Source organism: Mustela putorius, unplaced genomic scaffold, assembly GCF_011764305.1.
Source record: "Mustela putorius furo isolate JIRA1106 unplaced genomic scaffold, ASM1176430v1.1 tig00003909_pilon_pilon_pilon, whole genome shotgun sequence".
NCBI classification, from domain to species: Eukaryota; Metazoa; Chordata; class Mammalia; order Carnivora; family Mustelidae; genus Mustela; species Mustela putorius.
Window position 1 is genome coordinate 27,714,248 of NW_025422057.1, and position 477,857 is coordinate 28,192,104.

Genomic DNA, 477,857 nt, shown 5'->3' on the forward strand with positions numbered 1-477,857 from the left:
ACAAGGGGCCCGAAGGATGTAGATAGAGCTCCGAGCTCTGGAGCACTGAGAACTGGGAGCACGCCCCGGGGAATCTAGGGTTCTGCCACCCGAGACAAGGAGGGACTGGAGCTGGTGGCTTGGGGCACAACCACACTGTTTAACCTCTATGCTTCAGGCCCATCCCAACCAGTATTTACAGAGCCATTTCCGGCATGGGGCTCTGTCTTCCTCCTTAAAATGGGGGCTTCCCAAGGCTAGGATCGTGTTGTTTCACTGGACTAGGCAGGTTTGCCAATGGGGCTTAGCTGATCCACTGTGTGGCCACCTAACCTAGGCCAGGGTTCTGATCTGAGGTGTGAGCTTCTATTCAGCAGGACCTCCCCATCTAGAAGACACAAATCTAGGTCCCCTCTCCCTTTCCTGGCCCCCTCCCACCTGTGCCCCTGCAGACTGAGAGGACGAAGGAGAGGAGGAGAAAAAGGCCTTCCCAGTCTAGGCATAGACCTGCCCAGGTGTGTGGGGGGGACCAGCTCACCATCTCATTAATGTGGAATTGTTTTTAGGTTAATAATCTTGCGTTAATTTTCCCTTAAAATATTGTCTTTGACCGTTAAATGCTCACACTGTTATAAAAAGAACGTAATAAATGATCTTGAAGCAAATTCTCCTGCCAAATGTCATAATTTATTTGCATAATTAGCTCTTAATTTTAATTCAATATGCAAATCCATGCTTCCTTTCCATTGCAGCCGCCTGTTTCCCAGCCGGGCGGCCATGAATTTACTGTGTAGCTCTCTCCAGGGCTGTCAGAGGCGGGGGTGGGGAGGCAGGCGCCTTTCGGGGGGCTGGTGCCTGCAGGAGGGGCTCAGACATACAGACTTAGACGGACAGGACCATGGGACCCTGGCACAGAGATGCAAGCTCTCACCAATGGACCTGTGTGGACACCAGAATACCAACATGTAGATGGACGTGCGTAGAAATGTACCAACACTTCTCCCAGGCAGAGACCCAGAGGTGAAGGCATAGGAGCCCAGACTCACAAGCTGACACATTAAGAAATCCATGGGTACCCACTGAGATACATTACACCGGCAGACACAACGTCATGCGAGAACACGTGAACACAGACTCCTAGGAAGTTCCATGGCCTCGCAGGTCCAGACAGATGCACTGACATCCAGAGACCTGGGCACAACCTGATATGCTTACAAACACAAACACACAGGGAGCCAGCCAGGGAGCAGAAGTTCATGGGCACAGACAACACTCACCATTGACAGACCCATAGATCTAGAGACAGACGTGCAGAGTCGGACTCACAAAGATACACAGAGCTGTGAGACCACAAATCTTCATGTGCATACATGTAACAAGACACACTCTCACACACAGAAATGTGATGGCCCTACAGAAAAGCCAAGATGTTATGCGGATACCCCCACACATGTAGGATTTGACCTTTTAATCTCCCTAGCAAGATTTCTGAAGCATTGTTGGGCCTGTGGAAGGAGCCCTGATCTTAGGGTCAAGGGACCACAAGCTCCCAGTGCCACCTCCCACATCCTGCAAGACCCTATGTAAGTCACATTGCTTTTTAAACATAATAGCTTTATTGAGATGTAATTTACATACCATGCAATTCATCTATTTATAAAGTGTACAAGCCAGTGGTTTTTTGTTTTGTTTTGTTTTGTTTTTGGAAAGAACCTGAGCCAGCGCCAGGTAGGTAAAGGGGCAGAGGGAGAGAGAACCCTAAGCAGATTCCATACAGCGTGGAGCCCACCACAGGGCTCAATCCCACAACCCTGAGATCATGACCTGAGCAGAAATCAAAAGTCAGACACTCACCCGACTGAGTCACCCACGTGCCCCATAAGTCAATCATTTTCAGTAGATCTCCAGGGTTGTGCAACCATCACCATGAGACATTTTAGAACATTTGCACCATCTGCCTACCCCCAGCCCCATTCTCATTAGCAGTCTCTCCTTTCCCCCAAATACCCACCACCCCCAGCCCTAAGCAACCCCCCCTTTTTAAAAAGATTTTACTTATTTGAGAGAGAGAGAGGGAGAGAGCAAGAGAGGGAAAACAAACAGGGGGAGCGGGAGAGGGAGGAGCAGGCTCCCCGCTGAGCAGGGAGCCTGATGCAGGGGCTCCATCCCAGGACCCTGGGATCATGACCTGAGCCAAAGGCAGACGGTTAACAACTGAGGCACCCAGGCAGCAGCACCCCCCAACCCACCAGGCAACTCTTAATTGCTTTTCTTTTTCTGTATATTTGCTGATTCTGGATGTTTCATTAAAAAGGGACTGAAAGAATGCATGTTTTATTGTGATTGGTTTCTTTCACTCAACACGGAGTCTTCAATATCTATCCGTGTTGTAACATGAATCACTACTTCCTTACTTTTCATGGTCAAATAATACCTCACTGTCTGCACAGACTACATTCTATTCATGTATTCACCAGTTGATGCACATTTGGATTATTTCCACTTTTTGACCATTATGAAAAAGGCCGCCATGACCATTGTTGCGCAAATTTCTGTGGGGGGGGCCATGTTTGCATTTCTCTTGAGTAGAACTTCACCTTGACAGAGTTTGGGTCTCCCACCTGTGAAACGAGAAGGAGTTCCTCCCAACCGGATCTCACAGGCCTGTCCAGTTGCACTCATTGATGATGAACATGGTGTTCTCCTCACGCTAATTCCCCCCCTCACCCCCCCAACACTCACACACACAATTACCAACACAGCCACCAGACACGTGACATAGCCACACAGGCACAGGTCCCCAAGGCAGTCTCAACCCCTTCAGGGAGCTGGTCCTGAGTTTGGGGCCTAGAGAAAAAAAAAAAAAAGAAAGAAAGAAATGAAGTCAGAGAGACTGTGATAGCTACAGGGAAGGTCATCTTGACTCAGGGAGGGTCCTCTCATGGCCAAGGGGGTGAAGTCTGGCACTGGAGAGGCCAGGGGTCAGCCAACAAGATGGGTGAAAAGGCGGAGTGAGAGGGTGAGGTGAGCGATGGGGGCTTGAGTCAGGGTTCGGTCTGAACACCAGGACGCTTGGGTACCACTCCTCTGGCTGTTTCTGCCTTTTCTTCCCCCACCCAGCCTACCCTTGGGTCTCCCTGCTCCTACTCCCTGGAGGAAACATGACTCCTCCCCCTCCCCAACAAGCTCAGGAGACAAAAGGGATCCTTTTCCAGGATAATTAAGGTTCAAAGTCAGCAGCTCCTCCCAGGAAACTGATCAGGTTTGCCCTGTGAGAGCCCTTTAGTAAGAGAGGGAGGGAGGTGAAGGGAGGGAAACCCGCACAGACAGGACCAGGAGACGAGAAAGTGAGTGTGGACACCCCCGAGCTGACACGGATTTTTATGATCATGTATTGCCTGTCAGCGAGGTTTGATCTTTAATCCTCCTTTTTAGGAGAGGGGTTTATGAAGTCGGGGCCTGATGAACTCAAGACCCCATACACTGTCTCCCCACTATCAACAGAAGTCCTGGGTATGGATGAGTGGAAAACGTCTGAGTGTGTGTGTGTGTGCGCGCGTGGATGTGTGGATACCCGCTGATGTTATGGATGTGTATTTACCGTGCTGTTGTGTATCAGTATGTAAGTGTGTGAGTGCGTGTCTGTCCCCAACCTTCTCGTCCCCCACCCCCACCCATGCCCCCTGCAGAAGGCTCTCTGTGCGGCCTCAGCGGAGTTTCTAACCTGGAGTGATCGCTTTCCTGATTTGCCACTTTAGTACTCTTGTTAATGAATTTTTAATCTTCTTAATGACATTAAACACGGAAAGTAATTAAGGAAAACAAGTTTGAAACTGCTGACTTCAACCCTTTATTCACAACTATTTAATGTAGAATTAATTTGATTTTGCCCATTATTCAAATGAACGCGCTACCTTCTCCTCGGCCCCAGGCCTGTCCCCTTGCCCCCGCCCCACATGCCTGGGGACCCCCTGTCTCGTCACCCAGTTATCACTGACCTGAGTGGGTGACGGTTTCTGTGTGACATGTCTGTGCCAGGGGCCTGGGCGTGATCTGCACCAGGCTCCTGGAGGGTCATGACCAAAGGAAGACTTCTGTCTGTTGGGAGAGAGAATGAGGAAGCAAGACAGGGGTAGGGCTGAAGAGCTGGACTGGTGCAGACTCCCTTCCATCTCAGATTTCCAACCTAGACACTCAATCATCAGCCCTCCATGTTCTAAGTCAGCCACTCAAATGCTTGGCTCTTGGGGACATTCAGCTCCTAGATATTTGGTATTAGCATATTTAAATCTGTAGACCTCAAGAGGGTCAGGTATCTGGGGGTTCAAGTGCTGAGATCCCATGAAGTCCAGTTTCAGACCAGTTTTCAAAATTTCATTTTTCAGAATTTCAGAGAAAGAAGCTCCTCCCGAGCCTTGAACCCCTATCTGAGTAAGGCTAAGGTGAGCCGTCAGAGCTGTTTGGAAACCGATCCTGGGAGCAGAAACCGGCCCCAAGCTCTCAGCCAGTCTGAGCCTCAGTGCATTTTGGCCTCTACTTTTTAGAAGAGGTCCTTGATGGGTCTCCAACTCTTGGATGAGAGGGAAGACAGAGTTTGTTTGAGCCCTGGGGACCCTCAGGTCTTGGGCCTCAAAGTCCTCCCAGCTGAGGGTAGCTCAGAGAAGGCTGCTGTAGGTCACCCCCAGCCTCTTGACTCCTGGCTCCCAAAGCCCTCCCCACTTCACTCTTGGGTCCCAGATCTTGTTTTGTGTGTGTGTGTGTGGTACCTGTGCGGTGGTGAGGACAGGAGGGTAGGGGTGGCCACTACCCTAGGAGGCAGCAGAGGGGAGTAGGGACTCTCCGTGTGTGCCCTCAGGCAGCTGGGATTTCATTCCAGGCTCTGGACCTCCACCTGACTTTGGGCCAGCTCTGACCTCTCCTTTGCTCCTCTCTGAAGTGGGGAGACCAACTCTCAGCTCGAGCTGTTATGAAGATTAAGTGGGATGTCACAGGGCCCTTCCCACCAGTTCCTGGCAGTTCCAAGAAATGTGCCAGAGAAGGAAAACTGAGGGCTTCTGGAGCTCAGGATCGAAAAAGGGGTCTCAGGAAGCCATGGATTTGCCCAGATGCAGTGAGGGTGGGGAGGCGAGCTAGCATCACAGAGCTTCCTCCTTCTTACCCTTTGAACATCCCTGAACATTTTCCTTGGCCTCCTTCCTCTGAGTTGCATCGCCAGGAGGGGTTTTCTCTCTTCCTCCTGCTCCCTTACCCCTTCCTCTTGCCTCTTCTCTCCAAACAAACCTCCCCCAAGCTACTTCACTCATCTCAGCTCTTGGGAGCAACCAGCTCTCCCCCCCCACCCCCCCCATCACTCTGCACTGAGCCATGACTGGGCCTGAGCTGATGCAGGAGTCTCGCGCCCCTTCCTCCCATTCCAGGGACTTTATGGGCTGAGACGCCGCTAGCTCGCTCACTTCTCCTCTCTCTCATGCCTCTCTCCATCATTCTCCATGTTTCTTTCCCCCTCTTTTTTTTCCTCCCTTGCTGTGACCTGCCTTGCTCTAGTCTGTCTGTCTCTCCCTATCTGTGTGTGGTCCTCCACCTGTCTCGGCTCTCTTTCTTGAGAGACCAGGGATTCTAGAACATTTCCAGCTATAACTGTCCAGGGCACACTCTTAAGAAAGGAAAACTGGCAGGGTGTCCTGGAAGGACCCCACCTTAAGGATGCCCCACTTCCCCTTCTTGCTGACATCCTAAGGAAGGACCAGGGGGAAGGGGACTGGGTCAGTTTAGCATACGGGCACCTCCCTCCCCAGCTCCTCCCCCACCCGGGGCTCTCTCACACTCAAAACCCTCTCACAAAGACACACACTCTCTCTCACACACGCCCCCACGTGCCAGACAAACTTGCACCTCACACGCAGATATGAGCGTGCGCAGGCACAGACACACACAGACGCAGATGCACACTCACACACAGATGCGTACGCACACACACATACACACGCAGAGATCCCACAGGCGCCCAAAAGCACAGGGCAATGATTAATGTCCCCTCAGAAAAAGAAATTATATCGAATAAATTAAACTACTGTGGCAGCAAATTGAAAAATAAGGATGTAAATGAGGTTTGAATACTTAATATCGAAGACAAGGCGGGGAACAAAAAGGGATCGCTGGGTCCCCTGAGAAGGGAGAGGATGTTCCCTCCTGCTCCCCAATTCAACTCTGGCTCCTGTCCAGACACGTCAGAGCTGGGGGCTGTGGTAGTATGGGGGGCTTCAGTCAGCACAGGAGATCCTCTCTCTAGTGGCCATCACAGAGAAGGTCCCAGAGCCTCTAGAAAGACTCAGAGATGGAGGATGAAGAGGAGGAGGTTTAACCGTCTGGCAGCATCTCAGAACTCACCCCTGACAGGCCCCAGCACACATGTGGGTACTTGCTTCCAGATCCAACACATGCCCCTCTGAAGGCTCATCCTGGCTTATATGAGCCCACTGTCCCTCTCCCAAAACCCCTGCCCACCCCAAGATACCCAGATACATTTGATCACATACGCCTTGCTCAGCCTTCAACTCAACCCCAAAGCCCTACACATTCTCAGATCTCACCTGCCTCCTCATCCCCCCAATATGTCCTAACCGTTCCCCCTACACCCTGACCACACCACAGACATTCTTCCTGCCAACACCCCAGTATTCAATGGGCACAGTCCTACCCACGCCAAACACCCCAAACATACACCAGCACACACACGGGTTCACACACACAAACACAGACTCTTTTCCCTTGGAGCACATCGTGACACACCCCTGTCACACACACATCTCTCTCTCACACACGCACACACGGATGGTAGTCCCATCCCCGGGCCTCTTCAGTCCTCTCGGAAATTGGGGGAAGGAAAGGAGGCAGGTTTGGAAGAGACTTTTCTTTCTCTCTAGGCTTTAAAGGAGTCCTCCCTACATACACTACATACACACACACACACACACACACACACACACACACACACACACCCCCCACCGCACACCACACACACCACACACACCACACACCACAGCACTTCCAGCCAGCCTCCGTCTTTCGGTTTCTCTCTGCCTCCCCCTCTGGTGCTGTCTCAGTTTCCCTCATTTCGCCTGTCAGTTGCTTTCTCCCTGTCGCCTTTGTCTCGGACACCCCAACATATCCCTGCCCCCTCCTCCCCGCCGCTCGCCGGGCCCTGCCCCCCCCCCACCCTGCGGCGCCCCGCCCCTCCCCCTCCTCCGCGGCTCTCGCTGTCGTCTCTGTTCATATATATTTAGTATTTATTTACAAGGCTGGGTTTTTTCCCTGGGCGGGAAGCCAGCCGTGCACAGAAATCCTTAAGATGCTATAAAGCTGGTGAGGTATAAAATGGAAAGTGGTTAGTGCGCTGTTTGGAGATATCTCACCGGCGGCCGGGGGCCCGCGCCGCCCAGCCGCCCGCTGTAAATCTCCCGGAGTTTAGCGCGCTTGTTTGGATCCGGGAGGGGAGGGACCGGCCGCGAGGGCGGGGGGGCCGGCGGGACGGGGCGCCCCGCCGGCCCCCCGCCCCGGCCGGCCGGGGACCCCTCAACAGCGGCCGTCACTCCCCCCTGAAATGGACGTGGGGGTGAGGGGGTCTGGGAAGACGCCTTTTGGGAAACAGAGCACCTCGGCTGTGTCTCTTCTGAACTTCGCCTAATTCCCAAGAGGGACCGAAAGAAAAGGAGTGAAAATCAAGAGCCCAGGGGGCTCCCATCCGTGCGCAGGGACAGAGACCTTACAGTACTCCCCACGTGTGAACCTTCCTCCTCGCAAGTCCCCAAGCGCTGGTGGTCTCCGGAGGGAGCAGGCGCGCCCCCCTACCCCCGCTCCCAGAGTTTAGGGCAGGGACCCAGGGTTCCTCCCAGCGGGGCTGGAGGCTCTCACACAAGTTACTTCACTCCCCGGAGCTGCAGGGGCCTCTCCCTGGTGGGATCATAACAGCTCGTACTCCAAGGGCTGAGCGAGTAGTAAATCAGTGAGTGCCGGTGAAGGATTGAGCACAGTGCCTGGTACACAGGAGATGCTCAGCGCGGGCTGACTCTGTGCCAATCTGCCCAGCACTTTGTTCACCCATGTGTTTCGTTAGTTGCTCATTTACTCGTTTATTTTGTCAACTATTCCCGGCATCCATCCACTCAACCATTCAGCAGCTTTAAGCTGTGTGGTTCTCAGCTCTGCAGTGAGGAATTCTGCAGAAGGCAACTGACCTCCCAGGGGAGCTCCAGTCTGGAGGGGGCGCTAAGATCTAAACCAAGAGGGCAAAAGAACCACTTCTGGATTAAGTGGCATTTCAGCTCAGCTTTGCAGGACAGGCCTTACCCCAGCCATTAGCATGACATCCCTGTCCACAGTCAGCAGTCCCCAGGGGAGCCCTTTGACTTCCTGTGGTCTGAGTTAAAGGAGTGAAGGAGCAACTAGGCTGTGACTCCCCAGAGGGCAGACCTCATCCCCCACTCATCCCGGGCCCCCCAACCCCAGCAGAGCCTGGAGCCAGCTTTAAGGAGCGTTCTGTCAGTTAAGTGCCCTTTGATTGATGAGTTGGGGAGGCTGAACTCTGCCACACTCCCCTCTCGCTTTGGAGGGATGACACACCTGTCATGCAGCCTGCACACACATGTCCCAGCTCACCGGGACACATGTCAGGAGGGCCGGGAGTAATGGCAGAGAATTCTTAGGTGGTCACTGCCCAGAACTGGAGGCTCAGAGGAGCCAGATTTGTGTCACATAGCCATGCCCAAGCTGCTTCTTCCGTATTGGTTCATTCATTCACTCGTTCATTCATTTATTCAACAAGTGGTAAAGAGAGCATCTCCTGGGCCATGGGTTGAGGATGACTAGAATGAACATGACTAAGTCCTGGCTCTCAAGAGGTTTGTAGGTCAGGACAGCTGTAGGGCAAACATACTAGAAATGACAGTATCAAGAAAATTATGCCAAGAGCCGGGAAAGCTGTAGAAGGGACTGGAAGTTTCCCAGGGCAGAGCCGGGAAAGCTGTAGAAGGGACTGGAAGTTTCCCAGGGAAGAGAAATCACTGCTGCTGGTGGTGAATAACAATGATAATAATAATAAGAAGAACAGAATCTAGCAGGCACCTTGCTAAGCATTTTACAGGAAGCATTCAGACGACTTTACTTGGATCGGGTCTTACAGAAGATTAAGGCATTGATGGGCAGAGATGAGCTGGGTGTTGGGCAGTGCTGCCATTTCAGAAGGATAGCATCGCAGACAGAAGAAGAGTATGACCAGGGCACAGAGGTGGGGAGTTGCTTGGTGGGGAGTGTGCAGGGCAAGCACCCAGAGGCCAATCTGGCTGGTAAGTTATGGGCATGAAGGAGAGGACTGCAAAGTCTTGGCGAGAGGGGTAGGAAGGGGCCAGATCACAATGGGCCATGAATATCAGAGTCAGGAGTTGGTACTTTATTTAGTAGGCAGTAGGGGAGCCATTGAGGGTTTTTGAGCAGGGGGCGACATGATTAGAGCTGTGCATTAGGAAAATGAATCTGGCAGCGGTGTGTAGAACAACCAGAGACGTGGGACTTAAGAGAGCTGTGCAGGGAGGCAGATGCCGCACCTGGTGACTGGCATGGCGTGGGTCTTGTTGGGTGAACTGGAGAGGCCTGGGGGAGCTGTGATAAGGGCCTTCCCAGGGGACAGCGGTGATGGTGAGGCAAAGATGGGTGCCAAAGAAATCAGGAAACGTCTGTGAACGGGTACACTAACTGAGGGTAAAGATGAGGACGGGGAAGGGCTGGAGGCTCCAAGGTCTCTGCGAGGTTGAATGGGTGGGTGACATGGCAGTCATCGAAGCAGGGACTCACAGGTTGTTGCCGGCTTCAGGAGAGACACGAGAGTCTGCTTGTCCAAGTGTCAGGCTTGTGCTGCTGGGGTTGTGGGCTTGGATCTCAAGAGAAGCTTGGAATTAGAGATCAGTGCTTCCATTGCCTGCAGGGAGGTGACGGCTGAAAGTTCCGAGTGGTAGAGGACTCCCGAGAGCCTGGAGAGAACAGGGGAGAGCTGGAGTTGGAGCTTTGTGCTGTGGCTACATTTAGGGGAGAGCGTAGGGGACAAAAGAGACAGAGAAGGAGGGTTAGAGACACTGTGGGTGGGGGGTGGGGGGTGCAGTGGGCAAGGCAGCCAAGAGATGTGAGAATTTCCCTCACCGGCCCACTGCTCAAACCAAGGCCCCAGACTTGAGGTTTCCCCGGAGGCCCTCTTACTCCTCTTCCGGATGGAGCAGACAGAAGTGGGAATCAATGCAGGGGAAAGCAGGAGCCGATAAGAACAATTGCTCTCTGCCTTGGGATTCCTGAGACCCTCAGCTCTCAGCACACTCAGGGGCTATTAGGTTCGGGCTGATGATTTGGCTACAAACCACCCTGCCAGGCTCCTCTTTCTGAGGTAGGTGGCACCCTTGTCTTGTCATCCCCTGGACAGGTTTGACCATCCTCTTCCTCGGCACTGGAGATCACCCTGGTCCGCAGCTGGCTCCCTCTGTCTTGGGCCCTGCTCCAGCCCCTGGGCTGGTGACGCCCAGGACCCCCAGCATCCCCAGAACTGTGGGGTTTAGGAAGTAGGGGGGATAGGACCCAGAACCTCGTTTCCCATTGAGGAGGAGCAAGGCGTGGGAGGTGGTGCAGGCCCCCACCCTCCCGGAGGGGACCCGCAGTCCTAAATGCCCCCGCGCCTTCTCCATATTGTGGGAAAAGCTGCTGCATCCATCACTGTCAGGCGCCGAGTTTGAATAAATTTGAATGCACTGAGCCGTGGGCTGCAGTTTCTATAATATCACTTTCCAGTTTGAATATTTCACTTACTTTTTTTTTTTTGAATTTCTTTTTATCCAACAGTTTCTCCTCCTTTTCATCTCCCCCCACTGCAGCCACTGGATGTAGAAAGGACAGTGTCTTGAGAGTGTCTGAGATGGGAAGAAACCAGGCCTTTGGCACCTTTGGCATCTCTGTCCTCCCTCCCGCCACCCCCACCCAGCACATGTGCTCCCTGGGCTGGGAGCTCCATCTCCCCACCGTCTGTGTAGATGGGGATTCAGCACTTGGAGAATAAGCCACCCTGAAACTCCAACCCTTGCATATGGGCAGACCACGTATGCCAGGGTCCTGCTTCTTTCCTACGGGGGACTGAGGCCCTCACCTACGGACACTCATCACACACACACGCACACACACACACACGCACGCGCGCGCACACACACACCCCTTCTGATATAGTAACTTGTACCTAAATGTTAATGGCAGATTGCAATTTCCCACTAGGAAGCTAGCTCCTAAGTCCCTCCAGCCACTGTCCTGCCCTCCCCCATAAATGCGGACTCCCAATTACAGATGCCCTCTCCATCTTCCTGTACCTCTTCACTCTCCATCCATCAGTATGGTATCAATACCGCCAGCTTTCTGGACACGGGTTGCTGGGAGGGAGCACTCCAGAGAACCACCCCTGGCTCCTGGCCAGAAGCCCCATGATTTTCTAGACTATGGTTAGTGCCATCCCCACTTCTCACCCAGAGCTCAGGGATCAGGAGGGACTGGGGTGCACACAGGGAAAGCGAGCATCCTGGAACAAAATGACTCAGAACTGCATTGGAGAATGGATCCAAATAGGGATGGGGAGGTGAGCAGGTTGAGAAGGGTTCTGGGGACCCTCTGAGTCTGTATTTTTCTTTAGTGGCATCTGGTCACACTGTCCTTTGGACCATATATAAGGTACCCCTGCTACATAGATAATCTCGAGAGGGCAGTGACCATTCAGGAGGCTCGGTGATACTGACATCGATGAGGACATTCTGCTTTATGGGGCACACTAATTGGCTCGAGGGCCACTGAGTGCCCCAATCATCTAAAAAGGACCCACACTGACCATATGTGGATCCCTGCACCTCCAAGGAGTCATCCAGACCATCTCCCAAGGAGACATTATTCACAGAGCACATGCCACTCGTCCCTGCCAGAAAGGGTAGACTTCCTTTGGCTCCTTCTCCTCCCCCAACAATGCCCACATCTGCCACACAGTAGGTATGTATGGGGGTAGGGTGTGAGGGGAAGCAGGAAGCATAAAGTCTCAGTGAATCTGTGACTTTTAGAGGTGATGCCGCAGAACCCCACTCTGTGTCTGGTCTTATGTGCTCATAGTTAGTGAGACAAGGCAGGAGACAGGAAGAAATGGTTGGATTTGGGGGACTCAGTATGTGATTGGGGAAGTGAAATTGTCGTTAAGAGTAATATTTATTTCTACTTCACACCATGCAATGGTCAAAAGGGCTTTGAGCAGATTTAGGACACGCACATACACACACACACACGCAGGGATCAAAACAGTTTCCAAAAATAAAGGATAATCAGAAACCATTTAAAGGCAGGAGAAAGATAAACGGATGAAGACTCTGGCCAGGGGAGTGTCTGCAGTTAGCGTGGCCAGCACAGGATGAGGGCCCAGGCTGTAATTGTCCACCTGTCAAGAGGCTCACCTGTATGGGTTCAGGTAGTCAGGGAAGGCTTTCTGGAGGAGGTGGAACCAGTCCGGGGACTTGACAGATGGCAGAACAAACCGGACGGTATTCCAGCGGTGGGACTGGAGTGAGGAAAGTCAAAGAAAAGAAGCTGAACGCGTAGCAAATGTTGGGTGAGGGAGGGGTTGGCAATGAAAGTGGTGAGTTTGAGGAACAGTGAGCAGGTGGCAGAGAGACAATATGTCCGGGGACAGTAAAGAGATGAGAGTCCCTTTGGGCCATTGATAGAGAGGGGATGGGGTGGTCACTGTGCTGGGAACACTTAGGAGGTACCCCAGACTAGCTTGGCCTCACCCCAATATCTCCTAATTCTAATACAAGCCCCTCAGCACCCTCTTCCTGCAGCCCCTCTTCCCCTTCTGCCCCCCATGAGCTCAAACTCAGCACCCAGCAAAGACAGCCCTCACCAGGGGAGGGTTAGCCACACCAAACAGGCCTCCCCCTAAGAAGGAGGCACATACCCCTACAAGGGCAGAAGCCTCCCCCCTCCCCCAGTGTGCCCTGGCTGGCCCTGTGGCGGGAGGGGTGCGGTGTGAAGGGAAAGGCTCTCCTGCTGCACCATGACAGATGATTGACTCGAAACAATATCTAAGGCGATCAGGATAAAGTGCTGGCCATTTCAAGGCTCAGCAGAATTCAGATTCTAATTAGACTTCTCACCACATTCCAAATAAAAATGGTTCCCCTGGTATCCTCTTTGCCTATCAGGTGTCTCTCCCTGATCGCTGGAACAAAACGCATAAAGAAAGTGATTAAAGCCATAACAAAGGCATAAAATTGGAATTATCGCTGCCACCACATCTGGGAGCATGGAGTGTCACCACACCGCCCCCTCCTCCCCAAACCTGCACACACAGAGAAATGCTGTCCCACCCCAGCTCCTGGCTGGGCACCCTGCACTGACTGCCAGCACATGGGTGAAGAGGTAGGGGGATGAGGGTTCAGGGGGAGGGATAGGACTGATGGGGGGGCGGGAGGTCCGAGGAACCGGGGATTGGAGATCAGAAGGCAAGTAAAGTGGGCAAATGAGGGGCTCCAGGCCTGGGGAGAAAGGGGTGTGTGGTCTAAGGAGTGAGGGATGGGCAGACAATGGCCACTGTCTCTAGTGTCTAAATACTTGTCAGTAGGGTAGGTCCTCTGGGCTCTTGCCTTGATGACCTCCCCACCTCCAGGACATACATGCTCGTTGGCACACACATGTAATCAGGGCTTACAAGCTGCTGTAAATTGTTTCATGCCCTCCATGTAGTGTCCATCTCTCTTGGGAGACACCGCAAGTCCCCCCACTGCCCCACTGCCCAGGCCGCCAGACCCAGGGCCGGTTTTCAGTTCCCTTTCCCTGCCTGCTTCCAACAGGGGGCACTCGCCTAGAGAGACCAGTAGGCCCCCATCCATCCCTAACATGTGTGTGCATGGCCAGCACCCAATCCAGAGACCCCAGTCCCCTGGACTGCACATTTGCACACATGCACACACACGCGTGTGTCCCATGCCTATAACAATCCCCTCCCACAGTGCCCCCTATGCTGGGAATACAGCTGAGGCGCCCCATCTCGGCGGGGCTCTGGCCTCTCTGGCTCTTTTGCCTCCCCTGCTGCCGCCCCCGTGTGCCCCTCACAGCTAGCCTGGTACCTGGTAGTACCGGGCAGCCTTGTTCCCTGCGTGGGGTGGGTAGGCAGGCGGGAGGTCCAGAGGAGGGTGAGGGAGTGGGAGCGGGGCTCTGAGCGGGGACGATATAAAATTAAAAGGTAAAAAGCAGGAACGCAAATGGAGGGTGCTTTCAGCTTTCACATTATTAATGACTCTTCAAAAAATCGGCGAGTTTTCCAATCTTCTCTGAGAAGCGCTTGAAGGAGCTCACAGATGAAACTGACCTTCAAAATGTTCTTTGGTCTTTAGTTAAGAAATTCGCTCGCCATTATGGCATCATTAGGGAAACAAGGATAAAATTACTCCATGGTTAATGACCTATAGTATCTCCCCACCAAAATTTGTTTCAGATCTAATAAAACTGTGCTTAACACACTCGGATGAGTTATGAGGACTGTTCTGCAGGGTATTAAAATGTGGAAAATAGATTTTCCGAAGCTGGGGGGACTGGACTTTTTGAATCAGATAGCAGAATGGAATTTTCTGGGCAATAAATTCTTCCATGTCTCAATTTCATCTCGCGCTCTCTCTCTCCTGCCTGCCTCTGCCCCTCTCTCTCCCTCACTCTCTCTCTCTCTCTCCCCCACTCTCTCTCTCTGTCTCCCTCTCTCTGTCTTTCATCTTTCCCTAAAATACTGAAGCAACACAGAAACGCTTCAAATTTGAAGCCTACGTAAACTTTGAAAAAAGCAGAGTGACAGAGGCCGTCTGTGTGGGGCAGGGGGAGCCCGCATGTGTGTGTTTGTGGCTATGTTTGTGGCTCCTGCCTGCCCCACAAGAGTGGAAGCAACTCTCCATCACTGCACCCAGGGCCCCTGTACACACCCAAGGTGGGGGTGACACCCTCCGTTTCTCTCTCGCCAGCCAAGCTGCCAGATCTCACCCCCTGCACCAAAATCACAGGGCACACCCATGCTACTAACCCTTCCTAGCATCGCCCCGACCTGGGGCCACCGTACACACCAATGCCAGGAGTCTGCCTATGAGAACACACCTGCCCTGTCCACTCCAGACCTCTTGGTGATGGGAAAGGGGTTGCATGGGCCTCATGAAGGGTCAAAACTGCCCTTTTTTTGCACATGTGCGTGCACATCAGCACATGCTAGCCCTCTTCATGGGACACACCCAGATGCCCCAGCCAGGCAGGCTGGCGGCTGAGACCCGAACCCCAGCCCAAGCACTGGCCGAAGGTTTTCGGGGGCTGGATACTGCCGCGGAGAGAGGTGGCTGGCGAGGTAATGGCATTTTGCTCTCTTTAAACTTTAATCTTTCCTATTAATTCCCTGCAACTGGAGAATGTGTGAGAGTTAATGTTCCGTGAACGTGTTTCGCACTCGGCAGTCTCTTCGAGCTAATTACCTTCAGGTGCTAAATGGAGGGAAATTGCAATCCATTTGGATGTGAAAAAATTTCGCCTTCCCGTCCCCTGTGAGACATCCTTTTTCCTGAGTGCTGCAGAAAGAATGCTCTCTGGGTGGGAGTTTTTTTCCTAATGTTTTTTTTCTTCGGCCCTCTCCCCCGCCCCCTTTCTCCAAGAGTCTGGGTTGTGCGGGACGGAGGAGGTTGGAGCCTGGAGGAGGCCTGGGCCTGGGCACAAGGTCTAAGTCTGGGATGGAGGCCAGGCGGGGAGAGACTTACAAGCAGGGGAGATGCCCAGGTTGGGAAACCGTCCCCTGCACCTTGGAGGCCTTGGAGTGGAAGCGTATTTACACGCTTAATAACACGCTTATTACCAGTGTTTCTCAGCTGCTAGGTTTTGAATACAGATATAATAGAATTTTACAAGCCACATAAAAGCTGTCCTTCTCCTGGACCCTGAACTGGGGTGTCTGGTAGGGCGGAGGACAGGGAATGGCGAATGGAGACAAGAAGGGAGCTCGAGGAGGGAGAGAATGTAAATGGGTCAGAGAACGGGACAGAGAAAAAAGGGAAACGGAGTGGGAAGGAGATGGGTCTCCAGATCCGGCTGCGCAAGGGCCAGTGAGGAGAGATGGGCGGGACCTCCATCTGCGTCCCAGAGAACTGGCACCCACGATAAAGGCATGAAGGCCTCGAAGGTCGGGCCAGGAAAGTGAGCTCTTGACCCTGCCCACGTTAGTGACACACCCATCCCGCCAGCCCCACCCTGATCTCTGATCTCAGACCTCCAGTGCATCCAGGCCTCACAAAAAGGACACATCTAATTACACGTCCTCCCTCTACCCTGATCCCAACCCACCAGCCTTTGCAAACCCCATTCCTTAGCCCAGGTTGGACCAGGCAGCGGCCCAGATGTAATCTTTTGCTTCCACCTGACAGGGAACAGTTTGATTTGAAACACAAAGGACAGAGTCCCTACCCCCAAGTGAGTGGCACTCCACTTGAAAGAGGATGTGGACCCCCATGAAGGGCCTGGGTTTTACCCTCCATCTGGAATTCTCTCTCAGACCTCACCTGCGTTTGACTTGTGAGGGAAAAGCTGTTCTTTCTAACACTGAAGAGCCTTCTTGGCGACAATATATTGGGAAAATACTGGAATGGCTTGGGTTTACTTATTTGACAAGAGTTTATTCTGAGAGAGTTTCAAATATATATATTTTTAAATCCATATACCTATTAGCTGGTTTCAACAACTAAATACATAGAGCCGATCCTATTTCTTCCATCCGCCAGGACTGTTGGGACACAGACATCAAATCAGCTCACCCGCAAATATTTTAATATGCATTTCTAAAAGCTAAGGACTCTTTTAACATTACCCCAGTAGCATCGTCTCACTTAAATAAAAAATGAGCTATAATTCCTTCCTCTCACCAGAGTAAGGAATAATTGAATAAGGAATAATTCCTTATTCAAATTTCCCTGAATTGGTTTCTAATCCAGGCCCACACACTGGATGTGGTCAATGTGGCTTTTAGTCTTCTTTTATTCCATAGGTTACACTTTCTTCCCCTTTCTTGCAATTTGTTGAAGAAATTGTGGGCCATTTGTCCTACAGAACTGCCCTCCTCATTCCAGGATTTTGCTGAGGGCACCCCTGTGGTATCATTTAACATGTTTCTCTGTCCTTTGAAATTGGTAGATTCCAGAATCACTTGGTTTCAGCTTTGATTTTTTGGCAAGAATATTTCAGGGGTGGCATGAAATTCCTATTACATCACATCAGGACCACATAATTTCTCATCGCTTCTCTTTTTATAATATTAAGATTAATCAGCAGGTTTGGTTGCTGTTGGCCGGATCTATCCATTACAAAGTTCTCCTTCAGCTTTTTTCCCTCCATCAGCTTTTCACTTAATGGTTTTAACAGCCATTTACTATCATTGACTAGATCCATTATTTCATTAGGTGCCTCTGTATTTGTTTTGAAACTGTTTCTTTTCTTCCAGCTTTTTATTTTGAGGTACCTTAAACTGTCCAGCCAAGTTCACTGTTGCAATGAATGCTCATATACTCTGACCCAGAAGAGCAATTGGTAACTGTTTCCACACTGGGTTAAACCATCTCTCCCTTCTCTTTCTGAAACCCTTGTGTGTTAGCGGCTGACCTGAATGGCACTTCATCCCAAAAGACTTCCGCAGTTATCTTTAAGACCAGGGATATCCGTCTGTACTGAACAGTGTGACGATCACTTTCAGGTACTTTTAAATTTTGCCTCATTTATGAGTTCATATGCAAAACCCTTCAATTGTCTCAGTCATGCTCTTTGTAACTGCCCCTCCCTCACCCCAGGCTTCCTGTCATCTGATCCACTAAAGGTTATATATCAAACCCTCCACTTTGGCCTCAAATCCTAGATCCCCTTGGGTCCCTCCCACTTACAGAATGAGTTGGAGAGAAATCCCAAGGGCGTATCAGTGGTATTTGGTATTTTTTTTTTTTTTTTTTAAGATTTTATTTATTTATTTGACAGAGAGAAATCACAAGTAGATGGAGAGGCAGGCAGAGAGAGAGAGGGAAGCAGGCTCTCTGCTGAGCAGAGAGCCCGATGCGGGACTCGATCCCAGGACTCTGATATCATGACCTGAGCCGAAGGCAGTGGCTTAACCCACTGAGCCACCCAGGCGCCCCTATTTGGTATTTTTGTATCTTGTGGAGGACTTAGCTCTTTGCCAGCCTGGTGGTGTTGGTACCCCTGCCTGGTTTTGGGGAATTCTGGTTAACAGTTTCTTCTCACCCCCGAAACTTACAAAATCCAAATACTAAAAGTTTATAATAAACAAGTACCTAAATCATGCAACAATTATAAGCTGTACCTAAGAAAAACATCTTTTCCTAGCAGTGCCCTGTGTTGTTCTACTGTCCCCAGCCCAGGCAGGTGCAAGACAAAGCAATGCAGCCAGACCAGGGAGCTGCCCCTCCACTCCTCACGACTGAGGAGCCTCTCTTGGGTGGACCCGCCTGGACAGGATCAGGCAGGACTGCCCCAGCCAGCTGATAAGTAAATCTCCTTGTTGGATTTTTCCTTTTATCAATAAGTAATATCCCACTTTATCCTTCAACCTCTCTGTGTTGAATGTAAGAGCTTTTTCTCTTACACTCTTGTTTGATATCAATGTTGCTAGCCCACATTCCTTCTGGTTAATATTTGCCTAGCACATCTTGTTTTATATCTTCATTTTCAATCTTTCTCTGTGACCTTATATTTTAGGCAAGTCTTTTGTGAACATCCTATGCCTGGATTTTTTAAAAACCCAAATTGAAAGTCTCTTTTAATGGGAAAATTTGATATGTCTACCTTCATTATGATTAATGCATTTGGACTTCTACCATCTCTGTGTTTTCTGTTTTGATTTTTTCTTTTTTTTTGCGTTCCCTCTTCTATACCTTCTATAATATTGATGAGTTTTCTTTATTCTGTTTTTTTTTTTTAATTTTCTTTTTTACTGGTTTGGAAGTTAAGCATTCTATTTCCAGACAAATAGAGTTATCCTTAATTTTTAAAACATGCGTATGTTACTTAAAGACTAATGTTAATGTGTATTTCTGTTCTCTTGTTAAACAAAAGAAGGATCTTAAAATGTTAAATCAATCTCTTCCATTTCTCGTGTAATTTATTGATTAGTATTTTAGTTCCACCATATTTTTGTACTCTTTCAAAAAGTTATTAATATGAATTATTGTTGTTAAGATTTACCTACATATTTACCAATTTCTTTGCTCGCAATGGTTTCTGTTAGCCTAATTCTTCCTTTTGGGTTCAATTTCCTTCTCACTGAAGTCTTTTAGAAATTCTTCTAGCAAGGATCTATGAATGGTAACCTCTTTCATTTTTATCTGAAATTGTCTCTGTGTGTTGAATGATAATTACCTGGGGTATAGTTTTCTAAGTTGACAGTTATTTCCTTTAGCATTCTGAGGCTATAATTATTTCTCTTCTGGTTCCTATCACTCCTAATGAGAAGCCTGCTGCCTGTCTGATTGTCTTTATGCTGGTAGCTTTTAAGATTTTTTATCTTTGATGTTCTGCAGAATCACTAATGTTTTTAGGTGTAAATTTTCATTTATTCTGCTGGAAATCCAGCTGTGTTCCTTCTTATTGGGAATTTTTTTTTTCATTCAATACTGGTCAATTTGCCACCTTTGAATCTTTATATATCGCTACTCTCCTTTTTCTCTCTGTTTTCTTCTTCTGGAATTTCTAGTATCTCTATTGGGACTTCTCATTTTATTTCTCACTTCTTAACTTCTCCTTCATATTTTCCATTACTTTTTTTTTTAAGATTTTATTTATTTATTTGAGAGAGAATGAGCGAGAGAGAGCATGAGAGAGGAGAAGGTTGGAGAGAGAAGCAGATTCCCCAAGGAGCTGGGGGCTCAATGCAGGACTTGATCCTGGAGGTCCGGGATCATGACCTGAGCCGAAGGCAGTAGCTCAACCAACTGAGCTACCCAGGTGCCCCAATATTTTCCATTACTTTAACTTTCGGAGGGTACTTTCCAATTTGCCTTCCAATTCACTAATTCTCTCTTTAGCAGTGTTATCAACTGTTCAACCACTCCACTGAGTTGTTTTTATTTCAATATTTTATTTCTACAAATTTTATTTCGTTCTTCTTAAATTTTACTTTTCTTTTCCATTATGCCTTATTCTTGTCTTTTGGATTTTATTCTTTCCTTTTTAAAGGGAATATTTTAAATATACTTATTTAAAAGTATTTTCCATATTATTTTGTTACCTATAGAGTTATTTGAATTTGCCAGTGTATTGTATGTGCTGGTTCTCTTTTTGGTAGTGGTTCATTTTTTTTTTTTAAGATTTTATTTATTTATTTGACAGAGAGAGAGAAAGAGAGAGAGAGAGAGAGAGATACAAGTAGGCAGAGAAGCAGGCAGAGAGAGAGGAGGAAGCAAGCTCCCTGCTGAGCAGAGAGCTGGATGTGGGCCTCGATCCCAGGACCCTGAGACCATGACCTGAGCTGAAGGCAGAGGCTTAACCCACTGAGCCACCCAGGTGCCCACATTTTTTTTTTTTAAGATTTTGTGTATTTATTTGACAGAGAGAACTAGAGAGCACAAGTAGGGGGTGCAGCAGAGGGAGAGGGAGAAGCAGGATCTCTGCTGGGTAGGAAGCCTGGTGCAGGGCTCGATTCCAGGACCCTGGGATCATGACCTGAGCTGAAGGCAGACACTTAACTGACTGAGCCACCCAGGCACCCCTGTAGTGATTCATTTCTTCTTGTGGTTCAAAGTTCTTTACTGCGAACTCACTTCCAGTAGAACTTGGTTTCTGTAAGACACTTACATGCCCTTGGCCGTATAAGAGTCATTGTGTCAGGTAGTTTGGCCTCTGCTGGGACTCTATGGGTGTCACTATTTTTGGACATTTTATTTGTTATTTTCTTGAGTTTCCTACACCTTGCAAGTAGTGCAAATTTACACTGCACATCTATGTTCAGCACAGACTTGGGTTTCTAATTTCTCTTAGAATAATCTTTATTCCACTCTCAGCCACAGAAAAATGACAAGCTTCTCTAATGAGTCCTCATCCTGAGTGGAGTTTTCTCGTTCCTGTTTCATGGATAAGTAATACTTCATGGCTCCTAAGTTTATGAAGGAAACTCAGCTCCAGTCTGCCAAAATGCAGTGGCCTGGGGATCACCCTTTTTTTTTTTAAGATTTTTTTTTATTTATTTGACAGAGATGGACAGAGAGAGAGAAGGAACACAAGCAGAGGGAGTGAGAAGGAGAAGCACGCTTCTTGCTGAGCAGGGAGCCCTATGCAGGGCTCAATCCCAGGACCCTGAGATTATAACCTGAGCCAGAGGCAGATGCTATCTGCTGAACCACCCAGGTGCCCCTGAAACTCATTCTACTATCCTCATCACTGTTAAACTTTAGCTTTTCTGACATAGTACTGGACTCAAGGCCTCTGTAAGTTCCCCATGGCCATTTTGGTTCTGAGTTTTCTTTTCATTCCTGGCACTTAGAAACTTCCATTTACTGTTTTAAAATGTGGTTATATACTTTTCAGTTGTTATATTTTGTATGTTTTTAAATTTATCATAAGCAATTATGAAGTTTATATTTCTTTTTTTAAAAGATTTTATTTATTTATTTGACAGAGAGAGAGCACAAGCAGAGGGAGTGGCAGGCAAAGAGAGAGGGAGAAGCAAGCTCCTTGCTGAGCAGAGAGCCTGATGTGGGGCTTGATCCCAGGACTCTGGGATCAAGACCTGAGCTCAAGGCAGACACCTAACCAACTGAGCTACCCTAAAGTTTATATTTCTTATATTTTTATATATCTTATATATTTATACTTAGGCACCCCTAAAGTTTATATTTCTAGTGACAAACATCTTCCTATATGAACTCAGTCTGATATGTTGTTCTGAAATCTCCTCATATTCTTGTGTTTATGATCCAGTTCATCTTTTCCACTAGGTTATGAACACATGTAAGTAGAGAGAGTATTTACTATTTATATTTTTATCCCACTCAAGTACCTAGCCCAGTTTTCTGCACTGAGTAGGTCCTTAGTAAGTGTTGATATTTCTCTTGTTATTTTACCATCTCTAATCTCGATGTTCAGAAGGGACAGAAAACCAGATTCTGGATCTGCTATGAGCATTTAAAGTATACAGGCAGTCTGTTCAGCCCTTGAATCATCTGAATTTCATTATTCATGGATAACATCTTCCTCAATCACCTTCAAGGACAAGTCATCATCTATAAGACCAATGTTTCTCAAAGTGCAGGGTCATTAGCAGGGTCATGAAATCAATTTAATGAAATAGAATAAAATAGAAAATAAAATACCAAGGTGCATCACATATGTAAGTATAGGTACTGCTTACTGAAATTTTGTTTCAGAGCTGTGTGTGTGTGTGTGTGTGTGTGTTTATGAGAGAGAGAGAGAATGCTGGGTGACCATGCAAAATGTATTTCAGGCTGTGAGTTAGGGTAAAAATGTTTGAGAGTCACTGATTAGACTTTTCTCTGAGATCCCACTCAAACTTTCACCCATTTCTGGCAGGCCCATCTTCAAGAGCAAAGATTAATTACAAAGCTAGGAAAACTCAAGGCCTATCTTTTTCCTTATAAAATTCTTAGAGTACATCATACCCCAGGGAGGAGGGCAGCTTCCATAAAGGTCTATGCTGTCCTAAATTAGAAGCTCCACAAATGGTCAAGGATACTCAGTAACTCGCAGATATTCCCTGTGCCCCAGGCCTTTGTACTTCACCTTAATATGCCTGCCAACTCTCTGGAAAGGCCTTTCAGCTGATGTTTAGCAGGACTCTGAAACTGTTGAGACCTGTTTCTCTGGGGTCTTGACCTCTATACAGCTCCTTGAATGTGGTTCTCAAGGCCATCACTAAATATCCACCTGGGAGAACACCCGGGCAATTACTCCCCTGCACTTAGCTCCCAGGGAAATTATCATCTATAGAAATCTCCTATACAGTATAGAAGGTAGACGCGCCAGCTGCAAAGACTTCAAGCATCAACATTGTTCTTGAGAAGGGCCCCAGAACCTCTTCCTCCTCTGTACTATCTTGAATGTCTGCATATCACACAGGGATTCAACCCATTTCATCTACAATGAACCCCGGTATGAAGGGATTTTAGTGTCATTTAAGTTCCACATTCAGTATATCCCAAGGTTCCAAAATAAAGAGTCAGTTAGTTCTCTAAAAAATCAAACTGATGTTGGGGCACCTGGGTGGCTTAGTTGGTTAGGCGATTGCCTTTGGCTCAGGTAGTGATTCTGGAGTCCTGAAATCAAGTCCTGCATCGGGCTCCCTGCTCAGCAGGGAGTCTACTTCTCCCGCTGACCTCTCTCCTCTCATGTTCTCTCTCTTTCTCAAAGAAATAAATTTTTTAAAAAGATTTTATTTATTTATTTGACAGACAGAGATCACAAGTAGGCAGAGAGGCAGACAGAGAGAAGGAAGCAGGCTCCCTGCTGAGCAGAGAGCCTGATGTGGGGCTCCATCCCAGAATCCCAGGATCATGACATGAGCCGAAGGCAGAGGCATGGAGCCACCCAGCTGCCCCTCAAATAAATACATTTTAAAAAATCTTTAAAAAAAGTCAAACTGATATCTATTGAGCTCCTACTAAGTTTCAGACATTTTTATCCTTTTCATTGTCTCATTTAATCTTTATAGCAATCCTATGAGGTCAGTATGATTACCCCCAGTTTACAAATAAGGAGTGTGAGGGTCACCGTGGTTAATGAACTTGCTAGAGGATACCTAGCTAGTAAGGGGCTGCTGAGCTGGAATTTGATCTTCAGTTTGGCAGACATTTGGCCTGAGCACTTAACCATGATGCCCACTATATAGCCCTCAGTAAAAGGCCTCCCTGCCAGTAAGGACACAGATTCCAAGACCAACTCATGTAAAGCCAGTCCTTCCTCTGCATGTCTGGCCTAAGAAGTAATATGACCAGGATGTGGATGTCTTCTCCCTGCCTTGGTCACTGGACACATTGCTTACATCTCTGAGCCTCACATTCCCATCCATACTAATACTAGTATTATTTCCTTCAGAGTAAAGGAAGGCATAAGATAAATAATGTGACAGTATTTTGTAAAGTATAATGTGTTATGCCAATGAAATACTCTAAAGAGCCATACAAATAATTAGTTGAATGTGTCTGCATTTTTCCTGTTGGATTGGGAGCCCTTTCATTGGCTCCCACTGCTCTCAGAATAAAACTCAAAATGCCCACTTGGCCAGCGAGGCCTGCATCATATGGCCCTTTGTTCAACTCCCTTTCTCAGCGTGTTCCAAATTTACTGACCTCTGTGTTCCTATCTCAGGGCCTTTAAACATGCTGTTTTTCTTTGCCTGATACATTTCCCACCTCTACCCACAACCTCTACTCTCCACCCTCACGTTACCTGACTAAATAGAAGATTAATTTCCTTGAGGCAGCCTTAAGTGACTAGGTAAGGTCCCTCTATTATGCACTCTCATAGCATACCCGTAAGGTCCCTCTATTACGCACTCTCATAGCATACCCTGTGCCTTTCTTCCATAGCACTTTGGAACATACTTACTTTGTGTGCGGAGTGACGGTGGCTGTTAGTGGTTTAGTATGTGTCTTCCCCATTGGAAGGGAAGCTTGATGAGAGCAAGGACCATATACATTTTGCAAGTCCTATATGCCCAGCACCTGGCAGAGTGCTCCACTTGGCACAAAGTAAGGACTCCACAGATATTTGAACACATTTTCAACATCAATACATCTGAAGAGAGACTGCTTTACTCATATTTTATCACCTATCAGAAGTGCCACAGAAATCTGTTAGGCTTCAACATCTTCAGACTGGCATTTCTGAGCATGAGGCCTGTAGGCTAGAAATAGGTGTTATATGAGGGAAAGAGTTTTAAGGTCAAATAATTTGAGAAACGGAAGGTTAAACACACATAAACAGGATTAAACTTTTTTTTAACCTCAAGACTTTTATTTATTTATTTTTTTAAGGAGGCTCCATGCTGGGCTGCATGATATAGCCCTTGAACTCACAACCCTGAGATCAAGACCTGAGGTGAGATCGAGAGTCAGATGCTTAAGCAACTGAGCCACCCAGGTACCCCTAACCACTAGATTTCTTAGAGCCAGGCCTGAGCCAGTTCTTGAGAACTGTCAGTGGAAAGCAGAGCCCCCAGCCCAACCATGGTGCACATATAGTGTGAAGGAGAAATAAACCTTCCTTATCTTAAACCTCTGATAGGGGGTTGGTACAGCTACAAACCCAGTCGACATTGACTAATAATACATTGTCCATATACAGTATTTTTGATATTGGAAAATCTATAGATAGAAGGTCAGAGTGTTTCTGGGAACCTGGATGGGTCCATCAAGGAGGTGAGAGACTGGGTAAACTCATTCACTAGAGTCTTTCTGCCTCCACACGTGACCAGGGAGACAGAACTAGCTTTATATAGCAGATGAAAGTTGATGGGTTTTACACCTGAAGGGGTTTGATCCTCGATTGATTAATAAGCTAAAAAACCAACATTCATTGAGCACCTACCACATGACCAACACTGTTAGGTGCTGGGACACACTGGTGAACACGATACAGGGCTCAGAGCCCACAGTGGGAGACATACAAGTAAAGAGTCTATTTCGGTATAGCGCTTTAAGAGCCAAAAAGGCACCCAACACACATGTGGGATTGGAGGAGCTTCTTAGAGGAGGTGACATCTAAGCTGTGATCCAGAGGATAAATAAAATGTAGCCAAATAAGAAAGGACAGAAGGGCATTCCAAAAAAAAAAAAAAAGAACAATTTGCAGGAAGTGTGGAATCTGCTCCAGGCCATGGGAAGTATCCAGCAGGAGACAGAGAAATGCTAGGGAGTATAATGCCTTCTCCAAGGCACAAGGCCAAGGAGAGACTAGACCCCAGTACCAGCTGGGAACCTGAGTGGGGAAGAAAAGTAGCCTAAATCTCAGCCAGTCTTTGTGCTTCGGTAACAGGATTTCACAGGGCAGGGAAAAATGGGCCTGAGAGTGGGAGCAGGGCCTCCTCATCTAAGGGTAAGAGTCACCCAGGGAGCAGGAGATGTGGGGCTGGATAAGGGCAAGGAGGGCTTAAAATCCAACATAGGAAGAGCCAGACCTTGACTGTTTTTCCTCACTGGGAGACCAGGACCCCTGGGCCGAGGCAGCTCTGAGGTACAGATGTGTGCAGCTGGTTAGAGGACAGATGCTCACAGAGGGCCGCTAAGAAGGAGGTCTGGGGAAGACCTGAACCCCCCCCCCCACAGGTCCAGCTATGGTGCCAGCCTGAATTTATCATGCCTCTTCAACCCAGGGCTGAGATGAGACAGTGAAATGGGGAGGTGATTGGCCCATGAGCCTTGGCACCCAAGCTGCCCGGCGCTTGAGCGGCTAACATGTTTGGGGTCATGAGTCCAGGCACTGAGAGTGTAGCTTTGTTGTTTCCCTTCCATTCTGTAATTCAGTTTAAAGATTCCAGCCAACTGAAAGAAAAGGAGGCAGGACAGAACTAAATGGAGGCCGCTGCTGATGGTGGTCAGAAGTCTGGAATAGATACAGGAGATGGGACCAACCTGTCCCAGGATCGGGTCTAGGCTTCTTCCATCACTCTCGGGGGGCCTCCTCCCCACTCCCAACCTCTCTAAGAACATCCAGCCCTCTCCTTAGGAATCCCTCTCATCTCAGGAAACTGCCAAGAATGAGCCAGTTGCTCTTCAAGGGACATTTTCACAACTGTGGGAAAAGGTTTCCCCACTCCCAGCCTCTTCCTGTCCTCTACATACTTGCCTGCAGTCCTTCATTTAGCCACAAGACAAATAATAATGTAGTGTGGCACATAAAAGCGGCCCTTGGATTCTGGAGTAGAACAGAAACTCAGCTCTACCACCCAACAGCTGGGAGAACTTGGGAGAGTTGAGCTTCTGTTTCCTTATCTATAAAATGGGGATGATAATACTTTCTTCAGGTAATGATTAATTGAGATATGTATAGAAGCATTTAGTGTGATGCCTGGCACTTATTAGGCACTCGGTAAGTTATTATTACTGATACTATTAAAATAGATCTTGAAACAACCTGTACTTACCTGGCTCACTGGCTTAAGTGACACCATCAATTCTTTTGTAAAACATACTGACTTACACTCATGGCTCATCAAACCTTCATGGCTAGGATGCCGTGCACTTGCGCTCCCCCATTTGGTTGAATTGCCTGCTTACCAAGAGTCATTTGTTTTTAACTCAGCCTGTTTATGCCAGCTGTGCATATTATTCTTATTATATAATTTAACTAAATGTTACATAAACCAATAAAATATGAGTACTAAACTAATGTTGCTGTTTGGAAAGACTCTGTAACAGCAAGTTGCTTAAAAATTTTATGCAATTATTTATTAGTGAGACAACTGAAAAAGAATGGGGAAAATCATTTAAAAAAAAATCTAGGATTCTCCACTCAGATAGTTTTCCAAATACTTTTCAGTTTCTAATCCATGTTAAAGAAATCAAAACTGAAAATGCCAATCAAAGCATTCTGGGTATAGTTCATGAAAGAAAAATGTTGGTGAAATGCCAATCAGTACACCCATACACAGAGAGAGTTCTTGGCCATACATTTTAAAAAAATGAGAGTATATAGTCTTTTATTTGTTTTAACCTAAAAATAAAACATTTAAGGTATGGAGAGGCAAGCTGTGACATGATCCAAGACCTCAAGAAATGTATGGTGTAGGAGGGAGACCGAAAAGTAAGCTGTTGACCATAGTAGATTATAATGAAGGGTAATAGAACAGAGGGAAGGGGATCCTTAATTTGAGCAACAGTGCAGAGGATTCCTGCAGGAGGTGGTTCCTGAGCTTGTTCTGTCCTCCCTCACATCTGTCCCTTGACTCTTTATAATCTTCCTGCAATATAAACCTGGGACTCGCCCTCCAGCTTTGCCCAATGGTTCCCTTATTTTTAGGTTCCAGTATTGACAAAATCCCAAAGAATTTTAGAGGGGACATGGCTGCTCTGACAATAAGAACCCCATAAATCATAGAATGTATTAAGAACTCATCCTACATTTATCTATCTATCTATCTATCCATCTATGTATCTAGATATCTATCTATTAAGATTTCACTTTTTTGTCACAGAGAAAGAGAGAGAGAGAGAGAGAGCAAGTGAGAGCACAAGCAGGGGGAGCACAGGCAGAGGGAGAAGCAGGCTCCCAGATGATCAGGGAGCCAGATGCAGAACTCAATTCCAGGATCCTGGAATGACAACCTGAGCCAAAGGCAGATGCCCAACCAACAGAGCCACCCCGACATACCATACATGCATTTATTTAGGGCTTCTGTGATTCTACATATATTTTCAGGATGCTCTCTCTGCCAGGATGAGGTCTATGAGGAGCTTATGCAAAGCAACTTTCATTTGATCATTAAAAAATTTTTTTTAAAGATTTTATTTGACAGATAGAGATCACAAGTAGGAAGAGAAGCTGGCAGAGAGAGAGAGAGAGAAGCAGGCTCCATGCTGAGCAGAGAGCCCGATATGGGGCTCAATTCTGGGATCCTGATATCATGACCTGAGTCGAAGGCAGAGGCTTAGCCCACTGAGCCACCCAGGTGCCCCACATTTGATCATTTTAAATGATTTTTTGATCATTCTTAAAAATTAACCTTTAATGGATGATTCAGATGCAGTTGTAAGAAATAATAGAATACTCTTTACCCAGTTTTGGCCAATGATAGTATCCTACAAAACTAGAGCACAGTATCACAACCAGGATATTGACATTGATACAGGGAAGGTACAGGATGTCTCTAATTACCACAAGGATCTCTCATGTTGCCCTTTCATAGCCACACCTACTTCCCTTCAGCCCTTACTCCTTCCCTAACACCTGGCAGCCACCAATCTTTTCCCCAATTAAATAATTTCATCATTTCAAGAATATTATACAAATGGAATCATACAATATATAATCTTTGGGCACTGGGTTTTTAAAGCTCAACAGAATTCTCTGGAAAGTCTTTCAGGTTGTGGTGTCTATCAGTAGCTCATTCCTTTTTATTGTTGAGTAGAATTCTATAGTGTGAATGTACCAGAACTTATTTCCTCATTTTATTTTTTTTTTAAGATTTTATTTATTTATTTATTCATTTATTTATCAGAGAGAGAGAGAGAAAGTACACAAGCAGGTAGAGTGGCAGGCAGAGGCGGAGGAGAAGCAGGCTCTCCGCCGAGCAAGAAGCTGGATGTGGGACTCGATTCCAGTACCCTGGGATTATGACCCAAGCCGAAGGTAGCAGCTCAACCAACTGAGCCACCCAGGCATCACTATGTCCTCATTTTCTATATGTTTTGTAATTTTATATTTTACATTTGAATCTGTAATTCATTTTGAATTAATCTTTAACTGATGGACACCCACTTGGTCTAGCACTATTTGTTGAAAAGACTATCTTTCCTCCATTGAATTGCCATTGTCAAAACTCGGTTGAGCATATTTGTGTGGTCTATTTCTGGATTCTCTATTCTGTTCCATTTGTTTTAAAGACTTTTTTGTTTGAGAGAGAGACAGAGAGTGAGTGTGCACGTGTATGAGTGGCTGGAGGGGCAGAGGGAGAGAATCTTCCCTCTGAGAGGGAAGCTGACTCCCCACTATGGGGCTTGATCTCACAACACATGAGATCATGACCAGAGCTGAAACAAGAGTCAGACACTTAACCGACTGAGCCACCCAGGCAACTCTCTGTTCCATTGATCTATGTGTCTATACTTCTATCAATACCACATAGTTTGGGTTATTGTGGCTATATATATATATATATATATATATATATATATATATAATAAGACTTAAAACTGCATAGATGCATTCCTCCCACTTTATTCTTTTTGAGAATGTTTTAGCTATTCTTGCTTCTCTGCCTTTCCATACTACTTTAGAATAATCTTGCCTGTATTTACCGAAAAAAGTCTTGCTGGGATCTTCCTAAGAACTGTGTTAAACCTGTATATCAATTTGAGGAGAACTGACGTCTTTACTACATTGTCTTCCAATTTGTGAATATGATTTGTCTCTCCATTTCTTTCATCAGCATTTTGTAGTTCTCAGCATACCATTCCTGCCCATGATTTGTTAGATTGATACCTGAGTATTTTATTTTTGAACAATTATAAATTATATTTTACTTTTAATTTCAGTGGCCATATATGCATTGTTAATATATATAAATACAACTGATTTTTGTATATTTATTTATATTCTTCAACTTTGCTAATTTCAAGCATTAGTTTTAAAAGTTGTTTTTCTTTTTTAAGATTCCTTGGGATTTCCTAAGTAGACAGTAATGTCTTCCTTTCTGATATGTATAACTTTTATTTCCTTTTCTTATCTTATTGCCCTGTCTAAAACCTCAAGCTCCACGTCAAACTGGAATGGTGAAAGGGAACATCCTCACCTTTATCCTGGTCTTGGGGGAAAACATTCAGTCTTTCACCACTAAGCATAATGTTACCTCTAGGATTTTTATGCATGCTCTTTATCAAATTGAGGAAGTTCCCTTATATCCCTATTTTTTGGAGTTTTTGTTGTTATTGTTTCCCTCCATCCCTCCTCCTATTTTTCAGTTTTTATCATGAATTGGGTCTTGAATCCTGTCAAATGCTTTTTCTGCATTAACTAATACATTCACACAATTGTTCTTTAGTTTGTGCATAGGGTAGAAGGAACTGATTTTTAAATATTGAACAAGCTTTTCATGACTGGAATAAATTCCACTTGGTCATGGTGTATAATTCTTTTTACCTATTGCAGGATTTCTGGTCTGCTAGGTTTTGTTGTTGTTGTTTTTTGTTTTTGTTTTTGTTTTTTTAGAGAGGGAAAGAGAGTGCAGGGGAGGGCTAAAAGGAGAAGGGAGAGAGAGAATCTTAAGCAGGCTCTATGCCCAGTGTGGAGCCTCAGACAGGGCTGGATCTCATGACCCTGAGATCATGACTTGAGCCAAAATCAAGAGTTGAACAATTAACCGACTAAGCCACCCAGGTGCCCCTGGTTTGCTAGTATTTTGTTACGGACTTTTGCACCTATATTCATGAGGAATATTGGAGTGTAATTTTCTCTCTCTTTTTGGTACTGTCTTTGTCTGGTGATATCCAGCTAAAATTAACTTCATGAAATTAATTACAAAGTGTTACCTCCTCTTCTATTTTCTGGAAGAGATTGTGTGCCTTTGTTGTTCTTTTTCTTTAAATATTTTGTAGTATTAGCATTCTCCAGTAAAACTGTTTGGGTCTGGAAATTTCCTTTATAAGAACTTTAAAATGATTAATTCAACTTTTTAAATAGAAAATTATTAAAACGATCTATTTCACATTGGGTGAGTTGTGATAGTTTGTGTTTTTCAGTGTGTGTAGAGTTGTTCATACTATTCTCTTATCCAGCTGATGTTTGCAGGGTCTGTAGCGATATTTCCTGTTTCACTCCTGAAACTGGTAAACTCTGTCTTCTTTTTTTTTGTCAGTCTTGCTAAAGCCTTATCAATTGTATTTTTTATTCTTTAAATTAAGTAGTCTCCACACCCAATGTGGGACTTGAACTCACAACCTTGATATCAAGAGACACATGCCCTACCAACTGAGCCAGCCAGGAGCCCAAGACTCTTCCTCTTTTCTTTCTTTTTTTCCTTTTTAAAAAAGATTTATTTATTTATTGGAGGAGGGGGAGAGGGAGAGGAAGAGAGAATCTCAAGCAGACTCCACACTTGAGTGCAGAGCCTGACATGGGGCTCAGTCTCATGATGATGAGATCATGATCTGAGCTGAAATCAAGAGTTGGGCACTTAACTGACTGAACAACCTAGGTGCCCTGACTTTAGTATATATATATTTCCTATCAACACTGCTTTAATTGTGGCCCACAAATTTTTATATGTTGTATTTTCATTTTCATTAAGTTTAACAAAATTTTTTTTAATTTCCCTTGAAATTTCCACTTTTACTCATGGATTATTTGCAAGGGTCTTGTTTTGTTCCACGTGCCCCAAGAGTTTGTTATCTTTATGTTATAAATTCTTTAAAAAAATTGTATTGAATGAACATACCATATATGATTTTAGTTCTTTTAAATTTGTTGGGGTTTGTTTTATGGTCCAGAATATGGTCTAGTTGGTGTATGTCCCATATAAACTTGAAAATAATATGCATTCTACTGTTGTCGTAGAGTTCTGAAAATGTCAGTCAGATTCTGTTGGTTGATGGTGGTTTGAGTTCTGTCTAGTTCTCCTGTCAGTTATTGAGAGGGGGGTTTTGAAGTTTTCAACGATAATTGTGTATTTGTCTGCTTCTCCTTTTAGTTCTATCAGTTTTTGTTTCACATATTCTGCAGTTCTGTTGCTTAATCGTTGTATTAAGAATTGTATGTCTATATAAGAATTGTATATCTTCTTGATGAGTTGACCTTTTAGCCATTATATCATATCCCTCTCTGTCTCTGGTAATTTTATTTTCTCTGAAGTCTACTTTATCTCATACTAATATCGTATAAGGACTGATATACATATGGACTTCTGCTTTGTTTTGATAATGTTTTCATGATATATCTTTTTTCATCCTTTTGCTTTCCTTCTCTCTCCATCTCTCTCTCTCTCTACACACACACACACACACACACACACACACACACACACATATGTAGTTAGGTCATGATTTTTACTCATTCTGCTAATCTGTCTTTTAATTTGTGTATTTATGCCATTTACATTAAATGTATTTATTGATCTATTAGAGCCTAAGTCTGACCTTTTACGTTTTCTTTTTGTTCCCTACTTCATTTCCATTTCTTTCCCCTTCTTGTGGACTACTAAAACATTTTTTAGAATTCTTTTATTTCTCTATGGTATTTTTGAGTGCATCTCTTTTTTTAAATGGTTTCTTTAGGTATTACATTATATATGCAAAACTTACCACAGTCTACTAGTGTCATCATTTTACTAGTTCAGGTGACGTGTAGACATTTTACCTCATTTTACATCCCTTTAACCTTCCCCCATTTATAGTATCTAAAATATTTCCTTTATATGCATCAGTGTTGTAATTTTTGTTTCAACAGCCAAACATATTTTAGAAAACTCAAGAAGGGAAGGAAAATCTACTGTTGCTTACCATGTTTTTTCTTCCTTTTTGGTGTTTCAAGGTATCTTCTTTTATCAATTCCTTTGTGTTTGGAGAATTTTCTTCAGCCATTCTTTTAGAGTAGGTCTGCTAGTGACACATTCTCTTAGTTTTCCTTTATTTGACAATGTCTTCATCTTCCTTTCATTTCTAAAGGATATTTTCACTAGATACTCTGGGTTGACAGTTTTCTTTTTTCTCAAAAAAGTTGTGTCACTTCTTTCTTGTCTTTATGGTTTTTGATGAAAAATTCACTGCATTTGAATGGGTATTCCCTTTATGTAAGGTGTCCTTTTTCATTACGTTCAAGAGCTTTCTTTGTCTTCAGTGTTTAGAATTTTGACTATGATGTATCATGGTGTGGACTTCTTTAGGTTTATCCTATTTTGAATTCACTCAACTGCTTGAATCTGTAGGTCTACATATTTTGCCAAATTCAGGGGAGTTTCTGCTGTTTTTGAATACTTGTTCAGCCCTATTCTATAGTCTCCCTCTGGGACTCCCATGATAAAAATGTTAGATTTTGTGTTATAGTCCTGCAGTCTATTTTCAGTATCTTTTTCCTCTTTGTTGTTCAGACTGGGTAATTTGTACTGTTTTATCTTATAGTGTACTCATTCTTTTCTCTGTTTTCTCCATTCTGCTTTCAAGCCCAAGAACTGAGGTCTTTAATTTCATTATGGTATTTTTGAATTCTAAAATTCATTTGATTCTTTATATTTTTATTTCTTTGTTAAGACTTTCGATAACTTTGCTGAGACTTTTTTTTTTCATTTGTTTCAAGTATGTTCATATTTGTTCATTAAAGCATTTTTTGCAGTGGTTGCTTTAAAATCTTTGTTAGATAATTCTAACACTTTTGACAACTCGGTTTTGGCATTTATTTATTTATTTATTTCCATTCAGTTTGAGATCTTCTTTGTTCCAGGTATGATAAGTGACTTTTTATTGAAATTTGGAATGTGGGATATTACAAGACTCTTGATTTTATTTCAACCTTCTATTTTATCTGGCTTCCTCTGACACCCCACTAGCAGAGGAATGGGAAGAGAATTTCTTTGTTATTGTAAGGTGGGGTAGAGGTCTAGGTTCCCCACTTGGCCCTCTCCTTACTACTGCTGGGTGGAGGTGAAAGTTTCAGCTCTCCAGTAGGCCTTCTCTGATATCTCCCTGGCTGAGAGGGGTTAGGAGAGCTTTGTTACTGCTACCCATGTAGCTTTCATTAACATCATGGAAGGAATAAAAGTCCTTAAGCTGTACTAGGCTTCCTCCAACACCATCCCAATGTGGAGGAGAAGGATCACCTCATAACAGCTGGGTGGAGGTCTAAGTCCAGGATCCCCATGTGGTCTCCATTGATACTATGGGGTGATATAGGGAGCTTGTTACCTCTGGAAAGTACAAGTTTCCAGAATCCCTAGTTGGCCTTCTCTAACACCATCCTGCAAGTGGTTGTGATACCTCATTAAAGCCTACTGAGAATAGAAGTCTAGACTTAGCCTTCACCATTGTTTGCATGGGTTGGAATGCAATTCTGCGGAATTTGGCTGAAGTAGATCAGTTCTTGCCTAAAAGCTGTCTTTCTAGGTTGTCCCTTTCCTGTTCGTTTGACTAGAGAGAGCAGCTTTCATTGGATTTGATTTTTTTTTTTAATCTACATTGATTGGTATTTCTGGGTTGTCAGCTTCTTCAGCTCCAGGTCTGAGAAAAATGAGGTGAGACAAAAGAAAATCCAAGGAACTCAGTATGTCATTCCTTGAATTCCAAGGTCCCTAACTGATCTGCCTTCTTCTCTCCACCTTTCAGAGTCTCTTATGCTTGGCTGTCCAGGAATTTTAGTTGTACTTAATGGAAGGAATGGGGAAAGTATGGCTAGTCTACCTATCCTTTCTAGGGTATCTTTCTAGGATAGAAACTTCTTGATGATTTTGATACCAAGCCATTTTCTAGGCCTTCAGGGCATAGCAGACACTATGTAGGCACTTCAGGATGAGCATAATATACAGATTATAGCTCCTATATGCCAGTACCTCACCATTAGGTGGAATAGACAGCTATGTCTCCTATAGTCTGGTTTATTGTTAAGAACATGGCTTAGAATCAACTGAGTCCCAGCTCCAGCTGTGCCACTGCCAACCTTTGTGACCCTGGATAAGTGAGTTAACCTCTCTGATTCTCAGTCTCCTTACTTGTAAAACAGGGGAAAAATAAGTACCAATATCACAGGCTTTAGATAGATTAAACAAAATAGTGCATGTAAATCAGTTTGCATGATGTCATCACATAGCAAGTGCTTAGTAAATATTAGTTGTTGTTGTTGTTGTTGTTGTTATAAGGCAGGCTGGGCCAGGTAGAGTAATTCTCCCTTAGCCTTGTTCTCTCCAGTCAGAGAAGGTCTTTTGACCACTCTGTACCCACTGCATCTCTCTCTCTCACTCTCTCTAAGACCTTATTTATTTATATGAGAGAGAATGAGCGAGAAAGCAGACCAGGGGTAGGGGCAGAGGCAGAGGGAGAGGAAGCAGACTCCTTGCTGAGTGGGGAGTCTACTGTGGGGCTCCATCCCAGGACCCCGGGATCAGGACCTGAGCCAAAGGCAGATGCTTAACTGACTGAGCCACCCAGGTGCCCTTGCCTCTCTCTTCTTATCAGTTGTGGGAAACTTTTTAACTTCACACAGTCTCTTTGAAAGTTTTGGGATGGATGTTACATGGGAGAGTGGGAACAATGTTTACTATTTGTTTTCAATCATTCATCCCCTTCTTTATTCATAATTCCTTCGGCAAATATTTGTTGAGCAATGACCCTGTGCTTGGAAACATGAAGGGAGCTTACAATCAAGCAGGATAGGTATCTAAGTAATGATAATTTGAGGCAGACTCCATGTGCCAAGAAGGATATGATCAGAATACTCTAAGAGCTCAGACAGAGAGAGAGAGAGAGAGAGATCACATTTATATTGAAGAATCAGGGAAGAATTCGTTAGATGTGCACACCTGAACTTGACTTCAATAAACATGGAGGAAGTGCAAGAGATGAGCAAAGAAAAAGAGAAAAGAAGGTAGGTACAAACTGTCCGTAGAAAACAGAAAGTAGTATGGTTTGGCTAGAACACAGTGTATTTGTATGTCTGGGTAAGGTAGAGTGAGAAGAGACTGGACAGTATGGGGCTAATATTTAGAGAGCTTTAAATATCAGGTGTATCAGTCAGGGCTAGGATTGACTGTAACCATCCAAGTTACAGTAGCTTAAACACATAAGGGTTTATTTTTCTCTAAGTAAAATTAACTTCAGACTTTGGTGATCTGAGGTTGGTATGGCAGCTCTACATCACCAGAGACCCAGGCTCCTTGTATTCTTAGCAAGTGCTTCCATCTTTAAAGTTGTGCTAGTCCAAGATAGCTGCTGGAACTCCAGCATTCCTGACATGGAAAGGAAAGGAAGACAGGCAATCTGTCCAGCTATCTGCCTTCTTTATAGAATCTTTATGGAGCCTTCAGGAAGCAGCACACAACAAGTTGCATTAACATCTTATTGGAAAAAAAATTACTAGCCAGAACTTAGTCACATGGCCATTTATCTGCAAGAGAAAAATATATTTATTTGCTGAGAGAAATAAACTTTTAAAAATCTGAGCATATCATGCTCCTGGATACAATACAAGTTATATTACTAAAGATGAAAGGATACTAAGTAGGCAACTAAAGTCTGTGTATCACCAGAGTATAGGGTTTAGACTTAATTAATCTGGCAGTGAGAGCCCTGTGGGGGATTGTTTAGCAAGAGACTGGCACAATCCAAGTTGCTAACTAGAAAGATTCGTCTGGAACTGTGAAGACCAGGTTTTAGTAGATAGAAACTAAAGGAAGAGAAATTAATTAGTAGGTGATTTCACTGGTCAAGGAGGAAAGTGATGAAGAATGAGAAGGAAAGTCAAGGGGACAGAGGGAAGACATATTTTAGTAGTATATTATCAGGATGGGAGTTGATTGGATGCAAGGTGTTAAAATAAACCAAAGATTGATTTTGCAAATGGGAAATTCAGAGAGTTGACTAATGAATATAAACTGGATGATGGGGCCATTTCTGGAAAGAGGGAAGTCTGAAGAAGAAGTATTGGGCCACACAATGAGTTTGGTTTGAAACAGGAGATTCAGGCAGGACACTTACGCTAACGATTCTTAAAGTGTGTGCCCCAAACAGCATCAGCATCACCTGGGAACTTATTAGAAATGAAAATTCTGGGACCACATACCAGATCTACTGAATCAGAAACTGTAGGTTTGGGGCTTAACTATCTGCTTTAATAAACATATATTGTATTTTTATATACTAGCAATAAATAATAGGAAATACAAATTTTAAAAACATTCCATATGCAATAGCATCAAAATATATTAAACACTTTCAGATTAGTTTGACCCAAGATACATAAAACTTCTAATCTGAAAGCTAAAAAGCATTGCTGAGAGAAATTAAAGAAAACCCAAATAAATGAAGAAATATTATGCCCATGCATTGTAAGATTTAATATTGTTAAGATGTCAATACTCCCCAAATTGATCTCTAGGTTAAATGCAATCTCAAAATTCCAGCAGGCTGTTTATTCTTAGACACTGACAAATGGATTCTAAAATACATATGGAAATACAATAAAATAGCCAAAACAATTTTGAAAAAGAACAAAGTTGGAAGGTTTATGCTATCTGATTTTAAGACTTATAAAGATACAGTAATACAGTGTGACACTGACATAAATATAGACAAACAAATCAGTGGAGCAGAATACAGAGTCCAGAAATAAACCCATGCATAAATGATCAATTGGTTTTTGATGAAAGTACCACAGCAATTAAATGGGGAAAGGAAAATCTTTTCAACAAATGATGCTGTAATAATTGAATAGTCATATGCAGAAAAAAGGGAAACTTAATCCCTACCTCACACCATATACAAAAAATTAACTTGAAAAGGACCATAGACCTAACATGAGAACCAAAACCACAAAACTTCTACAAGAAAACATAGGAGAAAATCTTAGTGACCTTGAGTTTGGTAAAGATTTCTTAAATATGGGGTGCCTGGGTGCCTAAGCATCTGCCATCAGTTCAGGTCATGATCCCAGGGTCCTGGGATTGAGTCCCACATCAGGCTCCTTGCCAAGCAGGGAGCCTGCTTCTCCCTCTCCCACTCTCCCTGCTTGTGTTTCCTCTCTCCCTGTATCTCTCTCTGTCAAATAAATTAATAAAATCTTTAAAAATTTTTCTTAAATATGACCCCCAAAATGCAAACTATTAAAAAAAAATCAAGAGGTGCCTAGCTGGCTGAGTTGGAAGAGCATGCAACTCTTGATCTTGGGGTTATGAGTTCAAGCCCCACATTGGGTATAGAGATTACTTTAAATAAAGAAAGAAACAAATAAATAATCAATAAATTTGACTTCATCACGTTAAAATGTTTGCTCTTCAAAAGATATTGTTTAAAAAGTAAGCAATATACTAGAAGAAATTATTTGCAAAGCAAATCTGTCTTAGAATACATTTTAAAAATACAGTGCAATAGTAAAAAGACAATAAAATTTTTAAAATAAGCAAAAGATTTAAACAGACACTAAACCCAAGAAGATATTTGGATAGCAAATAAACACCTGAAAAGCTGCCCAACATCATCATTACTAAGGAAATACAAATTAAAAGCACTACATACCACCACCACAACATTACATACCCCCCGCATACCCAATGGAATGGCTAAGATCAAAAAGACTGATCCTACCAGATACTGGCAATGATGTGGAGCAGTTGGAATTCTCAGACATTGCTGGTAGCTGTGTAAAATAGCACAACCAATCTGAAAAACAATCTGGCAGTTCCTTAAAAAGTTAAACACACATTTACTATATGACCTATCCATTCTACTTCCAGGAGAAATAAGAGCACAACGAATTTTACACAAATGTTCTCAGTACCTTTATTCATAATAGCCCCAAACTGGAAACCCAAATGTCACTCAGCTAGTGAATGGAGAAACAAACTACTGTATCTTCATACGATGGACTACTACTTGGTAATACAAAGGAATGAACTATTGATACAGCAACAACATGGATGAATTGCAAAATAATTATGTAAGTGAAACAAATTAGAAATAATAAAAAGTACCTTTTCTTGATTCCATTTACATAAAATTCCAGGAAATGCAAACTAACCTATAGTGACACAAGTTAAAGTTTATCTGGGAATGGGGAAGGCCTTGAGGGGAGGGGAAGAAGGATTATAAAAGAAGCAAGGAGACTTTGGGGGGTAGGATGTTCATTATCTTGATTGTGGTGCTGCTTTCATGAGTGTATTCATGTCAAAACTTACCAAATTATTCACTTTAAATATGTGCAGTTTATTATATGTCAATTATGCCTTGTATAATGCTGTAAAAAATATTATTTGGCTCCACTCCAGGCCTACTGAAACTGAAACTATAGGAATGCGGCCCAGGACCCCATTACCAAACAAACACTCCAGGTGATTCTGATGCACAATAAAGTCCGAGACCACTGATTTAGGTGACAAACTTCCAGCAGATGGTTGAAATAAGGCTCTAGACCGGGGTACAGATTTGAGAGTCATCTGCTTGGAGGTCATAGCTGAGGTTATAGCATGAGGGGATGAGAGGAAAGAACAGAAAGCAAGAGGTGGGACTAGAGAAAACCCACCTCAGGAGACAAAGAAAAAGAGGAGCAGTTGACAGAAGAAGCAAGGAAGAAGGGTCGGAGGTTCGGGGAAGGAAGGACAAATGCCAAAGAAAGAGATTTTAAGATATGAGGTGATCAACAATGCTGATACCAACGTAGTATTTGCATAGATGCTGTCCAGTTTTCAAATCTTTTTCATGCATGCTGGTGCATTTACCATGCCAGGGGTGGCCAAACAGGTATTGGTCACATTATGCCTGGTCGGCGGCACCATCTACAGGAGAGTCCAGGATTTGGACCTGGGCAGACCTGGGTGAAATCTAGCTCCTTCACCTACTTGTGTGTATGTCTGGTCAAATTTCTTGTTTTCCTGTTTTCCAAATGGGGATCATTCTACCCACTAAGAAGGTGGAAGACTGGTGGTATGTAAAACACCTGTGCCAGACGACTCATAAAGTTGTGTTTCTTACACGTTCTACCTTCATCTCATGATTCCTCATCTTACAGATAAAGAAACTGAGGACCAGGGTGGGCACATGATGTACCACAGGTCACAGGACTGGTAAATACTTCATTCTGGAAGTGCATTCTTGACTTGGAATCCATGGACCACTAAGCAGGTCCATCGATGGGCCTCAGGAGTCTGTGAAACTGCTGAAGTCATATGCAGACTGGACATGAATGTGTGAGATGTGTTTTTCCTGGAGCAAGTATTCATTATTTACAGTGGCATTTCTCCATGGGATCCAGAATTGAAAATGGTTAAGAACTTCCCCTCAAAGGTCAGTTGTATTTAGGAGTACCTGGCTGGCTCAGTCAGTAGAGCACGTGACTCTTGATCTTGGGGTTGTGAGTTCCAGCCCCACATTGGGGGCAGAATTTACTTAAATTAAAAAAATAATCAGTTGTATTAATTTTTCTCTAGTGCCTTGATTCACACCCCATAATCCTCAGCCATCCTTTTTTCCATCACACATCTTCTTCCAGAACATAGTTTCACTACTTTCTGGCTGACTGAGTATTTGGCAAACCAGGAAACTTAGTTCACGGTCCCATCTCAGATCATTTATTCACTTCATAAGCAGCTGCTCATCACTTGCAGGTCCAATGGGACCATCTCTGATTCCAGGAAGGAACCAAACATGAATGAAGATCCCACCATGAAGGAGCTCATGGTCTGGTAGGGGAGGCAGGCACGGATGGAGATAACTATGATTTATTCAGTGTATGATGGGAAACGTGGGAGAAGGGGCACAAATAAAGGTCTGGAGAGATGGCATTTGGACTGGCCCAGCACTGACCCCAGCAATCTCTCCCTCTGCATGTTTGTCCATTCAGAGATGTACAACCCACAGCTTTATCTTTATTCCTCAAGCCATTACAACCTGCCTCCCACCCACCACTTTGAGGAAATGCTCTCCTCAAGGTCAACCACCACGAACCCCCTGGCCTCTTCAGCAGATGCTGCTGTCTCTCTGACACTGAGCCGTCTTGGCTGGGGCCCTTTTGGGTCTCCTTCCTCCCTGGCTTTTGCGACAGCAGCATCTCCTTGTTCGCCACCGACCTCAACCCCATTTCTCTGGGATCTCTTTTGTCTTCCTTTTACACTCCCTCTGTGGGTGGTGTTCACCACAGTTCCATCTGCAGCCCACAGCTCTTCCCTTTATGCACTCACTCGGTGGCCTCACCCAGGTCCATGGCTCCACTGACCTTTACACAGACGATCCCCACACGTTTGCTTCCCATCCAGCCTTTCTCAGAGCTCAGCTCTGAACAACTGACTAGAGCCTCCAGCTGGATTCCTCAAGAATCTCTGTTTCGATGCATCCACAATGAACTTGTCCCCTCCTGTGCCCCAAATCCATGTGTGTGTTCCCAGTAGTCACTCAAACCAGAAACCTGGGAGTCATTGTGAATGCCATCTTTTTCATCACGTCTTTCATCCAAGCTATCACTAAGCCCTATGAATTTGACCTCTTAAAAGCCTTTAATCTGGACTCTTCCTTCCCACCTCCGCTGCCTCTGTCTTAGTTATATGCCCTTACCATAGGTTTCTTGACTACCTGCAGACACTGTCACGCAACACCTTCCGCTGCTCTCTTCCCAGTCCAGGCCAGCCTGTAACAGCTAATAACAATAGCCCGCCTTCACTGAGGCTTGCCTCATGTCAGCTTTACCCATACTATCTCATTCATTCTTAATAACCACCCTAACAGGCAGGGACTATCCTTATCATCATCTTATAGACAAGGGAATTGAGGCACAGAGACATTAAATCACTTGTTAGTAACACAGCTAGTAGGTGGTAGTGCTAAGATTATTCTAAAATGCAAATAAATCTTAATTATATCACACATTGCCCTAAAATCCTTAAGGACTCCCAGCCCCTTAATACAAAACCTCAAATTCTTTATCATAGCAGTGCAGACCTTCAGATCTGAGCTCTGCCTACCTCTGGATCCGCTTTGCCTCTGGGGTTTAGTAATACTCTTCTTGCTACCAGAAACTCCTCTTTTCCCTACACACCACCCTCTTGGCTTTTTTTTTTTTTTCCTTATTCTTCTAAAAAGCTCATGCATTGCCCCATACAGGAAGCCTTCCTTGAATGACCCGCCCTCCCCAGTTGGGTAGGCACCCATAGTGGACACTGTCATGTACCACCCAGACCCCCCCCTTTTTTTTTAAAGAATTTATTTATTTGACAGAGAGAGACAAAGTGAGAGAGAGAACACAAGCAGGAGGAGTGGGAGAGGGAGAAGCAGGCCTCCCGCCGAGCAGGGAGCCCAACATGGGGCTTGATGTGGGGCTCAATCCCAGGACCCCGGGATCACGATCCGAGCTGAAGGCAGACGCTTAAGGACTGAGCCACCCAGGCGCCCCGACCCAGACCCCTTTTGATGAGGGCCTTAGCCCAGTGGCTGGGAGTGCTACCAGACAGTCCTGTCAGTTCCTGCTAGAGAATGGCTTCAGCTAAAGACAGCTACCTAACCCAAGGTTATGCCTGCTTTCTGGGGTTACCCACACTATGACTCATCAGTGCAGGAGTGGGGTGCATAAGAGGTGAGCCCTCTGGCCCCAACTTGGGAAAAAGTTGAAGGGCCATTCTAGCTCCAGAATGCCCCAAAAGGTTGGCCCTGCCCAATCCTGATTCCTTTCTCGCCTCCCACAGATTTTGATCCCAAAAGCTTCCTGACAGCACCTTGCACATTAACCTCCATCTCAGAATCTGCTTCTTGGGGAAGCCCTCAGTGCTTCTGACTCTTCAGCTAGGCTCCAAGCTCCCTAAGGATTCAGTGATCCAGGGCTGGAGCACTATAGGAGAAAGACCACAGTCCCCACAAACCTCAGCCCCAGTGGCACAGCTCTTTAAATGTGGGGACAATAAGTGACAAACTCTCTGTCTCCATTGATCTACCTGGTCATGGCTTCTTAACCAGATAATTTATTTCCAGGTAGCCCTAGACTTCCTGACCCCAGGAAGCACTCACTGTCCTCCAGCACTCACCTGACCACCACCCCCTGAAATCTCCCAAGCCATACTCTGAAGGTAGAGCATTGATTTCAGAAGGGAGAAAGATGTATGCAAGGAGGTTGCAGTCCTCCCTCAGATACTGTGACCACTCTGAAAATGGGTTACTTGTACTTAAACTGCTCCTGGCCAAGATAATATGGACCTCCAAAGCACCAGCATTCTCAGATCTCATATCCTTTTTTTTTTTTTTAAGATTTTATTTATTTATTTGACAGAGAGAGAGAGAGATCACAAGTAGGCAGAGGCAGGCAGAGAGAGAGGAAGAAGCAGGCTCCCCGCTGAGCAGAGAGCCTGACGCGGGGCTCGATCCCAGGACCCTGAGATCATGACCTGAGCTGAAGGCAGAGGCTTTAACCCACTGAGCCACCCAGGCACCCCTCAGATCTCATATCCTTGATTATTTGATTACTCCAATTCCTAACTTGCTGATCCTCCAAGCAAACAAACAGCATGGTGTTTTGGAAAATGCTTTGGAGTCAACTAAATCTGAATTCAACTCCTAAATCTTCTCTGTGTTGGCTGTGAGACCTTGGGCGAGTCACTTCAGCTACCTAAAGCTTCATTTCCCTGTCCATGGAATAGATGTGGTGATAATCCTTTCTAACAAGTATTTTTATTTTTTATTTTTTTAATTGAGACACCACAGGGCGCTTGGGCGGCTCAGTCGGTTAAGCATCTGCCTTCGGCTTGAGTCATGATCTCAGGGTCCTGGGATTGAGCCCCATGTCTGGCTCCCTGCTCAGTGGGGAGCCTGCTTCTTCTCTCTCTGCCTGCTGCTCCCCCTGCTTATGCTTGCTTATTCTCTCTCAAATAAATAAATAAATAAGACACCACATGTAAGACCCTTCACACACAGGGGCCACTTGGTACCTGACAGTTCTCTTCCTCTAAACTTGAAAAATCTGTATCCTCAGTGCCAAAATATAATAGAGTAAGTCTCACATCTATAGTATTGACTATGTGCCAGGGTCTGTTCTAAGCATGCTACTTCTACCAATTCAATTCTTTCAACAATTCTGTGAGGTAGGTATCATTATTAACCTCATTTTGCACATAAGGAAATAGGACACAGAGAAGTTAAGTAATTTGCCTGAGATCACACAGCTAGGAAGAGGTGGAGGTAGAATTAGAACCCAGGTAGTCTGGCTACAGATCTGTGCCCTGGGGACCGGGGTGGGAAGAGAATACTCAGCACACAGCAGGCTCTCAAGGAAGCTTATTGATGTTAAGAAGGAAGTAGGAGGGGAAGACAGTGAGGCGAGGAAGAAAGAATGACCATCTGGGCAAGTAATGAGGAAGGATGGGGGAACAGGTAACCCAAAGAAAATACAACGGCCTGCCAGGTGAGAGTGGAACCAAGAATATGAAAGGTCTTGGGGATGAGCTGTCCATAGGCCTGGAAAAACCTGGACTCTGAGCAAAGCCAGGCAGGAAGTACATACAAGACATGGCAGTGGAACTTCTTGGTGTTGGTGTCAACATTTGTAATTGGAGGTCAGTGTATACATATATAAGGGCATATTTGGTACATGTGGGTCTGAATTGGACCCTCTTGTAGGGGCAATCAAGGAAGGTTTCCAGGAACAGGTGACATTAGAGTGTGGCTTTAAAAGATATGGAATGTGCTTGGTGGAGAAGAAGGCAACCACAGGCCTGGCAAGGAAGGTGACCAGTCCTGAAGAGCTTGTGGGGGTGAGTGGATTGGAAGGGGTAAGCCGGGCCTGTAGTGGAGAGCTCTGAATGGCACACTGACTCATCTTCAACAGTGGCACCTGCTCAGAGTAATGCTGCAGAAAGAATAACTAGGCAGCAAGGGATGAAGGGCAATGACGAGGAAGGGGGCACCGACAGCCAGCAGGAACACCCCAGGGGCCACCCACTGCCTGCATCTGCGCAAAGTCACCTCTACCACTCCCCTGGTCCCCTGACAGGCTGGCTACCTCTGGGGAAAGGAGGAGGGGACAGCGACAGAGTCATCAATCTCCCGGGTCTTCAGTACTTGGGAAGTGCCTGCTGCACCTGCTACAGCCTAAATGGGAACTGGAGACAGAGGGTGGGTGGGAATGGCAGATAGTGGCTACTTTATGATTGGTTTTTGACCCACTGACTAAGAGAAAGACAGAGATACCCAAAGAGAGATACACATAACGGGAAGAAGAAAATGAGAAGCCTCCAGGAGAGGGACTTGTCTTCCTGTTTGTCCCCTGGTATACCACAGGACCTCAGGAAGCACTTGTTGAATTAAGAGACTCAGTGGAGATTCAGAAAGTGACCAATAACTGAGATGGACAAAAAAGATGGAGAGAACCAAGGTTTTGGGTTGCGCTTGGTGGACCTCTCTTCCCTTGCTGCCATCTGTATTTGCTACCATTTCCATGCCCCTTAACAAAAAAGCAAGCCCTGAGCCTGCTCCCCTCCCTCAAGCCTAGAAAGTGATCAGATCTCAGAGAAAAACTTCAAAGGCCCAATCTCAGCTTCTTGGAATCTCTGGCATGGAGGATGAGGGGAGGGGTGGTTAGGAAGAATCCTAGGCCAGGACTTCGTTGCTGGATTCGGGGGAAAGACTGTGCTGTGGTTGCCAAGGGTGGGGATGGGGGTGAGAGATGTTCTCCATCCTCCCATGGGTCTCATGTTCCTTCACCATCCTAAATCCAGGCCTTGCTCAGAGGCAGCCTCTGTCACACAAATACATGCCTTATGAGGGGCAGAGGGTCATCTGTGGGTATAACAGAAACAGGCAAGGAGTTGGGAAGAAGACAGAGAGGGAGGGCATGGAAGAAGGAAAGGAAGAAGAAAGGAAAAGAAGAGGAAGAGAAGAAGAGCAAGAGGAGGTGAGATACAGTGTGAGAGGGAGAGAGGGAGGGTAGGGATGGAGACAGGGACAGAGAGAATTTTTCCCAGGTAAGAAAATTACATAATAGACATAATTATCTACCAAGGGATAAACATAAACATTAGGGTCAGGGAGTTTGTCTTTCCAGCTGCCAGCTCTCCAGTTTATCTGGTTATCTCTATCTCTCCATCCATCCAAGCATTCATCCATCCATGCATCCATTTCTTTTTGCTTTTTGTCTAGCCAGATATCTGTATGTCCTACATTTGACAACCTGTCTTTGTCTACCTGCATATTTGTGTTTCTACCCGTTTCTTTTTAAAAAGATTTTTATTTATTTCTTGAGAGAGAGCGAGCGAGCGAGGGAACACAAGCAGGGGGAGAGGAAGAGGAAGACGCAGGCTCCCACTGAGCAGGGACCTTGGGATCATGACCAGGGCTAAAGGCAGACACTTAATGACTGAGCCACCCAGGCACCCCTTTCTACTTGTTTTTGATCTAACCATCTGACTGACTATCCATCCATCATATACCTGCCTGCCTATTCGTGATCTATTCATCCATATTCTAATTTTCAGACTCTCTGTCTCCTTCCTTCCCTCTCTCACACACATGTCTGTTTGTGTATTTATCTGGCCATTATGTTTCTCTGTTCATCTGTCTATTGGTATTTACATGAACATACTATCTGCCTCTTTGATGGTCTATCCAACCTGCTTGCCAAATTGTCTATTTATTTCCATTTACCTATTGGTACAACTTTTTGTCCATCTTATTCTCCCTCTCTCCTTCTCTCCCCCCCTCCTCTTCTGTCCTTCCTTCGATCCATCCATCACCCCCCATCTATAGCTGTTCATTCAGTCATTCATTTGATAAATAAATATTGATTGAATACTTACTGTGTGCTTAGCTCTGTGCCAGTCTGGGGATATTAAAGGTGGGTAAGGAACTTGTGACCTGGAACTTACCATGGAGAGTGATGAGGAAACCAATTTCACCACACAGTGGGTGAGGGCTGATATGGTATTGTATATAGGTGGCCATGGGAACACTCAGAAGGAAAATTCAAATCAGACTGGGGCCAGAGAGGGTTTCCTGGAGGTGTCAGTAGTCTGTTTGTCTATATACGTCTCCATCTGCCAGTCCTTCCATTTATCCCTCCATGGTTCAGTTCCTATTTCCATTTGTCTAATTCACCTCTGTCCATTTGTCTGTTTGCTTCATATTCATCGACAAATCATCTGCCTATTTCTTTGTCAGTTTGAAGAATCTGTTTATTGTCTGACTGCTGATCTATTGGTCATCTATCTGTGTGAGTCTTGCTGTCTATTGGTTGGTCTCTCCACTCATGTAATCTCTTCAGTCCTCCATTATTTGTCTACTGATTTGTCAGTTGATTGGTGTAGCAATCAGGATACATTTGGCTGCAAGTAACAGAGGGCCCTACCAAAAGTGGCTCAGATGGTAAGAAAAACATTATCTTACATAACAAGAAGTTTGGGGGCAAGGGGATTCCTAAATTGATTAATGTGGCCCAGTGGCATCATTTAACACCCAAATTCTTTTCACATCTCTCCTCTGCCATTCTTTTCATGTCAGCTTTTGACTCAGGAGGAACCTCAAGGTTTTATAAAAGGCTGCAACAGCTCAGCATACTAAATTTTTATATAGTGAAGTCCAAAATCTAGAAAGAGAAAAGGGGTACATAGCTCTTCCCTGGGCCCTTTTATGAGTATGAGATAGAATTTCTCCAAAGTCTCCTTAACAGATTTCTTCCCACATTTCAGTGTTAAGAATTGTAACACGTCATTCCTAAATCAATCCCCAGCAAGTTGGATGGAATTACCATGACTTTCCTGGACCAACTAGGATTCACCTCTGGGATAAGGGAGGGGGCTCAACCCCTCCCCTACAAAGCACTTGGTGTCTAAATACCAAACAAAAACATTGGTTCTATTAGTAAGGAAGGAAGATGGAATATGAGGCATGGCTATAGGCCCATTCTGGATGCTGAGCTATACATCCATCTTCTCTGTGCAATCAGCTATTCATCTGTCTATTGATTGGCCTGCCTGTCTGTTGGTCTGTCAGTCACTCCTAGAGACTGTCGGCCCACCTGGCTATTCACATCAGTCTGTGTGCCTACCTGTACATCTATTTATCTGTGTCTCCATTCGTCTTTTGGTTTGTCTATAAATAAATCTATTAATCAGTTTGTGTGTTTAGTCAGTATGTCTATCTATCTCTGTCCATCCATCCATCTTGAGTTTCTGTCCACTACTGCTCTTCTATCCCTCACCTGTCTCATATTTAACAAGTGGATAGCTCGTTTCCTTTTTTCACCACAGAATAGTCTAAAACTCTTGAAACTCATCACTCTGGACAAAGTGCAGACCTCAGGACCCACATCTTCTGGCAAGAGAGAGGGCAGCAGGGTAAGATCACCATAATTCTCATCCTACCACCCCATGGTACACCATCTCCCCTCTTTCCAGGTCCTGCCCAGAGGCTGGACTGTTCATGATCTCTACCAGTGGTAGGCAGGCCCTCCCTAAGCTACCTGAGTTCCCAGAACAATTTTGTTCATTCATCATTCTTGAATAATATTTACTGATTACCTACTATTTGCCAAGCCCTCTTTTTGGTGATTGGATATAAGGGGGATACATAGTTCCTGCCTCTGCAGGGCTTATGACCTATCCATAGACATGTCCACACAGCCACATTTATACACCATGAGAGATGCTCCCATGTGTGCACACACTGGTTCTCAAATACATATTTACAGACATACACAGCCACACTCAGGCTCTGCAAACATTTGTTGAGCCTAATACATGTATGGCACTTTGGGGCGCCTGGGTGGCTCAGTAGATTAAGCCTCTGCCTTCTGCTCAGGTCATGATCCCAGGACCCTGGGATCGAGCCCCGTATCGGGCTCTCTGCTCAGCGGGGAGCCTGCTTCCTCCTCTCTCTCTATCTGCCTCTCTGCCTATGTCTGATCTCTCTGTCAAATAACTAAATTAAAAAAAAATACATGTATGGCACTTAAATTAGTGCTGTTCAAAAGCTTATCTTTCTTTTAAAAGCACACATGTCCACATACTTACAGAGTTTTTACTACCCTGGAACCCCAAAAGCAGGGCACAGGCAAGTGGCAAAGGGATCTTATTTCTGATCCCATGTCCAGTTTGGACTCCCTGCATGACCTTGACTCATCAGTTTTGACCACATGGTATCCCCTTGTACAACAGGGGCAATGTCTGGCCCAGGGATGTTCCACCCTTTCTCATTCTCTGAACTACTCTACTCACGCTCCTCTGTGGTGGAAAAGTCGCTTGCAATCTCTCACTGGAAACATGTCTCTGTCCTTCTTCCCCTCTCAGCCTGTCTGGCTTCCTGTCTACAGAGGGTCCTCCTGACAATGCTCCTGCTTTTGTGTTTCCCTTTAGAATGTAACAGTGTCTGGGGTTGGGTCTCTGTCTTTGTGTGCAATTTGCATAGGACAGTGTTTGAGTTCATGTTTGAGTATACACTTGAGCTGTTGTGTATTCCTATGTGTGTCTGCTGTGGGTCTCTGTGTGTTTTTATCAAAGTGTGTATATGTGCACACACACACACACACACAGGCGCGCACTTGGCTCCCCTAATATGCTGAACGGACCATTACGCCTCTTGCATGTGGGGCTGGGGGTGGCTGGGGAGGAGGGGGACAGAGGGAGGCAGCAGGATTCTGTAAGAACATTAAATCCCAAATAAAGTAGAAAATATTTTTTAAAATTACCGACTTCCCGTTTTCTCCGAAATGGAGTGAAACGAGGCTGGTCCCGAGGCGGGGGCTCCGCGGGGCCAGCCACTGGAAAGGGGCAGCGCTTTATTTTTTATTTTTGTAATAAGAGGAACTGAATTAGAAAAAACGGGGAAGGAAGAGCAGAGTCAGATTGTTAAAGGATTCAATGAGCTGTGGCCAATGTATTCGAAAGGTGCTTAAGGCAGCAGAGCCGCTCACCAAACACACACTCGCACGCGCAGATACACACACACATACACACGCACACACACACACCAAGGCACCACATCCTGCCATCACACTCACACGACCAAGACAAAGGCACATTCAAGCACACTCGCACTGGGACAAATACCCAGAGACACACACAAGGCACATGGACACACTAAAGCCACCCCCCCTCCCCAGCCAGCATGCTCTCCATGTCTATCTCAGGGGCCAGGGCAACTCAGACGTACCCAAGACACAAAATCAGCCGTGGCAAACAGACCCACACAATGACACAGACACCCACAGACACACTCAGAGTCACACAAAGACACCCATCCTCACTGCTCTTGGATCGTATAGATGTTTTCATACATTTCACTATGACGACCATGTACACATCTAACACCTATATACTCACTCACTCCTGCAACAAACTCATCACAAACAGAGTTCACGCTCACTAACGTTCTGTTCTCTCACCCAGACACCCGCTGTGACTGATAGGCACAGACATCCAGGGCCCCAGACACACCCACACCATCACACACAGTCACCCAACACGCCCCACATGCAGTTATTAACAATGATACTGCACGTTTATAAAGAGATTTACAGTTGACCATTTATTTCAGTCTATTTAAGCCCCCACGATCATCCTGTGGAACAGGTCCCCTCATCCTCACTTCGGAGCTGAAGCAGCCAAGTTCAGGAAGGGTGAATGAGCTGCCCAGAGCCAAGCACCGGCAACAGGCCAACGCCAGGAAGCAAGCCTCCTATTTTAAGATTCAAATTCCCACATGCAGCGAGCTGAACACACACACACACACACACACACACACACACGCACACGGTCCTGCTCACTCTCTCATGACCCCAGCCTCACGCTCATCTGTTGACGCAGGTTCACAGTCACACCCGGACAGTCACCTGCATGCGGGCGCACAGTCTCAGCCACCCCCTTCTGCTCCCTTTCAGTTTTCTGTTTCTCCAGTTACTTGCCATCCTGCCTCCCTGGAGAGCTGGAGCTAAGGCGGCAGACAGGACGGAGGAGGCTGGGACTCTTGCTCTCAGTTACCCCTAGAACCACATTCCTCCCACCCAGGCTCCTGGTTGCCCCAGCCCCTCCTTCAGGGCCTGGGAAAGGTGAGCTCCAGCTTCCCTCACCCCACTCCTCCCACACATTCTAACCAAGGGGACATTAAAAAGTGCTGACAGGGCAGGGGAGAGGCCACCTGCCTGCCTGCCAGTTGGGCCACTTTCATCTCAGCCGCCTCCTGCCAAAGCCGCCTGCCCTGGCCTGCCCTCTCCCAGGTCCCACTTTATTAATCCGGCCCCGTCTGGCCAGCCAGGCCTGCCTACAGGCCCTCACCTCCCCTTTGCCTCCAGCGCCCGCAGGGGAGGCTCCACTCCCTGCACTGATCCTTCCAGGGGCTATGGAGAGCGCCTCCAACAGTCCCAGGAAGCTCTTTCTCTGCTGGATTTACTGCAGGAGATAAGGTCTCCCGCCCCTGCCAGGACACACAGACACCACAGCCCTACATTCACATGACTTGACAACACACACAGCCCACCTTAGCCACACCTGCTGTTGTTTTTACATGAAGTTAGACAGAACACCCACAATGACAGGCATACATGATGGCACCTAGAGGAGCCTGACACAGTTACCCACAGTGGCCACCATTCAGAGCACACGGTTAACACATTTACACACAAGCACTCGCCTATGACACAATGCACCAACATCACACACACTATCACCTATCATGGTGACTTGCACATCGTGGTAACTGAACAGTAGCCCGCTCACTGCAACACTTAATAACTTCATATTTATTGAATGAATGATACAGTCACAACAGACTCACACACCAAACACACACATATGTCTCAGAGCCTAAATGCATATGCCACAAAGAGTGGCAACCAGACCTGCCGAGAGCACCCCAAGCAGTGTGTGACAGAAGTCAGAAAAGGAGATGGCAAATGAAATGAAAGGAACTCAGCTGAGACAGGGTTGGGGACAGGGCATTCAGGTACCTTCTACAACTGGAGACATCTCTTCAAAACACAAATCTAATGCTCAGATGAAGCCCGTGTGGCCCTGCGGCGTGCACGGCCACAGCCCCTGCCTGGATGTGCTCTGGCTTCCTGCTCTCCAGCCTCTCTAGCCTGGCATGTTCCATCTACCTTGCTTGCTCGCACTTGCCACGGGGCTTTGCATATGCCTTTCCTTCCACCTGCGACACTTCTGTCCTCTCTCCTCCTCTATTGACCTTTAGGTCTGGGCTCTAGGTCACTTCCTAACTAGGTTAAATCCCTCATGCTAAAAACGGAATGTTTGTGTCCCCCTCAAATTCATATGTAGAAACCTAACCCCCAATGTGATGGTAGTGTTTGGGATGGGGCCTTTAGGAAGTGATTCGGTCATGAGGGTAGAGCCCTCCTCAATGGGATTAGTACCCTTATAAAAGGGACTTCAGAGAGCTCCCTCACTCCTTCCACCCAGTGAGGACACTGAGAGGATGGTCCTCTGTAACCCAGGAAGTGTGTCCTCATCATACACCAAGTTTGTCAGTCCCTTGATCTTAGATTTCCTAGCCTCCAGAACTGTGAGAAATTAAATTTCTGTTGTTTCTAAGTCACCCACTCTATGGTATTTCTGTTCCAGCAGCGCAACTGGCCTGATACCCACTTGTAACTCCTTACCACACCATGCTCCCCTTCATGGTACTGGCCACAGATGTAGTTTTTCTGCCCCCACCACTACACTGAAAGCCCCATGAGGACAGACAGTGGCTGTTTTTGCTTCCACTAACTCCCAGGATTGGTACCTAATAGTCCTGGGTGCCTACTGTGTACTCAATGCATAGCAGGTGCTCAGTAACAGCCGCTAAGTAAATGAATGACAAACACAAAGCACATGAAAGAACACTAGAGGCATAGCTCAGCTAGAAGTTATTAATTCCTAGAATGCTAGGACTGGGAGTGATCCTAGGAAATCCTGAGTTTTTGCTTTTGCTGTGTGACCTTGGGCAAGTCCCTTCATCTCAGTTTTTTCATCTATAAATGAAGGCATCAGACTTTCAAAATATGCGCCGTGGGGCTCTAAGGGTCCTCAGAAGCATCCAAGGCTGCTATGGGCAAAGGCTGGAGCAAGGGTAAGGAAGCTTGCTGATAAAAGCCACTTCTACTTTTAGCTCGCTCGCTGTGTGTGTGTGTGTGTGTGTGTTTTCAGAATTGAACAGAAGATTCTAAAGTTTAAAATATTCCTTGAAATCTCTGGACTAGGTGGTCTCTACTTCCCTTCCAGAATATTACAATGCAACAGAAGCAAAATAGTTCCAAACCAGTAAGATAACAGAGCACGTACTGCTTTTTATCCGCCAAGTTCTCTAAGCGGACCCCCCCACCTTATGCAGAATCAACAGAGGAAAGGAGCAGTAAGAAGTGACTGAGCCCAGGGGCGCCTGGGTGGCTCAGTGGTTTAAGCCTCTGCCTTCAGCTCAGGTCATGATCTCAGGGTACTGGGATCGAGCCCCACATCGGGCTCTCTGCTCAGCGGGGAGCCTGCTTCCCCCTGCCTCTCTGCCTACTTGTGATCTCTATCAAATAAATAAATAAAAATCTTAAAAAAAAAAAAAAAAAGAAGTGACTGAGCCCAACTGGAGGAGGAGTCCTAGAGGAGAGGAGAGTTTTCAACATCTTGGGCTGATCCAACATCTTGGGCTGATTCCTAACTCTGGTGACAGACTTGAAGAGATCAGGGAGCGGATGGGGAAGGGATCGGGGCGTCACTTCCCAGGAGGAACGGTGATCAAAGTGATGGCCAAAAACGGGCAAGTCTGGCCTGAATGGGAGTAGCAAAAGACTATGGGGGGGAGGGAGAGAAGGGCACAGGGTGGTCCACAAGCTTCCTGAAGAAGTTTATGTGCAGTGAGGATGTCAAACAGGAAGAAACTCTATGGTCAGATCACTTCACGGGAGTGAATTTTATCCTGGGAAGGGAAGGATGAAGCGCAGGAATCAAGAGTCTGGAAGGCAGGGTAGGAAAGCCAGATAAATCAGACACAGGCTATCTGTTCTTTTTTGGAAGAGCAGAGGAAATAGCCTAAACTGGGGGTTAAGTGGTGCAGAGAAAGGCCACAGAATTGAGTCTGGAGAAATCCATTGTACCTAAGGCGAGGACAGCTCCTTGGGAACCCTTAGGTCAGAGAACCTCCTCTCTCGCTTCTTCCCCTCCACCAGCCTCACTGCTTCCTCACGTGTACACTCTCTTCAGCCTGCCTGCAGAACCCTAGCTCTGTCCCTCTCTCCTTGAACTCCAAAACCTCCAGCTCACCAGCCATCCTCACTCACTGCCTCCTTCCTTCAGTGGCTCCACTGTCACTGTCCTGAAGCTACTTTCTGCAGAAGCAGTCAGCCCCTGGGCATTTTCTCTGTGGTGTGTGATGTGGTGTGTGATGCTGGTGAGGCCCTCTAGGAAGCTCTTGGCCTCCTCCTAGTATCATGGCCTGACCCTCCCTTACATGCAGAGGCCCAGGCTATCTGAAGGCTTCAGTGCTTCCCTTCCACTCTCTCATGACCAATGTATCTGCAAGTGGGACTTCAAACTCAACCAGCAATCCCACAGGTACGGCCCTCAAAGGGGCCCTATTTCATATGTGTATGGGCACTCAACAGATGTGGATTACTCCCAAATCTGTACTTCAGTTCTGACTTCGGCTAGCATCTCTGGCTCCTCACCGACATGTTTTCTGACTCCTTATTAAATTCCCTTAAACTTTCTGACTCCCTATTAAATTCCCTTAAATTCACCATGATCACCATGTCCCAAACACCAGACGTGGGTCCCAACCCAGTCCACTTCTCCCAGAATTCCCTCCCAGGTCAGTGCCTGCCAGAACCAGGCCAGCCCACTGCCATTCATACATCTCTCCACTGGGAGTTTCCTTCGTGTTTCCACTTATCTGCTCACTCCAACTCCAAACTCAGCCCAGCTCATGTGCCTTTCCTGCCAGGGCTTGGCCCCACATCCCTGGTGAGTCTCCACATTCTCCTCCTCTCAACCAACCTCTTTTCTGACTGCACAAGTATCTTCCTAAATACAACATGCCCTCCTCCAGAATCCCACAGCTCTCCAGCTCAGTGTCCAGACCCCTCAGCCTGGCCTTCTGGGGGTTGGTCTCAGTCTACCTTTGTGGCCCCTCCCTGCCATTCCCTCCAGGGAGCCTTGTCTCCATCTGGGTCTGATTCTTCCCAGGTCCCTACAGACCTGTAAGTTCATTCCAAACACCCAGCACTTGTTCAATCTGCTCTAATGTCCAGAACTGCTACTTCTCTGAGGAGTTAAATTTCAAGTATCCTTTCCACTATTTCTCCTGCACATTTTAAACTAGATTGTGACTGCCCACTGTTAACACTCCTGGCTCCTGACTACCAAAACCCAGGCCACGGTGATAACATGTCCCCAGCTGAGAACCACTGGCTGGAATCTTTTCTCTCCCCTTTCCCATTATCTGACCCTCTCTAAATGACCAATATGCCCCAGGACCTTCATTCACTTTCCTCAAAGTCCTCAGCTTCTGGTAAGAGGCTAGAAGAAATAGAAACAGTAATAAAATAATGGCAACAATTAATGACATCCCCTTAAGTAGCATTTTCTATGTACTAGACATTGTTTTAAGGCCTTTACATATATTCATTTGTTTAAACCTCACAACTTATCCCACTTTTCAGATGACGAAAGTGAGGGGGAAATTAAGTAATTCACTCAAGGTCACCCACCTGTTAAGTAGCTAATAAAAAGAAACAGCAGAAAACACAAACTTTGGAGTCAGAAAAACCTTTCAAATACAAATTCTGCCACCAACTTGCTATGAGACCTTGGCCAAGGTACTCTCCCTCTCTGAACTTCAATTTCCTCATTTGTGAAATAGTATTCATGGCAGGAGAGAGGGAGTGGCTCTTGTGAGGATTCAATTTGTTAATATAGACAGTGTCTGGCACAAAGCAATGCTCCCTCTCTGCATCCCCTCATGTTCTCTCCACTCAGAGCCCACCTAAAAACGGTTAACAACAGTAGTTCCTCACATTTGAATCTAGACTCGACCCCCCAACTGCATGGCTGCCCACACTGTTCCATCAAGCCCTCACAGGTTGGGCTCTGAGAGTTGTGCCTTTCCCCTCAGCAAGGCCCCTCACTGCCCTCATTATGTCCTGGTCTCTAGGCTCCTGCCACTGCTGTAACCTGGTCATACTGTGGCTCGCTTGCTCCATCCTGCTCTCAGAGGCACAGCATCAGACCCGGCCCCACCGGACAACATGTCAGACATTCAACTGTTCCTTTGATTCCACTGTGGCCTTCCTCTATGTTCTACAGACCAGTCCCACCCCAGCTACCTTTACTTGAAGAACCTGACCTCAATCAGGACTCCTGTTTTTAGACCAAAGCCTGGGTCCAACTGGAGTCTCTCACTTCACCCTATTCTCCCCCATCTGAGACTCTGACATTTTCTAGGCTGTTTCCATTATTCTTCCTTTTCTCTTCTAGAACTTTTCTTCCCAGTGTCTAGTCCTTCTGGTGACATCAATCTCTTCCCCTCTAATGGCTCCTTCTCCTCTGTCTTCTGACCACAAATTTGCTTCTCTACCTCTGGCTAACAAAGCTTTGTGCAGCTTTTCAAAATTTGGGCCTGTGGCCAGCCCTCCATGTATTAATTCCCAAATAGCCTATAGTTGTCTATACTTGCTGCTCCTATCTCTTCTCCAACTCTTTAACCCTCACCATTCTGACTTCTTAATCACAGAACCTGATGACCTTCCTTCCTCACTCCCACCCTCTACACCCAACTCGAGTTCAAGCTTGTGACCACCCCTTTTGTGTCCTCCCCCCACCCTAATGACCCCCTCTCTTTTGGCTCTATTCCTGATGCCCTATGAAGTGCTTCTTTGGTACGTTCACAACTGCCCCTTTACCTCTCTTCTCTTCTCACACTGTCTCCTTGGCTGCTCTCATTTGCTTTGCTTTTTTTTTTAAAGATCACAAGTAGGCAGAGAAAGAGGAAGAAGCAGGCTCCCTGCTGAGCAGAGAGCCTGATGCGGGGCTCGATCCCAGGACCCCGGGATTATGACCTGAGCCGAAAGCAGAGGCTTTAACCCACTGAGCCACCCAGGTGCCCCTCTCATTTGCTTTTCTAGCCTCAATCTTCAGTGTCCCCACTATGAGCCCAAGCTGGCCTCCAGCCTCAGAATACCTCCTACTGCAGCCATACCTTTCTGCCCTTCTCTCTCACTCTGCCAGCAGAGGTCCCCACCCACCCTCTATAATCAAACCTTTGTCCCCCCAAACCTCAGATTGTTCCAGGCCTCTGAGGCTTTGCTCCCCTGTACCAGACCAACATGCCCCACCCTCTCATCCAGTATTTTTTATTTCATTTTTCATAAAATCATTGAAAAAAAAAACTAAAAACAAACCCTATCCATTTTAAGGTACAGGTCTCACTGTCCCATTTGAGGAAGCCTTCTTTATAGCTATTCATTCACCCAGCAGAACCCGCAACCCTACTCTACTGAGTGTCCCTGTTTGCTAGGTAATGGGTGACACTTGTTTCCCACACCAGGTTCTAGGGTCCCCAAAAGCCTGGAAAGTAAGTGTCCACACAAGGTGTCTTTCCCCCAGGACCAAGCGGAGGGAGACTGCATGAGATGGTATGTAAGCTCTTCCAGCTCCAGTGTTCGAGGCTTTGAAATTTGAGGATTCTTTCTAGAATGTTCCTGTGAGAAGGTCTTCAGAGTTTCCGGAAGGTGTTTTCAGTTGGCAGACATCCACATGCTCATGAGCAGCTGACAAGAGTGCCCCCTTTTGGGGAACGGAGCCCCATGAGAAATCAGGCAGGTCAAATGTTACTGTGTGTGTGGAGGTAGAGAAGAGTGTGTCCTGGAGACTGACTCCTCTCAAGTCAATCATGAAATCCAAGAAGGGTCTTTTCAAAAACCTCATTACATAAGCTAACCTCCTATACACACGTGAGCGCGCGCGTGCACACACACATGCGCGCGCGCGCACACACACATACACACCCCTATGCCCTCTTGGGGCAGGAAAGTTCCCCCAGAAGCTCTTAAGGAGCATCCTCCTCCCCTCTTATTAAAAAAAAAAAAAAAAAGAAAGAAAGAAAAAGAATAGAAGCCTGGGTTCAATGCCACATCACAAATCACAAATCACGGCTGCCCCCACGGGGCTTCAATGAGCATCGCAATCCCCATCGCTAGATCTTCTTGGCCCAGTGATGATATAACAAACCTCCATCTCCAGTCCCCTAAGAAAATGCAAATGCTCCCTACGGCATCCTCTTAGCTCCCTCCCCTCCAGGTGCACTCTGACCCCCCCATTCCCTTCAACAATATGTTATACCCAACACTCCAATACAGCAACACACCCTGATACCCCACCAAGTGTCCCCCAGTGCTGGTGCCAGCACTCCCCAGTCCTCAATGGCCCTCAGTATATCCAATCTTGTCAGGTCTCAAACATCCATTCTGAGCTTTAGTATCATGTCCCCATCTCCAGATCTACCTTCCTTCTTCATCAAGGCTACAGTCACCTGGAGAGTAAGCTGATACACTTGTTAGCCCAGCCCCATGATCCCCGCGGTCTCTCCCACAGGCTCTGAGAAAGAACTAATGCATACTCAACTAGGTCACCTTGCATGTCCTAGGTCAGTTTCTCAAAATGTGGTCAGAGAACCATGGACATCAGAATCACCTGGGGAGCTGGTTAGACAGACATGTTCCTGGACTCCACCCAGAACTATTAAATGACTGGTGGTGGGGCCAGAAATTGTGTTTTCAACAAGCTTCTCTGGTGATTCTTATACCAGTTTGGAATCACTGCCCTAGATGCCTGACTCATTCAATCCTAACAACTCCATGAACTTGGCAGTGTTATTCTACTTCAGTTAAGGAACCCAAGACATACAGAGCTTAGGTAAATTGGTGGCAGTAATACAGCCAGTCACTGTAAGGGGGTTCAGGCTCATTCCTCACCCCACAGCGATGGAGCTCTTGGTGCCCCAGAATTCCTCCTGCCATAGGAGTAGCCCTCTGTACCGCAGGCTCCACGCTAGGGCAGACAAGAGGCACGTGTAGAGTGGCTCAGGTAGGAATACATGGTCCTAATGGGGTCACATCTGGATCCACGTGTGCCTGTGCCGTGGGCGAGCTTTTCCACACCTCAGTTGTTTTTTTGTTTTGTTTTGTTTTACCTCAGTTGTTTTCTTGCCACACAGAAGTCCCTAGTCAGGAGCGACTAAGTGGAGCGGCCCCTCGGGCTCCCCATAGCGGGGAGTGCGGGAAGTGCAGCAGCAGCCTGGCTGCCTACTCCGCATCCACCATTGGCTCAGCATCCGTGTGGAGCGAGGGCGCCACGGTGTGACCAAAGTGGGGACTGCAGATCCCGGGGGAGGGTGGAGAAGGATGGAAAGGTGACGGAAAGGTGGTGTTCGGAGGCACAGATTTGCAGGTTACTTCACACTTTACTAACCCGTTCTCTTTACTTTCCCACTGATCCCCATTCTGGACTCCTCCTAAGTAACCCTTAGTCATCTGACTTCAGAAAGGCCTGGGATGAAACTCACAGGCCAATGCTTCCAGGTATCCCAAGGAAGTGGAAAAAACCAGAGCCCACCCCCCACTTTTCACCCCACCTCCAGAAGTACTCTATAGATTCAACTGTTTGCTGGGGTCAGATCATACATCCCTGCCCTTCATCCCAGAACCATGGCACCATAGTTTCTACCAAGTTTCTGGCAGTATTCAGGCCCAATGCCACGCTGGCTGCTTGTCAAAATGTTCCTATTTGTCACTGACCTTTAAAAAAAGAACCTCAGAGTTGGACAGAGTATTCCAGAGGTGGCCTGACAATCTGAGAAAGCAGCAGGGTAATGGCCTCCCTTGATCTGGCTGCTCCTTTTTGGTTTATGCAATTCGTGATTGTATTAGAGGTTTCAGCAGTCACATCACATGGTTGACTCATATTGAGCTTGCAGTCAACTAAACCCCCCAGGTCTTTTCTTCATGAACTGCTGTCAAGCTGGGCCCACCCCCCGCCTAGTACTTATGTCATTGATTTTGTTTTAACCTAAGTGCAGGGCTCTACATTTATCCCTGTTAAATTTAATCTTGTTGGTTCCAGCCCAGTGTTCCAGCCTGTTGAAATCATTTTGAATCCTGACTCTTTCATGCAAAGTATTAGCTGCCCCTCCTAGCTCTATCACCTGCAAACTTGATGAGCCTGCTGCCTTGGTCAGTTGTCAATAAAAATGTCAGACAGGACACAGGCCCAGATTGAGCCCTACAGCATTCTGCTGGAGACTTCCCTCTGGTCTAGGATGACATGGATCCATAAATCAACCCTCGCTGGGTCTGGCTCTTCACCAAGCAACATGACCATTTGGTTCAGATGTTTCTACTACATCTACAGATATTGTGAGCGTCTCGCCCCAGGCCATAACCCCAACATCATGACCAGGCCCCTCTTTCCAAAGTATATAGTGTCATTTATTTAACTAGAACGGTCGGGGATTACAGACTCCCAGTGGTGCTCCCTCCTGCATGTCTTGCCTCTGTGGATATTTCTGAGCTTTAGAATCCCCGAGTAAAAGCAACTACTGCCATTTCCTAGCTTATCATCCTGTGTCTTGTCTGAGACCTTTTTCTCACATTTAAATTCTCTCCTACTGTCTTCTCCTCTGCCTTCAAATACGTGCAGTGATTTCCCTCCCCTAAAGAGCCTTCTACTAGCTGCCTCTCTAAACTGTGGTTGGCCTCTGCCTCCTTCTCTGGAAAATCCAAACACTTCCAACCTCATCTCCCATGTTTCCTGAACCCTCAGCAATCTTCCACCCCTCAGCCGTGTAACCACACTGCCCAGACAGTGAGCAGTGATGGTGGAGATGGGGTCAGGGTTTGGGAGTCTGAGTCAGAAGATCCACAACCAGGCCAGAGAGATCAGGTAGTATAAGCTAAAACAGAGAGCCTGGTGATCCTCATGCAACAGAGTGAGGCAGTGGTCAAATTACAAAGGTAACCATCAGAAGTGCACAGGAATTGAGACACGAGGGGAGAGCCTAGGCAAACTGTCGGTGCAAGAAAAGACCTGGAGCTGCTCTGGTCACAGAAAAAAGCAGCAAACACAGGGAAGTCTGAACCCGGGAAGTTCTTACATACTCCCTATAGGGGTTGAAAAACCCAGTCCTGGGGCCAAGTCAGATGGGCAGACAGTGGAGTTGGGAGTGCATACACTGAGGACAGAGAGAAGGGTGGGGCCTACATTTTTCCTGAGCCCTTACCCCAGACTATGCATCAGCTGTTAGGAACCTCAGAACCTCTAGTTCAGGGGTCACACAACTCAAAAAATCTATGTGGGCACAGAAATTAAACAAACCAGGAATAAGGTACCAAAATGAGAAGCAGTGACTATAGCAAACTAGAAGGAACACCCCTCTCCACCCCCCAATGGAGGGTAGGTGCCGCTACTCAGCTCTAGCCAACTGTTGTCATATAGAAAATGCAATTTTATTGTCCGATCTTTTGATTTTCCAGAGAAGCCAAAATCTGGCTTTTTAGATCGGAGTTTATCTTAAATGCTGCGAAAGAATTTTAAAAGCTTTCAAAAAACATGTCTGTAGCTCTGATTTGACTCATGCTGGCCATCTTGTCAGCTGGTACTTGGAGAGACTAAAGACTTGGTTTTGTGATAATACTACAGTCCCTGAGTTTTTTGATACCCACAAGGGTGACTTTTGTGTACAGAAATAATTAACCAGAGATTATTTTAAAAAGCTATATTCAGTTTCAAAGTTACATACTCAAAATCCCAATTCTTGTCTAAGCTTTTAAGTTCAGCTTACAAACCTTATTATTTTGCTTATAAAACAAAGGGGTATGATTTCATGGAAGGTTATGTATTTGATTTCCTCAAGTATTTCATTTATCTGACTGAAGCAAACCTTCCGAAGTACTTAACTGTTATATCGCCAATAAATTAAGTTTATAAAAACAGCAAATCTTAAATCATTTAAAATGCTCCAAAACTGTACACTCGGGAAGATTTCAATGTAAAATTCAAGTCTAAATAAATTACTCAACACTCTTTAGTTGGTATTACAAAGTAAACCTATTAAACCGAGGCAAACTCTCTTCCATGTGTCAAGGACTGAAAATACCAACGGCATAGGTTCCTTACAGCACATGTAGTAATGCTGTGGCTCTCACGTTCTTAAATACGTCTGGTTCTTCATTCTAAGTCCTCCAGCATGAAAAGATACAGACCTATCAAGGAAGCAACTGATGCTGCCCTGAAGAGTTTCAAGGTTGCCTTCTCAGAGCGCTGAAGGTGTGAAACAACTGGAAACACTGGCTGGACCAGTGACTGGATTCTGAGGGACAGAGAAAGTCCTACTTGCAGCCTCTGAAAGCTTGAAGGACCTCCATTACTTACAGAGGTGGTTACCCAGCTCAGATTCCAGAAGTCTATGCTCTTTAGGACCTAACTACATTTTCTTATAGAAGTCTAGAACCCCAACTGGACTACCATATGCCCTCATTGGATGATGCAAATCCTTGGCTCTGAAAACACTTAGAAAGTTTTTCCATCTTGGTGTATCTGGCTGGCTCAGCTGGTAGAGCATGCAACTTTTGCTCTCAGGGTCGTTGAGTTTGAGCCCATGTTGGGCATAAAGATTACTTAAAAAAAAAAAAAAAACCAGAGTCTTTCCATCTTGAGGATTCCTGCTTTCTTTTTATATTCTTTCTTTCTGGGAAGATCGCAATCCTTACAGGTATTAAAATGATAGCTGGCAAAATACAAGACTTCTTCACAACTTTGACATTAATCACAATTCCCAAGGTTTTCCTGGTAGAATTTTGGTCTTCGGGCACTTAGTTCACTGTCTGTCCTCCACTCCATACTCTACTCCAAACCCCTTGCTCAACTAGCTTTCCCTCTAGCACTGAGCACCTACCATCTTTCTTGAAATTCTCACCTCTCGATATCACCCTTTGTTCATTCACCTGCCCCTATGCTGACCAGATAACCAGAGTATCTGTACTCCATCCCCCCCCAATATTGTGGTGTTCTGGCTCCTTCACCTCAAATCGCCCCTACTCACACTCACACTTCTTTAAGGCAACCAATCTCGCCCTAGAAAAGAAGGAGAAGATCAGATATTACTTGTTGATACTAAGGCATAGATAAGCGAGACCTTTTATGCTGGGTAAATGGATGCTTCCTAAGGGGAAAAGAAATGAAAGAAAGGAAGGGAATGAACATTTCCTGGGCTGACTAGGTAGGCACTGGGCACTGAGCTGTTCCACTTGAGGTGTCTCCTTTATTCCCAGTGACCACATGAAGGGGACTATTAAGAAACCGAAGCTGAGATACCATAAGTGATCTGACCAACTCAATTCTGGGAACGGTGAAAATAAGATTTAAACACAGTCCATGCAACTCCAAAACCTGTCCTTTCTCACTACACTGCTTTTGCTTCTTGAGTCAAAATCCTTCCTAGTCAAATGGTGGCAGACTAAAAGAACGCCGTCTTACCATTTCTGCTGCAGGGGGGCGGCGGGGTGGGGGGGGGGGAATCTGGGAACTCTTAAAAATTCTGTAACCCATCCACTCTGGAGAAGCTCTCCTAAACCACAACGAACACACAGTGCTTGGTTTAGACAGCACTTTCACATGTATTGTCCCATCTATTCTGTAAGCGAGGTAGCAGCAGTTACTAGCCAGTTTTAAAGGTGAGGGGACTGAAGCTTAGAGACAATCAAGTTCAAAGTCGCCCAGTCTCTGAAAAGTACACCTAAGATTCACACGTTGGTTCACTATCCCTGAAACTTGTGTTCTTTCTACTTAGCCAGTGTCCTCCACAGACACTCTCCTGCTCCATTTCCTTTATTCCTCTGGGGGTTACATGGTAAACTAGAGTCTAGCTCTTTGCTTCTGTTCCTCAAGACCCCATCCTGGCAAAACAATCTTTGTCCTCAGCCCTGCCTTTCACAGACATTCATGCTCTTACAAAGCCTTATGACCTTTTCCATTTTGCTCCCCCAGCAAGCCATGTCTTCGGAGATTCTGCTTTGAGCACTGTATCCTGAGAAAGTAGGATCCAAAAAGCCCTGCTGTCACAGTTTCCTTCTCTCCAAGCCTAACTGAACACTGTTCACAGACACTCGGATCTTCATAATAAACTATCTCCTAAGCACCCACACTGAACTGAATATTTCTGGAACATTTCCACATACACTGAAAACAATAATGCAAGCCATGTGCTATTTCCCACCTATTTCCCACAGGTGAAGTGGCCAAGACCAAGAGCTCTCCCATCCGCCCCCAAGAGCTCTTAAACTCACCTAAGTATAGAGTTAGGAAGCAGCAAATAGGGATTTCAAACCCAGGAGGCAAATCGAATGCCTCTACTCCTATCAAGACATCACACAAACTTTTGTGAAAACAATGACCACAGTGACAGTAAAATGCGTAGGATTTTGCTGAAACAACATAGTCAAAAACTCACTATTTGAAAACTCAGAGGGAACCTTCTTAAGCCCAAGGTCTTGCTGCCTCTGGACTAGCATGGTGGCCTCTGCACCAAGCTCCATCTCTCCCGCATTTCCAGCCTGCACACACCTTCAGTGACTCCCACTCCCTCAGTAGCAGTTCTGAGGTTTTCTACTGTCATTGACATTGTGTTTTGGGGATTTTTAATATTACAGAAAAGAGATTTTGGAAGATCATTCCCCAGTGATAGTAGTGTGAGAGGGTCCTTGCAAATCAGGTCACTGAGAAGGGGTAGAGACAGGAATGAGCAAAAGAGTTTATGCTCATACCTCTGCCCTCCCTGCTCACAAGTCAACGACTAGACTTGCCCTGAGACCAGAAGCAGGACCTTCACTGGAAAGTTAGATGGGGAAGAGAGGTGAGAGCCTTGAAAGACAGAAGGGCTGGGCCTTGCTCTGGAACTGTCTCTCTGCTAAGACTTTCTTTACAAACCTTATTTCACACAGCCCTGACATGGTAGGCAATGTTGTCCCCATACATATGGAGTTACAAGCAGTCTGTCATTTGCCCTACGTCATACAGAATAACAGATTTAGGATTCAAAGCCAGGTATGCAAAGCCCTCATTCTCAACCACTACCCTATGTTGCACTGTACACTATATACTAGAAAGATAATAAAAACCTAGCCCAAATATAGCTTAGATTTTGGGTTAAGGAGCAGAGCTTCCCTTAAGGGCAGAACTGACCTCAATGACCGAGTAGGTTTTAAGCAAACAGAATACAACACAGCAACATTTTCTGGGCCCAAGGAGAAGTCTTCCAAGGCCCACAGCCAAAGAAATCTAGAAGCAACGAGGTGAATGAATACAAGGTGACTACAGGATGACCTACAGTCCAGAAATGACTTGGCATAAGCTAGAGAGGAGTTGTCTTCACACATGAGTCTGGGGACCAAGGTTGCAGGAAAGAGGCTGTACATGGCTACAGAGGGGCTTGGCTCAGCTCACCGTGGGGAGGAGGGGAGTGGGTGGGGGTGTAGAAGAAGCTGAGAATTCCAGGCAGCCAGAATATACCTCAGGGTGATGTCTGAGTGACTGTATTCAGAAATCTCTTCCAAGTAGGGTGGCAGAGTGGCTCCAGAGGCCAGAATGCAGACAGACCTCTGAGAAAGAGGACAGGAGAAAGGCTACAAAGGAGCGAGTCCAATCCCTCTGCACTCCAGGACAAACCTGGCCCAGCAACCAAACCAGAATGATTTCCAAAGATTTCTATGGCTAACCAAAGGGTTTTCTTCCTTTGGGGTCCATCACCCAGTTCCTTCCTAGGAGTTATTAATAGAACCCTTAAACACAGAGGAGGACAGTGTTTGGGAACTGGGAAATACGCCAGAGGAGAAATGTATGCTCTTCACTACTCCCCAGTCCCCAGTTATCTTCCAGATACCAGCTTATCAATACCCTTCTGCCCTAGAACCTCTTAACACACATACAATTTGAATACACTAAAGCTCACAGAATAAAACTGAACGAACAGGGCCCCACTTGACTGCGTTGGTATCTAATGACGTAAAGTTGGCATAGCTTCTCCAAGGGTGATGGGAACCCATTCAGCTGCCCTCACCTCTCCAATGGTGTAAGGAGAGCTTACGCCAGATGGCTTCTCACCCTCACCCTGGGACTGTCGTGGAGAGTGGTCATGTCTGACTGACCCAGGCAAAAGGTATCAGACAATTCCCTGTTTCCCTCCCTCTAGGACAGTTTTGGGTACCAGGGCCCTTTTGTCTGCCCAACTCAATATGGGCATCTCCAGGGCATTTTCCTTGTTTTCCCCTATGGTTTTCTTTCTTTCTTTTTTTTTTTTTTTTTTTTTTAAGATTTTATTTATTTATTTGTCAGAGACAGAGGCAGGCAGAGGCAGAGGGAGAAGCAGGCTCCCTGCCGAGCAAGGAACCCGATGTGGGACTCGATCCCAGGACCCTGGGATCATGACCTGAGCCGAAGGCAGTTGCTTAACCAACTGAGCCACCCAGGCATCCCTCCCTATGGTTTTCTTTAGAGAAAAGAAATCACTGGACATCTATCTGCTCACAAATCACGGAAATCAAGTTTCTGAAAAAGCCACATCATAAACCACCACCACCACTACAGCCATTTAGTAAGTGCTTGCCAGGCACCTTGCTCAAGCTTTACATTGTTTCAGTTATCTGACAACACTGAGGTAGGTATTTTCAACACTACCCCCCACCCCAGTAAGTACCATTAGAGTTGAGAGGAAACAGGCTCAGAAAGAAGAAATCAATCAACAAGGTCAAACCAGCTGGTAAGTAGCAAAGCTACAAAAGTGAACCAAAGACATCGGACTCCAAAATCCATTCTTTAAAACACTATGCTAGATTGCTTCTCACTGGAAGTTAAAGGGCATATATTCCTTCCCCAAACACCATCTGAAACCCAGACTTCAGGGGGGGAAAAAGGCGAGGCCTCATTTTTTCACTTCTTTAATCAGTTTTTATACTTAAACACTTGGAGGAATGAAGACAGCCCGGGTAAGCTGACCAACGAGTCCCTCTCACCTGCTACCCCAGCTTCCATGGCTTTTCTCATCTAAGACCTCCGATCCTTACATAAAACTACCAGTACGCTGTTTCCCTTCTAGCAAACACTGGAATGCAGAGGTCACCAAACTTGGTGACTTGAGGCATGGCCAAAGACACCCAAGAGAAGCTAGGAGACATTCACAAGATGCCCACCATCCCTGAACTGCTTGCTGGGCCGTAAGGCACACAGGAGGCATTCAGGTGGAAGCACAAAACTGCTTGTTCCATCCTGGCTTGCCAGGCCTGGCCCCATCCTGGGATTCTCCTACCCAGTTCCTCCTCACTGGCTCTCCACTGTCCAAGACTTTAGGTACCCTCCCCTCGCCCACCTCTGGAGGCCCCAAGGCCCATTGGTCCCTGGGCCTCAAGGCTGCCAGTGTCTAAGGCCTCATCCCCCAGAAGCGTGCCAAAAGCACTCAGCTTGGCTCCACTGAGGATCCTAAGACCGATGATGATTAAACAGAGACGGCTGAAGACTTGCAGAAGGGCCACCAGAGTTAGAAAAGCAAAGCAGGCTGCACAGAATTAACAAAGGAACACTAAGAGGGCAGAGCAGACACAGAATAAATGGACTAATCACAGGTCGAAAAAGGACGATAACGCAAAGATGCTCTAGGGGGAGAGATCCTAGAGAAAGTCTATCCAAACACCTGCAGCCATGGGGCTTCTGAAGAAAGCTCAATCGTTTAGGGAAAAGGCACTTGCCTGAGAGAGACTCGACAGAAGGAAGTTGAGTGGGAGAGCGAGAAACAGGGGGAGCCCTGAAAAAGGAAGATGGAATAGCTCTTCAATGCAAGGAGCTTGAGAGGACATCAGAAGTTGGCATGGACCGGAGGACAAGCACTGCAGGTTTCAGAGGACGAGGAAAGCAGGGCTGAAAGGTCAGAGCTTCTGGAACCCCAAGAAGCCACTTCCAGATGCAACCCAGCATCCAACCTGTTTGGGTAAAACTAGTCACTGAGGGCTATTCCCTGTCACCCTACTAAACTCCGCACCCGATCTGAAAGGGTAGAAGCCTCAGAGGTAGGGAGTTTACCATGGGAGAAACACAGTCCTATCTCTGGGAAGTTCACGTTCTGATACCCTAAGGAACCTACCACACACAAGTCACGAAACTGAGGAACAAATACCACCAACTAGTGCAAATTAATATAGTCCTTGAAGTGTGAAGACAGAAGAATGAATAATAATGTGCAACAGGGACCCAGGAAAATCCAAGTTGGGACTCTCTACACCTTAAGACTCAGCCCACTTGAAGTTTTCTCATCACCTGTTCACATGCCCAGATGGGGTCGTCAGTGCCCCTTAGCTCCTGCACTGCAGCTGCAATGACTCGGGAAAACCAGCATGCTGGGAGGCCTGGAAGGAAGAGTCCCTCCCAGGAGAGCCCAGGAACTCAGAGGATCCTGGGGGCAGAGCTTGCTCTCTACTGATCTTCCTCCTCTCAACAATCTCTCATCTTGTCCTCACAAGGTTCAAGATTCATGGCTTCACAACCTCTATTTTGTGTGGTTCCTCTTCAACTAAGAAGAACCTAGAGGATAAAAACCGGGATTTCTCTACATCCTGCAGTGTTGGAATGTAACAGACACTTGTCACAGGCTGGGTACCTGGAGTGTTGATTAAAAGAACTTTTCCACGAACAGCAAATGCGTCAAAACTTTTCCATTGGTATTCTTTGCCCTGTCACTTGCATTTGACACCCATCTCTCTCTCTCTCTGATGTCCCACTCCTATACCCACCCACCCGTATCTACCTCAGGTTGGGGAATGGGCCTACCCAGGCTTTGTAAAGAAACATCAGCTCAGCCCACATGTGGGAACAACGGAAGGGTATGTGGCTTGAGAGTCTCTGGTGGGGGCAGAAGGAGGTCTCCCCACACCGGACTGGCCCACTGATAAGGATCCTTCCCTTCTCTGTCTCCTAACAGATTCAGATTAATGATCGCTCATTCCTAATTGTCAAATTTCTTTTCCTTCATCCTGTGTCTAATCACCAGTGACAGAAACCATTACGCAAATGAGAGCAGACGACTTCCCCCAACTGTTCGCGTTGGTAAAAACCTTGTAATTTAGAGCTCTGATTTGTAGGGGAAGCTGGTCTCCCCCAGGCATCCTGGGCATCTGCTCAACTGATGCCCAGAACAGCCCTTCCTTCCTCCCCTGAACTCCAACTCCCCAACAAATATTTGACTTCACAAAAGAACAGTTTCCTATATACCTGCTGATGTAAAAACGGGAGCCTATAATATGGCTGACCTCCTTTCAGGTCCAAAGCCCCACCTTCCCTTGGAGTGTGGCCTGCACACTGCTGGTCAGCAGAGGAGTAAGCAACAGAGCAGATATGTTTCCTTAGCTGCAAGTAGAATCTGAGCTTAAAAAGCCCTTACTTAGCCCTAAGGGAAGGGAGGAGACTAGCTCTCTTCCTTGGGGGAAAGGGAGGCAGCAGAACATCAATCGATGTTCTTAGTTATTATCTAGAACTGGATCTTCAATCTTAAAGGTACAAAAGCAAGCTGGGAGAAGTTATGGTACCCATTAAAGGACAAATAATGCACTGGGATCTAGAACTCAGTTTCCCCACAACTACTTCCAGCAGTCTTAACTCAGAACAAGGCTTCCTGACAGTTTTCACAAGAGGTCTTTAGCTGGAGCCCAAAAGAGCTTTTACCCTAAGCTGTAGCCTGTGCACCCTCTTGGGCAATGCCCAGTGTGGTGAGATCTGAGGACAGCCTGTAGGACAAGATAGGCAGCAAGGCAGGAGAAACAAGTGTATGGTGGAAAAGGAGCAGCAGGGACTCCGTAGTCAAATTAATAGTAGGTTCAAATCCTGATTGCCACTCATCACTGAAACCCCTCTGAGCCCGTTTCTTTAGCTGTGAAATGGAAATACCTACCTTGCAGGATAGTGAGGAACAAAAATGAGAGCACTAGGCAGAAACTGAGTATCTAATAATCAGGGTCACTACTGTATTACCCAAGGGTCAGCACCAATCCTGTAAAGGACCCTCCCCCCACACCCAGTTGCCTTAGGTCAGATCTGTGCCAGCCCAGCACCAGCCAGGAGCAACGGAGGGCCACATGCCTCCCTGCTGCACATCGCCCACATCTCTGAAGGCTGCAGGGGCACAGCAGACCTCCTAAAGAGAACAAAAATAATCTGCTATCTTTCAAAGTTTGCTTGGGCTGAAGTTTATCCTGTCTGCCTTGTTTTCTTTGCTGCACTCCTCTTTCCCAAGAGATGGAGGGATGGAGATCACTGCAATCATATTTTCCAGCATTGGCTATATTTGAAAGAACTACACTTGAGAAGGTACCGTGTTTGCACACCCACGCTGCATCAGAGAACCCCAGGATGGGGTACTAAAAATAAACACCCTTATCCCAATACCCAAACAGGTGCACACATGCACACACATACATCCTCTCAGTCCATCAGTGCGCTGTAACTGTAACTGTAAACTGAGCTTTGGGGGTTAGAGCCACAGCTCAGAAGCTGACAGTAAACCTTTGGCAAAAAATAAAACAAAACAAACAAACAAAAAAACCCAGAGTTTTCCAACTCCTCTTTCCTTCCAGAGAGAAGTGGCATGGAGATGGGAGTAGAGGTGAGAAGACACAGGACTACAGGGCCACCATACTGCCCAATTCCAGCGGCACCAGTTCCACTGAATCATGTGACCGATGGCCCTCTGGGTTGTGCAGTACCCAGCTCCAAGCTGCAGCCCTAAGAGGGGTTCCCACAAGTAACAATGAACAGAAAAAGAAATTCCACTTCTGTGCTCCATCATCAGCTGCCCTGACTTTCAAGGGTGTTTGTGGAACATTACTGAGGGGTCTGGCAGAGGTGCTGGCTTTAAGAGGCAAGGTTATATTTTTGTCCTTGCCCTGAGGTGGATGACAGGTGGCAAGCTGGCTGCCTAGGTTTGACCCCATTTCATTTACTTGGCCAGGAAGCTCCGCAGGAGTGGAGGACGTGGCCTGGGCAGGGAGGGTCACAGGACCTGGAGGCTCTCACCACTCAGCCTCAGGTAGGTTGCAGTGAGACCTGACCAGCGTCCAATGGCTAAAACTGAGTTTAAAAGCTTTAGGCTAGGTCAGGCAGTACTTCCCTGGGGCTTACACTGTGTGTCCCACTGGACAAGGTTAAGCAGTGGAGAAACTCAGTAAGCCAAGAGGCAGGCCAGTGTGGACACGGACACAGATGTACGTGTGTGTGTGCACACATATCACACACACATCCACACAGAGGCTCATACCCCTAGAACCTAGAGAAGCCACTACTAAGAGAACTCCCCTGGTATTCAGCACAGGGAGCCGGAGCTGGTGCTGTTAAGAGAGAAGCTGTATGTGTCTGCAATTTGGAACTTAGGTATAATCCTTGGCTCTCATGTCCTGAGGGTTTTTTTTTTATGTATGGCTTGAGCTGAAAGGTCCAAGTTGGAACTCTGATAGGAAGGCTATCTAGGCTCTCAGAGTCAAGTCCCCCTCTCACTCTTCCCATGAAGAGTCCCAGTAACCATTCCCACCCAGCCTAGAGCCTGACTGTGAAAACTGGAAGGAGGCAGATTGACCTGGTGGTCAGGAGTGCTCTGGCCCCGCAGCCCAGACATAGTGGGCATCCGAGACCATCTCCTCTCTCTCAGGCTGAGGCACTGAGGCTGCAGGAGACAGGCCCAAGAGCCAGCAGTGGCATCCTGACTCAGAAGGAGAAAGCAAGGAACAGATACACACGCGCGTGTGCATGCACACACACGCACACACATCCCAAGGGTGACAGACTGACGCACATAGACGTGATGACAACCAGAAGCTGGGACTCCACACACTGAATGCAGGCCTTAGTGGGGGCAGAGAGGGAAGATGCTGGGGCACAGAGGCAAGGGCAAGAAGTCCCTCCAAATGGGAGTGGAGCGCCAACCACCCTGCCTTGCCCCAAACACCTGCCTCCAGGGCCATGGCAGGAGTCCAGTCCATTAAGTGCAGCGTGCAATACTAGCGCTTGGAGTCTCCTGTCCTCATCAATGAAGCGGTGTGGACGGGCTAGCAGTCACCTGGCAGGAGGCCTCGACTCCTGGCAGGCTAGTTGTATCGACCCTTGATCATTGTGTTCAACAAGGGCCCCACCTGTGAAGAGACATGAGGAGCCAGTCAGAACTGTCTGTCCCCTGGCCCTGGAGCCAGACGTGGTGTGTCTGGAAGCATTCTATGTCCACCAAGGGCAGGGACAAGGCTTTTGTTCAATCCTATAAACACACTAACCTACTCTCTTCCTGGAAAATATTCCAGGACATGACATTCTCATCTGGGTCCCTCTTGTATGTTACCTTCTCTCTCACAATACCCTATAAATAGCACCAAACTGACATAAGGTCAGAGGAGCCAATAATCCCCCCAAACCCAAGAGTGCCTGCATGTTTCTTAAATGAGCTTTAAGAAGGTTAAATGCCTCTGTATCCTGAAATGGTCACCCGCAATTGGGGCTGGTGCCACTTTCCAATCCCACAGGTCCTCTGGATGCTGAGGCTATCCATGGGAAGAAGGCAAGAGCATTACAAATACCTCCCTTGGGTCCCCAGTGGGCCACTGGCACACCTGTGTGGGAAGCAGGTCTCAACATTACCTAGAGCAGCCTTGGCACAGCTGGGAGAGCGTGAGGAGATGCTTTACCGCTCACTTCCCATTCCAGAAGAATCCCCCCAGGGGTCCCCAGCTGGCACACAAGCCCCATGGGGAACATTACCACTAGCATGGAACAGATTATAATTGATCCACCAGTCAAGCCCAACTCTCACCAGAAAACAAAGATTTTCTGAACACGCCCATAACCTCTATGGAGAGAAAGGACACTGGATACTGAAACAGAGCTATGGAGAATGTGACATCAATCCTGACTTTCCCTGGTCACTCTGCCCACTGGGCCACAGGAGTGCCACCTTGGGGTAGCCACATACCTCTTGTGGGTTCCCCAAGGCCTCTCCAAGCATCTTCTCAATGTTTCTCATTATGGCCACTTTCTGATGGGCTTTGAGAGGATATTCAATTCTCTTAGGGGTGGGGGCCCCCTGCAAAGGAAGCAGCAGCTCAGGAAAATGCCTTTAGCAGCAGGCTTCAGTGTAACCCACCGTTCTAGCACCTTTACCCCTTCTAAGAAACTCAGTTCAATCCCACCCCTCTTCATCTCTCCAAAGACCTGGGAATCACTTTCAGAGAAAGCCAACCTCCCCACCCTGCCCCCAAATTATTACACCTACCTCACCCCAATCCCATCTAGGGAGGAAAAAAAAAAACCCATATTCACCTTATACCAGAAGTTCACAGTGATGGTAATCCCCCCATTTAGTAATGACTCTATGTGATGCCACCTGCAAGAAAATAAACATGCTCCTGTTTGCCACCAATATTGCTTAGAGAGAGAGAGAAAACTAGGTAAAGTCCGGCTACAGCAAATGACAAGCACATTATCTTTACATTCATCCTGCCAAACACCCTGGGACCAGAGGCAGTGGGTGTTCAGCTCAGTCTCCAACTACAGAAGAGCCAAGAACAGTTTCTTCAGCCTCAAACCTCTGGGATCTCTTTGGACCTGAGGAATTGTCATCTTGTCCTACAGACTGTGTTGTCATTTCTCCCATGTTCAGTATGGTCACATCTGGATATGCTGTCCTTTCTGTAGATCACATAAAACCAATCCTGCCACAACTTGAAAGGGACACAAATACAGTTTTCCGGGGAATGGGAAAGAAAGCTCCCAAAAAGCCCCCAGTCCTAACCCCCTCCTCACCAGTACATTGGGATGTAAAGAACATCACCAGGGCCAACCACTGTTTCATAACCAACCACGTTCTGGAAATTGGGGAACCTCTCGTAGTCAGGATTGTCAAAGTCCACCTGAGAGGTTCAAGAGAAAGAAAAAAAAAAATCAGTCAATTGCCAAATCTTTATTAATATAAACTGCGATGTGCTAGTTTGGTAGTGATTCTTTAAAAAGATGGCTTTAAGAATAAAAGATGTGTTTAGAATTTACATCCGGCAGAAGATACCACACACATTAAACATATACACTCTCTCAGAGAGCGGTATAAGACAAGCCAGGCTTGAGGATTAAGTGTTAAAGAATACTGGGCCTCAGTACTCCTGAGGTCAGAAGCCAATCATCACAGCTCACAGGTCAGAAAACCTAGTCATGGCCTGCAGACATGAGAAATGAGGATGCACCCTTCAGCCAAATCTTCTGAAACTTTCTCCCACACACATATTCCTGTCAGCAAAAACTTCTACATGAAGTGGCTAGGCAGTTCTCTCAAGAAAGCAGAGGCCCTCCCTGGTTGGCCATAAAGTCAACCACATACTTCTTTTAGATCCAGGAAAGACAGTAAATGACATATGACAATTCTGTTCACCCTTCTCCTTATCAAAAAGTAGCAGCATCCATGACAACAGAAAGCAATTATTAAACCCAATGGAGACATACACATTCAAACAGAGTGACCAGAGTCCAACAGCATCAGTGATGGTCTGCCCTCCAGAATTACCTCGACAGAACTGTTTATCCTTATGCACATCTAAAGAGAACCACCACAAGGGCCTGGAATACGTGAGCTACACTGTGAAATTATCCTGAGTTTATCCACAAAGAAGGGGAAAGACATGCCAACCTTGGATCCCAAAGGAGTGCTACACCCTCCTCAGACCACACAAGCTCACCTGGCTCTGTCTGTCACATGGGTGATGAACAGGATATGGGTACAGGCACTCAAACTGATCCGGAGGGAATAAAATGCATCGCTTGTAGCCTTTTATCTGAGCAAAGAAGTTCTGCTGCTCATCATAGTGAGCAGGTGTCACATTTCCTGTAGGAGGAAAGACATTTTCTTATTCAGAGCGGTGGCTTGACTGCAGAGGCTAGAACACAAGGCCCAATGCTGGAGAGAAACCCAGCCTGCCCTCTCAGCTAAGGGTTTCTAATTAAAACTTAAAGCACAACTGGGGCGACTGCAATTACAACTCTCAGCAAATTGTTAAACTTTCAGTGGGCAATAAGTTGTTCAGAAACCATCGCTAGCTAAGGGTTCACCATCAATTGGAGTAAAGCAAACTTTCATAAATGATGCTTCTGCCCTTACTGGAAGCAGTAGCACATCGAGATGATATTCACAAGTCTGGCAAAGTAATACACCATGCATACTTGTATGCGTCTTGACTATGGCACGAATCAAAGGGCAAATAAAACAGGAGTAACAAACAACTGAAGTGACTGGTATCAACAATGCATGTGTAACCGTCTTTGATGGAGTTAATCAGTCACTTGAAGTTGTATGAATAAGTACTTGCTTTGAGTAGCTCTTCTGGAGCTCAAAGATTCTCAACCTTTGTTCTCACTTCAACACATCTGTGGGATGCAATACTTCTTAGAGCAACACGGAGGCTGTTAATTGTCGTGGGGGCATGAGGAGAGCATATCAGATTCCTGATGTATAATTTGAGTAAGGCGAATTATTTTAAATGCCAACTTGAATTGGTTCTGCACTAGTGTGTATTTGCTCCATCTACTCTTTGTAACTGGGACCTTATCTGTTGTTTATCCTTTGTACAATCCCTGAGAGCTGAGTGCCCTGTGCAGAGCACGGAGTTCAGAAAACATTCCCTGGCCTGCCTGAGTGTGCCAAGACAGCCGCTTTCGTAAATGCGGAGTCCATGTGCATCCTCAGAGGAGATCTGCTCTCTCATCTCTACCTGAGGGATCCGCTTCAGTGCACGCTACCAAAGGACAGGAAGGCAAAAGAAAAACTTAGAGCTAAGTAGGTCAGAACTAGCTCCTGGCAGGTTAATGAAGAGCTGGTTTCAAAGGGACAGGTTGGAGGTGCAATCCATAAGCTGCACTGCTAGAAATCTTTATGAATACTGGCAGCAAAGGATCCAAAACTGAAGAAAGAACAAAGGAGAGACTTCAGAACCCAGTGGTGAATGACAACAAATAACTACTCTGCTTCCTTGTTTAATCCAATTTATTCACCATTTACTAGGTACCTATTACAGGCCTTGGCCTGGGCTAGTGCCAGAAATAAAACCAAGAATAAGACAACGACCCTGGCCAGTAAGCAGCTCTACTTCTTTTGTACTGGAAGCCTCTTATTCCTTTGAACTGGAGTTCAAAGGCCTCTCCTCTCATTCTATTAGAAAAAGAATGAACATACTCACATATTTGCTTGTGTATACATAAAATCCTCTAGCAGTATACACAAGCAACTAACATGTGGTACCTCCAAGGAGAGTTAGCGGGAGGCTGGGAAATAGAGGAGTGGAAGAGAGATTTATCATTACACACCTATTTATACCTTTTGAATTTAACTCCATAAATATATTAACATTCAAAAGATAAGGTTCAATTTATACTGAAAAAGTAAGCTTTCCTCTTCGACTGGAATAAAAAATCTTCTGAATACAAGCAGATCCAATAGATAAGGACAGTTTTTCAGGAAGACCCCTCATATCTGAGTATACACGCTCATGCGGCAACTGAGGAAGGGAAAAGAGAACTAATTTTCTTTTCAAAGTGCGGGAAACTAGCCTAATCATTTTACATACATTATCTCTTTAATCTTCATAGTGATTTATAAGCTATTCCTTTCACAGAAGAGGAGACTGAGATTTTAAAAAGTGAGATGACTTGTTCAGAGTCATAAAGCAAACGAGTGAAGACAAGCTTGGAAATCAGGTTTGAATGACTCCAAGTTATGCTGCTTTCTGAAAGATTTCTTACCTTCCATGCCAATGAGCAGTAGGTTGGATGTCAGTTGTCCCCAGCCACGCTTTCCCTGTTGCTTATTAATCCAGTTCCAGTTAAAACCCAAGAAGTCCATGACGATCTTCCTGCCCACAGTGTCATTGAGCGTTTGCTGCAGATACAACCTATGTTTCCAGAGAATAAAATCCCATTAGTGCACATACACAGTCCCTTGGCATGGCCTCCCCACATCTGGAAATCCAAATCCACACCAGCACCTCCCACAGAGACCAGCTGCAGCCATGCAAGTGTCAACCAAGACAGATTCTCACAGAACTGAATTCTTGCCCGTCCTATGAGCTCTGTTCAACACCAAACTTGCTATTTTAAAGAAAAGATCCCCCCCCCTTTTTTTAAACATAAACTCTATACCAAATGTGAGGTCTGAAGATGTAGATCAAGATCTTGATCAAGATCTAGACCAAGATCAAGAGTTGCATGCTCTACCAACTGAGCCAGGCAGGTGCCCCTAAAAGAAATTATTCTTAACCTTTTCTGGGTCACAGCATAAATCAAAGAATCCAAGGAATGTTTCCATAAAAATGTACATACACATGGAACTTTCATACAATTTCAGATTCCTCAACACCTATTCAGAGTCTAAAATGATTATTCAGCCTTTCTCTAGAAACTCTCAGAGCCTCAGACATCCCCTTTGGTCCTCAATGGCCTTTATGATAGATTGTATTACTGTTCACCAAGATCTAGTTCCCTCCCTGTGGGAGAGTTAATTCTCCTATATCCCCTTGAAGCCAAACTTCCTTATTCAACTTGCTTTAACCAATGATATGTCCACAAATATGACTTATGTTGCTGCCAAACTGTAATTTGAAGAAGCAGTACTCACTGCTACCATATCTCTCTCCCTCTGCTAATCAACTGCAAGGTTTCAGATGGTAGCTCCTGGGTCCCAAAATAAGGAAGATGACATAAGAGTAGAGCCTCCATGTGACGTTCGATGGACATGGATGGACATGTAGCACGACTGTTGTTGTTGTTATAAACCTTCATTGTTTCAAGTCACTGCCTCTGGCCTGAAACCTAGTTTATCTTAACTAATTCAGCCACCTTCCACAGCTGAAAGACTCATCAGGCTTTCTGTAGACCCAATCACGGAGGAACATCAGAAATTACCTAAGGGATGTGAAAACCCAGACACGTGCTCAAGTCCCATAAGGGACATAATAAAAGGGCAAACATGAAGACAAAAAACAAAAGCAGTCCTGTTCTAGTCCCGAGAATGTTACCTCAAATGGCTCAAAAGTATCTCAGTGCCTAGAATCAGGATGTTTAAGGCAATATTAACTAGAAATCTTGGTAAGTTGTAAACACTAGCTACCTTTTGGGGGACAAAGAATCCTCAAGACTCAAATACAACCTTTCTTTAGAAATTATAAAATATATCATACAAAAATTTTGTCAAGTAACTTTAAAAGAGGCAGAACACTCACCAAACATGAATCCAAACAACTCCTATTACATCAGAACAGTAAATGGTCAAAAGAGCTCAAAGAGAAATTATAGAACTCCTTGAATCCTAACAATTCCAAAGTGGAATTGGTTGGTGGTAAGGTAAGCTGGTCAGGCAAAACTCGTGCATAGGAAAACATTTTCCTTGAATCACTCATAAAAACTACACTCATAACTTGTACTTAGTAAGGCAAACTGCTCTCCCTATAGGAGGTAAGAAACTTGAAGCGACTGAGGAACCAGGACTCAGGTGTCTCATCTCATGCTCCTTCCAGTACAAATGTTCATGCAATGGAATTACACTCCACCAGCACCATTTAAATTGACCCCTATCTCGCAACCCTGGGGATGTGTGGATGTGTGCACATACACATGTACATGCTATGTTCAATTTGAGGAAACTTAAGCAGAAGATGACTTATACTAGTCTTTGTAAGACATAAAGAACTGATCAATCACAGCTGTAACCCTGGAAACTCTTTTTGGTCAAAGTTCTAGCACTATGATAACGGCTAAGTGTCAGAAAGACATAAAAACACAAAAAAAGATATTTCAAATCCATTCATGCAGCCATAGGCTGCTAACAGAGTCAGGAAAAGAACTGAGGCAGGAGACTAAAAGAAGCCCAGGGCTGGGCACCAAGTGTGAGATGGAGATGGTCATTCACCATAAAGTACTCAGTGAAAGCAATTCCCCAGAAGCAATGTTACAGTGTGGAACTGAATGCTGTCTGGGACCTACCGAGGAGGCTGGCCTCGCATATAAAGATGAAAGCACAGAAAAAGAATCACTTCTGAGTGCGTCTTGTGTTTGCCATCTCTAGTATAATGTGCAACTCTGTTATCAACCGAATCTGATCTCCCTCATCTAGGGGACCCTGACACCCTTCAGCCAAGAATCACAACAATCTATAAAAATTTTTTAGCTTTCATTGTCCCCAGCCAGCCCAATATTTTAGGACACGGGGTACAAACTGGCAATCTCAGGCTAAATCCAATGACAGCTGGTTTTGTTTGGCACCCCACAGCTTTTTTAAAAATTTGAGTTAGCTGTCGAGGTTAAAAAAAATTTTAAATAAAAATCCCAATTTCTGGGGCTCTTGGGTGGCTCAGTGGATTAAAGTCTCTGCCTTCGGCTCAGGTCATGATCCCAGGGTTCTGGGATCGAGCCCCAAATCAGGCTCTCTGCTCTGCGGAGAGCATGCTTCCTCCTCTCTCTCTGTCTCCCCACCTACTTGTGATCCCTGTCTGTCAAATAAATAAATAAAATCTTAAAAAAAAACAAAATCCTAATTTCTGGCTTCTCTTGAAAATGAAAGTATCTGGCAACCCAGGGACCGCACTCCTAACTGGAAACAAGAATCAAGTAACGACTTCTCACTCCGAACATGGCACATGCTTTCAGCTTCATTGTCGTTTTCACCCAGACAACGTCTCTCATATTACTCACCTACTTAACCCTTCTAGGCAGCTGTGACTGTCACTTTGTGAAGACAACAAAGAATGACAGAGTGACAATTCAAGTCTAATCATTCTCTCATCTCTCAAACTAGGGAGCTCACCCAACTCCTCCATATGCTCAAACAATTACAAGACAGGAAAAAGGATGCCCTAGATTCAATGGGATGCCACAATCTGGGGACTTACCTCTCTTCCCCTCCTTGCTGCTGTATATCCTGCAGTTTCTCAACAAACTCGTGAAATTTCATTTCCTCCCTGTTGGACCTGGGCTTAAAGTTCTGGAAATTGGCCATCTTCTTCTCATCATAGTACAAGAACTTGTGGGTGCTGGCACTGTACACAGAGAAGTCTCCGTTGCCAATGTTCTCCTGCAGGTATTCGAGGTCCCATTTCAGAGCAGGATACACAAGATTTGTGTCTGTCAGCACCACAGGCTCCTAAATGAAAACAACAAGTGAAAAAAACAAATGAAGTCATCCCAAGAAGCCGGTGGATTCTTGTCCCATGACTCCAACCACTTCCCTACTTCTGAATACTTTCTCTTGTGAACAAGCACAAACTCCTTTAAGTTCCATTTCTCCTCGTCTCCCTCTCCACTCTCCCTTAGGCCCTAGTCCACAGCCCTGACAGTCCCCCACTTGTATCCTCATTCGCCTTTGACCTCTCCTCTCAACCTGGACCCTTCCCCCTCCCCTTCAGACCGGGCCCCGCCTCCTACCTCATTCTCGATAAGCTCCTCCGCCCGGGGGTCGCTCTGACTCAGACGGGGGATGGGCCGAGTCGGAAAGCTATAACTACGCAGCTGGGACTCATCCCAGGCGAGGCCCGGAGCTTCGGCCTCTTCTCGGGGTTCTCCAGAGCCGGAGGCCACAGCCTCCGCCGCCGTCGCCGCCGCCGCCATCTCCGTCGCTACAGCCGCCCCCACCGGAACCGGAAACTCCTCCTATTCCGGACAAAACACAACGGAAACCATAGAGATGCACGCGCGCGAGAGTGGTCCAGAGACACAAAGAACGCGGAACCGGGACGTGGGGGAGCGCCTCCTCATGGTGACCTACAGCTTTACACCCTAAGCTCGGCCTGTGAAGTCCTGGGGCGCAGAGGTTAGACCCACTGATCACCTGGTTAACCAATACACCAAGTATTATTGCTGCGTCAGTATGCTCAGGTCTACACAAGAAGCAGAGAAAGGAGGCCAGTTTAGCGGGGCATTAAACTGTACAGTCGTGGATGGGGAGAGAAGCAAACTCTTGACCTGCCTAAGAAATCAAAAGGAAAAGCAATTGTCAGACTGATGGATGTTGGGGAAAGGTTGCTCTGAAGGCCTAGACAAAAAATTTAATCCTTAGAATGGGAGAAAATATTTACAAAGTATATAGCTGATAAGTGACTTGTATCTAGATTATATAAAGAATTCTTACAACTAAACAACAGAAAACCAAACCAATTCAGATGAAAGACTTGAGTAGACAATTCTCCAAAGAAGATACCATGGTCAATAAGCACATTTGAAAAGAGGTTCAACATCTTTAGTCATCAAGGTAATGCAAATCAAAACCACAATGAGATACCACTCACAGTCACGAGAATGCAGAAAAACTGGAAAGCTCGTATGCTGCTGGTGGGAATGTAAAATGGTGCAGCTTCTTTGAAAAAGTTTTATAGTTCTGCAGAAAGTTAAACATAGAGTTATCCTATGATCCAGCAATTCTTCCTCTTCTTCCTTTTTTCTTTTCTTTCTCTATCTTTCCTTTCCTTTCTCTTTTTTTCTTCCTCCCTTCCTCCCTCTTTTTTCTTTCTCTCTTTGTTTCTTGATCCAGCTATTCTACTGTTAGCAATATACTGAAGAGAATTGAAAACATACATCCACACAAAAAGTTGTGTAAGAATGTTCACAGCAACATTATTTATGATAGCCCCAAACTAGAAATAACTAATGTCCATCAACTGATGAGTGTATGAACAGAAAGTTGTATGTCAATATAATAGAATATTATTTCGTCATACAAAGGAATGAAAACTGACACATGCTACAACACGGACAAACCTTAAAAATATTATGCTAAGATAAGTAAGTCGGACACAAAAGGTTACATATCGTATGAAACTGTTTATATGAAATGTCCAGAATGGGCAAATCCATACAGACAGTAGATTAGTGATTGCCAGGGTCTAGGGGTAAGGGAAATACACTAATAGGGACGGGGGTTCTTTCAGGGGTAGTGAAAACTATTTAGAATTAGTGGAGATAATTACACAACTTTGTAAATATGCTAAAAATCACCTTATTGTAAACTTTAAAGTGATGATTTTTATGGTATGTGAATTCTATCTTGATAATAGTAAGTAAATTAGGCCAACACTGTTTCTTAATCCAAATTAGATCAGGGCTTGCTATTGATCGAATGCAGATATTGTACAATTATTTTTAACATGAACTAGTGATGTTCATTTACAAGAGGGCAAGTTGTTGTGAGGTAGTCTTCCTCCAAATTTATTTATTTTTTTTAAAGATCTTGGAGATAACTTGGGGTTTTTTTGTTTGCTTGTTTTTTAAGATTTTACTTATTTATTTATTTATTTGTCAGAGAGAGAGAGAGAGCAAATGCAGGCAGAGGGGCAGGGAGAGGCAGAGAGAGAAGCCAACTTCCCACTGAGCAAGGAGCCCGATGTGGGGCTTGATCCCAGGATCCTGGGATCATGACAGGAGCTGAAGGCAGCAGCTTAACTCACTGAGCCACCCAGGCATCCCTTCCTCCAAATTTATATGCCAAGTAGTATACATAATTTTTATTGGTCTAATATATATTTGAGAATGTCTGTAATAATAGATTCTGCACCAAAACAGTCATCACCCTAAAAGTCGCTGGAAATATGTGTACATTTATATTGTGTAAATTATGCAAACGCTCTTTATGTAAAAATGAAAATAGATTCATATGTAAACCTGATAATATACCCCACTCTTCTTTAAGCTAGTTTTGTTAACTGTGGTCCAGCTTGAAATCTTTACAAGTCCTCGCCAATCTGAGGCTTTAGCCAGTCTGGGAAGAGCTGCTTTAGGTGCTAGGATTGATTTTACATTTGTTGAGTTGAGGTAACTGGGATATTCAAATATAAATATGGAGTAAAACTGAGAAGAGAATTTGGGGCGATTGGTGTGTTGCATCATTCCTCTACGTGAAGGAGATCAACCAATTTGCAAAACAAGAGCAAGAAAGACCAGGGGCTGAATTTGAAGAATGATCACGTTTGGGGATGAAAGGAGGAACTGCCAGTGAAAGAGAGGAAACAGACAAGCAGTCAAAGAAAGTAAGACAGGCTGGTTTGATTTGTACTGCACCTGCGGGAGGTAAGTTAGCTGTCCACCTGAGATGCTCCCGTTCTGTGTCCCCATTATCCTTGGAAGTATCTAAGTCAGCTGACGGAGAAAGGGATAAAACAATATGAAATGTCAAAGTAGTCACCTGTTTGATTTTCTCTCCTTTCCACTTTCCCTCTCTGCCTCTATCCAGCCTCTCCTGTTCCCTGCGGCTTCCCAAAGCGACTTAAGCCCCGCCCTTATGGGAGCCCAAAGACCTTCCTTCGCTCTCGGCTTCCCTCGTAGCGTTTGGCCCGGCTCAGCCGCCGTGCTTAGGCCTATGCGCATGTGCAGGGTCAACTGAGAGGAAGGTGAAGATGGCGACGGCCAGGGCGCGGGTCCTGGGAGTCCGATGGCTGCAAAGGGCTACCCGGACCGTGGTGCCCTTGGGTGCACGGACAGGTCCGTGAGAACGGGCGAGGCTTGAATGCAGGGATGCCTGAGGTTTGGTGTGTCGAGAGTTGGGCATTGGGTATTGCGGGTACTGCGGTGGCCATGTCCGGCGACGGGGCGGAGGTGGATGGTGTTAGTATACCCAGAAAAGGGGGTCAAGGATCTTACTGGTCCTTTGAAGCCCGGGCCGCCGCAGCCACCGCAGCTTGAAGCCTTCGGGGCGGCAGGAAGGACAGGGTCTTTCCTGACCCGCCCTTTTCTGCTCTCTAGCTTCGCACATTACGAAGGACATGCTCCCGGGACCCTATCCCAAAACCCCGGAAGAACGGGCCGCTGCCGCCAAGAAATATAATATGCGGGTAGAAGACTACGAACCATACCCTGATGATGGCATGGGGTGAGATGCAAAGTTTGCTTGCAGCTGGGTAGTGATGTGACATGGCCAGCTGGGTTGGGTGGCTCGACTCTGACTGTTTTCCCTGAACCTTCTCGTGACCCCTCAGAGTCAATGGTGTGAATGCCTTTCTCAGTGGAGGGAGGTGGGAGGTGATGGGTGAGCAGCTGCAGCCTAGAGGACTTCAATTTTCTCCTTGGCTCAGGCTGTTTCCTCAAATGAGGAAGCCGAGATTTTAATAGCTCCCTTGAGGACCCCTGAATAGCAGGAACTTTCCTTGGCTTCAACCAGAGTGCGAGGTTTCATTTAGATTGAGCATCTGCTGGGCTCAGGTGCTGTCATCCAGGCACGTGATCACGCTGGAGCTGGACTCCAGTCTTGAGAGCCTTATTTGTAGATAGGATACTCTGTGTTCGTGTATATATCTTTCTTTTAAAAAAAAAAATTTCTTTGCTGTTAGGGCTGTGGAGTTGAAGTAACTGTCAAGCAGATTAAACAGCCAACTTCCCTACTCCAGTTGATGTTACCCATCCCCCCCTTACATAACATCCTTGCAATTAATTATCTGAAGTGATTACGGTCACCCTCGTTTTCTTTCCTAGCATCACTCTTTCAGTAGTGGTTTTAGCAGCTCCTATTCTTCTTCTTGTTTTCCAATCATTTTCTGTGACACATGACTAGTTGTCATCATTTCCTATGTCTCTTTGTTGTGGACAATAGTAGCCTTGGTAGGAGTCTATAAAAGTTGAAACTGGATTTGTTGGGGGAAAACTCAGCTTATCAGGAAGTCCCATGAGATGTTTGAAACATGGAGATGTATGTTAACTCCGTGGTTGGGGGGCACATTTGCTATGAAGAGAATGCTTTCCTAATCTGAACCCCTTTTGTTTGTATACCAATTAGCTAGATGACCTTGGGTTCAAACTAAACTTCAGTTTCATTTTCTGTCTAATGAGGGAATCTAAGTGATTGATTGCTAAATTCCCTTCCGGCTCTAACATTATAACATTGCATGACTGTTGTTGAAAGAAGGTAAGAAGAGCATGTATGTTATAATGTATGTTACAGTGTTTGAGAGTTTGACATGACCTTTGACTTACAAGTTGGACTTCTGTGATTAGTTCTGTACTTAGTGACTATAAATTGAGATCTTAATTTGAAAGTGGGTTTCTCTGTCCTTAGGTGAGGCAGTTGTGTGACACTTGGTTGCTCATCTCTTAACATGAGGGTACTTTGAATTGCCTGAGTGATGCTGCTCAAAGCCCCTTCCAGAAGTTTTTCTGTCTCTCAGGTATGGCGACTACCCAAAGCTCCCTGACCGCTCACAGCAGGAGAGGGATCCATGGTATAACTGGGACCACTCAGACCTGAGGTTGAACTGGGGTGAACCGGTAAGAGATGCATATCTCATTTGACCTTTCTTCCTTCTCCCTAATATCTTCGTGAGGATTCTTTCTTTAGCTTAAATGGTATTTTGCCGTCTAAGCAACATTAAGGTTTTATGCCTAAGAAAGCAAGATCCGGTGATCCGAGGTCTGAGGGTCCATGTGTGGTTCACGGAATGAGACTTCTGTAAATAATCAGAGCTCTGTACTTTGAAAATTATGAACTGCCATGCAGTCTTTGGTCAGCAGAACCTCGGCTTAAGCCAGCGCCTAGACCTCTGTAGTAGAGTAGCTCACACTTGATTTGCAGAATATTGTCCTGGGGCAGTAGAGTACCTTTATTGAACCTTGTATCAGGCTCTGAACACCTTTTTGCAGGAAGAGCAGAATTTGACATTGAACTCTTTTTCTGCCTCAGATACACTGGGACCTTGACATGTATATCAGGAACCGTGTGGACACATCCCCCACGCCTGTTTCCTGGAATGTCATGTGTAAGCACCTCTTCGGCTTCGTGGCCTTCATGGTGTTCATGTTTTGGGTTGGGGAGACTTACTCCACCTACCAGCCTGTGGTGAGTATCTGAGAAGTGCTCTGGTAGGTACGTTTACTTAGTGCTGTTTCCTGAGGGAATGAAGTCTCTGGAGTAGGGATCCAGCCAATACCACGCTTGGCTTCCTGTTAAGGCCTGTAGAAGGCCTCACCCATTGACCTGGCACAGGCCTCAGAGCACTGCTCCATGCCTACTTCTTGGGTCAGTCTGAGTGAGAAGAAACAGTTTAGGACTAGATGAGAAATGAGAATGTGTAAGTCAACTAGTCTTCTACAGTTGCCATTTGGGGACTTTACTTACCAATTATATTTTGGCAAGTGATCTTTCAAGGTAGAGTCAAGGAATCTGGAGCTGAAACCTTATTCTTTGCTGGAGGTGTGAAGGACACTAGGTCCTACAAGGTATGGAAGCAGTTGGTTTACTCTGAGCACAGACAGTTTTATCCTGGAGAGCGTAAAGGACGTGGAAAATATATTGTCTAGGTTTAAGGAAGTTTGATTTGGATAACAAGAAGATATAGATAAATGACACAACGAACAACATTTGAATGGAGATACAAGAATGTGGTGGCAGTTTTATGTATGTAGTGAACCTGTGTATTAAGGGGTATGTGGTCCTGTTGAAAAGAAGGATCATGCTAGATACTAAAAATATGTATAGAATTTGGATGGTGGGCAGAAGCTGGAGGGAACATTTGGAGCAAGAGAAAATAGAATGAAGGAAGGAGAAGGAGAGTTAGTTAGCTGGAATGGAATAGAGACATACAATATTCCTAGATAACTAGTTATATTGGTTACCTGGAGAGCTGTAAAAATTCAGACTCCTGGTTCAGTAGCTCCATGGTGGGGTTCTAGCATCAGTATTTAACAAGTTCCCAGGTAATTTTCATGTTCTGGGAAATTAGGTGGGGAAATTGCCATGTTAAAAAAAAATATTGTGAGGTGAGTTGGTCATTTAGGTTGGGATGCTTTGACTGTGAAGTTAGGGATTTGGACTCAGAGTAAGACATTCATTCAAATATTTATGAAGACCAACTATATATCAGATACAGATTGTGCTGGGGGTTGGGGATCCAGTGATGACTGGGTCTGCCTCTAGGCAGAAGGGAACTATGTTGAATTTTTTTTTTTTTAATTTTTATTTATTTATTTGACAGACATAGATCACAAGCAGGCAGAGAGGCAGGCAGAGAGAGAGGGGGAAGCAGGCTCCCTGCTGAGCAGGGAGCCCGATGCGGGGCTCAATCCCAGGACCCTGGGATCGTGACCCGAGCTGAAGGCAGAGGCTTAACCCACTGAGCCACCCAGGCTGCCCCGGAACTATGTTGAATTTTTGAACAGAAATGACATGATGAAGGTTAGGATTTTAGGATGATTAATCTGGGAGTCATCTACAGGGTAGATGGTACTGGAAGGAACTGAAAGCAGGAAGACTGTTGTGTTTTCAGTTGGCTGCTCAGTGCTACCTCTGCAGAGATAATCAGTGTCCTGATGGTAGCTGGCATGTCGGTGTGCACTGACACGAGCCTTCCTACCAAGCCCCAGGGGCTCCAGGCTGGAGAGTGCACATAGGGCTGGTGTGAGCACTAACTTCACTTCAGGAGAGCAAGAAACACAGTGTGGCTCTTCCGTTTTTCAGTTCTGTAAGCACATCACCCTTTTCTCCTCCCCTTAAGCTGTGTTCTCTGACAGCTGTTTGTTGGTAAAGCCAGCAGCCCCTAAAGCACGTCCCAGCCGTGTCTCCTCTGTGCTTTCCCCCACCGCTGCTCCTGCACGCCTCATTTGCTGGGCCACTTTAGTGGTGGAACCATTAGAGGCTGAGTGACTTAAAGGAGATTGAGTCTGTCTAGACCCCAGGAGAGAGTGGGATGGATGGATGCATCGTCTCATTTAGAAAGCACTTACCCTCCCTCCCTCCTTTTCTCTCTCCTTTTCTCTCTCTCTCGCTCTCTCTCACACACACACACACTCTCACGCACGCGCACAGTGTAGGCACCATTTCTCTTACAATCTAGGCTTTCTCTCTGCCTTGGGCTGATTAGGGAAGAGGAGTGCAGTTCCTGCTGTTCCAGCCCAGCTGGGTCCGACCAAAGGCTACCTTGTACCCATTTGCCATGTGTGATTGTTAACTCAGAGTGGGGTGTAGCCAGGTATTGACTGGGATGTATGCTATCTTGCTGACCTGTGTTTTTTCCTTAGGGGCCAAAGCAGTATCCTTATAATAATCTGTACCTGGAACGAGGCGGCGATCCCGCCAAAGAGCCTGAGCCAGTGGTTCATTATGAGATCTGAGGTGGCTTCATCAACTTTGTGCCCCTGAACTGACTCCCTCATTTCTAGAGGTTTAACCTTAATGAAATCCCTAATAAAACTTAGTGCTTGGTATCTGTGTCTCATTTCTGCAGGAATAGCACTACCATGAGGACCTCATCCTTTTCCTTTTTTTTTTTTTTTTTTTTTTTGTCTGCAGTCCATTCCCAACCCCTACCCTCTCTGAGATTAGAAAGGTAGGAGGTGGGGGGAGTTAAGCACAAGAAAATGGTAATTTGATAATTTGTTAATTTTGCTGGGGCCATGAGGGTATTTGAGAGTTCAAGTTGTGCAGCAGGTGGTAAGGGAGCTCCTTTTCCCTTTTACAGGGTTGAAGAAGAAGGAAAATTGTTCCTCAGTTCCCAAGTTGGAACAAAAAGAATTTCCAATTAAAAAAAACACCTTTTTATAGTGGCTAGTTTTTTAAAAAATTATACTTCAACATGTGTCAAGTATACTCCAGGATAAATAGTTGTTTTTGGACTCAACCTGGGGCTGTGACAGTCTCTAATTTGTTTTGTGTTGTAAGAGTGTGGCTTCCATGAATCCACTTCTGAATCCTACATTTATGTATCCTGAATCCTACATTTATGAATTAGAGGACAGTTCAGTGAGTTATTCTGAACCTGTGCAGGGCTTTTGCTCCTGTTTTTGAGGACTTATCTTAATGCTAAGTAAACCAACTCATTTTCTTTTTGTCCTTTGTCCCTTTGGGAACTTTTTTTAAGATTTTTTAATTTATTTGACAGATCACAAGTAGGCAGAGAGGCAGGCAGAGAGAGAGAGGAGGAGGCAGGCTCCCTGCTGAACAGAAAGCCCTATGCTGGGCTCAATCCCAGGACTCTGGGATCATGACCCTGAACGGAAGGTAGAGGCTTTAACCCACTAAGCCATCCAGGGGCCCGCCCTTTGGGGACATTTTCTTAAAGTAACAGTCATGCTGCCTGAAAACCTGTCCCATAAAAAAAGCACACATTCAGTATGACCTATGGAAGCAGGACCATCCAAGTTTGTTTTTGTTCAGGCACTGAAAGGGACTTTTTTATGAGATCGGGGGTGGGTACTAATACCAAAATGCCTCTACTTCAGTGTCTCCACTTGCTTTTTATCTGTCTTCATTTTCTGTCCTCAGTCACATTTGATAATATATTTAACAAACAGACATCTGTGTACCTAATATATATAATACTGTGTGATTTTATATATACATATAAAATCAGACACTGATAGGTCCTGGGGATATAAAATTGGACAGGACAAAAAGCCTTTAAGTACTTACGTAGAAGCTGAAACTGGCAGTTAACAAAATAAAGTGAAAGAATTAAGAGATGTGTAAACAGAAGAGTGTATTTTTTTTTTTTTTTTTTTGTCAGAGACAGCACAGGCATGGGGAGTGGAAGGCAGAGGGAGAAGCAGGCTACCCGCTAAGCAAGGAGACCGATGTGGGACTCGATCCCAGGACCCTGGGATCATGACCTGAGCCAAAAGAAGACACTTAACCGACTAAGCCACCCAGGTGTCCCTAATTTTAATTTTTAAAAAAATTTTTTAAATTTATTTTTTGGGCGAGCAGAGGAAGAGGGAGAGAGAATCTTTTTTTTTTTTTTTTTGGATTATTTATTTATCAGAGATCACAAGTAGGCAGAGAGGTAGACTAGACATTGAGAGGAGGAAGCAGTCTCCCTGCGGAGAAGAGAGTGCACTGTGGGACTGGATCCCAGGACCCTCGGATCATGACCTAAGCCGAAGGCAGAAGCTTTAAGCCACTGAGCCACTCAGGTGCCCCAAGAATCTTAAGGAAGTTCTACACCCAGTGTGGAGCCAGACAAGGGGTTCGATCTCACATCCCGAGATCATGACCTGAGCCAAAATCAAGAGTTGAAGGCTTAACTGAGCCACCCAGGAATGCCTGTACTTTTCATTTTTTAAATCCTGTCCTGCTTGGAACTGCCTTATACTTTTGGTCCAGATTTCTTCCAGAGTGCTCCCATCAGTGACATTTCTGCCTCATTCCCTAATTTGAGGTATATTCTAAGATTCCATTTTCCACCCTGTTTACTTGCCCTCCCATCTCATCCACTGTTGTGCTAAGATGCTCCAGAAATGCTTGGTAAGTACTTAATACACAGGAAGAGTGTGAATGGTCTGTCTTGACTTCAAAACCCTTCAGTCCACCCAAAAAGGAAATCTAGGTTTGTGTCACAGTGATTTGGGGCTCAGTCATAAAATAACAACCAATTCACCATCTTTGGAGGTGTAGTCAGCAAAAACATGGTGGAACTTCCACATTAAACCAAAGTTTTGAATCACAGATAACAGGTCTAAGTTCTTTAGCTGCTGGCAGAACTTTTTTTTTTTTTTTGAGATTTTATTTATTTATTTGACAGAGATCACAAGCAGGCAGAGAGAGAGGAAGAGAAGCAGGTTCCCTGCTGAGCAGAGAGCCCGATGCGGGGCTCTGTCCCAGGACCCTGAGATCATGATCTGAGCTGAAGGCAGAGGCTTTAACCCACTGAGCCACCCAGGTGCCCCGGCAGAACATTTTTTTTTTTTTTTGAAGATGTTATTTATTTATTTGACAGAGATCACAAGTAGGCAGAGAGAGAGGAGGAAGCACGCTCCCCACTGAACAGAGAGCCCGATGTGGGGCTCGATCCCAGGACCCTGGGATCATGACCTGAGCCAAAGGCAGAGGCTTTAAACCCACTGAGCCACCCAGGCGCACCGCCCCCCCCACCCCCGGCAGAACATTTTTATTTGAAAATGCTGTAATTCCCTCAGTCAACATACAAAAATCCATCTGAGGAGCGCCTGGGTGGCTCAGGTCATGATCTCAGGGTCCGGGAATCGAGTCCCGCGTCGGGCTCTCTGCTCAGCGGGGAGCCTGCTTCCTCCTCTCTCTCTCTCTGCCTGCCTCTCTGCCTACTTGTGATCTCTCTCTGTCAAATAAATAAATAAAATCTTAAAAAAAAAATCCATCTGATATTTTTTTCACCTCCCTCTTCAATTGTTAACCTTCATCAGTCACAAGAGTCTGTCCAGTTTTCCTTTATAGTCACTGCCGCTATATTAATCCAGGCTGTCATCACCTGATACCTGGACTGTTAGTCACCTAATTGGAGTCCTTGCCTCCAGCTCTGGTTTCTCTCAAGGGAATCCATATTACTTGTCTCAAAATAACAATCCTCATCTTACTGCATCCCTACTCATAATTCTCTGTAACTACCGATTACCCCCAGAGTTGAACTCGTATTCCCAACCTGTATCCGGCCTCTTTAGTTCATGGTAACGGAAATGCCAAGGGGCCCACTAGCTCGTTGGGCCGTTCCTTCTCTATGAGATATCACCTACGTTGCTGCTGCAACGTATGACCACCTGTCTCATGTTCCTGAAGCCCTCCAGGAAGCCCCTGGTCTACAATGCCAACCCCCCTGCATGCCTGTACCTTTTCATTAGTCAAAAAACAATTCACAAAGCCAACAGCTATTGGCTACCAGTTGGTGCTGGGCTATAGTGCGTTGCTGTTATTTATGGCCTCGATTGCTATTTACCTTTTCAATTAGGATTCCACTGAGAGCTTCTGGAACTAGTACCAGGTCTTCTCCACTTCAACAAATAATGAATTAGTATTTTCCCTTTTCGCGGGGTAGGGGGGCTGTTCCCGGAACCTGGCTCAAATCGAGTAGGTCAGAATTGGTCGTCGCAGGATCTGACCCACCGCCGCAGAACTGCGCAACCACAGGACAGGTGAGGGAGCCCGGAGCAAAAGCGAGAATCCTATGACCTCCTCCGCGGGTCAGCCAGCTCCTCGACCCCGCGTTCTGCGCGCGCCAAGCCCTGACAGGACTACTTTTGGCCTTCGGCAGCCGCCGTCCGCAGCGCCCACTTGAGCCCATAGGCCCTCGGAGGAGACCGGCTCTGGCTGCGCCGCGCTACCCTGACCGGGGCTCCCCGTGCAGGTGGGTCTTGCCCACCTCTTTGGGGGTGGGGGCGCCCGGGAGTGCCTCCCCTCCTTCGGGAGAGAGTCGCGGGGGAGCTTGCCCTCAGCGGAGACCCCGGCCCGCGCCTCTCAGGGCCCCACCGCGCCCGCCCTCGGGCTGGACCCGGCTCGGCTCCCTCGCGGCGGTGCTGCGGCCGGACGAGGGTCTCCCTTGAGCGCCGCCCTCGCGCCTTCCCGTGCGTCCCGGGCGTGGGCCTGGCCGGGTCGCTGCCGCCCGCCCTCCATCACTGCAGGAGTCCGTTCGGCTCTTGGTTGAAAGTAGTTTAAAAGCCCATCTTCCCAGTTTCCAGATCGTCGGGGATTTAACACCTCATGTGCGGTTGAGTTTAGTTTGAACCAGTATAATGGTTAAAAGCACTGGGCTGTGGGGGCTGTTGTGGGTTCACGTCTCGGCCCGGCCAGTTTTCTTCCCCGTAAAAATGGGGATCATATAGTACTTGCCACGGAGAGCCATTGGGAGACTTGAGATTTGCACGTTAAATGAGTAGTGCTAAACACAGCTTCTACTTTTGTTAAGGGCTTTCCCCGGAAACGTGAAAATGGCTTTGACCAGCAGGTGGCGGTGGTGACTATATGATGTGTTGTGCCGCAAGTCCGTACGTGATTGCGTTGCCTCAAGTGTTTAGAGGCCCACTGAGAATCTTGACTGAATTGGCAGCCTCAGACTTTCTTCAGGCTGGAAAGTACATTACAGATTGAGTAGTACTACCTACTATTTTTCTAGGTTGAGACTAACCTGATGGTGGCTTCCTTAAGCAGGTCACAGCAGGTCCCAAGTCTCCTCCCTCAAGTTCAGTGTTACATTACAAACAAAACACTTTCCTGCCACTTTGCCAGCCTGTTGGGATCGCACGTTGAATATGCGTTAGAATTGGATTGGAAACCACAGAATTAAAATGGATGTCTACCTTCATTCGACAGATAAGGTTAGCAAGGGGAAACAGATTGAGTCTGATTTTCATTGGATGGCTCACCTCTTGGAGGGGGTGAGAAGATGAGCCCAGAAAGGTGTGATAAGGAACCAGTATGCAGAGAATGAAAGGAAGAATGTTCAAAGTATGGAAAACAATTTACAAAAGTTCTGAGGGGGGCGCCCGGGTGGCTCAGTGGGTTACAGCGTCTCCCTTCAGCTCAGGTCATGATCCCAGGGTACTGGGATTGAGCCGCACATCAGGCTCTCTGCTCAGCAGGGAGCCTGCTTCCTCCTCTCTCTGTGCCTGCCTCTCTGCCTACTTGTGATCTCTGTCTGGCAAATAAATAAATAATATCTTAAAAAAAAAAAAAAAGGCTTTGAGTAAGTATAAAGCCAGGAAAGGAAAAAAGGCTAATGTGGGGGCGCCTGGGTGGCTCAGTGGGTTAAGCCGCTGCCTTCGGCTCAGGTCATGATCTCAGGGTCCTGGGATCGAGTCCCGGGATCGAGTCCCATATCGGGCTCTCTGCTCAGCAGGGGAGCCTGCTTCCTCTTCTCCTCTCTCTGCCTGCCTCTCTGCCTACTTGTGATCTCTCTCTCTGTCAAATAAATAAAATAAATAAATAATCTTAAAAAAAAAAAGGCTAATGTGGCTGCAGCACAATGAATAAGAGGGGAAAGTAGCAAGAGATGAGGTTAAAGGGGTAGGCTGGAGCCTTTGAGCAGGGTCATAAAGGGGTTTGAATGCAATTTTATTCTGAGTGCAGTAGAAGTCATTGAAAGATTTTAAGCATGGAGGGGCACCTGGGTGGCTCAGTGGGTTAAAGCCTCTGCTTTCAGCTCAGGTCATGATCCCAGGGTCCTGGGATCAAGCCCCGCATTGGGCTCTCTGCTCAGCAGGGAGCCTGCTTTCCTTCCTGCCTCTCTGCCTACTAGTGATCTCTGTCTGTCAAATAAATTTAAAAATATATATATTTTAAGCATGGAATGCCAATCCTCTTTGATTTTAAAGATTTTATTTTATTTGACAGAGACAGTAAGAGAGGGAACACAAGCAGCATGAGAGGGAAAGGGAACAACAGACTCCCCGTGGAGCAGGGAACCTGATGTGGGGCTCAGTCCCAGGACTCTGGGATCACTGCCGGAGTGGAAGGCAAATGCTTAATGACTGAGGCACCCAGGGCTCCCCCCTTTTTTATTTTAAAAGTTCACTTCCACTGCTGTGTAGAGAATTAATTGGGTGATGGTAGAGTGAAGATGGCTGGTTGGAGGATTATTGCAGTAACCCAGGTGAGAGATGATAGTATATTCAAAGAGTGTGGTGGTGATGGAGATGGAGAGAAGTAAACAGATTAAGATATAATTTTGGAAGTGAAATCAGAAAGACTTAATGATGAATTAGAAGGGAATAAGGGGGTAAGGAGGAATTGGGGATTTTCAGGTTTTCTGGTTGCGCAATTGGGTGGAGAGTGGTACCAGTTACTGAGATGAAGAAAACTGGAGGAAGAACAGATTTGGCGAGAGGAGATGGTGGAATAGAGAAATCTGTTTTAGACAGACTAATTTAGGTATCATTGCTATATCCAAATGGAAATGTTTGATTAACAACTTATATATAAGAACTTGGAGCTCAGAAGAGAAATTTGTGTTGGTGGTACAAATTTGGGGGTCATCAGCATATGGATGGTATATAAAGCCAAGGGAGTAGATGAGGTCACTGAGATATTATCTGATCTGATAATTATCATCACCATTGGGCTTGTGGCAGCCACTATGTTTGGATATCTTTTGGGGGTATATATGCATTAGATTTCCGTAATTGGGTAAGTGAACTGTCCTTGCAGAGCTACAGATCATTATGTGTGTGTTACCCCTTATTTTCCCGAAATCCCCATTCCATGGTGGGGAGAGAGAAACAAGATTTCATGTCTGCAGGTACTCCTTGAATCTGACCCTTAAGTTTGCAGGTTTCTATTTTCAGTGGACTGAGGGCCATGCCAGTTTTCTGCCCCACACAGGACTGACCATGAAGCTAAAGGAACTTGAACGGCCAGCTGTCCAAGCGTGGAGCCCAGCCAGCCAGTACCCTGTATATCTGGCCACAGGTATGATTATATTGTGGACTACGATCTGCTGAAAGTATAAGTCAAGGGGAGACTTAATATCCAGAATTCCTTACTGAGCTTCAGAGAAAGCTTTAGAGTCATGGAACGGTGGGGTTTGCTCGAAGCATAAGCAAAGGGACATTAAGTGTTTGGAGTACCTCAGGGCAGCCTTGAACTATGGCTCAAGCCTGAGCACCTCCTGTTTTCTTCCTTTCCTTGGAATTACCATTTGGAAAAGGGTATTCACAGTCCTCTCCTGTTCTTCTGCCTCTCCACTCCCCAACCATTTATACCCCAAACCCATGCATGTACTTTTGCTTATATGCTGCCTTTTCCTAACTTTTCTTGTGCCTAGGAACATCTGCCCAGCAGCTAGATGCCTCCTTTAGCACAAATGGCACATTGGAAATCTTTGAGGTTGATTTCAGGGACCCCTCTTTGGACTTGAAACACAAGGGAGTCCTTTCTGCCTCAAGCAGGTACTATATCTTAATTGTTGATGGGTGTGTGGGACAGATCCTGATATAGACCCTGTTGAGGAATCTTGGTAGTAATGTGTACTTCTCAGAGCTCATGAGGAGATACGTGAGGGGAGAAGTTAACCCTGGGTTTATTTTGCAAGAGGATTTTTTAAAACACCCACTTGCACCTTTTTGGTCAGCAGCAGCGGCAGTGTTGGGCAGAATCAGGTGATAGAGGGCACCTGGCTTAGATGGTTGAGTGTCTGCCTTCCGCTCAGGTCATGATCCCAGGGTCCTGGGATCGAATCCTGCATTGGGCTTCCTGCTCGGCGGGGAGCCTGCTTCTCCCTCTTCCTCTACTGCTCCCCCTGCTTATGCTCTTTCTCTCTCTCTCTCTCTCTCTCTCTCTCTCTCTCAAATAAATGAATTAAATCTTAAAAAAAAATAAATAATCAGGTGATAGAGACACCTCACACAGAGCTGAACCCGTAAGTACCTGATCTCTCTCTGACCCAGAGATGTTGGCTCCTTCCTCCCTCAGCTCTTGCGAAGATAACCTTACACAATATCTCCTTTTCTGCCAGTGGAAGGAGAATGAGTGAGCCTCTCCTCATCGTGGTTAGGCACTGATTGGGTACTCGTGGATTTCATGGCCTCTGGTGGGCTTTCAGGGCTGAGTACTAGCATTCACAGAGGGTATGTATACAGACCAGACACTAGCTCTGTATATTTATTCATCCCTCAAAATGGGCCTAAGCCATAAATACCATTATTCCCATTTTACATAGGAGGACACTGAAACCCTGAGAAGCCAGGATTTACCTCTAGGCCTAACTCTAAAATCTACCTTCTTTCTATTATTCTATTATTCAACCTTTATAGGTTTTGTAAAGATGTGGCTTACAGCAGTGGTCTCCAGATTTTCATACCACCAGGAAGAATGTGAATATTCACTATACTTGATACACACACACACACACACACACACTTATATACTTATATGGGGAATATAAGTAATATATTACTCTACTATTAAGAATGCAGTTTCTATAATTTTATACATTAAAAAGTAAGTCTTTTTCCCACAGCTCAGAAAATTACCTTGCTCATCCCACTTTAGAGATCACTGATCAAAATGCAACTTTGCATTCTCTTGTGCGTTTTTTGGTTCATCTGAGAGATTAATTAAGTTATTTAAACAGAAGTACCCTTTTTTTTTCCTTTCATGGTTTAACCTAATAAAGGTTAGTTATTGTTCTGCTTTCCTGGAGCCCCTCTGTCACTTTCCGGCAGTATCCCTTATTTTATAGTTTTTTTGCATATCTTTGTATTTCCAGTACCTTCCCTTTTGAAGAGCAGCTACTGGAGGGTTTACCAATAATCATGGAATATTCTTAGCATCTAAGCAAGGGCCCCCAAAAGGGGTGAACTAATGCAATAACATTCGTACTCCTGGAGTTAAGAAGAGGGGCATGGGCAAGGACCCTTCTCCTCAGCCAGCAAAGTAGCAGCCTTAGCATAGCAGTGGCTCCTTAGGGCAAAGAGTTCCTAATAGAGGCAATATAATTGCTTAAGAAATCTTGTATCATGCTTGTGTATGCCTGTGCATACACAATAAATATATATAAAATATATATATATAATCAATTACTTAATTTATATATAAATATATAAAATCTTTTTAAAAATTCTTGTTTTTTAAAAAGAAGGTGCCTGGGTGGCTCATTCAGTTAAGCATCTGCCTTCAGCTCAGGTCATGATCCCAGGGGTCTGGGATCAAGCCTCTCATCGGGCTCCCTGCTCAGGGGGGAGCCTGCTTCTCCCTCTCCCTCTGCCTGCAGCTCCCCTTGCTTGTGCACGTGCTCTCTCTCTCTCTCTCTTTCTCTGTCAAATGAGTAAATAAAATCTTTTAAAAAAAGAAATCTTGAAATTGAATCCTAAGATCCCTGTGGGCAGAGATTTTGTCTGTTTTAGTCATTGCTGTATCTCTGGCTCCTAAAACAGTGCCTGTTGTTAGATGCTTAATAAAATCCGTTAAATGAACAAGTGACATTAGAAATGTCTGGATTACCAAAGCGAGCATTGGTATCTGCAATTTCAGTTTGTTATAGTTATTCTTCAGTTAATCTTAATGCCTGGAGAGCTTTTCAGGGGTGATGAGTGGTAGGTTTTGCAGCCAACTAGGTTGAAGGGACCCTTTTTGAAATGTAGGTACCCAATAAAGGAATCATAAACTTCACTTCATACCCTGTTCCATCCTGCAAGGATTGGGGACTATAACCAAAATAAATGGTACAGTTAACCCTATTGATAGTATTTCATCTCTACTTTCTTCTCCACCTCCATTATTGTATCCAAATATTGATTCGCATTTTCAAAGAACTAAAGAATTACCTTTAGACCTGGATCTATTAGAGTTGTGGTTTTGTTTGTTTGTTTGTTTTATTTTAAAGATTTTTATTTATTCAACAGAGAGATAAAGAGCACAAGTAGGCAGAGCGGCAGGGAGAGCGAGAAGCAGGCTCTCCACTGAGCAAGGAGCCTGATTCGGGGCTCGATCCCAGGACCCTGGAACCATGACCCTAGTGGAAGGCAGCTGCTTAACTGATTGAGTCACGCAGGCACCCCAATCTGTTGAGTTTTGTTGAAGAAATTATCTTAGACACTCCAGAGTCTAAGACACCCTCTTTTGGCTCAGCCTGGGTTCAGTCACTCACTCAGAAACCCACATTTCAAACTATTGACCAAGTTGATCAGGTAGGTAGAGAGCTGCCCATTCTTTGCTTTATGCTTTCCTCTTTTCTGTGTCATCTTTGGCATGGTTTAGTGGAAAGTACAATTGTATTGCATCCTTCGCTAAAGGTCCATGACTGCGCAGGTTGTATTCTGACAGTGTTCTTCAGTTTCCTTACTTATGTATAAAGAAGAGGTTGTGCAAGATGGCTGCTAAGAACCTACTAGGCTCTAGATTCGGGTCTAATGTTCAGTCTTCCTTCCCTTTCTTTTTTTATAGCAAAAAAAGCAGCAGCTAAGTACTCAGTTCACAAGTCAACACACAAGTCATGTATTTGCTTTTTTCTTCTTTTTTTCTTTTCCTTTTATCCCCTAAAGATTTATTCATTTATTTATTTATTTGAAAGAGAGAGAGAGAGAGCGGAGGGAGCAGCAGGAGAGGGAGAGACGCAGACTCCCCATTGAGCGTGGAGCCTGACTCAGGGCCCAATCTCAGGACCCAGAGATCATGACCTGAGCCAAAATCATGAGTTGAATGTTTAACCAACTGAGCCACCCAGGTACTCCCCACTTTTTTAAAAAAGAAACCTTCCTTGTGTCTCTCTTCATTGTTACCTAAACATACACTTTTCAAAACCTTTCCCCTTCCTTTGCCTGTCCTTTTTATGGCTCAACCACATTTGAATCCTGAAGACCTCTTTATCCTTAATCCATGATGCATTAGAGAAATGTTACATATTTAGAAATACCTGACTGAAAGAGAACTGCTCTGAAACACTGGGTACAAGTGCAGACAAGGAGCTGCCTCAGGCTATAAGTAGACTGAGAGTGCGTGCGTAAATGCATCAGAATCAATACGGATTTCAACATCCTTCCCCTATTGGTCTAGGCTGGTATTAGTCTGATGTATCTAGTACAGGGGTTCTCAACCTGGTTGCTTGTTAGAATCACCTGGGGGTTCATGTTAAAAATGTGAATTATGTAGGTATGTAAAGAATCTGTATTTACTTTAGGCGCCACCCATCATTCCTGATGCTCTGTGGTGCTCATTGTTGCCACCTGCATGGGAACCTCTTCAGCAGAGAATTCTACCGGTATTCTCATGTTTTGAAGTTCCCATTTTTCTATATAAACTCTTTCGATACCTTCTCCTTAAATCTCTCTTCTTCTAATGTCTGAAAAATCCCATTTTTAAGCCAAAGGCCAACTTGTTTTTTTTTTTTTAAGTTTTTATTTTTAAACCATTCAAACATAGAAAAGTTGTAGACTAGTACAATGAGTAATCGTATACCTTTCCTTAGATTTGTCAGTTATTCATTTTTGGTTGCATTTGCCTGCATGCTTCTGAGCTCTCTCTCTGCATCCAAACACATGCGTACACCCACCCATCTACCCCCGCCCCTGCAACATGCGATTCCCTGTCCTTTTGCAGAGCAGAGATGATTGACAGTCCTTGAGCCCACTGAAGGGTCATGTACTGTTTGGGCTCCTGCTTCATCCTCGCCAGTGAAATGGTTTTCCGTAGGACTGTACTTCCTGTAGGCTTAGAGAAAGGAAGTCATTTTGTCACGCGCTGTGATCTGCATTTTGGTCTCTCAAAACTGGATTTATTTTCCAGCCCTTTGGTGACTCCCCCTTGAGGTGTCACGTGCCTTTGTCTTCGGTCTGGAGGTCATGAGTTGTGCCCATACTGTAGCATCCTCCACCATCTGTGTGTGAGTTTTTCTCTGGCCACACTCTCTGACTTCTGTGAGACCTATTCTGGGCTTCTGTAGCTGCTCTGATGACTTACCCTCTGCCCACACTGACCTCTAGCCCCAGGGGGACATGGCAGCCTCTCGAACCAGGGTGGCACACATTCTTCTGCCCTATTAAGATCAGGGCGACCTTAGAACACATTGCCATTTGGACAGTAGCTCTGGAGCCACCGTTTGTGTCAGCTCTGCTGTTTTATCTCAGTTGCTGACCTGGTCTCAACCAGTGTTCAGCTCTTTACTTCTAACAGGCGGTTGCTGCTCTCATGACTAGCCGAACAGGTTCCTGCCTGGTCACCCCACTCAGTTCCCAGGGTGTGGGAACATTTCATTTCCAGGTTGGGATCTTATGGTATCATTTGATGTGAAATCTAGCTTCTCTGAAGGGCTGTGGAAATAGCCTTGGCTGGCAACTGTGAATGAAGGACAAGCTACCTGGGAGGCTTTGAGGATTTCACATGCTTTCCCTGGGGGCTTTGCAGAGGAACCATCTTTGTCTGCAGGAGCCCAGGGTCCATCTTTTTCTTTTGTGCAAGACACTGGCAGAGTCTCATTAGAAGCATCATTAGAAAGCCAAAAGTGTTTCCCAAGAGGTATGTTTATTCTTTACGCTTCTCTGTTGGTAGGGCTGGCCCAGGGCAGTCACATGGAAGACACACAGGGTGGAGAGGTCTGTGGGTCTTTTCTTCCCTCCAGTTTGAGAGGGAAGAGGGGACAGCAACTGTTTGTGTAGGGAAACTGCTTCATAGTCAGGTATAAAAGAGTCTGGATCTTCCTCTAAGCAGAATACACTATTTTATGATAGTTAAGAGCTTGGGCTCTAAAATAAGATGGACCAAGGCACCTGGGTGGCTTAGTCGGTTGAACATCTGACTGTTGATTCTGGCTAAGGTCATGATCTCAGGGTCATGAGATCAAGCCCCACGTCGGGCTCCATGCTGAGTGTGGAGTCTGCTTAAGATTCTCTCTCTCACTCTCGCTCTACAAAAATAAATAAATAAAATAGGATGGGCCAGGCTTTAAACCTTGATTCTGCCACTTCCTAGCTGTCCAAAAGGGATAAAATTACTAGCTGTGTATACAGAAGTTTCATTAAATTCTCTCTGCCTCAGTTTCCTCAATTAAAAATGGAGTCCATAATAATACTTCATAGGGTTATTGAATACTAAATCAGCTAATACATGTGAAGCACTTAAAACAGTGCCGGGCATATAGGAAGTATCTAGTAAGTGTTAGTTGTTGTTGTCATTTGAGTTGTGAGGATTAAGTAATCTATTTGAAATATGTATCCCTGGGTCTATGTAACCCCAGTAATGTTAATTAAGGGGGAAAAAAAAAAGCATGCCACACAGCTCTGAGGCAGTGTTCTCCTGCCTTCTGGTGTAACAAAGATAGAATCTTTCTTTTTTATTTTATTTTATTTATTATTATTATTATTTTTTAAATTTTTTTAAATTTTTTAAATTTTTAAAATTTTTAAATTTTTTTTTATTTTTTTATTTTTTATTTTTATTTTTTTTATTTATTTTTTTTATTTTACAAAGATAGAATCTTTTTTCAGAGAAAGGGCATGACCAAGCAAGCAAACCTGTGTTGTGTGTCTGGTAAGTGAGGGAGACAGGCAGACTCCATCTTGGTGGGGATGCCTATGTATTGACAGAGGCTGACAGAAATGCCTCCTCTCTGCCTACTGACATGAATCTGAGCTGGTGCTGATGCTGGTTCCTCCTCTTTGTAGGTTTTACAAGCTGATCTGGGGGAGCTTTGGCAGTGGGCTTCCAGAAGGCTCCGGGATCATTGCAGGCGGTGGGGACAATGGCCTGCTTACTCTATACAATGTGACCCACATCCTGTCTTCGGGGAAGGAGCCTGTGATTGCCCAGAGACAGAAGCACACGGGACCTGTCAGAGCCCTTGACTTTAATCCTTTCCAGGTATTGCATTTCATTTGGTCTAACATGGCCAAGCCGTGGAGCCACTTGTGACCTTTAGTCTGTAATTCTGAGCCCTTCTCACACTGTTATGGGGGAGGTTTTGGAAGCCCCAAATGTGGGTTTCTTTCCCCCTTTCCTGGGATGGTGTATCTCCAAAGGCCTTTTCTTCATACAGGCCAACCTCCTGGCCTCGGGGGCCAGTGATTCTGAAATCTTTATTTGGGATTTGAATAACCTCAATGTGCCAATGACCCCAGGATCCAAGTCACAGGTAAGGAGACTCCCAGGGCTGCTGATTAGAGTGTGCAGCTGATTTGCCCAGGAAAGTCTTGAATTCTTGAGGCACCCAGAGCCCCGGAGACTTTGGACTTCACCACTGGAGGGCAGTAAAGCGCCACAGACTAACACGTTACCAGCCAACCCATAGCAGGGATGGAGGGGAAGGGTGGTGCTTTGTGGTCATTAACTGTCCTAGGGTTTCTGGAACAAAGATGAAGAAAGGCAGTAAAAGACATTGAGAAAAGGAGTGAGAATACTATTTATCAGAGTAGAGCTTAGGCAGAGTAGAGTAAGACCCTGGGCTCTGGAGTGGGGCCAGATACATCCTTGTCCTTTTGTGGGGTGGGTCATCTTTGCCTCTATATCTGGTTCTCCCATGCGGTTGGGCATCTTGTGTATGTCTGTCTCTGAGTATACCTACCTGTCAGTCTGTAACTGGGCCCGTCTTTTTGCTTCCTGGCTCTTCTCTATCTTGTGCTTACAGTATCCTGAGGTAAGTTAAGTATAAATTTGATAGCACCTTGTGCCCTAAAAATAGCAATGGCTTGTCTTTCTGCCTTATTCTTTCTGGATGTCTTACATGTCTTTATTATCCTCCCTTCCTCCTTCTCTGCCACTCTCTTTGTCATAGATAAGAGGGCTGATTTAAATCTTGACTCCATCCTCTCAGGAACACCTTGGGATAGGAGTAAATTCCAAGTCTGCCTGCCATTCTCTCACCTTCTACACCAGTCCCCTAACGGATCCTCTCTGGAAAATTCAGCTCCCACACCCTGACACTGTTTGGGTTTGGGAAGCCCCATCTCGACTCTTGGGCTTTCTGCGGGGAGGTTGGGAACAGTGGAAGAGCAAATGGCTCTTGGTCCAAGGGATGACAAGTTGTCCCCTTCCCCCTCCCCACTTCCTGCCTCAGCAGCCTCCAGAAGACATCAAGGCACTCGCTTGGAACCGGCAGGTTCAACACATTCTGTCTTCTGCTCACCCCAGCGGCAAGGTGGCTGTGTGGGATCTCAGGAAGAATGAACCTATCATCAAAGTCAGCGATCACAGCAACAGGGTGAGTCGTGAAGGCAGAATACAGGCTCGCGCTCTGGCTTCTTTCTTGTGCCTAGACTTCAGAGCTGCTCTTCCCCAGGCCAGTGTTCTGCTCCCAGCTTGCACTTGCAGGTCCAGCCTCTTAGCAGATTTCCAGTTGAGAGTGAATGCTTAGGGAAGCTAAACAGCTGACACCAAAGGCTAATGTTCCTTACTTACTCATGGTCATCACTTATCACTGAGAAAAGACATAAAACCAACCCTCAGAAATCCTATTCCAACTAGGCAGAAAAGGTTCATAACCAGAAGTTTCAGATTACGTCACCTGTTGCGGTCTGCTTTGTTCACAGATGCACAGCTCAGGCCTGGCCTGGCACCCAGACATAGCCACCCAGTTGGTGCTGTGTTCAGAAGATGATCGTTTCCCGGTGATTCAGCTATGGGATTTGCGCTTTGCCTCCTCGCCCCTGAAGGTGCTGGAGAGCCACAGCAGGTAAAGTCTTAAATTCTGTCTACATCCTTGGTGGATGGTGGGGCATAACTGACCTGGGTAGGAGGCAATGAATGGCTCACTTTAGTTACCAGTCATCTTTCCTGTCTTCAAAGCAATTCCCAGTGAACACACAGTCTCTAAGTCCTAGCTGTAGCTCCAATAAAGAGGAGCTCCTTGAGATCCTGAGGTCGTGGAAAAGAACCTGAGATTCCATTTAACTTCCAGAAAGGGCGTATAGATGGGATCATGAGAAATATTTGGAGACAATGTTTAGTGCCTCTGGGAGAATCTTCAGGCTCTGATTCAAGGATAATGTTCTTTCTTTAAGTGGTGAGGTTACTTCATCCAAGACCTCCTTAATAAGAGAACCTTGGCTCCTGTCTGTCCTCTGAACAGGCTTTCCCCTGAAGCTGTAGCTCTTGGGCCCATAGCAGAAAAAGCAGCCCCACACTGTTCTTTCTTACTAAAGGGCTGTATTGCTTTTATACCTTCTTGGGGACTTTGAAGAGTTGAGTCCTCACTACCCTTCTTTTTAAAACAAGCACCCATATGGTTGAGTGTGTGTCTGATTCTTGCTGTTCATAGTCCCTACTCTGCAGCTGGGGAAAGAAGCAGGCCGTTCTGCAGGAACCTATGGGAGACAGAGTAATAGAGTGTGTAGTGCACAGGCTCTGGGATTTGACTTGGGTTCTGGTTGTGTGACTGCCGAAGGTTCCTCAAATTTTCAAAGCCTCATTTTCCTTATTTGTAAAATGAAATCAGACTGCTCATTTTACAGGGGTGAAATTTATCCAAGATATATAAGGTACCCTACTCAGAGTAGGCATTCGACAAATGTTAGCTGCTCTTTCCTTTTTAGGGGGATCTTATCCATGTCGTGGAGCCAGGCTGATGCTGAGCTCCTGCTCAGTAGTGCCAAGGACAACCAGATCTTGTGCTGGAACCTGGGGAGCAGTGAGGTAGGCTGGCCGTTCTCTGGGAGAAGAAATAAGCTATGTTCTGGCTTACCTTCCTTTTAGTCAGGGTTTCCCTAATGGTGGGGTTCCCTCACAGGTAGTATATAAGCTACCCACACAGAGCAGCTGGTGCTTTGATGTGCAGTGGTGCCCCCGGGACCCTCCAGTGTTCTCTGCTGCCTCCTTCGACGGCTGGATCAGTTTGTACTCCGTGATGGGTAGGAGCTGGGAGGTCCAGCAGATGAGACAGGCTGACAAGGTTTGAAAGGCTTGGTGGAGAATGCTGGAGGGAATGCTGTCTCTATGTGGGGGGAGAGAAAAGGACGAATGGCCTGGGAGGAAAGGGGAACTATTGGAGACTGGGAGGCCCTGGGATGGGAGGGCTGCACTTTTGGTGTAGTGCCCATCTTCCTGGGACGGTGTCGTTCCTGCTACAATACGAAACAGACCTTCATGTTGACTCTTTCTCTTGGATGTTCCCTGTAGTATTTCGGGGACACTGGATCTCCATGCCAGGACCATTATTTTGGAAATACGAACTGTCTCATCTCCTTCTCTCCTGTAGATCCATTCTGTGTCTATATTCCACTGTAGGCCATGGATGCAGTAGGCTTTCCAAGAGCTTCCTGCATGGGAGTTCTACCCTCACTACCAGTTCCCTAGAATACGGGAGTCCAGCCTTTGTCCAGATTGGGTATCTCCAGGATTCCTCCCAGAATAAAGTTTATAGATGCGGCCCCATGTGGGGTTGGTGATACAGGTGTCCTTTTGCCTTCAGATCTCTTCTTCTTTCAGCAAAGGCCAGCCTCTCCCACCATTGCAGGTACCAGAGCAAGTGGCCCAAGCATCGTTGATACCTCCTCTAAAGAAACCCCCCAAATGGATGAGAAGGCCAGCAGGTGTTTCATTTGCTGTAAGTGCACAGTTGTGCATGTGTGTTTGTGAAGCCTCACGTATGCCCAACACATAGCTGTGTTCTGTGGGACATTTATTCCTACTGCCTGTGCTCACATCAGGGCCCATTTTTGGGCTCAAGCAGAGTCACTATTGCTCTCTTCTCTATCCCTTCACCTTGCTTACTCTGCCAGTGCAGTCTGAAAAGTATTGGTTGCTGTAGGCTGTTTGGTTATAGAGAACTGCCTGAGGGCTCCATCTGATTTTTCTCTAACCCCTACATGTCTGGACTGGGACTGAGTGCAGACATGGAAGGGTTAGAAACACAAAGCAGGAAAGAAAAAAATTTGTAAGTCCATCCTGTCACTCCTCTGCTCAAAACCTTTGACCTCTATTCCGTTATGAACTCAAGGCCAAATGTACACAGGGCTCTGCTTACCTTTCCAGTTTTTTTTTTTTTAAGATTTTATTTATTTATTTATTTGATAGAGATTGCAAGAAGGCAGAGAGGCAGGCAGAGAGAGAGAGATGGGGGGAAGCAGGCTCACTGCTGAGCAGAGAGCCCGATGTGGTTCTCGATCCCAGGACACCGAGATCATGACCTGAGCCAAAGGCAGAGGCTTAACCCACTGAGCCACCCAGGCGCCCCACCTTTCCAGTTTTTATTCCCAACTTTTCCTTATGTGTTCCCTGGGTTCCAGTTCCATACGACTCTTTTCTGTTCTATAGATAACTCCTCAACTTTGCTGCTTCTGCCTGTACCCTTCCCTTTAGCTTCCCTCCTGAGCCACTGAATCCTCCTATGGTCTTTTATGATCCCTTGCTTAAATACCACCACCTCCACAATGCCTGTCTTTAAACCCTTGTCAAACTTCACTTCCACTTGTTAAGCATCTGCCTTCGGCTCAAGTCTTGGTCCCAGGGTCCTGGGATCAAGCCCCACATCAGGCTCCCTGCTCAGCAGGAAGCCCCCTTCTCCCTCTCCCTCTGTCTGCCACTCCTCTTGCTTGTGTTCCCTCTCTCGCTGTCTCTCTCTCTCTCTTTCTATGTCAAGTAAATAAATAAAATATTTAAAATATATATATATAAATAAATAAATTTAGGTTTGAATTGAAAACAGATGTATCAAAGATGTGGTTCTTGTGTTCTGAGCCACCAGTTTTATTGTGGAGGTAAGGCTGACATACTCAGGAGCCAGGGAGGTGAAGAATTCTGATGTTGAGAGAGGTACATTCTGTTGTTTATTTGTTTGTTTCAGGAGGTAATTCTCTGTTTAATTTTTTGAGGAATCACCATACCATTTTCCACAGCAGTTGCACAGTATTTCCAACGGCAATGCCTAAGAGTTTCATTTTCTCTACATCAGCTCTAATCATTATTTTCTGCCTTTTTTAATTGAAGTGTAATTGACATACAATGTTACATTCAGTTTCAGGTGTACAACTTAGTGATTTGACAAGTCTGTACATTAGGCAATGCTCCCCACACACGTGGCTACCAGCTGTCAGCTTGCAGCGCTATTACAGTACCGTTGCCTATATTCCCTATGCTGTTCCTCTCATCCCTATGGCATATACATTCCATAACTAGAGGCCTCTACCTTCCACTCTTCTTCACCCATTTTGCCCATCCTCCCACTCCCCAACCCTCTGGCAACCACCAACTTGTTCTCTGTATTTATGGGTCTGTCTGGAGAGGCCTGCATTACTTTTTTTTTTTTTTAAGATTTATTTATTTATTTATTTATCTGAAAGAGAGAATGCCCATGGATGGGTTGGAGGAGATGGGCAGAGAGAGGAGAGAGAGAATCTCAGGCAGACTTCCCACCAAGCATGGAGCCCAACACAAAGCTCTATCCTGGGATCCTGAGATCACCACCTGAGCTGAAATCCAAAGTCAGACCCTCAACAGACTGAGCCACCCAGGTGCCCGAGGCCTGCATTCTTGTTATAGCTCTGTCACTTATCAGCTGATGACCTTGGGCAGATCGCTTAACTCAGGACTATCTGTAAAACAGGGATAGTGATACCTGGTCAGCTTATGTTAGTGAATTGACATGAACCTCAAGAATATACATAAGCACTTTGTAAGACTAGCAAATATTAACAGATCAAAAGTTAAGTTTGTTTTGTTTAGTGCTGATCTGTAGTGTAGGTTTGTGCTGTAGGAATCCAGTGAAGAATTCCAACTCGGAAAGTTCATTAAGGAGGAGGTCTCCGGAAGGGAAATAGTGAAAGGTTGGGGAGTAGGCAGTAGCTGTCAACCATGGCTACAACCTGAAGACCTTTCATATATACTGAGCCTAATCCCCGGGCCCTTCCCCGCCCCCATGTCCCAGATTCGGACTCTATTGTCCAGAGTACAGCCTGATGACTCGGGATAGCTGTGGTGTTGTGTTAATGTGGGGCTGCGATGGAAACCTGCTGGAGTCAAGGGACTTTAATAAGCTCTGCTTGGTGACAGATGCTTTAGGTAGGGTCCCTGTTTTGGTGAGAAGGACGCTCAGGTAGGGCTGTTTTTGTGGGTGAAGGCTCAGAAGCAGGAATGGACTGGGCACTTTGGGGATGTGGAGTGGTCACATAAATAAACAGGGAGACAAAGGCTAGAGAGTCTGGCCCTGACTTTGGGGGATTTTGTACACCACGGGCAGAGAAGTTTAAGCTTTCTTCTGTGGCCTTCTGAAACCATAACACATTCCTAAGCAGCTGTAGGTATAGAGTGATGGTCTGAGGCTTGGACTGGAGGAGGAAAACCCAGAGGCTAGCAGCTTATTCCAATAACCGAGGTGTGCTAGCCCTGGAAATGTGACAGAGGGGCCCTGCACGAGAAACACTGCACAAGAAGAGGTGAGACTGCTGTTTCGTGGCTGTGGCTGTGTGGGTATAAAGACTGTGATAATGCCAAGGCGTTTAGTCCAGGTAACTGGGAGAAGATTGTTATTAGCACAGCTGAGAAGATGAACTATGTGCCGGAGTCTGAAGCTGATGGGGCTAAAAATGCAGAGGTGGTTTTCGTATATGGGGGCGCATTTGCTGCTCCTTTCCTGATCCTGTTCAACCCCCAGGAGTTCTTACTATTGTTTTTCTATCCTAGGGCCAACCAGTTAAATAGCCTTCCCTGTAATGTAGACTTGGTGTTAATTTTTAGCCTGAAGAGATGAACTTTACCCTTGTTTTTTCTTACCAGTTTGGGGGGAAGCTGGTTACCTTTGGCCTCCCCAGCACTCCTGCCCACCAGGTGCCACAGCCTTGCCTCCGCCTAGTCTTCGTCAGTCAAGTCATCATAGAATCTGAATTCCTGAGGCGGTCAGCTGAGCTGTGGGAGGCCCTGGAATCAGGAAATCTCCTGAATTATTGTCAGGACAAGATCGAACAAACATCGCTGCAAAGCGAAAAGATGCTCTGGCAATTCCTGAAGGTAAGAAGCATGAAGGTTGGCTGCTCTGAAGTATTTCCCCCAAAGCTGGAAACTCTAGGACATGAACAACCACACTGTGACCTAGATTACAGAGGCCCTGACCTCTCAGGCTTTTTCCTACACCACACCACCCTCTGGACACAGACTCTTCACCTTTTACCAGTGGCTCAGAGACCTTTTGCAGCTAAGGAAGCTGAGAGGTACAAGTGATACTTGCCTTTTTTGCTTCTATTGCTGATGTCCTAGATACTTTATCAAAGCCACAGTGAAGGCTTTTATGCCATGCCAAAAGGCAGATAAGGTGATGGGAAGAGAGAAGAGAAGGGAAGGGAAGGAAAGAGGATTGGCTGGAAGGGGACATCATCATGAGAAGGCTTTGAGCTTGTTTCAGGTAACCCAAGGCAAGTTATTGTGATGGGACTCAGGGCTTAAGTCCCAATTTATTTTGGAGGCGTGGATCAAGTTCCAGTGCTAATGAAATTTCAAGTTGTGCATGACATCAGAAGGAGTGCTCCACCTATTAAGGAAATTGAGCAGATAGGAGGAGAGAACTAAAGGGAGAAAGAGAACCTACTGGACAGACAGTGAGAAGATTATTCAAAGCTTTGGGATCATAGTAAACAATAAAAAAGGACAGAGCCTGTCCCTGGGGGTCTAAGAAAGACTTGGGGTCGGTGCTTCAGACACAGTAGAACTTCATGAACATAGACACCAGGAATCCGGGAAGGAGACAAGATTTGAGAAAGATCATCAACTGCTGAGTGAAGCTAGAAAAAGGTGTGGGAAGAAAAGAATAAGAAATGATGCTTTTGTTGTAAGCAGAACTCTACTGCTCCAGGAATGGTGGAATGGGAAAGAGAATAGAGGTCACCATCAGGAGTTGAGCCTTTATTCTTCTGAACAAAGGAGGCAGCAGTACCTAAGGACAGAGGGGAGTCTGGTCAAAAACCTCCCCAAGAGCTGTCCATCATGATGGTCCTGAAGCTGAACGTGGTTGAACATTTCCAAAGGATGAATATGGGAGAAGGCGGGAGCCCTGAGAGACTATGAGAAAGGAGTAGTCAGAATTCATGGTTCTGAGTAGGACAAATGAAGGGCTCAGCTCCCTAACCCTGATTAGGGTAGGGCTTCAGGAAGGTTTTTGCCCTCAGTATCTGGCACGCTGCCTGGGTAAGCTGACTTGGTTTATATCTGGGCAGCTTCCCCCATGAACTATGATTTCACCTAGATATTTTAGACTTACAAGACTCTGTAGGTTCTCTTGGCATCAGTCTGCCCAGAAGGATGTGGGACAGGAGCCACAGCTTGTCGGCCGGGCAGTGGGAGGTGGCGCTCTTCTGTAGGGATTCTTGGAACAGCCCATGCAGGAGTTCAGAGTCCTCCTCAACACCCCAGAAGACAGCTTAGGTGCAAGGAGATGAGATGCACACAAGGCAGGCATGTAGGTGGCCCCGGCAGAGAAGCCTCATGCCTACAAGAGCTAATGTCTCTTGTACCCACTTCAAAAACGTTTCTAGAGTCCCTGCAAAAGATCTGTTCAGTTACAAGAGTCCTTGCAATGAGGGCAGCCTGGGGTGTGGTGCCCACAGAGGCTATTTATTGTTTGTTTAGTTCCAGTTCAGATGCAGTTTATCCATTGCAAGCAGTGTTGCCTGGAAACATAGCTGACATTTGACTCTTACCAGGTAACCAGGCTAATAGATCTAGTAAGTCAACAGAAGGTCTAGTTCTCACGTAGAAGTGGGCAAGGGTTTTGTTAACACCCATGCCTCTAGCCCAGCAGAATCAAATCTGGGGAGAGAAAGGGGAGAGATGGTGTTGGCCTCAGTAGGACCCTTCTGGTAGCACGAAGAATTCTGTTAGAGGGTACACTGGCACAGACGTTGGACTTATGCAAGAGAGGATCATTCACATTGATTTAATGGAGACTTGTGTGTTCTGTGGTTCCTTAGGTGACCTTAGAGGAAGACTCCAGAATGAAATTTCTAAAACTATTAGGATACAGTAAAGATGAGCTTCAGAAGAAGGTAAGCTGCTTTTACATCAGAAGCACATACTTGAAGCAGAGAAGAAGAGAAGGCCTTCAGTGGAAACTGTCTCAGTGACCTCTTTCTGGGCTTCCCTAATGCATATATAAACATTGTACCTCCTGGAGGTAGGCTTCTCCCCAGGTAAATAGGCCAGGATCTTAGAGAGTCCAGTCAGTGTGGTGTGAAGGTGGGAAGGAAGCATATTAGATGTTTGACCTTATGCTGGGAAGAGGATACTCACAGGTCTCTCCTTGCAGGTGGCCACGTGTTTGAAGAGTGACGTGGGGCTGGGTGAGAGCCCTCAGTCCAAGGGAGACGATCTCCACAGTAACAGACAGCAGGTCTTCTGCAGCCAGGTGTGGTGGGAGCCCAGAAAGCTGGACCTGGGGTAGCACAGGAGACCTGTCTTTAGGGCATCTGCCCCTTCCTGGCTCTTTGTTTCGCTCTCATAAAGTGCTTGGCTTCCATAGATGTCTTCAGACTCCTCGTTTCTTGGAACCACAGTGAGACACAGAGTGCATAAACTTTTGGGCTGGAGTGGAGCTCTGTTTTAACCATGGACTAGAGCCCTTCCTAGACCTTATCTGGTTATTTTTTATCTGTATCATTATGGGCCAGATAGTAAAGCTCCCAGAGAGAGCTACTACGCCAGCTCTCTATCTGTTTTCAATTCATTTCCAAAATAGCCACCTCCATCCTTTCTTGCACAGACCTCCAAACACCTCACAGAGGAAGCCTCTGCCTCCTCATCCTTCTTTGATGAGCTGGTCCCTCAGAATATGACTCCATTGGAGATCCCCATCACAGAAGGTACTCTGATCCTGAGGGAGAGAAATGCTCTGTGTGGGAGTAGGTGGGCTCAGAGTTCTTGGACTTGAGAACATCTTCTTGTCCCCTGCCTCCTGCCTCCCTCCCACCATCACAAGTGCTGGGTGGTTCTGTTAGTGATTAGAGCCCTCCTTGGATTTTTATGGATACATCTTTGCTGTGGAAGGCCTTCTAGCAAGATATTTTCTCTCCTACTGTTTTCTTAAAAGACTGCGACCCTGTTCTTGCTGAGCAAGCACACACTGTCCCTCTGGTATTGCCATGTGAGGCCCTCCCTCATGTCGAGCCCTGTCCTTAGAGTCCTGGGTCTGGTACTCGGGGATAGTGTGCTACATTTTGTTGCTGAGGAACGAAACTTGGGAGTTTCATTTGGGGCAAGGGAGATACAGAGATAGAAGGGGTCTACTGTGGGCCCTGTAGGGGACCGGAGGCTAGGATCTGAGGGCAGGCTGACATGGAGGGGATGCCTCCGCTTGCAGACACGGATGGACTCCTGAGCCAGGCTCTCCTGCTTGGAGCACTGCGCCCTGCTGTGGAACTGTGTCTGAAGGAAGAGCGCTTTGCTGATGCCATCATCCTGGCCCAGGCTGGAGGCGCAGATCTGCTAAGGCGAACACAGGAGTGCTACTGGGCCAAGAAGAAAACCAGAATCTCTTCGGTAACTGCCCACTGTGCAGGAGGGGAGGGGATTACTTGGACTTTGTCAGGTGGATGCCTACACCTCGGGGTTTAGAAGCTCTGCCAGGCTCTCTCTCTCCCCGCTCCAACCAGCCCTCCCTCACCTGCAACCCCTAGTCAGTGGTCTAACAAGAAGCCTGCTCACCAGTGGCCTTTCTTAGCATGTCCCTGTGTGTGACTCCGACTGCCTGTTCTGGATGGATGGCTGATGACCTCCTTCTCTCTCTGCCCATTATAGCTGATAGCCTGTGTTGTGCGGAAGAATTGGGAGGATATGGTGCACACCTGTAACCTGCAGAACTGGAAGGAGGCACTGGCCTTACTACTGACATACTCCGGGCCAGAAAAATTCCCTGAGCTCTGTGGTAGGTAGCCCTAGGTTTCAGACAGAGTGGTGTGACTCTGGCATGCAGTTAACAGACACAATTGAGGGAGGAGGCAGAGGAGCAGCCTGAGCTCTGGGAGGCCAGGCCGTGTTGTCAAGGCCAAGGTCTGGGTCAGCTGGGAGGCTAGGACTACAGTAGTGATCACATATTGTCCTGTTTTACTTTTTCTCATTACATCTCTATGCAAGAACTCTGCCCTTCACTGTAGAGCAAAACTGGCCTCAGTATTGTCCAAAGACATTGCGGTTACTTGTCCCACAGCTCATGGTCCTCTGCCTATTTTCAAATAGGAGAATGAGAAGAAGCACAGGAAAGCTATGCCATTAAAGAACTTTCCATCTCTCTGCAGACATGCTGGGTACTCGCATGGAGCAGGAGGGTGGCGGAGCACTAATTTCCGAAGCCAGACTCTGTTATGTGTGCTCAGGGAGTGTGGAGCTGCTGGTGGAGTGTTGGGCAAAGTGCCACCAGGCTTCGTACCCCCTGGCTCTGCAGGTACTCTCCGTGTGCAGGGCCCTGGTCACTCCACACCAGGCTCGTTGGAGAGGCTGTTGACGGGGATGTGCAGGGGCATCAGAGGCGAGGCTTCCGGGTCCCCAGGCTGTGACCAGTCTATTAGGAAGTAGAAAAGGGCCTTCAGTGTCTGGGATGAGCTAGCACCTTCCTCTCTCCTCAGTCAGAGGAGACTGAGCAAGAGCTGCTTAGGCATTAACTTTCACAATTTTTTCCCACTTTAGGTTTGGTTTTACAAGTTTATTCTTTGTTTGAATAATTGTGAACCTGGGTCTCTTAGCTGCTATGAAAAGTTCTGTGTATTTAAATTGTGAAAGACATTCCACAGGTAACTAGAGAAGACTCACAGGAAGACAAAGCCACAGATGAAACGATAGTGTAACAACATGAAGTTGATGCTGTACTAGCAGGGTAAAGGGTAGAGAAAGCAAAAAAAGAGGCAGAGATGTAGGAGAGTCTAAGAGCCAGATGGACTCAGTTGGAGCAATGCTAACAGCTTGGGAGGTGAGGCCAAGTGGCTTTTCTCTAACTGTCACATCTTCTACAAATCATCACCTGCTGCTTGTACCTGGCCATGGCCAGATACCCTCAGACCTATAGTGGGAAGTCCCTGGGTGAACTGCCTGGCCTGAGAGAGCAGGATGTGCTTGGAAGACACCTGACTGCCCTTATCCCTGTTCCTGTAGGACCTGATGGAGAAGGTGATGGTCCTTAATAGGAGCTTGGAGCTACTGCGGGATCCTGACAGGGTGAGCTCAGGCCCTGCCACAACCTTCAGGGTCACTCAGTATGCCAGCCTCCTGGCAGCCCAGGGCAGCCTGGCCACTGCCATGAGCTATCTACCCAGGGACTGTACTCAGGTGAGTGGGACCATGGAGAGGGAGCAAACCATTTCAGTCATCTAACACTGGCTGAGCACGTCCATGTTCCAGGCACTCCGCAGATGCTGAAATTCTAGAATAAATGAGATCTAGTCCCTCAGGAAGTTCACCATCCCTTGGGGGAAATCAGATGTCAGTAACTTACAGTGTTATAACAGAAGCTTATACTAGGTGCTATGAGACTCCAGGAAAGGGGCTGGTTTTGCATAGAGTAGTCATCAAGGAAGGCTTTCCAGTGGTTAAAACAGTTGAGCTGGACCTTCACAGAGAAGCAGCTTCCCAGCAGATGTAAGGCATTCTAGGTAGAAGGAACGCCAAGGAGGGAGGCTTGGCAGGGTTTAGGACCTTTGAGTCACCTAAGGTGGCTGAAATGTAGAGGGTCAACTGAAGTTTGAATGCTATATGAGGCCAGGCTTATAAGAACGGATGTTTACTCATTTAAATTTTAATTAACACAGTTTTTCATTATTATAACTTTTGTAGGCACCAGTTCAGCAGCTGAGAGACCGACTTTTTCACGCTCAGGGTTCTGGTGTCTTGGGCCAACAGTGTCCTCCTTTCCCCTTCGCTCGGGTTGTGGTGGGAGCTACCCCCCACTCTAAAGAAACATCCTCTTACAGATTGGGATTCCAGCCTTCTCACCAGGTAGGGCCTGGTTTGGTTTGTTCACTCATTTGCTCATTCATTCAAAAATACCTATTTAATGTCTGCCAGGTACCAAACATGGTTCTAGGCACTTGGAATATATTAGTGAATAAAAATGATGAAAATTCCCAACTTTGTAGAATATAGATTCAGGTTTTTTGTTTTTTTATTCCTTAATAACTGCTTGTCAAACAACTGCTAGGTTCTTAGAACAGAAATGTGGCCTAACCATGATTCATGTCCTTCATTAGCTCATAGTCTCATGGAAAGACAGATATGTAAAAGATTAGTACAGTAAAATTCATAAATGCCGTGATTGGGGTACGATACGGTACCATGGGATCACACAGAAAAAAGTAACTTGGTCTTTGGGGGAGCAGGAGAAGCTTAGGACTTATTTTAGAATGAGTATGATGTTTGATCTGAGTATTGAAATTTAAGTTATTTAGGCAAAGGAAGGAATAGGTAAAGGTTATTTCAAGCAGTGGGAACAGCATGTAAAAAAGCACTGAAGGGAGTGTAAATAAAGCCCACTTGAGGAACTACTGATATTTCAGTGGGGCTACAAAACAGGTGTTTGTTGTAGGGGAGTGAGATTAGATGAAGCTGGAGTAAGAGGTGGGCGATAGAGCAGGAAGGACCTGGAATTCTGTGCTGAAGACCTTAGACTTGACCCTGAAATTGAATGGTCTTCTGCAGGGGAATGATTAGCTATGTGTTTAGGAAGGGCAAGGCTGGAGGCAACTAAAAGGCAATAGCAAGAGATGTGAGGGCATAGAATGACTGACCTAAGGCTAGAGAATGAGGTTAGATTTAAGATACTTAATAAGTAGAATGGACAGAAATCGGTGATGGCTTAGAGGAGTCTGCAAAGTGGGGGGACGGACCCCCCAGGTACCAACCAGTGCCCAGATGGTTAGGGTGCTATTAACTTAGGATACCTGCCTGGATGCTGCTGGAGGGACTGGGGAACAAAATCCAGCAAGATGGTAAATAGAGCTATCAGACAGAAGCTCTGACGGTTCATCCTGTCCCACCTTTAGTTCTCACCCTAATGTTTTTTCTTCTTTCCCCCTGCTTACCCCTCCCTCCTCTTCCTTCTCCTTGTCCCCTCTCTCTCTCTTTCTGTCTCTCTGCCTCTCCCTCTCTCCTTTCTGTTTTGAAATAATTATAGATTCATAGGAAGTTGTACTGGGGGGGGGTCTCATGCATCACATTCCCCCACCCCATTTCATGCCAGTGTCCCACACAACCATAGTATAACGTTAAAACCAAGCAACTGATACTAGTACAATCTGTAGATTCAGATCTCATGAGTGTGTGTGTGTGTAACTATGTAAGAATTTATCTTCTCATCTCTTAAACAGGGTCCTTCACAAAGCAAAAATTGTTAATTTTATAAGGTCCAATTTATAGTTTTCTTTCTATGGATCACACGTTTTAGGTCTTTGCAAGTCTACACTCCCCTAAAGTTTTCCTGTGTTCTTTCTAAAAGTTTTATAGTTTTTGTTTTTCAGTTATGCTATGTTCTGTTTTGAGTTAATTATTGCATATGGTGTGAAGCTTAGGCCAAGCTCCTTCTTTTCTTGGCCAGTGGATATCCATAATTGAAAAGGCTGTCTTGGGCGCTTGGGTGGCTGAGTGGTTAAGCGTCTGCCTTTGTCTCAGGTCATGATCCCAGGGTCCTGGGATCGAGCCCCACATGGGGCTCCCTGCTTGGCAGGAAGCCTGCTTCTCCCTCTCCCACCCCTCCTGCTTGTATTCCCTCTCATTCTGTCTCTCTCTGTGTCAAATAAATAAATAAAATCTTTAAAGAAAAATAAAGAAAAAAGAATAAGCTGTCTTGGGATGCCTGGGTGGCTCAGTCAGTTAAACATCAGCCTTCAGGGGCACCTGGGTGGCTCAGTGGTTTGGGCTGCTGCCTTCGGCTCGGGTCATGATCTCAGGGTCCTGGGATCAAGCCCCGCATCGGGCTCCCTGCTCCGCAGGAAGCCTGCTTCCCTCTCTCTCTCTCTCTCTCTCTCTGCCTGCCTCTCTGCCTACTTGTGATCTCTGTCTGTCAAATAAATAAATAAAATCTTTTACAAAAAAAATAAAAAATAAAAAAATTAAAAAAATAAACATCAGCCTTCAACTCAGGCTGTGATCCCAGGGTCCTGGAATGGATTCCCGCATCCAGCTCCTTGCTCAGAAGGGAGCCTGCTTCTCTCTCTGCCTGCTGTTCTCCCTGTGTGTGCACCCGTGCGCACGCTTTCTTTCTCTCTGACACATAAATAAATAAAATCTTTAAAAAAAAAAAAAAGAAAGAAAAGGCTGTCTGTCCTCCATTGAATTGATTTTGCTCCTTTATTAAAAAATAACTGGGCATATTTGTATGGATTTATTTCTCAGATCTCTGTTCTATTATGTTGATCTGTGTGTCTTCTCTGACAGTACCACTTTTTCTTGAATACTACCTCTATGTAGTAAGTCTTGACATGAGGATGAATAATTCCTCCCACTCTGTTTTTCCTTTTTTTTTTTTTATGATATAATTTATTTGAGAGAGAAAGAGTGAATGAGAGAGAGATAGAACAAGCAGGGGGAGGGGCAGAGGGAGTAGGAGAAGCAGACTCCCCACCAAGCGGGGAGCCAGACACAGGGATCCTGGGACTTCAGGATCATGACCTGACCCAAAGGCAGACGCTTAACAGACCTGAGCCACCCAGATGCCCCTCTTTGTCACTTTCTATAGAGACATAGTTTCTGTTGATTTTTAAGAACTAGCTTTTTGTTCCATATTCTTTATTGTTCTTTTATTTTCAATTACTTACCCTTCTTTTCCTTTCCAGGTGCTGACCCTTTTTTCTCTTCACAGGTTCCAACTCCATCTCCAAGGCCAAGGATTTTCACACCTCAGTCATCACTAGTGACACCCTTGATATCTTCCCATCCTGGCCCTTATCAAAGCTCCCAAACACAGAATATCAGTGCCTACAGGGCACCTGAGCTCCAGGCAGCCCAGCCTTTGCCCTTGGCCCCTAGTGTAAGGCCTGGTGAGTGAGTGAGTCAAGATGTATCTGGGCAGAGCACAGAGGATAACAGTTGGCATGGCCAGCATGGATTTGGGGGGCATTATGTCTACTGTATAGTGAGAGAACCTTGGAATTTGTAGTCTGAATCCCTGGTACTATGACTTACTGGCTTTGTATCTGTGGGCAACAGACTTAGCCACTGTTTCTTTTGAAAAGTGAGAATAGCTATTATATTGGTCATTTCAACCCCACAGGATTGTTTTCAGAGTCAAATGAGGAATAGTTAAAAGTACTCTGTAAATGGTTGGTCTCCATACACACATACTCATCTTTCATTATCATTATTAGGGATGTTTGTTTGTATTTTATTGCTGCCTTATTCTTCCCTGATAAGCTCTGAGTCTCTCCCAAATTGAAGTTTGGTGGCAAATGACCTGTTTCTGTTCCTTTTCAGCTTTTTTTGAGCCACCTCTATTAAGTGGGCAAAAAGCCCAAATTTCTAACCCCTTGGGGTTCCCTGGAGCATGGCCTCTTCCTGGTCCACCTCCACCTGTGGTATCCTCAGACGCCATACAGCCTAGCTCTACCTCTCTGGCTGAGACGACTCGACTGTTCCCTCCACTTCCCGTGAGACTCCCAGGTGTCAGTCCTGCAAGCTTCGGGTCCCTAGCCCCTCCTGTCAACTTTTCTACGACACACCCTCCAGGAGGGCCAGGTGCTGCCTGCTCTAGTGCCCTCCCGATCACTGGCCCCTCGACTGCTCACCCAGGTCAGTCTTCTTTCCATGGCTTCTGTCTTCTGGGTCATTGCCTCCTTCCCTTCCCCCCTCCACTACCATCTTTCCTCACAGCAGTGATGTGGGGGCCATTGGGTTGAAGAATGTCAGCTGAGCCTGTCTGGTTTGGCAGAGGGAGGTGTGATCGACTCCAGCTCAAATAATTCTGCTGGCCTTCAGGCTGAATTTCCAGGGTTCCTGACTGTGCCCCTAAATATCTCTATCTTTGTGCTGTGCAGGACCTCAAGACTCCTTGAAAAATGCCCCAATGCCCAGGGCAAACCTCCAGAGGAAAAAGGTCAGTTCATGCCACCTACCCCCATACATACACCAATGACCCATATTCTATTTTCTTCCAGAATTCAGCCCATCTGCTTGTCAGCACACACACTGTCCTGTCCCTTTCCTCACTCTTTCTTCTCCTCTCAGCCAGCTTCTCTTTCCTTCTTGTATGCATATATCAATCTCCCTGTCTCCTGGTTCCCTACTTGCTACTCTGTTCCCTTGCTCACTCAAAACTTTTGTTGCTCTCTCAAAGCAGGGCCTAGGAAGTCTCTCAGCTTAGACTCATATGCTGTTCTTTCTCTGTGTCTAGTTGTCAGAGATATTTATGCCCCCAGCACCTATCACTGCTCCAGTGATGAGCCTCACCCCTGAGCCACGAGGGGTCCTTTCCTCACAGCCTTCTGTCCTTGGGATGGGCCATGCTCCCCCAGGAGCTCCAGGAGAATTCAGCCTGCAGGTGAGGGGAACAGTGCATTAACCTTCCTCTTGGAAACTGCAACTCCCCCTGGGTATAGAAAAGCAGAGAGCATGGGAGATGGGTCTCAGGCATCGAGGGGCAGGCAGATTTTGCACTGGGGAACTGGTGTGGGCAGGTCCCAAATGTCCTTACTCCAGAGAAGAGGGAGTACCCCTTTCCCCAACTGTGCTTTAGTGGGAGCAGTGTGACACTGAGTCACGGAGGACTAGTCTGTAGGGAAGCTGTGAGAAGGACAGCTTGCCAGTCTCCCCTGTCTCCCTGCTCCTTCCTCAGCAACTTCAGCAGCGGCCCCCTGAGAAGGTGGAAAGGAAAGAGCTGCCTCCAGAGCATCAGTCCTTGAAGACCAGCTTTGAGAAGCTTCTACAACGCTGTTCCCTGTCTGCCACTGATTTAGTAAGTCTGAGCCTTCCCCACAGTGTCCGCCTCACAGCACTGGCTTGTTCCCAGCGTTCCTGAGCTGTAGATCAGTTCCTTGTGTGCCTCTTTTCTCAGGGTCCCTGAGCCGCTGTCTGTGTCTTGTACCTACTAGATATCTCCATGTGGGACAAGAATGGGGGCTCGTCTGGTCTGAGTCTAGCACCTAGGAAGCAGGGCCTAGCAGCACCAAGGCTTAACTCTTGGCAAGGCAGCACGGGGCACCGGAGGGAGGGTGCAGCTAGGAGTAAGGAGACCTGCCGTTCGTGCACTGGCCGTGTCAGCTTACGCAAGTCACTTACCCTCTTTGGGCCTCCATTTCGTCTCCTGTGAAATGAAAGCAGTAGCATGAAGGCCTTCCAGCTCTGACATACTGTGATTCTTTATAGTCCTGTGTAGTGTTAGTCTCGGGGCTGGGGTCAGAATCCATTTCCCTCCCTGCAGAAGACAAAACGGAAGCTGGAAAAGGCAGCCCAACGTCTAGAATGCCTATATGATAAGCTCTGCCAGGGCACAGTAAGTACATTTAGTGATGCTCCTCTGTCCCCTGCCCTACACCGTCAGCTGTGACCAGAGGGACCCCTGTCCTTTTCCATAGGTCTCAGTGACCTGGGTTCCCCACAAAATATACACATAGACCTCTTGCCTGACCCTGGGCTTCAGAACTTAAATCCTCTCTTACTGTTCCACGCTCCCAGGGCAGGGGCTGGGTTGGGCTCCCTTGACCTAAGCGTCCGTCCGCCCACAGCTCTCACCCCATGTCCTGGCTGGGCTTCATGAGGTAGCCCAATGTGTGGATGCGGGAGACTTCGAGCAGGGCCTGGCAGTGCATGCCCAGGTGGTGGCCTGCAGCAGCTTCAGCGAGGTCTCCAGCTTTATGCTCGTCCTGAAGGCCGTCCTCACCATTGCGCAGAAGCTACACATGTAAACCAGGGAGCCTCCCTTGCCAGGAGCTACTTCTGCTGTGACTTAACTTCTCCCTGCAGAAAAGGGGGAATTTTGGAATGGGTTTTGTTTGTTTTCCCCCACCCTCTTCCCTTGCTGCCAGGTATATGATGCAGTGGGCTTGCCTCAAAGCTAGCAGAGTGCCTGCTTTCCACCCCTTTATGCCTGGCCTTCTAGAATCTGCCGAAGGCTCTCAGCCTCTGAGGCAGAGAGAGCCAGTTCTTCCCTTTCCCTGATGCTGGGCTCTGACAGGACCCGGAGCAGGGCATCTTCTCCCCCAGGGGGATTCTGTGTAAGTGTGGCTTCGGAGGGGCTGAGTGGGATCATTACCTCCAAGTCTACCTCTGCTGTACGCATCTTGTGGGGATTTGTTTTCCCCTTCTGTGGGTTATGAGCCTGACCTTACCTTCTCCTTGCCTCTGACTTCATATTTCCGGGTCCTTTAATTTCTGAGCCCCAGAGACTGGGCTAGAATTGACTTGTTGTTCATCTTTTGAACAAGTGATGGACATGGGGGGTGGGTGCTGGGCGGAACCAAGAGGAGGAACTTTGGCCCGTTTTACAAGACCTTCTCTTCTGCCAGTATCATAGGGATGGGCTGGGTTAGGCGGAAAGTAGAAGGCGCACAGCCTTTTGCTGGGAGCTACCCTAGGCTGTGAGACAGGAGCAGAGGGACCACTGCCTGCGGGGACCTGACCTGATTTGACCTGCCCAGACCCTGGCCCAAGGCCCTCGGCCATTCATTCTGTGATCATCAACCCCATTCTGCAACAGGAGCCATATTAACAAAAGACTTTTCTGGCACTGCTCCTCAAGGGTTGGAGGCCCTTCTCCTCAGCCCTCACATGTCTCAGGGCTGCCTTCTCTGGCTGCACTTTTCATGGTTGAACTTTGCATTTGAAGCACTGATGTACTTAGTGGGCAATAAAGCTGCTTTGATTTGGTTTCCTCAGTCATCTCCCAATTATTGTCTCCTCTGGGTCCTATTTTGCCCTGACCTCTCTTCCTATTCTCTTTGTTCCTGCTCCCTGCACCCCAGTAAGGTAGGAGAGAGGCTTGAAGACCCATGGGGAGTCTAGAGAGTTGAAGAAAGGAGGGGGTGCGAGGAGGAGGCCTTGCAGCATCTGTGGCCACTCTGGTGTGTGTGTGTGTGTGTGTATGTGTCTGTCCGTGCCTGACGTTCAGCTCTAGGGTTTTCCCCACACCACTTCAGGGCTGAGCTCAGCAGCACAAAGGGGCTGGGTGTGAAGCCGGGGGTACTATCTCTAATCCTGTTGTAGATCCCATCATGTCTGTGGGCTAGATGTGTGTGTTTGGAAGGAAGGGATTGTTAGGCAGTATTTGTTTGTAAAGCCACTTGCTCTTCAGATAATACTTGCACTAACTTCTATTGAGGAAGCAGTGTGAGCCCCTGCAAAGTCCTTTCCCAAAGTGTCTTTGAAGCCAAGAGCCCATTGAAGGGAAGAAAGGCAGGGAGAGGGGATTAGTTTGTTCAGCAGCTGTGAATTTCAGTGGGAGGTTGATGAACTCTGAAGTCTTTGTTTAAATTAAAGGGGGGGAGAAAAAAGCCGCTGCTGGAGCGAGAGCCCCACTTGGGGCCCTGAACTAACACAAGGAGAAGTCTGAGCTGCAGGGAGCTGTGTACTGACTGTGGAGACTTTTCCCAAACACTTTCGGGAAAGGTGTTGTGAGAAGAGAAGGGGCGGAGTGGGGGATTAGCATGTGAAATGAAGTTTTCATGGACTCCAGTGGGGGTAGAAGGCTATTTTAATGGCATTTTGTTCTCTTATTTTCTCTCCTTGAGCTCTTTAGAGATATTGTTTTGCTAAGGCAGGCTTTCTTCCCCCTTTTTTCCAGTCTGCGGATTGCCTCTATGGGAGCCAACATAAATATTTCTCCTCCAGGAATGCGGGTTAATTAAAAGGAAATGAATGAGTGGAAGCATCCAATCCAGACCCACAATAGGCGGGTGCCCTGGCCTGCCCTCCCCTCCCACCACCGCCAGCACCACCAGGGCTGAGCACGACCCTGGCTCTGTCTTTGCCCTAACCTGCTGCTAAGGCCAGTTGAAGCTGGGATTCTTTTCAAGAAAAGAAAGCCCTGCCTGTGTGTAGGCCCACAGGCCAGCAACAGGAAGGAGAGTGTTTTGCGCCCCCCCCTTCCCCCCACGCCGTGTCCTTGTCACTTCTCAGGATCTCCCTCTGCTTCTCTCTGGTGGAGACGCATGGGCCTTAAAGGGTATGCAAGAGGAAGGAAAGGAGGGTTCCAGGATGTACCCCACAGTAACTTACTAGTTGGCTGAACAAGACAGACCTCTTTTTCAGCATCGGTTTTAATCTATAAAACAAAAGGTTTGACTGGTTGACCTCCAAGGTGTCCTACCAAGCAGCTGTTCTGGACTCATCCATGTTTTGCAAAGGGGAGCACAACCCTGGTGATTGAGCGTAAGAGAGAACTTAAACTCCATGAACGCAAGGAGGTCTCTGTGTTGTTTGTTCACCACTGTATTTGTTCACCCGTGGTTTGCTGACTGACCAGAGGAATGCGTGGATAATGCAAGAGAGGAAAGAAAGCAATACAGATCTGCGTTAGCTCAATAATGTTTTCTTTATAGAACTCAGATGAATCTGCTTATCAATCATATCCATTTGGCAATACAAAACAACAACCTATGAAAGAACTTTCCGGCAGCAATGATGGGTTTCAAGTACCGGCCTGGGATTATCAAATATGAAGCACAATAATTGTCCTGCTTTCATGCTGAGAGACTTGGAGAATGCAGTTTTCCCTTACAGCCCCGTTCCTTTATATTTTCTAGTGGCCTTGCCAGATTTTCTTATGGTACACTATCAAGTAATTCTGCCAAGTAGGACAGCCAGGTTAGCATATGCTGCTACTTGATTAGGGAAGAAGGACAAGTTGGGAGATTCACGAGGCCCAGATCAAAGCTGAGGGAAGGAGCAAAAAAGGGCTTTTGCTGATAGAGCTGGAAATGAAGCCTTAGGAGATCCTGAAGGGAAGTGTGTCCCCCATGGGGAAGGGCAGGCAGCCTCTCCCCTCAGTAAGTGTTAGTTGACCAGAGGATGTACAGGGATGAGGCTAGGGGTTTGGAGTCTGACCTGGCCACTGTCCCAGTTTGGAATAGACAAGGAGCCTTTCCACTCTCCTGGGTTGGCCTCGAAAGCCTTAGCCCATTACCTACTTGGAGCCACATCTCTGTGCCCTTTCCTACTCTGGGAGGTAGGATGAGGTGGGCTGGCATCTGACCAGTTCTAAAGAGCTGTCCCGTGTCCAGACCCATGACCAGCTTAGGAGGAGGGAGACGGCTGGGAAGCTCCGTGGGCTACAGAGAATCTGTCAGGGATTGACTCTTCCCTTTCCAGAGCCCTCTTTCAGAAGCAAGTTCCTGCTGTACTGCTTTTCTCTCAAGCAGCGAGCTCACAAGCAGTGAGCTCTTAGCTTCTGAGTGAATGTACTGAGGGAAGGTTTGTGTGAATGATTCACTAATTGTTGGCAGGCTAGCCTCAGTCAGCCCAGCGTTAACTACGGAGGCCATCGAGAAAGTGAGGCTTGAGGGAGGATAGTGTTCTAGCAACGCGGGGAAGGAAGAGAGGGCCTAGAAGTTCTGTCTTCCACCCACCCTCCCCAATGTCCCCAAGAATAAGTTCAATACCTAGACAAGAAGGCACATATCACAGGGACTTCAATAAATTAAAGTTCAAGGTGCTGAGCTTCCAACTGGAAAGTTTCATCGCAGGAAGTTTACCTATTGAAGGCAAATATCCAATGCCCTGAATCCTGCCTATTTGAGATCCAGGTTTGCGAAAAGGAAAGGTCCCAGCTTCTCCTTCCTCATGACCTGCTTTTAGAGGTACAGAGTGGGGTCTGAATGGGAAATGTTCTTTATTTCATTCAGTCTTGGCTCAGAGAAACAAGGATCCTTTGAGGAAGGAGGAGAGGTAAAGTCGGTTGCTAGGAAGGAATAGGTTAGGAGCAGGGAGAAGTTTCAGGGGCAGGGAGTAGCTGGTCGTCTGCCCTTACATAGTTCCCAGACATTGTGGGTATGCCTGGGGCACCTCGGGTGATTGTCTGAAGGTCACTAGGTCATGGCCTGACGGGTGGAGTCAATATCACATGGTTGAGTAGTACCCTTGGTTTCCAGCAAGTCACCCTGCTAGGGTTCCCATTTCTTCCATCCTCAGGCCCTGCCTTTGGGAAACAAGCCCCAAACACATGCTTTTTCCAGGGTCAGTTTTGTCAGTTTTTCTTCAGGGAACGGGAACAAGAGAAAGCATTAGAGATTGCTGGGGTGTCTGCCAGCGGTTAGCAGGGAATCAGAAGCACGGAAGGAGCTCTGAAGAAAGAAAAGATGTGGCTGTGGTAGAGACCTGGCAGCAGAAGAATAGGGGGAGGGGTGCAAGAAAATGGGTGAAAGGGAAAAGCATGGCTTTCCCGGGCCAGGCCCTGTGAATCTGGGCTGTGCTCTTCCACAGGCTCCATCAGCCAGGCCAGGCCAGGCCTTAGGGCAGCAGGGAAGGGGAGGAGACGCGCCTGTTCTCACCCTAGTCCAGGGAAGATCAGGAGCTCAAAATCTCAGGACTGGGAGTTCTCACACCTAAGTGTGGCGGGTGAGGATGATGGGGACAGAGTTGGAGGAGAGCACAGAAGAATTGGGGGAAAGGGTGGGATAAAGGGTTGGAAACTGGAGAGATGGTGGTGTCTCTCCCTCCTGGGATCCCTGGGCAGGGGGATGCTGGGGCGGGGGCATTCCCTAGGTTCCTCTATCACTGGGGTCTCTCTAAAAGAAGCCTAGGACAGAAGGGGATAGGAGGGGGCCAAGGAGCCCTTCAGGGTTTTCGCCCGGGTTTGTGCGCGGCGCCCCCCCGCGGCCGTGCGGCGCGGCTGCAGAAGTATTTGGTGACCCGGCGGCGGCACTGCTCGCAGCGGACCGCGCAGCACCAGTGGAACTTGCAGTTGCAGCTGGACACGGTCTCGGCGCGGCGCTCCTCCACCGCCAGCCCGCAGTCCCCGCAGAGCCGGCGGCAGCTGCGGCGCTCCCAGCGGCCCAGGGCCCGTCCGCGCCGCAGGCACTCTCGGCCTTCTGTCCCCAGCAGCCCCAGCGTCTTGTTCTCCAGGCAGTAGTCCGGAGAGTCCTCCAAGTGCACCAGCTCCCGCGTGGAGATGGAGCGGAAGGTGTCGGCGATGGCGCCTCGGCCGGCGGCACTGTTGCCGGCCCCCTGCAGCAGGTCCACCTTGAGAGCCGCGTGGTACTTCTCCTTCAGGTGCGCGCCCACCTCGCGGAACTCGGGCAGCTGCAGCCAGCAGGTCTGCGTGGTGCAGCTGCCGGACACTCCGTGGCACTTACACGTGCGTTTCATGGTGCCCTTCACCGCCTGGGGAGAGAGCTAGGAGTGAGCTGGCCAGGGAGTAAGCGGCGGGGGAGTTGGCCGCTGGGGGATTGCGAGGCGGCTAGCTAGTCCATGTAGCTGGCGGGCCTGGACCCTCGCTTTTCCAATCTGTTTAATGAACTGAAGAGGGGTCCGCACCTAGGGCTGGTGGGGGTGGAGCCAGCTGCCTCACCCCAGGGGCTGTAGGACTCACCTTGCGGCCAGCCTCATTGTTGTGCAGGTTCATGGCTGCCCGAGCATCCTGTCCTGTCTCTAGGGCATCGACAAACTGCTTGGATATTGCCTCTCCGAAGCCCACGTTGTCACTGCAGCCTCCCCACAGCCAGCCTTGGCCCCCTGGAAGGGTACGAGGGGAGGAAAGGTCGTTGAGCAGGCAAGCATGAGCTCCTAGGCTACTGTTTCTAACTGCGTTTGGCGTTGGGCAAGTATCCTCTCCAGATCAGTTTCATCCTAGATTTGTTTAGGCCTCATTTCCGCTTCCACTTCCAGCCTCAGCCAGTTCCCTGCTCTGGGCTCCATGACCTAAGTCCTTGAGGAGTGGATTCTCTGCAAGGCGCCTGCAGCTTGGCCCTCTACACGCAGTCTCTGGTCTTTGGGCAGAGTGTGTTCGTGCCTGGTGAGCGATTGACAATGGCCCGAAAAAGGAGAGGAAAGCACCAGCTTGGGGGGGCAGGGGCACAATAGAAATAATATGGATCAACCAAGTTGAAAGTTGAATTGGAGATCAGAGAGGATTCCAGAGGACAGCAGAGGTAAAGCGTAGAAAGGAAATGGGTAGGCATGTCCCCCAATACGGGGACATGGAATGATGTTCCTTCTGTTCTGAGAGAGTAGCAGGATTGAATCCACAGGGAGTGTTCCTTGGTTGTGTAAACTAAGGAAACCCCCCACTTGGAGAAGGAGGGCCCCGAGCTACATTGAGCCTGGTTTGTCACTTCTAGGGTTTTGGCTTAAACTGGGAGGCCCTGATTTCCCCAGATTTAGAAGAATACCACTGTCCTCCACCCACCAAACTACCCACCGAACTTTTCTTGACTTCACTGGCCTGCCCTGGCCACCCACCGTACCTCTACTCACCCAGCTGCCCGTTGCGGGAGTCGTCACAGCCGCAGTTGTCAAAGTCGCCGAGGCTGCAGTTCCTAGTCAGAGTGTACATGACCCCAGCAGAGCTGATGGCGTGTACAAATGCTGTCTCCCGGTTAGCTGGCAGGAACAGAAATGGGGGAGTCAGAGCAGGGGGTTACAACTCAGAGAGTGCCAGTCGTGCTGTCTCCCTTGAGTGCCATCACTGTGCTCTCGTCCCCAGCTCCAACCTGTTTCCCCACCTTTACAATGTACCTTACTCTCTTCCACGGTCTGCTTCAGCCTCCGTCTGAGCGCTATGCTTCTCCCCTCCCATCTTTTCAGGTCACACATTATGACTAGGTGGCTAGATGACTGTTGACCTATAGGATTCTTAAGGATTTAGGTGGCAAAGAGCCAGAGGAAGAAATGGGGAAGGAGATGAATCTGAAGGCCAGGCTGTAAAGAACTCATGCCCTTTCCTTCCTGAAATACTGAAGTCTAAGAGGCATGGGCCAGCTAGTCCTGGAAGAAACCTCGCTTAGCAGCTATTTCATTGACTGGTCTGGCCACTCTTTATCTTCTTGGGAATCTGGTGTCCAAGTTAGTCCCCACTTATCCTGTACCTCTCTGCTGAGCTGCTGAAAGAAGGGGCTAAGTGGCATGAAGAATTAATACTCCTGCCTACCTCCTGATGCTAGTGTGAGGAAGCCCTTAGCCAACTGGGAGGCCAAGGATGTTATAGACTAGGGGTGAGGCAAGGTCTATGCATTGAGCAGTGAGGGTGTTGTGAAGAGAGAGAGAGAGAAAAAAAAAAAAGCTTTGTAAGAAGGAGGAGATGGAAAAGGGACAGAGAAAAGATCCCAGAGACAGGATCACCTGAGAATAGAGACCAGGTGAGGCCTAGGATGCTGATGTAGAAGCAGCAGGAGGCCATCCCTGAAGAACAGGGCTCTAACCTATGGCCAGGGAGTCAAGGGAGCTGTGGCCGAGGCTTTCCTTACCACTGCGAAGGCCACTATGGCTGGACAGCTGCAGGGCTCTCTCGGGGCAGTTCCATCGGTCCCAGGCAAACTGATACTTGCATTCTTCAATACCACTCTGGGCACCAGCTGCAACACTGCTGGAATAGATCAGGTAGGCCTACAGAAACACAAGGGTCAAAATTCAGACTCCCAGCTGAACTTGGGAGGCATTTGCACTGAAATGGCCATGCAGCTCTTTTCCTGCCCACTCTCCTCTCCTTCTAAAATAATGACAGGGACGCCTGGGTGGCTCAATCGGTATAACATCTACCTTTGGCTCAGGTCATGATCCCAGGGTCCTGGGAATGAGTTCAGCTCCTTGCTCAGTGAGGACCCTGCTTCTCCTTCTCCCTCTGCCTGCTGCTCCCCCTGCTTGTGCTCTCTCTCTGACAAATAAATAAAATCTTTTTTAAAAAATAAAATAATGACAGAGTAAGCATTTAAATTAAATATGCTATTCCATTTAACATCACAAATAACCTTGTGAAATAGGTACTATTTTTATAGCTTAGGAACCTGAGGCCCAGAAAGGTGAAGTAAAGCAGTTTGTTCAAGGTCCCACAGCTAGCATGGTAACAGTAGGAATGAAATTCAATGTTACCAGATCTAGACCTCACTAGCCTTTTTTTTTTTTTTTTTTTAAGATTTTATTGATTTGACAGAGAGACCATGGGAGAGAAAACACAAGCAGGGGGAGGGGCAGAGGGAGAAACAGGCTTCCTGTTGAGTAGGGAGCCCCATGTGGGACTCAGTCCCAGGACCCTGGGATCATGACCTAAACCAGAGGCAGACACTTAACAACTGAGCCACCCAGGTGCCCCTAGACCTCGCTAGCCTTTGTTCACTATACTATTCTGCCTCTCCAAAATGAGTCCAAATTACATAATTCATGAATTTTCGGCTGTTCTCATCCCATTACTGTCTTAGAAAAGAACATTTGGCAGCTGGAACTGTCCTTAGAGATCATGGAGTACAAAGTCAGCATTTTAAAGATGGAGAGCTGTGTCCTACCACTGCACTGAGAAGGATGTGTGGCTGCAACCTGACACTGGGAAAGGCCATTGACTTTTGTGGTTCTGGAACTTCTGGCCATAAATTCAGAATCAGTTCTCCTGAGTTCTTGCTTTGGTCTTGACAGTAGTTTGCTGTGTTCTTTTGGGTGCATCCCTAACCCTCTCTATGCCACGTCTTTGCTTCTGTAATATACACAGCTAATACAAAATGTGGATATCATGAAAAGAAATTGACGTGTATAGTCTTCACTTAAGATCAGTGAAATCCAAATAAATCAAAGGCCATTCTTTCTTACCTTTGGACCCGTCATCAGGAAATTGTTCACTGACCTAGAAGAGACAAAAACCACAGAGCATAATGGGGATATACCAACTCATTTCTGTTGCCAAGCATTATAGGGATTACCTCAGCAAACATAATTGATAGGAAGAAATGAAAATGGTTTTTCCTAGGAAAAATTATGCAGAAGGGAGCTATTAAAGATAAATTTATCTAATAGAATATGCACAAAAGGAGCTAACATCAGGGCGCCTAGATGTCTCAGTCAGTTAAACATCTGACTTTTGATCTCAGCTCAGGTTCTGATCGCAGCATTGTGGTTTCAGTCCCTGTCCCTGCACTAGGCTCCATGCTGGGTGTGGAAGCTGCTTAAAAAGAAGAAGAAGGAGGAGGAGGAGGAGGAGGAGAACTAACATACTTTCTTTTGATTTTTAAAACGTCAAATAACAAAAATGTTGCAAGTAATATTTGATTATTATTTTTGCCATGGAGTGGGAAGAGAGAGCTTGAACTTAGTACTGTGTACCAGCACTCTACTGTGAGTATTTTACATGCCGATCTTGTGGTTCGGCACAACCACGGCTTGTGCCGTTAATGTTCCTATTTTTTAAATAGAGAATATGAGACACAAAAAAGGTAAATATCTTGTTCAGTCTCACCCATCTAATAAGTGATTAAAGCAGGATTAAATCCAAGGCCATCAGACTCCGTAGGACTCTGAGAAGGATAGTTCTTTAATCAGAAAGAAGTAAATAGGGGAGCCTGGGTGGCTCATTTGGTTAAGTGTCTGCTTCAGCTCAGGTCACAATCCCAATGTCCTGGGATCAAGCCCCACACTGGGCTCCCTGCTAAGCAGGGAGGCTGCTTCTCCCTGTCCCTCTGCCTGCCATTCCCTCTGCTTGCACACGCACTCTCTCTCTCTCAATAAAATCTTAAAAAAAGAAAGAAAGAAGTAATAGAGTGTCTTTCTAGGAACTGAGTCATAATTAAATTCCAAAAATAAATAATCTGACTCTGGAAAGTAGTTTGGCCATTTCTTTCAAAACCGAAATAAATGGACTTGCCATTCATCTTAGCAGTTCTGCTCTTGGGTAGTTAGCCCAGAGAAATGAAGATTTGTCTTTACTCAGGAACTTGTACATGGATGTATATGGATGATACTCCAAAACTGGAAGCTATTCAAATACCTTTCCCAGGATAAGTGGATAAAATAACTGTGGTTCATCCATGCCACAGAGCATTACTGGGTGGTAAAAGGAATAAACTAATTGATACCTTCAATAACACGGATGATCAAAGTGATCAAAGCCAATCTCAAAATGATACATACATTGGGGCATCTGATTGGCTCTGTTGGTTAAGCATCTGACTTGATTTCTGCTCCGGTCACAATCTCAAGGTCGTGAGACAGAGCCCCGTATCAGGCTCCCCGCTGGGCATGGAGCCTGCTTAGGATTCTCTCTCTTCCTCTACTCCACTCATGTTCTATCTTCATGATTTCTACATACTTCATGATTTCACTTATGCAACAATCATGAAATAGGTAATCATAGAGCTGGAGAATAGATTAGTGATTTTCAGGGGTTAGGGATTGGGGATGGATGTGGCTACAACGGGGTAACACTGGAGAGTCTTGCTCTGGCTCATAGAGGCGATCTTTATGTTAGTCATAATTTGCAAAGGCTTTTGGACATTACCAGGCCAGATAGAGGCTAGTTCCCATTCAGAGGATAGACAGTATCAGGAAAGAAAACAGCAACAAAACAAAAATCAAGTCGTAGAGAAAAGAGAAAGCTTTGCCATGAGCCTGGGTTGTGAGAGGATACTAATTTGGGATCACAGAGAGCCATGGTGGGGGATAGTAGAGGATTCTTTACTCAAGATCCTACAATATGAAAAAAAAAAAAGATCCTACAATATGTAAAGATCTGTATGATGAGCTGTTTGAGCCAAAATGATTAATCAGTTACATTTAATTGAACACCTGCCATGGGACAAGACTGTAGGCTTTGTGTGGACATTTCCATTAATTAATGTTTGTCAACCCCAGAGTTATTAGCAGACATATGTGAACCATGGCTGGCTTCCTCATATCCAGACCATCCAATATTAAGAAAAGACTCGGGATTGTTAGCTAGACTTCTTGTAATGGTCATTTTGCAGTATGTACATATAATGAAATCATCCTGTTGTATACTTGAAACTAATATAATGTTATGTGTTGACTATATCTCAATTTAAAAAAAGGTAGTGTGTCCTTGTGAACACCAAAGGAGGATGATCTTGTTCTTAATTAATGAGACAATGGCAAGATATTTTATTGGGGAGTAAAATACAATATGGATTACAGATAGCATAGTTAGTGTGTGATGTTAGAAAGTGCAAAGAGAGCGAAAAAGGAAGGAATTTAAGTGTTTTTATGGATATTTCCCAGGGACAATTATGTGATTGGAGGCAAGATGCTAATAAACAGTAGAAGATCCAAAATTTGTTTACCAAGCGGAGACAGCTCTATAGAACACGGTATAATCACCATGCTCCTAGACGAAGTACAAGCTTCCCATACCCCATATGGACTGTTGCTGAAGATACCACCCAGATGGAATGTCATTCAGAAGGTTTGTGCCTTACCCTCCTAACAATTCTCAGACCTTTTCTTGAACTCCAGACTTGCATGTTCCACTTCAGTGTTTAATGGGCATCTCAAACTTAATCCATCCAAAATTTAACTCCTGATCTTTGCTGCCATCATCCCAAACCTGCTCCTTCTGTAGTCTTACCCACTGGAGTAAAGGACACTTCCTCCTCTAGTTGTCAGACAAAAATCTTGGAATCATCTTTGGCTCCTTTCTTTCTCTCATATCCCATATTCATATTCATTCTGTCATCAAATCCTGCCAACTCTGGTTCAAATTATATCCAGACTCTAATCAGTTCTTAGCACCTTCACCGCTGTCCCTGGTTCCAAGCTATCATTGTCTCCTGCCTGGATAAACTAATTGATACCTTCAATAACACGGATGATCATTTTGTTTTTAAGGTTTTTCTTTTAAGCAATCTCTACACCCAATGTGGGGCTTGAACTCACAACCCCTGGGATCAAGAGTCACATGCTCTATCAGTTGAGCCAGCCAGGAGCTCCATTGCCTGGATTATTGTTAAAGCCTCCTGACTGAACTCCTTGTTTCCACCCCTTATTCTCCCACATTTTATTCTCAAAATGATTGGTCTATTTAAAGATCAGTCCCTTGAAAATATAGATCAGGGGCACCTAGGTACCTCAGTCAGTTGAACATCCAATTCTTGGTTTTGACTCCAGTCATGATCCCATGTGGAATGAGACTGAGCCCCATGTCAGGCTCCACGTTCAGTGGGGAGTCTGCTTGAAGATTCTTTCTCTGCCCCGCCCTCCACCCCCTCTCAAGCAAATAAATAAATAAATAAATAAATAAATCTTTAGAAAAATAAAATGTAAATCAAATTTTGCTACTTTCGTATCATGCTTAGCGAAATAAGTCAAGCAGAGAAAGATAGCTATCATATGATCTCCCTGATATGAGGAAGTAGTGATGCAACATGGGGGCTTAAGTGGGTAGGAGAAGAATCAATGAAACAAGATGGGATTGGGAGGGAGACAAACCACAAGTGACTCTTAATCTCACAAAACAAACTGAGGGTTGCTGGGGGGAGAGGGGTTGGGAGAAGGGGGATGGGGTTATGGACATTGGGGAGGGTATGTGCTTTGGTGAGTGCTGTGAAGTGTGTAAATCTGGCAATTCACAGACCTGTACCCCTGGGGATAAAAATATATGTTTATAAAAAATAAAAAATTTAATAAATAAATAAATAAAATTTAAAAAAAATTTTGCTACTTTCTGTTCAAAGTTTTCCAATGATTTTCTTTTTGAAAAAATCTATTCTTTAAAAAAAAAGATTTTATTTATTTATTTGACAGACAGAGATCACAAGTAGGCAGAGAGGCAGGTGGGGGTGAGGAAGCAGGCTCCCTGCAGAGCAGAGAGCCCGATGTGGGGCTCGATCCCAGGACCCTGAGATCATGACCTGAGCCAAAGGCAGAGGCTTAACCCACTGAGCCACCCAGGTGCCCTGATTTCCTCTTTCACACAGAGCAGAAAGCCAAACCTTATCATGGTTTATAAAATCCTGTGCAGTCTGGCCCCCATTAACACCACACTGGTCTCCTTGTTGTTCCTCCAGCACACCAGGCACTCTTCATTCAGCCTCTGGGCCATCACATTGGCTGTTCTTTCTGCCCAGAATGCTTTTTACTCAGATCTCCACATAGTTTGTTCCTTCACCTGCATTCAGCCTTTAAATCCTGTGTGTCATTCTCCCTAAATCTTTTCTTGGTCATCCTATTTAAAACGGCAACTCCCCCACCCTTCTCTGCTTCATAAATTGTATGATTCTCTTTATACAAAATGTCCAGAGTAGTCAATTCCATATAACAATTTTACTTACTCTTAATATCTAGTTCAAAAGCCACAACCAGCATTTCCTGAAGATTCATAGTAACTTTCTTCTGCCTCGTATTAAGATTTCCTTTTATTCCCTAATATTTGACTTGTCTCCCCTCCAACTCCTATTCCAGTACCTTGAACAGAGTAAGTGCTCCTTAAAAATGGATTGAATTAAAGGGTTTTGAAAAAAGGATGGAAAGATCATCAGAACGAACAGAAAATTTTAGGATAATAGGATCACTGGAAAAGATCCAAGGGAGGATATGGACAAGGAAGACTGGCAAGCCAGTGCTCCCACTAATTTTCTAACATTGAGAGCAGACGACCATCCCCATTAGCAGATGATCATACCACAAGAGCATCAGACAGTTAACACTAAGCATATGTACACAGAGGTTGGTGTTATAATCAAAAGTTTTAGCAAAGTCAATCTGACACACTTAATGTTATGTATAATTGTTATTGTGCTTCATAGTAATTAGACATAAGTGGTAAGTGATTTACATAAATAACTGGTTAGTTTTGTTTTTATGCTGCCAAATAAAAATGGTGTAATTGTTTCTTCTCCTTTTGACAGTCTTCCAGTATATATACTGATGCCATTTAAAATTTAACCTCCATCACACAATAATAGCTGACATTTATGGAGTGTGTCTCTTCTAAACCAGTGCTTCACCTGTATCATCATTTTTAATTTCCATGGCAACCCTATGGGGTAGGTACTATGCTATATACTGAATGTTTATCCTGTGCACAGAAAACACTTTAAGTGCTTTCTTTGCACGTTTTCAGCTCGTATCATTGTCACAACCATTGAATAAGGTAGAAACTATAATGTCTTCCATTTTACAGAACCAGAAACTGAAGCATACAGCGGTTAGCCAGCATCCCACAGCTGGGTAAGTGGTGAAGCCAGGATGGGAACCTAGTCAGGGTGATCCCGGAGCATGTATTCCTTCGCTGCTATGCTTTTCCGCAACCCGTGTTTCTCTTGCTCATATTCCCACCTGCTAATTCAGGACTTCTGATCCCCAAAAAGTTCTTGGTAACTACTTCTTGAAGGTCTTAGTGATGTTTTGCACACACTGATAAACAAGCACGGTTAACTATCACATTGTCTTTGCTGCTTTTCTATTCTTCCATTGCTCCAAGCCTCCCTCTGTGTGTATGTCCACCAGGCACCCATATCTGCCAGGCCTGGCCTCTGCTTTATCTGGGCACCACCATATTCCCTGGGCACATCGTAGGGAGGACTGTTTCTGCTTAGACTGAGTTCAATGCATAAAAAAAGTAGCAATGTACCACACTAATTTGGGATGTTAATAATGGGGAAACTGTGCGGGGAGGAAGGCGAGTATTTACAGGAACTCTGTACTTTCTGTCAAGCTCTCTGTGAACCTAAAACTTCTCTTAGAGGAATCAGAGATTTTTTTTTTAAATACAGGGACAGATGTCTTTTAATCCATTTTAGAGCTTTGCTTTTCCACTTAGGTATCAAAACTGCCATTTGTGTGCATGGTCTTAGAAGGTTTCGGTAAAATAATTCTTCAGGTTTGGCCTGTAACATGGCCTCCTCATCACCCACCAGCCTTCTTCATTGGACCAAAGCTGAGGGGCTTGCTAACATGTTCCAGCGACTAGCTTCCTAGCTGGGATCTTCTTGATTCCCTATCTTGCTATCCCTATCCCATGCTATCCTGGGAAAACCCCATAGCCACTCATTTAGATAAATTTCTAAAGCCATCAGCCCTGCCAGTACTCCTGACCTGCCCATATACCCAGACTGCAAGTGGTGGGCCCAGCCTGGAGCACCTTTAAAAGGTGCCATCCTCACAAAGAAATGGGCAATGAAGAGAAGTAGCAACTAGACTTTCTCTCGTGTTTTGTTGAGACCCTTCCTGGGCTCAGCTTTCAGTGACCTCCTGCTCAAAGTGCCTTTGTCCACCCAGGAGCCATATCCTTGGCCTTGGCACACCGGCTATTACTGATTCACCCACACTGGACCTCCTCCATCCCTAGGACGACTCCCTCAAGAATAAGCACCAGTGCAGTTTCTGATTTAGGTGAGACTCTTTATTATGCTGGGAGCTGGCAGTGTCCATTGGCTTAAAAGCAGATAGATGGGGCTCTCCTGCCAGATAAGCAGGATAATTCTTCAATGAGACTCTGCCTGAAACTAGCCCTGCCCCTTTCCCCAGATGCCAAAGAAGGTGGCTTTGGTGAGAGCATCCCCCCAGACCTGCTCCTGGCCCTCCTGTGAGTCCCAGCGGTGAAGTGTGTAAGCAACAGCCACACTCCACCAATTCCCTTTAACTGTCAGGTGGCCATAGTGCCTGACCTAGGCAGGACTGCAGTCTTCTACCTCCTGTCTCCTGGTGTTAGTCTTGCTTCAGCTTTTTGTTTTGTTTTGTTTTGTTTTGTTTTGTTTGAAGGGTTCCAGTCTAGGGCAATGGAGTGTAAACTTTAGTGTTGTATGTAAAACTGAGAAGTCTGAGTAAGCTTTATGGAAGAGATACTATGGTTATAAGATCTTAACGCTGGGGAAGGCTGGGGAAAGGGTACATAGGACTTTCCGGTACAGTTCTTTGCAAACTTCTATAAATCTGTAAAATGTCACTTATATAAAAATAAGTTGATAGGGGTGCCTGGGTGTTTCAGTCGATTAAGCGTCTGTCTTCAGCTAAGGTGGATTGAGCCCCATGTCGGGCACCCTGCTCTGTGGGGAGCCTGCTTCTTCCTCCCCCTCCGCCTGCCTCTCCCCCTGCTTGTGCTCTCTTTCCTGCTCTGTCAAATAAGTAAATAAATCTTTAAAAAATACATTTATAATTTAAATATATAAAGTATAAAAATATATAAAAATTAAATGTTACATACATATATACATACGTACGTACATGGTCTGGAATGCCAAGAGATTTGGAGAATAGACTTCAGTGTAGGCATTTGAAAATTAATCCACATGGATTAGCTGGTACAGTCCATAAGAATCCTCTGGGGAGTTTATTAAACATGAAGATTCTTGGGTCCCAGTTCCAGAGACTCCTGTTGAGTGGTGGTAATGGGGGGAATAGATGGTAGGAATCTGTGTATACCACATTCCTAAGATGATCCTCAGAGTCCACTTCGAGAAACACTGGTCCAGAGGGAGAACAGGCCTCTAATGCCTAAGTAATAATTTGAGGGCTTGGAAAGTTTAAATTTTTGCTTCAGTCTTCTAGACAATTGCTGCTCCAACTGTAACAGTAGCAATGGATGGACATTGTCTTGTTTTGTTTCTGGATAGAGTACCTTCTGGTTTTGGTAGCTCTCATAGCTCTCTCTGGTCACTGCCTTGAGGGGCTGGGTCTCTGGCTGCACTGATCATTAAAATCATGGGGATTTCTTTCCTTCCCTGCGGTTTTTCTTGGTACGGTAGTTTTCCCCCCTAGCAGTTATAACTGACTTGTTCATGTTTACCTTTGTCATACCAGGAATAAACTATTTGGGGGGGGGTAGGTGGAATGTGCCCACAAGGATTCTGAGTGTTTGTCTAAGGGCCATCTGTCCTCTAGGAAACTTGCTGACTACCTCCGTTCATGGAAGTCTTCAATGCCATAGCTATGATTTTATATTCTTAGACCATATTCTTGTGATCAATCCACTGTCATCAATGACTCTAACTCAGTCCTCGGTTTGTACTTTTTCCTACAAGCTTCTGATGCCATCTCATCCTTCTCCCAAGTTCATTTACCAACAGTAAGAATTTGGGAGAGTAGTAATTTCTCTCTCTCTCTGTTTCCCTCTTTTTCCATCATTCCTTCTCAGCTCTTACAATAATGTTTCACCATACCCTCTGCTGTCCCTTACCCCCATCTAGGCTGGTTAGCTAAATCATGCCCTCTTGTCCCATTTTCTCTGCCCTCTGCCTAGCTCCTTGACTGTCAACATTTATCAGTTCTTTCCCCTTCATTTCAATGTGTGTCCAAGTCTTTACTATTCCTAATTACTAAATATTTTTTTCAGTTCTTGTTAAACAACCATCTAGATACAGATGCATTTGTAGTTTTGAAGCTATGGGTCATGCTAGAGGAGAGTCCTGTGCACTTTCCATCTTTTTCCCATTTCTTCTCTGCCCTATGGATCTCCTAGCCTTGCAACACCTCAGTGGCTATATTCAGCCACGATCTGACCCCAACTGAAAATTCTTTGATCTCCAGGACTGTAAACCACCAAACACCCACAGCTCAGTATTATGCAGCTTCTCTCATGAGTCATTTTGCCTCCTGAGTTGCCTATTTCATAATCAGCCTGGTCACCAGCAAAAATTTTTCCCAGAGAGCTGCTACAGGAGGGAAGGGACATTGGACAACCCAAATACAAATGCCATAGCTTCTCTTTTAGCTCTTGGAAAGTCTCCAAGTTTCTTTTGTTCCTTTGTGTTTCCTTACCTCACATTTATGATCCATAGATCCAAACACCCTACTTTCAAAGCTCCTCTTCATTTGATACCATTTGACGTAATTTATTTTACCACCTTAGGAAGTTCACAGAAAATTGGAAGTTCCCATTCTCTGGTAGTTATGTCTAATTATGGATGAGCAGTTTAAACCACTATCCTATTAGTTTCAACAATTTCTTCCTGTTTGGGGGCATTTTCCAAAGTAGCGTAGCCCATGAGGCTGTAGCACATAGCAGTTTGGCAGCTGTGGTGAGAACACATGGCTGATTCTATATGATCTGGGGCACAGATGGACACAGGACCAGTTGTACCAAATACCATCCTGTCTTCAGACTTACTTCTTCCTTTGCATGACTAGGCCCTTATTATGGGTCAAATTCATGTGCTGGACTCCATCTCCCCTGAGTATGAGAGTCCTTTCCCAGGGAAGAACTCAGTGCCATGCAGCAAACTTCTCATGGGTGAGCACTATCTGGCCAAGTGTGCCCTGATTCATTTGAATCCCAGTGGTTAACGTAGGGGCTTAGATTTAAATTAGGATCCCCTTTTTGCCTTCCCCACACCTATGTATAGTTTTTTTTTTTTTTTTAAAGATTTTATTTACTTATCTGGGAGAGAGAACACAAGCAGGGGTTACAGGCAGAGGGAGAAGCAGGCTTCCTGCTGAGCAAGGAGCCTGATGCAGAGCTTGATCCCAGGACCCTGAGATCACAACCCGAGCTGAAGGCAGACGCTTAACCGATTGAGCCACCCAGGTGCCTCCCGCTCCCCCACATATTTTTAAAAAGCAAAATTCTGAATGTGAATCTCCAGAATTTAGTGTTTTCCTCTCAGGGCCCCAAACTTTCATCTCAATGCACTCTGACACCTTGTTGGTTTGGCAACAACCCCCCCGCCCCACACCTTCACTTTCCTCACAAATTTTGAATAATAGGTTTGGCTTCTCCCTACCCTTTAATCTCGTCTTTCGAGGTCCATAAAAAGTCTCTGGGTCCTGAAGCTCTAGCTGGCCTACTTCGGAAGGGACCATCTGATTACAGCTTGGGGTGAGGGGAAACAGAGAAGTGGCCGTAAACAAACGCAGGTGCGGATCTCTGTGTGGCGGCGATCTAGCACAGAGAGAGAACAGGAAAGGAGCGAACGGCTGTGGGGAGGATCCTGAGGAGAGTTGCTGCCTGGAGCTGTAGCTACAAGGTGCCCCAGTGAAGCAACTTCTCTTAGAAGGAATGTGTAACAGCCGGCTTTTCACCTCCTAGAACTCACAGGATGTCTCTGGCCAGGGAGAGCCCAAAGATAGCTCTTTCTGAGCGAGTTTCCTTGTGATTCTCTCCATCCTCTACAGCACTGGGCCCGCAGAACACAGGCGCATCAGCACACATGGAGCTGGGCGCACACACAATGACATAGAAGGCAAGTTGTACGAATGGCTGTGAAATAATATCCCATTGGTCCGAAGTTTTTCACTACCCCCTCTGACAATACCCAAGGATATTTAAGCTAGGAGCAATTCCCTGTACAATTGGAATGCATTAAAGTTAAGATGCAAAAAAAAATTTTAAGGAGTGAACAGCGTGGCTAGTTCTTATTCACTGAGAAGTCCAAATAATTGAAATCAGGCTCTTTCCCATTTAGCTAGGGGAAGGGATTAGAAAACAGAAGGCACAGATCTCCGAAGTCTTGAAGGGAAGAGAAATACCCAGAATTTCAAAGACACGTTGCCTCCTACTTAAAAATTTGCCCAGAAGGGACAGAGGTGATAGCAGCGGAGAGATCTATTTTCAGTAGAGCAAAGGAACTGAAGCGAGGTTATAGCAAATGAGCAGTTATGAAATGAAAGCCGTCAGTGTAGACTCACCGAGGGAGGATGGCCTTGAAAGTAAAGACAGGCATGATTTCAGTGCAGACTGGGGCCCAGTGAAGGTTTTTTCCCTAAGGTAAGTATTAAAAAAATGAAAGAATGTGTAGTTTTCATCCTATTCCCATATCTATGTCTCTTTCTTCCAAGGGAATTCAGGCCTATAAATAATTCTCAAACTGTTTTTTTGGTAAATGTGAATTTTCCATATTATAATGCAGTGCCCTAAAATCAACAAAAAAGAAAAGTCTTATAAACCACTTAGCTAAAAAAAAAAGTTTAACAGGGGCGCCTGGGTGGCTCAGTGGGTTAAAGCCTCTGCCTTCGGCTCGGGTCATGATCTCAGGGTCCTGGGATCGAGCCCGGCATCGGGATCTCTGCTCAGCGGGGAGCCTGCTTCCTCCTCTCTCTCTGCCTGCCTCTCTGTCTACTTGTGCTCTGTCAAGTAAATAAATAAAATCTTAAAAAAAAAAAAAAAAACAGATGCATCTGTTTTAGTAGAAATCATATTAAAATTTATAATAAATTCCCATAATATCTCAAATCCAGCCTGTGCCCAATAATTCTTGGCAAAGACCATATAAGAGCTGATGGGACAATTGTGTATTCTAGGTCTCTGAAAAACAATCCCAGGCCGATTCTTTCCCGAGCAAATCACAAATGTTGAAGGGACAGTCTTTTCCTCTGAAACTAAAATGCCATGTGTATTCCAGGATGTTTTATCAATCGACAGGCTGTCTTTCCTTGTCCTCATTTCCTTCCTTCTCTGTGTATTGTAGCAAACTCTGCTGAGAAACGCTGAGCTACCGAAAAGCACTTCAACACTTAGCATTTAAATGAGGACTCTAACTGGGAATAAGCTGTATTCTTTCTCTGTTCTGTGCCCTCTAAGCAAAAAGCTGCTAAGGAACAGCCCAAGCCACTGTTCCCAGAAAGCCTGGGACTACAGGAACCTCTTCCGGGATCATAATGGAGGCAGAAGATTTTGTTTTGTTTGTTGATTTTGTTATTCTGGTCCCTGTAGTATAGACCTTAGAAAATACTTATGTTCTCAACTGCATTGTTGGATACAATATCAGGTTATTTCAGGATCAGGAAGGTGGGTGTATACGGTAACTCTGAGAATTAGCCTACAAATCAACTAGCTGTACAGTTCAAGGTGAGAAAATTGACAGGTTATGACACTTTAGTATCATTTTTTACTATTTAATGGAACGAAATCCAATTTAAAGGAACTATTTAATGGAACTAAATCCAATCCAACGCTCCACTTCTGTTGCCTTTGCTGATCAGCCGCAGCTCAAACAGAAATAAACTAAATGTATTTGAATGAATTTTCTCTTTTTACTAATTTTTATTCTTCATTTTTCTCCCCAAGGGCGGCTGGTCTTATCTATACGTTCTCCAAGATTCACTTTACTCACTGACTCTAGATCTCTCAGACACAATAGGAGCTTTCTTTTCCTATTGCTCTTCTTCCAGTTTTAAACCATGGTAGTATTTAGAAGATTTAGACAAAGAGAAATATATGCAGTTGAAAATGTGAGAGAAGATGAAGCAAGATGAGCTAGCAGAGGCCAGCTGTTGAAGCAGAGTTGTGGGGGTCCATTATACACTGTTCTCTCTCTCTTTGTTGAAAAATGAATTTTTCCATAACACAGAATTAAACAATATGCTGCTTCTGAACCAATCATGTATGCAGCGTGGGCTCCACCGGGCACCTTGGATTAACGTGAAGAAATGTTAGGATAATATGGTTCGCTATTTATTATCCTGGCTACTTGTGTAGAATGGAATCTTTCAGTTCAACTATGGTGAGCCTGAAGAGCTTGAGTCAAGGAAAAGGACTGTGATTTATGGTAGCAAAAGAGAATTAGTTTTGAATGAAGAGGAAATTTCTCACAAGGCAGGATGGTTTAAGCTTGGCCTAGAAAACCTAAGAATTTCATCTACGGAGTTGTACAGAAAGACTGAACTACTGGTCCACTTACAGGGCCTTATGAAGATGACTGGAACACAGCCTCATGGTGTGTTGGGTCCAAAAGGATGCTGAAGTTGGGGAAACAACCAAAAATGAATTTGGACTGGTTGGGTAATGGTGAATTTAAGCGATCCCCTTATGGTCTGATTGCTCTTGGCTTAGAGATAACTTTGACCTAAGAAGCGTACAGATCAATAACCAGTGCCTACAAAAAAAAAAAAAAAAAATTGAGAAAAACAAGCTATTGGCTTATAAAGAGACTAGAGAATCTGTCCAGAGTGAATGGTAGTTTCTTTTGAGAGGTCCTCTGAATGTAGACGTATTTCAATGGGAGGCAACGGGGAATGTTACTTCTGTGAAAAGAGCTCAGCTTCCTCCAGGCTAGTCTTTGATTTAGTATAAAAAATCTGCTTTCTGCAAAGTCAGGGCTTATCCTAAGAAAAATTATATTGACCTCTCTCTCCAAGCCCTGTGAATTCTCCTCTGCCTTTCTGAAGGAGATAGAACAGAGATCTTTCCTTTCCTTTCTTTCTTTCTTTTTAAAGATTTCATTTGTTTATTTGAGAGAGACTGTGCACACAAGCATAGAGGGAGAGGCTCGGAGAGGCAGGCTCCCCGCTGAGCAGAGAACCCGACTCGGGCTCAGGACCCTGAGATCATGACCTGAGCTGAAGGCAGAGGCTTTAACCCACTGAGCCACCCAGGTGCCCCTTTTTCTTTCTTTCTTTCTTTCTTTCTTTCTTTCTCCTCCCTCCCTTCCTTCCTCCCTCCTTCTCTCTCTCACTCTCTCTCTCTCTCTTTCTTGACCAACACTGTACCTTTATTCACTATATCTCCTTATCACATGCTCGAATTAGGGATCTTGGGGAATTTGTTTTTGCCTCTGCCTTTTACTTTGAATGTAAGGGGAATCAAAAGACAAAAGAGCTCTAAAGATTCTAAGTGTCTTTTTAAAAGCTGTGACATGAAAAATAATGAAATGGAGGACACTACAATAATTCTCCGGCTCCTGCAGACCCTAAGATGTGCTACAAAAAATGGGTCTTTATCCTTAGGAAAATATCCTCAGAACTAGCTCTCTTATACTACACATAAAACCTTAACCATCAGAAGCAGTACAGATAGTACAGATACTTTTTGAGTGATCTACGAACAAACACAGGTCCACCACATTGAAAAGAACAGGTAACTTGAGGTTTTGGGTGACAGTACACATGTAATCCAAATCAGCCTGCAGACAGTTTTCGGTGAGATGAAAGGAATGAAATAACAGTACGAAAAAATATAAATTTGTTGGATAAATAAGTGTAAGATAATTTAAATAAGCTAACAGAACTAATTTTTTTAATATAAAAATATTAATCAGGCACAAGCTTTTGTTTCTTAATGCCAGACTTCTAAATGTGTATGAGACTACTGTTAACATTATTAAACATTCCCAGAAGAATTAGAGTATCAGACAGAGAAAGAAGGATGGCCACAACAGGAAGGACCATGGTCCAGTGTTCTGGCTCTTGGCTATGAATGTGGGCAGGGAAAACAAAGCAAGGTCCTATCTGAAGTGGAAAGGCTTATTGGAGAGAAGCCTTGAGTGCTGTGGGTTCAAATTCTGTCTCACCAGTGACAATTTTTGTGTCTTTGGCCAGTTACTTAGTGAACATGTACTAAGCGTTGGTTCACATTATCATTCTTTCTTTTTTTTTTTTTTTAAAGATTTTATTTATTTATTTGACAGAGATCAGAAGTAGGCGGAGAGGCAGGCAGAAAGGAAGGGAAGCAGGCTCCCTGCTGAGCAGAGAGCCTGATGCGGGGCTTGATCCCAGAACCCTGGGATCATGACCCAAGCCGAGTGCAGAAGCTTTAACCCACTGAGGCACCCAGGTGCCCCCACATTATCATTATTTCTGAGATAGATTTTGCCCCAGGTTATGGGGCAGGGCCAAAGCTAATCTTAAATTATCCTTTTTCAGAAGACTATAGCAATACAAGAGTAAGGACTTAAGTAAACCATGGAGTCTTCTACCTTTAAACTAGAAAATATGAAGATGCTCTACTTCTGAGAACTGATACCTACTTCTAGGAGTTTCTGAACTTAAGAAAAGATTAAGTTTAAATTAAGGTTAAGGTTTCCTGTCATGGTTCTTCCCTTATGTAAAATGGTTTACATGCAAAGGTCAGTTCAAAACACATTCATCATCATCGTGATTCAGCATGAAGCCTCAAGAACCAAGTCTTCTGGGTTCAAGTTCCATCTGGATCATTACAAGTTAGGTGACCTTGCCAAGTTATTTAAGATCTCTGGGCCTCCTGCATCAGGCTCTCTGCTCAACAGGAAGCCTGCTTCCCCCCACCCTCTGCCTGCCCCAAGATCTACTTAGAATCTCTGTCTGTCAAATAAATAAATAAAATCCTAAAAAAAAAAAAAAAATCTCTGGGCCTCAGCTCCCTCACCTGTAAGATGTAGATGACCATAGTATCTAATTCGAAGGATTAATAGAAGGATTGGTAAAGCACTTACAACAGTATCTGCCTACACAGTAAGTTACCCATTATTACAATTGTGGTTAATTTCCGCATAAGAGACATGATGATAAATAAGGCAAGGTGTCTGATTCTAGAGGAGTTTCTGGGCTAGTGAAGAAGATAGATTCAAAAGCAGGATTCAGTAAGAGGTACCAAGTGCCACGATGGCTTAACCTGCCACTGGCTATAATGGGGACAGAGAGAAGAGGTAGCTAATTTAACTGTGAAGAATTCCGGGAGGAGGGAATACCTAAACTAAGTCTTCAAAAATGAGTAGATGGCAAAGGTCTAATGGAATCTTTGGAATCTTTTAGCCAAAAAATATTTCACCCAAAATATGAACAAATAAAATCCTTTCTAAATGTCCTAACTGATTTTATTAAGATTTTTTTTTTTTATTTGACACAGAGAGAGAGAGAGATCACAAGTAGACAGAGAGGCAGGCAAAGAGAGAGGGGGAAGCAGGCTCCCTGCCGAGCAGAGAGCCCAATGCGGGGCTCGATCCCAAGACCCTGAGATCATGACCCGAGCCGAAGGCAGAGGCTTTAACCCACTGAACCACCCAGGCGCCCCTATTTTAATAATAGCAAACATCCAGCAGATTAAGAGAACTTGATCATATCAGTTGGAAAAGAAAAAATCTAAGAGTAGTTGGAGCCCAGGAAAAGGGATTTATATTTATAGTCCCAAGAGAGAATAGCATTCCCTAAGATACAGCATTAAAGCAAGTGTCCCAGCTGGGAAAAAGAGAAAAAAGTAAACTCTTTCCATGGAAGAGAGAGGGTTTGGATTGAAACTCCTTCTGATCCTTTTTTAATATCCCTGCTTATATAATATCACAAAAAGGAGATGCTTCTTTGTGTCATATTATCATCCACACACATAAAATAAACATGTATTATGGAGCATCTGCCTTATTTATACAAACTGGTTTTGTAAGAGAAGTTGTAATGAAGTGTCTCTTCCCAGGACCTCTTAGACTTTGTAAATGATGATGATGATGGTACTAATAAATATCATTAACTAATTAATTATTATTAGCTAACTTATTTTTATTCATGGCAGGAAGTATTGAGACTCTGAAAGCAAAAATGTAGGGCTCAAATTGTTGACAAATCAATGATAAAACTGGGAATTCAACTTCGGTGATTGTGTCTCAAGCCTTTAGTAGGACCTTCAACATTGTAGCTACTGACCTAATCCCCTCAGAGTTACCCTGTAAATCCCAAGTTTTTTCATGGGTTATGAATTTTTTGTTGATCAGGGGAGCTATTGGTATGTGACTCTTTGGTTTTGGCATATTATTTTCCAGATTCCAAAGCAATTTTCACTTACCTTTTACTTCCCTAACTTCAGAGATTCCCAGCCTCTCTGAGGATGAGAATTTCTTTTTATGGTAGCAAAGTTTAGTGCATCCTGTTCTTTTTTGTATCTTTTAGTGGAAAAACTTAACAGAAACTTAACCACAAATTATCATGAATTCAGTACTTTTAAGTATGTATTTTTATTATTCATAATACATATTTGAAAAATAGTAGCACATGTATGTGGAGAATAATTTTTGCTATAGATGATGCTTGGAGAGAGTATGAATGCAAGACAGCCCCCCTACACTCACTGAAGCCCTTGCTGATCAGGGGTTCTGCAATCATCATCAGATTAAATTTCATAGAAATTCATAGAAAGTTCATAAAAAGGTTACTTTAAATACATAAATGTAGCAAACCAAGGAATGGTGTATTTCAAAAGCTGTCTTAAAACCCAAAGATTTTCGATAAATTCTTGCTGTACTGCAGAAAAGAAATTGACCCCCTTTAAAGCCTTTGGAAAGAATGAGAGCAGAGCCATAGTTAACCTCTGTGTTCCAGTGCACCTTTTTGATTTGGTCATCAAGTTGGGCAGGTGGAGGGGAGAGAGAGAGAAAGGAGAAATGGGCAGAACTGGGCAAAACCTAGGATCATTATGAGACATCATTTGAAGTAAAATGAAGGCAACAATTAAGGAAAAACATGTTGTAGGCCCATTCATGCCAGATGAGTAAGAGTAATGGAAACAAAAATTCAAATTGGCTCATCTCTGGCCGCCATTGTAACCATCACTCTCTGCTTAGCTGTATCACGCATTCCCATTCTCTTTTTTTGGGAGCCATTTGGATTAAGGAAAACAGATTCAAAGAAAAGATTTTTCTCAAGTTACCAAGCGATAATTCTCAGAATTGTCCCGACAAGAAGAAATGGTAGAGAATGCTTTTTTAAAAAGTTTCCAGTCCTCTTGCCTTGAGAACCCTAGTTAAACTGCACGCTGTAAGTCAGTGTCATCTTTATTTCCTCCTTTCAAACCCAAGAGCTTCTGTTGATGGACTTTTTTGACAGTAATTTCAGGCAAGCCTACAATTGAACAGCCAAGCAGAAATTGTGGTTCTCTATTTGTTAAATGCTTTTGAGGTCCTTACATAAAAGGTTGGTAATGAAGTATTAAGAGAAATATCTGAAAGGCTGTGGTTGGTCAAATTTCTCTGCATGGCACAAAGGGGAAGGTGACCTTATGCAGAACCCTGATAGTTCCATTATAAGAATAATCAAGATTTAATGTTAAATTTAAAAATCACTCTTCAAATGCTACCAAAAACAGACTCTTGGCAAAGTGTAAGTGTTTAATTCAAATTAGAGCTTATAGAGAAAAAGCAATTAAAATCTAATTACATTATACAGGAGATTTGTACATTTTCTCCTCAAAGTCAGGCAAGGCGAGGAGGGGTTCTTAAACCCTGTTTTTAAATTAGAACTTTCTTTCACATCTCTTTTTTCTTTTTTCTTTTTGAATCCAGACACTTGAATTTGGACAGACAAGCAACCCAGCCACCTTTCAGTGTGGCTGTGTCAGTATCGGAATGAAATGAACATGACCCCCTCCAGCAGGGAAGGAACACACAGTAAAGGTATTTTTTATAGAACAATTCTTCACACTGCCCTGGTGACTGGGGAAAGGAATCTCGTGTTTCTCTTTTGCTGATACTGAATCAGCTGAAGAATAAATACCATGAACATCAGTAGAAATGCTCTGAAATAGTCTCTGCTCCCTTTTGTCTTTTTGTTCTCATGAGGGGAAAAAGAGAGAGACTTTTTTTTTTTTTTTTGAATGTGAAATATTTAATTAAAATGCCAGTTAGAAATGAACCAATTATTTGGTGGTTCACTTTGTAACTGGAAGTGTTGCAAATGACTGCGTTAACTTGCAAATCATTGTATAAATTGGGCATATTTCTTACCAACTCTGTAATAAAGATGGCTATACTCATTTATGATAAGAATACCTTCTTGGCACAGGAAGCTGATTACAGCAAAGAAATGCCTACCCTTGCTTCCTCAACAGTTTATGCAGCAGTTGGATTCAGACCTTGGTTAAACAGATGGTCAAAATGCAAACCGATAAAGAGGCTGAGCTTATGTATCTCAATTGGGGAGAAACTCCAAACACTCTAGCGACATGCACTTCCCAGGTCTTTCTTTTGTATCCCATTGCGTAGTTACTTGTTAACATTTCCATGTATAGATACTTCATGTGATTCCCAAGAGCTACATGAAACTGACAATAACATCACCTATCCTTGGTGAGGTGGTTTATAATTTCCAAAGCACTTTCGCCAACATTGCCTCATTTTCAGAGCAACGTAGAAGTGTGTGTAAATTGCATACATTAAATAAATTTGTAGAAAGTTTAGATTTCTAGAATATTTCATTTCATTTATTCACCCAATACCAACTCAACAGCTCAAGCTAATTTTTATCTCTAAGACATGATGACATAGTTACTTGGAATATTCTGAAAAAAGTGAAGTTAAGTCAGAAAGTGCAAAGTAAGAGCCCATTGCATTTTATCTCCAGCCTTCACCTCAAAGATCAGATTCAAACACAGTAGAACTTGCTTTGAACCACCTTCCTTTTCTCCACAATGCTGACATCAGGATTTGGTTAAAAAGGGGAGGGGGGGGACTGCTGTCCATTTCCCCCAAAACCACTTAGAATATTTGTAGTATAGCAATTTATTAATCTACTTTTAAATCTATTACTTAATTAGTCAGGGTCCTAAAGATTTACTGAAATCAGCCATAAATTTAGGAAGAGCCCCTACTCCATAGAACAGTTTTTCCTAGGAAAGATCCCAAATCTTCCCACACTTCAGGAAATGAAAAAGAGCTCTCTCCCTTACATACATTTACTTAGTCCTGTTCCAGGTAGGAGTCCAGGTTACTTACCAGGTGTAGCTGAGTCGGAGGATACAGGTGAAAAGGAAGATGCACACAGAAGGCTTCGTAAGCAACATAATCCTCTGGAGCAACAGAGATAGAAAATTCTAAAAACGTGGGAGCCAGACAAGGTGGGGAAATATACTCCTCAGTGGGAGTGGGGTGGAATTCTCCTCAAGTCCCAACTTTCGTGGTGTGTAAGCGATCCCAAACAGAGTTAAGGGGAGGTGAAATGGAGCTGCCAAACTTCCAAAGAAGAGATTATCTACTTAATTAAAGTTTTTTTCCCCCCTTCTAAGTCCTTCAGCCAATCAGAACTCAAGTGCCAGAGAAAGATTGAGTCGATCAAAAGAACACTCCAGGATCCTCCCCGACAAATGCAGAAGAAGGAGACAAGGAAAAGGGGACAAAGAGAGGAACACGGAGAAAGAGGACAAAGAAAGAAGGGGGGGAGGAACAGAGACATAGCAAATCCCCTCCACATAATCAGCGCTTGGGGTTTCTCTCCTCCCTCTTGCCTCTGCCCTCCCGCCCCACCCCTACCTCCCCCACCCATGCACGCTCACCCGCAGACGGAGACACACAGAGAGGATAGCCTGGTCCCCAAGGGGATTTAGAAGAGACTGTGCTTTCCCGGTTGTCCTTTGTAGGGCTTTGAGCCTTAATCTGCATGCAGAGTAGCTTTCTTCAGAGAAAAATATACCATGTACTGGGTGAGCCTCAGCCCTCTGATTTGCAAATGTGGGGATTCAACCCAACCACCTCCATAAGTTAGAAAGAAGCTTGGGCTACTTTAGGGTACCTGTGGGTTTCTTCCTTTCAACTTTTCCAGGGAACACTTACTTGTTGAACGCCTGTTACATGCTCAACCCCACGCTAGGCAGCGTGGACATTTTAAAAAGACAAAACATGATTTCTGCCCTAGAGACACTTACAGCCCAGTATGGTGGTAAGATAAGAATGTAATTTAATAAGGTATTAACTTGTTTCAAAGTGCCTGTAAATCACATAGGCTTATTTAGGGAAGGTTTTCTACAGAAGGTAGAATCCGAACTTCAAAGACGGGTTGAGATTTCAATAAGTAACCAAAACCCTAACTTCTTAAGACTCTGGTGGTGAAGCAAGTAGGGCACTGAGATTCTTGCTCACACATCTGAGTTGCTGCCCCTTTTGTCCGCTAGAGAGGAAGGGTCACCTCAGCCATAGTGTTGGGGATCCTCAAAGGGCCCCCAACTGACTTCCACATGGCCACATCTCCTGCTTTGGCATCTGCACCTCCTTTCCTGAGGACTCCCCAGAGGCAATGGTCTGTCTTTCATCCTTGTTGCTCACTCTTCAGAACCCTTTCCAGCCAGATCTACACTGTCAAACTCAACTGACAAATAAAGAATTAGCAGATTAATTCATTATCAAATTATTCAGGCGGGATGATTGAGGGCTCTTGACCTAAATATTTTGACTATCTTTGTCATCCACCCGGAATCTTCCAGACCAGGTCGTTATTTGGGATTCCTAACTCTGTGATATAAGCTTGGTGGGTTTTGACTCCCACTCAACTTTAGGTCCTCTGTTCTCTCTTCTTTTCCCCCTCAGCTTTATTGAGGTTGAATGACACATAAAAATTGTATAAATTTAAGGTGTACAATGTGATATTTTGACAAATGTATATATTATATTGTGAAATGGTTGCCACAATCAAGTTAATTCACACATCTATCACCTTACATGGTGTGTGTGTGTGTGATGAGAAAATTTAAGATCCGCTCTCTTAGCAGATTTCAAGTATTATATACAGTAATACAAGTATTATTAACTATAGTCACTGTGCTGTACATTTGATCCCCAAAACTTACTCATCTTACAACTAAAAGTTTATACCCTCCTAGATCTTTCTGTCTTTTATCATTCAGAAAGGAAGCAGCTGGGGGCACCTGGGTGGCTCACTCGGTGAAGGTTAAGTGGTTGACGCCTCAGATTCTTGGTTTGAGCTCAAGCCTCTGACTCCACTTAGGCTCAGGTTATGATCTTGGATTCCTGGGATGGAGACTGGCATTTCTTGGCTCAGCAGGGGGTCTCCTTCCCCTCTTCCTCTGCCTACCTCCCCTTGTTCTCTCTCTCTCTCAAATAAATCTTTAAGAATAAGAAAGAAAGAAAGAAAGAAAGAAAGAAAGAAAGGGAAAGAAGCCAAGTCTTTAAGACCTAGTGTCAAATCCTAGGAAGGTCAAGAGTAATGACTCCTGAATTTCAATCTTGACTTCTTCCCTGACAACAATAGGAACAAAGTTCTTTCTGTGTACTTGACTAGGGAATTAATTCCCAGGGGATAGAAAAAACTTCTAGGAGGTAGAACAGGCTTGGGCGATTTTTTTGTGAAAAAAGAGTAAATTTAAAACAAGTTTCTTGATGCACTCCACCACCACCTCAGAATTTTTTCCCACAAAGGGAAAATTTAATACCCTTATCTTTTGTAAAAAAAATTAATGCATTCTCATTGTAAAAACGTAAATGTGACAAAATGCATAAAGAGTACAAATTCTCTTTGACTACCCACTTCCTACTGTGCCCTCCAGAGTCTGATGCTTAACCAACTGAGCCCCCCAGGCACCTAAGTGGTAAATTCGTTTAAATGATTATCAATGTCTAACACTCTGCTCTATTTTTTAATCCCTATTTAAAACTTTGATAGTGTCGCATTTGCTTTGTTGTACTTTTTCCTGAGAAAACCTAGAAATGTTCATTTGTCTCTGTATTTAATTGGCAAAAACTTAATGGTCTATGATGTCTCAAGCCCTGGGTAAGACCATGAATTAAAATGAATAGAGAAGTCTGTCACCACATTGACAGTCCGGAAGAAACAGATCAGTACACTCAGAAGTGGTAAGGGAAAGAAATGCATGAAGACGCTATGAAAGCATAACGGCTGGGTACCTAAAGAAATAGGAGGGGGAGCCTGGCTGGCTCACTTGGTTAAGCATCCGACTCTTGATTTTGGCTTAGGTCATGATCTCTGGGTTGTGGGATCAAGCCCTGAGTTGGGCTCCCTGCTCAACAGGAAGCCTGCTTCTTCCTCTCCCTCTCCCCCGCTTCTATTTCCTCTCTGTGTCTCTCTCTGTCAAATACATAAATAAAATCTTAACAAAAAAAAAAACAAAAAACCAAGAAACCGGAGAGAGCAGATAGGCTTCTGAGCATATGTAAAGAGTGGGGGAGCATCCAAAAAATAAATAAGAGTTCATCAATAGTCACAAGGAGGAAGGGCATTCCACACAGAAGGAATAACGAATCTGTGAAGCATTGGGGTACCTGTGGAGAACTGCGGGCAGCTCTCTGTGGCTGTAGTGTGGGTGATATGGAGATGGAAGGCCGGAGAATTAGGTAGAATGCAGTGGGGGTGGAGGGTGGGGAAGGACCTTGTGCTGAGGAGTTTGGATTTTATCCTGAAGGCAACTAGAAGCCACCAAAGGGTGATGAGCAGCTGTGTGACATAAAATTTGTATACCTGATGGATTATTTTTTGGCAATGATGGAAGATGGCCTAGATGAGACTAGAGGCAGAGACAATTTAGGGCCAGTGGCAGAAATCCAAGTGACGAGTCTAGAAGACCTGTACAAGTGAATACGGATCCATGTTAAGTGAATGAAAGAGGATGGAATTAGCTCTTTAGCACAACGGAGGCCACTGTGGTTGAATATATGCTTGACACTTCATGCTTACTAAGTTTTCAGTACTTATTATTAATATTTTAATCTATTGTTTTCCAGAGTATTAAAAAAAATCTATTCTTAAATTTGATCTGCACACAGGAGCACCTGGCTGGCTTCATTGAGTAAGTGTCTGACTCTTGATTTTGGCTCAGGTCATGACCTCAGGGTTATGAGACAGAGCCCCAAGTTGGACTCCGTGCTGGCTGTGGAGCCTGCTTAAGATTCTCTCTCTCCCTTTGCTCCCCCTACCTGCCATCTCTCTTTCTCTCTCTCCCTCTCTAACACACACACACACACACACACACACACACTGATCTGAGGGCAATGTTTAGGCAACAGTATCCTTTTTAGATTGAACCAGGCATCCAAAAAACAAGCAAACAAACACCTCTTCAAAAACAAAATAAAAAGACTAATAGAAATAGAAATATTTTCAACATCTATGTTGCTCTTATACAAACTATTAGGATTGAAAAAAAAAAAAAACCAGCCCTATTTATATGGGTAAACTCTTCAAAAGTTAAGAAATAAAAAATCCAAAATGCAGATGAAAAAATTTAGCTTCGCTGGTTTTGAGAAAAGACAGATTAAAACAATGAGATACCACCTTGATTTATCAAACTGGCAAAGGTTTTTGTTTGTTTGTTTTTGTTTTTTTTTTAATGGGACCTGGGGCACCTGGGTGGTTTAGTCAGTTGAGTGTCTGCTCTTGGTTTCAGCTCAGGTCATGATCTCACAGTTGTGGGCTTGAGCCCCACAGTGGGCTCTGTGCTCAGCATGGAGTCTACTTCAGATTTTCTCTCCCTCTCCTTCCCACTCACTCTCTCTCTCAAATAAATAAAATCTCTAAAAAAAAAAAAAATGAGGCCCAATATTGACAAGAGTATTGTGTTTTGTCAAATGGTCGCTTTACACACTGAGGAGTGTGAATTAATCCAATGCTTTGCAGTGCAATTTGATAATATGAATTTAAAATTTCTTTTTTTTTTTAAGATTTTATTTATTTATTTGACAGACAGAGACTACAAGTAGGCAGAGAGGCAGGCAAAGAGAGAGGAGGAAGCAGCTGTCCGAGGAGCAGAGAGCCCGATGTGGGGCTCAATCCCAGGACCCTGAGATCATGACCTGAGCCAAAGGCAGAGGCTTTAACCCACTGAGCCACCCAGGTGCCCCTGAATTTAAAATTTCAATCAAAATAATTAACAGTAAATAAATAAAATTTCAATCACGTTAATACATTTGATCCAATAATTCCACCTTTACAACTTTTGTCCTACGAAAGCAATCAAACGATGTTTTTCGGGACATGTATATGAGGGTATTCATTGAATTAGTATAAATAACATCTTCCGTAGAACATTTTTTGAGCATCCACCCAGCTCATAATGACTGCTTTTATGGGCTACTCTACCTCCAGTTGGGGACCTTCAGGAGCGACTTTGTGCCACAGAGCCACCTCCACCATCCGTAACACAAATGGTTATAAGCTGGTATCACCCAGCTAAGCCGGTCAAGTTTCCTTCCCTGAGAATTTGGATGACAGGAGAAATGACGGAGGAGAAATGGTGTCTCTGCCAAGCTGAGCTTCTCAGGGTCTTTGAGATATATTCATTCAATGCATTTTTTTTTTCAAAGAAGAAGAATGCTGATGGTAGAGATAGAAGTATAAAATAGCAAAATGCATCCTGAAACAGATGACTGAGTGAGTCCAGAAGACCTGTACGAGTGAGTGGAAAGAGCCAAGGCTGAGCGTAAGCTTTTGTACAACCAAAAAGTATAGCAGCAACCGGTTTAAGTTGATACCTGCCTGAGACAGTTTAATGCTGAATAATGTGACTTCTGGCAGTGATCCTCTTTCACAGTAAATGACCTCTACTTAGAATTCCTAGTCTTTATATAGAAATAGGCAGAAAGCAATCAGTAACCCAGGGATCCTGGTTAATCCACTCCTTTTTACTTTACTGTGCCATTTCCACTCAATGCCAAGATTGGAAGACATATGCCAAGACTGAGAAAGAAAAATTGATAGGGAAAACTAATTTTTTTAAAGCATCCCTTTGCTGTTCACATATTTTATTCCTAAACAATACTGTTTGGCTTGGTTTTTTGAACGATATTAGTGAAATTGTACCATACGTAAGCTTCTGCAGTTTGCTTTTTTTCATTTAACATTACATTCCTGAGATTATCCTTGCTGTTATGTGTAGCTGTAATGAATTTATTTACAGTGGCATATGGAGTATTCAATTGTATGGATTTATCCATTTTATTGTTGGTAGTATTAGGGTTGTGTCAGACCTTTTGCTAGTATTTAACAGTGGTGCTGTGAATATTCTTATACATGTTTTTGAGAACACGTATCCCAACAGTTTCTTTAGTGTAATGTATCCCAACAGTTTCTTTAATGTAATGTATCCCAACAGTTTCTTTAGTGTAACGTATCCCAAAAGTTTCTTTAGTGTATATTCCTTAAGTGGAATTTGTGATCATAGGGTTAGCACATCTGTTTTACAAGATAATGTTAAATTGTGTTCCAAAGCAGTTGCTACAATTTACACTGCAACCAGCATTTCACACCCCTTCAGGCACTTTATGTTGGGTACATTTAAGTCTTTCACCTACTTTTTCTATTAGATTATTTGTCTTTCCTATATTAATGATGTATATAAATTCTTTATATACCCTGGACATTCAGCTTTTGTCAACTGTATGCATAGCAAATGTCTGCTCCAAATTTGTGGTATGTTTTCTCACTTTCTTGATAGTGTCTTTTGATTAATAGAACTTAATTTTATTTTTTTTTACAATTTTTAAAAAAGATTTTATTTATTTATTTGACAGAGAGGTAGACAGTGAGCACAAGTAGGCAGAACGGCAGGCACCGGGAGGAGAAGCAGGCTCTTGCGTCGAACTTAACAAATAAGTAATTACACGTGAAGTTCATAGAACAGTACTTGGCACATGAAAGCAGATTAGCTATTTTTAAAAGGATTTATTTATTTACTTACTTATTTAAAGGGAGAGAGGACAAGTGGGAGGTGCAGAGGGAGAGTGAGAGAGAGAATCTCACGCTGACTCTGCGCACCAAGCGCATAGCCTGATGTGGGGCTTGATCACACGACCATGAGGTTATGACCTAAACTGAAACCGAGAGTCTGACGCTCAAACAACTGCACCAGCCAAGCACCCTAAAAGGAAAGTAGCCATTATTGATATTATCGTGTCTCATCAATTCACAGATGCATATTTTTTCACATTTACCATCTGTGGTAGGTTGAACAGTGTCCTCCAAAGACATTCACATCCGAAACCCTGAACCTGAGACATTTACCTTAACATTACTAACGTTACTTTGCCAGCGTGATTGAATGAAGGATTCTGAGATGGAGAGATTATCCTGGGTTATATGGGAGGACCCTCAAATGTAATTGCCAGTGTCCTTATAAGGAAGAGGCAGAGGGAAGTTTGATTGCAGTGACAGAAGGGAGAAGGTGTGATAGGACGTGGCAGTACAGGGAGATTTGAAGGTGTTTCGCAGGGAGAAAGAGGCTATGAGCTAAGGAATGCAGCTGTAGAAAATGGAAGAGGCAAGAAAATAGGCTCTCACCTAGAGCCTCTGGAGGGAACATGGCCCGGCCCACACCTGCTTTTGGCCTGCTGAAACTGATTGCAGACTTTTAGCTTCCAGCTGTGTTTGAAGTCCCACTGCTGTGGTCATTTGTGATGGGAGCCACAGGGAACTAACACAGCAGCTCTTAAAATTGATGGGTCTGGGCACCTGGGTGGCTCAGTTGGTTGAGCGACTGCCTTGGGCTCAGGTTATGATCCCGGACTTCCAGGATCGAGTCCCGCATCAGGCTCCCGGCTCCTTGGGGAGTCTGCTTCTCCCTCTGACCTTCTCTTCGCTCATGCTCTCTCTCACTCATTCTCTCTCAAATAAATAAAATCTTTAAAAAAAAAAAAAAAAAAAAAAAAAGAAAATTGATGGGTCTTCCATGCTCACCAGCCAGGCAACAAGTCACAATTTAATTGTGCTTACCTGCTCTTCCAGGGACCTGGTTGTGACTCCTGATCTCATACTGGACGACAGCAATTCATTGAGCTCTCAAAGAACAGACTTTTAAAAAAATTTTTTTTATTTAATTTTAATTTTTTTTTAAGATTTTATTTATGTATTTGACAGAGATCACAAGTAGGCAGAGAGGCAGGCAGAGAGAGAGAGGAGGAAGCAGGCTCCCCACTGAGCAGAGAGCCCCATGCGGGGCTCCATCCCAGGATCCTGGGATCATGACCTGAGCCCAAAGCAGAGGCTTTAGGCTTTAACCCGCTGAGCCACCCAGGTGCCAAGACATTTTTTTTTTTAGAGAGGGAGAGAAAGAGGGAGAGGGGGGAGTGGCAGAGGGAAAGGGAGAGAGAATTTTCAGCAGGCTCCATGCCCAGAGGGCTGCCCAACACATGACGAACCCTCCACAGTTAATCACAGAGACAAGTCCACATTGAAAACAGATCTTATTAAATAAATATCCAATCTCATAGCAAAATACTCAATTGAAAAAAAAAGAAGCAGCAGCAACAGCAGTCATCACCAGGGTTCCTGATGGTAGAGGGTGCTGCTCTGTGGAAAACACAGCTGTCAAGAACGGAATCAAAAACTATTTTTAAAACTCAGGCTCTGAATATGAAAACATTTTAGGAACATTTTGACTAGTTTATTTCCCTCAAATTTTCTTTCTTATGCATGCATTTAAAATCTTAAAAAATAAGTTTATAATCGTGTAACTTAAAGAATTCTAAGTAGTGAGAAAACATTGTCCTACAATTTTAATAGCAATGTTTTTCCTTTCTTAATATAAGGGTGCATTGTAGAATTGTTGGCATCTGAGATTCGAACACATTTATTATTATTATTAACGTATGCCTTTGTGTCTTGTTTAAGAAATCCTTTCCTACCCATCAGTTGTACAGACAGTCTTTGATGTTGTGTTCTAAAAATGTCATAGTTTACTCTTTACATTACCTTCCAGGATCGCTTAGAATGGATTTTTGTGTATGGGGTAAGGTAGTTATTTAGTTATTTTTCATCTGTAACCAAGTACCATTTATCAAAAAAGCTATCATCTTTTTCATGGTTCTTTACTATCAGCTCTATCATAAGCCAAGGTTCCATTTATGCACGGGCCATTTTATTTCATTAGTTACATTGTCTCTAAATCAGTAAGATCCTTTTTAATTACTAGGAATTTATAATAATTCCTTATATTTTGTATAGCAAGTGCCTCCGTCTAGTTCTTTAGAATCGCCTTGTCAGTTCTTCCCTCCTCCCAAAATACTTTCAGGATTTTGATTGGAATTTGTCAGATCTGCACATCAATTTGGGGAGAACTGGCATTTTCTCAACACTGAGTCTTCCAGTCCAAAACTATGATAAAGCCCTCCATTTAGTCAGGTCTTCTATAATGTTTTTCAGTGAAGTTCCGTAATATTTTCCATCAAGGTCATAGAAGTATTTTGTTAGGTTTACCCCTAAGTACTTCATATTTTTTATGCCACTGTAACTGAAATCATTTTTTAAAGTTTCATTTTCTAACTGATTGTTGCTGATACATAAAAATTCAGCTGATTTTTATGCATTGGCTTTGTATCCTGAACCATTATTCACCTTAATTCCCGTGTTTTGTGGGATATATATATATATATAATTTTTTTTGCTTTTTTCTATGTTGACACATCTATAGGATCTGAAAATAGTGACTCTTTTTAACTTTTGTTTCTTTTTCTTGTTTTTCTGTGTCAGCTAAGTCCTCTAGTCCAATGCTGAATAGAAGTGTGGTAGTGGCAACCTTTCTATTCTTCATGAAACTGAAAGGGATAATTTGAATGTTTCACCATAAACTAAGATACTCAGCTTGGCATTGTGATAACCCGTCCCCAAGATTGCCCCCAAACAATCTTTGTCTAACCCTGAACAGGGCTGACCTGTGTCATAGGATCCTCAGGAAATGGCGGTTTGACCTCTGAGACTAGGTGATAATAGATGCTGCGTTTTCCCTTTGCTCTTTTTCTGGAAGCCAGAAGCTGTGTCGGAAGCATCCTGATGCAGCCTTCCGTGGGGTCAATGCAGCAGAGAAGCCTTCGGCCAGCATCCACCATCAATTCTCCAGCTCTGTGAGTAAGCCACCCCAGAAGTGGTTCCTCCAACCCCTGTCCTGCCTTCAGACACCTGCATACTAACCAGTAATCTTGGGGTTTCCTCAGAAACTCTGAGCTAGAGCCAAACCTCTCCTAATTTCTGACCCACAGAAAGTGTGTGAGAACACAAATGTTTGTTACTGTGTGAAGCCATTAAGGTTTGGGGTAATCTGTCACTCAGTGATGGATCCCTGATACGGGGAATTTTTTTAGAGGCTTTATCAGAGAAGGTTCCCACTTATTCCTAGTTTTATAAGAGATTTTTAAGAGTTATGAAGGATGTTGAATTTTATCCTATACATTCTCTCCATCTAGTGAAGAAACATGTTCTCTTTCTTTATCATAAAAAAAATACATGAATTATATTGGTTGATTTCCTTTTTCTTTCCTGTTTTGTTAAGTTTTCATTTAAATTCCAGTTAACACCTGTAGGATTAATGTCAGGGGTATGATATAGTGATTCAACACTTGCATACAACACCTAGAGCTCATCACAACAAGTGTGCTCCTTAATTCTATGACCTGTTTTGCCCATCTCCCCCACCACCCACCCCTACCTCCCCTCTGATCACCACTGGTTTGTTTTTTGTAGTGAAGAGTCTGTTTCTTGGTTGCCTCTGTCTTTTTTGCCTCCTGTATTCCTCTTCTTTTTTCTTAAATGCCAAATGAGTGAAAATACGTAGTATTTGTATTTCTCTGACTGACTTATATCACTTAGCAGAACACTCTCTAGCTCCAACCACATTGCAAATGGCAAGATTTCGTTCTTTTTGATGGCGGAGTAATATTCCATTATATTTATGTACCATCTCTTCTTTATCCATTCATTCATTAGTCGATGGACACTTGGGCTGCTTCCATAATTTGGCTATTGTAAATAATGCTGCTCTAAACATGTGCCCCTTTGAATGAGGATTTTTGTGTCCTTTCCTTTCAGGTAAATACCTACTAGTGTAATTGCTGAGTCACAGGGTAGTTTTATTTTTAACTTTTCGAGGAATTTCCATACTGTTTTCCGGAGTGACTGCCCAAGTTTGCACTCTTATCAGCAGTGCAAGATGGTTCCCCTTTCTCCACATCCTCACCAATACCTGTTATTTCTTGTGTTTTTGCTTTTAACCATTCTGACAACTGTGAGGTGATATCTCATTGTAGTTTTACACTTGATCTTAGCCAAAAGGCCAAGAAGTGATTTTCATTGTAGTTTTGATTTGCATTCCCCTGATGATAAATGATGTTGAGCATCTTTTCATGTGTCTGTTGGAAAAATGTCTATTCTTATCTTCTGCCCATTTTTAATTGAATTATTTGGCTTTTTTGGGTGTTGAGTTTTGTAAGTTCTTTATATATTTTGGTACTGATCCTTTATCAGATATGTCTTTGGCAAATATCATCTCCCATTCCATAGGTTTGCGGATTGTTTCCTTCACGTAACAAAGCTTTTCATTTTGATGTGGTCCCAGTAGTTTATTTTTTTATTTTGTTTCCCTTGCCTGAGGAGACATACCTAGAAAGAAGTTGTATACTACCCAAAGCAATCTACACATTTAATGCACCTATTAAAACACCACCAAAATTTTTCACAGAGCTAGAACAAACAATCCTAAAATTTATATGGAACAACAAAAAAAACCAAATAGCCAAAGCAACCATGAAAAAGAACAAAGCTGGGGGCACCACAATTCCCGACTTCAAGCCTATTACAAAGCTGTAGTCATCAAAACAGTATGATACCGGCACAAAAATAGACACAGAGATCAATGGAACAGAACTGAAAACCCAGGGCGCCTGGGTGGCTCAGATGGCTAAGCTCAGGTCATGATCCCAGGGTCCTTGGATCGAGTCCCACGTTGGGCTCCCTGCTCAGGAGAGGGGCGGGGGGGGGTGCTGCTTCTCCCTCTTCCTCTGCTCCTCTCCCTGCTTGTGCTCTCTCACTCTCTCTGTCAAATAAATAAATAAAATCTTAAAAAAAAAAAAAAAAGAACTGAAAACCTAGAAATGAACCCACAATTATATGGTCAATTAATCTTTGACAAAGCAGGAAAGAATATCCAATGGGAAAAAGAATGTCCAATGGGAAAAACAAATGGTGTTGGGAGAACTGGAGAGCAACAGGCAGAAGAATGAAACTGGAGCACTTTCTTACGCCATACCCAGAAATCAATTCAAAATGGATGAAAGACCTAACTATAAGGCTGAAAGCATAAAATGCCTAGAAGAGAACACAGGCAATGACTTCTTTGACATCAGTCCTGTCCTCCTCTCCTTCCTTCCTTCCTTCTTTGTTGTCTTTCTGTCTTTCTGTCTTTCATTAATTTGATGAAGTCTTCTTGGGGTATGCATTTGGAAAGATATCCTAAACTTGTTCTGTGGGGGAGAGGCCCTTATTATCTTGTTTAATAAGTAGTTGTTTATCAAAGAGATTTTTAAAATAAATAAATAAATAGTTTTGTTTTTAAAGATTTTTAAAATTTATTTGACCGAGAGAGAGATCACAAGTAGGCAGAGAGGCAGGGGGAAGCAGGCTCCCTGCTGAGCAGAAAGCCCGATGCCACCCCTTTTAAAAATTTCAGACTTGATGGGGCACCTAGGTGGCTCAGTGGGTTGAGCCTCTGCCTTCAGCTCAGGTCATGATCTCAGGGTCCTGGGATCAAGCCCCACATTGGGCTCTCTGCTCAGCGGGGAGCCTGCTTTCTCCTCTCTCTCTGCTTGCCTCTCTGCCTACTTGTGATCTCTGTCTGTCAAATACATAAATGAAAATCTTTAAAAAAAAAAAAAATTCAGACTTGCACCTTGTGTGGGTGGCTGAAGCACAGGTGGGCCAGCCATGTTGAGGAAGCTTTCCTAGGATCTATACACTCTAGCTATTTTGCAACTTCTCATTTGTACCTGCAGATTCTTGAGAAGGTCCAAGCATCCAGGCGTCCTTATGAATTCACATGCACAACCTGTAGAAAAAGAGATCAGGAAAGAAGTGAGATGATGTACAGACTGCTCTTTTTAAGTTGAGGTTTCGTACCTAGCACGTTTGAGCAGCAGTAGTTACATTCAGTGCTGGACTCACAAATGAAGCTTGAAACAGAGAACTCTGACAAGGACAGAAAAGAACAGTGTTCGAAGGTGTGAGAAGTAGCACTAGTGTTAAGAAGGCCAATAACAAATTTATTACTGACTATAAAAAGGCAATTTAATGATTCCGTTGAGGACCAAATGAGAAGAGACAGCAATTGCCTTAGGAAGGATTTAGGTTGGATATTAAGAGGACCTTTATGACAATGAAAAGTTATTGGATGCTGGAATTCATTTTTCAGAAAATGGTGGAATCTTCTCTGGAGGTATTTAAGAAGAGAACAGGCTACACCACTTTCAGATTCCTTGAAGGTAGTTCATTCATTCATTCAATACGTATTTAATGAGCATCTGTGTTGTGCTAGAAATTGCCTAGGGACTGGAATGCAGCTGTGAAGAAAACAAAGACCAACTCATGTCCTGGAACTTACAGAAGTGGGAGAGGAGATAGATACTGAACAAATGACAAAATAATTCCAGATGATAGGTGCTATGAAACAAGGTAATTAATAGGAAATGACCACAGGCCTTTTATTCATTGAGATTTATTTATTTATTTATTGAGATCTATCTATTTATTTATTTATTTGAGAGTGAGAGAGAGAGCGAGAGAACGCACGTGTGTGTATTGCACATGATAGATGGGGGAAGGGCAGAGGGAGAGAGAGAATCTCAAGGAGTCTCCCTCCTGAGCACAGAGCCCTACTTGGGACTTGGTTCCAGGACCCTGAGATCATGACCTGAGCCAAAACCAAGAGTTGGATGCTTAACCAACAGAGCCACCCAGGCACCCCAAACTTCTTTTTAGGTTGTGTGATCATAGAAGACATTTCAGAGGAGGCCATTTTTGAAGTGAAACCTGAAAGATAAGAAGGAGCCACCCGGCCTAGATTCAGGGAAGAGCATTCCAATGAAGGAGTCAATATAAAGGGCCAAAGGCAGGAACAAGCTAGGCAGGTGTGCAGAGCACAAGGAATACCTGCATGGCTGGTGTACAGCAAGCGAAGGGGGGAGATTGGTGTAAGGTAAGTTCAAAGAGGTAGCACAAACTAGATCAGAAAGAGCTTTCTGAGTGTTTGGATTTCATTGAAAGGACAACCGGAAGCTAGGGGAGTATCATGTATGGCTTATACTATGGGAAAATGTATTCTGGCCCTTGTATGAAGGATGGATTAGAAGGGTGTAGAATAGAAGCAGGGAGAACAATTTAGGAGGCTCCTGTGGTAGTCCGGATGAGAGATGGTGGGGCTTGGCCAGGGGTGGTAGCAGTGGACAGACCTGCAGAGTTTTTCTCAGGACTTTGGTTCCATGATTGTCCAGAGGAGTTATATTTCTATTATTTCCAACAGAAAAATAATACAAGGAGCATGAACATTCAAGGAGCATGAACAATTTACTTTTATTGCCTGAGATTTCACAAAGGTGTGTACTCTCACATCGTTCGGAGATAGGAAAGGCATTCTTGAAATGAGAGCACTAATGAAATCAGTGTCACAGTAGTGTTACGGCACGGTCTTTTTGGAGAGGCATTCTTTGCTTTGGACATCGAAAATGGCTCTTCTTGCTAATCTCCTGAAATCGTGCCATGCTTATTGGAGATGAGGCTAAAAAGATAAGGTATAGCATCTTAAACATAACCTGGTTTGATAAGCTAAGGACACCATGTTTTATTTTGTAGGGGGAGTCACTGAAGTTTTTTCTGAACAAAGGAGTAACATAATTAAAAACTTTTAAAAATTGTTAGTTTGCTTTTAAAAATGTCTCTGGTGAGAGATCCTAGAGATAAGAGAATCACTTATAAAACTCTTGCCATTATTACCTTGGAAAGGAAGGGACTGATGAGATGAGAACCATCTTGGAGGCCGGCTCAATCAACAGAACTTACCAGATGGAACTGATTGGAGTCAGTAAGTAAAATAGAAGTCGTCAGAGGTTATTGGTTATTGCTGAGATTTTTGAATCTGAATGATGAGGATGCTGTTAAGAGAAAGAGTACAAAAAAGGAGGTAGTCTGGGGCAAGAGGAAAGAGAATAGATCTATTTCACAACAATGTGAATATACTTAACACTGGATCTGAACTGGATCCTCAAAAATAGTTAAGATGAGGGCTCCTGGGCGGTTCAGTTGGTTGAGCATCTGCCTTTGGCTCAGGTCATGATCCCGGGTAGTCCTGGAGAGACCAGCCCCACGCTGGGCTTTCTGCTCCCTTTGCCCCCCATGCATGCTCACTCTCTCTATCTCAAATAACTAAATAAAATCTTTTTTAAAAAGTTAAGATGGTAAATACTGTATTAGGTGTTTTTTCCCCCACCAAAAAAAAAAAAAGGATAAAGTTAAAAATTAAGGCAAACTATGTTGTGTCGACAACAGCAACCTGCTCTAAAAGACATTCTGTAAAAGGCAAAACTACGGAGACTAATATCAATGATTGCCAGGGAGTGGTGGGGAGGGATGAACAGGTGGAGCACAGAGGATCTGGGGGACGGTGAAACTATTCTGCATGATACTGTGGTAATAGATATGTGTCATTATACATTTGTGCAAATCTATAGAATGTCCCACCCCCAGAGTAAATCTGAATGTGTCAGTGTAGGTTCTTGATTATAACAATCTCTGGCCAGAGACGTTGATAGTGGAAGGGGCTGTAGATGTGTGGGGACAGAAGTTGATGGAAAATCTCTGTACTTTGCTGGTAATTTTGCTGTGAAATGGCCCTGGAAAAATGAAGTATTTAAAAAAAAAAAAAGTAAAAAAGCTAGAGGACAGCCTATTCTGGTATTAGAAGTAGGCATGGCCAGAGGTAGACTTCCCACACTTTATTAAGGCCCCTTGAACTGCCATGTTGTTGTAAAATCTACAAAAATAAGGCATTTTTTGGTATTCTTTTTCTTAAAGAGGGCTCCCCATATTGCATGGGATCATGACCTGAGCCATGTTGCATAAGGACCCATAAAATCTGGATCAGTCCAAGATGTAAGGGATCCTGACCCATTTCACTCTCTTCACCTGAATGTTCATTTTTGTAACTAGCTAGAGGATACTTTCCTAGAAAAGGGGGTTTGAATTCTAATTAGCAAAACAACTTCAATAGCACTGAACGAACTTTTAATCTATTTTAGTTTAAGCTGAATTAAAAAGTTAAACATTTCTAAACATTTATGTTCCCAATATAGCTGGAATCTCTCCCAATGGTAAGAGTATCAATATCCCATTATCCCTACACTGGATGTTCTTATTTTATCTTTGGTATTTGTCACTTTCTCTTGTTTTTTTTTTTTTTTTTTTTTTTTTTAATGAACCCAATGCAGGCTCAAACTCATGAGCCTGAGATCAAAACCTGAGCTGAGATCAAGAGTCAGACACTTAACTGACTGAGCCACCCAAGTGCCCCAATTTCTTTTTGGTTTTTAAATTTCCCTCCTTTTCACCTTTTATTTATCTTAAAGCACCATCTTTGGTATCTTTTTGCTGTGATGTTCCTCATCATTTAATCTTTATTTCTGAATTTTCTCTTTTTTTTCTAATTCTTCCATTGAGTTTTTTAACTTTATTTCTGAATTTTTCTATTTCAGTTTCTACTATTCTTTTATGTCTTGTATTATTTGTAAATGGCTTTCTGTTTGTTTTGAAGCAGAGTAAAGTAGTGGTAGTCTTTCTGGTGTGCTTAGATTATCTGTAGAAATGTTATTCTGCTTCTTATTTTCCTTTTCAGGATAATGACTTCTTTTATCGATTTAACCTTGATACTTTTCTGGGCTTTTTTAAAAATTTTATTTATTTATTTGACAGACAGAGATCACAAGTAGGCAGAGAGGCAGGCAGAGAGAGAGAGAGGAGGAAGCAGGCTCCCCGCTGAGCAGAGAGCCCGATGCGGGGCTCCATCCCAGGACCCTGGGATCATGACCTGAGCCGAAGGCAGAGGCTTTAACCCACTGAGCCACCCACGTGCCCCTCTGTTGTTTATTTTTTTAAAGATTGGTTTGTTTATTTTCAAATAGAGTATATGCGTGCGGGCATGTGAGCTGGGGAAGGGCAGGGACAGAAGAAGAGAGAATCTTGAGCACACCCCCCACTTTGCGTGGAGCCTGATGGGGTCTTGATTTCACAAACCTGGGACCTGAGACCGGGACATGAACTGAAATCAAGATCAGAGACTTAATGAACTGAGTGACCCAGGTGCTCCTCTGTTGTTTATTTTTATGTGCTATTGGTTTTCCTAAAATTTTAGGAGATACAAGTATAGTTTAGATGGATGGTAGCTTGCTGACTGAAGCTTCCCAACATTGTTCCCTCCCCCACGTGATCTGGATCTTCTCTTTCCTTGATTCTGCTATCCCAGCTCTGCTGAATTTTGATTCTCTCAGTGTGTGGTCATATCCCGGAATGGAGCCCTGGGCTGGTGAATGTCAAGAGTTGCTAAGGGGTTAGATTGCTCTAAGATGCAGATTTGAACCAGGGGCCCCATGCCCTCAGCCACTAATAGGATTAGGCCAAACTCTCAGTTTAATCTCATGTTCTCAAGTTGACTCGCCTTCCTTTCCTTGACTGTTTTGGGGTTTTTCAGTTTGGGGGGGTCTGTCAGAGGTCTTGTTGCTTTCTGGCACAGATGCTGAAATTATGCAAACGTGTGGCTGTTGCTGATTCGCTCTCCCCTGCTTGGCATTCGTGGAGATACCCTGTCACCCAGCTTTGCAAAATGTGGTCCACAGATTTTTGGTTTGCTTTCTGTTGCTCTCTCACTTTCTATGTGGGGATTTAGAGAGATTAAAAAACTGTGGTGTCATCACTGCCATTTATCTACTATCTGTATTTGATTTTTTAAAAAAGATTTTATTTATTTATTTGACAGACAGAGATCACAAGTGGGCAGAGAGGCAGGCACAGAGAGGAGGAAGCAGCCTCCCTGCTGAGCAGAGAGCCCGATGTGGGACTCGATCCCAGGACCCTGAGATCATGACCTGAGCCGAAGGCAGAGGCTTTAACCCACTGAGCCACCCAGGCGCCCCTGTATTTGATTTTTTAAAAAATATTTTATTTATTTATTTGCCAGAGAAAGAGAGCAAGAGTGTGAACACAAGCAGGGGAAGCAGCAGGCAGAGGGGGAAGCGGGGTTCCCTGCTGAGCAAGGAGCCAGATGCGGGACTGTATTTGATTTTTGAGATGTATAAACTGAGACTTTCTAATTGTTTTTTTAAAAATTTAGAGATACACAAAATAAAAAGGGAATGCTCTCCTCTCTGCAGGCCCATTCTCTGGAGGTATTTACTGTTAAGAGGAAGATATTCTTCTAAACATTTTTCTGTCCCTTCACTACACACACACACACACACACACACACACGCACACGTATGTATATATGTGTTTTTCCCTACTGCTCACAGTCTACATTTTTATTGCAATTTGGTTTTTCCCCTTAATGATATGTTGGGGATATCTTTAAGGACTAATATAGTCTGATAGTTTTGCTATTGATCACCATTACCAGGTGGATAGTTCCCTCAAGAAGGATACAAACTGTTTTGGGTTGCTTTGAAAATAAACATTTAAAGAGTGTTAAGATCTATCACAAAATAATTGGTAGTATTGGTCTGTAGTCTGGGAAAGCTTTGGCACTTGGGGCCGCGGCGCAAGGCCTCCATGACCTCTCACTGCTTTTCTCGAAGAAAATTCTGTTTGGTGGCATATTCCAGGCTGGAGTAATCCTCCCAGGTGGACTTTCCTGATGCTATTTTTCCTTTTCTCCCACAGGGTATGAGATTTAGTGGGCCAAAGAAGGAGACTATTGAGTCCCCTTGTGAAATTATATGGCCTGGTGACCAGGGTATTCAGAAAGTGAGGCTCTGGGCCCACCTCTACCACTACTTAAGTAGCATTGAGCAAGTCCTTTTACCTTTCTGGACTGAAAGACAAATTTTATTTGTCTAGAAAATTATTTCAGTTTGTCCATTATCACTTAATTTCTAAAAGGAAAGAAAGACATATACTTTCCAGTTCTATTTGGTAAGCATCACACCTTTTTTGCCTTACATTCTGCCCCTTCAACCATGTGCATGATCTGCTTGACCCCTGGGAACTTTTCAGCTTGCTACCCTGGGACTCCACAATTCTTTGTCCTCCCCTCTCCCAGTCTATTACTGAAATAGACTTGATATATAACATTGTATATGCATAAGATGTACCACATGCTGATTTGATACATATATATATATATTGAAATGATCACCACGCTAAGTTTTGTTCATATCCATCACCTGGGACTACATAGTTCTTAAAGCCCTGGGTCTCAAAGTGTGAGCTGGAGGTTCAAGTGGAGAACCCTGTGCCCCCCTCCTGGTTCACTTAATCAGAATCCTGCTGAGTGGCCTCGGAAACCACACTTTTTATATGTGATCCTGATTATTCTATTGCTCACCAGAGTCTGAAAACTCATGCTCAGGTAAATTCCAACTATATCATTCTAACATTACAGGGGTGGGGGTGTGGGAAAGGGAATTAAGATGGATAAATATAGTTATTGTATCTTTATTGTATCTACCCATGCCAACTCTGGGGAGGGAAGCACTCTTTCCCTGCTTTACTTTCTTCCCAAGTGATGAGAGGGCAGGCCAGCTGTTCTCAAAACAGGCCATTGGTACGTGGAAAAACTGTGAACACAGAGAGTCATTAGATGACACAGGTGCTTGAGTTAAGTTCTAGAGATCAAGGGAGCCGGCTACTATTACTATGAATAAATGACATTTATTAAGCAGCGTGTACCAGGCAGATGGCTAAGGATTTTAAATGATCTCATTTGAATCTTATAACAGACTTCAGAGGCAGGTATGACTAATTCCTATTATAAATAAAGGCAGAAAGGCTAGGTAACTTTTTTAATGTCTTGTAGTGGATTGACTTGTTAAATTAAGATTCAAATTCAGTTCTGAATGATGCCAATGATAGCCAGATCACCCTTGTTCCCTAACTGGGATGATTGGTACATAAAAGGGAGACAGGGACGTCTGGTACTAGGGAATTACAAATCTGTTGTGTCACAGAGTTTTTGCCAGAAACGGGCAAGAGAAAACACCAGAGGTCTACTTAGTAAGCTCCTAAAAGATATAGATGAGTTTACTTACTCATAAATAAACTTACTCAATAAATTGTGTTCTTATTTCTTAGAGGACTCACTAGCAACAGAATAGATTCTCACTGCATTTGCTGTTATTGAGTTGAAAAATAGAAGCCCTGTTTGCAGAGCCCTACAAGGACTGCTTCCTCTCAAATTATTGTTTCCCTTCCAAATCTTGTGTAGTCGAACCTCCAGTGATCTTCAGGAGCACTCTCTAAAGACAGATGACTGGGCCCCTCCTCAAATTTATGAATCAGAGTTTCTTGGGGTGAACTTGAACCTGGGAATTGGTATCTTTAGAAGTGTCCTCCTGGTGATTCTGGTGAGCAGCCAGGTTTGAGAACCACTAGGTTAAATGATCCAAAATGAATTACTTGGATTAGGGAATGCCTTTACTTACTGCAGTGGATCTGATTTGAGGAGCCAGGGACAATCTATCTGGCAGAAAGAACTGGCTTGCTTTCTTAACCTCTCCGGCTTCCTAAGCCCTTGTGCCCCCACCCTGGGCTTCCCCATCTCTGTCCCAAGTCTTTCTACCTAAGCTGGCTGAAAAATGACATTGAGAACAGCAGTGCCACATTGTGGAGAGAAGAAATCTAGTGCTATAAAATGAGCAGGTCGCTGTCCTAAAAACAAAAACCAAAAACCAAACCAAACCAAAACAACCCCACTAGGGCTGCAATTGCCACTTTGTCCAGCAGGGTGCACCACGTCCTTATGTTTTTAGGTGAGGCAGTTTCTTTTCCTTACCTATGGGTTAATCTCCGTAAACATCCCCTAGAAGTCATGGGGTGGAACATCCTTGCCAGATCAGAAATCCAAAACCTCCACGCTGTGAAACTGGAATGAACTGGGAAGAGGCTCTGCCCAGGCATGCACTGGCCTTCTGCTGAGGTTAAAAGTCAATTGCTGAGACCGTCTTGATTAGAGTGAAACTGTGGTAATCCCCAAGTCAATGTGTGACTTTATAAAAACATGTCTGTGTGGCCCAGTACCTGCCGTAAGATATGTCTTGTTAGTTATATTTTTATTTGGTACACATAAATCAGGCATTAGGTAATAGATCTAGCCTCTTGTCTGGTGCTATTTCCACCCAAAGACATCCGGGTTTATATCAGTGGAACAGGCTGGATCACTGATCATTCATCTTTCAGTTGACACTGACCAGGCTAAATCTCTCTCTGTATCTCTCTGAATCTCTGTCTCTGTCTCTCTCTCTCTCACACACACACACTCACACTTTTCTGATACTTATACCTGGATATGTTTTTCCAAGGCTTCATCATGTTTGGTGACATCCAGCTAAATTACTACAATTAGAAAGGAGATGTGTGAAAGTTTATAGAAATCTGCCAGTCTAGCTGGTTGCACTCTCTGCGTGTTTTCTAATAGCCGTACGTAGGCTCCAAAGCTCAGGTAGCCTGAGAAGGCTTCGCACCTCTGCAGATTTGCGTAAGATTTCCTGGCAGATGACGGCATGTTTTTTTCTTTGTTTTTCTATGTCTGTGTCTTCTACTGCTTGGTTTTCTCAACCAAGAGTTTCTAAAGTTATACCGGTGAGCCAGGATGGCAGGGCTTAGTGTAATGATTTCCTCATGGTTTTGTTTGCTCTGACATGTTTGCTGTCCTCCCACCTAGACTGTAAGTCTTTGACTGCGGCTCCAAGCCCAGATCTCTGACATCCCTCGAATTCTCGCTTCTCACATTGTTAGATGTGCACTACTTGCTCAATTCAAATGTTTAGGTTGAATGATGAGGAAAGGTATGTTGACAGAGTGAGAAGTCAAGGAGAACCAGGAGAGACAGAAAGAGAAAGTAGTGTTTCCAGAAGACGGGCTTAACAGGGGCACCTGGGTGGCTCAGTTGGTTAAAGTGGCTGACTCTTGATTTCCACTCAGGTCATGATCTTGGTGGGGAATCTGCTTGTCCCTCTGCCCCTCCCCCTGCTTGGGCTCTCTTTCTCCCTCTCTCAAATAAATAAATACAATCTTAAAGAAAAGAAAAAAGAAAAAAATTTGAGCCAGGTTAGTGTCCACTAAAAGTTCAAAGAATTCTGCATTAGTTTTAGCTTCTTAAATATAGTGAATAAAGAGAAATAACCTTGGGGCACCTGGTGGCTCAGTCAGTAGAGCAAGCAACTCTGGATCTTGGGGTCACAAAGCTTCTTTAAGAAAAGAAAAGAAAAACACACAAGCTCAAAAGACAAGTAGTCTTGCTTATACTCTCATCAGTGAGTTACATTGTCCAGAGAACCTTATTTAGCATGTTTGAAAACCTATAGGTATTTGGAATTTAGAAAGGATTAAGATTTATTGAAATATAAGCATACTTGGAAAATAGTTGCTTTATTTCTTCCCCTCCCCCCGCCTTTCTAATTGCACATAACTTGGAGCACATCTGGAGTGTTCTAAAGCAGAACTCGGAATTTTATCATTTCACTCATATCTATTTCTTGTTTAAAGAATTACTTTTTCTGTCTCTGAAGTGATTATTCTGGTAGCTTTTTATATTGTTTGAGGGGGAAATAATCCATTGATTTTAGAGGTATAAATGTGGGGCAACTGAGATCTGGATCAGTGATTTGGTCTTGGTTGTAAAGAAGAATAAATAAGTCTAAAAACAGTAAAATCTTGGAATAGAGCATACTGGTTAATTGGGTTTCTGATTAACTATAGGTTAACGAGAAGACACTTTGTTTGAAATACCCTTAAATTGCCTTAGGGTATTTTCTTGCTTTAATAAGTAGTCTAATGAACATAATTAAATCTTCTCTTACTGAGTCAGCATCCTGCAATTCCCCGGGATCATTACTCTGAACATAATATATAATTCTGTACTGTAGCTACAGAAGGAATAAAAGTTTAAGATGACTCCTAGATATTGCTATACTTAAAAAAAAAAATCTCTACAATCTGTGCAAATCATTTACCTTAAGCAAGTAAGTAAATGCATGTTACCTGTAATGGAATAATAGACTATTCAACCCAGAAGAGACTTTGGAGATTATGAAATTCGATGCCATTATTTAAGAAATGAGAAGGCTAAGACCCAGAAAATAATGAAGAGGATTAGGACAGCTAGACTACAATCATGTCTCCTGATTGCAAATCCAGTGGCCCTCTGACTCCACATGCTGCAACTTTCACATGATCTGGGATTCCTGTCATTTGTCTCCCTCGCCCCTAGAAGTGTAGAGTCCATTCTCAAAACTGATTATTTGGGAGTTTTGGTTCAATGATTGCCAACTGCACTAACATCCTCAGGGGCAGGGAATTTTCTCTGTTTCCTCACTTATGTATCCTCACACCTCCCACAGAACCTGCTCTTTAGAAGGCCTTCAGTAAATGTTCGTTGAATGAAGGAATGAACTGAAATTGCCGCAATTTATTCTACGCAAGATAACTTGATGGCGAGTTCTGTGGTCATTGACTCCGCATTCACCAAGACTGGCAGTAGAAAGATTTCAGATTAATTACCGAGTTCATAAGGAGAAAAGGAAAGGAAAAGGATGAATATTGTTAAATTGTCGTGGCATGACGTCCTACACTTCTGTCTCACTTTGACCGTATCTCAGTTTCATGCACCAAGCGTTTGAAGTCAGGAGCCGGATGTTAAATTGTAAAAACACTTCTGAGGTTAAAAGTGGTTAAAAAAAAAAAGAGGTTAAAAATCAAATTAGTTAACAAAGTAGAAGATGTCCTAGCTGTGGAAAGCTGTTTGTCAAATAGGAGTGCTATGTAATAATTAAACATGTCTCTCAAGGCAAACAAAGCCATCAAAACTAGGGAGAAGAGTCCTTTTCCTCAGGCATCTGAGCGATGCTGCGAGGGTAGCAGCCGCTCTCCAAGTTTCGCCAGGCGGCCCAAGGACAAGAAGAAGAGAGAGGCCGGAAAGTCAGCCAAGACAGACAAAGTCCTAGTGTCCAGAATTGTGGTCACTAAGAAGTGGTCCAAAAGTGACGAAGAAGAAGTAGTCCCAAGGCAAAGTTCGAGACGAGCTCAACAAATGTTTGATCAAGCAACGTACAGACAAACTTTGTAAGGAGGTTACCAACTCCAAGGTTACAACCCTGGCTGTTGTCTCAGAGCCTGGAGATACGCAAGCACCCCTCCCGCTGCCCTGGCCAGGGCTGCCCTTCAGAAGCTCTTCAATAAAGGACTTATTCAACGGGTTTCAAAGCATGGAGCCAAATCATTTAGGGCAGAGACACGGGCTGGAGTTATCCTAGCTGCTGGTGAAGAGGCACGAACAGATAGATCCCTTACCATCCACACATATCGAACAATAAAACTTTGCTAAAAAAAATTTTTTTAAAAGAAACTAAGGAAAAGAGAATATTCGTGAACAAACCCTGTGCTTATTAACACATATGCCCTTTGACTCTTAAAACTGGTGGGTATGCTTAAGTCTTCTGATAAGTGCGTCAGTATTAAGAAATACCTCAGAAACAAACCCCAGAATGAATGAATTGCAAAAGCCCTCTGCTTAAGGACCGGTTTAAAATTTAACAGTGTAAACATGTAAGGTTATATGAATACACAGGTGTATTTAGACTTGAAGTCATGGTTTCAGTAATACAAAATCAGAAAATGTACTTAGCTATAAAGTAGATCAGGTGTTATTGCCTTTAAGTGCCAGAATCTGCTTTAGGTCGCCAGAAATCTTCTGATTTCTTTTTTCCTGGTTCACCACTAAACCATAAATTCCTTGAAGCTGAGGATCAATTCTAATTCACAATTGTAGCCGCAGCCTTTGGCACAATGGTGAAAAACAAAAGAAACTTAAGTCTTTGTTGAATGAATGAATTTTAAGGACAGACTTAAGGGCCCTTTTCTAAATTATCATGAGAGATGGAAACAATACTAGGAAGGAGTTTATGGTATCCGAATACACTTCACTGGAGAAAAAGAGATGCGTAAAGATGACAGGAAATGAAGACTTGTCTTTTTGGAGTTCCTATCTTGGGTATTTTGGAGTTTGCTTCTAAGCCCCTTAATCCTCATTGTCACTAGCAGCCCCTGGGGAGAAATACACACAAAAACACGTTTGCCTTTACCAAAGTACATTGAAAGGACAGCTTTCCTATAACTTCTTTATTCCCAATTTTGCCTAATTTCTGAATTAGAAATTTTATTACTAAGGCTCTTCCATGGAGATGTTGCTTTTGTAGAAATTCGACTTCCTAAACTTTCTGCCCTCAGATTTCTTTTCTTTTTCTTTCTTTCTGTTTTTTTTTTTTTTTAAAGATTTACTTATTTATTTGAGAGAGAGAGAGTGTGTGTATGTGTGTGTGTGTGTGTGTGTGTGAGTACATGTGTGAGATGGGGGAGCGGGGTTAGGGGATGCTGAGGGAGAGGGAGAGAGACAATCCCAGACAATCCAAGCTGAGTACAGAGCCCAACACTGGCAGATCCCACGACCCTGAGATCATGACCTGAGCTGAAATCAAGAGTTGGATCCTTAACCCACTGAGCCACCCAGGCGCCCCTCTTCACTCATTTTCTATTCAAATCAACTTTAACCTCTTCTGAACAAGAAGTTCTATGGTAAGAGAGATTACAAGGTGGTGAAAATGATTGGACATAGAGAAGGCAGGAAAGACGAGACTCTTCCCGACCCCTTAAGCTGGGAAGATAAGGCCTTTACAAAGCAGAGAGCTGAGACCTGGCTGGCCAGGCCAAGCAGGTGGGATGTACAGCCTCCTAACTGGGGTGCTGCAAGGAATCCAAGGCCACTAGGGGATCCACCGAGGTGAGGGGTATGGTGAGGGTCTGGTTTTCTGTACTTAAGGATTGGAAAGGCATTTTTTCATGCCAACTTTCCCTGACCTTATAATCCTAGAAGTTTCCAAATCAGAGACAGAATCTGTAGTTTATCTTTCCATTTTTCTAGTTAGCAATTGGATGGAATGTGTAACCCTCCGGTAACAAATGGCACTTGAGGTTAATGTTTAATTTATAAACCCTTAGGAAAGGAAGTATCACCTTGTATTTTTATCACTGACTTTGTTTAAGCATCTCACACAAATGGTTTTATGAGTTCAGTTAACATCCCTATAATGAGATAAAGGGCAAGAATGATGATACGCGACAAATCAAATCCTTGAACCATAAGTTAACTAAATATTAACCCCAGGTTCTCAGCTAAGAGAGGCTTTGTTGTTGCTGTTTCTTAAATGTTCTTTGCTCTCCACTGGATAGCTTCTTTGCAGGGAAAATGTTGAAAAGCTTGGAGACTTGTCCTAAAAAGTTTCTCAACAGAACTTTATCTTCTAGCTATTTGGGTGAGGGTCTTAGCAAAATCTGTCGGGTGAGAGGTGGCCTTCCATTGGCTAACTAAGTCCTGACAGTAAATCCTTTGACATTCTTTGAAGGTGAGGATTAGGGTTGACCCAAGGCAAAATGATGAAATAATCTGTTATCTATCCTATTCTCGTCCTCTTACAGGCACTCACCCTGCGGACCTCTTGTTCGCCTGAACCTCCCGCAATTGCCTCATCGAGGACTTGAGTTGACTCAGGTTCCACACTGCCTTTTTAAAAAAACTCAAGTCCTTCTTTTCATTCTCTTGGGAGTATAATGGTTTTGAAAGATGACAACTAACCTGAGAAATGAATTACAGGATTGGTTGCATTGGCTAAATCTGTTTTCCCTCCCCTTTCCCACCTTAAATCACTCTGGCTTTTGCCCACCTCTAGAGAGAAGCGGGTTATCGGGTTATCGAGTACCTCCTGTGTTTGAGTTCTTAAAGACATTAGACACCCTGACTCCTTCTTTCTTAAATATTCTTCCCTTAAGCCTCAGACTCCATTTTCTCCTGGGTTTCCTCCTACCTCCAACCACCCCTCAGTCATCTTTGTAGGCTCCTCCTCAACACAGTCCTTAATATACTCAATCCTCAGAGGGCTCTCCTGTGGTCTCTTTTCTTATTCCAAACTTGCTAATTAGGCTATCTCCTATACTCCCTGGCTTCAACTGCTTTCCCTACACTGCTTTCCCCACGCTCACCCCTCCCACATCCGTCCAGCCCATCCCTCTCTCCTGAGGGTTAAACTCCCTATTTCCAACTGCTCACAGGCCATTTCCGCGTGGGTGTTTCCCAGGTAGCTGAAACTCTGCAGGGCCAAAACTCATTTCTCTAAACTTCTTCCTCCTCCATGTCTCTGACTCATCAATTGATACCACCAGAAACCCATCTGCTTATCAAAAAAGTATAATTTAACCAATAAATAGCTTTTAAACACAGTTACGTGCCACATACCATGCAGAGCATGGACACAAGGGAAGAAGGTGTTCAGTGTGGTTGGTCCCTGTCCTCGGGTTGCTTATAACCCAGTGAGGAAGACAGAGATTGAATAAACAATTGCACAAATGATGACTTTGTCATAAATTAAATCAATATAAACACTACCATGGAAAAGACAAAGAATCATCTTTGACTCTTCCTCCTTCACACGTTGTGTGAATTCCATCAGTTCTGTCTATCCCACCAATTCTAACTACTAAACTTTTCTTCGTTTTGTCCTCCTCTCTCTCTGTGCCGCCACCGCTTGTATCTTGGAGTATGGAAATAGCTTCTGAACAGGTTTCCTGTGTCTTATCCTTACGCCTGAAGTCCATTCACTACACTATATCCATAGTGGTCTTTCAGATGTGCAAATCTGCACGTCATTTCCCTGTTTAAAAACTTTCACTGGGGGAGCACCTGGGCGGCTCAGTCAGTGAAGCGTCTGCCTTTGGCTCAGGTCATGATCCAGGGGGTCCTGGGATGGAGCCCCACATTGGGCTCCCTGCTCAGCAGAGAGCCTGCTTCTCCCTTGCCTCTGCCTCTGCTCCTTCCCCTGCTTGTACTCCTTCTCTCCCCCCCTCTCTCTCTCTCAAATAAATAAATAAAATCTTAGAAAAAAGATTAACATAGAATAAAATAAAGACCTTCAATGGGCTAAAGTCAATACATCTTACCATGGCCCTCTGTGCCTGGTCCTTCCTCCCTGCTTAGAAATTTACCTTATCTCTGGCCACCCTTCCTCCTTGCTCTCTTCTCTACTTTTTGAGCATTAACACGTTTCTTTCTGTCTACATGGAGCACTCCGCTGCCCCTTTTCCCACTAACATTTCATCTATCTAGTTCCTATTTTCTTCAAGTTGCTAGAAAGTTTATCCAGGTCAGCTCTTCATGCTGGGCGCTCTCCAAGCTCCCTGTGGCTTCTGCTTTTGTGACATTCATCATATTTGCACTGTGATGTTCCATGAGGACATGGACCGGGTCTGTCTCATTTTGTTGCCAAATCCATTATCCGTCCCTGGCCCGAGAGGTAGCTTCAGTAGTATTTGTTGAGCTACACTTGTGACATACACCACAAATAGAGGATGTATAAAGGACTCTTGCTTTAAAACCTGTTGTCTTTCAGGCAAAAAATGTCCATTTAAATAAAGACTTCCTGAAGGCTGTATCCCAATCTTTTTTTTTTTTTTTTTAACCTCCCAAACTGTGTGACAAAACGTGTGAATTTCAGAGTACATAGAAAAGGAGAATGGCGATATGACAGATCAGTGGGGAATACTCTTTTCCAGTGGCCATTTGGGACCTCGCAGTAGTCCTTGAGACACGGCATATAGGCATTAACTCTACCTAGACTTTCTAAACAAAAGGCAGGAGCTAGCCAGGTGAAATCATACAGATGAGATGGTGATACACTTGGCCCTACAGATTTTTTATCCTAGCTTAGCAAATCATTTGCCATATGACCTAGAGATATCTATCTCTTTCTCAGTTTTTCCATTTAGAGGAATATCACACTATGACCTAGAACCCCAGCATTTCTTGCCCAAATACCCCAAACCCCCTTTTAGAAGAGCCTGTCCCCTTGCCTGTGTCTTTCCTCTAAGGGTGGACTGTCACTCCTGTGCATACATTGCCAGACCTCACGGGTGGCTGCCTGAAGGCTGTGTGCCTGGAACTAGATCGTGGGAGTGACAGGGTTCACCTGAAGGAGCGTAAGGGCCCTCCCAGTGGGGGACAGGGATAGGGAGGGTTGGGAAGAGAAGGGTGCTAGCGGCTGGGGGCTGGCTCTTCCCATCCCATCACTTCCTCATGTGGAACTTCAAAAAGCGTTGGAGAAGTATAAACCCAAACCTCGTCTTCTAGGGCATGAAGGCGTGTGTCAAGGTAAAAGGAAAGAATATCCCTTTATCCAATTTTACTGAAGTTTGCTAGCTTGGTTTATACATTTTAGCTGTTTAAGGATAGTATGTGGGCCCTCATTTGTTGTCTCACGGGTAGTTCTGCAAATGTTAGAGGCAAACCTGTTGAAAGTCCTCCTGGTAACCTTTGTTTCTACCTATCATTTAAAAAATGAAGAAGAAGAAGAAGGAGAGAAGAAGAAAGAAAAGAAATTAGGAAAGTGTGATTTAAAATCCCTCTGAACCTGTCTGTGCCTTTCATCACAATATTGTAAACTGCTTATAAATATTTCATAAGCCAAGTTGGCAGAGGAGTCGTTTAGCTATGGGAAAAGCCAGCGCATGCCAAGAAGTCACTCTAGAGAACAGGGAGGTCAGTGACTGCAGGTGGCACGACCTGGTTAGACGAGCCACAACTCCCTCTGACGTTTTCGGAGGAGCATGTCTCTGTCTCATTGAACCTGGCTGCTCTTGCTATATGTGACCTTCCAAATGATTTACCTTACTCGACAAAAACAAAGCTATTGTGTCTACCTTAGTGCAGGCTCCTATTTTCAAACTGGCCCAAGTTTGTATTTTTGTAAAAAATTGATGTCTGAAATTGCTCTGGTTCTCCCCTTTCCTTCCTTCTTTCCTTCTGTCTTTTCTTCTCCTACTGTCTCTCGTGATGCTCTTTTTCCCTCTCCTAACACTATGATAACATTTCACATTGTTAGTCATTTCCTGCCTGTTCATCCCATTGGACCACGAGCTCTGCGAAAGCAGGAACTGTACTGTACGGGATGGGTACGCAGGGCCTGCCATTATAACAAGCGTCAGTAAGGAATAACATTTTTTTAAAAAGATTTTATTTATTTATTTGACAGAGATTACAAGTAGGCAGAGAGGCAGGCAGAGTGAGAGGGAAGCAGGCTCCCTGCTGAGCAGAGAGCCCGATGTGGGACTCGATCCCAGGACCCTGAGATCATGACCTGAGCCGAAGGCAGCGGCTTAACCCACTGAGCCACCCAGGCGCCCAGGAATAACATTTTTTGATTTAAAAGAAAGAGGAAGGGATTTTTTTTTTTTCCCTGTCCTGGAAACTAGATAAGCATTTTTGTAGGGAAGAAAGCAACTTAACCAGAGTCCAAGACTTTTGACTTTTCTTCTCATTTCTAAGTGGATCCCTTCATCATATGCTCTTAAGCAAATTCTATAATTTTTCATGCATCTTTTGCTTCATCTCCGGCAACACAGAGCCAATACCTCTCTCCTACTGCCCAGGAGGAAGTGGCTATCTGCATTGACTGAATAAGGGAAGAAAAGTACAAAATGTCATGTGAATATGTTTTATTCATGAGCAACAGTATGAAAGCAGAATACAGTGAAGAAAGAACTCTTGGTCCCAGTGGGTATTTTTTTTCCAGCCGCACCCACATACTGACAACAATCTCGGCCAGTTGTGTTTTCTCTGATTACAAAGAGGTAACAGACAAAAAACTCTGGTTCACCAGAGTCCTACTTCACATAAAGGGACATTTTTGGAGGCAAGACTCATGGGTTCCAAGACGGAGGGGTAATCACAAGGACAAAGGTCCCATCCAGTTCTAAGATTCTAGAATTTTAATTTTCTTGAGAGTTTGGGAGCAGGGATGCCTAGCTGAACCAGAGAAGCATTCCACTTTTCTATGTTAGTATCAAAATTCTGGCCTCGCTTGGTCTGTCCAAGGTTGAATTTGACACTTTATCTTAATCGGGCTTAAATCAGTTGTAGCCTCACAGGATTACAAATACAGGATTTTTAAAAATTTATTGGCTTTGCTGGGTGAATACAAAAGATAAGAAGGTATACCTTTTCCTGGCATCCAAAATAGCCTGACCAATTCCTTTTCCTTTTATTGAATCACTCATTTAATTACCAGCTTGGGGAGAAAGAAGTATTGATTTCTAAAGCCAGAGATAATTGAAAATAAACCCTTCACTGTTATATTAAGAACAGAGCTGTGAGGGGCGGGTGTCTGTTTCTTCCAGGCAGAGGGCAGAGTGCGCTGAATATCCTGAACACAGCCAGGAAAGTGTATGCTCACAAAATGGAAAGGAAGAAGTGTTGACAGAAGGAGCAGAGGCAGCTCGCATGCATTCCTTCCCTAAGCATTCCTACCCTTGGCCAGCACCACTCTGTCCCCACTGAATCTTAAAGCCCATACCTGGCTGGAAAGACTCCCCATCCTCTTTATCTCATGCTACATCTTTATAAGGGCCCTTATTGAGCAGTTATGAAGGGATTCACTTTCTTCATAGAAGTCTAGTAACTGATAGAAGTATTATAATCATCTTGAAGTTCGGAAACATTCAGAGATGGTTTATTATACTGGTCCCCCAACACCAGAGTGAAACCAGTGGGTTCCCGTGTGTTTCCTCCCAAATCCTGTGGTAACTAAATCTTTTCAATAATAGCCTTTTCTGTAAAATGTTTTACGAGCATAAAAAGTGTTGTGCTTGTTATTGAAAAATCCGCCCCCCCCCCGGCCCCCAGGATCTCCTATCTTGGTTTTAAGACAAGATGCAAAAGGCACGGGGCGCCTGGGTGGCTCAGTGGGTTGAAGCCTCTGCCTTCAACTGAGATCATGATCCCAGGGTGCTGGGATCGAACCCCGCATCGGGCTCTCTGCTCAGCAGGGAGCCTGCTTCCCTCTCTCTCTCTCTGCCTGCCTCTCTGCCTACTTGTGATCTTTCTCTCTGTCAAATAAATAAAATCTTAAAAAAAAAAAAAGATGCAAAAGGCATTTCCTTCATGAAGGAAATCTAAAGATTCTCACTATGATATGCAAATATTTTCCTCTTATCTTCCTTAACGAAAGAGCTCCCATTGCCATTCTTTGTAAGGGTAGAGCTGTTAGGAGATTTTGATTCCAAGCCTGGTTTCCACAGATATGTCCAAGCGACAAGCGTAACTCAGGTGGCAAAGAGAATCTGAGGGACATCTTTGATGTTTGCTCTTTGGTGTCTCTCTGTCAACCTAAATCCTCAAAAGTTGGAGGTTAGTTTTTGTTGTTATTGTTATTTTCAATTTTCATTATGGCATAATTAACATACAGTGTTATATTAGTTTCAGGTGTACAATATAGTGATTCAACAATTCTGTATATCACTCTGCAGGTTGCTTTTTAACAAAGAGGATTTATAAGCCAGTATAATTTTTCTCCTATCCACAAATATTTTCATCTGTTTTCATAGCGTTCTTGTTTTATCTATATAAATAGTATCATTAAGTAGACGTGTATAAAAAGCTGTGGGGGAGGGGCACCTGGGTGGCTCAGTGGATTAAAGCCTCTGCCTTCCGCTCAGGTCTTGATCCCAAGGGTCCTGGGATCAAGCCCCGAACCCGCATCTCATCGGGCTCTCTGCTCAGCAGGGAGCCTGCTTCCTCCTCTCTCTCTGCCTGCTTCTCTGCCTGCTTGTGATCTCCATCTGTCAAATTAAAAAAAAAAAAAAAAAAGCTGTGGGGGAAAAACTATTTTATACAGGTTGTTAGGTTATAGCTTATATATTTCTCACAAAATCCTGGAGCACAATCAAATTCCCTATTTCAATATGGAGTGGGAAAACAGTTTGGAAAAGAAAGAAGACGCCTCATAATACAGAGAATAGAAAAGCCAGCAGCTTCCAACTCCTGAATTGCTTCTGACCTCTTTTCCCTTGCTATACCAAAGAGATATGCAAATATTTTTCATTCTACTGATGGGTACAGTGGTAATGAATTAGTGTTGGCAATATCTTTTGAAAGGAGAATGTAGAGTTTATTAAGGAAGCAAGAAACAGAAAACTAGAGAAAGCCTTCTTCATTGGCCAGATTTTATAATGTTACATAACATGTTTTCTGCACCAAGGAATAGGGCAGATGACCTTAAAAAGAATTTGTTCGTTTGTTTGGTGGTTTTGAAGTCTTCCTGTTACTTCGACAATAGCAAAAGGCGGTCTGATTTAGCAATTACTTCAAATGTTTAAAGGGTCCAGTATCTGGGAGAATGGGAGCCAAATGATGTAGCCTCTACTCCTTTGTTTCAGTCCTTCACTCAGCAGGCATTCACTGAACACAGAATGTGTGCCAGCAATATTCTAGGCTGTATGGGAGATACCTAGATGCCTAAGGGGTCCATACCTTCTGCTAATGAATTTATCATTTAGCAGAGGAGATAAGCTATACATGTACGATTATCTATACCTCAAGACAATGTAATGTTTGGGACATTTGGTAGAGAGCTGGCCTTTGAGCTGGCCATGTACAAGATGAGATTTTCTAGGCAGAGGTAGGCCTTGTTAAAAATTACCTCCTCTGTACCCCTACCCCAAACAAAGGTAGATTTGTGTGCTCGTTCTGCCTGACTGCATGCTGTAATTTGTACCGACTTTCATTGTGACAATTATATTCTAATTGTTGTTTACAAGTCTGTCTGTCCAGGAAACAATAAAGTCCTTTAGAGCAGGAACCAATGTCTTTTCAAAATGAAAGGAAGTGGGGTGCCTGGGTGGCTCAGTGGGTTAAAGCCTCTGCCTTCAGCTCAGGTCATGATCTCGGGGTCCTGGGATTGAGCCCCACAGTAGGCTCTCTGCTGAGTGGGGAGCCTGCTTCCTCCTCTCTCTCTCGCTGCCTGGCTCTCTGCCTACTTGTGATCTTTGTCTGTCAAATAGATAAATAAAATCTTAAAAAAAAAAAAAAAAACCACACACACACACACAAAATGTCAGGAAGAGATCAGGATTATTCTCAGCCCCACTAACCTGGTCCCATGTGCCCTTAGTAGATATTTATGTTTTTGCCCGTTAATTTTTCCAAACCATTAAAAACATGTATCAAGAACACAATATTCAACAAATACATCAATGCAACAAAAAAGTACTTACACCATGTATTAAAAGACCATTTACATTTCTTTTCCCATAGCTTCTCTTAGAGAGATGAATTTTCTAAATTTATTACCTTTTGTCATAGCTAATTTTGCATCAACTTGGTTGAGCCACAGGGCACCCAGATATATGGTTCAACATTATTCTGGATGTCTCTGTGAGGATTTTTTTTAAATGAGATTAACATTTGACTCAGTAGACTAAAAAAGAATGCTCTCTCCAGGGCGGATGGGCCTCCATCCAATCTGCAGAAAGCCTGAAGAGACTAAAACGGTGAGTAAAAAAGAATTGTTTTTCTCTTCCTGACAGTCTTTAAGCCGGGGCATAGGTCTTCTCCCTTCTCTAGACTCTGACTTAGACTGGCACTCTACCACCAGCTCTCCTAGGTCTCTAGCTTCCTGATTGCAGGTCTTGACTTTTGTATATCTTGGCTATTCAGCCTCCATAACCGTGTGTGCCAATTCCTTCTAGTAAATCTATCTATATATTGACAGAGAGAGAAAGAAAGAAGCTAAGGATGGATATTCCATTTATTCTTTCTGTGGAGAACCCATACTGTAATACCTGCTAAATAAAATGGGATTTTATTTATTTTTATAAGCTTAGTTTGCTCTCATTTCAAAAACTCTTCAATTTAGCATTTGATTAATCATGAAACGTTCTGAAATGCAATTCTGGGAGTCGGTTCTAAGAGGCAGTGTGGTGTATAGAAAGGGCTTATGCTTGGGGACTGACACCGGTTGAATTCTGGTTGTACCACGTATGAGCAGTTTGACTTTAGACAAGTTATTTAGTCTTCTGAGGTTCATGTTCCTTATTTGAAAATAGGACTTGGGGCACAGAGGTGGCTCAGTTGGTTAAGTGTCTGACTCATGATCTCACCTCAGCTCAGCTCTTAATCTCAGGGTGAAGAGTTCAAGCCCCACACTGGGCTCCATGCTGGGTATGGAGCCTACTTAAAAAAAGAAGAAGAAGGGGCGCCTGGGTGGCTCGGTGGGTTAAAGCCTCTGCCTTCGGTTCAGGTCATGATCTCAGGGCCCTGGGATTGAGCCCCCGCATCGAGCCCTGCATCGGGTTCTCTGCTCAGTGGGGGGCCTGCTTCCCCTCCTTCTCTCTCTGCCTGCCTCTCTGCCTACTTGTGACCTCTGTCTGTCAAATAAATAAATAAAAATCTTAAAAAAAGAAAGAAGAAGAAAAGAAAGACAATAGAGCTAGTAACTTATGTCTCATCAGGCTATTATGAATGTCAACAGCACCAGCAGAGTGCCAGGCATGTAAATAACTTACTTAAAGTTAGTTCCTTATATTGTGACCCTGAACAGAAGAACATTACTTGGCCATCTGATCATGAAGCTAGCCCGTAAGAATGTGGGTTGGGGCTTGTGGGTGGTTGGATGGGAATAGTAAAGTCAGACCAGCTTACCTCACTATTACTCAACGTAAATCTAATCTAATGCCCAGGATAATCTGAATATTTTCTCCCTGTCAGGAAAATGTGGGCTGTGTCAATCATCTGTCATTAAAATGTCATTATAATACCTCTATTTTCATTGTATGTTTCCTTTACCAATCTTTGAAGCTCATGGATACTAGCTTCCAGGAAGAGAATGAGGTCCAGCGGCTTATGATTATTCCACATACAAATAAAGATGCTGAGATTCAGATGGTGTCTTACCTAAAAGAATATGGCAGGTCAGCCCCTAAGTTCAAATATCTCTCCAGGCACTTAGGCAGCCAGCATTGTCAGGTCCTTTGTAAAATTATGTGCCAGGTGCAGTGAGGGTACACAATAAAAAGATATCGGTCTATCTTCGGACTAAGAATAAAGAGAGGATAAATCTTGTGGAAAATATGTAGAAACACATCCTATTAGGAAGATACATGTTTATAAATGTAATTCCCTCAAGTCTTTGCTCAAATTATACTTTCTCAGTGCCACCTACCTTGATCACTCTAAATTCTGCAGCTTTCCCCCTGCCCATTACTTTAAATTCTCCATTTCTTGCTCCACTTTTTACCTTACCTATACAATACCTGTTATGTAATGTATATACTTAGGTTTAATTTTTATTATCTCTCCCTCCACACACACAGTAGAATGTAAACTCCACAAGTGCAAGGATATTCTGTTTCGTTCATTGATGTTTCCCAAGTGTTTCAACCGTACCTAATATATATGAGGCACTCAATACATATGTGTGAAGATAGACAGGTTCTGAGAAACTACACGAAAGTTTTAAGACAAGGAAGAAGTTGTGAACACATGCCATTGCTCCCTCTCCAAACCCTAGTAAAACAATAGTAAGGGGATTTTTTTTAAAGGCATAATTGCAGAAGATCAAAAATAACAGGGAAAAGGTCCATGGTAAGACTTGGGATGCTGGAAAACAGGTGGATGAGGGATTAACTGTCTTGGTAGAACCTACAAAGCTGAAGCTTAAGCAGGCAGTGGGGAACACCTTGGGTTTACACTAAAAGGTTCAAGATTTGGTGTACCTGCTCCCTTGGGAAGTGGGGGTGGGGCGGGGAATGGTGTGAAAGTATGCCCAAGGACAGGGTAATTGTTCTGTTGGGAAGAGATTCCTCCCCTGACTCCACGTAAAACACCAGAAACCTCCAAACCTCCTTATTCATTGGTAGGGTTGTAATCAAGGATCTCTTGACTGGGGAACACCAAATTCTTCTAAGGGCAGAGTTACTAGCCCAGATCCAAGCAGGGGACAAAAACAACATAGTATTATACAAAAAAAGTGGGGATTAAGTAGAATATATACTGAATCTTACACTGCTCAGTCGCTTCTCTTTTTTCAGCTTCTAAAATGCTGGCAGCCAGGTGAATCTCTTTGCAGACTCTGACAGCCTACAGAAAAAACTTATGACATAGTACTGGGAATGATGCAAAGAAACAGTCCAGTCAGGAACACAAAGATCTGCTTGCATCAAATGTGCACTATCACATGCTCAGAGCCTCTGATTGACCTTTTGGTGCCTCACTAAATACATGAATAGACAGCCAAGGACCATCAGTTATCTGCAGAAACAGATTTGCTAAAACAAAAAAACAGGAACAAAAAATTTGGAGGACAAGAGACTATGTAGTGAGAAGAAAAATATTCCCTCAAATTATTATTAATAATCTCAAAGGAAAAAAAGAAAATATTGCATCCATGGAACAAGGCAATATGCAATAAAAAGGAAAATTCCAAAAGAACTATTGCCAATTGAAGTATGATGGCAGAGCTTTAAAACTCAATACAAGGTTTATAAGATGAAATTGAGGAAACTTCCTAGAAAACCAAGCAAAAGAAAAAGGGGAAATAAAAGAGAAAGATTTAAAAAAAAAATAGAAAATCAATTCTGGAGATGAGAGAGGGGGAGGAAAAAAAAGGGAGGAAATAATAAAAAAAATTGGGGGGAATGGAAGGACAAGTATTTCCAGATTGAAAGAGTCCACCACGGCCTTGATACCAAATGGAAATAGATCCATAGCAAGGCACATCATCATGACATTTTGGAAAATGAAAGACAGAGAATATCTTAAGAACACTCTTTTTCATGAGACTAATTGAGAAGGAGCCTCTCCAAAATAAGAAGAAACCAAGAAAGAGAAACACAAAGGATCCAGGAGCAGGTAATCCAAAGTAGGAGAGAAGAAAATGACTCTCTAGAGTGATGCTGAAGAGAACGGGCAGAATAAGACATCGTCAGCAGGTTTGGAGAGCAGCCAGTCTGGACAAGAGCAGGTGAGAAGACTCCAAGAGAGATTTCTTTAAGAAGATGAGATTGATTAGGACACCCAACATAACCAAGTGTATTAAGAACAAGATACAGACCGCTGGTAGGGAGTTTGGGTTGAATTAATGATAAGTGCCTAGAAAACCCAAAGAAAAAAAGATAACCATTAGGCTCAGAGAAAACAAAGAGTTAGTTGTACAGGAGAGAAATCATGGGTATGTTATATGGCTAATGCGTGAATAATATGTACATAGTCATGGTAATAGCAACACTGAATATTGATATAACCAAACTTAAAACACAACAGTACGGGAAGGACAGGGAAAGTGAAACATGGACATGCCCATGTGCGTGAGTGGAACGTGGCAGTGGGGGAGGTGGTGATGGTGAAGAAAGTGAAGGTCTCATCTTCCATGGTGGGAGACAATAAATGATGCATAAAAACATTTTAAATGCATAAGTAGCCACAGAAGCCATGGCAAGGAGTGGTGAATGAGGTATTGCTATTTTCAAAATAAGCCTTATAAAATGGTTTGGCCCTTTCACCTATGTGTACGTGTAACTTATATATAATATCAAAGCAAAATGCAGAGACTATAAGAGACTTTTCGAGTGAACAGAGCCCATTGGGACATCCCCCCTACCACCCCCAGACTGTACGATCCCGACATTGTCTTATCTTCTAACTCACCAACCGCCCCCCAGTATGGCCGCCACTTCAACACCCAAACCAGGGCACCAAGAGAGGAAAGGGAGACACTAATTGAGTCTGCGATCTGTTCTGTCGGGATCTTGTTGGAAGCCCTGGGTCACCTTTAACCTATTATTAGTATACAGCTCTAGGCAATCTAAAGGTTTTCTACTAAAATCACAAACATCAAAACTAGATCGTCTCTCCTCATGTGTTTCATCCTCCTTACATTTCACTGAGTGTCTTTATTTCAAAACCCTTGATTCGAAATGCACCTTCTCCTTTCTCTAGGTTCTAGAGGCAGGAATGGCCTCAAGGTCTACCCGCTTTGGGCAAACACCCACACCTGCCAAGTCTTCAACACTTGGGTAACACATTGTTACCCTTTCACCTCACTGTGTTGCCTTCATGGATGAGAGGCAGGCACTGTTAGCCTTGGTTATTGTTTAGTACAGAATATTACTCTTAACCTACTATATTCTCAAATATTTTCCCTTTCTCTTTCACTGACTATTCTATTGGCGCCGATTCTGAGGCTAGTCTATGACATAAATAGGGAACTGGTCGGAGGACACAGAGTGAACCTGGTAGATCAGGTGAGCTCGTCCATTCATTGCACAGTACTCAGGAGAGAAGAATGTCTCATTTTTGATGAGTGGAAAGCAAAACAAAACTTCTCATGCTATCCTTGGCTCTGACCTAGACAGCCCTCTTATTTGAGATAGGGAAAGTGTGCTTATCCAACTTTCAAATAAACAAAGCTAGAACAGATATTTAATACCTCAGAAGAAAGAATTAGGATTCCAAAAGCCTCAATAGGTTCCAAGTTTAGGATTAGCAAGTAAGTGAAACTTACTAGAAATAATTTTAAAGTCCCATACTTCTATTAAGAAAACATCTGTTCAGGGGCGCCTGAGTGGCTCAGTGGGTTAAACATCTGCCTTTGGCTCAGGTCATGATCCCAGGGTCCTGGGATTGAGCCCCACATCAGTCTCCCAGCTCAGTGGGAGCCTGCTTCTCCCTCTGCCTCCCCTCCCTACTTGTGCTCATGCTCTCTCTCTCTCTCTCTCAAACAAAGAAATAAAATCTTTAAAAACAAAAACAAAAGTCATGCTATATCAGTCAGTTTACCAGTAAATATTTACCAAGGATCTGCTATGTGTCTAGTATGAGGAAGTGCGGTGACAGGTGGAGAACAAGAGGAAGGGCTCAAGGATCTTTGACAGAAAGATTGGTTGACAGAAAACAATATGTAAGAAATGATGGCAGTTGGGCGCCTGGGTGGCTCAGTGGGTTAAGCCGCTGCCTTCGGCTCAGGTCATGATCTCAGAGTCCTGGGATCCAGTCCCGCATTGGGCTCTCTGCTCAGCAGGGAGCCTGCTTCCCTCTCTCTCTCTCTGCCTGCCTCTCCATCTACTTGTGATTTCTCTTTTAAAAAAAAAAAAAAAGAAAGAAAGAAAGAAAGAAAGAAATGATGGCAGTAATGCTGGCGCTTATACTTAAAGAGTGCTTAAGTTTATCATGTACAACCATTTCTTTTTTTTTTAAGATTTTATTTATTTATTTGACAGAGATCACAAGTAGGCAGAGAGGCAGGCAGAGAGAGAGGAGGAAGCAGGCTCCCCGCTGAGCAGAGAGCCTGATGTGGGGCTCAATCCCAGGACCCTGGGATCACGACCTGAGCCAAAGGCAGACACTTAATGACTGAGCCACCCAGGTGCCCCATGTACAACCATTTCTATCATAGCTCAGACTCCGCGCTGAGCAAGCCCCTCACAGGAACTGATCCCACGACCCTAAAATCACGACCTGAGCTGAAACTGAGTTGGACGCTTAACCAACTGTGTCACCCAGGCGTCCCGACACAGAATTTTTAAAAGACATGTTCTCAGTGGCCAGGATTTAATACCATTTATAATTTTTACTCCTTTATCAAAAACACTTTTTAATGAAACCAACCTCTCTCCAAGTGCATGGCCGTGGAGAATCCAATGACCGTTAGTATGGTACGGAGCCACTGCCTTGATTCCCGTCAAGGTGCAAAGAGTTCACCCACCATTATTTGGATACAGATGTTAACATGATGGTGAAAAAAGGCAAATAAGGGCTTAATATTATTACGAGAATCTTTTTTTTAAAAAAGATTTTATTTATTTATTTGACAGACAGAGATCACAAATAGGCAGAGAGGCAGGCAGAGAGAGAGGAGGAAGCAGGCTCCCCGCCGAGCAGAGAGCCCGATGCGGGGCTCGATCCCAGGATCCTGAGATCATGACCTGAGCTGAAGGCAGAGGCTTTAACCCACTGAGCCACGCAGGCGCCCCACGAGAATCATTCTGATCTCACAAATCCACTGAAAGTGTCCTGGGAGACCTTCAGGGGTCTGGGGATCACATGTTGAGAACCTCTGTGTCAAAATGTCTCTTCCGGGTTACACATCTAGTTAAGTAGTGAAACCACTGCGTGAAACCAGGGTCAACAGACTCCTCATCTGAGTTTCCTCACTGTACCACAGAATACTAGAATGAGGGGCACCCAGACGAAGTCAAATGTGAACTCATAGAACAAAGAGAGTCGATCAAATACAGTTATAACCAAACACAGTTGGCTCTTGGGAAAACACAGCTTAGAACTGCCCGGGTGCACTTATGTGCAGGATTTTGGTTTTTCCTTTTGTTTTGAAAGATTATTTATTTATTTGTCCAAGAAAGAGAGGGAGAGCACAAGCAGGAGGAGCAGCAGGCAGAGGAGGCAGGGAAGGCAGAGGAGGTAGAGGGAGAAGCAGGCTCCCTACTGAGGAAGGACCCCCCCCCCGCCAATGTAGGATTTGATCCCAGGATTCTGGGATCATGACCTGAGCCAAAGGCAGCTGCTTCACTGACTGAGCCACCCAGGCACCCCAGATTTGTTTGTTTGTTTTTGATAAATACAGTACTGTTATAAATATATGTTCTCTTGTGATTTTCAGAGAACATTTTCTTTTTCCTAGCTTACTTTATTATAAGAATACAGTATAGAATTCATATAACATGCCAAATATGTGTGAATCAACAGTTTATGTTATCTTTAAGGCTTCTGATGAACAGTAGTCTGTAATTAGTTAAGTTTTGGGAGAGTCAGAAGTTATAGCAGATTTTCTACTGCATGGGGGTCGGTACCCCTAACCCCTACTTGGTTCAAGAGCCAACTTTAATTAAATTGCTAGCAGAGGTCTAGTTAAAAATGCAATTAGTGGTTATCAGCTACATATGATCATTTTAAGCTCATTAAGCCTGGGTCATTAAAGGTCACTTAAATAGATGTGCTTAAAAGCATGAAGAGACGGGATATTACTAGACAGTCTAAAGAGACAAGGTTGGCATCCATTCCATGGGCTGAAAATAACGGAACTTAAATCCTATCACCTTTGGAAAGGGTTTCATGTACTTAAAATCAAGGAGTCAAAAACTAGGTGAAATGAAGAGGTCATCCACGAGGAAAACTCTGGGCTTCTCTGACAGGTCAAACCAATCTGGTAAGGAGTGGCTTCCTTCTCCCTAGACCTCATAAGAGTCCAAGTTACCTTAACTTAAAGGTGGCTCGACTCCCGGACTCCACAAGCCACACTCTCATTCCCCCGCTAGTTTCCCTCCTTTATCCTACCCTCCAGAGCAATAAGCATTATGTCTTTCTCCTCTTCTGTGGCATATATTAAGCCAGCACAAAGGCCCCTCATCTATACCAAGTCCCAGCTTCCTTTTCTTCAGTCTAAAAGTACTTCTAAGAGCACTCCATTTCTTCCACTTTCTTTTTTGTCTGGACCTAGTCTAGGGTGTATGTGTGTGTTTATTGGGGGTTTTGTGTCGTAGGGCCACGTGTAGTCTCATCCTTGCGAGCCTTGTGTCCAGTGTCTCCTCCTCCATGCCATGATCCTGGGTTACCCTTCTTTTTTCTCCTGATTGAGCTCTTCTTGTATTCCAGGCACTGTGCCATTTAATTCTCAGAACAACCCTGTCCGTAGTCTCCACCCCAAACCCTTTTAAAGGCATTACAATTTGAGGATTTTGGTAATTGTATACAGCTGTGTAACCACACACACACACACATGCACGCACACATCCAGGGGATTAGGATCTAGAACAGTTCCTTCACCCTAAAAGTGTCCTTACACCCCTTTGCAGTCACATATGTATTTTTTTAATGGGATAATTTTGTATATACTATTTTGTAACTTGAATGTTTCTCTTAACAAGATGCTAAACATCTTCTGGTGGCAATTCGTATAGTTTCACAACATAACTTTAATGTTTGTATCAGAGTCCATTAAACGAATGTTTCATAATTTACTTAACCAAAGTCCTTTAGTCAGGTATCTACCTTTTTTTTTTTTTTAAACAATGTCCTACTCCCTCTTCCGAGAATTATGTTGTTTTTAAAAAAATTTTTATTCTACTAGTCTAGTTTGGTTTTATTCATATCTGATATTTCTTTGTTTTGGTAACTCTGTGTCCCCTTACTACCTGTTAAATGTTGGTACTTCCCAAGATTCTGTCGTTGAATCTTATCTGTATCCCTTCCTAGGTTACCAATTTCCTTTCTAGTTTCATTAGACACTCTTTGGCTCTCCTCTTTCATTTCTGAAGACCAAGATCCTTATTCCCTACTGTCTGCTGGGTATTCTTTCCAGGTCGATATTCTTCTGATAACTCAGACTTCCCGGGTCAAAACTTGAACTCCTATTCCTTTTCCAAAATCTGCTTCTTTTTCTCTCTTTCCTTCTCTCCTGGACTCCCCCTGTTGCTCCCCCTCCTTCTGCCCCAACAACCACGTTTCATGGAGTACGTGTTAACCCTTGCAGTCACCGAGAGGAATCTGAAAGTCCTCTTGAAGTCCTCTCTCATCTCACATTGCCCATTAAGTGCTATTGATTTCGACTCAGCCTGTGCCCTTCCTATCCATTTCTACTGTAACTCTCCTGGTTTTTAGGTTCCATGATCTGCTAACTAATCTTCCAGCCCCCTAATCTAGTCGTCCTTTGATCTGTTCTTAAGGCTAGCGCCAGTGAACTTTCGGAAACACGGAGATTATTTTCTTCTACCGCTTATAGAAGCAAGCCTAGACTCTCGGGGCCAGACTTCTGGTCCTCCTTTCCACCCTTCCTTCCCACTCTCCCACTCCTCCTTTCTGTTCGGGCCACATCAGCCATGAACTGTTCTCCCGCGCATCCGTGTTTCCGCTTTACCCTGTGACTAGCCAGTCTTCCGTCTGTTTTGCGGAGTCTTTGCTCCCTGCTTGGTACAGGGCAGGTGTCGGCGCTATAGCAGCCGAGATCACAACTAGCGCTGCCTATCGGCCTGTCCTGGTTAGCGAAGGCTCACACCACCTCAAAGGCAAGCCCTGGATTTCAGAGCCCATAAGGGTGAAGTAGGGGCTGGCAGCGAGGAGGTTAAGTTAAAAATCTCCCTTTACGTCTCTTTGCAGCAGAGAAGCGCTGGTTCTGCGCGGGTAAGGAACAGCGTTCGCCGTTCCTACGTTTCTGTAGTGCAAGACGTCTTGCCAACGGAAGGGCATTTTGGTATCTTCCCCATTCCTGAGAAGGGTAGACTGAGGTCTAGAAGAGCAGAGCTCTGAGTCAGGGTCCCCTCCCTCAAAGAGGCGACAGCCGGCCTGCGATTCAAAGAGAGAGAGGCTGTAAGGATAGCACCTCCTGATTGGTGCCGGCGGAGTCAGACAAGCTTGGGGGCTGCTGATTGGTCGCGGCTTGATCAGGCGCTGTTGGGCTGTTGTAAATGTAAATAGCTCTGTGACCGGCAGTAACCCCGGTGGGCGGGGGTGGAGCGGGAAGCTCTCCCTCTCCATTCAAGTCTGCTACCAGCCAGGCCCAGACAGGCAGGCTCTTTCGAGAGGGGGCTGGGCAGGAGGAGGCCAGGGGCTGTCATTGGAGATCTTCAGCTGGAGCTGAGAGTTGAGACCAGCCGCGGGGTCTGAGCCAGGGCTGGCAGCTTCCACACAGAGATGCTTCCTTTCTGCACTCAGCTTTGACTGTTTAAGAGGATTTAATGGAATGTTCTGTGTGAAGATGGAGGCGTTGCAGGGCACAGAAGGGTGGTTTATGGGGTAACCGAAATGGCCGGAGTGGGTGTGTCTCAGGGAGATGGGAGCTTGTCCTTGCCTGTCCCTGGTCACAGCGTCCTGTTTTTGGAAAAGACAAGAGTAGGGACGTAGCTTCAGGCAAGGGAGGTCCCTTGTTGCTCAGTGTTCCCTGATGATGGCCTTTCCACTAGAGGTGTGGCCTTTCTCCCACCCAGTCTAGGGGAAATGGAAGTCTGTGGGGGACTGGCTTTGTGGAAAGTAGAGAAGAGAGGAACAGATGGGTACATGTTAAGGATAAGGGCTGACGCTCACACATTGCTCGTGGAAATGTCAACCGCTGCAGCCCCTGTGGAAAACAGTTTGGTGCTCCCACAAAAAGTTAAACACAGAATTGCCCTATGGCCCAACTCCGTTCCTAAGTATATGCACAAATGAATGGAAAGCAGGTGCTCCAGTATAGAACAGCCAAAATGTGGAAACAACTCAAATGTTCATCAGCCGATGAATAGAGAAACCAATTGTACTGTTTATGTACAATGGAATATTACTTGGCAGTAAAGAGGGATGAGGCTACAGTGTGCATGAACCCGGAAAGCATTATGCTAAGAAAAGGAAGCCAGACACACAAGGTCCCTTTGGCAGGATTCCTTTTATATGAAATATCCTGCATAGGTAAAGTAATAAGAAAGCAGATTGGTGGCTGCCAGGGGTTGGGGGTGGAGGGAAGGGAGGGGATGGAGAGTGACCAGTTAACAAGTACAGAATCTTCTTTTGCGATGATGAACATGTTTGGAACTCGTTAGAGTGGTAGTTGCACAACACAGTGAATGCGCTAAATACCACCAAATTGTTTCCTTTAAAACGTTAATTTCATGGCATGTGAATTTGACTTCAATTTAAAAAGATCTACCTATAAAGCCAACAAACCAAAAGACAACAGGGTGAATCCTTACTGCTGTCCAGAATTCCCCAAGAAAGGAATGGAACTTTCAGGAGCCATTCAGCACCCTCCCCCACCTTTCACTTTCACTTTCCTCTCCGTGGTGCTCATTTCCTCTGGTTGGTCACACAGTTTTTTTTTAAAGCTTCACATGGTCCTGGCTGCTCACCGATCAGGTGGGAAATGGCCCGGAGGGAGCCGAGGGAGAGGGCCCCCGGCCCCCCCGCCCCAAACTGTTGTAGCCTGGACGGGGAGCCGCTGTGAGTCAGCACAGCAGACACTTGGCCTTTGTGAGCTCTCTGTGGCCTGGGCGTAGCAGGCTGGCAGCGAGGACCAGGCCCTGTCCTGAAAAATGGGGGTGGGGGGGGCGGGGCTCTGCCTCCAGCAACCCCAGTATAGAATCTCCGCTCCCTGGAGCCTGCAATTAAAGCCTGTGGTATTTGCCCTAAAGTTGGTATACAAGAATCAGCACTTTGCCTGTCCGCCCACAGCACACAAAGTTAACTACAGGTCACAGAATACGGCTCCTGCTCCCTGTGACATGTCCACAGTTGGTGGCAGCAGGCAGAATTTAATACAAGACATGTGATGTTTTAGTAATTTTATCAACCACCAACTGTTTACGGGCAGGAGATACTCTAAAAGAAGATGCCCTTGGGGTGCCTGGGTGGTTCAGTGGGTTAAAACCTCTGCCTTCGGCTCAGGTCATGATCTCAGGGTCCTGGGATTGAGCCCCACATCAGGTTCTCTGCTCAGCAGAGAGCCTGCCTCTCCCCCACCCCCCTGCTTGCCTCTCTGCCTACTTGTGATCTCATCCTGTCAAATAAATAAATTTTTAAAAAAGAGAAGATTCCCTTAAGGATCTCAAAACCTGGCAGGAGGGTGGAGTATGGTTTAGAAAAGCATAGAGGAAATGTCACAGATGTTTCTACCATTTGAGAAGCAAGCTTCACTCAGGTGTGGTTGAAATGGGTCAGGAGGTAGAGTGATTTGGGTTCTTCTGGAACAGAAGACTCATCTGCAGTTTGACTTTGCAAAAATTGAGCTCCCTGCCCTTACATCCTGGCTTGTCTGAGTATAACTGACTACCACAGGGCGTATACTAGAATATATGGGACTCACACTCTTGGGCTTTGGCTTGTCATCTACTCTTCACCCAACAGAGTCACGAATGACCACAATTCTGGAGCTGAATCACAGCACCATCAATCGCTCTCTCATAGCCTGACTTCTCTCCAAGTGAATTCAAAGACGTTATCAGTAAAGTTGGGGTAATCATTAGTACCTACTTCCACCGGGCTGTGTGGTAAATGTTGTTGTATCGTTGTGTACCTAGGTTGGGTGGATGCAGACTTTGGATTTCCTGCACCAAAAGGCTGTTAGATTTGCATGACATGCTCAACCCCTTTAACTAATGTAGAATATGGTATATGGTATATGGATTCTTCCAAGACTTTGGTTTGGCAAGAATATCATCCTAGACTTTTTTTTTTTTAAATTTTAAAAGATTTTATTTATTTATTTGACAGACAGAGAGAGATCCTAAGTAGACAGAGAGGCAGGCAGAGAGAGAGAGAGGTGGAAGCAGGCTCCCTGCTGACGAGGGAGCCCAATGTGGGGCTCAATCCCAGGACCCCGGTATCATGACACGAGCCGAAGGCAGAGGCTTTTACCCACTGAGCCACCCAGGCGCCCCTCACTCTAGACTCTTTTTAGCTTTGCAGCATGTGCCTTTTCTCATGTGACTGGTGTCTCTTGTCTCCTTGCAGTTTGAGAACAGAGACCACATCACTATATAATTACGAAAATACTGAGTGCTTCTTTTGATTATACATGAGTTTGAATCTCAGCTATTTACAATTAATGGTAAAACCATTAAAACTGAGGATTTTTTCTCCTACTTTTTTTATTGAGATATAAACCAGAGACCATAAAAGTTGCCCTTTAAGTGTATGATTCAGTGTTTTTTAGCATATTCACAGAGTTGTGCAACCACCATCACAATCTAACTTTAGATCATTTCATCATTCCCTCCCCCCTCAACAAAATCCGTGCCTCATTTCAACCCCTAGCCCCTGCCAACCACCAGTCTGTTTTTGTCTCTGGATTTGCCTGTGCTGCATTTCACATAAATGGAACCATATAGAACATGGTCTTTTGTGTCTGGCTTCTTTCCCTTAGAATAATGTTTTCAAAGTTTACCCATGTTGTAAAGGCATCTGTAAGTTGTGTGTGTGTGTGTGTGTGTGTATGTGGCTGAATACCATCCCATAATATGGCTATACCACCTTGTGCTCATGCATCACTTGGTGAAACTTGGGGTTGTTTCTAGCTATTGTATGGTAAATAATGCTGCCGTGAACTTTCATGTACAAGTTTATGCGTGGGCATGTGTTCAGTTCTCTTGGGTATGTACCTAAGTATAAAACTGCTGGATCATATGGTAACTATGTTTTATTTAACCTTTTGAGGAACTGCCAAACTGTTTTTCAAAGTGGCCACATAATTTTAGATTCCCGCCAGCAATACATGAGGGTTCCAGTTTCTCTACATTCTCATCGACACTTGTTATTAACTGTCTTTTCATTAGAGTCATCCTAGTGAGCTGTGAATGGTTTCTCACTGTGGTTCTGACTAGCATTTCCTTGAGAGCTATACTGAACATCTTTTCATGTGCTTATTGGTCATTTGTGTATCTTATTTGGAGAGATGGTGGTTCAAACATTTTGCTTACCTTTTTTTAAAAGATTGTATTTATTTATTTGACAGAGAAAAAGAGATCACAAGTAGGCAGAGAGTCAGGCAGAGAGAAAGGAGGAAGCAGGCTCCTTGCTGAGCAGAGAGCCTAATGCGGGGCTCCATTTCAGGACCCTGAGATCATGACCCGAGCCAAAGGCAGCGGCTTAATCCACTGAGCCACCCAGGCGCCCCCATTTTGCTTATTTTAAAACTGGGTTGTCTTTTTTTTATCATTAAGATGTTCCTTTTTTCTTTTTCTTTTTTCTTTCTTTTTTTTTTTTTTTTTAAGTAAGTTCTACACCATATTTGAGGCTTGAACTCACAACCTGGAAATCAAGAGTCACATGTTCTTCTGATTGGGCCAGCCAGGTGCCCCTGTGAAATCTCCTTGTGTATTCTGGGTGCCAGTTTTTTTTTTTTTTTTAATCAGATATAGGTTTACAAATATTTCTTCTCATTCTGTGGGTTGTCTTTTTACTTCCTTTTCTTTTTTTTTTTTTTTTTTTAAAGATTTTATTTGTTTATTTGGGAGAGAGAGCACAAGCGAGGGAGAAGCAGGGTCCCCACTGAGCAGGGAGCTCACAGTGGAGCTCCAACCCATTACCCTAGGATCATGATCTGGGTTGAAGGCAGACGCCTAACTGAGTTAGCCATCCACGTGCCCTGTCTTTTTACTTTCTTGAGAGTATCTTTTGAAACACAAATTTTTACATTTTGATAAAGTCCAATTTATCAATTGGATAAGTTGCTTAGGCTTTTGATATATCATATCTAAGAAACCATTACCTAAACCAAGGTTATAGAGATTTATACCTTTGTTTTTCTCTTATAGTCTTATAGTTTTAGCTGACCCATTCTGAGTTAATATTTATATATGATGTGAGGTAGTAAGCCAACCACATTCTTTTGCATGTGGATATCCCAAGTGTCCCAACACCATTTGTTGAAAAAAACTATTTTCATCATTGAATTGTCTAAGCATTTTTGTCAAAAGTCAGTTGACTATAAATGTATGGGTTTACTTCTATATTCTCAATTCTGCTCTATTGATTATATAACTGTCCTTATACTGGTACTCTACTGTCTTGGTTACTGGGCCTTTGAAGTAATTTTGAAGTGAGCAAATGAGTCCTCCAATGTGTGCTTCTTTTTCAGGTTTGTTTTTCAGGTTTAACTATTCTGGGTCATTTCAATTTCCGTATGAATTTTAGGATCAGCTTGCCAATTTCCATTAAAAAAGGCAATTGGAAAAAAAAATATGATTGAGCAGTGAGGATCTGATCAGTTATTTTCCTTCTTTTTTGTCTTCTGAAATGTCTTCAATAAAAACCTACCATAGTATTATTTGAAGCATAAAAAAAAAAGGCAATTGGAATTTTGATAAGAATTGCATTGAATCTGTAGATAAATTTGGGGTATATTACTAATTTCCATCTTCCAGTTCATGAACATGAGATTTCTTTCCATTTATTTATGTCTTCTTTAATTTCTTTCTGTCTTTTTAAAGATTTTATTTATTTATTATTACTTTTAGAGATTTTATTTATTTATTTGAGAGAGAGAGAGCGAGCTAGACAAAGCATAAGCGGGCAGAAGGAGAAGCAGGCTCCCCATTGAACAATCCCTGCCCCAACCATGGATGACTAGATCCCAGGAGCCCAGGATCATGACCGGAGCTGAAGGCAGTGGCTAACCAACTGAGCCCCCTAAGCACTCCTAAGAGGTTTTTTTTTTTTTAATAAAATCTTTTTTTTAAAGATTTTATTTATTTATTTATTTGACAGAGAGAGAGAGATCACAAGTAGGCAGAGAGGCAGGCAGAGAGAGAGAGGGGAGAAGCAGGCTCCCTGCTGAGCAGAGAGCCCGATGTGGGGCTCCATCCCAGGACCCTCGGATCATGACCTGAGCCAAAGGCAGAGGCTTTAAACCACTGAGCCACCCAGGTGCCCCCCTAAGAATTTATTTTTAAGTAATCTCTAAACCCAGCATGGGGCTTGAACTCACAACCTCGAGATTAAGAGTTACATGCTTTACTAACTAAACCAGCCAGGGACCCCTTCTTTAATTTCTTTCAGTGACATTTTGTGTTAACTATGTACCATTTTTTTTTCTTTTAAGATTTTATTTATTTATTTGACACAGAGAGAGAGAGCTCACAAGTAGGCAGAGAGGCAGGCAGAGAGAGAGGGAGAAACTGGTTCCCCACTGAGCAGAGAGCCCGATGCGGGGCTTGATTCCAGGACCCAGAGACCATGACCCGAGCTGAAGGCAGAGACAAACTCTGAGTGATCCAGACGCCCCAACTATGTACCATTCTTATGGGCTTCTACTGCTAGGTTTATTTCTACTTATCCTATTCTTTTTGATGCTGTTACAAGTGGAAGTCTTTTCTTAATTTCATTTGTATATTATTTATTGCCAGTTTATAGAAATACAATTGATTTGTTTTTGTGTTTTGATCTTGTATTCCTGCACCTTGGTGAATTTATTAGCTCTAATAGTTTTTTCCGCGTGGATTCTTTTGGATTTTCTTATATATATAATCATGTCATTTACATACAGAGATGGATTTACTTCTTACTTTCCAATCTGGATGCCTTTTCTTTCTTTTTCTGCCCCGGCAGATACTTCTAGGGACTATCTTGGTTCTTCCTTTAGGGAAGAGGGAGAAAATTGGTGGCAATTGGGCATCAGAAATCTCATTTCTATGCTCTTCTTTATTATTATTTTGAATTATTTTATCCTTGTCCCATGGTTAAACCTTGGTTATTAAGTAGAGCCTTAACCTATTTCTACCTCCACACACAAAACACATCAAGAAGAGTTCATTATCTTGCCCCCTTGGGAGCTCTTTTTGTCCAACTCAGCCTTACAGGGAGTTCATTATGTATTCCTTTTCTCTCTTAATCTTGAATTCAACTGAACATTCTGGTCAAGCTCTAGCTCTCCCTTTTCTTTCCCCTTCTTGGAACTTTTGCAGACAGGAATCGGGAAATTACCACAGGGTTAAACAGCAAATGTACAGAATACAGACTGCCTGGAGGAAGCAGAGAAGCCAGTACCATCAGGACAACCAGGCAGCAAAGAGGAGGAAAGGAAAAGAAAGTAGCAGAGCTTTAGTGAGAACAAATTTTATCAACTGGATGCCAGTTAATGAGAAACAAAGCTGATACTTGGAAGGAAGGGTGCAGTTTCCGAGCGTGGGAAATAGTCCAGCCTGAACATTTTATTTATTTATTAATTAAAGATTTTATTTACTTATTTGAGAGAGATTTATTGAGAGACCACAAGGAGGCAGAGAGAGAGGAGGAAGCAGGCTCCCTGCCGAGCAGAGAGCAGGATGTGGGGCTCGATCCCAGGACTCCAAGTTCATGACCTGAGCCAAAGGCAGCGGCTTAACCCGCTGAGCTATTGGGGCGCCTGGGTGGCTCAGTGGGTTAAAGCCGCTGCCTTCAGCTCAGGTCATGATCTCAGGGTCCTGGGATCAAGCCGAGAGCATCGGGCTCTCTGCTCAGCGGGGAGCCTGCTTCCCTTCCTCTCTCTCTGCCTGCCTCTCTGCCTACTTTTGATCTGTCAAATAAATAAATAAAATATTTTAAAAATATATTTCAAAAATATATTTTAAAAATATTTTATTTATTTATTTGAAAGAAATCACAAGCAGGAGGAAAAGTAGGCAGAGAGAGGGTGGGTGGGGAAGCAGGCTCCCTGCTGAGCAGAGGGCAGGATGCGGGGCTTGATCCCAGGAGTCTGGGATGGTGACCTGAGCGGAAGGCAGAGGCTTTAACCCACTGAGCCACCCAGGTGCCCCCAGCCTGAACATTTTAAACAAAACAGAGAGAAAGGAGTGGAAAGGCAGATACTGGTAAAGAGAATGCCACTACCCACTCAGGTTATTAAGGCCTGACGAGGCCTCCATGAATAAAGACTTGATTTTGCATGCTCGGAATTACTCTGAAACAATCTTGCTTCTCATCCAAGGTGAGGGCAACCTGTATCAGCGAGCAAGGAGAGCTGGTTTTGGGGAACTCAGAAGCCTAGGCATTGTGAAGGCGGCTCCTACCGGAAGACGGAGCTTCTTCAAACTGTAAAAAGTCTACATTCTCTTTTCTATGTTCTAATGAGGATTCTCAGGTAAGTGGTAAAGGCTAAGGCTTTTCCACCTTAAGATCATGCAGGGCTCTTTATCTTGGGAGCTTACAAACCTTCCCTTGGATTGTTTTTCTTTTCTTCCTGCTGTGGTTCATCAGCATTTTCAGGAAGCCACTGAATTCCCAGGAGGGACCACATTTCTTCATGTTTCTTTGGATGATTGACCTAGACTGCCCAGCCTGGGCCACTCCTGCTGTTCTCTTCCTCTCTGTCTCTTGTCTTGGGCCCATGTGACCATGTGACACACCAGACACCTGGCATTTCCCCAGGGCTGAAGCGCCAACTGGTGTAAATGTGTTTGACTTCATGGCAGCAGACTCCTGGTTTCCTGCTGCCAAGGCTGCATTTAACCTAAAGTTACCCTTAGGCAGGGCAGCGGGTTACCAGGGTATGAGTCAGCCGGTGTAGCATCTGACTTCTTTTTTACTCTTAAAGGTACCTGGAACAGGGACAGTCAGCGTGGTAGACCATAGAGATAAGTTCCAGGAAACTTTGAATCGCAGCCAAAAATCACCCAGACACAATGCAATCAGATTCACTTCACTTTTATTATGAACAAACACAATTTCAGATCAGTACAACTAAGCTTCAGAGTTGATATTAATAGAAATTATTCCAAAATTATCCTTAGGTCACAAATAACTACTATCCCACATAAAAGGGGAAAAAAATCCCACCCAATCAAGGAAAAGGTATCCTGTGTATCGTTTCCATGGCAATAAGTTTATGCATTCTCAAATTTTGTCTGGCTAGTTATCCACCACTAATCCAATGGATTTATCCAATCTCTCAGAGAGAATCATATCGATTAATGATAGCATCCGGGACACACGGTTCATGGTGGACACAAGTTCACGGTGGATACTGCTACTATAAAAATACTCAGTACTTAAAAGAATTCCTCTGCTGAAGGATCCCAAAATGCTTTATAAAAAGCATTAGTCACGCCTCAAAACTGCCCTGTGAGGTAGGTCAGTATTATTATCCCATTTTAACAGAAGGAAAACTGAGGCACATTATAGTTAAGTGACTTGCCCAGGGTCACACAGCAAGTCAGTGGCACAGTGGTAGGAAAGGCGCTGGCCTTAACCACCCGCGTCATGTGGACACCTTGCTTTCTTTGACCTTCCACGCTGACCCATTTGAGCTATACTCACAGAGAATACACTCAGGATACTAGCAAACCAAGGAGAAAAAGTTTCCATTTTAAATGCTACAACCATCTTTTAATCTAAAAAATATCGTAAATCAAATACATTCAGATTACTTCCACCCTCCATCAAATTTGGGCACTTAATAAAAACAGCCCTAAGAAAAGTTTCCAAAATGAAGCCCAGAAGGGAATCCTGTGAACAGCTACACTGATCATTCTCCAGCCAGGCCCCCTCTTCTACCAGCCACTTCTGCAGGGTCTCAGGTGCAAAGGAACTCCACGGAGGGAGGGAGGAGGGAGTGAGAGCAGGCTCATATGCAACACTGATTAGAAAAGATGTAAGGCACCCAAATAAGTTGTCGGCACACCCACAAAGCAAGGACTGTTAGAATTTCAGACTTGAGTTTCTGGATCATTAATGTGTCAACTGAACTCAGCTTTAAAATCTTGAAGACAAGTTTTCCTTACTTAGCAGACACCCCTCTACCTCCACACTCTCCTATACGGAGGGGCCCTCGGCCTGAGGACCCTGTCCAACCTTGTGTAGGGTCATGGTACAGACCAGATCCCTGGGACAGGATTAGAACAGAAAGATAGACTTGGTTTTGGTCCAAAATTATAAAGCAGGCATCTGATAACCTGTTGAACTGAAACTACCCAACAGGCATTTCCAAGGGCTAAGTCCACAAGCCAGCAGATCTGAACTACAGTGATGTTCCATTAGACTCTTTTCTACTGAGAGGAACAGCTCTAAAGGTGTGGATGCCTTTAGTCCACTTGTAGCCTCTGGCTATTCAATACATACAGGAGGAAAGGCCCTCTTCCCTTCCACTACTGGGGCTCCACAGTACAGAGAGCATTTGGTATTATACATTTCCAATCTTTCAGAGAGTAAAGCCAGGCTTTTGCATTGATGACTGAGATACAGGGACGGGGTAGTCCAAGGTTCTCAAAATACTGATGCTTTTCTTCAGACCTCTTCTACACTACCCTGGCTGTGGCCCTAGGCTGTTGGTGGGGAATGCTGGTTAGCTTGCCAAACAGAAATGCTGTTCAGCAAAGTTCATGGCATTTCAGATCCCAAGTCTCAGGCTTTGCAATACACCCTGACTCCAGGGAACAGGGCCTCCTTTTGCATGAGGCACTTTGGAACTTTCCTTTGCTTCTTGTGCTTCGCAGTGAAGACTAGGCTCCCTCCTACTTCTACAGGCATTGCACTGTCCGCTGGGAGCACAGACTCGGGCTGGGCAGGCGTACCGAGCGGGACAGAGGAGGCTAAAAAACAAACCCTTTTCTTGCTCCATGGCTGCCTCACTGGCACAATCCAAGCCTCTGGCCTGGTTGTGCCTCATGAGAGTGCCTGAGCCAGGGATGTTTCTAGTAAGGTTTGCCAGCCTCCTCTTGAGTCATCAGTGTGGCAGGGGAGCTCAAGGGTGTAGGTGGAGGGCCTCTGGAGGCCAAGTGAAAGTGGTAGCTAACTTTATAAAGAGAAACAGTGGTGCAGTGACCCTGAGCGTTCTGTCTGCAGGAGAGGGAGCTGCCTGGTGAGCAAGAACCATCACTACCTCCGAGTACACACAGAGGAGGCTTCCTGTCCAGAGAGAGAAGAAGACATCAGGGAGAAGACAGAACCAGGGAGGGGAGGGATGCACAGATAGGGTAGAGCCAGGAATCAAACCCCACAGTAATTAATAAGAGATTCCTACCTCGCCCCCCAGGCAGTCCTACACTTGACGCTAAAAGTTAACTGAGAAGGACTGGGAGAAATGGTTCAGCACTGCAGGGAAAAGCCTTCTAGTTTGTACTCATTCCAAGGAGAAACTAGAATGAATGAATGAACGTAACATTTAATTTGTTTGTATAACCAGCTTCTAAATCAGGACACCCAATGACTTACTCAGCAGTAACCTTCTGAATCCCCTGGCAATGTGTTCTCGGAGCCCTTCCTTTGTAAAGTCATCTCTTAGGAACTGCCAACAGACCTAGCCCTGAACCTCTCCATCTCCTGTCCAGCAGTGAGAGGAGAGTAGACAACCCACCTCATTTCTCCTCTCCTTCAAAGCACCCCTCTTTCAGAGGGAAATTCCCTAAGTGAATTACTTGAACGTTCCAAGCAGAGTGTGTATGTATATATATTTTGATGTTGAACCCAACTCCACCGCTTAGAAGCCTTCCTTTTTTGGAAGACTGCTACGCTCACCACTATGCCACAAACACGTTCCTTTTTTGGATGTCTGGAAATGCTTCAGACACCTTATTACCATGATGGGAGATGACCGATGGCCCGAGGATGGCAGAGCAGAAAGATGAAAGAATTTTGATGATTCTGTGATCTGCTAGATTCTCCCAATTCTGGAAACAACCAACCTCAAGATTTCTCATCATATGGAGTAAGAAATCTTCCTGTTATTCAAGGAAAAAAAAAAAATCCTTCCCCAGGAGAGACCACTTTTACTACAAACTAAATGCTGCTTCTTTATCTCCAACCTAAACTACACTGGGACATTGAGATTTGCTTTTGTGTTCTAGCATTGCTGGGCTCTATGGCCATTCCCTATTCAGAGTGAGGAGAGAAAGGAGGCATGCCGTCTGGTGCGGCTCCAGGTCCTCACTAGGCAAGCAACCGTGTGTATCCAATCCCAGCAGGAGCTCCCTGCCTTGTTTCCCACCTCACCCCATCTTTACCTCTCAATCATACCATGCACGCGAACTCTCTCCCCTGCCGGTTTACCTGCTTTAGAAGCTTTGTGCCAAATAAAGTTATTTTCCATTGCAACTCACAAAAGCCTGAGCTGAAGATAATTAACATGGGCCTTCCCAGAAGGTATGTTCTCATACCTCTAGCATGAGCCACCTACCCTAAAGCTCAGGACAGCTCAAGGAAAGAGTTATGTGGGGCAAAGACCACTGATTCTGGACTACAGAGAGGTTGTCTAGGCTGTGGAAGCTGGACACCCACCCACGAATGACCAGCTGCTTGCCTGGGAGGCAATGAGCAAGGACAGAAAGGAAGGTGGTTAAGAACCAAACAGAGAAAAGGACAATGGGACTAGAAGAGAGAGAGGATAAGAGAGAACTAAGAATCTCGGCTTAGCATCATGAAGGCAGAGTTGTTGGCTTTCAATTTTAAAAGAATACTGTATTGGAACGGGTTAACATCATCATCTTTAGCATCCTGGTAGCATTATTCAGTAGTTAATAAACAGAACATTAAACCTGTGCCTGGCTGGCTTTTGGAAAAGGAACCCGAGGGACCCCAAACTCAGCCACTCTTGTAGCTTCCGTCTCCAGTTCTTTTAATCCTGGCCAAGACAGCAGCCTTGGATACTCTCTTCCGGTCATAAGCAAGACCAAGGGCAGCCATGCAATCAATAAAGAAGGTGGTGAGGTTGATGTGCCAGCGGTACTCGCTGGCAGAGTAGTCGTAGGGGAAGGAGTGGTGGTAGTTGTGGAAGCCCTCCCCTGGAACAAAAGCAAAGACAAGCGTTATGGAGCCGCACAGCACAATGTGGTGGTCTTCTTGGTCTTCTCGGTCTCTGCAGGCGGGGTGTCCAGCAGCCGACCTCCAATCTAGCAGAAACTTGCTGTTGCTGAACAGACAAGCAAGTCCAGTCTCTTCGGCTCTGAACCAGACTGATCGCCTCAGAGGCATCTTAAGAAATAACTGGGGAGACCTGGCCACCAAGTCTTTCTAGGAGCCTGTGTCAGAGCAGGACCAGGGATTCCTCTCAGAGGAGAAGCTGACTAGAGAGAAAGGGCTCGGTGCCGGGAAGGGATTTTAGGTGGGAAAGTTCCTTAAGTACTGGTCTGAGACCCCCAGAGGCTCTTGGGGTACAGAAGCACGTGTCAGGGTGGGGAGAGCAGAGGGTCCCGAATGAAGGACTTTGGCCGCGCTTCTTCCAACCACCTCTACGTGGGAACAAGGGGGGACAGTACAGACGGAACTAGGCAGTTAATAGCCCAATGTCAGGAGGAAAGGGGCCCAGTGCAGGGCCCCGTGTTTCCTCAGCTTCTACCAGTTTGGAATGAACTGCTCCGGCTTCTAGTTCTTTGAGCTTCCACCCTGGGGTGTGTTGGGTGGGCGGGGAGAGTCTAATAAAACAGAATTTCTCTGAGGGAGTAAGAATGAAAATGCTTAGATACTCCCTCTAACCTCTGAGGTTCTGAGAGGAGCGGCTCACTTTGCTGGGTTGAGGGAAAACAAAGACATTCTGGTGTCGGAGAATTTCAGGAAGAGGTAAAGCTCTGGCAACTCCACAAACTCAATCAAGAAGGTGGTGAGGTTGATGTTGCCAGCGGTACTCGCTGGCAGAGTAGTCGTAGGGGAAGGAGTGGTGGTAGTTGTGGAAGCCCTCCACAGGGCTTTCTTTTCCACGGAAAGCAAGTTCTCCAACCCTTGGCAGAACTCTTCTTTTGCATGGTATTCAACAATTAACAATACGGACCCTCCTAAAGCTGGGGGAAAGCTGGGTCAAGAACAGCTAGTAAAAGAGCACAGTGAGCTCTTTGAAGATAAAAGAACCCTGGGAGAGTAGTAATATTAATAACAAGCAAGTGAAGGAAGTCCTACAGAGTAAATGACACCATCCAGGGCAAGTCAAGGTCTGTCCTCTCCGTGTGACACCTGATTATTCAGTGTGAACTGAGGAGGAGGCTGGGATAACCACTGGGCCAAAGGTACTGACAGGATTACTAATTTTCATAAGTGGCTTTGTACCAGGGCTCCGTGAAAGCTCGATACAGACCTCTACTTATCAGATTTAAAACGGAATCAGATCCACACCCAGCAGAGAGACAGAAAAGAGGAAGGTCCACAGATAGAACAAAGGACAAGACTTTGCAACTGGGGCAGCAAGATACCTCGGGAGAAAAGCTCCAGGGAGGAGGTCAGCTTTGACTTCGAGCAAATGAGCATGTGACTGCATGGCAGGTCACTCAAGAGGAACAGATTAGACTGGCAGATAAAAGCTAGTGCCAGCAGAACAAAGGTGCAGGTGATTAAGGGCAGAGACAGGGAGCAGAGCCGCCATTCTGAACCCAATGCTCATAGAGAGGCTGGAGTTGGGGAAGCTCAGTGTAGACCCTGGGGTGACGTGGGACAAATCTCATTCTAGAAACTTCTATTTCTAGGAAAATCTCAGACTTACATAGCCGAAGTGATTGATTTCAAACATGGGCCAAAGGAAGAACAGGCACAAGGGTAGAAAGTGAGATGTATGAGAAGGCAGAAGACTGGAAAGAATGCCTCAGTCCACACAGGAGAGAGAGCTGGGGTTGAGAATCTAAAGGAAGATTTTCTAAAGAGAGAAAGCAAAGGCGAGGCTGTGGTGTGCAGAAACGTGTGCACCAGTGAGGCTGCCTAGATATACTGTACGACCAGTGATGGCACCTGATTGCTGGTGAGGAAGAGGCCACAGGGGTCTGCTTAAGGAAAATAAATTCCAGGCCTTGGTCAAGGTCTATATTTAGTTGCCAGCAGTGACAAAGAACGGAGACAGATGGCAGAAGCCCGTTGTCTTAGGCTCTGCCTAGTGGGACTGGAACAACAGAAAGAAATTCACGAATAGTCAGCATTAGCTCCGCCAGCAGGCACTTGTGAGCAAACCAACTACTTGAGTGGTGGTTCCTGAAGCCACGTTGTGGGTAAGGTTGCTCCCAAGCCGGAGAAAAAGACCGGACAAGAGATAAGACTGATAGGAGGTCATTAACCGCCATAAACAAGTGCTTTGATATCCTTCATACTGGCACCAGCAAGCCCTACAACACAGCATACACTTCAAATACGACCTACTCTACTCGAGTATAGCAAGAGAAAACAGAAGCTGATTAAATGTAATGACAAGGAGTTATTCTACATTTTATAGAGCCTATTTCTTTTTTTTAAGAGTTAAGATTTACTTAATTTTTTTGAGAGACAGAGTGTAGTGGGGAAGGGCAGAGGCAGAGGGAGAGAGAATCCCAAGCAGATTCCTCCGTGAGCTCAGAGCCCAACATGGGGCTTGATCTCACAACCCCAAGATCACAACCCGAGGCGAAACCAAGAGTGGAGTCGGATGCCTGACTGACTGCAGCACCCAAGGGCTCCTATACTATGTATGAATATAAGACACAAGGCTCGCGGCCTATCCAGATGATCCTGTTGTTCCATTTATGCATTCCCTGCCCCAAGCAAGACTTGGGAGTCCGGCCCCAAAGGTGACTGGGAAAAGGAACACCCAAAGGGGCTGATCAAACATAGTGTTTGTGAAGGTTCTAGAACCTGAAATCAAAGGCACTGTTGCTTTTTACCCTTTCCTTTTTACATGAGACCTGCAGCGCAACTCCAAAAAGAGTCTTCTCATATACTGTCCTTTAGTGGAAAACTAGCCAGAAAGAAGTCCTAGAACAGGTTCGTCTGGTTTTTCTGGCTCTTCGTCTAATACCCGAATCAGTGGCCCTCTAGCAAGGGTCTTGCTGTGGACAGTGGACTTACCTACAGCTCCCAGGGACACCAGGATGTTCTCTCGGGGGCTAATGTTCTTGTCGTAAGGGCGGTATCCGTACAGGTGGGCAGCGCTGTTCACCAGCCACGTGGCGTTGAGCACGATGGCGTAACGCAACAGAGTGGCGACGAACAAGCTGTTTCGAAAGGTCTCGCCCCAGCAATAGTAGGGCACCAAGGTGGGCAGGATAAAGCACATCAGCAGAATGCCGGATTTGTAGTACCTACAGTGAGAGACCAGACGCTGGGTGAGAGGGCAGAGGACGGCTCCTGGTCCCACCTGATTTTCCTCTGTAGCTGCTGGGACCGTCTCTTCCCCTCTACTTGAGTACCATGTAGCCAGAGGCACAGCAAGAGGGGATGGGGTGGGGCAATCTTTTGAGAACATCCCAGTTTTTAGAAAATGAGGTAATGAGGGGTTATATGACTTTTCTAGCATCACACCAGTAGGAACCGGTGGAACAAGGATTGGAAGGCTTGTCTCCAGCCTCTGAATCCACTGTTCTTTCTGACTGTAGCAGCACACCATCTTGGTGAAACAGGTGAGGTCCAGGTTACCAGCTCATAAACTTGAGTTCTCCTTCCCAGGCTGTTTTTCCATTCTGCCTTTAGGCTCCTTTCTCTTTTCTGTCCATGTTTTCTGCAGAGTCTAGGGTTTGTGTCTTGCCTCCAGGTCCTACTAGCCACCTCAAAATCGTGCCTCTTCCTCCTCAGGCAGTCACTGTCCTTCAGGTACCCAAGCCCTCTGGAGGCCCCACGCCATTCTTCACTGTCTCAAATGTGGACCACGCCATTGACATTCCCAGGGAACGGATTTCCTGCTTCTCTTCAGCACTCAAGTCTTACACTCTTGTGTCATTAGTATTCCCTGCATCAGACTTTTGTTCTTGCCACTGCTTCTGCAGCACAGATCCCCATTAGCTCCGAACTCCTGGCCCTGCTTCTCACCTCTCTGACTTGGTGTTTTTCTTTTATTCAACCCTCCTGAGAGTAACCTTTCTAAAGCATACCTCCAGTTACACCACATTCCCGCTCAAAAAACCTGTAATGGGTTCTCACTGCCTATCGAATTAAATCCTAAATCTGCTTTTAAGGCTCTACAAGAATAGCATCAGCTTCTTTCTGGTCTTTCTTCGACCACACCCTACACTTCAAGCAGAAGGCCTTTGTTGCTGGAACATGCTTTCATGTTCTTTCTTTCTGTACTCTCCCTCCTGGCACACACCTGTGAAAATCTCTACCCATCAGTGGATTCCAAAGCTCTCTTCTTTATAAACCTTTCCCCAATGACCCCCACCCACTACACTATCTCCCTTTCCTTTGCGCCTCTCATTGGTAAAGAAAATATCTCACCACGAATCCTAGTTATGCAGACCCTCGGTTTTCTCTCTGCTTCCCAACAGGCTACAAGCTCCTTAAAGGTAAGAACTGTGACACATTCGTCTTTGTATCGTGACCATCCTCGGTCACTAAGTATTTGCTGAATCTAAGTGGTTTACTTAAGAGAACTCTGAGAGGAAGTACGACAGTCCACGGCCGTGAGCCTGTGGGCTATGAACTATTAGGGTTTTAAATTTAATTTGGAACATGCAAACCCAGTGTATTTCTCAGGTTAAGTTTATAAGCTCTCAGAGAAAAAAGGGGGTTCCCCAAACACCAGATGCCCAGCTCTGTTACTGTTTCACTTACCTTCTCTGGAACATCACCAGCTTCTCAGCCTTGAGGTCAGACAAGTCTAGCAAACCACCCTTCTCCTTGACAGCTGGGTGTTTGCGCACAAGCAGCCAACCCACGTGAGAGAAGAAAAAACCACGCCGGGAATTGTGAGGATCGGCATGCGTTTCTGAAAACTTGTGGTGGGCACGGTGATCTCGGGCCCATTCATACACGTCGTTCTGGAGGGACAGAGAAGAGGAATGTAGGCCTGGCCAGAGATTCCCTCTGCGGAGAATTCCAAGGGAGAGGCAACTCTAAGAGCCCTTGGCTCTCAAGCCCACCCTCACAGAATACCCAGGAGTCGGGGTACCTGAGGAGTCCTGCAGCGGGCCTCCTCTGCTCCCCCAACTTGCCACTGAAGCTTAAGTGGAAAAGCAATTTGAAGTCCCAGGACAGGTACCTGAGTAGGACTAGCCTCTTGAGGGTTACGGAGTGGGTAGAATGGGGAAGGAGATCGTACAGAGCTCGGTTTCATTAGAAAAGCATATGGCAATTCTTTAAGCAAGAAAAAAGCATCAGAGAAGGTCCTCATGGGGTGCCAAACCCCTGGGCATGGAGAGCCCGGGGCAGGCAGCCTGCCTCCCAGGTCCCGGTCGGTGGGTGAAGCTTCCGGGAGCTCCAGTCTCATGCCACACACATCATGGCACAGAAATCAGTCTGGACCGCATTTCCAAATGACCTCTGCGCTCCTCCGGGATTCTTTCAATGCCTTAAAGGATGTGCTAAATCTCCTCCTTTGCCCCACAAAGACAACATCAGGGCCTTCAAGGCATGAAGTGCTGTGACCCAGAGGATTAACTGACTGTGGCGAGTACCTGGGACACTGCCATGAAGAAAGGGATCAGTTCAGTTTCTTTCCTTTTTCCTCTCGCTCCCAACTAAGCCTCATACCCCTGGCCATCTTTTGTCCCTGGCTCCCCATTACCAACCAGGAGTTCCCTTCTCCCACTCCTCTGCATTCTGTCTCTGCTCCTCACCTTCTGCCTCAACAAACCTCAATTCTGGACTCAGCCAGGCTGGCAGCCTGACACAGGACCGTGATGTCGGTCCGCCTAACTTCTCAGTGACCCCAGTTCCTTGTCTGTAAAATGCGGGTCAGTACCTCCCTTCTAAGACTGTTGTGAGGATTTAATGAGCTAATTTATGCCAAGGGCTTAGAATAGTCAGGCACATGGGGCTACGGAAGTATTTGCTCTTACACCTGAGGACACAGAGTTCAAGAGTCTATGAAACATCAACCTACACCCTGTTGTGGAGGAATCGTAAGCTTTTTACCTCGAATCGTGAATTTATTGTTCAGCGCCTGCCCAGGAAACCAGGGTCAGTTCCTGGCTTAGGCACAGTAAGCCCTTATGATAAAGGACTACAGTGGCCCAGACTACGTGATAACAGAGGGACCTGAGGATCAAACTACCACCCCGTGACACTGAGACTATTACCTGTGTATCTCCTACTTCCCTCTTCCAGTGTGGACTTAGGGACTGGAACTGCGCTTAAGGTGACCGTAAGGGGAGAGGACAGCCAAGTGCTGTCTGCGTGTGGCTCCTCTCTAGGTGCTGAGCTTCTCCATTCTGCCCCGGGACCATCAGAAGAGCAGAGAGAAAAGAGCTGAGCAAAAAGGCAGCTTCTCACCTGGAAGGCCATCGTGTTGGCAATAATCAGGAAGACCCTCAGGGGCAGCCGAGCTTTGTAAGTCCGGTGACTCCACAGGCGATGAGCTCCTGCCGTTATGCCCAGAGCACTGAGCAAATAGTAGAGGTATCCTACACCAGGGAAAGTCAACGTGGTCAGTCACTCATCTGGGAAGGCATTCACACGGTGGCTCCCGTCCAAGTCTGTGTGTTCTTTAGGCTTTGAGTGAGGATTTGTTTCACCTTGAACTCCGGGGATGCCCTGGTCTCCTCTGTCCCTTACTTTTACCCCTTGAAAAATACCATCACTGCCCATCCTCTGGAATTAGCTGAGTCCCAGACACTTGAGAAAGGCCAGGCAGAGAAGCAGGCTCTTACCACCACCCAGCTGGCTACTTGTCATTCTCCGTGGTGAGGGACACTGTCCCTGGTCCTATCTCCTTTGACCTTCAGCTAACCTTTTCCAAAGTTGTAAGTACCATAGACGACTCCTGCAAAGTTCACAACACATAAGCACAGGTGGTATTTAGCTACTTGAAAGCTAGGATGGTCTGAGCGCTGGCCAATTCAAGGGACCCTGAGCTCTCAGGGACACTCACAGGGCTCTGAATGATGGCTATGTACTAACTAGGGTTAAAGCATTTCAATATTCTAGCAGGCAGTGCAGTCCTATCAGGGGAAAAATCTGCCCTGTCTTAAGCTTTGCTAAGGACTTGATCTTCTCTGAGTCACTGAATACCTTGAATGGGGTTTAACATCCTCACGTTGCGGTGGAAGGAAGGAATACACGCTGAGAAGTGAAGTGTTTATCTAGGGTCAAATGGCTGGTGAGAAATGGAGGCATGGTTGGAGACCAGGTTTTCTGTCAACAAGCACTCTTTGTTCCTGCTGTCCTGTCCACCTCCCCAAGATACCCACATGGTTTCTCTGTCTCTCCTTTGCCATGTGCCTTGGTAAGCCCATACTCCCTCTGGCAAGGCTGATACTAGATGGCAGCAGGAAATCCTCCAAGTGTTGCTGAAACACCCCAGCACCGTCCGGCCACACCTTTCCTGGAGGCCTGCAGGATCTAATCTCTGCATGATATAGAGATACAGTCTCTAACTGGGAACTGGGTTCCTGGGTATACCCGTCCCCCTCTGTTGGCTCTAGCAGGCAGGGGCTGAGGCCTTGATAGAGCAGTGACTGTTGACAATGTTTCATTCCTGGGGAAGCAGCTAGAAACAATGGATCTTTAGTGGCCACAGAACTCAGTCGCAGTCAGAGACACTGAACAGTGTCAACAATTGTCCCGTGTTCTTCTCCAGCCATAGATACCAGTTTCCTAAACAACCCCCGTCCCCCTCCTCCCCTAATCCTATCTCCCTCCATGCTCTCCTATCCCTCCTCCAGGATCTGGAGGACAACCATGGAGCCAGAGTCTGTCCCAGCACAAGTTCTACCCACTGTCCCAAACTCTGGGCTGACATAAGGGCCTCCGGCAACTTGCTGGCCTCAGCCATGTGCTGACTCCGGGCACCTGGAAAAGTGAGAGTTGAGCCACAGCCCACCAAACATCAAGGAGGAAGAAAAATGGATTCGGGCCTGAAAGCAGAAGCACTCAGAAGCTCTGAGGTCCTCCGAGGTCTTCCACTGAGGACCCTGGCAAGTCGACTTAGAAAGTGCCTAAGATCGTAGTAGCATTACCAGGTCCTTGGGAAAAGAGCCCATACACTCCAGTGCCTTTTCCTACCAATCTTGAAAGCCTGTCTAACAGAAGACCGACCATAAGCCAGTGGGAGAGTCGTGTCTCTACTACCGTCCAGACTGCCGGCCTGAGTCAGGTCTCCTCATTTTGGTTCCAAGAAAGAGACCTGAGAAGTTTTACCCCTAGGCCCTCAGTGTTCCCAGAGATCGCTCTTTAGTCCTCCCCCTAAGGGCTCTTCAGAGAGGCGCTCAAAATTGCTCAGAGTCATGAGAAATACTGGAATCACAACCCGTCGCTAATTTAACACTGTCCTTAGGGATAAAACAAGAAAAGGTGAAGCCAAGCTCCTCAACTCTGAAGGTGGGGCCTCTGACCCTCCCATGCTCCTCCTATTCTGATTTCCCTTCCACCAGCTGGTCGTCTGCCTAAGTCATCCAGCATAGGGTCCAGAACAGGAAAAGAAAGTCCCCATCCAGTCCGTTTCTCTGTCCAAAGGCACGGTACACATCAGGGGCAAGACACCAAAAAGCTAGTGGGTGCAGCCTGGGCTTGGGGATCATCCTCTGCCTGCCCCTCCCCCCGCCCCAGCAGCCACGGGTGAGGAGCAATGAGCAGCTGTCTGGCCACACTCTGGGCTTCCAGGTGATAAAAACTACTTGTGAAGACTCCTCTACTGGGGAGAAAGGGTGGAGAGGGGAAGCCACAGTCTTCCCGGGAGACCCTCACTCCTGCTCGTGACCTCTCCCGCTACAGCTGAAGTTCTTCCCCTGCCTTCTCTGAGGGGCAGAGAACATGCATCCCCTGCTCTTTCCAGATAGAAGAGCCCCTCCTGGCCTGCAGATGAACTGATTCTCTGAGCCTGGCCGGCCCCAGCAATGACCCACATTGATCATCTAAGGAGAACTACCTTCCTAATCCTAAAAAAGCACTGTTGTCCCAGTTGTACCTGGAAAATCAGAAATCCCAGAGAGCGATCTACCCAGCTGTACTTCTGTCTCTGGCACTCAAGAGGACTTCCCAAGACAACTACCTTTAGGAAAAAGAGGTCCTGGGGGAAGCAGCTACACCTGGGCGGTTCCACACACCATCCTCCAAGAGTGCAGCTGTTGGCAAGCACCCCATACCCAGGACTGTGCTGGAACCCCTCAAGCAGTCTTCTGGAAGGCAATCCTGAATCACCATTCTCAGAGAGGGCCAAGGCGGAGCCCCTGGGACACTGGGGCTCTCTGCTCCCACTTCCCCCTTCCCAAGTCTGGCTCTGGATAGCAGAGGGGAAAATGCCTGCAAAGCACATGTGTGTGTCCAGGGGGCAGGGCCCTGCATCAGCTCATAGCCAGGCATCCCGGAAAGAGCTGAGCTAAGGGCAGGTTAGAGACAAACTGGGAACTGTCTCCCTCACTGCCACAGCCTCGAGGCTGGGGCTGCTCAGGGCTCTCTTCTCTGGCCTGGGTGCCCCAGGCAAGGGGCTGGAGGGGGGCGGTGGTAGGGGGCACTTCATGACATTAGGAGACAAGAGCTGGAGCAGGCTAGATGGGAACTGGAAATGTTTCCTCGACCTCATTTCATTCCCAGAACACGTTCATTTGGTGGCATGTATAGCTCCCTGGAGACTTACATGGAGTCAGAACAGCACATCTGTGTAACCGGGCTTATTCAGGAGCCTTCCTCGGCTGTCTGTTTAACAAAGCAGCCTGGCTGGGCCAAGGGCCAGGGCAAAAGAATTTTGTGGGTAACCTCTTCTCTTCCTCCCCCTTCTGCTAACTCTTGTCCTGAGCAGTTTCTCTTGCTGTGCTCTGAGTGTGCTCCGCACATGCCCCGTAGAGCTGCTGCTCTAGTCCCATGTTCCCATGCCTCCCAGGTCGTGGCCTTGGCAGGGCTGGGCCAGGCAGCCAAGCAAATGACCTGAAAACAGGGAAAGCTGACTCTCTGGCACAGGTCTACTCACGTCAAGGCCTGAAGCACGTGGTCTCAGGGCTCCCTGCCCAGCACCCACACTGAAGGACCCCCAGAATTGTCACTCCTGCATCCCGATCCCCCCAGGCCGCATTCGTGGCCCACCACTGTCGGTTCACCAAGAGACAGGGCAGGGAAAACCTGGGCCTGGAAGGGCTGTCGCCTCTGTATGCAAGATCCTACTTTCTTAAAGGAGTAGGGAGAAGCGGGGGTACTGGGTCGAAGCACAAGAGAATCTCTTACCCCAGAGCAAGGTGTAGGTCTTGCAGCTGGGAACCAGCGTGATCCCGTACAGGGCTCCCACGTGCAGCAGAAACATAAGGATGATGTTTCTCCAAACATACTCAACCTTGGGCTTTGGGCCCTCTGGATCTTTGTAGCTTGGGTCATAGATGTCGTCTTTAATTTCAGGGCGGATGTCTCCTTCCAAGTACAGAGAAGGCTTCTCCAATTTGCCGCCTCCATTCTGCAGGATCCTGGAGGGAGGTGCTGTGATGGTGGTGGTGGTAGTGTAGGAGCTAGAGATCTGGAAGGGGAGAGGAACCAGAGTCAGGAGAGTAGAGGACACGTGCAGTAGCCCCCGCCACTTCACTCCCTCAGCAAGCTGGGGGAAGGGTGGAGTACAGACACAGACCCTGCCCCCAAAGCCCGCGTTAACCACCGAGAGCCCGGTTTACCCCCTGATGGGAGAGAGGGAAGTCCCCAGGAACTGTGCCGATAGGTTGGGGAGGGTCGTGGAACCTCAAGGTGAAGGTACAGGGGAAAGGAGGAGTAATAAAACACTCACATCCCTAAAAAAACACAAAGGAAAACCCGCATGCACACAGACACGAAAGTACAACCGGGTTTTTCTTTAAAGCTTAAGAAACAAAAGTTGGGGAACAAAGTCCTCAAATTACATTCCCCGTTCCCGACAAACTGAAAGCAGTACAACTCGCAAAAGATGGCTAAGAGTCCGCGGGGATCTCAACGCGCTCGTCCACCCAGCGCCCGCGGTCTGGGGCAATCACCCGGAGCTCACCTCCTCTTGCAGCAAGTGGGCCGGCATCTGGGCTCTCTGATGCTGGGAGCACTTGCCCGCGGCTGAGACGGCAGAGCGCGGCTCCGGACAGCCCGCACACCGGGCGGAATTCGGTTACCGAACCGGCCTGTGCGCGGTGACCCGCGGCGCTGCTCACGGAACGCGGGATCCGTGTCGGGCTCCGAGCCGCTGTGCGTGGATCTTCCCGGGCCGGGGATTTAAAGGCTAGAGCTGGCAGTGGGTGACCGACACCCCTATTTCCTAAGACCCCTTTTATTCGCTGCCAACAAGGGGCAAAGTGCGCAGAGTTTGCTCGCCGTGGGAGAGCCGCCTGGGCGGGAGAGGGGAGGAGACAGAGCTGAGGCGCGCTGCGGGCTGGAGACGCGCAAACAGGATGCCGCAGACACACCGCGGCTCCGCAGCCGCAGCCCCAGCCCCTGCCCTGCCCCTGGGGAAATGCTAATGGGCTTCTGTAGAATCCGGCGCGTCATTGGCCGAAGGGAATTTGGTGCCACCTCGTCCAGCCGTTGCCATTGGCTCGGCGCAATCTGCTGTTCCCTCTGCCGCGAGCTACTCGCTCCCCCTCCCCTCTCTTTCTCCTTCTCGGCTGTGCTTCCACCGGCCGCTGGGCCTGTGCCCGGCATCCCGCGGCCTCGGAGGCGCTCGGGAGCCTTCCCTCGGCTCGCGGGAGAGGACCGGGGCCGGGAGTCGGGGGTGGGCACCCGCCCGGGACCGGCCCCTCTCTCCCCTCCCCCGCACTCCGCGGCCGGACCGGACCCGGGGAGGTCTCCCCCGCAGCAGCGGGGCAGCCCCAGGCCCGAGCAGCGCGCGCCGCTCGCTCCCGCCTTCCGGCTCGCAGGGACGCGTGGGAGGGCAGACGTGGCTCCGAGCTGGGGGGCCGGAGCCCAAGAGGCCCGCGGGGTCCCGCCTGACTCCCCGGCGGGTGCGGGCCCGCGGTTCGCTGCGGAATAATGGCCCCGCTCCGGGCCCCCAGACCCGCCGCGCGAACCCGAGCCCTCGGAACGCGCGGGTCGCACGCACGCACATCCACGTGTGCGCGTGTGTAGACCTGCATGCGCGCACGGTGTGCCGCCGCTGGGACAGTCCCCGCCAGGCACCGCGCTGCGGGAGGAGGGGGGCTCCCATCCCTCTGCCCGAGCGTCTGGGACGTGCCGGGACGTTCTGGGGAGTCTTGAGGCTGCCAGGCGGTCATTTGGGGATCGTCGTCAAGCAAAAAGGCAGGGAGCGCAGGCACGTGCTTTCACACAGACGCAGGCCAGAGGACTGACCCGTGCGTGCAGCACAACTAACTGACAGATAATCGCGTTAGGACCAGGAGCTGGTTCGCAAGGATCGGTTTATTTCATCCCCACTGCGACCCCAGGAGGTGGGTGGTCTGCTCTAACCCTTTAAAGATGAGAAAGTGAGATTCGGAGCGGTTAGGGCGCTTGTCTCTGGTCACAGCAGCCAGGAACTGGGCCCAAAGTCTCAGTCCCTTGCCAGAATCCCGGGTTCCTGAGATGCTCTGACCTCAGTGACCTGTGCCTCATGTCCCCTGTCTTTCTGGGCGGGTGGTACCTTCCCGTGCGAGTAAGGTTTAAACCAGACGGGGCATGCGTTCTCCCAGCCTCCTTCCACACCGAGTCCTCCCCCAATACTCTCCCAGGATCCCTTCTCTGAGAAGAGGGGAGAGGGAGGAGTTTTGGGCTAAGGATTGGCTTCTCAGCAAGAGAGGCACCTGGGATTGCCAGAGGGGAGGACTGAGAAGCTCCCTTGTTGGCCACCGGTCTCAGAGTCACCTCCATTCTGCTCCTGGCTCCCTGGCCAGTGCAAAGGTCTTTTTTTTTTTTTTTTTTTTTTTTTTAAGGTTTTGTTTATTTATTTGACAGAGAGAGCTCACGCAGGGGAAGTGGCAGACAGACGGAGAGGGAGAGGCAGGCTCCCATCTGAGCAAGGAGCCTGATGTGAGGCTTGATCCCAGAAGCTGGAATCATGACCTGAGCCCAAGGCAGATGCTTAACCAACTGAGCCACCCACGCGCCGCCCCCCTCCCCCGCACCCCTACCACCAGTGCAGAAATCTTGAATGAGACTAGGTGTTTCTCTTAAGGACAGCTGGTCTTGTCATAGCTCAGAAGTGCTGGGCGTGGAGCAGAGAAGTCTGTGTACATGCTCCTCCTCTTCAGGCTAGCTCTGCCTAGTCTCTTGACTTAATGCCTCTGCCAGCACAGGGTTACTCCTCAAGGGAGAGATCCAGAGTTTCTCGAGGGCTGTGCCCTTAACTGTGCACGAAGGTGGCTCTCTACCTTGGAGACCAGCTTTCCTTCTCCTTAACTGCCTAAGTATATTTGACCTTGTTTCATGCAGACCCTAGACCTCTGCTGGCATTATTACTTAGGCCAGGAGCTAGATCCTGCATTTTCTGCCAGAGACAGAAAGGGAAGGCCTGCCAAGACAAAATGAAGAACTGGACTATCGTATTTCTCTCCAAAGACAAAATGCTGCCCTGTGGGGAAGCTTTGGCAATCTAGGGAAGGTCTGGGTTATGGAGAGAGTTTCAGGGAGAAATGGTCAGAGCCCATGTCATTATTGATAATATGATAGAAAGGTGACCTCTGGTTGTCTAGCTGGGGCTTCCTCCCTGAAGTTTATCCAGGACATATCACATGGAACTGACTGTGGAACTTTAATCCAGGACGTTAAAACTCTCAGTAGCTTTGGGGGTGCCTGGGTGGTGCATTTGGTTAAATGTTGACTCTTGGTTTCAGCTCAGGTCCTGATCTCAGGTTGTGAGACTGAACTCCATGTTGAGCTCAGCTTGGAGTCTGCTTGAGATTCTCTCTCCCTCTGCCCCTCCCACTCAGGCTCTCTCTCTCTCAAATAAATAAATACAAGATAAATAAATGACAAGATAAATTTTTTTTTTTTTTTAAACTGGGGCAGCGGGGTGGCTCAGTCGGTTAAGCATCTGCCTTTGACTCAGGTCATTTTCTCATGGTCCTGGGATGGCATGCTCTTAGGGTCCTGAGATGGATCCCTGCATGGGACTTCCTGCTCTGGAGGGAGCCTGCTTGACCCTCCGCCTGTCCATCCCCCTCACTCATCCTCATGCTCTCTCTCTCCTCTCAAGTAAATAAATAAAATCTTAAAAACACACACAGAAAACACAACAGGAAGTCACAGATAATGGTCTCTCTGTTCTTCAGCCTTTCTCAAGTGTTCTTGCATCTGGTTTCTATAGGAACAGAACTGTTCATATTCAGGACCCAAGTGGGAATGCAATCTGTGCTTGCAAAAGTCCTTGATTCCCTCCCATTTCTCTGGGTATCCTGGTACTCTGAGCCTGGAAATCCTGAGGTTCTCCTAACCAGCATAGTCTAGTAATATAGGGATCCAGAGAAGGTTTTTGTTTTTGTTTTTGTTTTAAGATGTATTTATTAGAGAAAGAGTGAGTGTGAGCAAGGAGAGAGGCAGAGAGAGGAGAGAATCCTCAAGTAGACTCCCCACTGAGCAGGGAGCCTGACATGGGGCTCAATCCCAGAACCCTGGGATCATGACCTGAGCCACCCAGGCATCCTTGTAAAACAGTATTTGAGAAAGGAGGATAAAAATGTTAGGCTAAGGTCCTGGTTCAGAAATTTACTGAGACACCTGGTAACTTTGGACTGTTTACTTTGTCCTGTGAGCTTCAATTTCCTTATTTGTAAGAGGGTGATTATTTTTGTTTAGCAAAATTGTTGTGAATATGAAGTAATTTATTAAGGTGATTCATACCCTATGGAATACATAGTAAGTTGCAATTATTTCATTTACATCTCAGCTCCCTAATTTTAGCTATTTAAAGTGCTGCATGATTTAACCCTGACCTTCCTGTTCTGGCCTTAATTCTCACTACCTGTTCAGTGTATGTTCCACCTTCCTCAAACTGCACTTGCTGGTTTCTTTTTTTTTCTTTTTTTAAAGATTTTATTTATTTGACAGACAGAGATCACAAATAGGCAGAGAGGCAGATAGAGAGAGAGGGAAGCAGGCTCCCCGCTGAGTGGAGAGCCCGATGCGGGGCTCGATCCCAGGACCCTGGGACCATGACCTGAGCTGAAAGCAGAGGCTTTAACCCACTGAGCCACCCAGGTGCCCCCACTTGCTGGTTTCTAAACATGCTTTATCTTCCTGATATTTTCTTCCCCTCTGCTCTCCCTGTCCAAATATTAGTCATTTTTTCAAGGCAAATTCAAGCTCTATCCCTTTCCTAATGTTTTCCCTGGTCTTACCATTGCTCTCTTTCTCTTTTACTTGGGGCCTTCAGAGGGCTTCATCATATTTGGCCCTTCCTCCACAGACTTAAGAGTGATTACCTGCATGTAGCTTCTCTCTCCTATCAAAGTCCAAGCTCGTCCAGACAAAGCTCCCACTGCGCTCTTTCATTGGGCCTCAAAGAAGGAAGTGAATAGAAACTCTAAGTACTGAGGAGCACTTACTTAAATACGGGAGTTAACTGTGATTTGAGGGTCATACTGTTGTGTCAGAAAGAAGCACCAAGAGGGCTCAGTACTGTTGTTAAAGCCTGGGTGTAGGGGTAGGAGGGTGGGAGTAAAATCTCTCAGATCCAAAATAAAATCTTTTGGAAAACTAAGAAAAGAAGGAAATCTCCCTAACCTGATAAAGACTATCCACAAAAGCCTACAGCTAATATTATACTTCATGGTGAAATATTAAAGCCCTTTTCTCTAAGATTGGGGAACAGGCAAACATGTCAACTCTCACCACTTCTATTCAATATTGTGCTTAAAATCCTAGCTAGTACAATAGGCAAGAAAAATAAATTAAAAGGCAAAATATAGAAAAAGAAGTACCTGGCTGGCTCAGTTGGTGGGGCATGTGACTCTGGAGCCCCATGTTGGTCATGGCAATTACTTATTAAAAAAAAAAATGTGAAATTGTCATTATTTGCAGAAAACATAATTGTGCATGTGAAAAACCCAATGGGATACACAGATACACACACACAAGCCAAAAGTGGTAAGAGAATTCAGCAAGGCCAAAGATACAAAGTCAATATAAAAAAATAATTCCAGGGACGCCTGGGTGGCTCAGTTGGTTGGACGACTGCCTTTGGCTCAGGTCATGATCCTGGATTCCTGGGATCGAGTCCCGCATCAGGCTCCCAGCTCCATGGGGAGTCTGCTTCTCTCTCTGACCTTCTCCTCGCTCATGCTCTCTCTCACTGTCTCTCTCTCAAATAAATAAATAAAATATTTTAAAAAAATAATAATAATAATTCCATTCCATATACTATTAAAAAACAACTGGAGAATAAAATTTAAAAGATATGCTTTGAAATAGCATAAAAATATTACATACAAAGGAATAAGTAAATAAAGGATCCAGCAAAATATTTGCAGGATCTCTACACAGCAAATTAAAAAAATATTTATGAGAGAAATTTAAAAATTCCTAAAGAACTGGAGAAAAAAAAGAAATGAATATATACTATGTCCATGGATGGGAAGTCTCAATGTTGTTCTATGAATTAACTTGATCCCAATAAAAATCCAACAGAATTTTTTTTTTGAAGATTTATTTATTTGAGACAGAGACCACAAATGAGAGTGGCAGAGAGAGAGGGAGGAGGAGAATCCCAAGCAGACTCCACACTCAGGCAGAGCCACACGCAGTCTCCATCACTAGACCCTGACATCATGACCTCAACCAAAACCAAGAGATGGATGCTCAACCTACTGTGTCAACCTGGCGCCCCCAACAGCTTTCTTTGAGGAAACAGTACAATGGGTCTAGAATAGCTAAAAACAATTTTGAAAAAGAAGAAAGTTGGAAGAATTGAGTTATTTCAGGACTCACTGTAAAGCTAGAGTAGTCAAGACAATGTGGTATCAGCAAAAGTAGACACAAATAGATCGATGAAACAAACTAGAAATTTCAGAAATAACACCAATACATACATGGTTAATGGATTTTTTTTTTTTTTTTAACCAAGCTCCCAGGTCAATACAGCGTGGAATGGAAAGTCTCTAATGAATATTGCTGCAGGGTGCCTGGGTAGCTCAGCCAGTTAAGCAGCAACCCTTGCTTTCAGCTAGGTCAGATCATGACCGCAGGGTCCTGAGAACAAGCCCTGAGTCAGGTTTCCAGCCAAGTGTGAGGTCTGCTTAAAGATTCGCTTCCTCTCTCCATGGCCCCCTGACCCCCACCATGCCCATTCTCTCATTCTCTTTCTCTCTTAAAAAAAAAAAAAAATTGCTGCAACAACTATGTATCCATGCAGAATGAGTGAACCACAAACTCACTTTATGCCCCCAAATTAATTTGATCATAGTGCTAAATATAAAACCCACAACCGTAAAGCTTGTACATAAGGTCACAGGACAGCTTTGTGACTCTCTGGTAGAAAAAGACTTTTTGGGCAGAACACTAAAAGCAATTATCACAGGGGAAAAAATGAATACATTAGATCTCATGAAAGTTAAAATTTTCTGGAATCAAAAAAATATTAAGAAAACAAATAGATAACAAGAGAATGGGGACATATATCACAGCACATAAGAAGGTAAACAACTCAATGAGAAAAATGGCCAAAAATTTGAATAAACACTTCACAAAAGAAGATACAAAAATGAACCAAAAGTACATCAAAATTGCTCAACATCACTAGTCTCAGATGTTACACCTAAGGAAAAGGAAAAAATAGATAATTTGGACTTTGTCAAGATTAAAAGCTTTTGTGCTTCAGGGGATATCAAGAGAAAGAAAAGACAGCCCACAGAATGGGAGAGAATGTTTGCTTATCACATATCTGAAAAGGGACTTCTGCATAGAACACACAAAGAACTCTTGCAAATCCACATAAGAAGACAAATGACTCAAGGAAAAATTGAATAGGCACTTTTCCAATGAAGACTCACAAATGGTCTCTAACCACAAGAAAAGATGCCCACTCTCCCTTATCTGCATTAGGGAAATGCAAGTTGAAACCATCATGAGACACTTTACACCCATTAGGATGGCTTCTTTAAAAAGACAGATAATAACAAGTGTTGGCAAGGATATGGGAAAACTGGAACCCTCGTACACTGCTGGTGAGAATGTAAAATGATACAACCACTTTTTTTTTTAATGATTATGTTATGTTAGTCATTGTACAGTACATCATTAGTTTTTTTCATCATTAGTTTTTTATGTGTACCATGATTCATTGTTTGCAGATAACACCCGTCTTCCATTCAATATGTGCCCTCCTTAATACCTGTCACCAGGCTCACCCATCCTCCCATCCCCCCTCCCCTCTAAAACCCCCAGTTTGTTTCTCAGAATTTATAGTCTCTCATGGTTTATCTCCGCCTCCAATCCCCCCCTTCATTTTCCCCTTCTTCTCCTTTTTTTCTTTTTTTTAAAAAAAGATTTTATTTATTTATTTGACAGAAAGAGAGATCACAAGGAGGCAGAGAGGCCAGCGGTGGGAGGGGAAGCAGGCTCCCCGCTGAGCAGAGAGCCTGATGTGGGGTTCGATCCCAGACCCTGAGATCATGACCTGAGCTGAAGGCAGAGGCTTTCACCCACTGAGCCACCCAGGCACCCCATCCCCTTCTTCTCCTAATGTCCTCCATGCTGTTCCTTAGGTACCACAAATAAGTGAAACCATGTGATAATTGACTTCTGTACTTGACTTATTTCACTTAGCATAATCTCCTCCAGTCCCATCCATGTAAAAGCTGGGTATTCATCCTTTCTAATTTTTAAGTAATATTCCATTGTGTATATGGACCATATCTTCCTTTTCCATTCATCTGTTGAAGGGCATTTCAGCTCTTTCCAGTTTGACTATTGTGGACATTGCTCCTATGCACATTGGGGTGCATGTGGCCCTTCTTTTCATTACAACTGTATCTTTGGGATAAGCACGCAGTAGTACAATTGCTAATTGTTGGATAGTTCTATTTTTAACTTTTTGAGGAACCTCCACACTGGTTTCCAAAGTGGCTGCACCAGCTTACATTCCCACCAACAGTGTAAGAGGGTTCCCCTTTTTCCACAGCCTCTCCAACATTTGTAGTTTCTTGCCTTGTTGGTTTTTGCCATTCTAACTGGTATAAGGTGGTATCTCAGTGTGGTTTTGATTTGAATTTCCCTGATGGCTAATGAGGGTGAATATTTTGTCATATATCTGTTAACCATTTGTATGTCTTCTTTGGGGATGTGTCTCTTCATCTCTTCTGCCCATTCCTTGACTAGATTTTTTGTTCTTTGGGTGTAGAGTTTGAGTTACTTATAGATCTTGGATATCAGCCCTTTCTCTGTAGTGTCATTTGCAAATATCTTCTCCCATGCCATGGGTTGCCTCTTTGTTTTGTTGCACTGTTTCCTTTGGGCACAGCCACTTTTGAAAACATTTGGCAGCTTCTTAAAGGCTAGACCTGGAGTCACGATCTGATTCAGCAATTCCACTCTGGTATATACCCAAGAGAAATGAAAACATATGTCCCCACAGAAACTTACACACAAATATTCATCCAGCAGTATTCATAATAGAAAAAGTGGAGACAACCCAAATGTCCATCAAATAAGTAGTAGATGAATAAGATGTGGTAGGTTTTTACAAAAGCTAGTATTCAGCAATAATAATAATCAAGTGCTGGTATGCGCCACAATGTATATGAGCTTCAAAAATACAATGCTAAGTGAGAGAAACCTATCACAAAAGACCACACAGTGTCTTATTCTTATCCCATTTACAGAAAATGTCCAGGTTGGGGAAATCCATAAAAATGGAGTAGACTAAGGGTGGCCTAAGGCTTGGGGAGAGTAAGGAGGGTGGCTGAAGAAGGCAGCTGAAGGCTAAGGAGTGCATTACCCTTCCTGGGCTAATGAAAGTGTTCTGAAATTGATGGTGCTGTTGGACGCACCACATCGTGACTGTAGTTAAAGCCACCGATTCGACAACTTATGTGGGTAAATGGAAGGGGATGTAAATTATATCTTAATAATAGTATTTCTGGAAGAAAAGCTGCTCACTGGAATGACTGGGTTTAAAAGACTGAGAACAGTAAATGTTGGTGAGCATGTGGAAGAACTAGAAGACTCATCCATTGCTGGTGGAAGCAGGGCGCACCACAACCACTTGGGAAAACAAGTTGGCAGTATTTTGTTTTGTTTTGTTTTTAATAACATTAAACATTCATCTATCCTAAGAATCAGTAAATCCACTCCTAGGAATTTCCTCAAGTGCAAAGAAAACCCATGTCCATGAGAAGGCTTGTACAGGAAAAACCATTGCAGTTCCATTCATTATTGCCCCAAAGGGGAAACGTGCCCAAAGCTTGCCAGTGGGAGACCAGACACACAATCGGTGGACCATTCATCCAGCACAGACACTCTGAATGGAAGAGAATGGACAGCAGGGACATGTAGCAACAGGGATGATTCTCAAAACCATGCACTGCAAAGAAGTTAGCCACTGAAAGCACATAATGGCTGGTTCCCTTTCTATGAAGTCTGGTGGCAAGAAGAGCTAATCTCCAGTGAGAGAAGTCAGAATGTGGTTGCCCAGGACAGGGGTGCTGGATTTGGAAATGGGCCCGAGGGAAGACTTTGGTCATGGAAATGTTCCATATCCTGTTTTGGGTGCTGGTTATCCAAATATATTCAATAGTCAAGATCACACAACTGAACGCTTATGAGATGCACGTTTCAGCGTCTGGTCATCTTACCTCAGCTTAGCTAGAAAGGGTTGGGAGCCAGAGTGTGTACCCAGGAAAGGGAGTCCTAAATGTTGCTTGCCTTGTTCATTCATCCAGAATACAATACATACCTATTGAGCCCCTACTAAACAGGCAGGCCCTGTTCTGGAAGCTGGTATCACTGCTGAGTTAGCTCTATGTTCTTGCCCTCATGGAGCTTACATTCCAGTGGGAGAGAGAACTAACAAAATCAACACATAAGGTCAGGTGCAGTGGGGAGAAAGGATGAGGGGATTTGAAGGAATAGTTCTACTAAATGCAGGAACTTTGCGGATTCTGGGCATCACCTTTGCCCTACAGGAACCCACAGGTCCCTCCCTCCCCTGTCTGTCCTCTACTCTCTTCCCTTCATCCTTCCTTTTTCTTTCTCTCTCTCTCCCTTCCTTCTTTCCTTCCTTGCTTCCTTCCTTTCTCTTGCTACCCTCCTGACCTATAAGCCTGGTGCTTCAGTGTTTGGGCCTTATAAATTTCCTAGCTGAGTTCTCACTAGCCTATGATTTTTCTGGCTCCCCTCTGAGGAACAAATATTGTAATCAAAATTCACCCTCATGGATGTGCTCAGAGCCTGGCCCAGAGTGGGCAGAACCTCCATCAGGTGACATTGATTTATGGATTGCTCACAGTTGCAGGGGACAGCCTGAGGGCAGAGCTCTGCAGAGCAGCCTGAGTCTCTCCACCTGACCTCCCAACTTTCCTGGTCTCTATCAGGGATAAGATCTTTCTGAGGAATTCTGTGCACTAACTCTGACTTGCTTTTGCTTCCCATCAGAATCCCAGTAGCTGAAAGACACCCAGCACTTGCATTGCTGCATTTATTTGATCTTTGTCTCATAGGGACACCTGATGGAAGGGTGGGCAGTCAGAGGACTCTTCTGCCTCTTCCCACCACTGGGAGGGCAGAGATGTTGATTGTCCTGTCAAAATTCCTCTCCCTGACAAAGGAAGGATATGACCCCAAGCAGGTCACTTTCAGAGGAGATGAGAGAGACTTCTCTGTCTCCCAAACGTGCCGGCACTTCTCAGTGGCATCAGCCTCCCTTTCATGACCTCATGGCCCCAAGTGTGGCTTTGGGCTCCCTGGTGTAAGCAGCCCCATGTGAGGGGGAAGAAAATCCATGATCTCCCTGGAAGGGGAGCCTCCCAGGCCTGCGGTGTAGGGGGGAAGTGCAGCCTCCCAGAGCTTTCATGGGCTTTGAAGAAGCAGCAGCCTTGCTGCTTCTCCCTGTCTCACCTCCCATGGCTGTGAGTCACTCTTTGCTGCAAGCTCAGCTGTCATGTCTGTCAAGTCAGTCCCTCTGGTGACTCTGACACGGCCTGGCCGTGGGTTCTGAAATGTCTGGGCTCCAGCTTCCTGGCCTCATGTGGAAGACCCCAAGTCCTGGGCATCATGGTACTGGCCCTGTGTTGCATTGTCGCCATCCAAATCACACCTTTGAAGGTTTCAGTCTCTTTCGCTAGGCCACAGTTAGGAAGGGGGTGATCCTGGAGTCATAAGCTGCCCCTTGGGAGGAGGGAGACTAGCAAGATTCCAGAGTCTTTTCTGTCTTCCACCTCTACTCCCAGATTTGTTCTCTCAATGCTTTGTCCTTCGGTTTCTCTTCTGTGAAATGGGGGCAAGCAGACTTGGATCATTATGTGCTTCCCTCCTGGTGGGCAGGGGAGTCCGTCTCCCTGGTGTTTGGGGACAGGATGAGGGCCTCTGTGAAAGGCTTTCTGAACATGAGTGACCTTCAACCCAGGACACCTTGTGATTCTCATGAATGCTGCCCCATGACATGGACGGGCCCCAGGCCTAGGGACAGTTTTGGCCTCCTTTTTCTCTTGTCTCGACCCCTTCAGTTAGAGGGAACTTGGGGACACATCCATGGACTCATGACACATTAGGTTGCAGAAAGGAAGAGCAAGATGGAACTGAGGCTTAGTGATGGGTCTGGTCCTTGTGGAACGCCTACCTTGTGGGTCTGTGAGTGTCCCTAGCCAGATGTCAAATGGCGGTTGGGGGTGCTGAGGGGAGGTATGCTCCCAGATCTTCATGCATCCTGGACAGCCCACTTGACATCCCCTTCGTTTTGTCCTTCTGGGCTCCTTGCAAGGAGAGACCAGCAACATCCATAAGGCTCTGCGCCTGGGGAGGGAAGGCCCCAGGAAGAGTGTCTGTGAGCCCCAGAGGCACTCAGGCAACTTACTACTGTCCCCTGGCCCAGCTGCCCTCTAGCTCTGGCTTTCTTACCTTCTCTTTCCTCACACTTTGACACTTCAAAGACAGATCTAAGTCAACTCTGGGTGTACATAAGTAAAGATAATACATTCCCTTGACCTAAGTTCCTACCCCATGAGTCACAAAGCATAGGCCCATCTCCTCCCCCGTGACCTATAGGTGCTAGATCCAAGCCTTCTCCCAGCTGCTGTGGCTTCAGCCCTTCCACATCCCAAGATTACGGTGTCTGCTTGCTCAAATAAACAAGCACACTCAGACAAGTTGTGATCCAACCAGCCCCACGTCTTTGTCCATCCACACTGCCCATGGCATCGTGACAGCTGGGCAAGAGGCCAGCGCTGTACACAATGTCCCCACGACTGTGACCTCGGGCTTTCCCATGGGATATGGTCAGTGTGGAGAGGGGAAGGAAGCCAGCTCCTGCATCTGGCCCAGTGTTTGCCCTGCCAGTTCTCTGTGTGGAGAGTCGGGGGAAGGACCCTCCTGGGCTTTGGAGTCTTCCCTGTCCCTTGATCCAAGCTGAGTCCCAGGTAGCAGACAACCAGAGAACCAGGGGAGTGGACTCCTCTCTTCCTTCCCTGAGGAGAAGGGCAAGACTGGTCTGTCCTTCTGGATCCCATCCTGGCACCATTTGCTTGTGGACGTGCTTGCGTGCAATAGGGGATGGGGCCCCCACACCTCCATGACTATGTTGGCTCACCCCTTCGGTGAACGTTTATGGAATATCACAAGGTCCTAGGCATAGTGCTAAGTGCTGAGGTCATAAGGGGCGCCTGACCTTGGGCAATCGCCATAGTGGAGGAGAGCCTTAAGACTGGATGTCGGAGCTTAGCAGAGTGAGGAGAGGCACACAGCAGAGCAGGTTGGAGGAGCCTAGAGGAGATGGTGGTGCTAAATACCATGGGTGCCATTAATGGTAAACATGGACAGGTACCTGGATGTCTCATTTGGTTAAGCATCTGTCTTTGGCTCAGGTCATGAACCAGGGGCCCTTGTTTGGAGAACTGTGTCAGGTTACCTGCCAGAAGGGAGCCTGCTTCTCCCTCTCTCTCACCACCCCCCTTCTCATGCTTGCTCTCTCTCAAATAACAAATTCTTTTTAAAAAAAGAAAATGGAGGGGCACCTGGGTGCTTCCGTGGGTCAAGCCTCTGCCTTTAGCTCAGGTCGTTGTCTCAGGGTCCTGGGATCCAGCGCTGTCTGGCTCTCTGCTCAACCGGGAGCCTGCTTCTCCCCATCTCATCCTGCCTCTCTGCCTACTTATCATCTGTCTTTCCATCAAATAAATAAATAAAATCTTAAAAAAGAAAAGAAAAGAAAAAAGTGTAAACATGGAAAGGGCCCTGTATGAGTTTACAGACAGAGGGAAGTCTCTGAAGTGACACTTTGCTCAGTAGGATTCTACATGGTGGTGCCTCCTGGACTCCAAGCCAGACAGATGGTGCCCCAGGTCCGCAGCTGAGTGACCCCGGTGTTGAGGGGGCAGTGTACTTCCCTGGCCTTGTGTCCATAGCCCCTGTAGAGCCCGACTTATTCCCTGCAGCCCTTCTCCTGGAGGTTCTCCCCGGAAAGCCCAGGGCGGCAGGAGTGTGAGTGTGTGTGTGTGTGTGTGTGTGTGTGCAGTTGCTTACCAGGATAGGTTCCTCTAACATGTTATTTTGTCTCCAGGGTATGTCTGCAGATCACACAGTGTGGCCAGGGACAGGTAATGTCTCTGGGCAGAGTGCATGACCAGGGAGGGGACTGACAGGGTGGGTGACATCTAGACAGAAAGGTCTTAGGACTAGGGCCAGGGCTAAAGATTTCACTGACTGCTTGCTAGGTAAGACCTGAGGACAAAGATCACAGGACAAAGACCTGGGCAGGAGATTCCCCAGCCCTTGCCATTGGCTCGGCCCAATCTGCTGTTCCCTCTGCCGCGAGCTACTCGCTCCTCCTCCCCTCTCTTTCTCCTTCTCCGCTCCGTTTCCGCCGGCCGCTGGGCCTGTGCCCAGCATCCCGCGGCCTCAGCGGCGCTCGGGAGCCTTCCCTCGGCTCGCGGGAGAGGACCGGGGCCGGGAGTCGGGGGTGGGCACCCGCCCGGGACCGGCCCCTCTCTCACCTCCCCCGCACTCCGCGGCCGGACCGGACCCGGGGAGGTCTCCCCCGCAGCAGCGGGGCAGCCCCAGGCCCGAGCAGCGCGCGCCGCTCGCTCCCGCCTTCCGGCTCGCAGGGACGCGTGGGAGGGCAGACGTGGCTCCGAGCTGGGGGGCCGGAGCCCAAGAGGCCCGCGGGGTCCCGCCTGACTCCCCGGCGGGTGCGGGCCCGCGGTTCGCTGCGAAATAATGGCCCCGCTCCGGGCCCCCAGACCCGCCGCGCGAACCCGAGCCCTCGGAACGCGCGGGTCGCACGCACGCACGCACATCCACGTGTGCGTGTGTGTAGACCTGCACGCGCGCACGGTGTGCCGCCCCTGGGACAGTCCCCGCCAGGCACCGCGCTGCGGGAGGAGGGGGGCTCCCATCCCTCTGCCCGAGCGTCTGGGACGTGCCGGGACGTTCTGGGGAGTCTTGAGGCTGCCAGGCGGTCATTTGGGGATCGTCGTCAAGCAAAAAGGCAGGGAGCGCAGGCACGTGCTTTCACACAGACGCAGGCCAGAGGACTGACCCGTGCGTGCAGCACAACTAACTGACAGATAATCGCGTTAGGACCAGGAGCTGGTTCGCAAGGATCGGTTTATTTCATCCCCACTGCGACCCCAGGAGGTGGGTGGTCTGCTCTAACCCTTTAAAGATGAGAAAGTGAGATTCGGAGCGGTTAGGGCGCTTGTCTCTGGTCACAGCAGCCAGGAACTGGGCCCAAAGTCTCAGTCCCTTACCAGAATCCCGGGTTCCTGAGATGCTCTGACCTCAGTGACCTGTGCCTCATGTCCCCTGTCTTTCTGGGCGGGTGGTACCTTCCCGTGCGAGTAAGGTCCAAACCAGACGGGGCATGCGTTCTCCCAGCCTCCTTCCACACGGAGTCCTCTCCCAATACTCTCCCGGGATCCCTCCTCTGAGAAGAGGGGAGAGGGAGGAGTTTTGGGCTAAGGATTGGCTTCTCAGCAAGAGAGGCACCTGGGATTGCCAGAGGGGAGGACTGAGAAGCTCCCTTGTTGGCCACTGGTCTCAGAGTTGGGCCAACTCCCTGGCCAGTCACAGCACCTCCATTCTGCTCCTGGCTCCCTGGCCAGTGCAAAGGTCTTTTTTTTTTTTTTTTTTTTTTTTTTAAGATTTTGTTTATTTATTTGACAGAGAGAGAGAGAGAGAGCTCACGCAGGGGAAGTGGCAGATAGACGGAGAGGGAGTGGCAGGCTCCCATCTGAGCAAGGAGCCTGATGTGAGGCTTGATCCCAGAAGCTGGAATCATGACCTGAGCCCAAGGCAGATGCTTAACCAACTGAGCCACCCACGCGCTGCCCCCCCTCCCGCGCACCCCCACTACCAGTGCAGAAATCTTGAATGAGACTAGGTGTTTCAGCTAAGGACAGCTGGTCTTGTCATAGCTCAGAAGTGCTGGGCATGGAGCAGAGAAGTCTGTGAACGTGCTGCTCCTCTTCAGACCAGCTCTGCTGAGTCTCTTGACTTAATTCCTCTGCCAGCCACAGGGTTACTCCTCAAGGGAGAAGATCCAGAGTTTCTCGAGGGCTGTGCCCTTAACTGCACGAAGGTGGCTCTCTACCTTGGAGCCATCCAACATGTTCCATCTTCCCACCTTTTTCTTCCCCTCTACTCTGCCTGTCCAAACATTAGTTATTATTCAAGGCAAATTCAACTCCATCCATTTCTTAAAGCTTTCCCTCAACTTCACCACTGCTGGGCATTTTATCCTTCTTACTGGGTCCCTCAGAGATTTTACCACATCGTTTTTTGGCCCTTTTTACTCAGATTTAAGAATAATTACCTGCAGGGCGCCTGGGTGGCTCAGTGGGTTAAGCTGCTGCCTTCGGCTCAGGTCATGATCTCAGGGTCCTGGGATCGAGTCCCACATCGGGCTCTCTGCTCAGCAGGGAGCCTGCTTCCTCCTCTCTCTCTCTCTGCCTGTGTCTCTGCCTACTTGTGATCTCTCTCTGTCAAATAAATAAATAAAATCTTTAAAAAAAAAAAAAAGAATAATTACCTGCATGTGTCTTATCTCTCCTATCAAACTCCAAGCTTCTAGAGACAAGGCCCTGCAGCCATCTTTCATCTGTTTCCTTGGGCCTAGTAAGAGAAATGTATAGCAAACTTTGGTGACAGAGCAGGTTGCTGAGAATAAGGAAGTAACTGTGCATTTGGGTCATACTGATTGTGGCAGAAGGAAACAATAAGACAGCTTAGTACTGTTGTTAAAACTGAGGGTAGGATTCAAAATAGGAATCTCTTAGAAAACTAGAAATAGAAGGAAACTTCCTTCACTTGATAAAGAACATCTACAAAAAGCCTGCAGCTAATATTATACATAATGGTGAAATATTAGATCCTTTTTTTCCTAAGATAAGGGAACAGGCAAGCATGTCTGCTCTTACCTCTTCCATTTAACATTGCACTTAAAATCCTAGCTAGTATAATCCCAAGAAAAAGAAATGAAATGCATAAAAATATGAAAAGAAAAACTGTTATTATTTGCAGAAGACATAATTGTGCATATGAAAAACTCTATAAATTCAACCCCAAATTGCCAATATTGGTAAAAGAATTTATAAAGATCAAGGATACAAAGTCAAGATAAAAAAAAAAGTTCCTTCTTTATATTATTAAAGAACAATTGGAAAACAATATGTTTTAAATATATCTTTGAAATAGCATCACAAATATTATATAGGAAGGAATAAATCTAAAAAAAAATATTTGAAGGATGTCTCCACTGAAAACAACAAAGCATTTTTTTTTTTAAATATTTTATTTATTTATTTGACAGAGAGAAATCATAAGTAGATGGAGAGGCAGGCAGAGAGAGAGGGAAGCAGGCTCTCTGCTGAGCAGAGAGCCCGATGCGGGACTAGATCCCAGGACTCTGAGATCATGACCTGAGCTGAAGGCAGCAGCTTAACCCACTGAGCCATCCAGGCGCCCCACAACAAAGCATTTTTGATAGAAATTTTAAAGTTCTTAAAGAACTAGAGGTAATAAGAAAGCAATATATACTATATTCATGGATGGGAAGACTCAGAGTTGTTCTGTAGATTAATTTAGTCTCTATATATAAATTCAACATTTTTTTAAAGAAATAGATTAGTTGATTCTAAAATGTAAGTGGAAATACAAACTTCCTATAAAGGCAAAAACAATCTTGAAAAAGAAGAACAAAGTTGGAGGAATGAAACTTTTATTTCAGGACTAACTATAGTTATAGTAGTAAGGACAGGGTGGTATTAGCAACAGTGGAGACAAATAGATCAGTGAAATGAACCAGAAATTTCAGAAATACACCAGCACATATATGGTTAACTTCTCTTTTTTACCAAACTCCTTCATCAATACAACATGGAAGGGAAAGTGTCTTTAACAAATATTACTGCAACAACTGTATATCCATACAGAATAAATGAATCTCAACCTCAACTGAATTCATGCACAAAATTTAATTTGATCATAGTGCTAAATGTAAAACCCACAACCATAAAGCTTTTATATAAGGCCACAGGACAGCATCTTTGTGACTCTTTGGTAGAAAAAGATTTTTTGGACACAACACTAAATGCAATAATCATAGGGGAAAAAATGGATAAATTAAACCTCATGAAAGCCAAAATTTTCTGATATCAAAAAATATTAAGAAAACAAATAGATAAGCCAGAGAATGAGGACATATATCACAGCACATAAGAAGATATGTGCGCCTGGGTGGCTCAGTGGGTTCAAGCCTCTGCCTTCGGCTCGGGTCATGATCTCAGGGTCCTGGGATCGAGCCCCACATCAGGCTTTCTGCTCATCCAGGGAGCCTGCTTCCTCCTCTCTCTCTCTGTCTGCCTCTCTGCCTACTTGTGATCTCTATCTGCTAAAGAAATAAATAAAATATTTTTTAAAAAATGAAGATAAACAACTCAATAAGAAAAATGGCCAAACATGTGAATAAACACTTCACAAAAGAAGGTACAAAAATGAACCAAAAGTACATCAAAATTGCTCAACGTCACTCGTCACAGATGTTACACCTAAGGAAAAGGAAAAAAATAGATAATTTGGACTTTGTCAAGATTAAAAGCTTTTGTGCTTCAGGGGATATTATCAAGAAAGAGAAAAGACAGCCCACAGAATGGGAGAGAATGTTTGCTTATCACATATCTGAAAAGGGACTTCTGCATAGAACAAAGAACTCCTGCAACTCCACAATAAGAAGACAAATGACTCAAGGAAAAATTGAATAGGCACTTTTCCAATGAAGACTCACAAATGGTCTCTAACCACAAGAAAAGATGCCCACTCTCCCTTATCTGCATTAGGGAAATGCAAGTTGAAACCATCATGAGACACTTTACACCCATTAAGATGGATTCATTAAAAAGACAGATAGTAACAAGTATTGGCAAGGATGTGAGGAAACTGGAACCCTTATACACTGCTGGTGAGAATGTGAAATGGTACAACAACTTTTTTTTTTTTTTAATGTGTTATTTGTTTCAGGGGCACAGGTCATGATTCATCAGTCTTACACAAAACACAGCACTCATCATAGCACCTACCCTCCCTAATGTCCATCACCCAGGCACCACACTGCTCCCACTCTCCTCCAGTCCAGCAACCCTCAGTTTGTTCCTGAGATTAAGAGTCACTTATGGTTTCTCTCCCTCTCTATTTTGGTCTTGTTTCATTTTTCCCTTCCTTCCCCTGTGATCCTTTGCCTTGTTTCTCAAATTCCACGTATCAGTTAGATCATATGATAATTGTCTTTCTCTCTGATTGACTTATTTTGCTTAGCATAATAGCCTCTAGTTCCATTCATGTCATTGCAGATGGCAAGATTTTGTGCTTTTTGGTAGCTGCATTATATATATATATATATATATATATATATATATATATATACACACACACACACCACATTGTCTTTATCCATGGACATTTGGGCTCTTTCCATAGTTTGGCTGTTGTGGACACTGCAGCCATAAATGTTGGGGTACAGGTCTCCCTTTAGATCACTACATTTGTACCTTTGCAGTAAATACCTAATAGTGCAATTGCAGTACAGTCACTTTTGAAAACATTTTTGCAGCTTCTCAAAGCCTAGACCTGGAGTCACAATCTGATTCAGCAATTCCACTCTGGTGTATAACCAAGAGAAATGAAAACATATGTCCCCACAGAAACTTACACACAAATATTCATCCAGCAGTATTCATAATAGAAAAAGTGGAGACAACCCAAATGTCCATCAAATGAGTAAAGATGAATAAGATGTGGTAGGTTTTTACAAAAGCTAGCATTCAGCAATAATAATAATCAAGTGCTGGTATGCGCCACAATGTATATGAACTTCAAAAATACAATGCTAAGTGAGAGAAACCTATCACAAAAGACCACACACTGTCTTATTCTTATCCCATTTACAGAAAATGTCCAGGTTGGGGAAATCCATAAAAATGGAGTAGACTGAGGGTGGCCTAAGGCTTGGGGAGAGTAAGGAGACTGAAGAAGGCAGCTGAAGGCTAAGGAGTGCATTACCCTTCCTGGGCTAATGAAAGTGTTCTGAAATTGATGGTGCTGTTGGACGCACCACATCGTGACTGTAGTTAAAGCCACCGATTCGACAACTTATGTGGGTAAATGGAAGGGGATGTAAATTATATCTTAATAATAGTATTTCTGGAAGAAAAGCTGCTCACTGGAATGACTGGGTTTAAAAGACTGAGAACAGTAAATGTTGGTGAGCATGTGGAAGAACTAGAAGACTCATCCATTGCTGGTGGAAGCAGGGGGCACCACAACCACTTGGGAAAACAAGTTGGCAGTGTTTTGTTTTGTTTTGTTTTTAATAACATTAAACATTCATCTATCCTAAGAATCAGTAAATCCACTCCTAGGAATTTCCTCAAGTGCAAAGAAAACCCATGTCCATGAGAAGGCTTGTACAGGAAAAACCATTGCAGTTCCATTCATTATTGCCCCAAAGGGGAAACGTGCCCAAAGCTTGCCAGTGGGAGACCAGACACACAATCGATGGACCATTCATCCAGCACAGACACTCTGAATGGAAGAGAATGGACAGCAGGGACATGTAGCAACAGGGATGATTCTCAAAACCATGCACTGCAAAGAAGTTAGCCACTGAAAGCACATAATGGCTGGTTCCCTTTCTATGAAGTCTGGTGGCAAGAAGAACTAATCTCCAGTGAGAGAAGTCCGAATGTGGTTGCCCAGGACAGGGGTGCTGGATTTGGAAATGGGCCAGAGGGAAGACTTTGGTCATGGAAATGTTCCATATCCTGTTTTGGGTGCTGGTTATCCAAATATATTCAATAGTCAAGATCACACAACAAAACGCTTATGAGATGCACGTTTCAGCGTCTGGTCATCTTACCTCAGCTTAGCTAGAAAGGGTTGGGAGCCAGAGTGTGTACCCAGGAAAGGGAGTCCTAAATGTTGCTTGCCTTGTTCATTCATCCAGAATACAATACATACCTATTGAGCCCCTACTAAACAGGCAGGCCCTGTTCTGGAAGCTGGTATCACTGCTGAGTTAGCTCTATGTTCTTGCCCTCATGGAGCTTACATTCCAGTGGGAGAGAGAACTAACAAAATCAACACATAAGGTCAGGTGCAGTGGGGAGAAAGGATGAGGGGATTTGAAGGAATAGTTCTACTAAATGCAGGAACTTTGCGGATTCTGGGCATCACCTTTGCCCTACAGGAACCCACAGGTCCCTCCCTCCCCTGTCTGTCCTCTACTCTCTTCCCTTCATCCTTCCTTTTTCTTTCTCTCTCTCTCCCTTCCTTCTTTCCTTCCTTGCTTCCTTTCTTTCTCTTGCTACCCTCCTGACCTATAAGCCTGGTGCTTCAGTGTTTGGGCCTTATAAATTTCCTAGCTGAGTTCTCACTAGCCTATGATTTTTCTGGCTCCCCTCTGAGGAACAAATATTGTAATCAAAATTCACCCTCGTGGGTGTGCTCAGAGCCTGTCCCAGAGTGGGCAGAACCTCCATCAGGTGACATTGATTTATGGATTGCTCACAGTTGCAGGGGACAGCCTGAGGGCAGAGCTCTCCAGAGCAGCCTGAGTCTCTCCACCTGACCTCCCAACTTTCCCAACTTTCCTGGTCTCTATCAGGGATAAGATCTTTCTGAGGAATTCTGTGCACTAACTCTGACTTGCTTTTGCTTCCCATCAGAATCCCAGTAGCTGAAAGACACCCAGCACTTGCATTGCTGCATTTATTTGATCTTTGTCTCATAGGGACACCTGATGGAAGGGTGGGCAGTCAGAGGACTCTTCTGCCTCTTCCCACCACTGGGAGGGCAGAGATGTTGATTGTCCTGTCAAAATTCCTCTCCCTACAAAGGAAGGACATGACCCCAAGCAGGTCACTTTCAGAGGAGATGAGAGAGGCTTCTCTGTCTCCCGAACGTGCCGGCACTTCTCAGTGGCATCAGCCTCCCTTTCATGACCTCATGGCCCCAAGTGTGGCTTTGGGCTCCCTGGTGTAAGCAGCCCCATGTGAGGGGGAAGAAAATCCATGATCTCCCTGGAAGGGGAGCCTCCCAGGCCTGTGGTGTAGGGGGGAAGTGCAGCCTCCCAGAGCTTTCATGGGCTTTGAAGAAGCAGCAGCCTTGCTGCTTCTCCCTGTCTCACCTCCCATGGCTGTGAGTCACTCTTTGCTGCAAGCTCAGCTGTCATGTCTGTCAAGTCAGTCCCTCTGGTGACTCTGACACGGCCTGGCCATGGGTTCTGAAATGTCTGGGCTCCAGCTTTCTGGCCTCATGTGGAAGACCCCAAGTCCTGGGCATCATGGTACTGGCCCTGTGTTGCATTGTCGCCATCCAAATCACACCTTTGAAGGTTTCAGTCTCTTTCGCTAGGCCACAGTTAGGAAGGGGGTGATCCTGGAGTCATAAGCTGCCCCTTGGGAGGAGGGAGACTAGCAAGATTCCAGAGTCTTTTCTATCTTCCACCTCTACTCCCAGATTTGTTCTTTCAATGCTTTGTCCTTCGGTTTCTCTTCTGTGAAATGGGGGCAAGCAGACTTGGATCATTATGTGCTTCCCTCCCGGTGGGCGGGGGAGTCTGTCTCCCTGGTGTTTGGGGACAGGATGAGGGCCTCTGTGAAAGGCTTTCTGAACATGAGTGACCTTCAACCCAGGACACCTTGTGATTCTCATGAATGCTGCCCCATGACATGGACGGGCCCCAGGCCTAGGGACAGTTTTGGCCTCCTTTTTCTCTTGTCTCGACCCCTTCAGTTAGAGGGAACTTGGGGACACATCCATGGACTCATGACACATTAGGTTGCAGAAAGGAAGAGCAAGATGGAGCTGAGGCTCAGTGATGGGTCTGGTCCTTGTGGAACGCCTACCTTGTGGGTCTGTGAGTGTCCCTAGCCAGATGTCAAATGGCGGTTGGGGGTGCTGAGGGGAGGTATGCTCCCAGATCTTCATGCAACCTGGACAGCCCACTTGACATCCCCTTCGTTTTGTCCTTCTGGGCTCCTTGCAAGGAGAGACCAGCAACATCCATAAGGCTCTGCGCCTGGGGAGGGAAGGCCCCAGGAAGAGTGTCTGTGAGCCCCAGAGGCACTCAGGCAACTTACTACTGTCCCCTGGCCCAGCTGCCCTCTAGCTCTGGCTTTCTTACCTTCTCTTTCCTCACACTTTGACACTTCAAAGACAGATCTAAGTCAACTCTGGGTGTACATAAGTAAAGATAATACATTCCCTTGACCTAAGTTCCTACCCCATGAGTCACAAAGCATAGGCCCATCTCCTCCCCCGTGACCTATAGGTGCTGGATCCAAGCCTTCTCCCAGCTGCTGTGGCTTCAGCCCTTCCACATCCCAAGATTACGGTGTCTGCTTGCTCAAATAAACAAGCACACTCAGACAAGCTGTGATCCAACCAGCCCCACGTCTTTGTCCATCCACACTGCCCATGGCATCGTGACAGCTGGGCAAGAGGCCAGCGCTGTACACAATGTCCCCACGACTGTGACCTCGGGCTTTCCCATGGGATATGGTCAGTGTGGAGAGGGGAGGGAAGCCAGCTCCTGCATCTGGCCCAGTGTTTGCCCTGCCAGTTCTCTGTGTGGAGAGTCGGGGGAAGGACCCTCCTGGGCTTTGGAGTCTTCCCTGTCCCTTGATCCAAGCTGAGTCCCAGGTAGCAGACAACCAGTAGAACCAGGGGAGTGGACTCCTCTCTTCCTTCCCCGAGGAGAAGGGCAAGGCTGGTCTGTCCTTCTGGATCCCATCCTGGCACCATTTGCTTGTGGACGTGCTTGCGTGCAATAGGGGATGGGGCCCCCACACCTCCATGACTATGTTGGCTCACCCCTTCGGTGAACGTTTATGGAATATCACAAGGTCTTATGCATAGTGCTAAGTGCTGAGGTTATAAGGGGCGCCTGACCTTGGGCAATCGCCATAGTGGAGGAGAGCCTTAAGACTGGATGTCGGAGCTTAGCAGAGTGAGGAGAGGCACACAGCAGAGCAGGTTGGGAGAATCAGGGAAGACTTCCTGGAGGTGATGGTGATGCTAAATACCGTAGGTGCTTTTAAAGGTGAAAGTCTAAATGGGTAGGTGATATGTCGCTGTGCCTGGAAGAAGGATAGAGACTCTAAAATGCCACCCCACTGACTAGATCCCTTGAGCATGTCTTCTGGGCTTGTGGTTACTTGTGCAATTGTGCATACCCAGCGTGGGGCCTATACCAGGCCTACTATCTATCCCCAGGACTTTGGAGTATGTGTCCAGATGAGATAGTGTGATTTGGAACATTAACATCTTGGGGCATAATATTTGACCGAGGGAGTGACAGCCTGGGTGGATGAGACCTGGGGGACAAGATCACAGGAACAGACCAGGCTGGAGGTTTCTGTGCTGGCCTGACTTGCTACAAGGCATCTGTCCCCATTCTGGGATGGCAACCCCACGTTTCAGGATTCCATACAGATGGACAGCATAGGACACAGGACAGAGACAGGCCCAGCAGCCCCCACAACGTATGAGCTGAAGGAAAGTCTTTTTCGCCTTGATTCTAATCTGAGCCAAAGTCGGAAGAGAAGAAGGGTGCCCCGGCCTTTCTTGTGTTGTCAGAGAGAAGTTTCTCCAATTTGTTTGCCCTAGTTGCTAAGAGTACACTGAGGGCATCACCACCGGTTTTCAAGATTTCCAAACTAGTGCCTCCCTCCCACAGGTGAAAGGGCCAGCACCCAGCCATTGCTAGCCATTCCCCCTCACTCTTGTTTCTCTCCTCTGCTTTTCCTCCCTTCCTGAGCTCCCCGCAGGCCCCCGTGAGAACTGGCCCCCAGCCCCACAACCTTTCCCCCTTCCATCCCATGCCAGGGAGCACAGAGGGTTTTATCTTTCATGGCCTTCCCTTTGCCTCATAGTAACCTCTTCCATAGCTGATGTCACCTCTGCTTTGCACTGACACAGCAGCTGAGCGGGGCACACAGGGCCACGAGGTCCCGAGCCAAGCTTTCCTCTGTGTCCTCTCCCCTAGCCTTTTCCAGCCAAGAATCTGCTGCTCACCCATGCTGTCCCTCTGAACCAATGTGTCCACCTGGGGTTGAGTGTTGACTGAGTGCCCAGCGGAAAGTCAGAGCTGTGCTTTACAGTTGGGGGAATGGAGCCAGAGTTTTGTCCCGCCCCTGGGGAGCTCACAAATTTCTAAGAGAAACAGGACAAGGACACCTGGGTGGCTCAGTTGGTTAAGCAGCTGCCTTTGGCTCAGGTCAAGTCCCACATCAGACTCCTTGCTCAGTGGGGAGCCTGCTTCTCCCCCTCTCTCTGCCTGCCGCTCCTCCCTGCTTGTGCTCTCCCTTTCTGATAAATAAATAAATACATAAATAAAATCTTAAAAAAAGAGAGAGAGAAACAGGACAAAGCACAATAGTCATCTGGACAAGATAGTGTCTGATCATGGCATCTTGTAAACATATTACTTAGAGTACATGGGGCCCCTCCTACTAGAGGTGCCCTAGAACTGGTCAGGGGGAGACGATAGGCTTGAAACAGACTCACTTGGGATTCTTTCAGTGTCTATTGACGTTCACCATGCTAAGTACTTCGACAGTCTATTAACATTTACCCCTATATTTAACCTTACTTTGCAAGGCTCAGGGAAGTTGTGCCAGCTCAGGGCTTGGGGTGGGGGAAGGGCGTGATGTGGTAGGAGGAGTACACCTGCTGGGTGTGTGGTACACACTTCATGGATTGTCTAGCAAGGAGTTCTTTCTAAGCACAGAACAAACATGCTAAGCAGAGAGTGGGTAGGAGACTTGATGGGTCCCATCTCTTTTCTGCTCTGCCACCACCCACCCCTGTCCCCATGGTCTCAGCCAGGCTTCATAAACCCTGGAACGTAGGGTCTGGCCACTGGGTAAATTACAGTCCCAAGGCCCCCTGGTCACTCAGAGGCATTTTCCTTCTACTCTGTTCCCTGCTCCACCCTTCTTCTCCACTCTCCCTGCCCAAAAGGGAAAAGGGAAAATCCCATGCTTGCTTTCTGCCTCGCCTTTGACATTTAAGGTGCAAAATTATGTAATCCTGGTGAATTTCCAGGCTATGTCTCTGCTGCTCCCACATCAGGATTTGGCTGGATTCCCCATCCCCACCCTCTTTTTAAAAAGATTTTATTTATTTATTTGAGAGAGAGAAAGGGAGAGACAGAGCATGAGCAGAGAGGGAGGGGCAGATAGAGGGGGACAGACAGAGGGAAAAGGAGAAGCAGACTCCTCACAGAGCAGGGAGCCTGACATGGGGCTCAATCCCAGGACCCTGGGATCATGACCTGAGCCAAAGGCAGACGCCTAACTGACTGAGCCACCCAGGCACCCCTGGCTGGATTCCCTTTTAAAGCCTGGAATTATTGCCTTTTATTTATCTTGGCGACTCAGGATTTGCAAAGTCATCTGCCCCAAACATGCTCTTCAGAATTGTTGGTTTCCCCATGCCCTCCTTTCAAGCAGCAGCCCAGAGGGCCAGCTGTATTCATCCTATCCCTCCCAAGCCTGTGTTTTAGTTGAGAACCAGCCAAGGGGAGAGAGGAGCCAAACCCAGAGCTCCATACGCAGCAGGCCCCTCAGCCCCAAGAGCACTCAGGGAAGCCCCCAGGAGCCATTGACCCAGTCAGTCCCTGTCATGCTGGATACCCAGTACTCTTCTCCCCTAACACCCTCCTTACCAAACTTATGCTTTCCCTGCGTTTCATCCTGATCCCCCAAGAACTACCTTGCCCTTAGGACCACCCGGAAAAGCTAGGGCTGTCCTATCAGGTACTTGGCCTTGGCTGAGGCCAGAACCACACTGCCAACCACTCAGGTGCCTGGGGAGGGCTACCTGAGGCCGTGGGGACCACAGGGAAGGGATGGGGCCTGGTGCTGGCCAACCAGCTACCTGCCAGGACAGGCTGGCACCAAGGCTCGTGGGTCTAAAGTCAACACACAGCTAAACCTGTCACCACCTTCAAGTTTCCAGGTTTATCGGCAAGAAGGAACAAAGACAGAGGCACGGAGAAAGTAGGCCTTGCTTGGGAGGATGCTTGTATCTGGCTTGTAATCAGCGAGGGCCGGAACAGAGTCAGATGCAGGGGATGGGAGGGGCCTATTCTCTGGTGGGGGTGGGGGTGGGAATGTGAACTCAGTCCGTGAGGTGTGACGTAGGGATTGAACTATCCCCCTTAGGGGTGGGGGACACAGATGACACTTGGCAGAGTGAGGGCTGCCTGAGGGCTTAGGCTATCCCTTCTCCAAAAGAAGGTGTGGAGGTCATGAGAATGGGCTTCATGGACCTCCAATTATGAATAATTGGCCAAGAGCACTCACCTGGACCAGACTTCCAGGTGAGCAGCCTGGGAACTTTCCCTTCCTAGGGGCTGCCCAGCCACTAATTGAGCTTAGCAAGGATACTCAGGTAAGCCCCATCCTGTGAGACCCAGAGCTCCCCTGATGGTGTATTTTGGCTCCCTGAAGGCCTTGGCAAACCTTTCTTAGATAACCACGCTGCAGAAATCCACCCAACCTTCCCACCCTCTCTCCTTCACTCAGGGACAGACTTTCCTCACGATCTGACAGCTCTCCTAGCCTTCCCTGGCGCCCACCCGATTTTCTCTCACAGTTGTTTCCCTTCCTCAAGACCTCACAACTGCCTCCCAGCCTTGGTGTCTGCTTCTCCGAATGCCCAGATCAACACAGAAGTCTACTAGGTCTCCAGAATGATAAATCCCTGTGGGTTAGGACCTGTTAGCAGGACCTGTCACGAACCTTTAGAGTCACCTAGAAGAAAAGGATAAGCAATAGGAAGGAACTGGGGGGAGGAATGGTTTCTGGAACCTTGGAATGCCAATCCCTCCAAACCGGTTTGGCTCCTACTGACCGAGACAGGGCAACGCTTCTGCTGCCACCTGGTGGTCGTAGTGGGCAAAGCACCTTTGCATCTTCCCACTCCGTTCTGTGGCTCTGCTCAGAGGGTGTCAGTGGAGAGTTTGTTGGGGTCTCCTTCTCCCTCGTTTGCAGTATTAAATGGAAGTGTTGACAAAATGGAAGTGTTGCAAAAATCAGTGAAAAATGTTCTTCTTTTAAAATTAGCACCATAGGGGCACCTGGGTGGCTCAGTGGGTTAAAGCCTCTGCCTTCAGCTCAGGTCATGATCTCAGGGTCCTGGGATCAAGTCCCACATCGGGCTCTCTGCTCAGCAGGGAGCCTGCTTCCTCCTCTCTCTCTCTCTGCTTGCATCTCTGCCTACTTGTGATCTCTCTCTGTCAAATCAATAAAATCTTTAAAAAAATAAAATTAGCACCATAGTTATACATATCTGTGAGTATATGGAAAATTATTGAATTGTATACTTTAAATGGGTGAATTGTATGGTATGTGAATGATATCTCAACAAAGCTGTTTTTAAAAACCAAACCAGCACCATAAGATGAGTTGGAAGCAAGGGAGGCTTTTAGAACACGAAGACAAGGATGGTTGGTTTCAGTTTCTTGGGACATCCTCAAACAGGTATGCAAGAAGTTCAGACAGTACGTGTTCAGTAAATACTTGGTAGATTAGTTGTGTAGCCAAATGGAGCCACTTCTTTTATTTTCTCGCCACCCACTCTTTAAACCTCTACACTCCCACTTCTCCAAATAGACATCCACAGTCTTCTCACTTTCCAAGGTTGCCTGAGAGATTCTAGTCCAAGCATCTGAAGGCTTTGAATTTATCAGAACCCTTGACCTTTCAGCGCTGTTTGATAGACTTTATATTCACTCCCTTCTTAAAACACTCCTCCTCTGACTTTTGTGTCTTGAAAACTCTTGGTTCTCCTCCTGCCTCTCTTGTGGCTCTTTCTCTATTCTGGTTTCTCTTCCTCCCACCCCCAACTCCTTAAGTTCCCTTTTTCCTGCATGCAATCCTTTGGCAATCTCAGCTGTTCCTGTGGCTCCAATAAACATATCTAGCTACACCATCACCCTCACCAGTGTTTATTACTGCCTCACACTCTAACCCACATTGTCCACCCTGCCCTCAGATTTCATCATCCGAGTGACCCATTAACACTTTAGACTCACACATACCTAAAGCTGACTTTCAGGCTGAAACCTACTTTTGATCCCTCTCCTCCCACCGCACCCCATTAATAACATCACTGACCTTCCAGTTGTAGGGGTTTGAGACCTTGGAGCCACCTTTGATTTTGCTCTCCCTTGTACCCTACGTCGAGTCAGGTGCTAACTCCTACAGGTTCCACCTCTGAGATGCCTCACGTATCTTTCCATTCCTTTCTATTCTTCTGTCACATGATCATTCTGACTTTCATTCCTGTCCCTACACTAGCCCAGCAACCTTCCAACTGATTTCCTGGCTTCCAGTCTCCCCCCAGAGCAAACCCTTATTGTCCGATTAGGTTTCCTAAAATGGAACTTTCATTTCATTGCCGTTTGGAAGCTTTCTTTGTCTTTCCTTTGCCTGAATCCAGTTGAATTTCTATTGCCTGAATGAATTAAATGTGTGGCATTTGAGGCCTTGCATATTCACTCCCAGCCCTCTTTCCAGGCTTATTTCCTATTCTCCAGTGAGAATGGCGGGACTGTTCTCCCACAGGGTGAGCAATGTTCCCACCTGTCTTCTGCACATGCTGCTGTCCCTGCGTGGATGACATATGGGAAGTCATTCTCAGTGGGGTCAGACAGACCTGACTCAAAGATGGACTCCAGCACTAATTATCTCTCGGGTCCTCCATTTCTTTACCTGTAAAATGAGACAGTAAAAGTCTACTCCACGGGATGATGTGAGAATGAATTAAGATAATGCTCGGTAAGGCGTCTGCCGTGTGGATGGTTAATAAATGTTAGCTGTGCTTTCTTTTTGTCTCTTAAAATATTTGTCATCCTTTTCCAAACAATGTCATTTAAAGTCCATTTCATTTTTTTTTTTAAGATTTTATTTATTTGGGGCACCGGGGTGGCTCAGTCGTTAAGCGTCTACCTTCTGCTGAGGTCATGAAACCAGGGTTCTGGAATCGAGTTCTGTATCAGGCTCCCTGCTCAGCGGGGAGCCTTCTTCTCCCTCTCCCACTCCTCCTGCCTGTGTTCCCTCTCTTGCTGTCTCTCTGTCCCTCTGTCAAATAAATAAATAAAGTCTAAAAAAAAAGATCTTGTTTATTTGGCAGAAAAGAGAGAAAGAGAGAACACAAGCAGGAGAAGTCAGGAGAGGGAGAAGCAGGATCCCTACTGAGCAGAAAGTCCAAAGCAGGGCTCGATCCCAGGACTCTGAGATCATGCCCTGAGCCGAAGGCAGACGCTTGACTGACTGAGCCACCCAGGTGCCCCTCAAAGTCCATTTCAATGCCATTCACTGCAAAATTCCTTTCTTGACCTTTCCACTGGCCACCCCAGTTAACCTCCTTCCTCAGAGCTGTCCTCAGATGCCATATTTCTCACAGCAGCTGTTTTCATAGTCATCACATGCCTCACCCACAGTTTTCCCCAACTCTAGTCTTCAAGGAAGTAGTGATTAATACAAAGTCTTGGAGCAAGCAGGTGAAAAGTAAAGCGATTGCATGGTTGAGTCTCATGTCAAAAAATGAACTTTCATGATTCCCAGCTGATGTGGAGAGCTTGTGTGGTGAAGGCAGCCGCCCAAGAGAGTTTGTGAGTCTAAGATGAAAATGGATTTCAAGTCTTTATGAACATAATAGCTACTGACTACTGGCTTTTTAAAAATACCTTTTCCTGAATATAGAAAAAAATTAAAAGAAATAAAATAAACAAAATAAAGCAAAAATAAGTGAAATAGAAAGCATCCATCCAAAGATATCACTATGATGTTGTTAAATTCTTTAATATTAGGACTTTTTATGCATCTAAGTATAATTTATGCATGAAATTTGGAGTCTGTAGATGTATATACTAGAATTATGATGAGTATTTTCTCATGACATTAAATACTACTCAAAGTGTTGATTTCTGCACAACAACCTATCGTGTGTCTGTAACTTTTTTTTCTTTCTTCTTCTTCTTCTCCTTTTTTTTTTCTTTCAAATCTCTAGTCGGTTTTAATGAATGGCAGTACTGTATCACATGCAACTCTGGGTGAGTTCAGGATGAGAATTTTCCAATAAACCTTGTCTAATACTAAAACTGCTTCTTTTTGTCATCCAAAGCCCACCTCAAGTTGAGGGAAGAGAAGCCTGGATGGGTCCTAAGTTTCTTGGGGGAAACCAAGTCTGTATAGTTCTCTCTTCTCCAGGAGATGGAGCAGGAGAAGCAAGTTCTAGCCCCAAAAGAATGAAGGACTAACAAATAATAAACACATCACTCTGTCCTTCTTATGAGGTCTGTCTGCCCTTTAACAGGAACTACATCCTTAATTTACAGATATTTTTCAAACTCGTATCTTTACTTGTCTAATTTTTTTTTCTGTTGTTGGTATTTGAGCTTCCTCTTTTCTAGCTTTTAAAAAATTGTTATCAATTATGCTGAAAGAAACATCAGGATAGGCTTCTAGATTTGGGAGTATAAGGTGAACAGAATAAAAGAAAATCAAGCTCTTGGTTTCAAATTCCCATTCAGGAAGTTTAAAAGATTTCTCAATATTGACCTTTTTTGAGGTATGATTGACATACAAAAAGCTATACATCTTTAATATATATAACTTGATGAGCTTGGGGATAAGTATACACCTATAAAGCCATCACCTTGGGAAATTTTTCATCGCTTTGTAGTTTTACTACTCCAGCTCTCTTATTAATTTCTGCCTCTTTCCCAGGTGTCAAGGAGATAATTGATTTCAGGAACGAAAAGCAGTTGGATCCCATGTATTCAGAAGGAATCTATTGCAAGCCTTTAAGCTGAGCTCAACTCATGTACCCATGGTACCCGTGACCATGAGGGATAAAGGTTACTGTAAGTTGCAACATTTCTTGCATTGTTGCATTGTTATAACTTTTTTTTTGTTGTTTGGTCATTTAACTCAGTCTGTTTCCTTGTACAAAGTAGCAGTAAAACATTTCTGAATCACAAAAAACACTGTTTGCTGCAGGGCCAAGAAGGGGGGTGAGAGGTAGAAATCATAATTCTATTCCTCATTTGCCTTAGAACTTTGCATATCCTTCTGCATTGCCTCATAGCTCCCTGTATTTCTTCCGTGTAGCACTTTTTATGATTAAAATTCATAAATTATCTGTGTATTTGTTTAATGGCTATCTTCTCTACCAGAATGTATGTTCAATGAGGCAGAAGCCCTGATCTTATTTGCTGCTTATCCCAGAGTCCCTGCTGTCTAGTCAGCACTCAGCAAATACTTGTGGAATGAATTATGACTGCAATGAGGACTCAGAATGCAAAAATATGTGTCCCCTGTGATGGGACCCTCAGAAACTGGGACAAGGGTGTGTGTATGTGTGTTGGGTGATTGCCCTGAGACCCTGAAATGATGCTGGAAGGGTGAGCACCTGGGAGGTTTGCCCGGGTGCTCCAGTCTCCCCTCCTCACAAGCTTGGGACATTCAGTCAGCCAAGTCTCTTGTGAAATTTGGTGAGTTGCTCTGAAGGAAAGAACTGTGTTCTCTCAGGTCTTCTTCCCCACAATCCCTCTTCTCTCTTATGCCTTTCTGTTCCTTCCACCTCCCCCCCAACACCCTCACTCTCTAGCCTGATGTCTCCAATTCACAGAGAGCTCTTTCGTCACCCACTCCACCCTCTGCGGCAGGAGCCCGGGACGACACTCACCATTTTGTACAGAACTCTGCCGGCCACAGTGGGAGCTCTGCCTGGGGGTGATAATGCTGACTGATTACTTCCGGACTGTGTGGGCACTCCGCATCCGGACTATGCTCAGCAGGGGGGCATGATCATAGCCTCAGTCCCAAGCTTCTGGGCAATTGCAGACTAACTTCCTTTTTTTTGCAGATGACGTCATCTGTCTCTCACTATCTGGGTGGGTTTGGTGGGTTCCCTCTACCTGTCCAGTCCTCTGCAGAAGGCACGGGCAAACGGGGATAGCCGTCCAGGAGGTTTCTCTAGAAATGGGAGGAAAGCTGAAGGGCCTATTTAAAAAGGTTCTCTTTGGAGAGATGGAAGATGCAAAAATGTATTCCAGCAGGACTGGTTAAATCCAGGAGGCAGTAGGAAGGAAGTAAAAGACTGAAGTGGGTCATGTTGATGAGGGAAGCGAGTTTCCTCAAACCTCTCTGTGAGGTCCCATGAAATATAACAAAATGCTATTTTCTCAGCTTTCTGGGTGGGGACAGCTGCAACAGGACTTCATACATCCAAATCTCCCAATGGATGTGGTTTGTCTGTTCTAAGGAGCTGTGACTTGTGGTGGCCCCTGGCACCAGGCTGGGATGTCATTGTACAAAAACACGGAGGGAGAATTCCCTTGGGATTAGCCTTCTCATGTCAGTTTGCTTGGTCCACAGTGTTTGTTGCTGAAAACTTCAACTACTCAAATTTTGGTGTTTTTTTTTTTTAAGATTTTATTTATTTATTTGACAGACAGAGATCTCAAGTAGGGGGAGAGGCAGACAGAGAGAGAGAGAGAGAGAGGAGGAAGCAGGCTCCCTGCTGAGCAGAGAGCCTGATGCGGGGCTCGATCCCAGGACCGTGGGATCATGACCTGAGCCAAAGGCAGAGGCTTTAACACACTGAGCCACCCAGGTACCCCAAATTTTGGTGTTTTTGCCACACAGATGACCAGTGGTGGTATATTAGTGAAGGGTAAGACCTTCTGGGCAGGGTTTTCTTACAGGTAAAAGGTCACCAGTTTCTTCCATTAAGAATCATGGCCATTGTGAGCCCCTGTTGTTTATGGAGTATGCTCTATTATTTATGTTTATTGGAGTGGAAAATGTTGAGGGTCACTATGTGAAACACAGAAGGTCATTTGAAGCTTCTCCCTATAGAAAATGGACTGCCCCAGGGTTCCTCTTTCTAGAATGTGGAAGGTGGCTTAACCTGGGGAAATTTACATAGAGAACTGATGGGAAAATGAGCCACAAGTTTCCATCCTATGCCCTTTGCTGTTTCTGGGCTCTTTGTCAGGACCTAATAGATCTGAGTAGCACTAAAAGCCTGGCTAGGATGACTATGGCGTGAAGAAGGAGTGTACTGGGGGCAGAAATGTAGTAATCCTTTTCCTGGTGTGTGCAATAGAATAGCACACCACCAAAAAATGTATCCCAGTGAAGCAATGGGGCCCATTCACCAAGTGGGCTAAGAGGCATCATGATGAAGAAGTATATTGGGTTCTGATGGACGGCAAGACTTGCCATGTGCTCAGGAAACTCTTTTAAGAGCTACTTTCTCTCCAGATTACTGTTATAATAGCCTCCAGGTGAAATGCCATCCTTCCACACTACTGATGTCAGCTGGAGTGGAATGGGGGTGGACACAGAGCATTCTGGGACCCTTGTCTCTCAGAGGTAATGACAACAGAGTACTGACGAAAGCTATCTCCCTGAAGCATGAATTGCCATGGCTGAGTAGAGTTCACAGGGATGGACGCTACGGTAAGATAACTGAATTTATTTTGTGCTTTATAGCACACAGTTTGTAACGGTTTCTGTATCTACTATATTACTCCTAAAACAGTCCTTCAGGTCAGCAGGGCAGGCTTGAATACAAACACTTTGTAGATACAGAAACTAAGTCTCAAAGGGACATGCCCAGAACTATACAGTTACAGAACCAAGACTTAAACTGGGAGTGTGGGTTTCAAGGTCAAGACTCTTGGGTTTTGCTAAATTGCTAAAAGGCAACCCAAGCCCCAGGATTCTGACATTGGTTGCCCTCATTAACTGGGCATTCAGGAAAAACCACGTGCCATAGATAACCATACTTAGGACTTCCTGAGTAAGACTAAACCACCCAGGAATGCCCAGCATCTTTTGAGAAAATTTATCAAGCTTGTTGTATAACCTGTGCTCCCCCGGGGTATTAGTGGGTTAATCTACACATGTAGGGTAGGCTCAAGATTGAGCAGGGAAGAATAATGCTTTCTGGGTGAGTGACTGTGAGTAAAGCAGTCCAGCTCTGGCCTTAAGGTCACAAGGGTGTGGGTCCTGTCACATGATGAACTTCTTTGAGTCTATCCAAACTCTTATTGATCACAAGCCTCTCTCTCAGAATATAAAATTATCTCCCAAGGAATCAGAAACCATCTCCTGTTCCTCTCATCACTTCTTTGACCTATACTGCTAGCTTCCTGTTCATTACCTCTGTCCTAATGTTCAGTTTTTCAAGCCAAGGGTCCTTTTGCAATTGTTTGAAAGCCTTGTTCGTTCACCATCTGCTGATTTCACACAAAATGATCTTTCATCTTCCCAAAGAAAACAAGCATCTTGCAATGTCTAATTGCTGCCAAAAGATAGAGATGAAGCTCTTCCATCCAGGGAAGCTCCCAGGGAGGTCTGAACTCTAGCCCAGACAGCGTTAGGTCCCTAACAGTATCTGGGCCTGGGGTAAGAGAGCTGCTGCTTCTCCAACCCTTTCTTGGGGGTTGGAGAGCACCTATTTTCCAAGGACCCGAGGCCAGCCTTGGGTTGTCTGGGATCAAGATCTCTTTAGGGGGACCACACAGGACTGGTGACTTCCACTGGGCTGGTATTTTACTGAGGGTGAGGTGGGCTTCAGTTGAGTGGGGCACTAGAGTGGCCTAGATAGGTCAGCAGCAGTGGGGAGAGAGCGCAACACCCACTGCAGCCATCCGGGAGGAGGCGGTAACCCCCTGCCCCTGTGAGGCCAGTGCCATTCTGGGCCACAGCACATGCCTGTAGGGGAGCTAGGGCAAGGGATCAGAGGCCGGAGCAGGGCCTAGGCAGGGTCGTGCTGGGGTTACATACACCTGAGATTGAAAAGAAAGCTAATCAGCTCAGATACCTCTGAGAGTTCCATTTTGTGCCCGTGCTTAAGAGTCCTCAGTCTAGTACTAAGAGCCCTAAGATGAAAATGTCTGGATCCAGACATCCACTCCTTTTCAGGAGTCCCAAGGCACACTGTCCTTGCTCTTTGCTCTTTGATGCATTCTCCCAGTCAGGGTTTTTAGGCTCTTCCCTAGGCTGTGCCCCACACCCTTAAGGAATACCTTCCTGTCAGTGTAGTTCCCTCATAAGCCATATGAGGGCAGACCTCAGAAGGATACAGATAATCTGGAAGTCTGAAGTGCCCCCTCACTGCCCACCCCCACCTCAACAACAGTCGGAGACCCTGACCCTTAAGTGTCTAAAACAGAGGCTCCTCCTGCAACTAGCTTTTCCCCTAGCTGTAGGGGTTGAGTGAGGGAGGGGAGCCCCCCTTCTGCACCCCACCAGGGGACAGCTCAAGGTGAGACATTAAAGGAGCCTCAGATGCCATTGAATGAGCCTGGAAAAGAGGCAGCATTTTCTAGTTTCCTTCCCCTAGCCTTGGTCTGCAGCCCAATCCATGTCGGCCCTTTCAGGAGCTTTTAGTGGAAATTAGCCCAGACCTACCGAGGAGTCTGCCAGCACCTCCCACTGCTCTTTCATCTCCTCTTCTGACTAGGACGACCCCCTACCAGGCCCCTTCTGGAAGCTACCGTCCTCTCCCCCCAGCACTGGCCTCTCTCACCCCTCCTTCCTTCCACCCCAGTCTCCACATCTCCCTCCCAGTCGTCTCTTTCACCTCCCAAAGCCCTGCCTCCCAGCTCCCTCCCAGCCCATTTCTTGAAGCTAGAGGAAGAGAGAGAGCGAGCCCCTGACAGGACTGATAGCCATTCCCCACCCTTTCCTCTCTGCCCGCTCCCCCCAGGGGGTGCAGATGCCCGCTACAAAAGGCAGGAAGCAGAGTCTTCCTGAGACCAGCTGCTCTCTAGCTCCTTTGCCTTCTGCTGGCTAGACTGGGATGCATCTTTGCTCCTTCTTTCTTCAGGTGACAGTGGATTCCTGAGGTGCCAGGCCCCCTACCTCATTCCCCATGAATGCTGTGGAAAGTCCAGAGGGGCAAGAGCTCCAAAAGATAGGGAGTGGAGCCTGGGACAACCCTGCCTACAGTGGTCCCCCATCCCCACATGGGACACTGAGGATCTGCACCATCTCCAGTGCGGTGCCCCCCCCGCCCCAACCCCAAAAGCCTGAAGATGGACCCCAGGAGAAGGCATATAGGACCCTGATATCCAGCTGCTGCTTCCAGATCTGTCGTGGCATCAGAGGTACCTGGGATACAGGAGATGGGGAAGGAGTCCCAAACCCTTGTGGTGGGAGATGTGACCTGAAGAAGAGGTGGATCTCAGTCTCTTTGGGCTTTATGAATTGTCTCTTAGAACTGAAGTCCCCAGAACACAGAGGCCAGTGTAGTGGTCTCTAAGAGCGAGAGCCTGGTACAGTCCTCTCTGGGGGCCCAGAATGGTATGGTGGGACTTAGCTTGAGGGAGGACACGTTTGTGGTGTTCCCTTAGACTGCCCCACCTGAAACAAGGACCTCCTTTCCATGTCTTCATTCTCTGCTACCCAGTGTCTTTTGCATTCTTCTCGGGATGTTTGATGGAGGGCAGGCTTGAGTGTGGTTAGAGTAGCCAGATTCAGCCAAGATACAAGGTAATGTGTGAGCCAAGGGCTGGGGTAGAAATGGGAATAAAATCCAGGGACCAGTGGGTCAGGCACCTGGGAGGAACCCTGCTGCTTGCGATCTTAGGCATCTCTCCCATGTCCCTTAGGACTTTGGGGAACAACCCTGACTGAGAACACAGCTGAGAACCGGGAGCTTTATGTCAAGACCACCCTCAGGGAGCTGCTAGTATACATCATGTTCCTGGTGGACATCTGTCTTTGTGAGTAACACCTGCATCTGTGAGACAACACCTGTGTACACACTTGTGCAGCAATGCCTGTGGAGACAGCATCTGTCTGTGTGAGCAGGCTGTGTCCTGGCATTGATTACCTTTTCAGTTTAAGATATTTTGATTAAAAGGAACTTATCAATGGGTTCAGGAGAAGAAGGCAGGTTGTTAGGAAGCGGTCAGTTACTTCGTCAAGACTTACAAGGGAAATAGAGTTGTTTTTTAAGATTTTATTTATTTATTTGACAGACAGATCATAAGCAGGCAGAGAGAGAAGAGGAAGCAGGCTCCCCGCTGAGCAGAGAGCCGGACGACACAGGGCTTGATCCCAGGACCCTGGGATCATGACCTGAGCCAAAGCCAGAGGCTTTAACCCACTGAGCCACTCAGGCGCCCCAAAGGGAAATACAGTTTTTAAGTTCACGGTCCTGACACCAGCTCAGCAGCCACCACGTTCTGTTGGCAAGTGAAAGTTTTTACCTTTCTGTAAAAAGTGGAAAACCATTCCTTTCTATTTGGAACAAGAAACAGTTTGGTGGGTTTCCGTGGTTATTATGCTAGGTCAGATCCCCATTTCTTTAAAGGCAGAAGGAGAAAGGTTCAGCAGACCTTAGAGCTCAGATGCCTAATAAAAGGGCTAAAGATGTAAGTGGTGTAGTTGTGGTCAATGCAGCTAAGACTCTCCTGTATGAGAGACCACCATGTTCCAGACATTGAAGGAAGCTTATTTAAAGTTCTAGCTATGGACACAAACTAGAAAGTTTTGGTGTCTAAGTTGAGAGGACTAAGTGAAAGGATAAAACAAGTGCACCATGGAAGGATAGAGTCAAAGAATTCTAGATTGAAGGTATAGGCTCTGAATTTACAGACTTGGGTACAAACACCAGGCTATACCTACCATTCACCAGTTGAGGAAACTTGAGCAAGTTGTTTAATTTCTGTGAGTTTCAGTTTCTTGATCTATACCTATCTAATCCAATAGGATTATATGAGGCTCATAGAAGATAATGTTCATGAAGTCATTACCCCAGTAAAGAGTAACTAGTACCAGTAAATAAATAGTCATATGGTAAAAAATACTTCATAATGGTCACTACCCTGGTCTCCAGACCCAATGCTCTCCCTATATGATGGGTCTCCCTATATGAGGCCCAGTACTGGATGAAATACTCCAGGGGCATATGACCAGTACAGAGTTCGTGATGCAATTCAGATATATTCAGATTTGGGGGATCTATGAGGACAGCAGAAGAAGTGATATCTGAACTGGAAGCTGAAAGATGAGAAGGATTTAGTTCCTTGAAAGGAAGGTGAAAAGAAGGGAAGTTCCTGGGAAGGGAGACCAGCGTGTGCCTAGGGCTATGAAGGCCTTTACATTTCGATACTTCCAACATGTAGTAAAAGAGTACTGTTACTAACTTTCTAGCCTTCATCCTCTTCCAGGCCTCTTTCTTCTTTCAGGCAAAACTAGAGGCAATCATGAACCTTGGGCATGGTCTCAGCGGGGCTACTTTGGCACTCTCCAAGGTCCTGACCTCACCTTCCTGTCAGTTCCCTGTCCGCCTCACTTAGCTCTGACCATCTGCAACTAGACTATATATTCTCAGTGGGAATGATATAGCCCCGAGGGGGTAGAAATAGTTTCTTGGAAGGAAAAAAAAAAGAAAGAGAGAAAGAAGAAGAAAAAAAAACCAACTTAGATATTGCAAAAGTTTTTGGCCCTGGAAAAGGCCACAGTACATAAATAAATGTAGTATTTATGTGCTATTAAAATTTAACTGGAGTAAGGGGTGATTAGGAAGAAAATGTCTAAAAATGCCCTAGAGTTGAGGGATAGTGCCAAAAAATGTTAAGAAACACTGAACTAGACCCTTATAATTTCCTACTCTGTGTGCTTAGCTCTCCTGCCTAATGATAGGGATGCAAGTCCTAGCCATAAAATCTGACATAAAATATGGTGGCTGTTGTGTGGTTCTATCAGGAGGCTGTCTTCTATGAGCTTTAATGACATGTAGTTGGCTATGCATCTTTATCAGTATGCTTTTCCCTGTCAGTTCCTATGACACGGTTCAGATCCTCTAGGACCCACATTTGGAATCAGGGTAAACATGTTGGCATAATGGAAAGATATAAACACTGGAGTTAGACAAACTGAATACAGATACCAGGTCTGCCGCTTACAGGTTTTGTGACTTTGGGCACTTCCTTGGGTAGAACAAAGAGACTAGTACCTAACTTAGGGAGATAACATATATAAATAATCTAACACAATCACTGATAGTGATTATCTTTGTATTACCTAGTAGAATTTTAAATAGTTCTTTCGTCCTCTAGACTGGTAATAAAAAATACCTTTTAAGAAAGGAGCAAATCAGGGGGTGCCTGGGTGGCTCAGTCATTAAGCATCTGCCTTTGGCTCAGGTCATGATCCCAGGGGCCTGGGATCAAACCCCTCGCTGGGCTTCCTGCTCTGCAGGAAGCCTTCTTCTCCCTCTCCCACTCCCCCTGCTTGTGTTCCCTCTCTTGCTGTCTCTTTCCTTGTCAAATACATAAACAAAATCTTTTTAAAAATTGCTTAAAAAAAGGAAAGAAGCAAATCTGAAAGGACTACATATTGTATGTATGTTTTGAGGAAGGCAAAACTATGCAGAGAGTAAAAGGATCCGTGGTTGCCAGGGATCTAGGAGGAGAGGGAGATGAGTAGGTGGTGTGTGGAGAATTTTTAAGACAGTGGAACTACTCTATATGACAATATTATGGTAGATACATGTCATTATACATTTGTCCAAACCCATGTAATGTACAACATCTAATGTAAAGTGTGGACTTTGAATAATAATGTGTCAATGTAGGTTCATCGATTATAGTAGGTGTGCTACTCTGGTGGGGATTTTGATAATGAGGAAGACTGTCCATATCCAGAGGCAAGGGTATAAGGGAAATCTCTATACCTTCCATTCAATTTTGCTTTGAACCTAAAACTGCTCTAAAAACAAGGTCTGTTTGGCTTGTAGCTGGCTTCACCTATAGGGATAATATCATTATCCCAATACAGCATGATTTAAGTTAGGGCATTTTTCTGGGAGACCTCAGTTAATCCTTACAACTACCAGCATCATTGTTATTAATAGCACACACACACACACCAACCTGTTATTAAATAAAAGCACTACACTATGTACCTTATCTTATTGACTATGCACAATGATTCTAGGATATCAGTTCTGCTATCACTTCCATTTTATAAATCAGGAAAGGTTTAGATATGTCAAATAGCTTGCCCAAGGCCACACAGCAAGCCAGTGGCAGAAGCAGGAATCCAATACAGTGACTGTTGACCTGACTCAATTTTTGATCCTTTCAGCTAGAGTCTACTACAGTCTCTCTGCATGCAAAGGTGTTACACATAAATTTATTAACTCCTGTCAACATCTTTGCAAGGATGACTATGTGTCCTATATTAGTAGAAGCATAATTTTGAATTCTACTGGCTGATTACTTTTTTCTTTTTATTGCTATATTTCTAAAATGATATGAAAACATTAAAGAATATTTTGAAATATAATTCAGCTATAATTTATCAACATAACACTAAAGATATTATCATTTGTTACCAGCCTATATCCATATATTTACATATTTTACCTATTTGTATCATATGGTTCCCTTTCTTCCTTTTCTTTCTTTCTTTCTTTCTTTCTTTTTTTTTTTTTAAGATTTTATCCATTTATTTCAGAGAGAGAGAGTGAGGAGAGCCTGAGCAGGGAGGGAGTGGCTGAAGCAGGGAACCTGCTCAGGATCTGAGCTGAAGGCAGCCACTTAACCAACTAGGTCACCCAGGCGCCACTCGTGGGGTTCCCTTTCACTTAGAATTATATCTTAAATATTTCCTTATGTTTGTAAGTAGTTTTTATATATTTGTTTTAATGACTATAGTCACATCACAATTAATTAGAACATTTCTCTTGTTACTTCCACATTTGCCAACTGTAGGTAAATCTATACTTGCTACTTTTTGCCATTTCTGTTCAAGTATTTCCTTGGGAATTGCCAAGGAGGGAGATGCTAGGACAAAAGATAGGAATACCTTCTTAGTACTTGGTTATATGTTGTCATTTTGCTTTTGTAGGGAATCACACAAATTTATTATGCCACTAATACGTTGAGATCATACCAATTTTCTCACGGTCTCACCAACATTGGATATTCTCATTTTTAATTTTTATTATTAAATAGGCATAAAATGGTACAATTTGCCTTAATTTGTCTTCGATCACCAATGAGGATGGATTGTTTTTCTCATGCTTTAACTTATTATGTAAATCTATTTTTGTGTAAATTGCTAAAGGAAGGTATGTTTTAAGAGGGACAAGGGAGGAGATGGGGGTAAAGTTTGGACCATTAAACCCTAGGTGAGAGACCAACCACCAGGGAGCTCATTTCCAGGATTTGAGTTCCTGGGGCTAGGAAGAATAGCCAACTTTGGCCTGGGAGGGGCCCTCATAGACTTCAGTGCTCAGCTATACTGACCACATTTCTTCTTCCCTATGCTTTATTTGAGGACTTGGGTGAGATACCAGAGCTATTTGAAGTTTCATCAGCTAAAATAGAGTTATCTTTTTTATGCAGGCAATGTGGGTGAACCATCTATCTTCCCATAACAACCCTATCAGTTGCGTAGCCTTTTAAATCTTACAAAGAGCTTGTATACCTATTACCTCATTTGATCCTGACGCAGTCCTGTAAGGGACAGATATTATTTCCATTTCACAGATTAGGAAGCCGTTATTGTTGTCATTATGAATAGTCCAGGAGTGACCAGTAATTCAGAATGGTCCTTGATAGGTGGAGTTGGTCCTTTTCTTTCACACAGAAAGCACTGGAGAATGATTTTCCTGCCTCCACTCCTCCCCTCCCACCGTCATATTTATGAAAGGCTTTCCAGCTCTTTTTCTTCTTGGCAGGATGGCTGTGGCCTTTTGTTGATGGAGGAAACATTGAAGGCCTTTGTGTAGAAACAATGGCTGTTTGTTTTAGGAGATAGTATTGTTATCTCAAAGGTGCACCTGTGACTGCCCTGTTTAGGAGCTGTTCTGAGGCAGGACAAGCCTGGGTCTGGTCACCACGCAGTTGGGGAGGAGGACGGAGACCCTTAGCCTTTGGTGACTTGTATCTACACACCAACTAATGTCAACTAAATATTCCTTGTTTGTCACTGGTTGTAAGGAAACGCCTACCTCTATTCACTCTGCCTTTTTTGAGTGGATTTCAAGGTTTTTTTGTTTGTTTGTTTGTTTGTTTTTTGGATTTCAAGGTTCTGTCCATAGATTGGTGGAATCTTATATTGATAGGGGAGGTTGAAGTAAGTTTGGAGACTAAGAAAAAGATGTCTTTGTTTTTTTTTTTTTATTGGAGACATAAGTGACATACAACATTGTATTTGTTTTAGGTGTAAATCATAATGATTTGATATATGTATATATTGGGAAATGATCACAGTTTGGTTAACATTCCTCACTATACATAGTTATTGTTTTTTCTTATGATGAGCATTTTTAGGAGTTAGTCTCTTAGCAACCTTCAAATACACAATACAGTATTGTTAAGTTAACTGTAGTCACCATGCTGTACATTATATATTACATCACCATGCTGGATTTGTTTATCTTATATTTGGAATTTTGTACCTTTTGACCACCTTCACAAATTTCACACCCCTCCCCGCCCACACCCTATGTCTGGCAACCACCAATTTGTTTTCTGTATCTATAAGTCTGATGGGTTGGTTTTGGTTTTGTTTTAGATTCCACATATACATGACATAGAGTATTTGTCTTTCTCTGGCTGACTTCTTTCACTTAGTATAATGTCCTTAATGGCCATCCATGTTGTTGCAAATAGCAGCATTTCCTTTTTGATGGATGAATAATATTACCTCATATATATGTACCACATTTTCTTTATCCATTCATTTGTCAATGGACACTTAGGTTGTTTCCATGTCTTGGCTGGCTATTATAAATAATGCTGCAATGAACATAGGGGTGCAAATACCTTTTTTGAGATAGTGATATCATTTTCTTCAGATAAATACCCAGGAGTGCAATTGCTGGTTCATACAGTAATTCAAAAAATTTTAATTTTTTGAGGAACCTCCACAGAAGATGTCTTTCTTGACTAAGCATTCCTAGAATTGACAAGGAAAGGAACAGAAATATGTTGGAGGTTCAAAAAATGTCTGTGGGTGAGCTCCTATACTCTATGTGACTGTAATGATGGCAGAAGATAATTGGTCACATAGAGCCATGACATTAGTGAAGGTACAATGGTGATGGAGAAAGCATGGGACCTAGAATAAGATGACATGGTTCAAATGATGGTACAACCAGTCCTTTGGTAAGCTAGGTCAAGATACTTAAATCTCTGGAAGCCCTGATTTCCTTATATATCAAGTAATGATAATGACTGCCTTTTGAGATTGGTAGAAACTAAGTAAGTACAAACAGTACAATGCCTGGCATATAGAGGGCTTTCAATAAATATCAGTGATGTGGAATACCACGTCAAGGTATAAATTAGGAAAATGCTGAAATGTAAAGTTAAATCCACTGGAAGCCTCAGATCTGAGAAAGCATCAGGTTAATGCTTATCAAGGATCAGAAAGACTGGGCCCTCTAGAAGCAGTTGCCAGGGATCAAGACTGGCCATGGGATCATGATTTCATGCTTTCCCTAGCATGCTCTATTACCCATGGCCCATCCAGACACAGAGAATTACAAAGTCCTTCTAGTACTAGGGTGAAGTCATCTGAGTCACCTCAACCTAAATAATAGGGATTTAGGTCCCACCACAGGCTTTGGCCTATATCTGCTGTAGCAGGATTCCCTGGTGCCCCAGAATTCCGAGGACCTGGATCACTGTTACAAGACTGGTGAGCCTGGACCTATCCTGTTGTCCAATGCTAGGCGACAACTTGTCATGTAGTTTTCCCACATATGGGGCTGTCATTGGTCTCTAGGAGTACTGTACATTTAAACACCAGCTCTTGGAATTAGGGAAGGAATTTTTACCAATAACTATGCTTTGATCAAGTACAGGAGAGCAGGCAGCTGTAGTTGATAAAGTCTAGATATTCTAGATTCTTGTAAATGAAACCAGTCTGGGGTTCGGCGATATAAGTAGCCAGAGAAAGAACATGGAGTTCACATTCATAAAGCATGAGTCTGAGTATTGACTCTTTCTTGCCAGCTGAATGGCTGTGTGCAGCTCATATAAATTTGAACTTCATGATTCATAGTGTTAAAAATAAAACCACAGATCCCAAATGGTGTCACTTATGTTAAGGCCCCATGTCAGTAAATCAAGACTTAATACCTATCAAGACTTAATACCTTACCTAACTGCAGTTTCAACCACCCCACCCCCCAGAAGGTAACCTTTAACCAGTCAGCATTGGAATTTCTTGGTCAGCTCTAGGAAATGTGCTGAGAGATCCCTTCCATTCCCCATAGAAGGGCTACCTTGCCAAAAACAAGGGCTTCTTTGCTAATAATTTCCTTTTTTTCTACTCCCTTTGTACCTTTAGAAAACTTTCCTTTTCTGCAGCCCTTTGGATCTCCCCTCTACTTGCTAGATGGGAGACTGATGCATGGTTTAACTAATAAAGCTAATTGTATCATTAAAATTTATTTGATTGAATTGTGAAATTTAACATTAGGTAAACTGCTCATGGGCAAGGTCAGACCATATCTAATAAGCTACTGGGAGACATTGCATGGGAAAACACTTTGAAAACTATGGAACATGGGACACAGATAAGGGATTATAATAATATTGATAATTGTCTCTTTACACTATTAGGTGGTAGCAACAATAAATCTAGGATTTTGGGGTGCCTGGGTGGCTCAACGTGTTAAAGCCTCTGCCTTCAGCTCAGGTCCTGGGATTGAGCCCCACATCAGGCTCTGCTCAGCGGGGAACCTGCTTCCCCCTCTCTCTCTGCCTGCCTCTCTGCCTACTTGTGATCCCTCTCTCTGTGTCAGATAAATAAATAAAATCTTAAAAAAAAAATAAATCTAGGATTTTAAGTTGAGGCAGATCATTAGGCCTGTGTGTAGGTTCTAGTCACAGATATAAGTTAAAGGGCAATGTTCTCAAAGATGCGCTCCAAGGAACTCTGGGGCTTCCTGAGGCCCTTTCCCTTACTAAATTACAAATTTGTGAGAGATCATATTTTCTGCATATACTTCAACAAAAACAGCCTATAGCAGCAGATTGAATTCTGAAGCGGATATGGGAATCCAGCAATCTTCTCTAAAGCCAGATATTTAAACAGACTTGCAAAAATGTTAAACGATCCCATTTTTCTCACTGAATTTATTTGTTTTGATTTAGAAAATAGTTGTTTTTCATAAAAATATATTGTTTATGTATATGTATATGGGGTTTGTTATTATTTTAACATGAACATCATTTTAACATAACTTTAACATAATAATAATTATTATAAATGTCTCATTTTTTTCTCAGTTTTAATTTCTATAAGGTAATTACTGTTAGTTATAACCCAAATAAAAACTTTTTGGAGTTCCTAATAATTTTTTAAGAGTTACAAAGGGGTTCTGAGAATGAGATGTTTGACAACCCCTGGTTTGGAGAATGAGTTTGAGTTTGAGGTAGTCAAATCAGATTCTTTCTTTTTTTTTTTTTTTTAAGATTTTATTTATTTATTTAACAGAGATCACAAGCAGGCAGAGAGGCAGGTAGAGAGAGAGAGAGGGAAGCAGGCTCCCCACCGAGGAGAGAGCCCGACATGGGACTTGATCTCAGGACCCTGAGATCATGACCTGAGCCAAAGACAGTGGCTTAACCCACTGAGCCACCCAGGCGCCCCAAGTCAGATTATTTCTTAGCATGGAGTGCTCAACAAATGAAATGTTGAGAGCTCATTAGCAAAGAGTTCAAACTAAGGACACGATCCTGGCTATTCACACATTCAATTCCTTCAGACTTTCACGAAGTCTCTATTACATAGCAGACTCTTCTAAAGGTTAAAGACTTTGAAATACAGGAGATACACCTTCTGCCTTCAAGGAGCAAAGGAAACCAATGTCTGTAAACCAGTAGTGACCTGCATTGCTACTGATGCTATGGCAGGTTGGGTGTGGCGGGGGGCGGTACTCCAGGATGATGGCAAGATGTTAGAGGACAAAATGTTCAGAGAGACCTGGGAACTCTTGTGGGTCTCAGAAACAGGCAACCATTCAAGTCTGAAGAGACCCAAAGTCATTGCCATTTGCTTGTGTTTTTTGTTTTGTTTTGTTTTAACATTACTGGCGCTTAGCCTGGAGAAGGCAGGGGTGGGAGCTAGAGCCAACTAAGGCCTCAGGCTATGAATATGCAAGAGCTTTGCCAGAGTCAGAGTTTGGGAGGGCAAGTATGAAAGGAAAATATAAAGCAGGGTTTCTCCTCATTTCATTACAAAAGAATTCTACCCCCTCTACCCCCAAACCATGGGAATATCTTTATTAAAAGTTTAACTACTATAGTTCTTGTTTTAAAAACAAGAGTCAAATAATATGGAAAATGTTAAAGGCCACTATTATTAAACACTATTAAGAGTCTGGTATATATAGGGGCGCCTGGGTGGCTCAGTCAGTTAAGCATCTGCCTTTGACTCACATCATGATCCCAGGGTACTGGCATCGAGCCCTGCAACCAGCCCTGCAACCAGCCCAGCAACCAGCCCAGCAACCAGCCCTGCATCGGGCTCCCTGCTCACTGGGGAGTCTGCTTATCCCTCTGCCCCTCCCACTCTCTGTCAAATAAAAAAATAAAATCCTAAAAGAGAGTGGTATACATAATTTTGGCCATTTTCTGAGCACATATAAATAAATATATTTGAATTTTAGGGAAATGCACCGGTTTTATAATCCTCTAGGGAATGCTCTGAGGATTTAACCCTTCTCTCATTTCTAAGTTGCAATTGTCTTCTGCCTACTTTCCATCTTAAGAAACAGGAGGCATTTGGAATCCAATTTTAAAGGACCTAATAGCCTGGGTGGCTCAGTGGGTTAAAGCCTCTGCCTTCAGCTCAGGTCATGATCTCAGAGTCCTGGGATCGAGCCCCGCATCGGGCTCTCTGCTCAAGCAGGGAGCTTGCTTCCGTCTCTCTCTCTTTGCCTGCTTTTCTGCCTACTTGTGATCTCTGTCTGTCAAATAAATAAATAAAAATCTTAAAAAAAATAAAATAAAGGACTTAATAGCATTAATTAGAATATGTGGGTGAAAGAAGGAATTGCCCAAGGAGAGCAGTAGCAATAAGAGGATTTGATTTCTTAATAGGGAACTTCCTACTAAGCAAAGGAAAAAGCGTTTTGTATACTCAGTAAATAATTTTAACCAAGAGCTCTGTGGTTAGATTTGACTTTTCTTAACATAGGAATTTTGTGCTGTTCATTTGTTAACTTCAACTCTTTCCCCCTAATTTTCTTAGAAAAATTCCTTTTCCAAAGTATCCACCTGCCATGGACGTAATCCTATAAAAAGCTTCTGTTTGGATATTGATTTAGCGGTAGTAACGGTGCGTAAATAAAATAGAAGTTTATTTCTTTCTCCCATAGCAAGCTAAACTGTGTAAGAAGCTCTGGACTGGGGGCACATGGGTGGATCAGTCCATGAAGCTTCCGACTCTTGATTTCGGCTCAGGTCATGATCTCAGGGTTGTGAGATGGAGCCCCGGTCAGGCTCCAGGCTGAGTGTACTGAAGCTCTGGACTGATGGGGGGATCCACAATCATGTAGGGCCCAGACTGCTTCTACCTCTTTGGGTTGTCATTCTCAACGTACGGCTTCTACCTCATGCTTCAGCTCCTGCTCTTATGTCCCTATTACAGCTATCAGGAAGTAAGAAAGTAGAAAGCACATTCCTTCCTTTTAATGGTATGAACCTGGAGTTTAAGTGGAAGCATACCACTCCACTCACATTCCATTGACAAGAACTTGTTCAAATAGTCACCGTTAACTAACTACAGGGGAGGCTGGGTAATGGGGCATTTAGTTCGGCAGTCATGTGCCTCTACATAAAATTGTGTGATCATGTAAGAAAGGGAAGGAAACTATTGGAGATGACTAGTAGTCTATCACAAACAGGGGGAGAAGAACTCTTGTTCATAGTTTGATGTGGGAGGGGCAAAAAGTAATGGAACCCAGAGAAACCAAGGTGCTTATAACCTCTCTGATAAAAAATCATCAGGGAGGCTGATGAGAACTGATTCTTTTCCATAGGGAGTGGGAACTAAAGTGTTTTCCTAAGTTATTATGAAACTATTATCAGATGCTGATGGGGAGGCATAAGAAGTGACTATTTCAAGGCATTGCATTTTACTTCACAAGAAAGAAGAATCAGCCTGTAAGAGTAAGAGTTCTATTCCCACTGGGAATGGAACAGTAGGAGTTCTATCCACACAATGAGTGTCAGGGCTGGGTTTGGAGGCAGAGGGAAGAGACCTCCAGATTTCTAGAGAAGCATCCTCCATACTTTTCCTCACAGCTATCCACTTAGGAAGGACTGAGTTTGAATTTCAAAAACTTGAAGGCACAGAGTTTCAAACAGATGAGTAGTATAGACATATAAAGGAATTATAATTATATAGTTGCTGGCAGAAGCACTCCAACTCTTCAGAGTTCTTTGTCAATTAGCTGACACTCTCCTGCCCAAGGAGAGTGTTGTTAGAAAATGACAGCTAAGTTCTATCACACGGTAATTAGGAACAAGAAAGGAACTCAGTAGCATATGATGGCCTATATGGTAAGCATCTGGGAAAGTAGGCACACAAAGCAACTGCTGACTTCTTGCTGTTGCCCTGAGCTGGGAAGGTCTTCCAACAGTTCAAAAGAGAGGACAATAATATTCAGGCTCTACTATAAACATTGGAATGGATAAAATCAGGTTATTATCCAAGCTCATGATAATGATGATTAATAATAATTATTATAGTCATACTTCTTTAATAATAATATATTTATGCCCCACCTGTGTCTAAAAGGAACCTAAGCCAGCTTACATCAAAAAGCACAGACACAATAAAATATAGTCCATTAGAACTATAATAAAAAAGACATAGCAAAAAAAAAAAGTGGTGAAAGGGGAGAAAGAGAACTGGTACCAGAAAACCCAAGATAAACAAAAGTATAGCAAATAAGAATAACGCCTGAGGTTCCTGGCAACCAAAGCAAGAAGACATAAATAGGTTGCTCTGTTCTCACTGGTACTAAGAAAAAGCACACCACTTAATAAGGAGACATTAGCTCTAGGAAGATTTGGCTTTGTTGGATTTTATATGAGTCAAGGAATATAATAATAGATAAAAGCAATATCCAAGACTGATGCTACTTCTTTTTTGACTGTGTTTTATATCTGCCTCCTTTAAAATCCATATTAAATCCTTGTTCTTAAAGCATTCTTAGGAGTAGGGATATATTTGTATACTGTACATACATATGTACATATACAATTTTGCATTCTGTGTTTACTACCATTTCAATGGCTGTGTAATACTCCATTAAGTGGCTCACTGATATCATAGTTTCTTTCAATATTGTCTCTTTGTAAGACATTTAGGTTGTTTACAATCTTTCGATACTATGAACAACCCAGGTCATGTTTTTGGGCATATGAGTTTTTCCTTCTTTGGGACTTAGCTATGTCAGAGTATGACTCTTTTTTATTTTTTTTTTAAGATTTTATTTATTTATTTGAGAGAGAGACAGTGAGAGAGAACATGAGCGAGGAGAAGGTCAGAGAGAGAAGCAGACTCCCCGTGGAACTGGGAGCCCTATGCGGGACTCGATCCCGGGACTCCGGGATCATGACCTGAGCCGAAGGCAGTCGTCCAACCAACTGAGCCACCCAGGTGTCCCCAAAGTATGACTCTTGATACAGATTTATACACAATTATATGTTTATACCAGAATGAAGGAATTTGGAGCTTCCTTTAAGATGGTTATATTTTGAGTTTACCAAATGCTTTTTGTAATTCACGTCCTAACTCAGATATTAGACTCTTCAAATAGAGTTTTCTTATAAGAAAGCCTTATAAACTTGTGTAAAATACTAAAAATTGGGGGACACCTGGGTGACTCAGTGGATTAAGCCTCTGCCTTCGGCTCAGGTCGTGATCCCAGGGTCTTGGGATCGAGCCCCTCGTTGGGCTCTCTGCTCAGCAGGGAGCCTGGTTCCCTTCCCCTCTCTCTGCCTGCCTCTTTGCCTACTTGTGATCTCTGTCTGTCAAATAAATAAATAAAATCTTAAAAAAAAATACTAAACATTTGGCTTGATTTTTGGAAGGAGAGTCAGAGTCCCTGATTAGAAAGATTTGAGTGATAGAGGGTATGGTAATGTATTGCATAGTGGCTAAATTCTTGGTCTTTGGAGTAAGGCAGACCTGAGTTTGAATCCAACTTCTGTTTACCTGCTATATGATCTTTGGACAAGTTATTTAATAGCATAAAATGCAGATGGTAGTTCCTACTTTATGAAGTTTTTATGGGCTTATTGGATAATGTGTGCAAAAACCAGTGTACAATAAGTGTCAGTGATGTCAATTATTGTTATTATTCAGCAACTGTGAATTCGATCTGAGGCTTAGGTTATAAAGCATGATGTAGTGTATGCAAGAGAACTTGATTTCTGCCCAAGAGAATAAAAATCAGTTACTCTGTGCTGCGTGGTGAGACCAACACCTTGTCTCTGATTCTTCTTCTTCTTCTTTTTTAAAGATTTTATTTATTTATTTGGCAGAGATCACAGGTAGGCAGAGAGGCAGGCAGGGATGGGGTGGCGTGGGAACAGGCTCCCTGCTGAGCAGAGAGCCCAATGCAGGGCTTGATCCCAAGACCCCAAGATCACGACCTGAGCCAAAGGCAGAAGCTGAACCCACTGAGCCACCCAGGCATCCCTTGACTCTTCTTGACAATGTTCTCATACAGTCATTGTCCAGTGTCTGAAAACTTCCTGCAATGAGGCCCTTACTATATTTAAAAGTTAGTAATGTACTGATACACAGACATTCCATATACTGAGTCAAATTCTGATTCCTTCCTGTTTCCCCTCATTCCCTGGTCTAGTGTTGCCTTTTGAAGTGGAGCAATTCCACTCCTTCACTGGACCTTCAAGGAAGGAACCAGGGAGGCCCCTTGCAGGAGCCCCTCCATGTGATCCTCAGCAGGTAGTCCGCGTTGACATTCTCAGGGATGAAATGGATATTTGTGAAGTGGTCCATTTCATAATTTGAAAGCGCAAAGTGGTCAGGAAATTCTTCCTTTGGTGGAGTTTACTCCATAATTTGATAATGTTCCTCCTATAACTTCTACTCCTTGGATATAGCTCAGTCCTACGAACAGAACAGAATTAGTTTGCTGTGGGAGCAGTTAGATTTGCATTGGAATCCTGGCTCTTGGGCGAGTTTCTTCAGCTATTTGCAACTGGAAAATAGGGATGATAATAATAGACACACACACACACACACACACACACACACACACGGTGCTGTTGTAGAGTTAAATGAAATAGGCACGTCAGGATGTCAGGATGTCAGGCACTTTGCATAGGGCATAAAATAAATGTTCTGAGGTAATAAATGGCTACTCTGGTCTATTATTTCTCCTGATATGGAGAACGATGATGGATACACTGAGTGGATGGATGGAATGGATACATTGAGTCCCAATCAGATTCAGAAACCTCTGAACCAGATGTTCTAATTAGATAAGCTGGTTTTCCATGGTAAGGTCAAATGATTTACCTGAAAGGAAATTAAGAGGGTGGAGTGGGGGAAAGGAGACAGCAGGTAAGATCATTGAGTTGGTTTCAATCTTTTTTCTCCTACAATATGCTGGAGGGATGTGGTCAGCTCCCATGACTGCCAGTGGCTCCATAGAACAATAGACTCAGTGGTTTTCCCTTGGGGTGAGGACGAGGTCCTCTAAGAGGTCTAGGTAGTTTGTAAAAGCTTTCCTATCCCTCCCTATCTCAGAAGGAAGGTTCTGACAGCCTCTTGGGAAAGAAGTTATTTCTTCTTCCTCACACCCACTCATGAGAATCATGGAGACAGGCACTGGGAAACACCCTGCCTTCTTGACAACTCTATCAAAGACAAGTGGGATTATGTAGCAACAGGTCAAGGCAGTGGTTCTAGTATGGTCCCAGAACCAGTAACAGCAACATTACATGGGAATGTATTGGAAATGAAAATTATTGAGTTCCATCCTATAGCAGACTGTGTTTTAATAAGCCTTCCAAGTAATTCTGATACATGCTGCAGTCACCATAACATATTTTGATGGGGAGAGACATAAGAGACATAAGATTTCACATAATCTAGCAATCCTGGACTTTTTCTGTCCTGCTTCTGGGTTCAGATTGCAGTAACCTCCAAGCCTGATACTCATCTGATGTTCTGGATGGTTAGCATATTAGGAAGATTGAGCTGTGCTATCAACATTTCTACCATCATGTTGTGTAAGAGTTACTGACCAACTGTACTTGCTCCCTAAGGCAGCTAAGGACTAGCTTTGTTTCTCTTACCCAAGACTATTAATTTATTACTCTCTTTGGACTGAGGAACATTCCAGCCTCCTTCCAACAACTATTAAATAGGAATTATTCTTGACTATTTTAGTGACTTTGCTGCCAGGTGTCAAATATGGAGTCATAATACTTTATTTTCTTTGAAAACTATTAATTTGTTTCATTCTACTCCTTTTGTGGTTCCCCCACCACACTTTTGGTTTAGCCCAACAAACACTTATTGAGGAAAATATTAAATACCGGGCACTTTGCTAAATGAATGAAACGTAGTCCTTGTCTCCTGAGGAGCATATGATGGGGTGACTTGAACTAATTGTTAAGCACTCACTGTGTTCAATGCATTCTAAAGACATCATCTTTCATCTTTATAATATTACAAGAAAGATATTGTGTTCCCCCATTTAGTAATGAGGAATCTGAGGCTCAGAGCCCAGGACTATACTGTAAGTGACAGAGCTAGGATTTGAACATAGGTCAATCTGGCTCCTAGGCTCATGCTCACTCGACAACAATGAATTCATTCTGAGTGTATACATGAGCAGGACAGGTCAGAATACTATTACATCTTCTCTTTTGTATAATTAAATTTTAAATGTTAAGATGTACTAAAAAAAAAAAAGTTCATTCTGGGGACATCTGGGGGGCTCAGTGGGTTAAGCCTCTGCCTTCGACTCAGGTCATGATCTCAGGATCCTGGGATCAAGCCCTGCATCGGGCTCTCTGCTCAGCAGGGAGCCTGCTTCCCTACCTCTCTCTGCCTGCCTCTCTGCCTACTTGTGATCTCTCTCTCTCTGTCAAACAAATAAAATAAAAAATCTTAAAAAAAAAAGTTCATTCTGGGACATCTTTCTCAATAGGTGGTGTTTTTTTTTTTTAATATTTTATTTATTTATTTGACAGATAGAGATTACAAGTAGGCAGAGAGGCAGGCAGAGTGGCGGGGGGGAAGCAAGTTCCCTGCGGAGCAGAGAGCCCATGTGATGCAGGGGCTTGGGGCTTGATCCCAGGACCCTGGGATCATGACCTGAGCCGAAGGCAGAGGTTTTAACCCACTGAGCCACCAGACGCCCCTCAATACGTGTTTTTTTTTTTTTTAAGATTTTATTTATTTATTTGATAGGCAGAGATTACAAGTAGGCTGAGAGGCAGGCAGAGAGAGAGGAGGAAGCAGGCTCCCTGCCGAGCAGAGAGCCCAATGCGGGGCTCGATCCCAGGACCCTGGGATCATGACCTGAGCCGAAGGCAGAGGCTTTAACCCACTGAGCCACCAGACGCCCCTCAATACGTGTTTTTTTTTTTTTAAAGATTTTATTTATTTATTTGACAGGCAGAGATTACAAGTAGGCTGAGAGGCAGGCAGAGAGAGAGGAGGAAGCAGGCTCCCTGCCGAGCAGAGAGCCCAATGCGGGGCTCGATCCCAGGACCCTGGGATCATGACCTGAGCCGAAGGCAGAGGCTTTAACCCACTGAGCCACCCAGGCGCCCCTCAATACGTGTTTTTGAGGATAGACACCAATGACCCAGCAAGGTGTTTCACATGTTAGACTTTGAGTAATGTTTGCTTAATGAATATAAAATGTGTCTTTAGAATAATCAGGTTGGTAGACTGTAATATGTTCTACCAAGTGTCTATCTGGGGTATGAGATATAGTAATTTGAATTTCAGAGAGGTGGGGGTGTGGCTAAGCATCCCTCATCTCCTAAGACAAGTACAAAATTTGCTGAAATAAGAATTAACAGGGAAGAGAAGGTATCGGGGTAGAGAAGGTATTGAATAGGTAGTACACAAGGCATAAACTATAATTTACAAAGTTTTATTTTTTTTTAGAAGATTTTATTTATTTATTTGACAGAGAAAGATCACAAGTAGGCAGAGAGGCAGGCGGGGGGGTGGGGAAGCAGGCCCCCCACTGAGCAGAGAGCCCGATTCGGGACTCGATCCCAGGACTTTGAGATCATGACCTGAGCCGAAGGCAGCAGCTTAACCCACTGAGCCACCCAGGTGCCCCAATTTACAAAGTTTTAAAATGGTTTCTTGGTCTTTTCTGTTTACATGTACTTCAATTAAAAAGTTACAAAGAATACTGAATTTCTGATTGTCAGTGGGGGGTGAAATCATTTCTCTCAAAAGACATAGTCTTTACTACTTGGGTAATAATCAGAGATGTTATGCTTCCATAATGGTTGACAACCAGTTCAGAGCAAGTTCATTCTGAGTATAATTTACAACTGGAGAAATGGAAGAGAAAAAGTTACAGCAAGGAGTACCACCTAGTGGCCATCAAGAAGCTGCAACAATTTAATCAGGCTTTGGCATTAGGAAAAATTCAGCACACCGACCATCCTTCTAACTCTGTTGTGCGCTCTCAGCAGACAGAAGTTTGACTTCCAAACCATTTTCTAGATCTGGAAAAGTTGAGTGAGAGTCCTCCAGATACTATGCACAGGTAATCACAGATTTTAGTCAGAGAGAATTGAAGTTGTTTCTTGGACTTAATAGAGTGGAATGGGGAAATGTGAAATCATAATGCTTCCTTCACTGATTTCCCCCTGGAAAAGTGTGATATTGCTTGTGCCCAATCCATGACCACTCATCAGTCCCTCTTTCCTACAAGACTATAGATGAGCTCCAGGAGAGGTAGGAACAAATGCGACTCAAAATTTGAAAAGGAAAAATTTTTTAAACGATTTTATTTATTAGAGAGCATATACGTATGAGAGAGAGAGAGAAAGAGAGAGAGAGTGTGTGTGTGTGTGTGGCAGAGAGAGAGAGAGAGAGAGAGAGCGAGAGAGCAGGGGCAGGGGGAGAGGAAGAAACAGACTTCCCACTGAGCAGGGAGCCCAACATGGAACTCTATCCCGGGACCCTGGGATCATGACCTGAGGCGAAGGCAGATGCTTAACCAACTGAGCTACCCAGGCACCCCTGAAAAGGAAAATTCCTAAAGAGAATTGCTCACAAGAGACTGACAAATCCTACTTTAATTTTTTTATGTAATTCTAGACTTACAGAAAAGTTGCAGGAATAATACAAATAATTCTTATATATATTTCCCAAGTACATACATTTTACCATGCTTACATTTCTTTTATTGCTCTCTTTCTCTCTTTCTCTCTCTTCACACACACACACACACACACACACACATGCATGCACACACACAATCTGAGAATAAATTACAGATGTGATGCCCTGTTGTTTCTAAATACTTTAATGTGTAACTCTAAAAATAAGGACATTCTCTTACTAAAGTCAGGAAATTATCATTGATTCGGTATTATCATCTAATGAACAGACCTTATAATTTCATCAATTATTCTACTAATAGACTTTATAGTAAAAGAAAAAAATTATTGCCCAGGATTTAATCCTAACTAAATGCACATATTACACTTAGTTTTTATGTTTCTTCAGTATTTTTAAATCTAGAACAATTCTTTAGTATTTCTTTATCTTGCAGGACTTGGCTAAGAAATTAAGCAACAATATCATATACTAACAAATTTTAAACTATAGAAACAACAAAAATCTATGAGTTCATGCTGATACATATAAATGACTAACTAAATGAGGAAGAAGGGAAAGTTCTTCCTTTTTTTTTTTTTTGAAAGTTTTTTTTAAAGATTCTAACTAACAAATGCAGAAGGAATGATGTAATGGAATGAGAAAAATCACAACTTGACAACCATGGTAGTAATAATCAGGCAAAAGTCATTAATGGATATTAAAACTAGTAGGTAAAAGATTGATGAGTAATAGGATATTTACACAATTTCAAAGTATTTCCCCCACAAAATACATACGAATTACAAAGAGAAAAATAATTTTACATTGGAGAAAGCTGGAAGACACTGCCTTAACAAGGGATGAAATTTAACATCACTAGTAATGATACAGTTAGATGATGTGTACCTTCTGATAGGAAGCTCTGAGAAGGACAAACATCACTTTTTGGGTATTCTTTGCCAAATGTATAACCTGATTTTAAACACAAGAAAACATCAAACAAATCTAAATTGGGGAATAGTCTATAAAAGAAATGGCTTATATTCTTCAAATACAGAATTTTAACTGAGAAAACTAATAGCTTCCCTTGACAGCCCAACTTTAGACTGGATGTATGGGTTAGGGTGGATAAGGAAGATTCAGTTCTTCAGGGCAAAAGTCAGGTCGTTCTTTGATCTGGGGATGCTCTGAGTCCTTCCATCAGGAGACAACTGTGCCCATCAGGATGCCCTGGAGCCAGAGGAGTTATGCCTTTCACCCTATTCCCATTGCTATGGAGTCACTGACTCCAAGATCCAGGAGACCACATCTCCATTGTAAGGTGTTTGGCCAGGACCTTGGAGTACTTTAGAATTCAGAGGTACTTTCCCAAGGGCATAGATATAGGACAAATGAAAGGAAGCACTACCTGGTGCAGAAGATGGAAATATCTTGGTTCTGGGCAATAAGAACTAGGAATTTAAACTGCTTAAGAAGAGAAAAATTAATTTTCAGAATGACAATATGAAGAGACAATTTCTGAGTGGAGTTCAGTCTTTCTGAGGTAAGTTGAGAGTAGAGGAGGAGACCTTGTAGTCTACCATATTCCCTGGATTCCCCAATGCCCTATTAGCCTTCCCAACCAAATTTAGGGGTGGGTAGGTCCAATGGGGTCCCAACTAGGTAGGCATCTCTGGCCCCAAGGCAAATGGGCTTTCCTGTCTCCTCTGGAGAATGGATATGGGAAGCAGTGAGCAGGACACAGTCTCTTGGGTTGGTTTCTAGTGACCTATGGAATGACAAGCTCCAGTGCCTATTATTATACCAAAGTGATGTCCGAGCTCTTCTTACATACCCCGTCAGACACCGGAGTCTCCTTCCAAGCCATCAGCAGCATGGCGGACTTCTGGGACGTGAGTATGAGATCACCTCTACCTCTCTCCTCTCCTTTTCAATGGCCTGAAGCATAAAGTCACAGGCCAGGCCTCAGGAATGTCAGACAGTAGACCAGGCCATATCCAGAGACCAGATCATTCTGGGACAAGGCTAAGTCAAAGGGTCAAGCAAGAATCAATGGGTCAGACTAGAGCTTAGGTGAAGGTAGATGAGAAACTGGGATGATGGTCAGGAAGTCAAGCCAGTAGTTAAATTAGTATTGAGAGTCAGAGGTAAGGCTGAACTTCAAAATGCATTTTGAATAAAGGATAGCACCACATCAGGTCAAGAACTGGTCAAGGTTCACAGGTCAGCTGAGGAGTCCAACAGAAGCAGATTAGAGACAAGCTGGAAAGTCAAGGAGTGAAAGCAAATGTCATTCCAAGAATAAAGTTCAGGATGAGGCAGGGTCAAGTTCAACCCAGCTTGTGGTCTAGTTTGCCCAGGGCCCACTACTGGACAGTTTGTATTGGACCAAATGGTACAACAACCAGAGCCTGGGCCATGGCTCCCACTCCTTCATCTACTATGAGAACCTGCTGCTGGGGGTTCCAAGGCTACGGCAGCTGCGGGTCCGCAATGACTCCTGTGTGGTCCATGAGGACTTCCGTGAGGACATTTTGAGCTGCTACGACGTCTACTCTCCAGACAAGGAAGAGCGTCTCCCCTTTGGGCCTCTCAATGGCACAGCGTGAGTGAGTCCCCCTACCAGTGTTGCTGGGCTTGCTTCTCTGAGCCACCATCCCGAGGTTTAGGAACCATTTCCACTTAGTCTTAAAGAGCCTTAGGGGAGTGGAGGGTGGGGAGCATCTCTCTAGAGTCCCATCTGTGACTGTTTGGAGATCTTTGTTTTGGTTACTCAGGAACAGAGAAGGTACATTAGCAAACAGACCCATAGCTGCTAGACTCCTTTCCACACACAGATAGCAGTCCCATTTGCCATACTCTGGAGGCAGTCCTGCCAGAGAAAGCATCCTTTCTTGCCCAGATGTTCTTAGAGGTACAGAGCATGGATGAAACACTGATGTTGCCACTTAAGTCATTACTGCAAAATCTGACCCTTGGACCTGATAGGGGAAGCAGCAAGAGGTTGAAGATGGATAAAGAATTATGAAAGAAGGGGGAAAAGGATGGGTAAGATATGGAAGAAGGGTAAGGATGGAAGCGCTCCGGGAGGAAATTTGTGGACAGAACAAGAATCATGGGGCAAAGCAGCCAGGTGCACAACCACGAGAGCAGAAAGGGTCTTTTTTGGGTTATATGAGCCAGGTGTTTCCCTAGTGTGGACTACTCAGTCTGGGATCAAAAGTAGGGCATGGGTTTGTCATCTATAGTTTTGGGGGACATGATGAGAAATCAGGAGATTTATATTTGAGTTTCAGTTCAGCCACCAACTAGCTGGATTATCTCAGACATTTCTGAGTAGTAGGTTCCTCATCTTCAAATGTGGATATTATTTACCCTCCTTTCTCACATAGTTGTTAGTATCAAGCAAGATAATATATGTGAAATGTATATATAATATATATGAAACTGTAAAGTCCAGGTGATCATAAAGTGTTGCCTTGCCTTGGGAGATCAGCTTTTGGACTGGCTCAGACCTCTCTGCTCAGATGGCATCTTCTATGACAGGTGGACATACCATTCACAGGATGAGCTGGGGGGCTCTTCTCACTGGGGCCGATTGACAAGCTACAGTGGAGGTGGCTACTATCTGGACCTTCCAGGATCTCGGCAGGCCTGTGCAGAGGCACTCCAGGACCTTCAGGAGGGCCTATGGCTAGACAGGGGCACTCGGGTGGTCTTCATCGACTTCTCAGTCTACAATGCTAATATAAATCTTTTCTGTGTTTTGAGGTGGGTCCCCTTTCCCTATTTTCTCTCCATCCATGGTTCCTGGTTCCTTTCTATGCTTGAGCCCCCTCCTTAAACTTGTACTCTATAGTGGAGGTGTGGAGGAGAGGGGATAGGAAGAACTATCCCAGTCCAGGCTTCACCGGGGATCTTCCTCTCTTCCAACAGACTGGTGGTAGAATTTCCAGCTACAGGAGGTGCCATCCCATCCTGGCAAATTCGCACAGTTAAGCTGATCCGCTATGTCAGCACCTGGGACTTCTTTATCATTGGCTGTGAAGTCATCTTCTGCATCTTCATCTTCTACTATGTAGTTGAGGAGATCCTAGAGCTCCATATCCACCGGCTTCGTTACCTCAGCAGCATCTGGAACATTCTGGACCTGGTGGTTATCTTGGTGAGGGATAGATATCTTATACTTGGGACATATTAGAAGGAGGAAGGGGCTCTATGCTGTTGGGGTCTCCAAGTTCTTCCTTTTGGAGTGTCAAGTTTTCTTTATGACTTCTGGTCAAGTCACTGTGTTAAAGCTCCCAAAGCCAGAGGCTGATGATGTTCCCCTGGCTCAGCTCCTGGGAAAACCCTGTCTCCCAAATGCCCTCTCCCTCTGACCTGTGATCAAGCTGACCTGTGAAACTTTTCTTTATGTACTTGTTATTTTGTTCCTCTTCTGCCTTTTGCCTTTATGACCTGTCCCTCTGGAACCCCTATGTTCTCTCTTCTCTTCTACTGAAATATTCTGCCTCTTCTCTTCCTCTTCCTCCTATGAACAGGACATATTAATTTCTTGACCAATGCTAAGAAGTGGCTGGAGAAATAAAATTACTTGGCTCCAATTCTCTGTGATCCTTTATAACCTACATATTTACTACTGGCTCCATAGCCTTCTCCTTGGAATTAGGACATTCCCCTATCACCCTATTCAGTTCCATTTGAACCTGAAATAGTCAACAACTTGGAAGGGAAGGATTTTTTTTTTCCCACTTGACTTACTTACCTCAGATCCCCTAGGACCTTATCATTGAACTTCCCTTGAAATCCCGACTTCTCTGACACCTCTGACCTCTGTGATGACAGCTATCCATTGTGGCTGTGGGCTTCCACATATTCCGAACCCTTGAGGTGAATCGGCTGATGGGGAAGCTCCTGCAGCAGCCCAACATGTACGCTGACTTTGAGTTCCTCGCCTTCTGGCAGACACAATACAACAACATGAATGCTGTGAACCTCTTCTTTGCCTGGATCAAGGTACGTTGGGATCCCTCACCCCCAGCAACACCTCAGGGAACTCATTTTCCCTCCCTCGGTACTTGTCTCATTTTCCTGGTCTGGTTTGGCAACTCTGGTGACCTCCATAGGTCCCTGGAGTGGACTATTCAAAGCTTTTCTCTCTTTTTCCTTAACTGCTTGGTTCAACATGGCCCTTCCAGATATTCAAGTACATCAGCTTCAACAAAACCATGACGCAGCTCTCCTCCACGCTGGCCCGCTGTGCCAAGGACATCCTGGGCTTTGCTGTCATGTTCTTCATTGTTTTCTTCGCCTATGCCCAACTCGGCTACCTGCTTTTTGGAACCCAAGTGGAAAACTTTAGTACTTTCATCAAGTGCATGTGTGTGTCTTGGCCCCTTCACTCCTCCCTGGCCCCTCACCCTCTGGCTCTGTGAGTGTGTGTATCCTTGGGGAAGCTGGTGTATGTGTGCAGGCATGTCTGTGGTTAAAGGATCTGTGTGAGGATCTCCAGAAGCTCTGGTGTGTGTGCTCAAGTATGTCTGTACCCCATTCTGTCTTTATCAGCTTGGAAGTGCAATGAGAGGTCTGTCTGAGTTCACCAAAGAGCAACAATTAGGAAAGTGGCTTGGGGGTATGAATAGGGGTCAGGGTTATGATTAGGCTCTGGGTGAAGCCCAGAACCTTGTCTCTCAGTTTCACTCAGTTCCGGATCATCCTTGGGGACTTTGACTACAATGCTATTGACAATGCCAACCGTATCCTGGGACCTGCCTACTTTGTCACCTATGTCTTCTTTGTCTTCTTCGTGCTCCTGGTGAGGGTCCCTCTGAGAGGTGGGGAATTGGGAGCCTGAGGGGTGGAGACATAAAGGACCTGAGGGTGAGGTTTTGCCCCCGACCAGGTTCTCTACCCAGGTTTAAGATGGGCATCTCAAATCATGGGTGGAGAATGAGGTGGGGGAGCTCTGGGTCTCCTGAACGCTGGCTAATGTACTCAATTTTGCTAGCACAGCCAGGCAATTTGCAGAGTATCAGGGAACATGCAGGCTCCCTCAGTAAAGTGAAACCTCTATTCTTCAAGGATAGAAAGGGAGAGAAACGTGCCCCATGAATAGAAGTGGTTGAACTTAGAAGCTTCTATATCTATTCTCTCCTTCCTCTAGTACTAACTGGCTATTTCTATCACCGTTGCTTTATACTATCTCTTTCTCTCTGTCAACTAGGAAAGATCTGGGTTTAATATTTATTAACAAAGCCAGTAGGTTTCTTTATTTGATCATGGTTAGGGATAGATAGTTGGCCCTTATATGGAGGTGAACTCTTGCATATGGTCGGGTACTGTTGTAGTCAGGTTGTTGCAAAGCAACTGAGTGAGGAGAGCAGGTGGATGAGGGAGCTTGATCCATCCCTAACAGGATTGTGCTGAACAGGGATCTTGGGGCCCTGAGATGTGGGGGTTAGTGGGCTGCAGAGCTCCAATTGAAAGCAGATCCAGGTTCCCTCTTTATCTCCAGAATATGTTCCTGGCCATCATAAATGACACATATTCAGAGGTCAAGGAAGAGTTGGCTGGACAGAAGGATGAGCTGCAACTTTCTGACCTCCTGAAACAGGTAACCACTCAGTATCCTTGAGCCACACATCTGAGTCAAAGTCAAGGTCCAAGGCTCTGTGTCCTGGTCTGTTTCTGACTGGCATAGGACCCTGTGCCCACCCTTGTGTGGTTTTGACTTATCCCTGGAAGCTTGGCATCCTGTGGGTAGGGAAGGGGGCAGGAGATGATGAGAAGGCTATGGGAACTGGTACCTGTCTCCTTTTCCCTTACAGGGCTACAACAAGACCCTACTGAGGCTGCGTTTGAGGAAAGAGCGGGTTTCAGATGTACAGAAGGTCCTGCAGGGTGGGGAGCAGGAGATCCAGTTTGAGGATTTCACCAACACCCTGAGGGAGTGAGCAACCAGAGATCCAACCTTCTCTGATATTGTTCTATAAGTCCTTGGCCCTCAAACATATACCCTTTGCCTAAAAACCTTGGATATTGGCCAATGGGCCTACAACCTTGGCTTATGGCATTTAATTTTGGCCTATAGATCTCTGATTCTGACCTTCAGAATTGTGCCCTTGGTTTAAAGTTCTCTGACCATATTCTAGAACATTCTGGACCCCACTAAACATTGCTTAGGACTAACATAATAATATAATTTCTTCATCATTACATTACATTTCTCACTCCCACAAAACTCGTTGGTTCTGTGCTCCCCAACAAATACTGGCCTATTCTCCTAGCCTTTCTGTTTCCCAGGTAAACATAGGAACAAACACTGAACAAATATATTGTAAGCACCAGTTGTGAGCCAGGCAGTGAGTAGGGCACACTATAAATTAGACAAAATCTTTGTTCTCCAGGAGCTCATACACCTGTAAGCAAATAAACTGAATCACAGAACAAGTTCAACAAAAAAAATGATTAGAAGAGAGTGAGCCCAAGCAAAGAGAGTTTTCAATTCTATTTTTGAGCTTAAGGGAAGGCTTCCTGGAAGAGGTGATGTATGAATACCTACAGGAGGATGAATAGCCTACAAGTAGACAAGCAGGGGAAGTCCATTCCAAGAGATGAAAACATATACAAAGGCATGGAGGTGTTAAGTTGAACAACATGTATAGGAATAATAAGCAGCTAAGCAATGCTATGTATCAAGTAAAAGTGGGGGATAGAAGGAGAGGAGACCAGTGGAATAAACAAGGGCTACATTGGGAAAGACCTTGAATACCACCATTCTGTCCAAAGAATAGGGTGCTCAGTAGGGATTTTAAGAAGAGAAGGGGTGTATTTAGACCTGTACTTTAGAATGACTATTTACTATAGTTGCATTATAGAGGATGGATTTCAGGGGAAGAGGGTAAAGGGGAAACCTTTTACCCAGGCACGCAGAGCATGAAATCACTGAGCTCACAGCCGCCTTCACCACGTTTGATCAAGATGGGAATCACATCCTTGGCAAGAAAGAGCAAGAACAAATGCAACAGGACCTGGAGGACAAGAGGGTGGCAGTTGGGGGCATGGGTTATTTAGGGGCAGAGATTTTTCAATAATTCCTATAGAACATTAGGAGGGCCTGAACCTTGTCAGCAAGACTAAGAGAAGGAAGACATTGATTAAAACAATTTTGGGGGAGTAAAATTGCCAGACCTTGGAGATCCTGGCTTTCCCACATGGTCCCATTCTTCCCCAGAAAGCAAGAGTCAGTGAGTCTGGAAAAAAAGTGGGGAGTCAGTAATTGAGAGATCACAGCCACAGCAGGTCAGAAGTTATTTCATCATACTGTTTTCCTCAGACTCGGTCACGCAGAGCATGAAATCACTGAGCTCACAGCCGCCTTCACCAGGTTTGATCAAGATGGGAATCACATCCTGGACAAGAAAGAGCAAGAACAAATGCAACAGGACCTGGAGGACAAGAGGGTGAGCCCAGTTGGTCGGTGGAGAGGCAGTGAAAGAAAACCACTCACTCTCCCCTCCCTGCCAACACACCCAGAAAACAAATCCGAACTGAAAACCCTTCAATAAAGAACTCTCTAGAACAGTGGTTCTCAAACTGTTGCACATTACAATACCCTGGTGGGATGGGGGTGGGGATTCAAATAATCCTCATACTCAGGTCACATACCCTAGACAGAATCTCTGGGGGGAGACCAAACATCAGTACTTAAAATACTCCCCTGCTGATTCCGATGCATAGCCAAGGTTGAAAACCACTGCTCTAAAATACAGTCTTGGGAAATGATCAGTCACCCGAGAATCCCTGATAATTCTTTCTGAAGAGTTGCCTTCTCCTTGGGACTTTCAAACTCGGGCCCTTAGCTGCCCCTGCTGTGCCTGCTTCATCCCTATCCAGTGTAGACCCAAAAATCAAGGGCAGGAGGAAAAGTGGCAGAAATTCTCGTACTATTCTTCTTTTCCCAAACGGAGTTGGCTTCTAGTGAGGGTCTCCTTAATCAAGACTTCCAAAAGCTCAAGTTTTGTTTCTTGGCAGGTGATTCCCTCCCAGAGGTTGGGCCAGCTTTGTGTCTAGCACCACCATACTGATCTTTTTATCTCTAGAGTTTGAAAGGGAAAGGGAATAGCATGAACTAAAGCCCAAGGGCTTGGTCTTGGGAGCCCATGAAAGCAGGTGATGAAATAGGAGATGATTACTTCCCAGGTCATCTCCTCTCTGACTTCCTGAATAGGTGGCCCTCAACGCTGAGATTGAGAACCTGGGCCGGTCCATTGCTAGTAGCCCACCAGGCGAGTCAGGTCCAGAGGCTACCAGAGCAGGTGGCTGGGTTTCAGGAGAAGAATTCTACAGGTATGTGTAACCAATGGTCCAGGGCTGAGTGTGTTTGTAATATCCTACCCTGAGCTTTTTTTCTCAGCTTTCTAATTTTCTGTGCTAACCCAGGGAGAACTTCTTCCCCTCTTTAATTCTCCTTACAAGGTTGGGCCTTACCTTCTTTGCACCCATCCAGACACAGATCATAATGGCTCCCCTGCCCCTATAGGCACTTAGTCCTACAGATGCCTATTTCTGCTCCCTCGGTCTCTCTCAAATCCTGCAGACTCACAAGGAGAGTTCTTCAGTTGGAGACTGTACTGGAAGGAGTCATGTGCCAGGTGGATGCTGTGGGCTCAAAATTAAAGATGCTGGAGAGGAGGGGGCAGCTAGCTTCCTCCCCAGGCACGGTGAGTGGCCCTTCACCTGGTTCTTCTTGGTGCCCCACATTTGAACTCTACCATTTTTTCTACTCAGCAGGTAGAGGCAAAACATTTTTTTTCCATTTTATTTTATTTTATTTCTTTTCAGTGTTCCATCATTTTTTGAAAGAGCCTGTTTTCAGGCTCCTGGGGCAACATGTTCCCTCAGGGGAGGGAAGGGGTGGAAGGAAGGCCTGAAGTTGGTTGTTCTGGCCTGAGAGCTGCCTTGGCCTTCAGGAGATGGTCTGAGGTTGAAGAATCAGATCCAGATTTTCTAGATAAAAGGAAGTGGGACACAAACTCCTCCTTCAAATGACCTGTCCCTTTTTCTTCCAACAGGGGGATCAAGACATTTGGGAACAACAACAGCCGACCCCAGCTGTGACTCCAGACCCCTGGGGAGTCCAGGGTGGGCAGGAGAGTGGTGTGGGAGGGGGCCTAAAGCATCAGACAGCAGGCTCCTCTCTCATTGCCTCTCCAGAGACATCATCAGGACATGTCCTCCACTTCTAGGGCAGCAGTTCCCTCCACTGCTACTGCTGAGTCCCACCCCGTGTTTGGCCTTTTGAACCAACATTTCTACATGTAGCTCATATCATGTTTAATAGCTTGTGATTCAGTGTTTCTGTGTACAGCCATGTAGCTCAGTGCAGCTCTTTGAAGTAACATTTCCCACTGGGCCCCTCACTCCCTGTGCTTCCAGCTCTACTGTGATGAAAAAAAAAAAAAAGTTAATAACAAACAGAATGAAGGAAGGGAGGGTAATGTTCCCTAGGCACTTGGCATCTGGATAGCCATGATCTGGGAAAAATGTAGAGGGCAGCATTATCTAGATGTCTTCCTGTTTGTCAGTGAAATTTATCCTTTGTGCATCTAGAGATCTGCTGCTAGCACCCATGGGATTCTTGTCTTCCCCATAGAATTTCCAGGTGAAAGAGAAAGGGAAACCCTGGGGGAGAGGAAACTTTCTCATTGTGGAGATTACAGTGTTGCAGAGAACTTGGAGTGATCCCTCCATCCAGGACAAAGACCATGAAGGCTCAGTTGAGGAGGCTGCTCACGACATTCCACTGACCTCTGGGAATGGACAGGGCTGTAAACAGGGACACAGATGGAGCCTGAGGAGAATCAGAGAAATGGCTTCAGGATTCAAAGGTCTTTGGAATAAAATGCGGTGGGTTCTGATCCTGTTCTTGCAAAGGACATATGGGTTTCTCTAGTGACTATCAATATGACTATCAATAAAAATCCTTCGAAAAATCAGGACTTTGCATTTGCTTCTGGGATTGTAGGGGAAAGAAGAGAGGATGGAGCTGTGAACCATTCTTATATCTGGGCTGGAGCACTTATCCCTGCCAGGAGTGGTCGATTGGCAGCAGTGACAATGTGAAGGGGCTGAAACAAGAACTTCTGGCTCATAGAAATGATTTGAAATGATGGGCATCATGACTGTACCATTTAGAGAGTGGAGACAGTGACCTAGGGAGATCTGGTCCTCATGATGAAAAGAGTAAGGTAGTCCTTATGCTGGCATGATGGGTAGCTGGGGTGTGTGTGTGTGTGTGTGTGTGTGTGTGGTGTAGGATGTGGGAGGTAAGAGGGGGAGATGGAAAATAACTAGGAATAGGACTAAGAACTCCTACACCAAGATTTGGGCTGTATAGGTCTGTGTTCCAGTCCCACTATGTATCCTTTTCCCCTTCCCCTGTGATCTTTACCTCTTTCTCATTTTGCACCTTGCTCCCCAGTTGCTCTTTCTCACCCATTCCCTTTTCCCACCCTTTTCACCATCCCATCATCTATACTCTATACACCCAGGAGACTCGTGAATAAATGCAATCAAGATAACCCGAGTGTATCCTCAGCTGTAAAAAGTTACAAAGCTTTCTTCCAGAAAGACTGTACCAGCTGAAGAGAAGTAGGTGCCAACCTGCACCTTAAGAAAAGAGGGGTGGGGCGCCTGGGTGGCTCAGTGGGTTAAGCCCCTGCCTTCAGCTCAGGTCATGATCTCAGAGTCCTGGGATCAGCCCACATCATGGGCTTTCCGATCAGCAGGGAGCCTACTTCCCCCTCTCTCTCTGCCTGTCTCTCTGCCTACTTGTGATCTCTCTCTTTCTGTGTCAAATAAATAAATAAAATCTTAAAAAAAAAAAGAGAAAGAAAGAAAGAAAGAAAGAAAGAAAGAAAGAAAAAGAAAAGATAAAGGGGCAAATCAGTTATTTCACCAAGACATTGGAATGGCCAGTATTTCAGCTCAGGGGTCAATGAGTGAAGGTTTCCCAAAGACTGGATGAGACTACCTTCAAAAATATGGATTCTCCTAGAAGTCTTTGGCAACGAATACCAGCCTGGGTGGGGAGTGTCTAGGAAGAGGATAACCTGTCCTTGTGACTTTGGTCAGCAGGCCACCAGAGCTCAACCAACCCCATATGGGTCGTCGGTTTTACTAGATTAGTGACGGGGATGAGCGCATTCTCAGTTCCAGACATCGCGACTATGGCAATGGATCGACTTAGGATAGCTCATTTTAGCTTCAATTTCAGCTTTAAGCTTACTCTTTATCACTCCACGTAAGCCGCAGGACTCAGCGAAGAGATGGAGTATCCCAGGGCTGCGAACCCAGGGCGGGGAGGGTGGGGACGGCGGGGTGGGTGGGGCACGCCCGGTGCGCAGGCGCGGGTGTCCCACAACCGGAAGCAGCGCGGGGCTAGGCATGGCGGCGGCGGCGGCGGCGGCAGCAGAGGGTGTCCCCGCGGCCCCAAGAGAGGAGCCGGTTCGAGGTACGTAGAGTAGCTGGGGATGAATTGTCTGGCAGGAGGCCGGGAACTCACCTGACCGCGGCGAGCAGGTCGGAGGGGCGCACCTGACTGGACGACTGAGGTGGGGTTTGGCCACGGGATCGGATCTGAGCCAACGGCCGGTGCCAGGGAGCAGAATTGGCGTGTCAGGTGGGGCCAGGGCAACGTGGGGGACTTGAAATTATGGTACAGGGAGAGCGGAGCCGGCTTGATCGAACGAGGACAGGTGAAGAGATGTGGGGCTGTGGGGAGAGGGTGCCATGGCTGGATTAGGACCCGGTTTAGGGCGAGACACTTACTCGTTCTCCTTTGATTCAGACGATGCCGCCGTGGAGACAGCTGAGGAAGCAAAGGAGCCGGCTGAGGCTGACATCACCGAGCTCTGCCGGGACATGTTCTCCAAAATGGCAACTTACCTGACTGGGGAACTGACGGGTGAGGCTGGATGTGGGCTGATTCGGTTACCGCCCTGCATCACTCGCTGGAGCTGTAGTTTGGCTCTGGGAGCTGTGAGGTGCTTAAGCAGCATCCGTCTTTGGCTCCCTCCCCAGCTCCCCATGCCCTGAAATATGCCTCTTGGAAGTTTGGGAAGGTTATGAGTGGGAAAGAAAAAGGTCCGTTCCTTCCCTGGAGAAATTCACTAGCTAATTTCAGAAATGTATAAAAATGCCTAATATAACTCTTCAAGCCTCGGTAGTGTACACTAAGTATGAGAAGACAAAAAAGAATTGATCAAGACGTGCTTCCTTGGAGGAGGTGTATTTTTAGCAGGATTGTGAAAGGAATGACTGACCAAAAAGGGGGGAAATGACGAGTGAGTGAGGCGGTATAAGGGAATAGTTTGTTCCCTTAAAGCAGATTTATTTACTGGGACAAAGAGAAATGAAATTGGGGACTGGAGAGTGACCTGTAGATTTAGGACCCTACTAGGTTGCTCTGAGGATTTGGTCACCCACACTTCGGGGCATGATTAATTTTGAGTTCATTGTGTATTTGCAGGTGAACATATAACCTATGTATGGAGAAAGGTCCAAAAAGTGAAGTTTGCTCCTGTGGCCTCTCATAAGCATTGTTTCACTTCCCCAGGAAATTGCTGTGAGCTAAATTTGGGAACCAGAATTAATGAGAAAAGGCTTGGTGCAGAATGGAAGGGCTTGTGAGGCTCTGCCTATCGGTTTTTTAGTTATTTCTGAGCAAGAGAAATCAAGTAACAAATAATAGATTTTTGACTTCTCTTTAAAAATTCCAAAGATTTGGCAATACTAGTTCCCCATTCTTGTAATGCTGTGATTGACAGCTGAGCAGCTGTCTCCTCTAAATGGACTAGTGCCACGCAGTGTTTTCCCCACCACTCTTTTTCCTCCCTTTTACTGGGACCTGATCAGTTGCCATTTATCACTGTTCTTAGATTGTTGGTTTGTTAGTAGTGGTAGAGAAACAATTTTCTGTACCAATATTTCTATCCAGGTTGGTAAAGTAAATGATAGGTAAGACGACTGTGTGTTCTAAGAAATGGGAAAGAGCTTATTTCTTTGTGGAAGTGAATAATCTTATGCGTTTAACATGCCAACACTTGGCTTGTTTCATTCATTTACATGATCTTGCAGGCTTCTAGGTATTAGAGTGTGACCCTTGGGTTTTTTTTAGAGAGATTAATTTGCTAGCAGTGAAGGTGCATGGTTGTGGAGGAGAGAGCTCAGACACATGAGCAAGTTTTGGGATGAAAAGTAATGATGATGGTCAGTGACAGGGTGATGGTAAAAAGGAATGGGAAGGAAATTATGGGTGCAAGAATGCCACAGAAGTGGAATTTAGAAGTGCCTGTGGAGATATGGGAGCAGGCTAAGGTGTTCTAGGTTTTAAACTGACGGTGCCATCATCTAAAATAGAGAAGTGGGAAAGCAGAACAGTGTTTAGTGTAAAAATGTTTTTGGTTTTGGCTTGGCTGATTTTAGATATTAGCAGGACACTCAGGTTACTTGCAGACGTGATCCCTGATCTCAGAGAGTGATCAGAGTAGGGGAAACAGATCTGGGAGTCACCTGCACAGGGTGTGAGTCAAGGCTCTGCAGGATGAGATAGGCAAGGATATGCTTAGGGGTAGCTAACTGTACTTATGGCCTCAACTATAATCTCAGTGAATGCTTGTATAGGGCAATTAGTTTGTTTCTAACAACAGTTCTTAAAACATCTAGGTTTACAAATGGTTTACTTACAATAAAATTAATTTTAAATGGAATGCAATTTCCCTGTGATTGTCATTCTTATTTGTACAGATGCTTTTTTGAGTCTGAAAGGAAGCTAGCATCACCCTGGGAATGCCCATAGGAATGCCACCCATGTAAACATCAGTTGGGTCACAGCTGGGAAAAAGTTGGGAAGTGACAGTTAAGGATGAATGAGAACGGACCTAGCACAGAAACCTACAAAGAGTGAATTGAAAGAGATGAGAAAATCAGGATAATAGGATGATGTGGCAACAAAGGGAAATGAGCATTTTGTGAAAATAGGGAGATCACAGGGTCAGGTACTATGGAGAGGTTCAGGAGGATAATAACTGAGAAAACGCTATGGATTTGGTGCTTTGTAGAACACCAATGACCCCGGAGCATGTAGTTTCCTTGGATGATAGGGTCAGAGGCCAGGCTGCAAGGGTTTTCATGTGTGAATGCTGAGGAAGAAGAAGCAGTGAGTATGAGTTGGTCTTTCAGAAGGGTTAGCAGTGAAGCTCCTTTGCTTTAGAACAAATGATGTAGGTGTAGCAGAAGAGAGAGAGTGCTTTTGAGCTGGAGAGAAACCTGAATGTATTTCTAGAGAGAGAAGAAGCTGCCAGGATAGAGAATTTGAAAATGCCAGGGAAAGGAGATGATTGAAAAGAGGCCCTGAAGAAGAGGAAGCAAGAGCATGGGAGACGTGTTGGCAAAAATAGGGGGCACTCCTGCCTCTTGGGAAGATAAAAAGGTACGGAGAAGTTTTGAAGTGAGGCACAAAGGTTGACACAACTCATGTAAGAGGAATTTTCCACTTTTCAGGAAAATTTGCTTTGGGTAGCCATTTGCTTTGAGTAGAGATGGGGAAGGGAACTGAGGACATGAAAAGGAGTACATAAAATGCAATATAGAATCACACAGTAATAAATGAGTAATTAAGAAATGGTGAGGTCCTAATTGATTTTATATGTATTTATGATGCAGTCCTTCAGATTATGTGTTATCATACCATAGAAATACCAAGACTGTGTCACCTCTCACTTCTTAGAACATGAATTTATGGGGCGCCTGGGTGGCTCAGCGGGTTAAAGCCTCTGCTTTCAGCTCGGGTCGTGATCCCAGGGTCCTGGGATCGAGCCTCACATCGGGCTCTCTGCTCGGCGGGGAGCCTGCTTCCACCTCTCTCTCTCTCTCTGCCCATCTCTCTACTTACTTATGATCTGTCCGTCAAAAAAAAAAAAACAAAAAACATGAATTTATTATTTACTTGTTTAACCAAGATTCTGAAGTCTCTGGCTCTTACTTGGTTTAAATAGTTTGCTGATTATTACCTGAGTTTCTGCTTAGGCATTCAGAGTACACAGGCTGAGTATGAATGTCATAAATCAGTAGTGGCCTACTATTTTGACATTCTCTGGGTCCTGCCTGGAACTACCATTTGGCCCATGATTCCACATTCCAGTGATCTATGACACAGATCTTAAAAGCATCACATCTTCTGTTTCTTTTAAAGCCACCAGCGAAGATTATAAGCTCCTGGAAAATATGAATAAACTAACCAGCCTGAAGTATCTTGAAATGAAAGATATTGCTATAAACATTAGTAGAAACTTAAAGGATTTAAACCAGAAATGTAAGTAATAGTTTTTATAATTAAACATGTTTGTATTTAGTATTCTTTTGTGCTTGGAATTGTGGAGAAGTGGAGGGAATATGGCACCTGTCCTGAGGGAGCTCATTCTCGAAAAGTGAATTACAAAGTTATGGTGAATTTCTTCCATTTTGAGTTTTAGCATATTTTGTCATGGTTATTTCTGCTTCTGAATCTTGATATGATCACTTTAGTCCTGTCAGATTCTAGTAAATTTATTTAACAATGAAATCCATAAAGGACTACTGTATAAGCAGAAAACCAGAACATCTATAAATGGAAAATGCTAATTTAGACTGGCAGAATATGTTTTTCCATTGACTTATAGTTGTGTTCCCTATCTCTAGAGTACTCTTTCTTGGTAGGGGATTACTTAAGAAACTGAATCTGTAAGGGAAGGATTGTTTGAGGAGCAAGAAATTTAAAAGAGAGGAAAATTAGTGGATGAGAGAGACTTGCTTGGTCCAGGTCACAGTTCTGCCTGATCTGCTAGCTACTGTCTGCTAGTGTTTGTCGTGCCAGTGATCAGAATCATGTCACCCTACCTACTGTGTCTTGGGCAGAGCTGGAGGGACACTAGCATTTTTACTTTCCCACTTTTTTCTACACTCTGTTGAAACTGAATGGACACGTGGTCTGTCTTTGTTTTCAAAGATGCTGGACTGCAGCCTTATCTGGATCAGATCAATGTAATTGAAGAGCAAGTGGCGGCTCTTGAGCAGGCAGCCTACAAGTTGGATGCATATTCCAAAAAACTGGGTAACCATTTTTATGTCAGTTTTGACTAATAAGAGTGCCCTGCCCCCCAGCCTGACCTTAGTTAATAGGATAGTTAACATTGATGTGCCTGTGATGATCGATTTTAATTAAGTTTCACGAAAACCTAGTGAGACTAATTTTTTAATGGTAGTAGTAATGAAAATACTATTTTCTGAGTGCTTAATGATATATGTCAGGCACTGTTCTTAGTGCTTTACATGTATTACCCTTTTATCCTCCCAGTGTTCTATGAGATAAGTATGTGATTTTTATCCCCATTCTTTGAAGGAGGAAACTGGTCAAAGGGGTTAAATAACTTGCATAAGGATACAAAGCTAGCATGTGGAAGAGCTATAGTCCCAACCAGGTCTGTTTGATTATAAAGCTCAAGCTCTTAAATTGGGGTTCAGCAGGCTGAAGCATCCTTAGTAATGTAGATGCGTATGTCTTAAAAAATGGGAAAGTCAATCAAGAGTTTTCTTGAAGGATTACTTTTCCTTTATTGATGAAACTGGTACTTGTATTGTTGATGGCTTACTAACTGGCTCTGGGTTTTACATCTGCGTTTAAAAATAATGGAGTTGTCTTTATCCTAGATATAATTTACAGATCATTTTATTTTCATCATTGACAATTGTTGGCTACTTCGGGAGAGAGGTCTGTAGCAGACTAAGATTTGACATGAAATGGTGATTAACAGTTTCATTGTCCACAGTTAAATTTACTAAATGGTGACTGAAACTTACTGTATAGAAGGCATTGTACCAGATGATTTCAAGGTTTGTTTTGATTTATTTTTTTCAAGGTTCTATTTTATTTTATTCTTTTAAATATTTTATTTATTTATTTGACAGAGAGGTAGAGAGCACAAGTAGGCAGAGAGGCAGGCAGAGAGAGGGAGAAGCAGGCTCTCCACTGAGCAGGGAGCCCAATGCAGGGCTCAGTTCCAGGACTCTGGGATCATGACCTGAGCTGAAGGCAGCTGCTTAACCAACTGAGCCACCCAGGCGCCCCTTTTTCAAGATTTTAAAGAAAAAGATAATCTGTCACATTAAGAGGCTTATTTGATAGTCTTTTAAATCTTTGTGTCTTTCAAAATTGCTTTCCTATAGTGAGGTGTAGGAATAAGAAAATAAAAGGGGAAACATACATTTGTATGTCCAGAGTGTTCCAGTCTGGCTGTCAGAGAGTGCCTGGGACAGTGCCTGGAGAAGCAATTTCCTGTGCTTAGTAAGGCTTCCCATGACTCCAGTGCCAGTAGCTCTGCTTAATACTGACGGAGTTGTCTGAGCACGTGCTGTTGAAAGGGTTAGAACTTAGTGAACTTGTTCTTAATTCTGTGTGTATGTGTGTGTGTGTGTGTGAAACTTTTTATCTTAGGTTGTGCACATCCAAATATCTGTCTTTAGCTAATATGAATGTTAACATTTATGGTGTGCCTCCAATTTGGACCCAGTTTGGACAGATTATGAGATTGAAGGCAATAGATTTTTTTTTTTTTAATGTAATAGATATTGTTGAACTTGCCTGGAAATGCTGACTAAAAAGATCTTTGTAAGAGCTGGTTTTAAAAGATTTAACTTCTTCCTCCTCTCTCTCTGGCAGAAGCCAAGTACAAGAAGCTGGAGAAGCGATGAAAAACTTACTCCTGTGGATCAAAGTCTTTTTTAATATGGAAGAATGTTTTATAAGACCTGAATCCTGAGGCTGATGAATTGTCAAAACTCCTCGAAAGGAAACTGTGCTGGTCATCCCAGAAATGTACCAACATTGGAGTGAACTGGAGGACTATGGCTACCCCTGAACTTCTTTTGAGGCAGTATCCCTCAGAAACTCACACTTATAACTTCTTACCTTTTACTTGAATGTTTCATCATCCACTCAGGACAGAGAGTCTCTCAAAGTTCAGGATAAGCCTGGGCTTGCCAGTGGAATCAAATGAGAGGAACCATTCTTCTCTCATAGTGGTTGATTACTACATTATTTTCTTAATGGCTGGTTTTTTGAGTTTCTGTGTCAACAGTGTTTTTTTCTATTAATGATGCTGATGTATTGCTAATAAGATCCTAAATTAAAAAAAGAAAAAAAACTTGTTCTTAACAGATTACCACCTTGTGAATGTCAGTAATTTACTCTCCCATAACATTGCAAATAATAGGAAATCTTAAATAATTACTAGATTGAGCAGAAGCAGTGAAAGGAGTGTTTTGATAGCTTGATATATGTGATGGGCCCTTCCTGTCTCTTCTGTCTGTGACTCATGTCTGGAGATAGATGACATCTTGACACATGTTCCCTTTTGGAAATGTGATAAAGACAAAGACTGTGTATGTGTATATGTTAGGTGGGGAAGTGGGGCTGCCACTCATAAAATAGAGCATTTTCTGAAACATCTTCCTCTTTGTGCCTGCTGGGTCAGAGGGGGCTCCCAGGACTCTGACTGTCTTCCTTTCAGACTAAAGACATCAATGGTTGGAGAATACTGACTGACAGGCCAGTCTAGTTTGGAGGACAGGCATCCTTATTCAGAGTTGGGGGTCACCAGCCAGGAAGGGGTCTGAGGTCCTCAGTTCTGTCTCCCAAAGAGTTCTTAACCCTGTTTCTGTCCTTTCCTACTATCTCTGTTCCAGACTGTTACTTGTCCCCCGCCCCACTGCACTATAGCTGTGTCTACTCACCGTAACGATCCCTCCAATGCACCTTCCAAACTGCTGTCAGAGCAATCTAAAATGTCACGTGGCGGGACGCCTGGGTGGCTCAGTTGGTTGAGCAGCTGCCTTCGGCTCAGGTCATGATCCCAGCGTCCTGGGATCGAGTCCCACATCGGGCTCCTTGCTCAGCAGGGAGCCTGCTTCTCCCTCTGCCTCTGCCTGCCTTTCTGTCTGCCTGTGCTCGCTCTCTCCCCCTCTCTCTCTGATAAATAAATAAAATCTTAAAAATAAATAAATAAATAAATAAATAAAATGTCACGTGGCTATGTCACCCCTCCTGCTTAGAATCCTTTAGCGAGGGGCGTGCCTGGGTGGCTCAGTGGGTTAAAGCCTCTGCCTTTGGCTCAGGTCATGGTCCCAGGGTCCTGGGATCAAGCCCCGCATCGGGCTCTCTGCTCAGCAGGAAGCCTGCTTCCTCCTCTCTCTGCCTGCCTCTCTGCCTACTTGTGATCTCTGTCTGTCAAATAAATAAATAAAATATTTAAAAAAAAAAAAAAGAATCCTTTAGCGATTTCTCATAGCTGCTTTGAAAAGGCCAGATTAATTTTGTTTTTTTTTACTCAGAAACCAAAATTTTATTTATTTATTTTTTAAAGATTTTATTTATTTGAGAGAGAGCAAGGGCAGAGGGAGAAGCAGACTCCTAGCTAAGCAGGGAGCCCGAAGTGGGGCTCAATCCCAGGACCCTGGGATCATGCCCTGAGCTGAATTCAGAAGCTTAACTGACTGAGCCACCCAGGCATCCCAATAAAGCTGTTTATTTTTAAAGTTAAAAGTTCTTATAGTTAATAACTATAATTAGGGGGATGCCTGGGTGGTTCAATCGGTTAAGCTGCTGCCTTCAGCTCAGGTCATGATAGCAGGGTCTTGGGGTTGAGTCCCGCATTGGGCTCCTTGCTTAGTGGGAAGCCTGCTTCTCTCTCCGCCTCTGCCTGCTTGTGCACTCTCTCTTTCTCTCTCTCACAAGTAAAAAAATATTTTAAAAAAACACAAACTATAATTAGAGAATACTGATTTCTTTATTACCCAGTCTTTTCTTTGAAGTTTCTAACTCATTCCCAAGGGTATTAAAGCATGTTGTTCAGTGTTCAGAATCTAACACATTCTTTACTCAACCTCTACTTCTAGAGTGCATTTATTTATTGATTTATTTTAAAAAAATTTATTTATTTATTTGACAGAGAGAGATCACAAGTAGGCAGACAGGCAGGCAGAGAGAGAGGAAGGGAAGTAGGCTCCCTGCTGAGCAGAGAGCCTGATGCAGGGCTCAATCCCAGAACCCTGGGATCATGACCTGAGCTGAAGGCATAGGCTTCAAACCCCCTGAACCACCCAGGCATCCCTATCTCTTACCTTTTTGATAATTGCCATTCTCACTGCTGTGAGGTGTGAGGTGATAACTGACTGTGGTTTTGATTTGCATTTCCTGATGACTGGTGATGCTGAGCACCTTTTCATGTGTGTATTGGCTATGGTAGTCTTTGGAAAAATGTCTAATTGGGGCCTTTGCCCATTTTATTTATTTTTTTTAAAGATTTTATTTATTTATTTGAAAAACAGACATCACAAGTAGGCAGAGAGGCAGGCAGAGAGAGAGAGAGAGAGAGGGAAGCAGGCTTCCTGCGGAGCAGGGAGCCCTATGCGGGGCTCAATCCCAGGACCCTGAGATCATGACCCGAGCCGAAGGCAGCAGCCCAAACCACTGAGCCACCCAGGCGCCCCCCTTTGCCCATTTAAAAAAATCAGATTATTTGCTTTTTTGCTATTGGGTTGTTTGAGTTCCTTTTATATTTTGGATATTAACCCCCTATCCGATAGAGAGGTTGCAGATACTTTCTACCATTCCATAGGTTGCATTTTCATTTTGTTGGTTGTTCCTTTTGGTGTACAGAAGCTTGTTTGTTTATGTAGTCCCACTTGTTAATGTTTGTTTTTGTTGCTTGTGCTTTTAGTGTCATATCCAAAAAATTATATCCAAGACCAATGTCAAAGTGCTTCCTGTTTCTTCTAGGAGTTACAGTTCCAGATCTTATATTCAGTCTTTAATCCATTTTGAATTAATGCTTGTGAGTGGTGTAAGATAGGGGTCCAGTTTCATTCTTTTACATGTGAATATCCAATTTTCCCAATACCATTTAATACCTAATTTCCTAATACATTGAAGAGACTCTCCTTTCCCCACTGAGTCTTCTTGGCTCCTTTGTCAAATATTAGTTGTCTGTATATGCATGGGTTTATTTCTGGGCTCTTGATTCTGCTCCATTGGTCTATGTATCTGTTCTTACATCAGTTCTATACTGTTTTGAATACTATTGCTTTAAAACATAGTTTAAATCAGGAAGTATGATACTTCAAGCTTTGTTCTACTTTCTCAAGATTGCTTTGGCTATTCAGGTTCCATACAATTTTCAAGATTGTTTTTTTCTGTGTCTTTTTTTTTTTTTTTGAAGATTTTATTTATTTATTTGACAGACAGATCACAAGTAGGCAGAGGGACAGGCAGAGAGAGAGGGGGAAGCAGGCTCCCCGACTAGCAGAGAGCCCCATGCAGGGCTCGATCCCAGGACCCTGGGATCATGACCTGAGCCGAAGGCAGAGGCTTTAACCCACTAAGCCACCCAGCACCCCCCCATTACATTTTAATAGAGATTGCATTGACTCTATAGATGGCTTTGGGTAGTATGGATATTTTAACTATTCTTATCCATGAGCACAAAATATCTTACCACTTATTTGTATCTTCTTCAGTTTCTTTCAGCAATATCTTATGGCTTTCAGTGTATAGACCTTTCACCTTTTTGGTTGAATGTATTCTTAAGTATCTTTTTTGTTTTTGATGCTATTTTACATGGGATTGCTTTCTTTATTTTTCAGATAGTTTGTTAGTGTATACAAACACAGCTGGTTTTTATATGTTGATTTTTTATCCTGCAACTTTACTGAATTCATTTATTAGTTCTGTTTTTTTTTTTTTTTGTGGGAGTTAGAGTATTTAGGATTTTTTATATATAATAAGATGATGTCATCTGCAAATAGAGACAGTTTTGCCTCTCCTTTTCCAATATGGATGCCTTTTATTTCTTTTTCTGCCTAATTGTTCTGACTAGAATTTCTGGTAGTGGGCACCCTTGTCTTATTCCTAATCTTAGAGGAAAAGCCTTCATCCTTTCACCACTGAGTATGATGTCAGTTGTGGACTTGTCATATATCACCTTTATTATATTGAGGTACATTTCTTCTATGTACACTTTGTTGAGAGGTTTTTTTTTCTCTTTCTATCATGATAGGATGCTGAATTTTGTCAAATGTTTTCTTTACAACTATTGAGATGATCGTATGATTTTTGTCTTTAATTCTATAAATGAGATTTATTGCATTTATTGATTTTGGTATGTTGAAACATCCCTACATCCCAGGACAAGTCCCACTTGATCATGGCATGTAATCCTTTTAACGTGCTGTTGAATTCAGTTTGCCAGTAACTTGCTGAGAACTTTATATCTATATTCATCAGGGATATTGGTCTGTGGTTTTCTTTTCTTATAGTATCCTTATCTGGCTGGCTTTGGTTTTGGGTAACGCTGACCTTATATAATGAGTCTGGGAGTGTTCCTTCCTCTTCAGTTTTTGGAAGAGTTTGAGAAAGATTGGCATTACTTCTTTAAATGTTCAGTAGAATTCAGTGAAATAATCTGATCCTGGGATTTCTTTTTTGGGAGTTTTTTGATTACTGATTCAAATTCCTTACTCTTTACTGGTCTGTTCAGATTTTCTATTTCTTCTTGATTCAGTCTTATTAAGTTTTATGTTTCTAGAAATCTATCCATTTCTTCTTGGTTGTCCAATTTATTGGTATATAATTATTTACAGTGATCTGTTATGATCTCTGTATTTCTGTGGTATCAGTTTAATGCCTCCTTTTTCATTGATAATTTCATTTATTTGAGTCCCCTCTTTTTTGATTAGTTAGCTAAAGGTTTGTCAATTTTATCTTTTTCAAAAACCAACTTTTAGTTTTGTTGATCTTTTCTATTGTTTTCCTGTTCTCTGTTTCACTTTTTTCTGCTGTAATTTTTATTATATCCTGCCTTCTGCTAACTTTGGGCTTAGTTTATTCTTATTTTTCTAGTTCTTTGATGTGTAATGTTGAGTTGTTTATCTGAGACCTTTATTTTTTAATATAGACATTTACAGTTATCAACTTTCCTCTTGGAACTGCTTTTGTTGCATTCCATAAGTTTGGTGTGTTGTGTTTCTATTTTCTTTTGTCCCAAGATGTTTAAAATTTTTCTTTGTGATTTCTTCTTTGGTCTATTAGTTGTTCAGGAGTGTGTTGTTTAATTTCTATTTTTTTTTTAATTTTCTAGTTTTCTTCCTCATTTCTTATTGAATTCTAGTTTTGTACCATTATGGTTGAAAAGATACTTGATATAATTTCTATGTACTTGAATTTTTTGAGACTTGTTTTGTGGCCCAACATTCTATTCTGGAGGAATTTTCCATGCACTTGTGAAGAATGTGTATTTTAAAACCAGACTTCTTAGCATGCATCAAAACCCCTATTTCTTTCATTTTTTTCCAGTTTCATTTTCTATAACTCTGACACTTACACTGTATTCAGCTATCTTGAGCTAGCTTAAATTCCCCTGGATGAGCTTTCTTTCTATAAGCTTTATATTTCAGAGTAGATTTAGATTTATAAGAGTTGGAAAGATAATACAGAATTCCACTGATGAATTTTCGTATCTTACTATTGTTTCTCTTCCTGAAGGGATTACCTGCCCATGTTTGGCAAATTTCTACTCCTTTATATTCAGTCTTGATTTCTACTTGTGGGCTGTGCTGGATTGCCCCCAAAGTAGAAAAGAACACAAGCTTTGTGTGCTATCAAAGCAGGGGCATTAATAATTAATGAGATAGGCAATTTAATATTTCCCTCCAAAGTGAGGGAAACCAGAATTTTGTGGTTCTTACTTAAACTTATTTATGTTTTAGTTAATTTCTAATTACGTGGCTGACATTAGTGAATTTTTCCTCCCCCTCAGTTGTCTGAAGCCCCTTTGTTTTCATTTCCTTATATACTGTTGTCTCCTATAAATTGGACTGAATTCCTCCAAAAAGCCAAGGTCATGAAAAACAAAACCAAAAATGTAGGTGGGCTGTTGTAGATTTAAAAAGACTAGAGAGAGTGGAGCGCCTGGATGGCTCAGTGGGTTAAACCTCTGCTTTCGGCTCATGATCCCAGGGTGCTGGCATCAAGCCCTGCATGGAGCCCTGCATCAGGCTCTCTGCTCAGCGGGGAGCCTGCTTCCTCCTCTCTTTCTGCCTGCTTCTCTGCCTCCTTGTGATCTTTCTCTCCGTCCAATAAATAAATAAAATCTTTAAAAAAATGTTAAAAAGACTAGAGAGAGAACTGAATACAAGCGTGAAACTTAATTGTATCCGGAATTAAAACAAGCTCCAGATATTAAAAAAAGGGGGGGGGGCCACAAATGGAGAACTTTAAATATGGATGTGTATTAGATGATATTATTGAACTTATTAATTTTTTTAGATGTGTTAATACTATTTTGGAGATGTAGGGACTGTCCTTATTCTTATGAAATGCACTCTGAGGTATTCTTGATACCTGCAACTTACTTTCAAATGATGCAGTGAGAATAACAGTGCTGTGCACCTTTAAGGAGCGGGAGTCTGTCTTTGCCCACTGGACTGATATGGTTAGGTTAGGGCCCAACATTGTGTCGCGAACTTTCTAGAAGCTCCATAACTTAAATTGCTCCGAAGTAAAACATCGTAATTGGAATCATTCTTCCCATTACCCCTTCCTTCCTCTACTGCTCTTCGATTCTTCTTGGAGGCGAAGTCACCTGAGAGAGGCTTCTGTCCCTCGGCGCTCTCCGTAGATCACCGAACCCTCATTGGCTGGGTGCACTGACGTCTTAGTGTGGTGCTGCCGCGTTTTTCAGAGGAGCTTGGGTTCAGAGTCCCGGTTTTGGGTGGTCGACCTAATCCCGGCTGTTTGAACAAATGGCTCAGAAACCGCTGCGTCTGTGAGTGACCATAGCTCAGAATCGCAAGTGCGCGCGCACGTATGGGTGCGTGCAGGCTCGAGTGTATGCTGGTCGGGGGCTCTCTCGTGCCTGGAAGAGGGGAAAAGGCGGGGGTGGGAGCGTGGTGGCGGCTCGTGAGCTTCCGACCCTGTTTTAGCTCCGCCGGAGCCGGTCTCCTTTCGCTTCCGAGAGGGGACTTTTGGAGACACACGCTGGGAGAGGCGGAAGCGTCCAGCGTCAGGCCTCCTCCATCTTAGGCTATCCTGGACCCTGACACTTTTCTCCTTCGCTTTAACGCACACCCCGCTTATGTGTTGATGAAAATAAGTTGCCATGGGCTCCACTGGTGGGTCCTTGTCAGTTGGGAACAGACGAGCTAGATAGTTCTCCTGCGCAGGCGCACTTTTTTGGGAGGAGGAGACTCTGGAGTGAAGCTACACCATCCATCCGTGCATCTATGGACCCATTGAACAAATATTTATTGAACAGTTGCAGTGTACCAGGCATTGTGCTAGACACTGCACAGATGGAGTTCCTGCCTTAATGGAGCTCAGAGTCTTGAGTAGATATTAATCAAAGAATCCAGATTAATGTCAAATTATGGTGGTGAAAAATGTCGGGAAGAAAAGCTTCACGGTTCTGGAAGAGAGTATAAAAGGGGATTTGGCTTATTATGAGGAATCAGGAGAGGGAGGATTGAGCCTTGGTTAATATTTTGGTCTTTATTCTAAAGTCATCGAAATGTTTAAGAACTCTTTGGCAGGATCAGATTTTTGTTTTGAAAAGCGATTCTGGCTGCAGTGTGAGAACAAATTAAAGCCGAAGAAGTGGGCAGCTAGGATTAGGTAGAGTGATGGCAGAAGCAAAGTGCTGGGATTCAGGGCTTATTAAGGAGATGAAATTAACAGGGCTTGGAGATGGTTTGGCTGTGAGAAGGAGTTGGCACCGTGGGATCCAAAATTTCTGCCCCTCATTGGGATAGGAAACACTGGAAAAGGGCCTATTTGGGGAGATGATGAACTTTGAGATGTCCTGTGATGTACAAACTGGATGAGGGTTCTCTGAGAAACAATTATAATTCCATATGACAACTTCTATGATAAAGGGAGCACCTGGAATTGGTGACTGATAGGGACTGGAGGACTTCCTAGAGGAGGTGGTGCTCAGGAGTTAAATAAAAACACCTAGTAGTTTATTACAGAGCTTCTCTGAGATGCTCTATGGGTTTCTGAGGTTTGAGAAGAGAGTGACTTTCTGAGCCAGTTAAGAGGGCTTTAGAGATGTGCTGGGCCTTGAAGGATGGGAAAAAATTAGATTCAGGGTGGGTAGGGTCGGGCTGTTAGGAGAGGTATGGCAGAGGCAGAGAATGATCAGATTGACAGTAGGGGAAGTTTGTGCTACAGAAACTTGGAGAAAACCCTGGGGAGAGGGACCAAAGACTTATGGAAGCCTGTGGCTCTGCAGGCAGTGGAGTTCTCTTAGTGTTTTTGAGGAAAGAACATTAAATTGTTGGCTTTATATAAGATGGTTAGGAAGAAGAGTAGGCATTAGAGGAAATAAATGTAAGCGCATTCCCTATGTTATATCCAGTACCTGATTCATTAGATCGTTGGCTGCTTCTGCTTCTGCCTTATCACAGGACTCTCCGTGGCTCTGTCTCAGAGTGTCCTCCATTCCTCCCTTCTCCCTCATTTCTCTCTCTACTTCTCCAGTCCAAATTGTGTTCAAAATTCTAAATTTTTCATCATTTCTCTCCTTCATATCTTCATTCAATATTGCCCCTTTTGATGATATATTTGCTTGTTTCTCCAGACCATCTTACACTGTTACTGAAATGAACTTTAAAAAAAAAAATACAGATTTTATTTATTTGACAGACAGAGATCACAAGCAGGCAGAGAGAGAGAGGAGAAGCAGGCTCCCTACGATGCTGGGCTCGATCCCAAAACCCTGGGATCACAACCTGAGCCAAAGACAGAGGTGCCCTGAAGTGAACTTTTTAAAACATATTACTAGCCAGCTTGAAAATGTTCAGTGATACGGACATGCCAGAAAGACATAGTGGACGAACAGTAAGAATTGTAATATTTCAAGATGAGTTCAAAGACATTAAGAAATGGTATGAGAGGGGCACCTGGGTGGCTCAGTGGGATTGAGCCCCACATCCGGTTCTCTGCTCAGCAGGGAGCCTGCTTCTCCCTCTCTCTCTGCCTGCCTCTCTGCCTGCTTGTGATCTCTGTCAAATAAATAAATAAAATATATATAAATATATAAAGAAATGGTATGGAGATAGAAAAACCATGGAAGTCAGAATTCTAAAAACTCAGAAATGAGTTGATAAAACAAGTTACTTTACAACTTAGGGCCATTCTGTCTGGCAAACCTCAGCTCTGGCCACTTTCTGCCTCTCTGCCCCTTAACAATTTACACATATCTCCTATTGTAGCCTTTTTCATGTACATTTTTATTAGAGTATCTCCCCTTCCCTGATTGTCGATTTTTTGAGGTTTGAACTGAGTGTTTTTCCTCTTTGTACTCCTAGCGTGTTCTTAGCCTACTACTGGGTGTATTGCCTTAGCATATTATAGGTGTCTGGTACGTCATTTTTGGGTGGATGGTTGATAGTGGCAGTGGAAAGGAAAAGGGTGGAATGAATGTGAAAGATGTTTAGGAAAGGGGATTGATGATGGGGCACCTGGGTGGCTCAGTGGGTTAAAGCCTCTGCCTTCGGCTCAGGTCATGATCTCAGGGTCCTGGGATCGAGCCCCGCATCAGGCTCTCTGCTCGGCAAGGAGCCTGCTTCCTCCTCTCTCTCTGCCTGCCTCTCTGCCTACTTGTGATCTGTCTTTGCCAAAGAAATAAATAAAATCTTTAAGAAAAAAAAAAGGGGGGGGGATTGATGAGCCTTGATGATTGGATAGGGGATTTTTGACTCTTGGCGACCAGCTGGACAATACAGCCATTTACAAAGCTTGGGAAGTGAGGAGAAGAAACTGCTTTGATTTGCTGTTTGATTTGGTTCGATAAGCTAACCTGTAGATGTGGCGAGTATTAGGTTTTAGTGACTTAGGTGGAGCTGCCCCATGGTAGGTAATAGTTCTGAACCTCTCTGGTAGCCTCAGAGAGACTGGGTTACATATTCACCAGATCTGGGAAGGCTAATGTGTATGAAACCCAGCAGGCCCATTCATGTTTCCTGAATTGCCTTAACATGTATCTCTTGTTCGCAGCTTGGCTTGTGGAGATGTTGAAGGAAAGTTTGACGTTTTGTTCAACAGAGTTCGAGCAATTCAGAAGAAAAGTGGAAACTTTGATGTAAGACATTTCCTGTTACTGACTCTAATTTTACTGTTATTGTCAAGTGTACTAAAATAGAGTTTGGACTCCTTTATTCCTTTCTCGATGGAACACACATGCTCCTTTTTTCTGAGACTGAGTTCCTTTTGTGAGCATAGGAACTTAGTAGCTGTGGAATGGTAGGGAAGGGGAGACTTCTTTACCTTTTAATACTTTTTGAATTGGAATCTAATTACTTTCTTACTGTGCACAAAACTGAAAATAGAGGAGCAAAACCTCCGTAGGTGATTCTAAGCCCTGGGTTTGGGAACCGCAAATGTATTCCATGAGTGTATGGTATGGATTAAGTCAGATAACATGTGCAAATGCTTCGCTAACTGAAGAGCCTTATATAAATGTTAATGTAGGATCGTGAACTAGACTCAACCCCTAGCAAACAGTATTCTAGGTTAAAGATGAAGTAAAGACAACGGCAGGAAGTGTGTTTTTTTGCCCTGTATCTCTGAGGGTATCTAATACTTAATGTCTTGTGTTTCAAGAGAGAGTCTTGGAAGTAGATTTCTCCATTTTTCCCTGACCCCCGTCCCAACTTAAATCTGATGGCCAGTAAGCCAAAATTTAGTGATTTGTAGAATCAGATTAACTACCACAATTGCTGCCCAAGAATTATGTGTTGCGAGTCTGCAGATTGATGAAGGAAAAACACCTACTTTGAGGCCATTAAGTAGAAAAATTAGCTGAATTATGTTACTGTCTATTATGTACTATTTGATAAAAAAAAATCTCATATATCTGTTTAAAAAACTCATTTTAGCTGCTGTTGTGTGTAGGAAATTTCTTTGGCTCCACTCCAGATGCTGAATGGGAGGAGTATAAAACTGGCATCAAGAAAGGTATAGAAATTATTTTTATTTAACAAATGATTCCTAACGAAGTTGCAAGGTTACATAATTTTTGCTGGGTTCTTTTCACACATACTAGTTATTTAAGAATTTCCCTTGGAGCTCCTCATTGAGCTGGGAAGGATTCCTGTGCATCTAAATGTTCACATTTTGAATTTGGTTGGATTTGGTTTAGAAAAAGAATTCTCAGGGTGCCTCGGTGGCTCAGTCAGTTGAGCATCAACTCTTGATTTGAACTCAGGTCATGATCTCAGGGTTGTGAGATCAAACCCTGCTTTGGGCTCTGTGCTCAATGGGGAGTCTGCTTGGGCTTCTCTCTCTCTCTCTGCCTTTCCCCTCACTCATGCTCATGTGCACACACGCTTTCTCTCCAAATAAATAAATAAATCTAAAAAAAAAAAATTCTCTTCTAAGTAGGCAGGAATTGAAGAAATTCAACCACATGTGTCCTTTCCTTTTTCCAGTTTGAGTGGTTTTTTTAAATGAAGTTCTTTATGGTCTCTGTTTTCCTTACTATACATTAACCATCATTTCATCAACTAGTGATAATATTAAATAGTCAGGCCATGGGTGGGGTAGGATATCTTAAGTGGTGAGCACATTCCACAAATAGGATTGCAGATTCATTACTTTTGCTATGATTATTTTTCCTGTGGGGAAACATTTCTCAAATTCCAAAGCAGATCTGGTAACTGTATGTTGTCATGTCTGTTTCTCTTACCAGTTCCTATTCAGACGTATGTACTGGGTGCTAATAACCAGGAAACAGTAAAATGCTTCCAAGATGCTGATGGGTGTGAGTTAGCTGAAAACATTACGTATCTGGGTAAGTTTGTATTTTTTGTGTTTGAAATTCACATAATAAAGTGTCCCACAAATCAGTCTCCTGGGAAATTTGTGGCTCAATTCTTCTGCCATTACTGTTGAGAGAATGGGGTTCTTTCCCAAAGTCTTTATCTATACCCTTAAGACTCCGGCATTTTTTTCCTTTGTAGTCTTTCCCAACTTTCCCCAATCTCCTTGCACTCCCATGACCCAGGATATGCTCCTGCAGCCGACCAGAGGAATCAACTACTTGACTGTAGTATAGGGAGTACTTAAGGTATAAATTTTGTTGAAAAAAAATTCTGTGTATGTCATCTCACCATGTAACATTGCTAGATACAGCTTGTTTGTTAGAATCCTAACTAGCTATCGCTGTGTATCTCACTAAGCTTTTGGAAATTCAAGTATTTAGTGCTGATCCTCACATTTTTCCCTCCCTTTGTCCTTTCTTAGGTTCCTGGTCCACTTTTAATTTTTATTTTATTTATTTATTTTTAAAGATTTTATTTATTTATTTGACAGAGAGAGATCACAAGTAGGCAGAGAGGCAGGCAGAGAGAGAGAGGAGGAAGCAGGCTCCCTGCTGAGCAGAGAGCCCGATGCGGGACTCGATCCCAGGACCCTGAGATCATGACCTGAGCCGAAGGCAGCGGCTTAACCCACTGAGCCACCCAGGCGCCCCTCCTGGTCCACTTTTTAATTCAGGTTAAAATTGTTCCCTCTTTAGCCCCCTGAATCTCTTTTAGTAGTTCTTTTTAATGTCTGCCCATTTAAAAAAGCACTGTCAGATTTTGTTTTTGTTTTTACCTCAGGGGCTATTAGTCTATGGCTTCTTGAATCATTCAACTTATTTTTGTCTAAAATGCTAATGCTCTTCCATTTTGTCTAATGCCCTTCCCATTTCCTCTTTCTTGGTCTCTTACTCCCCCTGAAAGCCTCTATAATTCTTTGCTTTCTGTGTCCTCCCCCTCCTTCCCCGCCATAGTCCATCTTGGCCTTTAGTCTCTGCATCTGGCTGGGGCTCTTATGTAAGCAATCTTACTCATCTTGCTTCAATCACACAGGCACATTTAGGCAAAAAATTGATGGACAGATTTTTGTTTGTTGTTTTTAACCATTGTTGCGAGATACATCTTTTGAAATCCTTTTGTTGTATATCTTAAACAAAGGTCTGACTTGTGGCATTTCTTGTAGTAGTTATTAGATTTGGATTAAGATCTATGCTGTAGATATTTATGGTAGCTGTTGCCATATGAATTTAGTGCCAGGAGTGGAGAGACCTGGAGGTATTTGGGTTATTTCTGTAAAAGGTATTTTTTGAGATCCAGTAGGAGGAGCCAACAAAGAACTTGATAGTGAACATGTGATAGAGCTTGAAGTGTTGGCAGAATGTCCAACATATAGTTGGAAGGGATCTTTCTGGAGTGTATAAGCAAGGTCAGTGTGGAAGAGTAGGCTTTGGGGAGTTGGTCCTATAAACATGAAAACCAAAGCTGAGTAGGATCAAACTGTTTGATAGAAAATATAATGAGAAGGGAAGCACTACTCTGTGGTGTGGGCAAATATCTTCTTTGAGGGAGTAGGCAAAGAGAGCTGAAAATGATTAGAACAGTGTTGGGAGAGGTAAAGATACCAAGTTCATAGACTCTAAATGAAGAGAGACTGGTTCCCGAGACCAGGAGAGGCCATTGGCAGTTAGTTACAGGGTGATTCATGACCTGTAAGAGAATGGCGGGAGAGGGAAACTAGGGTGCAGTGGGTTTAGGAACCAAGAGGTAAAGCACTTAGCATGGACTGTTCTTTTGAGAAATAGGAAACAGAAGACAAGGAAGTTTCTTTTTCAGTTAGTGTGTGTGTTCCTTTCTTAGGTTTCTTTTTTGGTCTGTGTTCCTTATCAGGTCACATGTGTGTTATTGTCGTGGTCCTTTATTAATTAGTATATCTCTTAGAGTCTTTAGTACTCTCTTTTCTGAGGGGAGAGAGCCAGCTGAGAAGAGATTCAGTAAGTGAAAGGAAACTGAAAGTTGTTGGAGCAGGGTCTTGAAGGCAACAGGAAGAAATGGGGTCAAAGGCCCACACCAAGAATCAAGTTAAAAGGGAGTGGGGTCTTTAGTTCTTCTCAGTTGCTGTTTCCACATGTTTTCCTTCTGTCAGACGCTGCTGCCTGTGTGACGAGCATACGCATTCTAGACTGTACTTTCCTCAGAACTGCTGCTTGATTCTTTTACTGCCTCGCCCTGGGTCCAGGTGTCTGGGTTTCTTTTAGCCATGTAGAGTCTCCTCTAGAAGGCAGGAAGGCTTTTTCTTAATCAGTGCTTCCCAGCTTTTTTCATTTGTAAGGCCCCTGGGGTAAACCCGCAGAAGGGCTGCTCTCCCTGAATGGGATCGTGCTTGCAGCCATCCACCCCTGAGACCCTGCAGCCAGAAAGGGGCTCTAGAAGTCTGCTTGTTCAGACCCACTGAATGGCAGGGAGGTACGGGGCTCATGGCATGGGGAGAGAGATTCATCATAATAATATTTCATTCTGCAGTTTTGACTAAAACCTGTCTCTTTTTCTTTGAACATAGGGCGTAAAGGCATCTTCACTGGAAGCTCGGGACTGCAGATTGTGTACCTCAGTGGGACGGAGTCCTTGAATGAACCAGTCCCAGGTTACAGTTTTAGTCCCAAGGATGTGTCTTCCCTGAGGACAATGCTGTGTTCAACACCCCAGTTTAAGGGTGTTGATATCTTGCTCACATCCCCATGGCCCAAGTATGTGGGGAACTTTGGGAATTCTTCTGTGAGTAGTGCTTGTTCAGTTGGAATTTCTATAAGCAAATTGCATTGGCTTAATTGGGGCTTCTTTCTACTTTTTTTTTTTTTTAATTTTACTTACTTATTTGATAGAGAGCATAGAGAGAGAGCGAGAGAGAGAGCGTGCACATGAGCGTGAACACGGGGAGGGGCAGAGGGAGAAGCCAATTCCCCGTTGAGCGGGGAGCCCAATGTGGGGCTCGATCCCAGATGCTGGAATCATGACCTGAGCTGAACGCAGACACTTAACTGACTGAACCACTCATGTGCCTCTTTTTGTTCTTTATATTGAGTATTTCAGCTCTTAGTACCTTTCAGTAGGAATTTTTTGTAAATTATTTCAGGATACTTCAAACTCTATCAACTAACCAAAGCAAAAACTTGGAAACTGGTTGGTGTTCCGAAAGCACAGTTCGCAGATGAAATTGCTGAAATCTTAATTATAAATAAATGATTCTTTAAATTATATTCTCTGCTTCAAGTGGCTTCTTTCAGGCTTCCCCTTAATATGTTTTGAGGGTTCAGGAGCACCTGGGTGGCTCAGTTGGTTAAGCGACTGCCTTCAGCGCAGGTCATGATCCCAGGGTCCTGGGATCGAGCCCTGGGTCAGGCTCACTGCAGAGCAGGAAGCCTGCTTCTCCTTCACCCTCTGCTGCTTCCCCTGCTTGTGTGCTCCTGCTCTCTCTCTGTCAAATAAATGAATAAAATCTTTTAAAAAAAACACGTTTTAAGGGTTCACTAATTTTTAGTGAAAAGATTTATGGTTAGTGGCAGCTCTGCAGTTGTATTTTTCTTACCTTCTGTTCTACATTGTAGTATTTAGCTTTCAAAATAATCTTTTAACGGAGTCATTATGGGATAAGAGGTAGTGATCTCAAGATGGGAAATGAGATGTTGAAAACTTGATATTTCTCTGATGTGAAAGCTTTAATGTTGGGATGCCTTGGAGCTCACTCTTATATTTGATCTTAATATTTTTTTTAAGTAATCTAGAAGAGGATATATACAAGGTTGGTGAGTGATCACATTGGTGGAAATAAGCCTAAGGAAGATCTTGAAATATTATATGTGAGGACAGAAGGCATCTGAGTTTCAGTGAAGGAAGCATAAGAATGCATTTAGAGACAAATACCAATTAATGGATGCAGAGGTCTCAGTAACGATCCCGAAAAGGGTCTTCTGCCAACTTCAGCGCCACATGTCTGTGACCAAAAAGGCCAACAAGATACCAAGCATTGTCAGGCGGAATGTTGAAAGGAAAAGGGACAGTGCTCTCCTCCCCTTCTATAAGTCCACGGCTCTTCTTCACCTCAATTCAAGGGGCAGTGCTGGCTGCAGTGAGAAGATATGGTGAAGCTAGGAGAGATATGGCGAAGCTAGGGAAGGTGCAAAGAACGAGGTCTGAGTTGCTGGTGGAAGGGAGAAAGAAAGGTGAGAAAAATGAGAACCCTTCATTTTGGGGTGTTAACAAGGATTTTGATTGAAGTTTATAAATGACTACGTAAGAGCTTAAGGGGATAAAATAATTTAGTTTACCAGTCTCCAAGATATTACAACTCACCTCAAGGCTGATTCCTGCACTTAAGCAGAAACCCGAAGGAAGCAAGCATAGCACATAAGGAAGAAATTCTTGCTTTACTTAGTGGAAAACTAATTTTGGTAATTTCTTTATTTCCAGATAGTACCTTCTCTTAAGTTCCGAAATAATATTATGGATGAGAGATCTCACAATTTATTGTTAATGAAAGCTAGGGATATGTGGGAAAAAGCCTAATATTTTTCTTTTTTTAGATTTTATTTATTTGACAGAGAGAGAGAGATCACAAGTAGGCAGAGAGGCAGGCAGAGAGAGGGTGAAGCAGGCTTCCCACTGAGCAGAGAGCCTGATGCAGGTCTCGATCCCAGGGCCCTGAGACAATGACCTGAGCCGAAGGCAGAGACTTAACCCACTGAGCCACCCAGGTACCCCAAGCCTAATATTTTTGACAGACTTTATGTTACAGACTTTAACAAGGGCACGGTTGTGTCCTTCCACAAACCACACCTTTCTTGACTGAAGCAAAATAAAGGATTGCATGCTATGTCATGAAGTCCTTCAATATTCCATTCCAAATAATCTGAATAATCTCTGGATCCCAGGGGCCCTGAAAGCTAGCTTTTAATTTTTATATTTTGCATTGACTAGGACTGTCTGCATGTTGGAACTACAGGTGCACAACAAAGCAAATTATAGAAGGGAAGTGTGTGGGCTCCGGGGAGAGAAATCAGTTTCCAAAAAAAGACCCTAATAAATCCTACTTTGGGTATTATATGGAGAGCTTATCTTACCTTTAACCCCTGACTTCCAGCAGTTGTTCCTATCTCTGCATTTATAATAGCCCAGTTCCTCTTAATATGTTTGAGATTTCTCTGATTGCCACAAATATGCAGTTCATTATCCAAATCCTACTGCCAACACATGTATTGACATTAAAAACTTTAAAGTCGTTTTAAAGTGTCTTGTTATTTGCCTGTTTTTCTTGGTGACTTTTAGGTCCATTATGATGACTGAATTTCTGTTTACCAGGGAGAAGTGGATACCAGAAAATGTGGCTCTGCTTTGGTCTCCAGTCTGGCCACAGACTTGAAACCAAGATACCATTTTGCTGCTTTGGAAAAGACCTATTATGAGAGACTTCCTTATCGGTGAGTGGCATTACATTATTTTGGCTTTTTAGAGAATTTGCCCTGGATCTTCTGTGAGACCTTCTCTTGTCCATCTGAGTCATGTAACATCTTCATTCATTGTACTTACTCATGCACTCAGAAACTCTCAGTAACTCAGTAACTGAGTTAGTAACTCAGTTAACTCTCAGTGAGTAGCTCTCAAATTACTTAGCTCTTCTCAGTTTATTTCCTAATTTGCAATACAAGGGATTGGACTGTATACAACCCCTTAAAGGTGTGCAGGTCTGAAGTAACAAAACTGTTTAATCCTCACAGCTTTCCGCAACACAGTGTGTCCTTTTTTGATCAGGTCAAATACGTACCTTTTATATAGTCTTGAAAATTCATGCCTCAGCCTAATAAGAAGTATTTCAACTTGAGAATCAAGAACTTGTATCAATTTTTTCCCCCTTTTTTCATAGTTTTGAGTTTGGAAGTTAGTAGAGTTTTTAAAGCATGTCTTGTAGAGACAATAAAACCAGTGTTTTGTAAGTGATAGAATTAAGTTAACTCTAAATTATCTTCACTGGTAAAGAGCATGGATAATTTTGAAAATAATCTGTAGGAACTTTTTTTTCCCAACAAGTGTTGTTTGAAAGTTCAAAAATATAGGCAAGCAGGGGAAGAAAAAAAACCCAAAAACCCTATCCTTCCTCCATAATCCCAAAGCCCAAGAGATAATCATAAATATTACAGCTTTTTCTGTTTTATCTTAATATATGCCTTCTAGAAAAACATTGTTCTCTAAAACCCTGCACTAAAAGCAGAGGTTATGGGAACAAACCTGTCAAAACCTGTCGAACTTTTTTTTTTTTTTAACTTACCTAGCTTTTAAGGATCTGAATACACATTTCCTCGAAGAACATATACCAGTGGACAGTAGGCACATGAAAAGATGTTCCAGCCTTAGCAATCAGGGTAATTTAAGTCCAGCCCACAATGAGAGATCACTTGACATTCACTAAGATGGCTATGGTCAAAAAGGCAAATAATAAGGTAGTGAGGATGTGGAGGAATTAGAACCCTCGTGTGTTGTTGGTGGCGATGTAAGAAGATGGAGATGCTTTGCCAAACTGTTGGCAGTCCCTCAAAGTTAAAGAGTTACTGTCTGACCCAGCAATTTCACTTTTGTTCCAAGTGAAGTAGAAACATTGACCCATGCAAAAACTTGCACACAAATGATCATAACAGCATTATTCATGATAGACAAAAAGTGGAAACAACCCTGATATCTATCATCTGATGAATGGGTAAAGAAAAAGTGATATATCCATACCTTGGAATGTTATTCAAGAAAAAGGAATGGAGTACTGAGAGATGCTTCATGGGTGAACCTTGAAAACGTGCCAAATCAAAGAAGCCAAGTGCGAGAGACCACATGTATGATTCCATTTATATAAAATGTCCAGGGAAGGGGGACAAGGTGGTGGAGTAGGAGACCTAAATTTTGTCTGGTTCTAGGAATTCAGCTAGATAGTTATCAAACCATTCTAAACACCAACAAACTCAACAGGAGATTGAAGAGAATACCAGCAATTCTGTGAACAGAAAGCTACCCGCTATCTGGAAGGTAAGAGGTGCAGAGAAGTGAATCCGAGGCAATATTTGGGAAGATAGACTGCAGGGAAAGGGAGCCTCTGTCAGCCGGCTCCCAGCAAGGGATAGAGAAGTAGAGCCCCAAATTAGAACTTTTAGAAGTCTTGAAATAGGGCTCCATATATGTGGGATATATGGCTTGAAAGAGTCAGAATTTATCTTCTTTGTTGGCTTTGTTAGCTCAAAAGTCCATGCTTCAAATGGACACACACTAAACCACATATCTCTGAGCTAACATCTCGTATTACTTAGGAATGTTTCTGGCTTCCAGGAACAGAAAGTGTGATTAATGGTAGCCTGGGCAATAACATGGAAGTTTTTGAAACGATGAGGAGTATGGAGGTACTTGTAGGTTGGTACAATGACTCAGCAATATGTTCAAACATCTAGGAACCAGGATTTTCCTGTCTTGTTCCCTCCACTCTCAGTATATTTGTTTTTTGCCCTCCTGGTTGTCATGCTCCACTGAGGGACATTGCTCCAGGGACTAACCGGGGCAGAACAGTAGGTGGGACAGTGTGGACTTGACCCTTGGGGTCACAGAAAGACCGGGGGGTGTGAGGGTGGCAGAACTCCCAAGTATTGGAGTGGGGAAGCCTGCAAAGACGGAGCCAAGGAGTGGCCTCTCAGCTTGGGGTTGCCATAAACCAGGATCTGCGGCACAGCAGAGGCCCAGCCAGCAGCAGATCTGAGGAGACCCCCCTCTTCCTCCCCTGGGAGGAGCAGCCAGGAGTGCACTGCAGGAATCTGCTGGGTTTGGAGACTGCAGACAGGGCCAAGAGCCAGAGATAGAGACACTCTGTCACAGGCCCGGTGAGCACGGAGTGCGGCTAGAGACCAGGGAGGTAGGAGTGATTGACTGCTTTTCTCTGAGGGCGCATGGGGCAGGGGTGGGGAAGGTTGGGGGAATAGGGACTGGGAGGCTGCCATTTTCATTCCCATCCTTCAAAGCTGTATGGAAAGCCTTCTGGGAATAAAAACTACAGAAAATAAACCTGAGCAGATTACTTAGCCTGGCCCCTGGCAAGGGCAGTGCAATTCTGCCTCAGGCAAAGACATTTGAGAATCTCTGCAAGAGGTCCCTCTCCCAGAAGATCAGCAAGAACATCCAGCCAAGACCACATTTACTGATCAATGAGAATTGCAAAACTCTAGCACTAGGGGAATACAGCACAGAGAATGCATGGCTTTTTCCTCCATGATTCTTTAGTCTTTCAAAGTTAATTTTAAAAATTTTCTTCTTTTCTTTTGCAACCAGTATCTTATCAATTCCTTTTTAGAAATCTTTTTTAATTTTCATTTTTACAGTCATATTCTACCCCTTCATTGCATTCAACTTTGTTTTTTGTATATATGTGTTTTTCTTTATTTAAAATTTTGGGATACACTTTATTCTAACACCAAAATATGCCTCAGATCTAGTGTATGGCTTTGTTCTAGTCTTCCATCTGATCACATTGTCTCCCTTTTTAAAATTTTTAAAAATATTTTTCCTTTCTTTTTTCAACAAACTTTTTATCAATTCCTATTTTAAAATCTTTTTCAATTTTCATCTTTACAGTCATATTCCATCCCTTCATCGTATTTATCCTTTTTTTGTATATATGTATGTATGTTTTTCTTTCTATATGAAATGTCCAGAATAGGCAAATACATAGAGATATGTATGGGGCTAGTTGGAGGGAAAGTGGGGAGTGATTGCTAATTGGTACAGAGTTTCTTTCTCTGGTGATAACAATGTTCTAAAATTAAATTGTGGTGATGATTGCACAGCTCTGTAAATATGCTAAAAAGTATTGAATTGGGTACTTTAGATGGGTGAATTGTATAGTATTTGAATTAGAGCTTAAGATATGTTCCATATATACAATGGAATAGTATGCCTCCATCAGAAAGGATGAATACCCAACTTTTGTATCAACATGGATGGGACTGGAAGAGATTATGCTGAGTGAAATAAGTCAAGCAGAGAGAGTCAATTATCATATGGTTTCACTTACTTGTGGAGCATAAGGAATAACACAGAGGACATTAGGAGAAAGAAAGGAAAAGTGAATTGGGGGAAATTGGAGGGGGAGACAAATCATGAGAGACTGTGGACTCTGAGGAACAAACTGAGGGTTTTGGAGGGGAGGGAGTGTGGGGGGTTAGGTGAGCCTGGTGGTCGGTATTAAGGAGGGCACGTACTGCATGGAGCACTGGGTGAGGTGCATAAACAATGAATCTTGGAACACTGAAAAAAATAAAATTAAAAAACTGTTAAAAAAAACATGACAAAGAAACCTGTGCAACTTTTCAGCCAGAGCTGTAACAAAAACCCATAACCAGCATAATAGAAATACTAAATGTAGGTAAATTTCCACTAACATTTGCACTTCGAATTACAGTCCATGCTTTGCTTTTCTCTATTTTGAGTGTTATTTTGTTTTTCCTTCCTTTGAGGAGCATTTTAAAAACACCATTCACGGGTGCCTGGGTGGCTCAGTTGGTTAATTGTCTGACTCACGATTTCCGCTCAGGCCAGGATCTTATAGGTGATGGTGTCCAGCTCCTGGTCAGGCTCTGTGCTCAGTGGGGAGTCTGCTTGAGATTCTCTCCCTCCCCTGACTCATGCACATGTGTGCGCTCACTCTCTGTTTCAAATAAACAAACAAACAAATAAATCTTAAAAGGGGTAGTATCCTTCACCAGTCATTTTTATTTTAAAATAAATGAGAGAAACATCTTCATGGCTTTTTGTGGGTACTTGCAGTTTCCCTGTAGTAGTAGTTTTCTATTGCTGTTGTACAAATTACATAAACTTTGTGGCTTAAAATAATCCCATTTATTATCTCAGAGTTTTGTAGCTCAGAAGTTGGACATGGACATCACTGGGCTAAAATCAAAGTGTTAGCCAGGTTATGTCAGTTCTATCCAGGCAATCTTAAGGGTAGCAGATTAGCAACCGATTAATTCCATCTCTCACCTTATTCCTCTTTGCTGTATAAGCTGACATTCACAGGTTATGGGGATTAGGACATGAACATCTTTGGGGAGCTAGTGTTTTGCCTGTCACACCTGGGTAGCCTAACAATGGGAAGTATTAGTAGTTCTTGAGGCCACTGCCCTAGTCACTACTTGCAGTAAAGAAAGACACTTCCATAGGACATTCAGCTGTTTTCCCTTAATGTCTTCATGTACTATTAAAGCTTCTATTTAATTATGAGTAAACTTGTTTCAGTCATTTTAGAAGTTTCATATGAAACAGCATGACTTTCACCTTAATACTGACATCAGTCCCATTTACTAATTATGAATCTATTTCCTCTCTTTAAAGAAATGGGTTATAGTAGACAAGCTGTATTTTGACTTATTTCCTTTTAGTAATGTGAATTTAAAACAAGTATTTGTGTATTTGTTTATATATAATGGTATTATGCTAGATTTTTAAAAATAAAATTATATTTTTTGACAGACTCAGGAAATTTCTGTAGCACGAGGAAAGGAAAGTGCTTTAAGGGTTGGTATTTGTGTTAACAGTCAACTCACTAAAATTAAAAAATATATATAATGCTGTAACTTTTTTCTTTTTTAAAGAGTTTATTTATTTATTTGACAGAGATCACAAGTAGGCAGAGAGGCAAGCAGAGAGAGAGAAAGGAGGAAGCAGGCTCCCTGCCAAGCAGAGAGCCTGATGCGGGACCCGATCCCAGGACCCCAAGATCATGACCTGAGCTGAAGGCAGAGGCTCAACCCACTGAACCACCCAGGCGCCCCAGTAACTTTTTTCTTTTAATTATTAAATAATAGTTGCTCAGTGTACAATACTTGTAAAATAGAAAAGCTCAATAAAGTGTTTTGGTGTGTTCAGTTATATTTTTTCTATAAAATTATATAGACACTCATGTGTTTTTATATTTTTTCTGGAAAAATGAAATCTTACTATAAACTACTGTTTGAAGCCTATTTTCTTCTCTTACAACTTTTTTCTATCTGGCTTTCATTTTTTTTTTTTTTTAAGATTTTATTTATTTATTTGACAGAGAGAGATCACAAGTAGGCAGAGAGGCAGGCAGAGAGAGAGGAAGGGAAGCAGGCTCCCTGCTGAGCAGAGAGCCCGATGGGGGACTCGATCCCAGGACCCTGAGATCATGACCTGAGCCGAAGGCAGCGGCTTAACACACTGAGCCACCCAGGCGGCCCCTCTGGCTTTCATTATTATAGCCTTTATTTGGTTGGTTTTTGTTTTTGTTTTTGAGAAGAGAAGAGAAAACATTGAAAAGGGGCTGGGGGTAGAGGGAGGGACAGAGACTCCTAAGCAGAGCTGAGATCAAGAGTCCTCCACTTAACTGACTGAGCCATCCTATTATATCCTCTCTTACAGCTTTTTATTATGCACAAAAAAATAGTATAGTGAACTCTCCTATACTCATCACCCAACCTGAGCAATTATTATCATTTTGCCAATTTTACAACTCTTTTAAAACCAAATATTGGAGTTTTTGTGCTTTTCAAATATGTGATCTCGTTTTCTTCTACAAATATCCCTGTTGAGTTAGGGATGACTATCCTACTGGATTTACAGGTGACATCTGAGATTATGTTACTGGTGGTGATGGATTTAGGATCTGTGCTCTCTCTTGGTCCCACCAAGTACATATTTCATAATTGTAAATCAAAATTAAAGTTTTTGGTGACCTGTTGTCTGTTAAATGTATTATAGAAACCACGTCGTTCTACAGGAAAATGCACAGCATGCCACCAGGTTCATAGCTCTGGCGAATGTTGGAAATCCAGAAAAGAAAAAGGTAAAGATTTGAGTGTTTGGTCATAGGTTAATATTCACTTTCTGCCTGATAAATATTCCTCCTACCAATTCAGCATTCAGATCTTTCTTCTTTCCAATTGCAAGGTTCCAGCACTTCAGTGATTCCTTTGTGAAGATATAATGAAAGGTCAGATTTCCTTGAGTCTTTTGTAGGGGATTTTAAAGAAGGGTTTGGGAAAATAGGCCCAGTGAAACCAAGGCAGAATTTCCAATGGATGATATTCCTTTCTTCCCACATCCGTGTGGTTGACTTTGTAAGTATTCATGAGTTTGCCCTCGGATGGTACTCTTGCTTTGCTTCTTTTGGCACCTTCATTCAGCAGAAATAATAGCCTTTATAAGATTTATTTAACCCCTCCTTGGCTTTGGGAAATCTTAGAGATATCTGGAATGTATCTTTGTACTGGAAAACAGTAGAGGTGAATGAAAGCATATACCAGAAAAGTATGTTATTTTTCTCAATTCCAGAAATCAGCATTTCTGATTCTCCAGGGCCAAAAGCAGGATGTTGTGGATTGAGACAGCTACAGTCAGAACAGTCAGGCAAAGGAAGGATAGATGAATTATGTGAAGATTATTCTGTAACATGTCATAAACATGACATGTTAAACAGGTCATGAAAAGATATGAAAAAACATGAAAAGCTAAACAAATATATATTCTGAATTTTCCATTCTATCTTAAGCTTTTCAGCCCAGTGTGTTCTTAGCAAGTTTAGAGTTGTGATTTTTTTTTTTTTTTTTTTACTGCTCTTTTCAAGACCCTCTAGCACCCACAGTATTTTCACTGTAGCAGGATTTTACTATTGCTTTACTCTCAGGGGCATCTTAGCCTCAGTTCTGCGCAACTCGTACTACAGTCAAAAAGTATGGACATTTTTAATTTTGGCAAGCGTTACTAAATTCATCTCAAAATTTTGTTCAAGTTTATACACTCAGCAACAGTGTGTGAGTTTGGTTTTTTTCTTTCTGTCCACATTCTTACAGGGTAGTGTCAGGTTTTTTTTGTTTTGTTTTGTTTTTAAGATTTTATTTATTTATTTGTCAGAGAGAGCACAAGCAGGCAGAGTGGCAGACAGAGGCAGAAGGAGAATCAGGCTCCCTGCTGAACAAGGAGCCCAATGTGGGACTTGATCACAGGATGCAGGGATCGTGACCTGTGCTAAAGCAGCCGCTTAAAGGACTGAGCCACCCAGGCATCCCGTGGAGTGTCAAATTTTTATTAAGGTTTTTGCCAGTGTGATGGATGAAAGATAATGTCTCTCTCTTCATTAGTTGCATTTCCCTGATGAGTAGTGAGGTTAAATATTTATTCCTAGCTCATCTAAAGTTTTCAATATCTCTGCCATTAGTGTAAGAGTCTAGATATGTGTATGAATATTTATGTCTTTGCTCCTAGCCCCTAAGAAGACTCCTCAGCATATGCAGCAGAAATTGTATAATATCAGAGGGAAACATTAATATGGCCAATTTAGTTTTCATTAGAATGAAAGAATGGCAGTGCCACAATTCTGCTGACAAAGTGCACAAAGATAAAGGACTAGAGATAGAAGCAGTTTGTCTTCAAGGGTTATGGAACAAGTCTCTCTTGGGCCTTGTAGTGACAGTTTTGTGTAAGAGCTGATTTTTGTAATGGCTAGGGCTTTGATTCGTTGCTTGTGACTTGATCAGCCCTTGGTTAGCCCCTACAGAGATCACTAAATTGATATTTGATTTACTATGTATTCTCTGAGCCATAAACAGGCCAGTTGCTGTTCTTTCACTCAGTTTTTGTGAATAAAATATGTTGATGACTTTTGGATAAACAGGATTCCCCCTAATGTTATGTTTGTTTTTTTTCTCCATAGTATCTTTATGCATTCAGTATTGTTCCCATGAAACTAATGGACGCAGCAGAACTCGTAAAACAGCCTCCAGATGTTACTGAAAACCCTTACAGGAAATCTGGGAAGGAAGCATCCACGGGAAAGCAAATTCCTGCCCCTGAGGTGTGTTCTGTTTGAGAGGTGGCATTTTCTGGAATGGATTGCCCATTACACATATACTTTTCCTGGCTGTAGTTTTACCCATAAGACCAGTTTAATCCCTGGAACCTAAGTCTTTTTTCCCTTGGGAAATTATGGTGGTGTTTAGAAAGACTAAGCAGATTTCAAGTAAGCTCAGTGTATTTTATTGTAGTTTGAGGTTAACAGTTTCATATTTTAACTCTTTCTTTGTCTTGGGTTTATGTGCTGGAGCTACACGTTAAGTCTTTCTTTGTCTAAAGTTGAGTCTTTATTTTTAACTTAAAAAAATTTATTTTAGAGAGACAGATGGAAAGAGAGAGAATAAGCAGGAGAAGGGGCAGAGGGAGAGAGAAAGAGGGAATCTCAAGAAGACTTCCCGCTGATCTCAGAGTCTGATGCAGGGCTCGATCCAAGGACTCTGAGATCATGAAATGAGCCTAAATTAAGAGTCAGACACTCAATCAACTGAGCCACCCAGGTACCCCTATTTTCAACTTTTCAGGCAAGGATCCAACTGCTTGTTAGCAATGTAATTTGTGATTTAATAACGAGTGCTAGCAAGTAACTAGGACTCATTCTGAAGAAATTTCTTAATAGCAGACTTTCTGAAACTAATTTTCCCTCATTAAAATAAGGAATGTCAGGTTCCTTTACCAGTCTGCATGTTTTACTTTCATAGACTTTTTTCCTTCTTGAACAACCTCCTCATCTTTTTAATTAAAGTTCAGTTAGACTTGTTTGACCTGTGAAATTATAGGACTACACTAAGGCCCTACTGAGAGTGAAAGGAAAAGGCATTTGGGTGGGTTCATATTGTTCTGTTTTAGCCAAGAATTGCTCTATAGCTTGCATTTTAACTTGCTTTTACAAAAACATGGATTTGGTGGTATTTTGGGTAAGTGTTGAGAAGTATGAGTGACAGTCCAGGCATCAGGATTAGGAAGATATTTTTCTTACCTAGAACAGACAGAATGGACTGGAAGGAAAGAGAAGTATGACGAGGCAGGAATGATCCCTTGTATGTGAATGGTTGGCTCCTTGCCTGAATATTAGTTTAGTTACATTTTCTCTTTTGCCTTTGTCCATTCCAGGAAGAACCAGCCTGTCAATTTTTCTTCGATTTAAATGAAAAGCAGGGAAGGAAGCGTTCTTCTACAGGCAGAGATAGCAAGTCTTCTCCTCACCCAAAGCAGCCTCGCAAACCTCGTAAGTACCTTGGTTCCTGAGCTCTCCTCTGTGACCAGTAACTTATTTCAGGTGTTGTGTGGGACATGGCTTTGCTAAGGGAGCCTCTTCTGGAGAAGGAAAACCATATAGTTAGTCATTAAGACCAAAAATAAAATAATACTGAGATGGCTTGATTTTGAGGGTATCTGAGGCTATTCCTGAAAGAACTATGGAGAAACCACCTTTACTTCCCTTCCCTCATGTCTGTAAAATAGGAGGTAAAGAGCCTACAAAACCAATGAGGTTCATAAAATAATAGATTATTATTATTCACTTTCATTGAAGTCCACTTTCTCTAGCCCTTGTTTCAAAGTTGGAGAAGTGAACCCTGGTGGTGTAAACTTACTACCAGAGTCCTGGCTGGCTAGTGGCATAGCTGGGGCTGGAGTTGGGACCCCTGACCTCCAGTTCAGTGTTCTTTCGCTGCAGCTGTTGCCAGTTAGATGCTACTTCAGTCAGTATGTGGTCATCCACTTGTGGTTATTGACCTGTTAATTGGTTGCAAATTTAGAGCTTTTCTTATAGGGGTCAGTTTCACTGATAATGATGATGGGGCGAGGGGAGGACACAGTAGAACCACAGCAGGGCCAGCCCTTCGTGGCAGTGCTGTATACCGGTCTTTGCTGGTGTGAAGATCAAACAAGGCTGAGTTCTATAGGGTGATTATGTATATGCTGGAGTGCTTGGACCATCGTAACATGTGCTCTCTTCCATATGAAGCTCAGCCTCCAGGACCCTGCTGGTTTTGCCTTGCCAGCCCTGAAGTGGAAAAGCATTTGGTGGTCAACATCGGCACACATGTGAGTTACTTCCCAGGACCTTTTACAGAGAAGGACACCCTTACTTGTTTTTTATTAACTTAATAAAGTTACAATTTACATTTCATAAAGTTTACCCACTTTAATAAAGTGTATAATTGACCCATTTGTAGTCAGCTTACCAAGTTGTGCAACCATCACATAGCATGGTTTCAAAACATGTCCTTCACTCGTGATCATTTACGGTTAATCCCCATTCCCATCCTCAGCCCCAGGCAACCACTGGTCTATTTTCTGTCTCCATGGGTTTGCCTTTTCTGCACGTTTCATGTAAATGGAGTCATACAACATGTGGTCTTTGTGTCTGACTTTTTTTTTTTTTAAGATTTCATTTATTTATTTATTTGATAGAGAGAGAGAGATCACAAGTAGGCAGAGAGATAGGCAGAGAGAGGGGGAAGCAGGCTCCCTGCTGAGCAGAGAGCCCAATGCAGGGCTCGATCCCAGGATCCTGGGATTGTGACCTGAGCTGAAGGCAGAGGCTATAACCCACTGAGCCACCCAGGCACCCCTGTGTCTGACTTTTTAAATTCAGCATAGTATTCTTGGGGCTCATCTGTGTTGTAGCATGTGTCAGTACTTCCTTTTAGTGGTCCTTTTTATGTATTCTTTATATCAGTTGATGGGCTTTTGGGTTGTTTCCACTTTATGGCTATTAGGAATGATGCTGCTATGAACATTTGCATGCATGTCTTTATGTGGACATATATTCTCATTTCTTTTGGATAGAAACCTAGGAGTGGAATTTTTGGAGCTGGTAAATTTATATTTAATTTTTTAATTAAACTGCTAAACTGTTTTTCCAAATGACTGTACCGTCTTATATCCCCATCAGCAACATGTGAGGGTTCCTATTTTTCCACATTTGTTATTGTCTGTGTTTTTAATTATTGTAATTCTCTTGTGATTTTACAAGCGTGCTCCCTCCCTTCCTCCCCCTCTGACAAATACATGAATCCTAGGGTGAGGCCTTCATACACTTCTTGTCCATACAAATTAGAGGTAATGAGTTGCTTTCATTAATTACTCAGTATTTAAAAGAGTATTTTCTTTATCCTAAAAAGGGAGTTCTCTGTCGCCTATATACACATTTGGATGAAAACTGTTGATACTTTTTTTTTCTGTCTTCAGATTCAGAAGGCTGAGTTTATTAATTTTTATCTATAATTACTTAACACTGGGAACAGAGTCATGCTAAATCATTATATGAAAGACTAAAGTGAGAAATTCCTGAGTTTTGCCTAGTAATAGAGGGTATAGCATCCCTAGACAGGAATACCCATATCTACATTCATAGTGTGGGTAGTAGTGTCATTATCCCAAGATAATAATGAAAAGGTTTCTTGGTAAGCACTGAATCACAGAACTGGATGATCCCGAGGAAGATTTTTACTCAGGCTGTGCACAACTGGTGAATTGTTTATTTCACAGTAAAGTTGTCCCGTTTCAGACTTCAGATACTTTTCCTTGGGTAGTACTTGTTTAGGTATTGACTAATACTGGTCTTTGACCCTTATTTTCCTGGCATCTGTATAGACCATTATCATTCTTTTTCATTCACTTAGAATAAAGAAAGCTTAATTTTCAGGATTATAGTTGTACCCTAGTCACCTGTGACTAGAATTGGCTGTTTCCCATGGCTCTTGATGGAATTATTTATAGAATGTTTCTCAGTCCGTGTAGTGCTTCTGCAAATAGATACTTTCATCTCTTCTTTCATTGATTTATTCTAATTTTGGTTTCTGAGGGTGAGCATTTCCTCAGTTTACCCTTACAATCTGAGAGCCCTTTATTGTGGCCTCCTGTAGACTGAGCAGAGTCTCATTTTCATCATTGTACCCTTTTTAAGTCATATCCCTCTCTGCCTTTATACTTCCAGACTGAAGAGTCCCAGTCTTCTACATTTAAATTTTATATTTTGATTATTGGCACACTCCTATCTATAGGGGGAGCATTATAGGGTCAAGGCCTGGGGCCTCATTGGTCATGGAGTCTATGAATGAACTCTTCAGTAGGAAGAAGAGCAAACCTGAAAAGTTTTTGGTTTTACAGGAATGCCCTTTTTGGACTCTCTCTTGGACCTTGTTTTCTTCTTTGGATTAGTTGATGCCATTTTTCTCTTCCACACAGCTTTTATGGTAGGCAGGCTTTGGATTGCCTTCTGTTTGGGAAGCTTCAGTAGTTCAAAATGGCGCCCAGGGGAATACAGATCTGGAACAAGGCACTTAGCTCAGGGCTGCCCTAGGCCTCAGGGAGAAACGACCTTTCCTTTCCATTCACCTTTTAATTGCCCAGGATTATATAACCCAGAGATGAGACTAGGGGATGAGCAAGGAAACCTGTTTCCTTCTCATCTAGGCCTGAAGCTACAGGGGCAAAAAATATCTCCGATCTTGTTTGTAGCCCAGCCCAGCACCCCTAGTAGGAGGCCACATGAAAATTTTAGCCTAGAGCCTACTAGTATTCAAGTCTATACTTACCTGTATTGTCCTCTGTCTGATAGGAACTTCTTGGGAATCTCTGGGACCTTTAGGTATCTGGCAGAGGGTTTAGAATCCCCTCCCTGCAACCATTCCTCTTGATCTCCTCGCATTACCTTTTTTTGTCTTGGCTTAGTCTTTGCCATGCCTTCTTCAAGGGATATACATGGAATTATGCTAATGGCCCATGGCCACAAACTGGTAAAAGGAGGGAAAGGCTGCTAAGAGTCCAGAATAATTGTTACAGAATCCATGCATTTTTTTATGTATGGCAGAAACATTCATTCAGGTCCTATTTATACATTTTCAGAAATGATTCAAGTATAGGACAGAAGGTGAGAAATTGAAAGGAAGGGGAGGAGATTGGGCAAGTGTGAAACTGTTCACAAGAACGGGGAGATAAAGCTCTGAGAGTGAGGGGTGCCCTTTAGTCTGGAATAGAAACCTTCAGTAGCTTCACTGCACATTACAATATAAAAACTGGGGGCACCTGGATGGCTCAGTGGGTTAAAGCCTCTACTTTCGGCTCAGATCATCCTGGGGTCGTGGGATCGAGCCCCACATCAGGCTTTCTGCTCAGCAGGGAGCCTGCTTCCTCCTCTCTCTCTCTGGCTGCCTCTCTGCCTACTTGTGATCTCTGTCAAATAAATAAATAAAATATTAAAAAAAAACAATATAAAAACTGATGTTCTTGGCAGTGACCCTTTGACATGAAGAAAAGGTTAGAAGATTCAGGCTTCAAGAGTAATCTTTAAAAACATAAAATCTTTGGGCACATGGGTGGCTCAGTCATTAAGCGGCTGCCTTCAGCTCAGGTCATGATCCCAGCGTCCTAGGATTGAGCCCCATATTGGGCTCCCTGCTCAGCGGGAAGCCTACTTCTCCCTCCCACTCCCCCTGCATGTGTTCCCTCTCTCACTGTGTCTCTGTCAAATAAATAAATTAAAAGATCTTAAAAAAACCATACAATCAAAAATAGTTATTGTAAAAGTTAGGAAAATATTTTAGTGTTTATAAGGTTTCGATGAACTTCAGTCATCTGGAAGGTTAAATTTGTAATATGTTCTATCCTCTATGCCAAGTAAATCAAGGATGATCATGCTTTAGATTGTTTTGGATACCTCTTCTGTCATTCTGTCGGATTATCTCGGTATTAATGATAAATGACTCCTTCCTTCAGTCTTAACTTTGAACTCATGACACTATAAGGAAATGCTGGATTGCTTTTTCTAAAGCTCTAGTACCTTCATTTGCCAGTGGTGATATTCACTGGCCATTTCTCTACTCATTGTTTTTCTTTCAAAGAGTGTCTGAGGGTAGAGCAGTCTTGTCTTGCATGTTTTGGTTTTGACAGAAATATTTTTAGTTGCTGTTTAGCTGCTGACATCCACTGTTAGGAACCATAGTTTTCTACATTTTTGGATGTGTCTGAGTTTAAGGTTTCTCCTTCTTTTCTCCCATTAGGTTATATGTTTGCTTTCATTTTGTCTGGGTTAGGCAGCAGTTTAAGGCTGTCGGGAGGCTGGATGCTAATCATGACATCTTCCCCTTTTTTGTGAGTCTAGAGGGTGGGGTGTGGAATTTGATGTTATCATAGGGAAAGTGGTCATTTTGAAATCGAGTGGTATCTTTCTGTGGCTGAAGGCAATAATAACTGGGAAATGGTTTTCAGGTTTGGAGCCTTGGAGGGAAAAGCTAACTATTTGCTGTTCCTGTCTCCTTTAGCTTTGGTGTGTTTGAAGCCAAAAGCTTGATGGTGTGCCATCAATGAAGTTCTATCCAACTTCATTTGATAGTTGGATAGAACTTTGTTGTATCTAATTTTGTTCTTCACCAGGTTCCTGTTATAACCTCTAAAATTAGTTTTTTTTTTTAAGTCAGAGAATTTCTCTTATAGCCTCTCAAGCACTTTGTCGACACCCTCATGCTCACTCTTTATATTGGCTTTCTTTCCCTGAAAAATCTTGTATGTGGCATTGATGTCTTGATTCTGTGTGCTTCCTCTGTAGTGCTACCTTGCCCTGGCCAAAGGAGGCTTATCTGATGACCATGTCCTCATCCTACCCATTGGGCACTACCAGTCGGTGGTGGAGCTTTCTGCAGAGGTGGTAGAAGAGGTGGAGAAGTATAAGGTGACACTGAGGCGGTTCTTTAAGAGTCGAGGGAAACGGTGTGTTCTATTTGAGAGAAATTATAAGAGCCATCATCTCCAGCTGCAGGTAGGTGGTCTCCACCCTGAGACCTTCCAGAACTTGGAAGGACCCTGTGGGGACCTGAATATTGACAAGTATTTAAATAACATTAATTAATATTTCAATATATAATTCTAATCTAAAATCAAATATTTACATTTTTAATATTTAAAATACTTAATACAGATTTTCATATTATCATTTGAATAGTATTCATTAAAAGGTTGTAAAGAATCTGCAGTGATAAATCCAGGGAAGTGCATGGTCAGTATGAATGGGCCAGCACAGGTAGTAAGTGCCTTGTTTAGAAAAGGAATGGGTACTTGAAGGTTTCAAGAAAGACTGGGGCCTTGATAGAGGTAGAGGTGGAAGAGAGTGGGTATTTATGTGAGTGGTATTATTTCAGCAGCTTGAGTGAAGTCTTAGAGGTGAGAAGTAGTCCCAGTGCCTTGATAGAGCTATCAGTTCAGAAACTGGGGGATTACTTATGGATAATTGGTTTGTAGCTGTGGTGGTTTTCTTTCTGGCACATTTGTTAAATTTTCAAATGGGCCTGACTCTGCCACACATATTACCTAGGAGCCGGCAAGGGCTTGATGACAGAAAGATCTCTCTCCAGCCTTTCCTGCATCAGGCATTGGTTCCCACATGTGGCAAGCTATCTCGTAAGTTTAAGTCCTTACAGACAGGCTGACACAAGCCTGGCTGGCCTGAGGAGAATCTCTGCTGAGGGGTATTTCTCCACCCCTGTGATGGATTTGCTACTTCTCAGGGACTTGTGCAGGAGGTTGACCTCTCAGGGACCTGTATGAAGAATATCTTCCATCTGTCCGCCTCTCCCCCCACACCCCTCAGGTCATTCCTGTGCCACTCAGCTCCTGCACCACAGATGACATTAAAGATGCCTTCATCACCCAGGCCGAGCAGCAACAGATTGAGCTGTTGGAAATCCCAGAGCACTCTGACATCAAGCAGGTGAAATAGGAGGGGAAGTATGTAAAGTAGAGGATGAGAAGTAAAAACGTGGTTTCTGACATGTTGAGTCTGAGGTCATATCAGGGCATCCCAAAAATGTTAAATAGGCAGATGGACTGTTTGGACCTAGAGGGTACTGGGGTACTGGTTGGACTGGAGATGAGGATGACATTACAGCAATGCTTCAGTGCATTCCTGGGAAGAGCAAAAAATGTGAAATTTCCTAAGGCAGGAACTTTGAAGGTTGGATGCCACTGGGAGGATCTTTGTAATATCTTGTAGTTCGGCTTTTTAAACTGTATTCCATTAAGTGGCTTGGGATCTGTACTGCTCACACTCTTTGTCTTATGCTTCTAGACTGAATTCTTTGCTAAATAAAAGTTTATAAGAGGTGAGCTAGGTTTTAGATTTTTAAAGCATTATGATATGTCTTCATACAACTCTGTTTACTTTAGATTGCACAGCCAGGAGCAGCGTATTTTTATGTTGAACTTGACACGGGAGAGAAGCTTTTCCATAGAATTAAAAGGAATTTTCCTTTACAGTTTGGAAGGTTTGTATATTTTTCTTATTTTAAATGTATTTTCACTAGGCCTACTATGAACAGAGTAGTGGGCTGCATAGACAATTGAATAAAAAGCCTGGTAGGAAACAGTATTTGCCCCAAAGAATGTATAGTCTTAGGGCAAGTCAGATATTTGCATATGTGACAGTAATGTAATGCAGAATGTGAAAAGCACCATAAAAAAGTTTGAAGGAATCGTGGATTTCAGAAATTAAGAAAAGGGAGAGCTTATTTCTGCTTTGTGAAAGGCTTCAAGAAGAGGTTGACATTGAGCCTGAGAGATAGAGTCATAAGGCAAATATTAGGGTGTGGGCCTTCTAGCCGAAAGGAGTGAAGTGCTACCATTAATTGAGTATATGCTGTTTGCCAGGCACTGTGCCAAGAGCTTTACATGCATTGCTTCATCTAATCTTCCCAATTCTGTAAGATAGGTACTGTCATCCCAATTTACCAAAGCGGAAAGTTAGGCTTCAGAGATGTGCCTAGTAGAACTTTTGATGATGTTGGAAATGTTTATAAATCTGCACTGTCCTATATAGTAATCACTAGCCCCATGTGGCTCCTGAATGCTTGAAATGTGGCAAATATGACTGAGGAACTAAGTTTTTTTTTTTTTTTTTAAGATTTTCTTTATTTATTTGAGAGAGATAGAGCACAAGTAGGCAGAGCAGCAGGCAGAGGGAGAGGGAGAAGCAGGCTCTCTGCTGAGCAGGGAGTGTGATACGGGGCTCGATCCCAGGACCCTGGGATCACGACCCCAGCCAAAGGCAGCCACTCAACCAACTGAGCCACCCAGGTGTCCCTAGGATTAAAATTTAAATAGCTAGATCTGGCTAGTGGCTCCTGTTAATGGACAGCGTGGCCTTGGAGGGGTTAGATAGCTTGTCCATAAGCACACACGGTAGGTTCAAACCCAGGTACGTTGAACTCCAAAACATGAGATTTTAACCTCATTATTGTGTAGTATCCTTAGGCCTAGATGAGGTGTCGTTTACGCTCCTCATATCAGACAACATGATTGTAAAACCATATAGGGAGTGTTATCAACAAGGCAGACTGAAGATAGGAAGTTGTTGGCAATAAGAAATAGATTATAGAGGGAGGGCAGTATAAGATGTGCAGAACAGATTAGATAATGCTCGTGTCTGATTTGCATTTTTTTTTTTTCCTGGCTAGAACTGAGCTTTGAGTCAACTTTGCACCCTTCTTGGACTAAATTGGGAAACTTCCAAGAGATTGCTACCATTGGATAAGTCTAGGAAATATGGTTGTCTACATTTTCAAAAAGATAACTGATAAGTGAGAATGGGTATTATTAGGGACTTCAAACATCTGATGTTATCTTTTTGTTGTTGCCTTAGCAACAGATGCAGATGTGGACACTGATGACTTAGGCACATAAGCCCACAAGAGAGGTTCTCTGAATGGTTTTGTGCTCATGATAGTTTGTTGTATTTTCAATGTTAACTGTTTCTCAAAATACTAATGTACAGCTACATAGCATTTTATAGTTAACAAAATATTTGAAAAAATTTTTTTCCACTACTGTACAAGAAAGGTGGTTCTGTCTACATTTTATAGAAGAAGAAGTAGACTCAAGGCTTGCCCAAGGTGCTGGAGCTCAGATCCTGTGGCTTTTAGAAAACTCATGTGATTTTGTTTTCAATTCTTCTGTTTATTGTAGTTAGAAGTGAAAAATGAACCATACAGATGGACAAATAGAGTTCTTTCTTTTAAAAAAAATTGTTTTTTGGTTTTTTTTTTTAAGTAATCTCTATACCCAGTGTGAGGCTCGAACTCACAACCCCAAGATCAAGAGTTGCATGCTCTAATGACTGAGCCAGCCAGGTGTCCCAAGTAGAGATATTTCTAATATATCAAAATGAGTGTAAAAATAAATAAAAATGTAAAGCAGTGATCATTAGAAGGTAGCCTCTGTGTGTGTGTGTATCAGGATATATTTTTTAGTCCTGAGAGCCAAGATAAGTTATTTTATTGATATTGATTGAGCCTGTGCTGTTGTGCCTAGGTGTGAGTCCTCTAGGAGAGGTAGAAAGTCAGTGGCATATGATACTAGGCCTGATCTGCACCATGCCTTCAGCAAAGTCATGGTCTAATTGGGATGACAAAACTAGAGTTCAAGGCAAGATGTATTTATAGCTGGTTTGGTACTTGGATTGTGTTATTTCCATACTTCACAAAAACCCTTACTGTGTTTCATAGGCGTGGAAATCAAGACTTAGCAATGAAGTCATGTTCAAGTCAGAGACAGCAGGTGGTTGAACTAGGAATGGAATTAAGCCTCTGATCTTTCTTTTTTAAAAGGTTTTATTTATTTGTTTGAGAGAGAGAGAGAGAGAGAGCACATGCACGCGCATGCGTGCGTGTGTGGGCAGATGGAGAGAGGGAGAGAATCTCAAGCAGACTCCCCGCTTTGAGCACAGAACCTGACCAGGGCTCGATCTCATGACGCTGAGATTGTGACCTGAACTGAGACCAGGAACTGGATGCTTGCCCCAAGCTCTGATCTTTCTGACCAGGGCCCAGTGTCTTTGTACTACGTCAGTGTTGCTTCTATAAGTACCAGTAATATTCCAGCTTGTTCAAGAGAGAAAAGGAAATAGGGTTTGAAGGTTTAGAAAAGAGATAGGACCTGAGCTGCTCACTTAACTTGAATATGATTTTTTTTTAAAGATTTTATTTGACCACAAGTAGTGGAGAGTTAGGCTAAGAGAGAAGTGGGAAAGTAGGCTCCCTGCTGAGCAGAGAGCCTGATGCGGGGCTTGATCCCAGGACTGTGGGATCATGACCTGAGCCGAAGGCAGAGGCTTCAACCCACTAAGCCACCCAGGCACCCCTTGAATATGATTTTTTTTTTTTAAGATTTTATTTATTTATTTGACACAGAGAGAGAGAGAGATGGCAAGTAGGCAGAGAGGCAGGCAGAGAGAGGTGGGGGTCGGGGAAGCAGGCTCCCAGCTGAGCAGAGAGCCAGATGTGGGGCTCGATCCCAGGACCCTGAGATCATGACCTGAGCTGAAGGCCAAGGCTTAACCCACTGAGCCACCCAGGTGCCCTTGAATATGATTTTTGATAGAATGGCAGAGATGGTACTCTGGGCAAGAGAAAATGGTATGAACAAAGTCAGATGAATTTGCATGCCTTTTTGGGTGACACTGAGAAGAGCTCTCTAGCTGAAGAGGAATAGAGAGAAGGGGGCTTCAGGCTGATACTGTCCATTTTTACTTTTTTCTGCAGGGAGGTGCTGGCCAGTGAAGCCATCCTTAATATTCCTGACAGGTCTGACTGGAGGCAATGTCAGGTCAGCAAGGAAGAGGAAGAGATGCTGGCTCGCCGCTTCCGGAAAGACTTTGAGCCCTTTGACTTCACTCTGGATGACTAAGCAAAGGAAAAGGCACTTTATGAACTTACAGGAAGTAGTAGCCTGTTTTTTAAAGGAACTACAGTCTCCCATGGGGACTGTTTATCTGCCTCTTTTTTGTGCATTCCCATGGAACCTGCCTGTAGCAAGAGGCCCAAGATTGAGTATTTTTTTGAAAATATTTCTAGGATGAAAAGCCTGTTAAAATAAGCATGTCTGTCATCCAGCTTCAAGTACAGCTTATGTTAATCAGCATTTTAGAAAACATTAATCAAATAAAATCCAAATGTTTTTCCATGGTTGAGTAGTTATATTATGTCATGCTACCTATACCATTAATTGAAGTTTAGTGTGTGTGTGTGTGTGTGTGTGTGTGTGTGTTAATAGGGTGTCCAGGGCTTTAGACTCCACTATTATTCCAGGATCCCACAGGTGGCTTCTCCCTGAACAGTCTAAGATAGAGAAGGGACATAAGGCCTTTGCCATTTTTCTCTTACAGCATTCAGTATTCATCTTATTGATATAAAAGAGCTCTTTCAGCCCTTCAGCAAATACTTAACTCCTATGTGCCAGGTATTTTTCCAGACTCCAGGAGTCTGGCCATGTCCCAACATGGTCCCAGTTATCCCAGAGTTTACAGTCTAATTGGGAAGAGAAGGGGCAGATTTTAAGAGGACAATGAGTTCTGCTTAGGATAGTTGCAGTGTGCTATTGGGTAGTTCTAAACTCATGGAGACCAGGTTTGGGGGATCATCAAGGTATAAGTTGAAATTATGAGAATAATTGAAATTATAATTTCAATAATTTTGAAATTATGAAATTTCATAATTTCATAGTTGAAATTACGAGAATGGATGAAAATAAGATAGGATGAATACAGTCCTAAGCTAAAGATAAATACCTAAGAAGTATCAATATTTAAGGAGTCCTTGGAAATAGAGTGATCCACAAGTATATGGAAAAGAGAGAGGGAAAGATCACAGATCTTTGGAAGATCTTGGAAGCCAAAAGAAAACGAATTGCTCTTTTATATTGGGCACTTATGGCCCAATGTTTCACTTAATCCTCTCAAAATGTCTATGAGGTATTATTGCCTCCATTTTAAACATGAAAAAAAACGCTCAAATTTGAAGATTGTGAAGCCTGAGGTTGACCATCCTGAAATTTAAAAACAAGCTATGCAGCATCCCTGAGAATGGGGATGTACTATGAACTATGGGAAACAAACTGGTTTCTGCAAAGATGGCCACCTTAGGGTCAGCCCACTCATCAGTATCCCCAGGTCCTCAGCATTCCTCCTTAGCTCTTGCAAGTGAGAGTTCTAAGACTTTGGGCTCTGCTTACACCCCATGGAGATCAGACACACTTCAGTGCTATGCTATGTAGTACACCTAGCAGACAAAGGGCTTTATATTGTTAGGGGACAATCAGTACCACAATCCTCTGTGCAGTCTGCCCAACTCTCACAGATGTGCTTGGGAGGTACCATTTGTCCTCACCTCCAACTCCAGCTCCATGGCAGCTAAGCACATGAGAGAATCCAGAATCTGTTACCACACATTACTGAGGCCCAGCACTGTAACTTGGCTTGTACTCAAGTACTCAACATTCTGGTTGCACCATTCAGAGATTCTGAATCAATAGATCCATGTGCTCTGCCAGAAGCCAGTTCAGCACTTTCAGAGCAGCCAGCAACACTGCTGAGGTGCACATGCTGTATCCACCTTCAGGCATCTCAACATGCTACATCTGTTTGTGGGTCACGAAGTGTAAGTTGGAATTTGAGTACTGAGATCACCACAGGTGGGGCCGTGCAAATGATGGTTCAAGCACACACGATCTCAAAGGGCGCTCCAATGACCACTTAATGTAACTGATAACATTTCTTCAGAGAATTGGATGCCACAGTGATTTTTATACCCAGAATGACTGACTAGATCCCCAAGGTCTGTGAGGCTGAGACATATGACCAACTCAAAGTGAAAAGGGAGAACTGGTTCTTCCATGCTAAGGCTATCCACCCCTGGGAAGCATTTCTTTCTCTCTCTCTCTCTCTTTCTTTCTTTCTAAGATTTTATTTATTTATTTGACAGAGAGAGACAGTAGCAGAGAGGCAAAGAGAGGGAGGGGGAAGCAGGCTCCCTGCTGAGCAGAGAGCCTGATGTGGGGCTCCATCCCAGGACTCTGGGATCATGACCTGAGCCGAAGGCAGACGCTTAACGGACTGAGCCACCCAGGCGGCCCTGGGAAGCATTTCTTGTTGCACCAACAGTATTCCTGAAACTTGCCTCTGCAGCCCTGCACCAAGCATCAGAAACAATCCCTCGCAATAAGGCACTATTGCACTGGCAAATCCGTAAATGGGAGACCACTGGACTGCAAGCTCCATAAGGCATTCAGGAGGAAAGCTCCTGAAATCAAGAGGAATGTTCTTTACTTTGTAACAGTATCACATCCTTGAGTCTTTTGTGATTACAGGGGAGATCCTGGAACAGGTGTACAAGAAATCAAGCAAAAGAAGAGCTGAGCCTGACTTTACGGTAGATGATTAATCGTTTTTAAGAAAAAAGACTGTAAAATTTAATGCATCAGTAGACCTGTTAGCGCAGGAGTCTTTCTAGTTTTTAGATCCCGCAATATTTGAATCATTAGTGGCTTTTGCCAGTCCCAGTTCAGCGGGGGTGTGTGGGGGGGGAGTTGGATGACAGATGGCAGAGGTCTGAAGAAAGGTGAAATGTAGACGGGGTGGAGACGATAACTTTAAAATGACTTGAAAAGAATGGAGAGCTTATAGTTTTGAAGTATGGGAAAACATATGTGGGTTCTCTCAGCCAGGAATTTAAAAAGGGGACTTAGCGAACTGAAGGCGAGCTCCACTCTTCCAATCCTTTCCTTCGCCGGCCTCCCGCAGGTGCGGGGAGTACCTGGGCCAGGGCGTTTCCCGTGGCGGTTACCGGAAGTGACGCATATATCTCGCGAGAAGAAAGAAGCGCGAGCCTCGGCGGCCGGAACCGGTCTGGGAACAGTGGCGGAACGTGAGGCCGCTTGCCCTCCCGCCCCATGGAGCGGCCCCCGGGGCTGCGGCCGGGCGCGGGCGGGCCCTGGGAGATGCGGGAGCGGCTGGGCACCGGCGGCTTTGGGAACGTCTGCCTGTATCAGCATCGGGTGAGGTGGGGCGGGAGAGGGAGCGGCGGTGGCTGTTTGTCAGCGTTTGTGGAACACCGCGATTGTCAATATGTGAGAGATTGTCGGTGAGACTTTGGGCAGTACTGTGGGCCAGTGAGCCTCCTGTGAGTGAGTGAATGTGTGAAACTGTGCTTGTGAGTCTGGTGACTGAATCCGAGGTTGTCTCTGAGGGCCAGGGTCAGTTAGGGGGAACTTCGGGTATGATTGTCAAGATGTGACAAACTGTTTACTGAGTGGGACACTGTATGTGTCTCCGAATGCAGAGTGTGTTGGGTGTGCGAGGCAGATGCACATTAAAGTGCGTATTGCGAGCATGAATGGGTGAGAAAATGGGACTGAAGAAGGGGGTTGACTGTTGGAATGTGTGTGTTCATGTGTGTGCTTGGAGGCTATGTCGTATCTGTAGGGGCTGGAATAGACCCGAAAGGTTTCGTGGGTCCACAGTTAAGCATTTGGAGGTATTGGGTAGGCTTCAGATTTGGGGATAGGTTCTGGGTAAGGAACAGTGTGAGGATCAGCTGGTGAAGTGATCATGGCTTCCTAAGGGAAGGAAGTAGTAGATTGGGTGTGAGGTGCTCTAGTAGAGACAGTTAACTTCATACTCAGGAATTTTGCTTTAATTTAATTGAAAATGTTTAACTATTTAGCAGCAGTTAATAATCATGTTTGAGCTATGCATCGTTCAGCATAGCAATAAAAGCTATGAACCCTTTCCCTAGCAAAATGCACACTTGCACATCCCCACCACCTTATGCATTGCCATTTGAGGGGGGTCATGCTCTCCTGAAGGACATTCACAAACCTTTTAGAGATATAGATCCTTGACTAATATTCCTTGCAGTACAGGCTTTATCCTGTCATCTGTAGAAGAGTTAAAATAATTATTTACATCCTGGGTCTGTTTGAGACTTAAATAAGATAATATGTGTAAAGCTAAGTACAGTACCTGGCCTAAGTTTAGCCCTCAAATGTTGGCTCCTGCTGCTGCTGTATTGTTGCTGTTTTCATCATCTTTACCATTGTTAATTGACTTTAAAAAAAGGAAATGTCAAGATAAAATTGCTGTCTTTGAAAGATTGAATGGAGAAATAAATTCAGGATTTGCTGTCTTAAGGAATAGGGGGTAGAGATAGAGAGCCCATAATATAGGGTGCGAGGTAGGGAACATTAGAGTATAACTGGGAGGAATAGGCATGTTTCTCTGGCAGTCACAATGACACATGTCACCGAACTGAGGAAATTTTGTGATGCAGCTTTCTAGATAGATCATAGGAAGACATCTTGGAGAGAGGGAGAATGAGAGGTGAAGGACTAAGGTGTTGAGTGCATTGACAGCTAGACAAGTAGTAAATTTAATAATTCTCATAATCAGAGAGGACATAAGGCACTCAAAGAGAAAAGAGGCAACCAGGTATGTTACCTATGGCCTTGTTTTCTAAGCCTGCCCATTAGCTTGGTCATAAGAAAAAAAAAATCCTTGTTTTTCTTGGTCCTCACTGGGGATAGATAGATCAACACATCACTTTTTAAAAAGAATTATAGTAAAAAAAATAATAATAAAAAAATAAAATAAAAAGAATTATAGTAAAATATATATAAAGTTTACCATTTTAACCATTTTTAAGTGTACAGTACAGTGGCATTAAGTACATTCACATTGGTATGCAACCATTACCGCCATCTATTTCCAGAACTTTTTAATCTTACTGAACTGAAACTCTGTAATCATTAAATGATAACTCCCAATAACTCCACATTGTCCCCGCCTCCCCGCAACCACACTTTTACTTTCTGTCTCTATGAAATTCATTACTTTTTTCTTAAGATATTATTTATTTGACAGAGAGAGGCACAGCATTAGAGGGAACACAAGCAGGGAGAGTGAGAGAGGGAGAAGCAGGCTTCTTGCTGAGCAGGGAGCCCAATGCGGGGCTCGAACCCAGGACCCTGGCTGGGATCATGACCTGAGCCCAAGGTAGAGGGTTGATGACTGAGCCACCCAGGCACCCCTGAAATTCATTACTTGTTAAATGGAAGAGATTTGGGTTCCTCTAGAATTCTAGAAATATCTCGGGAACTTTTCCAGGTATCTAGACTGGGACATTTGACAACTGGGCCTGTAGTGAAAAGAGAAGCAATACTCTGTCCTAAGAATTGGAAACGGCATGATTACTTTACTGTTTATTTATTTATTTATTTGACAGACAGAAACCACAAGTAGGCAGAGAGGCAGGCAGAGAGAGAGAGAGGGAGGGAAGCAGGCTCCCTGCTGAGCAGAGAGCCCAATGCTGGGTTCCATCCCCGGACCCTGGGATCATGACCCGAGCCGAAGGCAGAGGCTTAACCCACTGAGCCACCCAGGCGCCCCAACATCATTACTTTTCTAAGCCTGACTTCGCATTTTCCCTTAATAGCTTTAAATAACTTTGTGTTTGGGTGGAAGCCTTGTCCTAGTATTTTATCTACATCTCTCAAATCACAGTGAGGAAGAGAAAAGGATGTGAGATAGTTTATTATCTGATTATTATACTGGGTGCTGATGGTACCCAAGTCAACAAAAATATTTTTCTGCCCTCAGGGAGATTTCAAGTCTAGTGGGAGAGGCAGACAATGTGGTAACCTATATAACAAAGGTATTTATGAAGTAATGTGGAAGCTTGGCGAAAATAACTGAAGAATTCTTCCTAGGGAATAAGGTAGCACTTTTCAGAGTGCTTATGTGTTTGGGAAAATTAATCATGTAAAATGCTTTGAAAAAAGAATACTGTGGTCAAATACATTGGGTAAATGCTGTATATAACATTGTTTCACTTGGAGAGTCATAACCCACATTAGCATATTAAAAGCTCTGAGAAGCACTTTAGTAAAGAAACTAAACTTTGTATTTTCCAGTTTTTTTATTGTGGTAAAATAGATAACATTTATCTTTTTTACAGTACTGTGGCATTAAGTACATTCACATTGTTGTGCAGCAGTCACCGCTGTCTGTCTCTGAAATATTCTCATGTTTTAGGGCTTAATGTTGTTCATGGTTCTACTAAATTGTTTCCATGGTGGTAAAAGCTTACATGGGACCTGGCTACAGCCAGGTACCTGCTCAAAACAAAAGAAAGGTTGAAAGGAATAAGGACTGTATTTAAGCTAGATTGTAGTGTATCCTAACTCCTTTCTTTTTTCTCTGTACATGGTCTATCTTATATCTAGCTTCTTCCCTTCACCATTCTTCTGCCCCCATTTAGAATATCCCATACAAGTTAATGTCTTGCTTCCTCTTCTATATTATTTATACACACACACACACACATTTTTCCCCCCCGTTTTGTCGTGACTGCTGTTCCTGGGCCAGATTATTACTGTTGTCGGAATGTAATGAGGTCTATTTCCTGTAATGTGCATCAGGTTGGGTTTAATTTCAGTCAGAATTGGCTAAATTACTAGTCATAACTATTGTTGGGATCTTTAAAATGTCGTTCTGAAGAGACCTGTAATGGGATCAGACTCAGTCATTTTTTGCTTCTGTGCTATGATGTGTTTAAAGTTTGATTGTTTCTTCTCAAGCCACTTCAGAACCTCAGAGTCTTACTCTTCATAGCTTTTATCTTTTCTGAGTATTTCTAAACAAAAATTGTTAGTTCCCTAAGAACCTGGGTGACAAGTGTGACTTTTTCTTAAATCACTAAAAAAAGTAGAAGAGATTTGGTTCATTCTATAAAGAAGTATTTGTTTAATTATTATTAAAATTCTCAGTTAAAAGTATGTTATAACTAAGTATATTAGAACTGTTCTATGTTAGAACTCAGTTCTAAGTATGTTAGTACAAGAGGTCTTTTATTTTTTTTTCCTCTGAGAGGAAAAAAAAAAAGGATCTGTCTGATCTTCTTGAGCATTTGACCTGTCAAGATTTTTCCCCCTTCTTTTTCTTTTTCTTTTTTTTTTTGTTGCTTTTTATTTTAATTCCACTAAGTATATGGTGTGATATAAGTTTCAGATGTACAATATAGTGACTGAACAGTTTGTACATTACTCAGTGCTCATTAGTATTAGTGTACTCTTTAATCCCCATCACCTATTTCACCCATTCCCCATCTACCTTCCCTTCTGGTAACTATCTGTTTGTTCACTGTAACTTAGAGTCTGTTTCTTGGTTGTCTGTCTGTCTGTCTCTTTCTTTTTTGTTTCTTAAATTCCACATGTGCGTGACATCATGGGTTTTGTCTTTCTCTGACTGGTATTTCATTTAGCATTATATTCTGTAGCTCCATTCATGTTGTTGCAAATGGCAAGATTTCATTTCTCTTTATGACTGAATAATATTCCATTTAATACTACATCTTCATTCATTCATCTGTTGGTAGACACTTGGGCTGCTTCCATAAATTGGCTATTGTAAATAGTGCTACAGTAAACATAGGGGTGCCTGTATCCCTTTGAATTAGTGTTTTTATAGTTTGGGGGTACATACCCAGTACAATTACCATCATAGGGTAGTTGTATTTTTAACTTTACAAGGTACCTCTATGTTGTTTTCCACAGTGGCTGTATCAGTTTGTATTCCCATCGACAGTGCATGAGATTTTTCTCCACATCCTCACTAAATTTGTTGTTTCTTGTGTTTTTTATTTTAGCCATTGTGACAGGTATGAGATGATAGCTCATTGTAGTTTTGACTTGCATTACCCTGATGATGAGTGATGTTGAGCATCTTTTCATGTATCTCTTGGCTGTTTATCTTCTTTGGGGAACTGTCTATTCCTGTCTTCTGCCCATTTTTAGATGGCTGATTTGTTTTTTGGGTGTTGAGTTATATCAGTTTTTACACATTTTAGATACTATCCCTTACCAGATATGTCATTTGCAAATATCTTCTCCCATTCAGTGGTTGCCTTTTACTTTGGTTGATTGTTTCCTTTGCTGTGTGGAAGCTTTTTATTTGATGTAGTCCCAATATTTTATTTTTGCCTTTATTTCCCTTTCCTTAGAAGACATATCTAGAAAAATGTTGCTATGGCTGATGTCAGGGAAATTAACCCCTCTGTTCTCTTCTAGGATTTTTATGGTTTCAGGTCTCATATTTATGTCTTGAATCCTTTATTTATTTGTTTATTTGTTTATTTATTTATTTAGCGTGCACACATTTGCGAGCAAGAGGAGGGAAGACAGAGGGAGAGGGAGAGAGAGAATCTTAAACAGGCTTCATGCCCACCCTGGAGCCCAACACAGGGCTCAGTCTTACAACCCTGAGATCAGGGCCATGACACAAATTCAAGAACCATATGCTTAACTGACTGAGGCACCCTGGCACCCCTGTTTTTAATCCATTTAGAGTGTACCTTTGTGTATAGTGTAAGAAAGTGGTCCAGTTTTACTCTTTTGCATGTAGTGGTCCAGTTTTCCAGCGCCATTTGTTGAAGAGACTATCTTTTTCCCTTCGCATGTTCTTGCCTCCTTTGTCATGATTAATTGAGCATATAATGGTGGGTTTATTTCTGGGCTCTCAGTTCTGTTCTGTTGATCTCTTTGTCTATTTTTGTGTCACCATACTGTTTTTGATTACTATAGCTTTGAAAACGATTTTAAGCCTGGAATTGTGACAGCTCCAGTTTTATTTTTCTTTTTTCAAGATTGCTTTGTCTATTCAAAGTCCTTTTTTTGTGGAATCTTTACTTAGGGTTTTCTGTGTATAGTATCATGTCATCTGCAAATAGTGAAAATTTTACTTCTTCCTTACTAATTTGGATGCTTTTTATTTCTTTTTGTGATCTGATTGCTGTGTCTAGGACTTCCAGTACTATGTTGAATAAAAGTGCTGAGCGTGGACATCTTTGTCTTATTCCTGACCTTGGGGAAAAGCTCTCAGTTTTTCCTCATTGGATATGATGTTCGCTATGGGTTTTTCATTTTATGGAGGCCGGGGTGAAGGTTAGTTTTGAAGCATTGCTTTAATTGTCTCATGGTTTACCTAAAAAGGCGTTGACTTAAGAAAGCTGTAGATAAATCTGTTTAATTAGTAAAGCTAAAGAATTTTGTTTCCCCAGGTTAGCATTTCTTTGATAGCAAGTAAATCTACACAAGAACCTAATTAATATATTTTTCTCTGTTGATTTTCGATTTTGACAGGAACTGGATGTCAAAATAGCAATTAAGTCATGTCGCCTAGAGCTAAGTACCAAAAACAGAGAACGGTGGTGCCATGAAATCCAGATCATGAAGAAGTAAGTGTATTTGGTGACTTGTATTTCCCCAGCTCTGCAGCCTAGGAAGATATCATAGGGAAGGAAGATAAGAATCTGTTCTTCTCAGGATCTTTTGGAGAATGTGTCTTTTTTCCTCATCAAATATATATGTTCTATTTCAAATAATAGTATCACATTATGATTAAGTAGGTTTAGTTTTAAAAATCAGCTAAGGGGGCGCTTGGGTGGCTCATTTGAACAGTAGCTGCTTTTGGCACAGGTCATGATCTCAGGGCCCTGGGATCGAGCCCCAGGTTAGAATGCCTGCTCCGTGGTAGTCTGCTTCTTCCTCTGCCCCTCTCCCCAGCTCATGCTCACTTTTTCTCTCAAATAAATCTTAAAAAAAAAAAAAATTCAGCTAGGAATTATTAGACTCCATTCTCTGTGGGCAGAATCTTTTTCTTCTGGGTATTGGACAATATTTATCCACTATACTTTCTCATTAAATATGATCACTACTCTCATTTCTTTACTTTTACCTACTTTTGTTGAATAGTGTGTCTTTTGCTTCATACAAAATTACCCCAAAATGTAGTGGCTTAAAACACCAACCATTTGGGGGCACTTGGCTGGCTTAGTTGGAAGAGCATGTGACTCTTGATCTCAGAGTCGTCAGTGCAAGCTCCACATTGTGTGTAGAGATTACTTAAATTTAAAAAAGAAATCCCGACAAACATTTAGTATCTCACAGTTTCTGTGGTTTAGAAATTTGGGAGTGACTTAGCTTAGTGATTCTGACTCAGGAGATCCCTCCTGAAACACCGTAAAATGTTGAGTGGAGCTGCAGTATCCACTTCCAAGCTCATTTGTATGGCTGTTGGCTAGAGGTATCAGTTGCTCATCATATGGGCCTCTGCAGAGGGAAGCTTGGATATTTTCATGACATGGCAGCTAGCTTTCCCCAAAGTGAATGATCTGAGGAGAAAGAACAAAGTGAAAGCTCACGTATCTTTTATGATCTTTTCTTGGAAGTAATATCTTTTCTACCACATTCTGTTTGTTAGAAATGAGTCACTAGGTATAGCCTACCCTCAAGGGGAGGAGAAAAATTAAGCTCTTAAAGGGATAAGTGAGCATATTTTAAAATCTGCACAAGTAGTGTGCTAAGTGCTTTACAAATAATTCTACTTGTCACAGCAACCCTATTTTTAGGTGTTATCCCTGTTTTAAGATGAGGAAATTGAGGGGCACCTGGGTGGCTCAGTGGGTTAAAGCCTCTGCCTTCGGCTCAGGTCATGATCCCAGGGTCCTGGGTTCAAGCCCCACATTGGGCTCTCTGCTCTGTGGGGATCCTGCTTCTTCCTGTCTCTCTGCCTGCCTCTCTGCCTACTTGTGATCTCTGTCTGTCAAATAAATAAATAAATAAATAAATAAATAAAAAGAAGAGAAGGGTTTAAAAAAATTTAGGAAGTTGAAGTTCATAGAGTCATAAAACTGATAGCTAATAGAATCTGGATTTGAAATAAGTACTTTCTGACTCCAGTATCTTTGCTCAGTTCACTATTAAAGTACTCAGACTTGGCTATGTGGCAGAATCACCAGGAAACCTTGTTAACAGTAAAAATTCTTAGACCCTGCACATGGAGAATCTGTTTTCTTAGGTCTCTAGGACCTTGTAATCTATTCCAGTTTTGAGATCCATTGCATTGATGATGATGCTGATAGATGATGGCTGGGATGATATATTGTTAAGTTAAAAAAAAAAAAGATGTTAGAAAACAACATATAGTGAGATTTAACATTTATTTAAAAATGTGTTTATGTACAGATTGAAGCTAGAAGGAAATATGCCAAAATTTTAATATATTACCTATGGGTAACATAAGTGATTGTGGGAGAACCAATATGATAAAGACTTTGGAGCCAGACTGCCAGACTTGAATCCTTACTTGACCACCTCCTTGTTGTGTGATCCTATATTATTTAACCAATTTGTGCTTTTGTTTTCTCCTGTGTGATGAGACTATTAATAAGTCTACCTATAGTAAGATTATTGTGACAAGTAAATGAGTTAAAAGTATGTGAAGTGAGTACTGTTTGGCATGTAGAAATGTAATAGTAGTGACTGTCATAGTATTTTTATCTGTATTTTATTTATTTTTAAAGATTTATTTATTTATTTTAGAGGGGGTGGGCTGAGGGAGAGGGAGAGAGAATCCTAAGCAGACTCTCTGCTGAGCCTGATGCGAGGCTTGATCCTACGACCCTGAGATCATGACCTAATCTAAAATCAAGAGTCAGAGGCTAACTGATCAAGCCTCCCAGGTTCCCCATCTTATTTTATTTTTAAAATTATTAATTCTTCATTATACAAATAAGAAATTAGAATATTATAAATAATGCCAGCCTTTCTTCCACTGCCCCCCAATTAACTACCATTTCAAACCCAGTCTCTTTTCACTGGAAAAAAAATTTTTGATTATGTTTTCCCCTTCTTGTTAGGTTGAACCACGCCAATGTTGTAAAGGCCTGTGATGTACCTGAGGAATTGAATTTTTTAATTAATGATGTGCCTCTTCTAGCAATGGAATACTGTTCTGGAGGAGATCTCCGGAAGGTAGTATGGATGTTTTGAGATGATGAGATAGTAAATCATGAACCTTAACAATGCTTAAATCCTATTTAATATGATAATCTAGATTAATAGTCAGTAGACTATGGCCTGTTACCTGCTTTTGTGGTTGCTTTTTTACTACAACATCAGAGTTGAGTAATTGTGACAGAGACCTGTGGCCTGCAAAACCCAAGATATTTACTGTATAGTTCTTTACTGGGAACATCTGCTAATGCCTTATTGAGAACATGCATTTTTTTGTAGGTGGTGGTGTTTGCAGGGTGGGAGTGTGTTAGACCAAAATGCAATATCTAAGGTATTTCTAAAGAAGTTGTGTTAAAAAAAAAAAGATTTTTTTTTTCTATTTTAGATCTTTCTCATCTCATTTTAAATTTGCCATATGACTATTAATAAACATGTGAGGTTTTTTTCAACCTTTTTCAATTTCACATACTTTTCCCCTTTATCTTTACTTGTATAAGTCTTGTCATGAAATTAATTGTCCTCAGTATGGTTTTAGTAATTTTTCCCTTCTTACATTTTCTTAATTGTGACTTGTTTTCTTATTTGAATATTCTGTTAGTGTATAGTGATTAATGTATTGCTACTACTGCCCAGCAGTATTGGCAGTATACATTTTTAGACTTCTTTTTTTTTTTTCTTCAGTTACTCAACAAACCAGAAAATTGCTGTGGACTTAAAGAAAGCCAGATACTTTCTTTACTAAGTGATATAGGTATGTAATCAATTTGAAAATACTATCATAATTTAATGCCCGTTTGCTTTATAAAAGGATCTATATGCTACTTGGACATTAAGGAGAATTTTTGATGTATTATACAAAGCATGCACTGCTACCATCTATAAGAAATTATCAGAAAATTTTAACTGTTGCTGTTGATGCTAAAACTAGGATATTTTGTTATTTTTTGTTTTTTTGCTAGGAGTCCACTTTTGACTAATAGATGTTCCAGTTGCTGACAAAAAATTGGTGTGAAATGACCTTACTCAATTTTACTCTCCCTCTATCCCTCTCTGCCTAACATAGTAATTTTATTTACCAGTGGCATTGCATCTCATGGTTATTGGTCCTCAAGTCAACTCTTAGGATGAAATCTTTTTTTTTTTTTTTTTTAAAGATTTTATGTATTTATTTGACAGAGAGAGACCAAGCAGGAAGAGAGGCAGGCAGAGAGAGGAGGAAGCAGGCTCCCTGCCAAGCAGAGAGCCCGATGCGGGACTCGATCCCAGGACCCTGAGATCATAACCTGAGCCAAAGGCAGAGGCTTAACCCACTGAGCCACCCAGGCGCCCCAGGATGAAATCTCTTTTTAATAAGAATTATTCCTGAAAAATCCCTAAAATTACATGCACTTAGGTCCTTGGAAGAAGGTCAGAAGCCAAGAATATATTTCCCTATATATTTTGATTTTGCTTCTATTCCTAGGTCATGGAGGTCAAGTCTAGTTGAAGATGATTTAGGTGGGAGGGAAAACAAGGGGGATTTATTTAATTCTGCAGTATTTTTTTTTAATGTTAACTGGATTTTCTGTTGTGAGAATCTTAACTGGTATAATATCATTAATCATATAGTTATGATGGTCTTTATAAATATGAGCATCAGAGGGGTGCTTAGCTGGCTCAGTCAGAGGAGAATGCAGTGCTTGATTTCAGGGTTGTGAGTTCAAACCCCACGTTGGGTGTAGAGATTGCTTAAATAAACGAAATTTAGAAAAAAAGTTCGACTGTCAGAGTATATCTGTATAAAATGTGAGACAGATTTATTTTTAATAAATTTCTGTTACCTCAAAATACATTTTAAACTTTATTTAGGGTCTGGGATCCGATATTTGCATGAAAACAAAATTATACATCGTGATCTAAAACCTGAAAACATAGTTCTTCAGGATGTTGGTGGAAAGGTAGGTGAAACCTGAAGAAATGTTACATGCCAATTGAATACAGTCTTCCTGGTGTAGTCTTTGAAGTCTGTTGTCTTTCCATAGCATTTTATACTTTTTCTATCCCAGCCTCATTACACTGAACTGTGGTTTTGTGTTTAGATGTTTGTCTCCTCTGCTAACACAATGGTTCCATTAGAGAAGGAACTGTGCCTACCTTGCTCACTTCTGTTTTCTAATATTGTATCTAGTAGAGATAATAGGCAGTGAGTAAAAATAGTTTGTTAATCCCTTACAAAGCACATCCAACGCACATCCTGAATTTAGTTAAGTATGTTTATTTAACTATGTTTCTTATTTAAGAACAAACTCATCCTCCTCCCCAAAAATCCTAAGTTCTATATTTAAGTAAAATTCAAAATCTTGATTTCTCAGATTCTTAAATGAGTCATCTTGAGGAGAACCAGAGATTATGCATTGATTCCTGGAATACTTGTATTTATTAGAATAATTTAAACAGTTTTCTTGTGACTAGCACTCAGGTTCCACTCCAATAAAGATGTAAAACCAAGAGTCCGAATTTTGAATTGGATTGTGTGGTCTTTAGTTGATGATGGTGGTGGTCAGTTGAAGGAGATGAAACCTTGATGGTGCCTCTTCTCTTAGGAACCTTTCATGTACGATTGGCAGCAACTGTTGCTGTTTTTTGTTTTGTTTTGTTTTGTTTTTTTTTTGTTTTGTTTTTTGTATCCAAAGACTTCAGGATATTCTTGGAGTTAGACTTACTCAGTGGTATGATGCTTTTTCAAGTTTGGAATCATCTTTACCTTTCCCTTCTGGTTTAATGGATCAAGCTTATTCTGAATATACCAAAATAAAAACTAATGATTTATACTTAATTTTTAAGCATTTTTTTTATCATGTATCAGTACTGTGTTAGATTCTTTTGTTTCATTATTTCATTGACCCTAATAATAATTCTGTGAAGTAAGGATTGTTGGTAATACCATCATTTAGGAAACAGAGAAGTAACTTGATCAAGGTCACATAAGCAGTGGAGCTCAGGCTTGAAATACATTTGTGGTATTCCAGATCCTAAGCTCTTCCCCACCACCCTCTCCAGAGCCTTATAAGGACATTGTTGGCTCTCCCTTCCAGAGTTCTCAATCATTTAATACTTATTGTATTGCAGATTATGCATAAAATAATTGATCTGGGATATGCCAAAGATGTTGATCAAGGAAGTCTCTGTACATCTTTTGTGGGAACACTGCAATATCTGGTGAGACATGGATTGTTTCTTTGAATTCAAGTGTATGGGATTCATGTTCTTATTTCTGAAGGTCAACTATTGTAGTTCAGAAATAAAGTAGCTTTTCTCTTACAGTGTTGATGTTTAATGCATTTTTGTTTTTCTTTTTAAGGCCCCAGAACTCTTTGAGAATAAGCCTTACTCAGCTACTGTTGATTATTGGAGCTTTGGGACCATGGTCTTTGAATGTATTGCTGGATATAGGCCTTTTTTGCATCATCTACAGCCATTTACCTGGTAAGAAATGGAAGAGAACTTTGGTTTGTTTGATGGGAATAGAAATTTTCAGTTAACCTGCTCTTTTTCCTTCCACTCCCGTCATATGGCGTAATTGCCTTTTAAACAAATAATTGACTAAAAATAAATGTCAAAAAATTATAGTGTGTGAGAATCAGTTGTCAATTGAGGTAACTTGTTTTATAGGCATGAGAAGATTAAGAAGAAGGATCCAAAGTGTATATTTGCATGTGAAGAGATGACAGGAGAAGTTCGGTTTAGTAGTCATTTACCTCAACCAAATAGCCTTTGTAGGTAAGTATATTTTAGTTGAGGAAGTTCACCTTGGTTTCTTAAGGGTTATTAAAAAAAAAAAAAACCAGTAGAATTGTTGTCTGTTTGAAGTAGTACTGTGCAGTAAAACTTTCTGTGATAATGAATAAGTTTTATATCTGTGATGGCCCCATGAGACTGTTGAGCACTTGAAAGTTTGTAGTGTGACAGAGGAATTCAGTTTTAAATTTTATTTAATTTTAATTAATGAAAGTGTAAATGCAAATAACCACTTGTGACTATAGGCTACCATTTTGGACAGCACAGGTCTAGTAGAATTAAGAACTCCTGCTATAATAAGATTCTTGGGATACTGAAGTAAATAGGTTCCTTGGAGAAAGGAATGGACTTACCTGTTGAAGTTTCCAGTACTTACATATCTAGTTTTTGGGTTGTTTTTTTATGGAAAAAAATTTGTTCCCTGTCATTTCATGGATTACTTGAAAGTAAGATACAAAAGGATACAGGTGGGTAATGAGAAAGTACAGGACAACTTATCAAATTACCTTTTTTCACAATACTAAAGGGAAACTGGAACATAAAATGATTTTTCACCCTATTTTTGTATGCTTTCTAGTTTGATAGTAGAACCCATGGAAAACTGGCTTCAGTTGATGCTGAATTGGGATCCTCATCAAAGAGGAGGACCTGTTGACCTTACTTTGAAGCAGCCAAGATGTTTTGTGTTAATGGATCACATTCTGAGTTTGAAGGTAAGTTTGAATGTGGTCTACTTCACAAGACTTGCATTGAAGTTAACAAATTTACTTGGAAAATGATCATAAACATTTTAATAATCTCTGATACTTATTTGAAAAGAAAATTATAGTTTTAGAGCTGATATGTTTTTACTTCTTTAGTAAGCCTTCTCAGTTTTATTTCTTCTCGTCTTCTGAAAATGCTTTTTATTCTGTCCAAGAAACCAACATAGTTCTTCTTGCCTACCAAGTCAAGTCTAAACTTACCTGCCTGCTTTTTGGAGCTTTCTTCATGCAGGTCGTCCCCAACCAAGTGCTTGCCGTGGCCATGCTTCTCTTACCTTTTATTTTGCTAGGTCCAGCTTGTCACTGCTTCTTATGCCATCAAGCACATTATCCATTTTGTGCTTTGACAGGCTCTCCTGCCCCAAATTATCTCTGTCTCTGTGTATCTTCTCAGCTACACTGGCACAGATTCAACTCTCCTTTTCTCTGAATGGTCTCTGTCACATATTTAGTCATTTAAATCATAGTTACTATATTTTCTAATTGTTTCTCATCTTCCACTCATGCCTCTCCATATAGGTTATCTTCTTCTTTAATGCTGAGATTATTCTTACTACTTTTATTAACAGTCACTCACCCTACCATCATGCTATCCCTACCCCTGTCAAAAGCCATGTATCAGGTTCTCAGTAAATATTCATTGCTATGAATGAGAGGCTCTGTTATGCTCTATACCTGGAAACAACTCTCATCTGCAGTCTTCCTATAGTTATTGATTCGGTAGTAGTAGATAGGGTTTCTAAAGTGGGAAGAATCTGTGGTGAGTGTTTGGTGGTGAGCATCCAAGGCCATCTTGGAGGCAGGAGGAGGATAGTTGGGGGTGGGGCTAAATTTTATTTTCTAGAAAAAAAAATTGAAATGAGAAGTTATAATCATGTAAGGTTTTACTATAATATTGGCATAACTTATTAAATAGGAACTTGGGGCCACGTTGATGTCATTCTTGGCTAATGCTGAAAAATCATCTGGCTTCTTGATTTGGTTTTCTTCTGTTGTGCCAAGGAATAAATTATTCCTTAGTGTGTTAGCCCAGCAGCACTTGGTGACATCTTTTAGTTCTTTGGTGCTCCTGAAAATTTTTGTCTTTTATCCCAGATTTTTTTCAGACTCCTCATGTGATTGTAGCATCATTTCCACTCTGAGGTATATGTGAACATGTGCCTATTATTGAACACAGGGAAAGAGTCCTCCTTACATGTTTTGTGGTCTGTAGACTTCAGTTTGCAGAACCACCATTTACCTGTCTGTGAATCTGGGGCAAATACTTACTTTACGTATCTATCTATCTGTCTTCAGCTCAGGTACAGTAATATCTTCTTTAAAGACTCAAAATTGTGAGATTGTGCAGGATAAGGTATGTGTAGGATACTATTCATAGTAATGGGGAGATGCTTCTGATACATGATAATAGAACTGGATTTTGAAAGATGAGTAAGAATTAATCAGGGGAATGCACAGGGAGAATGACTTACAGATGGGAACATCAGTAGTACATGAATATGAACTGCAAAACAGTTTGCATTGTAAGACATTTTCTAAGGTGCTTATTGTTCAAAGAAGGAATGATGTCTGTTTGATTTTCATTTAAAAAGGAAATCAACAAAACGGTTACTAGAATACTTTCCTTTTTAAAAAGATTACATGATTTTCCAGCTGTGTATTATGGCAAACTTTAAATAGGAAAGTTGAAAAAAGTATACTGAACTTTTCCACTGAAGATAATGGTAAAAGAGAAGTATTTGATTATTCCTTCTTTGCCTCCTTTTCATGCTCCTAAGTATAAGTGTATCCTAAGTGTCTCTCCTTGGTTTTCTCTTTTTCGATATTATCTTTTTCTTCCTTTCCTTTGTCATCTCTTTAGTTGTATAACTTTATCTATAAATTGAATATGGACAACTTCCAAATTTATTTCTTCAGTTGTGACTTTTCTAGAGAGTGTTTGTAATTGCTAAATAACTATACTTGGTGGTCTCACTGACACCCAAAACTTAATTTATTAAAAACCGAACGAACACCTTTGTTCCATTAAATCTCATCTACAGCTTTTGCTGTGCTTCTTGCCACTGTCATCTTTCCAGCTACCTAGGTGGCATGGCTTGTCTGACTGTTCCTTCTCATCCAGTTGCATATCCAATTATTTTGTCAAATTTATCTTTTGAATGCTTTAACGATTCTGAGCTTGTCAAGTTCTCAATTTAAAAAGACTTCTTCCAAGTTTCTCTTTGCTTATCGAATAAAGTCCAAACCCTTACATTTAGTATTCAGTATTTGTCTTGGTCTCCTTTCATCCTATACTTGCAGCCTTATCTCCTATTATACCCTAAGGGGGCTTCATTTTAGGTACATTTGGATTATTTATACTTATTTTTAAAAAGATTTATTTGAGAGAGCGAGCTGGGGGAGGGGCAGAGAGAGAGAGAATTTCCAGCAGATTCCCTGCTGAGCATGGAGCCCCGACGTGACTCTCATCTCAGGACCCTGAGATCATGACCTGAGCCAGAATCATGAGATGGGTGCTCAACTGACTGAGACACCCAGATGCCCCTGGATTATTTATAATCTTTGATTATTCTCATCCATTTCTACCTCTCTGTCTCTGCCTACCTTGTTTTCTACCTAGAACCTTTCTTCTTTCAATCTTTCCTTGTTCTAATCTTCCTTCCTTTTCCTAAGTTTAGCTCATAGTTCCTCTTTTATAAAGCATCCCTTTCCTTCCATGAAGTGAACTCCTTTGGAATCTGCAGAATACTTAATAATATTATAGTACATATAGTATTTTGCCTTGTATTTTAGTTCTCTTCATGTTTAATATCTTCTATTTGGCCATTATCCTGTGGAGGGCAAGGATCATAAGTTACTCAGTTTGCATACCTGCTACCATCACAATGCTCTTAATAGTATTTATCACAGTAGTCACTTATTAAATACTTGAGGAACAAAAGGATAAATGTAAGTTGTATTTCCTCTCTCTTTCTTTTGCTCTCTTATGGTTCAGCTTTGGTTGTGGGATTCCATGATTACTTACCTAGTTTGACATAAACTATGTGTAAAAGTATATATCCACCTTAGAATATTCATCCTAAGTTTCTGCTGTTGCCATTAGTGGTAGCTGTCATATTATAAGATCTGCTTAGAATGGGAGGGAGTGGAAGGTCTCAGTTGGGATACTTGTTTTGTAAATCCATGTCAACTTTGACAAGTCCCTCCTCTTCCTCTCACCTTTTTCAAACATGAAGATCATTATAAAAGGAAAGTTAATGTTTTACCTTTGTAATAAGCATTTCTAACAGAAATAATTTTAATCTAATAATATACTGTATGTTAATTGAATTTAAAAAAAAAGTAATTTTAATCATTTGCATATACTAGTCAGCGTAATGCACTGGAGAAACATAGGTATTAACTTTGTATGACTTATCTAAGAACAATAGAAGGAAGAGGATTTAAAATCATGTTGTTTTCAAAAGACTTCTCAGGACTCTGGTTTCTCTCTGCCAAAATGGAGCTTAGAAGATCTAATTAACAGGATGTTATATGAAAATACTTAACACTGTGGTTGGCATTTATTAGGGACTTCATAAATGGGAATATTTCCTTCTAGGTATACAGTACGTTTCTGAGAATAAATAAGGTTGCCTTTTTATTTTTAATTTTTAAAAAGTAATTAATTAATTTTTTTAAAGAGGGAGAGAGAATCCCAAGCAGGCTCCATGCTTAGCGTGTAGCCCGACAGGGGGCTTGATCTCACAACCCTGAGATCATGACCTGAGCTGAAATAAAAAATTGGGTGATTAACTGACTAAGCCACCTAGGCACCCCTAAGTGTTGACTTTTAGAATTGGGCTTTTTGTTTCTAGATTTTGTACATCCCTATAATTTCGAAACTTTATTCTTTGGATCTAACATCTGCTATAGGAAAGTAAACTCTACTGTTCAGTTTTCAGAATGTCATTTAATAATTATGGAAGGAGATCTCACTTTAGAAAATGATAGAACCTTGTTTAGTATAGAGATAATGTCTTTTGCTCATATTCCTTTAATATCTAGCAGTGAATCTTTCATGTAATAAATGATCAGTAATCATTTTTTGGGGGTGCCTGAGTAGCTCAGTGAGTTAAAGCCTCTGCTTTTGGCTCAGGTCATGATCCCAGGGTCTTGGGATCGAGCTGCACATCGGGCTCTCTGCTTGGTGGGGAGCCTCCTTCCTCCTCTCTCTCTGCCTGCCTCTCTGCATACTTGTGATCTCTGTCTGTTAAATAAGTAAACATCTTTAAAAATAAATCATTTTTTCTCATTTATACAGATAGTACACATCCTAAATATGACTTCTGCAAAGATAATTTCTTTTTTGTTACCACCTGATGAAAGTCTTCATTCACTGCAGTCTCGTATTGAGCGTGAAACTGGAATAAACACTGGTTCTCAAGAGCTCCTTTCAGAGACGGGAATTTCTCTGGATCCTAGGAAACCAGCCTCTCAATGTGTTCTAGATGGAGTCGTAAGAGAATTCTGATATACCTAGAGTATAAGAAATCTGTTAGCATAGAGGGATTGCATGCCCTGCATTTTTTTTGATGCATAGTTGGAATCTCCTTGGGGGGCGGGTGGGATGTACCTTACAATTCTTATTTTATCCTACTCATTACTCTTATCATTGCTTTGCAAAGTGAACAAAATACGTTTTAAACTTTGTATGACTTTCTCTTTGGTGCCAGTTTTCTCCCCCCTCTTTTTTTCCCTCTTTTGTACTTAAAGCCTAGAACCTTGAAATTAGACCAGCAGTCTCATAGATCCTGCCAGAGGATAGATGGATGGTAAAATATTGTGCTCATGACTCTTTTGTTGTTGTTGTTGTTTTACTTTTTTGAGGCAAATTTTATATATCGTGTAATTTACCCATTTCATGTGTACAATTCAGTGTTTTTTTTTTTAATTAAATTTGCCTAATTGTGCAGCCATTGCTATAAATCCGTTTTAAGATATTTCCATATCAATAAGATCCTTGATGACCACTAACTCTTAATCTCCATTCTTTTCACTTCAGGCATCTACTAATTTACTTTCTATCTCAGTAATTTGCCTTTTCCAAATACTTCATATAAGTGGAATCGTACAGTGTATAGTCTCTTGTGTCTGACTTCTTTAACTTAGTATTATGTTTTGAAGGTTCATTTATGTCCTAGCATATATAAGAACTTCATTCCTTTTGATTACTAAATAGTATTCCCGTTGTATGGATATATGTTGTTAAGACTTTTTGCTTTTGTCCTTTTGGGTCTTGTGATTGTTTTTCACTTTAGCCCATACTACAGTTATTTATTTTTCCTAAGTAGTAATCTAGACCTTAAATTTGTAAGATGTTTGCTAATAAACATTAATGTTATTCATTTGCATTTCACAATGAATTTCATAGGAAATATGGTGTTTAAGTACTTAGAGAACCTAGTATTTTCAAGGATTTTTTTTGTTTCTTTTTCAGAGAGGCTGTGATAGCTATATGGTGTATTTGTTTGATAAAAGTAAGACTGTATATGAAGGACCATTTGCTTCCAGAAGTTTATCTGACTGTGTAAATTATATTGGTAAGTATAGCTCATATACTGACCGAGGTTTAAAGCTGAAATATAATTTTGACTCAGTATGGTTAGTAGAAATGGTCTTTTGGTGTTTCTGTTCTGTATCTCATACTTTGGGTTCATAAGTGTGGTTAAAAAATGAATTTATATAGTTTGCAAGGTAAAATTGTAGATTTCAATTCACTTCTAGATCCCTCATTTGGAAAAAGACTTACTTTCCATAGGATAGGGCTCTCATAGAAGAATGAGTCTCCACTATTAATTAAGCCTACTTTCTAGTTGTTCCTTAAGCATGTTCAAGTATTTTGTTTTATCATATGAATACTGCTTAATGTTAATGATTTCATTTATCCTGTGAAAATTATTCTTTTCTTTGGAAGAAATGATACATTTCTGTATACCCAAAACTAAAATCAAGCATAATATTATAAAATCAAGAACAAGACTGGGCATAGGGCTAAAATTATGTAATCTTTCCTCCGTGTTACCTTTTTGTTAGTTTTTTTTTAGCAATAGCTTTAAATTTATAGAAAGTTGAGTAATAGTACAAAGTTTTCATGTTATCTGAGTAGATAGTACAAAGTTCTCATGTAGTTCCCCTTCCCAACACATATCATTTCCTCAGTTGTTAACATCCTATATTGTATAGTACATTTGTTATGCATAAAGAACCAATAATATATAATTATTAACAAAGACCTGTACTTTTTTCATTTTTCCTTAGTTTTTATCTGGTGTCCTTATTCTGTTCCAGGATCTCACCCAGGATACCACATTACATTTAGTTGTCTTATCTCCTTAGACTTTTCTTGGCCATGACAGTTTCTCAGACTTTTCCTTGTTTTTGATGACCTTGACAGCTTTGAGGAATACTGGTCAAGTATTTTTTAGGATGCACCTCGGTTGCAGTTTGTCTGATTTTTTTTTTTCTGCTCATGATTAGAATAGGGTTAGGCTTTTGAGACATCACAGAAATAGTGTCATTTTCATCACATTTTATGAAGAGTATATACTTTGAATGTGATTTCTGACTCTTGGTGATGACCTTGGATCACCTGACTAACGTAGTGTCTCTCAGATTTTTCCACCTTAAAGTTTAGTCTCCCCTCTGACCTCTTCCATACTGTGAAGGAGGTCAATATGTAGACCCCAAGGAATTACTCTTCCCTTCCTTTAAGGATATAATACATAATTTATTTGAAATTCTTTTGCATATGAGATTTATCTCTTCTCTCCCATTTATTAATTTATTGTCATTTATTCTATCAATATGAATACATGGATATTTGTCTTATGCTTTGGATTATAACCCAAGACTAATTTATTTTGTTCTTCAAATTGCTGCATTTTTGGTCACTAGGAGCTATTTCATTTGGCTTTCTCTCCCTCTTTCACTTGTGTCATCAATTAGGGTTTTTTAATTTCTTTTTCTTTAAGCACTTCCTTTCTGATACCAAAATATGTTCGATGTCTATCTTGTGTATTTCTTGTCCCAGTCCTAGGATCAGCCATTTCTCCAAGGAGCCCTGGTTCCTTTAATTGGAGAATAGTGTTAGAACCCAAAATCTGGACACTAGGAGTGCGTTTTGCTGCTGGAGTATCATTTACTGCTGGACCTTTTTATTTTTTTTTAATATATGATTTGTTTGTGTGGAAAAAGACTCCCCTCACCTAGACTCTTTTTCTTTAAAGTGTTTGGGTTATTTCGTTTGTTTTTGTTTGTTTGTTTGTTTGTTTGTTTTGTCTGTTGTAGTAAGTCTCAGGAGGAAGAATGGGTATATAAGAATAGAAGAAAGATTATTGGAGACTATTAATTATTAGGGGAGGCAAAGATTTTTTCCAGATATGTATAGTTTTATTTTTTTTAAGTCTGCTTCAGATATTGTGGTTTTTCAGTATTAACCCAGTGTAGTTTCATTTCTCTGAATGTTTTCATTGGAAAAGAATAATGGAGACTATAATTGCCACTTTAAAGTATAGGATGAATCTCTTCAGCCTTGGAGAATTTCAGAATGTTAAAGTGCAATTTCATTGTACTTAACATATATCTGCCATAGTTTTATTTATTTATTTATTTTTTTCTCCTCCCCTCTCCTTCTTTCTCCTTTTGATAGTTTTATTTTTTTAATTAATGAAATAATTTGAAAGAAAGAGTGAGAGGGAGAGAGCATGAGCAGGGGGAGGGGCAGGGGGAGTAGCAGACTCCCTGCTGAGCAGGGAGCTCAGTCTTCAGACTCTCAGATCATGACCTAAGCCAAAGGCAGACACCCAACTGACTGAGTCACCCAGGTGCCCCTGCCATGATTTTAGAAAGTACCATTCCCTTTACTAAGGGCAAGAGATAACCATCAATAAATAATTTTATATATCTGGCATTGAAGAAGGCATATTATTTTAAAAAGATTTTATTTATTTATTTGACAGATAGAGATCACAAGTGGACTGAGAGGCAGGCAGAGAGAGAGGAGGAAGCAGGCTCCCTGCTGAGCAGAGAGCCCAAAGTGGGGCTCTTGTGTATTTCTTGTCCCAGTCCTGGGATCATCCATTTCTTCAAGGAGCCCTGGTTCCTTTAATTGAAGAATAGTGTTAGAACCCAAAGTCAGTTAGAAGCCGAAGTCAGAGGCTTTAGCCCACTGATCCACCCAGGCGCCCCAGAAGAAGGCATATTTTACTAAACTGTTGGTTACCCTGTATGTTTTCCTGAAGTTGGGTTGGTAGTCCAGGAGATGAAACTTATTATTCAGAGGCAGGAAAGACCATGGAAAGATTGTGGAGGACAAGGGACTTCATTTAGAACTTGAAAGAAATAAAGAATTTCGATTAATGGAGAAAAAAGGGAGATTCCCCGTTAGATGCAAGAAAAAAAAGGATAAAGGAATAATTGCAAGCTTTGTGATTATGTAGTGATTATTTATTTTTATTTCCCCTCATACCTGGAATGGGGCTTATGTATTGCAGTTCAGTAAATGTATGTTGAACTGAATGAAACAGTAACAATTGATTCTTTCTAGCATCAGTTTCTAGAATCTAGAGGAGTGATATTTGTAGGGACAGGAAATCAGAAAGAAAGATAGATGAACTCTAAAATTTTAAAAGTAATTTCCTTTCTCTTTTCCCCCATCTTTTTATATAAAGTACGGGACAGCAAAATACAGCTTCCAATTATACAGCTGCGTAAAGTATGGGCTGAAGCAGTACACTATGTGTCTGGGCTAAAAGAAGACTACAGCAGGCTCTTTCAGGGACAAAGAGCAGCAATGTAAGTGGATTCTGTTATTTATAGGTGCAGTGTCATGTGCATTAATGCTCAAGAATTAATCTTGCTGTTTTCATTAAACAGTATTCCATGCAATACTGAAATATTGGGCTAATCTGAAGTGTAATTGTAATATTCTGACCAGACTTTTTAAGAATTCTTACTAATAGTCTGAAACCATCCAATTGCAATAGCTTGAGGGTAGTTCCTGAAAGGTCCTAGTATAAGAAGATTGTTTTATCTTAGAATATCATAGACAGGGAGTTTTTAGAGACTAGATTCTAAATTAACTAATTCTCACAGATTGATAATAGAAATGTAGGCTTTTGATTTACAACAAGTTAAGCTATTAAATTTTTGTCCACTGTTTCTGAAATACTGATTTTTTTTTTCTGCTATGGGTTAGGTTAAGTCTTCTTAGATACAATGCTAACTTGACAAAAATGAAGAACACTTTGATCTCAGCATCTCAGCAACTAAAAGCTAAATTGGAGTTTTTCCACAAAAGCATTCAGCTTGACTTGGAAAGATACAGTGAGCAGATGACTTATGGGATATGTAAGTGTTTGGGTAACATGTTTGAAAGAAATGTTGCTATCTGCTGTCTACTATGTTGCCTTCTTGCCTCATAGCCCATTGTTTCACTTATACTCTGGTTAGAACAAGAGACAGGTTGCCTCAAGTCATCATAAATAGTGTTTGTACTAAATAGTAGCTCCTTTTAACTTTTAGATTAGCAACTTTACTTCCCCGCAATTGGACTGTGGTTGGACTAAAATTGCTTAGCTCCAGAAAAATTTAAAGAATTTAAGAACTTTTGATTTTCAAGCCTCATTTTTAAAATAGATAAAATGTCTCGGGGTGCCTGGGTGGCATTATTGGTTTAGTGTCCAGCTCTTGGTTTTGGCTCAGGTTATGATCTCAGGGTCCCAAGATTGAGCCCCACAGTGAACTTTGTGCTCAGCATGGAGTCTGCTGAAGACTCTGTCTCCCTCTTCTTCATCCCCTCTCCCCCGCCCCGTGTGTTCTCTTTCTCTCTCAAATAAATAAATAAATAAATATTAAGTAAAAAAGATACAAAGTCTGTATTGAGGTGACTCCTTAACCAGAGAAATTTTAAACTACTTATCTTTTTTTTTTTTAAGATTTTATTTATTTATTTGACAGACAGAGATCACAAGTAAGCAGAGAGTCAGGCAAAGAGAGAGAGAGGGGGAAGCAGACTCCCCGCTGAGCAGAGAGCCTGACTCAGGGCTCGATCCCAAGACCCCGGGATCACGACCCGAGCTGAAGGCAGAGGCTTTAACCCACTGAGCCACCCAGACACCCCTTTAAACTACTTATCTTTCTGTAAATAACAACACAAATGATTCTAGGGTTTTTTCTTCAAAACCATCTACTGTTGAGTCCCATTTTTTTTTTTTAATATAGTACACAGCCTCTAGTTTTCAGTATTTAACTCTAAGCTCTCTCCCTTCATATGTATTAAGGAAATGTAAGATGCTGAAGGGGCCACCACCAATATTTCTGTTTTCTGTCATAAAACATATTCTTTCTTCGGGAAACAAATCCTGTCCATATACTTGTCTTGAGCAAGGTATGTGTATCTCAGAATAAATGATCAGCAGTGTCCAATTGAGTGAATCATTTTACCCACTAGAGCTTGTTCTATGATTGATGTTTTATTTCTATTTGTGTATAATAGGCATTCTGGTGAGTGACAAAACACTATAATTTTTTCACCAGATTATCTCCTACTAGTCATTTGTGTATCTTATACAAGGGTTAAAAAAGAATGACATAGACCTGTGTACTGATACTAAAAGATCACTTAGGTCTTTAATGGCAATGATATTTTAAGTTGGGGGGAAAAAATCAAAGAAAGAAAAGCATGTAGAGATAGTTTCACTTATGAGGGAAAAGGGTGTGTGTCTGTATAACAAAAGATTAATGTAAGATCCTTAAAGTGGAGAGGAGGAAGAGAGACTTTTCTTTGTATATCCTTTTATAGTGTTTGATTTTTTAAAAAACCATGTTCATGTATTACTTTTTATTTTTTTCATTTTTAAGAGAAAACTATTTATATTGGTTTCTTAGGGGTGCCCTAACAAGTAATAAATTGGGTGGCCACAGAAATTTACTGTCACACAGTTCCAAAGGCTGACAATCCAAAATCAAGATTTTGGCAGGGTCATGAGCCCCTTGAGAGCTATGGGGAAGAATACTTCCTTGCTTCTTCCTAGCTTCTTGTGGTTTGCCAACAGTCCTTGGCTCCTTGGATTACAGTTGCCGCACTGTAATCTCTGCCTCTGTTATCAACGTAGTGCTCTCCCTTCTTATGTCTGGGTCTCTGTATCTCTTCTCTTCTAAGGATATAGTCATACTGGACTAATCAACCCTATTCCAAGATGACCTCATCTTAATTTAGCTAATTGCATCTGTAGTGACCCTGTTTCCAAATAAACTCACATTCTGAGGTTCTGAATTAGGACTTCAACATATCTTTTTGGGGGACAGTTCAACCTATAATGTCATTTCTGATGTTGATATGGCAAGAAAGTAGATAGATCAGTAATTAAAGGTATAGCTATTTCTGAGATAATCAATTAAGACTTTTTTTTTAGCCTCAGAAAAAATGTTAAAAGCATGGAAGGAAATGGAAGAAAAGGCTATCCATTATGCTGAGGTAAGATCACTAGTTCATCTTTTATTTTTTTTTTTAAGATTTTATTTATTTATTTGACAGAGAGATCACAAGTAGACAGAGAGGCAGGCAGAGAGAGAGGGAAGCAGGCTCCCTGCTGAGCAGAGACCCCCCCCCCCGCAATGTGGCACTCGATCTCAGGACCCTGAGATCATGACCTGACCCGAAAGGCAGGGTGGCCTAACCCACTGAGCCATCCAGGCGCCCTCACTAGTTCATTCTATACGCATATTAATTCCTGAGGTCTCTCTTAGAAATTGTCTTCGGTTTTGGTATATAGAATATTTTTCATGTTATTACTGAATATCAGACAAAAATCTAGTAGATGTTTTGTGTGTGTAGAGAGAAGTACCATAGTTGATTAAAAAAAAAAGAGGGGCTTTGGGCAAATGAGATAAAACTGAAACCTCACTAAACTTCAGTTTCCATATTATTACTATGTGGACTTTATAGTAGGTTTATGCAGATTAAATGGGAGTACATAATAAATGGTAGTTATTGCTGTTATTTTTGAGTGGTTTATTTTTTTTTTAATTTTAATTTTTTTATTACGTTGTGTCAGTGACCATACAGTACATCATTAGTTTTTGATGTAATATTCCATGATTCATTGTTTGCATATAACAGCCAGTGCTCCATGTAATATGTTCCCTCCTTAATACCCATCACTGGGCTAACCCATCTCCCTACCCCCATTCCCTCTAAAATCCTCAGTTTGTTTATTGAAGTCCATAGTCTGTTATGGTTCATCTCCCCTTCCAATTTCCACCACTTCATTTTTCCCTTCCTTCTCCTAATGTCCTCCATGCTGTTCCTTATGTTCCACAAATAGGTGAAACTATATGGTAATTGACTTTCTCTGCTTGACTTATTTCACTTAGTATAATTTCCTCTAGTTCCATCCATATTGATGCAAAAGTTGGGGATTCATCCTTTCTGATGACTGAGTAATATTCTATTTTATATATGGACCACATCTTCTTTATCCATTTATCTGTTGAAGGGCATTTCATTTCTTTCCACAGTTTGGCTGTTGTGGACATTGCTGCTATGCGCATTAGGGTGCATGTGGCCCCTTTTTTCATTACATCTGTATCTTTGGGGTAAACACCCAGTAGTACAATTGCTAGTCATCGGGTAGCTCTATTTTTAACTTTCTGAGGAACCTCCACACTGGTTTCCAAAGTGGCTATATTACCTTGCATTCCCACCCACAGTGTGATAGGGTTCCCCTTTCTCCACAACCTCTCCAACACTTATTGTTTTTTGCCTTGTCGATTTTTGCCATTCTGACTGCTGTAAAGTGGTATCTTAGTGTGGTTTTGATTTGAATTTCACTGATGGCTAATGAAGGTGAACATTTTTTCATGTGTCTGTTAGCCATTTGTATGTCTTCTTTGGAGAAGTATCTGTTCGTGTCTTCTGCCTATTTTTGACTTGATTATTTGTTTTTTGGGTGTTGGGTTTGAGAAATTCTTTATAGATCTTGGATATCAGCTTTTTGTCTGTAGTGTCATTTGCAAATATCTTCTCCCATTCCGTGGGTTCCCTCTGTGTTGTTGACAGTTTCTTTTGCTGTGCAGAAGCTTTTTATCTTGATGAAGTCCTAAAAGTTCATTTTCACTTTTGTTTCCCTTGCCTTTGGAGACATGTCTTGAAAGAAGTTGCTGAGGCCAGTGTCAAAGAGGTTACTACCCATATTCTCCTCTAGGACTTTGATGGATCCGTGTCTCACATTGAGGTCTTTCATCCATTTAGAGTTTATCTTTGTGTATGGTGTAAGCATATGGTCAAATTTCATTTTTCTTTATATAGCTGTCCAATTTTCCCAGCACCGTTTATTGAAGAGACTGTTTATTCTCCATTGGATATTTTTTCCTGCTTTGTTGAAGATTAACTGACCGTAGAGTTGAGGGTCCATATCTGGGCTTCTTATTCTGTTTCACTGATCTATGTGTTTGTTTTTGTGCCAACACCATGTTATCTTAGGGATCACAGCTTTGTAATATAGCTTGAAATCAGGCAATGTGATGCCCATAGCTTTGTTTTTCTTTTTCAGCAGTTCCTTGGCGATTTGGGTCTTCTTTGGTTCCATACAATTTTTAGGATTGTTTGTTGCAGCACTTTGAAAAATGCCATTGGTATTTTGATCAAAATGGTGTTGAAAGTATAGATTGCTCTGGGCAGCATAGACATTTTAACAATGTTTATTCTTCCGATCCATGAGCATGGAATGTTTTTCCATCGTTTTGTGTCTTCTTCAATTTCTTTCATAAGTGTTCTGCAGTTTGTGGAGTACAGATCCTTCACCTCTTTGGTTGGTTTTATTCTAAGTTATCTTATGGTTTTTGGTGCTATTGTAAATAGAATCAATTCCCTAATTTTTCTTTCTACAGTTATTTTGTTAGTGTATAGGAAAGCAGCTGATTTCTGTGCACTGATTTTGTATACTGCCACATTACTGAATTGATGTATGAGTTCTAGTAATTTAGGGGTGGATTCTTTTGGGTTTTCCACATAAAATATGATGTCATCTGTGAAGAGAGAGTCTGCTTTCTCCCTCCCCTCATTCCCCACTTTTCCCCCTAAACTTTATAAATCTTATTCTTGGATTTCATTTTGGCCAGTTTTCTTGGTGTGGTGGCTTCCAATTGCTCCAAATTTTCCAAGAGTGCATCTTGCCTGGAAGGTGGTTGATATTTTCAACTCTGTATATTCCCTCAACCACCCCTCAACAGAATGACTAGGAGGAGGAACTCTCAACAAAGAAAAGAGTCAAAGACAGTGGCTTCTCCCGTTGACCTAAATGGATATGGATATAAGCAAGGTGTCAGAAGTAGATTTCAGGGTTATAGTTATGAAGACAATAGCTAGTTTGGGGGAAACCATTAAAGGCAATATAGAGTCTTCAAGGGCAGAAATGATAGCTAATCAGGCTGAACTTAAAAATCCTATGAATGAGATGCAATCTAAGCTAGATACTCTAACAGCTAGGGTAAATGAGGTAGAAGAAAGAATTAGTGATGTAGAAGACAAACTGATAGAAAGGAAGGAACAGGAATCCTGGAACAAATACCTTAAAATCCATGAAAAGAGAATTGGATCGATGCCATGAAATGTTCCAATGTCAGAATTATTGGGATTCCCTGAGGGGGAAATGGGGAGAGAAAGAGGACTAGTAGATATATTTGAGCAAATTGAAGCTGAGAACTTCCCTAATCTGGGGAATGAAATAAGCATTCGTGTCCTAGAGGCCTAGAGGCAGAGAGGACACCTCCCAAGATCAAGAAGAACAGACCAATGCTCTGGCATATAATAGTAAAACTCAACAAATCTCAGAATCAAGGAAACCATTTTTTTTTTTTTTTTAATTTGACAGAAAGAGATCACAAATAGGCAGAGAGGCAGGCAGAGACGGCGGCGGAGGGGGCGGGGAGCAGGCTCCCTGCTGAGCAGAGAGCCTGATGCAGGGCTCAATCCCAGGACACTGGGATTATGACCTGAGCCAAAGGCAGAGGCTTTAACCCACTGAGCCACCCAGGCACCCCTCAAGGAAACTACCTTAGGGGCAATTAAGGGGTAGAGATTCCTTACATACAGAGGGAAGAACATCAGAATAACATCAGAACTCTCCACAAAGACCTAGCAAGCCAGAAGGGGCTAGCAAGACATATTCAGGGTACTAAATGAGAAGAACATGCAGCCAAGAATACTTTATCTGGCAAGGCTGCCATTCAGAACAGATGAAGAGATACAGAGTGTCCAGGTCTGGCAGAAACTGAAAGAATATGTGGCCACTAAGCTAACCCTGCAAGAAATATTAAGAGGGGCTCTGTAAAAGGAGAAGTACCCCCAAAGTGATATAGAACAGAAGTTTACAGAGACAATCTATAGAAACAAGGACTTCACAGGCGACATAATGACAGAAAAATCATATCTTTCAGTAATCACTCTCAACGTGAACTGCCTAAATGCTCCCATGAAACAGCACAGGGTTGAGGTTTAATAAAAGGACAAGACCCGTCCGTATGCTGTCTACAAGGGACTCAATTTGAGTGGTTTAGATAGGATAGCTATACATCCTGGTTACCTGAAATGGTCCCGGTTTATACCTGTCTTGCAATAATTACTCCCTTTTACTCTCAAAATTATGCTTGTTTGGACAATAAATTCTATATGTGGTCATGCTGGTTATAGTTCATTCTCTAGGAGGCATATTCCTTCCTCAGTTGTTAAATCTGTCCATGGTCCCACTAAATTGTTACTCTCCTGAATTGCCAGTAGAAAGGCAGTTGATATCTTTGGGTAGGAAACCCATTATCTTGATCTTTCTGCATTCTTATTCAAGGCAGTTGGGCACAAGAGGCAGTGAAGATCATAAAGCTGAGATAACAGCAGTTTTGGTGGTCACTTTTTCTCTGTCTTGTTAGTGACACCTCTGTCTTTCTGCTTCTCAGGAGGAGAAAGCAAATGCTAGTAATTTACTGTTGTCAGAAGAGAAAAGAGAGAAGCATAGGTATTAAGTCTGTCCTTGTATGAAAGATTTTCAGAATCTGAAAGATAAAAAAGCTTGAACAAAGTCAGTGTTTCATGTTAAATCATTGAGTTCTCCTGCTGTTGCAGCAAATCATTCTCTGAGTTCTTTCTGTTTTGTGTGGTGGTGAGCCTATAATTTCTTTTGTGTTTCATCATATTTTAGGTGGGTGTCATTGGTTACCTGGAGGATCAGATCATGTCTCTACACACTGAAATCATGGAGCTGCAGAAGAGCCCTTATGGAAGACGTCAGGGAGACTTAATGGAATCTCTGTAAGTAAGGAAGTCTTGTGTTGCTGGTATGGATGTCTGTAATTTTTTGTCTCAGGTGGTACTTTCTGCATGTATCTGGCAGAGTAAGCCTGTATTTTTCTTTTCCATAAATTTTCTTTCTCCAAATATATTGCCATAATTTTATTTATTTATTTATTTATCTATTTATTTATATTTATTTTAAAGATTTTATTTATTGATTTGACACAGAGAGAGACAGCAAGAGGGGGAATGCAAGCAGGGGAAGTGGGAGAGGGAGAAGCAGGCTTTCCGCAGAGCAGGGAGGCCAGCGTAGGTCTTGATTCCAGGACTCTAGTATCATGACCTGATCTGAAGGCAGACTCTTAATAACTGAGCCATCCAAGTGCCCCATTGCCATAATATTTTAAAAGGAAGTTTTTCTTAGTTATAGAAATTTTGGAAATAACTTCAGGGATGACCTTTGCTTTTTTTTTTTTTTTTTTAAGATTTTATTTATTTGATAGAGATCACAAGTAGGCAGAGAAGCAGGCAGAGGTGGGAGGGGGAAGCAGGCTCCCTGCTGAGCAGAGAGCCTGATGTGGGGCTCGATCCCAGGACCCTGGGATCATGACCTGAGCCGAAGGCAGAGGCTTTAACCCACTGAGCCACCCAGGTGCCTCGACCTTTGCTTTTTTTTTTTTTTTTTAAAGAATTTATTTATTTATTTGACAGACAGAGATCACAAGTAGGCAGAGAGGCATGCAGAGAAAGAGGAGGAAGCAGGCTCCCCGTTGAGCAGAGAGCCTGATGTGGGGCTCGATCCCAGGACCCTGGGATCATGACCTGAGCTGAAGGCAGTGGCTTAACCCACTGAGCCACCCAGGTGCCCCCGACCTTTGCTTTTTTAATCAAAGCATCATTTCATGTGAGTGTTATCAGGTTTTCAAGTATTCTAAGTTATAAACTGTTGCCCTACTTACCATAGTTCTAGCCCAAGTTATTGTCGTTAAATGCCCTAAATGAGGTTAACTTCCTAAGTGTCTGGATAGAAATTTGAAAATTTTATCCTAATCACAGGCCTTCATTTTTGCCCATTTAAGTGTTTCTGATGCAGAGATGTTGTATATGTGATTGTGGATCAGAGAGATGTGAAGTATCTCTTCATTAATTTATTATTTATTTATTATTTATTAGTTTTTAAAATTTTTATGAAAATATTTTACTTTTAAGTAATTTCTACCTCCCACTGTGGGACTTGAACTCATCACACCAAGATCAAGAGCCTCATGCTTTACTGACTGAGCCAGCCAGGTGCACCTAAACTTTGCATTTTTAGATCTTGCTTATTACCCAGTGAAATGCTGTGTAAAATGTTTGTTGGCAATATATATTTGCTTTAAAATAGGTTTATACTCTATTCAAATAATATTGTTCATTTCAAGTTGTTGATTATTAGTCATTGAGTTATCTTCACTTTTGCAAGCATGTTTTCTCTTTCGTAGGGAACAACGTGCCATTGATCTGTATAAGCAGTTAAAGCACAGACCTTCAGGTAAGACACTTAATCACTGTACACAAAGGCATTTTAGGAAACCATCACAAACTTAACAATTCCAGGGGATTGGATTTTTTAAAAAGCTGCAGAATAAATTCCAGTTTTGGTATTGCCATTGAGCTGCTTATGGTAAAACAGCTTTTAAGTTGGTGAGAATTTGAGAGATTAGGAAGGCAAAGTAACAAGAAAATTGAGATAGAAAACTTCCTAAAGGGAAGTGAAAGGAAGGAATGAAAGAGAAAAAAGGAACTCAAAGAAAGGGAAGAGGAAGCAAGAAAATGTGAGGAAAGATGGAAAAAATAAGTGCTGCTTAACATTAGAGAAGTTGAAAAGAATTTGGTACAATGAGTTCAGGTGTGGAGTAATTAGAGGAAAGGCCTATGTTCTAGGCCAAAGCAGCATACCTTGAAAGTGATGCCTTCATCTGCATCTGGTTACTGCTTATTTCATTGGCAAAACAATTCCTGTCGAACGTGCGCTGCATACAGAACATGGAATAAAGAACATGGTCTGTTGCCAAGAGCATTGGAGCTTAGATTCTTGACTGGGCAGCTTACTGACTAAGTACCTAATTTTCTTTCTTTTCTTTTTTTTTTAAGATTATTTATTTATTTATTTGACAGACAGAGATCTCAAGTAGGCAGAGAGACAGGCAGAGAGAGAGGAAGGGAAGCAGGCTCCTTGCTGAGCAGAGATCCCAATGTGGGGCTCGATCCCGGGACGCTGGCCTCATGACCTGAGCCAAAGGCAGAGGGTTTAATCCACTGAGCGACCTAGGCACCCCTCTAATTTTCTTGTATCTAATTTTCCTCTTCTGTAAAATGGGGCTGAAACCTCGGTTTCCTAATTCAGTGAGTGTGTGTAGCAATGTATTTGGGAGGTGTTTTGTGAAAATGCCTTGAGAAGTATAAAGTATTATATATCTGTGAGATACTATCCTCTGTTACAAATCGATTTGTTTTGACGGGTTATAGAAGAAATAAAAGGCTAAGCCTGTGCCTTAATTTGCTATATGTACCTAAATTACCAATAAATAAGTAAAACAAAAGACATGTTTTATACTTTAAGATTTACAAACGTGCAAATTAATATCCATCCATATGAAATTCCATCTTAACAAATAATGTGATCTCCTCTACATTGGTTTTTATTGGAGAGGAATTCATTCAGTTTATTCCTGTAGACATTTATGAGGTGTATATATAAGATAGGCACCCAGTGCTGCCTGGGGTCAGGGATAGTCAGAGGAGGTTATTGCAGGAGATGACATCTGAGATAAGCCTTAAAGGGTAAGTAGTAGGGAAAGGAGCTGGGTTCTTGGATGTACAAGTATAGTGAGTAAAGACACATATGTGTAACACTTAGCATGATTGAGGAAATGAAGTGACTGGGTTGTAGATTTTCAGGAGAGAGGCTGGATCAGATGTGACTGGATCATAAAGGATCTGGTCTGTTATGGTAAAGAGTTCGGATTTCATCATGATAGCAAAGAGAAACTTGAACACGTTTTAAGCAGGGGAATGGCATGACCAGATGAGCATTTCAGAAGTATGGCTTTGGTAACATTGCACATAGTGTGGCTAGACTGAAGACAGGCATTGGTTATGAGGCTGTTGAAATAATCATAACTCAGTATAGGGTGGGCCACGAGCTAAGGCAGAGAGCCTGAACTGTGGAGACTGGGTGAGAGGAAAGTAAAGGCAAGAGAGACACTTAGGAGGTAGAACTGATGGTGTTGGGTGATAGATTGAATTTGGATGGCTGGAGCTGGAGTAGGGATGCCTCCCAAGATTCTGGCTGTGGCAGCTGGGTGCATAGTCAGTAGGACCACTCACCATAAAGGCAAGTGTAGAAAGGATGGCAGACCTGATGGAAAAAGAAGATGAATTCATTTTTGTACATGTTGATGTTAGTGGGATATTAAAGTAGAGATGTCTAATAAGCAGTATTATATATATATATATATGTATATATATGTATGTGTACATAACTACTCATATACATATATGTACATATGTATATGGAATTAGTAGAAAAGTTGGGGCTAGATATTTAGCTATTTGAGAATGATCAACCATAGGACTAAAGTGACCATCTTGAAAAAGTAAGTTGGGTAAGGAAGCCAAAGATGGAATCCCAAAGAATACCAACATTCAGGAAATGGCTAGAAGCAGAAGAGCTGCCCGAGAAGATTGGGAAATGACCAATATATAGAAGGAATGATATGATAGGAACAGGACAGAGAGAGTGTCAAGAAGAAAGTGATCAGTGGGGTGAAATGCTGCAGAGATGTGGGTAATAAAAATGTGATGTAAACATGCATTCAACTTAGCAGTTTGGACATCATTGTTGATCTTGGCAAAATATGGCCTTTGGGAACAGAACTCAGATTATGGAAGGCTGAGGGAGGAATGAGACACGAAGAAATAGAGAAGTCAGTCTAGACCAGCAATTCCCAAATCATGGTTCATGCACCCCAGAGGATCGATGAGGACAAAACTACTTTCATAACGCTAAGACATTTGCCTTTTTCACTATGTTGACATTTTCACTGATGCTGTGAAAAGCATTGGTAGGTAAACAGCTTATACCTCACTTAGCATGGATCATGGCACTAGTACCAAATTATATAAGTAGTCATACTTTTCACCATTATGCAATCACAGTTAAAAAAAAAAATAAGGTTCATTTAAGTATGTACTTGATAAGTAGTAAGAATTCTACTTAAATCTCAACCTTTGGGTACATGTCTTTTCAGTATTCTGTGTGATGAAAGGAGAAGTGCCCCTAGAGCACTTCTGCTCCATACTGAAGTCTACTGTTTTTCTCAGGAAAGCCACTGTGGCAGGTGTCTTCTCAGAAGTTAATGAAGCATGACTGTCATTTTAAGGGAAAAAAACAACATTAGTTGCAATATTAAAATTCCATATTTCAAGCAAAAAAATAAAATTTAGGAAAACTTGTATCCATCAACTGAAATTTGTCAGCTTTTCAGTACCTAAACTATTTTTGATGAGACCAGTGGTGATATTAAAAAACTTGCAAAAAATGTAATACAAGGCTAGTTTTCTCACTAACAGATTTTGGAAAATAGTTATTTTTAATAAAAATATGTTTCACAGGTAAAGAGTTTTTTGTTATTTTTAAGTAAATAAGTAAATATTTTTAAACTTCTCAGTTTAATTCCCAAAAAACACCTTCGGGTTCTTAAGAATTTTCGAGTGTACAGCGGTCCTGAGACCAGTAAGTTTTAGAACTGCTTATCTAGGCTGTTCTTTTCAGAAGCTTTGCTGTTAAGGAAAGAAGAGGTGAGGACCCAAGAGAGAGAGATTCCGGGAGGTCAGTCTTCAGAAGGTAGACTTGAGCACATTTAAGTGCTTGGGCCCAAAAGCCTGTGGAAAGGGAGGTCCCTAAACAAGCTTGAGAGGCTGATTCACTTAGGCTTGCTTCCAGTGATATTACAGGGATTGGCAGTACAGATACTGACACTTCTGTGGGTGTAGGGGTTGGAAGGTGGGGATCTTACTGTCTTGTGGCCACCCATCCTGAAGTAAGAAGTGGAGTTAACTGTTAACAGAAGAGGTAACGGGATTAACAGAGGAAGTGATGACTACCTAGATTTAAAGAGTATGCTAAAGATTTTTAAAAGCTGGTGTATGCAGTGGAAGATGTTGCTGATCCAGATCATTTATTAAGAATCCAGAGCAGAGGGGTGCCTGGGTGGCTCAGTTGGTTAAGTGACCACCTTCAGCTCAGGTCATCATCCTGGAGTGCCAGGATCAAGTCCTGCATCAGGCTCCCTCCTCAGTGGGGAGTCTTGCTTTTCTCTCAGTCCCTCTTCCCTCTCATTCTCTTTCTCAAGTAAATAAATAAAATCTTTTTTTTTAAAAGATTTTATTTATTTATTTGATAGAGAGAGATCACAAGTAAGCAGAGAGGCAGGCAGAGAGAGAGAGAGGAGGAAGCAGGCTCCCTGCTGAGCGGAGAGCGCGATGCGGGACTCGATCCCAGCACCCTGAGATCATGACCTGAGCCGAAGGCAGTGGCTTAACCCACTGAGCCACCCAGGTGCCCCAATAAATAAAATCTTTAAAAAAAAAAAAAAAAGAATCCAGAGCAGAGTGAAGACCTGTGAATTAGTAGTGATGACAGAGGAAATGGTAGTGTAATTTTTTTTATTGGTGGTGGTTAGTGGCTTACCTGCAGAAACTGATGGAGCGGATGGTTAGACTGATCCAGGCTTAGGATTTTGCTCATAGAAGACAAAAAAGTTCAAGGTATTGACAGAAAGTGATATAAGTAATAGAAGTTATGGTTAGAATAAAATAATTGAAACTTAAGATTTTAATAGAGCAAGTCTAATTCTTTTTTCCCTTCAATCAGTAATACTCCTAGTCTTCTGGCCAGTGAATTGGGTATTGCAGATAGATAGAAAATTCCATCCATTGGGTCCGTCATATTAACTTCCTGTAGTCAGTGATAGCATTTGTTTGACTTGTTGTTGTTGTTACTATTGTTGGATTTTAAGGATTTTAAGTAATCTCTACACCCAGTGTGGAGCTCAAATTCATAAAACCGAGGTCAGTCGCACATTCCACCGACTGAGCCAGCCCGGCACCCCTGGATTATTTTTATAAAAACTTTGCAGTAGCCCTGTCAGCATACTAGCATGTCATAGAGCCTAGAAATAAATTTGCTATCTGGGTAGCTTCTTTGAACTGATCATTATCTTGAGTGACAAATTAGTTGTAATAAGAAGTTTCATCTATGGTTGGAGCTTATGTAATCATATTTGATACATGGTTTCTGATGTCTTTTCTAGCTTAGAGTTGACTTGAGACTCTTGTTAAGCTAAAAATGGTGAAAAACAACTTTCTTCATTTTTGTATGCTGGAGAAGGTGAATGTTCTGAGGTCTCTGACCATCTAAACAAGCTAACTATATGGGGAAGCTTTTCTGGTCTGTGGGATTTAGGAAGGAGTGCTGTTGGGAGAGGAGCCTGTTTGGAACCTCTGTAATTCAGTGTTAGTAAGGGAGAGACAAAGTGGGACATGTGTAGGAAATAAATTTGGGCTATGAGGGAGAGGTCTTTGCAGTGATAACAAAGGATCCTGAACTTTCTAAAAACCTTTTGGGATTCCCCTTTCATAGTAAAATGTGGGTAATAATAGTAGCCATCTCACAGGACTCCTATGAGGGTTCAGTGAGAAGTGTTAAGTATGTAATAGCAAATAATATTTTTGCATTGAGATTAATTATTGTCCAAGGAAATAACCAACATGATCTATGAGCAGTCTTCCAGTTTTAAAAACTTGAATACCACTTTCTGAAATATAACAATGCTTTTTTGTTTTTGTTTGTTTGAGAGAGAGGGAGATAGCACAGCCTGGACAAAGGGAAAGGGAGAGAGAGAGTGTGGAGCCTGACATAGGGCTCAGTGTCATGACCCTGAGATCATGACCTAAGCGAAATCACCGACTGAGCCACCCAGGCACCCTGGTTTTTTTGGTTGGTTGTTGTTTTGTTTTGTTTTGTTTTTTAATTGAGTTTCGTCTCCTATAAACTGTAGAACTCACTCACTGTTTCCACACAGCCATTCTCTTTGAGGACATTTGTCATCTTCCAGTTTACATTATCATACTGTCCTCAGACTGAACTTTCAGCATCTGCAGGTCCTTTTATTAGTGCATCAGATTTGCCTTACATTGTCAGGTTTTTTTTTTTTTTTCAAAGTTTTCATGGGCTGCAAAAAGATGGATAAACATAAAATCCCAAGCAACCTAGATGGGGGAAGGCCCTCCTTCTTTTGAACCAGTGAAAGTTTGATGAATTGTCCTATTTTTTTTTAAAGATTTTATTTATTTGACAGAGAAACAGAGAGAGAGAGAAAGAGATCATGCACAAGTAGAAGGAGTGCCAGAGAGAGAGAGGGAGAAGCAGGTTCCTAGCTGAGTAGGAAGCCCAGTGTGGGGCTTGATCCCAGGACTTGGAATCATGGCATGAGCTGAAGGCAGATGCTTTATTGACTGAGCCACCCAGTCACTCCTGTTCTGCTGTTTTTAAATAAATGATGTAAGTCATCCAAGGGAAATTGATCTTTCAGCCAGAAAGCTGCATATGTATCTGGGATTTGGGTTAATATGGGTTAAAGATGGGTAAACATATTCTTCTCAAAACAGGCAACTAAGTTCTGTGAAGATAACAGTGATAAATTTAAATATGCATTATACACAGACAAACATGATTTGTTTTTAGATATATAATTGTTCATATATAATCTTAAATTTTTAATCCAGTTTTAAATTTAAATGGAGATGCTTAATTAAAACTACTTCCAGGTTTTTAGGAATTTTTTTATTTAGAGGCTAATGTATTTATTCAGAAGACAAGTTATACCCACTCACTGAGATCTTTTGTAGATCAATACTACAGTGACAGCACGGAAATGGTGAAGATCATTGTGCATACTGTTCAGAGTCAAGACCGGGTTCTCAAGGAGCTGTTTGGTCACCTGAGGTAGAAAAGTTCTTTTATTTCCTATGGAAAAGCCAGGGTACTTTTATCATTTTCCTTTCAAAGAGTAATATTCCTTTTTGGTAAATATACTAGACCTAGGAAGATACCTGGCAGTTCTTTGGGTGGTTTGACCCCAGTTGTGTCTCATTTGTGTACATCACTGCGGACATCAGTCACTAAATCTGGTGCTGATTGTGGTTCATTTTTCCAGCTGGGTGTGGGAGTATGGTGTACAGTCTTGGGGGGTGTATAATTAACTGACGCTGATTTCATCTCTCCAGCAAGTTATTGGGCTGTAAACAGAAGATTATTGATCTACTGCCTAAGGTGGAAATGGCCCTTAGTAACATCAAAGAAGCTGACAATACTGTCATGTTTATGCAGGGAAAGAGACAGAAAGAAATATGGCATCTCCTTAAAATTGCTTGTGTAAGTGACTTTTAATGAATTACTATTTTTTTCAATTAGGAGATTTTATTTATTTGACAGAGAAAGAGAGCATGAGCAGGGGGAGTGGCAGAGGGAGAGGGAGAAGCAGGCTCCCCACTGAGCAGGGAGCCCCACAAAGCATTTAATCCTAGGACCGGGATCACGACCTGAGCTGAAGGCAGATGCTTAACTGACTGAGCCACCCATTCGCCCCAACTTGTAATGAATTATTTAATGTGACATTGATTTGCTGGTATTCCCTGGAAAAGGGATTCGCATGACCTAGGTCCTTTTAAAGATGTGTGCATTCTGTGTTAGTTTGATGCTCATGTTCTTTGCTTGGTGTTTCACTAGCAATTCAGATGCAGGACTTCCTGATCATCCTTCATTATTTCTCTCCTCTCTAGTCTCGTGTTTATCCACTCCTTCCAGCCCTAGACCACTGTGGTATCCCATCCCAATTTGGGGGTAGAGGTGCTTGACGAGTTAATGAAACTAACTCCTTGTTCAGTGGAATGTGAAGGGCAGATACATTTTGTTTTAGTCATGAAAGGGGTCCAGGAGAGGACAGTTGTACAGAAATCCTTACATAAAGATGGGGATAGTTTTGTATAGAAATACTCTGGTTGTGTATATGAGAAGTAGTAGAAGTGTAAATCTTAGGAATATTGTAGGAATTGTATGAATCAATGGTGATGCTTGCCTGTAATCTTTTTATTTACTTTTTTCCCCTTTAGACACAGAGTTCTGCCCGGTCCCTTGTAGTATCTAGTCTAGAAGGTGCAGTAACCCCTCAGGCATCAGCATGGCTTCCCCCAGCTTCAACAGAACGTGAACATCCTCTGTCATGTGTGGTAACTCCTCAAGATGGGTGGGTTCACTTTGCAACAATAGATAGTTGTTTTCAAGAGTAGTGGTAGGAATGAGGTAGAGTAGAGCGTAGTGGTTAAGACATAGTCTTTGGTGCCTTATAGACCAGGGTTGAATCCTGACTGTCCCTTCATAATAACCTTGTGCAAATTAACTTGATTCTTTTAATGTTCACATTTCCTCACCTGTTAAATGGGAACGGCTGTGAAAATTCAATTAGATGTTGTATGTGAAGTGCTTGGGAAGTAAATATCAACAAATGTTTTTTATTTAGCTAAATCACCTAATCCTAGTTCTGAGTTCTTTCTCAACTATTTCTTCTATAACCATTTATCTCAGAAATTATGCTCTTTTGCATTTATCATTTTAGTGTCCTTTACCATCACCCCTCTAATGAATTATTGAGTTTATTCTACTCATTTTATAACTTAGTATCTCTAAAAGCAGACTTTTTTCAATGCCTTAATTCAGTTTTGCAAAGAACTCAAGTTTGAAGCTTTATATTTTCCTTTATTAATTCCTACTCTCCTGCTAAAAGCTGAATGACTATCCATTTCTGTTATTTTTCTCAGCATAAGATGCGCTGTATCCAGAGCCAGTGGCTCTGTGCTAGTTTGTGTATTGTCACTTTTTTCACAACTCATGGAGACCTCTCCAGCAGCACCAGCATTACCTAGAAGCTCTGCCCATAATTTTGCATGTGCAGCATCAGCCATGTACATCATTGCTCAGGAGGTCATGTGGCTGCACATTCTATACTCTACTTTTATGAGAGAAACACACATGGCAGGAAGGAAAGCTGATATCAGGGTTTTTATTTATTTATTTATTTATTTATTTATTTATTTTTAAAGAAAGCAAGTTGTAAGGTATATCTTGGGATCATTTGAGATTTGGCCCAATGTAATACAGCCACAGATACAGCACAGGCTGTAATTCAATTGGCTTTAGGAAATATTCCACTAATTGGAGTTGAAACAAATACAATTCAATACATTACTGACCTTTTTGCTTTTATTAAAGGCATTTAGGTTTGTTAGGGGATGCTAATGGTTGCAAATGTCATCTCTATACAGGTAATTTCTAATTTGAGGTTGTGGTTGTTAGCAAAAGCATGTCATATAGAAATTTTAAATATGTTTTCCAGTAGGAATACATTATGAAGTAAAAAATTGATTTCGATGATAATGTACTTAACCACCAAGGATTAGAATCTGTTGACCTCAATTTTTCCATCTTTTGAATGTGAGCTAAATTAGAATTTAGTTCTGAGCTTATAGTGGCTACCATCCATGGCCTAGTGAGGTAGAAACAGAGGATTGGAAAAAGGTAAAGGATAGAGGCCATAAGGCAGAGGGAAGTGGGGAAGGTGGAAACCAGAATCAGGATTTCCTTCAAATATAAACTTCCAGGGATACTTGTTGGTTCTGGGCAGCTCCCCTGTGATGCTATTTTCTTCTGCTGTCCTTAGGAATCAGCTTGCTTGTTTTCTTTTTCATGGCTATCATCTATAGTTTCCAACCAGAGTTTTTACCTTCCCTCATCTTTGCAGACCAGATTGTACTTTTTTATCTTCACCCCTGCATTTCTGTCTCTGAAGTAAACATACTGATGTTGTTACAACTTAGAAGGAAAGAGAAATAGTCCAGAAACAAAGAGATCTTTCATGTCTCTGTGCTACAGTTATTTCCCCCACCTCCCAGCAAGCATTTTCAGAGGGGGAAATGTATGTACATGCCACTTACATTTCAGAGGAAAGTGAGTTTGTACTTCCAGTGGACTTCTTATCATTTGAGCTGGGTAGAGGCAATAGTTTGGCGTAACAAGTAGGACTCTGCCTCTGGGTGGGAGGGAAGAGGAAACTTGAAGACCCTAGGAATGAGCTGCACGGGGGTGCTGGCTTGCAGCGCTGTGGGAAGGGCAGTGATCATTCTGACCCTGAAGACCAGATGATAAGAGTAAATTCATTTGTCCCTTTGCTGCATTTGAAAAGGTTTTGTTTTTTCATCATACAGGGAGACTATAGCACAAATGATAGAAGAAAATTTGAACTGTCTTGGCCATTTAAGCACTATTATTCATGAAGCAAATGAGGAACAGGGCAGTAGAATAATGGTAAGTTGTATATGGTATGGGTGTTTTAGGTTTGTTGGGTACAAAGGTTTTTAACTTTCCATGCTAGTCTCATCTGGCATTTGGGATGCATATGGGGAAGAGAAGAACTCAAGAAAGACAAAGAACATTTGAGTTATATCCTCGACCTCAAATTCCTATCGTTTCTTACTCACGGATATACTGGGATTATGTCATCGATAGTCTTCAACAGTAGCGTATTTGGTCAAATTAAATGAAGGGTGAACTTTTTTTGCAGTGTGACCACTGAAATTGAATGGTTTGTACTTTTTTGGTTCAGTAATCAATTTTTTCCAATAAGATGGGACAGGATTTGTACTGTAATTCAAATCTAGTAACTACTGTATGCAAAATGAATGTTAATACAGTTGTAATTAATAGAAGTATTAAGATTTGGTTACTGTCAATTACTGATTTGTTAAAACTTGGAGAAACCACAATAAAATGTTTACTGAATTAACTTTACTACAGTTAGTCTCAAGGTCAACTGTTTGAATTTCCTTTCACAAATTATTTACTTCAAATATTTATGAAAACTCTTTGAAATATTTTATTAATCACCAGGAAAGAAGGTAAAACTAAACTTTCTAATTGTAACTTATACTTTCGATTTTTCAACTTTTGATTATAAAATGTCCAAACACATAGAAAACTTGCAAAAAGTAACACCCCTAAACCTACTGCTTATAGTCAACATCTAACTGTAACTTTTTCATGCCTGATTTTAGAATCTTGATTGGAGTTGGTTAACAGAATGACTTGCTACTTATTCACTGCCCCCAAACATATGGAAGTTGTTGGTGCACGTGTTGGAAATTTGCTTTTCTCCCATGAAATCATTCTTCAGACACCAGCATTGAAGAAATGGCTGTGAACAGAAAATATGCATGGTTTTACAAGCACAATACTTTGACTTTAGGAAGTTCCAAGGTCTGAACAGATAGAATTTTATGTCAGTGACCTTGTTTAAATGGTAGCTACTTAAGCACATCATGGCAATCCATTTGTCTTTAAACGTGATATAACAGCTAACTGACTAAAAACAACTTTTATCATTTAACTTTTGGCCATAAGACCAAAAGTAATATCTATGTGGAAAACAAAACTTTAACTAATGTATGTGTTCTAAGTAAAAGTTGTTTGCCCGTTTCTGTGAAAGAGTCTCCTCTCAAGATTATACTGTACCTCCTTGTGTTGCATTCAGAAATGCTCTTCCTGGCAACGTAAGGAGTTGGCTTAACCCAACTGCACATTTGACAGTATCCCTTTCCTAGAGAAGGACTTTAATACCAGTTGATTCTCACAAATCTCATTAAATGTGCTATGTGTATATGTATTTAAGATGTACATTTAATAATATCAAGAAGATGCCTATTAATTTATAATGTGTTTAAAGACTGTTATTTTTTCACTTGTAAAAATGGGTCGTTTAATGAATTTTTCAAGTCTTGTACAAATTTATAAAGATCTGCACTCCCTTATCTGTAGTTCCAAAAATCTAAAAAGCTCTGAAAGCAAGGTCTTTCAAAAGCTTGGTAACAAACTCATTTGCTTCCAAATCTAACCTGAATTGACAATCTACTTCTCCCATTTAGTGTGAATATTCATTTTGCTATGGAAATATTAACATATTTGATTACTGGGGGGGGGGTGTGGGGCTGCTACAGACCGTGCTGGGTGTTTATGTAGTACGGTATATGCACTGAATTACCTTTGTAAAATCTGAAAATTTCATAATTCTGAAACATCTTGCCCTAAGGGTTTCAGATAAAGGACTGTGGATCTGCCATCTGTTAAATAATTTAGAAGGTATTACGTGTTTTTTTAAAAAATGTGAAATGCTTTTATATTCTAGATACTTTTTTCCACTTTGTGTATTAAATGATTTTTAAAATTACTTTTGGAATGAATCTCTATTCATTATAATCATATTATGATAGAATGTTTGAATATGGTTTAGGAAACGGTTTTGTGAAACCGAACTGGAGCACAGTATAACTTAATGGGCCTTGGGATTTAAATAGGACTTAACAGTATAACTTAATTCCTTAGGAATTAAATAGGACTTAACAGTAAAAACAGCATTGGGCAGCTTATTTTAATATAGCCTTTTCTCTTGAGATGTCCTATCACCACTTTCCATGTCTAGTATATGTGCTGCCGAAGCGAGCACTCCACTTTCCATGTCTAAAAACCATGCTCATATCTTGCTCTACAAACTGAGGTCTTAGTCACCCCACCCCCATTTTGCTAGTAGTGTCATTTTCCATCATGGAAATCCAGTTTGAAATCTTGGGGCTGTCTCCTCCTAACTTTCTAGTTATCTGGTACTGTTGTTTCTCTAAATATGGAAACTCTGACTGTCAACTATTTCATTTTTAAAGATTTTATTTATTTGACAGAGACAGCGAGAGAGGGAACACTAGCAGGGGAGTGGGAGAAGCAGGCCTCCTGCTTAGGCAGTCTGTCTCTTGCTTCTCTAGTTCTAGAAGGTTTTAATCAACAAAACACATATTGGGTACCTGTTGCTTGGAAGACAGTGAGCTAGATGGCAAGATTAGAAACAGTTAACAAAGGCAGTACATGAATGCTTATCTGGGAGTCTGAACATTATAAACCATCCAAACATTGAAATAATTGTTTAAAGAATTTACTGTTTAGATGACTGCATATTTTCTAAATATCACTGTAATAACTGATGAAAGATCTGCTGTAGGGTGTGGCTGGGGTGATATGGGCAGGTACTATTGAGTCAGAACAGGTTATAGTGAGAGATCACCTAAGACTTGTTTCTGTACTCTTGCTTTTTATTGGGCCACACCTCTTCAGAGTTGAATGGCAATTGTGAATATACATTTCATTCTGTAATTCCAGCAGCATTTGAAAAATGAAGAAAATCCATCCAGAAATTGAGCTGGAATAAGTTGTTTTTTGTTCGTCTTAACTTTCTGGAAGTAAGATAGCTAAGTTTTGCTAATATCATTTATCTGGAACAGACAAGGTCTCAGATAATTGTAGGTAATAAAAGTCCTATGAACAATACAGGTAAGTGCACTTATTGAAGGGAGAGGGCAGAGTGGTCTGGGAGGGCTTGCTGAAATCCTATTTAGGACTTCCCATTTCCACAGATACTACCTTAGAAACCTTGGGCCTGCATTTCCTAACTACTTGGCTTCTCTGCTTCCAACCTGTTTCCACTCTAAGCTATTTTGCAGACTCACCAGCGCGAAGGTACTGTTTTCCCATACTTCCCTGCTCAAGGTTACAGAGTCCTGCCATGCCCTCCCTTGTCCAGCTGTGGTTCCACCAGCCTTTCAAGGTTTACAGGATTACTGCCCAACCTACTCTAAATACACTGCCTTTATTTCCCTTGTATTTATCTATCTCATTCCCATCTCTGCTCTTTAACTTTGTCCATTTATGTCTTGGATTACTGCCCAACCTACTCTAAATACACTGCCTTTATTTCCCTTGTATTTATCTATCTCATTCCCATCTCTGGTCTTTAACTTTGTCCATTTATGTCTTGGTAATGTATGCACAAAATCTGTAACTTAACTGAAGACTCAGGTTAAAAAGTCTGTTCTCTAGTCATCCAGCTCCCTCTCTCTACAGAAAACATGCATGCAAGCCTTTTAGAGTCTGGGCCTGGCGTAGCCTATTCGGTTCCTTTCCAATACATGGGCTTCAAGGAAGTTGCAATGTTTTTTGAGCCTACCTGGAGGCCCTCCGTCCCAACACCCCCCCCCCCACACACACACTTTCTGTTCCTATTTGGGATGACCTTTATGAAGCCCTCACTGGATCAACATTATGGCACGTTAATCGGTGCTCAGAAAAATACCCGACAACTGAGCGACGTGGTCAAATTGAGCATTTTTCTCTTCTGAACTTCCACAATACTTTTCTTGCAATAGATCTATTGCTCCTGAATTCGCACAGGATCCGTGCTTGAAGCACGGTATAAACAAACAGCTACCACGCTGAGAGTGCAGAAGTGGGTTTCTGTACAGGAACAAACTGACCAGTCCCTCGTCCCAGGCGCCATCTCCTTTTCTCTACATGCCGGCCTACTCCAGGCGGTCGATCTCCCTTCTCTCCCAGAGCAGGAAAACAGCACTGCGCAGACATAAGCGCGCGTACCTCCGAAGGCGGGCGGCCGGAAGAATTTTGTCCCGCGCGCTCCCCGTCTTCTAGTGGCGCGGTGAGCCTTGCGTCGGCGTGCGTGGCTGCGCAGCCGCAGTGCCGGGCGAGTGGGCGGGGCCGGCTGCTGGCGGCGGTTGGAGCGGCCCGGGAGGTGGCTGCACGTGCGGGCGGGGGCGATGCGTCACTGATCCTTGAGGCGCGGCCTTAGGGTCGGCCTCCCTGTGGAGTCTGCGGCTGGCCCCTTCCCAGTTAGTTCCCTCCGCCGGGTTTGGGTGGGTGGGAAGGTGGGGGAGCGCCCGTTAAGAGAGGGGGATGTCAGGACGCTCACCTGGTCGGGGCGGCCCACGGCCCGCTTGTGGCTGAGGGGTTCGCTAAGGGGGAAGTAGGCTGTTTGAGGAGGGGAGAGTGCGAGACAAGGGCCACAGGACTCTCCGGCTCGGCCTGCGGAAGGACGGCAGCTCTCCCGAGGGAGGGTGGAAACTGGAGGGGGTGGGCCTGTCACTCAGGGGCTTGGGGATCCTTTCCGCCCTCATTTAGGAGGAACAAGGATGAATATGACTCAAGCCCGAGTTCTGGTGGCCGCAGTGGTGAGTCTGGTGGTTGTCCTTCTCTACGCCTCCATCCACAAGATTGAGGAAGGACACCTGGCTGTGTACTACAGGTGAGCGGCGTGTGCAGTCAGCTCAGGTCTAAAGTAGGTATTGAAAGGAGACTCCCCTTAGACTGAGTCTACGAAGTTGTACTCTCTTGCTGCATCGGGGAACTCTTCCAGTCTTAGGAAGTCGTTTTCGTTCTAGCCCTGGAGGAATGTGGGGGCCGAGCACTCTGTAGGTATTGATTCTGGTGCTCTGTGCATTTTGTGCAGACGTTAAGACGTCCTCCAGAGAAGTCTTCCTAGTAGACTGCAAACTCAATTACTTGTGGGAAAAACGAAGAAGGAAGAAAGGGCAGTAGTCACTCCACTGTAACTGAAGAGGATAAATCATTGTTCCATTCCATACCGCTGTACAGGCTTTTAGTTTGTAGTTAGAGATGTCATTTAGAAACTCTGGTCCTGTTTGTGGTTGTTCCTTAGACTTTTTTTTTCCCCCTCTAATAGTGGAAGTAGTGACCGGTTTTGGCTTAGGAGGCCACGATGACCATTGCAATTGTTATATTCCTGGACCTTGAGAGACAAATACAGCATTGATGGGCCACCCTTCTCCCACCTTACCCTTTCTTTTCAAGTTGAGGGAAGGAATAATATGGGATTTGTTGCTCTCTAGGTGAGATGGAATAGTTTTTCCTTCAGCATAGTTCCAAACAGTTCCTTTTGATGTAGACAGAGGACATTTTGGAGAAATTCCGTTTATAATGTATTTGAAAGAGCTTCAGCTTCCTACTTGTTTTTGTTATCCTCCAAAACTGATATTTCTACTTTCACATCCATCCTGAATCTTAGAAAGGGTCTTCCCTGTGAAGTGCTAGTTTCAAATACAATTTTAGTGATAGGTCTTAGCAGATGGAGATCTAGCATAACAAATGACAGATTAGTCTGTATTTCCACCTAGTTCAGCGTTGTCTTTCTGACAGTAAAACCGAGGACAGAACATTTCAAGGTAAAGCTCTCAAAAGAATTAGGGATGGACCTCAGTTCATCTTTTCTTAGTTATTTGTTATGAATTCTTTGAGACTTATTTATGTTTTTCAAGATAAGAAAGTAAGTCCTATAAATTTATTATTCACTGTGTAAAATAGGACTTCTTTTTTATACTTGCCCCCGAAATTCCTCCTTTGTGGAATTTTTAAGATGTACTTTCATATTTCTCACATTCCAGAATCTGGTGAACAAGTCCACAGTTATATACAGCTGTTTAGTATATATACTACTGTTTCAGAAGTTTGTGTACTATCTGCTGCTGATTTTTCCAGGACTTGGGAAAATCCAGTGTATTTAATCTCTTGTAATTTAAATCTAGGCTCCGTGCTAGTGAGAGTTTCATTATGAATACTTAAATCCTCCAGATTTATCCCCTAGTCTTATCCCCTAACCCTTCATCTTTCCATGCTAAGTTTTTGTTATTTTTAATAGAGACTTTAGTCCTCCACTATTTTAATATAGGCAGGTAGAGTAAGAGTCTTGAACGTCAGAAATTTTCTCATTCTTTGAAACTTTGTGTTATCTTCTTTATTGAACCTGGTAGTTAAATGTATTCAGTTTTTATTTGGTTTGTGTTGTGTACAATTAAATTACAGCAGCTGAGAGCCAGAATTAGAATTTTCTTTTTCACAATTAGTTCTCAGAAGCTTAAAGACCAAGGAGAATCCTTTGTACGTGAGGGCAGTGCTGGAGACCCAGAGGTATCGTTGTTGGAGCTTATGAAACAAGGTGTAACATTGGCAGTTTAATCTTTTTTCCACCTTTGAAAATACTTTAGGGACTGGTAGTTGTTCATAATAACTCATATTAGTAAGACCTTAGTACGTCAGTAGCATGAGTAAGAGTGAATGTTTATTATAGCACTTTAGATTTAAAAAGATGATTTCTGTCTTTATAATCTTGTCAAATTGAAACATCTTTTTGCAGGGGAGGAGCTTTACTAACTAGCCCCAGTGGACCAGGCTATCATATCATGTTGCCTTTCATTACTACGTTCAGATCTGTGCAGGTGAGTGATTCCTAGGGAAGCCCCCACACTGGATAGACAGGTGTGACAGGAACAGTTAACCACATTTGTGGGTAGGGTTGGGTTTCTTTATTGCTTACGCAAACAGTGGTATTTGCTTAAATACAGGAGTTACAAAGTTCAGAGTACAACTGTCACAGTACAAGTTACAATTTTGAACTACCTCACTCTCTTGAAGTATATTAGAAGCCAGGCAACTTGGAAGGACTAAGGGCTTTCCCCATCTATGTAGTGTTATACAGTGGGGGTTTTGTTCCTGCTGTCAAAATAAAAGCAGGACTTTGAAACACAACTAGAAATACAAACCGTTGATTACTTCATTTAAAATGATGTTTGGTTTCCACAGAAGCCGGTTCCTGGACTACTGTTAATATGGAAGATCTAAATTTTTATACACAGCTTTTCTGCCTCACATTTTTGTCTGGGACATTAAGTACAACTTTATGTGGAACCTTAGTGAATATTCTATTTTGACAGCATCCCAGAGTAATCGAAATAAGCGTCTGTTCATTGAAAACAGTACCTTGGCCTTGAGAGACACTTAGTAAATACCTTTTGATACAACAAGATGACAAAACAGGATTAGATCCTGACTGCTTTTGCAAGCTCAGTGTGGTCATAAATCTTTGGATTCAGAAGTTTGTGTACTATCTGCTGCTGATTTTTCCAGGACTTGGGAAAATCCAGTGTATTTAATCTCTTGTAATTTAAATCTAGGCTCCGTGCTAGTGAGAGTTTCCTTATGAATACTTAAATCCTCCAGATTTCCTTCCAGTTCTCTTTTAGTTGGCTTTGGGCAAGAATTGTGTCTGTCAAAGTGAAATGTAGTTAGACATTTCCCTAGTCAGACTGATTTCCGTATTGTTTTCCCACGTTTATTTTTTCACTCTTGCCTTGGTTCATGTTGTCACGTCTTGTCTCACTATCTCTCCCTTCATTACTGCTCTCCTACCGCAATCTTGCCAGCCTTTTAAAGTCTCATTGCAAATCCCTCTTCTAATCTATAGCTCCTAAAGTCTGTATGTTAAATTTTGGCTCTTGTCATGTTTTCTTTAATAATGTTGTTTATATTCTCTAGGTTTCTTTGTGTATTTTCTTTCCGCAAAGTCTCCCAACTTCTTGAAGGCAGGGGTTGTAACACATTTATATTTCTGAGCTTTCTGCTTGTGGTGAAAGTTGTTAAATTGAGTTGATTTCTTAGGAAGCAATGAGGTGTAGTGAATGTGAGGCCAAAAACCTGGAGACTTAGGTTCTGGCTCTGGCTCTGCCACTGACTGATTACATGACTTTGCAGAACGTTTAATCATTGTAAACCTAAGTTATTCCTCCATGAAAGAAGAGGTTTTAATTACATGACCTCACCAATAGTCCAAACAGTTGGTAATGATGTTATGAATGGCATGGTCAAACCCTTAGAGATGAAGAGCTTTTTAAAAATCTTGTTCAAAGCCAGGAAGATATGTTTCTGCCTTCTTGGAGCTTATTGAGTCATACTAATGGAGAGGTATATAAAAGAGATATAGACAGTAAACATTAAAACAGATTTAGAACTTAACAGCATGTGATAGACATATCCTGTGTGTGTGTGTGTATAAATATGTATATATATATTAAAAATAGTAACAAATTGTCATACTTATAAGACATGAAACTAGTAAAAAGATTTTAGTGTAAACTAATATACTTTATATCTACAAAATATTAAAGGCTAGAGCTAATGTGGCTAAATAGGAATGTTCTTTCTTTATACAGAACAATGACATTCTAGGAAAGAAATACATTAATAAAACTCTTAAGAAATTGTTCTTATAAGAATGAGACATAAATTTATTTTTAGGAATTTTTGGAACACATGATTACACAATCTGTGCAAACAAATGGCTTAAACTTGGCAGTTGAAAGGAATATATAAGTAGCATCTTGGAAATTGTGAGATCCTGCATATGATATTTTTAAAAAAAACCTATGCTTAGAGAAATATGAAAACTTTTACCCTTTAAAGCCTATATAACCAAAGGCTTACTTTTAAAATAAATATTTAGGGACCCTTGGGTGGCTCAGTTGGTTGGACGACTGCCTTCGGCTCAGGTCATGATCCCGGAGTCCCGGGATCGAGTCCCGCATCGGGCTCTCAGCTCCATGGGGAGGCTGCTTCTCCCTCTGACTTCTCCTTGCTCATGCTCTCTCTCACTGTCTCTCTCTCAAATAAATAAATAAAATCTTTAAAAAAATAAAATAAAATAAAATAAATATTTATATTGGGAAGATAATTTTGGGGATGATAGAAAAGAACTCTAAAATTACTTGAAGATAGGATATTAAGTAGAGGATTTAACATTTGAACTCTTCGCTAGTTCTTGCTAGTTCTTGGCTAAGTGACATCCTCTAGGTTGAATAGGAATGTATATTAAATATACTGATACGGTATATGGAAATTGAATTTGATTAATATTTTGAAGGAAATAAATTGAACTCATCTCTTCATCAACTCCCCTTCCTCTGTCTAGAACCTGTCATTAATGTTTACCATCCCCCTAATCTCTCAACCCTAGAGTTATCTTCTTTTCTTTTCCCTCATGGAATGTTATGGTAACTACTTAACTGCATCCTTCCTTTTACTTTCCCTGAACTGACAGCCTTCAATTTCCATGGCCTTTTACTAAATTAATCTAAGTAAATTAATACTTTAGCGTCCCAACTTTTTTTCTTGCCTCCAGATAAGATGGATAATGAGAACCATATCACATGGATGTGCAGGAATTAAGGGAAAAAATTTTTTTGAAGGGTCCATTTTGTGACACAGTGTAAGATGGACTAGGGAGAGCCCAAGCCCCCCAGCAAACATCCTGGCCCCCCTGTCTAATACCACATTCTTTTATCAGAATTTGCCCTCCTCTGTATTGTCTGTTTTTCTCCAGGCAAGCCAGCTCACTTCCTGTCATCTGTACATGCAGTTTGACATCAACTTTGTATATTTACTAGGATAGATCCTTTTTTTTTTAAGTTTATAAAGCTTTATTAAACATTTCAAACAGTTGTGTAATAAACACACCAAAAATAAAAGCTGCAGAATAACAGTCCAGATGTTCTACATGTGTGGCCTCATGAAGCCATTTCCTAGATGAACTGTCTCCAGTTCTGTCCTCTGCCTGACCTGCCTCTCTTCCTCAGGCATGGGAAAGATGGATGGTTTAGACCGGAAGGAAAACCAGTTGGTCCCCAATGGGCAGGGACCAGGAGAAAGTCTCATTTGCCAACACTTGTTGCCAAAGTGCAAAAAAAGCAAAAAGCAGTTGTGGCTCAGTTGGTTAAGCATCTGTCTTTGGCTCAGGTCATTATCTCAGGGTCCTGGGATTGAGCCCCATACCAGCCTCCCTGGAGAATTCTGCTTGTCCCCCTCTCCCTGCCTCCGCTCGTGTTCTCTCTCTGTCTGTCTCTTTCAAATAAAATACTTGAAAAAAGAAAAAAAAAACAAGTGACAGTCACAAAGTCTTCCTATGCATTCTTCATAATGTACAGTCTATATGTGTAGGCCTGAAGGAGCTCCTGGCGTGAAGGATCATTGAACCTAAGATGTGTCTCTGCCTCATCTTTCTCATTTCTCCCCCTGTAGACCTGGCTTATAAACACTTCACTGCAGAGAGCTTTCCAAACTATTATTTTACTCTTTATCACTTAACCTAACAATTTAGCTCATACTCTTGTTATTTTATACTCATTATAGATTGTTTTATGTGGGTTTTTATTTCCTATGTTGGATTGTGAGCTTTTTAGAAACAAGGACCATGTTTCCTTTTTTGTTTATATTCCATAAAGTAAGATTTTGCTGTATTCTAATAAAGTTTCAGTGTGTCCAGAATATGCAGTGGAATCCATCCTGATACAATCAGAATGAGAGACGAAAAGGTAAACCAGAAAGGAACTAAAAGCCAGACCCCAAAATAGCTCAGAGCATAAGTCCTAATGGTAGTATCCTTGTGGGTAAGCCATGTAATTTCCAGTCTCAGGCCAGCTCTGTGAAAATAAGGAACTCTGAAAGACTGAACATTGAAACTTTCAGATTGAACATTGAAAATTTCCAAGTGTACTTTTTTTCCTTTGCCTCAGCTCCCACCCCCAGTCAACCTCTCTACTCTAGGTTGTGCAGGTGCATTTTGATTGGAACATCAGTTATAAAATATTTTGTCTTGTTTTTCACGTCTACTAGGATACAAAAAGAAACTACTCTGATAGCTAATCTTTGGGGACTGAAATTGTAATGGAGCTCTTCTGTACTTACCTCTTAGCAGTTCTCTGGAGGTTTTCCTCTGGGACTGGTAGTTCTTTGATGATATGTGTCCTGAGTATTCATTAAGTATTTTTTTTCCCAGACAACACTACAAACTGATGAAGTTAAAAACGTGCCTTGTGGAACAAGGTAAGCTTTCTCCTTGCTTACCAACCTGCCTTTAGTTCAGGGTAGAGTTTCTGTTCATAAACTCTGGTTACTTAAACATCTTTCAGATAGACATGATAGTAACCAAGGGAGATTTCCTTTCTGAGCATTCTTTGAGTAAAGCTCTGTCTCTGAGCTTTCCATTTTGGAAGCTACATGGGTCTTAAGAAAAGTAGTTTCAGAGCTGGCAGACCTAACTTTATGTGCCACATGTGCTTTGTTGACTTTGTTTTTTTAAGACTTTAGTTTTTAGAGTACTTACAGGTTCGTGCTAAGCAAAAGGACAAAGTTCCCATATATTCTTTGTCCCCATACATGTGTTTATTGACTTTGTTAAGCTTAGTTTCCTTGTTTGTAAAAATCAGGTAATGAGACCTGTCTTGAAGAGTTACTGTGAGGATTAAGATTAGTATTCGTAAAGTGCCTAACCCAGCACTTGACTAAGAATAGGTACTCAATAACAAACAGTTTGAATGAAACCATCTCACCTTCTTGTCATCTATAGTACTAAATGCCACCTAACAAAGATTTTTTTTTAAAAAAAGATTTTATTTATTTACTTATTTCAGAGATAGTGAGTGAGCAAGGGGAGGAGTAGAGAGAAAGGGAGAGAGAATCTCAAGCAGACTCCATGCTGAGCGCAGACACCAATGCAAGGTTCTGTCCCACACCCCTGAGATCATGACCTGAGACGAAACCAAAAGTCAGACACTTAATCTACTGAGCCACCCAGACATCTCCTAAGTGCCATCTAATTCGAGTTTCTGGTTCAGTAGGTCTGGAATTAAGCTCAAGAATTTGCATTCCTAGGGCATCTGGATGGCTCAGTCAATTAAACGTCTTCCTTTGGCTTAGGTCATGATATCAGGGTCCTGGATTGTGTCACACGTAGGTCTCCCTGCTCAGTGGGGAGTCTGCTTCTCCCTTTCACTCTCCCTCATTGCTCTCTCTCTCTCTCTTTTTCTCAAATAAATAAGTAAAATCCTAAAAAAAAAAAAAAGAAAGAAGGCAAAAAGAATTTGCATCTCTAGCAGAAGTTTCTAGGTGATGCTCCTGCTGCACTTTGAAAGTCTCTGCTATGAAGAGTTTTAGGGGCAGAATGGCAAGCAAAGTTCAAGTTATTTCCAGAATATAATCAGTATGTTGAATTGTGGCAAAGGGAGAATGTAAAATTCAAGGTATTTTTTTAAATGTTCTATTTTAAATCACTAAGATATCAGTATTTACAGTTCTGTAAAAGAGGCTTGGACATCTCTGAAAGGACAGAATGGTTTTAAAAAGGGAGAATCTCCCTCTGTTTTAAGTTTACATATTTGATACTAAGTTCTCCCTAGGTATTTCTGTAACTCTCTTCTATGGAATCCCTTTAGAGAGGACTCAGAATTGGCAACTTACGGGATTTGGGGTAAATTTGATCTTCATGCTTCCCTTATTTTCTCAGATTTTTTTCTGTGAGCAGGTTATTAGCCTTTTATATCAGGAAAAATGTCACCATAACTTGTTAGGAAGACTTAGTTGTTTAGTTTCAAAATCTCTAACTTCATGTATCTTAAATTGAGATTCACATGTGCCTTAGGTCTGTGCTGATAGGCCAGGAAGTATAGAAAGTATTAATTAACAAGACCTGTCTTTCCAAAGTGTCAGTTTTACTTGAGGGTTTAGGAGGAAATTCTTTTTTTCATATTAGAGTAAATAAAGATTAAAAAGTAGATTAAAACTCTTCATGAATTACTCAGATAAGTCAGGAAACCAAGAAAAATGTCAGACCATGGCTGTTTTTCATACCTCTTGGGGAACCGTTTTACTTCGTTCTTTGACAGAAAAGTTTGAGAAGGGCACTGCTTTAGTTAATAAAGGCAAAGTGCTAAGTAGCCCTAGGTTATAGGTTTAGTCTTCATGTGAGCTGTTTTGATTACAGCACTTACAGAGGTGAGCCCTGTGTGTAGGGACATCTGAGTGATAAGTGAGTTATGTCCTTAGATTTTCCTCTAAATTTATGTCATGTGGGATATGTTTGATGATGTGGGAATCTGGGATTGTAATTTTATTTCGCTCACACTTTTTCCATTTCTTTGTTTTTAGTGGTGGGGTCATGATCTATATTGACCGAATAGAAGTGGTTAATATGTTGGCCCCTTGTGCAGGTATGTTACCCATATATTTCTGTTTTGGTTTTGTTTTTTGTTTTTAAGTAGGCTCCATGTCCAGTCTGGAGCTCCACATGGGGCTTGAACTCATGACTCTGAGATAAAGACCTGAGCTGAGATAAAGAACTGGATGCTTAACTGACTGAGCTACCCAGGTGCCCCTATTCTTTGGTTTTTATATTTATAATTAGAGTGTTTTAGGGAACCAGAAGTAAAAATGAAATGAAAAGAGAAAAAAAAAAGCTTATGGACGGTGAAGGAAATAAATCAACAGAACTAAAAGGCAACCTATGGAATGGGAGAAGATGTTTGCAAATAAAATATCCGATAAAGGGTTAGTCTCTAAAATTTGTAAAAACTTATCAAACCCAGGGCACCTAGGTGGCCAGGTGGGTTAAAGCCTCTGCCTTCAGCTCAGGTGATGGTCTCAGGGTCCTGGAATCGAGCCCCTCATTGGTCTCTGTGCTCAGCGGGGAGCCTGCTTCCCCTCTCTCTCTCCCTGTCTCTGCCTACTTGTGATATCTGTCAAATAAATAAATAAAATCTTTTAAAAAAAAAAAAAAAACCCCAAAAAACAAAAAAGAACTTATCAAACTCAACAACCAAAAAAACAAATAATCCAGGAGCGCCTGGGTGGCTCAGTGGGTTAAGCCGCTGCCTTCGGCTCAGGTCATGATCTCAGGGTCCTGGGATCGAGTCCCACATCGGGCTCTCTGCTCAGCAGGGAGCCTGCTTCCTCCTCTCTCTCTGCCTGCCTCTCTGCCTGCTTGTGACCTCTCTCTGTCAAATAAATAAATAAAATCTTTAAAAAAAACCAAAAAAACAAATAATCCACTTTAATAAATGGGCAGAAGATATGAATAGCTATTTTTCCAAGAAGACATCCAGATGGCTAAAGACAGATAAAAAGATACTTAACATCATTCATCATTGGGGAAATACAAATCAAAAGCATGATGAGATATCACCTCACACCTGTCAGAATAGCTAAAATTAACACAAGAAACAACAGGTATTGGCAGGGATGTCGAGAAAGGGAGCCCTCTCACACTGTTGGTGGGAATGCAAACAGTACAGCCACTCTGAAGAACAGTGTGGAGTTTCTTTGAAAAGTTAAAAATGGGGGCACCTGGGTGGCTCAGTGGGTTAAGCCTCTGCCTTTGGCTCATGATCCCAGGGTCCTGGAATTAAGCCCCGCATCAGGTTCTCTGCTCAGGGGTAACCTGCTTCCCCCTCTCTCCCTGCCTCTCTGCCTACTTGTGATCTCTCTCTCTCTGTCAAATAAATAAAATTAAATTTAAAAATTTAAAAAAAAGTTAAAAATAGAACTACCTTATGATCCAGCAATTGCAATACTCGAAAGTTTACTCAAAAGATAGAAGAATACAGATTCAGAGAGGTACATGTATCCTGATGTTTATAGCAGCACTATCAACAATAGCCAAACTGTGGGGACACCTGGGTAGCTCAGTTGGTTAAGCATCTGCCTTCTGCTCAGGTCATGATCCCAGAGTCCTGGGATGGAATCCCACATCAGGCTCCTTGCTCATCAGGGAGTCTGCTTCTCCCCCTGCTTATATACTCTTTCTCTGTGGCATATAAATAAATAAAATCTTTTTAAAAAGTAGCCAAACTATGGAGAGAGCCAAAGTATCCATCAACTGATGAATGGATAAAGAGATGGTGTATATGTGTGTGTGTGTCACACACACACACACACACAGGAATATTACTCAGCCATCAAAAAATGCAGTAACATGGATGGAGCTAGAGCATATTATGCTAAGTACAGTAAGTCAGAGGAAGAGAAATACCATATGATCTCACTGAGATGTGGAATTTAAGAAAGAAAACAGATGAGCATATGGGAAGGGGGAAAAGAAAGAAAGGAGAGAGGAAAACAAGCCATAAGAGGCTCCTAAAAATAAAGAACAGACTGAGGGGAATGGGTATTAAGGAGGGCATTTTTGATGAGCACTGGGTGTTTATGTAAATGATGAACCACTGAATTGTACTCCAGAAACCAATATTGCATTGTATGTTCACTAACTAAAATTTAAGTTAAAAAAAAAAGTTGGATGCTTAACTGACTGAGCTACCCAGGAGCCCTTATTCTGTTGTTTTTATGGTTAGAGTATTTATAACTGAATAAATTCCTTAAGGAATAAAAAAGTACTTTTAAAGTTTTATGACTTTATTCATTTCTGATATATATAAAAAATGATCACTGGAATCTTTTATACTTCTGGGGAATAGTGACAGAAATAGGTCACAAGTCCTGAACAGAGTTGACTTTCTGCAACTGTATTTGTTACTCTTCTCTCATCATAGTTTTTCTAAGAGCGAGACAATCATTGATGATTTCCAGAGTTTGTAGGAAGTAGCATTTCATGAGAGAGCAGTTCCTTTCATGCTAAAAACCTATAACTCATCAGTTCCTTGGCGAGACGGATTTATGATCATAGAAAATTCTTTTCTGGTTGAGATTTGCTATAACTTGGAAAGTGATCTGAAAAATCTGTGTGGGGAAAACATTTCTTTGCTAAAAGATCAAAATCCAGAGAGATGGCATGGTTTCCATTCAAATAAAAAAGTTATCTAGAACCTCACGATTCACAGACTTGTACCCGTGGGGCTAATAATACATTATATGTTAATAAAAAATAATTTTTAAAAATTTATCTAGAAGTTCTGAAGAAAGAGTTGCTTTTTTAAAATGTTTAATTTTCCCCCTTTTTAAAATTGTGGTAAAATACACATAACTTAAAACTTGCCACCGTAAGTATTTTTAAGTATACAGTTCAGCGGTATTAGGTACATTCACAGGGTGCCTTACTGACTCAGTTGGTAGAACATGTGACTCTTGATCTAGAGTTTGTAAATTTGAGCCCTGTATTGGGTGTAGAGTTTACTTAAAATCTTTAAAAAAAAATTGACATTGTTGTACAACCATTACTACCATCCATCTCCGTATCTTTTTTTATCTAGCAAGAATGAAACTATCCCCATTAAACATTAACTCTGCAGTTCCCTCTCTCCCCAGCCCCTAGCAACTGCCATTCTATTTTCTGTCTCTGTGATTTTGTCTCCTCTTTACCTTGTGTAAGTGGAAAATACTTACAAATACTATGGTATTTGTAAATACCAAATACCATACATTTGTAAATACTATGGTATTTGTATTACAAAATACTATGGTATTTTATCTTTTTGTGACTGACTTTTTCACTTAGCATAATGTCCTCAAGATTCATCCATGTTGTAGCATGTGTTAGAATTTCCTTTTTTTCTATGACTGAGTAATATTCCATTGTATAAATATACCACATTTTGTTTGGTCATTTATCCATTGATGGAAGCTTTGGTTGCTTCCACATTTTAGCTATTACGAATAATGCTACTATGAACATGGGTGTATGTGGATCTGTTTGAGATCCTACTTTCATTTGAAAAGAGCCGCCATTCTATCCTTACTATTAAAATTGGCATGCTTAATATGTATGAGATGCTGTGTTTGGCAAAACCAATTTAAAAAGGTGAAATTAGACCCTTTTCCCTAAGGGGTTTTAAATTTTATGTCTGAAGACATGATGCCAACCTAAAAAAAAAGTGTATGTATTTATTGTTAAAATATATACATGTATGTGTGTGTGTGTATATATATATATACACACACACATATATATATTTGTATATGGGAATGTAAGTTCATGCTGAATTTCATGGCACTGATACAGGCACAAAAAGCAAAAGGATTTCAGAGTAGAGAGCAAGTTGTATTACTTCCATGTGGATTTGGATTATATTTTCCTATGATTATTTTGTCTTTTTCTCATCTACTTTCCCTGGTTATAAATCAGTGGAATGGATTATGATTGGGAAAATAGACAAAAGGAAGATATTGCTGGTTCTGTAGCCACAGACAAGGAAACTGTTGGATCACCAATTCACTTGGAAATGACCAGGCCAGGTGAGTTAGTCAGCAAGTATTTATTGATGGCCTGACCATCATTTGTGATCTAGAATCCAGTTTCATCTGAAATCTTCCATGGGAAAGCCAGTAGAACAAGTCCTTGGGTCTGAAGGAAGAAAACAACATGTTTTAGTAGGTAGAGCACAGATTCCGGTGTGGTCTAGTATGGGCCCTTAGGAACATTTCTGAAATTTTTGGTTTCTGTTTCCTAGTTTGCAAAATTAGAAAATATTTTTGTGAAAATTAAGTGATTAATGTATGTAAATTTCCTGATAAAAAGCCTGGGCCAGTAAAGGTTCACTTCTTTTCCTTCTAGATTGGTGTCTTTACAGCCTTTATGTATTTTCAAATTTTATTTATTTGTCAGAGAAAGAGCACACAAGCAGGGGGAGTGGCAGGCAGAGAGAGAAGCAGACTTCCTGCTGAGCAAGGAGCCCCCGAGGAAGGACTCCATCCCAGGACCCTGGGATCATGACCTGAGTGGAAGACAGATGCTTAACTGACTGAGCCACCCAGGCATCCTTTTTTATAGTCTTTAAAAACTACTTTTTCAAAAATGCTCTTTAGCAGCTGCTTCCTTCTTTTATTTCCAGTGTTCTTCAATTAATGTTGAAGGATATTGTGAGGAACTACACTGCAGATTATGACAAGACCTTATGACTGAGCCACCCAGGCATCCTTTTTTATAGTCTTTAAAAACTACCTTTTCAAAAATGCTCTTTAGCAGCTGCTTCCTTCTTTTATTTCCAGTGTTCTTCAATTAATTCAGGCCTCTTTACATCCTTGCTAAACTTTTGCTTTGCGGTAATTGCCTTACACTTTCCCTACCTCACAGTTCATCTTCACACTGCTGCCACAGTACAAATGTGATTTTGTCATACTCTTGCTTGAACATTTGACGGTTCCTTATCATCTCCAAGATAATGTATACTCTCCTTAGTATGGAACTCAGAATTTGCCCATTAGAATTGCAAATGCAGTAATATTTGGAAAATTGAGCACAAGGAACGCATCAAGGTTTGTGAGTGGTTTCATTTTTCCACTATTTTTTTTCTCACTTTTCCTCATGTATATTGTAACTTTTACCTTGGCTGAATTAGAGGATACATGAATAAAAATGGATTTTACCTTTCCTTTCAGTGTTTGATATTGTGAGGAACTACACTGCAGATTATGACAAGACCTTAATCTTCAATAAAATCCACCACGAACTGAACCAGTTTTGTAGTGCCCACACTCTTCAAGAAGTTTACATTGAATTGTTTGGTGAGTATCTTATTCATTATAAATTAAATATGTGAATAACCAATTGGAAATCTTAGTCGACTCTATGGACTCTATAATATTAGTAAACATTATCCTACAAGCATTTCTTCCAAATTTATAATAAAACATTTGTCTTTAAAATATTTCTAAGTTTAAAATTTCTTTCTTTTTTTTTTTAAAGATTTATTTATTTGTTTGACAGACAGAAATCACAAGGAGGCAGAGAGGCAGGCAGAGGGAGAGAAGGAAGCAGGCTCCCTGCTGAGCAGAAAGCCCGATGTGGGGCTCGATCCCAGGACCCTGGGACCATGATCTGAGCCGAAGGCAGAGGCTTTAACCCACTGAGCCACCCAGGCATCCCTAGTTTAAAATTTTTTATGATTAAGTGAATACTTAAAAGATATTTTAAGAATGATAATTTTCAGGCGCCTGGGTGGCTCAGTGGGTTAAGCCTCTGCCTTCGGCTCAGGTCATGATCTCAGGGTCCTGAGATCGAGCCCCATATGGGGCTCTCTGCTCAGCAGGGAGCCTGCTTCCCTCCCCTCTCTCTGCCTGCCTCTCTGCCTACTTGTGATCTCTCTCTCTCTGTGTCACATCAATAAAAAAAAATTTTTTTAAAAATGATAATTTTCTGAAATCTATTATATGTAACTTAATAGAGATTGGAAAAAGATTATTTGCAGGCTATATTCTGTTTTTACCATGATAACTTAATGAAAATTAGCCTCGTTGCTATTTTAATAGAATATTTGGGGAAATTTAGAAGTCTTTTCTTGGGAGTTTCCCAAGACCCATCTCCATGTTTGATGACTGACAGGAAGTCAGTTTCCCAAGACCCATCTCCATGTTTGATGACTGACTATGAAGACTGACAGGACTCAATAAATGTTCTACTTATAGCTAGGATACAAAAGGATACAAAGTAAAACCTGGAAGAAGCCAGACACAAGTTTCCAAGAATCTTCTCCCATTGGAGGCATACAGGATACACTTACTTCAGTATTAAAGTGTGACAGACAACACATGTGAAATGTTGTCTGCTAGGGAACCTCATTAGAGATTGCCCAGAATTTTTTTTAGGCGGGAGGGGCAGAGGGAGCAGTAGAGCGAGAATCTTGAGCACACCCCGTGCACAGCTTGATACGGGGCTTGAACTTATAACCTTGAGATCATGAACTGAGCCAAGATCAAGAGTCGGACACTTAACCCACTGAGCCACCCACAAGCCCTGCTGCCCAGAATTTTTATTGGGGGCTAACATATAGGCATCCTCTGCCTTTAGCAATTACCAAAATTCCATAATCCCAGAAGAAAGGCACATGTTGCATAAACCACATTGTATAACAGGTTAGGCAGAGTGAGTCATTACAAGTTCTGGGAGTAGTGGGAATTCTTTCCAGATCCATATTCTGGGTGTCAGCTAACGGCCAACTTGCAAACAGGCCTTTCTGAGGATCAGAGCTTCAGGCCTGCTATGTTAACTCTTTTCTGCACAAATTACTTTTCATTTGTGGTAGTGAAAGCTATGACCTGTGATAGAGTTGTTGCTCTTGGTTGCTTACTTCTCCCCCCAGGAACTCTTAGTGAGTTCTTACAGGCAGGCATAGGGTTAGCTGATCCTTTTGGAGATCTACCAATTGAGTCCTCATTGATGACTGACAACTACTAGGTGTATGAGAAAACTGTCCTCATTTCTCACATCACGAGTCATTTTAATAATGGTGAAAATACATTGAGGTGGATAGAAAATTCATGAGTTACAAGGCCAAGTGAAGTGATAGCTTTATCGTCCATTCTTGTGTACTTCAAAAACCTTTCTGTGAGCCTGCCCCCTTCCTTTTTTTTTAATTTTAATTTTTTTTAAAGAGAGAGTAAGTGTGTGTGTACATGAGCGAGAGGTGGGAGGGGCAGAGAGAGAGAAAGGAAAAGAATCCCAAGTAGGCTCCATGCTCAGCCCAGTACCTGCCATAGGACCGATCTCACAACTCCCGAGATCATGACCTGAGCAGAAATCAAGAGTCAGATGCTCAACTGACTTAGCCACCCAGTCGTACCCTCCACCCACCTCTTAAATCCAAAATACTAGCAGAGATCATGGAGATGAAATTTAGTTATTTGGAGATTTGGGCTAAAGACTGACTGAGGGGCACACAGGTGTCTCAGTTGGTTAAGCGGCCAACTCTTAATTTCGATTCAGTTCATGATCTCTGGGTCCTGGGATCAAGCTCTGGATAGGGCTCCAAAACTGGGGGGGATCTACTTGCGGATTCTTTCTCCCTCTCCCCACTGATTTGCTCGTGTGCACGCGTGTGTGTGCACTCACTCACTCACCTTCAAATAAATAAATTTTAGGGGCGTCTAGGTGGCTCAGTCGGTTAGGCATCTGCCTTCAGCTTAGATCATGATCTCTGGGCCCTGGGATCAAGCCCTGCATCGGTCTCTATGCTGAGTGGGGAGTCTGCTTCTCCATCCTACTTGTGCTCTCTCTAGCTCTATCTCAAATACATAAAATCTTAGAAAATGAATAAACATTAAAAAAAAGACTGAAAATGGGGATTTGGTTTTTATGAGAATCAGGACACATATTCAGTAATCACACTGAATTAAAAATATTAGAGACCTAGAATCTTCATTTATTGGATGAACAACCTACTTTTCATCTTTTTTCCTTATATAGTCTTTGTTTGACAGTTCTTCACACTTTCTCCCATACAGAGGGAAAACTAAATATGCATTTTTAGTGTACATATAATAACTTCTATATTTATAATATATAATTAGCTTTTTATATATATACACATATATATGTATTATATATACACATATATGTACACATATATACGTGAAGTGGTTTAAGCTCTATAGAGCAGTACCATAGAAACTTTAAGTCTAATAATGATTGGGTTTCTTTCAGTATTAATATAATGAAAAAAAATTTTTTTGAGTATCATAAGAGATGTTGTTCTTGGCCTCAAAAACAGATCAAATAGATGAAAACCTGAAGCAAGCTCTCCAGAAAGATTTAAACATCATGGCCCCAGGCCTCACCATACAGGTAAGCCCTTTTCCTAGGGAAATTCTGTAGGAATTTTGAGAACTTTGAATTGAATTGTTCTTTCATTGGACATTATTTACTCAGCAGTTATTTAATTGAAATGCTATGGGATTTTGTAGAATAGCTTTCTCAATTTGACTTTAGGTCTATGCCAAAATAAAATACTCTGTAGCTTGTCCTGGCTGGCATTTTCTGTTGATAAGCTGCGGCTTTTGCAAGGAAATGAAATCCACTCACTGCTAATTGTGAGGCATTATTAAGATACAGTTATGGTTATTAATCATTGTAGGAGTAAGGTTTTAGACTCAGTAAGATTATGAACAAGGATTTCAAGTATAAGATTTGAACAATAATTCTAGCAAAACAGATGTCACATATGATTAATTGACAGATGAACTGGTGGCATGATTATTGCTGTAAGTCTTTAGAATTCAAGAACATTTCAAGAGAGTCTGCCTGGAAACAACTATAATGGAGTTGGGATTTTAGGTGGGTCTGGAAGAATTAGCAGGATTTATATGGTGGGGAAGGAGTAAGGCAGGTGTTTCAGATGGGTAGAATGGCCTGAATAAAAGGAAGGTGGCAGATAAGTTTGGTGGTGGTGATGGTGGTGGTGGTGGCAGCGGCATTGGGAGATAGAATGGCGAGGGGTTGTGGGCTGGCTTTTTTGGGTCAGTGTTTTTACAGGTTGGGTTGAAATCCATGAGTAATTCTAAAATCAGTTTTAGTAGATCATGACAGCATTTTAAATAAAATAAAATTGAGTAAGAAAAGAAATCAGAACACATGACATGTAATAAATTTAAGTATTGTTCTGTAAAACTTGTTTTCTCTAAGTGTGGTGTAGATGTTTATATTGGGTGTCAATGTGAAATGCAGATCTTACAGTGGTCATAGTAACATTTAAAAGGTATCTATGGCTATAGGTCTGGATTACCTGAGAAGTGGTAATATGGCTTCTGTAGTACCCTTTCTTAGAGTTTCTAGGAGATCAGTTGTGGTAATGGTTACTGCAGCTAAAGAGAAAAACTTTGGTGTCATGAGTCTCAAGTGTTGCACTGTTGAGAATGTGCATTCACTGTAAGTGACTTCGTGTGATCTCATAACAAGACTGGAGATGGTGAGGGTTTTCCCTGTCCTTACTCATGCCGTGCCATCATCTCTGACTGGTGCCTGAGGGGAAGCTGCCAAAGTTAGGGATCATTTGAAAAGTCCACTGCAAACTTTATAAAATCCACCTGGTTGTCCATTCAGTTGTGGTGGGAGTTGCTTTTCTATGTTAAGGATAACAAGTGTGAATGTCACAGATTTTTAGATACTGCTCATGTTGTTACTTGGGAAATGTAGCTCATTCTTAACAGCTGCCTGGAATTCTTTGCCTTATATTACATAATCATTTCTCTGTTGTTTCCAATTTTTTGCTGTTAACAATAGGGTAGGAATTTTTTGGCACATCTCCTTGTATGTACAAATTATCTTTCAAAACCCTGCACAAATCTGTAGTTTTTTCAGCAATATATGTGAGTACTGGTTTCTCCATAAACCTCACCAGCAGTTGACCCTGAGACATGCTGATTTTTGCCATATGGAATGATGTTATATCTCTCTTTGATTTGCATTTCTTTGGTTATTAATGGGGTTGAGCATCAAGGGGGTTTTTTTGGTGGTTTGGTTTTATTCTTTGGCCATTTTGTACTTTGTCAACTGCCTATTCATATTCTTTCCTCACTTTTCTGTTGTGTTGTTTTGCCTTTTTTTACTGATTTATAGTAGTATTTTGTATATTCTGAATATTTTTATGCACACGTGTGTTCTGTATGTTTTTTTAAAAATTAGATATTGGGAAAAAGATGAATAAGAAGATGATATTCACCCGTAATTGTACCATGCAGATAAGAGTTTGTTGTATCTTTCCAGGCTCTTCTTAATCTAGAGGAGCATGTGTTTGTTTATAGGTATAAATAATGTTAAATTAAAGTGGGATTGTACCATAGCTGCTTTTTTCACTAACAGTATATATAAGCATCTTTTCAAGTCAAAAATATAGATTCACTACATTATCACTTTTAATGTTTTTTATTTAATCTGTGGCTTCCAGTTTTCACTGTTAGACACATGTTGCAATGACAAGCTTGTATATACATCTTTTTAAATCATTACCTTAAAATACATTCTTAAAAGTAGGATTGAGGAATCAAAGTGTATGCCCTGTTTGGAGGCTTTTTGGTAAATATTGACAAATGTGGCCTTTCAGAAAAATTTAACATCTTATTCTCTCATTGGCAGTGTTGGTGAGGTATAGTTTTCTACACATTTGATTTTATGATTGTACCCAGATAATTACAGATGCATGCTGACTCTCTTAATCCTTGGAGAGAAATTAATTTGGTATTTTGTATTAATTATTGAAGTTGAATGCCCTAGGATATTTAATGGCCATTTGTATTTCATTTGTGAATTGTTTCTTGTGTTTGTTCATTTTTTAATAATTTATCTTTTTCTCATTTAAGTAAACTGTTTTTAAATAAATATATAACTTATTTTTAATATGTTAATTACTACAACTCTAAGATGGATGGGAATTATTTTCTCCTAGTTTTTTCTTTACTACTTACTATCTTTTTCCTCCTGGCAATAATGAAGTTTTAAACTTCTGTAGAAATTTTAGTATTTAGTATTTAGTATTGTGGTGTTTTGTAGTGTTGGCATGTTTTAAGCTACTTTCTTTTTTTTTTTTAAGCTACTTTCAAATTACAACATTTTTTCTCTGTTTTATTTATTTTAAAGAGAGAGTAAGAAAGAGCACATGGGCACAGCGGTGGATGGTGGGGGGAAGGAGAGAAAGAAACTTAAGCAGAGCATGCTGAGAGTGGAGCCCAGCCTGGGGCTTGATCTCATGACCCTGAGATCATGACCTGAGCCAAAACCAAGAGTTGGATGTTAAACTGACTGTGCCACCAAGGCACCCCTTTATAGTTGTGTTTTTTAGATTTGAATCTTTCATTCATCTGAAATCCATTTTGATGTCAGTTGTGAGATAGGGCTCTAATTCCCCATTTCCCCAACTTGGTAGTAACAAGAATTATAGAATAATTTATGTCCCCATCTCCCTTATTTGAAATGCCATTTCTAGTGTATGCTAAATCCCATTATATAGTATAGTTTTTTTGGACTTTGTTCATCTGTTTCCTATTCCTTCATTAGTTTTCGAGCCCTTAGTCTTTTCCCATCAAATCTTCTCTCTTATTTTTTCCTTCTTGTTAGTAAATGACCCCTCCTTCCCTCTGACAAATCTAGATATATGGGAGGCATCTCTAACAACCCTCTCACCCTTAACATCTAATCAGACCCCATACCCTGCTGATTTTACCACCAAAATCCATGTAAAACTGTGTTCTTCTATCTTTACTGCTATCTTCCTAAGCCAAGCTACCATCTCTTGCCTGGATTTCCAACAGTTGTCTCCTGCAACGTTGTCCCTGTTTGACGTTTACCTTTATCCACATCATTTTCTGCATAGCAATGAGGAGGATCTTTTAATTTAGTTATAATTTTATGTTGTTTTTATAGAAAGAATTACCAAATGAAAAAAGTATCACTTCATGTTTTTTAAACTGGTAGATCAAGATCTCCATTGTTTTGCTTGCTTTAGTTTTGCCATAAAAGTTTATTAGGAACTGGAATGCATTTTTAGAATTTCCAGTCTCTTTGTCGCCTTCCTTCTTTAACACATTACTATATGTTCATGATAATCAACTTTTTATTCATTTTTAAAATCTGGTAAGAGGTATTATCTTTCTAAAAATAGTGGCCTTTCATATTTCTGCGAGCTTATTCTTCCAGCTTAGTTTTCATTATTGATATTTTCAAGCTCTGTCAGGTTCCAAGTTTAAAATTGGGAACATAGTTTATGGCTTTACTTAATCATATCATATTTGTTTCTTTAGAATTTTTGACCAGGTGAGAAATTCATATCTCAAATTAAATTAATACTCATGGATTTACTAAGTTTTAATGCTATTAAATGTAGTCTTTTTTTGTACAATCATTGAGGATTGCAAATGATTCTTGGTAAATTTTAATTGTGTAACTACTGGTTTGCTGAGTTTGCTGTTTCTAATAAATTTTTTGGGTTAATTTCCTTGGATTTTTTGTTGTTGTACACGTGGTATAAACATTTAACATGAAATCTATCCTCTTAAATTTTTAGGTGCACAATGCATTAATATTGACTGTAGGTGCAGTGTTATACAATAGATCTTTTAGAGCTTATTTATCTTGCTTTTTGCAACTTTATGAATTTCCTTAGATTTTTTATTTATATAATTATACCAAAGTAAAAAATATTGATATTTTTTCCCCTCTACAACCATTTCCCAGTATCCAAATCACCTTCTTTAAATTCTTCACCTAATTCATAACTATCTGAAAGTTTCTTATTCATTATTTGCTTTTTGTTATCTGTTGTGTTTTCTCCCTTTAAAATTTTCAATTCCATGAGAGCATTCTTGCCATGTTCACTGCTGTATCCTTAGTGCCTAGAACAAACAGCGCTTGGCACAGAGGCACCCAGTTAATACTTGTTGAATAAACATTCTCTGTAATAATCAGTATTTTAATTTTGCTCTTTGTATTTATACTCCATTTTTCTTGAACAACTACTGTGTCAAATTTGAGTGGTGAAAGTATACATCTTTGATGTTTTTTTCCCTATGTTATTAAAGAGAGTGACTATATGTTGGGTTTCCATTTAAAATATATGTTTATAAGCAGCAGTCACTTTGAAGTACATTCATTTTCCACTCCTGTGTGTGTGTATTTTGGCCATTGTTTTTGGATATGTTGTCATTTATTTATTTATTTATTTTGAAGATTTTATTTATTTGAAAGAGCATGACCAGGGGGCAGAGGCAGAGGGAGAAGCAAGCTCCCTGCTGAGAAGGGAGCCTGATGTGGGGCTCAGTCCCAGGACTCTGAGATCATGACCTGAGCTGAAGGCATCCCTTTAGCCACCCAGGCACCTTGTCATTTTATTTTTTGAATCTGTTATAATGTAACTTACATTATCTGTTACAGTAGGTGTTTATTTTACACATACTTGGGAATTCCGAGATTCCCAAGATTAGCAAGCATGTAGTGTGTTCTTTAGCCTCATACAGCAAGATGTCTTCAGAAAACAGTCATGTTTTATGCTTTAAAAAAAATAAGACTAGAGGGGTCCCTGGGTGGCTCAGTCGTTAAGCATCTGCTGTTGGCTCAGGTCATGATCCCAGGGTCCTGGGATCCAGCCCTGCATCAGGCTCCTTGTTCAGTGGGGAGCCTGCTTCTCCCTCTCCCACTCCCCCTGCTTGTGTTCCCTTTCTCGCTGTGTCTTTCTCTGTCAAATAAATAAAATCTTTTAAAAATAAATAAAAAATAAGACTAGAAGGATGTATAGCTATTCTCTTAATTAAATGCAAAATGAGAGTGCTTCCTTCTGAATCATATTAATACATATTAGAAATCATCTGCATTTCTGATAGTCACATAGTCAAATCTGGAATCTCACAGATGCTGGTTATAAATTTTTATTTGTCTTCTAGCTATCTCCATGAGTTGTCCTTATGTCTTCACATGCTTCAATTTCAGCATATAATGAGTTTTTCACTACAGTCCCTAGCTGCTTATTCCATTTCACTACTTCTTGTATTTGGTTATGATAGTTCTCAAATTCTTCACAGATTTTACTCTTTTCTTTCATGTAGGAAAGTCTGTGTTGCTTGAAAGTCTTCTTTCAAAAGCCTTTTTAAAAGAAGGTTATGTGCTTGAGAAAGAACATGAGCAGGGAGGGAAAAACAAGACGAAACCAGAGAGGGAGACAAACCATAAGAGATTCTTAACCATTCTTAAACAAACTGAGGGTTGCTGAAGAGAAGGGGGCTGGAGGCTGGGGTAATTACGTGATGTCACGAGCACTGTGTATTATATCAGACTAATGAATTGCTGAACTCTGCCTCTGAAACTAATAATATTCTTTATGTTAATTGAATTTAAATCAAAAGAAAGTTATGTGCTTAAAGGCTTTGTTGCTTAAAGGTTTAGCCAATGTTCAAAGAGAAATTAAAACTTTCTTCAGATCAGCAGTATTTTGTGTGTGTTTGCAGTATGGGGCAGGGGTGAGTATGTTTAACTAGTTAATCAGAAACTTAGAGAGTTGCCTGATGTTGAAACCTCAGCCTTCAAAAGGCTGCACTTCCCAAGTAAATAATCTTAATTAATGCCAAAGTGCAGGATGGTTAGGGAAACACAGTGTCTAGTAAAGGGTATCTACAGAGACAAGTAGACTTTGTTCTAAGTGAGATTGTAGGAAGAAAGAGCATAAGCTGCTAACTGGTATTTGTTTTCCTTCAACTTTGGACTCTTTATGTATAGTTGGTACTGAGTGATTGCAGGTTTAGGAAATAGTAAATACATTTGTTGTTCACTGTATTAAGTTGCATATACTGACCTGAACTTTGTTTGGTTTTATTTTTGTTTTTACTGTTTCCTCCTTCACAATTTAAATCTTGTAATTTTGCCTTCCTTCTGTTTCTTTGGTTTGCAGACTTGAAAAGGAAACGAAAGTATCCAGCTGAAGAGCTTTGTAGAGGTCTTTTAAGGGAGAACCTTTTCCCTAAAGGAGTTTGTTTCTGTAGTGGATAGAGTGATATCTCCCCTGACCCCCATAGGCAGGCATCTTTTAAAGAAACAGGAAGCTGTGTTATCTATGATTCTTGGTGTGATGGCATGAAGAATAGATTTTCTAGTGGAATCTCCACACATGTTAGTAGGCAGCTATGTCTTGATTGTTTTATTAGTTTCATTTGAGGAGTTTCATTTCATCTGTAGAAGATGCAGTTTGAAGATATATTTTTCAAATATACTGTGGCTTTTCACTTTTATTTTTTAGGCTGTGCGTGTTACAAAACCCAAAATCCCAGAAGCCATAAGAAGAAATTTTGAGTTAATGTGAGTAATATGCTTGGGATCCCAAAACATTTATTTAGGACTGCCTAATATTAATATACCAGTGTAGAGAAAACTTATATGAGATGTTACACTCTGGGGTGGGGTGTATATCTATTTCCCATACTTTAATTCTGATAATATTATCTATTCTTGTGTCTTAATTCACTAGAGTATTCTTAGTTTTTTCTTTATATATGAACATATTTCAGAAGCAGCATTAGTGGCTAAGGATGCAGTTTGCTCTAGAACTGTTGTTGAAAGCCTAAGGAGTTATAATTTGGACATGAATATCTTGAATTAAATTTGAATTTAGGAAAGAGTCCTAACTGCTAAGGTTGAAGAGAGTGCCCGTGTTGTGTCACTGTGTTACAATAGTAAGAATAGACACCTTATCATTACAAAGTTTGGTTTTCCATTACATGTGATTGTGTCTCTAAACATACACCTAGATCTTTACAATTTGCTTCTGGGAAGCTGTGCCTAAATTGACTACTGATAGTCTTCTCTTTTTTGGGTCCAGGGCTGAGTGGGAATAAGAAGTTATTTGCTTGATATGAAATTAATTTCTTAGTGTTCTGAATATTCGTGTTAGGGAAATACCTACTGTGGTTGAAATGGCAGTATTATTTTTGTATGATAGGTACTGAAAAGAAGAAACAAAAGTCTTTAGGAAATTTGGCTAGTATTTTAAGAGGAAAAATATGAAATGCTGGAATAGTAACTTTGCAAAAGTCAGGAATACAACTCTTTAAGTGTAGAGGGTTCAAGAAATAATTCTTCTTCCTAGGTGATTTACTGCTGAGTCCTTACTGTTCCCAAGTCTCTATCTTCTGTTATGTAGAATTTTATTTTCCCTTTTCATTAGTAGAAAAGGAACTCCCTCTTTTAAAGCTATAAAGCACTGACTGCCAGGCTGGATAGATCATGGATCCGATCCATTGGTATAAAAAAAAAAAAAAAAAATTTTTTTTTTTTGATCTTTTAAAATTTATTTATTTGACAGAGAAAGAGAGCATGCGAGACAGAGCAAGCATGGGCAGGGGGAAGGGCAGAGAGAGAGGGAGAAGCAGACAGCAGACCCCCTGAGCAAAGATCTCTATGCAGGACTCAACTTGATCCCAGGTGGGACTCGATCTGAGGACCCTGGGATCACTACCTGAGCCAAAGGCAGACACTTAGCCACCTAGGCGCCCTAAAAAATTTTTTTGATTGAAGGCTCAGGATGTCTTAGGTTTTCAGTATGATAGCTTCTAGTGATGGAAACATGAAGACTATATGTTCTCTGCCCTCAGATAACTCCTAGTATCGAGAATGCCATTTTATGTGTTTACCAGTTTGGCAGGGGGAAAGGAGAGCTCTTTGGGGGGAAATTTTGGGGGGGAACTGTTGGAGTTACTTTTCAGATAAATCTGGATCTTTCCTAATTTTATAGACTATTACAATCCCACATTTAAAAGCCGCCTTGAGGTCTAACCGCCCACATAATATTAATCTTTTTCTATACTTTTTCTGCTCTGTGGTCACCTGGGTCACCACTTGTACATGCTTAATGATGGGCCAGCCATTTCCATTATTAGAAAGCTCAGATTCTTAAAAAATTCTTCTTCATTGAGCCCCAGTTCACCACTTAATAACTAATACCTAATTATAAATAGGGTAGCTGCGTAAGCCTAAGGAGCTGCTGAAATCTAGCTCCATTCTATTTATCAGCCTATGGACCTGAGGGACTGCATCTGCCCAGAGGGTGTTGCATTTTGCACATTGGCCCAGAAGTATTGTATGGGCTAGCTGGAGGCCTAACAACAGAGGAAGCATTTATATACTCTGGGTACTTGCAGATCACAGGCCTTTCCATGATACAATTAGAGGAAGAGGTCAGACTAAAATTCAAATGTATAAATTGATTCCCATATCTGGGTGACTTTGGGCAAATCATTTAACCTTTCAGCTTCAGATTTATTATAAGTAAAATGGGGTAACACCTCTCTAAGCACCTTAATGGATCAGAAAGTTCGTGTTGCAAATGGTTCTTTGACCCACTATAGAGTCAGATTTATTGGCTGTGACTGCACATCATTTCTAATTTTAATAATATTTTGATTCACAGGGAGGCTGAAAAGACAAAGCTTCTTATAGCTGCACAGAAACAAAAGGTTGTGGAGAAAGAAGCTGAGACAGAGAGGAAAAAGGCTGTTATAGGTACTTGGATTTCTTTCTGAAATGAATGTCTTAAGTCCATGTTTTATGAGTTTGTCCTGTTCTTTGTCATTCTGACACTGGATATTGATAGGATCAAATAAGATTGCATCATACATAGTGGAGACTTCTAGAAACTCCTTTTTGTATATTCAGATGTCCTGCAGCTTTTAAAACTAGATGGTGTCAGTACTTAATGAAGTGCTTTGGCTCTCTACCATGTCTTTGGCTGCTATTGCTTTTTTGAGGACAAAAAAAGTGGGTAGGGTTTTTGGGCAACACTAGCCTCTGTGGAGTAGAGTTTTGTTCCTATAGTTTAAGAATAGGAAAGTTTTTTGGCCAAAGCTCAGGATTATAATATGTATCCTTGCTCTTGACAAGCACTGAGTTTTATGTGGATGGGTAGATGTTGTCCTATTCAACAGAAGGGCAGGATTGCTTACAGCTTATTTTGAATCACAGTGAAACTTCTCTACCTCCAGGATACTATATATTGGACTGCCCTCTTAGACTCTCAGTTGTTTGTTCTTTGGGATGCTGGAAGTTTAAGAAGCATTTCTTTAACGATTTCAAGTATGCAGGAATGCACAGAGACTAGTAAAATGAAGGCTTAATATTTGCCACATCCTTTCAGATCATATTTTTTTTAAGAATAAATTTATCATTTTGAAACCTCCTATGTACCCTTACCTGGTCCTATTTCTTGACTTCCCTTCTCTAATTAGGTTTTATTTTTAAATTTTTTATACAGATCTTTCTGTCCATATTTTTATACTATAAATATATAACAATATCTGTAACTGTAAGTATATAACAATAAACAACTCATAGAATTGTCTTAAACCATAAAAATATCAAACTCTTTTATTTCACAACTTGCCTTTATTTTACCAACATTGTTTGAGTTTTATTCATATTGATATGTGTAGATGTAGTTAATTTTTAACTGCTGTGCATTCATTCTGAGAGTGAACCTCAGTTCATTCTAGCATTACTGTTGAAGAGTTAGGTAGTTAGTAGTTTTTCCTTATGAACAGTGCTGCAGTGGCCATATCTTTTTGTGCACACATTCAGAGTTTTCTGTGGGAGTGCTACTCAACATGCATGTAGTGTCGGTCAGTGCCCTGTTTCACCAGCTTTTTGTTTCTGATCCATAATGAGGTGACTTCAGAATTGAGAATGAGTGCTTAGAAGTTCTTACAGTATTGCACATTTTATGTCTGTTGAGTCTAATAATAAAAAACTGGAGCCTGTGTTTTTGTTTTTAATAGTTTTCCTAATAATTAATTTTTATTCTAATTAATAAAATACTGCTTCCCAACAGACTGAAATACAAATAAGGGGGGAGGTTGCTTTCCCATAGGTAGTTTGAGAAGCATTGCTCTGGAATACATGTCTCAAAGTAGAATTGCTGGGTCACAGAGTACATACATCTTCAAATTTATAACATTCAGTCTTGCCAGATTGCTCTGTGAAGTGATTCTACCATTTTACCTTCTTTTCAGCAGGGTTTGAATTCCCCATTTATTCCTTTGTTTGCCTTATTGAATTCCCATTTCTGCATATCCTCCTCAATTCTTAGAGTCATTAAACCTTTTAAAATTTATGTCAGTGTGATGGTGGAAAACATTTCATATAATCTCAGTTTGTATTTCTCCGATTACTAGGAAAGTTGAATATTGTTTATTGGTCATTCAGGTTTCTCTTTTTTTGTATGTGAGCTGTCTGTTAAACTGTTAGCCCATTGTCTGTTTAGTTTTTTTGAGCTGATTTGTAGTTCCTTATATCTTCTGGATATTAATCCTTCCCCAGATCTATGCATTGCAAATATCTTCTCTCACTTTGTGGCCTGTCTTTGAACTTTATGATGTCTTTGACATTCTTATATATTTAAATTTCATGTACTCATATTCATCAGACTTTTCCATTCTGATTTGTGCTTTTCCCATGCCCAAAGTAATAGTTTTATTCTAAAAGTTATACAGTTTTGCATTTTGTATTTAGATATTGAATCCATCTGGAATTTATAAATTTATAGTATAATTTTATAAATTATATTAGGGTTTAGTTTGAAATTGGAATTCAGTTTATATTTTCCATGTAGCAAGCTAATTATTTTAGACAATTGAAAAGTTCATTATTTCCTCTATTTATTTCTAATGCCATATCTGTCTTATAACAAGATACTGTATATAATTTGTTCTGTTGCTAGGGTCTGTTTTGTTTTAATTTCTTGCTCTGTCCTTCTCCAGAATTACCTTGTTTCACTTACTGTCACTTTTTATGTTAAGTCTTGCTATCTGGGAGAGCAAGTTTCTCCTTAATTATTCCTTTTAATGATTCCTAACTATTCCTAAAATTGTCTGGGACAATCAGAGGCTTTTTATTCCTCCATATAAATTTTAGAACCACCTCAAGTTCTGTAAAATGCTGTGCTGAGATTTTGATTAGAATTACATTACCTGTACATGTCAATATGAGAGGATTACAATATTTATGATACTGAATCTTATAAATCTGTTTACATATCTCCATTTATGAGAAAGGTCTTTCAAAAAGGTGTTATAATTTTCTTCTTAAATTTCTGGTGCTTTCTTTCTTAGAGTTTTATTCTTGTTTATTTTTCAAGTTTTTTACTATTAGAAATAGGTTGTTGGTTTTTTTTTTTTAGATTTTACTCATTTATTCCAGAGGAGGATAAAGTGAGAAAGTGTACATGCAAATGCAGAGCAAGGGGCAGAGAGGGAGGAAGAGGGACAGGCAGATCTCCAAACAGAGTTCAACCCCAGGACCCTGAGATCAGGAGATCATGAGATCATGACCTGAGCCAAGCTGAGTCAAAACCAAGAGTGAAATGCTCAACTGACTGAGCTACCCAGGTGTACGAAATAGGCTCTTTTTTGAAGGTACATTTTCTAACAGGTTTTTGCTTTTGTGGAGGTACGCTGTTAATTTTTTTTATTTGTTTAGCAGTCTTGCTGAAAATCTCTTCAGTTTCCCATGTGAGCAGTCAGATTATCTTCAGGACAGTTCTGATTTTTTCTTTGTAGTCCCACATCTTTGTATTCTTCTTAACTTACTGGTTTAAGCTATGATTTACAGTGCAATGTTGAAAAGAAGGATGGCGACAAGTAGTCTTGTCTTGTTCCTAACTTTAAATATTCCCAGTGATGTTTGCTCTAAATAATTTTTATTGGGTTAATGAAGTTTCTTCCTGTTTCTTGCTTGCTGAGAGTTTTTATCATGAATGGCTATTAAATCTTTGAGAAATTTTTCTGTATCTGTTGAGAGGACCATATAACTTTTCTTTTTGAAGCTGTTAGTGTGGTGAATTATATTAATATATTCTCTGTTACTGAATTATTTTGCCTTCCTGGGACAGACCCACTTGATCATGATATAGGAGAGTCACCCAATACACTTCTCTTTATGTCTTGCTGATAATATCTTTAAATTTTTTACTTTTATTCATTTTCATTTTTACTTGTATTTCATAAATTTCAGCTTACTGTCAGTTTTTTCATGGCTACACTAGCCTCAAAATGAGTTAGAGAGCATTTCTTCTTTTTCTGTGTTACGGAACATTTTATATAAAATATGTTATCTCTTTGTAGGTTTGGTGGAACTCACTTGTAAAAACCATCTTGGTCTCTTGGGGTTTGTGCTTTTTTTTGTATGCTTGTTTGTTTTTTGTTGTAGCATTTAGCCTGCCAGTTTAATTTCTGTACTAACTATAGGTCAGTTTCAGGTATTTGTTTAAGTTTGGTCAATATATTTTTCTAGCAAATTGTCATCTGAAACTTCAGATTTGGGAGCATAAATTTGCAGAATTTTCTTTTATTTTTTTTTAAAGATTTTATTTATTTATTCGACAGAGAGAGATCACAGGTAGATAGAGAGGCAGGCAGAGAGAGAGAGGGAAGCAGGCTCCCTGCTGAGCAGAGAGGCCGATGCGGGACTCGATCCCAGGACCCTGAGATCATGACCTGAGCCGAAGGCAGCGGCTTAACCCACTGAGCCACCCAGGCGCCCCTTGCAGAATTTTCTACTGATTTTTAAAACCCTCTACCAAATATGAATGCCCCCTTTTCATTCCTAGTATTATTTTGTGCCTTCTCTTTTCCTGGATCAGATTTGCCAGAGTTCTGTTACAATTCATTCTTCTTTTCACAGAGCTGCATTTTTATTTCATTGATGCTATTATCACTTACTTTTTTATTAAATTATTTATGCTTACTTTATTATTCTCTCCTTTCTTTTTGGACTTTTCTCATTGGTTCTTTTCTGACTTCTTGAGTTACTTAAATTCTTTAGTTTTCAGTCTTTTCTGATGGAAACATGTATGATAAATTTTCTTCTAAGTTCTGCCTTAGGTACATCTCACAGGTTTTGAAATGTAGTTTATTGGTGTTCAGTTTTAGTTTTTATAAAAACATTTCCATTATGATTTCTCCTTTCATTTATGAAGTATTAAAAGTATTTTTTCAGTTTTTTATTGGATGGGTTTTCAGGAGGCTACCACTTTACCATTGATTTCTAATATTGCATGATAGTCAATATTATGCAATTTCTAATATTGCATGATAGTCAGAAAATATGATCCGTTATTTGGATTCTGAAATATTTTTTGAAATTTGCTTTGTGGCCTGTCAATACATGGTACTTTTTTGGTAAATGTTCTGTGTGTGCTTGAGAACATTGAATGTGTTTTCTTTATTTGTTGGATACAGTGTTCTCTATATCTATACATTAGGGTCAGGCTTATGAATTGTGTTGTTTACATCTTCTGTATTCTAATTTTTGCCTTCTTGAACTGTCAGTTACTGAGGGAGGTGTGTTAAAATTAAAGTCTCCCACTATGACTGTGGATTTGTTGACTTGTAATTTTTTTTCTTTATATATTTTAGGGCTATATCATTAAGAGATTCAGGATTGTTACATCTCCATGGAGAATTGGTCCTATTATGTAATAACCCTCATTATTCCAGACACACTTTTTGGCTTAAGATCTATTTTGTCTAATATTAAAGCTATGCCAGATTTCTCTTGGTTAGATATTTTCTTGATGTATCTTTTCCCATCCTTTTACTTTCAACTTTTCTGTGTCATTATGTTTTAGGTGTGTCTCTTGTAAACAGCATATAGCTGGATTTTGTTATCTTATCCAATGTGAGACTCTGTCTTTTAACTGGTGAGTTTAGTCTTTTTATATTTATTGTAGTTACTGCTATATTTGGATTTGTTTTGTATCATTTAATTTTGTGCTATTTACCACGCATATTTTTTCCTCTGCTGCTTTTTTCTCTCTTTTCTGATAGGTATTGAATTGATTGGATTTTCTTTATTCTTTTCTTCCTTTTACTTGATTAGTAGATTTGTATTCTGTTTCTAGAATGTATAACTGGTCATACCTGTAAAATGTTAATAAGCATAACTGATTTGACAGAGTCTAAAGCTAATCATCCTTTCTGTCCTCTTAAATAAAACTAGAATGCCTTAATTCTTACCACTGTTTCCAGTTTTACGTATTGTTGGCTCATATTCTGGTTTTATGTTCTTTTTATTCCCCCATTAACTATTATCATTATCATCTATTCTTAACAGTAAATATCTATTTTGATTTATAGGTGTTACTTAACTTTTCCCTCTCCATTGTTTTTGACAATTCATTCTTTTTTCTGCTAGTTTGTTGTTGTTATTTGTTTTTTTCAGTGAAGGCTAAGGAGTAGTTACTTAATCATTCTTCTTTGGTCTGAAATGGTTTTGTTTCCTTCTTAAATGGTAATCTAGCCTGTAGTTCTAAGCCTAATGAAACTTACTTTTCTTTGTCACTGTGGCAGTAGTATTTCTTTTTTGTTTGGGTTCCTCTTCTTTTTACTTTTACCATTTTTCTCTATGCCTTTGGGTGTTTCGATTTCACTGTGATGTGTCTAGAGAAAGTGTACTTATCACTGGGCTGGTGGATAGAGTTATAGTTATAGATAGCCTCTCTGGAGTTGAAGCCCTCTAGTGGTCTCGATTTTATAAAGGAGCCCCATTTCTAACATCTCAAGGCCTCATCTCCTGACCCTGCATGAGCAATAGTCCAATAGTCCCTCTCCCTCACTTGTCTAATAACCACCACCAAGGCCACCACTCTACTGGCTCTCAGCTCTCCCTTTGTTTATGTTTCTTGAGGATCTCTCCTCCTTTCTTGTGATCTTAACCATGCATTTTTTTAAAAAAAAAATTGTTATATTTTGTCTAGGACTTAAAAGTGTTGTTACCTAAAGGGTTTTCTAAGCCTACTCCACCATTTTTCTAGAACTGTTAAGTCTGCTCATGCTCTTTACTGGTTTATCTCTGCATGTGAGAGAGCAGTGTTAGATGGGATAACCGCAACAGTTTCTCTATGTTGAGACACCATTCTCTGGGTCCTAGCTGTAGGCTCCAGATGCCTTACCTGTTAATTCAAGTTTTATCTTGAGTTTCGGCTTATAAGTATGTTTCTAGTCCAGTTGAACATTGTGGTCTGTTTGGAGGGTGGTGTGATATAGGTTGATTTTAAGCTAATGAGGAGATAGGGAAGTATGTGCTGGAGTTGTTGCTAAAGGATACTGGATCTTCTGGAAATAGGAAGCCACTTGGAAATTTTTTTCCTGCTATGCACTTCCCCCAAGGGCCAGAGATAAGATGTGTTAAAATACTAACCCTCTGGCTGAAAAGGAGAATTGAGAATTATTCTTCAAGAATTGCAGTGATTGAATTGAAAGTGTATTTAGAATCTTTCCTCCCTGGTCCTGGATCCTTTGGTTAGGCCTCTAGTTTACTTGAGGGTGTTTGGTTTTTTCCTGCTGCAGCTAACTTGTTCATCCCCAACACTTATTTTCACAGAGTCAGAAAAATTAGCCTGCTTTCTCTTTCATGTTCAGCAGAAGTCAGAATTATACTTCTCTGATATTATTTTCATTTTGTCATTTCCCTGATGGTGACTTAACCATCAATCAATTGATCCTGAGTATATTAAAATTCTTTAGCCCATTGCTGAATATGGGAGTTATCTAGCCTTCTTTCTATTCTAATTATTTGTTGTCTTCCCTTGTCGGCTGCCTCCATAATCACCTTTTCATTGTGATTTCATTCATTCTTCTTGTCTTTATGCCTTCTGCCATGATCTCCTAGGTCATGTCCATTATTTTCTTTAGGAATTCTTCCAGAAGGCCTTTCTTGGTTTAACTTACTTTCCTTGTTCTTTCTTTCTCCTGCCATTTTATAAGATTGTTCTGTGTTGCATTGCATTTTTGTTGCTCTTTTTTGTTCTGAGTACTTTCATGAAGTATCATTTTTCCCATTAGCTTGTGGACTGTTGCTGTGTATACCATGAAGGAATGAAACCTTTTGTACTCCCCTTTCCCACAAAACTAGCTCTGTCAACAGAACAGTGAAATAGGAAATAAATTCCTTTTTTTCTGTTGAGTAGTTTATAGTCTGGGGGGATAAAACTTAATGAAACAGCCCATAAAAATTGTATAAATGTTATGACAATGTGCTGCTTATTCTAAGTATTTCTGGAACTAGAGAAATATTTTTGAGTGTGTCTTCTTTTGTATATAATTACAGAAGCAGAGAAGATTGCACAGGTGGCAAAAATTCGGTTTCAGCAGAAGGTGATGGAAAAAGAAACTGAAAAGCGCATTTCTGAAATTGAAGGTACATCAGGGAGAAAAGAGGCTCTGACTGTCCCAAACTACTTCTCTGCCTCAGAGATCGGGCTCTTAATTGTGGTAGGTGGGAGGGCCAGAGACAGAATAATCTGGTCTGGAGGATGTGTCTGCCCTCATACCCCAGACAAATTTTTATAAAGAATTACCAATACGTGTTCAGCTCTTGGTTTGGTTTGTGACTATAGATAACTCATCCTTTCATTTTCTGTCCTTAAGTTGTGGCTTATTAGCTACCACTTTGTTCTCAGGCAAAGTATGAGAATTACTTATAACCAGTTGTAAGGAACATGTAAGATAAGAAACCCCACTACTACCAGTTTCTTTTCTACCTGGCAACAACAACAACAAAAATAACCAAAAAATTAAGGAAAAAATAAGCCCCAGTTTTCACAGAGGCTCTCAAACTCCTTGATATCCTATAGTGAGATGTTGATGTTCTGAGCCGTCTTGAAGACCAGACATTCAACCTCTTTTCTTATATACTACTACTTCCTGTCATTCTGCATTAACTAATTCTGGATCAAATTTGGAGGGGGTACAGATGGTGCAATAAATAGAGCAGAGCTTTCATATCTGGACTTCATTATTTTACTTGAAGCCTAGAGCCTGGGTAGGATATAAGGCTTTTTGAGGAAAAAATGGAAAGAAGGAACAAAATGAAGTAGACTCTGATGAGCTGAGAGTTCTTTGACGTTGACAAGAGTATTCCGCTTTGAGAAGAGTGTGTCTGGGGACTGGGATTTGAAAACTTGTTGATAAATGCCTTTATGTGATCAAGGAGTATCTGGCTGGCTAGTCAGTGGAGCATGTGACTTGTTTTTGGGGTTGTAATTTTGAGCCCCATACTGGGTGTAGAAATTACTTAAAAGAATAAAATCTTTAAAAAAATAAAGTGATCCAAATATTAGGCAGTAGAGAAAGAAACCCCTCCTTAACATAAAATCTGACCTCTAACCCAGCTGAGGAAATGGATTACAACTTTTCTTTGTTTTAAACACCCTAACTCTATTTTGCTTGCTAGATGCTGCATTCCTGGCCCGAGAGAAGGCGAAGGCAGATGCTGAGTATTATGCTGCACACAAATATGCCACCTCAAATAAGGTGACTTGCTCTCTGCCACTCCTAATAATAGAGTGTTTGGGATTTTGCTTTTCCCTGGGGCTGGGGTTTGGGAGGGGGAGGCTGTATTGTGATAGAGGTGATCTGTCCAGTGTCAAGGAAGGGTAGTTACCATCACACTCTCTAAAAACAGCCAATCATTTATCAAGACATATTGCACACTCATTGGGGAGAGAACTTTGTATAGTTCCTAGTAAAAGTGGAGAGCTAGGACAAAGGCAGATATGTAAACACAGGTCAAATACCATAAAACATCCATCCATAGTGTCGTATCAGTAACCAGGAAAGGTGAGGGTCTTCTCATGGAATGACAGGAGTAACAGGAGAAGAGTAAAGTCCATTTAGAGTTGCTTTCCAGGTAAGGTAGCTTTTTTGTATAAATGCTAAGCTTATTGAGTGTAGTGTTTCTTCCTGGCATTTTGAGATGGGATACTTTTTCATTGTTTAAGACTGTCTTATGTATTACGGGCTATTTTGTATCCCTGACCCTTGCCTGCTAAGCATCAGTAGTACTCCCTGCAACATATGCTTTCAAATGCCCCTGAGTACTGCTTGTTTACTGGGTTTAAAAATAATCTAGTTGTGAGGAACTTGATGTGTGATAATTTGAGAAAGGAGCGTGATACAGGTGAACAGTTTTTGTAAAAGTACTTGGGTTAATCTAGGTTTAGAGAACGTAGACCTACTTGGCAGGAATTAGGAAGAGGCAGCTAGAAGCCCTGTGGTATTCTATGAAGGGAAGAATATGACCAAGGTTTATAAAGTTTTTAATTGCAAAATAGATCAGAATATTGAAAGAGTTGAGAAGGAGGTCCATTGTGTTTGGCGTGGTTTAAAGGATTAGAGTCAAGATTGAAAGTATAGACAGGTCTTAAATTCTTTCAGTTTAGAAAGGAACAACATACTGTGGTTTCAGATGAAATGATAAGACATGGTAGATTTATAGAATGGAAGTTGTCAATACTTTGAAATCTGGTATAAATTTAGAAGTAAATTTAACATATCGGAGGAGACACAACTTTATAGAAACAGGATGGAATTTGGTCAAGATGGAGACAAGGTGAGAAACTTGTATATAAAACTAGCAATTCAGATCTGTCACAGGAGAACCTGGCTAGGCACACAAGTATTGAGACTTTGTCACTGAAATTAGCCTTATGCTGAAAAGGACAGCAGTTTTATGCCATTTTGAAAAATGCTATCAGATAATGACCTATAGTAGTAAGGCATTAGAAAGTAATTTGGTTATGTGCTGATTTGATGAGTATTTCAGCAGACAGAGTGTAGATCCAAGGAGTGGAAGGTGTTGGGGGTCTATGAAGGGTCTATAGGACAGGCAGGGGATTTGAGATGTGGAAAGGATTACTAGGAAAGTTTCCCAGAGGCTTTGGGGAAAGTATATTCCAGGGAATATTAGGAATAAGTTTTGATTAAGCCCGGAGAGATTTTGGTTGGATGTATCATGGCACCATGATTTAAATTTAAAGAACTAAAAACTGTGATAGGGAGAAAGATCTGTTTGATTGACAAACATGTTCATTATAGTCAGTTTTAACAACCAGCTTCTAAGTAGAGGCATGAGGCCAGACTAGGTAATTTCTTGACGTCTTTTTCCACTTTTAGAATGTGGTCAAGAAAAGCAGAATCATGGATGGTTGATTATAAGGTTCTGAGCCCAGCCCCTTTGAAGCTCTGCCACTCTCATCTGTTGACCTGTTTACTGCTTAAGAGAACCTGCAGAGATTGCAGGCTGATTCCAGGTTGAACTCAGCTAGATGGAATAAGAAAGTAGATACAAAAACATTTTATAGGCTTTAAGTCACTATAGAAATATTAGTAGTTATCATTGTTCCCAAAAACCCACTTCCTCCATCCTTTTTTTTTTTTTTTATTAAAAACGAACAGCTTCTTCCTGTATTAGGACAGGAACTTGTTTAAGGAACTTTAAGTCTAAAATATGGCTGTGAATGTGAGAGCCACACGTTAAAGTTGAGAGAAGGTCATGGGTGATGAGTCAGAGTTGAGTAGTGATGCAGGAGAGCTGTGGGGAAAATGCATGTAAGGAAAGAGAGAGATGACTGTTGGACCAAAGTGTCCTGATTCCTTTGCTCTTGTTTGCCCCCACACAGCACAAATTGACCCCGGAGTATCTGGAGCTCAAAAGGTACCAGGCCATTGCTTCTAACAGTAAGATCTACTTTGGCAGCAACATCCCTAGCATCTTCATGGACTCCTCTTGTGCTTCGAAATATTCAGATGTTAGGACTGGAAGAAAAAGTTCTCTCCTCTCTAAGGAGGCTCTTGAACCCTCTGGAGAGAGCCCCATCCAAAACAAGGAGAGCACAGGTTGATGCAAGGGGTGGAAATGTACTCCCATATCAGAATGTGGCCCAAGGGGTTAAGTGGGAACAATGGTTATACAACACTTCTGATTCACAGAGAACCTGTGCTCCGTCTGTTCTGCCTCTCCTGTGGTAGCCCTGGTTTATCAGCCGATTGCAGGATAGAGCCAGTTGTCTGGCACCCAGATGTCTTTTCAGCCACAGTTTTATCAAGTATCCTGTGTATGTTCCTTTCTGAACTGATATTCATGAATGAGGGAAAGTCTGATGCTAAGATACTGCCTGCACTGGAATGTTAGACATTAAGTATATAACAAGCTGTGTTTTTCTAAGCTGAGATCTATTGAATAATGTTTACATTGGTCCCCGGGCAAACGTGTGCTCAGCCATTCAAGACATAGGAGGCCAGAGAAGATGGCCCGGATGCGGTAAGTGTGAAGAAGACCGATCACACATGGGGCCCAGGCTCTCTCTGTGGGGTTCAGTCCCAGCGTTCATCCATGTGATTAGCATCTAGTCCGCTGAAGTTCTCCAGGAAATAATCTTCCACTTGAGCAACCATTTACTTGATACTATTTGCACCTTTTTATTTTCCTGTAGTTGAGTTGGCCTGCTGGGATATATGTACCTTGCCACCCAACCAGGGATTCCTAATCACCAGTTATTGCATTAGTAGCTTCAGAGATAGAAAGAGCTTGGCTTGACGTTCTGGGTGAGATGAAACCTTTGCTTTGAACCAAAGCTCTGGGGCCCTGCATTCCCCTCCATTGGATGATGACTGCATTACTGCCCCAGGCCATTCATAACTAAGGTGCCTGGTTTTTAGCCACAGAAAACTCCTTATATGTCACCTCTTAGCTCTGGCTGGCCAAGAGCAGGGCAGGGCTTTAACCAGAACTAAGGGCAGCATATAATTCCCAGCTGTTCACTGCACAGTATTGTATCATAACTGCAGGAAGTTTTCATTTTTAAAACTGGATTTGGGGTACATTTATTTGCCCCAGTACCTCTGCCTGAAGGCCATGTCCTAGGGCTGCCATGGTTACTAGCACACTGCTTCTCCTCAATATTGTTCTTCTGGAGCCTACATAGTGTGGAACAGAGTAACTTAGCATCTTTGGTCATCTTTGTCTTGTTTATTTCCCCCCTGCCCCCGCCTCTGAGATGCTGAAATCAAAGTTCTCCAGCTTTCACCCTCCCTAGGAAGTCAGGAATCCACTGACTTCCTGGGCAGCCAGGGGATTTAATCTCCCATGAGAGGATGACAGACTGAGTTATGAGTAAGCCTGTGGCTATGGGAGACCTATCTCATCTGGGCCTTTATTCCCTTCGGATTAGTTTTCCTGAAACAGTGTGCCCCATAGTTAGGCCTGAGTTTGTGCAGCTTATTAAGACATCTTTCATGTATACTGTGGTTAAGCCAGACAGAAGTCATGGGACCACTTTCCAGAAATCTTTCCGCTGTCAGTCCTGTCAGTCTCATGACAGCTTGCGGGTTGTGCCAAACACTTTCTATGGGGAAGGAATCCCGAATTTGAGTGGGTCTTTTCCCTGGGCCTTATACTAGAGAGGCATTTGTAATAATGGAGAGAATCCTTTTTTATTTTTGCTTATTATATGCACTCTCTTTATGAATGGATCTTGTGTTCTCTAGCCCTCCTTTAAAGAACCTTTGAACTGTAAGAATAAACTCTTCACCTGTCATGTATTGTTGCTGCGGATAGATAATGATTGTTGTGGGAAATTTGGGTCATTGACCTTTGTGCTTTCATTCCTAGAGATGTTTCCTATTCCCATGAGCTGAAAGCTGTTGCCCCAAAGTGATGGATGGGGATTTTCTTACAAGCCCCCGGTGGCAGAGTTGAGGAACAGGGAACTAGTGTTACAAAGTCATAAAGAAACTACTTCCACTTAAACTCTCCGTGGAGTGTGTTTCCCAGTGCTCGCTCAGGCTCTAAGTCTATCCCTCCTGCAGGGATGTTCCTTTTGGCAAATATACACTGTAATCTTGAAGTCTAAATTTATATGTGAATTGCTACCTTTTTTAAAAAAAAAAAAAAAGAAACCAAATAAAATTATTTTACTATCAGTGATTTGTATTTTTTCCTTATGTCTCCCATTATTTTCTCTTGTCTCAAACATAATCCTAAGGCTGTCTTGCCCATTTTGACTAGGTAGCCAGTTTATTTACTAGTTTCACTCAACTGTAGAGGTGTTTCTTACACTCTTCTCAGAATACTGCTTCCCAGCTATAGGAATTTTGAAAGCAGGGTTTCCACTCTTCCTGACACAGAATTTAACTAGGAATGTTCTGATTCTTGGTGGGATGTGGTCAGCAGCAGAAGAGGAAAGAGGGAGGCTGGAGCATGGTGCCCTTCGGAGGCTGTCTAAGAAGGGAGGGAGGAAGTGGGGCAGTTAGACTAAGGCAGAGGAAGGACAAACAGTACAAATTATAACTGGCAGTGGTATGATGTAACTACTGTCACCAATTTAAATGTTAGTCCAAGAGCCAGGGCTGGACCTCGTCTACCCACCTCTCAACCTTTCCTTTCTGGGAAATAATTTCACAGTGATGTTGGGCAGCGGGGCTTAGTATTTGGGAGTTTCAACGACAGGAGCCCTTTACTTGGGTTCCTGTGGACTCCAACCCCATAGTATTCTATGTTTGCTGCTGCAGACCAGGGAAATTTAACTCATTCAAACCAATTATCCAGTAGGTCTGGGTGGGTATTAAAATGAAGTGATTTAGAACTAAGTGATTTCTGCCTGTTGCTATGGAAGAGCAATTTTGTGAATTAGAAGTTGTGATCTCTGGTTGCTTGGTGATAGGTCCCAAATGTGTGCAATAGAAGGCTGTTTGTGATCTGGCCCCCACAGACCTCTCTAGCCTGAGTCCTTGAATGTACCTTCTCTGTGTCCCTTTAAATAAAGTGTTCTATCAACCTGGCTAATTTTTTCCCCTTGTAACTCCGACTTTCCTTTGCTAACTCCTGATAAGTCTTCACTTCTTCAGACAGGTCACGCTAAACTGTTGGCTCAGGTCAGCACTTCACATTTCTGCCTTAGAACATTTCACACACGTCACTTTACCTGTTTGATGTCTTTCTTCACAAATGTTCAGCTCTCTAGGGGCAGGGACTGTGATTCTGCTCTTTCTTGGGCTGGTATCTGTTGCTCATCAGTTGGTCAGTGTCAGTTTTGTTGCACAAAAGAAAAAAAGGATGAATGTGAAATGCAGGAAAGTGAATAGTGGGGGAAAAAAGAAAGACCTAGAAATTAGGGTAGAGTATCTATCTGTGTGAGGACTTAATTTGTAACCATGGGAAGTTACCTAACATCTCTGAACTTGGTTACATCTTCACAGGGCTCTTCAGTGGGTTCAGCAACATATTTTTATGCAGTTTGCATAATGATTTCTGCATGGTGATTGTTGGGGTGCATTTTTGTCTTCCTAAACTGCGGGAGGCTGATCTAGACCCCGTCCAAGGCCCTGTCCCACTCTCATAGAGGCTGTATAAAGGGGGCAGTGATTTCCAGTAATGAGGATCTCATGATATCTTTATCATGATGGATTTTTAAAAGGAAGAAGAGATAGAAAATGTGATTGTAGCTCTAAGGTAATCAGTCCAAGCGTCAACCTTCTTTAACCCAAATTCTCCTCGAGGACATCACATAGCACAACATTTGGGATATTGGAGCTTCTAACAGTTAATATTCATAGAGCACTTTGCACTTACCAAAACATCAACATGCTCACTGAAGATGTAGTCAGTTTTTTGTAGTGATTAAGGGGTTGGGTTTTACATTTAAACAGTTCTAAAGAATAGAAGGGGAGGAAAAGGTGCCAAGCCTGACCAAAATACCACAAAAGAGAAATAGCTACCAATCTTAAAAATATCAGTGCAAAAGTCTACTAACAGTCTAGCATCACATTAAAAATACTACATTACCGGTGTGAGGTGATATCTCATTGTGGTTTTGATTTGTATTTCCGTGATGCCGAGTGATATGGAGCACTTTTTCATGTGTCTGTTGGCCATCTGGATGTCTTCTTTGCAGAAATGTCTGTTCATGTCATGGAAGTGGTGATGCAACATGGGGGCTTAAGTGGGTAGGAGAAGAATAAATGAAACAAGATGGGATTGGGAGGGAGACAAACTATAAGTGACTCTTAACCCACTGAGCCACCCAGGCGCCCTAAGTGACTCTTAATCTCACAAAACAAACTGAGGGTTGCTGGGGGGAGGGGTTTTGGGAGAAGGGGGTGGGATTATGGACATTGGGGAGGGTATGTGCTTTGGTGAGTGCTGTGAAGTGTGTAAACCTGGTGATTCACAGACCTGTACCCCTGGGGATAAAAATATATGTTTATAAAAAATAAAAAATTAAAAAAAAATACTACATTACTACCAAATGAAGATAATCAGTAACACAGGAATAGTCTAACACTAGGAAATCTAGTAAAATTAACCATGTAGGGGTGCCTGGATGGCTCAGTCAGTTAAGTGTTTGAGTCTTTATTTTGGTTCTGGTCATGATCTCAGGGTTGTGAAATAGAGCCCACTGTTGGGCTCTGCGCTGGGCATGGAGCCTGCTTAAGATTCTTGTTCTCCCTCTCCCGCTGCCACTCCCTGCCCTTGCTCTCACATGCTCGAGCTCTCTCTCTCTCTCTCTCCAAAATACAAATAAAAAAGCATCATGTTGGTAGAATTTAGGAGCAATCACATGATGTCTTGTTTGTATAGAAAATGGCTTTGATAATTAACATCCATTTTTTAACTTTTTAAACCCTTAATAAAATGGGAATGGATGAATACCTCCCTAGCCAGAGAAAACATTTCTCAAATCAGGCTAATTGATGAAAGACTAAAAGGATCACCATTGTATCAGGAATAAAACAAGTCTATCTACCATTACTAGAATTAGAAAAAGGGGATGAAATAAAATTTTAAAAGAGGCATTTTTTTTTTAAGATTTTATTTATTTATTTGACAGAGATCACAAGTAGGCAGAGAGGCAGGCAGAGAGAGAGGGGAAGCAGGCTCCCTGCTAAGCAGAGAGCCCGATGCGGGGCTCGATCCCAGGACCCTGGGATCATGACCTGAGCCGAAGGCATTTAACCCACTGAGCCACCCAGGCACCCCAAAGGAGGCATATTTGTAGACGATACAATTGTACCTGTAAAGTACAAGAAAATTTTCTAAAAATGATTGCAAAAATAGAATTCAGTAGTTAAGTACAAATTTATTAAATATTTAATTATTTATTTTAGAGACAGGATGAGTGCAAGGGGCCAAAGGAGAAGGAGAGAATCTCAAGTAGACTCCAAGCTGAGCAAGGAGCCCAACCAACACGGGGCTCGATCTCATGACCATGAGATCATGACCTGAGCCAAAATCAAGAGTCAGACACTTAAACAACTGAGCCACCCAGGTGCCCCACAAACAATTGCTACCCTATATAAAATAAAACTTAAAAAATATAATGAAGTCCAGTTTTTATTAATTAAAAGCCAGGATAAAATACTTGGGAATAAGCAAGAAATTTCAAGATCTATAGAAAAAACTTTAAACTGTGAAAGATAGGATGTAAGATTTTTAATAAATTGTCTTATTCTGTGGGAAGGAAGAGAGAGCAGTTATCCCAAAATCAATCTACATGTTTATGAAATTTCAGTAAAAATATCAACCAGGTAGTTTTTGGAACTAAACTAACATCCCAAACTTGATAGGGAAAGTTTTAAAAGAATAGTCACAATAACCCTACCTAATGTTAAAATATGAAGTCACAGTTACTGGGGCACCTGGGTGGCTCAGTTGGTTAAGTGTCCGACTCCTGATTTCTGCTCAGGTCATGATCTCAGAGTCGTGGGACCAAGCCCCACATCCATCTGCTTGTCCCTCTCCCTCTGCTCCTCCCTCTGCTCACTCTGTCTCTCAAATAAAATCTTAAAATCACAGTTATTGAACCTGAGTACTATAGCTTTAGTAGGTCAATTAAAGTATAAAAAATAATTCCGTATGGAAGCTTAGTACATGATAAAGGAGCCTTTTTCCTTGTAACCTAGAGGGAAAATCTGGATTATTCAATAGAGTTCAGAAAATTCGGGGGAGTTGGAAATAATATATATCCCTAGCTCACATCTTACATGAAAATTTATTCTTGGTGGCTCAAGTGTATATTCAGAGAATGTTAATCTATAAACTGTAAAATAACCTCTGTGGAAGGCAATGTGGCAGTATTCACCAAAATTCAAAACAAAATTTAAAAAGCATTTCATTACTGAGAATTTATCCTTCATGAACCTCCCCCAAAATAAGAGTATTCATCATAGCAATATTTGTGATATTTAAAGATGGGAAGATCTCTTGAGTGTTCACTTTAAAAGAGTTTTTAAAATTCCCTTATTTTGGGTGCTTGGGTGGCTCAGTGGATTAAAGCCTCTGCCTTCGGCTAGGGTCATGATCCCACGGTCCTGGGATCGAGCCCCACATTGGGCTCTCTGCTCGGCAGGGAGCCTGTATCCCCTTCTCTCTCTCTGCCTGCCTTTCTGCCTACTTGTGATATCTGTGTGTGTGTGTGTGTGTGTGTGTGTCAAATAAATAAATAAAATCTTTTTTAAAAATTGCCTTATTTCAACAAAGTAGAATACTAAGCAAGTGACAGAATACCTTAGGATGCTGCTATTTAAGTGAAAATAGTGGGGGATGTATATATGTGTCTTTTTTTTTTTTTTAATCTGTAATCTATCTCCCAAAGGATATATCATAAGTGCGTAACAGTGATTTCATAAAGAAGGAAACCAAAAGAATATAGGAGAAGAAGTGGATTCATTTTCACTTTTCACACTTTTCTACATTTTCTTATATTTTATACCATGTGCATGTATTACCTACTCTAATCATTGTAAAATAATGTTTAGGGGAAATGCAAAATAAAGTAAATATGGAAAAAGGAAGCTTTTGCTTAAGTAGTAGGAATGCTTTTATAATCAGAACCTGGTTCAAGTTCTAACCATGCCACTTGCTAAAAGTCTAACCTCAAATTATTTCTTTAAAGTATTTTTTTTTAAGATTTTATTTATTTATTTGACAGAGAGAAATCACAAGTATACTGAGAGGCAGGCAGAGAGAGAGAGAAGGAAGCAGGCTCCCTGCTGAGCAGAGAGCCCCATGCGGGACTCGATCCCAGGACCCTGAGATCATGACCTGAGCCGAAGGCAGCGGCTTAACCCACTGAGCCACCCAGGCGCCCTCAAATTATTTCTTCTTTCTAAATGTCAGTTTCCTTGTTGATACCATATGAACAAAGAGAGCCTACTAGACATGGTTGAAGTGAAGATTAAATGAGATCTCTAAAAAACTAAGTGCAGTGTCAGGTAAATGTGAAGGGCCCAATGTAAATTGTGGTTATTGTTACTATTTTGTAATTTAATCCTCAAAACTTTTTGTGAAAAAAGAAGAAAGCCTGTTGTTTTGGTTGCCTCACCCCCATTTTACAAGTGAGGGAAGTGGGGTTTGAGTCAGTAATTTCATATCTCATTTTCTTCCATTCATATCTGGATTCAGAAAGAAAAATATTATGACATGTAAGCTCCTAATTTGAGGCAGCAATTCCAGTAAAGTTTGTTGTCTAGACAAAATGGGTTACAAACCCTAGCTTTTCAAGAATTGATTATTACACATTGACCATAATATTGTTCTTCCCACTGACAACCATCTTATTATTCAGTAAAAGGTAATATATGAGAGTGTGTGTAAAACAGCCATAACTCTAGAAAACCACTCATGAGGCTAGTTTAAGAGTGCTCAGTCCTATTCAATCCACTATAATTAAGAGTGTTAGGTGGTGGTGGTGGTTTTTTTTTGTTTTTTTTGTTTTTGTTTTTTTTTATAAACCAAGGATAAGTGTGATAGAGTAACATTCCACTCTCCATTTCTTGGTTCCAGGGCACTACTGTATTGCATTACTGTCTTTAGTTTTTTTCAATGGCAAGGAGTTTCCCAATCCAGAGAAGTTTGATCCAGGACACTTTTTGGATAAAAATAGCAGCTTCAGGTAAATAGAATACTTTGTGCCTTTTTTCCATGGCAAATACAAATAAATCCACAGAAGTCATACACATGCACATTCTGGACAGTTTTTAGCTTCGCTGAATTTATGGTATAACTCAGTAATCTACTAGTGATAGGAAAGTCAATCAAATCAAATTGTTATAACTCTCCAAATCTGGATGAAACCATTTAAGTATGTACACCAGTAAGATCAGATAGGTCCTCCAGGAACTATTTTGTTGTTTGGTAATTGAGTACAATGCAGGTTTTTATTTTTTATTTTTTTTTTAAATATTTTATTTATTTATTTGACAGAGAGAAATCACAAGTAGATGGACAGGCAGGCAGAGAGAGAGAGAGAGAGAGGGAAGCAGGCTCCCCGCCGAGCAGAGAGCCCGACGCTGGACTTGATCCCAGGACCCTGAGATCATGACCTGAGCTGAAGGCAGCGGCTTAACCCACTGAGCCACCCAGGCGCCCCACAATGCAGGTTTTTAAAGAAACCAAAGAAGGGCAATCCAAATCAGGTATCATGTATTACCAGATGACAAAGGAATTTGCTTTTGCCAACTTTTGTTGATCTCCCCTTTGTAATACAGACTTCTAAAACAAAATGTACAAGTTCTTTTCTTTTTTGTAAACTATTAATCATTATTAATTTTCTGATTCCTAGAGCCAGGGACCATCAAAAAGACCTTGGCCATTTAATCTTTCTTCCCCTCTGAAATTTAGAGCCCCATATACCCTTGCCTCTGTGCAGGAGCTGGTTGGCTCCCAGTTACTGTTTTCCATAAGTTCATAAAAATAATTTAGGATTGGTCAGTACACATTTTTTTTCCTTGTTATCTAATCATTTGATTTGATTTGATTTGTATTTTCAAAAATAATGGTTGATATGTTTTGCTTCTAATTACAATGATAGTAGGTGTTTAACATAAAAAGTAGAAAATGAAAAAAGCAAAATAAATAAACACCCTACAGAGATAATCACTGTCAATATTTTACTGTATATACTAGGTGCTCTCGATCCTTCCATCACTCTTTTCTCTCCAACCACCAGCCAGCCCTTTTCTGTGGCACTGCCAACTGCAAGTTGGGTTGAGACCCAGCAGCAGGAGCAGGAAGAGCCAGAACTGGGAGCTGGATGTGGTCCGGGAATCCATGGCCTAGTGTTAGGGAGGTGGCAAGAAGAAAGTCAACTACTATGATGGTGATACTCGAAATTATTATTATGGACTGGATCAGCCCATGAAACCTCAGAATCCTCATGGCTCTGTAACTTGCTGCTAAGTTATGGCCTACATAAAAAAATGGAAATACACAGTCCCCATAAAACCACTGGAAATGGCAAAATACCACAGTGGCATTTTGGCAAAACCACATCAAATGTTTATATTCAATAAGACCAGATAACATGTCTGGCTATAGTAAGCAGATGCAGAAATTTAGTGTTGGAGATAATTGTCCAGAGTTCAATGGACTAAGTTTTGTCAGCCCTCAGTTGGTGCTTGGGGCTGTGAAGTTAAACCAACAACAAACCAACATGGCTGTTACCTGGGCTGGAGGATTCCATCATACTAAGAAATCAGAAAAGTTAGGATTCTGTTGTGTTAATGATATTGTACTTGCCATCCTTGAGTTACTGAAGTATCATCAGAGAGTCTTATGTATTATTACTGATATTCATCACAGTGATGGTGCTCAAGAAGATTTTTATGCAACAGATCGTGTAATGACCGTTATTCCAAAATATAGGGAATACTTAGCTGGAAGAGGAGACATGAGGGATATTGGTACAGAATAGTCTGTATTCTGCTGTCAACTTTCCAATGAGAGATGGTATGGATGATGAGTCAGGGAGTTTTGTAAACCTATTATCCTGAAAGTGATGGAGGTATATCAACCTAGTGCTGTGGTGTCACAGTGTGGTGCAGACTCATTATTTGGTAATAGACTTGGTTGCTTCAGTCTGATCGTCAAAGGTCATGCCAAATGTGTAGAAGTGGTAAAAACTTTCAATATGCCAATACTGATGCTTGGGGGAGGTGGATAGACAATCTGTAATGTTGCTCGATATTGGACATATAAGACTACAGTTGCCTTCAATTGTGAGGTTCCCAGTGAATTGCCATATAATGATTACGTTGAGTATTTTGGGCCAGACTGCAAACTGTATATTAGTCCTTCAAACAGGACAAGCCAGAACACTATGGAATATACGGAAAAGATAAAACAGCATTTATTTGAAAATTTACACATGCTATGTCATGCACCTGGCATCCAGATGAAAGCTATTCCGGAAGATGCTATTCATGAAGACAGTGGAGATAAAGATGGACAAGAATCAGAAAAGAAAATTTCTATTTGAATATCAGATAAAGAGAGAGCTTGTGATGAGGGATTCTCAGATTCTGAGGATGAGGGAAAGGAGGTCATAGAAATGTGACTATCATAAGGAAAGAGCAAAGAAAACTAGAACCAAAGAAGACAAGAAGGATACTGGGGGCGGGGGGGAGTAGATGTTAAGGAAGAAGGGCAAGAGTGGTGAACAAACAGATGCCAAAAGAGCCAAATCAGAACAGCTCAGCAACCTTTGAATTTGAGAGTCTCCCCATTTCAGAAGCCATAAAAAGGAGAGAAAATATTGGAGAGAAAGTTTTTTCCTTTTGAAGGCTCCTGGATTCATTTTATACTAGTTTGGCATGGACTGTGTTTATTTTCAAAATGACTTTTGCTTTTCTTGGCAAATTTTTTTGTGACTTTTCTAACTATAATGAAAAATTTCTCTTCTCCATCGTGCTTTATGAAATAGTATTTAAAAATTGATGTTACTTTGTCAAACAATGATCTACTAAAGAAGTAGTAGATCTGAACTGATTTTTCCATGTTTTATAATTTTCTTTATTAAAAAAAATTATAGTTGAGAAAAAAAACAAACTATAAAACTATAGTAATTAACAATGTGTGACACTGGTGTATAAATAGACATATAGATTGAAGATCCAGAAATAAAACTTCACACTTATGGTCAATTGATTTTCAACAAGGGTATCAAGGCAATAGGGAAAGAATAGTCTTTTCCACAAATGGAGCTGGGACAATTGGATATTCACATGCAAAAGAATGAAGTTGGACCTCTTCCTTAAACCATACACAAAAATCAACTCCCAAGTGGCTCATAGACCTAAATGTCAGAGTTAAAACTATAAAACTCTTAGAAGAAAACATAGTAGTAAATCTTCATGACCTCGAGTTACGTAGTAGGTTCTTGAAATGACATCAAGAGCACAAGTAACAACAACCAAAAAAATGGATAAGTTGGACTTTATCAAAATTTTAAACTTTTGTGCTTCAAAGGACAACATCAAAAAAGAGACAACCCACAGAATGGGAAAAGATATTTGCAAGTCATATACAGTATGGGACTTGTACCCAGAATTTATAAAGAACTCTGGTAACTTGGTAATAAAAAGATAACCCAATTTAAAAATAGGCAAAGGGCTTGAATAGACATTTCTCCAAAGAAGATATACAAATGGCCAATAAACAAACAAAAGGTTTCTCAAGATTGTTAGTTACCAGAGAAATGCAAATGAAAGCCACAATGAGATACCACTTCACACCCACTTGGAAGACTAAAATAAGGACAGGTAAGAACAAGTACTTACAAAAATAGGGAGAAGTTAGAATCTTCATAAATTTCTGCTAGGAATGTAAAATGGGGCAGCCAGTTTGGAAAACAGTTTGGCAGTTCCTCAAAAGTGCTAAGCATAGAATTACCATATGAACAACAATTTCACTCCAAGGTGTATACCCAGGACAAATAAAACATGTCCACACAAGAACTTGTACAAGAGTATTCATAATAGCATTATTCATAGTAAACAAAAAGTGGAAGCAACCCAAATGTTTATCTACTGGTAAATGGATAAACAAAATGTGGAAGAGCCATACAATGGAATATTATCTGACCATTAAAAGGAAATGAAGTACAGATATATGCTACAATATGGATGAACCTCAAAAACATTATTCTAAATGAAAGAAGCCAGACAAAAGATCACATTTTGTATGATTCCATTTATATGAAATGTCCATAACAGGCACATCTATAGAGACAGAAAGTGGATTCATGATTGTTTAGGGCTAGAAAGTGATGGCAAATGAGCACACTGTTTTCTCTGGGTGGTAGGAAGGGGGCTGATGAAAATAGTCTAAGATCCGATTGTAGTGATGACTGTACAACTCATTTTCTAAAAACCACTGAACTTTACCCTTAAATGGGTGAATTTTATAGTATGTGAATTATATCTTAAAAAAATTTCTTTTATAAAAAAAAATATATATATATATATACAATGCAAAATAATTTGCACAGGTTGTCCTGATAAAATAGAAGCATGACGACTAGTAAGTACTTCTTGGCTTATAGGTAATCTTCTAAACCCCGCCTAAGGTCATGCAGTGTCAAGACTCAGGTTCCAAAAGGCATGCTGGAATATCAGAAGTATGGAATTGGAACAGGCCAGTAAGGAGAAAGGAAAAGCCCCAGTCCTAGGCACAACCAGAACTGGAAGGAATTGGGCCACTTTCGGGGAGTCACCAGTCCAATCTAGAGTTTCCAAGAGGGGTTGGTGAACTTTGGCTGGACTGAGGTTGATATAAGAGGAGGATTTGATACCAGGCATAGGTCCTGGTATCAGGTAAACAGTAGGTAATTCTACAAATTTGCAATCACAAGAGAAAGATTTAGGGCAAAATACCTTTGGTCTCAGTGATGTCAAAGTTTAAGTCTCCAGGCCTTTACATAAGGGTACCAACATTATATTCAGGTAGTCAGTTCTAGTTCTGATTTTTTCATGGACTAGACTGGACTCAACTTCATATTCGTGGTTGTTTAGGATGTTTAGGATGAAATAACTCTTATGAATTTCCATTCTCAAGGCTCTTAAAAGCCAAACTCAAGAAGCTTGCTCAAGCCTCTCTTACCTATCTGTCTGTTAGTTTCAAATATGGAGGGATAGGTTTGATCTTCAGGGATGATCCAGTTGCTCAAACTGAAAAAATTTTCCTCCTGCCTTAGATAACAATTATTTTTATCTTTAGGGTTAGTGCTTGCTTCAGGAGGGAACATAGAATAGAACAAAGCTAACAGATTTTAATCTGATCATTTGGGACATATGCTAGCTATGTGACTTAGGGCAGGACCAGACTTTCTCAATCTTCATCTGAAAAGTAAAATTAATAACTCTTACTTTCCAAGTTTAGGAGGTCGAGGATGAGTGAAATGTGTATATTTTCTCTGATAATTAGAACTAATAAGTGATGGTTTTTTACACTCAAGTCTCTGAAAATTCTCCCACAGCCAATGCAAATTTAGGTTTTTAGAGATTCTTGGTGAGCCATTCATTGCTTTTTCCCACTCTGTTTCCTGGATTAATGTATGAAATTCCAGGCTTAGGCACTATTCAGTCAATTAATATTTGTTCATTATATTTCTCTGGTATAATAGTGATGCTGGATTTCTCTTATACTTATTATAATACTGTATTTCTCTGAATTTAAATACATTTCAGTTTCAGAGACACTAAAATATGAACTAAGAGCACCTTAAAATCAATAAAATACAGTTGCCCCCTACTACATTTGGACCCATGGTCTGTTACTGGTCCAGTTGGCAGGCTGCTCAAAGTCTAACATATGTTAGTCCCTTCATCCCAGATAACCAGGTCACTTAGACTCAGCCTCCTCTTTTTCAGTTAACCTGCATGATACCCTTATACCTGATATGATGTATCAGTAAACACACATTACATTAGTTTTTTCAAACTCAGAAAGAACCACTTTACCCCAACAAGGAGGATTACACAGGTACAGGCTATTGACAAATTGGGCAATACTGGTACACAAAACGGATTCAGAGTCCATGCTATGCCTGCTTTCCACTAGCTGGAGAGAAGTCTGAGTCAACATGTCACTGAATCAATGATTGCCCTATTGGAAGTAGGGTTAGTGGGGGCATGTGGAAGAGCCTGGGTTTCTGGAATTCCACTTAGTCATTTCCTGCCCTGTTCTAAAGTCAACAAAATGTAAATGCAGAGGAGAGAGTTCATTATTAGTTACTGCTTTTCAACATTTGTTTAATTCTGTTATACAATTCAAGTATAGGTGTGGGACTGGGAATCCAGAAACGAGATATTATCCCTGGACTTAAGGGAGGACAAACAAATAAGCCAACAATTACAGCATCATGCTATGTTTGTAGAGAAGTATGCACAGGGTTTATGGAAACACGAGGGAAGGACACTGAAATCAGACCGGGGTAAAGGAAAGGAGAGGTTTAGAGAAAATGATGCCTAAACTTAGTTTTGAAACACAAATAGGAGTCAGCTTCCCGATGAAGAGAGAGGAGATCTCAACCTCTTTTCTGTTGGTGTATTTTAACATAATTCTTAAAGATTGGGGGCAATACCGTGGAGGCTTTTGAAAGATTGTGGGTTGCTTGGTATGACTAGCAGGAAGGAGAGGTCATTTGGGGAAGAGAGGCGATCTGCTGTGGCACAAGCAGTAAACACCAGGCTTTGGAGGGCCTTGTTGCCAGGCAAAGAGGTTTAAACTTAACTGAGGAGAGTAGAGAACCAGTAAAGGATCTGAACAGTGACGAGAACAGGAAATTTGGTGTGGTTTGCACTGAAGAAAAATGACGCTGGCTGCTGTGTGACATGTGCAGCCGGAGGGATTTGAATCCTAGGCAGGAAGGCAGATGCAGTCCAGGATGAATGAGAACAGAGCTGAGACAGTGGCAGTGGAGGTGAAGAGCAAGGGCAGTGGTGAGGACAATCAAGAAAGAGAATGGAGAGGCCTTAGTGAGTGAATACATTTGGGAAGTGGGTGAGAAGGGAGCATTCAGAACAGCTCCCATGTTTTTGACTTGGGCAACAGGTGGTGCCATTTCCCAAGAAGAGCGGTTAAGGGAGAAGAGAAGCTATGTTTGGATTCAAAGGGGTTGCATTTGAGGTCCCTGAGGAACAGGCAAAAGGAAGAAAGCATTCTAATCAAGGCAGCAAGAAATTAGTAAATACAGCTAATATATACATAGCACTCTACAGCTTATACAGAACTTTTATTGAAAAGTGAGACCCAATGAGCAGATAGTATGTATGTGGGGTGGGAGGGGAGGGTATCTGGAGAACAGCTGCTTTCTAGAGAGCACTGAACGTCCAACACTGGGGACTGGGCTGGATTCAAAAAGTAGGGGAAACACCAGGAGGACTTGAGCTTCTACAAAATCCCAGAAGGGCTGCATTTAGGAAAAAAGGTATTCAAGAGTACTTATTCTGAAAAACTGGAGTTAAAAATGTAGGAAAGGGGCATTTTGAATTCACTTCCAACTTTTGAAACAAGCTGAAAGCAAAATAAAAGAGAAAAAAGGTAAAAACACCTTTCCCTTTCAATAAATAAGGAAAATGTTATAAAACAAAACTGTAAAGAATGACTGCCAAATGAAATTAATTTTCATCTAAAATATGTGAGCACACAAAGCCAACACATTCTTGCATAGACTCTGGAAAAGAGACCAATTCACGTAAAATTAAGTGTCATGTTCCTGGAAAGTGCATCCAGTGACTCTCTGTGAGTAGATTGACAGGGTCTAAGGTCTGACTAAGGTGGGTCAGAGATGATCAGTGTTCTGCAGTCTCTATCCTCTCTTTTTATTGGAATAGAACCTCTGATTTTAGCTGGGCTCATGGCTGTCTGGGGTAAACACTACATTTACCAGCTTCCCTCGCGTATAGATATGACCATGTGACTACCTTCTAGCCTATGAGGTGGAAGTGGAAGCCATGTGTAAAACTGGGAAGTTTGCCTTTGTTTTTATTTTTTTTCAGCAGCTTTATTGAGATATAATCCATACACCACATACAAATGGAATCATGTAAGATGTAGGTTTTCATTCAGCATAGTGTTTCCAAGGTTCATCCATGTTATAGCATGTATTAGTACTTAATTATTTTTATTGCTGCATATGTGTACACCACATTCAATTTATCTGTTTCCACCAACAGTGTGTGAGGGTGGGAAGTTTGCTTTTCAAGGAAGAAGGTGGGTTCCTTCCTGGTGGCTGGAATGTAAATATCCTGGTGGCGCTGGGACATCTGTCCACACATAAGATGCATTTCTGTGAAGTAAGATTGCTAGAGCAACAAATGAAAAGGGGCCTAGGCCATTTGATGATCACAGTGGTCTTCAACGGCTTGCTTCCAAACTCCACTCACTTGAGAAAGAAGTAAAGCTACAATCTGTCGACATTTTCTATCTAATCTTAATGGGTATAGGGAGTTGAGGGGCAGGGACACTCCTGGAAAATCAGAATATAAAGAAAAGCCATTCAGGAAGGCAGAATATCAGGGAGGTGACTGAAGGAAGAACTTAGGAAGAAAAATAAGAGAGAAAAATAAAGCCATCACGAAGAGCTCAGCACAGCCTCGAAGTACCAAGAGTGCATGGCTTTTTTGAGGCCTCTAATGTCAAGAATGGTAGAATAGACAAAACACCGAAAACCTTGATTTTATGGCAGTCTTGACTAGTAAACAAAAGTTACTGTGAAAACCAGACAAATGCACTTTAGTTATCAACCTAATACCATGGAAAAAAGAACTTTTTTCATGTTTAAATTACATTTCTGTTGAGGTCTTTTTTCATCTCTACAAATTTGCTCTTAAATATGTAATGATGGGAAACAATAAAATTAATTTTTTTTTCCTGAAAGAAAACCAAGGGAGGAGGAAGGGAGGAAGAGAAGCCACAGGTTTTAAACAATGATAATAAACATTTGTACCATTTTAAATCTAAAAGACAGCTCAACGCTTGTGACAATTGAACACAGAACTGAATATAAATCTTATAGCATCAAGTAATGTGACTAACATAATCTGGAGCCACTGGACTGCAAAGGAGCTTTTAGAAGAAAGGAGAGCTCACTTCATGCTATCCTTCTGTCTAATACTCTTGGAATAAAATCTGAACCGCTTTCCATATGAACCAGTTGTGTGCCACCTCCCTACTCTCCTCTCAGATGTGTGTGGCCTCTTTGGTCTCTAAGCTCCTGCACTATCTTTTCCTCCAGTGTCCAAAACCGTCAACAGGTACTGCGTCTGCCTGGATTGCTTGCTCTCTGTTCCCGGAGATTCCCCTGACTCCTTTAATGATACAAAACTCAAATAAATTTGTCACTTGCACAAGACAGGCCATCTCTGACCCCCAATCCAAATCAGCCACCCCAACACACCCTAGCCTGCCTTGGGCCCGTCTCTATCACCACATACTGTTTTATTTTCTTCATAAATAAAACCTGAAAATGTCTCAGTCATTAAGTATTCACTGTTTATTTTATGTCTGCTATACCACCTCCCCCACAGACCATGAGAGTGGGATCTTGCCTGTCTTACTTTCTAGCCCCACACCAGACTTTGACATGAAGTGGTCAATATATTTTTGTTAAGTGAATAAATGAACAAACAAAAATTGTTCCCACCTAAAAGTGAAGTATGTGGTTGAAAAACCTAACAGTGTTAACAATCACCATCCCTTAATGATTTCTATACTTTTCTTTTTTTTAGAGCCATTTTCTTTAGAGACATTATTTGGCAACTATTATTTCATCTTATGAAGGACGTTTTTTGAAAGGTAAGCAATTCCTTTGGCTTTATTTTGACTTGTTTTGTTGTTGTTGTTGTTAAGTATAAGAAATATTCAGGGCACCTAGGTGGCTCAGTCATTAAGTATCTGCCTTCAGCTCAGGTCATGAACCCTGCATCGGGCTCTTTGCTCCATGGGAAGACTGTTTCTTCTCCCACTCTAGGTAGCTTTTGCGTCTCTCTCTGTCAAATAAATAAAGAAGTTCTTAAAAAAAGGAAATATTCAAGATAGTCATTTTTATTTTTAAAAGCATAAAGGCTATAATACCTTTTTAAATAAAATTATCTATCCTTCTATTTGAAAATTCATTTAACAAACGTTTATGGACCACCTAGTATGTGCTAAGCATCATTCTAAGCATTGAGGGAGAGCAGGGATACAAGACAGTGATCCTGACTTCACACAACTTACATCTTAGTAGTAGATACAACAAACAAAAACAAACAAAAAAAGGAACAACTAATTGCATAATATGCCTTTAGGTAATGAAGGTATTACAAAGAAGAGTCAAGTAAAGGGATAGAGAATGGAAAGGGGTGGCAGCCAGGGACTAGTTTAGGTAGGTAGGAAGATCAGGGCCAGCTTCTCTAAAGTAGTGGTATTTGAGCATGAACTTAAATGATGTAAATGGAGAAGCCACACAAAGATGTAGGAGAAGAGAATTCCAGGCACAGGAAACAGCAAGTATAAAGGCCCTGGGGAAGAAATAAGCTTAGTACATCCAAGGACTATAAAGGACATTGTTACTGTTGCTGACTAGGCATGTATGAATTTTTTATGTTAAGTAAAACAGTGGGAAATCACTGAACTGTTTTGAGTTGGAAAGTAATTCAAAACTCTGGCTCTGGTATAGTTAATAAAACTAGTGTACCAAAATAGAAACAAGAAGAATATTCGAGGACACTATTGTCATTATTCAAGCAAGAAATACATGGTCGCCTAGCCTAGGATGATGGTGGTCAAGGTGAGAGAAGTAGTTTCCAGATGTATTTCAAAACAGAATCCATATAACTTGGTGACATGAGGAGTGAGATAAAAAGAGGGATTATGGGGGCGCCTGGGTGGCTCAGTCGGTTGGGCCACTGCCTTCGGCTCAGGTCCTGGTCTCTGGATCCTGGGATTGAGTCCTGCATTGGGCTCCTTGCTCGGTGGGGAGCCTGCTTCTCTCTCTGCCTGCCTCTTTGCCTGCTTGTGTGCTCTCTCCCTCTCTCTCTGTCAAATAAATAAATAAATAAATAGAATCTTAAAAAAAAAAAAAAAAAGAGGGATTATGGATGAGTCCTAGGCTTTGGCTTGAGAAATGGGGTCAATTGTGGTAATATTTGCCAGTCTGAGGAAGCAGAGGAGGGAAGGAGCAGATTTTGAGTCATCCCAATAGTGGTTACCAACAGTGGTTATTCCTAGTTGATTCCTAGCATCTTATTTTTATCCTTATTCTTTTCTATGTTGTCTACATTTTTATAACAAGTATATTTCCTTTTTACACAAGCATATAAAGTCATTTTAAAAGAAAATTCTTTTCAAGTGCCCTTAAGAACAGGAAGACAAATTGGAGGCTGTTTCATAATGTAACCAGGCCTATGTGATAGTTCTGGCACTGTGGAGAGTTTTGGAGACAGAAAGCTAATTTATCTCCAGATTTGCCAAACATAAGTTATATGATCTGGGAAAATCATTTAAATTTTAAGGGTTCTCATAAATGTAAATGGGATATAATGGTCCCCCAAGAAAGACTCAGATAAAGATCAGATGGGGTTATGTAAGAGCTTTGAATCATTCCATCATTCACTCACTCAGCAAGTATTTATGGGAAACCTACTACATCCAGACCCTGCTCTGGTTGTTAGAGACACATCAGAAAATAAAAGAGATCAATTCTCTACCCATGAGGAATTTCTATTCTTACAGGGAGAGAAGACAATAAATAGACAAATATACAGTATGTCAGATGTTAGTAAATGCTTTGGAGAAATATTAAGCAGGGCAAGATGAAAGGGAGCGCTATGGGAAAGGACTGGTTTCCCCTCATCCAGTTAACCCACCATCATTTAGTGGCATTTGTGGACACAGTCTGCATCTGTAAAGTTCTGCTCTGGCTTCAGAGACTGGAGAGGGTGGGTGCTATTTGGCAGGAATGCCTCATAGAAATCCTAGTGGATTTCCCTAGATGGGAAGTGGGCAGTTGGAAATACAGTTCTGGAGTTTAGAGAAGTAGGAGCAAGAGACCTCAATGTGAGAATCATTGGGATTTGTGGATGAGATCATCTGTGGGTAAGCACAGATAGGGAGGAGAAATCCAAGAACAGACCCTGGCACATTTCCATGTGATTGGGATGAAAAGAAAATAAGAGGCTCTTCCCTCTCAAAAACATCCCAAACACTCCACCGTTTTTCTGGGGTCACCATCTGCTCGTTCAGATCTCAGATCTTAGTTCATGCATTATCTTCTTCCTTCATTCTTCAATTTATCTAACACATTGTCCAGGAATCACATGGTGAACAGTAAGATAAGTTAGTCTTGGCCTTCACTGAGTTTGCCTTCTACTGTGGGAGATAGCTAATAAATAAATAAACAAGAAAAGAAATAAGCAAGATAATTACAGACTGACAAGTGAAATACTCTGACTAAAATAAACAGGAGATAAAACCAAGCATAACCAGGGAACCCTGTTAGGTTGAGATGATCAGGGGAAGGTCCCCAGGTGACAAGCCTCAAGAAGAACATTCCAGCAAGGAGAACTGGAAGGGGCTTGGTCTTTTATGAGGATTGCCTTCCCTTATTCTCCACACCCGGCCAGGTTTTCTTCACCCCTCACTTATAACACTTAACATCCAAATCTCCGTGGGGTGCCTGGGTGGCTTAGTGGGTTAAAGCCTCTGCCTTTGGTTCAGATCATGATCCCAGGGTCTTGGGATCGAGCCCCACGTCGGACTCTCTGCTCAGTGGAGAGCCTGCTTCCCCCCCACCACCACCCCTGCCTGCCTGCCTCTCTGCCTTCTTGTGATCTCTGTCAAATGGATAAATTTAAAAAATAAAATCTTTAAAAAAAAAAATCCAAATCTCCAAGAGTGGTTGCTGATGTGAATGGAGCTGGACGTGTGATTCATTTATAGGCCCAGCCCACTAATATTTATTTAGCAGGGTTAAATGATGAGATTGCTCTGCAGAAACTCAGAGTTACTGCTGCATTAGAAAATTTAAAACTTAGATAACTGGAAGTGTGGGTTGGGAAACCACAATCTTCCCCTTCTCTCTCTCTCTTCTCCCACTCTCCACTCCCTCTCTCCTTTGTCTGGGGTCTAGGGAGGAGTGACAGGAGGAGGAAGGATGACTGCTCCCCACCTCCTTACTTGATGTGAATATCCTTTTACCTCCTCCCACTCCTCCGTAAGTTTTCATGTACTCCTTTCTTTGCTCATATTTCCCTGGTGGGAACTTACTTCTGCTACATATCTGTAACCCCTGGAACTGGCTAAGTAGAATGTTGGGCTCACTGCCAGGGGGTGTGGAGTCCAGGCCCTCCCCGACTACTTATGTGACTCTGGGCAAATCCCTCCTCTGAAATGGGAATTATTGCAGCCGTCTCCCCAGGCTCTGTGGGGAATAAGTAAGGAATGAGTTGGTACCCCGTAGGGAAATGGAGAATTGTGAAATATTGGAAACTTCTTGGTCCAGACGGGGGCAGCTTTGAGGATACCGAGAACCCAGAAAGAAGGAAATTCCCCAAATTCACCCTCCTTCTCACATCTCATCACTGTGGCTCTGACCCTCCTGCCTTCTTCTTTTACCTGGGTAATTCCACCATCTCAAGATTAGCTGATAAACAACCTGAATTCCATCTGTAAACTTCATTGGGCCTTGCCTTATAACATCACATACTCACAGGTCCCAGGAATTCGGTTGTGGACATCTTTGGGGGCCGTTCTTACAACTACCTCAGAAGGAGAAAGGACCCTCTGATCTACTTCACCTCCCACATGCCGTCGCTGACCCTCCCAAGCTAAGTTACATGACTCTGCTTAGTGGTCCCAAGTGCTTACACCCACCAATTTCCCCCCAATGTTTTGCTTGCTCATTTGTAGTTTTCAAGACTGCCTTTTCCGCTCTTGACTGTCTGTCACTTCACCAGAATGTAAGCGCCCCATGGACAGGAGCCTTTGTTGGTTTTATTCTAGATCAAAAATAATAATAGTAGGGGTGCCTGGGTGGCTCAGTGGGTTAAAGCCTCTGCCTTTGGCTCAGGTCATGATCCCAGGGTCCTGGGATTGAATCCTGTGTCGGGCTCTCTGCTTAGTGGGGAGCCTGCTTCCGCCTCTCCCTCTGCCTGCCTCTCTGCCTACTTGTGATCTCTGTCTGTCAAATAAATAAATAAAATCTTAAAAAAAAATAGTAAAGCTGTTAGCATTTAGTAGTAGAGGCCTTATATATATGTTTGTTGAATGAATGAACTATATTGCCATCATCTAGCATGGTCTCTAGCACAGAACAAATGCTCCCTGCTGCTGCTACTGCTATCAATACTGCTAATAATATGTATTGAGCCCTTATGATGTGCCAGGCACTGTGCCAAAGGCCTTGCATGCATCGTCTTGGCTGACCCACCCAACTCATGAGAAAGGAACTTTTTCCTCTCCATCCTATACAAAGGAAACAGAAGTTTAGAGAAGTTAATTAATTAGCCCAGGGTCAAATGGCCTAAGAGGGAGTTGAACTTGTATTTAAAATTATATCCTTGTGCATTATGCTGGGTAAAATAAGTCAGACAGAGAAAGACAAATACTGTAGATCTCACTTATATGTGGAATCTAAAACAGCCAAACTCATAGAAACAGAAAGTAGAATGGTGGTTGCTAGTGGTTGGGGGATGGATGAAATGAGATATTGATCAAAGAATGCAAACTCCCAGCTGTAAGGTGAATAAACTTGGGAGATTCAATGTATAGCATGGTGACTGTATATTATATACTGTATATTATATGCTTGAAAAGAGAGTTGATTTAAATATTCTCACTACATGCACACACAGACATAAGTAGGTGAGGTGACAGAAGTGTTAACTGACTTTATTGCAACATATACATATACATATACATATATCAAATACATATACATATATCAAATCATCCCGTTGTACATCTTAAATGTACACAATGTTATGTATAATTATGTATAATGTTAGTTATATCTCATTAAAATTGGAAACTTAAGGGGTGCCTGGGTGGCTCAGTGGGTTAAGTCTCTGCCTTCGGCTCAGGTCACGATCTCAGGGTTCTGAGATCCAGCCCCACATTGGGTTTTCTGCTCAGCGGGGAGCCTGCTTCCCCTTCTCTCTCTGCCTGCCTCTCTGCCTACTTGTGATTTCTCTCTGTCCAAAAAATAAATCTTAAAAAAAAAAGTTGGAAACTTAAATATCACATCCCTCTGACACACAGGCTCCGTCCGCTTCTAGTTATTCTGAGAGGCATTGCAAGCCGTCTGGCTTTAGCACACATGTTCAGGTATCAGAGTGGAATTCCGGGGAAGGAGTGTCAACCTCAGCTCTGATATGTAGATGGCATTCCCACTTTACTGCAACCCAAAGTTCAATCAGGCAGGAAGGGTATATCCCTCTCCTAGAGAATGGGGGTCATCTGTTTAGCATGAGTGAGGTCCTCATAATAACTCTAGGCACATTTACCAGAGAAATAGGGATTCTTCTGCAGAGAAGCAATTTGGGCTTCTCTGAGAGCTGCCAAGCCAAGCCTCCAGTAATCACATTGTTCTAGAAAAAGGGCATAACCCGTGAAACCTTACTAATGCCTTCACAGCCTTCTGTCTTGATTCATGACCTGGGGTGTCAGGATCTCATCAGAATGGTTATGGATTTTAGCAATGGGTGTAAGACAGCAGCCCTATGGTACTAGGAATTTGGTACTTATTTCGGGCCAACCCGCTGGACTATATGTGAGCTAGACTGGCCTATCTAGATAGCGTTCACCCAACATATCTAAGAAGAAATGGTGGTCTTTACTGACAGGTTATATAAGCATAGCATTTCCTTGGGAAAGTTTGCTAGAGATAGAGCAGCAGGATACAAGAGGGAAAGTCAATATTGGGTTTGTTCATTCACTCAACAAGGGTGCACCTGTGCCAGGCTCTGTGTTAGAGGCCCACAGCCATCTTAGAGAACGGGAGCAGGGTGTCAGTGGGGCTGCCCTGTATCCTAACACCTAGCACAGTGGATAAGTACATAACAGACAAAGCAATAGGGTTGGAAATACAAAGACTGATTATAGTAGCAATTGCAAGGGGGGGTGAGGAAGACCCAGGATTGGGAGATGGGTTAAGCTACCCAGGGAAAGAGCAGGAGCAAAAGCAGGAAGGCAGGCCATGAGGGCATGCTTAGAAGACAGTAGGCCGTGTGGTGAGCCTACGCTGGGGTGAGGGACAGGATGGCAAGTCACAGCTGGGCCTGGTAGGAAGAACTGGAAGACCAGACTGAGACATTTGTACTTTATACTATACTCCATGCGGATCCACTGAAACTTTGTTCTTTGAAAATAGGTGTAACTTATATGCCGTAAAACTCACCCATTTTAAATGTACCACTCAGTGGTGTCTCGTAAACTTACTGAGTTGTGTGATCATCCAGCTTAGGATGATGCAGTTTAGAAACCAGCATCTGGTTTAGAATGTTTTCATCACTCCAACAAGATGCCTCATGTTTACAGTGAATCCCCCTTCCCATCCCCAACCCAGGCAATCACCAGTTTGCTTTGTTTCTCTAGGTTTACTTTTTTTTTTTTTTTTTAAGATTTTAAAAATTTATTTATTTGACAGACAGAGATTACAAGTAGGCAGAGAGAGAGAAAGAGGGAGGAGGAAGCAGGCTCCCTGCTGAGCAGAGAGCCCGATGTGGGGCTCGATCCCAGGACTCTGGGATCATGACCCAAGCCGAAGGCAGAGGCTTTAACCCAGTGAGCCACCCAGGCGCCCCTCTGTAGGTTTACTTTTGCAGGACGTTTCATAGAAACAGAGTCACTTAATACGTGGTTTTTCGTGGTGGTTTCTTTCACTTAGCATAGTGTTTTTGGAGCCTACCCATGTAGTAGTATTCAATTACATGGATATACCACATTTGATTTCTTTACTCACCAGTCGAGATACATTTGGGTAGTTTCTACTGTTTGGCTATTATGAAGAGGCTGCTATAAACATTCTCATGTTCAAGTCTTTCATCTCTTGACTAGGTACCCAGAAGGAATTGTTGGATTGTATGGTAAATTTACAGTTAACTTTGGGAGGGGGGCTTTACTTCATTCCTTTTATTCCTTTTTTAATTTATTTTATTTTTTATTTTTTTTAATTTTTATTTTTTTAAAGATTTTATTTATTTATTTGACAGAGAGAGATCACAAGTAGGCAGAGAGGAGGAAGCAGGCTCCCTGCTGAGCAGAGAGCCCGATGTGGGACTCGATCCCAGGACCCTGAGACCATGACCTGAGCCGAAGGCAGCAGCTCAACCCACTGAGCCACCCAGGCGCCCTATTCCTTTTTTTAGAACAGCTTTATTGAGATATAATTTGTATACCAAAAGATTCACCTGATTTACATATACAATTCACTGAATCTGTAGATTAGTATATTTACAGAGTTGTGCAATCTAATCGTAGAACACTTCTAGCATCTTGAGTCATGACATTTCCACTCCCAGGCAACCTCTTGTTTACTTTACTATATGAATTGGATCATGTAGTATGTGGCCGTTTTTATCTGACTTCTTTCACCAAGCATAATACTTTTAAGGTTCATCCATGTTATGCAATATATCAGTATGTCACTCCTTTTTATTGTCAAATGGTATTTTGTTGTATGGACATGCCATATTTTGTTTATCCATTCACCAGTTAATGGACATTTGGGTGTTTCCACATTTTGTCTATTTTGAATAATACTGCTATGAACATCCATGTACACATTTTTGTGTGGATGTATGTTTTCATTTCTCTTGGGTAGATACATAGGGGTGAAATTACTGGGTCATGTAGTAAGTATATATTTAACCTTTTAGGAAACTGCCAAACTGTTTTCTATAGTAGCTGCAACATTTATTTTCCCATCAGAGGGTTCCAGTTTCTCCCTATTCTCATCAATACTTGTTGTACTTTTTGATTGTGACCATTCTAGTAGATGTGAAGTGATGTCTCATTGTGGTTTTGTGCTGTATTTCCTTATGACCAATAATGGTGACCAACTTTAAGTGTGCTTGTTAGCTATTCATATATATCCACTTTGGTGAAATATCTATTCAGATCTTTTGCCCACTTTTGAATTGGGTTGCTTGTTTAATTACTGTGTTGTAAGCGTTCTTGATGTGTTCTGGTTATATGATCAGATTTATGGATTGCAGTTGTTTTCTCCCAGTTTGTGATTCATCTTTTCATTTTCTCAATGGTATCTACTGAAAGATATTTGAGGGGGAAAGGAACGAGACTCTGAGCTGTGCTTCAGAAAGAGTCTGGCGGCTGTGTGTAGGATTGATTGAAACAGAGAGAGACTTCTCATTAATACATCTCCTTAAATTGTAAGATAGGGAATAAGCCCAGGCCAAGTTTCTCAAAATTCTCTGGGAATCAAAGGGTTATAAGCAACTATTTATTGAAGCCTGTTTACAATCCGGTTAATCCGTAAGCCAGAATCAGTGAAACTGCCCATTCTGGAGGAGTGCAAAACCTTTCAAAAGGTTTCGCTGGATGAGGAGAAGCGGAGAGATGAGTGGCTGTTCTAGAGCTACATAAATAATTTCCAGCTCTGAACGGGACAATTCTGAACTTCCTTGCCAGGTTCTGTCACGCTGGTGTTTACTGGCAGGGAAACCAGGAAGAGCTGGTTCTTGGCCGTTGGATTTTGACTAGTTACTGGGAGAGGTGGAGCCAATTTTAGTGGGTCTCTGAAAAAGCCCAGCAAGATGTCAGGGCTGCTCTCAGTCTCCTTCCACCTTATCCTCCTCTTCAAGTTTGTTGCCCCAGTGACCTTTCGCCACCACCGCTATGATGAGCTTGTGCGGACGCTGTACAGGGTGCACAACGAATGCCCCTACATCACGCGGGTTTACAGCATCGGGCGCAGCGTGAAGGGGAGACACCTCTACGTGCTGGAATTCAGCGACTACCCTGGGATCCACGAGCCTCGTAAGCCCTGAGCGGTTCTTGGGATGGATGGGGCAGGACCCTTCCCTTACAAATCCAGTAATTGGGGTGGTTTCTGGGGAAGTCCATAGACCCCTCCACCTACAAATTATCACCTTCCTCCAGCTGTGCTAAGTATTTCCCTACTTAACCCTCACATTGGCCCTGCTTCTGGGGACCTGCAGCCCCAGTTCAGGCTCTAGTCTGTTCTTCCTTTTGAAGTTCTGTTTGCTCAAGACCTTCATGGTTAAAGGTGAGTCTTCTTCCTTGCTTCCACCGCGTCCCCCTGCCTTCCCTCCTGTTACTCTTCTTTTTTCCATGTTATTATGCTGTCTTTACTCAGTGCTTCAGAAGACACAAGCAGAAACAATTAGCTCTTCTCATTCTGCCAGGAAACCTCAAAGGGTTTGGGGATGTCTCTTTGGGGAATGATCCTGGAGAGAGATTGAAGTCTTGGATATTAGTTTTACTCATTGGATTACTTTTTGTTTGTTTCTGTTATAAAAGCAATCTGTGTTTAGATTGGAAGTAGAAATTAGATAAAGAAACAAGAACAAAACTCATGCATGATCCCACCACTCACAGATGATCATTGTTAAATATAGTGATGCGTGTCCTTCCAGATCTTGTGTATGCATGTTTAACAACCCCACCTCACACATTTTTTTATAAAAATGGAATCATACTAGAACTGCTTTTCTCATTTCATCATCTTTCATAATTAGTACCCAAGTCCATAAGTGTGCATCTACATCATTTTTTCGGGCTATGTAATATTCCATTGTATGGTTGTAGGTAACTCTTCATTGACTGATAGACATTTAAGTTGTTTCTAGTTTCTCAGTTCTTCACTTAAAGCAGCTGTGACATCCAAATTATGTCAGTTCTTGCTTCAACCTGTCAGCTTCAAATCTCTCTTTCCCTTTCCACTTCCACATCCCCCACACTAGGCAAACACTATCACAACCTGCCTAAAACGCTGCACTAGGCTCCTGACTCTCCTAACCCCTACCTGCCACCACTCTCTAAACCTTCCATTTAGCACACAGATGCCAGAATACTTTCCCCAGATACTGATCTCATCCTCTCACTGCCCTGCTTAGAGTCCTTCAGTGACAACCTCACATGCAGTGGATCCTGTCCCTGACGGCTTCAGAATGTTACCTGGCCTGTGGGGAGGGTAGGGGCAGTAGAGTGGCAGTAGCTCAAGGAAATCTGTGCCATTAAATGAGGATAAGGACTTTGCTTTGAAGCCACACTTGCACTGAAAACACCATGCTTTTGGGGGTGTGTGCTCATTGTGGAAGCTTCTGGGTGCTAGCGGACATCATCGAACCCCTCGCTCCCACGCCCTCTTCCACTGCCTAGCAGTCCAGGTCTCCTTAAGGCTTTCTCATCCTATTCTAGTCCTCACTAAGCTCTGTCTTCTCTGATGCCCTACCATTTAGCTATTCTTCCATGCAATCATTCATTATTCATTCCACAAATATTACTGATTATGCACTATCTGCAAGCCTTTTGTAGACTCTGAATAGACAACAAACAGAGAATAAAACAAAGACCACTCCCTCGGGGGCCTTAATTCTAGTGGTGTAAGACTGGTAACAAGGGGGTAAGTAAATGTATATTGAATCAGATGGAAAAAAGTGCTATAGAGAAAAACAACCTTTGAGAGAGAGAGAGAGAGAGAGTCTACCAATGCTGGGGAGAGAGTTGTTAACTGTTTAGGAAAAGTTTCTCCTTTGAGGTGGTTTTGAGCATGTGCTGGAACACGCCATACTAGAACTGGAGAGGAAAATATCTGCAGGCAGAGGGAAGAGCAGGAGCTTGCTTGGCATGTGTGAGGAACGGCAAGGAGTCCCCTGTGGCTCCAGCAGAGTGAACAACGGGAAAGCAAGGTCGGAGCAGTATGGTTGGGGGTAGGGCTCCTGGGCAGGAGATCAAGCCTTTGTGAAGATTTTGGCTTTTAGAGTAAAGTGAGAAGCCGCTGGAGGGTTTTAAGCAGAAAAATGACATGATCTGGCTTAGAATTTTTTAAAAGACCATTCAGAATAGGGATAAATTATAAAAGACAGCTCAGAACAGGACTCAGCAAACTATAGCCTGAGGGCCAGACCCCTGTTTAGGTAAATAAAGTTTCACTAAAATACAGCCATGCCCTTTCTTTCTTCCTTTCTTTCAAGTAAACTCTACACCAATGTGGGGCTTGGACTTATGGCTCCAAGATCAAGAATCACATGTCCTCGGGGTGCCTGGGTGGCTCAGTGGGTTAAAGCCTCTGCCTTTGGCTCAGGTCATGATCCCAGGGTCCTGGGATGGAGCCCCGCATCGGGCTCTCTGCTCTGTGGGGAGCCTGCTTCCTCCTCTGTCTCTCTGCCTGCCTCTCTGCCTACTTGTGATTTCTCTCTCTGTCAAATAAATAAAATCTTAAAAAAAAAAAAAATCACATGTCCTACTGACTGAGCTAGCCAGGACCCCTGCCCATTTGTTTTTGTATTGACTATGTCTGCTGTTGCTGGAAATGTGGAGTAGCTAGACAGAAACAATACAGCCCACAGTCCCAAAGTATTTACGATTTGGCCCTGCACAGAAAAAGCTTGTTGACCAGTGACTCTGAAGAATAGACTTGATGGGTGGGGCAGATGCAAGCTGTTCTAGAAGATTTCCTGTAACAAACCAGGTTGTCAGCATATGGAGCCTGAACCAAAATGATAGCAGGGGTTGTCATGAGAAGTGGTTTTATTCTGGGTAAGTGGAAGGTGGGGACCAAGAATTTCATATCAAGCACCTTTAAGCACAAGACATTATACTGGGCTCTATAGGGCAGTTTATAATTGCAATTTGTCCAAAAGGGCCTCAGGAATCATTGGAAAAGACCCAGTGGAAGCGTAAGATTTTCATTTATTCATTAGGGAGAAAGGTCCTTCTGCAAGGTGAGGAAACCTTGGCGCTTGCACACTTTCTCCATCTTCTCTCTTCCTGCCTCTTCTTGCCCTTGCAGTGGAGCCGGAAGTCAAGTACGTGGGAAACATGCACGGCAATGAGGCTCTGGGCCGCGAGCTGCTGCTGCAGCTGGCCGAGTTCCTGTGCGAGGAGTTCCGGAACGGGAACCAGCGCATCGTGCGGCTGCTGGAGGGCACGCGTGTGCACATCCTGCCGTCCATGAACCCCGACGGCTACGAGGTGGCCGCCGCCCAGGTACCGAGCCCCAGAGCGGGGCCCTCTGCACAGCAAGGCCCTCTGACCAGTCCTCCCGGTCTCGCTGCCAGTGCCACCCTGTCATCAAGAAAAAGCCGATGGGACTACAACACAGTGTGGAGACCCGGGTTCAGCCGTGTGGCAGCCAAGGCGGTGAACGTGGGCTCCCTCTGAGCTTCCTTCTCTCCACACCTTTCCCGCTGACCTCCGGGTTTTATTATGAGGATCGAGAGGCAGTGTCTGTGACAATGCTTCCTAACCTGGAAAATATTAAACAGGTGTGAAGGGCTCTTGCAAAACACACCTCCTTCCCTCGATTTTTAGCTTCGAACCCTACATACTCTTCTCCCTCCCACATCACACTTCCATTTGTGTTTGTGGGGGAATAGAACTAGCTTGTCCCACAATTGTGCAGGTGCGGGCTAACTCTAGATACTTCATGCTTTGGGTTGTATTTCTTTTCTTTTTTATTGAGGTATAATTGACATACAATATTATATTAGTTCTTGGTGTACAACATAGTAATTGGACATTTGTGTACTTTGCTAAGTGAATACTACATTTCTGTATGGCTTTTTCCTTTACTAGTATAGTACTCAGCCTTTAAATTTTCTAGAATTACATCATCAGGGATCTATGAGCTTTTACTTTATTTTCCAACATAAATTCAAAATGTCAGTGTATCTAACTTTAAATCAATGATATATATATATTTTTTTTTGTGACTGTGCATCGGAATCATAGGTGAAGGTTTTTTGAAATACAGATTCGTAGCCTCCCCCCACCCCCATCTACTGAATTGGGATTTTTCCAGGGTGAAGCCAGGCATCTGCCTTACACAGTATATATGTTCCTTTAAAAGCTATGTCTAAACTTTGGTTTGTTTGGGCTGTTGGACGAAGGGATGGGGGTTTCTAAATTAAAGAGGCTTTCCGCCCCCCAACTTAAAAATGTCTGTTTGAGACAGTCTTGAAATTTTTTTGCCATTTTTAAGACTAAATTTCACTACTTTACTTTTTTTAAAAAAAAATTTATTATGGTAAGAGCACCCAAGATGAGGTCTACCTTCTTAACAAAACTTTAAGTGTACAAGACAGTATTGTTGACTATAGATACAGGTATTGTCTCCAGTTCTGGTCTCCAGAACTTATCTATCCTCCTCAACCAAAACTTTATGTACCTTCATTAATAACTCCCCATTTCTACCTCCTCCCAGCCCCACAGAGGCAACCCCCCTCTACTCCTTGATTCTGTGAATCTGACCACTCTGTCCTGTACAAGTGGAACCATGCAGCATCTGTCCTTTTGGTCCATCCCATTTTAAACCTACTTGAGGATAGGGCTGGGGAGGTAAGTAGAGACAGGGGGAGGGAATGCCGCCAAGATGTTGAATGAAACACAAATTTGCCCCCTGCAATCTCACCACTTCCTGTCAATTCAGTTCAACAAATGAGAAAAGAAAGCTTTGTTTCCCCACTGGAAAATCATACAAGTGTACCTTAATATCTAGAGACTTGAGTTTCCAAAGTAGCAGGAACCTTTGAAAGAGATGTGAGGGGAGACCTCCAGCCTGGCTGCTCTCCTTCTATTGGCCCTTCCCAATACTGCATTGGGGAAACTGGAGAATGTCAGACTTGCGTGCATCTTTCCGGGAATGAGGTGGGGTGGGATAAAGTAGGAAAAAGCCCTGACAATGCCCCTCAATCTTGGAGCCATCTTTGGGGAGCCAGTTACCTTTACTTACCTACTGTGTACTTGTTCAGAGGGAGCAGATCTTGAACCTGAGCCCAAGAGAGACCCCATCAAAGTTCTCAAACTCCCAGAGCTATCTTCCATATCCAGAGAAAACCTGTCTGCGTGGCTACACCGGGGAGACCCACCTAGCCACCAAACTTTAAAGCTACCTGTAGATAAAACAGAATAACCTCCCCTCTCCCCATCCCACTAAAGATTTCCAAATCTTAATGCCTAGAACTTGTGCATATGTCATGTTACATGATGAGGGAGAATTAAGGTTGCTGGTGTACTTAAGGTTGCTAATCATCTGACCTTAAAATATCCTGGATTATTTGGATGGATTCAATGTAATCAATCACAGGAATCCTTCAAATGTGGAAGAGGAAAACCAGAGGTCACAATGAGAGAGATTTGAAGATGTCGTGCTATTGGGCTCTAAGAAGAAAGAAGGGACATGAGCCAAGTAGTGTGGGTGGCCTATAGAAGCTGGGAAAAGCTGGAAACAGATTCCCTTATAGACCTCACAAGGAACACAGCGCTCCTGACACCTTGATTTTAGTCTTGTGAAACCCATTTCAGTCTTCTGACCTCCAAAACTATAAGATAATAACCTGTGTTTTTTAAGCCACTAAGTATGTGGTAATTTGTTACAGAAGGAAACCTAACCTGTTTATGGGAACTTTCTGTTACGGAAACTCCTCATCTGCCAGCCTTATGACCTGGCGTGAGTAGTAAATCAACTGATAAGTAAATTAACATAGCTTTTAATATGAACATTAGGAGCTACATTGATATGAATGTGCAAGTAATGAAAAACACCTGGAAATGAAATGAAAATCATTGTCTCATACAAGTGAAAAATCAAACTCCCAATTGAAAAATTACATGAATATTTCCCCTGAACAGGATTAATATAGGGAACTTAAGGTAACTTAAAGAAATATTATGTTCTCAATGAGATATAAGAATAAAATATGAGAAGAATGCCATGAAAAATAGAGAAATTTAAGAACAATAAGAATTTCTTAAAAATATGAAAGTGGTATTACATCTGTGAGATCTGTGAGTTGGTGTCCAACATCCATCCATTCACTCCACTTCCAGGAAAGGCCACCGGTTTGGGCTCTACTCTCCAGTCCACAGGGGTCCAGTGGACACGATTCCCCTTCTCCAGTGCCTTACAAAACATTAAATGGAATTTCTGTTTTGTGAAGGCCTTTGAATACATCTTTATTTTACTACTTGATATATCTTAATTATTTACGTATATGTCTATCTCTTTGTATATAATATGAGTTTCTAGAAGGCTGGCATAATGTCTCATTATCTTTTTTCATAGTGTCTTTCAGAGGGCTTTGAGTAGAGATGCATTTAAGTGAATGTTGATTGGCTAAAAGGATAAATGAATGAGTGAATACATACCAAATAAATGCTACAATTTGAAATGTGAGCAGAGAAATGAAGGGATCCAGGAAGTTGATGCTGCTAAGAAGAAAAATAAACAAGGATCCTAAATTTAAAAAATAAAGGGGTGAGGGGTGATTTCCACAGTACAGCTGCTTTGGAAACAGTTTAGCACTTTCTGAAAAAGTTAAATATAAACTTAAAGTATAACCTGGCAATTCTACTAGTAGGTATCTACCCAAGAGAAGTAAAAACATACATCCATACAAAGACTTGTATGGGAATGCTCATAGCAACATTTTCACAATAGCCAAAAAGTGGACATAATCCAAATGTCCATGTGCAGGGTCCAATAGTATCCCCCCCTCCCAAATTCATGCCTATCTGGAACCTCTGGCTGTGACCATATGAGGAAATAGGGTCTTTACATATGCAATCAAGTTAAGATAAAATCATACTGGATTGGGGTGACTAACTCAAACATGACTGGTGTCCTTATAAGAAGAAAGAAATCTGTACAGAGACACACACAGCGGAGAAGACCTGTGATGGGAGTAGAAATTGGAGTAATGAATCTATAGCCAAGGATGGCCACCAGCCACCAGAGGCTGGAAGAGACAAAGAAGGAGCTCCTATGGAGCTTTAGGAGCGTGGGACCCTGCTGACATCTTGATTTCAGACTTCCTGCCGCCAGAACTGTGAGAAGATACATTTTTGTTGTGAAAAGCCACCTAGTTTATGTAATTTGTTACAGCTTACAGCAGCCCTAAGAGCTACGGCTATATGATAGTCTATTAACTGGTGAATAGATGAAGTATAGTAAATCCATAGATTGGAATATTCATCAGCCATAAAAAGGGATAAAGTACTGTTATGTGCTACAACATAGAGAAACCTCAAAACCGTTATGCCCAGTGATAAAAGCCAGACACGCAATGTGTTATCTCTCTTACTGAAAAAGGCAAATCTATGGAGAGAGAAAGTGATGTTCTAGGCTTGGATAAAAAAGAATAATGACTAGAGGGGCATAAGGTTTCCTTTTCAGGGTGTTAGAAATCTTGATAAGTTACACTGTGCTGATGCTCACATGACTCTGTCAGCAGTGACTAATCATTCATTGAGTCATACACTTGAAATGGTGTGCAAATCATACCTATTTTGGTATATAAATTAAATCTCAATAAAACTATTTTAAAAAAATAGAGGTTCCCATTATCCTTAAACACCTTACTCTTGTTAGAGCCTCTCCTGGGATCTCTACCAGTAGCGTACAGGGAGACTTGAACCACACCACTGGGTCTTTAGATGAATTAAAGAAGAAAATTCTACATCAGTCGAGAGATTAAACTAATGTCCCTCAATACTATGCTACATAGTATTCTTCAACAATAGGATTCGGCCTGAAACCTTCCTTTTTCTCTTCATTTTCCCACTAGGGTGCAGACAGTTCTGGGTATCTGGTTGGCAGGAACAATGCAAATGGAGTGGACCTGAACCGCAACTTCCCGGATCTCAACACCTACATCTACTACAATGAGAAACACGGAGGCCCCAACCACCACTTGCCTCTTCCAGACAACTGGAAAAGTCAGGTAGGAGATGAAATTTGCATGCAGAAGCAGGTAAATAAACATCTGGAATTTCCAGCAACCTTCTTATCAATTAAACAAGCAAGAACTAAGCATCAGCTCAACTCCATGTTAATCTGACCAGAGCAGTAGGAGCGGTTATCTTCCATTCTTTGCATCCATTCTCTCCCCCCAGCAACCCCAGCAGAACACCCCTCATGGAGCACATGCTGTTTGATGTTAGTGGCCATGGTAGTCAAGGCAAAACGCTATCCCACAGCTACATGGTACTTTACACTTGTACAAAATTCTTTCTTAGTGAGCATTTCAGGTGATTGTTCTAACACTGTGTGGTGAATGCATGGAGCATTCATCCATCCCTGTTTCACAGCTTGCATAGCTAATAATTGATGGACTCAGGATTAAACCCCAGGTCTTCTGACTCAGAAGCCAAGGTTCTTTCTCCTGCACCATACTGTCAACAGAGGACTCTGGCATTCTTTTTTTTTTTTTTTTCCTTTTTTTGTTTTAAGATTTTATTTATTTATTTGAGAGAGAGACAGTGAGAGAGAACATGAGCAAGGAGGTCAGAGGGAGAAGCAGACTCCCCATGGAGCTGGGAGCCCGATGTGGGACTCGATCCCGGGACTCCAGGATCATGACCTGAGCTGAAGGCAGTCGTCCAACCAACTGAGCCACCCAGGCGCCCCGGACTCTAGCATTCTATAGAGAAGTCTCTCTTACACGTGATGCACTGTGTGCACACCAACAATTAGCTATAGAAGGAGGTACAGGGAGCTCTGAGCTCTCCAACTATGCTACCCCTCTTCAGATCAACCCCCCTCCCTTTTCTAAATAGACTTGATTTTTTTTCATCCAACAAGAAGCCACAACTTTATGAATCATAGAAACAGCACAAATTTCAAACCAAGCTATGGTTATTTTTTTGAAACACCAAAAACCAGGTGCTCCGTTTTCCTATGGTTACATGGTTTATTATGTAATAGCATTCCTGCTATTCAGGTTTGGACTGCGTTTGCTCCTGACACATTTGCTTGTGATGTGACCAATTCTATGTCCTTAACCTCTACACCTCTACACAGGAAGAGGTTTGATCAACCTCTTCCTCTTTACTCTCCTCGAGTACAATTCAAGCCCATGTGTTTTCTTGAATGTCTGAGACAGCTTTATTTATTTTTTGTGCAGTTTTAGATTCACAGCAACATTGAGGGGGAAGTATAGAGTTCCCATGTACCCCCAGCTTTCCTTGATCAACCTCCCCCATCAGAGTGGTAATTTGTTACAATCAAAGAACTTGGCTGACTGAACATCATCACCCAAGTCCATAGTTAACGTTAGTGTTCACTCTTTGTGTTGTACATTCTCTGGGTTTTCACGAATGGGTCATGGCCTCTGTCCTCTGCTATAGTTTCATACTCAATGGTTTCACTGCCTTAAATGCTCTCCTTTCAGCTGTTTTGTTTATTGGGATTCCACATGCTATTTCATTTTGAAAAAGACTCCATCTACTTAATTTTTTAAACCATCAGACAAAAGACCAAAATTTCCCCACCTACACTTCTCATATCTAGGAGGATGCTCTTCGTTGTACTCAGACATGCCCTCTTCTTAGGCCGGTTCCTGACAGACTCATTTGCATAGCCATTTGGACTTCTGGTTGCCGCTTCACCGCCAGGCCCTCATCTCTCCACAGGTGGAACCGGAGACACAGGCTGTGATCCAGTGGATCCGCTCCTTCAACTTCGTTCTTTCAGCCAATCTCCATGGAGGGGCAGTGGTGGCCAATTACCCGTATGACAGATCCCTTGAACATCGGGTTCGAGGGTTCCGCCGGACTGCCAATACCCCCACGCCAGATGACAAGCTTTTCCAGAAGGTATGCAGAATGGCAGCTTGTTTGGCCAGAGGCACCTGAGGCTCAGGGGAGTATTGGAGGGGGTCTAATGTATAAGGTTATGGTCATATGGCTACATTAAGGAAAAATAGACCATGTACATGAAAAAACATTTACATAATAGTTCAAAACAGCAGGAGAATAAAAAATCAGATTATTTTATAGTTAATATATTAATAAATATTAATATAATAATTGACATTAATTGTTAATTCATTGGTTAATGATTTCCATAGAGAATAACACCAGCTATTGCTTTGCAAAGCAAATAAATTATTATACTTTTTTCTCCTAGTAATCTCATTTTTTCCACTGTTGTGAAGTAGTAATGAAAGAGAATTGTAGAGATTCCACATATATTCCTCTCCCTCCAACACACCTCTCATCCCCAATACATACAGTAGTACCCCCTTTATCTTTGGGGGATACATTCTAAGACCTCCAGTGGCTGCCTGAAACCACAAATAGTACTGAACCCTATATATCATTTTTTCCTATACATACCAAAAATAGTTTATTAATAGGCATGGTAAGAGAGTGGCGATAATAGCTAATAATAAAATAAAGCAATTATAGCAATGTACTATAATAAAATATATGTGAATACGGCCTTTCTCTCAAAATATCTTACTGTAGGGGCACCTGGGTGTGTCTCAGTTAAGCAGCCAACTTTTGGTTTTGGCTCAGCTCATGATCTCGGGGTCCCGAGTCAAGCAGCGAATAGGGTTCTGTGCTCAGCAGTTAGTCTGAAGATTCTTTCCCTCCCTCTCCTTCTGCCCCTCTCCCTGTCTGTGGCCATGCTTACTCTCTGTCTCTCAAATAAATAAACAAATCTTTTTAAGAAAACTTACTGTACTGCACTCACCCTTCTTGTGATGATGCAAGATGATAAAATGCCTACATGGTGAGATGAAGTGAGCTGGTTGACATAGGCTTTGTGACCCCGTATTAGGCTACTGCTGACCTTCCAACCTATTGTAGAAGGAGGATCATCTGCTTCCAGACCACAGGTGTCTACAAGTAACTGAAACCACAGAAAGCAAAACCATGGGTTGGCGGAGGGATTGGGGGGATTATTGGAATTCTTTTCATGGCCAAGGCCTATCATACTTCGTCCTTGTTTTCTTTCATAAAACTCAGCTAGAAAATGGTACACCTAGAAAAGAGTTTACTTACATATCATCTAGTGTCACCCCTCACTTTGCACTTGAAGAAACTTATTCCCAAGTAGAAACTTATCCCCAAGAGAGTAGAAAAATCAGAATATAGCTCTTCTTCTTCTTCTTCTTTTTTTTTAAAGATTTTATTTATTTATTTGACAGAGAGAGATCACAAGTAGGCAGAGAGGCAGGCAGAGAGAGGGAGGAAGCAGGCTCCCTGCCAAGCAGAGAGCCCAATGAGGGACTTGATCCTAGGATCCTGAGATCATGACCTGAGCCAAAGGCAGAGGCTTAACTCACTGAGCCACCTGGGTGCCCCCAGAATACAGCTCTTCTAACTCTAGTCCAACACACACACACACACACACACATACACCGTCTTCCTATGCCTGCTGGTGTTTTCTTTGACTGAACCAAGTAATCAGTTGTGTATACATAGTGGGGTTTCATGGTGTCACCCTGTTCTAAGTAGGAGCATTGTTGTATGAGTTGGGAATACTCAGGTCATTTTCCATCTGATATACCTACAGCTGGCCAAGGTCTACTCGTATGCACATGGATGGATGCACCAAGGTTGGAACTGTGGGGATTATTTCCCAGACGGCATCACCAATGGGGCTTCCTGGTATTCTCTCAGCAAGGGTAAGAAGAGTGCTGGGTAAAACAGTGTTGCAAGCTGAAGCGGAATGGGGCTTATCTCCGTTTCTCAGGGAAACAACAGGAATATCACAGAATTTCACTTTTAAGCAGAGACCTGAGAAATGGAGAAGTCTTAAGCTGGCATTTAATGTCCTCTTGTGATTATTTAAAACGAGCGTAGGGACACCTAGTGGTCCTTTAAAACTGGTGGTTTACACAGTAGATCAGAGCATAGGAGAGAAATAATGTAGCCAGGTGATTAAGAATGTGGCTCTAAAGGTATATTGAGTTGAAACCTGGCTTGCCCATTTATCAGTTACGTGGCTTCAGGGTAATTACTTAACCTCTCTGTGCTTTGATTTCTCACTTGTACTTTGACAAATACTTGCCAGGTGCCTGGGTGGCGCAGCCGGTTAAGCATCTGACTTTTGATTTTAGTTCAGGTCATGATCTCAGGTCATGAGATTGAGCCCCACATTGGGCTGCATGCTGGTTGTACAGCCTGGTTAAGATTCTCTCTCTCTTCACCTCTCCTCCTGTCCCTCCCCCCCACCACGATTTCTCTCAGATTAAAAAAAGAAGAAAGAAAGAATAACAATACTTGCGTTGTAAATTTGATGTGAATATTAAGCGAAACAATGTGCATAAAGCATTTGGAAATGCCTGGCTTATAAATGTTAGGGTCTTCTCTTTTTTCCTGTAAGATTTATTTATTTGTTAGAGAGAGAGAAAGAAAGAGAGCACAAGCAAGGGGAGGAGGGAGAGAGGGAGAGGGAGAAAGAGAATCTCAAGCAGACTACTCAATGAGCACGGAGCCCGACCTGGGGCTTGATCTCACAACCCTGAGATCATGACCTGAGCAGAAATCAAGAGTCAGGTGCTTAACTGACTGAGCCACCCAGGTGCCCCAAATGTTGGGCTCTTTTTTTTTTTTTAAGGATTTAAAAAATTTATTCATTTGAGAGAGCATGAGAGCTAGAGCATGAGCTGGAGATAGGGAGTCCAAGGGAGAGGGAGAAACAGACTCCCCACTGAGCAGGGAGTCTGATGTGGGACCTGATATCAGAACCCCAGGGTTCTCCCCCCTGAGCTGAAGGCAGATGTTCAACAACTGAGCCACCCAGGCATCCCTATTAGGATCTTTTCTAAGTAGCATGGAGCTATGCTTTACATAGCAACAGATGGCCAAAGGAGCTGGCCTGGACACCCAACAGTTCCTCTACTATGTGCTCTCCCTACCCTACCTGCCCATCTCCTGTGAGCCAGCATTTGCCATGGACATTGGCTATTGATGGCATAGCAGAAACCTCCAAGAAGAGGCTTCTCTCTCTACTCCCTGGGCCTTTCCCAACACCAAGGGTTGAGATAGAACTTCTAGTTATGAACTTTTGGTAGATAGAGAACCTAAAGATAAGGAAGAGGCTGAAACAGGAAGCCAGGTTCTTTTAGTCATCATGTTTTAGCAGCTAGCCATACTTTCAAATCTGACCTGGACAGAGCACAGGTAACAGAAAGCTCACTGGTAAGAGCTGAGTTTACAGCTGGTTCTATGACAAGAAGAGAGGAGGAAGGTTAGGGAGTCACCAAGTACTGGGAGGTGACAGACTTCTTGTGGCTGAAAACTTGCTTGAGCACAAGGTGAGAAGGTTTTGTTGAACTTTAATATTATTTTTTTTTTTAGTTTGCATTAGGAAACCAATAGGTCATCTTCCCCTCCAATTTAAAATAAGAACTATACTTCTTCAAATTGCATTTGTTTCTCCCTCCCCCTTCTCATCATCTGGGAAAGCATGGTCCATGTTTCCAATGAAAATCATTGCCCTAAAATAAGCTGATAGAATTCCAAGATTATTCAGCTCATTACAGTGATTGCTCCCACAGTGTGGTCTCTGGACCGGCGCCATTAGCATCATCTGGGAACTTGCTAGGACAAGTTAGGGTTAGGGTTAGGATTAGGGTTAGGACTGCAAATTGGGAAGGACTGCAAATTGGGAAGGGGAGTTCACCCCTACCCACTGAAACCCTAGTTAAGACCCAGCAACTGGGGCACCTGGGTGGCTCAGTGGGTTAAGCCGCTGCCCTCGGCTCATGTCATGATCTCAGGGTCCTGGGATCGAGTCCCACATCGGGCTCTCTGCTCAGCAGGGAGCCTGCTTCCCTCTCTGTCTCTGTCTCTCTCTCTCTCTCTCTCTCTCTCTCTGCCTGCCTCTTCATCTACTTGTGATCTCTCTCTGTAAAATAAATAAATAAAATCTTAAAAAAAAAAAAAAACCCAGCAACTGTATCTGGCTGGAAGGCACAACTTTCTCGATTATTCTGATACAGAGTGATCCAGTGAAAGAGGCGCAGTTCTCCAACTTTTCCCCATTCTCTCTATAACAGCCGCTTATGCTCATCAGCTTAGAGCAGGTGAAGGTGATTAGATGATTTTTTTTTTTAAGATTTTATTTATTTATTTCACAGACAGAGATCACAAGTAGGCAGAGAGGCAGGCAGGGAGAGAGGGGAAAGCAGGCTTCCTGCCGAGCAGAGAGCCTGATGCCAGCTTGATCCCAGGACCCTAGGATCATGACCTGAGCTGAAGGAGGCTTTAACCCACTGAGCCACCCAGGTGCCCCAGATGAATCGTTTTTTGCCCAAATACCCTTGCAATATAAACACCACTCTAATAAATCAGGAACATATTTAAAAAATGATCAATTCCACTGGAGAGTACAGAAGATAGAAGCAGACAGGCATTCAATGAAAGAAAACTATAGCTGCCTTCTGCCTTTTCAGAGGCCGGCTTTTCTGGGTTAACTATTTTGAGGTCACTCCTGTGTTCTCAGATAGGAGGAGGGATGTGAAAGCAAGATATTCATCTTTAACGTCCAAGGTCTGAAGAACATCATCACCCAAAGAGAAGATCTGTCCCCTTGGAAGCAATACATGTGCGGGGTCTAATATCAAGGCACCACTAACCAGCAGACTTTGGAAATGTGGAGGGTCAAGGAGTGAATTTAAGGGATGAAATGCAGAGGAGGAAAAGATGGGGGTGACAAAATGGGCATTTATGAAGAGAGAAAACTGGGAAGTTGGGGAAAGGTTTTGTAGGAGATAAATGGACCAGGAGGTAGAATAGAAGGTCATGGGGGGGGGGGGGGACAGAGCAATCGTGATTATGGAGAGTTGAGTGGGGGCATTGGTGGGATTCAGTTTATACAGATCTGCCTCTGCCCTCTTCCTCTTAGGAATGCAAGACTTTAACTATCTCCATACCAACTGTTTTGAGATCACGCTGGAACTGAGTTGTGACAAGTTTCCTCGCCAAGAGGAATTACAGCGTGAGTGGCTGGGTAATCGGGAAGCTCTAATCCAATTCTTGGAACAGGTAAAATCCCATTCTTGAACTTTCCTGGTTACAGAAAGAGAAGTATTTTCCGATGGTAGGCAAGGATTTTTGTGAAGCTCAGTTCTGACTTTGACTTCGACTTCATACCATACATCTGGGCTTCTTCTACCCATCAGATTTAGTCATTCAACATCATTGAGCACAGTTATCTGTCAGAAATGGTACCATATGCTGGGTGTTATGGGCAAACAAATAGCCCTGCCCATATAAAGTTTGTATTCTAGGGTGGAGAGACAGACACTAAACAAAATAATAAAGTGAATTTTATAGCATGTTAAGTACAAAATCCAATGAAGAAGGCCTTACAGAGAAAATGACATTTAAACAGACTTAAAGAAGGTGAGAGAGAGAATCATGCAGCTTTCTAGGGAAGAAAGGGCTCCCCAGTAAGGACACTGCAGAAAATGCAAAGCCTAAAACAAGTAGTCATTAGGGAAATGCAAATCAAATATATACTTCTTAGGATGGCTTTTATTTAAAAAAAAAATTACCTTAAAAGATAGACAGTAGCAAGTGTTGGCAAGGATGTCGAGAATTGGAACCCTTGTGTATTATTTTTTTTAAAGATTTTATTTATTTATTTGACAGAGAGAGAAATCACAAGTAGGCAGAGAGGCAGGCAGAGAGAGAGGGGCAAGCAACTCCCCACTGAGCAGAGAGCCTGATGCAGGGCTGATCCCAGGACCCTGGGATCATGACCTGATCCGAAGGCAGAGGCTTAACCCACTGAGCCACCCAGGCACCCCACCTTTGTGTTTTATTGCCAGGAAAGTGAAATGATGCAGCCACTATGAAAAGTAGTATGTGGTTCCTCAAAAATTAATTGTAGAATAGCCTACATGATCCAGCAATCCACTTCCAGGTATAGATCCAAAAGAACTGAAAGCAGAATCTCAAAAAGATACTTGTACACTAATATCAGCATTATTCACAGTAGCTGAAAGGTAACTGTGACCCAGCTTGTGAGTGGATAAATGAAATGTGGTTTGGACATACAATGGAATATTCTTCAGCTTAAAAAAAAAAAAAGGAGGATTCTGCATATATGCTGCAACATGGATGAATTCTGGGGACAGTATGCAGAGAAAAATAACCCCATCGCAAAAAGATAAATATTGTATAATTTTGCTTATATGAGTAGTCAAATCTATAGAGACAGAGAGTAGAGAAGTCTCATTTTCTGCCTTAGACTTTCACAGGATCACTTCGAGCATGCTGTTGAGTAGAGATGGTAGGGAAAAGGAGGGTGGGGAAACCAGCTAATTAAGAGGCTATTACCATAATCTTTGTGGAGATCAATTGTAAAAATATAAGAGAAAGGGCTTTGAGGACTCCCAAACACTGAACGCATGTCTTATGGTCATAACCATGCACTGTAAACTTTCTCGCAGGTACACCAGGGCATCAAAGGAATGGTGCGTGATGAGAATTATAATAACCTTGCGGAGGCTGTCATTTCTGTTAGTGGGATTAACCATGACATCACTTCAGGTAGGTGGCCATCCTTAGTGCGGTGAGAAGGAACCTTCATGTCCTCACCTTTTTTCAGCATGATAAGGAGGCCAGTTTGTAAGACAGCGAGACTAGCATGGGTGTCAAGGACATTGGGGTTGAGGACAGGAGAAAGGAAGGATGATAGACATAGGGACAGTGAACTAAGAGGCCAGGACTAGGAAGATGTAACTTCTCTCTCAGCATTTAGGAGTCACTGCCTCATACACCTTAGGGGGTGTTTTCTGGGTTTGAGATATTGGTACTGGTGTGAAATGAGGCTGAAGAAGACTATAAAACTGACATTTAGACTTGTCCCGGACCCAGGCATTTCACGACACCTGCATCCAGGGAGAAGTTAACAAGATGGTTTCTATAGGCTTATTGTAGGGCAAGAGTGATAGTGGAAGCAGATCTTGAAACCAACCTGGAACCTCCTAGAATGGTACAGAATATCTCATATGCACAGGTATTGCAAACTGCCCCAGCCAAATTTGATCATGCACAACTCTTAGGTTTATCTTTTCCTTTTTTTTTTCTTGATGTTTGTTTTGGCATTAATGTAGAACAGTAGCTATCCGTGGCCAGAGGTGGTAAAATTTGCCTATCTCCCACAACCTCTATACAAGCAAGGCTCAACCACATTTTACAACACTGATGCCTAATACCATGCAGGTATCTTACAGTTCAGACTTACAGTCCTGGTTAAACTGGATGGAATCTTGGAGATAACTAATATTACTGGAGGTGGATCCCAACCGGAAAGGCTCATTCAAGGCAAAAGCAGCAACATTCTAAAGGCAGGATTCTATAGCCTCATAGTCAAGCATCAGACAACCAGAATCCTCCCTGCTGATGGTTGGACCCAGGACCATTTAGGCATCAAACCTGAGGCATCCCTCAGAACTTCAGGGCTTGCTAGATTTTTATATCATATTCATACACAGACAGGGAATGTCTCTGAAACATTCTAGACAATCAGTATATGTTGAATAATACTAATTCCACCAATAAGAACCCACTTTCAACACTGATTATGTTAAATTAACAGACTACTCATTTCACCACTGAAAAAGCTCATTGTAACATTCATTATGCTACTTAGAAGAGCATCTAGTGCTGATTACAGAGGAAGATAGCCGGAGCCCTTATAATAGCTCTATCTAGAATTGGGCCTTTCTGATATAATGCTAGCTAACCATTCAGGGGTGTAAATCCCCAATTAAGAAAATGACAGCCCCTGAGGTATAACTTACACTACCCAACATATGCATAATAACTCACTGCTTTTGCAAAAGTACTTTAAAAGGAATTACAGACATTTAGTAGGGGGCAGAGAAGAGACTTCTCTAGTATTTATAGTCAGTTCCATTATTAATTGCATTTATTATTTCAATTATTCATTGCTTAAAAAAAAAAAACTTCAAAGGCATGGTTACAACTGATTCTAAAGATATACAAAGTCATTAGCCAAAATGTTATATCCCTGCCATAGAAAAATAGGCTTTCTTTTGAATTTTATTTTCCCCATTAGAAGGTGATGGAAGAAATATTAAAGTAGAATTCTCAAAATCAGAGTTTTAGTGGTTATTTAGTCCAGCCCTCCTGCTTAAGAGAAGATTACACACATACACCACCAGTCACAGCTGATTTTTTAACATGGGGCTGTCATGTCCTTTAGTGCAGAACCATGTCCATCAGTGCAGGTTGTGCACTGCATAACTGTGTGGCTTTTCCATGGACACTAATTCATTCTCTGCTTCAGTGCTCACAATTTCATAAGGCAGTCCATTTCTTTTTTGATAATCACTCTGTCACAGTAGTTTTGCTTCTGTCTAGCAAAATCTTCCTCCTACAATTTAAACTCATATTTCTCATTCTTATTTTTTTAGGTAGATGTCATTTCTTCACAGTGGCTTTTTAAACACTGAAACATAAGTCTCTTGTAGTTTCTTTACCATACAAAATGTTCATATATCTTTCAGCCTTTCTCCAAGTGACCCTTTCCTGGTCCTGAGTTTGTTTTAAAATACAGGGTATAGAATTAAATGCAATACTGTCAGTACAGAGCACATTGAAACTTCTACTCCCCATGAGCTGAGAAGCCTGTGTTCTTACTACATAAAATAGCCCAAGATTGTTTTAGATCTTAGCCAGTTTCATCATGCTATTTTAAAAAATCAAGCTTGTGGTCAGCTAAAACCCTCAAATCATTTTTCATATCAAGGCCCCAAGTGGCAGATTTCTAATCAGCAGACTGAGCTATGTTCTTGTAACTTTTAGGTGACCATGGCGATTACTTCCGGCTGCTGCTTCCAGGTACCTACACTGTCACTGCCACAGCACCTGGGTTTGACCCAGAGACAGTGACTGTAACCGTGGGTCCTGGGGAACCAAAACTGGTGAGTTAGGCTGACCTTCACAGAGCACTGTAAAGATCACTTACAACCTCTTGCTTGGTTCTAGTCTTTGCCGAACTTCCTTCTTTCACTTAAAAAATAAAAATTCATTGCTCTCATATGCTTATTTTTCTCCTGTCATTCTACTATTATATCCTTCCCTTTTCTTTTCAGCTTTTTCTCTTTCTTCTGTTTAACATAGCATAATGATGAAAAGGGCTATTTTATAAACCTGGCTCATTTATCTATAGCCCTTGGACAAATTACCTAATTAGTCTTCCTTAACTTCTTCCTCTGTAAATTGGTGATAACAGCACCTCCTTTGTAAGTCTGGGATGAGAAAGTGCATATAAAACATTTAGGACAGTGACCTACATATCAAAAGTGCTTAAAAAATGATAGTTGGTAAATCCCCGAGTCCTTGCCCCAATACACTGACACTTTTGTGTGGCACGCTTCTGTGCCATCAGCTGGGACTACCACCAGATGGCGCTCTAGCCCCTCCTGGTCCCCTGTGTGCTAGTTTTCGGCCACTCACCTCAGCAAAAGTGCCAGCTGCTCTCCAGAATTCAGCTCTCCATGGCTGTCTCTTAAAAGCAGGACGAGAAGCAAGGAACTTTTTTTTACCTACTGGCTGGACCTTTTCAGCTTTGCTCATCTTATATTAGGATCTCAGAGCTAAAAAACCTCAGAGATTATCAACACTAATCTTCAGATTTCTCAAATGGGGAAAAGGTAATGAGGCTGTCCTATTTAATGAGGTCCTATGGACCATGTTTCCTACAAGTCCGATCTTCCCTAGGGTCTCCAGACTCTGTCCAGTTCCTTCTCTATACAACCCCAACCCCAGAGCTTAGCCAACTGGCTTGCGCCTTTCCCTGTTAACACTGTGCAGTCAAGTAGCTTGTTTTCTCAAATACAGTTACAGATACCATTCACTAAATGGTTACCATGTATGAGACACTGTATGAGAGCTTTCTAGAATGATCTCATTTAACCTTAACAACAACTCTGTCAGGGGCATGTAAGTATTACCATTTATGGCCAAGGAAACTGTAACTCAGAGAAGGTAAGAAGCATGCCCAGTGTCACACAGCCAGTAAGTGGAGCCACCACTGCAACAACCTCTCTTGGGCCTTCAAGGCTGCCTTCTTAGCCAGCATGCTACAGGGCCTCATACTACGCTTAACAGCCTGTGTTCATAAGCCCTTATTTTAACATAAGGATCCAAATAAAGAGTTCTTTACATCCTCTGAAAAGTCCTCTGAAATTTCTAGATAGTTCCCCCTTTCCCTTCTCTTCCCTCTATTCCTAGCTCCTGCATATTATAAACTACTTCTGTTTGTAGATGAAGGAAGCAAATACTAATTCTGCCATGGCAGCCTGTTATATGGTCCCAGTGTCCCAACCAACTTTCTCTCCCCCCACCCCTTTTAAAAAATTTAATATCAATTTAAGTAACATATAGTGTATTATTAGTTTCAGAGATAGAATTTAGTAATTCATCTGTTGCATGTAACACCCAGTACTCATTACATCCCATGCCCTCCTTAATGCTCATCACCTCGTTACCCCAGCCCCCCAGCCCCTCCCCACAAGCAACCCTCAGTTTGTTTCCTATAGTTAAGAGTCTTATGGTTTGTCTCCCTCTCTGATTTCATCTTCTTTTATTTTTCCTTCCCTTCTCCTATGTTCATCTGTTTTGTTTCTTAAATTCCACATATGAGTGAAATCATATGATGCTTGTCCTTCTCTGGCTTAGTTTGCTTAGCACAATACCCTCTAGTTCCATCCACATCATTGAAAATGGCAAGAGTTCATTGCCTCTGATGGCTGAGTAGTATTCCATTGTTTGTGTGTGTGTGAGTGTGTGTGTGTGTGTGTGTGTGTGTGTGTATCAAATCTTCTTTATCCATTCATCTGTTAAGGGACCTCTGGGCTCTTTCCATAGTTTGGCTATTGTGGACATTGTTGCTATAAATATTTGGGTACAGGTGCCTCTTTGAATCACTATGTTTGTATCTTTTGGATAAATACCTAGTATTGCAATTGCTGGGTCATAGAGTAACTCTGTTTTTAACTTCTTGGGGAACCTCCATACTGTTTTCCAGAGTGGCTGCACTAGCTTGCATTCCCACCAACAGTGTAGGAGGGTTCCCCTTTCTCTGCATCACTGCCAATATCAGTCATTTCCTGACTTGTTAATTTCAGTCATTCTGACTGGTGTGAGGTGGTATCTCATTGTGGTTTTGATCTTTGTCTCCTTGATGCCAAGTGATGTAGGGTATTTTTTCATGTGTCTGTTGGCCATTTGAATGTCTTTGGAGAAATGTCTGCTCATGTCTTCTGCCCATTTCTTGACTGGCTTATTTTTCTTTGGGTGTTGAGTTTGATAAGTTCTTTATAGATTTTAGATACTAGCCCCTTGTCTGATAAGACATTTGCAAATATCTTCTCCTGTCCCCTTTGCTTGTTTTACCCTAAAATCCAAAGACCGATTGGCAGCTGTGTCCATGAGCTCTGCCTTACAGGTGCTCTTCAGTGTCAGATTAGAACAACGACAAATCTGCTGGAGTCATGTATCCTACTGCAAAAGATTTCATTTCCTTTGTCATATAGACTTTACATAAATCAACATAACCTATCATTGTGTCACATATAACCAAAAAAGAGAAAACAATTGTCTTTTGGATATAATTCCCAGAGAGGAAAACAGCAAAGAACCCATTTGTTGATAGCAGTAGAACTTATCTCTCTTTTCATTTTGAAGCAGAGATCCATCTGGCTGGGGGAAGAAAAAAGGAAAAAAAAAAAAAGGATTATTTACTAGAGGGTTTTCATGTTACAGTTAAGACTCTTTCAGATATCTCCCAGAGTCATCCAGTGTCCTCTTTGCTTTTCCCCACATCTGGCCAGATGTCAGGCTCCTTTCCTTCTTCTCTGTCCTTCCCTCGTTTTGTTGTCTTCTCTCTCTCTTTCCTAGATCTCTGAATTACTATATACGAAATGCTAATGACACAGTACAGTTAGCTCTGATTCCCTCTACTTTGGGGAACTAGCAGAAAAGCTGGCTATGGATTTTTGTGGAAGAGGCAGAAAATAACCTCAGGGAGAGCTCTTGTCTGTTGTTCAAGCCCCAGCTGGCTTCAGCAGCTCAAACTGTTCCAAGGGCCTAAAAGCCAAGGATCCCTCAGGGGAGTGTGGTTAGAACACTGTGCCACTCCCTCTCGCTAGGATGGTTCCACAGCCAGCAGATCCTACACTTGTCAGTCAGAACCATCTTTAGGACTGCATGCCATGTCCAGTGGGCAAGTTTCAATGTATTGCTGGAAAGGATGCATTCCTTGCACATGGAAATTTGGAATTTAAGAAGCCATGGAATAATCTGTATCACCTCTACTATCTATATTTTCAAGCTGTTATGGCAGCAAGTCTCGATCTGAAGGTCAGAGGTATTCATTGACATGCCTGAGCACAGCACCTGTGATTCACATATTGGCATAAAGGGGATCATTATGGCACCATCAATCATAGCTCCTGTCCTCAGCGACAATATTAGTGAAATTGTGGTTTAAGGTATAGATGTAATTTTCTTCTAATAATTAAAAATAAATTTACATTAAGTTCATCCAGGTATACCTTGTGTATAACCAGTGATTATATACCACTTCTTGGGACCATTAGCCAAGCCTGACACCACCAGGGCTGCTGCTAATAATGTTCCTTAGTCCCCTGCCCTTGGGACCCGGAACTGTGGGGAGACCAGGTCCAGACAGGTCTTCCCCAATTTCAATTCCAGGAAACAGAATACTTTCCTAGCTGCTGCTTTTTTTCTTCCAGGTTAACTTCCATCTCAAGAGAAGCGTCCCTCAAACAACCCCACCGAGGAGAGTTCCCAACTCAGGACATGGAGGCAGAGGCAGACTAAAGCACGTGCAGCCCCAGGTCAGCCAGGAAGGAGGAGATGGAGATGATGCAGCCCCAGAGTCCCTGCCTGAGGTCCACAGTGCTGGGGCCACATGGTAGAAAGGCTTGTTCCCACTTTCCCATCACATGAAGCTTTCTTTCTATTTTATTATCTGGTACATATTTAAATACAACCATATTCAGAACAATTCAGAATGGTCTCTGTTCCTGGGGTTAGATCCTCTGATGTGGCAGCGCATCCAATCAGCGGATTCAGTAAGATTTTCCAATTCTGGGGCTATGGTTTGGATCCAGAAGGCTCCACGTCAGTCCACACTGCATCTGGAGACCAGCAGCTGGTTGGCCTTCTACCTCCAGAGTCCAGCCCTGAGCCTGCAACATAGCAGGCACTCGGGAGATTCCGGAATGCATGGCTGAAAGGCTGAGATGATTCATCATTGGTGGTGTTCCCATAGCAAGGACAGGTGACCAAGTCCTCGGCAATCCCGGAGGACTATTTCAACAATAGCCAACAGTTTCTTAATAATAAATGGACTTCACTCACAAATACCTAGATACGGCTCCCCATTTTCGTACATGAGTATTTTACACAACATGTATGTTTCAGAACAGTTTCTGGGTTTGTAAGGGTAATGGGGATGCTGCTGTGGAATGACTCAGTCCTCTCCCTGTGTTGGTGCCACCCAGCACTGCCCACCTCCCTGGGTTCCCCAGGACCCAGCTGTACTAACCGTTATTGAGGAAGGAGATGTTAGTAAAGATTTTGAAGAGATGTATAGTCATGAGCACACAAGTTCACAAACTCCCATCAGGTATGTTGGGGTTCTGGAGTCTCCTGTCCTCGGGCTTTGGTGAGGGTTCTTTCCCTGACACCCCGTTTCAGAGCACAGCCTCAGGGAGGCAGGGCAGGCTCCAGCTTCCTCCACTTGTTCCACATCCCCCCACTCTGTCAACCTTCCCTGCCCTGGCCTGTAACTAACTAACTAACTAATTAACTAACATTGAGTAATTTTGCTCCTTTCAAGAAGTTTTCCCACCTCCATCAGAAAACAAAAGGTGCTTAACTATGACATCCCACCCCTTCAGGAGGCCAGTTAAGACTACGATGATCACAATTTATATTTCTCTGACTTTAGCAACCTCTCAATCTGTTGTCAAGAGGAAAACAGAAAAAATGTTATCTTTTCCCATTTAAAAAGTGATTTCTCTCCTCAGGTGATTAATGCTTTCCCTGCACTTTTCCTTTCTTCCTGATTTGAATCCCATGTTCCTTGATTCTCTCTCTCTCTTTTTTTTTTTTTTTTTTTTTTTTAGAAAGCAGCAGCTTCTTGAGAAGGCTCAGTGGAATTCTATGCCTGAGGTTGCCATATGCACTTGGTTTTCCCAGATTGTCTGAGTATCAGTTGCTTTGTTTTCAGGTTCCCTGGCACATAGTCACTTAGCAGAGCTGATACTTGCAAAGTGTAGTCATGGTGTTTTCCCTGACACAGCCACATACTTTCATTCATTCATTCATTCAGAGGACATGTATGAGTCCTTGCTCAATGTAAAGGATACAAAAAATATATATAAGATACGGTTCATGACCTTGGCAGCTACAGTCTAGTCGGGAAGACACTAGGTCATCACACTGCATTGTGATGATTGCTGTGATTCAGTAAACTCTGGGGTAGGGGTGAGGAGCCTGGGGGAGGGTCCCTACTCTATGATCTTGGGACAATCAGGCAGGAGAGGCATCCCAGAGCCACCAAGGTGAGATGTAGTAAGGTTAGAAGTGGCACTGCCAGATGGAAAGAAATGGAAGCAAGTGAGGGGGCAGGGTGGATTGAGCAGAGAGCTGAAAGCCAAAAGCCAAGGCCAGTGGGGTGGGGAGGGACAGATCATGAAGGACCTTTGAACCATATCACAGAGTCTGGACTTTATTATCCTGGGAAGAACAAGGAGGCATTGAAGGGTTCTACTCAGGGAGTGGCAGGATTAGATTAAGAATGATCACCCAGGCTATAGCCTTAAGAGCTGGCTGCAGCAGGAGCAAGACTGAGTCAGTGAGAAGCCTGCTGAGGTGGCAGCCTGAACCTGGGCAGGCAACATGACAGGGAAACAAATCAGTCATTTTCAGTGAATCAAAAGGAAGATTATCTGGGGTGAGCCTGACCTAATCAGATGAGCCCTTTACAAACAGTTTCTCTGGCTGCCTTGGGAGGAAGAAAGCCAACGGTTAGCTTGTGAACTGCTGATGGGGAGGAGCATCCCCTAGAAGCTGAGAATGCACCCAGACAACAGCTAGCAAGAAAATGGGGATCATAGCCCTACACCACAAGGAAATGAGTTGTGCCAATAATCTGAAGGAGCTTGGGCCAACACCTGAGGGCAGCCTTGTGAGACCAGAGCAGAGGATCCAGCCAAACCATGCCCAAACTTCTGCAACATAGTACATTTGTGCAGTTCTGAGTCTCTGATTTGTTGTGCAGTGAGAAATAGGCAGTTATGCAGCAATAGATTTGTTATGCAGTAACAAAAAAAGGAATATATAAACTATTTCATTTTTTTTCTGTAAATTAGGTTGGATATTAATAGTTAAAACACAAATAACCAGTTGTAGTCATTGTACTGGGAGGTAGGACTGCCATGATCCCATCTCGAGTGAATGTGTAAAGCACAAAACAGGAAAAAACAAAACATTCTTTTTAAAGAAGAGGGCTGCTATAGTCAACTTGACCCAGGAGGTGACTGTGACATTTTCTCTCTCTAAAGGGACAGGTCTCTAACAGCAAGGACTTTAGGTTTTGGATAACTGTAGTGTCTTGCCTTGAATAACTCCCATTATTTGTACCAAATTGCTTCTCCCAAGACTGGGAACATGCACCATTGACAAAAAAACTAAAACAAGAGAGAAGGTAAAGGGTGTCCAGAGACTTTACAGACAGGATCGTTCTTCAAATGAGGGCTCTTCTCCTTTTCCCAAAGGTTTGAAAATCAATAAACAATGTGCAAGATCCCAGGCTCTTCCATCCACTCCAGGACACTTTGAAGGAAAACCAAGAGGAGGAGCCCTCGTAAATAGCCAAACAGTTTGAAATATGATTCTAAAACGCTTAGAACCCAATACAGTAGTGTCCAGTTTTCATCTGTTAGAGATCCAGGATAGCAATTCGTGTATTGATCTAGTCATCTGACGAACGTTGGGTCCCATTTATCAAGCAGACCCTGTGTTAAGAGTAGCGGAAGCAGTGGGTGAACCAGAGAGATGGGGTTCGTCCCTTTTTTGGAGTTAGAGGGATGTGGAGGAAGAGACAACAAAACAAGTTAATAAGCACATAAAAAGAATTAGTGTCTGAGAAAAGTGCTGAGAGAGGAAATGCCAGGGGTGGGGGACTATCTGAGATAGGACAGTTACAGACAACTTCTTTGAAGAAGTGATGTGTAAGGGATAAGAAAAAGGAAGGCTTACAGAGAACAGGAATAAAAGTTTTAGGCAGAAGAGACTGGCTGGTCCTAGCTGCATCTCTTTCTAAGGATGTGTGTGTGTGTGTGTGTGTGTGTGTGTGTGTGTGTTTAGCTTCCCCATCTATGATCTAACTTGCTAGAAGCCTAACCCAGCATAGGTCCAAGACACAGGATAGTGTCCAAACCACACTGAGTCTAGTCATAAGTGAACCAAAAAGATTCACTTTTTCCATGGCCACAGGGAACATCCCAGCCCGAACCAGCCATCTCAAAAACAAGGATCAAGAAAGTGGGACAGCCGCATGGCTTGGCACAAATCTGCTGTCAGACATCAAAGTTCATGTGTCCAGAATGTCCTCTTCACATATGTGGTACTATGATTTGTCTAAGACACATGTTTCCAGCACACACCAGGCACAACACTATAATGCCCACCTCTGTTCTGGAATATTACTTCATTTCTACTTTAACACTAAACTCCTTCTGGCTATTAAACCATGAGTAAACATTCCCCCTGGGCAAATGCCTAAGCAAACATCAATTCTGTCTCTCCTCCCAAAAGTTAAATTCCACTTTTTATTTTTTCCCTCACTTTTTCTTATTCTTCCCCTCACTGAATGTATTGCCCTACTCTCCTTCCCCTCATGGATCTTTCCTTCATTCTCTTCCCCTCCCACCATTCCCTGCATGCCTTCACCCTCATCCCATCAAGTCCTTGGTCCAAGAGGGATATAGCAGCACTCATAAGGGGGGGGGGGGCTGGAGCCATTACAGAACAGGTGACAATCGTCGAGGAGAAGCCCTCGGGTGGGCTTTTTTCTGCTGATATGCTGCTTCCCATTGCACAGTCCCAAGGAAGAGAACAACAAAATCATCACTTGGATCCATGCCTACCCCTCCACCCCCCAGGAAGAGGGACGAAAGACCTCTTTGCCTTGCTTTTAGAGAGTCCCATGTGGGGCCTTTGGAATGAAGAGTCCTTCCTGGGCATTAGATCAAAGGAGTCAAGTGAGTTTCCCTAATGCCTTCTGGACTCAGATGAAGTATAAATAAACTAAGAAAGGACCACAATTTTTATTGTATATCCAAATATTGTATTTTACAGGCTGTAGTTTATAACAGACTTCTATTTCATGGGCTGATAAAAAACATTTTTAAGTGGAGGGTGCTAAGGATGGAGGTTTGAGTCCTCCCCAGAATGCAAATTCTGAATTTGAAGCCATAATATGATGGCATTTGGAGATGGAGCCTGTGGGAGAGAACCAGGTCATGAGAGAGGGGCCCCCATGAATCGTGGGATTCATGTCCTTATGCGCAGAGGAAGGGAGCTACCTTTTCTCTCTCTCTCTGCCCTGTGAGCCTACAACAAGAAGAAGGCCATTTACAAGCCAGGAAGTAAGTTCTCACCGGAATCAGCCAGGCTGACACGCTGATGGCAGACTTCCCAACCTCCAAAACTGGGAGAAATAAGCGTTTGTTGTTTAAGCCTATGGTAATTTGTTATAGCAGCTGTAGCAGACCAAGACGAAGGATATAGATAAAGGGCCCACTAACGTTCCCGTTTTCTATTAAGGACAATTGGAAAAATACAATTGCTATCTGTTATTGCCATTGATTCGTAAATGCTTTAATGCCAAAAATTAGGTAAGATATAATGTCAGGATAAAGGATCTTATAAATCAAGTTATTTTTCTCACTTTGCTAGGGAACAGTAAATGTTTTGTCTTGGGCTGGCATTTGTGAACCAGTAGTTTATTTATTATTAAAGATTTTATATACTTATTTGTCAGAGAGAGAGAGAAAGCTCACAAGCAGGGGGAGCAGCAGGCAGAGGGAGAAGCAGGCTCCCCGCTGAGCAGGGAGCCAGATGCAGGACTCAATCGTGGGATCCTCACCTGAGCCAAAGGCAGATGCTTAACTGGCTGAACCACTCAGGCATCCCTGGACCCGTAGTTGAAAGATGGGACATTAGTGACTCAAATAACTAAATGTATAAGAGGAGTTTTCAGGCACTTCTGGATCCAGGTGCCGTAGGACTCTTTCTCCATTTCTTGATTTCATTATCTTCAGTGGTGATTTCATTCTCACATGGGCTTTCCCCATGAGGGGACCAGATGTCCATCAACAGCTTCAAGCTTGTATTTTACCAGCCTAGCAATGAACTATTTGATTCTTGGGCCTGACTCGCAATAGCACAAATTGGGTTATGTGCCTGTCTCTGAAACTATCTTAATGACTCTAATTGGTCAGTCTGGGATCATATGCCCAACTCCTGGAAGGCAGAAGGGGGGCTAAGGGTGATTTATAGTATAGTTGACCCTTGAATACCATGGGGGGATCAGGGTGCCAACCCCCCTGCCCTGTGCAGCTGAAAATCGTGTATAACTTTTGACTTCCCAAAAGCTTAACTGCTAATAACCTACTGTTGACCAGAAGCCTTACCAATGAAATAGTTGCATTATGACATAGTAGCCATAAATAGTCAACACGTTTCATATGTTATATAGACTGCATCCTCACAATAAAATAAACCAGAGAGAAGAAAACATTATTAAGAAAATCACAAGGAAGGGGTACCGGGTAGCTCGGTCAGTTAAGCGTCTGCCTTCACCTCAAGTCATGATCTCAGAGTCCTAAAATTGAGCCCTGCATCCGGCTCCCAAGGAGCCCGCTTCTCCCTATCCCTTTGCTCCTTCCCTGGCTTGTGCTCTCTCTCACCCATTCTCTCTTATAAATAAAATCTTAAAGAAAAATAAAAAGAAAACCATAAGGAAGAGAAAATACATTTATAGTACTCCACTGTATTTATTGGAAAAAATCTGCATATAAGTGGACCCATGCAGTTCAAGTCCATGTCCTTCAAGTGTCAACCATATAGGAGAGTTGGTTCCTATTTTTTTTTAATAAAAAAACTTTCAAATAAAGAAGAATCAATGATCATAGACAAAAACAAAAGAACATGGCAATGTTATTAAATTCAAGAACAATTTTAATTTTACTATGACTCTTCAGTCAAGTGAATTCAATCATTCAACAAACATTTATTAAGTACACCTCTGTGCCAGGCACTCTGATAGGCAATAAGGATAGAATGACAAATTTGTAGTCCCTGCCTTCAACGAACTCACCATCTGTGAGGAAAGGGAGAGAATGATACTTTTTATGATAGTGTGTAAGCAATTGAAGGTCAGTCCCATCAAAGGTCAAAGAATCATAATCCCCCTTGTCATTCAGTCCTATTTTGGCTAATGCAGGCCTGACTTAGTACCATATGAAATCAGATGTCTCCTGACATCTCCTGTGAAACACTGTACACTAATTCAAACATAATTGTCATACAGGAGGTGGAGGTATGGGGGAATGTGAACTTGACCACAGTACAACAAGAAACAGCAATGTGGTCCAGCTGCTTAAACAGGCAATGCATTCCCAGACTGTGCTAGAAAAAGCACAGCATTACATCAAAAGAGCATAGCCCCACCAGGCCCCACAGGGGTCAGGCTTCCTCTGGAGTGTGGTATATAGTTCCTGGCACATATTCAGAAAAGACATTGAAGGTCATGACATCACTAAGCCTCATGGACTCACTAGGATAAAATATTGCCAAGGGAAGACAAATATGGCTAATTCAAAGCAAAGTTTTGAAATCAGTTGAAGGGGAGCCTACATTGCACAATGGAAAGACTTTGGTACTGACAGATGCTGGTTTGAATCCTAGCTTTGTCCTCTACAAGCTCTGTTTTCTTGGGCAAATCAGGTATTCCCAAGGTGTGGGTAAAGAATTATGCGTAGTACTCAAGATGTTTTTCAGGATAACTCAGGTGGTTCAGGAGTGGATTTTAGGTTATGCTCTGACCCAATAATCACTTGGCAAAAATCACTTAGTGAAAAAGTTGTTCTCTTATCAATTTCTTTAGATCCTTCTGAATATGTCAAGCAGAAAGTTTCTGTTTGGTGTTAACTTTCTAACACTGGCTAGTTTCATTTTTTTAATGAATTATTTTTATTAACATATAATGTATTATTTGCCCCAAGGGTACAGGTCTGTGAATCGTCAGGCTTACACACTTCACAGCACTCACCATATCACATACCCTCCCCAATTTTTTTTAACAAACGCAGAGTAGACCTCACACTCAGAATTAGAATTTACTAACAGTTTTATTTCCACAATTACCTTCTATGAATTACAGTCTATACTGGCTTTGTATTTATGGGAGTGGCACACAGTTTCTCTTAAAAAACAAAGTGATGGCTCCGTAGCTCAGGGGTTAGAGCACTGGTCTCGTAAAAAACAAAGTGAGTAAATTTAAATAAAAACATTAAACAAAAAAATAGCAAGGTAGTATGCCATTTCATCAAGAATGTGATGATGGTTTTTTGAGAGTACCAGATTACAGCAAAAAGTGGCACAGGAACGACTGAAGTGTGGGAAGTGTGGGAAGCACTAGGCAAGCGAGGGACTCAACCTCGCAGAGCCTCAGGGCCTCATTTACAAGCTAAGGATTACAATAACTTCCTGGCTGGATTATTGTCATGATACCTGCTAGGAAAAAACAACCAATATTATTTGGAAAAGGAAAAGATAAGCTTGTTTATCTTGCTTCATTAATACAGACAACCAGGAAAAGAAAAGAAAGATGATTTATAAATTTATAAAATACATTGGGGCGCCTGGGTGGGTCAGTGGGTTAAAGCCTCTGCCTTCGGCTCAGGTCATGATCCTGGGGTCCTGGGATCGAGCCCCACGTTGGGCTTTCTGCTCCACGGAGAGTCTGCTTCCTTCCTCCTTTCTGTCTCTGCCTGCCTCTCTGCCTACTTGTGATCTCTTTCCTGTGTCAAGTAAATAAATAAAATCTTTTAAAAAATTTATAAAACACTTTGTAAAAATTGATTCTATTCAAATGAATCTATTTTTCAGGTGATAAATATTTTTCCAACCAATGGAAGGGAAAAAAATATATGGTAGGCTCTTAACTGAAGGCCAGGTCTCAATAAACATTTACTATAAAATTGTTTTCATGGGGCACCTCGGTGGCTCAGGCAGTTAAGTGTCTGACTCTTGATTTCTGCTCAGGTCATGATCTCAGGGTTGTGAGATGGAGCCCTGTCAGGCGTCACACTTAGCTGCTTGAGATTCTCTCTTTCCCCCTCTCTGTGCCCTTCCTCCCTGCTCTCTCTCTCTCTAAAGTAAATAAATATTTAAAAAAAAGAAAGAAAGTAAAATAGTCTTCATTTTTTCAGCTTCCCTTTTCCTTCCACTCTCTCCTTCCACATCCCCAGATACCTTCTCTCTTGTCTTCTCATGAAAATAGTAAAAAATAGAATATCACTTAGATATATAAAAGAATGAATTTTTTTCCCCCAAAGTATTACCTCAACTAAGCACTTGCATTTTAAGGTAGATTTGTTTACCTATTTGATTTTTACTTCTAATTATGAAGGATTCTTTATTCCTCATTAAACCAAATTCAAGCTAGCCTAAATAGGAAGAGAAGGAGCCTATAGGAAACACTGTATCCATATATAAGAAGAGCCTTAAAGATACACATGATAGGGTCTTTTCTTAGAACTCAGAAATTTCCTTACAAGGTCTTTCTCTTCCACAAAGAACAAACCAGGGGTTGGCTTTCCTCTTACCCTCTAGGGTCTATGCCTAAATGGAACCAAATGGCCTCTGAGGTCTTCTTACAGGAATTGACCTGGTCCTAGTACTAGACAGATGCCTTCTCCCCAGAATCAACCTGATTCCTCCTCTAAGAGAGCATACCTCCCCAGCCCTCCCTTGCTCCATCCAACCTGAGTCCTCTCCTTTCTGTCCTGGGGCATTCTGTCATCATTTTGATGAAAGATTAATAATATTTCCAAGTGATGTTTCTTCCTTCTCTGACATCATGGAATGCAGAGCTATAGATATGGTATATCTATACAATGAAATATTATGCAGCCATCAAAAAACCCCAGAATTTTGCCATTTGCAATGACATGGATGGAACCAGAGGCTATTATGCTAAGCAAAATAAGTCAATCAGAGAAAGACAATAATCATATGATCTCACCGATAGGAATTTGAGAAACAAGACAGAGAATCATAGGGGAAGGGAGAGAAAAATGAAATAAGATGAAACCAAGGAGGGAGACAAACCATAAGACACTCTTAATCTCAGGAAACAAACTGAGTAGAGGAGGGTGGGAGGGTTGGGGTGGCTGAATGATGGACACTGGGGAGGGTATGTGCTATGGTGAGCACTGTGAATTGTGTAAGACTGATGAATCACAGACCAGTACCCCTGAAACAAATGATACATTAAATGTTAATTTTTTTAAATTGCAGTTTAAATAGTAAAAAAAAAATGCAGCTCTATGCCTTCTATATTATCTCATGAAGACATTAAAACACATTTTTGATGTGGGAAACAAAAGCAGAAGAAAAATTACTAAATTTCCTTACTACTTACAACCCACTGACAAGTCCTTGAAATAAGCAGGGTGACATTCCTCTAGGAACTCAGCTGCCTTGTTGTTAATACTTTGCTAAAGGCAAAAGCCAATCTTAACCCAATCCCCAGGATCCCATAAGTCTACTTTAACATATAAAAATGTCTTTGGGGCAACTGGGTGACTCAGTCAGTTGAGCATCTGCCTTCAGCTCAGGTCATGATCTCGGGGTCCTGGGATCGAGCCGTGTGTTCAGTGGGGAGCCTGCTTCTCCCTCTCCTACTGCCTTCTGCTTCCCCTGCTTGTGCTACCTCCTACCCCTTCTCTCTGTCAAATAAAATCTTTTAAAAAAAAATTTCTTTGGAACCTTCATCTTTACCCCCCCAAGATACATGTTGACAATCATCCTCCAAGCATATGACCCACTGATAGACATCTGAAGAGCCTCATGACTGAGTTTTTAGTAAACAGTAATAGCTAGCCCCTTCAGGATCCTGGAAACCTTGTTTCCAAAATACCTGCCAGTCTTCTGCTACCTCTAACCCCCTCCCAGCTTGAAAGTATATAATGGGGTCACTTCCCATGCCCCCAGTGCAGCTTCTCTTTCTGCCCACGGGTCCTGTCCCTGTGCTTGAATAGAATCACATTTTTGTACCAAAGACATCTCAGGAATTCTTTCTTGGCTGTTGGCTCAGGACCTCACCAACGTTAAAAAACTACATCATCTTTAATAACAAATAGGAATATGTTATTTTATCTGCACTTTTTCTTTTTCAGTGCTGGTCCCCTGGCTATTCTAAGATGAACAGATGACTTGCACCGCGAGCAAGGCCAACTTAGTTTCAGCAGCTTGCTGCTTTCACAGCTTGCCATCACTAGCAACAGCTTGTGGCTGTGACGTGACACATTCCAGAAGGAAGCCAGGGGGAGTTGGCTTTGATTTGGGGCCAAACCATGCCAAACTGTTAGTGATATCATCCATCATAGCAGTAGCAGACAATTTAGAGGCTGTATGTCCTGACAGGTTTAGGTTCAGACATGAGAGACCAAAAAATGACACATGCCCTGCCCCGCCCCACTGCTCGTGCTCCCTCTCTCAAATAAATCTTTTAAAAAGTTCAGGTTGATTTGAGTGTAAAGACATTCAAAATTATCTTCTTTTTAACATGAAATGCCTGGGGCACCTGGGTGGTGCAGTTGGTTGGGCTTCCAGTTCCTCGTTTCAGCTCAGGTGGTGATCTGGGGTCCTGGGATCCAGTCCCTGGGGGGACCCTGGGCTCCATGCTCCCCATAGAGTCTACATCGGACTCTGCCTTTCCCTCTGCCCATGCACTCTTTTTCTCTCTGGAATAAATAAATCTTTAAAACAACAACAACACAACGAAATGCTTAAGGGGCGCCTGGGTGGCTTAGCTGGTAAGGCGACCTACTCTTGGATTCCAGTTGGGTCATGATCTTGGTGGTGAAATCAAGGCCCTCCTGGGGCTCGCCCTCTGGCCCAGTCTGCTCAAGGCTCTCTCTCTCTCCCT

The 477,857-nt window shown here is 42.9% G+C and overlaps 11 protein-coding genes, 3 long non-coding RNA genes, 1 other non-coding gene and 1 pseudogene across 39 annotated transcripts; 11 read left to right on the plus strand and 5 right to left on the minus strand.

The window, feature by feature from the left end:
* Positions 1-9,403: 9,403 nt before the first annotated feature.
* On the minus strand, positions 9,404-18,048 carry LOC106005516. The gene is made up of 3 exons (XR_001178919.2): positions 12,486-18,048; positions 10,822-10,922; positions 9,404-10,001 (listed from the first exon to the last, which is right to left on the minus strand). It is a non-coding gene; the product is annotated as an uncharacterized LOC106005516 (long non-coding RNA).
* A 52,711-nt stretch (positions 18,049-70,759) lies between these two features.
* On the minus strand, positions 70,760-83,620 carry HIF1AN (hypoxia inducible factor 1 subunit alpha inhibitor). The gene is made up of 9 exons (XM_045068437.1): positions 83,552-83,620; positions 80,927-81,151; positions 80,395-80,645; positions 77,255-77,403; positions 75,199-75,344; positions 74,276-74,382; positions 73,793-73,856; positions 73,446-73,556; positions 70,760-72,618 (listed from the first exon to the last, which is right to left on the minus strand). The coding sequence occupies exons 1-9, from the start codon at positions 83,603-83,605 to the stop codon at positions 72,574-72,576; spliced, it is 1,152 nt and encodes a 383-aa protein (XP_044924372.1). The 5' UTR covers positions 83,606-83,620; the 3' UTR covers positions 70,760-72,573.
* A 190-nt stretch (positions 83,621-83,810) lies between these two features.
* NDUFB8 (NADH:ubiquinone oxidoreductase subunit B8) lies at positions 83,811-88,678 on the plus strand. Its single transcript, XM_004749479.3, has 5 exons — positions 83,811-83,971; positions 84,233-84,359; positions 85,648-85,747; positions 86,160-86,315; positions 88,493-88,678. The coding sequence occupies exons 1-5, from the start codon at positions 83,887-83,889 to the stop codon at positions 88,583-88,585; spliced, it is 561 nt and encodes a 186-aa protein (XP_004749536.1). The 5' UTR covers positions 83,811-83,886; the 3' UTR covers positions 88,586-88,678.
* Positions 88,679-91,567: 2,889 nt separating this feature from the next.
* SEC31B (SEC31 homolog B, COPII coat complex component) lies at positions 91,568-123,572 on the plus strand. 13 transcript variants are annotated; one of them, XM_013054636.2, is made up of 27 exons: positions 92,391-92,562; positions 93,363-93,529; positions 95,495-95,618; positions 95,974-96,097; positions 102,305-102,500; positions 102,676-102,771; positions 103,693-103,836; positions 104,165-104,307; positions 105,167-105,266; positions 105,361-105,522; positions 106,042-106,176; positions 109,344-109,574; positions 111,527-111,601; positions 111,862-111,960; positions 112,315-112,414; positions 112,912-113,090; positions 113,349-113,475; positions 113,846-113,991; positions 114,696-114,869; positions 115,374-115,535; positions 118,393-118,570; positions 119,004-119,318; positions 119,564-119,622; positions 119,920-120,066; positions 120,361-120,480; positions 120,946-121,017; positions 121,250-122,398. In XM_013054636.2, exons 2-27 carry the CDS (start codon positions 93,500-93,502, stop codon positions 121,427-121,429), a joined length of 3,618 nt encoding a protein of 1,205 aa, XP_012910090.2. In that variant the 5' UTR covers positions 92,391-92,562; positions 93,363-93,499; the 3' UTR covers positions 121,430-122,398. The 13 variants fall into 13 exon arrangements, with proteins under 13 accessions (XP_044924447.1, XP_012910090.2, XP_012910096.2 ...); XM_013054642.2 differs by having other exon boundaries at positions 95,532-95,618; XM_045068512.1 differs by lacking the exons at positions 92,391-92,562; positions 93,363-93,529 and adding an exon at positions 91,568-92,350 and having other exon boundaries at positions 95,532-95,618.
* A 29-nt stretch (positions 123,573-123,601) lies between these two features.
* Positions 123,602-150,168, minus strand: WNT8B (Wnt family member 8B). The gene is made up of 6 exons (XM_004749484.3): positions 149,768-150,168; positions 130,251-130,284; positions 128,921-129,059; positions 127,932-128,057; positions 127,048-127,190; positions 123,602-126,839 (listed from the first exon to the last, which is right to left on the minus strand). Exons 1-6 carry the CDS (start codon positions 149,833-149,835, stop codon positions 126,294-126,296), a joined length of 1,056 nt encoding a protein of 351 aa, XP_004749541.1. The 5' UTR covers positions 149,836-150,168; the 3' UTR covers positions 123,602-126,293.
* On the plus strand, positions 127,185-284,857 carry PKD2L1 (polycystin 2 like 1, transient receptor potential cation channel). 3 transcript variants are annotated; one of them, XM_045068514.1, is made up of 22 exons: positions 127,185-127,470; positions 132,669-132,852; positions 135,293-135,430; positions 135,568-135,614; positions 148,340-148,450; positions 159,532-159,628; positions 249,240-249,376; positions 254,359-254,638; positions 255,143-255,256; positions 275,625-275,752; positions 276,212-276,465; positions 277,407-277,631; positions 277,797-278,025; positions 278,706-278,876; positions 279,059-279,240; positions 279,555-279,675; positions 280,375-280,473; positions 280,688-280,809; positions 282,196-282,322; positions 283,090-283,208; positions 283,459-283,582; positions 283,934-284,857. In XM_045068514.1, exons 8-22 carry the CDS (start codon positions 254,404-254,406, stop codon positions 284,105-284,107), a joined length of 2,424 nt encoding a protein of 807 aa, XP_044924449.1. In that variant the 5' UTR covers positions 127,185-127,470; positions 132,669-132,852; positions 135,293-135,430; positions 135,568-135,614; positions 148,340-148,450; positions 159,532-159,628; positions 249,240-249,376; positions 254,359-254,403; the 3' UTR covers positions 284,108-284,857. The 3 variants fall into 3 exon arrangements, with proteins under 3 accessions (XP_044924449.1, XP_044924450.1, XP_012910101.1); XM_045068515.1 differs by lacking the exon at positions 277,407-277,631; XM_013054647.2 differs by lacking the exons at positions 127,185-127,470; positions 132,669-132,852; positions 135,293-135,430; ... (2 more) ...; positions 159,532-159,628; positions 249,240-249,376 and having other exon boundaries at positions 251,076-254,638.
* On the minus strand, positions 202,758-218,326 carry SCD (stearoyl-CoA desaturase). 2 transcript variants are annotated; one of them, XM_004749482.3, is made up of 6 exons: positions 217,871-218,326; positions 217,093-217,375; positions 213,211-213,341; positions 211,552-211,757; positions 209,854-210,086; positions 202,758-206,843 (listed from the first exon to the last, which is right to left on the minus strand). In XM_004749482.3, the coding sequence occupies exons 1-6, from the start codon at positions 217,895-217,897 to the stop codon at positions 206,644-206,646; spliced, it is 1,080 nt and encodes a 359-aa protein (XP_004749539.1). In that variant the 5' UTR covers positions 217,898-218,326; the 3' UTR covers positions 202,758-206,643. The 2 variants fall into 2 exon arrangements, with proteins under 2 accessions (XP_004749539.1, XP_004749540.1); XM_004749483.3 differs by lacking the exon at positions 202,758-206,843 and adding an exon at positions 206,881-207,737 and having other exon boundaries at positions 209,853-210,086.
* A 1,415-nt stretch (positions 284,858-286,272) lies between the features above and the next one.
* BLOC1S2 (biogenesis of lysosomal organelles complex 1 subunit 2) lies at positions 286,273-293,119 on the plus strand. Of its 2 annotated transcripts, XM_004749496.3 has the most exons (6): positions 286,273-286,374; positions 286,711-286,827; positions 290,116-290,235; positions 290,908-291,012; positions 291,728-291,791; positions 292,618-293,119. In XM_004749496.3, the coding sequence occupies exons 1-5, from the start codon at positions 286,308-286,310 to the stop codon at positions 291,745-291,747; spliced, it is 429 nt and encodes a 142-aa protein (XP_004749553.1). In that variant the 5' UTR covers positions 286,273-286,307; the 3' UTR covers positions 291,748-291,791; positions 292,618-293,119. The 2 variants fall into 2 exon arrangements, with proteins under 2 accessions (XP_004749553.1, XP_004749552.1); XM_004749495.3 differs by lacking the exon at positions 291,728-291,791.
* A 6,520-nt stretch (positions 293,120-299,639) lies between these two features.
* On the plus strand, positions 299,640-330,649 carry CWF19L1 (CWF19 like cell cycle control factor 1). 5 transcript variants are annotated; one of them, XM_004749497.3, is made up of 14 exons: positions 299,640-299,776; positions 303,007-303,091; positions 303,888-303,966; positions 304,700-304,801; positions 307,369-307,583; positions 310,164-310,282; positions 316,602-316,686; positions 318,553-318,693; positions 319,803-319,917; positions 320,659-320,738; positions 325,246-325,455; positions 326,284-326,403; positions 326,859-326,956; positions 330,227-330,649. In XM_004749497.3, exons 1-14 carry the CDS (start codon positions 299,754-299,756, stop codon positions 330,369-330,371), a joined length of 1,617 nt encoding a protein of 538 aa, XP_004749554.1. In that variant the 5' UTR covers positions 299,640-299,753; the 3' UTR covers positions 330,372-330,649. The 5 variants fall into 5 exon arrangements, with proteins under 5 accessions (XP_004749554.1, XP_044924585.1, XP_044924586.1 ...); XM_045068650.1 differs by having other exon boundaries at positions 299,671-299,821; positions 303,904-303,966; XM_045068651.1 differs by having other exon boundaries at positions 299,760-299,776; positions 303,904-303,966.
* Positions 325,933-326,080, plus strand: LOC123388816. The gene has a single exon (XR_006603319.1). It is a non-coding gene; the product is annotated as a small nucleolar RNA SNORA12 (small nucleolar RNA).
* Positions 330,650-333,338: 2,689 nt separating the features above from the next.
* Positions 333,339-376,555, plus strand: CHUK (component of inhibitor of nuclear factor kappa B kinase complex). Of its 4 annotated transcripts, none has more exons than XM_004749499.3 (21): positions 333,339-333,515; positions 339,654-339,748; positions 342,212-342,326; positions 342,990-343,059; positions 344,157-344,245; positions 345,417-345,506; positions 345,649-345,773; positions 345,960-346,067; positions 346,663-346,798; positions 351,153-351,347; positions 352,329-352,431; positions 355,561-355,684; positions 356,088-356,239; positions 358,306-358,367; positions 363,085-363,194; positions 364,658-364,707; positions 371,130-371,226; positions 371,508-371,655; positions 372,393-372,526; positions 374,541-374,640; positions 375,387-376,555. In XM_004749499.3, exons 1-21 carry the CDS (start codon positions 333,411-333,413, stop codon positions 375,414-375,416), a joined length of 2,238 nt encoding a protein of 745 aa, XP_004749556.1. In that variant the 5' UTR covers positions 333,339-333,410; the 3' UTR covers positions 375,417-376,555. The 4 variants fall into 4 exon arrangements, with proteins under 4 accessions (XP_004749556.1, XP_004749557.1, XP_004749558.1 ...); XM_004749500.3 differs by having other exon boundaries at positions 372,393-372,509; XM_004749501.3 differs by lacking the exon at positions 372,393-372,526.
* LOC106005518 lies at positions 375,106-378,816 on the minus strand. Its single transcript, XR_001178921.2, has 2 exons — positions 378,684-378,816; positions 375,106-375,526 (listed from the first exon to the last, which is right to left on the minus strand). It is a non-coding gene; the product is annotated as an uncharacterized LOC106005518 (long non-coding RNA).
* A 76-nt stretch (positions 378,817-378,892) lies between these two features.
* ERLIN1 (ER lipid raft associated 1) lies at positions 378,893-418,782 on the plus strand. The gene is made up of 12 exons (XM_004749503.3): positions 378,893-379,052; positions 379,342-379,465; positions 381,371-381,452; positions 385,841-385,887; positions 387,988-388,049; positions 393,166-393,291; positions 396,273-396,346; positions 403,275-403,333; positions 405,441-405,532; positions 413,129-413,218; positions 414,254-414,333; positions 416,481-418,782. Exons 2-12 carry the CDS (start codon positions 379,353-379,355, stop codon positions 416,700-416,702), a joined length of 1,047 nt encoding a protein of 348 aa, XP_004749560.1. The 5' UTR covers positions 378,893-379,052; positions 379,342-379,352; the 3' UTR covers positions 416,703-418,782.
* A 5,134-nt stretch (positions 418,783-423,916) lies between these two features.
* LOC106005519 lies at positions 423,917-438,664 on the plus strand. 2 transcript variants are annotated; one of them, XR_001178922.2, is made up of 3 exons: positions 423,917-424,751; positions 434,368-434,434; positions 438,333-438,664. It is a non-coding gene; the product is annotated as an uncharacterized LOC106005519 (long non-coding RNA). The 2 variants fall into 2 exon arrangements; XR_006603198.1 differs by lacking the exon at positions 423,917-424,751 and adding an exon at positions 425,141-425,274.
* Positions 425,909-427,761, plus strand: LOC101670894 (annotated as a pseudogene).
* Positions 438,665-442,924: 4,260 nt separating the features above from the next.
* On the plus strand, positions 442,925-466,635 carry CPN1 (carboxypeptidase N subunit 1). Its single transcript, XM_004749504.3, is given in 10 exon segments — positions 442,925-443,617; positions 446,616-446,812; positions 451,390-451,545; positions 453,236-453,418; positions 455,127-455,238; positions 458,466-458,605; positions 460,018-460,117; positions 462,401-462,519; positions 466,357-466,461; positions 466,463-466,635. Coding segments are annotated over 10 exon segments (1,446 nt in total). The 5' UTR covers positions 442,925-443,394; the 3' UTR covers positions 466,574-466,635.
* Positions 466,636-477,857: the final 11,222 nt, after the last annotated feature.

Bases quoted from the DNA above. Each gene is read 5' to 3' on its own strand.
- ERLIN1 (XM_004749503.3), top strand. From the start codon at position 379,353: ATGAATATGACTCAAGCCCGAGTTCTGGTGGCCGCAGTGGTGAGTCTG. The intron at 393,292-396,272 runs GTGAGTATCTTA...CCTCAAAAACAG, and splicing joins AGTTTACATTGAATTGTTTG to ATCAAATAGATGAAAACCTG. The intron at 405,533-413,128 runs GTACTTGGATTT...ATATAATTACAG, and splicing joins GAGGAAAAAGGCTGTTATAG to AAGCAGAGAAGATTGCACAG.
- SEC31B (XM_004749486.3), top strand. From the start codon at position 95,372: ATGTGTGTGTTACCCCTTATTTTCCCGAAATCCCCATTCCATGGTGGG. The intron at 102,501-102,675 runs GTATTGCATTTC...TTCTTCATACAG, and splicing joins TTGACTTTAATCCTTTCCAG to GCCAACCTCCTGGCCTCGGG. The intron at 114,870-115,373 runs GTGAGTGGGACC...TAACTTTTGTAG, and splicing joins TACCCAGGGACTGTACTCAG to GCACCAGTTCAGCAGCTGAG.
- CHUK (XM_004749499.3), top strand. From the start codon at position 333,411: ATGGAGCGGCCCCCGGGGCTGCGGCCGGGCGCGGGCGGGCCCTGGGAG. The intron at 343,060-344,156 runs GTATGTAATCAA...AACTTTATTTAG, and splicing joins TTCTTTACTAAGTGATATAG to GGTCTGGGATCCGATATTTG. The intron at 346,068-346,662 runs GTAAGTATATTT...TATGCTTTCTAG, and splicing joins CAACCAAATAGCCTTTGTAG to TTTGATAGTAGAACCCATGG.
- WNT8B (XM_004749484.3), bottom strand. From the start codon at position 149,835: ATGTTGCTTACGAAGCCTTCTGTGTGCATCTTCCTTTTCACCTGTATC. The intron at 130,285-149,767 runs GTAAGTAACCTG...TGTCTCTTCTAG, and splicing joins CTCCGACTCAGCTACACCTG to GTCAGTGAACAATTTCCTGA. The intron at 128,058-128,920 runs GTAAGGAAAGCC...TGTTCCTGCCAG, and splicing joins CCATAGTGGCCTTCGCAGTG to CTAACCGGGAGACAGCATTT.
- NDUFB8 (XM_004749479.3), top strand. From the start codon at position 83,887: ATGGCGACGGCCAGGGCGCGGGTCCTGGGAGTCCGATGGCTGCAAAGG. The intron at 83,972-84,232 runs GTCCGTGAGAAC...TCTGCTCTCTAG, and splicing joins GCCCTTGGGTGCACGGACAG to CTTCGCACATTACGAAGGAC. The intron at 84,360-85,647 runs GTGAGATGCAAA...TCTGTCTCTCAG, and splicing joins TACCCTGATGATGGCATGGG to GTATGGCGACTACCCAAAGC.
- SCD (XM_004749482.3), bottom strand. From the start codon at position 217,897: ATGCCGGCCCACTTGCTGCAAGAGGAG. The intron at 213,342-217,092 runs GTAAGAGATTCT...TCCCTGGTGTAG, and splicing joins GACCTACACCTTGCTCTGGG to GATACCTCTACTATTTGCTC. The intron at 206,844-209,853 runs GTAAGTCCACTG...CTTTTGTTCCAG, and splicing joins GGTGTCCCTGGGAGCTGTAG to GGGAGGGCTTCCACAACTAC.
- BLOC1S2 (XM_004749495.3), top strand. From the start codon at position 286,308: ATGGCGGCGGCGGCGGCGGCGGCAGCAGAGGGTGTCCCCGCGGCCCCA. The intron at 286,828-290,115 runs GTGAGGCTGGAT...TTTCTTTTAAAG, and splicing joins CCTGACTGGGGAACTGACGG to CCACCAGCGAAGATTATAAG. The intron at 291,013-292,617 runs GTAACCATTTTT...TCTCTCTGGCAG, and splicing joins TGCATATTCCAAAAAACTGG to AAGCCAAGTACAAGAAGCTG.
- HIF1AN (XM_045068437.1), bottom strand. From the start codon at position 83,605: ATGGGGACACAGAACGGGAGCATCTCAGGTGGACAGCTAACTTACCTC. The intron at 73,557-73,792 runs GTGAATATGGGT...CTTCCTTTGCAG, and splicing joins CTGTGAACTTCTGGTATAAG to GGGGCCCCCACCCCTAAGAG. The intron at 72,619-73,445 runs GTATGTGGCTAC...GTCTCTTCACAG, and splicing joins CCTTGGGGAACCCACAAGAG to GTGGGGCCCTTGTTGAACAC.
- PKD2L1 (XM_045068514.1), top strand. From the start codon at position 254,404: ATGAATGCTGTGGAAAGTCCAGAGGGGCAAGAGCTCCAAAAGATAGGG. The intron at 277,632-277,796 runs GTGGGTCCCCTT...CTCTTCCAACAG, and splicing joins AATCTTTTCTGTGTTTTGAG to ACTGGTGGTAGAATTTCCAG. The intron at 283,209-283,458 runs GTATGTGTAACC...CAAATCCTGCAG, and splicing joins TCAGGAGAAGAATTCTACAG to ACTCACAAGGAGAGTTCTTC.
- CWF19L1 (XM_004749497.3), top strand. From the start codon at position 299,754: ATGGCTCAGAAACCGCTGCGTCT. The intron at 304,802-307,368 runs GTAAGTTTGTAT...CTTTGAACATAG, and splicing joins TGAAAACATTACGTATCTGG to GGCGTAAAGGCATCTTCACT. The intron at 319,918-320,658 runs GTAAGTACCTTG...TTCCATATGAAG, and splicing joins AAAGCAGCCTCGCAAACCTC to CTCAGCCTCCAGGACCCTGC.